The sequence below is a fragment of the Nomascus leucogenys genome, chromosome 4 (assembly GCF_006542625.1).
Source record: "Nomascus leucogenys isolate Asia chromosome 4, Asia_NLE_v1, whole genome shotgun sequence".
Classification (NCBI taxonomy): Eukaryota; Metazoa; Chordata; class Mammalia; order Primates; family Hylobatidae; genus Nomascus; species Nomascus leucogenys.
Window position 1 is genome coordinate 126,783,184 of NC_044384.1, and position 576,716 is coordinate 127,359,899.

The following is a 576,716-nucleotide window of genomic DNA, read 5'->3' on the forward strand; positions in this document are numbered from 1 at the left end:
CACAGGGTGAAGTTGGTGTGGCATGGGTTGGTGAAGGCCTTCATTGGGATCTGGGTGGTGACCGTGGTCTGAAAGAAGGTTGGGTTGAACTAGTACAGCTTCAGGACAGTCAAGTTGGCTTCTAGATCATATGCATTCTCCTTGGCCTGTATCTCCACATAGCTCCCCAGGGAGGCCAGGTTCTCAGAATTATACCTGTGGATATTGCTGAGCAACTTGCCCACATTCACTCTCATCTGCTAAAACATCACTATGACCATGGCCACCTTCCAAAACCAGGGCTGGAACAGGGAATTTTTTTAATGAGAGAGAACAGGTTCTGTAAGAGTGACAATAGGAGAGATGAATGGAAGTAGTGGTTGAAGAGCAGAGTTTTAAACCCAGACGTCTTCACTTACCAGGTGCAATAAAGAGCCTAGAGAGGTTGGTGGAAAGTGAGGATGATGATGAAATTATAGATTTAACATTGAAAAAGTCATAAACACGTATACTAAAATAACCAAAGAAAATATTAAGAAAAGATGTATAGAAAAATAAGAAAGGATGTTAATAAAAATAAGGCCCTTAAACTCAAAAAAAACTTTTAAACTTTCACAGTGTTAACTATGTTGACTTTTAAAAGAAAGAACTTTATAATCCATCATCTGTATCCAAAAATACTAAATCAAAATGTTCTATAAAGTGCCCACAAAATAAACTACTCAAACTTTAAATATGCTTAACAATTTTTCTTCAAATTTGGCTTCCTTTTCATTTCTCATTAGGAGCCGAAATCCTGCCAATGTTGAAATGTATAGTTTTACCTATTTTTAGTTAAATTAAAGTTTAAATACATTTTCATGATTTTTTTATTTATGTTCCCATGTAAAAAGATCTTGGGCAACCTATTCAAGGTTCTCCCAAACAGGTTAGAATTTTCTTCAAACAAGAAAAAGTTAACCTCACTGCCATTCTTTGGTTAATGGAAGAATTAATTTTTTACATATTTCTGATTCCTTTTATCATAAAGATGGTACAGTGTAGGGAAAATAGCATTAAATTACTTCTATAAACTCATTTCTTTACATTTAAGTTAAATTACTTTGTCTTTTAACTACTTCTCATGCAGCATTTTAAGACAAATTCAGGTAAGACATAGCTATACAGTAGAGGAAAGGGCAGACCTCTAAAACTAGCTAGGTAGGAAGGAGCTGGTATGTTATTTTTGTTTTAACCATGTCTATAAATGACCACTAAATCAGGATTTCTCGCCCTGATAAATAATTTCCAATTTTTACTTTCTATAGTTTATGCTAGAAAAAACAAAATCTATTGAATATGCTTTTTTAAGCTACACATTCTCCTCTCCTTATTCTGATTCTTTGTTTTACATTTCTATCAATGTCACACCTTAAGACTCACCATGTTAATACAGTCTTTTGGAGTATTTTCCATTTTCTCAATTTTTATAAATACCAATCAATCACTAATGAGTTAGAAGTCATTGTGAATTAATTCAAACTACTGATATGGCCAAAGTATAGAAACAAAATCAAACCATCTAAACTGACTTACAACATTCACTAAAGCTAAACAAATGCTTATAATGCAGAAATTTCACTTAAAGGTACATATTCATGATGAATGAGTACCTATGTCCACAAAAATCCATGTTCAAAACTGTTCATATCAGCATTATTCAGCATGTCCAAAAACTGGGAAGAATCTAAATGTTCCTTAATAGGAAAAAAGATAATGGAATATTGTGCTGAAATAAAAAGAACTAATTATAAACAAATTTAATAATGTGACTGGATACAAGGTAAATGCTTTTAAAAATCAACAGTACTTTCAAATAATAGCAATGAACAATCCAAAAATGAAATTAAGAAAACAATCCCATTTGAAATAACAGCAAAATAAATAAAACAAAATACCAAGGTATAAATTTAACAAAAGAAATGCAAGGCATATATAGTGAAAACTATTAAACATTGTTAAAGGAAATGAAATATGACCCAAATAAGTGGAAAGACAGCCCACGTTCACAGATCAGAAGACTTAACATTGTTAAGAAGTAAATATTCCCGAAATTGATCTGCAGATTCAATTCAAACCCTATTAAAGTTCTAGCTGCCCGTTTTTGAAAACATTGACACTTTGATGTTATCATTCATATGGAAATAAGGGACCCAGAATAGCTAAAACTGTCTCAAAAAAGAACAAAGTTGAAGAACATGCATTTCCTGATTTCAAAACCTAGTACAAAGCTATAGTAATCAGGACAATGTTGTACTGGCATTAAAAAAAGATATAAAAATCAATGGAGTAGAATTGAGAGGTCAGAGATAAACCTTCATATTATATGGTCAATTGATTTTCAATAAGGGTGCCACGATAATTCAATGGGAAAAAATTATCTTTCCAGTAATAATCGTTGTCTGTAAATTTTGTTATCTACATGCAAAAGAAAATTCGGACCTCTACTTCACGCCTTAAACCAAAGCTAACTCAAAACAGATCATATACATAAATCTAATACCTAAAACTATAAGACTCCTAGAAGAAAATATCAGAGTAAATCTTTGTGATCTGCGTAAAGATTTAAATGAACATTTCTTCAAAGAAGCTATACAAATAGGCAATAATAAACACATGGAAGAATGCTCAACATCATTAGTCATTAGGGAACTATAAATCAAAATCCAATGAGCTATCACTTCATACCCACTAACATGGCTATAGCCAAATAAGATGGACAATAGCTAGTATTGGCGAGGATTTGGAGAAGTTGAAGCCCTTGTAAATTGCTACTGTGAATGTACAATGGTGAAATCACTGTAGAAAACAGTTTGACAGTTCCTAAAAATGTTAAACATAGATAATGACCCATCAGTTGCACTCCTAAGTATACAGCCTACAAAATTAGAATATATTTCCACACACAAGTTTCTGCAAGAATGTGCATAGCAACATAATTTATAATAGCTAAAAGTAGAAATGACTCAAATGTCCATCAACTGATGAATGCATAAATAAAACATGATATATTCATAAAATGGAATATTATTCAGCAATAGAAAAGAATGAAATACTGATGCATGCTACGAAAAGGATAAACCTTCAAAGCATTACGCTAAGTGAAAGAAGCCAGTCGCAAAGGACCACATACTATGATTCAATTTATGTGAAATATCCAGAACAGGCAAGTCCACATAGATATAGAAAGTAGGTTAGTGGTTACCTGGAGCTAGGGCAGATTTGAAGGTCAGGGGGCATATAGGCAAGAATGGGGAGCCACTGCTAATTTGATAATTTGAGATTTATTTGGGGGTTTAAAAACTTTAAAAATTATATTTTGGTGATAATTGCACAACTGAATATACTAGAAATTGCTAAACTGTGTACTTTAAATGTGTGAATTTTATGGTATCTGAAATAAGTGTTAATAAAGCTGCTTTAAAAAAAAAAAAAGAACCAGTTACTGAAACATACAACATCATGATGATATGATAGCTGCCTTAAAGTTGTCGGAAGAAAATGCATATGAAAGTATTTGATACGTTGCAAATGTTAGTATATTTATTTCAACTACATGGAGAATGCAAAATTCACATATTTTTCAAGTGAATATATTTGGGATTTTCTATTTATTTATTTATTTTTTTTTTTAAGACAGGGTCTCACTCTGCCATCCAGGCTGGAGTGCAGTGGTGCGTTCATGGTTCACAGCAGCCTTGAATCCTTTCACCTCAGCCTGGCAAGTAGCTAGGACCACAGGCATGTGCCACCATGCCTGGCTAAATTTTTTAATTTTTATTTTGTAGAGACGAGGACTCCCTATTTTGCCCAGGCTGGTCTTGAACTCCTGGGCCTAAGCAATCCTCCTACCTCGGCCTCCCAAAGTGCTGGGATTACAAGCGTGAGCTACTGTGCCTGGCTTCAAATTTTCCTAATTTAGATATCTAGCATAATAACTCTTACAAAATTATGCTTTGTGCTAATGTAGTTGGACTACAGGAAGGATGTGGAAGAAATAGTCAAGTGGAACTGGTGGTTGTGTTTTTTGTAACAATATTTTTTGCTACATTTCCAAACAAATATCTCCTCATGAAAATCCACAGGAGAACTTTCTGTATTTTTATATCACTAAATCTCTGGCGATTTTTTTAATTCATGGAAACTGATTATGTTTTCATTGTTAAGATGCCTGTGAAAAACACAGAAAAATGTGTCATCTTGGCAAGGAGTAGGGCTTCAGGACATGCATGTTGTACACTGTGGTCACTCAGCTTTATTCTATTTTCCTACTCATATTCTCACTCTGAACCAGTTCTCAGACTGACTTTGACTTGTTTTGACACATTACATATCTTGAAAATCTGTTTTAAATCATCTTTAGGAAGAGATGCTATAGTGAACAAACAATAGCAACAACAAAGCAACATAGTTAAATCATTATCCAATTTGCCACTCATATCTACTACGGAAGTCAAGAACAGGAACACAGACAGCAATAACATAATAAGAAATACCCATATGTATAAACACAGGGACCCTGTTCCATGGGAATCACTGAACAAGCTTTTGTGGCGCCCTTTATGCTCATTTTAATACCAGAAGTCTACCGACTAGAATAGAATCCTCAGAGGGACAGGGATTTGGGTCCATTTTGTTTACTTCTCCAGTTCCAGCAGCAGGAACAGTGCCTACCTCACGGTAAGTATTTAATTAAGATTTGTTGAATTAATTAGCACTGCATGTAAAATGTAGCTTTTTACTTCCTCGGGGCCATGGCTACAATTATATCAAAATTCTTTCAAACTACCATGAAAATGTAAGGCATACATGAGTGGTATATAAGAGGCAGAATTAAGTGAAAAGTACCTCACTGATATTGAGCAAACTAGTTAATATTTTGGTTTTCTTACTGGAGTTGTTTTAAATAGAGGTAACAAAACTGTCTAGTCCAAAATGGAATTTTTCCATCTAAAACACTATTACTCTCAGTTCTACGAATAAGATGCTCAATTATTTTTCCTTATGTAAATATAATGTATTACTATAAGAAAACATGTAACTTAATTTTTTATAAAATGTCATTCCTTTAAATCAGCCAGTGATCTTGATATTTCAATTTCTCATGAAATATCCATTTGGTATTTCATGAAAAAGACGGAAAGGAAGCTTTTTAAAAAGACATACAAGGATGGGAACACAGATGAAGAGAGAAAAGCAATAAATATACTGTAAGCTAGAAAGTAGGCAGATGAGCAAATACCAATTCAGCAAGCCTAAATCCTGATTCAGCAACAGCAAACACTGAAAACCAAACCTGTCGCATGCCACAGAACTCTCAAAGGACTCAGAGACAGCAGCAACAGGCGCTTTTGGAAGAGGGTGAAGGAATAGAGACTTAAAAGAAAAATGATTGGGTAAAAGCACTGTAAGAAGCAGTTACTTTCTCAAAACCTCTTTACTATCCCATGCTACTGAGTAAAAGCTCTTCCTTCACCCTAGCAAAAGACTCTAAGTTTATTTTCTGGAGAGGGCAAATGGAAGGACTTTGTACAGGGAATTACAGGCATAGTTGAGAATATACTTTTTGAACCAAAAATGGGCATGAACTGAACATATGCTTACTGGATGCTGAAATTCCCAATCTTCAGGACACTGGGCAGCCAGACCTTTACCCTGCAGGCAGACGACTGGAAAACACTTCTCAGAGGAATCTAACGGGCCCATGAGTAAACATATAAAATACTGACATTGGTTTGTCCCAACACACAACCTAGCTATCCTAAACTGAAACTAAATGTCAACTGGCCCCACTCTCATACCAAGAGTTTATAGTTAGCTTTTAGTGTATAAGCAAGCAATTGATTTTTGCATATTTACTTTATAGTCTGTGACCTTCCTAAGTTAGCTCAACAGTTGTGAATAGTGTTGTTTGTAGATTTGTTAGAATACTCGACATAATCAATCATGTCATCTGTGACTAGATGTTAGAATATTCTACATAATCAATCATCTCATCTGCGACTAGACTTTATTTTCTTTCTTGCCTAATTGCAAAGGCTAGGTTCTTCAAAACTACATTAAACATAAGTAGTGAGAGTCTGCATCCTTGTTTTGTTCCTGATCTTAGAGAATAAGTACTCTATCTTTCAACATTAAATATGATGTTAGCTATACATTTTTCATACATGGCCTTTTCCAGATTAAGGAAATTCCTTTTGTTTCTAATTTGATGAAATGTTTTATCATAAATGGATATTGAATTTTTTCAAACTCTTTTTACATCTATTGAAATGATAATTGTTTCTCCTTTGTTAATATGGTGAATTAGTTGATTGATTCTTGAATGTTAAATCAGCTTTGCATTCCTAGAACTTATTTGCTAACATTTAATTAAGAATCTTTGGGTCTATGTTCACGAGCATTGATGTGTACATATGTATATATACATTTATATCTTTTTATAAGTGTATATTTTTAATGCTTCTGTCTGGCCTTGGTATCAGGGTGTTATTAATTTCATGAAATGAGTTGAATAGGGCTGTCATCCTCCACTTTCTGAAAGATTTTGTGTAAAATTGGTACTATTTCTTTTTTAAATGCTAAATAGATTTCACCAATTAAGCCATGTGGGCCTGTTTCCCAATTAGCTTTTTGGTCTTCCACTCTTAAATTCAGACATATAGGCTTCCAAGAATTGACCCAATCTGAACATTAGAATCAACTGGTAAGCCATGAAGAAATATGTCCCAATAGCAGAGGTTTGGGTTTGCTTGCCTGTTGTGGCCTACACATCAGTATTTTTTTAAAGCTCCCTAGGTGATTCTGATCATGCCTAGTGTTAAAAACCTTCCCTGTAACATGGAAGCTAGAGATAAAAACAAACAGAAAATAGTAAACTAAAAAAAAAAAAAAAAAAAAAAAAAAAAACAGAGACTGTGCAAGGAAATGACAACTCTAAAGAACTTATTGCTGATACCATCAAAGACATGAGAGAAGATAGTGACACCACGAAAAAAATAACAAGATGCCATAGCAAAGACCATCCAGAGACATCAAGAACTGCATGTATTGCTTTCAAAGATGTGATACCATGTAGAGGTTAGGTTTTAGACTCAGATGTTAAGCAGAATTGATTTCAAGTACTGGATCTCCACATTTGACTGACTTTGGGACCTTTAGCTAGTTACTTAAGTTTTTAAGACTCTGTTTCCCTAGCTACAAAACAGCAATAGTGATAGTATCCACCTCTTGGGGTTGCTGTGAGTAATAAATGGAATAATACTTATAAAGTAGTTGGGAGAGTGGTGGCACAATGAATTAATAGTATGTGGTAGTCACTCTAGTTTAAACTCCTGTTGATTGTTACTTGTTATTTTGAGTCAAGTAGGACTAATGTCTTTGGCAGCATTAAATTAAACAAGCAATCTAACTAGTGAATTACCATCCAAATTTAAAAAGCAAACAATACATTAGTCCATGGAGAAGAGTAGAATGAGGGGAAAGTGTGTAAAATAAAGTTATTTTGATGAAGTGATTATTATTCATTTCTAAATGTGCCCTCATTTACCAAAATTAGCTTGGAAGCTACTTGCTCATATTTCCTTGGTATTTGGCACAAGCTCAAATGTGCCACAGAACCCTGGACACTCAACAGCATCTGTGCAGCAAATCATAGAACAGACTAGAAGAGTGGCTCTATGAGATCACTCATTAAATATTTTCTTAAGCTTTAATCTAGTTTCATTTTTAGTATTCTCTAATTCAGTGACATTTATACTTTAGAATAAAATAAATAACAAATGTACAATTCTCTACTTCTGCTGAAGATATTGTTCAGTCTTCTCAAGGCTAGAAAGAAGATGAAAAGAATGCCTGAAAGACACATTGTTTGGTCCACACCCTTAACTGATGTTAATTGGCATTTTCATTATCATGATCATTATGTTTCAGGTTAGGACTAGCTAATGATGAACTTGAAATTTCCCACATACAATGTGAGAATGTTAGTTAGCCTGGGATAGTTTTATATTCCCTAACCTCAAAACATCCACTTAGAATAGCTACTTGAGATTTGACATTTATTTTCATATATGTATCTATATATGTATCTATTTTTTGTAGATTATCTATAGTGTTCATTAGTACTAAAGAATGCAGTTTTTGGACAGATCATTTGGTCAATCCACATTCATTACCTACAATGTTTTGCTTTATAGGCCAGCCAAAAATAAGAAAATAACTATTGTTCAAGAATTACTTAGAGTAAGAAAACAGGAAGATTCTTAAGTTTGACTTAATGACAAAATGCCCTTCCCTGGGTATTTTTATCTCTTTGATTATTGGAGATGAGAATAACATCCTCTGAGTTAGGACCAAGTCCCATCAGTAACATGATCTCATTTAAAATCTTCCTTGTCAAAAGAACATATATTGCCTTTTGTCACTGGTGGAGGCTGTTAGACAAGGTGAACATTAAAGAAGTTCCATAACCCTCAGAAAGAGCCTAAAAATTATGTTTCTTAGCTTTCAATAACCTTCATTTTGAATTTTCGGACCAAAAATTAATAGCACTGAGATGTGTTCCAGAATCATCTTTTCTGGAAATTGGCAATAAAATAAAACATTATAATTCATCAGTCTACAAAATACTCACAGGAAATGGCCCTTTTCATGCCCTATGAGCCTGGAAGAATACATAAAACCTAGAACTTATCTGTTCCAAATAATCTCTACTGACAATCAAACAAAACCACCCCTCAAAAAAAGATATAAATTTCAGTTAGTGTCATTTGCAGAAGGTAGCACCACTTAAGCAATAATATCTTTAAAATGGGAAAAAGTAATCAGTGAGGTTACACACCAGGCATCTGGGCAACTGCAGGCAATCTTCTTTATCTTTGTATTCTTGGGAGCATCTAGCCTAGTTAGAAAAAGAAGAAAATGACACCAGAAATATAACAATCATTTTAACATTAGGTAAAGGGACTGAAACTATTTCTTTTTAGGGCTATTCAAATGAAAAATACATTCTCACACCAAGAACCTTAGTTTCGAGATTCCATTTCTACCTAGATGGCTCTTGAATGATGCTTAGATTCCTCTTTCGATAGAGGGGGATTGTTAACCTTTAGATTCAATAATCCTATTAATGCGCCTCGTCAGATTTCTGTGGGCCAGTTTCAGCCAGGGCTCCCAGAATAGACATATGCCCACCAAGAATTGTCCAGAGTCTAAATCACCCAAAGAACTAGTATCCTATCGAGACTTTCATCCTGGAAAAGTTCAGAGACCGCTCTTTTTACTATATATTGGAAAATTAGGCTGAATGTGTACAAAAGTATATGAATATTTTTGTCTCTTCCGCTCCTATAGTGCTTTATTTATTTTTTCTGTCCTTTCATTTTCTAAGACAATCTGTGAAATTTTACCAAGATTAATCCATAAGATGGCTGCACTGATGATCAGAAAACACTGCCATATAGATTCCCTCCCAAGTAGAGAAAGAAGACCACATTTACAAATTAGAACAGTACCCTTTGCCTTGATTGCTTCTCTCACTGATGGCATTTTTCCTGGAAAATTGTTAAGTAGCTGATCTGACTGTTCACAATGTGGCTCCTGAATATCCATCTTCTTCCAGTTGCCAGGAAGAAAAATCTTAGAAAATTCAGAAAGCATTTGTTGCTTTAAATACTGGTGGTTTTGTGAAGTAGATGTAATAATTATGTAAACTGATTCTTAATAAGTGGTTCGCTTAGATAATTATTTCCTGTTTTGCTCTACAAATAAATGGCAACTGAATTTCATGTGGATATGATCAATAATGCAGGTTCCTTTTTAAGTTAAATTGCATTCTAATTCCTCCACATTTGCCATTCATTGATACCACAGTGACTCACCAAAATGACAAATCAATTTCCAAAAATGTCCTTGTAGAGAGAGGAGCAAATATTTATTTTTAGAGAAGCCAGAAGGGCCACACTCTTGCAAAAAGAGGTCAGCTGGCCTGAAAAAGAACCAACTTCAGTTGTATAATGAAAACTGACCCAGGCTCTGAAATCTAACTTGGAGGCTTCCAACAAGATTTCATCACTACTCGGACTATGATATTTATATGGGATGGTCTAGTTTAATAAGCTGTTTCACCAGCTTCTTAACTTTCACTGTAACTATTTCTCCAGAAGCCAAGCCCTCCAATCTCACTCCTTTTGTGGGTTTAAAGTATTAATTATTGTTTATATTCTACAAAAACAAGTAGAATGAGCTGTAAGCTTCTATGTCTGTTGGTTCCTAAATTGCTTGGCCATAATTCTATATTTTTATTGTTGTTTACTCCATTGTTGTTAACTCTGGAGGAAGTTCAACATTTTAGGGAGTTGAAATAACCTATAGATCTTCCACAAGCCCTAATTCTTTAAAGGGCTAATTGTCTCATCTTATAAAATATGCTACTAGTTCAGGTTTAAAATCAATAACAAAAAAGAAAAATGTATTAAGTCACATGCATGAACAAAATGTGGCTCAAATAATAACTTAAGTCAGTTTTAAAAAGTGACTTTTATGTCAAATTATTTTTGCCACTAATTTTTCTAAAGTTTTTATATCAAATATGTATTATTTTTATTTAAAAAATAGTAACAAGAAATATTTATCATATTTTACCAACTGGAAAAGCCAAGGTCTTACTCTAAACTTCCATTGTTGTAAATACATGGTTCTTACATGACTGTAATCATTGTGAACATGCCAGGTGATTGCTATTTCTTACTTAGCAAAGAGTTTTCCATGTGTCTCTATAGTACACATATTTGTCAGATTTATAGGCCATAAAATATTTTATTGATAGAACACAATTAACTAAGTCACTTTCCAACATTTAGACATTTGTCCTGACTTTTAAAATATAAACATTATGATTAGGCACTGTATTAGCTTTCTAAGGTGCCATAAAGAAGTATCACAAACTAGGATGGCTTAAAATAACAAAACTATATTCTCTCTCAGTTTTTGGAGAAGTCTAAAATCAAAGTTTTGGCAGGGCCATGCTCCCTCTGAATCCTATGGGGGAGAATCTTCCTTTGCCTCTTCCAGCATCTGTAGCCTCACACATTCCTTGGTTTTTGACAGTATCACCACAGTCTCCATCTCATATGGCCATCATCCCCCATGTCTCTTTGCTTTTTATAAGAACACCAATCATGATGTGTTAAAGTCCCACCTGACTCTAGTATGACTCCAACTTAACTAATTACATATGTAACAACCCAATTTCCAGATAAGCTCGCATTCTGAGGTTTCAGAACGCACATGAAATTTAGGGGGAAACTACCTAAACTTGTACATATACCCTGAACCATTATTTATAGACATGCTAACATTCTCAGTTTTCATGGGACAAGAAAATAAAATGCTCCACATTTTCAAAATGCATATTTCCAAAAATAAATATGTATTTTATTTGTCTTAACTCTCCAATCTGTAATTTCTGTAAGAAAATTAATTCTGTTGTTCATATTGCCTTTAAAATCCCAATTCTCCCACAGACATAAAATGCAGCTACTATCCCCTTTATATTTAAAAGAATAAAAATGTTTTATAGCAATCATAAATTTAGTTTTATGTCCTCTAACCAATGTTGCTTCTTCCCAGAGACAACAAATTTCCCCACAGATTCCTATCTATGACAGGAGTTTGTGACGGAATAAATAGCTTTCTATTCCTCAAAGTCTGCAAAGGGGATTCAACATCCCCAAAATAAGGGGAGCCTACATACAGGAAAACGTACAATTTGTATCTCATCCTTCACCATCATCAACATTTAACAAATAGTTATTCAGATTCAGAAGCCCCAATGTACTCTTGACAGGCAGTGGAATATTCTAAATGTAAAAATAAGTCATATGTCTCTTCAAAGTAGAAAGAGTCTGAGAAGCCATGGTGTCAAAGAGCATCAGCTTTGCAAATTTCATATGAAAGACGGGGGTCTTACACATATGTTTCCTTCAATACTCTTTCTAAAAAAACAGTAGACACTGAATACCATCACCCCTTCTACTTGATTCATCTTCCATCAACACTTCACGGTATGTTTTCAAGGGTCCTAAAACAACACAGGACACTGTGAAGGGTAAGGAAGAATGTGTGAGAGGAAAGGAAGAGTGTGTGAAAGTTGTCTGAATCAAAACAGAGTCACAAATGTTAAGAAAACTCTAACAAATAGAGCCAGCGAAGGCCACAAAGAGAAGGTCCTCATGCTTGTATGCCTGATAACAAAAACTATCATAAAGACTGCAAAGACTACAACCTTGCACAAAGGCCATTGCAACCTAACACAAAAAAGACTTCTACAAGAACATCTGTCCAGTAACTGCCTGTCCAACCTCAGACTGGCATCACCCTTGATATTGATCTTTGTAGCCAGGGCTAATTATTATTTTTAAAAATATGTAATCCTCCTCATTTTTTTCCTTTAAAAACCTTTGTTTTTCTACTTCCAAGAATACGCACATAGTTTACTATATCCTGCATATTCCCATTGCAATGTTGTATTCCCAAATAAATATCTTTTCTTATAGAGAGCCTCTCTCTGTTATTTAGGTTGACAAGAGACACCATATTTATTCTGAAGATTGAGATCATTAGTAAAATTATTACAACTCTTTTTTATGGCAAACTTTCTGGAATCTTAAAAGGTAAGTGTTCAGAGAGGACAATATAATGCATGGATTGATTTGACAGGAAGTAATCATGGAGGCATTGCTAATAATAGTCAGGCATCCTGAAATGATTGTTGGAGAGGCACACTTAGTATCTTCAAAGGTCTTTAGAAAAAGATAAGTGCTTTTATGTGAGATGGTAGAGTTTATGGACTTTACATATTCTATACACTTACCAATCAATAACAGAAATTCTTTCCAAATCTAAAGCTGAATATCACTTTCTAGTCACGTAATAACATTTTAGAGCTAGAACGGTGGGTCTCAACTTTGGTTACAGGTTTAAAAAATCCTGAATCTCAGGCCATCCTCTAGATGAACTAAATAATTATCTCTAGGGGTAGAGCCCAAACATCAGGACTTTTTAAAACTTTCCAATTGATTTCAATATGTAGTCAAGCTTAAAAACCACTGAATTCCGTGATACTTTCCAGGTCAATAAAGGCATGAAATTTGGAGACCCACATACTGAGTTCACCTCTGTTCTCCAACTTGCTACCTGTGCAGTATCAAGCAAGTCCCTTAATGTCTCTGAGCCTTGTCTATAAAAAAATGTGAAAACTCTTTATTATTCGTTCTCTTACTCTCTAGTCCACAAACTACATTTTATAGATAATCTACAATATAGAAAGGTTAAGTGGCTCTTTGATAAAAATAAGATTGACACTATTCATTAAACATTACTCAACCTCAAATCTAATTTTCATCTCTAACAAGTATATCTAACATATCTGTGAGTTGGAAAGAAATGTGGAAGTATATATTCAGAAATGTTAACACTGGTTATCACTGGAATAGGAATAATGGATCATTTTATTTCCCTTTCTCCCTCTCTCCCTCCCTTCCTACTTTCTTTACTTCCCTCTGAAAGAAGGGATACAACCTAAGGATCAGGCTGCCCTGATTGCTCCAGTTTCAAGCTGATGTATGAATGTCAGCCAAAAATAAACAAGAAAACCCAGTTCTGTCACCCCCTAAAACCCCTCCCTAAATCATTAGCTTCTCAATAATCTGCCTCCACAGGTAAGACAATGTGGCTGTGTTAGCAGAGAGACAAGTCTGCTCCATCTCCAGGTTCATGAACTGGCTCTACACCTTTTACATAGCTCAACTTCTTTCCCTCTCTCCTCCACTTCTCTGTGTGGCTTGAACACCTCCAGGGTTCTCCTTCAGACCATCCTCCAAGATGGAGTTGACAAGACCACATGAGGCTCCTTTCTCCTACTCACTTCATTTGCATGTGGTTATTTCATTGTAGTATCATGATCATAATTCCCTTGCCCTTCTCGCTGCTTGTGCTGAGGCAGCCAAGATTGACACAAGTTCAAGTCAGTCAGTCTTAGGTCCTCTGTTCTTTGTTTGCCTCATAGTAGCTTTGCAGTTTCCCTCTTTTTATCTTAATTCTATTCCTTCACAAAGTCATGGTTTTCTAATTTATCAACAATCAATATGCATTACTTGTGTAATTTGTTTAAGTGTTTTAAAATTTCATATCTAGAAGCTGGCAGGATGCTTCTGTGACATTATTCACTTATTTTACAAATATTTATTGCATATCCTCTATGGGCTGTGCAATATGTGGACACCAAAAACCATAGTCCCAGACCTAATGGGTAAAACAAACATTCAATAAACAAACACATAAATGAAAATACAACTACTTATTATGGTAAGCAGTTGAGAGAGAATAGTGAGGTCGGGGCAAAACTTATCTTGAGTAATAGAAAAGACTTCTTAGGAAGATAAAAATAGTGGAATTCAGCCCTTGTATATGATTATGAGCCTTAGCAAGGAAATGTTTTAGTCAGGAGAATGAAATGATGTAAATTGTACTTTCAAAAGATCACTTTAGTTTTTACGTGGATCATGTTTTACTAACTGTCCAAACTGCTCAGTGTTGCAGTAATATGAAATGGACAGATATTTAAAAATCAAATTATTTTATTCAACAATATCTTGCTATTCCATTAAACCAGAGGTCAGCAAATTATGGTTGGGTTTGAACTGCCTGAGTCCACTTATATGCAGATTTTTTTTCAACCACATGAGGATCAAAAATAGAGTATTTGGATCTGAAACCCATATACATGGAGGGCTGACTTTTTGTATCCACAGGTTCTGCAAGGCTGATTGTGGAACTCGAGTATGCTCAGATTTTGGTATAGATAGGGGTCCTAGAACCAATCCCCTGAGAATACTGAAGGACAAATATATAAACAGCAGACCAAACCTGGCCCAATGCCTGTTCTTTATAAATAAAGCTTTATTGGAAAACAGCCATGGTTATGTATTGTAATGTCTACAGCTACTTTCATTCTGCAAGGGCAGGACTGAGTAGTTGTTACAGAGATCATATGACCCACAAAGCCAAAAATATTTACTATCTGGATCTTTACAGAAAGCATTTGCAAAAGCTTTTCCAGAGGCCCCAACACCAGATTTCTGCTTACATTTTGATTACAAGCTCAGGTCATGTGGCCAGCCCCAGATGCAAAGATGGCTGGAAAAGTAAGTGCCAGACTTCTAGCCCTGATAGAAGAGGCTCATAAAGGGCTATTGGGTACTCTATTGAACGGTATCTCTCACAGGTATGAAAAATGGTGACTCTGTTCAAACCTTAACCTCTCTGACCCCCAATTTCTCTCCTGTGGAAAAGAAGGATAATGATATTTGCTTCTTATTGTTGCAAAGAGGATTAAATATAATGAGGATATTAAATGTGTTTATCATATTAACATCAAATTCCTGGCACTTAGTATGTTCAGTAACTGCATCTCTTCCTCTGAATGCCTCTTACAGCTCATCACTGTGCCTCTCTGCAACTTTAACTTGTCCTTGCTCATAGTAGGCACTCGTTCAGAAATGCAGACTAAAAGAACAAATGTTCCCCTTCTTCTACAGGACCAGGCCTCAGTTGTTGATGCACACTAACAGGATTGATTGTTTAATTCTGCTTGGCTGATAGGTACAGAAGTATCTTCAAAAACAAAACTTTTGAAAGAAAGTTTTGAACATAGCCCTCCTGGAGAAGAGCGAGTTAGGAGAAATTCCAGTCTTCTTTTTATTGGTGGTAAAAACAATGGCTGAGTAGGAGGAAAAGCCAGGGGACTTATCTCAGATACGGACCACTCTCAGATAGACAGGGGCCACCCACGTACGTTGCATCACCTACTCCCTTCCCAAATAAGCAGGCCATGCTTCCAAGACTTGGGTAGCCCCATTACCTGGGAGTCAGGGCAATGCCTCCATGTATAGCCATGTGTTATATAAAAGATGCCTGTTGAACACCAGCAATCCAGAAACAAGTGTACCCTTCTGACAAAAAAAAAAAAAAAAAAAAAAAAGCCACAGATCCCAATACTCTGAAGAAAAGGAGGGAAGAGGGCTCAGTGATACAAGAGCTCCTGGAATCTATCTCAGGCCTCTTTATTACTTTTGCCACTCAAAGCATGTTTCCGACAGTAAAGCGTGACACCAGAACACATCGGTTTACAAAACTGTCTTTGAAGTAAAAATATTAGTTGAGATCTGTACATTCTTGAGCTTTCATTGAGAAGCCTGGCTTTTCTCAAAATTTTGACAAATTGCTTATTATCAATGTTTGTACCTCACATGAAGCTTATCTATATTCTATTAATCAAATGTCTTTAAAAAATCTAAATCTTTACAAGGTCTTCATTTAGGTCTTTGTGATGAAAAAGCATATGGTTTTAAAAAATAAAAAACTCTCACAGGGAAGCATATAAGCCCAAAACTGAGTTTACTATGCATATTTCCAAAGGGAAAATGAGTATGAGATTGCTAAACATTATCATTGAAAATACTTAATATTTTGATACACATATAATTTTTTTCAATGTTTTCCAGTGAATATGATTCCATTATTTTGAAATGTAAGAATGTTACAAGTATCCTATATGCTTCATGTACCAGGTTTCCTAGAAATAAGATAGTAGTAGAAGCATGTGTTCACGGTAATTACATAGGGCTATAGAATAACTTTATCTTTTTTGAAAAATAGCATCTGAAACTTACAAGTTTTACTTACAAGGTCACCTACAAAACATAAGTAGCATCCTTCAGAAAATATTTGTTGGTGTTTGTGAAGTTCTGAAAATACTGTAGGGCAGGATTGGCCTTTTCTCAATTGTCAAATCAAACCAAGGACTTCCAAGGCCCTAAGCAAGGTCAATGACCAAGGCAACACTTCCCTGAGTGACATTCACGACAACTTCCAAAGGCAGGGCACTTTCAGCATGAGAGGCCAAGATAAAGCCTACCACTTTACAAGGAACTGGCTGGTGAACCTTGGTACAGTTGCTGGAGAACTTGGCTCTCCAAGAACAAAAGAGCTGTGCCTCTTTTTGTTTTCCCTTCTCAATAAGGAGAGTAAAATCTCATCTTCAGGTTATGCAGATAATGTTCCATTTATTTTGGAAGAGTTAATGTAACTTTTCCATTGTACTGCTTAGAAGATACAGGGAAACAGAAATAAAGGGTGCACCAGTAAATAGACTGCTTATAATCAGAATTCTACAAAGCCCAGAAATAACTGTTTCCCTGATATTTTGGACCAGTATGGGGACCTTTTTAGATCTTGAGGAAAAAAAAATGTGTTCCTGAGTTATTCTTGTCATCTTACTGATTCAGCTGGATCCAGTGTAAAAATGAAATAAATTACTTTCTAAGTGGCATTTAGGGTCGCCAAAAAAATCCACAGCAACAGAAAGCCAGTCTCCTTTAGCCAAGAACGTAGGGTCTTCCCCTTGCTCTACAATTTTCCCCCTTTATAAAAATCCCTTCCTCCACCTAATGCTGCTTAAGTTACACTTACATATCTTTTTCCCTTCACTTATTTTGAAAACCTCTCCCCCTCTCCCACCAACTCACTTACTGACTCATGGTTTGGTTCCACACTGTTCTCTTAAAACTACTCTCTCAAAAGATGCCAATGATCTGGTAACCCTAGAAGATCTCCATGCAGCATTTCACCCTAGGGACCATCTCCTCTTTCTGGAAGTCCTCTTCTTTCTTGGCTCAAGTCAGTGTTGTCTCACTTTTCTCCCAGCATCTCTGATCATTTCCTCTTGGTGTCTTTGCTGGGACTTGGGTTCCTAGTCATATCTTTCCTAGGTTTGTTTACTCACACATACCACATGTAACTATTGAGTGGGATGTATGTGCTTGGCTCTGTCCTTGGGTTCTAACTTCAGCTCCACTTTCTGTCTTATCTATAAGTTCTCCTTGTGTTATTTCATCCAGCCTCAAGGCTTTGTTTATCAACTCTGCTCACTCCCTCCTTTTTTGGCCATTCCCTTAATATATATTCTTACCTTCATTTTTCCTGGACTATTATAATATTTCCCTAAATCATCTTCCTACTGCCAGTTTTACTATTAATAACTGCTATTCATCCTATAAAAACTATCCTCCACCTCCCTCGTTCTCTTTCTTTCCTTGCTTTACGTCTCTCATATGTACTATAAAATGTTTGTTTCAAAAATTGCCCATATTTAGAAAACTAGGGAGAAGAGAAAAATCACAGGTAAGCTCATATGCAAAGTCAGCCATTTTACCTTTAGTGGGCTTTCTGCCAGAATTTTTTCAGGTGTAGGTTTTTTAAGAAGTGAACTTTTTTAGCCTTCAGAGATCAGATAAGTCCAGTCAATTTAAACTGTTCCAAAACATAAAAGAAACCTTTCAAATTACCTTTTTTGAAGCTAGCAAAATATTGATAAGAAACCTGACATAGACATCTCACCAAAAAAGAAACATTAGGTCAATGTCCCTTGCAGAAATTATGCAAAAATACTAAATAAAGTATGAACAAATATAATAAAAATAAAAAGTGGGAAAAAAGTGCAAGAATGATTCAGAATTTTATTTGTTTAAAATAGCACATTAAGCCGGGCACAGTGGTTCATGCCTATAATTCCAGCTACTCAGGAAGCTGAGGTAGAAAGATCACTTGAGGCTAGCTCATGGCTGCAGTGAGCTATGATCACAACAGTGCACTATAGCCTGGGCAAGAGAGTAAGATCCGGTCTCTAAATAAATAAATAAAATAAAATAGCATATTAATAAGACAACAAATTCCAGTGAGTGCTTTAAATGATGTCAAATAAGACGTTTAATAAAATTGAACTCTAAGCAAAATAGAAGTGGATGATACTTTTTTGACACACTAATAGTCATCTCAGTATCATGATGTTTGATAGAGAAAAATGAGGACACTTTCCTTTGATGTTAGGAAAAAGAAAAGAAATTTCAGTTTCTTATTGCTCACAAAGTACTAAACAATGCATTTAGACAAAGTATAACTTGTAGTCATTTGCAGAGGATATACCAGTATGCATAAAAAATTAAGAATCATCAACAGAAGAAAGAAACCTAGAAACAATGAGATTTTTTTCAGTCATTTGGCATAATTTTCACAAACAATACTGAACTGTACTTTCCTTTGGAGGAGCTGTCTACGGAATAGTGTTTGCTGGCCTTGCAAATGGAATTTGGATATTGTTTCTTTTTTTTTAAAACCATTCAGTCTATTTGGACTGAAATTATCTGATCTTTAAAGGTTGAGAAATTTGCATGTTAAAAAACCAACAACAACCTTGAGCTGAAAAGATCCTGGCAGGAACCCATTAGTTGCAAAATAATTATACAAAAATCAATAGCTTTTTTTAATACAAATGATAACCTGGTAGACAATATAATGATTTAAAGGTACTATCTGTAATAGCAAAAGTCTGTGAATACATTTCAAAAGTTCCATGTGTAGTACATAGGACTTTAAGCTTCTTATGAGGGCAATAAAAGTGATAACGGAAGATATATCTTGACATGGGATAGAAAATGCCAAAAATGCAATCTCAAAAACTGAATCTCTAAATTTAAAGAAAACCCAATCAAAACACTGAAAAGTTTGCAAATGAGAGGAGAAACTTGAAAAAAGCTGGATAATTCTGAAATTCTTTGGAAAAAATGAATATGTGAAAAATAGCTAAGAGAAACTTGAAAAGAGAGAAGTAAAGAGAAAAGACAAGCACTATCAGCATTTTTAAAACTTTAAAGTCACAATACTTAAAATAGTATTACACTGGTAGGAGAGTGAACAGACATAATAATGGAACTGAATCCAGAAGCAGATCCAAATACATAAAGGGACTTAGTCTATAATAAAGATGCCATTTTTAGCCAATGGAGCAAAGGTGGACTGTGTATTTTATAATAGACTAATAGTTGGAAAATTTAGCAGGATTACTACTAAGTTTCTTATAACAAAATTAATCCCAGACCAATAGAAGATGTAAATTTGTGAAGATGAAACTTCAAAATAACTAGAAGAAAACAAGTGAAAACCCAGAAGTCAAATAAGCAAAGTTTGAACTATTTGATAAAATAATAAAACTTTATGATTTTTACAGGCAAAAATATAATAAATAAAGTCAAATAACAATGAAAAGGTAAAAGTGTATTTGTGTGTATAAATATAATACATTTGCCAAATTACTAATTTTAAATGTACATTTTGACAAACTGCCAATTTAACAGAAAAAAATGGAATCATCGTTTTAGTTTTTAGTTCTGCAATTATGAATGAAGTTAAGTTCCTTTCCATGTGTCCTTGGCCACCTATATTTTTGGCCTATCTTTATAATCTGCCCATTTTTGTATTGTATATTTTTTATTTCTGTGCAGAAGCTCTTGGAATCTTAACTACATGAACCATCGGTCTGCTAAATGTGTTGCACCTATTTTTCCAATGTGTTGCTTGTCTTTCTGTACCAGTTCATAACATAACAGAAATTTACATTTTATGTAGTTATAACTCTTTCTTTATGGATTCAAAATTTCATACCTTGCAAGAAGGCATTTTCCCTATCCAAGTTAATAATACAAGAATAATATTACAACAACACATAATACATGTTCAATATACTTATATGTCTTATAGGTGGGGACCTACATTTATTTTCTTTCCAAAAAGCCAAATGTCCTTACACAAATTATTGAATAATCTGTCCTCTCCTCACTTATTTGAAGCAAATTTTTTATATATTAGATTGAGATGTATTCTTTGATCTGTGTAGAACTTGTTATACTGCTGCCTGAAATTACCTCCCTTCATGCTAGTATCATAAACTTTATAAATTCTTGTTTTCTTTTTTTTTTTGAAATGGAGTCTTGCTCTGTCACCTAGGCTGGAGTGCAGTGATGTGATCTCCACTTACTGCAACCTCTGCCTCCCAGGTTCATGCAGTTCTCCTGCCCCAGCCTTCTGAGTAGCTGGGACTACAGGCATTTGCCACCATGCCTGGCTAATTTTGTATCTTTTAGCAGAGACAGGGTTTTGCTATGTTGGCCAGGCTGGTCTCAAACTCCTGACCTCAAGTATTCTGCCTGCCTTCGCCTCCAAAGTGCTGGGATTACAGGCATGAGCCACCATGCCCAGCCATAACTTCTTGTTTTCTATACTATCCAGGAGTGGAAGTGCCATACTCATTCTTCTTTTTCAAAATATTGTTTATTTTCTTGCAGACTTTTTTTAAAAAAACAAAAATGTTTCAATCAATTTGACAAGATTTTCCCAAATTCCATTGGCGTTCCCATTAGAATCTCATTGAATTTAAGATATTAGCTTGGAACATACATTGTTCCAATATGGCTTTCCTATCTAGGAGTATGGTTTGCTTGTACATTTATTTAATTTTTTTTACATCTCTCTATAATGTTTTATATATTTTTTCAAAGAATCTCTTGTACCTTTCTAGTTAAACTTGTTCTTAGATATTTGATACTTTTGTGGTCAATGTGAATGGAATAATTTTCACTTCACTTTCTAAGTATTTGATACAGATGCAGAAGGAAGCCATTGATTTTGGATATTTAGTTTATGCCTCTTTAGTGAACTGTTTACTTGTTCTAATAAAGTATCCTACCACCATCTTGTATTTAAGTGTGTTACACAATTAACACTTCTCATTGAAATATTTGTAACATCTCTGTCTTCCACAATGTCGAATTTGTCCTTATATTTGTAAAACACAGTGATGCTAAATAAACATTTATCAAATTAATGAGTGATAATTCCTGAATCTACATTCCAATCCTGTCCATGAACTGCAGGTTGAATTTCCAACTGCTTGATGGACATTTTCACATTGGTTTTCCTCTGGCATCTCAAATCCAACAACTCTCACTAGAACTTTCAAGACGATCTTTTCTTCTCTTTTTCCTTCCTATCTGATATCCAGCTATCGAGTCCTAAAAATTCTACTTCTGCAATGTTTCATCTGTCAGAGCTATCCTTTCAAAGAGCAAGTCCTCCTCCCATTTAAAAAGCCCCCATAGTCAGTCCCCTACTGCCTTGACAATAAAATCTAAACTTAGCATGGTATTTGAGACTCTCCCCAGCCTATGTTCTACCTACCTTTCCAGTTCAATCCATCTTAGCTCCAATTGCCTGTAAGTACAGATGGAGGTACTTGTGATTTACTGGGAGAGTAGGTGCTCTCAGGAGAAGGCAATCCAGGAAAGTAGAATAAGGCAAGAAAAGGAACTAAGCAAGGATGCAGTCTTGGCTGAAGTCCAGCTTCAGCCTAATTCCACAGAAGGCACCGGAGCATGAATTGCAACGCAGAGTTAATTCCACCTTGAGGCAAAGGGAGCTGCTCATTTATAACCCCACAACAGTCTGTCGTGGACCGTGGGCTAAGGATGGGGGGAAGTTAAGCTTTCTGTTGAGATGGCTCTCGTTTCAGCTGAGGGCAGCTCTCTGAAAAAACAAAAAAAAAGATACAGCTGTGATCTTATTAGCAGCCAACAGTCATTGCAGCTGGGGGAGAGGCGCTTGACCTACTAAAGTGGATCTGAGCAGGGCAGCAATATTTCCTACCATCTCCAAATATATCTCACCTTGTTGCCCCCAATTCATTCATTCAATCCGGTCATTCAATTTATTAGTCCGTTTTCACACTGCTATAAAGAACCTCCTGCGACTATGTAATTTATAAACAAAAGAGGTTTAGTTGACTCACAGTTTCGCATGGCTGGGGAGGCCTCAGGAAACTTACAATTGTAGTGGAAGGTGAAGGAGAAGCAAGCACCTTCTTCACAAGGAGGCAGGATGGGGGAAAGGGGAAGTGCCACTTTTAAACCATCAGATCTCCAGAGGACTCACTATCATGAGAACACCAAGGGGAAAACCGCCCCATGATCCAATCACCTCCCACCAGGTCCCTCCCTTGATACATGGGGATTACAATTTGAAATGGGATTTGGGTGCGGACACAGAGAAAAACCATATGATTCAAGAATACATGGATTTCCAGATATGCTCAGTCCATCCATTATTTCATGCCTTTCCTGGAATAACCTTTCTACTCTGTCCAACTATCCAACAACCCCTCAACCTTTGATACAGTCCAAACCTTTGTCTTCTGTGAAAGTTCTCTCTCTCCTCAAGTCAGAATTTGTTAACCCTGGGTTTCCCATGGGAGCTTGTTTGCTTGTATCTCTCTCGTAGCATTTATTTTTGTGTGCTTTCTCGTATAGTTAAATGTTCGCATGTTTTTTCCTCCTAGCTCAAGGTGGAACCCATTCATTTTATTCTGGCATTTGTAACAAATAATTAGAAGCATCAGCTTCCCCAAGTTTATAAACGACTTTGGTGTGAAAACAGTCTTAGTCATTTTTTTTTTTCTCATTCCCTTAGTACCTAGCATGAAAGCCAATAAATATTTGTTGAATTGAGTTGAAAAAAAATACAAAAAAAAATAAAAAACAACATTTTTTTCTATCTGGCCCATCTGGCATAGAAATAAAAAAACTGATAGCTCGTTTGCTGACTTCCTTTTTGTTCTCTTCCTTTTCTCTCTTTTGTGATTCTACCAAACCTTCAGTATAAACATTTTATTCACTGTTTCTAGTTTTGTATATACTCATAAATATCATAATTCAATTGGCCACTCTCTATTATAATTCAATCTTTTACATCTTTTAATAGTGATAATTGAGAAATAAAAGTTTTGTGTTCTCTTTTTAGTTTCATGATCAATTTCCTTTTTATGTTGAGATCACTTTGTCTTTCAGAAAATATGTAGTCCATAAGTTTGTTTGAAAAACAATATCTTTTTTTTTCTTTGAGACAAAATCTTGCTCCACCCAGGCTTGGGTGCACTGGCACAAGCTTGGCTCACTGCAGCCTGGACCCCCTGGGCTCAAGTGATCCTCCCACACCAGCCTCCCGAGCAGCTGGGATTACTGGCATGTGTCACCATGCCCAGCTAATTTTTGTATTTTTTTGTAGAGACAGGGTTTTGCCATGTTGCTCAGGCTGATCTCCAGTGCCTGGGCTCAACAGATCCTCCCGCCTCAGCCTCCCGAAGTGCTGAGATTACAGGCGTGAGCCACCGTGCCTGGTGGAAAAACAATATCTTTTCAAGGCCTTATATTAGGCAGTGGACATTGCCTTTTCATATGGATACAAAACTTGAACCCTCAATTTAAAAAGTAGAAAATAAAAAACTGATGCCATTGTGTTTGATATACTCATTTCTAAAATAAACAACTGATGCCATTATGTTCGATATACTCATTCTATAGACAGAGATGTGGAAATGTAGAGATTATGATCAAGTTTCACGCTTGCCTAAAACCCTTTAATGGTTTTCCAAGACCCACGACAAATGCAAACCTGGCAATAGGGCTTGCAAGGCCCTAAATAACTTGGCCTCTGCTTTACAGCACAATCGTTTCATCTATAGGAAACTACTTATATTTGACAATCTCTCCATGTGCTCTTAATGCTTCTCATTGTGTCTTTAAAAATATTGTTTCCAGGGGCCAGGCATGGTGGCTCACGCCTAACTAAAAAAAAAAAAAAAAAAAAAAAAAAAAAAAAAAAAAGCTGAGTGTGGTGGCGTGTGCCTGTTAGTCCTAGATACTCCGGGAAGCTGAGGTGGGAAGATCATTACAGCTCAGAAAGTCAAGGCTGCAGTGAGCAGAGATCATACTACTGCACTGTAGCCTCCGCAACCGGAGTGAGACCTTGTCTCAAAAAATTTTTTTTAAAAGTTGTTTCCAGTATCTTAGAAAACATGCCAACACTCTCACACCCTATTCCATTGCCCAATTAACTCCTAATCCTTCAGGTCTTGGACTAGATATGACTTCCTCTGCTCAATCTTCCCAGATACCCCTAGATCATTTAGGTGTCCCTTCTTCTTTCATTGATGTGCCTAAAATACCCTCTCCTTATACTTATGCTGAATTATAATACCTGTTTCCTGATATGGAATTTAAACTTGTACCTCCCTCACTCAGCATTACCCAACCTCCTAACTGTATTCTATTGTTTTCTCAGAGCATTTATCACTTTCTAATACACTATAGAATTTACTCAGTGTTCATTCCTGGCTGTGATATCTGGTATCAAATTACCATTACTGGTATCAAATTAATGCCACTCACATATATACCTATAAAACTGAAAAAAAATATATGAAACAAATATTTTCACATATTGGACAATAGGTAACAGAGTTATGGTCACTGAAAGAAGGGAAATTTCTAGATAAGCCCCACAGTAGTCCTGGCTTTCTGTCTGGAGGTGCTTTCTAAACCACAGGTGGGTAGAACCCAAGCAGTACATGGTGATCTTTCTGAACCGAGAAAAGAGAGATTAGACTTCGGGGGTGCTGAAGTGACGGACAGAGTACCAGAGCAGAAAATGCTGCAAAAGAAGAAACTCCCCAAAAGTTCCCAGGGATTCCCATTAGTCATTAGCTGAATACTAAGGCATGCATGTGAGGACAATACTCCACAAAAGCTGGAAGAAAACAAGTGCCAGAGAATGATGAGCTGAAGAGAGATTCTAGAGAGGTTCAAGGCCAGGAGTCACTGAGGTTCTGACAAACCAGTGCCTTGTGGGAAAATAGCAAGCCGACTATTATACAGGCAGATAGGGTTTAAGAAGGAGGGGACAAAATAAAATTTTTTTGAAGAAATAGTGGCTGCAACTTTTCCAATTTTGAGGGAAAAAACAACACTACCAACCGAAAAGCTCAATTAACTATAAGCAGCACTTTTAAAATAAGAAAAAAAAACATTACATATAGATACTTCATAATCTAATTTTAAAACCATGGCAAAGAGAAAAATTTTAAAGAAGCTGGAAAAAAATAGACACATTACATATTAATACATACAGGGCAGCAGTGGTGAGAATTACCACTGACTTTTCACCTGAAACAGTGCAAGTCAGAAGGCAATGCTATGATACCTATAATGTGCCGAAAGGAAAAAGCTGTCGCCCGGGAATAATATATCTAGTAAAAATATCCTTTAAAAATGAAGGCAAACTAAAAATATTTCAAGATGAGCAGATGCCTAGAGAATTTACCACCACCATCAGATTTTTCTCTACGAGAAATGTTAAAAGAGTATCTTCAGGCTTTAAGAAAATGATATGGGTGGAAACTTAAATCTACATAAGGGAATGAAGAGCATTGGAAATGGGAAATGTGTGAATAACTGTAAAAGCAGGGTGAGGAGGGGTCCCTACAAGGGGAGGGCCTACCATATGAAATCAGAGCCTAAGACGAGTAAGGAAGACGTTCACTCAAGAAAAGAGAGAAATGACTGATTCTAGGACTGGGCCACAGAAAATAATAGACAAACCTAGAACTTCTGTTGTAACAGAGAACAAGGAAGTACCCAAAGAAAGATGAGGACTTGTGAAAAAACTCAGAAGCCAGCTGGAGGGCCAGCAGAATAAATTCAAGCAACAAAATGAAGAATAATGTCATTGATTCTAACCTATTGGCTAAAACTGGAAACCATGAGTCCATATTGATATAAATAAATGAATAAATTCAAGGTTAATGAAGAATTGAATATTTGCTTACTTCCAAAGCATATCCATATAAAACACTTGTTAATTGTGAAGCACAAAAAAGTAACTTTACAGTCGAGAAGCCTGACAGACACCACCTTAATCAAGTGGCCAATGTGAACATCATCAGTAATAGGTCAAATTGAAATTGTGTGCCACCTGATGTCTACAACAAGAAGGACACAACATCACCTCTGGGATATTCTTGCCAAAGATGTGTAATCTGAACAACATGAGTTCAGAAAAAAGTTAGGAAAAAATTGAACAATTCTATGAAATTACTACTTTTAATCTTCAAAAGCACCGAGGTTGTGGAAATCAAGTAAAGACTGAAGAACTGAAAGGGAAACTAAGATGGACCCTCTTCTTTATATAAAGGAGATTATTGAGACAACTGACAAAATTTGACTGAGGTTTGAAGATTGGGTAGCAGTAATCAATCAATGTTAATTTCCCGATTTCAATGGTGGTATTGTGAGTATGTAGGGGAGTGTCCTGGTTTGTAAGACATGTGCGCCAGAAAACGCAATGGGACTAAACACTCCAATCAAAAGGCAGAGGTTGTCAGACCAGGCAAAAAAGCAAGATACAGCTACATCCTATTTACCAGAAGCACACTTTAAATACATGTAACTATATTTATATATCTATGTTTATGTAAAAATTATAAATATATATTTGAAGAATTCTTCAAATATCGTGTTCATTGTTCGTCTTCTCCTAGTAGAATGTAACTCCTAAAAAGACGAGAATTATTTAATGTTCTTATCTCTTTCTGAAGCTCCTCAGAACCTAGAACAGAGATTGGCACATAGTAAATGCTTGTGTGTGTGTGTGTGTGTGTGTATAGAGAGAGAGAGAGACAGACAGACAGAGACAAAGAGAGAGAGGGAGACAGATTAACTCTTCCTCTTAAACTGTAAGCTCATGAAGGATGTGTTTCCTGCACCATTGTTTCTCAGTGGCTTGGCAAATAGAAGACCCTCAATAAATGATGGGGGATGGATAAAAGCATTAAGTTACTTGGCTTGCCATTACAAATGAGGCTAAATCCACATGAAATTTCTTGCTGTTATTTTAAAAGAAATTAAAACAAATAAAAAACTAAATCAAACTTAAGCCATACTTTATTAAAAAATTGTATGGCTGCTTAACCATTTTAACATACATTTACTAAGTCATCTATATTATCTGCTCCCTCGTCTATTTTAAAAAACTATAAATGGAAACATTTTACGAGAGTTTTTATTTCCACTGGAGTAGATATCCCAGGTATTGATTACCAGATGATCATGGTAATGGCCTTGAAACTTCATTACCACTAAAAATGCTGGGCCTAGCAAAATCTCGCTTACAGGGGTTTTTGGTTTCTTATAAGATACACTGATAACATGAATTAAAATATCTTCTTAAGTATACCCTGCCCTGATTTTATTCTTGCCCATATTTCCATGCATGAAAAAAAGAATTCACTTTCTTTCTGTAAGCCATACAGGTTAAATATATTTCACTTTTTCCATAGAAATTGAGTTATTTTTATAAACTTAAATGGGAAGAAATCTGAATTAAAAAAAAACTTTGACTAGCTCTTTTGTGACTACAAGACTAATATTTGGTTCATAAATACCCAATCTATGCTCATAATTATAATCCTTTCTTTCTTAAAACATTAACATTACATTGTAGAGATGAACTTTTTTAACTTTTTAAATTAGCTTATTACACACATATGGAAAAATATACACATCTTAAGTTTACAGCTCAGTGAATTATCACAAATGAACACACCAGTATAACCAAGACCTAGGTTAAGAAATCGAACTTTATCATCACCCTAAAAGCCCACTTCTTTACTTACCCCAGAGATATTCCTTCTCCTGACCTCTAACATGCTAGATAAATAAATTTTTGCCTGCCTTTTAATTTTATATGTCATATACAGTGTGTACATGTTTTGTATCTTGCTGCTTTCACTGAGCGTTATGTTTTTATAGAGATTAACTTTTCATCTTAAATTTAAATCATTATTGGATTTTGTGTGATAAAATATAATCAAACATTACCCTTGAATTCATTCTCCTTATAAACAATGTAAATTCTAGCAAAATATAATTTTGCCAAATGTTATAAAGTCACTAAAATAGCTAGATGTTGAGAGCAACAGTTGCTAAACCAGATTTTTATTGAACATAATAAAAGCATTCAAACTAGTACTCAGCTAAGTGATCTGCAATACATTGCTGAGAATTTATTTCCCTTTGAAAACCATTCTATCCAAAAATTACTGTAGAGATAGCAAATGATATTTCTTTTCAAGGCTCTGTAAATTTCATTGCTTTTTGGTGTTAGATTTGAATTGGGTTATTTGTAGAGAGAACTATGCATCTGTGTAACACTCAAGTAACATATACACTCTATTGGTTCTTCCCTGTGATTAGGCTGTCACTGATACTATAGAGTTTTACAGATTACAGGTTTTGCCTAAAGCTACAGTCAGCTCTCTTACCCAGTAATTGGATAGACAGATTTGGCTCAGCTCAGCAAGTCTGTACTTCTGTATGCAAAAGAAGCCCTGAATTGAAATACAGCAGCCTTGCCAGGTCAGGATAAACAGAACTCCGTGCGGAAGTTTAGAAAATTGCCTTTAAAGAACACTTTTCATCCTATTTCTATGCCTTTGTTAACTGACTTTCATAGCTTATGGATATACATATACATATATATGTATATGTATAATTAAGCATTAAAAATTTTGACTTTGTTTAAAAGAATTTCTAAATTTTAAAATGTTGGCTTAATTAAAAGTGAATGTTTTCTGACTTTCTGTGTTCAGGTACATACAAACCTTGAAGCTTTTCAGACTCTAATTTTTTTTGTTTGTTTATTTTCAGGACATAACATTGCTATAAAAATAAACAAATTACATGAGCACCATGAGCTGCTATTTAATTTCAAAAACTCCAAAATCCAAAGTCAGTTTGCTTATAACACACTCTGTCCATAATAAAACTTAAATCTGGAGCATTTTAAGTAATAAATTTATGTATAGTGTGGGTGAGCTTATGACACCACAAAACCTTTACTTTTTCACTTCATAAATTTGCTGCTGTATTGGCCCACATATAAGACTCTTTTAGGCCACCTTAATTTTCAAAGGAGAGGAAAATTGCAAGTTGCAAAAATAAACTCTGTCACATAAAACTTTCCATTTCTAGCCCCCAGAGCAATTGAAGGAGTGAAAATGTGCCCTGATACCCCTTCCTTCCTTTTGCTTTAGGTGGTTCCAGCTAGAGTTACTGATACTGAAATTTAAATACAATTGCTACCTTAGCACGCCAGCCAGTCTGTTAGAAGTTGCATTCTGTTACTCTGCTGGCCCCAAAAAGGGGCTAGTGTCTCTCACAGTCAAGCATTGTTAAATACAGAAAGCTTTTGAAAATGGAGATTTTTAAAACAGATTTAAGGTGATTTAATCACCTCCCTCCTCCAATTCTTCCACCAGCCTCTCTCCTCTCAGCATCTCCAAAGGCAGGTTTGGCAAAGGAGGAAGAAATAACAGTTCTTTGGTTCTTTGCAAAAGAGGGAAAGATACTTGCGAGCTATTGTCTCTGCTTCCCTGTCCAGGCCAATTCTCTAGCTTAGAAACGAATTCTGACCGCTCAGACAAAGAGCATTTTAAGTATGAGTTCTGATTCTCCATTTGCTGTTCGGCTTTGTGCAAGTTTTTTTTAACCTTGCCAAACTTCAGTTTTACCATCTGTAAAGTGGGAGTGATATTTCTTACTTTATAGGGTTGCTGTGAGGACTAAGTGGGGAAAAAATGTACAGGAAGCCTTTAGCACATAATAAGCACTAATAAATACTTGCTGTTGTGACTACAGCATTTGGGACAATAAGATGATGTGGCTCAGGCTGCTGGCTGTGCACTGCGGCTCCGTTCCCTTCTCTTCCTTGTCATACAGCTAGGCTGTATATGCTAGGCTTTCTCACGGGGAGGTAGGGCCACAAGGCTGAGTTCTAGCCAAGAGAAGGTGAACAAAAATTATGTGTGCCACTTTTAGCTCAAAACTTTCAAGCAGATGCTTCCTTGACCCCACTTTCCCTCTTCTACCTAGACGCAAAAGATTACGTCAAAGGGATAGTGGAGCCACAGATAAGAAAAGCCAGGGTCCTAGAGTAACAACATGAAGCAGAATAGCCACCACTACACCCCAACCAAGAAAAAGTATCACTGACTATTCTTTGTGCCATTATTTATATTGGGGTCTATTTGTTACACAGCTACCTTGCCTAATTGAAACAGCAGGTAAGGAGACAGAATTCACATTTAAAATACTGTTGGTCTGGTAGGGCAGCAGTTCTCACTGTAAAACAAATGAGAAATGTTCAATTGCTTGAAAGTCTAGCTTAGCCTTGCTCTTTCACACCTCCATTTAGTTTCTGTCTTGAGTTGAATTTTCTTTTACCAATACTGTTCACTCTGCACAGTTCCCACATATATGTGTAACCCCTTCTGTCTCCTGGACCTAACTTTTGTTAACACAGCCAAAAGAGGGTGTGATTTGGGGTTGGGGGGCAGGGAGGGTTGGAGTGCTTTATTTAAATCCCAAAGGAAAATGAAAGCAAAATAGGAGTATAGATTTCTAATTTTAAGAACCCTAATAAAAGTACTTATGCATTTTACTGAGCATGAAAGTCCTGTAAACACAGAATTTGGATTCTTTCCTGTTTGGTTCCTGATTGTGAGTGGCAGGTGCCATCTTGTTTCATTCTGCCTGAGAGCAGTCTACTTAAATATACAGCTCTGCTCAAAGAGAAGTACTTGTAGAGAATACACTTCAATACACTTCACAGTTCAATCCTCCCCCTCCTCACTGGTCTGGGCACCCAGGACCTATCTCCACTTTGGAGGGTAAACCTAGTTTAGAGTTCATGTGTGAATCATTGGTGATTAAATGCCTTGAGCCCCAATAAAGGATGTGGCCCTTCTCAGCTTTGATAATAATCTTTACCCACTTTCTGAGGTGTTCTATGACTCAGACCACATTCCTAACTCAGAGATTGTTAATACTACAAAGGTACAGTATCAGTAAGGTTATGTCCCATGAGTAAATACATCTAGCTAAGGGCATTGCTAAAAACAGCCCCATAATATAGGTGAGGAACAACTAATCGAGCTTTACCTAAAACATGTAGGAATCCACAAAGGGGCCCACTCTTCTTTTCCAGCTGCTTTATCCAAATTTCAGGTGTTGTTGGCCATTAAACAAAAACTGTCAATGGAAGAATTGTTCAGTTTGACTAACGGTTAATTCATAACCTAGAGTATCAACAATTTAGCAACCATAGATTTTAAGTGAAGTGAAGGAACCCAAAGTGCATAGTATTTCTGCACAGTGTTATCAATGCCAATGCTAAACCGGGGTTGCTTTATCAGTATAAAACACTTTGGAACAAAAACAACAGCAAAATCTGAGTTTCATTACCCAAGGTAAATCATCCCTTACTCTTTAGTCTTTTAGAAGATAGTTCAGACTTCCCAAATGTATATGTGGTAGATTCAAACCACTCCTAAGCACATGTATATCTGCGCCAATGATTTCAAGGTAGGAGAGGGGGCTCACTAAGCTACGAACAGAAAGCACAGATTTGAAGGCAGTTTTTGATACATTAAGTTACCGCCCAAGACCAATCTGAAAGCAGACTTAGGCTTTAGCACATTCCTAGCAATGACAAACTAAGATTACAAGCCACTTTGCTAAAAAGGGTCGTTTTTGAATGTTCTATTAACATACAGAAATGAAAACCCTGAAATTTCATAACCAACAACATGTAGGAAGCCATTATCTGAAGTGTAAGCAACTGCATAGTGCTATTTTAATTATGCATTGCAGGGAAACTGTGATTGTGTCTTCGCCAGTATTTTATTAGAATGTCAATTCAATTGAGTTACATCCCATGGGAAAGATTAGCATGGATTTTAGTATGGATGTGTGAAAGTGTTGCTGTGCCCAGGCCAACTTTTAAAAGTTGTGTGCTAATGAGAGTGAAAATGGAAAGAGAAGTGTGAGTTTCTCTGGTCCAAGAAATCCTGCAGCCATTCTTTCCTCCATTTCACTGTAATCCTCACTACATTTGCAAATGGTACAAATTGAACACAAAGCCTGCCAGACATCAACACTGCACTTTGAGCATTATGAGAGGATCAAAGGGATTCAGGATGAGGAAATGTATGTTCAGTCATCTATTCCTCAGCTTAAAACAGGCAGGGAATTAAATATCGAACCATACAGCGAATGGAAATTTATTTGAATCAAATTTTTAAATCTCACCCCCACCCCACACACAAGCACAAAGGAACTTCAGGATTGTGGTCACCTATGATAACATCCACATTTTACTAAAGAAACAGAGTCAGGAAAATAGGGTCACTTGACTAGCAAATTAGTGGCAGAGCAAATTTGCCAAGGTCAGTTCACTACCCTTCTTCTTTTTATATTGCTATTACTATAGTTTCTGGACAGTGCTTCAACACTTCCTATTTTGTCTTTTATTGACTTTTTTTTAACTTATAATTAAGGTGAAATTCTGAGTATATGATACAGGTGTTTCTTTGACGAAGTAAAAATAGGACCAAGTAAAGGAAATGGGTAAAAATCGAAGAGATGCAGTATTGGCGAAATCTTTATTTTCCCCCCAGGGCAAGCAATGTTTATGGATTGCTACTCTTGGAACACTAGCTGAGACAAGCCCCTGAGAAACAGCCTATGAGCTGCTGCTTCTGTGGCCCTCCACTTTCTGCAGTTTCCTTTCATTTTAGTCCTTGGTGTTTCCAGAAGTTATCACCACCTGCCCAGATGAAAATTAAAATCACTTCTGGACACTCAAAATAGGATGTCTTCCTCTGTGAAATGATCGAGAAATTCAATGGCCATTTGATGATGCCTTCACAATTAAATCTCACAGCAGAACCCACTATTCTTTTGGACAATCTGACCTTTGTACTCTCCTCTCACACAGACCCCAGGAGAGGGGAGGATTTACCAGCCCTGTGGGTGGGGGTGGAACCTGGGATGTGCTGCTGTTACAGACTCTGGGCTCAGCAACCTACCCCCAACTTCCCTTCCCCCCACGCCTCCGCCCAACACACACACACACAGTCCAGCCTCCCACCGGACACCTGACCTCAGTACCCCCTGCAGCGCAAGGAGGAATACGTCAGGAGGTAAGAGCCCGCCCGCCGTGGAGCCTGTAAGGCTGTGGTCGCCCCCTCCAGCCCTGGGCAGTGCAAAGGCCTGGTGACTGCGTAAATGGTGGGTGCAAGGCGGGGGGTCTTGGAGACCGGAGCCGCCAGCCAGCCGGGCCGGGCACGCCACTGGTGAGGTTAGGCCTATTGAAAATACCAAATCGTCTGCTCCAGGATAGACGCCACACATGCATTCAATGCCAAGGGCATTGGAGCAAAACTTGGAGACGCCAGGACTCGGAGTGTCTCTTCCCTCAGTCCCGGGTCTGAGCTCGCGGGGGAATCTCCTACTCTCTTCCCGACCAGGCGCCGGCCTCGTGGGGCCCCCACTCTGTCGACCTCGGTCTCACCCCCTCCTCGCCCGCCCTCTCACGGTCCCCCGGGCCCGCCGCCTGCGGCCCGCCCTTCCTCCGCCGCCGGGTCACTCCGGGACAGGCGCCCTCCCCCGGCTCTCCCCGCGGCGGGAGCCCAAGACCAGCGGCTGCGGCGGCGGAGCCCCGTGCCAGTGCCGGGCTTTGAACTCCCGCGCAACACTGGGACCCAACCCAACCCCCAACCCTAGCGTCCCGGCTCCGGGCTCCCGGCGACCGGCGGCCGCGACCACGGCGGACCCGGGGCTCGGTGAAGCCCCTGGCCGTGCCCCGGGTGGCCGAGTAAAGGTCGCCCCGGTGAGGAGACGGACGGCCGGCGCCCACGGCTTGGAGGGGCCGCCTTAGGCTGCAGGACTGAGACTCGAGCTGCTCGCTCGGGCTTTACACCTTCGGTGTTTCTTGCTCTGAAGCTCCCTGAGCCCGGCCCTGGCTCTGCGAGCCGGCTGAGAGCGCTGGGCGGCCCCTCCCGGGTCTCGGGACTCGAGTCGCCTCCGCTGCGCGTTAGGCAGCCCGGTGAGCCCTCGCTGGCCTGGCAGTGCGTCGGAATAACAGGGAGGGTGGGGCCGCGCGGATCTCTGCAGGAGTGAGCTCCTAACTCTGGGGCTCCAAGCTCCCAGCAAGTCTTATTTAATGGAAATGTTATTGAGACCGGCTACACTGTCCTGGGGAAAACCCCATGCAATTGTTGTAATGGATATTTCATTGCAGTATCAAAGGTGCCTGGTGCACAGCTAGATGCTTGTTCACGAACTTCACACACCTGTTTAACTAGCAGTCACACCAAGCAACAGAACATGACCTGCACTCTCAATGCCCCCTCAGCTCTTTCCACCAATCGGGGCAATCTCTACCCTGCCTTCCAACACCAGGACTAGTTTTGCCTGTTTTTGTACTTTATGTAAATGGAATCATAGAGAACGTGCTCTTTTGTGTCTGGTTTGTTTTCACTCAATAGCATGTTAGTGAGATTCATCCACGCTTTTGCCTATGGTTGAAGATGGTTGTTTCTCATTGCTGTACACAGTATTTCTTTGTATGAATATACTACAATTTATTTATTCATTCTATTTTAATGAAGATGTAGGTAGCTTCCAGTTTTGTGGTTGTTACAAAAAATGCTATTGTGAACATTCTGGTACATGCCTTTTGGTGGACACTTTTGCATTTCTGTGGATAAATGACTAGGAATGGAATTGCTGAATCTTAAGAAGGCATTTGCTCAGCTTTGGTAGACATGGCCAAGAGGTTTCCAAACGGCTGCACCTGCTTACCACTTACCAGCAATGTATTCAAATCCAGTGGCTCCAAGACCAAGTATTGATTGAGGACCTACCGTGTAGCTGGGAAAAAGCAGGGAGCAGGACACACTGAGCCCCTACCCTCAGGAGTTCTAACAGGAGACAGACTATACACACCTCAGCAAACACCCAGACAAGCTACTGCCTAGTGGAGATAAGTGCTGGGAAAATAGTAGAACTGGGCCATGAGATGGAGAAGGGCACTGAAAATGGGCTGGTTAGAGAAGGCTTCTGTGAAGAAACAACTGAGTCTAGACCTCAAAGACAAGAAGGAACTCTGGATAAAGATAGGGCATAGGCGGGAAGTCACCCCAATCTCTCCTTTTTTTGCCTCCGGGTTTATTAGACTCCTCAGACTTGGGCAGAACCAAGTTGCAGTTTCCAAGGTCTTTAAGTTCACTGTGCTGCTGCTACTTGGGAGGGGGTAGGGGGAGGAAAATCCCAGGAAGCCTCTGGCTAGAGCACCCACCTCTCCCAGCCTCTGAACTCCCACACACTTCTTTCCCAATATCTCCACCTTCTGTTGTATGGTTAGTGCCCATTATGCTTTATGCCCGCACTCCACATTTTGCCAAGTACTTTACCACTTGAACCAATATTTCTCACTTCTAGTTATTGGTGAGGTAGCCTGGTGTTAGACACACGGTGAGTCCCTACAAAGGAAACAGACAACCTGAAAACATTAACATGCCCAAGGCCAAAAGGCGAGTCAGTGAAAGATCAAAGGAGGCTCTGGACAGTCCATACCACCCTCTAGGCACTGTGCTGAGGACTTTTATACAGTGTCCCTTTCATTACCACAGCAAACTCGCAAAGTGGGCATCATTATCTCCATTTAACAACTAAGGAAACTAAGACAAGGGTGATTACCCAACAAACCTGAAGTCACATAGTTAACAGTCAGGGAAGTCCAGACACAAACCCAGAATTGTCTAACTTTGAAACCCAGCCTCAGGTCAGGTCTCCTAGAAGCAGAACCTGTGACCAAGATTCATGCTGAGGCGATTTTCGTCAGGAGTGCTTTTAGGAGAAGAGTGGGGGGAGCAGAATTGGGCAGGCGAGAAGGTGAGCAAGACTGTCATCCCTACTGAAGACTGGCTTTAGTCTATCCCACTAGGAACATGAACTACATCACAGAGTTAGTTTCACTTTGAAGCAAAGGGGGAGGCTTTTGTAGCTATTGTCATGCAGCCCTGGAAGTTCTCCAGAGAAGGGAACATCTTCGGGTCCTTAGCAACCAACCCACCACAGAAGGCGAGGGAAGTACCAGATCAGTGAAGGGGCTCCAGCTGGGAACCAACAGCACCCACTGTGCCCAGTCTCAGCTTGTCTTTGCCCCAGGTTCCCTTGGGATACCCAGGATGCCCAGATCACTCCCTGCTCCAAACACTGCAGTCTTCCCACCTATTTGGGTTCGTGAACTTCTCCTACACCAGGAGTTCTTTAGGAAGGGCTTGTTAAAACTCAGATTGCTGGGCCCCACCCCCAGAATTTACAATGTAATAAGGCTGAGCGGGATCTGATAATTTTCATTTCCAACAACCAGGTGATACCTTGCTGCTTGTCTGGGGTGCCCTCTTTCAGATTCACTGTTCTGCAGCATCATTTTAGGGCATTACACCTGTGACATCTAAGCCAGACTAATCTGTCAATGATCCCTTATTTTAACTAGGTTATCTGGACAATATATCTCCCCAAATAGTTACTCTTCTGGTGGTAATATGAGACTCGGTGGCAGATAACTTGGATACGAAAGTCTTCATGGCACCCTCTTGGTGATGCCAATGATTCAATCCAACCAGAAAGAAAACCAGGAACTCTAAGCGTTAAAGGAAAGGCTTGAGGCAAAATACTGAATTAGCCGAAATTTCACCATCACGTCCTGAGACTCATATTCTACCTTATGTGTCTCCTTTTTCTAGATTCCACTCATGGGCCCAGAACATTTTATGCTGAAATTGTCTCATACCTGTTCACAAGTGATTTGAGCCCATCTCCTCCAAATGGACACTAAAATCAGCCAAGGTGGGAATATTTGCAGCATGGGAATCAGCAAATTCTAAAAAACAGGAATCTTTATTTCCAGAGAGCTAGTTACTAAACTTTTACCACATACCACTGCATCACCAGACCCTTAAAAGCTGTTTGAAAAAAGATTAACAAACACACCAATGTATAGTTGACAATAAAATTTAATACTTCTGTGTGCCAAACACATACCTATTATGTGCCAGCACTATGCTGAGTGCTGTCTCATGTTTTTCTTTTATTTTCACGCTAACCTACTGAGGTGTTTTTATCCTAAGAAGAGAAAAATAAGACTCTCAGAAGTTACCTGACTTTCCCAAGTTCACACAACCAGTTAGAGGCTACACCAGCTTTCCAAGCCACATTGACTAATGCCAAAAATCTAGGTTCTTTCTACTGCTGCATTCCTACTTACTTGTAGTTTGAGAGACTAAGGAGACTAAATCTTAAACCAAAGAAATGATTTTTTTTAATGCAGCAGTTCACAAATGCTTCGGTCTCAAGACCCTTTCATACTCTCAAAAAGTATTGAAGACCCCAAAGAGCTTTGATTCTGGGGATTATAAATAGGATATATAAATAGCATCAATAAATAGGATATTATAAATAGCAGCAATAGTATTAGAATGGAAAATGAGTAATGTTTAAAATGTTTTTACTAATCATTTAAAAGTAGCAATGATAAATCCTTATGTGTTAAAGAACATGTTTTTTTAAAAACAATTATATTTTCCAAAACAAGAAACTATTTAGTGAACAAAAGGCATTATTTTACATTTTTGCAAAATGTTTAAGTGTCATTTCTTGCTAATATAACAGAACAACACAGACTGGGTAATTTTAAAAGAAAATAAATTTATTTGGCTCATAGTTCTAGAGGCTGGAAAGTCCAGGATCAAGGGGCTGTAGGGATCTGTAGGGCCTTCTTACTACATCATAACATGACCGAAGGACAAGGAAGCATGTGAGGCAGAGAGAAAAATGGAAACCAAACTTCATCCTTTTATCAGGAGCCCACTCCTGAGATAAATATCCAACTCCTGCAATAAGGGTATTAATCTACTACTTAAAGTCCCCATGTCCCAATTAATTTATCCAATTAAATTTCAACATGATTTTTAGAGTGAGCATTCAAACCATAGCGTTTAGTTTAATAGTAGAGCTGGAGTCCCGTAACTGCTTCTGCATTCAATCTGCTGCAGTATGTTGTTTGAGTTGAAGTATGTGAAGAAAATATGACCGTATCCAGCTTGGAAAGGCAGGATCTCATGGACCCCCAGAAATGGTCTTCAGGACCACCAGGGGTCTTGGAATCACTTCGATGACTGCTGATCTAATTATTAGATGTCAGGCTCAGGACAGTGATGGGAAGACAGTAGGCTTCAAACTTTAGTCCATCCAATCTTAGGAGTTAAGATTATTTAGAATTTGACTAAGCTAATGAGCTAAATGGCTATTTTATAAGGTAAACATAAAAGTTCTCTCTCTCTCTCTCTCTCCCCTTCTCTCTTTCCTCCTCTCTTTCTGTCTTTTAAATCCCAGTCACTGCCAGCCCACTGATTTTCCAAATCCCAACAAGGGCATTTGCAATACCATTTATTCATTCAGCAAATGTTTATTAAGCATCTAATATGTACCAGACACCATACTAGACACTGAGGATATAAGAGTACATAAAACATCCACAATGACTGCCTCTTTGGGGCTTATAGTTTACTGGGAGAGACAGGCTATGACACATACAGAAATGTGTGGTGCTATAAGATAATGAGAGATTTTCTGCAGAAGGAAGTCTTTTCTGAGGAAGTGCTAAGGGGAGGCCTGAGGATTCCTAGAAGTGAATTCAGAAGAGGTGAGAAGGAAGTGGGGAGCTCATATGGTAAGACTAAAAATGATGTGAAATAAGACCCATAGCCTATGTCAAGGATTTGGCTCCTAAAAAAAAAACAAAAATCAAGTTTTTAATGGAAAAGGATGTGATATGATGAGACCATTTAGAAGGCTTTTGAGTAGCCTAGGCAACACAAGGTCTAGAGAAGCTTCAGCTCACATGGGTAGAGGGAGATTAAGACAAGTGCACAGATTTGAGAGATGTCAGAAGGTAAAACTGATAGACGTCAATGCTGAGTTGGATATAGGGAAGGAGAAGGTATCAGGGATACCTCCCAGATTGCTTCAAATGTCTATTGAACACCGACTATGTGTCAGTCACTTCACAAGGATGTGATGTCACAGCCAAATAGGAAATGGGATTAGGTTTGACTAGAAGTAATAGAAAAATAAAAGGTATTCATTTCTTAAATGAAATAGGCCTTTCTTTTTTTTTTTTTTATCTTCTCTCATTTAAGTCTATAAGCCCAAGTTCCAGGATCCTCCTTCATGAAATTTAGGATCCTCTGACTTTGTTGCTGCCCAAGGCTGGACCTCCATTCCCAAGGTCCTCCAAGATGGCTTCTCCAGGTCTGGCCATTGTACAAATGTTCAGCCATCAGGAAGAGGAGGGTGAAAAATAAGGGACAAAGCATAAAGGAACTTCCCAGATGCAACCGCACAACACTTCTGTATATGTCCATTGCTCAAAATTTATCCAGTAGCCCCAAAGATGCTGAAGGGATGCTAGAGAGCACAGACCTCATTCTGGGGAGCCAGATGTCCACCTAGAAATTTTACTGCCAAGGAAGAAGAGGAAAAATGTAATGAGGGACAATATAGTTTTCACAAACACAGAATTAGACACAGGTGCTCCACTTTCGGAGGCTTACAGCAGTCTGAGGTCAATTGTTTCCATCTTGTGTTATCTCAGTTTTCTTCAACTGTCAAACAAGAGTTCCTACTAGGTGACTTCTGTAATTTCTTCCCTCTCTAGAGTACTATGAATCTCTACACATCCATGAGGGATTGTATAACTGTTCATTTCTCAAAAGTGCTGATTGTATTTGATTTGTTATAAATGAATACATTTTGCTGAAGACCAATTTTCCTGCAATGATTCTTTTTGCTAAAGTTGGTTTAACTAGAATCAGTAGAAAGTGATGCTTTTGCTGACTCTTTGTGTATCTGATGCCTTTGTTTTGTGAAAAATCAAATATTAATATAATGGAAAAATGTAAACTTTTTATGCTTATTTGAATTAACCATATGGTCTGAAAAATGTTAGAAAGAAGTATCACTTCTTTTCAGAAAACATAAAAAACAGACACTTCTTCAATAAAAAACAAATAATCCTTAATTACAAACATGTTTAATGGAAAACAAAAAAAATAAGGAATTATTTAACTTATTATTCCCTTCTCCCTAAATCTATCTGATTTGAAACGGTTGGAGTAAAGAACAGATCACCTGTTTTGGTTTCGTTTGTCTGTTTGTTGTGATACTGTTTATTGTCAGTGTTGTTTGAGTTAACTCCAGATTTAGATTGAATTTCCCCAAGGTGCTGGAGAAAGAAGATAACCCATAACAGTATTGGTTACCCACAGGAAAAGAACTTGGATTTATAATTTGCTAGGATTAGACCACAAAGTAGATAATTTATAACTCAGTTTGTCCAATCCTGACTTTTGTCACTAGACTCTTCTTAAATCTAGCTAGCCTTACACAGACACAAAATGGCCATATTATAACATTGACTCGATTCCAATTTTTTATTGAATTAATTTAATTAGTATTAAGGCATGGTGATAGTTCTCATTTCATTTTGTATGCAAAACTTTCCTGATTTGATTTGCTGCAATTGAATACTTTAAGGGACTATAGTCATAGGATTCTGTTTTCCATAAATGAGTAATTAATTTTGTTCAAAATATCTTAAATATTATTAAGCATATTAAAAGAAGGCATTGAATATATAAACTTTATGAAAGCACTGCTTAAATCATGAAACATATTTCTTGTTAAATTAATTTAAATAACAAATTTAGTAAACAAGTTTATTTAGAGGTATTTTTTCCTCCAATATGAGTGACTTGAAAACTAGCAAGAAAATATATTTTATAATTACCTTTCCTTATTGTTTTCAAGCTAAAATTCATGCATAAAGGTTTTAGTGTGTATATATGTATCTGTATATGTAAATAAACATCTATTTTCCTGTGTGAAGTTATTGCCCTGCAAGAAAACATGATTTATATCAATTTGGATGACTTGAAATATCTTTTATGAGATAATTAAAATATAAACTGTTCCTAAACTATTAACCTTCTGGTAGCTTCATAAATGTAGCAGCTGATGACATACCATGAAGTACAATTTGTCAACTTTTAAGATATGAGCTAAGCTTGCTTGTTCAGATTTGGGCATAGATAAGAAACTTGACTCAGTCTAGTTTTATAGTTGCCCAGAGATTTAAATAAGAAGGGATGATTGTCTATCACAGCTCATAATAATGCACTTAAATTTAGAGCTCCAAATACCCCCGCTCCCCAGTCGGCATGCTTCTCGAGGCCTTCGGACTGAAAAACTGCAGCTGTGTTTATGTGGTAATTTAGAATCCCTATTACATATGCAAGCAACTGGGTTCCATGGCTCAATCACAATTCATTCATTTTGCTTTTTTTGTACCAAAGAAATAAAATCAGAGAACTCTATAGCATTATGGCCAGCCCCAAAAAATCACAAAAATCAGGAGTTTGAAAATGATAGCCCCACAAAACCACAAATCGCTTCCATTTGCCATTAAATAAGGTTCACAACAGAAATTCCAGATATATGTAGCTAAGGTGTGTTATTCAGTTCAGCACACATTTAGCAAGACAAGAAAACATGTAGCCATTGTAAAATAAATTAAAACATGAATAAGGAAAGGCCTTTTCTTTGAGGATATTGAAGCCTAAAAGAAGATATTTAGAATCCAGCACCATGTGTCTGTGTGCATGAGAGAGAGAGGGAGGGGGTGTGTGTGTGTGTGTGTGTGTGTGTGTGTGTGTGTGCATGCTTTATGGAGAACACCAATAAATGAACTGAGTTTGTTTCCAGATATGAATAAAATTCTCAAATACTTTTCTTTGGGAATGTTACAAATCTGTGCAGTCATATTATTTATGATCCACATAGCAAAGATTTTTAAAGTGTTTATTTATTGTCTAGATCCACAGTGACCCTAGGAAAAGTGTCTGTAGTTCATGTTGTTAACATATACTAGCCAGAGTCTGAAAAGTTATGTAGAAATTGGCTTTTGTGCAAATGGAAGACTATTTTCATGATGCTTAATAGGTAACTCAAATTCAAATTTTAAAGTCATATTCTAATTCAGGTGTTTTTTATAGATCTTGGCTTTTCTCATATTGTTTTTACTTATTGAATGTGTGTCTCTATAGTGTGAGGGGGAAGTACCAGCATCTTATAAGGAAAATCATTTTACTCTAGAACATTCAACACTTTTTAAAGGTGCTTTAGAGAAACGGAACTTTTATAATCATTTTGGAACATAACATAGACTCCTTCTAATTTACTCGTGGGTTTCATTTCAGATGTTAAGTTGATTGGTATGCAAAAGTTGCTACTGGAAATAACCTCTTACATGTTAAGTTTTCAAGAAAGCACACAAAAGCAATTCATTAATCTAAGATACAGCTCTGCCGTAACTGTTCCTAACTACGTTTTTTTCCCTCTAACTTTTGAGCACTCCTGAAGTGGGGAATCAACAGCCCTCTTGTCTTTTCAACTCAGTAAGGCAAGGACTTTACAACCTCAAAGTCACAATGATTGCTAAACCAGGGATCCTGAGGTGACGGGAAAGGGGCTGGGAAGGACAGCTGAAGGGTAGGACAACTGAACTATAGGGGATGAGATGATGGGATGGAAGGCAAGGGGCCTTTTGCTTTCTTTTCTAAGCAGTTATAGAAAAGAACTGCTATTACTGAGATTGATAAATGGAAAATAAACACCAAGCAGTATGACTTCATCTTTTTTTTTTTTTTTTTTTTTTTTTTTAGACCTGGTGTCACTCTGTCACCCAGGCTGGTGTGCAGTGACATGATCTGGGCTCACTGCAACCTCCGTCTCCTGGGTTCAAGCGATTCTCCCCCGTCAGCCTCCCGAGTAGCTGGGACTACAGGCATGCACCACCCAGCTAATTTTTGTACTTTTTGGTAGAGATGGGGTTTCACCATTTTGGCCAGGCTGGTCTCAAACTCCTGACCTCAGGTGATCTGCCCACCTCAGCTTCCCAAAGTACTGGGATTACAGGCGTGAGCCACTGCGCCTGGCCTGGCTACACCTTATAAGCTTCTTGCTCTCAAAAAAATTAGATAGATATATGATTGATTGATTGATTGATTGAGATGTATGATAGGAGCTTTGAAAGTGATGAGAAAAGTTAAAGACACACATGCAGGCCAGTAGGTACAGGCCAATTTCAAAGTCAAATTACACGGGTTCTAAACCCTGATTTACCACTCAGAAGTTGCACGACTTACAGCAAGTGTTTAAATCTGTCTGGGCCTTGGTTTCCCTATCGGAAAAAAAAGAGATAATAATAGAACTGTACTGAATTCATAGGATGTGGTAACAGAGTAAATGAGATAATCCATATAAAGTAATTAGCACAACGTCCAGAACATAGGAAGTGCTCAATAACAGCCAACAGCAGCAGCAATAACATTATTTTTATGGAACATAGTTGAAAGCTGCAGGGATATAGAAAAAAACATATTCAGTGGGAGGGTAACTAGATTTGTGACCTTGAATGGGTCATTCAATTTCCTGGGATCTCATCTTCCTCAGGATATGTCTAGATAAGCCAATGCTTCTCAAATGTCAATATGTGTGCGATCACCTGAGGATCTTGTTAAAATGAAGATTCTGATTCAGCAGGTCTGGGGTGGGACCTCAGATTCTTCACTGCTAACATGTTCCAGAATGAGGTTGGTACTTATGGTCTGGGTACTACACGTTGAGTAGTAAAGATCCAGATGGTATCCAGTGAGTGTCTCTTTCAGCTTCAATCCAGTTTATAATTAAGACACTGGCCCATTTTTGTATATAAAGAAAGAATGAAAAATTCAGTTTCACTTTTGAGAAAAATTAATCTCATATTAACATGGGAATTTTGTCTCTAGAGCCCCTAGAGATTGGAAGAGAAGGTCAGGACTCATCTGAAGGGTCAGAAAATTGGCTGCTGAGAAGGTGGACAATGGGGGATATTTCCTGATGAGGTCCTCAGGACAGAGGCATTTTAAGTTGGGAAAGTTTGTTTGTTTGTTTGTTTTTTCTTGATTCTGGAAGGCAGCATGGCATCATAGTGAAGAATGAGGGTGTGCGTGTGTGAGGGACGGAGGGGCGTGTCTATGTAATCAACTGTACCTGGACGGTTATCTCAACTCTGCAATGTAGTGGCTGACCTTGGGCAAATTTCTTAATTTTTGTCAATTTCATTATCTCATCTATAAAATGGGAATAGCAGTACTTTGTTGGACTCTACTGACAATTAAGTGATATAGGGCCTAAAGTACTTAGCACAAGGCTTACATGCACAGGTAAGTGGCCAGATAATGTTGTCTATTAAAATTATCATCATTGTCATCACCATTAGCATTATATTAGGAACGCTCGAAGTCTAACCATTATAATCTTAATTCTATTTTAGCTTTGACAACAGTGGTTCTCAAACTCCAGTGTGCTCCAGAATCAACTGGATGGATTAACACAGATTGCTGGGCCTCATCCTCAGAGATACTGATTCTGTAAGTAGATCTTCGGTGGGGTCTAAGAGTCTGCATTTTTAACAGGCTCTCAGGTGATATGACGCTGCTGGTCTGGGGACCACATTTTGAGAACCAACAATCTACAGAATTACTTCCTATAACTGGCATGATTATTAAGTGATGATGAATCTTTGGTAAGTAAATTTTCCACACAAATGAAGGTTACCTCAGAAGCGACGCTATCATTTTAATTCCTTTTTGAAGAAAACTTTTCTAAAATGTATCATTTTTATTCTTACATATGTGAACAAGGGGCTCTTAAATACCACTTAGCTTTTCTTTTGATTGAAGTTATCAAATAATTCCTCTTGGTTACAGAAGGGATAAATAAGCATGGCCTTTTGACTTATGAACTTATTAACCTGAACAATATTTCCGGACTGTGTTCCTGAAGGGACAGTCATAGATCCCGAGAAGAGATAGTAGTGAAACTTACAAGTCAGCATGAGTTCCCTGAGAATAAGTAGGTAAAGCTAACTTTATTTCTTTTATTGTTATGACTACTAGATTGGTAAATTGGAGAAATGGTATAGGCATAGATATTGGACTAGCCAGGCTTACCAGGCAATACCAAAATGTGTTGAGTTGATTAATGGATGGGTGCCATCCTGGGTAGATATTGCTTGTAGAGTGCCAGAGGGTTCTGTCTTTGGCTTTGTCTGATTCTTTCTCAGTTATTTGGATGAGCCAGAACATAACCCATTCCCATTCCTCAGGGGTATGAAAACATAGACAAGAAGACCACTTGACAGACAATAAAGAAAGGGTGTGAAGGAGAGCCAGAGGAGACTTTGAGGGCCCAAACAATCCAGAACTCTGATTCTCTGATAGTTATGATTACTTGATTACCTGTTATGATACTGTAGTGTAGTAGCCAAAATAGGTATGTGACCGCCTTAGAGTTTCTGATCTTTGCTGCCAAGATGACAGCAAATTAACCTTAATTTTCAAGAGCACATCTCTTGCTGCTCACCAAATTTTATCCTTTCTCGTATGTCTTCTTTCGACCTGCTCTTACATTGCTGTTTCAGCTCCACAAGTGTCCGTGAAACCAGATAACTAGACTTGACAAGAAATATAAATGCAACAAGAGTAAGCAGACCAACGGAGAACATAAGGGACCACTTGTTTGGAGTTTGGCTCTAGAGTCTCAGAGAGTATTTTCTCTTACATTTATGTTCCAAAGGAATGAAACGATTCAATCTTTGGCCTCCTGAGCTTTCATATGTTGGTATAAGAGACTCAACTATCTACTCAATTATCATTCATATTTCAGAGAAAATTGTATTTATTTTATTGAATGATGACTTAACGAAAGGTTGTTACAAATGAATAGGAGATGAAATACATAATGCTGTATATTCTGCTCAAATATATTCATTGTTCAATTAAATATGGTTGCAAGCACAATGTTCAGCCAACTGCCTTGTATTCATGTATATACACATACCCTATAAGCCCTGCTTTCTCATTTGCTATTGCCAGGGTGATAGCTGTTAATGACAGATGGGAAAATGTTTTAAATAGAAAGGAATTTGGAGGAAACTAAAATAAATCTCACTGTACTTCATTATTCTACATCTTCTTTCCCTGAGTGGCAACATATTAATTAGGACCCTCTTAACAATACATGAGTTTTATTTGATAGGCTGTCTGATTTGTGCTTATTTCCCATAGGCAATGAGTGTGTGTAGTCAAGTCTAGGTTAGGATCAGACAGGTTTTTCATTTATCTTTTCTAATGACCTGTAAATGTTCCACTGACTTGGGCTTTTATTTCGGAGGTAAACATTTTGCTAACTAGTTATGGGCCATGTAGGCACATTAACAGCTCCCTACTAATTTATCATCATTGCGTAGCTAACCACCAGTAGGTAAACTAGGTCCTTTTTGCTCTCATGATTTTATGATGTTGGCAGTAGTAGTAAGTATGCATTACTTTGTCTCATCCCCAACCTGAGAAAATGAAACTTTTTACAGTCCTTTCAATCTGATCACACTACTTTAAGTGCTGATGTATTCTGAAAAGATGAATTGTTTTATGTTGCAATGTTTCCACTGAGTAATAGAGTATCATGTGGGTGAGGGAGGAAGAAGTATAGAGTTACAAATTTAAATACACTGGCTCTGTATTCAGAGACTTCCATATAAGGTAGCAAGGTGATACTATAAAATATTCAGATGTATTCGAGGGGTACTGTGTGTTTCCTAGATTATCAGTTTCCTTTGCTACATTTCTGGGGACTAACTGCCAACATAAGAATTGTAGATGATTCATAATTAATAAATGCACTTTTTTTTTCTTTGCAGCAATATTTATAAAAATAACCTTATTTTTGGTACATTTATTTCTGTCTATTGGGCAATTTGTGAGAAATATATTACTTGAAATGTCATGCTTCAGAATTTTTTTCTTTTCATCTATTTTGAGGAAAACATTAAGGTTCTGATTTGAATTGTTTTAGGATAGAAATGTATTAAGTAATAGATGTTATTAATAAGCTCCATGTTTTTCTCTATTCTCTATAAGGTGCTAAAACATGCCAGACAGCAGATTCTTAATCTAGAAAATTATTTAAGCAGCAGCAACAAAATTCAAATTTTCTGGCAGTGGAAGGTAGAACAGAAAGTTCTCAATTGGGGATGATTCTGGCCCCTGGGGACATTTGTGGAGCCATTTTTGGTTGCCTCAACCTGAGGGGGTCAGGGGAAGTGTGTTCTACTGGTATCTAGTGGGTCGAGACCAGGGGTGCTGCTCGACTTCCTGCAGTGCAGAACACAGCTCTCACAATAAGGAATTACTCAGCCCAGAATGTCAATAGTGCTAAGACTGAGAAACCTGGGCCCACAACTCTGTTTTCAATACAAATACAAATGAAAATGAGGGAGGCAGTCTGAACTTTACACGCTGGATCAAGATCCTTTTCAAAGGTGGAAATAAAGCAACCCTAAAGGAGGAACTCAACCTAGGATACAAGAAGAGAGGAAACGTTTTGTTCCTTTGTGTTCCGCATGTCATTAGGAAGTACACATGCGTGGACTATTACATTACAGTGAATCATGACCACGTGTTCATTCTAAACATTGTTGTATTTGTTATTCCTAACTTTAATAAACTGTAAAATCTGAATGTGGCATCACCAAACACCATGAAATGTGTTCTCCTCTTTTCCAATAGTGCATCAACTAATGGTTAAATGTGATCTTTAACTTGACAGAGTCTATGCAATCCTTCCACATTTTATTCTGCTGAGAGATCACAGCCTCTAGAACAGGATGATAGTTCAAAGCAGTTGTTCTTCTAAACTATGTTTCACTCAAATCCAGCAATATTATAAAAGGGAAAAAATGGGGAAACATTGATGGGGCTTCAGGATAAAGGGTTTTATATTTTTCACAATGATTTGAATGTTAGTTCTCTTCTTTTTCAGGCCACATTCTGGTGTATTCTCTCATCATTTAATTATGTGTTACCTGTTGCTTTAGCCTATCCTTTCTGATTTACTCCCAGTTTCTATTTCATTTATATACGTGTGTGTATGTGTGTATGTTTGTGTGTGTATTTATATATGTGTGTGTATGTATAATGTATATGAATACGTGTGTATATATACACATTATATATAATGTATATATGCACATAATGTATATTAATCATTAATATATATCACATATGTGGACAATATATAAATGATGTATTAGTTGTTAATATATACACCAAATATATAATAATATATTCTATTCATACCTTGACTCCTAACTGAAATGTTACTTTCTCAGAGAGGCCTTCCATGACTATTTCATGTAAATTAAATACCTTCATACATTACCTTCTCTTATCTATCACATTCTTTTTTTCCTCCATTTATATATATATATATAGATGTATTATATATGTACATATGTATCTTTATATGTCTCTTGATATACTTTTTTTTTAGACAGAGTCTCACTCTGTTGCCCAGGCTGTCTTGATATACGTTTAGTTGTATTTCTATCTCATTTGACTCAAAGGCCCACAAAGGAAGAGATAATTTTGCTTTCTCTACCATGACATTTTCAGACCCTGGCATCTGACAATTTGCCCTCAGTAAACGTTGTGTGGGTGAGATAAAAGCTACCCACTCAAGGTGTATTGACTGTCAACTGTACTGAGATTATCAAAGCATGTGTCCTTCCCTTTTCTGTGATAAGGTGACTACACCCTGCACAATTGTTCTATGCATATATACACTGTATAATTTGGCCGCAGTCTATTTTTCCCTATGTTTGTGGCATCAAATGAAGGTAAGCCCCAATCTGTCAGTATGCGACATCATTTTTCCAAGTCCACTTCACAACTCCACATACACAGAGGCCTTTGCTCTTAGCTTTTTGTACAAATCTCTGAAGCACTATAGCTAATCTTGAGACAGAAAAATTCCTGGTATAGTGATGAATCCCTTAAGCTGAGCAAAGAACTAGCGACAGTTGAGGATCCCTTTGAAGATGTTACTCAATTCCAAGAGAGGAATAAAAGGGGCCTATGGTTGCTCTCATTTAAACTTCTCAAGCCAGATGTTTGGCTTCTGCCTCTAAACATATCCTAGCAACATGACGTTGCAGATCCTTCCCTGAAGAGGTGGAGCCTATCTTTCCTTCTCTTGAAGCTGGACATTCTACATGTGGCTTGTTTCGGCCAATAGAATTTTAGTAAATGTGACGTAAGCAGAGACTTGAATAGTGCATTTTCTTTAGAGCTCACTCTCTTGCTGATATTTGGGCCCTGAGGCCACTGTGTGAAGAACCCCTGACTACTCTGCTGGAAGATAAAAGACAATGAGGAAAAAAGCTGATCTATTCCAGCTGAAGGCCCCCAAGGCTGACTGGTCTGCCAACCATCAGACATGTAAGTGAGATGACCATAGATTTTCCAATCTCAAATTAATGAACTGTCTAGCTAACTTACAGATTCATGAAAAACAAGTGATTTCCATTTTAAGCGACTAATTTTTGGAGTGGTTTTGTTATGCAGCAAAAGCTAACTGGTAACAGTCACACATAGCATACTACTGTCTGTTTTCTCAAGGAGGCAAGTCAAATGTCTATAAATTGTGTGAGTTCAGCAGTGTCTGTGGAACTCACTAGTTTCCTAAGGTTGTTCAAGGTATAAAAAGAGACTTTCTGATCCAAAGCTTGGGAATCACTGCATTCTAAAGCATTTTCAACTTAGGAATTTGCAAAACAAATTAGCAAATTAAAGATAATGAGAATCCACAAAGTAAATAAACACACACACACACACACACACAAAACTGCTGAAAATATGTTAAAGCCCCATCTTTCCCAAACTACCAACTCAAAGTGTATTGACCGTCAACTGTACTGAGATTATCAAAGCATGTGTCCTTCCCTTTTCTGTGATGACTACACCCTGCACAACGGTTCTATGCACATATACCCTGTATAATTTAGCTGCAATCTATTTTTCCCTATGTTTGTGACACCAAATGAAGGTAAGCCCCAACCTGTCAGTATGTGACATCATTTTTCCATGATGTCATGACCTCTTGACATCATGCTCTTAACATTATAGTCATTGCTGAAACCCTACTCTGAATGTAATGGTAAATGGTCTGTACAAGAACTTTGAGATTTGAGTCCTGGCCCTAAGTGTAGCATTTGCAAACTGCAGGACCTTTAACAAATCTAACTTGGTAAAATTTGATAAAATGAAAGATATAATTCCTGCCCCGAAAGCCTTCTAGGTCATCTGTTCCTGTAACCTAGATAGAAATTTAGATGCTGCATCGATACTCATGTTCTGCATTATATTTTGTTTCTGATGGGCTGTAGCAATGCTGTAGTGGCAAATCATTAATTCATCTCAAAATCCTTTTTGGGGGCCACCACTATGCCAGGTACTATTTTGAAGAGTGTTAGGGATGCCTTAATGAACAAGTCTTTATCCTCTAGTATAGTCTTTAATATAGCGACTCTACATTCCCTCTCATAATTAAGCTCCAATACAGAGCTTGTATTCCAGCAGTTGGAGCTGCACAATAAATCTGAGAAGAAACAAATAGCTAATATAATGTCAGCTGGTAATAAGGACTGTGTAGTAAAACAGAGTAAACAGCTAAAGTAGTGGTTCTTAAACTTCAGCTTGCATCAGAATCACATGGAAGATTTGTTAAAATCTAGATTTCTAGGCCCCATCCCCCAAGGTTTCTGATTCAGTATTCTTAAGTGGGGAATTAGAATTTTCATTTCAAACAAATTCCCAGGTGATGCCGATACTGCTAGAGGGAGGACCATGTTTGGATAACCAGTGGGCTAAAGAATGATAAGAGGTTGTTCTATTGGATAAAATGGTAAGGTAAGGTCTCTCTGACCATCCGAGACCTCACTGAAGTGAGGGAGAAGCCATGTGAGAATCTGGGAAGAGAGCTACAGTAGAGACTACAGTGCATGCAAAGGCCTTGAGGCAGAATTGAACTTGTGCTGGAGGAATAGCAAGGACTGGTTTTCCTAATACCCATTGCTATGTTAGCGAGCCATAGTCCTTGTCACCCATTACAGCATGAATTATGAGTGACTATCTTTCATAAGTTATGGCTTATAGCACCTACTAGGGTCCAGGGTCCAGCTTTCAGCTGAATTATTTTCCTGACTCACATTTAGAAACAGTTTTTTTTTTCTTTTTTCTTAAAAGGGAACTTTGAGAATTAAGGAGTTTGGGTTAAGTCAGTAGCCAAAAGTCATAAGAGGAAACTGCTCATCTGTCACATTTCACTTGTTGAGGTCTACTGGTTTTGATTCTGACACCAGAACTGATGTAACTTAAATTCACAGTCTTGCTTCTGGTTTGTAGGAGGATCTGTGATTTTTCAGGTTAAGACGCATTATTTCAACGTGGCTCCTTTCGTATTTGTGGGTTTTCCCAGATAAAAATGGATTTTGTTTTTTAGAATGTCTACATTTGGGAGATGTTTTTCACATTCTTTACCTCATTAGATTTTCATAATTTAATTTCCTGATGCAGGAAAGACAGAAACTATCTACCCATACTACAGATGAGAAAACAGAGAAATGAACACTCAGAAAACATTTCTTTTTGTTTCCCTTCACATGGTCTTTCTTTGGATAGGCAACCTGATTTTCCAAGCTCTTGCAAGTACGTAGTAAATCATGGAGCAGGGGATTGGAGACAAGCTCATAATCTTCCTATCACTGTCTCTCTTGAGGAAATTTAGTCTCAGGTCTCTGCCTGTCTCTTAGGTGCACTTCATTTTTACCATCAATCATAAAACTGCATGGCTTTACTCAGCAAGAAGTAAAGGAAAAGGAGCTTTGTGAGAAGAAAAGGAAAACTAATTTTTACTGATCACCCAAGATCCAGGCAATTTGCTCAACATTTTAAAACTATGATTGTAGTTAATCTCCTTAGCAAGGGGGAATCTCTTCATTTTACATGTTTAAAAAAAAAGCTGGGGCACAAGGAAGTTAGCTGATGGATCTTAGGGCAATAATGTGACTGACTCAACATCAATTCTCACTGCCTGTGTTTCCTCTAACCTCAGCAGCCACAGAGCCTTTTTTCAGATACCACATTGAGGCCTAGAGAAAGAATCCAGGAGGAGGCATACAAATGATAAGAGTGAGACACTTCCTGGCAGGGACATGTTCATGTCAATCAATCCAACAGTGTGAATCAATATCATTTTTTTATGGTCATAGATAAAGGGGTTAAAGAAAAGTAAGCTACAGAAAATGTCCATCATCACCTTCAGAAATCTCAAATGTCCTCATATGAAGGATCATACTTTATTATGATATTTCAAATTTCATGAATGGGTATGAGTAGGAATCATTGAAAGAAATACCAGCAAAGAACATTTTATGACCTGAATTTACAGATCCTCTGGCCATTAATTAAAGCCAAAGTGATGGTAAATCTTTTGCTTTAAATTAAATTAATTAATTTTGATTTAAATTAATTAAAGCAAAAGTGATGGTAAATTCAATCTGTGGTTTATCCAAACTAATGAATAAAATTATCCTGTCATTTGACTTACCTGTCTAACAAAAAATGCATTAAAATCATCAGAAAAACAAAGAAGCTGCTTTTCTGCCTTCCCCAAAGAAGCTGCTTTTAGGAATGGAACTTAAATCCATACATTCCCAAGTTTCTTCATTTAGCTAATAATGAACACAAAAATATTGTTAAGATGGAATAGGGAGCACTCCAGAAAATAAACATCTTTATCTGATCATTGAATGGGGGTAGAATTGCACTGACTTTTAGAATGTTAAGAGCTGAGACGGATTTTAGGCATTACTTGGTCTTTGCATTTATGCATGTGTACAGGAGAACCAGGGAAGAAATGACAAAGGCAAGGGCACACAAGTAATTATGAGCATGGCTCAAATCAGATTGGCTCCAAATCCAACATTTGGAAATCTCTAGATGACTCTAGAGTAGTTTTTCCTGTATTGGAAAAAAAAAAAATTCCTGGCATTCTCGAAGCTGGATGTTAGAGAAGGGCATTCAAACCTAAGAGATTAGTATCAGTTAGGAAATGCTACAGGGAAAATATTCACTAAAAGTTCTCTCTAAGAACTGAGTAATTTCCTCCAAAAAAACACTGTTAAGGGCTTGAACTCACAGACGGGCAAAAGAGTCTGTCTCCAGAGACATTATTTCTGCAAGTCTGAATTCAGCCATGTGTTTGGGTTTGTGCTCAATCCTTGCCAAAGATAGGAGTGCTCCTTCTCTTTCAAAGAATTTGCATCCTGTTCAATGACAAGTAAGCAACACAACGTGAAAGATTTTTATTTTCTCGCCCACTCTTCTCTCTCTACAGCCTAGAATTGTCTGCCCAGGTAATAGGCAGTTGTATTGTTACAAATATTTGTAAATATTTATTGAATAATTGATTTAGGAAAAAAGTATCTTTCAAGATAAAAATTTTGCCTTTGCCATTTTTGTGTTTTCAAATACCATAAATTATATTTTTCCAAAATAATAATGACGGATCACATTAATGAGCCACCTACTGTGTGCCAGGCACCGTGTGTAGCATTATCCATTTATTACCACAGATTCCTCATACCATCCCTATCAGGTAGGTATGATGGTTTTCTTCATTTCTACAGTTGTGGAAACTGAGGCTTAGAGAAGCTAAATAACATGCTCAAATCACATGATTAGAAAGGACACAAACCTGGAACTAAAATTATTGTTATTCATTATTCAATGTATGAACTACATTGCAGGGTTTTGTTCTAAATCTGCACAATGAAAACTCAGTCCTTCCTTGTACTAGCTGTAGATTTGTTTGCCTCAAATGTATCATTTATAGAAGTACAAAATATGTTCTACAGTTGTGTCTGTAGGAGCTATGACTAGCATTTTACACAATACTTTGTAAACAGGATAAGGCAAATTTATTTGTGAAAGAGAGCTATAATATATGAAAATAGGAGGTGTCACTAAGACCCATCTTGCCCTCAAATTGAGAATTTCATTTAAAATAACTGACAAAGGCAAGCAAATCTGAAGTTATGACTGTCACTTCAGATATGACTCATTCAGGGATTTTAAGGATCTGAAAATAGCCCATAATCATAGCATTTTATTATATGTGTTGTTATATCTAGATATATTAAAGTTTATTCCATGAAAATGAGTAATATTTACCTCATTCCTTTCCTTTATAAAAGGATATTTTCCCCAAATTTTTAACAATTACATTTCTATCTTTGATGCATATAAGCATAACTCAAAAAGGAAGGACACTTAATTGGCATGTTTTGGGAAGATGTGTCTTGAACCACTAGATTTCCTCTGTGATTGACAAAGAATTTAACAATGTCCTGTACTTCTGTGCGCCCATAATGAACATAGGGTATTACAGTCCAATTAGCAATTACTCAGCATGTCTTAAACCTATCTTTCAAACAGCTGAAAAGTAAGATTTAATCTAGAAGTGTTTTGGTATTCTTACCTTCCTTTCAGCCATTCACCTTTTTCTTGATATACTTTAATTTATCAGCATCTTCATTTTTACATAGGCTTTAATATGTAGCTTAGTTCATAAAAATGATTTGCAGCTGCAAGCAGAGTTTGTAATTGCTACATAAGGCAACAGTAGTTTTGAATATTGATCATTTTGAGGATTTTCTATTTGTGATACTGAAGAATATTTGCTCACTCAAGTTAGACTCCATATAACTTTGAATATTTTATTTGTGAAAACTGTAAGAATGAACAGAAGTCAGCAAGTGGTAACTGACCATTTTCTAGTTGTTCATAATTGTGCTAGTACCTCAGAGAGCTTTAATAGAATAACTCAGATAAACATATGACCATCAATTTCACTCCTATGAATATGCCCAGGAGATATCAGTGCACGTACCACAAAAATAATTGTTCAAGAATGTTCATAGCTGCTTCATTTGTCATAATCCCAAATTGGAAACAACCCAAATGTCCATTAATTGGAGAATTAATAAACAAATTGTGGCATATTCATATAATGTGATGTCAAACAGAAATTTTAAGAGAACAACTTTCTAATCCACACAATAGTGTGGATTCATCTCAAAAACATTGAGGGAAAGAAACCAGACACAAGAGAAAACACACTGTATGATTCCATTTATATGAAGTATTTTCTATCTTGTTCTGGGAGGTGATTAGACAGGGATGTGAACATGTAAAAATTCATTGAACTGAACATTTAGGTTTTATCTATTTTACTGTACATAAATTACACATCGACTTAAAAAAATTATCACTCTGAACATTTTTAGCCCAACATTTTGCTTTGAGCCTATATTCATATTAACGCACTTAGGTCTATTTTATTCTTTTACCTGTATTTATTTAAGGAAAAGATTATTTATACTGTGATAGAGTTTGGCCTGGCTGACAGGTGTGTTAAGGGAGCACCAATTACTGCAACAATTTAACACTTGCCTTTCAGTGACTCAACACAAAAGAAGTTGATTAGTTAATCTCGGTAATAGTTCAACATGAATGCTCTAGTCCTCCTCCACATGGTGATAAAATACTCTTCCAGATTGTGGCTTACTAGTTCCCGCCCAGGGCCTCAGAATCTTCTACCTCTAGTTAGAAAACAAGGGAAGAGAATGTGATTAGGGAGTTTTCTAGCCAATGACATAACATGTTTTCTTTAGGGCTCTTTTGATCGTCCCAGTGCACCCTAGTTCCTTAAGTGAAGGGCTAGAGAGATGTCTCATGACTGCCAGAACATGCTCACCTTTTCCAGCCTCATGTGTCTATCCAATAACTCCTTGTGTTGCATATAGGTAGCATGATGAGCTGGTTAAGAGTATACCCTCTGTCACCCATTACCCAGGCCTGAGCTTGAGCAGATTATTTGATCTTCCTAAGTTTTATCCTTCCTAAGTTTTAACATCTGGAAAATGAAGTACATAATAATACTGTTTCACAGGGTCCTCTGGCAAACTTTAAAAGATGTATGAAATATTTAGGACAGTACCAGAAACATAATACATGTCTAATACATGTTAGCTATGTTATGTACTCCTTGCTATAACTAGCCATGCCAGCATGTGTACTGCATCTCCAACATGCCCTAGGTTTCTACCACAATAAAGGATCAAGTTCTTTCCCCATGGCCAGCTTCATGGGCATGTGATCTGGGCAGTTGCATACAACCCATGCTGGGAAGGGCTTGGTGCTTGGGGCCTGGCACTTCATTTAATGCTCTGTTGTCACCATAATGAAATTCCTAATAATTTTATCTTTGAACTTTTGTAAGTGAAGGCTGATGGGACAATGGAGCATGTGCATGAACAGAGGAAATACAGATAACATGCATAGCTGCTGCCATTCTTTACTTGTTCCACTCCCACATAGCATTCTTGATGCCCCATGAGCACAGAATCCCTGTGGGCACACAATGTGTGGGAGTTCTGCAAAACTCAAATTGAGTATGAGGTGAGCATGTCACATCAATGACTAAGTGAGGACATCGACAACCCCAAAATGGGGTTTGCCATGCTTTCCATTCCAACCAGAACCTGATTTGGATGCAAAAAGAAGGTAATAACCAAGGAAACTTTCTCTGTTTTTTCTTATGTTAATACTTCTCTGTAACCACTTAGTTTGAAAATGATGACATAGAAGGAAAGAGAAAGATAGGGCAACCTATAGTTCCTTTTCCTTTCCGGTCTCCCTTATTCAAAAGTAAGCCAAAGGCAGAGTGTTGGTAAAAACAGGCATATACCAAGATATGAAATAAAAAGTTTTGTGCTGTGAATTAGAGTGTACTTGAATTAGATAATTTTGACCCTGTCATCTTGTCCAAGAAGCTGTCTTTCCTGAAGGGTTGGAGTTCTTATCCAGCTGCTATGGACCAGAATCACTGGGGCCCTCATAGAAAAAATAAGTTCCAAGAACTAACAATGAACAGACAGAATCAGAATCTCCAGGGCTAGGTCAGGTGGCTGCACAGCCAGCTTGAGAAGTAGCTGAATAAGTAAAACAATACCAGTGGTTCCAGTCCCAATACTCCCTGGCAAAATGTGGTCCATCTTCGATGGATTGGTTCAAGTGCCACCACTTTCCATGAAATCTTCCCTGATTTTTCCCTCCCCTCATGCCCACGTCTCTAACTCCCTGACCCCAAATCCTTTACTATATATTAATTATCTTGACATCTAGGACATTCTAACTTGAACTTTGCTTCTCTGAAAAGACTCTGGTAACACTGAGGGCATAGCAGGGCAGGGACTAGGTTTAGGCAAGTGAGGCACTCATCCCTGGTGTGAAATTTAAGGGGATGTCAAAAAAGAAAAAAAAAAGCCTCAGTAAATCAGGAGAAATATTTTAATGCACTATTTTAAAAATCAAAATTAATGCAACAATTATTCATGATGAACAATATATCAAAATTTTAAATAAAGACAGGCTCAGATCCTGCACTTGTACCACTGGCCTCACTTCTGCCCAATCTGAGCCCTATGAGGTTCTGTTTCATTCACTTTCTTACCCTAGTAGTTGCTAAATAAATAAATATATGAATGAATTGCTTTCTTGAACTGAGTCATCAGCTTAAAGGTATAGATCCTGGTAATGAGAATGTCTATGGTGAAATATGGGAATGGGTCCTGGAAACAGCCTTGGTGTGCCCTCTCAAGTCAGCTGGAATACATGACCACATAATCTAAAGTTTGAATAAGTGTTCTTCCTTCAATCAGGTCATCACGACATTCTCCTCCATTGTCCTATCTTGTGTAAAACCAGAAAAATAAATGCCATGATCTCTTGGTAACCCTTCTTTACTATCATCATGCAGCCTGTAGGACAGCCCTCAGAGGTCCTGTTCAAAATGGAACCCTAGTAGTTCACGTTATCATTAACATTGCAGTAAAACTGCCCTCCCCCATTGTTATATAACATTGTTACCACCACAGTCTCATGAATTGTTTGAATAATGCCACACCCTTTATTTATTTCATGCTTTAATTGGCTCATTTCTGAATTTTCTAGGCAAAATCAGAAAGACAAAGCCCTTGAACAAAGAGAAGCAACAGCTTTTTTTTTACATTTCATTTTGTCCTCTGTATGTCTCCTTCTTAAAGAATTTAGCTCCAAGTTATACACAAGAAGAGAAAAAAAATTAAAAGTTCCAGTAGGCCGAGAGGCCTATGATCCACCGTGTTGAAGGAACATTTGCTTCACCTCACCCCCCCACTCCCCCCGCGGTAATACTAAGTTGTTCGCACGCTGTGAAGAAGACCCGAAGACTAGGGTGTCAACTGTTGGGGCCTACCTGCGCCAGACTTCTTCCTCAGTGGCCAGCTTTTTCACCCCCAGTTAGCCACCAGGGGGCCGCCTGCTTGGAACAAGTGGTGTAGACGCCACAGCTTTTCTCCAAACCAACCAAAACATTCCGGGGCAGCTTTGGAGCAAAGCCCAGGAACTTCCCTGCAAAGGAGAACAGCTCTCCAACTACAGAAGCCTGCAAGTCCTATGGTGCAGCCTTATTAAGAGTAGAGAAGAAAGCACGGATTTCTCACCGAGGACCAAAGGGAAATGGCGTCTCTGGGGCCTGCAACTTTCTTAAAAGTGCATCGGTGAAACCCTGCTCATCCAGGGGGGTGGTTGTTAATGCTGTCAGCAGGGGTGGGGGGGCCTCTCACCCCTTTCCCTGGGACGCTCAGAAGAAGCGAGAATAAAACATACATGTCACTGGCTGGAAATCTAGAGAACCCTCCAATAAATAACCTATACATTGTCAGGCAGCTGAGGATCCATATCGTCATAACTCTATTATATTGCGTGTTACACGAATAGATGTAAATATTAAATTATGATGTCGGAATTATTTTAATATTGCCTATAAGAAATTAATTGTACTCTGTTGTCAAAGTAGTTTTGTTGCAACTATAGTTCCTTACTGACTACCTTTTAGCTGTGTGAGGACTCGGTATTTTCCAAGTATCCTTCTAGCTCAGAAAGCAAGTCTCTTCCTGGTCTCCAGGACTTAAGGTCGGAGGCATTTGAGAGACTTATATTTGCCCGGGAAAGATCTCTTGAAGAGTATATATTATTTTTGTCTTCCTGGTTTTATCTATACATTTCCAGGGCAAAGACAAATTAATAGGGCGGCCGTTCTGGGACCTGAGGAGTGTCTCAGCCCTGTACGCACCTCTCCCACGATATGCATAATGGCGGTGGGGGCGAGGGTGTCCTCCTTACGGGCAAGCCAGGCACGTCCCAAACTTCCATTCTTGGGGTGGCAGTGGTGGTTAAGAGAGCCGCCAGATGGCCGGACCAGCGGAGGCCCCAGGAAGAGCCAGAGCGCCCTGTCTTCCCGACACGCGCCACAAGTGGTTTGGGAGCGGAGGGAGGAGCGCGGCGGCACGGGTCGCGCCGGTCGGGCCGGGCAAAGAAGGCCGGGACGTGCTCCTGGAAGACTCGCCCTCCGGTCCTGGTGTCACTCGTTCCCCATTCTTTCCTCTTCTCCAACTAGAGTAATGACGCCCAAACCCGCACCTATGCGCGCAGGCAATCCGGTGGGTGGACGCGCGGCCACCAAACCCACAGAACCGTCACCACCCCGGGAGGGCACGGCCGGGATTAGGAAGAGGGGGAGGGCCCACACCTGGGGAGGCAGGTGCGGAGGCGGCCGGCCGGGGGACCGCGAGTGCGTAGGACTCGGGGTCGGGGTCGGGGTCGGCAAGCCTGGTGCTGTGAACGCGTCAGAGCGCTGACCCGGAGCCTGGCAGGGGGCGTCAGTACCGGCTGGGCAGCCCGGGGCGGCGGCGGCGGCGGCGGCGGCGGGGTGTGCGGCCAGGAGGCCATTTCCTCGCTGCGCCCCTGGCGGAGCCGGGTTTGCCTGTTCTTGGCCGCCGCCGCCACCGCGGCGCAAGTCGGACAGCCGTAAGGGCTGGAGGGGAAACCAGGTCACCGGTTCGCAGACGCGGCGCGGGGCAGGCGCCCCGGGCCCGGAGTAAGACAGCGCCCGGGGAGCGGGCCGGGCCGGGGCGGGCCGGGCACGCGGGGGACCCGGAGAGGCGGGGACTCTGGTACCCCAGCCACACTCGCTTCCTACGCCTATAAAAGTGGAGAGACCGGGGAGGTGCGGCGCGGCCCTGGCTGCGGCCGCCTCTCTTCGCCCAAGGAGTTGACATTTTGCAGGACTCGCGCGACGCCCAGTCGCCGGCGCTCCCCGGGACCCCGCCGCCGGGAGGAGGGGGCGGAGGAGGGTGGAGACTGCGGGGCTTGGCCAAGGAAGGCGCACATCCTCGGGCGGGCGGCCGTGACGCGGCGGGGATTAACTTTGCATGAATAATGTGAGTGCGCTTGGAAAAGAGACCTCCTGCTCCGCGGGCTCGGGGCAAGAGCCCGCAGGCTACCTTCCCCGGGCAGGGGCGCTCAACCCAACCGGCTCCAGGGCACTGGTAATTTGGCTAGAGGACCGCGCGGAGGCAGCGGGGTGAGAGGAGGAGGGGGCGACAGTTCCAACTGTCCACAGGGTGGGCGGGATGGTGACGGAGTGTCGCAAGAACCCGGAGGGGTGCGGGCGGCTAAGCCGAGCGCGCGCGGGCGGGCAGGCGGGTGAGCGTGGGTGGTGGGGGTGTATCAGCCTGATTACCTGCCTCCGCGGGGCTTCTGCGCCCCGGATCTGGGAGGAGGTGCCCTCTCGTGTTCGGGCACCGCGCGGCGGCAGGCTGGGAGCTACGGCGTGGACAGTGGTGGAACAGGGTGGCCAGGCTCTGTTCCAATGGCAGCGGCTCTGTTCCTCAAACCCCAAGCCCAGCTGTTGACATGTTCTTGTGAAATGGAGTTTGGCATCCTCAGCGCCGAACCCAGTGGAAGTTTCCATGATGAGGAAGTTGTGTGACATGGGGGTTCGGAAAAGGTTGGCAGGCCAGGGGGGAGGGTTAAAGGGACTGTGGGTCTCCCATCCCCCCTTTTTCGCCTGCCCCGGAACTCCGGGGCTTGGAAAGGAGAATTATCCTGAATGTTGGCGTGCGCCGTGGCCGGTGCCTGGCGACTGGGCTTCTCTCCGCCTCCTGGGGGCTTGGCGGGGATTTCGCTAGCCTCCTGGGTCGCGCTCCTTCGCTTTGCTTCTCTTGGCGCAGCATCTTCCTCTGGGTCGCCTCGAGTTGGTTGTGATACCAGTTGTGCCAGCTGTGTGACCTCCACCCCCTCGGAGAAGGACTCATTTGGGGGAATTTTCATTCTTAGTGGATTTTGCCCTTCTTAGCGGCAGTTGTCACTTTGGGGGAGGATTTCCCAATGACCATTGTGGGATTATTATTAGTGCTAATTCTTAAGCCTTCTTATTTATTTTAAGGAGGGGGAGGGAGGAAATGAGATCAATTTTTTTTAAATGTACAAGTTTCCCCAAATGGAAAATTTTAAAAGAAGGATCTAGAAACATAACAATTCATAAAGTGAGTCAAAGAAAGGAAAGAGTTTGCCTGAACAGCCAAGTTCAGATTCTCCATTCTCCTTTCTCCACATAAATTTAGAATTTTTGAAGATTCAAACACTGTGTAATCAGTAAATATATTTGAAATACCTTCTTCCTCAGCACGTTATTGGTCTTGGGTGCTAGTGAGATTCAGTTTTAAAGACCTGTTTGGAAGTTCAAGAAATTAAGCATTCCTTGCACAGTGTTAATATCAAGCACAGCAGTTTATATAATGATAAATGTATTAGGTAATGTAGACCTGTTGGGCAATCTTCACATTACTTGGCCTTAGTTTAGTATGCTTATTTAAATTGTAAGAATGTATAGCATGCACTGCACTGCAAAGAAATAAAAATTGCATTTTAGTATATGTGTTCATGATTCATTCTGAATATTCAGTGACTGAACTGCTCCCCAATTCACTTCTGCTTAATTCTTTCTAATTCCGAAATCAGTCAGAGGCTAGGAAACAATGAAAAACGTGTTTCAGTGCAAAGTATTTTAAGCAGTTGATGTTTTTAGGATGTTTTCATGCCAGGTGGCTAAGTGTTTTAATTGAGTCAAACAGAAATTCAGTACCAAGTGATTTGTTTGGAGTATTTTATACAAAGACATTGGTGAACGATCATTTATTATTTGAGCATGTTAAAGAAATACTAACAGAATCTATTTTTACCTGATCTCAGAGGTTTATTATATATTGGAAATGAGACCATCTGCTAGTAAATACAGTTTGGCTTTATTTTATAGCCAGTGAAAGTGAATAATACTGAGTATAGCTACAGAACTGGTTTTTTAAAGTGAAATAATTCCTGTTGGCATTACAATGCAAAGGTACACTTTTATTGACATTGGAATATTGTTACATAAAGCAACTGACATTACGAAGAGGAATGAATATTCCATGTCTCTCCTTTCAGTTTCTTTGTAGTAAATTCTGCCATAATTAGAGATGAATTAAGACACCTTCTTTTTAATCCATTATCTTTGGGAAAGGTGATTTCTTAAAATCGCCTTAAAAGCAGAGAAAGTTGTGGATTCCTTTCCTTTCCTGGGGTTTTTGCAGTTGTTTAAAGCATGAGTTGTGTGGAGCCACAAATGGTATTGCATGTTTCTTTTTTTAGTAAGCCCATCTTTTTGATGGAAATCAGAGTAAAGGTGATTGGTTTCTTCAGCCGGGTCTTCTCATTCTAGTGTAAAATTATGTATCACCTTCTTAGAAAGCCGTTCCCTGACCACTTGAGCAAAGGCGGTCCCTCATTCCTTTTCAGACCCATCACACTGGTTTTTCTGTTTGTTTGTTTGTTTTGTTCTTATTTTTCTTTCCTTTATTGTATTTGCAATCTGAATTGTTCATTTCAATTGATGCTTATTGATCACCTGTCTCCTTGCCTAGAATATAGAATCCATGAGCACAGGACTCTTGACTGCCTCACTCACTCTTATTTTCCAGCATCTAGAACAATACTTGGCACGCAGTAGGTGCTGGATAAATCTTTGGTGAATAAACTAATGATTGTGCCCAAATATTATGTTCTCAGAAATACCTGACTACACATCCTAAGTGGGTGCCAGTTGGACATGCCAAGATCTATTCTGTGTGTATGTGTGTATGTGTGTGTTGCACACATGCCATGCTTATATGGTTCACTCTTTATTTTTCTCTCTCTCTCTCTTTCTTTTTGAAATAAAAGCTGGCCTTCCATTCTGTGTAGTGACAATGCAAAGAGTTATTTCTGCGAGTTCCTCCTAAGGGCATTTGCCTTGAATACATGGAAATCCTCAGCAGCAGAATTTTTCTGACATGTTATCTTGATCCCTGGAAGACATTGACCTTCAACTCCCTGAATTTCAGCAGAATATGAGTTCCAGAAGCATTGCCAATGCTAAGAGTGAAATTCCAGGGACTAGACTTCACTGGGTGATAGCAGTGTCTTCTCATTCAGCAGGTCCTGGCAGTGACTCTGGCAATGGCAGCCCTAAGTGGACCAACCAGTGCATGGTGGTACAATTTGGGCTGCGAAAGTGGTGGTTGGTGAGGGGGCAAAATGTAATGGTCAGGATCCAACACAAGATAGAAATAAATAGGTCTTGGTGATAGATTTGAAAATAACCTGATAGTTATCATATGTTATTAGTTAAGTCAGCCAGCCTCTTTTTGCCCTCTTTTGCCGCCTCATAAAAGTATTCTGAACCAAATGATGGTGGGAAATATTGCATTATTTGAGTTTTCAAGTGACCAGAGCATAATATCAAAGGAGTCATCTTCGAATTAGTTATTCATGGAAACTCTTGCCAATTGAGAGCAAAAGGAAATTATAATTGAAGATTATGGTGATTTGTTTTTGTGTCTAGAGTATCGACTTTCATATGTGTGTCTGAGTAAATGCATAGTAAAAATTTCACAAAATCAGACTTAAAAATGGGAGGGGAAGAAAGATCAAAATCTTGTAGAGGAGGGAAGATAATTAAACTACAATCCTAAGTGCTTACTGCTTTAGAGTATTTAATTTGGCTCTGAGCTTCTTAGTAGTAGCCAAGTTAACAGAAAAAAGGGGGTCTGGAGGTGGCATGCATTAAACTTGTAAGGATGACACATGTAGAGTGCCTGCCATGACGCTTGCCAACTAGTATATACTCGTATGAAATATCAAATTGTATCATGGATGATACTTGAACTTCAATTCTACATAAAGCGAAGTCAGGTTCTTTATATGATCTTGTCTTTTACCAACTCTGGAATGGAAAAAAAAATGCAGAAGACATAATAATGAAAAGTAACCCAGTATGTTTATTGTTGGGGGCCTGAGCTACTATGGCCTATCAGTGGAGATTCTGGTGATGAATCCCAATGCAGAAATAAAGCTCAGGAAACCTAGAGGAATGAGTGGTTACCACACTCTGTAAGCTAATTTTCCCAAATATCTAGTGTCTCAGCCAACTTTTAATTAGAGCAATTTGAGAGGACAGGACAACGAGGTACTTGAAAATGACCCTATGGCCATAAACACCCCTGAACATGTAGCCCCTGATGCTTTGGGCTTTATATAGCTCTTATCATCCTGCAGGGTAGTTTGTTTCCATTTCTGTTCCCACCTCTAAGTTGTGATGAGGCACGATGCGTGGGTTTATTCATCTTTGACTCCCCATAGCCTAGCAAAGAGCTTGGTACATGGGCACAGGTGAAACACTGTTGGAAGAATGAATGGAAGGGTAGAAAGGGCAGTGCTTCTCTTTCCCTTCTGGGTTGGTATTAAGTGTCATATTTGGACTTGGATTTGTCCAGAGTGTGCGTTTGCTGCCTGCGTTGCATCATATGTTCAGATCACAGCTGTCTGTTTTGCTTGAAGGTCTTGTTCTAGTGTCAAAGCTCGTTGAGCAATGGATGGCAAGTTAACTCCTTGCTTTATTTAAAGTCATTTTGATTCTTTGATTTGATTCCTCATTCAGTCTACAAATATTTATGTATCTACTATGTATCTGGCCCTGCTAGACATTTTTCAGTTTAGCATGCAGCCCAGTGACCTATGAGACAACATATTAATACAAAAGGATTCTGAAATTGTCTCCACTGTGATGAGATGGATATACCTATTGGAGTCTCTCATATGGCCCCTAAAAATAGTTATTTTATATCTGAGGAGGTGATTGTTTGTGATTTCTATAGCCCATGTATATTAATGTGAAACATTAATATAAATTCCATTAATATAAATTCCAAAAACATAAATTCCAGTGAGATTCACTCAAGAATCTCTTGTATCCAAGTAGTAGGGGAGTTGAATATATTTAGACCAGTGAGTTTCTGATTTAAAATGTTCACTCTCCAATTTGAGTTCCCAAACTTGTTAGTCAATTTTGGCATTTAAACAAGTGGGGGGGAGTACCCAAATCACTGAGTCACAAGTAATATATTTCCATATCTTCCTCTCAGGAACCTGGCCAACTGACAGCTAGAATAGTGATCTATGCTCAATGCTAATGTTGTTTGGTCCCTACTGTCCTAATTTCAAAGGACTTTGAAGTCTTTATGTACTGGCAGCTCTTCTTGTGCAGTGCTATTTTTATTGAGTTGAGAAACTGAGTTCTGCTGTGAACTTAAGGATCTTTTCCAAATAGCAAATCAGGGGAGTCTGGAATTAGGACCTAAGAACCTTGACTGTCCTGAGAACCATACTGTAGCTTTTCCATCATGACAGTCAGTCCTAATAATCTGATATACTCCCTGGAAGGTGTTTCTGATAGATGTAGATGTGCTTGATAATAGGGCTCATCTCCCTTGCTCAGACACATTAAATTTGCACAGAAGGCAGATCTACCTGTAGCAACCCAGAATACCTGCATTTGAGGCTTTTGCAAGAAGATAATCTGTGATAATCTTGTACTGTCTGCTGGTCAGTGCTTACCAGAAATTAAATGATATTGGTATAGTGGTTTAAATCTTTTTTTTTTTTTCTTTTCTTTTTTTGCGACAGAATCTTGCTCTGTCGTCAAGCTGGAGTACAGTGGTGCAACCTTGGCTCACTGCAACCTCCACCTCCTAGGTTCAAGGGATTCTCGTGCCTTAGCCGGGATTACAGGTGCATGCCACCACACCCAGCTAATTTTTGCAATTTTAGTAGGGACAGGGTTTCACCATGTTGGCCAGGATGGTCTCGATCTCCTGACCTTGTGATCTGCACACCTCAGCCTCCCAAAGTTCTGGAATTAACAGGCATGAGCCACCACTAAAATCATTCAATTGATTTTATTGAAATTATTCTAAGAAGCAATATTTTTTATTTAAAAAATCTTTTATGGCAACATAATTTAAAGGAACTTAAAAACCCTCTGTGATACCATCTTACCGCTTTATGTGCTAAAAGCAAACAGTTATTTGCTATTTGTCAGACAGTGCCTTCTGTCTATTAAAGCTATTTTTCCAGTTACTACTCATTCATTTAAGGCAGTGAAGGGTCTTGAAGTATTTTTTTTAGCAGTTAAGAAATATTGAATTGTATCGAATAGCTTATTTTATTCTAGTTATTTGAAAATTACTGAACAGTGGACAATGTGCAAATCATTGACATCTGTCTCAGATCTTCTGAGACAATCGTGATTTAGAGATTAAAAAAAAAAAAAAACAGAAGGCAAATTCATGGTCCAGCTCATCACAATGAAGAAACTTGTGGCTTACATATCTCAACTTACGTTTGTCTTGCTGATCTGCATGTTTTATCCAATTTTTATTTTTCCTAATCCTATTTTAACAAATACTATCTATAGTTTATTCCTTATCATATGCACACATGCACAAACAAACACCTCAATACATACGTGCGTCTGTGTTCTAAGACTGGACTGCAGACGAGGCATATGTAATTAGGAAAGGACTGGTCTGGACTGAGTTGCTCATTCAACTTCCTACTTCCAAAAGAGGGTCTTCAGGGAGTCATGGCTTCTCTTCCGTGATCAAGAATTTAGGCATTTATAAGAAAGTCATGAGTGATGAGTTTATTAAAACAAAAGTGTGGACAAAGGAATGTAGACTGAAAGCAGGCATATCTTCTTTATTTGGGAATATACTTACTTGACTCCGCTGGAGGCTCAAGAATGTTTGTGATGAGGAATGTTGAGAAGATAGTCGTGGTGTTAGTAGCATAATATATGATCCTAACATTCAGGAACCTGTTGAGTATTCTAACTCTTGTGACATGTTGTTCGTTGGTTCTCAAGATGGTTCAGATATACTTCTTCCCTTTGCCATTTGTTTCTCTTGGGATTCTGTTTTTTTCTGATTTCATCAATGTCTACACAAAGCAGGTGCTCAGAAAATAATGACTGATGATAGCAATCATAATGTTTCTTGGGCTTGGTCATCTTTTTGCACATTTCTGTCTTATAGTCATAAATGTCTTAACAACTGGCATGTCCATACGTGCAGAATCTGTCTCTGTGACAAGTGTGTGTCATGTTCTCACATACAGTAGAAAAGGCGCTGCTCGTCTCTGGCTTCTGCTATGATTCCCATGCTCAGCTTCTAAATCACAGTGAGAAATGCTACAGTCACCCTGATGTCCCAAGCCACAAACCCTGTCATTGTTTTCAGTCCCTTCTACTTGCTCCTGAATATGTTGACAGATCCTGGTCTTATATTATTACTTTTACTGCTGTATTTGTTTATTTTACTCTAGGCTCAATTATCTTTGGGAAATCTTGAGTTTAAAAACTTGTAAAAGTTTCCAGAGCCTATTTTTATACTAGCATGCATTATAAATGTCCAAGGAAGGGGAAAGCAGGTAGCAAAATTCATTTGATCACCATTTTCTTTGTGTGTGTGTGTGCGTGTTTGTGTGTGTCTAAAACCTTAAGTGGCAAAAGTTCAGCACAGTAGGTTGTGAGGAAAAGTTCACTATATCACACTTTTTAAAAATCAGGCTCATATGTTTTAACCTTTTAATACAGTTCACAAAAAGTGATAAATGAGCAGTATGTAGCACCACAGCAGAACCTTTTTGCTTTTTCACACACACACACACACACACTCACACACCCCTAGCAACTTGTGTACAACACTGGTTAATACTGCCTGTTGTTGAAGTGTTTTGCAAGAATGTAAAAGTCTTGCTAAATTTCTGTCCCTTTGAAAACATTATAATCATAATCTTTCCTTGACTTTCTTTCTGCTGTTTAGGTGTATTAATTTATATAAGCTGGAGAATGGTTTATTTCTGCTATATTTCTGTTTACTTTTAAAATTTTACCTAGGCTTCACTGTAATTTCTGCTATACTTCCAACATCTGGAGATCTAGAATAAAGTACTTATATCTGAATTGTAGCTACAACAGGGAATAGAATAACGTTGTTTAGTCTTGTGTTATTTTTCTTTAAAAAAAAAGGAACCAAGGGAACCTTACACAGAAAATATTTTTTGAAACAAGTTAAGTTATGACCTATGTAGATGATGAACCTATACATTTGTCCTGTAATATAGCAGTTATAAGGGATTTCAAAAGCATCTCATCTCCTTGAGGACTTGTGAAAAAAAAAAAACCTGGGCATCTGGCTTATTAATCTGTCTCCCACTCTATGGGTTCATAAACATAAGGTATTGCTAAAGTGAAGGCATGCACTAGAATGTGGTGCACAGGCATTCCTGTATTATTGATTAAGAATATGTGTTTCGATTTATCTTTATTGAAGTTGCCACAAAAATCAAGCCTTATAATAAGTAATTTTTTTCTTCTGGAGTCTGTCCATTGGTCACAAATGCATGGGACATCTGCCAGGTGCCAGACACCATGGTAGGTGCCAAGACACCATGGTAGAGCATTTAAAAATTCTTGTCGTATGGATGAGATGCTCAGAATCTTCTAGGGCAATCTACAGGAGGTGATTTAGTGCAGGGTAGTGTTTCTCAGCAGAGGTACTATTTGCGTTTTGAGCCTGGTAATTCCTCTGCACTATTGGCATTTGGGGCCAGATAATCCTTTGCTGTGGAGGGCTGTCGTATGTATTACAGGATGTTTAGCAGCATTGCTGGCATCTACCCACTATATGCCAATAGCTCCCCCAACCCTCCAGTTGTTACCATCAAAAATGTCTCCAGATATTGTCAGATGTCTACTGGAAGGCAAAACTGCTCCTATTGAGAACAGCTGGTGTAGAGGTTTGGAACTGGGGCCGTGGAGTGGGAAATGTGTGGATTTGTATGCTGGTTTCACCTGGCTTCATTGCATGTGTTCAGTTTCCGCATCTATAATATGTGGAGATTAAATGAAATAATATAGTGCTTGACTCACAGTCAAGTATTTCTAAATATTAGCTATTTATAGTAGTGGTAGCATTAATACTTTACCAGGCAATTAAAATATTTGTAAGTCCAATGACATAGTTAAGTACAATGTATATTGTGGGAACCCATAGGGGTGGGAGGGTTCTAGGCAGAAATAAATATTATATACATACGAAGTGAAAGTAAAACTATGAAGCATTTGGAAAATTGTAAGGAGCCCAGCCTGACTCATGTGCAAAGGACTATAAATGAGGCCATTGGAGCAGGCAGGAGCCAGATGGCAAGGACCTTCCTGGGCACAATAAGGAAGATTGACTTTGTCTTGATAGCTTGAAGAGACTTAAGAATGTTCAGCAAATCAGATTTTTATTGTAAAAGAGTTCTTTGGGATAGGTCTTGAGTGAGAGAGAGACTGGAGGTGATGAGCCCAGCTACAGACTCTTAGAATAGTCCACTGAGAGATGATGCCTGCTGGAGCTGAGGCAGTTATATATTGCTGTGATGTCTTTGGGAACAGATTTCACTTTCTCCGAGATGTGGCAAAATTTTTCTAATTTAATTCCAATAATGAATATTTTTAGCAAGCTAGCTCTACATTTGGGGGATTTTCAAGTTTAATTTGAAAGCAGATTACATGATAGATTCTCTTTAAAATGTTTTCAAGTGAAGCTTAATTTAAAGACCATCTCACAGCCTATTCATAGTTGAATATTACTTCAAGGGTTTCTCTGCCATTGTATGTACATGCCTATAGCTCCTCTGTCTGACAGAAACATATTTCTGTATGATTACATTGAAATAACATTGACATTGTCGTGTTGAGATTCATTATTTAGTGTGAAGCGTTTCAGTATTTAATGTTAAGTGATTTTCTAACTGATGGGGATTTTATTTCTTTAATGATCAAGATCAGAAATGGATGAAGACAATGAATGAATGAATGCCTAATTAAGAATAAAAATATTTCAGACAAGTCTCTTGGCTTATCCGAGCTTTAATTTTTAGTCATAAAATGATACTTGTAGGTATATTAGATAATCCCAAAGTTATCTTTAGACCAGGGATTGGCGAACATTATCTATAACAGGCTATATCATAAATATTTTAAGCTTTTCAGGACACACAGTCTCTGTTGAAACTCTCAAGTCTGCCATTGTAGCACAAAAACAGACATAGACAATATGTGAACAAATGGTGTGGCTGTGTACCAATAAAATTTTATTTACAAAACAGGCGATGAGCTATAGTTTATTAACCCCTGGTAGCCCAACACTGTCTAACAGAAATAGAATGTGAGCCATATATGTAGTTTAAATTCTTCTAGTAGCCACATTATAGATAAGTGAAAAGCAACCAGTAAGGTTAAGTTCAATACTATATTTTATTTTACCTAATATATTTAGAATATTATTAACATGTAATCAATTTAAAAATATTAATAATATATTTTACCTTTTAAAAAGCACTTTTGATATCTGGTGTGTATTTTACACTTGCAGCACATCTTAATAGCCACTTATGGCTAGTAGCTACTGTAATTTGATGACAGGACTCTAGAGTTAAAACTCTGGGATTCTATCAAATTCCTTGAAAAAGTAAATTATATCATTAATTCAAGTGATTGAGACATTTTCTTTTTCTTGCCAGATATATTGGTTAGTAAAACACCATCTACACTCAAAAATAAAATAAAAAATGCACAGTAGCTCAAACAAATGGAAGTTTTTCACTCATGTGAGTTGAAAATTGCTGTTCCTGATTGATTGATGGCTCTGCTCCACAGTGATTCAGGGGTTCCTCTGGTCTTGGGCTCCTCCATCTTCAGGACATGGCTCTGAGATCGTGGGCTCATTGCATCAGACCGCTGAAAGGGGAACCAGAAAGTGAAGAGTACGCTGGCTTCTTAACCACCTTGGCTCGGAAGAAACACATAATCACTTTGCTCGCATTCCCTCGGTGAGAACAAATCACATGTCCCCTACCTAAATGAAGTAGGATGGGATGGGAAATATAGTTCCCACTGGGAAGCTGCTTTTCAGCGGTGTCTCTATACTGTGGAAAGGGGAGCAAGAATTTGGTGAGCAGTGAGTTGTCTTTGCCACACTATGCTACTATTTTTTAATTCAATGAGGTAACTAAGTTCTACTTTTTGTGCTATACCACCCTCCTATCTGACCTAATTCTGTTTCCTTACTTCCTTCTCACCCTTATGGGGTCATCTTTAACCTTGCTAGACCTGGTTTTACCTTTTTGTCTTTGACCATCATTTTTATTTCCTTGATAAATCTATGTAGTTCATAGTATGCAAAGAGTGTTGGGAACTTGCTGATGAATCCTCATATCATTATCAGCAAATTATTAACATGCTTTTGTTTTTTTAAAGAGAACGAAAATTTAAAATAGATATGTCAGAAAGCAAAGGCCAGACCTGATTCTTGGTGTGTTGACAGAGGTACTGAAGCCATTTTTCGTGGAATAATTTTATAAGAGTTTTAGATTATTTAAATAAATGACTTTACATAATATCTTGACTTAAAAATACCAATTTTCCTAATATTTAACCTAGTAATTACTCTATAATTTGTTACTATAATAGGACACACACTTTTCTAATCCAAAAGAATATTTGCTTGTTTTCTTCCCAAATTGTAAGTGTGTTTTATTAAATACTCAGCCAGGTCTATAGAAATGAAAGAAATATGAGGGACATGAATAATAAAAGTGAGGTAAATAAAAAGAACAAAGAAAATCTTTTCTTCTAACTATGCATATTTTACCTTTTTTAAAACATTATCATTTTATTATTATTAAATATTTTAAGAAGTAAGACACAAAGGACACATGCATTTTAGATTATTAAGAAATAAGACTAACCAATGATAAGAATTATCATGCAGAGAACATATACAAGAAAAATAAACAGTATGTGTCTTTCTATTTGACTGGATAAGGCTGTCTTCTACTTCACAAGCCTATTTCTGATTTTAAATATTTTTATAAGGAAAACTTGCAATATTAAGAAGTTAATTCTGATAATGTCACTCAGGTACAGAATCTAGCCAACTATTGATATCCCAAAATAAGTGAGAAAGAATGCTCTCAATCCCCAGTGTATTTGTGGTCTGTGATTAAGGTCTCTAGGACTCAGCATATCCCACAGCAGTGGGCTCCAATTATGTCCTATTTTAATGCCCTGTCATGGAGCAGGGAAGAGAAACCCCCTTCTCTTATTGGTTGAGTGTATTGTAAGAGGGTGGAAGCTGGGGGTCATGGGTCCTGGATTGGTTGGGAGCTAGGACATTGGAGAGAGAGAGAGAGAGAGAGAGAGAGAGAGAGAATGAGAGAGAATCAGGAGGTGGTGTTGAAGGGAAGGGTAGGCATCTACATCTGCATTGAAAGGCAGACTGAGTTGGATGCCTGGCTTTGCCACCTTCCAGCTATGGTCTCTGGCAAGTTTAATCTGTTTGAACTTCAATCACTCTATCTGTGCAAGGGAAATAATGTTGGTATTTACTTCACAGCACTGTGGAAGAAATTACATGAGATAATGGCTATAAACTGCTTAGCCAGGACACAGTACCTGGTGAGTGCTCAATACATGGAAAACAATTTTATACTATTTCATTATTATGGAAGTAGTAAAATTAATTTTGTTAAGTACATTTGTACCTTGGAGGTATGGAGCATGATTGTCCAAAAGGCAGGAAATCAAAGAGAGAAACCCAGAAGTCAGACTCCAAATTTACTCGATCATTTTGCATAAGTTATTCTTTATTTAGTTTTAAATTGTTACTATCTGTTTATTGATAACAATCTCTGTTTTATAGATGACCTAGTATTTTTCAGCCTCAAAGATGTGTGTTCTGTGGTCAGTTGTCCAAGTTAATGATCCCTCAGGGTTTGCAAAAGGTAAGAATAATAGGCACTCAATTACCTGCTCAGGATTCCCTTGTTCTGGATTTTTTTTTTTTACGGTCCATATTCAAACTTTTGTCTCTTGGAGTCCAATGCATATTTTCCCCCACTTATGTTTCAGTCTGACTTCCCAATATCCTCTATTCAAGGAGCTCCTGAAATCCTGCCCTGATTAATTAGAATTGAGATTAAAATTCTCTCTGGTTCTGCCCCACTGAAACATGCCACTCCAGTGACACTTTCCCTCACCCCTTTGTCCACAGGTAATATTACATGTTTAGTCACTTGCTATATATCTATATTTCTTCACTGTTCAGTGTCCACACCCCTTATTTGTCAATGAGATATTTCTTTGCTAGATTTTAAGTTCTAAGAGGGCAAGGACTGTGTGTTAAACAAGTTTAGTGCAGGTTAGAAGGCAAGCCCATCAGGTAGGTGCTGAGTAATACTTTCCTGATGTTTTGACCAATCACATGTAAGCTCATTTCATATAATTAGGATGAATCTAATTTTAAAATGAGCAACCGCGTGTCCTCAGATGAACTAGAATATACACTTACAAGGCCCTGCTGTCCTGCATTATAAATAAGGGAATAGGTTGTCCTGCAGAAAAGCTCTGCTGTTGTTTTCTTTTTCCGTTAAAAAAAAAAAAAGAAAGAAAGAAACCCAGAAACCCATCCACACACATAAGAACTGAGATAGAAGATATTCTCAATTCCTCAACTGAGTTGGGAAGAATCATGGCCCCAAAGTGGATGTTCTCTGCAAAGATGAAACCTAGAAAAATCTACAATCTGATGATTTGTAAGGAAACTTGCTTAAGAATGGCTTATGGCAAAAAGACCCAGAGCTTTGTGGCCTGATTCTCCAACTTGTATAACAGCAATAACTTCCTTAGGTGACAGGTTCAAATTTCTGCAGGGATGATATTGTGAGACTGCTCAGAAAGTATCAAGCTCCATCACTTTTTAAATTTTCTTTTCACTGATAGGAGGAACTCCTTGGACACAGAGCTCCTGTGGCAGCTTTCACAATGCCTAGCTTTCTTTGGCCTTTTATTTCTTAAGATTTTTAGTATCTTAGAATTCCATTACCTGGAGGATGAGTGATTGGACATTGCCCTGAAGGGATTTTATTATAAAGTTCATTTCTCTTCATTGTCTAGCAGTGTTTTGAAATAACTGTTTCATTTTGGCTCTTTTGTGGTTTTAAATCCCCACCAGCAATTCATTCAAGTTTCATTTGAACCATGGCAGTTGTCACTCTTCCTCTTCGCCTCTTAGAATTATAGTAAGAGTCCCTTCTTGGAGTCAAGTGTTGTTACTCATTAGAATTCTTGTACAAGTTTGACTTTAGGGACATTGGCCCTAATAAGGAGTATGTTTGTGCTCCAGAGTCATTTGATCCCTGCCATCCTTGAGCAAAATATGTGGTTTTGCTTCTTCTGTCAATGGGAGAGAATAAAATGTTCCTGAAGTTGTATTTCTAATGGTCTGAAGGAAGTGGGTCCTCTGAGGATTCTGTGCTTGGGACTTTGGGGATGGAAAAATTGGCCAATCTCTAGTAATCCTGAGGCTCTCCTAAGGGAAGGGATACTGTGGATCCAGAGAGCTCTTACATCAGAGAAACCTGAGGATCATCTGCTTTCCAGTGCAATATTCTTTCAAAAGACTGGCCATCAGTTTGGGCTCCCCAGAAGCAAACTCTGAGATGAAAATTCAAGTGCAAGTGATTTTTAGGGGGGAGGTAAAGAAAGTACCAGTAGGAAATTGGGGAACAGCCAGGAAGGGGCAGCAGCCAGTAAAGTGGGCATTATCAAATCGGTTAAGCATTGTGGGCACCTGGAGCTTAGTCACACTGGGGGACTCTTATACAGCATGGAATGCTTGTCTCGTGGTTGACCCATCCTAGAGGCAAGGGAGTAGGTATTTATTCACCAAAATCTGTCAGGCATTTGTTGGGGACTGCCTCCAGAGGCAAATGATTCCCTGTCATTTCAGGACTATCACTTGGGCAGCCAAGTGATCCAAGTAATCCTCTAGGCAAAGGAATGCAGGTGTTGGCAGTCAGAAGACAAGGTGGTGGGCGCTGAAATGGTGCCATGGGAGTATAGTCAAGGCACCAGCAGCATCTACCAGCAGGGCAGCCTGTAACCCCGACTTCCACCTGAGGATTGTTGGCCTCATTTGGACTTTTGCATGGTTCTCATGAGGGGCAAACTGCGTTTAGCTGGAACACTAAGCTGACCACACCAGCATTTGATTTGGGATCTACTAAAGAGGAATCCCTTGAAACAGGAGTCACAGCCAGATCTCCCACTGCCTTCCTCAGCCCCACAATCTTCCTCCCATACTGTCTTCTTTTTCTAAGACCTTTCTTTCCACCTGAGACAGCCTACTGGTCATGGTGTGTGCATGCTCTCTCTCCTAATAGCTTCTGTTCTTGTCTCTACCATGCCCCGTGTTCCCCTGGAGCAAGGTTTCTCAGCCTCAGACCTGTTGACATTTTACAGCACATAATTTGTTGGGGGCGGCGGGGGGGCTGCCCTGTGCAATATAGGATATTTTAGGATTTTTTTTTTTTTTTGAGACAGAGTCTCACTGTGTCCCCCAGACTGGAGTGCAGTGGCGCAATCTCAGCTCACTGCAAGCCCCGCCTCCCAGGTTCACGCCATTCTCCTGCCTCAGCCTCCTGAGTAACTGAGACTACAGGCGCCCACCACCACGCCAGGCTAATTTTTTTTTGTATTTTTAATAGAGACAGGGTTTCACCGTGTTAGCCAGGATGGTCTTGATCTCCTCACCTCGTGATCCTCCCACCTTGGCCTCCCAAAGTGCTGGGATTACAGGCGTAAGCCCCCATGCCCGGCCACATTATAGGATATTTAGCAGCATCTCTGGCTTCTACTTACTGGATCTCATTAACACTGCTCCCCCCATACCCTGCCACAGTTATGACAATCAAAAATTTCTGTAGACATTGCCTAGTATCCTCTTGGGGGCAAAATCATCCCTGTTGGAAACCACTGTTTAGACTTTAGTTCTACCTCTTAATCTCTCCCCACCCCCTAAGCTTTTCATCAGTTATAGCTGCTCTTTCATCATGATGATCTTCGCCCTCATGGGGTTGGGGGAGATATTTCCAAATCTGGAAAATTGGAACATTTTCTCCAGTTGATTCTGACACACCTCCTGCTCCATGGGCCAATATTCTACTCCACCCAGAAATCACGAATCATTGTCCTACACTTGTACTGTCTCTCTCACCGCCTCTTCCTATCCTTCTCCCCTCTTTTCCTCTGTCTCGTTTTTCTTTTCCTTCCTTTTTTCCCCATCTGCATTGTAAACAATTGTAATTTGGAGAATTCCACTTTTCACTTCTGCCTCTTTTTTAAATGTTTCTGCTCAGTACAATAAAGCGAACGTGTTATGGCAAATTAGCTAATAAAGTATATAGTAAGATGTGACATTATTTTTAAAATTATGTTCATCCATTCATTCTTTTGTTATCAAATATTTATTCAGCATCAAATATGTGCCAGATGCATGCTTAGGTACAGTAGTGAACAACATATTCCCTGCCCCTCCAGATACATACAAAAAATGATGACATAAAAGATAGCTTCCTCAAAACTAAAAATATTTTTATTTTATCAATATATGCATACTCCAAAATCTGGAGACTGAAAGTACAAAAACCCAGTATTGTACCAGAAACAGTTACAATGACTGGCTCAACATTTCCTAGTTTGGTAATTCTAACTATATCATTTAGAATTATGAAATGATGCTTTGAATGGTAGGATTTACTTCTTCACATTAAGACATTTTTAGGAACATAGACCATTTTGACAAGTGAATTTCACAGTTTAAGTTCCTTAAATAAAATGTTAATACATATTCCACACTCTTTGTTTGGATCCTCTTTTGATGGTTTTCTGTAATCAGTTTCTGCTTTGCCTGATCTAGTAGCTGTCCACGTATTCAGGTACTATTCCTAAGTAGCTTTCAAGCAATCAGAAACAGGATTGCATTGCTTGTACTTTTTTGGACGGGTGTAGGTTATGGAGAAAGGAAATTGGAAAAAGATCACAGAGAAGTTTATAGTGGTGCCGATGTCACTGAGAGATCTACTGACCCAATGTTGCCTTCTTTTGCTGCCTTGTGTGTGCTGTACATATCCTGTTTTAGGACCCTTGTTTTGGCAGTGTTAGCTACGAAGTAGTGGAATGTCCCATGCAGTTATTTCTGTATTTCTGTTAGGTCTGTTCCTCTCAGTCTCCTCAGACTGACTTCCATATCCTCATTTCTCAAGAGTGTGGTGCCTCCAGACCAGCAGTATAAGCATCACCAAGAGTTGATTAGAAATGCAGAATCTAGAGCCCCAGCCCAGACCTGCTGAACCCCGGATCCGCATTTAAACAAGGTCCCCAGGGGATTCGTATGTATTCGAGTTTGGATTCACTTTGGAGTTTGAGAAGCACTTTTATTCTCCTCCTACTTTTCTACTTCTAATGAAGTTTAAAAACTGCAGAAAACAAACTATGAAAGGATTAATGTAGTAACCCTGTTGTGTACTGACTAACCCATTATACTTAGTTTATTGTTTTACAGACTTACCTGCCAACACATCAGTGGGCCTTGAATTAACATAATAAGTCACGATCAACAAAAGTTTTAAGTAAACAGACTAAAATAGAAAAGTATTAGAGTATATCAAATGTATTTGAAACATTTGTTTCATTCAAAAAATGTGAAACCACACACACACACACACACATGCCCCTTTATATGTATGTCCTGGATCATGATTGCAAAATGGAATTCTGACTGGGGTTACAGTAAAAAAAAAAAAAATCTTGAAAACCACTACCATAAATACCCGACGTCTCTTTGTATATATTGGCCAGTGTTCAAATGCAAGCATTTGATGATGCTTGTCCACATGATTGAGATAATGAGATCATTTTCTTCAGTTGAGATTCTTGAATGAGATGTCCAAATAGCAAATAGAACGTTAAAATGGTCTCAAATGCAAGGCAATAACAATAAGAATTTTAATTTTTTTCTTAATTTTAGAAAACAATGCTCTATCAGATAATTTCTCAAAATCCCAAAAAACATACCTTTAATGAAACACTCATCTTAAATCAAGAGAAAAACAACAAATGTAGGCTGCCCAAAGGACATTCATTAACTTGAAGGGAATAATAACTTTGAATCCAAAAGAAATTCTCCAGGTTATGAGAGACACAGGATGTTCTCAAATTGGTAGTGCGGTTTTAACATTTTTAGAAGCGTAAATGATACAAACTTGCAACTAATTTTTTGGAATTTTAATCATTTACATTTCTTCAACACTCATTTAGCTTTGCAGATTTAAAAAGTAAATTTTTCATTTTAATTTTTTTTGTTTCAGTTCCTCTGATTGAAGATGGCAACCATTGAAACAATACCTTAAAAATTTAAAAGATTATACAAAATTAACAAACCTAAATGAGTATCTAAATTTAGATAGTAAAACTTTTGTGTTAATTTGTACATTTGTAGCAGTAATCCCTCTGAAGCTGTGAACACCCTGTAGAGGGAGAGAAAACCAAGTTGCTCTTCAGGTATGATCTGGGTGAAGCCAAGCCTCAGAGAACCCTTGGAGAGTCAGATTTCACCACTGTGGGAAAGAACTAGTCCATGGGGTGAAACCAAGGTGGTTTGTGCAGCAGGGTGCTAATGCCAGGCTGAGACACAGTTCCAGGGCGATCTTGCAGGCAGAATCTGTGCCAGACAATGAGTTGTCTCTGAAAGTGCCTTTGCACCCGAAGAGCAGCAGCTGGGTGGACCTAGCAGCTCCTTCTGAGCTTCCCAGCTGTGCCCTCAGGCCCTTTGCTGATATTCAGGGCCTCAGATTTTCCTGAAATGATTGTTTACTTGAGAGATTCCTTAGAAAGACCTGAGTGAGTTATTTAAAGCAGTATTTTATTAAACATGGTTTTACATATGCTTTTAAGGAACTGTGAACATGTTTTCTTTATTACCTTTTGTAATCAGGATGTCTGTTATATAGAATCTTTATTCGACATTTTAAAAAAATTGATGGTGTTCATATACTGTAAGGATGATATGTTTTGGGGGAAATTTTAAAATAATTTGCTTGATAGTGAAGATGAGATACCTGGTGTTCTCACATAGGTATAAGTGTTACGGTGTGTGGTTTTGCTCGTTTTTAAAAAACTGTCATGTTTAATTGTTCCAGAACTAGTCACTAGTAGTGTCATCTTCTTGCTAGTGCATGGCCTTTCAGATTTTATATCTATCTATCTATCTATGTTGACATATATAATTTTCAAATTACACACATATATACACACATACACATTATATAAATATACAGAAAAACAATTCTAACACTGTATATATATTGAGTATGTGTAATTTGAAAATTAGTGTAAGAAACTATATTGAAGATATTACAAATGGTAGCACTTGTAACAACTTCTTACATTTATTTATTTCTAAATAAGTAAATTATAGTTCTTCAATATTGTGTTTGATCATTGCAATTTTCATAAATTATTTTTATTCTACAAAATAAAATATTAACTTAAATAATATCAAGTTATAGCTATTCGTATTTGTTATGATATATTTTAGCAATTTTTTGCTCACTCCTTACTTCATATTTCAGACTGTCACTTTTTGTTGCATGATGGTTACAATTGTAGAAAGCAGCCCTGTTGCCTTCAAGCTAATTAGAACATGATGAATTTTGAGGCCCATGCCAAATAGAACATTTTGGTTTTAGAACATGAGGTATAGAATGCCACATATTAGTGTGGTAGTTTTCCTTTGTGATTTATCATAGATGTAATGTTCTTTCAATTAAAAAGTGCAGTTCATCATATTAAGTCATTCTCCTACCTACAGCGTATTGGACAAATTTCGTATATACTTTTCAATTAGTAAGAAAAGCAAGTATTTCAGCAGTCACCTATCTGATACAGGTCCTCACAGTTGAATCAGCTGTGCCCATCTGTAAATTATGTTTGAGGCTTGAACTTTTCCCTGTACTTCCAGTTCCATTATTACCTACGTGTAGCACATATGGTCTGCAGCAGTCTTCTGAGCCATTGAAAAATTAAGGATTTGTTTTTAAATGAACTATCAAAGAATCCTTGCTGGAAGGATTGTGTATTTGAATTGCTGTAGGTGTATTTTTTTTTATTTTGTTTTCCTTACATAGGAAACCTGAACCAGAACAGTAGCCATTGATTCTACAAATTCTGGTAGAACTATCACAAAGCCTAGGATGGCAAATAGTTTTATGCCAACTCCAGTAGGGTTTGGTGACTGTTAGGGCTGATGTGTTTGGAAGTATTACAAGGCCAGATCTCTGAGGTTAGCAGCAAAAAATACTGTGATTGATTAGTAATGTCTGCTATGGAGGAGGTATAAGAGTATGATGGGCCAAATGCCATGCATTTTCTTACCCTGTGCCCATAACAAAGGAAGACTAAATTTTGAGGATAGTATCCCATTGAATTGCCTTTGGCTTTATGCTTCATGCTTTTGAAGGAGTACTGTACTTGCTCTGAAGATATGTTAATGTTATTTTTAACAGTTAACCAGGGAATTTGTTTGTAAATAAAAGAGACTACAAAAGAGTGTTTCTGTAAGGTTTAGTGTAATACCACATGAAACAAAGCATACAATGAACTTTTTAAAAATTATACTTTAAGTTCTGGGATACATGTGCAGAATGTGCAGATTTGTTACGTAGGTATACACGTGGCATGGTGGTTTGCTGCACCCATCAACCCGTCATCTACATTAAGTATTTCTCCTAATGCTATCCCTCCACTAGCCCTTCACCCCCCGACAGGCCCCAGTGTATGATGTTCCCCTCCCTGTGTCCATGTGTTCTCTTTGTTCCCACTTATGAGTTCCCACTCCAACTTACGAGTGAGAACATGTGGCGTTTGGTTTTCTGTTCCTGTGATAGTTTGCTGAGAATGATGGTTTCCAGCTTCATCCATGTCCCTGCAAAGGACATGAACTCATCCTTTTTTATGACTCCATAGTATATGTGGTGTATATGTGCCACATTTTCTTTATCCAATCTATCATTAATGGGCATTTGGGTTGGTTCCAAGTCTTTGCTATTGCGAGTAGTGCTGCAATAAACATACGTGTGCATGTGTCTTTACAGCAGAATGATTTATAATCCTTTAAGTATATACCCAGTAATGGGATTGCTGGGTCAAATGGTATTTCTGGTTCTAGATCCTTGAGGAACCACCACACTGTCTTCCACAATGGTTGAACTAATTTACACTCCCACCAACAGTGTAAAAATGTTCCTATTTCTCCACATCCTCTACAGCATTTGTTGTTTCTTGACTTTTTAATGATCACCATTCTAACCGGTGTGAGATGGTATCTCATTTATGTGGCCAACAAACATATAAAAAAAAAAGCTCATCATCACTGGTCATTAGAGAAATACAATGAACTTTTTAATTGTCTCTTTTGGTTTTCTGAGTCCTGAGACTATGAATAAATGCATCACTAATCGTATTTTAAAAATTGATATGCCAAAATGGTTGAAACTTTTAGAAGAACATGCTAGGTTCTCAGAATAAAATTATAAACAATATTTTCTATTACATGTTAAAATGCTAAAGTTTCTATTACATGTTTATTTGTGAAATTTATCATTTGCCTTATTGTCTACTCTGTTTCTTAATTACAATACTCATCCTCTCAGAAAGCTTTGGCCAGTCCATTTACATGAAGAACGGGAAGGAAGTAGATTGTCTATAAGAGCATAGGGCAGATGGTGAGTCACAGATAAGCTCATCTTGAGTCTCCTAAGATAGGAAGATAAAAGAATGTGTAAGTTTATAAATATTAAGAATTTTTAAAAATTTATAATTTATAAATAAAAGGGCACAAGAGTGCAAATTTGCTGCTTGAAGGTCTCCAGAGCCTGTGTTTCTCATTTCATCAAGAAGAATTGAATCTTCTGTCAGTCAATTTGATTGGACTCCCTTGAAACCTGTCTGTGAGAGAAGGTCTGAATAGTGTTCCCTTCCATTATTACTCAACTGTCTGCCAAACCTGGAAGCTCACAATTACTTACATTACAGTAAGTGACTATCAGGTCCTTAGGAATTAGGGATGTGAAGAAAGAAATCTTTTATACAGTTGCTGTTGGCATTCTTTCCATACAGAGATGAATCACCTTTAACAAGTCCAGGACTTGACTTTTCCAAGATTGGCAGAGAGAGTAGGAGGAGATAATTGGCTTTGTGTGAAAGCCCCTTGAACAGTTAACATTCCTTTTTAGGGGTTAGTAGTCTCCAGGACAAAAGGAATTGTGGCCAGATGAGTCTTCACGCCTTAGGGGATTCTTGCAGAAGTTACTGAGGGCTAGATTCCTATAGATGTTTCAAGATGTTGCCATTCAGGTAGCTGGGATATGTGCTGTTTTGTCCATCAGTAATTGAGTTTAGTACTCTCTGGAATGAAGAGAAGATTAAGAGGGTCTCAAAGATACTCACCAGTTTTATTTGTCCTGGCATGTATAGACACAGTAGTATTGATATAACATAGCAGGCAAAGTATGAACCTTGGTGGACAGACTGGACTATAAATATGGGTGTCCCCACTAGCTAGGTGATAAGATCTGAGAAAAAATTGCTTAATTTTTCTGAGATTCAATTTCTAATTCTGTAAAAATATTTTTAAAGAAAATTTCCTACTCTGTAGGACTATGAAGACTAAAAATACCTGAAAGAGAAAAACTCTTCTTAGCAGAGGCCTGCCTTTGGTCTGAAGGTTTTGAGGGTCTGCCTCGCTTCCAGGCCATATTCTTCTGGTTGTGGGGACAGGAAAGAGTAGGAGAAGGGAAGAACAAAGGGAAGCCTCAGAAGAATATCCATAGCTTCCCTACTCATAAGGGTTGTTTCTGGCTTTTATTTTTAGAACAAAGTAAGTCTTCCATGGTGTAATCTTGGATAAAATGGAGATATGCAGGCTGATAGTAGTTAGGAAATTTCACAAGTTGAACAACCATATGCATGAGATGTTTTTGTGGATTAACAGCAGACTAGAGAGGGTTGATCTGCCAAAGCCCTCTGGCTCTCTGCCTCAGTCCTCTCTGTGGATGTTGTAAGGGACACCACGAAGATCTGGATGACATGCTTACCAAATGTTCAGGGGCCACAAAGCTGGGAAGGAGAGCCAAAATGCTCTGCTACAGAGTGTGGATTTAGAGAGATCTTGAGGGACTGGAATGGTGGGTCCAAATCAAGAAGGCCTGAAAAAGGATTTAAAACCACAACATTGCATTAGATACATGTTGGAGGCCCAAATTCTAAAAGACTATCAATTATCAATTTAGTATGCACTGATAAGCATGTAGATGCCTTAACTCCTATTGTAGCTTTAAGCTCCATTAAAATAATGGTTCTCAAACTTGAGCGGCATTATAATCACTTGGAGAGCTTGTTAACCTACAAATTGCTGCATCACATCCCCAGAGTTTCTGATTCAGTCAGTCTAGGGTGGAACTGGAGAATTTACATGTCACACAATTTCCCAGGCGATGCTGATGCTCCTGGGAACTTCTGCTTTCTACAAAGCACTGCATTAGAAGAACAATTCTACTCAAATCTGGGAGGTAATATTTTTATTGTAATCTGCTGAAGTATTGTAGCAATTTTGGGTCCCACTCTTTCAGTCAGAACAAAATCCACAAGGATGTAGAAAATTCAGGCAACCAGTTAATATTAAGGACCACTGATGAAAGAGGAATATATGGAGAAAAGAAAAACTTCAGACATGTGTGGCAGCCTTCAAACACTTGATAGATTGACATGTTGAAGTGTCTTAGTTAGAAGTCTTGGCCGGGTGTGGTGGCTCACGCCTGTAATCCCAGCACTTTGAGAGGCCAAGGCAGGCTGATCACTTGAGGTCAGGAGTTCGAGACCAGCCTGGCCAACATGGTGAAACCCCATCTCTACTAAAAATACAAAAATTAGCCGGGCGTGGTGGCAAGTGCCTGTAATCCCAGCTACTGGGGAGGCTGAGGCAGGAGAATTGCTTGAACCTGAGAGGCAGGGGTTGCAGTGAGCAGAGATCACATCATTGCACTCCAGCCTGGGCGAAGAAGTGACACTCTGTCTCAAGAAAAAAAAAAAAAAAGTCTCCACATTGGAGCCAGATAAACCTGGCTTTGATTCACAGTTCTGCCATCCTTTTATATATCCAACAAACATTTCTGTGGGGCTTATTAAGTACCAGGCACCGTTCCAAGTACTTTACATATGTTAACCTATTTAATCCTCATAACAGCCTTAGAAAGTAGATTTAGAGAGGTTGAGCAACTTTCCTAAGGTCACATAGGTAGTACATGGTGGAACTGGGATTTGAATCCAGGCAGTCACATGGAGTGTAAGTTCTTAAATACTCCATCACACTACGTGTCCACTATTGGCTCCTCTCTACTTGTTGACTGTGAGTCCTTAATAACATCCTTAATGTTTCTGTGACTCAGTTCCTTCATCTTCAAAATAGTGACAATTTGTTTCTCATAAATTGTTCAGAATAGTCAAAGAGAGAGTACTCGTAATGTGCCTATTTAGTGTCTGGTGTTTAGAGTTCTGTGATATTCAAGCAAAGCTAGGAGCAGTGGGTAAAGTTAGTGTGAGTCACATGACTCAAGGGTAACAAAACCAATCAATGATGGGATCCAGCAAGGTTCCAGGGCTTCAGCTTTGGGAGTATTTCTTAGATTCTAAATGACCCTCTAGAAGGACAGTCATGGATAGCACCTAGAGGAGGAAGCTGGACTAACCTTCTGACTTTAAAATTCTACGCTATGGAAAACATTGACTTCATTCATTTGAAGTGTCAGTCTTCATCAGATTGTTCCATTGTTTCCCTTTGCTCACTTGAAGCTTTTTGCAGATTCTAAAACATTATGCCTGTCACGCTTAAAGCAGATATAAAAATAAGTTACCCAAACTGTTTTCCATTCTTTACTCATACCTCACTCTTTACCACGTGCTCATAGTTTGTTGCTCTTCAACACTTTTCTCTAAATAAGTTAATAAAATGTATCCTTATATACAGTAGCTATTTCTTGCCTGGTTTTCTTACATCTCATTGTAGTGTAGCCTGATTTTTGCATGTATCTAACACCATTGTGTTTTAAAGCAATAATAATCATTTTCATAGATATTTCATTATACTCTTCAGAAATAGGTTGAATGCTTCCCCTGATTTACATATTTCAAGTCATGAAAACATCTGAGACATAGGAAGACATCTGAGGGGAAAAGCTTGTCTAGGGTTCCCTGGTTTGTTGGGGAGTTGCACAGTCAGGGATAGGGCTAATGTTGATGCTAAAGGCGTCAGTGGAGTTTACTGAGGTGTTTTCCCAGCTCCTGGGTGGCTCCTATGCATATCAGCAACTCCCTTAATGGGGCTGCCTTAGGAATTAATTAATAACTTATGAACCTATGGAGCTCATTGTATGCTAGAAATTGTGCTATGAGCCCAGAAATCCAAGACGGATCCAGCTGGTTCTGGAGTGAAATAGATGTTTTGATAGGCAATTAAAGAGGCAGGGAATACCTGCTGTGAGGGAGGGAACCCCTGTCTTCTATGACACATCTAAAATTGGGGTGTCTACTGAGGAGATCAGGGAAAACATTCCAGCGGAGGTGATGCTTAATTTGTTTTGAAGAATTAGTAGTAGTCAGCTTGGCAAAGCCATGAGGATGTGTCTGTGTGTTTGTGCATGTGTCACTGGAGTTTGGATCTCAGATATATAGGCATACTTCATTTTATTGAACCCTGCTTTACTGTGCCTCATAGATATTAATTTATTTTTTTACAAACTGAAAGTTTGTGGCAACTATGTGACTGAAAGTTTGTAGCAACTATGTGTCAAGCAGATTTATTGGCACCATTTTTCTAGTAGCATATGCTCACTTATCTGTGTCGTATTTTGGTAATTCTCACAACGTTTAAAATGTTTAAATTCTTATTGTGTCTGTTATGGTGATCGATGATCAATGATCTTTGATGTTACTATTGTCATTGTTTTGGGGCAGTACAAATGACACCCATATAAGATGGCCAACCTAATCAATAAATGTGTGTGTGTAACTGCTGCACTGACTCACTGTTCCTCCATCTCTCTCCCTCTTCTCAAACCTCCTTATTCCCTGAGAAACAGCAATGTAGAAATTCCACCAGTTAGTAACCCTACAATAGCCTCTAAGTGTTCGAGTGAAAAGAAGAGTTACCCATTTTTTAAACTTTAAATCAAAAGCTAGAAGTGATTACACTTAGTGAGGAAGGCATGTCAAAAGCTGAAAGAGGTCAAAAGCTAGGCCTCTTGTGCCAAACAGCCAAACTGTACATGCAAAGGAAAAGTTCTTGAAGAAAATTAAAACTGGTACTCTAATGAACACACGAATGGTAAGAAAGTGAAACAGCCTCATTTCTAATGTGGAAAAAGTTTTAATGTTCTGGGTAAAAAATCAAACCAGCCACAACATTCCCTTAAGTCAAAGCCTAATCTACAGCAAAGCCCTAACTTTCTTAATTCCATGAAGGCTGAGAGAGGTAAGAAAGCTGCAGAAGAAAAATGTGAAGTTTGCAGAGGTTGGTTCATGAGGTTTTAGGAAAGATGCTGTCTCCATAACATAAAAGTATAAGATGAAGCACCAGTGCCTATGTGGAAACTGCAGCAAATTATCCAGAAGATGCAGCTAAGATAATTGATGAAAATAGCTACACTAAACAACAGATTCGCAATGTAGAAAAAACAGCCTTCTGTTGGAAGAAGAGGCCAATCTAGCACTTTCATAGCTAGAGAGGAGAAGTGAATGCCTGGTTTCAAATCTTCAAAGGACAGACTGGCCCTTTTGTTAGAGGTTAATGCAGCAGATGACTATGTTGAAGTCAATACTCATTTGCCACTATGAATACCTTAGGGCCCTTAAGAACTATGCTAAATCTACTCTGCCTAGGCTGTATGAATGGAACAACAAAGCCTGGATGACAGCCTAGTTTGCTGAATATTTTAAGCTCGCTGTTGAGACCTACTACTCAGAGAAAACACATTCCTTTCAAAATAGTACTCCTCACTGACAATGCATCTAGTCACCTAAGAGCTGTGATGAAGATTCACAAAGAGATTAATTTTGTTTCATGTCTGCTAACACAACATTCATTCTAAGCCTATGGATCAAAGAGTAATTTTGACTCTTTTTGTCTTATTTTCTAAGAAATACATTTCTTAAGGCTATAGCTGCATAGATAGAGATTCCTCTGATTGATATGTGTAAAGTAAATTGAAAACATTCTGGAAATGGTTTACCATTCTACATGCCAATAAGGATATTCGTGATTCCTGGGAGGAGGTCAAAATATCAACATTAACAGGAGTTTGGAAGAAGCTAATTCTAACCCTCACAAATGACTTCGAGAACTTTAGAGGAAGAAGTAACTGCAGATGCTGTGGAAGTAGCAAGAGAACCAGAATTAGAAGTGGAGCCTGAATATGTGACTGAATTGCTGCAATCTCATAATAAAACTTCTTTGGTTAAGGAGTTGCTTCTTATGGATGAGCAAAGAAAGAGGTGTCACTTGAAATGTAATCTACTCCTGGTGAAGATGCTGTGAATATTGTTGAAGTGACAACAAAGGATTTAGAATATTCCATAAATGTAGTTGATAAAGCAGTGGCAAGGTTTTAGAGAATTGACTCCAATTCTGAAAGGAGTTCCACTGTGGGCCAAATTTTATCAAACAGCATCATACACTACAGAGAAACATTTCATGAAAGAAAGAGTTAGTTGATGCAGCAAACTTCATTATTATCTCATTTTAAGAAATTGCCACAGCAACCCCAACCTTCAGCAACCATCACCCTGATCAGTTAGCAGCCAGCAACATCAAGACAAGACGCTTCACCTGCAAAAAGATTATGACTCACTAAAGGCTCAGATAATCATTAGCATTTTTTCACAATAAAATATTTTAAATTAAGGTATATACATTATTTTTTAGACATAACTCTATCGCACACTTAATAGACTACACTATAGTATAAACACAAGTTTTATATGCCCTGGGGCAAAATTCATGTGACTCACTTTATTGCAATATCCGTTACTGCAGTGGTCTAAATTTGTACCTGCAATATCTCCAAAGTGTGCCTGTAGTTGAGATTGGAGGGTACTCTAAACAAGAATTAGGTAAATGTATGCATACTGAACACGGAGCCATCAGAACTTCTTCCCCACTTGGTTTCCAGAACCCTACCATCCAAGCCTTCACTGTCCAGGTAGTAGTTTGAAAATAAGTCTTCTAAGGGAACTTTGAGTAGCCCAAGTGATAGAAATTAAGGATGATTAGTTGAGGGTACCCTCAATTCTGCCCAACCATATCAATCTACAAGTAAAAGATAAAATTGAGAAAATCTCCCAGAAAGAATGAAAAAAATGGAGATGGTAAATAAGAGGAAAAAAGACAATAAAACCCAAGATAATCAAATGACTAGTTTTGGCAGCCCTACATCTTAATAAGAGAAATATCAGAAAGGGAGAACAGAAAAAAAAATAGAAAGAAGGAAGTCATTTACAAACTAATTCAGAAGGCTGCATATTTATGTTGGGCACAGAGGAAAACCAGCTGATTGCGTATTCTCCATAGTGGGGAGTAAATAGATAATGCCTAAAACTGAAATATCACGTAATACAGTCATGCTGTTATGGACATGGAGGTAAAGACCCTTCTCATAAATAAAGAGCTTAGAGTGGTTATCTCTAGGAAGGAAGAAATGGAAGAGGGAGATGGGAAAGTAGTTCATAACAAATTTATAAAATTATTTGACACTTTAAGTTACGTGAAAGTATAAATTTAATAAAAATAAGGACCAAAGCCAATTTTTAAAGTCTGTTTAAAGAGCAGAGTGGATATAAATGTGGGAAAAATCTCTTGAACTTGAAGATAATGCTGATGAAATCGCCTAGCATATAGCCAGGACTTAGAGGTTCAGATTAAAGGAAAATTCTAGGCCGGGTGTGCTGGCTCACGTCTGTAATCCCAGCACTTTGGGAGGCCAAGGTGTGCAGATCACTTGAGGTTAGGGGTTCAAGACCAGCCTGGCCAACATGGTGAAACCCCATCTCTACTAAACATACAAAAATTAAGCTGGTCATGGTGGCGCATGCCTGTAATTCCAGATACTTGGGAGACTGAGGAGGGAGAATCACTTGAACCCAGGAGTTGGAGGTTTCAGTGAGCCAAGATAGTGCCACTGCACTCCAATCTAGGCGCCAGAGGAAGACTCAGTCTCAAAAAATAATTCTAAACCCCAGGCAAATTCCCACTTCACCTCATCCTGATGAGAATAAAACCAATCAACTCTCATGGGTTTGAAGTAGAGATAACGTTACTTGCAAAGAAATCACAATTAAATAGCCAGCTAACTTCTCATTAGCAACAATAGATGCTAGATACCAGAAGAATGTGTTTTTCAGAATCCTGAGCAAAATCATCGACCCAAAATCCCATACTGGCTAAGATATAATTCAAAACTAAGGATGAATTAAAAATTGATTCAGATAAATAAGACTGAGCCAACTAACCACTCACAGACCCTTGCTGAAATAACTACTGAAGAATATATTTGAATGAGAAGAGAATTGAACGAAGAAAGAAGGTGTAGGTTGCAGGAAAAAAAAATAGTGAGTGAAGAATTTTGTAAACGTAACGGGAAATCTAAATAAATACTGTTTGTGAAATAACAGTGATATTAATAGTAACTATTTTTTGTGCGTATTTGTTAAAAAAATACAGAACTTAACTACTACAACAGCATGGAGCAAGAGGGAACTGTAAGTAATAACTTCCACAGTCTATTATTTTAGAGAATGATAAAAAAAGATTTTATTTAGATTTTGGTTGGTTTGCAAATTTAGAAATAATCTCTACAGAAATAAAATGTTTGACGTCCAAACCTGTAGAGGAGAATAAATTCAATAATCAATAGAGATCAGGAAAGAAACAAATACAAAAAAAGTGTGATCAACAGAAAACAATAACAACAAATAAGACAACTGAAATGAGTCCAAATATATATTTAATCACATTAAAAGTAAATGAACTAAATTCTTCAGCTTAAAAAGAAAGACCTCCAGATTGCATAAAACCCATAATCCAGGGATATGCTGTCTACAAGCATCAAACCTAAAAATAGTAACTCAAAAAGTTTGAAAGTAATTAGATGGAAATAGCTACATTGGATAAATACTAATTAAAACAGAGCTAAAATGGCAATATTCATATTAGACAAAATAAAATATTAAGTCAAGATCTTAGAAAGACTGTCTTCGCCATTGATTATTTGGGCTAAAGTTTAATGACATAGACTTATTTTTATCTGTGCATTTGTGTTGTAATGTGCCATATTAACCAAGCTAATGCAACCATTTCTTAAGGGTGTTCTTACTGCATTTTCAAAGTATCAATAACTCTTACAAAGGGGATAGCATTTAACAGATTACTGCATCAGTGTCATCAGTGGTGGCACTGTGATGTAAATTAATAGTTCTGCACTCATGGGTGTTCATTAATACTTACAGAATAGTTGGCAATGCTTGCTGACAGACTGCTTTCAAGTCTGCCTTTTTAATTTCTGGGACAAATTTCTAATTTGTCTACCGTGAGACTCTAAGTCCAAATCAAGTATACTTTTGAAGCAATTTCTAATCACAGTGAAAATTCCCCAAGCAGCATATTTTATTTTAAACTTGCTTCATGTAGCAATAACATGATTACCTGTGCCTTTGAAAAATATAGTATCGGGGGGTCTTTGAAAGATTATTATCAACTTTAGGCTGGACGGGATGGCTCACGCTTGTAATCCCAGCATTTTGTGGAGGCTGAGGTGAGTCCAAGAGTTCAAGAGCAGCCTGGGCAACACAGGAAGACCCTGTCTCTACAAAATAATAGTAATAATAACAATAAAGGAATTAGCCACACGTGGTGGTATGTGCCTGTAGTCCCAGCTACTTGGCAGGCTGAGGTGGAAGGATGGCTTGAGCCTAGGAGGTTGAGGCTGTATTGAGCTATGATCACACTGCTGCATTCCAGCCTGGGCTACAGGATGAGACTCTGTCTCAAAATAAAAAGATTATTATCAAATTTAGAAATGAGATGGTGTGAAGAGAAAAGCTGTTCCCCACTCCTTTCAACACTTTTTCTAGTAACAAAGTTACGAAGAAATCTTAATCCCTTAACACTCTGTTAAGGTTTCAGATATTTCTTCCTTCTCCCTTAACCAGCCCTGGCTACAGGAAACAATACTGTCTTACTAATCAGGCCAAATCAAGCTCTTTGTCAATAGCAGAGCCCAAATAGATACTGTGGAATGAGTCTTCCCTCTGTCCAGGAGGGAAGCCAAGTTGTGTGACCCTGCAGCAGTGAAAGGAGTGGGGTTACATGGAATGGGTGGAAAATTGTTCTTGCTCATGCATAGAAGCAGATCAGCCTTGGGGTACTAGCTCCACTCAGCTGAGTGCCTTGCCCAGAAGAGGCTGAGTTTGGTAGCCTGAGAAACTGGGTATTTTTCCCAGGCTTCTGGGTCACTGCTGCCATCTTTCAATGCCATTTGAAAAGCACCTCAAGGAAACTCCTCAGTGGCATTTGAAGAGCCCACTGGCTCCAAGGGAAAGAATCTGGGCAGAAGCAAAGGAAGAATTTTCTCCCCTCTGCATGTTGCAAGGACAATGGAAAGTAGGGTTTTACGCATTCGTTTTAAACACAGAGCCAAAAGGTAGCAGTTTAAAACATGTTTTGTTCTGTTTTGATATGGAGCTCCAAGTAAATTGATTTCTTTACTATGTATTACCACAGAACAAATTTAATCACATAGATATTTTTCTAATATGTAATAGTTTAGAACAGGGCTATGACCTCAGCAATACGTTACTCCTGAAATGCGGTGAGTAATAGAACCAACTTAATTTGAAGGACAACTTGTCTGAATTTTCTTAAAAACTCATCTTCTCATAGCAAGAGACATACAATTCTAGAATGTAAGACTGGAGAGATACATAGAGATCATTTAGTTAAACCTTCTTAATTCTGAGGACAATACCTGGCCCAAAAGAAAGGAGGTAACTTGTCTAAGGCTATCCCTTAAAGGTGCCTGTGTCTCAGGCTAAAGCCCAAGTCCTTGCCATCTGGGGCCCTTTTTGGGATAACATGCTGCTGAAAAGTTTTGTTTTTTTTTTTAACCATTATGTTCTAGTGCTTTTTATTATTATTCTGATGACAAAAGTAATGAATACTCATTTTAGAAACTCACCTATTGTCTTGTCACCCACTGTTGAAATGTTGGTGTATTTCCTTCTAGGCAGTTTTCTGTACTCATCATTGTACAAAAACAGGATGAGGTTCTACATAGTTTTGGGGACATCCTTTTTCACTAAATGTATCATGAACATTATTCCATGTCATTGAATATTATTCTTTAAAATTAGTTTTAATAGTTGCATGGCAATCTGTGCTAAAGATGTGCCATAATACCTAATAAGTCTCATTGATGACCATTTGGGAAGACACCAGTTTTTTGACACTAAGATGTTGTCTTGAACATAGCTGACAATAAATTCATGCTTATTTTTGCATGCTGTATGACATGCCCCCTTAGTATAGACATCACAGTCATTTTATAATTTAGGAAATTCTTAGAAGACCAGAGAATATTTAAAACCCTAAATTATTTCATTTCACTAGGTTAGTTGGCTTATAGTTAATGCAAATAAAATCAGATCACTTTTAAAGAACAAATCTGTTAAGCTTTGACTTGGTCAGCGATGGATTAATCATTAAGTTAATCAGCCACATCTCTATTTTATTAGCCAGCTGCAAGAAGAGTTAGAATAATCTGCCTTAACTTGGCAGATATGTCCTCTGCCTTCACAATGTATTTTATAATGCTAATAAAACAAGTAATACTAAGAGTACTAAGAGTAGCAGCTACTGTTTATGGAGAGTGTACAGTATACCAGGTATGTACCAACATCTTGATAAACATTACACTTAATTCTTACAACATCCCACTGAAGTAGGTGCTACTTTTATCTCCACTTTATAAAGGGAAAAAACCTACCTCAGAGAAATTAAGTAACTTGCTCGAGGTGGCACAGTGAGTAAATGGCAAACTACAGTCTTGACCCCAGGCCTGCCTCACTTCAAAACCCAAGACTGTAGCCAGTCGCTCCAAAGTGATGCTGATGAATTCTTTTTTCTTAACGACTCATATTCCTTTATTAGCAGTGGTTCTTGACCTTTTAGGGATTGCAGAACCATTTAAGAGCCTGTGGTGTTGCCTAGAAAATGCTGTCCATAAAAACATGTGTACAGTTTTGAATTAAATTTTAGAGATACATAGCCTCTAGCCTACAAACCCCTACAATTGACCAGTGAGGCTCTTATACTTTTGGGGGCTTTACAACTTTCTAGGCTTTTGGAATCTTCTGCTAAAATGCAAATCTTCTGCTAAAATACAAATAACCCTGTAAGAATTAGATGAAGCTACATAACCCTATGAGAGAACATATGAAGTGCTTATCAACTAAAATTGTGACATTTTGTCTGGAGCAGAATCTTAGTAAATAGAAACTGATTCCTGGAAGCACTTGTTACAGATTTTACCTTTTCCCCATCTTTTCTATGACCAGGCAGTTCTGGATGAATCCTCTAAAAGTTTTAGTACCTGACACTCAGTCATAACTACAGCATAACTCTGGAGCTACGATCTCACAGACAAATAATTCTCAAGATAGCCAATCATTACTTAGTGAATTATAAAGTTAAGCTTTTATGTTCTCTTCCCTTTAATTACAGCAGATTAAAGGAATGAAAGAAAATTGTTTAAATATTAGTCTGTACAACATGTTAAGGAAATACAAAGAAATCTGGTTCAAAAATAATAATAAATCATGAATATTACAAACCCAACACAGTGGTTTGAATGTATCATGTCACTTTTCCCGTTGCTGATAAAGATAACTGAGAGTAAACTCTTTTTCAGTGCAATTTGTTTGATCATCTCTGAACTCTATGATGTTCCTGATGATGTTTGCTTTATAATTTAAACCCATAGATTCATTTTCCCAGTATGGTATGAAACAAGAAAAAAAACAATAACCTTCTTGTATTTTTAGAAAGATACATCTCGGATAGATAAGCCTGTCACTGTAACCTTTCCATTTTGGTGTTTAAATGACAGAGTTCACCAGATAGTACATTCTCAAAAGCCATTTAGAAAATGTGCTAAATAAAATGTCCTTAATGAGCATAGAATAATAATCTTTTAGAGGAATTGGAAGCAAAGAAATGGAGACAGCAGGTAAAACATTAGGCACTGCCTAACCTATATGGTTTGAAGTGATTTCTTAGAATTGAATGGCTAAAATTTAACTGCTCTATTTACCAAAATGTCTTGTGAAAATATTAATGAGAACGTGATATTATGCCCCCAAAATACAAACAAACACATTTTCAAATAAAAATATTTATAAGTACCTATAGAAAAACTAAACCTTTGTAGATTCTGGATATTAGAACTTAAACAAATTTACAATAAAAAAACAAACAACCCCATCAAAAAGTGGGCAGAGGATCTGAACAGAAACTTCTCAAAAGAAGACATTTATGCAGCCAACAAATGTGAAAAAAACCTCATCATCACTGGTCATCAGAGAAATGCAAATCAAAACCACAATGAGATACCATCTCACGCCAGCTAGAATGACGATCATTAAAAAGTCAGGAAACAACAGATGCTAGAGAGGATGTGGAGAAATAGGAACGCTTTTACACTGTTGGTGGGGGTGTAAATTAGTTCAACCATTGTGGAAGACAGTGTGTGATTCCTCAGGGATCTAGAACTAGAAATACCATTTGACCTAGCCATCCCATTACTGTGTATATACCCAAAGGATTATAAATCATTCTACTATAAAGACACATGCACACATATGTTTATTGCAGCACTACTCGCAATAGCAAAGACTTGGAACCAACCCAAATGTCCATCAATGATAGAGTGGATAAAGAAAATGTGGCACATATACACCATGGAATACTATGCAGTCATATAAAGGATGAGTTCATGTCCTTTGCAGGGACATGGATGAAGCTGGAAACCATCATTCTCAGCAAACTATCACAAACTATCACAGGAACAGAAAACCAAACACCACATGTTCTCACTTACAAGTGGGAGTTGAACAAGGAGAACACATGGACACAGGGAAGGGAACATCACACACTGGGGTCTGTTGGGGGGTGGGGACCTAAGGAAGGGATATCATTAGAAGAAATACCTAATGTAGGTGACAGGTTGATGGCTGCAGCAAACGACCATGGCACGTGCATACCTATGTAACAAAACTGCACGTCCTGCACATGTACCCCAGAACTTAAAGTATAATAAATACATAAATATTTGTAAATATTTATAAATAAATAATTAAATACATAAATATCAGCAAATAAAAGAGGAAAAAGCTGAACCTTGAATTTTTTTCTTTTAGAATATTTGTAATATTTAACATTTTTGAAGGTGAAAGCCATCCTACATGGACATCTGAAGCTTTATCTAAGTATTATCTTTTCTGTAATGTGACTATTGGTTTGCAATTTGGTTCTTCTTTTCGAATAGTATGAGATTAATTTTCTCAGTACTTAAATCACTCCTCAGTTAAGTGTTCATGGAGGAACATTCTTTCCTTCAGGTTGCTGATACATTTGCTGCACTGTAGGGGAGGGAGTGGGTATCTGAGTTAGTCAATTTTACCATTTATAAAACGTTTGGTGGAGGAAATTGAAACTAATTGCTAAATTGTTAGTACCCAGTGCATTAACTAGGACCCTACTGAGTGGACTGAAAGAATCGAAAATGTTTAACTGGTTGAGAGGCAATGATGTTACAAGTGGGGCATTCTTCAAAGCTCCTTCTTTTTTGAATCTTCAGAGGCAATTATTCTGAATGTAAACTACAGACCAAATTGCAGTCTTCTGTAAGCATTTCAGAGATTACCTCAAATATTCTTTGATTAAAAAACTCTTCTGTGGTCTTTTGTGCTTCAGAACTACCCAGTACAACAGGGTCTTCAGCCTGCTCAGGATCTCTAAAGAGAGCTTGCACACAGTCAGCCAAATTTGGCTGCTTCAGCTGTTAGGAACAGGAAATGATGCTGAGATAACTTGTCTGGCAGGTATTATCAGCCCACAATGACTACTGTCATTTAGCCTCAAAATGTTTATTTTTCCTTTTACAATGCTGTATTTCTTTAGAACCTTCCTATTCCGAGTGTGGACCCTAGGCCAGCCCCATAGACTTCCCCTGGGGACTTGTCAGAAATGCACAATTTTAGGCCCCCCCCATACCTGTTGGACCAGAATCTTCATTTAACAAGATGCCCAGGTGATTCATTCATGTTTGAGAAGCTCTGCTTTAAAACACTAAAGCAATTACTAAGTAATTGCTACCATCATGACTCTGAAGAGCTCCTATAGCCTTCAAATGCGCCTAACTCTACTCTAAAGGCAAATGTCCTCACTGGGAAATCTGATCTGCTGTTTCAGAGAAGTACAGGGCTACACAGTGTCTTATACTCCTATCTTTTGATGTTTCTTGGTTTTCCCTGGTAATCTGCTGCTTAAATGGATTATTTGATGGCATGTTGATGTTAAAACAGCCCTATTTTTAGAAAAAATAAAAATAGGAAAGATGAAAGCACTCTGAGAAAACACTTGCACAGATACCAAAGATGTAATATTTTCAGAAATGTTCTTTAAACCTATGGTTTCTGTTCACATGTCACTAGTTTGTTGCCTTTTAAGACAATGTCAGAAAAATCCAGATTTTTGGTCAGCTGATGAAAATGGTTTAAAAAGTGGGTATGTGTGCTGTATTTTCTTATTTAGGAAGACGTTAGATTCTGAGGTCAGAGTCAGACTAGAAGACATATATTCTCTCATTCATCTTTTATGCATCTATACCTGCTAATCAAATGCCAAGTGTTCATTTTAATGGTCAGAATGTTAGGAAGGATGGCCTAGATCAGAAGGGTCTCATGGACAAAATGTCTTTAGGGATCAAGAGGATAAAAGAATTTAGCGAGCCTGGCCAGAAAAAGGTGAAGGGTGAGTATAGCTTGCCTAAACAGGACAGGTACCCCTCAGTATTGTCCTGTGGTAATACAGGCTTAGTTAGGGTGACTATATCATCTTGTTTTAAGAAGAAAAAATAGAAATCTTCATTTTTGTGTGAAATCTTAAGGTTTTTAACTGTTGGCAATTAAATCTAGTTTCTGTGAATTAATAATTTCTTCCTCCCTCTCTTTTTTCTTCCCTTCTAAATATTGTGTAGTCCAATAAAGCTTAACTAGTAACACAATTAGGAGAGGTTGCCAATTGATGACACCAAAAAGCCCCAAACCTTACAATTTACACTAGTTTTATTCTCTTTTCCCCTAAACTTTTTCTAGAATGAAAAAATCAGAAATTAGATAGAATCACAGTTCACCACCTTTGCCTCTTTACTCTCTACCTAAGTTAGATGCTAACTAATGGTACAATGAAACTCTGAAAGAGAATTATTAGCAAGCTTATCTTATATAATAAGATAGTGTGTAAGATATCGTATACTATCTTATACAATATTATCAGATAAGCATAAGATAATACTTATCATTCAGTAACCAGTTTGTTTACTATCTTATACAAGATAATACTTATCTTTATATTTTAATTTAATATTTTTAATTTAAACTAATATTTTAAATTTTAATTTAACATTTTTAATTAATATTTTTAATATTTAATACAAGATAATACTTATCTTGTATAAGATAGTATACAAACTGGTTACTGAATGATAGGAAGATGGTTAAACATATTTAGTACTATCATTCACTATCATGTACAAAACTCCATTTCATAGTCCTATATAGTAGAGAGGAACCTGGTTGCCTTTTCAAGAATTTCTATCAGGCGACAACCAAAACAGATTGAATGAATGCATTTTTATAAGCTTCATAAACATTTTAAACTTTTTTTTTTTTTTTTTTTTTTTAGACAGGGTCTCACACTGTCATACAGACTGGATTACAGTGTTGCTATCATGGCTCACTGCAGCCTCCACCTCCTGGGGTCAAGCAATCCTCCTGCTTCAGCCTCCCTAGTAGCTGGGATTACAGGTGCGTGACAGCACACCCAGTTAATTTTTTTAAAATTTTTTTTCTTAGAGATTAGGCCTCACTATGTTGCCCAGGCTGGTCTCAAACTCTTGACCTCAAGCAGTACTCCTGCCTTGGCCTCCCAAAGTGCTGGGATAATAGGCATGAGCCATCATGCCTGGCCGAACTTATTTTTAAATTCTTTGGGAATCTAAAAGGACTATGTGCTTTCTTTTTTGCTGGATTATGTGAGAATATAATAGTTTGCAGAGAAATTCAGTGAAGCAGCTGATAAAATGCTTTAAAAATATATTTCAGAGAATTGAGCAAAAATATTGATGTCAAAATAGTAGCCCCACCTTCTCCAGCCCACCTAAACCAACACTGAGCATGGACACATTCATTTCTTGTCATCAGCCAGATGAAATGGAGTAGCAAAAATCCATCCTATATGTCATTGAGTCTTATAATACAGTTCTCTTTTCTCTGCCTATTAATAAAAGACCCCACTGAATGAAGCCAGAATTCTTTTAGGCAATTTAAACTTTCTGAAATAGAGGAAAGTTGGAAAGGGGAGGTAGTCAAGGAATATAGAAGTAAAAAATACTTTTGAGGTCAAATGCTTATCTGAATATATTGTCTAGTTTGATTATTTTTAAAAGTATTATGTTGATACCAGTGTTTTAATTTGAATCAAAAGTAATGATTTAACCAAAGTTGTGCTTCCATTATTAACTCACAGAAACACTAAGAAACGAAATCACTTTTTCACTTCTTATTTCCCACTGATGCTGACAAAAGAAAACCTGAGATAATCAAAGACCCACGACTAAGTGAGACCTCTCAGGATCTCAAAGCCAAGTGTTTGACAGAGAAGAGAAGATAGAAAAGGCATATTATCTAGGAGTGGAAAAGAATTTTATGCTGAAAATGTTGAAGAGAGAATTCAAAATCAAATTCAACATTCCACTTAGGTGGCTTCCATCTCTGCTTAGGAGCTGAGTAATGGAGATGATTGGTGTAAGTATTCAGTACCTATGAAGACCTAACTCTTGAGGGAGAGACTCCAATCTAAACTTCCTACTCAATACTGTCTTAAAAAAAAAAAAAAAAAAAGTAAGTCCTTATTCCCAAAGTGACTAATACAAACCAAGCACTCAGTCAAGGGCTACTGAGGGAATGACTGCAATAAAAAGGAATCTCTGTGTAGACTTCATCCTTGTCAATTGTTAGCAACTTTGGGCAAGAAGATATTTTGGAAAATACCATTCACTACTCTACATTTCCTATGGTGCTGTTGAAAAATAAAAAATAAAGCTTTGATCTGGAAAGCTCTGATTCTCATTCTCATTATCTTTGTGATCTTGGAAAGGATGTTTATTATTTCTGAGTATGTTTTCTTTCCTCTAAAATCAGAAACTACATTATCTCTTATATCTTGTCCCAAGCTAAAATTCTATACATCTTATTCTAAGATTTCAACAATATCTCTAGAAAAAGACAAAAGAGACTAGGAATTATGGGAAGAGAGAGAATTTATAGAATTTATAAATTCTATATGAGGAAGTTTCATCTAAAACTTATCTTCTCCTATCAAAAGCAAGTCATAGATACTCTTCAGTTAAGCCACACCTGCCTTGTAAATGCCAAATAGGTCCATTTTAAAGTGTAGTAAAAACTATATTCCATTCTATTTTTAAACAGCTTTATTGAGAATCCACATGCTATGCAATTTACCCACTTAAAGTGCACACAGTTGGGTGATTTTTAGTATATTCTCAGTTTGCAACTATCACCACTATTAATTTTAGATGATTTTTATCACTCCCCTCAAAAACCTCACACTCATTAACACTTGCACCTCATTACCTTCTCCAGCTCTGGGCAGCAACTAATCTACTTTCTGTCTGTATGAATTATGAATTTTCCTATTCTGGACATCTCATATATGTGGAATAATATAATATGTTTGACTTTTTGTGACTGATTTCTTTCACTAAGCATAATGTTTTCAAAGGTTATCCATGTCATACCATGTATCAATAAAATTCATTTCTTTATATTGCTTAATAATATTCCAGATCCTTTGCCTGTTTTTAAATTATCTTGTCTTTTTACTATTGAGTTTTTTATATATTCAAGATACAAGTTTCTTATCAGAGTTATGATTTGCAAAATTTTTATTTCATTTTATATTTCCTCCTGGAATGCATTTTTTATTGCCATGAAAGTAGAGAGAGGGTGCTAAAATTAAATAATACAGAGGTTATTTTAGTTTGGGGAAAGGGGTCAAGAAAGTACCCTGAGACACATTGAGGATTTGATGGAGCTGTCTTGAGGGCGAGGAGAGCACTGCAGGCAGAGGGAAGAGCATGTGCAAAGGCCATGAGACAGGAATGAATTTGCTGGGTTTAAAGATGAGCAGGAAGGCCAGTGGAACAGAAAGATGGTAAGGTAGAGAAAGGTAGGAGACAAAGTCTGGGTAGAGGGAAGGGGCCAGTTTACATATACCTTAGAGACCACATTAAGGAGTTTGAATTTCATTCAGAAAGTAGTTGAGTGGTTTTGTGGATTTTAGCAGCGGAAATGGCATGATCCAATATAAACTTTAAGATGATCCTGCTAGCTGTTTCATGAAGATTGATGTGTGAAAATGAGGTAGAAATAGAACCAAGATGACCACTTGGGAGACCTTTGCTGTTACTAGAGCGAGCAATGACTAAAGTGAGTGAGCTTGAACTAAAATGAGACAGTGGAAAACGAGTAAGGTGAATGGATTGGGGATTATCTTGGAGATAGTGTGTCATGGTTAAAAGTGTGTGTTCTGAAGCCAGAATGACTTGGTTATAGTACTAATTTCCTCTCTTACTAGCTGTATGACGTTGGGCAAATTAATTTTCCTATGCCACCATTAAATGAAAATAATAATAGGAGCCATCATGTGAAGTTGTTATGAAAATCAAATGATTTAATAATGCTGTATATGCATCACAAGAGTACCTGGCACATAGTGAATGCTTTAATAACTGTTGCTGCTATTAATTGTTTTGACTACTGAAATAGACAAGAGTTGGTGATGGTTTGGATGGAGAACAAGAAGGAAGTTTCAAAGATAACTGACAGGTATCCGGCTTGTGTACAAGGCACTTGGTGGTGCCAGTGCCTGAGATGGAGGAAATTGGGGAGAATCAGGGTTTGAGAGGAAAGATCAAGAATCTTATTTTGGAGTTGTTTGTTTGGATGGATGTGAGATTATCTGAGTGGAGATGTCGGGCTCAAAGTAGCATCCTGGGCCAGAGATAGAGCTGGTATTCAAATTCAAACTGAAATATACTGGAGAAATTTGCAAAACAGCACTTAAAAATAATTTAGCCTTGTCCTGGACCAGCCAATAGGATGCCAGAACAATTTAACAAGCCCAATTTTCTTGGGAGAAGTTGCAGATATAGCAAAAAGAGTGTGGACATTGTCATCAAACAGACCATCTTTTGAACTTTACCCCTCCATTTACTATTTGAGTGATCATAAATAGTTACAAGTGGGTTAGAGGGGAGGGGTCATGGACAGCCCCCAGGTTTCTGCTTGAGCACCAGGTGGTTTATAGGGCCAGTTCCTGGGATGGAGGAAAGTGGAAGGAAGCATGTTTCTCGGAGCCTCATCTTTCTCAGCAGAAGATTAGAAGGCCTTCCTTCCTCATAGGTGAGGACCAAAGGAATGTACATCTGGCACATGCTACATGCTCAGTAATGATTTTCTTGGATGACTTGGACACTTCTCCCCTTCTCAACCCTACTGTAAGCATCTCCACCAGCCTGCTTAAATCTACCCCCATTTTTAGATGAAAATGTTGGATGGGAACCATGAGGTGACACACCAGGGCTAGTACCAGGGTGAGGGAAGTGAGGCACGCACCTTGGGCACCAAATGGAAGGGGGTGCCAAAAATCCAGGCAAGCACAACAAATATTATTTTAATGCACTACTTTTAAAAATCAAAAGTAATGCACAAATATCCATGATAAAATAAATACTAATGTTTAAATAAAGACAGAATCAGTATTACTGATTTCTCCTTTCACCTCAAGATCTGTCATTTGGTGCAGTACTGGGAAAAGGTGAAAGCTTACTCCCCAGCCCCCAAGACTCTTTCTCATTTCTCCCATAGTTGTTAGCTAAGGGCTAGTCCTCAGCCTCGGGCAATCTAGTCATCTCTAAATGCTAAAGACTTCAGAATGTATTCTAACACCTGTGATACTGGGCATATTTGAGGTTGGGGCATAGGCCCCTACCAGCCCAGCCCCCAATGCTTTCTTTATCAGTTGCAACATAGAAGTTGAAGCAAGGTTCCCTGGTTCACCCCACGTCAGTAAAGCAGGCCCTTTGACCCCTGGAAATGATGAGCAAACACAAAGTAAAATAACCCAATGCTCTATTAAAGGCTGAGGTTTAAAGGTCAGCTTTGTGCTTATTGGCTGCAAGTCTGATTCACTCCCTAAATGACAATCAGGGAGATTTGTGCTTGCAACATGGACTGAGGAGATGAGCCTTTCCATTCAGAGTGGGGAGCTATTTGCTTTATGAGGAGATGTCATCACCAACAGGAAAACAGCAGGTCAGGAGCAGGTGAAAGAGAATAGAGGTCCCCGAACCAGAAATGCTTCCTTCTGATTTTGACTCTGACTTTTGAAAGCTAAAGGTACATGTAGGCCAGGCGTGGTGGCTCACGCCTGTAATCCCAGCACTTTGGGAGGCTGAGGCGGGTGGATCACGGGTCAGGAGTTTAAGACCAGCTTGGCTAACATAATGAAACCCCATCTCTACTAAAAATACAAAAAAAAAAAATAGCCAGGTGTGGTGGCAGGCACCTGTAGTCCCAGCTACTCGGGGGGCTGAGGCAGGAGACTAGCTTGAATCTGGGAGGCAGAGGTTGCAGTGAGCCGAGATCGTGCCACTGCACTCCAGCCTGGGTGACACAGCGAGACTCTGTCTCAAAAAAAAAAAAAAAAAAAAAAAGTACATGTAGTGGCTTGTGGCTTTCAGCTCTTTCCCAGGAAAATCAGAAAATCTTCAACTGAAATATTTGGTAATTTAGACATTGTTAGTAAGTGGATAATAAATAATTAAGGACAGACTTGTCATAGCTCGTATGTATCACAAGGAAATATTTATGGAGTTTTGAGCTTGTGGGTCACTTTTCCTAGAATAAAACCTGGGTGTGGGAAACCAAATTTTTAAGTTATATTATTTACATATTTTTATTTCAATTTAAAGAAAAATTTGTCTAATTTTTAGAATGTTTTCCTGCAAATATAACAGACTTCATAATGCACATTTATGAATGATTCTGAAACAATAACAAGGAAAGAGAAAGAGCTGCATGGATTAGTCCTGAGCTGCTGCAGCACACTGACTGCATGTCAATGGCACTTTAAGATTGCAACATTTTGTTTGGTGACCTTCACACCAGTTGACTGTATGCACCTTAATCTCTTTCTGAAAAAAAAGCTGAGCCTACTATAGATTGGTATCTTTTTCTTTTTAACCCCAGTTTTTCATTTACCTACAGTTTATGACACCTGGTTTAATTTGTACAGAAGAATGAAGTTCTTTATTACAAAGCTCAGAAACTCGTCTTTGAGTTTTTAGGAACAGTAAGTACAAAGGTTGTCATGAATTGAGACTGAAAGACCTCATAGATAAATCGGGTGGTACATTTTTAAAATAAAGAATAAATAACACTTCAGAAAAATGTAGAATATATTCATAAATGCACAAATGGAGATAAAATGTCACTTTTTGTAATGAGGTTTCTTTCAGATTTTGACACTCATAAGTAAATGTTCAGAAGAAATAAGTGTCAGGGCATATCAGCTTTTGCGAGGGTTGCCAATGTGCAAATGTGGGGTCTGCTGTAAATCGTGCTGTCCATTTACCTGCCTCTCTGCAGGAATTTCTTTTTGAGTATTTAGTCCTTATTTCCCAAGAATAAATACAAAGACTTTTCAGACTATAAATACATATCACACGGTCTCTAAGGTACAGTTGTACATTATATCCATGGAAGTTTTCTTTCTTAAATAATTAAACGAGATTTTCAATTGTATAAAATAAGAATCTTAAATATTAAGTTATGATGCTTTCTTTAAGAGTGTCTAGTTTCCTTCCTTCTCTCTCCCTTCTTGCCTCTGTTTCCTTCCCGGCTAACTCCCCTCCTTTCTTCCTTCTCCCCTTCCTCCTTCTTCCCTCCTTTCCTTCATTCCTCATTAATTCTTAAAATGTTCATTTGAATGCTTAGATGTTAGATTGTCTCATTTCTGCCTCTATGATTATTACTTATAAATCAAAGCAGTAAGTCCCACTAAAACTTAAGAGCCAAGTTAGTATCTTCTTTTTTAGCCTCCTATTATTCATTCAAACTTAATCTTCTTTTTTTCCCATTATTACAAGTTATTACTAAAACTAGCACAGAAAAGCTTTTCACCATATTGCCTCTTTTGAATTAAGATAGTCTCACATATATAGTATTTAGGGAAAAGATAAGGCTAATATTCTTTGCACCGGCTTCCCTATTTTGAAAAATCTTCCCTCACATCCCTAAACCATATGCAAATAGTCACAGAATTTGTAGACAAGCATTATGCAGAAAACCATTAACATGACTTTCAGTTTTCAAGAGAGAAAGTCAAAAATTCCACATAAAATTAGAGCTGTTGGGCTAAATGTTGGTCTATTAATAAGCAGGAAGAACAATTTAGCTATTTTCCCTGCTGAGTTAATATATAGTACTGCTGTCTTTCCTCTAGCGGTATTCTCCAGCTGGGTTACTTGGTCCTGAGAATTTCCTCTCAAAATGCCCATTTCTGTCAACCAGCCATTAGACCTGCCTGAGGATAGTTAACATGACAGTGGTGTGACATATTGAATTTTAATATGAAAGTGACCTTCCCTGATGTCAGAAATGGGTCATATGTATGTGAAATCCATGAAAATAGATGAGAACAGATTTAAAATAAGGAACATTCCTTATATTGGTATACAGTGTTCACCATGCTTGTACTGAAATATGCCTATAAGTAGCTTGCGTTCGAGAATTTTTAATAATCATTTGTAAAGAACTGATTTTCCCTTTCATACTTTGTCTTTCATTGGCCAACTTTACAATCACCCTCTAACTAGCCACATGGCTGCCCATCACTCCCTCTGTCAAATTCAGAATTCTGCCTTTGCCTTCGAACTCAAGCCATTCCTGCTTTGACTTCCTTCTGTCTTACATCTGTCCTTGACCTTATTTTGGCTGTTTTGTTTGCCATTCTCTAAATTCACACCTTTCTGGCCTGCTTTTGCATGGGCTTCTGTCATTTGTTTTTAACTAGTGGCAAAGAGTCTTTCTGTGTCATCCGCTGGCTTGTGTTCTTCCTCTCCAAAGCCAGTGGCAGGGGTTTTCTTTCTCTGAAAGGGCATTTCTATGTTTAAATATTAGTTTTCATACCTAGAACTCGCTGACTCTTGAACATTTAATATACATTTAGCCAAACAACCTGAATCTGTTATAAATGTTCAAAGACCAAGTTTTATATTTTTATATGTTTTGTAATAACCTCATGACAGTTACTTAATGGGTTGTGTTTATGTTCAGGGAATGAACTTTTAGGTTGTCAAGATGGGAGGTATACAAGTCTATTTTAATAAAGACCCCTAACTAAAGGCTGCTTCTCTAGCCAATGGAACAAACCAGGACAAGGCCTGCTTCTCTGTGTATTTCAGCTTTCTTAATTGATAGCAAGTGCCTCTAAAAATTGTTTGTATAGTTATCTAAAGTAGTCATTAATTACCAACATTGTACATTTCATTCTGGTTAACCTCTTTTGGTATCATTACTTTTCTCAGAATTGAGCAGTAATCATTTTTACAATGGAGACTTTTAAAAGATTTTTTAAATAGCATTTTGATCTCTGAATTGCGTTTCTATGTGATTATGCTGATTTTTTCATATATATGAGTCTTTTTTAGAGTTAAGTTATACTTACATCCTTAATGATAAATCACCAGTGAAAACCAAGAGAACTCGAGAGAGTCTGACCATTTCTGTGCTTGGAATGTGTCAGGGGTCAGTGCTCTGCAAATGGGACATGTGGAAAGAAGGATTCATAATTCAGTGGTCACCCAACTGGTATCATAAGAGTTTGACCTATAAAGAAATAAGTAGTTGCTTCTTGCTGACCAACAAGATTGCCACAGGTTTCAAAGAAAGAAAGAATTCGTCATCAAGGGCAGGAAGGTACTTCATAAATAATTACCAAATGAAGTGGTCGTGATGACTAGTGCTGTCTTTCCTTGAAACCTGTAGCAATCTTGATGGTCAGCAGGAAGCAACTACTTTTCTCTTTATAGTTCAAACTCCTCCAATACCATTTGGGTGATCACTAAATTATGAAACCTTCATTCCCCATCTCCTCCCATTTGCAGAGCACTGACCACTGACACATTCTATGGACCAAAATGGTCAGGCTTTCTCGAGTTTTCTTGGCTTTCATTGATGATTTATCATCTAATGCCTACTCACCCCTTCCCCTCCAGGACTCAGATCATAGAATTTTGCTATATAGTACTTTAAATTTCCATTAAGCTTGAAATCATTCATTTCAAAGAAGAGGGTCATGGTGCCCCTGATTATATACAGGATAAATAGAAATAAAGATATCCCTGTGTCATCATGAAAATGAACAGCTGGCAATTGAACTTATTAATATATTAACAGGACACGATGAAACAAAAGGTATTCCCTCTGAGATCAAACCCTCCCATTACTGCAAAGAAGGGTGTAGCATGAGAAAGTTCTCTCCTAGGTTCACTGCAGGTTCACTTAGACCTGTTTGACTTGTTGAGATTATTTTAAGCTCAGGAGTTAATTTTTTTTTAATGGCTAAGCCTAGTTGATTCTTACAGAGTACAAAATATTCAATCATACTTAAGGGTTGTTGGGGTTTTCTCATGGTAATGCATTATAATGGGTAACATTCATTAATTGCTTCAAATTTCTTCCTAATTAAATTTAAAAAATAAATGAATAGCTGCTCTTTGAAATTTGATTGATTTGACTTAAAAACTAATTGGAAAGGGGAATCTGTGCCTGCTAATTTTATAATTAAAATATATGTTGCTAAAGAGTTTTCATCTACTTCTATTTCTTAATTCCTTCATTTCTTATAAAAATGGTGGCCATATTTGCATAACTGTGTCCCCTGTAATGATGGAGACTGGGAAGTTGCAAAAAATACTTTGCAAGGACAACAACTATCTTGACTCTTCTGCCTATTTCCTTGTAAAGATCTCTGTGATTATTTGGGCCCACCCAAATATTGCAGGATAAGCTCCCTGTCTCAAGATCCTCACCTCAATCACATGTGTAAGTATTGCTATAGGAGGTAACTTATTCACAAGTTTCAGGATGAAGATATGGACATCTCTGAGGACCATGATTCAGCCGCCCATGCTCACATTATATTTCCCAGAACCATAGAGAGCACCCCACAAAGATTTGCTGAATATTGTTGAGTGATCAAATGATATGGTTTCAGTAAAGCTCCATGAATTATGCTTGTGAAGGAAAAATAGACTTCTGATGTCACTGTCACAGTAGGCATTGCAGGAATTTTCAAAAGTATATTTCTTTCTTTCTTTCTTTCTTTCTTTCTTTCTTTCTTTCTTTCTTTTCTTTCTTTCTTTTTGAGAAAGATCTTTCCAATGTAGATAGTGTTATGGAACGATAATTTAGCAGCAGCAGAATGCACTTTTGCAGAAACACACACACACATAATTCCTTTAACAATAACCCAGCATACTGACCTCTCTCCAAACCTGCTTTCTTTTTTGTTGTGGCCAGACTTTGAGTGGAAGGAAAGGAGATTGGCAGAGGTGAGTAGGAAAAGAGATGGCTTCTGAGACAATTCTTTTCAGAGGCCAAGGTGGCCGATGGGCCACTTGCTCCACTCATTTCCCTGTGAGATCATGCAGTAAAATTAGAGGAACATAAAAGGCAAAGGCTTCCTTACATCCTTAGAAGGTCATGACCAATGTGTCCAGCTTCTGATTTCTCATGACAATATTGTTTTTATTCTTTAATAAATTTTATTCTGATATTCAGTGTATAAAATAAAAATTGCCTACCTTAGTATTCAGAGATAGCTGCTGTAACATTGTGGAACATTTTCTTCCAGTTTTTTTCTCTGCATATATGGTTACATCACAGAATCACAATTATGGTCCGGACAAAGTTTTATATCTTACTTATGTTCGCTTGACTGGGAAAATTTTCTCATGACATTAAATTTTCAAAATATGATTATTCAATGACTGTATAATATTGCACTTTTGGATGTACCTCTATGGTTGAATGTTTATGCTTCTGCCTAGAATGAATGATATGGCCTTGAATAGCTTTGCATTACATCTTTTTTCACCTTCTTAATTGTTTCTATTGGACAGTTCCTAGGAGAGGCAATCAAAGGGCATGGGTGTTTTTATGATTCTTCATAGATGTGGCCAAAGATATTAATTTACATACCTACTGTCAGTGTCATGACTATTTCTCCTCACATTCAACAGCATGAAGCATTAGTTTTTTTAAAAAAAAAATTTAAAAATTTCAAATGCTTATTGGATAATTATAAGGATTTTTGGTTACTTGTTGATCTATGTTCTTTGCCCACTTATCCATTGAGATGTTAATATTTTGCCTATGAACTACCTTTGTGTGTTATGTCTCTGGAAATTATTTTTCCAGTTTGGTGTTTGCCTTTTGAGTATTATGCTCTCTGATATATAAATGTGTTTCACCTTTGCTACTCCAGTCAAATCTACTATTACTCTCTGACACATTTCACTCCCTTTATGTTTAGAAATTATTTGCTAGGCTCAGTAGCTGATGGATAACCACCTGTATTTTACATAATCCTTTATTATTTTATTTTAAAATTTAACATAACATTTATCTGTATTTGTTTTAACATGTAGTATGAGATAGCAACATACATTTTAAATTATTCAAATAGTTAATTCAATGCCATTTATTAAATGAGTGCTCTTTTCTTCACTGATTTTTTGGTTAAATCTTTCTTTTAATTGGTATATACATTTCTGTGTCTGGGCCTCTATTTCAGTAACCATCTATTAATTTTTGTAGCAGAACAATATTATAGTTTATATGTCCCATTATAATTTGTATTATAGACTGTTTCTGACATGGTGGCCCCTAACTCTTTCATTTTTCTGTATTTTAAATTTATTTTAGCAGTTATTGTCTCAGCATTCTTTAAGGTGAGTATTGGAATTAATTTTCAAATTTAAAAAATCTTGGGCAGGGCATGTGGCTCATGCCTGTAATCCCAGCATTTTGGGAGGCTGAGGCAGGTGGATCACTTGAGATCAGGAGTTCAAGCCAGCCTGACCAACATGGTGAAACCCCATCTCTACTAAAAATACAAAATTAGCCAGGAATGGTGGCACACGCCTGTAGTCCCAGCTACTTGAGAGGCTTGAACCTGGAAGGCAGGAGGTTGCAGTGAGCCGAGATCACGCCATTGCACTCCAGCCTGGGCAACAAGAGCGAAACTCCATCTCAAAAAACAAAACAAAACAAAACAAAACTTGTTGTAGTTTGTATAGAATTATGTGCAAATTATGAATTATTTTGGAAAAGTTTGCATCTTCACAATTTTCAATCATTTCAAAATATCTTTTTTTCAAGTCTTATGTGATGTGACAAAAAAATCATTTCTTTGTAGAGATCCTGTATTTTTTTAAGGTTATTCCTAGGTATTAGATACTTTAATTATTTTTGAGATTATTTAAAATATTGTTTTCTAATTGGTGGTTACTGTTTATATGAAAGCTATTGCTTTTAATATTTTGTCTTTTGATTCTATTTGTTAATTATAATTATTTTTCACTTAGTTCTCCTGAGTTTTATTTATAAACAATTATATTATAATCAAAAAATGATTCTATCATCTTTCCAAATAATGTATCTCTTCTTTGTTGATTATGTCCTGTAACATTAGCCAGAATTTCCACAGCAATGTTCAGAATACTCACTGGCATTCTACTCTTATCTTGTTTCTGATTTTAACAGCTATTTATTTGATGATAGATCTTTTTCTAACCATGTTAAAGAAATTTTTTTGCATTCCTAATATGCTGAGAATTTTTAAAATTAAAAAAATGGGTTTTGGAATACTATAAAATGCCTTTTGGATGATTTTGGTAAATTATCATCCATGAAGAGCATATAACGTGGAAGCCAGAGTATGGGATTTATGGCCAGACAGAGCTGGAGTCAAATTATACCTCCTCCTCTTAGAATTGTGTAACATTAAGCAATTTATTTATTCCCTTCCAATTTCAGTCTCTTACTCTGTAATATGAAGATAATCGTGTAAATATCTTGTGAGGATATTATGAGTATCCAGTAAGAATTATTTATAATGTGTTTAACACCAGACCTGATATGGAGTATCATAGTTTCTGTCAAATTATTGCATAAGTTTTGCCTTTGATCTATTAAAATGGTGCACTATAATTACAGATTTCCTAATATTTAATCATCTTTTTAGTCTTGGACTAAAGCCTACTTGGCCCTGATGAAATGTTTTCTTAACTTACTGCTGTATTCCATATTTGTTTGAGATTATTGCATCAATTTTCATAATGATTTGGTCTTTAGTTAAATTTTTATGCTATCTTATTAGTTTTGATATCAAAATTATGTAAACTTTTTGTAATCACTAGAAAGATTTTATCATTTTCTGTGTTCTGCACCTATGGAAATTATATTTTCATGGGCAATTTTTTTTTCTCTGAAATTCTCTATATCGGGATTACTTTTTGAACCAGATAATACTTTTATAACTTTTAAAGATTTTTGCTGTTGTTGTTTCTATTTGTTGTTGTCAGATTGTTTTTTCTAATCAATTAATCTATTCAGTGTTTCTACTTCTATTTGTGGCAATTTTGGTAATTCATATTATACCTAAAAATTGTCCTTCTGTCAGTATTGTTTGTTTGTTTGTTTGAGACGGAATCTCGCTCTGTTGCCAGGCTGGAGTGCTGGTGTGATCTTGGCTCACTGCAATCTCCACCCCCCAGGTTCAAGCAATTCTCCTGCCTCAGCCTCCCAAGTAGCTAGGATTACAGGCATGCGCCACTACGCCCGGCTAATTTTGTATTTTTTAGTAGACAAGGGTTTCTCCATGTTGGTCAGGCTGGTCTCGAACTCCCGACCTCAGGTGATCTGCCCGCCTTGGCATCCCAAAGTGCTGGGATTACAGGCGTGAGCCACTGCACCTGGCTAGACCTTAGTTTTAAAGTAGTTTTGACTCTGCCACCTCAAAAGTAGTAATTGTTAATCAGCAATCATGTATTGAGTGCCTCAAGGGTCACCCTTACAAGAGTAGTAAGTGCCTATTTTTTTCCAAGACTGCGAACTGTTGCAGAATATTCTACCTGGATTCATATCCCAGCTCCACCACTAACAACCTAGGTAAATCCAACAAGTTACTTGAATTTTCTGTGCCGTGGTTTGCTCATATGATTTTGAGGATATGAAGCTCTGAGATCAGTGCCTTGCCTGGCATATAATAAGTAGCTTATAGATAGTATTATTATTATATTTAAAAATAAACACTGTGGTTGCTCTTGAGGATACAGGGTATAGACACGGTTGTGAATGGAAAACTCAAAGACAAATTGAACATTGAAGTACTTTTTACTTGTAATGTTTGGAGGGCTGTCCAGCCTTTAGAAGCACGGGAGTCCCTGAAAAAAGGATACTACAGGTATTTAAAGAAAAAAAAAATTAGCCCACAAAGTTACAGTTAATCTGTTCAAAATCCTCATTGGCGAAAAAGCAGCAGTTCTCACATGCTTATCCTGCCTGTCTGGATTCTCACATATCTGCAGATATCTGTATTCCAAAGTCACAGATAAAGATTTTTTTCTTGAGGGAGCCAGCAACTTACAGGAAAGGGGCTAAAGTCTTTTAAAAATGTTTTTGGATGGGGAGACTAGAGTGAGATAGGGTTTTTCTGTTTTGGAAGGAGTCTCTAATGATGCAAAAATATTTTTGTTTCATCTGTCGTTGGTATGTGAAGGGCACACTTAATCACAACGGCAATAGGGCAAGGTGTAGTTTTGCTTTCTCATAGCGGTCATGTAGGCAAGCGGGATGAGTAAACTGTAAACAGAATCAAGGTATATATGGATTATGCTATGTTTTACATTTATTGCCTCAGTTCATTCAATAATGCTCTCTCCAAGCGCCATGCTTCCCAGAATACTTTCTTAACCACTATTACTTATAACATCTTCTTGTATGTCCCCAAAGGGAGAGGCATCTGTTAATGTGCCTCCATTGCTTTCAGTATAATATTGAAACTCCATAGCAGGGCACAAAAGGCCTCTCCAGGTCCCTCCTCTACCACAGTTCCTCACTATGCCTCAGCCACGTTAAGTCATTGTGACAGGTGGAATTCTGGGATGGCTCCAAAGATTCCTACCCAATGGTGTACACACTGTTTCTAATCTCCTCTCTTTGCTTGGCCTGGACCTGTGAATATGATAATCACTCCCTTGACTACTTTACTTAGTATAGGACTCCATTTTAGCAGAATGAAGAGTGTTTCCCCTACTGGCCTTGAGAAGCAAATTGCCATACAATGGAAAAAGCCACATGGCATAGAATGGTAGGTGGCCTTTAGGAACTGAGAACAGCCCTCAGCTTGCAGCCAGCAAAGGTAGGGATCTCTTTCCTGCAATTGCAAACAACCGAATTCCACCAACAACCAGTGAGATTAGGAGACCCCAAGCCATAGCTGAGTTTGCAGCTTCAGCTAACACCTTGATTTCAGCCTGGTGAGATCCTGAACAAAGGGCTGAACTAACTTGAGCCTGGACTCCTAACCCATGGAAACTGTGAAATAACTTTTGGTCTTTTAAACTGTTAATTTGGTAGGAATTTGTCATGCAGCAATAGATAACTAATTTAGTCATTTAGTCTCTTGTATTCTCTTATCTCAGATCACCTGTTTCCCTTAGTACAATTTGTATTCCATGTGTCCCTATCCAGAGCTCAGTCATCATCCCTTTCACCCCCTCAGACTTATCAACTTATTCTACATGGGAAAAAAATGATCTTTTTATTCTGAAATTATATTCTATATACCTAGAATATACCTAGAATGACCTCTGAGTCATTCTGGCCTTTGCCTCCTTGGATTATTTTTATTTGTAAAACTACCACTGGCTTTATATTCTGCTTTTATATTCTAATAAACGCATGTGACTACAAATATTTTATAATTTATTTTGTATTCTTCACAACTCAGTATATCAAAATACATATCTGAAGAAATGTATTGATCATAACATTGAGGCTGGGTCTTGAAAAAGGCATGAATCAAACTGCGTGTGTGCTAGAATGGCTCCTGTGTGGGGCTGGTCTCTAATGGTGGGCAATGAGGATCCACTCTTAGCCCCATCAAGGTACTGTTTTCTATCAATGATTTTGTTGAGGGTACAGGTAATATTTGTGTCAATGTTATGATTGACCTGAAACCTGGAAGCATGGCACATACTTTGAGTAACAGAATTACTACCTGGAGAGATCATTTCAGATTGGAATGATGGAACAAGTTTAAGTTTTAATTGAACATGTATAAAAGCCTATACTTAAGTTTAAAAAAATCAATCTAGAAACTAAAGTTGGGGTGAGACAGAGAGCACATGCAAATATATGTAGATTTGTTATTTATGACTCAGTTTAAATCAGTGGCATAATGGATCATATAGTAGAGTTTATTTAAATCATGAAGTTAATTTTAGACTGCATTAATTGAACTGCTGTGTCCCAAACAAAAAGGATAATCCTCCTTTGATCTATGTGGGTCACATGACTCCTGGGTAGTTCTGGGCACCTCCTTAAATGGGGTCATGGACAAACTGGAATTTCTTCATTGGGTAGGGACCAGATGGGCAAACAGATTTGCAATCATGTCCTACATGATGGAACAATCTGAACTGTGGCTCTTTGACCTGTAGAAGAGAAGGTATTTAATATCTAAAAATTAGACCTATTTTTCATCACTTTGGTGAGTGGAAATTATAAGAAAATAGATTTTTACTTTATTAAAGTTACCAACATGTAGTTAATAGCAAAATAGAGTGGGTTGCCTTTGGGAGTTACTGACCCCGTTCTCCTTGAGATGTACAAATAGAAATTTGGGTGGAGGAAAACAGAATTGTGAAGAAGTCTTTTACATGTGTTGTCACAAGGAGGTAGTGATTGACTGAAAGGCACCAACAAATATAGAGACTCTAAAGTTTCATTAAGTGTAAAGAATATAGAAACATATGGATATGGTTTTGTAAAGTAGGGGGTAATACAACAGATCCCAGGCAGAGGATCCCATGCCATAGTTCTCGTGAGAGGGCATCCGGCTCTGAATTAGACCACCCACCTGGAGTTCAGCTCCTGTAGGTGTGAGAAGAAGCCTACAGTAGATGCTATTAGTGCCCCACCCAGGCCCCCTTAACAGGGCTAGTCCCCTTGCCCTCCAACTGCTGCATCTGTTGGCTGTCAGATTCTCCTATCTGCACCATCCTCTGGAGGACTGCCCTTGACAATGACATCTACCTCATCCAGACAATGACATCTACCTCATCTACCTCATGCCTGGGAGGTTACAGCCTCCATGCCATGGGACAGCCCTTGGCCAGTTACCACCTGATGCTGAGGTACAACAGCTCAGGCCCCTTGCCTCTGTGCAGAGTGACCTCTGAGTGATTTACACCCCAGAGCTCCCTGTGGGTTCAGACTAGATTTCTAACACCACATCTTTGTTTGTCTTTTCCCCTGCCCTCCCTTGCTTCCCTTACTGCCTCATGTGTTTCCATGAAGAGCCTGATTTGCCTAGGAATTGTTCTCTCAGGCTTTGCTTGTGGGGATCCTTACCCAAGACGCTGCCTTTTCCTTATTTAGGGGGACTTCTGATCTCTGTCCTTCTACCGCTGTACTTCTGTCCTTCTACCGGACAGGGGCTTCTACCTTCTCATCTACTCTCTTACCGAGGGCCAGTAACTGGATAAGGGGGTAGAGGAGCCAAGATACCACTCCTTTATAACTAGGTAAAGAAGTCATTTTGCCAGGAGCATCCCCCAGCAGCTCCATTTTTCTGTTCTGTCTGAGGATGTCTCCAGCAACACTGGAACAGATGCCCCCTGAGGGCCCTCCCCACTCCAACATCAATGATCCCGTGGATCTCGTAATGCCACTTTATTCTTTAAAGAAAGAATGCATGTGCACACACACACACACACAAACACCTTTTTGTTCCCTCTGACAATGGCATTACTACATGACTCTCTTATGGAGATAAAAAGAGAGGCATCATCTCATATCTAGCAACAGTGTTCCAGGGGCTTTTCAGGTTAGAAAAACATGAAGATCAGTTGGTGTCCATCCTTTTTCTCTTTTTAACTGCTCTATGTTTCTGCTTCTTTGTTCTTCTCTCTAGATGTCTTTCTTGTAATGGCACCTGGCTGACCACCAGCCATATAAGGTGGCATGTGGGAAGGCAGGAAGAAAAGCTTGGTGTGGAGGATGAAGGCCTGGTTTGGGAGCCTACATCAATGTGCTTCATTCTGGACTCTGGAATGAAGCTGGGTAGCCATGTAACCTTCCATTCATTTCACCTTTCTTAATCTCAATTGTATGTATAAAGTGAAATAATAATAAAATAAAATAAAAATAATTGTGCCTGCCCCACCTAACTGAGAGTCTCATGAAGACCAAATGAGATAGTGCATCTGAAGGCATATTAGGAAAGTATAAAGCCCTTGAAAGACATGAGGGATTACTCAGCTAAGATATTAAGATGCAATCCTGCTTGTGAAGAGCTTGCAAAATAGTAGGAGAGCTGAGACATAAACACAAATAAAAATTATTTAAGGCGGGGGATGATCTGTGTCATCAGGGAGGTATGGAGTTGTATAAGAGTTCAGAGAAGGGAAAACCCATTTCCTGCTGGGTAAATTTGGTTTTTGAGCCCAAAAGTATGTTCATTTTCTTCCCTTATCTCCTTTCTGGTTTGGCATACATAGACAGGAGGATCCTTGAATAAATTCAGAAAAGTAACAAAGATCTGTTACCCGCCTTTTTTCCAGCAAACTTTTTTGTTAATATATAATAGTTGTGCATATTTTTGTACATGTGATCTTTTGATACATGTGTACAATGTGTAATGATTAAATCAGGGTGATTAGTATATCCATTGCTACAGACATTTTTTCTTTGTGTTGGAAACATTCCAGTTCTCTTCTAGCTATTTTGAAATGTACAGTCAATTGTTAACTATAGTGTCCTTACTGTACTTTCGAGTGCTAGACCTTATTCCTTCCATCCAACTGTATTTTTGTACCCATTAACCAACTTCTCTTCATCTTCCCCCTACCCTTCTCAGCCTCTGGGAACCACCGATCTGCTCTCTTCCTCCATGAGATCCACTTCTGTAACTCCCACATACGAGTGAGAACATGCGATATTTGTCTTTCTGTGGGTGGCTTATTTCACTTAATGCAATGACCTCCAATTCTGTTCCATATTGCTGCAAATGACAGGATTTCATACTTTTTTGGCTGAATAATATTTCATTATATATATACACATACATATTTATGATAATGGAGAAAAGCACCAGGTCCATACACATTTGATTGATACAGGGACTGGATGATCTCTTTTGCATCAACCCTCTGCAATGAGACTTAAGGGTTTCCATTTTCTAAAGTGGATTTTACTACATTGGCCAGACCTGAGAACTGGAATGTTTCTATCTGTACCTAATTTTAACATTGATTAGCTAATTCTTTGATCATCATGTGCAGAGATTCACATTATTATACATCACACAGAAGAAGAGAATCTTTCCTGGTAAATGAGAAGTGCTCAGAGCATTTCGAAGAAGCTTGGCCCAGTTGGTTAGATGTACGTGATCTTCCAGGCCACCCCACCAGGGAATAATGTGTGCTCTACGCGTAGAAATGAGTTCCTCAGAATCTGTGTTCAAGGGCAGTGCAAGAATGTGAAATGTAGAATGCGTTCTGGTAACTTGAATTATTTTCGAAGGTCAGGCTCAGAGGAAAGCTAAAAAGCACTCATTGCTCTTGTTAAACTTCCCATTTACTCAAGCAGATACACTTTTTCAAACTTGAGAAAGAGAAGTGTGTGTGCATTTGTGTGTGTGTGTGTGCATACTATCTATGTATTTTAAGAAACCTGAACCTTGAGTTCTGACTCCGTCTTTCATGATCAAGTCGTGCATCGAGGCGTGTCTTGTTTACTGCTGTGCGTTTATAAACTGGGTCATCCTTTTCTGAGACTATGAGGAATGCGGAGTGGTGTGTACAGTTCTTATGTTCTCTCACAGTGCTGGGCTTTCCTCTCTGTGACTCAGTCTCTTGCCAGTATTCTTTCTTCTGTTCTTTTTTTTTTCTTTTCCTTAGAAAGGCAGTATCTCTTTGGATCTCCCTTAGGTATTCCCTACCATGAGAAAAGCACAGCTTCCTGCACTTGCCCCCAGACATATACTATACATTGTTATACCGGTGTTATTTCTTTCCTCCCTTTTTCCTTAAACAGAAATTTTATTGTTTTCTGACTCACCGTGAGGTCTCAGTACGTAAGTGTCATTTTTTATTCTCTCCCAATCCCCATTTTCTCCCACGACTGCTCTGAAGGGCACATTTAATGATTATTGTGTGTATAAGCATTTATGTAGTTTTTTGCTTTCTCTAGTCACTTAAGCGGCAATGAATTTCTACTTCGGTGAAAGAGAATGAATTATACTGAGTCCTAATCATCTATTCTTTCTAAACAGTTTGGAAGGGCCGCGGAGGAGGAGGCCAACGTTGCATCTGCATGTGTGCATATTGCTGCGTGCTTTGGTTTCATTCCTGGGCCCACATTACTCATTGTTTCCTATCTTGCCTTTTCAATACTTTGGGGACTGATTTGGTTTTAAGTTGTTGAGTGGGGGTGGCTAGAGCCAGGCTCTGCCTTCTGGCATTGTGGGAATATGGGAAAGCTTCCATTGGTTTCATGTAGCAAATATACCCATACTTTGTACAAGGCACATGTCAAATGTCGCGAGAGGTATCTCATCAAGTTAGGGAGAGGGGACGTGTTCACCTCCACCTGGGGACGCTCAGGGCCCTGGGGGTTTGGATGTGGCTCTGTGGTGTCCATTTCTGTCCTTTACCTACCAGACCATATTGCCACATTTGGCACAGCAGCTGATCTGCACTTCCATGTCCATCTTTCTGCATCTGGTTTCTCTGACATCATCCTTTTTAATCTCCTGTGTCCCTCTGCCTACACATTTCCTGTCTGCTTCCTTGCCTTACTTTGCCCAAGTGGTTCTTTTCTCTAGGGTTCTGATTTTCTCTTTACCTTCTATCTACCTACTCAGTTTAGTGTCTGTGGTCCCAACCTTTGTTCTGTCTTCCTCCATCCTTGTTTTTCATGGCGTGGCCAATGATGCTACCATACACCTAATCAGCCAAGCTGGAAGCCTCCAGGTCCTTGTAGACCTTGTCTCTCCAACATCCACTTGGTTTTCAATGAAGGCAGCTCCAGTTCAACACCTCCCTCTTTTCACTCTGACAGGCCCTCTCCCAGACCTCAATTATTGCCACATGCTGGATGCCTCTACCAGTTTTTACCTATTTTCTTAAAAAACCCAATCTGAACATGCCCCATTCCTCATGACAGTTGTCTCTTTAATTGCTGAGTGCTACACAGTAAAATTCAGATGACCAGTATGGCAAGCACAGACTGGTAGCAGCTGACCTTAGCATCATCTTCAATTAGTGTCTATCCCCTCCCCATGACATGCCAAACACAGTAATTTCTTATTTTAGAGGAAGCCTCTCTGCATTTATACACATCATTCTTTTTCCCCAAAATGTCCTTCTTGTTTTCTCCAGCTAGTAAAGATCTACTCTTCTTTCAAGACCATCTTGTGAAGGAAGTTTTGAGGGTTGCTTCATATTGAAGTAGTACTTTCTCTGTATGTCAACTGAGTGCTGTCTGAGTCTCTATCACAACATCCAACCCTATGCTGAGTTCAAATCAGTAGGAATGTTTTGCATTTAAAGGATAATTTATGGATGGCAAAGCCTTTTCACAGTCCTCTCCATGGTGAGTTGGAGAAAGTGGAGATATGAAAGAGAGCTTGTGCTCAACATTACTTTGGTGTCTGTTCTATTTTGGTCATGTTTGATTCCTATGTACCGTTATCTACACCTTTAGCAACAAGGGAAATGTGTCAAACGTCCTGCCACTTAGGAGGATAAGAGCCTTGGCAGAACACTTGGTGAGGATGGCCAGTCAACCCTGTTCTTGAAAGCAACTGCCTTGAATTAAAAACAGAAGGCTCCAGGACAAATCTATATGGACCCTTAAAGCTAGGATTTTTTGCTAAGAACATCATTTGTAAAACACCGAATATCTTTTTTAAACATAAATTTAAGCTGAGAACTGCTAGTCCTCTTTTCATCTTCCTTTTCTTAAAGCATGGAATTAGGACTGTCTGGTTAATCAGTGCCCAAAGTAAAGATAACCTAGGAGCAGTCGGCACTAGAGAATTCAGACACTAGCTACAAGATAAACCATCAGAGAGGAACAAGACGGTGGACTTAGAAAGCATTTATGGACTACCTAAGTAAGCACATAATCTTTGCATTTTAGAGCTGGAACAATCAAGCCTCTAATTATAGCTGAGGGATAGAGGCCTAGGGAAGTTGAGCATCTGTCAGGACCCTCAGTGTTATGGCTGTGAGTTCCTTACTCCCATCCAGGGTCTTTTCCCCATGTCATTAATGTACATGGAGTATGAAAACGCCTTACGGGGGAAATAACTGAGGGCAGTCACTGAACTGCAAGGCTGAATCTTCATTTTGAGAAAATAAGGTTGATGATAATAGTAATAGAAGCCAAGAACTTTTTACTGCTTTATTTCATTTGATCCCCACAAAACCCCTATGAGATGGTGAATTCATTTCCTTTTGCTGCTGTAACAAATTACCACTAGCTTAGTTGCTTAAAACAACACAAATGTATTATTTTACAGTTCTGGAGGTCAGACGTCAGAAATGAGTTTCACAGAGCTGAAGTCAAAGGGTCTGCAGAACTAATTCCTCATGGAGGCTCTTAGAGAAGGATCCATTTCCTTGCCTTTTTCAGCTTCTAGTGGCCACACGTCTCCTTGATTTTTTGGCTTCTCCCTCCATTTTAGAAAGTGTGTCACTCTAATCTATGCTTCCGTCATCACATAATCTCCTTTGCCTCTGACCCCTCCTGCATCCTTTTTATAAGGAATTTTATGACCATACTGGGCCACCAGATAATCCAGCATAATCTCCTCATCAGAAAATCCTTAACTACATTTGCAAAGTCCCTTTGCAAGATAACATATTCACAGGTTCCAGGGATTAGGACTTGAACAGATTTGGGAGGTCATGATTTAACCCACCACAGATAGGTATTGTTATTATTCCCATTTTACAGCTGAAGAAACTGTGGCTTTGAGAGATTAAGTAAATTCCATAGAGTTAGGTAGTTATTGAGAAGCAGAGTCATTCATTCTTTATCTCTGGAACTGAGTTAGTAGAAATAAAAAATAAATGATGTAACTGAATTCAAGATAAACATTATATAATATTATTAGATATTTTTAGACCAAAAATATACTAAGCCTGTGGTCTGAATTATAAAATATAATCCATTATAGGAAAAATGGAAATTCTAAACATTTTTAAAGGGTAACATTCTCTCATAGCTCTAGGAAATTGTTGGACTGTAATAGGCCATCATCCAGAGTCAGTCATCCAACTAGCTGTTGTGAGCTGGTATTTTAATTTTCAAACCTTAAATCAGCCTCGGTACATTTCTATCCATTGGCAGCAGGGAGCCACTCTATATGCAGTATAAAGCTGAAATTTAAAAGCAATTTCACAGCATTCCTTTTTAATTTCTGAAGTTAGCTATCACAGTTCTCCTAATCTCGTCTCTCAGTTGAATATCTCAAATTCAAGTTCACTTAGCCATTCGTGTGAAATGGATTTTCAACACCCCAGTGTCTACATTAACTTTCCTGGGAAGCTCTTTATTTTTTCAAATACTTGTCATAAAATGTAGTTCCAAGAATTGAACATGCTACTGCAGATATAGCTTTAGTGCTGAATATGGTGAGAGGTTCCCCTCTCTTAACTAGAAGGTGTACGTACCTCTGTAACCTTGCCCTACTGACATAGAATTAATGGAAAATTAGACAGACTAGCCCATTTCCAGAAAGAATCCAATTTTAAGCTGTATGTTGACTCATAACCCATTTGAAATACAGAGAAAGAAGCAAAATATTTCTTTACACCTTGGGTTGCCTGCCAGTGCCTACATAGCTTTGGCGGGGTTAAGGAGGCCTGCCTTCCTTGGTCTCTCTCTTTTTCTTTTTTTCCTTAACTTGTTTTATGTATGAATAAATGTACATGTTATAACATATATGTAGGCTATGAAGCTTGGTAATGGAATAAATCCTCCATGAAGCCAACACTCATTTTAGAAAGTAGAATATTACCAATAATGTTGATATTAAATATGTAGTATTCCTCCCTGATCCTATCTCCTGCCTCCCTATTATCAATTTTGTGTTTATCATTTGGATGAGTTTTAGCTGTACTACGTATGTGTGTATATCTTCCTAAACAATATATTCTAAAATTTGGCTTGTCTGTGGGTTTTATAAAAATGATAGCATGTCATATATATGTTCCTACAACTTGCTTTTCTCATTCATATTTGTATTTCTAAGATGTATTCATCCAGAATATAAAGCTAGAATGTGCCCATTTTCCACTGCTGTATAATATTCTGCTAGGCAAATATATCACTTTGTTCTGTGTAGTCTGTGTAGACTTTTGGGTTATTTCCTCTTTGAAGAGTTTATTGCCAGTGATTTGCTATTACAAATAAAACTACTGTGAATTTTCTTCCATATATCTTTGGTTCATGTTGAGTAAGTTTTTCTAGGAGTAGAATTGCTGGATCAGAGGGTAAATATATTCTTTATTAGGTAACTCAAACGTATTTTTCAAAATGATTGAACTAGTCAACACTCCCTCCAAGAAGTGCATTAGGCTTCTTTTTGCTCTACATCCTTGCTAACATTTGGTAATGCCAGGCTTTTAAATTTTGTCCATGTAAAATGTACCTTATTGTGATCTGAAAAAGCATGTTTTGATTTCTAATGAGGTTCAACGTCTTTTCCTATCTGTCTTTACCATTGATGCTTCCTTTTTTTGGTTAAATACTGTTCATGTGTTCACCCACTTCTCTTCAGATTCATAGTAATTATAAACGTGACAAAGGATTAGTCTCTCTCTCTCTCTCTCTACACACACATATATGTAGAGAGAGAGAGAGAGAGAGAGAGACTAATCCTTTGTCACTTTTAGGTGTTGCAAAGTTCTCCCAATTTTTGGCTTACTATTTCACTGTATGGAATTTTTTTAAATGAACATATGTTATTGTCATTGGCAGTCTTATAAACTTTATTTGACAGCCAGTGGTTAGATCTCACCCACACTGACTAGATTTTTAAGGTGATGATAGGTACACAGGTAACCAGTGCATGAGTTTGTTTGGTGAATCTTCATTCTGACTACATTTTCTGGACAACTGCACATGGAGACAGTATGGAACATTCTTTATTCCTTTTGCTCAGACAGTTTTGTTGAGCCTGGCATCAATGCACACATCTGGAGTACCTTTTCCTTTATGGCAAATTTCTTTGAGTGCTCAAGGGGCACACTTCTTAAAGCCCACTCCCTGGATGCCCTTGTAAATGCTGATGATGTATTCTTGGGTCACCACCTTGTTGAAGGCAAAATAGCTCTTCTTCTCACCATTATTGTTTGTGGGAGTCATTCTTCTAGTACTTAATATTAATGTAGTCAAATTTGTCAATTTCTTCTTTTATGGTTAGTAATTTTTCAACTTTTCTTAAGAAATTCTCTTCTTTCTATTCTAATATTTTCTTTCTTTCTTTTAGGACTTAAATGTCTTTTTTAAAGGTTTCACTGAAGTAAATATATACACATATAACTCACTATCTTTAGCATTTTAGGTATAGAGTTCAGTGGTAATAAATTTATATTCTTTAAAAATGTTGTCTTTACATTTAAGCATATATTTCATCTGGAATGGATTCTTGTGTTATATGGCATGAGGTAGGGATCTGATTCCATTTTTCTCATATGAAAAACAATTGTGCTAACATGACTTATTGAGCAGTCTATGAGTTCCCCTTTGATCTTCAATGCAAAGCCTTTCCTAAATGAAGCTTTCACATATGAAGCTGCTTTTGGTCTATGTCATGGAACACTTCGACTATTTCTATTTCCATACCTCATGCTTGCTTTACTGTCTCTCTTTTGTTTTCTATTCTTTAGACTTCCTCTAAGGATGCTGGATATTTCATTTCATACTTTACTTATGTCCCAGGTCAGCCAGTTCCTGAGGATCATCCTGATAAACTCCACAATGGATCACTAACAAACAGGGCCACTTCTCGCTCATGGTAATTTCTCCTTATAGCACTTGCTAGTATGTGATAAAGTCCTCATCACCACCAGGATGACAATGAATAATGGGAGTGAAGAGGACAAACATGATCTGTTACTCTTTCTCTAAGATCCTACTGACAATTTTTTTTTCAACTTTGCCACCATACCACTGTGTCAACTTAAAATTTTATTTTAAACTGCTGTCATCCTGTCTCCCCAAACCCTGCATCCTGTAATTTCTAACTAAATTTTGGATATTCAGTGCAGTACTTTGTAGTTTCTTCTGTAAATTTCATCTGAGACCGGGCACAGTGGCTCATGCCTGTAATCCCAGCACAGCACTTTGGGAGGCCGAGGCAGGAGGATCACTTTGAGGCCAGGAGTTTAGGATCAGCCTGGGCAATATAATAAGGCCCTGTCTCTACAAAAATAATTACACAAATAAATTCCATCTGATTTGTTTTTGCCCATTTGTTCAGATTCATTTTGAAACACGATTATGTCAACTATCTACAACGATTCAATTGTGATGATAATTCTCTCGGCTTCACCCAAATCAATAAATTTTTTGACAGAACAGAGCTCAATGGGATATTTCTACATACCATTTCCTCAAGTGATATTGATTAATTAATTAACAATTGTCCAATTCATTCATTCATTCTTTGTCATTCATACCATATTCTACAGTCGTACCCTGAGGATGTCTTGTAAGATTTTGTCAAATACCTTGCTGAAATAGGGATATGATGCAACCTTGCATATATGCATATAACTTATATATAATATGTTATATTACATACATATATATCAAGGTGAATATATTTACATATATTGATCTATATGTATATGTAATATAACATATAGTATATATGTCAAATACCACATATCATATATCACATATTTATGTCTCCTTCCCAACTATGTGCTACTTCTTCTTGAACACCTCATAATTTTCTTTTAATAGTACTCATAAACCACGTATTTAAATGTAACTTATAGAATTAGGGGTTTTATGGCTATTTTGTGGGATATTGTTTTCCAAACCTACATTTCTCCCCTCACTGCCCCAGCTCCTTCTTTTGATAATCAAGAAAAAATTTAATTTTCTCATACATCAAAAAAATTATTTATTGCTTGTTTGTTTTTTCCCATTATTTCTGAAGATCCAGTGCATCTGAGCCTAGAGACTTAAACACATATATGTGCTTACTTTTTTTTTCTTTTTTTTGGCTTACCTTCAATCTTCTTATTTTTTCAGTTTCCTACTAAAATGAACCATTTAAGGTATCTTTTTTGCAGTTTGGAGAGTATTCTTCTTGATGAAAATTACAAAAGAAACGAGGAGAGACATTGTTTCTCTTCCTCTTTGTCTAATGCTAACATTGCACCATCTGGCTCAAGCTGTGGGTCTAGCTTTTCCTGTTCTTCTTGCCTTGAACATAACCAAAAACGCATTTTGATAAGCTCAGCGTTTTCTCTGCAGCTTTAGCTCATCTTTTGCTCCAGCTTTATTGATATTATTCTGATATCTTATCATGCTGCTGACAAACAAATTGGGCTAGGAAGAGTTTTAAAAACTTGCCACGACCTGGTGAAACTGAACCTTAAACAAACAGTAACACTGCTGGTAACACTGGCAAGTTCCATTGAGCGCTTATTCCCGAAAGGCAACTGGGGGCTAAGAGACAGGCTTGATCACTTGCAATGGAAATACATATGAGCTCTGTGCACAATGTTGCTGTCATACAGCAAAGAACATTCTTTAGCCAATCTCTGTAGGATGGCTCTGAAATAACATCTGTGCCTGAGAATAGCATCACTGTCCAATGTATCAATCTTCAGTGCTTAGCTTAATGCCAGGCACATAGTAGGTACTCAATAATATTTTGTTTATTGACAGCAGGAGGACAATGCATGTTGCAGGAGAGGAAAAAGATTAATTCCTTCCCGTCACATGAAGACTAAAGCTTAGTATATTGATTTAATTTTTCATATTATCTTTGGGCTGATTTGATATATTTTACTTTAAAAGACTTACCACTCTGATCCACAGGGAACCATTAGTGGTGAAAACATGGAACATGCTTCTTGGAAACTGCATTGCTTCAACAGATTAAAGACACATAAGCTGGAGCAAGTATGCAAACCTTCCTAGTTTGAACTAAAAAGAAAAGAAACAAAGGAAGGAATTAATGGAAATTTTCAAATCTAAGTCTCTTCTGATATTTCGAGGAAAACCTCAGGAAGTGAATCAAGAAGGAATAAGACTAACCAAATCTTCTGGGTTAAAGATACTGTGATACTATGATTCAAGTTCAAACATCCAAGAAAGGAATCTACTATTTTCTTTTTAACATTAGTTATTAAAACAGTCTTAATACTCTCTATTAGCTTACAGGAAAATTAAAATATGAGTCAATATATGATATAGTACAGGGTTTTACAGAAATAAAGTTGTTTAACAACTACCTCAATACTGTGTGTAATAATCTCTAAATTTGCTCAAGTAGTTTTGGAAATAGTCATGGCATAAATGATAGGTTAATTTATCAATTTTCTGCTTATTTGTATGGATTCTATATCTCACTATTCATATGTGCTAAGCATCCATTCAAATTAAGACCCTTTTTTGGTTATAAAAAGCACACAATCACATGAGCTACGTTAACTGGTTACTAGCTGGAAGGGAGAGATTTACCTCAGTCACAGATCCAACTTCAGTGCAGAGTTTGCTATTTTTAATCACAGAACTTAGAAGCTTAATTCAGTTAAAAAGAGAGGAAGTTGTCAAGGGAGGGTTGCTAAAAGTTCATGCTAAATTTGCTTAGAACCAGATTGTGTTCATTAATATTTATACATCTATGGTTGGGAAGGGGTGATTGTGCTTCTTTAAAAACACTGGGTATTCATTTTCCATGTATGGCACAGCCTTCTGATTAGGGAAGGTGGGTTTTCATTGTACAATCAATGGAGATACAGATGGAAACCATCTGGCGCCTCATCCCCTTTTTGTCAAAAACCTTGTCTTGTCTCTCACATGTCAATGATGAATGGAAGGATTTCAAACTCTAGCTGAACAATGCGGTTTGAATCCCTCAGCTAGCCAAGGGGTTTTTGGCAAGCATCGATGAGCTTAATATTTTAAAGAAACCAGCAATCATTTTAATTCATTAGTTGAAGCCTGTTGTTCTAGACAGTGTTTTTGATTTGTATTTTGGGCACTGGCTTTGTTTTTGATTCACAAGCGTATTCCATATGGGTATATTTTCTTTTATACAGTGTAAATCATGGGGATAAAAGTGGGAGTTTCATCTGATAAAATGACCAAAATGCTGAGAGATTCTTTTAATTATCTTTTGCATTAATTAGATTCATATTAAGTGTTAAGACCAAAAATTTTCTTGTGAGCTAGTACAGAGCATGAATCAGAGAACACAGAATTTAGTTAACCCAACTATAGACAGTTAATCTAAAAATCAATTCAGCGTTCTGCTTTGTGAGAGGAAATGACATGAACCTGTCTTAGAGCATCTTGGGTACACTATTTTTATAGCTTATCTGCCGAAGGTGGGTTTCTAGGATGGAAGCAAAAAAACCAATTCACATGGTTAGCTTTGCAGTCATTATTCAGCTAACAAAAGCCAGATTGGTTTTCCTCCCCTTCACATTTAATAAAATGAGGTGAATCACCAAAAAAGCAAGCTGATGCTAGAGGCTTATTCAGAAACTCATTTCCAGAGTATGTCCTGGGTTTGGTAGAGATTCAACCCAATTTTATATAACTACCAATATTGTGGTGGCCCCTATAGCAGTTATAGTCCCTACCAGTGACATTTGTGAGGGACTGTGGTTAAGAAAGGACATAACATAAAGTTATTTTATTTAATTATAATGATTATTGTGCTTATTTCCTGCCAGCTACTGTTCTAAATGCCAGATAGATTATCGACAGGTAGCTATACGGATGATAGCTAAACAGGTATCGTGGATAGATAGACACATAGATAGATAGATAGGTAGGTAAATAGGTTTTACTTATTTAAACCTTACAACCACTCTAATAGGTAAATTATATTATTTTCATCATTATACAGGTAAGGAAACTAAGGACCAGAGAGATTAAGAACTTTCCCAAGACAATAGCTATTAAATGGTAGAGTGGGAATTCAAATCCAGAAAGGCTCTGAAATCTGTGTGCTTAACTCTTACACTCATTGTTTCTCATAGTCATCATATGAGGTAGAGGTTATTTTTGTTATTTCTGTTTGAAAGATAAGGAAACCAAAGCACTAGAGGTTAAATTACTTGCCCCAGTCTAGGTTGTCCAACTGGTAGCCTGTGGAGCCGGGACTTGGGCTTTCTGTGTCTCGTTCTCTTTGCACGATGGAAAATTTAGAATAATCCCCTGTAGGCACCACAAGATCTCTAATAATCAGAGAAGGACTAAATTTTGTTCAGCATAGCTCAGGCCTAGGAAAGGGAAATGGGTACTGATTGTTGCCAGATTTGCAATGGTGTAATCCAACCAAATTATTTATAGTTCTTATTAATAATAAATTGAAATTAACTTATTCTGATATTACTCAATTGAGTATTTATGATATTTTTCTTAGCTCCAATTGTTCGTAAAAGTAATCCTTAATATATAAGGAGCATTTACAATTCAATAGGGAAAAAAGGTGAATACTCACATTTTTTTAAAAATGGACAAATAATGAGAATAAAGAAATACAAATAGGCATTAAACAAAAACACAATGACAGATTTAACTTCATTAAAGAAAAACACTATGAAGTCATCCTTGTATTAAACTGACAAAGACTAAACAAACTAGTAATATATAGCAAGAACTGTGGTACAAAAGAATTGGCATTCTCATCCCTTGCTAAGGGTGCAGTTTTTTTTTAAGGACAATTTGTCAACGTGCATCAATAGCCACTGTATGCTTTGATCCAGCAATACCACATCTTGAAAACTGATCCCAAGAATGGCATCATGGCTGTAAACAATTTTTTAATAATTAATGGGAACATTATTTGTAACAGCAAAAATTATAATCAACTGATAAAGGATGGATTAAATAAATTATGGTATATTTATATAATGGAATATAAGTCTACGCCAAAAATATGATATGTTGATATGTACAAATATTGTATTAAATAGTAGCATGTAAAAGATGCGGTGTGTGAAATAGCAGATTAAGAAGTTTATTTAACAATATGCAAAATTTGATCTTTTCTTGTAAAAACCAAACTTATATCAAATGTTAATAACATTGCAAAGTAGGAGTTTTTTATTCTTTCTGCTTTTCTAATTATAACATAATAAAAGTGAATTAAAGAATCAGAAATAAAACAATGCATTTACTTTTTTGAAGTTTTGCTTCTAGACTTTTACAATTTTTTAAAAAGCAAGAGACCTTGACAAGGAGAGAGAGAAGAATTCTCGGCTGTGAAAATTTATGTAGATATTGAGGAACAGTGAAGGTACATGGAGTCAGCCCTTGTAATTCTTATCATGTAGCACAGTACTTGTCAAACTGTAGCCTGTGGCAGGATCACCTGGAGGCTGGGCCCCACTCCCTACCCTAGACTTTCTGATTCAGTAGGTCTGGGTGGAACCAAAGAATTTTCATTTCCAGTAAGTTCTCCAGATATTGCCAATGCTGCTTACTACGGGACCCCACTTTGAGAACCACTGCCATAGAACCTTACCATGGCTTTGCCATTTGCCTCAGTTATAAAACTATTGATGCTTGGAATTCAATCCTATGGATTATTTCAAAGCCCACACTCTTTCAACAATGTTTTCAGTCTTGGCTAGGTATTAGAATCCTATGGAGTATTTTTTTAAAATCCTGTTGCCTGATGTCTGCCCCAGAACAATTAACTGAAACCTCTGCAAGGTGGGCGGACGGTGGGTAGACGGGCGGGAATGAAAGGATTCCAAATGCTTCTAGCAGCCAATCATGGTTGAAAACTTTTGTCCACCAAAATCCTTTCAAGCTACTATTCTAATATTCATTTCAGAAATTAAAAAGCTGTACTCATTTCAGAAATTAAAATGCTGAAGTCCTCTTCTTAAATTAACTGAACTATAAATACTTTGATAATTCTTAGTAACCAAGCAGATAGTTTTAGTAAAATGATTCTCCATTGACATGCTTAATATGTCCCTGGAAAGCACGTTTATAAAAATTTCTCTATTTAAATACCTTGTCTTCTGCTGGGTTGAAACAGAGAATTTTCCTCTGAGAACTTTTTGTGGTGAAATAAGTAAAGGTTTTCAGTAGATCATACATACCTTGGTATTCATTTTTTCTTTTAGAGAGAAACCAAATTCAATAAATAGATGGCTATAAAAAGTACTGATTAACATAATTACCCATAATCATGTTACACCAGATATAGTACACAGACAATTGTATAGTGCTATTACTGTCCTTGGAATTGCTCAGGACTAACCTGATATTCATGTCTGCTTCACATACGAGGCATTAGTCTGACACATAAATGAACAGTGGTGCTCAACATCACATGTATGTCAAGAATGAGTGTTGAAGGGCATTGAATAAGTTGCCAACTTCTGAACAAGTTGTGTTCCAAATTTGCATTGTAGGTTAATTCTTGGGAATGCAGAATTTACTTGTCTATGGAAATGATAGTTGTGCTTTACACTTTAAAAAAAAAACTCTCAGTGCTGGGAGACTGGGAGCCAGGAGAAACTGACAGCAGAGTAGGGTTTTCTCACTTTTCTCACCAATTCTCCCTTTCTTTACCTCGGAAGTGTTCTCTCATCCTTCCTCATCTATTTCAGTTATCTATTGTTACATAACAAACCATCCCAAAACTTAGTGGCTTCAGATAATGATGATTTATTATTTCTTAAAATTCTATGGGTCAGGACTTCAGGTAGGATTGGCCAGGCAGTTTTTGCTTCATTGGTCATTGACTGGGGGTCGCCGACTCAGCCTTATTCTGCTGGTGGCTGGGCTGTGATAGAAGCCCCAAGAAGGACTTACTTAGTTATATGGTGAGCTGGCGCTTCTCATGTGGTCCACTGCGTAGCTAGTTTTGGCTTTCTCACAGCTTGGTGGTTTTAGGGTAGTCAGCCTTTTACACAGAAGCTGGCTTTGAAAAGGAAACTTCCAGTCCTCTCTCAAGCCTGGGGATAAGAAGTCCCAAGATCCAGAACATCACTTCCTCCACATTCTGTTGGTCAAAGTTACATGGCTACCCTAGATTTAAAAGGGAGGAGAAATAGACCCCCCTTTCAAGAGGGGGTGGCACGTGCATATAGGGAAGGAAAAAATTGATGGTGGCCATCTTTGGAGATTATTTTCTATGTCACCCCTTCATTGTTGGATTCTGGAGGAGGTTGATGTAAGGCCCGAACTCTCCAGAGTAGAACCACCAATATGGTCATGTCCCCACAAGTAAGATCAGCAGAGGCCAGGGGGGTGAAAAATCTTCAGCAGCAGCTGAAAGAATGGTGAATGCAGATTCACCACGCACATCTGTCTTTTAGCTCCCATTTTGCCAGAAATGGAAATCTAAGCTTTCATCTGAGGAGGAAATTGAGGAGAGTGGCTGTATCGGGATTAGATTTAGCTGGGAATATCAGAAACCCAAAATAAAGGGAAGTAAAAGGGAGTTTATTTGCCTCATGTAAAGTTCAGAAGCAGGCAGTGCAGGGCTGACATGACTTTTTCCACTCACCTCCACCTCCAAAACGGGGTTGGAAAATGACAACTCTCCCATAATTATTGCACCAATAAAATACATGCCCCAAGTCCAGATGACCACAATTCCTTGTTAGTGGGTCTTTTACTCTGGGAAATTATCCATCCAGGATACTAAGTTTCCCAAATGACCACTTTTAATGGAAACTGTGATAGCATAGCACAGGCTTTGTGAACAATTAGATAGAATTTCAAACTTTAACATTTTTCCCAAGCTCCTCAAGCCTATTTAAATGTAAAATGAGTTATTTACTACTTTGTCCAATTTCCCTTTGTTTTTGAAAACTACATGAAATTATTTGTATAGTCATTGTTGGTTGAAGTAGTAAAGCAATTATGCACAGGAATAGATGAGACAGACACATAAATGCTACTTTAACCACATTCTTGTTGATGGGGAAAAAGGAACACCAGACTAGGAATCAGATTAGCATGCGCCTTGGAGCAAATCACTAAATGTCTTGGAAACTTCATCTCTTCGCCTGTAAAATGGAGATGATAACGTAATCTGCAGACAGGGTGCTTTAGAGGAAGGGATCATTAAATGAGATGATGATGCAAATATATTAGAAAACAAATTGCCACTACAAGCTACAGATATTTTACTTTCATTAATTTCATTAATAGCATCATCATCATTTTATGTTGTAATAAAGGCAATTCACTATGCTTAGTTCTGAAGTGTCCATGCATTAAAATAATCAATGCTGGAGATTCTGTCCATTTTGCATGCTTTTCTCTCTGGGCATGGGTGCCTTGGCAGCGTCTTGGGTGGCACTTCCTGTGGAAACTGTCATACATACAACCTATTGGATTAGTAAAGCCTGAAGACTTGGGAGATGTATAAGGGAAAGAAAGACACTATAATGACAGCCAACACATGAGTCCTCAGTGCCAGGGCCCTGGATTGGTACTTTTTCCTGCTTTAATCTCTTTTCACCTGCACCAGAGCCCTATGAAGAAAGAGTTATTATTAGACTCCTACAAGCCTTAAAGAGGTTTTATTTTTTTTTAATGTAACTTTTATTTTAGGTTCAGGGGCACATGTGCAGGTTTATTATATAGGTAAATTTCTGCCATGGGGGTTTGTTGTAAAGATTATTTCATCACCCAAGTACTAAGCCTAGTACCCATTAGTTATTTTTCCTGATCCTCTCCCTCCTCCCACCCTACACCCTCCAATAGGCCCAATGTCTGTTGTTCCCCTCTATGTGTCCACATGCTCTCATCATTTAGCTCCCACTTATGAGTCAGACATGAAGTATTTGATTTTCCATTCCTGCCTTAATTTGCTAAGGATAATAGCCTCCAGCTCCATCCATGTTCCTGCAAAGGACATGACCTTATTCTTTTTTATGGCTGCATGGTATTCCATGTTGTATATGTACCATGTTTTCTTTTTCCAGTCTACGATTGATAGGCATTTAGGTTGATTTCATGTCTTTGCTATTGTGAATAGTGCTGCAATGAACATACATGTACATGGGTATTTATGATAGAACGATTTATATTCCTTCTGGTATGTATCTAGTGATAGAATTGCTGGGTTGAGTGGTATTTCCGTTTTTAGGTCTTTGGGAAATCACCACACTTTCTTCCACCATGGTTGTAGTAATTTACATTCCCACTGACAGTGCATGTGTTCCTTTTACTCTGCAACCTCACCAGCATCTGTTATTTTTTGACTTTTTAGTAATAGCCATTCTGACAGGTGTGAGATGGTGTCTCATTGTGGTTTTGATTTGAATTTCTCTAATGATCAGTGATGTTGAGCTTTTTTTCATATGCTTGTTGGCCATATGTATGTCTCCTTTTGAAAAGTGTCCGTTCATGTCCTTTGCTCACTTTTTAAAGAGGTTTCTGAGGTGTGGAAGTTTCACAGAAAGTAGAACAGCTGAGGTTGAATCTAACACACTTCTGACCCTGTGCTGGTACTTCAAGTGCTCACCATGAACTTCAGCACTGACTAAACAAAGCCACAGAGAAGATTAGAGAGCATTCATTCCAGAGATAATCCCGCAGCCAGGGCTGGACTACATGGACATGTGTCCTGCGTAGTTCTTCAAAAGGGCCCCATGCTGAGTTGACTACTCTGCTGGTTCCATCTTGAAGTCCTTAATTGCTTCTGAGCAAATCGCACCATATTTTTATTTTTCACTGGACCTCACAAATATTGCTGGTCCTGGGAGACACTGAGGTAACATGTGTAAGAGAAAAAGAAAGAAGGAGCTAACATTTGCTAAGCACTATGACATGCCAGGCATAAATTTATGTCATCTTTATACCCATTAACTAATTTCACTTCTAGGAAAACTCTACAAGAGAAATAAGTTCATCGCTTTATAGATAAACAGGTTCTCAGAGAGCCAAGTAACTTGCATCGGTTACACAGCTGGTAAGAGGTGGAGCTGAGATTCAGGGCCTTCAGTGCTCTTATTGTTTTAACCCCTCCAGGCTGTGCCATGGTTGAGATAATAAATACCTACTCTTCCTGGGCGTATTATAATGAGGCAATTTTCCACCTCTGCAGAAATACATTAAATATTATTGAAGGCATATAGTTTACAATAATGTAGAGTTGCTGTCTGCAAAACTTATTCCCGGTTGAGACTGACCTAATGAAAGATTTTCAAAGATAGAAGCTGTGATATATAAATATGACCAAGTTATTTCAGAATTACTGGACAAAGGACTATGCAATGTTATTTTTAAGAGCTAATTGCATCAAGGTTCTTAAATCTCTGCAGAGCAATGAACTAGGAGTCCAGAGAACTGAATTCTATTTTTAACTTTAAATAACCTTGGCTAAGTCATTTGGCTTCTCTGAGTCTCAAATAGGAATCGAAAGGGGAAGATCCAAAGCCATAGTAAAAAGGTTTTTATCATAAATGCACCCTAAATAGAATTTTTTTAATGCCCAGGGCAGGAAGCCTGGATGGGCTTTCCATCTGGAGAGAGGTCCTTAAGTAAGAGGAAGGATAGGAATGAGAATAGAGGAGGGATCTTTTATCTCAATACCCTGAAAGTTCTTTGCTTGGCCAGTTTTCTCACCTGTCCATGGGCCTTTAGCTGTCTGCCTCCAGCAGCTAGGTTCGCTGACCTGGGATAGCATTGAGCCTGCCACCAAGCTGCAGAGATAGTACAGGGTACTCAGTGAGAAGGGAGGAAGGGAGAAAGCTCTAAATTTAGCCAATATTCCCAATATTTCTCAATTTCTTTTGCTTTCTTTTTATTTCTATTCCCTATGGGCAAAGACCCAGTGGCCATGTCCTAGCTATTGCTCTAAGATTGATTAGGAGTGGTTTCACAGTCATGGGTCTAGGCTTAGCTGACAAGAATGCCCCTGATTTATAAGCGATGTCTGTCATGGGCACTGCAAGTATGAGGGGTGATAGATGTGCCTCATATCTCGTCTATTAGATATTCACCATTCCTAGATTAAGGTAGACTTCCCAGAAATATTTGTTGGATGACTGAACAGCCATTACTGTCAGTGTTAAATTTGTTGTACCTATGAGGAAAAAAATGTAGTCCCAAAAGTTAGCTAAGAAGTTTCCAGCTAATTGAGGGCATTGCCCTATGTACATGAAAAACATTTATATTTCTGTTGATTTCTCAGCATGTGGATCACAGAATATTTGTATTAGAATTACATAATAAGCTTGGTTAAACTACAGATTCCTGGGCCTCACCCTACTTATTTACAACATCTTTGGAGGGTAAGGCCTGGAAATCTGCATTTTCACAAATGTCCTTAGTGATTGGGGATGGTGGTGTGCATGTGAAATGGGAGAACCATTGCTTTGTAAGACTGGGTAAGAAAAATTAGATTTTTTAAATCGGCAATATTTTCATTTACCATATCATAATCTAAACTAGGAATGAGCACCGGTTTTCAAATGGTGTTGGAATTCAGTAGGGCTTCGTAAAATACAAATAGTTTGATTAAATAAATTCTTCAGTGTTAAGTGGGGGTGGGGGTCTACATAAACAAAACTTGGGACCTAGATAAACAAAGCTTAAGGACAAAAAAAATAGTCTTTTAAAAGTCTTATGGTCATAGCTTATTCAACCAAGTAACACTAGGCAAGGTTACAGAAATACAGGGTATTTTTTTTTAATCCCTATACCCTTGACATGTGAATGTGCACATAAATGTGCAAACCATGAAAGGGGAACAGGGTTGCAGACTACTATCACAAGAGCTGAAAGGTTGAAAGGTAGAATCGACTTTAAGCAAGGGTCATCTTCTGAGAGATAATTAAACATCAGTAAGTTGATATGGGAGGAGGAGGGAAGGAAAAAAGATTAAGACAAATATTTAGAAGGCCTTAGAAGAGGTACTCCAACTCAAACAAATAGTCACATGAGAGAATGACAGTATTGTTGAAAGCACATAGACTTTTGGCCAGGCAACCTGGGTTTGAATGTGACTCTGCCACTTGACTAGTCCTCTGACTGATTACAGGTAATCACTGAATTACTTAATTCTTGTAGATCCCCATTTCCTCATTTGTGAATCTGGATAAGGATAGAACTAACTCAACCAGTGGCACAAGTGGCAATGAGAGTTAAGAAGGAAAACAAATATAAAGTGCTGGCATGTGATAAGCTCTCGATGAATGACATTTGTGGGAGAGAAGTCAAAGCTAGGATGACTTTCCCTTTTGAAGTGTAGCTAAACAATATAGTTATTCCAATGTGGAATCATTTTCTTATGAGAGCATGTGCGAAGTTCACCAAGGCTCAGTTGCTTGTACCTGAGGAATGCCTTATTAACCCTAGACTTACTAATACACTAACATTATATCAGTGATGATGAGATATCATTAGAGAAGGTACATTCCAAGATCATCATACATCAATCGTCGATCCTTGATACAGAAATAACTAAATCCCTAGTGACATATCTTGCAAACACAGTAGTTGGAAACTGTTTCATAAGTTTCTTATCTTCAATGATATTTTAAAATTAAGAAGTCAAAGACTTAAGTACTGTTTGTGGGAGTTCTGGAATTAGAAGCCCAGACAGGAACAGTGCATTGTGGCACTGACAGCCTGGCCTTTCTTATTTATCTTACGTTATTAGCGTGTTCTCTCAAGCCTACTTGCATAAATACACAATTATATGTATTTAATGAATTCACTCTTAAACAGCTGTAGAAAATGTGCTTTATTAATAGGGGGGCATCCAATCAGATAAAGCAGTCATAACATGTTGCGTGTGTGTGTGTGTGTGTGTGTGTGTGTGTGTGTTGGTTTAAAATTTCATCAGTCAGTGGAGGATAAATATGCATAAATGAAAATATATTTAAGAGCTGCCTTTTGCGTCTGTAAAAACTTCTTTCTGACACAAAAGAAGTATCTGCTTTCTTATATAAAAAGAATTATTGGACAAATTGAGTCCATGTTCACAAACATTAACTTCTAAAGCAAAGCAGATAGAAATAAACTCTATCTAGTCTATTGAGTCTCAAAATTCAGCCCATTATCCAACTGGGGAGCTTTTTAGAATGCAGATTCCTGGGCTCACCTTAGGAGATTGAGTCTGTGATTCTGGAGCAGGGCCTAGAAATCTGCATATTTAACACCCCAAAGTGACTCTGATCCAAGTGGTCTAAGTATCAGAATTTCAGAAACTGCATTTTATCCCTTCTAGCCTGAATGGTTCATTCAGGGATAGAACGAGGTTAATAGGTTGCTCAATTAATACAGAATTGGAGCAGAGGAATAGACTGTTCTGAAGGGAGAATCCTATGAGAAACCAAAAGCAGCACCTATTAAACACTGGATTAGTCTTTTATAAATAGAGCGCTTTATACATTGGACAGACTCCAAGAAAAGCAAATAGATTCTTGCCCTTGTTCCTCCTTTTTAATTCCTTTTACTGTTCATTAGTACTTCATTCTACAAGTACAGTTCCTGAAAAGCAGTTCCCAGTGAAGTTTAGGAGTCACTTGGAGCCCTTGAAGATATCTTCATCCCATCAGCGAGCCATTTACACATATTGCCCTGGAGAAGGCTTCTCCTGGCTACTGTATTCTATTCTGTGTGCCTTCCTGATAGCAGATACTGGCTACTCTGGATTCAAGGATCTCTTCTTCTAAACTTATATCCGTGTGTCTTTTGTTGTATCTACTCCTTACAGGTCCTTGACTCCATATGAAAGCACTTAGGGGAAAAAAAATTAAAAGTATGTTTATAAGGCAGTATTATTAACATACTTTTTATTTGCCTCAAGGTCATTGACATGAAATTTCACAATCGCACTCTTGAATATACAACATAATTATATTATGTAACAACTCTTTGGAAATAGTTTGGATTTCAAATTTCCATTCCATGAGCGCCATGAATACATATTCATCCTTGTTGGATGATGAGTCGAGATTAGTGGTTCAGAAACTAAAGTCATTAAGCATTAACTGGGTCTGTCATACAAAATCCAATAGAGTTCACTTTTTAAGTAAGTGTCAACTGAGTCTGTCTGGATCTGTATCAACTCAGTAAGTTCACTTACTAAGTTAGGATACTATCCATTCAGTATTTCCATAGCAAAAATGCACAAGATACTTGAATAATGTTTGAACTGTATAATTCTACTACCGTTGTTCCAGACTGCTGGAATCCCTTAATCTGAAATAAACATTTTTATGGTTCTGTGAGAATGGCAGTCCTTTAATACCTTATAGTTTGGATTTCTTGAAATAATTTTTTCTCAACTACATATGCCATTGAATTCATTAAAAATTGATCAGTAACAGTCCATAACAAAAGTAGCTTCTGTGCTGTTGAGAACCAGGACTTTTCCTTTGAAATAAAAACAAGTATTTATCCAAAACTAGGCAGAAACAGTTAACTTGATTAGAGAGCCCTAAATTTATTGTAGAGTCAATCCTGCAAAATCAAAAGGGGATAGATTCCTTATGGACTCTTGCCTGATAAGATTTTTACCCTGTTTGCAAGCTAACAAATTAGCTTATCTCATTTCATAAATGATGGCAGAAAGTATGATATTCTTGGATCAGATATGAAGGGGAATTTGTTAGTCACAGGAATAGCAGTAGCTGGAGTATCAGCATTTTCCTATGCCTGTTCCCTGAGTCCCAATTCCCACAGGGTAATGCACAGAGGTCCAGGGAACACCTGTACATGCAGCAAGTTGCATTACTGGAAGGGACCCTGAGCTTACCAAACCTGAATCTTTTATAATGGGATGTTTAAGTATGCCTTGCCTTTGATGAGGCAAGAGACTGTCTCTATCCTTCAAGTTTCTTCACTATACATCTTTGGAAAGCTACTCTGGAACAAAGGCAGTCAGAACCTCTGTTCACAAGATGTGCAGAAACGTGAAAGACCAGTGGAAACTTGCCCACCAAAAATGCCATGGAAAATACTGTGTTTTTGAACACATTAACTTGAGCCTTTTAGAGATGAGTTTCAGCTAATGCCGTTCCATTTTAGACATTTTATTTGTTAGAAAATAGATTTTCTAGGAAATCACTTTTTCTACCAGAATGAGTACCATTTTTTAAGGTTACTAATAATACAGTATTCATGAAAATATTTGTTTTTCTTTATTTTCCTCCTAATATAATGCACCTCTCTCCAGAATACAGCTGAAGAGATGTTTTATATTTTACCCCTTTAAGTGATCATTTAGTATAGGAATTACGTGGCTGTTGCAGATTTAGGTATTCTAAAAGACAGAATTCAAAACTGAATTCTCTGGGAACATTGAAGCATATCCTGAAGCAGCAATATTTTTGTTTGTATATTTTTAAAAATATCTTGTAATTTGGCTATGTCCGGATGGCTAAGGAAAATATTTTACTTAACTTTTTTTGGGGTCTGAATTATCACACAAGTGTTTAAGCATATTTTCCCTTGATTGTATTGTAGAGCTTTTAAGACATAGATATGTTCTGTTTATTTAACATGCCTGGAAGGACTCAGGAAGGAGAACAAATAAATACGTTCTTACCATTAACTTTGGGCTTCTGCCGAATTGACTTTGTCAAGTAAATTTGACACGCTTAACACTGGGAGTGATTATTTACCATCTTCTGAATTAAGATAAAGAATTCACAGTCAGATTTTTGTTCTTGGAAACAGATTTTTCTCTTTAAAAAGATGTGTTTTCATGGCTGCATATTATGTTTCAGTTATGCAATGTCTTTCCTGAATTCCCTCTTTGCACCAGTGCCATTACTATCAGGGTGAAGTTGATGGAATGCACTGTTTCTATTTGCTTATACAAGTGAATTGCCACTCTCTATATATCTATTTGAAACATAATTGAAAATGCAAATATACTGTAGGGGGCCAATTTTTAAAATATGGAGTCAGGCTCAATTAACAGTAACAAACTCGTGTGATTTTTATCTTTCTTGTTTTGTAAAATTAATAGGTCATTGGTTTTCTGTCCTTGCGATAGTTTGCTCAGAATGATGGTTTTCAGCTTCATCCATTCATGTCCCTACAAAGGATATGAACTCATCCTTTTTATGGCTGCAGAGTATTCCATGGTGTATGTTCTCAGTCATAGGTGGGAATTGAACAATGAGAACACTTGGACACAGGGTGGGAAATATCACACACTGGGGCCTGTTGTGGGGTTAGGGAGTGGGGAGGGATAGCATTTAGGAGATATACCTAATGTAAATGATGAGTTAATGGGTGCAGCACACCAACATGGCACATGTATACATATGTAACAAACCTGCACATTGTGCACATGTACCCTAGAACTTAAAGTATAATAAAAAAAATCAGAGATGAAAAAGAAAAAAAGAATTAATAGGTCAATGTTTTTAATTTCAATTGTGAATATTAAGACTGTTATTGATTGGCATTTGGATTTCTTTATTTTACTAAATATATGTGACAAATGCTGCTGCCAATACTTAAATATAAACATATTCTCCCTTTTTTTAATCCCCAAAGAGTTTACCATATAGAATTCTTTGAAGAGGATTAGAATGTGGACATATATTTGGGGAGACCACCCTTCAGCCCACTACACCTATCCTGAGCAACTTTTTAACCTCATATTGTAACACAAGAATGTTTTCATTTTATTAAAATTCTTTGCAAATATCTTTTCAAATGGTCCTTAACATTTGCCACATTAATGGATGCATCACAATGATCACTTCAACTATTGCTGAACATAAGAAATTGTCTATTTAAAATAATATTGCAATAAACATTTTTGTGTATAAAGCTGTTCTTCCATATTTTGAGATTGTTTCCTCCTTAAGTTTTAGAAGTGAGTTCAGTGGGCCAGAGAGTTGTACCAACTTACAATCCACCTGTAATATAAGAAAGCCTCTTTAACTGCTCCTTTGTATTTAAAGTTTTTTTTTGGTAAATTGATGAGTGGAAAATGGTATATTATTTAAATTTGTATTTCTTAGAGCATTAGTAAAATTAGATTTTTTTCTCATATATTTTAAATGGAATATTATTCATTTTTAAAATTTTCTGTGTCCTCTGACCAATTATCTATTGGCTAATGCTTTTTAAAAATATCTTAATAATCTCATATGAACTTTAAATTATAAAAATAGTGGCTTTTAAATTTGTGCTGTAAATGTTTTTCTGAGTCAGTGGTTTGCTCTTGAATTTGATAATTTGGTAATTTGGAGTTTTGACAAATGTAAATATCCCTATTCATTTATGCTGGGACGCTTTATGGAGGTTTTCCTTTGTATTTCTCCCACTGACACAGTAGGAGAATATGAGAAAGTCTTCCTATACTTGGAGAGCAAGTCCATTTAATTTTCTCCTAGCTTTGTTTGGTAACTCTTTAATCCATTTGTACTTTTATTTTGATATATGAAGAGAAGTGAGATAACTTTTTCCAAACTTTTCCCAAGCTCCTAAACAGTTATCTCAAAATCATTATTATTGAGTAATCCATCTCTTTACTGTTGATTTGTGATGACTTTTTTATAATTTTTTAAAGCTTCCCGTATAAACTGGGGTTTATTTGGAGGACATGTATTTTATCACATTTATCTATTTTAATATGTAAGCAAATCAGGTCATGAAGTTTTCATTTGTCTCTAAATCAGATAAGACGTTTGTTTAAATAAAATGCTGTCATCCATGTTATAAAAGCAAATTATCCAGCATATGGATTATCTTGCCAATAATTAATATCAGTCTTTATTGCTATAAATTAGCACTAATATTTTTTAATAACTCATAATGGAGTACTCTATACATGTCATGTTTATATCTTTCCCTCTCCTCCACCTATCCTATCTCCAAATTCATTGCTAAATAATATACTGTATTTAGAAATGTCCTGAAAACTTGATTTGACAAAAACTCTTTCAGGGTGTGCTGATTTCTTTCTCCCTCAGCCACAGCCATGACCTGATGCTACTCAGCTGATCAGATCCCTGCATTCTGATTTGGTTATTTAGATCAGGGTTTCTCAACCTTGGCACTGTTGATATATGGGGTTAAATAATTCTCTGTTGTATCCTACACATTGTAGGATGTTTAGTAACATCCCCCACTAGTTTCCGGTAGCACCATCCTCTCTTTCTCCATCCCCATCCCCACCCCTAGTGTGACAAACAAAAAATATTCCCAGATATTGCCAAATGTCTCTTGTGGGACAAAACTGCCCCCACTGAGAATTATTGATTTAGATAAAAGTAGTCAGGCAGCATGTAGCATAATAAATTTAACTTTTATTCATTTATTATTATTATTTATAATATTAGTAATACAATCAGGGTAGATCTAGAGCCTTCCAATTAATTGCAGAATGGTCCACTATCATTGGGCTCACAAAAATTAACCCCAGGGCATTCTGCTTTGCCATGTGATTTAAATATGACCATAGTAAGAACAGTGACATTATGATTGCTCAAAGTAAAATACCTCAGAGATCTCTTTTGGCTCACCTGTCCCTACTTAACCTATGTTGATGGTAAATTTGAAAAGTTGTTGATTTGATAACCATATTGGTACATGCAAATGAATTATGTGCTGAATTTTAATCTAACATTTTTTGATATGGAGAAAATGGCCCAAATTTTAAGACCATCATTCTTTGAATCATCTTGCCTTTGACTTTAGCATATAACCATGGCTGTCTGAGCCAGTTAGCTCAGAGGGATTTTACAAGATGATAATGAGGCCAATGTTGCAGTTTCAATTAGCTTCACAGGAGAAAAACCCAGCTTCACAGCAGCAGACTGAACTGCTAAAACCAGCCACCACGCTCAGCCAATGGCCAAAAGAAAGATGAGAACAGAGAATGTTGCCGACTCAGCACTCCCAGGACCATTTAGCCTGGACAAGTAAAGGTCATATCTCTTTGATGATGATGAACCATCCACATTATATTCCTACACCAATTCACTGCAGAAACACAAAATGAAGAGTACTCTCTAAATCAGAGCTCCCTTTATAGCCAACATAGATCACTGAGGCAAAGACTTTTTTATTATAAATTTTTCTGTGAGTTAACAAATAGGATAGCTGCAGTTTTAGAAGGTATTTCAATAACTTTTACTTTGTTTTTGAATTTGCAGTATTAACCATACATTTGAAGTAAGTACATTTTGTCCACTCATGAAATTATTTCCTAATAGTTCCCTTAAAGGAATGGGTCAAATGAGCATAAATTTGCCTGCCATTATGTAAATATAATGGCTCGTCAGGTGATTTTGTTCACTGAAATGGGAAGACTTGTGTAAGTGTTGAAATGGAGATTGAATTTTACTTGCATTTAATATTTGTTTTTTATTGTCAAAGGGGTATTTACAGGGATCCCTGGGACAAATTTTCCTAATATTAATGTATGTGTTATATAAAATGTGGCCACCTTGGAAATACGGCTCTCTGCATCTATTTTTTATTCCAAAGATTGTACTCAATTCTGCTTTTGGAATATTTGCGTTGTTGCTGCTGACCTACTGCATGGAATTCAATGGAGACCCATGAAACTAGGCCAATTTGGTTTATAGTCTCAATTTCAGAATTAAGACACATTTGCTTCTTTCTATTTACCTCTGGTCTTTGAATTTTGATCATACTCATCCAATCCCAAGCCACATTTTCCCAGTAGGGAGCTTCTGGAGCTTAATATTATTTTTCTAATGATTTTTCTTTCTCACTGTTTTCTAAATTTTTCTTCTGGCTTACCAAGAAATGCATAGGAATTTTACCAACATTGTTGGTAGTATATTCTGGTAATGAATAGATATTCAGTTTCAGGCTCTTCTATTCAAAATGTATTCATCAAAATGCAATCAACTTTAGTAGCCTATGGAGAAAATAGCTTTTAGAAATTGGTGTTTACCTCACCTCATCAAAGATCTGCTTAACACATTGAAATAATCTGAATGAATATCAATAGGTAAACCAGACATATTGAGCCTTGAATGCAAGAATGTCTACAGGTATTTCCATGGACTGTTTCTTATGCAATGAATTCAGGAACATATGGAATCCTGGCTTTCAGGGGTTTTTTTTAAATTATTTTCTACAGTTGTAGCTGCATGGGTACCACATTTTCCCAACTGCTTCTTGGTTAGCATTGTGTTCAGAATCTCTTGTTTCAAAATGCATGATCTTCTCCTCTTTTTAAAAATCCTAATATTTTTCAAGTGTTTCTGTGTGTCAGGCACTGTGCTAAGCACTTTTATGGATTAGTTCATTTAATTTTACAGTGGTCATATGGCATACACTAGCTACTGTAATTCTCCTTATACAGCTAAGGAAACTGAGGGGCAGAAGTTAGTCAGAGGCCCAGGATAATACAGCTGATACTAACACATGACAGAGCCAGAATGTGACTTAGTTCTGTATGAATCCAGAGCTCATATTCTTAACTGCTATGCTATATTGCCTCCCAGAAGTCATTATCACAAAGGGTTTGCATTATTTTTTATTTCTAATAATAACATAATTTTATTTCTTCATCACACTTGATTTAAAACAAATAAAAATGATGCCCAAATATCTTTCATATCAACCAAACCAAGACTCCTATAGAGTGGAGCCTGTCTGTGCAAATTTAACTTACAGTGGGGCCTTTATCTTTAGTTTTCATGCATTTAAATCTGCAGCCAGGGATTTGTTCATGTGTTGAGTCATCGTATTTCACTCCCTATGACAATTCGGGTACTTAAAACATGTTCAATGATGTTTTGAAGAATGGAATTTCCACCACTTCCTTTAGAAGACTATAAATAAAAAATGATAGAAAGTGTCAAACTGTAATTACATTGAGGGTTTTAGTAACCTCATAAACCACAAGAATGAAATACCAAAAAAATTTTTTTCAATTGCCACCATCAAAATCTCATTTGCTGATTCCATTTTTGCAGCATTGATGGAAGTAATCCAGTTAGGCTGACATTTTTATAGAGGATAGTTTAATGTTCAAATAAGCCCTGTGTTATTTCACCATTTTTATTTTTTTATGAAAGGCTTTTTTTTTTCTTCTGTAATGATTTGAACTGTGTTATAAAGTAAATGAAAATGTGTCTTGTTGGTTGGATTGTGACTCCAGCAGACACATTTTAGTTGATGTAAAGGTCTTTGCCATAATCACAGTTGATGTTTACAAATACACACCTCCTTTAATTTTTAATGCTGATTATATTTCTTAATGCATCTAATCACAGAAAATCTGTCAAAAAAGAAAGCTTTGGTCTCAAACATATGCTTGGGTTTCTGTTAGCAGGAAACAAATGTCCAAATGTGATTGCATACCAGCTCACACACATGCTCATGCACGTGCTCACACTTGCACTCAAGTATGGATCCAAGTGTGAACCTGGTGACACAGTGGCACTTAGAGCCAAATACTAAACATATGTCAAAATTTGGTGTGATCACAACAGCAGAATGGTACAATATTGTTTCATTCAGTCTGATGTAGGAAGAGAAGCCAAATGACAGCAAATCATAAAACAAATGTTACTCCCTTCTCAGAGTGTTATGTCTGAATAATTGAGTGAAAAATAAGACCAATTTGTTGCAGTCTGACTTTCTTGTCATTGATAAATTGATGGATATATTTCTATTCACCTCTAAGAGAAAATAAGCTGACAAACCTTTAATGGTTGAGACATGTTAGATAAAACTGCTTATATTTGATGGTTTCTGCCCTATAGATCAAAATATATCTATCATTCATCAAAAAATAGTATTAGCAAATTCAGTTGTTCAGTCTGACAGAATATTTATTGTATTCATTTTCTACTTTTAATATTTATTTCCAGCTGTACTTTTTAAAAGATGGCATACTTTTTAATCATATGAAAAGGCATAACTTTAAAGACGGACCTCACTCATACGAATAACTTGTTTATGAGTCAAATATTTTCAATATATTTTGTCCATGAATTCCCTCATGAGTGCTCAAGATAGAGCAGTTGATCATCACTAGCAAATTTCACCAAAGATGAGAATTACAATTATTTCTGTATCCTTTGGTACCTTGGCTAATAGACAAGAGTAAAGGGAAAAGTAAATGGTGGCCAAATGATAACTCCTCTAAGAAATCCTCCTGTACCATGCTAGAAAGTTACAATGAGACAAAATGGCACATCGATTCATAGAATGAAAATGCCTTTGAGATTATCCAGCTCAACAGTTTTCAGTGACCCAGTAAGAGGGTCTAGATTCACATGAATAGGTTGCCATGAGCAACAAGGTCTCTTGTATGCAATTTGTTTCTAATGTTCAAAGTACTAAAATCAGCTAATTATTTCATTCTTTTATAAATTAAAATGGATTTGAAATTATCCTTTTAAAAATGTCACAGTAACTCAACAGAATTTCAAATCGTAAAGAAGTGCAGTGTCAGCTGCTAGGTCTGGTATTATATACACATCCCCTGGAAATATGCTTGGGAATGAATCACGCATGAAAATATATGGGTGATATTTCTTACCGAAAAAAAAATGTTTGCAATCTGTGGATCTAGGCACCTCCCACAACCTTTCCCAGGATCAGCAGAGATTGCTGAATTTATAAACAGAAAGTTGACATGTACGTGGAATCAGCAAATGGTCGTATTCCTGAGAGACATTTCTCCAGGGCATGGTGGGGCCTGGAGAAATGCCTATGCCATCGCTAGAGGACACATTTTTCATAACTGGATGCTTCTAGCTCTTGAGCTTTGTGTTTTCTTCTTGTGGACAGTGCCCAACACCCACTGCCAAAGTTTGTTTTCTCAGTTCAGTTTATCTAAAGTGGCCATGCCCCAGAAGTTGACCTTTTCTTTCTTTGGATGTGCTAATATCATGGATTAAGCTCCATAGTTGGTCTTAGTCCAGTGGCTATTCCCATAGACCTAGAAGTGTTAACTTAATTAGCTCAATTGCAGGAGAACCTTATTCTTTTACATATTCACTTGTTATGTAGATGGTTGGAGGGCACTTCACTGTTGCCCCACTTACCAAGAAATTAAAATCTAAATCTGATTCCAATTGTTTTGTTGCTGTTTTCAACTGCATGATTGTGATGTCTCTCTCTATTATTTAGTGGAGTACATTTATACCAAATCTCATTTTTAATCTTATTTTATGTATCTCACTTTGTTATTTATAATTTGCCTAAGTATATAATCTTCACAGCTCTAAACTATTCTAGGGATAGAAAAACATGTGACTATCTCAATTTCTTTTTTTTTTTTTTAGAGTACAAGTCAAACCTAACAAAGATGATACCAAACCCCTGTAAATCAAACTCATGAGTTAGAAAAATTCCAAGTAAAATTCTGGCAAATTCAGTCTTGCAGACATTATAAACAATAACAAACCATGACCACAAGCGTGGATTCTTAAAAATGCAAGAAATTTTTACTACTAGAGAAGTCTGCTGTTACAATAGATGCTACCAATAGGTTAAATGAGAAAATTTCTATCATTTTTATAGGTGACCAAAGTACTTGATTTAATATACATTGCTGATAAAAACTCTTAATGTAACAACCACAGAAGGTTAGTTTAAAAAGATTCTTTTTTTAAAAATTAAATATCCACTTAATTATAAAATTCTCTATATATTTCAAAATGAGAAATAAGAAGGAATATAAATTAATGATAATTTTTCTCAAAAGTCTAGCAAATATAATGGCAAGGAAAAAAAGGTCATGTGATTAGAGAAGTGAAACAAATCTCCATTTGTCTGTACTGAAAACTTAAAAGAATCAACTGAAAAAAAGCTATTAAAACTGTCAAGAGTTTAATATAGTATCTATTTAAAAATCAAAGTGTACTTGTTAGTTATAATCAATTAGAAAATAAACAGAAAAAATACATACCACATTAGCAACTCTAAAATAGAAAATAACTAAGACTAAATATAAAAAGAAATTTATAAGACCACTTTAAAATATATATAAAATAATTTGGAAGATGACATTTAATAAGAAAATATTCTATACTAATTTACAGAAAGAATCAATATTTTAGAAATATAAATTCTCCCCAAGTAATCCAACAATTTAATGCAACTGAAATCAAAATTACTGAGCGATTCTTTCAGTAATGTGACAAAATACTTTAAAAATTCATGTGGAAGAAAAAAGCAAAATAGTCAATGAATTATTAATCAATATTCCCAAAAGGTTAAGAATAATTATATCAAAAGAAAAGACTTGATCAACTTGCTACATAATATATAAAGCCTTATATAATGAAAAAAACTATAAACAAAATTAAACAGTTACAAATGCAATGGGAAAACATCTACAAGACATAATTTTTAAATATATAAAGTAGTATTACAAATATGTAGGAAAGAGACTGGATTCCTATAGAATCCAATAAACCAAAGGCCCACAAACTTTTTCTGTAAAGGACAAATAGTTAATACTTTTGACTTTGCAGGTGCCACAGTCTATTTTGCTACTACTAAGCTCTGTCCTTGTAATTCAAAAGCAGCCATAGACATTGTGTAAACAAACAGTCATGACTATGTTACAGTAAAACTTTATTTACGAAAATAGGAAGTGGTCCAAATTTGGCACACAGAATATAGCATGCCAACGCCTGCAATAGACCTGTGACATGTTCACTGCCTATATTCCAGATACACTTAAAAGCAAGCATGCTCAACATGAGGCTTGTTGAGAAACAGGATGCTCGACAAATATATGTTGAATGAACAAGTGAATAAATAAAAGAAAACAACCCACAAAAACAGAAACTAAAGTCACCAGTAAACATATAAGATTGTTCAAACTCACGCAGTGAAAGAGGCAAATTAAAATCATGATATAACATTTGGTTACTCTCAGATTCACAAGGTTTGCTTGTTTTTTCTTTAATGATCATTCTTAGGTTTGGTAAGGATATAGACTAATGCATAGCCTCATATGCTGCTGGTAGGCTTTTTTACTCTTTTATTTTAGTTATATACATAAATAAGAAATTAATTAATTAGAAAATAATATAAGGAGATCTGTCTAGCCCTGGATTGGCAGTTCTCAAATTATTTGATCTTACTCTTAAAAATTGTTGAGAACTCCAAAGAAATTGTGCTTATTAATGTTTCTAATGTTTCTAACATTTACCACATTAGAAATTACAAGAGAAACATTTAAAATATTTGTTAATTCATTTAAAGTAGTAATAATAAATTATTTATATGTTGCCATAAATAACATTTTTCATGACAATACTTAAATTTTTGCAAAGGAAAAATAACAAAAACAAAAAATGATTGAGAAGAGCAGCATTGTTTACAATTTTGCATGTCTGGCCTAATAGAAGTCAACTGAATTCTCGTATCTCTTCTCATTTTGCATTCATTCTATTGCGGTATGCTTTTTTGTTGAAGTATATGAAGAAAATTAATCTGCAAACAGTTATGGCATTGGAAAAAGGAAGAGTATTTTATTAGCCTTTTATGATAAGTGTGAAAATTCTGCTTTGCTACTACACCAAAACTCAACAAGTTGTAGATTCTTCAAGGACAGTTGCAATATGGAGTTTGAAACCCTATCACTGAACTTTTTGTACTCTGTTACATTAAAATCCATTTGTTTATCTTGCACTTTCAATGGATCTTTTACTCATGCATGATTTTGTAATATCATGCATTGATTTAAAAATATTGGTTCACTGAGTTATGCAGATCTGCCAGATGTAGACACATTTCATTATATATTACAATATTCAGGATTCTGTTTATTACATCTCTACAGATCTGAGGAAAGTCTTTAACTATGGGAATCTATCAAGCCCACAATGGTATATATGAATTTTCCAAAATTCTAATTTTCATTTGAAAGCTTGAATTTTATCATTGGCGACAAATACTGTCAGTTGTTTTTGTTGAAGTGACAGACTCTTTATTCACTTTTGAGAAAAAGTGAAACGCCCAAGTCTGAAAATCAAAGTTTGTTTCTCAGTGACTCTTTCGAGAAAAACTAAATTATGTTCTATGAAGAAAGCAGGTAGTTCAGCTTACAGTTAATCAGTCACACAAGTGCTTTTCCTCAAGACAACCCTCAAACTTCTATCTGCAACAGCAGTGCGATATGTATACTTGCCCTTTCATCACTTGGAAAATTTTTAAATAGTGCTTAATTGTTGAGATTTAATTAAAATAATTTTTACGTTTGATCAAGGACATTTTTAAGTGAAACTGGCTTGTTTTTCTGCAATTGTATAGTGTGAAACATATAATGACTACGTGTTCAGGTGGTGCCACTATCTTGATTTGTGCCACAGATTTACTCCTTACTGCTTTTACCAACAGAGCAAATATCAACACAGTGAAAAAGTAATGCCTTAGTGGTATTATGAAAATAATTTCGGCCTCACAGACATCCTACAAGAGGCTTGGAGTCCCCCAGAATTTCTCGGACACATTGAGAACTGTGTCCTAGATTTGAGAAATGTTAACATTTTATCTTATTTGCTCCAAAATGGTTTGTTAATAAAATTAATATTATGGATCCAGCCAAAACTCCTACATCTCTTCCCTAGTCTCCTTTTGCAGAGATTAACCGTTGTGTTGAAGTAAGAGTATTCTTTCTGTACATGATTTTGTACTTCCCCTATGTATGTAAAGATCCACAACAGTATATTTTTGTTTTGTTTTGAAAAAATTTTACATAAATGATTCCATTCTGTATGTATGCTTTTACCAAGTTTTTTTCACTCAATGTTATGACATTCTGTTTTTCAGAGATCTGTGTTGTTATGTATAGATCTAGTTCATATATTTTTATTGCTGCGTGACAAATGTATGAATTTATTGCTGTGTGACAAATATATGAATTCCTGGATTAATGGATATTTAGATTGTTTCCAAATTTTTACTATTTTAAATATTTCTTTAAATAAGGTCACTCTAGGTTATCAATTGTTCTACCTATATTGTCAAGTTGTCTCCAACATGGCTTTATCAATTTACAGCATGGTGTGGTTCTAACCTGGTACTGTCTTTCTGGAGATAATTTGGCAGTGCGTATCAAATACTTCATAAAAAGGTGGAGTTGACATTTCTGGATCAAAAATTATAAGAGTTGACCATAATGGTCATTTGGCCATCATTATTTATAAAACTGAGAACCTGGATAACAGCTTCTAGATGTTTAATGATAGGTAATTAGTTAAATAAATGGTGGTATCTTTTAGTTGATGACAATGGAGTCATTTTATATCCTAATTGCATTTAATTGATACATTTTATATTTTATCAAAATGAGTGATAGGAAATTTTAATTTTCTTCTTTGTGTTTTTTATTTTCTACTTTTGTTATTGAGGAAATATGTTGTTACCAAAAAAAAAAAAAAAAGGAAGAAAGAAGGGTTGGTGAATATTTTGAAACCTCATCCCAAATTGTTGTCAGACCAAAAAAGTAGAACAGCAGTTCCCACATTTGACAGTGCACAGATACATTAGAGAGCTTGTGGCAACCCCTCAAGGTGTTGATTTGGTCAGATTGGGGATCAACGACACCCTGGAATGCATAAACCTCACATATTAAGAAATACTAATTTAGAAACTAATTTGATCTGATATGCCTACATTGATGAACCATAAGGAGTCTTGTAGTTTTGAATATTCTGCAGGCAAAAGAGTCAAACAGTGGCTGGGTCGGCCAAAGCTGAGTCCTTGTGTCGGCCAAAGCTGAGGGCAGGAGGCTCCGTAACATCCTGATGGTGGGGTTGGGGGCAGAGCCCTGTTTTCTAAAATCCTGTCCCAGACTTTACTTTCTTCTCCTTGGCTTAATCTGCCTCAGACTTTGCTTTCTTTTCCTTGGCTTTGGCAGCCTGCCCTGTAGCAGACAAGGTAAAGCCTGCAGGTGGTAGCTCAGGTGTTCATCCTCAGTTCTCTCCCAGCCCTCTTTCTTCTCTAACACCTGGGCCACTTCCTCGGTCGAGCAGAGCTTCTCAGATTTGTGCGTCGGAATCTTTGGGTGAGCTTTTTTAAACACATATTTATCCCCCTACCCTAGAGCCTCTTATTCTGTAGGTCTCACAAGGAGCCAGAAATCTGCATCTAAAATAAACTCCCAAGTGATAGGGAAACTGCTGGTCCAGGGACCACACTGAAGTAGAGCAAATCAGACTCACTGTGGAGAGCCAGCCTGGGACATAAGGGGGCTGAGTCATAAAATGTTATTCACTGGAATTTAGAAATTCAGTAAGAACACTAAACCTAAAACTATATCCTCATTAGGAGGCTAGGCAGAGTTATTGTTAGATGTGGAAGCAGTAGCAGTAACACCATTACTAGTAGTAGTGGTAATCCTTAGAAAGCAACAATAATAAAAGACCTAGTGATAATAGTAAAATTAATAACGAAATAAAATAAATAACTAGGGATTATTTTTCCTCCCATGTTTTGACAAAGCTCTTGAACATGAGGTAATCTTTTGAATGCAAAAAATTCTCTTTAAATGGATATGTTACATTTTCAGTGAAAGCAAGGTCTTTAAAAACATGCCAGACCTTATGATCCAGAAAAAGCTGTTTCTTTTCCTCCTGCAGGGTATTATTTATCTTTGGCTAATAGCTTTAGCCCAGCCATTTTTATAACCTCACATGTTATCAAAAGTGTTTTCATTGCTCAATCTAACTACTCCCTTTCTCAACCTCGTACATTAATCGTGCCTTTAGAGGCCAGGTGTAAACTGAAGTCTATATAAAAGGGATGGACTTTTTTTTAAAAGCTCGTTTGTGTTTTCCTCTTTGTGTTAAATTATGAATGTGATAATTGGTGGTTAATGAGATGTAAGTACTGTAGTCTCAGACACTTTGGGTTATTCATGTCTCTGCACCATTTTCATCTGGCCTTCATTTTCCAAACACCAGACCTGTAATTATGCCAAAAGTCTATCCAAGCCAGAGAATATTTTGTTTTTTCTTATTACTACTTACAGAGCATGAAGTTGTGGAAAGTGTTGGACTTGCAAAGCTAATTTTAGTCCCCCAGTGAAAGTTCTGAGGGGCAACTCAATAAGGTAAAATTAAAGGTATATGAATCACAGATTTCAGAGTTTACAGAGACATTTAGAAAGCATCTGATCTAGCCATTTGGCGTTAGTATCAACCCCATTTTGCTGGTGAATTAGCCTGGCTTACAACAATGAAATATATGTAGACCTACAATTCAACCTGGAGATCCGTCTGGCCCTACAGCTAGCAGCAGTGTGCCTTGTTTGAAGGGGTTGGACGCCTGTCTTTTGACTTCCTGCAAGGTGTTTTTTTCATTGCATCATGCTATTGCCAATCTACCTTGAACTCTTTTTGAGTGTTTTTCATAAGCTTTTGCTGTTTCATTTATGTTTAATTTGTGTGGTATCTTTCAATGACTGTGTCCTTGCGACACATATTTTGATGTACTAAATTTGTACACATACCTGAGTTGGAAAAGGACATGCATTTTGTTTTGCATAAAAAAACTAGGTCTCATGTTTACATTTAAAATATCAGGCTTTGTTTCCACTAAAGTGGTAATCTTTCTAAAAATGTCCCTCACATTGAAGGACATCCAAAAGGCAGTAACTCATTAGAACCTTGGATTCAGATTACAAATGTGTTTGGCTAGCTCAGTATTGAAGTTCAAATTATCTTGGAATTATTTTAAATATTTGTACAGGAACACTGATTAGTTTACTAACGTGTTGCCTATCCACTAATCACCACCTTGGCCTATGATCATTAACTCCTAGGGCTCAAGCAAACTCTCGGCAAAGAGAATTTGCTTCAGTGTTTGAAGCCGTCATTTGATGTCTTCACCCCAGGACTCGGAAGTGTTGACTCAGAAAAGGAATTTGAAAACAGTTTTTATAACTGCATTTTATTCTTTGAGCAGAAGAGTTGAGAGAATAAGTTCTGGTGAGGTAATGTCCTCCCCTACCTTCTTCCCCTCCTTTTTTGGTAGTTAATATTTTCTGATTATTTACGTTCAACTGGAGACCAAGAATGTGGTATAAGGAAAAGAATGTCAGTGTGGAGTCAGCACACCTGGGATATGGTTTTGGCTCTGTAATCAATGCATGACCTTAGACAAGTCATTTAATTTCTCTGGGTGTTGGTTTCTATAAATGAGAAAGTGACATAGGTCATTCTTAAGCTGTTTTTCAGCCAGAAGAGTCTGTAAATATGTAAATTTTTCCAAGAGAAGCTAAACTAGCTAGAAGATCGTATGAGGGTTACACAGACCCGTGCCTTCCTTATTTGTTACCTTTTGACAGGGCCACCTTCAAGGGCTACAACCTGCACAGTCACACAAGGGCCTCAAGCTCAGAGGGACTCTGTACTTGGTTTAATGCTGTGCTGTCACCATCTTACAATTCTCATTATTCCTAAACAGAGCCCTGCATTTTCATTTTGCTCTGGGCCAGATAGCTAGTGCTGCCTTTTGGTAATAATTTTTTCCCAGTACATCTGCTAGTTGAAAAGAAAAAAGGAATTATAACCTCAAATTGGTCACTTTTGTCACCATTATGTCCTTCAGGTAGACTGAGGGAGGCATAATTCTGACACAATAATATATGCAGACTTTTGGGGTCATTTTCTTTTTTTTATTATACTTTAAGTTCTAGGGTACATGTGCACAATGTGCAGGTTTGTTACATATGTATCCATGTGCCATGTTGGTGTGCTGCACCCATTAACTCATCATTTACATTAGGTATATCTCCTAATGCTATCACTCCCCACTCCCCCCACCCCACAACAGGCCCTGGTGTGTGATGTTCCCCTTCCTGTGTCCAAGTGTTCTCATTGTTCAATTCCCACCTATGAGTGAGAACATACAGTGTTTGGTTTTTTGTCCTTGTGATAGTTTGCTGAGAATGATGGTTTCCAGCTTCATCCATCTCCCTGCAAAGGACATGAACACATCATTTTTTATGGCTGCATAGTATTCCATGGTGTATATGTGCCACATTTTCTTAATCCAGTCAATCATTGATGGACATTTGGGTTGGTTCCAAGTCTTTGCTATTGTGAATAGTGCCGCAATAAACATACGTGTGCATGTGTCTTTATAGGAGCATGATTTATAGTCCTTTGGGTATATACCCAGTAATGGGATGGCTGGGTCAAATGGTATTTCTAGTTCTAGATCCCTGAGGAATCACCACACTGACTTCCACAATAGTTGAACTAGTTTACAGTCCCACCAACAGTGTAAAAGTGTTCCTATTTCTCCACATCCTCTCCAGCACCTGTTGTTTCCTGACTTTTTAATGATGGCCATTCTAACTGGTGTGAGATATTATCTCATTGTGGTTTTGATTTGCATTTCTCTGATGGCCAGTGATGACGAGCATTTTTTCATGTTTCTGTTGGCGGCATAAGTGTCTTCTTTTGAGAAGTGTCTGTTCATATCCTTCACCCACTTGTTGATGGGGTTGTTTTTTTCTTGTAAATTTGTTTGGGTTCTTTGTAGATTCTGGATATTAGCCCTTGTCAGATGAGTAGATTGCAAAAATTTTCTCCCATTCTGTAGGTTGCCTGTTCACTCTGATGGTAGTTTCTTTTGCTGTGCAGAAGCTCTTTAGTTTGATTAGATCTTTTGGGGTCATTTTCAATGACCTAAGTTTCTGATTGCCCACATTTTCCCTCTTCTATGCTTCTTTGCCCCACCTCAATCCATTTTTTTAAAAATGAGAGTTAATTACTGGTATTTACCAAGTATTTTCGGTCTGTCCATTCAACATCATTCTGTCCATTGATACATAAGCAGTTATAGTATAAGATAGAAGATACTTTTGGCTTTGAATTATTGTTTTGTTGTATATTGTTATTTTCCTGCAGAGGCTACAATTACAATAGCTTGACAACTAGAGAGAATTCTCTGGTCTGATGCCACCAGTAGAGGGATTTCTCTCTATGTGTTATGTGGGCTGTTTCCCTCAGCAGCTGGTTTGTTCTGACCAGATGAGCTCCTCTTCCCTCTTTGAGAAGGCCCAGGTGGGTGGATCATGAGGTCAGGAGTTCCAGACCAGCCTGACCAACATAGTGAAACCCTGTCTCTACTAAAAATACAAAAAAATTAGCCACGTGTGGTGGCAGGTGCCTGTAATCTCAACTACTTGGGAGGCTGTGGCAGGAGAATCACTTGAACCCGGGAGGCAGAGGTTGCAGTAAGCCGAGATAGCGCCACTGCACTCTAGCCTGGGCAACAGTGTGAGACTCCATCTCAGAAAAAAAAAAAAAAAAAGACTTGCTAAAGGTGCTAAGATGTGCATTCATGCAGGGGCCAGCTTGACTGTCTATGTTAATGCTGATAAAAATTACTCTGTGACTGCAAGGAACATATGGCTTCTTGGCTTACACAATATTGTGTGCTAAAGGATGAAAGAGCAAAAGACAGAAAAAAACGTTTTTTAGGTATCTGCTGATGGATGATGGAGTTTTATGTTATGAGTCTGGTTTCAGAAACTTGGAGCAAATCTCTAAGCAACTATATGGCCAAGTTACATATCACATCAATGGCAATAATTTGTTTTGGTGGGCCCCCCTGGGGTGTCTATTTCAAACTAGTCTTCAAACTTTTTCTTTTGCAAACCCAGTGTTTGTAATCTTCCAAGATGCTCTTTTTGCCCTCAGTTCATAATGTTTTATTCCACTTGTTTAAAAATTGATCAGAGCTGACTTTTAATTATATTAACAACATCTGAATGTTTTAAAATATTTTGTCTTTTTATTTCACTAAACTGAATTTAAATGATAATCTCTATGCTGAGTTCTAATTGTTGCCCTGGGTCCTGACTTTTAGACTGGGGAGCATAATGTTTTCATTTCTTAAGTCACATAAACTGGTATTTGAATTTCCAGCTGTGCTTAAGAGTAGCAAAAAAAGAACTGGTAAATTTTTAAAAAGAATGCAGTTGGTCATTCATCATTTTTATATCCGGTATTGATAGCCAGCAAAGCACTAGACACAGCTTCCACTTTCCTTGTATCCAATGCATTGCATTTTCCCAGCATTGAATTTATAGTTGTGAAACTTTGGGATTTTAAATGAAAAGAACCAAAGTGAAACTCCTCAAGTAATTAGATAAATGCTTTGGTTCTGTGCATTTTACTTCAAAACACCTTTTTGAACACTGCTTTACAAAGATTCCAAAGAAAGAGCCAAGGAAGCCTAAACACACAGGTTACTTGTGAAAACAGGAAATCGGAGGCCCTAGTTTAGAGCGCGCACCCAGTGGTGCATAGTTTCTTTCCAGGAAAGGAGGTGCAGTGTCTTCTCACAAGTGTTGGTCTCTACTATAGAGTGACCCTGCAGGTGACAGTTAGCATCACAGTGAAAACTGGCAAGAGTTGGAGGCAACACCTCACTTCAGAGATGTCATCTGTTGAAACACTAGGCAGAAACACCCACAGAGTGAAGTGAATACTGTGGCATTTTACCCCTTGAAAGGAAACTCAGTGTTTTCACCCTTGGCCAAACGCTGTAATCACCTGGACAAAGAAAAAATGTCTGGGTCCTACCCACAGAGGTTCTGATGTAATTGGTCTAGGGTATGGCCCAGGCATTGGGATTTGAGAAGTGCCCCAGATGATTTTAAGGGGCAGCCGTAGTTGAGAACTAAGGTCTATAGTGAGGTATGTTTGTGTGTGTGTGTGTGTGTGTGTATATATATATATATATGCCTATATGTAGAAAAAATATATATATGCCTATATATATGCCTTGTGGAGATACAATTCACATACCATACTATTCACTCATTAAAAGTGTACATTCAATGGTTTTTAGTATATTCACAGAGTTGTGTCACCATCACCACAATCAATTTTACATTTTCATCACCTCAAAAAGAAATCCACTAGCAGTCAGTCCCCATCTCTCCCACTCTACCCCTAGGCAACTACTTATCTACTTTCTGTCTGTATACAGTTGCCCATTCTGGATATTTCACATAAACGGAACCATATAATTCTACATTTTGTTTACCTATTCACCAGTTGGTGGATATTTGAGTTGCTCTACTTTTTGGCTATTATGAATAATACTGCTATAAACATTCGTATACAAGTTTTTTTGTGGGCATATGTTTTCATTTATCTTGGATATATATCTAGGAGTATAATTGCTGGATCATATGGTAGCTTTATGTTTAACTATTGGAGACACTGCCAAACTGTTTTCCAAAGTGGTTGCGCCATTTACATTCCCTTCACCAGCATATGAGGGTTCCAATTTCTCTACATCCTTGCCAACACTTGTTTTTATCTCGTTTTGATGTTTTGATGATAGCCATTCTAGTGGGCGTGAAATGGTATATCGCTGTGGTTTTTATTTGCGTGTCCTGCGTGGCTAATGATGTTGAACGTCTTTTTATGTGCTTTTTGCCCACTTGTTTATCATCTTTAGAGAAACCTCTAATTTAGATCCTTTGCCTATTTCCCAACTGGATTATTCGTCTTATCATTATTGAGTTATAATAGTCCTTTACATATTTTAGATACAGGTTTCTTATAAGATATATGATTTTCAAACATATTCTTCTCTTCTGTGGGTTGTCTTTTCACTTTCTTGAAGGCCTCCACTGAAGCACAAAAGTTAATTTTGAAGAAGTCAAATTTTATATTTTCTTTGTTGCTTGTGCTTCTGGTGTCATACCTTAAAAAAGCTTTGCATAACCCAAGGTCATGAAATTTTTCTGCTGTATTTTCTTCTAGGAGTTTTATAGTTTTAGCCCTTACATTTAGGTTTATAATCCATTTTAAGTTAATTTTTCCATATGATATGAGGAAGGGTTCCAGCTTCATTCTTCTGCATGTGGATATTCTAGAGTGAGTTTTTAAAATAGCCTCCTCACCAATGTGACAAACTTCATGAGGCATGGCACATGAGGCATCTATGCCAATAATAAATTTCCAGAGAGTTCCAGCTTCCTTCTGCTCTCTGCCAGAGTGTCTATACACTGGTATAAAGTCTAAACACACACTTGGAGCTACCAACAAACACATTTACATAGTCTCTGTTTAGTAAGCTGAGGTTTCTCTGCTTGCAGGGGACACTTAGGAATTAAGTGAAGCATGATATCAGGCATTAAAGGTTTTCAAAGGAACTGTGCTTCCTTTATTGCACGAATCCACACAAATACATTTAAACTACAGTGTGTGACCTGTGAATCAGGAAGTGCCTTGCTGAATGCTGTGGTGCTATTTGATGATGTTTCATTGCTTTATGCTCCTGCCTGTTTGAGTAAGGAAAGACCCTTCCCGAAAATTTTGAGTCAGAAGTTACTTCTGGGAAGGTTATGACATTTTCTTCTCTGAAACTGCTTAAAAGCAGACGAACCATCCCTCCAAAAGATCCAAAGTAGAGATGTATGATCCATACCCAATGTTCTGTGCTGCTGTAGGGAGGTGGCAGGTAGGATTAGAAACAGTTCCCCAGGAAGTAGGGAAACCCTCATCAGCCAGGCCACCAGACTGAGAGCCCAAGTCAAGGAATAAGTCAAGTTCTTTCCTCTCTTTAGCTCTAAAAGTACTGGCTCCCACTCGGGTAGATTTGTCTTTCACAAATGGTCTCTGTACTTCTCTAATGTCCTTCTGCACTCCTGGCTTAAGAGGGGCACATTAATATACACTCTAACAGACTGTGTTGAAACTTCTCTCACATCCCATAAAGGCTCTGGGCAAATACTTTTTCATCTCAAGAAAAAAGCAAGGAAAATAGGCACAGAATTTTATAGATCTGAGTTCAAATCCTGGCCCTACCGCACAACCTGCATTATTTTCAGTGAATTATTTAACTTCTTTGAGCCTTATCTTACCTTTCTATGATATAGAAATAAAAAATATCTATTGAAGTTCATCGTGGGATTAACTGAGAAAAACAAATGTAAAATTTCTGGACCAAGTTGGGATCCCAATATATTTTATTCCTCCCTCCCTTTCAATACCAAAGATATGGTGGACCCCCAGTGTCAAACCTCATTTTTTTAGTCTTGAATTCAAAGATTTTAAAAGGCCATTAGCAAAAATGGACATTGGATTTACCAATGGACACATCAGATCCATCTCCTACAACCTTAAGCAGTTGTAAAGTCTTCATTCTTTGGCAGAGGATAGGGCCTCACCTTTTGGGGTCTTCCTGCCACCTTAAGTAAAACATTGCTACTGTCCATGACTTTGCTGATACGTCAGCATTTCAGTGAAGTACCCAGCTGTTTAAAACAGCAGATATTTATTTTCTTTACTCTGAATATGCAAGGATGAAATGTAGCTGCCTGTTTTTGGAAACGCTTTCTTGGTCTATGTCATTTGATTAGGTTAAGCAGTGGAATGTATCGTGACCTTGGTCTGTGCACTGACCTCTCCCAGGTGCCCCTAGAACTTGTTTATGCAGGTATTTATGGGCCAAGAAGCTGAATCTAAGCCCAAACTCCCGTCAGCTACTTTTCTTGGAAAGGTTAATTGTTCAGCAGGGGTATTTACGTGACTGGAAAAAGCCTTTGAGCAAGACAAGTGTGTAAAACTCTGTTCAGAAGAAGTTACTGTAAGGAGTGGTGGGATCTGGCGTGGTTCTTTGAGTGATAGTGGGTATTCAATCGTTTTGAGGACTTCCATTGCCATGACATAAAAATAACTGATCTTCTCTTTCATGGGCCTCCCTGAAATGTTCTGCAGATTATGATGTAAAATAACAAGCAAGGCAGGGAAGGACTTCCTTCCAAGGACAATATATAGATGCAATTAGTGACATCTGTATTATTTGTATTTGTATGGAACTAAGTCCAGTTGTTTTCCACACAAAATCTCAGAGTCCACTTGATGATGTGTCAAAAATTGGGAACAACACATTTGAAAACTACAAACAAGTAAGCATGAAAAAGGGAAATTAATTCCATAGCATTTATTGGTATTAGGCCACATTATTATATATGTCCTTTTAAAAAACTTTCTGGGTATAAATAGAGATAATAAAAAGTAGAATAAAGTACTTATTCCCCATATCAAAAGAGGAGAATAGAGGTACATATAAATTCCAAGCAGTATATGTTCTAAATCTATGAAAATCCTTTCTGGAATTTGGCCTGGTATATATAAATCTAAACATACAAGTACAAATGTTACTCATATAACTATAACTATGTAAAGACTAAAATACTTGATTTTAAAATACAGTCAGTTATAACTTAAGACATTTAAATACACTCCCCGTTTCTGCTGAGGTCAGCACATCCCCTTGAGAAGTGTAGGACTTGGCTTTACAATGGGAGAAAAGAATCCATGAAGAGTAATTTGAGGATGACTTACAGTTGAATATAACTTTAAATTTTTTAGGTGAAGTCCATAGTTTTACTTAAGTTGGTTAAGGGGTGCAAAAATACAGTTATATAGAAGGAATAAGTTCTAGTGTTTGATAGAATAGTAGGGAAATTATAGTTAACAATAGCTTATTGTAAATTTTTAAATAGGTAGAAGAGTTGTAATGTACCCAGCACAAAGAAAATATAAACCTTTGAGGTGATGGATATCTCAGTTACCCCAACTTGATTATTACACATTGTCTACAGGTATCAAAATATCACATATACCCCAAAAATATGTATCAATATCAATAGAAACATATAGAATTCTTGATAAAACCTAGAATTTTCATCTGGGAAAAAAATAGCCAAACCCTCAGTAAATTAAACCATAATAAAATGTTAAATATTTTCCCCAGACTTGGAAGTAATATAATGGTGGTTTCCAGTTTAAACAAAACCTTATGTGTAGTTGTAAGATTCAATAAAAAGATGCACATAAAAGTGCTTTGGAAATGGCAAAATTCTCAGCGGGGTCACCACCATGAGGGCAGTAGAGCACAGAAGAAAGGAGCATTGCTTTGGAGCCAGATTGTGAGCATGCCAATTTCAGCATGGCTGCCCTGCGCGAATTATGTCGCCTCTCTGTGTGCCAGGATCCACATCTCTAAGATGGGGACCATAATAATTCCCATTACCGCTACGAAGAGTAAGTCAGTTAGTACATGTAGAATTCTCAGGACAGTTTCTGGCACATGGAAAGTGCTCAAGCAATAATGGTGATGATGATGACGGTTGTATTTGGGGGAAAAGGAGAGGACAGAGGGAGTATTCAATTTTGAAAATGGGGGATGGACCAGCTGACCCAATAAGCTTAAAGAGGAGTAAACAGAATAATAGAAATTTATTAGGTTTGGAATTTAAATGGAAATGAATGCCCTGTTCATACATATATTCTAAATTGAGATAAGTGTCTTTCTTGGTACTGGCAGAAATATTATTAGGAACATTTACCATCGTTTAAAAATAAAATATTTTGAACAATCATTACACATATACCTATGGAGCCATGAAGATTCTAGTTTAAAAACTAAGTTTAACAAGGAATAACTGTCTCCAGATTTAATAGCAAGTATAAAGATTATGAGATGATGATGTAAGAGAGTAAACGTTTTCATTGCCACAAATGTGGGATGACAGCATGATTCAAGATTGGTAGATAAAACAGGCTGACTCTAAGGAGAAAGAGACATCTCTCCACAAGACCTTTTCTGAAGCTGAATTATAATTATTCTTTTATGCTTTTGACCATATTTTACCACCCATGTTCTAAAACATTGGCTAAATATTCCATACTGAGAAATCAGAACCACCTGGGTCTTACCTTCTTGTGGCCATGATGCACATCCCTGAGCAGCCATATTGCTCTCCAAAGAAGTTTCCCAAGACCAACCTGCTTCCCCTGCCCACCTGTCCCAAGGGCACCACTGCTCCTTCTGCCAGAGTGGGCAGTGTACCTGCACTCTGCCTGTGATGCAGGCTGGGAGAAATGGACCCTGAAAAGATTCAGCTTTGCTTTTTCACCAGCTGAGGGAAATTGTCTGCAGGGCTGCCTTAGATCTGCCAAAATCATCCCAGCAATACCTGGCAAAAGCCCAAGATGTGAGTTATTCATACTAAAAATGGAGAATTGGGGCCAATATTCTAACTATGAGTTTTTAATTCCAAGAATTTAAAAATAATATTTTATATATATATATATATATTTTTTTTTTTTTTTACAAAGTAAAGATTGGGAAGCAGCTGGGCATCAGGCTGAGAGGCTGGCTAAAAAGAGTACAGCTGTGTTGGTCTTAAGTCTGAGCTGACTACAATAACTCTTGATTTCTTTGAACCCTGAACCTGAGGATTCAAGGCCATAAAGCAAAGCTACCAAGTGTTGACTTATCTGGTTTCTTGTGGGATATACAGAGTAGAGTTGGTTGTTAAGCCATCTTTAAATGGAAAGTGTTACAGAAATGCTTATAATAATAAAAGGCTAATTATAGCATTTTCCCAAGTTGTGGGATTACTATAATGGGAATGATGGCACATGCAAGACCTAACACTTTTATCAAAGAGCTGGCGGGATGTCTACAAAAGTAAATATTATATATGGTGATATGCCATGTGCTGATCAACATAGTAAGTCTAGCTGGACAGCTGCTTTAGTTTAAGATAAGCAAAGCAAGCATAGGAGTGTTTGAAAACCACTTATGCTCAGGTGAATATACCTAAAGTGTGTTTCAGCTGGAGAGTGGGGTTTGGGAGAGGGCTCATGCCTCTTTATATCTTCACAGTACCTTATAATTATAAAGTGCCTAGCATTCTGCCCAGCACCTAGTAGCTAATCAATGAATCGTTGCCTCTTTCCCCCTTCCTCTAGCATGTTGTCATCAGTGGGAGATGGCTTATGGGTAGGGATATGGGGAGCTTTGAGTACGAAGAGCACATGCTCTAAAGCAGTGGGTTTGCTATATAAATATAGCCTTGAGACATCTCTGGTTCCTCCTTCTTAGCAGATTGTCCCCTCTGTCACACCTACGAAGACATTTTTATGCTGTCATTGGCTACCTTTTATTCAGTGAGTGCTCCACAAATACCTGTTGATTCAACTGCATCTCTTGTGGACATTTATGGCACTTCAAGACTGTAATTGCCTTTAGTGACTGCCACTGAACAGATTCCTGCTTGTTGAGTATTGCTTATTGCTGAAGCTATTTTTATAAGCACTGCCAAAAGCCTTTAATCCTCTGTCAGTTGAGTGTGTCTTTGGGGTTGTTTTTGTTGTTACAGCTAACCTTTTGGCAGAGAATGGGGCAGACAAAAAAAAGGGGGGAATTGAGATAGGAAGCAGTTTGTAGAAAGATCCTTGGAAAAACCCTTTCCCCCAAATTACATTTTGCATTCCATTAGAGAACAACGGATTAAAAACAAAGCACAAATCTCGCTGAGAACCTGAAAGGCAAGTTTCAGCATGAGTGAATTTTTAACAGCCTTGAAGAAGGGGGTTAAAATGAAATTCTGACAACCTTAACTACATTTCTTTCTTAAAGCGTTGCTATAATAATAAAAGGTGAAATGTCAGCAGTCACATATTATTCTGTCTAACAATAGTTTATAATTTTTACTCTGTAGGAGCACTTGCCCTTTTATAGTCTCAACTCTTGCGTTTTGACTGACTGCCCAAGGACAGCAATTACTTAAGCCATTTACCTACGCACTGGCGGCACAGCCAAGACCTACTCTGCATTGCTAAGTTCTCCAGGGATTTGCTCTTGGGGACTTCAGTCAGTAAAGGAATTCTATGATATGAGCTACTTACTACCCCTGGGGTTTCAACCATTCCAAAAATCTGTATTCATCCCTGCACCTTGAAAACACACTGCTGGCTATGCTTTCTGCGAAGGAGAGATCAGCTTCTTTCCGTGCATCAGGAAAACACCTTCAAACATCCAAATAGTCACACGGTCTCCTTCAGAATATTGCAGAAGAATAGATACTACTCAGTTATCACAAAGTAGAGATGGGAGTTTTCTATTAAAATTTTATTCACTTAGCAAGCATGCTTAGAACAGCTGCTGTGTCCACCAACCTAGAGCATCTGCTAGGGTAGAGCCACCAAGATTACTACTACACAGAACCAGCCCACAGAGAGTACATTTTGTGGGAAAAGTCAGATGAGAGATGTAAATTATTGAGGGAAGCAGTAGGCTGATCAAGGAAGTAGCCTGCCTTGAGGTTAGGGATGGGAATCCTGGCATCAGTCATGACCCATCAGCTCAAATGCCCTCAGGGTTGGGCAGGTAAGGAAATAAATGAAGGGTGCCAGTAGGGACTGTCACACAGAGGAGCCAGTGAGAGCCATCGAGATGGAACACTGTCCCTCAACTACAGCTGTCAGTGCCATGAGCAAATACTGGCCTGTTCTTGCCAGAGCTTTGGCTTTTTTGAAAATTATTTTTTAGTGTTGGCAACTAGTTCACAGTGTTTTACGCCTGTGAAGTCCACACAAAACAGTTCTAGGGACCAAACCTTGGGTTATGATGTGTGCTGTCTTAAAATTCCATTCTGTATTCTTTATCTCAGGCTGTTACAGGTTAGGCGCTCTAGAATGCAGATTCTGAGACAGTGTAGTCAGCAGGAGGTTTACTCAGATAGCTGTCTGTGGTAGGAATGGGAAGGAAGCAGGTGTGGAGTGTGGATAGAGGGAGAAGTTGGACTGTGATAGAGTCTCAGCAAATGTCTCTGCTAACATTTAAGGAGCAGTGAAACTTGGGTAGCCCTTCAGAGTTGTTCCAAGTTGGGTGATGGGGCTGGGCCTTTATACCTTGGCATGAACCAATCACTGGATGTGGGTTGCTTGGGAAGGGGCATGACTTTGGGTAAGGAGGCTCTCTTCAGCCAAAGGAATATGCATCAGAGTCAGCCACCCTCTCAGTAGCTGGGAAATCAGTTGTATCTTACTGAAAGGGATCTGGGTGGTGCATGACAATACCCATCATAGTCGTAGACAGACTTTTCTACATGGGCTGTGTTGCCCCTGAACACAAGGATGAGGTTGCAATCAGCATTGAACTCACCTGACAATCATGCCCTAGAGAAGAGAGATGAGCTCACATTAATTGTTTCTCCTGGTCCCATCCTGTCTCTGGGCCTCTTTCCCTACTTTTGCTGGCGGTATGTCTCCCACAGAAGCTAGTAGAACAGGATTCCTAAACCCCCTGAGGAATTCCTAACCCCTTGACCCAATCTCAGAGCTATATTATTGTGGCCTACAATCCATATTTGGAGCATTTCTAAGGATACAGTTTCAACCTAAGCAGACAGAGTTGTAATGGAATGTAATGATGCACTCATTTTTGCAACATGTGCTTTTTGATAGCCTACTGCATGCCAGGCACCGAGCTACTCACTTTGAACAAAAGATGTTTCCTGCTTGCAAGAAGTTTGGTATTTAGTTGGTAATGCAGATGAATAAGCAGACAATTTCAGGGTGATAGGTGTTCTCATAGGGGTGATCAGAAGTGTTGTTTTGGGAGGCTACTTTGATTAAAAATCTGCGGTTAGAAACAATTGTAATACTCTTTGTGAACAACAGTTCACCAAAGCAATGCCAACTGGGCTGAAGATGGTCAGGTTGTAATGTGTTAAGGGAGTAGACTCTGCAAGGTTTAGTGAATATTGGTGTACATAAATGGGGAAGTGAGGACTTTAACCTACTGTCCAGGTTGCAGGCCTAAATGATTGTAGATTTGGAAGACATGAATGAATGATGGCGTAACTGAGGGGAAAAAAATGCAAACCACTGGATAGACAACCGTCACTACTGATGATCAAGATGTGGTTTTGTGCTAAGAACTGTTTATGGAATATATTCCTCCCTGTGAAGTAAGGCAGTCATAAATAACTATCATATGTGTCACATTTTGACAATTATTATATGTAGAGCCATGGAGAGCATGCTGGAGAAAGGACAAGAGAAGAAAGGTATTAATTCCGATTGATGTGGCAGGAAAATCTTGAGGTGGATAATAATGATGATGACATGAAGGTCCATAACAATAATAGCTAATACGAATGCCTAATAAGTACAAAGGACTGTGTTAAGTGCTTTCTGTGCTTTAACTCATTTAGTTCTCTCCACAACCCTGCAATATGGAGGCTGTTATCTTCCTCTTTGTATACATATAAAGAAGCTGAGGCCTTCTGTTCAGGGTTAAGCACCTTGCTTAAGATTTGATGACAAGAAAATGGCAGCCCTTGGATTTGAACCAGGTTGCCTGAAGCCAAATTCTGGTGTCTTATCACAAAATTATACTGTTTCTCACTTGAAACTGATACTGAAATATGCATGGTAGAGGAGAGCATTCAAAGTGAAGGGGACTGTTTTTGCAAAGGTATGATGATGTTTTGAGTTTGAGAGGAAATATGGGAGATATGACCAAAACATAAGGTCGAGAGGTGAGAGCATGGTGTGAAGGTTAACTTTGGAAAGTTAGACTGTAGTTTCCTTGTAGATGGCCTTAAATACCAAGCTAAGGGGTTGGGGTTTTTATCCTCATGAAATGGGGAGCCATAGAAGGTTGTAAGCAAACAAGTGGTAATATCTGTATTTTGAAACAGTAACTCCGGCTGTGAAGGGTAGACAGGTGAATAGAGGGACTAGAGGTGGTTAGGCAGAGAGGAGCAGGCCCCTAAATATTGGTGAGGCACTTTGCAAGCGGGGTAAGAACAGGGCAAGTAGAAAGAAATAGAAGACAATTTGGTTGTTGCCTTGGCTCAGGTTTTTGTCTGTAATATTGAAAATGCAAGATGAAGGCAAAGATGGTGTGTACAGAGAGCAGGAGCTCAGATTCAGACTGTGGAAATGGAGGCGTGGGCATCAGGAGGCTCTGTCTAGAAGAGACTCTGGAACCTCCTCCTTGGAAGTTTAGGTGGATGCTGGATTTGGCTGGATTCGAGTTGAGGTTATTGAAGAAACACTATGTAGGCTGACAAGTATGAAAGTACACATTTAAATAGAGTATAAAAGAAGTAATTTTTTTAAAAAAGTCATATTGTACATCCTGTCATTTCACATGAAGTAACCTGCCACTGTGGCTATGGTCTGTGGAATGAAGTATGTGAACTTTCAGTTTAGGGTAGGAGTTGATATTTAAGATTGGGCAAAATGTTCCAGGAAAAGGGCAGGATTCATGCGTGATGATTTATCTGGAAATTTTCTAGAAGCTCTATAGGCCAGTTCCATTTGGGAACAGAGACCTGCCTTCCCATTGATGGTAATGAACTCAGGTAGTTCCAGTTGTCTCAGTGATTTGTTGGCTTCTGGGTTTATGCTTTTTTTTTGTTAAACCATCATCTGATATTATTTAGCTCTTAGTTGCTAGAGTGAGTGTGCATTATTACCTATACTCTAATGATAATGTAATTGTAGGATCCATGTTTACAATATGTAGTCCAAACTCTCAAGGATTTAAAGGCAGATTGTGCTGCGTGGAAAAGGAGGGAGCAATTCCCCAACATTTAGAGAGTGTGATGACACATCCAGCTGCTCCTTGCTCCTCCAGCATCCACAAATGCCCCGTGTGTGTGTGTGTATGTGTGTGTGTGTGTGTGTGTGTGTGTGTGTGTGAATTGTAGTGTAGTTGATTTTCTCTGGCAATGCTTTAATAATTTTGGTGCTCCTTTAAATATTAGTGGAGGTTGGAAACAAATTTCTGCTATAACAATTTTCAAAGTAGTTTCTTCTCCCAAGTAGCAGGCTGATGGCCAGTTGTCTGTATTTGATCACTAATAAAATTGAACATTTCAAATGCCATTCTCATTCTCCTGCTGCTATTAATGGGGCCCCATCTTTAGGACATCTGCAAAACTTTATTTGTAATGGAATTCTTATTATATCATAAAATTTTATTAGACCTTAGAAATGGCAATCAGATTGCATTGTTTTTCATATGAAAAATACTTTCTTCAATGCAGAGTTCCCTAACCTTCTTTCTCAGAAAACCGTTATACTTTTACTTAAATTTTGTTTTAATTGAAGTATTATATTCATGCAGTGCACAAGTCATCAATGTGCAGCTCAATGACTTTTCCAATGGGTGTGTACCTGTGGAGCCATAAGCCAGATAAAATTTAGAACATTTCCAAAACCCAGGAGGCTACCTCCTTTATGCCTCTTCACAGTCAATATCTCTTTCCAAAGGTAACCCCTATTCTGACTGCTATGACATAGGTCAGGGGTGCATGGATTTTAAGTACAATGTTTCCATATCAATAAATTTTGAAATGTATTTATTGGAGTGTGCCAGAGTGCTAGGAAGTAATCTTGACTTTTTTCCAGAGGTCACTTGTATAAGAAGAACTCTTCCTATTCAAGTGACTAATCCTTGGACTTTTGCAATCAGAAGTGGCATATTCTAATTAAAGTAATGGTGAATTATACTAAGGGTGGAAATTATACTGAGCGTGAATGATTTTATGGATTTCTGTCCTCTAAAGGTGGTCATAGAATTTCACAGAATCGAATCCCTACTAAATTTTATCCTCCTTTCACCATTGCTCTACCCGCAAGTGTTCTGCTGGATGTTATCTGAATGAGATTTCTCTGCTGTGAATGGTTTCTTATAATACTTCATGGCTCATCTTCATCTCCAGAAGTTCTTAAAGTTGTAACAGTATCCTACACATAAGAATGCAGAATTTGATGAATGGTTAGATAAGATCATCTCCCTTATATAACAATTTGGAAAACCTGAAAACAACACCAAAGGGCCTAGTTTTCCTTTTAATGTACAGGGCTCATTCTGCAGAGGTATTCTATGGTTGTATTCTAAATCCAGACTTGCCCTGTTTAGAAACCAAAATTAGAAGTCTCAGGCCGATTTCTTCAACCAAATCTGATGAGTAAAAGGATATACAGTAGCCACGTATAAAGGTGGAAAGACCTGGTATGGCCCATATTGCTGCTTTGTTAATTCTCCAAACTAAAAAGGTGACCAAAAGATACTGGCCAGTAAGTTAAGTAGAAATCGAGACCAAGAAAGATCCCTTAAGTTATTAATTTCAAGAATTCTTTCCTAATTGCTGAGAATTTACCATCTTGAATTGTTGGTAGGAGCTAGTAGTTCCATCAAGAAAAGGTGCTTTAAGGCAAATTAGGTTAGAGTTTCCTTTGTTCATTAATCAAAATCAAGAGAATCTGTTTCCTACACATTGTTCCTTTCTGTGAAAAGACTATGACAATGTGACTGAATTTCCTAGGGGAATTTTCTAACACCTTTAATGAGAAAAAAGATGTCTTTGCATGAGTATACAAACACGCAGAAGAATGCTTATTAGAAGATCTATTTATACTTGAAATAGAACTGAATTGAGTTGGCAAGAAAAGAGAATTGTGGTAGTATGCAGGTCCCTCAGAGACATGATTATAGTCCTAGTGACAGGATATGAAGATACTACTAATTACCTGTGTAGACTGAAGACATTTTTAAGATATGTTTGATTTCGTGTCATCAACAAGAAAGTAGTAGTTTTGTTATATGAATTATTTTTTAATTATTCAGTGTACCTACTATTAATAAATGTGCAAACAAATACATGTATTTAAAATAAAGAGCAAGTCTCTACCCACCCCCTTTCTTCCCTCAGCCCCAATCCCTAGGTATTAATAATGGCTAATGTTTTCTTCCAGATGTTTTTAATACAGCTAAAGAATGGATGGATATATGGATGGATGAATGGATGAGGGATGGACAAACAGGTAAATAGGTAGATAAATGGGAAAAGAGACATTGAAATGTTTGTTTGTTTGTTTGTCTTCTGAGCCGGGTACTTTGTTGAAGATTCAGTATTAAGCAAACACACATATTACCAACTTTCCTAGAGCTTATAGTCTGGCAAAAGGAAATAGATATTAATCGCAAACAAGTAAATGTATAATTATAAACTAAATACAACATAAAAGAGTACGTGAGTTTCTCTGAGGAAGGGATGATTGTACTGAAATCTGACGGAAGAATGGAAGACTGAGTTAGACCAGAGGGGAATGTTCCAGACAGAGGCAAGGAAGTATGCAGAAGACCCTGTGCCAGCAGGACCATAGCTCATTCAAGGAACTGAGGGTGCCTGGAATGGCTAGAGTGTAGAGTGGGTAGAAGGGGAGAAGTGCTGTGCTGGAATTCAGGTGGGAGGCTGTTGCAGAAGTGAAAGGGGAAAAATGAAGGCAGTTTGGACTAGCGTGAAAGTAGCTTGGACTAACATGTGGTTGGAGAAAAATGGGTGAATTTCAGTCTTTCGGAAAATGAAGTGCACGTGATTTAGTACCGATTGGAAAGAGATGATAAGGATATAGATGGCTTCTCTCTGCTTCTCTGTTTCTTAATATATGTAGAATTTTTCTACACTTTTTCTGACCTTGCGTTTTTCCTCTTAATAGTATATTTTGAAGATTCCCTCCCCATTTCAATAATGCCTTCTTTTTTTTTTTTTTTTTTTTTTTTTTGAGACGGAGTCTCGCTGTGTCACCCAGGCTGGAGTGCAGTGGCGCAATCTCGGCTCACTGCAAGCTCCGCCTCCCGGGTTCACGCCATTCTCCTGCCTCAGCCTCTCCGAGTAGCTGGGACTACAGGCGCCCGCCACCACGCCCGGCTAGTTTTTTGTATTTTTAGTAGAGACGGGGTTTCACCGTCTCGATCTCCTGACCTCGTGATCCGCCTGCCTCGGCCTCCCAAAGTGCTGGGATTACAAGCGTGAGCCACCGCGCCCGGCCCAATAATGCCTTCTTAATGAGCTCCTTGTGTTTCATGGTCCAAATGTGCTATAATCCTTTTAACCAAATTTGTGATTGCTTGGTTTCCTATTCCATCAATAACTTTAACATAGTTGTTAATGTTTACCAGTCTTGTTCATAATCTTTATCCATTTGTTTAATGATATTTTTCCTTATTTGTAAAATATTTATTTATTAAGGATATTAATCCTTTGACTAGCAAAAGAAGAAAAAAATATACAGTCACCTGCATAGATGCATTACATACCAAAAAGGCATTTAACAAAATTTACCAACCTTATTTTATATTTTTTCTTAATGATGCTTTGTATTTAGAATTTATCAGTTCTCCAGAAGTGGTATTTTGGTCTTAATTTTGTATCTGAAGGTCCAAACTCACTATTTTCTAGTCATTCTATTACCTGTTCATCTCATCTTTGGCTTTATTCTTTCATCAAACTCATTCTTTGTAATGTCTTTTATGATTCAAAGTGGATATTTTTCTGTTTCTCCACTATTTTTTTTCTAGAAGGTATTTTTTTATCAGTATTTGCTTGATACTTTTCTCCTTTCCTTGCGTTCTTTCCTCTTTCCTCTATGCTTTGAAAAATCTGTGCATAGTTGCTATGTCATTTTTTTTTCTTTCTCATATTTAATGTGGAAAGTGTTAGCTAGACCATCTATTTTTCTGAAGATTGTATCTGTAAATCATACTTGACTTTTATTGCTTCTTCCCCGAGACCTTTTTGTTTTCTCTGAGAAGTGAACTTCATGGGTTGGGTAGCACCAGGACTTTTCTTTTGCTTGAGAGTAGGGAAGAGGACTCAACTGAGATTATGGCTAGTTATAGTTGGTTAATTTGGGCTCTATTCCTTGTTCTGCAATTTTATTTAACATTTTACACTGGGATCTATGTTTTTTAAAGACAAGGTCATATTTCAGTCTTACCAGTGAGAACCCTTGGATTCAAATTATTCTATAAGTTGGAGAGAGTTTTGAAACATTTGCTTTTGATAAAGACAGTTAGTTCCATGTACTTACTTCTCCTGCTATAGCTTCACCTTCCAAGGAGTCATTCTCACCTTAGGTGGGTCAATGTGGTGGTAGTGAGCCAGGACTTCTACTCTAAAAAGCTTATTCTCTAACTGCCTACTGACCCCTCAGAGTCCTGCCCTCTGGATTGTAGGGCATTTGGAAGATTGTCCCCAAATTTTTCAACTCTCCTAGAAGTGCTTTTCTCTCCTGGAACTGCGTTGGAGCTAGAAGTTAGTGTTGGTCTTTGGGTCTTTGTGTTGTCATATCTCCCTTTCCTTGGCCACAATCTTTCAAATATGGTTTTACCACAGTGTATCTCTTCCTTTGTTTGAATGTTGTTGGTATATTTTGTCTAATGTTTGACAATTTTATTCATTTTACTAAATTTAGAAACGGTTTTTTTTTTTTTTCTTTTGAGACAGAGTCTCACTCTGTCACCAGGCTGGAATGCAGTGACATGATCTCGGCCCACTGCAACCTCCGCCTCCTGAGTTCAAGTGATTCTCCTGCCTCAGCCTCCAGAGTAGCTGGGACTACAGATGCGTGCCACCACACCCAGCTAATTTTTGTATTTTTAGTAGAAACAGGGTTTTACCATGTTGTCCAGGATAGTCTCGATCTCTTGACCTCGTGATCCACCTGCCTTGGCTTTCCAAAGTGTTGGGATTACAGGCGTGAGCCACCGCGCCCAGCCAGAAAAGGAAGTTTTGACCGTGTAACCTTGGCAATATCTTTTAACCTTTTGGATTCAGTTTTCTTATCTGTAAAACTGGAAGAAGTAATTGCTACCTTCTGTTTTTCAGGATCAAGTCAGATAATGTATTAGAAAGTGTTTTCTGTACTGTACAGTTCTTTCTAGGTGTAAGTTATTCTTACTCTTATTTGTCTAGATGAGATACACAGAGACAAAAGTAAAGAATAAAATGATATATTCTGAGCACTAAAATAGTAGAATATGTGTTCATAGGGCAGTATGGTTAAGCATTTAGGGCTGTTGTGAAAAGTGAATGGACTTGAAAGGGATAGGAATTCTCTGGTGGAGAGGGGGGGAAGGGTACAATCAAAGAAGTAGTGGATGGAGTATACCTGGTATGTTTAAAGAACGCTGAGTATCACAATTAATTGAAATGGCAGAGTCATGGAAAAGAGTCACAGAAGAAAAACTGAGAGGGTTAAGGAGGCACCAAATTATAAAGGCCTGACTGAGAAATCTGGAAGTTATTCTGAATGCAGTATAAAGCCTGGATTTGATTTTAACAAAAACCTTAGCAGGAAGCTTACACTTTATGTTTAAGGATGTGGCAGTAGTATGCAGGAAAAAATGAAGAGAGGGAGAAAGAGGATGATGGCATTGCATAAGTAGGTAAACATACATCTAGTGTGCCAGGACAATCAAGTTTAAACCTGTTGTTCTAGAACAATTATTAATAGTGGCCTATTTCCTTCTTAATGCTGCTCATAGTAAAATGATGACAATATTTATAAGAACATCATAAGAACATTGACCAGGGCCAAGGCAATGGGCATATAAAGTAAGGAACCAATGCCAGAATATCAAAAAGGAAGAATGTATAAAGTTACTACATTAGAAGAGGAGGGAGGAATGAAGAAGGGAGGGTAAGAGGTAGGTCCAAATTTTTCTGCCAGATAGATTGCAATAGTGGTGGTAACAATGATTTTTGAAAGGGGATAAGGGGGGACCTGGAAGTAACAGAGTTTAAAGAGAACAAAAATTAGTTTTCTGTGAACTGTTGATTTGTAGTAGCAAGGATCTAAGTTGATTTGTCACATGTAGAGTTGTAGATGAAGCTTAGGTGTCACGCATCACTTTTATAAAACTTTCATTGACTATGCTCAGCTCTATGGGGCTGAGTAGGGATCTCAAGTCTACTTGCTGAGTCACCTTTCTCAATTTTAGGGACTTGTTACAGAATCCTTATGACCTTTCCTATCTCTCAGTCTGTGGCTTCCTGTGACCTAATTGGAAACCTTTGCTTGATATGTTGTGAGAAATATAAACTACAAATTACTATATATAGTTATAGTATTTAGGGTACAGTTATACAAATTTGTGCTTACAGGAATGTAGAAATGAGCACATAAATGCATCTATGAATATGTATATGTACATAAAATTTATATATTTACATATATGCAAAGAAAGGGGGTTTAGTGCTTAAATGCACAGGCTTTGAAATTAGGCAGGGCTGTGCGACTCTCATCTAATAAAGTGGGAAAAATATGAATAACTTCCTCATTGAGTTGCTATAAGAGTTAAATGAGATGATGATTTTAAAATACTTTCAAATGGTGCTGGCATTTTTATAAAAACTGGAAAAGTATACACCTAATTGTTAAGACAGTTATATTTGAGTTGCTGGATTTTGGAAAATTTTGTTTTCTTTATGCTTATATATATTTCTAGATTTTTCCCTAATATTCTTTATCAAAAGACACATGAGAATAAAATTGATATAGTAAAATTTTTATTAATAAAGTTAGTTTCCTAGAATAGCATTTATGAATAGAAAATAATTCATACATGTTTGTTAATGAGCTTTTTAGTTAGAAATTCTCAGTTCATCTATTTCCTGTCTGTGGCACCTTCCATGTGTCTCCCTGAAGCCCTTTCTCAACTGCTCCCCTTCTAAAGAGGAAAGGCTCGATGGCCTATATGCACTCAACCTTGAGCACCGTCATGGCAGGAAACAGATAGCAGTGTTTTTATAGGTCACTGGGATTTATCTTTATTCATATTTCCATTTCTCACTTCTAAGAACTAGCCTTTCCATGATCACCATGATCACAAAGCTAAGAGATAGGTAACATAGTCTCTTTGCAAATACAGTAGGAATTTCCCACTGAGCATGTTTTCATTAAAACAACTCAGTAAATACCATTAGATTTAAAGCATTAGATTAATTAGTCTTTCTGGTGATCCTAACAAGTGCAGAGATGATGAGCAAATATAATTTTACATTTATCCAAATACCTGCACAGTCTTTTCTTGTTTTTATTTGTAATATCAGTCTTAAATAATCGTGAGTAATTTTACACATTAGAACGTGGGAACTGGAAAAGTGTGATTTTTTTCAAAATCTTTAAGAGACAGCTGGGCTGAGAGAAAACAATAATGCCCCTGCCTGATTCAGTTTCTGCCTCACTCACAGAGAGTTTCTCGGGAGCCCAAATTACTGGATGATAGAATTGGTCTAATTCAACCTTGCAAACAAAAGGGGAAAAATTGGTCACAGAATCAGCAAATTGGGACATTGAGAGGCTATATGAGCTTTTTCTTTAAGCTTTGCCACTGTATTCCTGTATCTCTCATTTTACACCTTTTCTTTGTTGGCTTGAATAAGTCACTTTTGTAAATTACCATTAAACCTGTTATCTAGCTGACTGTGGAAAGTCCCTTATTTCATAGACTCATGGAATTTTGCAGCTAGAAAGAACCCTAGAAGGTCTCTCTTCTCAGTGTACAGGGAGGAGGAGGGCAGGTAAGAGATTGGCCCAAGATAATACAGCTTTTTAACAAGGAGCCAGGACTATCAATTTTCAGCTATCAAATGTTGATTCTCTCACTAGAAAGTTACATTCTGGGTCACAGTGTAGCATGTGTGCTAACTTGAGCATCTAAGACTCTATCAGAACTGTTATTGTTAATAATCCAGAACTAAAACACTTGTGAATTTCACCATACCAGGTTTGCAAAATCCTTTTGACAGAGCTAAATCCAAGGGCACAAATGAAATCACCACAGCCACATCTGTATTTCCCCATCCCTAGAACAGACTCACTTCCTGTAGCACACATAATGCCATCAGCCCCTTCACCCGTACATCACTTAGCTTGAATGACAACATTTTTATAGACATATGCGAAAGAGGACAGTCACTGGCCCAACTTGGGTCATGTGCCCCTCCCTGTGTCCAAGAAATAGGACATCCTATTTCCTGTGGTCACTTGACCACTAGTAAGAATGGGCCCTGGCTGAACCAAATGGAATGTGCTCCCTGGTGGACAGAAAGATTATCTTGCTATGAATTTGTGTTGTTAAAAGTAGGAGGCCCGGCGCGGTGGCTCACGCTTGTAATCCCAGCACTTTGGGAGGTCGAGGCGGGTGGATCACGAGGTCAGGAGATCGAGACCACGGTGAAACCCCGTCTCTACTAAATATACAAAAAATTAGCCGGGTGTGATGGCGGGCGCCTGTAGTCCCAGCTACTCGGCGAGGCTGCTGCAGGAGAATGGCGTGAACCCGGGAGGCGGAGCTTGCAGTGAGCCGAGATCCCGCCACTGCACTCCAGCCCGGGTGCCTGGGTGACAGAGCGAGACTCCGTCTCAAAAAATAAAAATAAAAAAATAAACGTAGGAGACAGGGAGGCCGAGGCAGCAGGATCACTTGAGCCCAGGAGATCAAAACCAGCCTGGGCAACAAAGTAAGACCCATCTCTACAAAAAAATAAAATAAGAAATAAATTAGCAAAGTGTGGTGGTGTACAGCTATGGTCCCAGCTACCCGGGAGGCTGAGGGGAGAGGATTGCTTGAGTCCAGGAGGCCAAAGCTACAGTGAGTTGCCATCATGCCACTGCACTGTAGCCTAAGTGGCAGAGTGAGACCCTGTCTCAAAAAGAAAAAAAAGTATGAGACAGATATTTTGGGCAGGCAGAAACAGCAACTATTCACTTCAGATGTCAGCCAGGTCACATATGTAGTAATTTTTTATTTTATGGTGGACACTGTAGATGTAACAATGTTAAAACTTTAGATGTCGTTGTCTTCCTTTAAAGAGTAATGAGTTTTGTTCTGGCAGGCATTTGATTTTCTGGCACATCAGCTGGAAATAGTGGAGGCCTGGTTTTAGATTCTGTTAGGGCAAATCTAGAGTGATCTTTATTTTAGGATTAGAGTAGTCCTTCTAAGGCATTGCCTTAGCTCAAGCTGAATCTTCAGAGTGTTCAGCAACATCTCTTTTCCTTGGCTGGTTGGAACTCCAACATCTGACATTTTGTAGCCCTCAAACACCCTTTTCTGCTCACAGAATAGCTGTTTTGGGTAGGTCTCACATATGATTTTCTTAATATTTGTCTAAAGGCTCAAGAAACCCCCTATACATGTTTCTAGAGTTCTTTTCTTATGCAGCTTCCTCTCTAATACCTTGCTCCACAAATTCCTACCATATCTGCCACCCAAAAAATCAGGTCTCAGTTTTCTTCACCCAGCTGCTCTCTGGGTTCCACTTCCCTGAGTTGCAATTTGAAAAGTGCCCCAAGGCAAAAAGCCAAGGTAAACATAAAGCTTATCTCCTGTGTCTTCCTCCTCTCAAGGATCACAGCCGTGGACTGTTGTCTAGTGCCTAAAATTGTGGCTTCAGATATTTCTATCCATGTTTATAGTTGTTTACGTCCCTTTCTCCATTATAGACACACTTAAAACCTTTTTTTTTTTATACTGCAACTGAAGCACTCATAAATTTGATCACTTGCCAAGCTTGGCTCTATCTACAAAGCTACTTCATATTTACAGAAAGTTTTCTCAAATACTGAGGACAAGTTTTGGCCTCTAGAGGAGTTATAGGAGCTGATAACTTAATCTGGGGGTAAATCCTTTGTGAGAAATGAGTAATTCAATCCTTTCCTAATTTGTCCATATTTCTGTAAATTATCTCCTTATTTTCTTTTAAATTGGGATATGGTCATCTGTTGAAACAATTTTGTAGAAGTAGGAAAAGAAAAAGACTTGGGATCAGAAGATCTGGATTCAAAAAAGAAAAGAAAAGAAAATCAAATTCCATCAGACCTCAGTGTCCCTGGGCTTGAGGTTGCCTATCTATAAAGTGAGGTAAAAATAGCAACTTTTCAGGGCTGTGATGATGTTGAGAATATCTTCCACTCTTGTTATTTTCTATCAGTAGTAGCCTGGGGGGTCTAAGAAAATTTAGCTTTAGAGGACATTTTGGCATATTCCTTGAGTTAGTTTTTCTTTTATTCTGTATATCAATATAATTAGTAATATTTATTAATATTATATGTCTAAATATAATATATTCATATTACATTTTTAAACATAATATTAATAAAATGTTTGAACATGAAGTGTTTTGTTACAACAAAGCAGCCAATCCGAAATTGTAATTTAAAAGATAGTGTATGCTGCTTTAAAACATGGCTCTTGGCACTTGGCTTTCTGTATAGAAGTTTGCATTCCTTTTCTCTCTCTCTTTTTTAAATCCTCAGTCGTAAAACATGAGCTTTTATAAAAGGAAAGTAACATAGAATGAAAAAAAAAGTGTGCCAAAGAATTAGTGTATTTGAGTTTTGTATCTGTAGTGTTTAACAGTTTTATAATCCAGGTTTATAACTTGTTGAGAACAATAGACTATTTTAAGCACATTTGCTTTGCTAAAGATTAACTTTTCACATGCCTGGTAAGTATGGTGAAATTTAAGCTTTGAGAGTAATAGAGAGGAATATTCTCCATATCTGCCTGCATTTTCTAGTAAGGATTTTTTAGTAAGACACTAACAGCTACTCTCAATGTGTTACCTTTATTAGCAACCAACATGATTCAAGCATTTTCTCTTAGTGCACATCATCTTAAAAGACAGTGAAATGGGGAGACCTTGATAAGCCCAAAACTAAATTTTAGCCTCACTTTATATCTTCATCAAAATCTAGAAAAATACAAAATATTTAATAATCCTTATCCTAATAGATATTAGTATTCCAACCTTGATTCCACAAATGCTTTAATTCATAGTCATTTTATATGGTTTGAATATTTTAAAGATACTTAATTGCATTTTAAATAATAGTATCAGCCCTAAAGTCTATTTATGCTAACAAGAAGTTATGTAACATTTTAGTAGTCTTTAAAACAACATTATAAATACACGTACATAAACAAACATATAGCTAAATGTTTTATACATAAATACAAACATTTAAATACTTTAAACCGTAACAGTAATGGACAATATATATGTATTCTCTTCCTATGTATTTTTGCATTGTAGCTTCAGGATGAATATTTGTCTAAAACTATGTTCTTGAGTATAAGTCTGTCTTTATATGCTTATAATGTTGTCTCTGACAATATTTAGTACTTAATACTGGTTCTGAGTGGAGCCTACATTGATATAGTATAGTACAAACTAAATCTACACCATTTGACTCAGTACATTCCCTGTACATCTCTTTCCTACTTAAAATAATTGAATTATTTTGGCTACTTAAGACATTTTTCTTTGTTTTGATAAAAGAAAAATTTCAGCCGAATTAAATTTAATGGAGTTTAATTCAGCAATGAACGCTTCGTAAATCGGGCAGCCCCCAGAATCACACCAGATTCATAGAGACTCCAGCACAGCCATGTAGTGGAAGAAGATTTATAGACCAAAAAAAGGGGGAAATGACGTACAGAAATTGGAAGCGAGGTACAGAATGGCTGGATTGGTTATAGCTTGGCATTCGCCTTATTTGAACACAGTTTGAACACTCAGCAGTGTATGAATGGTTGCAGTATGGCCACTGGTATTGGCCAAGACTTAGCGATTGTTACAGGCTCATACTCCTAAGTTAGGTTTTCAATCTGACTATTAAGCTAGGTTACAGTTCATCCACAAGGACTTAAGTATAGAAGTACGGAATCCTTCTCAGGCCATATTTAGTTGGCTTTAACAGTTTTTTCAGCTTTTCATCTGGAATGCAGTATGAAGTGGCTGCATATTTGTAGGTCTGAAAACCTGGTGTTTATTGTTATTTCCAGCCGCTTCATCTATGTTCATAGAGGGCTCGTTGAGGTCTGTGTGGCCTATGAGAGTGTCACTCCAGCAAGTGTGGGAAGAGTAGTTACCTTTGTGAACTTGTTCAGGCAGCCAGAAGTCATGGCTGGCCTCCAAGATGTCAGCTGAGGACCCGGAGTGTCTGCATGTTTGGGAGTCATATGATAGAAAAATCTACATGGCACTGAAATACCCACTGCCTTTCAGAAAGGATCAGACTGGGGTTAAAGGGCCTGTGTTGACTTCAGTTTGCATACACCTTCTTTATTTTCAGTGTGTTTGCACATACATTATCTCTCCGGATCGTGAGAAAAGAGCAGCCAGAGGCTCCTTCAGTTTATGAGAGCCAGTAACTCACCAAAGAGCTTTGTTTGAAAATTAACAATCTAGACTTTGGTCTTTGTTGGGGTTTTCTATCTTTTTTTTTAAGTCATAGAACCCTCTTTCCAAATGAAATCTTAATCTGACTCCCAGTATGTAAAACAGAGGAATGCAAAGGGTTTTAACTCACATTCGCTGGGGGACTCCAGAGTCTTCCCCCATTAGGCTGATCTCTTTCTATGTTGCTAGGCCCCTCAGCCCCTTGAGGCTCCATGGAGCATAGTCTAAAAACCACGACAAAAACAGGCTTTGTGGAATGTCTGTTGGCCCACAACTTTCTCTCTTTTGATATTCTATATTGCCTTGGATGGGTATTCTGAACTCTGCCACATTTTTCGGAAGTCTTTGTTTTTTATGGTGATAGCCTAAGCATCCTGGTGCAGTAGGGAAGCATTCCAGTCTTGACTCCAGCTCTATATACTGTGTGACATCGAGCGTGTCATTTAATTTCCTGGACGTTAGACTCTCCTGTCTATAAAGTGGGGATGGTTAGAGAAGCATGGAAAACACCTGGAGATCTTTGGCTAGACGATATTATGTGAATGGGATTGACTGAAATGACCTGTTGATCTCCAACTCATCCCTATATAAAGGAACAACCCTGGATTACTTCAGGGCCACCTTCTCTAGTACACTTGATTGTAACCAGAGTAGGATGATCAAAACTTGAGCATGTCAATGTATGCAGAAGAAATGTCTCTGACTGATTTTCTCATAAGGGAACTCCATATTGTGCATGCTTATATACGTAAGGCATCCTCTCCAGGACATGGTGTTAGATATGTGTTTAAATTAACATCATAAATACTTAATTTGATGGCATATAAAGAACACTGGGGCAGAGGTCAAAGGATCGCATTTTGTACTGGAGCTAGCTGTACTGGCTCAAGAGAGCCAGTTTTGTACATCTCATCCTAACTCTGCATGTGGTAACATCATGTTGGTAGCTTGAAATTAGCTGTGGTAGAATTAGTATCACCTGAAAATCAGCAAATACTATAAATTGGGGTTTTGGGAAGGGGAGCACACCATTGTAGAAGGATTTGAATTACAGACCCAGTACTCCTACTCCTAAATATTTTAAGCCTCTGTGTTCTCCTGTATTAAATATGGAAGATAATACCTGCTCCATCTGTCTCACAGATTTGTCATGGAAGTCCAAATATGTGTGAAGGAACCAAAGCAAAACAGATGCCACTGGAAGTGGCAGCATTATGATTTCCGGTGTTATTGGGGGCATACAGAAAGAACAAGAGGAGCAAGCATGAACTGACCCTGTTTTCCCTCAAGAAACAGAATAAGTGCCACTCAGATCTTATAAACACAAAATTGTATATACTTTTAAAGAATCATAAATATCAAATGTAGGTTGAACTACCTTGAAATGTATTTAGAGCCATTCTTTAAAATGGAACCATAGGCTAATATAAGAAAATGCCTTCAATGCCTCCAAGGGTTGGGACCACTGAATGTAGGAATCCATTGAGCACCAGCTTCCAAAGTCTCCTGCTTCCAGCCCTGGAGATGCTTCTGCTGATATTCTATGACAACACACGTGAGGAGCTGGAACTGTATTTCTCCTTCGTGAAGGGGCTAGAAGCTAGACAGTCTTTGACATTATGGCCAACACTCATCCACACTAGGATCTAGGTGGAATGGTAACCATGAGTAATTCTGACACTGCCGGCATTTCTACAGAGGCTTTTAGATGAAATCTAAAGGAAACTTCCCAAATAATGTGGTTTACAGGTAAATGATTATTATTAATAAGATAATACATAAAATCTCCATCAAGTATACTTCAAGGAATGTGATATTCTCTACCTGAAGACATGATAGGAATCATGTCTGAAACATAATATTATGTTTAATAGTTGTATTTTCAATTATAACCTTTCTCTTTTATGTGGACCTATGCTCTGGATGATGTTACCTAGGTTCTAGGGTTCTTGGGCAAAAATATCTTCATGAGTATTGCAAAGGACAAACCTATACCTTTTTGGGAGGAGTGCTTTAATCTTAAGCTAAGTTTGTCACTTTGGATATCTGCCTAACATAGATAGGTGTTCTAACCACTCTATTGCTCAGAAATATACTATACAGGTTAGGAGAATGGATTTAGGAATCAGAACTGTCTTGGAGATCCAGCTCTGCCTACTGGTTTCCTGACTTGATGTAAGTTTCTTATTCTCCCCAAATCTCTGTTTCTTCATCCATAAAATGGGGCAAATAATAGTTTCCCTTTTCTACAGCTCTTTTGAAAATTACATGCAAACAGAGCTTAATTAATGTTAGGCTATTAACCTCTTTAAAGAATGAGTCAAAGGGTGATTTGGCCTAAATTCAAATGACAACTTCAGTTGGGATCTTGACCAGCAATGCCATTGTAGTGAAGCTGGAGCCAGAGTAGCCAAAGCTAAAATCAAACAGTTTCCTAGCTTGGGGAGCCCTTGTGCCCATGTGAATTTGTCAGAAGTAAAGCCAGCATTGATAAATGAGTAGTGATATAGTGCCCGAAGTGTGGCATTGTGCCTGGTGTGATTCCCCCAGCATTCCCTATCATTATCCATTTTGTTTTAGAAGACTCTCCCCAGACTAGTGAGGGTCGCTACTAGAGAATGTTCTGAAATAGTGGAGCATTGATCCTCCCAGGAAGTCACTCCATAGATGATTAGCTCGGTGGAGTGCTATATTTGATACTCCTCATGCTTCTTTGTGCACACTCATGTGCACACCTCATACACATCCTGCCATGATCATCTTGACACAATACCACAGTAAAGCTAGTGACAGAGGGGCACAAAGGGAACCCCATGGTGCTGTGAAGTAAGGGAGTATGCCAGAAAGAAAAGCCATCCATGTATTTTTTTCAAAATAAAGATTTCAGGGCAGTGACATACCATGGGTAGGATGGTGAGAATGGTCTGTCCAAGGCACTGCAGACAATGAAGGGGACAAGTTATCTGAAAATAATTTTACAAGAATGATAAAATGGACAAAAATGTCAGCTGACTTTTTATTATTATCATGCTCCATTCTAAGCAGTCTCATTCGTAAAATATCCCCCTAAAAAATGTGTTGTGTTGATTTAAGTTCTAAACAACTGCTACAGTTACTGTTGAGTTTTAGTAACATATATTTCATCTCCAAACTAGTACCTTTTAATACTTATCTTTTAATAAACATAAATTTACATGAAAGTCAATTTGGAGGACTCCTAGTTATGTAGTCAGCCCTAACACATGGGATTTGGCTCCACACATTAGTTTCCAGAGTTAGTTCCTAAAACTTTGGAATGATGTTCAGTACTTTTGGTACAGGTTGTGTCTTTAACCCTTGGGCTACGATGTATTGGGCATTTAAATAGATTCAAAATAAATGATTATAGCCAATGATTGTGCAGTCAAAGAAATACATCTTCAGTTGTTTCAGTTTTGTCATACTGTGTGACAATCTAGAATATTCATTTGTGTTTTAAATTTAAAACAGTGAAACAGAGTGTGCACTGGTGGTGAAATGTTTTTGTTTGTGAATGTTGTTGAAAAAGTTTTGTTCAAGAGGGGAGAGGAGTGTTAAAAAATAGCCCAGCATAGGGGTAAAATACTGCTGCAGTGTGATATTTAGACCAATGAATAGACTTTATCATATGCCATCTTACAATTGAAGTTGTTTATATTATTTTCTACTCATGTTTCTTTCTATAGTCATTCCCAAAATGTAGAATTCCTTGTTGTGAAGGCAATGTGTGCAATAATACGTGTTTTGCAGCCAGTATAGACATGAGTTCAAACCTCAGCTCTGCAACACACAAGCTGAGGGCCTGGGATGTGTTGTTAAATCTTAATTTTCTGTTTTGCAAAATGACAGTCAAACCTCCCGGCGGAGTTGTGATAACTGAATTCAACGTAGCATGAAAAGTGTGTACCATATGTTTCCTGTAGTAGATATGATGTTAGTTTCCCCCTCTGTCTCCACCTTTTTTACTTCTCTTTCTAGCATTGGCATTTATTTATGTCTTCCAATGCAAACAAATGAGATGTCTTTATAGAATTATGGTGAGTTCTCAGGAGGCTGAGGAGGGAGGATTGCTTGAGGCCAGGAGTTTGACACCAGCCTGGGCAACATAGTGAGATCTCATCTCAAAAAAATTAAATAATAAATAATTTTAAAAGAATTACAGTGAGTTGAAAGGAATTTCTACATATTTACAACTCATCTGTGCAACAACTAATATATGATCACTGTTTATAACCTGATGTCTCCCCTCCAAACCTTTATAGACTCCCCTTAAATGCAAGGGTTTAATGAGAAAATTTCTGAGCTATGGTCCTGGTCTACAGTGCTGAGTAAATCTTGCTTAGCTGGATGACATCATTATAACATATTCAAAGTGGGAAGAGGAAGTGCTTAGACGTTGTAAGTTTTGGTGTACGTAAATTTCCTATTCTTCCTGGCCATTGCCAGGGAAACAGAATATCAAGGTAAGCATCAGCAGTGTGTTGATTCATGGCCTTCATTGGCTTCTGTGGTGAAGGACACACATACTTGGAGGAAAGGAAATGCAACATAACTAGGCTAAAACAGACCATTTTATTCTGTGGTTAGTTCAACTGATGCTAGTTGTCTCACCCAAAAGAGCATTTTCAACATTTCTTCAACCTTTCCATCTCCTGTTTCTATGAAGTTTTAGCTTTGTGTCTAGTCTTCTTTGTTTTGTATCTAACATTAATTTTCTAGTACCTCATGTCTTATTAGTGGTACACTAATGTCTTATTAATGGTACATTGTATTAGACAGGATAAAGAAGAATCTCCTCCTCTTGTTGCTTTGCGCACACTCTTGTGTGCACTGTACACACGTCCTCCCGTGGTCATCTTGACACAATACTGCAGTAAAGTCAGGGGGCACAAAGAGGACCCCAGGGTGCTGTGAAGTAATAGAGTATGCCAGAAAGAAAAGTCATCCGTGTATTTTTTTTTTTTCAAAATAAAGAGTTCAGGACAGTGGCATACCAAGGGCAGAATATAATTCTTTTAGTTACCTTACAGGAGTTGTATAAGAATTAAATTGGACAAGATAAGGGGAAAGATTTTATAAATCATAAAATAGTTACATATGTTAAGTAGTATTGTTATCTTGTATGTGGGATTAGTGAACTATGACCCGTAGACCAACTCTGGCTCTCCACCTGCTTTTGTTTTAACCTGGGAGCTATTCTAGTCCCTTTAAGGATTTGGGCTTAAAGTAAATCTTGTGTTTATCTCTCCCTCCTTGTATTGAGCCCCAGGCTTAGGCTTCTCATCACAATGTTATTTCAACATTTGGCCGCACGGCAATCACAGTTTACCCATTTCTCACCACTCACCCTTTGTGTTTTAGTTCATTGTACCGTTTAGAGATGTCCTGCAAGCCTGGCAGTACTGTAAACATTTCTTGTTGTAATCTACTTGTATTGCTGTGAGAAGTGCCTTAGAGTATCCAGGCTGACTGACAAGAAAGGAAATTTTCAAAACATGTTACAGCAGTGCATGTAACATGCTTTGAAAATTTCCATTTTTGAAAACAGGAACTCAAGCAACTTTTCTACTGTCTGTCAGTTCTAGATGGCATAGAAGGACTTGAACCTGGTCAAACTGAGCCCAGAACCCAAAGACTAGTTTACTAGGCTGCACAGTAACCCAATATATCAAGCCTGAATGTTGGTATGTATCCGTTGAGGAAATAAGCCTAAGGAATTGTTATTTCATGTCCCTGCTAATCCCAATGTGGTTGATAAAGACCACAGGGTTTGCTACCCTGCCTGTAATTTCCTAGCCAAAGAGCAATTAATCTTTGTTTGATACATAAAAGGGCTTTTACCGTCCCTTACTCTAAATTGACTGAATGTTTAACCACTAGTCTGACTTTGAAGGCTTCCCTGATCTCTTGCCATGTACAAATGTTCAATCCCTCTTCAGTGTATTTGCTGACCTCTGTCCCTACTTCTAATTGCTGTGAAACATCTCCATGTCCTGCTTCCAGCCTATGCTGAAAGTTCTTTGAAGGTAGTAACTCTGACCATTTGTGTACCAGATCAGTTCCTGCCATACAACTAATGTTTGGTACACATTTGTTGAAGGAATTATGAATGTGTCATTAGTTTTTCAAATGTTGATCAGCATTATTTAAAAGTGAGAGGCTGTGGTATAGTCACAGAAAAAGAAATTGATTTGAAATCAGAAAACCTGATGAACAGCAGTACAAATAACCTGACTTGCAGGAAGGGTGCAGTGGCTCACGCCTGTAATCTCAGCACTTTGGGAGGCTGAGGTGGGCGGGTGGATCACAGGGTTAGGAGATCAAGACCATCCCGGCCAACATGGTGAAACTTCATCTCTACTAAAAATACAAAAATTAGCCTGGTGTGGCGGCATGTGCCTGTAATCCCAGCTTCTCGGGAGGCTGAGGCAGAAGAATTGCTTGAACCCGGGAGGCTGAGGCCGCGGCTGCAGTGAGCCGAGGTGGTGCCACTGTACTCCAGCCTGGTGACAGAGAGAGACTCCTTCTCAAAAAAAAAACAAAAGTGAGAGGCTGTTGTATAGTCACAGAAAAAAATGAATTTGAAATCAGAAAACTTGATGAATAGCAGTTCAGATAACTTGACTTCTGGATCCTTAAAATGATCAGAGTACACGTGCTTCCAGGAAGTAGAGAGACTGATATGTTGATGGGCAAAGACATGAGTGAAGAGAGCAATCAGCAGCGGTTAGGGCTTGGCCCCTCACTCCCGCCATCGCTACCACCTGGTCATGACTGTCCCGAAGCATGGGGGTAACAAAATAAAAGGGGACTTCTGGCTAGGATTCACCCCTTTCTAGTCTAGGACTGGCAATTCTCTCCATGTTCCCAGAAGGCAAGATAATGGGTACAATTAGGATAAGTAGAGAATGCTTGTTACATAGGAATAGTGTCAGCTCTGATTCAACGACGGTTGATAGCTGTAAGTACCATAGACATATGTGTATACTCTACTGCCAAAAACTGGAACTGGATAGGGTAGTATTGTCAGACATAATTTGCTTTTTAATTTGGAAAAGGTAATAATGCATTTCAATATGCAAATAATATGTACCTAACCTAAATGATTAATATTGGACATAGCCACGTAAACAATTCTGACCTTCAAAATGCACAGGATTTTAGCCCATAAATTTAGTTGAAGTCAAAATATGCCCAATTAGAATATCTAATTTCCTCCTCTTAAGTTTTCCAAATGTGACAGAAGTTACTTGAATTTTCTTTTACATTGCTTTGACAATAGATTGAGATTATTGATGGGCGAAATATAAACTCTAAATGAATTAGTATTTCTCATGAGCTTCTAGAAGCCATTATAAAATAAGCAGTCAATAAGGAAGGAAATATAAGGCATAAGAATTATAAGGTATACTATTTGATGAGACTTTCATAAAGTAATTGTACCATGCAGTTTTCAAACTTTTAAAGTTCAAACTCTTAAAAATAAAATTAAGGTTTCTAAGAAAATCAAATTAATTTTTTCCAGATGATAAAGATTATCCATATGGCAATTGACTGCTGCTGTTTACAGTTATCATATTTCTTTGTGATTCCCAAAGTGACAATCCAGTTTACAATAATGAGCTGGTAATGGATTTGCTCTTTACAAAGTATCTTATCTATGGCCCAAGTTTCTAAAGATTGAACTGCCCGGGGACCTTATAAAGCAGCCATGTTACTAAAGTTGTTTAAGCAGTTCTAGTCTGTTGAAAAGCTTTAGTTTATTTGTTTTTATAAAGTCCAGTGACACAAAGTTGGCTGGAGACTCTGTGACATGAATCATTTCCTCCCTGCAGTCTGTCAGCTTGCAAACATGGGCAGAGGGAGTGCCTGTTCTGCCCTCTGCCTGTTCCTGCACACTCCCAAGCTTTTGCAAGTTGGTAGGGGGGTAAACTTGATGCAGTGACTCTTTGCTGGATTAGTGTACTCTTTCAAGTAACTGTTGGTGAACAAGGCAGGAAATTATGTTCCTGGGTAAGAAATGACCAGGCTAATACATGTGGCAGGTAAATGATTTTTCTTATAAACACAGGGTTTAGAAATATGTTTTTGAATTAAGCAGTTTACCTGTAATATACAAGGTATACAAAATCCACTTCTGGCATAGTCTGTATATATTTGGAAGTAACATGTAAGTGCATAAGATTTTTGAAAATGGGCATTCTGATATGAAAAACCTAGATATTTACACATAGATATGTACATGTCTATGAGCTAAAATATTACTGAAAATTATATAATTTGCTTTTTTGTATTTCTCTAAAGCAAAACTAAGCTTTCTAATATTTAAAATATCCTCATTAGGAGAAGTTTTCAAAACCTATTGTTCTCAGTTGTTTGTCCAAAAAACGTTACCTGTAGAGGCTGCTTTATTTTATTTGTTTATTTTTATCCCTGTAATTTTTCACATGAGTACCCGCAAGAGCCCTTTCCCTAGAGAACAGTGTAAATCACACCAAATTATTATGTCTTGTTTATACATGGATGATGAAGCAGAAAGATTTTGGGCTTTGGAATTAGAACGAAGTTTGAATTCTGATTTGTTTACTACCTACGTGACACAGAACAAGTTATTTAATCTTTTCAGATCTCAGTTTTCTCATCTGTAAAATGGGGATGACAACACCTACTTCATAGTTTTACTGTAAGAATTAGAATTCATTTGTGGAAAGTTATTTCTATATTATGGATCCTTACTATTAGCTATTATTACTAAAAATATAAAGAGCCTGACGTGTAGTACACATTTAGAAAATGTGATTTTCTTCCATACTTCAACCTGCATGACTTCACTCAGGTTGGCATAATCAAGTTGTCATTCCATTAATATATAAAATGACTGAGGATACTGATAAGAACTGATAAGAACTCTTGATTATAACTGATCTCTGTTTACATTTTGCTCATGCTCCTCTGATGCCATTTCCAAAGCTACCCCCTATCTCCTGGTTCATTTTTTACCACCATATGCTTTTCCATATTGGTTTGCCATGTAGCCTTAAATGAATAAACATTTATATTAAGAGTGGCAAGGCCTTTATAACTGAACCCAGTATGTACTTTGTTTCATTAAGACTTAGGTAGAATTCTAATGTTTGCAGTTCAAGACAGTCATTTTGGATACGTGGATTGAACCTTGTATTACTTCTCAGACTCCATCCATCCTTAGTAATAAAGTGCATAATTTGGGACTCATAAGAAATGGAAAATAATCACAAATTAAGTGTTTTTATGTATATTAGAGAAAGAATACTGCCACATTTTTCTAATTTCTTTGTTCTAAGCATAGAATTTTAGACTTTGCCACAAGCCGAATACACAGACATGATTTTTTTTGGAAATTACAAAGTGTATTACTTGAAATTTATGGCTTAAAATGTCAAGTCACTAGTATATTTCTTGTCTTTAAATTGTATGAAGAACATAAGAAACTCTTGTCTGTCAAACTCATCGCAGAGTTGCCAAAAGATGTTTCCTGCTTATATATCTTTTCTTCAGACAACCTTCAAAAAGTGTTTGAAGAATTTTTTTTGATCTAGAGAAAATATTTTAATCTTCTATTCCTTGAACTTCGCTTTTTGGTTTGGCCAAACACCATACAAATTAATGTGTTATGGACTAAGCACTTTGACCCACTGAAAGCTCTGGCTCCAGTGGATTGCTTAATATTTACCAAGTTCCCCTGAGGCTTTAGGCACAATTAGCTAGCTCAGGCACCCTGTGTTTGGCATGAGTTGAATTCTATCTGATTTATTCTTGGACGAGGGAGTATTTGAAACATTAAAAACAGAGTTAATGAGCTTTCTGCAGAAGGCTTTAAGAGTCCTGGGGACATGTTTGCAGTGGTAATTTCCTACAGTGTCTTTGGACTCTTAAATTCCTGCAGTTGGCTCTCATTGGATGAAATTTCTTAGGCAACTTAAGATCTAAATTGGCCCTTGACTTATTTACCCCCAAGGAAATACGATTTGCTAAGCCTTGATTTATTTCCCATGACCATAATACTTCAGAAGATCCATCTCCTCTACAAATGATCATCCAAAACATGGTATCAGCTGCTCTAAAAATTAAGAATTACCCTAACCACAGGAAATAAAAATAGTCAACTTTGGAGTTTTCCCTTCATTTTCCCATCAGCTCCCAGTAATTGTCCTAGTCCCAGCTGCACCCAATATATGTCCACTTCTAGATTCCAATTGTCACATATATCATTTTCCAAGTAAGGCCCAAAGTGTTAAAATAACAAGGTGGGTCACAAATGTTATTGTACATGTCTTGATGTCCTTGGCTTACATCCCTCTAACAATTTCTCATTTGTGATCTTGGGCAAATATAATGTCTCTAAACTTCATACCCAATGTTTGTTAAAGCAGGATAATTATAGCACCTATCTCTTATGGTTGTTGTGAGGATTAAATTCGTTAGTTTATTCATTCTAAAAATGTTTATCAGGTGCCAGATAAGTGCCTGGCCTTGCTTTAGGCACTGGAGACCCTGTAATGAACAAAACAGAAGAAAATCTCTGCCTTCATGAAGCTTACAGTCCAGTGGATGAGAGTCCATTTAAAAAATCAGAAGTACAATGTTGGATATTAGAAGGTGATAAATGCTATGGAGAGAAAAAGGAAGAAAGGGAATGTAGGAATGGGGAAATGCAATTTTAAACAGCTTGGTATGAGAAACCCTCACTGAGAAGGTGACAGGAATGATGCTTGTGCATATCTAGGGGAAGAGCATTTCTTATGAAGGGGGCAGCTAGTGCAGAGGCTTCATGTTGGAGAAATAGAAGGTTCATTACGCTAGATGGAATGGATTAAGAGAGGGGAAGAGGAGTAGGAGGTGGAGTCAGAGAGATAATGAGTAGGGAAGGGGATGGACAGTTGGTAGACATACAGCTTTGCAGGCTGTGAAAGGGACTTCGCCTGTGGCACTGAGTAAAATGGGAGCCACTGAAGGGTTTTGAAGAGGTGAAAGCAAGATCTGACATCTCTTTTTAAAGAATCAGTGTGGCTATTGTTTTGAGAATAAATGAGATATAATACGTAAGGTGTTTAGCATGGTGCTTGGCCCATTGTAAGCATTCGGTAATTGATAACTGCTATTATTATTGGTGGTAAAAGTAACATCATCAATATTGCTATTAGTGTTTATTTTGATGTTGATACTGACTCTCTTTTATTCTTGCTTTATGAAATGAAAACAAGGATATGGGCAAGTAGTATTGGGTGTTGGGCCTGCTATCATCTGCCCATAGGTTACATCAGCAGAAGGTGCTGATGCCAGCAAATTCAACATGTGGTATATTTCACTCAACACATCATTGGCTGCATGACGTAAGCCCCCAGTGCCTTTACCACCCAGTTTAACATCATTAGAGACCCTCACTGTTTATTAGCTCTGGCAAACAAATCCATACATAAGGAGCCACTAGTGGTGAAGAAACCAGATGGGAAATTTTCTTCTGGCCATATTTCTCTTTCATACCTTTATTTCTCTAGTTTTTCTTCTTGGGTCTCCTTTCTTTGGTTTTCCTTAATCACTGAATGGTGCTCAGGCAGTGGGTAGAATTCATAACAATAGTACCGTGCTGTTATAGACTATCTTTCTTCCCAGAATTTCCAAATGCCTCCTGCCCCCTCTTTTTGGGACACATCCTCTTGTTCTGTTGGCATATTTAGGCATTGCATAGAACAAAATGAGGCACAGATTATTTATTCTCCAAGACTTCACAATCTCTATTTTGGGCTGTGTATTATGTATATCGACAGAAACAATATGGTGACTCTTTTTTAAGCTAGATGGTTATGCAATGATGATGGTGTGTTTTTACAAAGTAGCAGTAGTGGTGGCATTTATAATAATTCAGACTTAGAGTTATGAATTTCCAAGTGCATAACCATAAATATATTGAGTATCCCATATCCCTTTTCAAGTGTATGCTCATGCATGTGCAGGCACACATGACCAGCAGATGTGGTTTATTTTGTTCACACAGTTTTTTCAAAAACCTGAATTTGTTGTCAACAGTTATTATAAAAATCTGGGTTTTAAGGATCTTCTTCAAAAATCAGGACACTTAGCATTCCTCTGCCCAAATTTCTCCATAGCAACCATCAGCTGGAGCTGTAGGAGCCAACCCAATGGTTTTCAACCTTGGCTGCACAATAGAATCACGTGAGGTGGTTTTTCAAAAATACTGATGTTCGAGCCTCACCACAGACCAATTAAGCACCATTTTCAACGACAGCAATAGCAACAAATGTTTAGTGAGTGCATATTTTGTGCAAGAAACCGCCACTCTGTAAAGAGAGCTGATATATAAAATATATTCATGTTGGGGACATATGATGTGTATAAAAATGATAAACAACTATACCAGATATAGAATATGCTTAGTACCAAGTGAACTATATAAAACAGTTGTTCTTAAATTTGGCTGCATAATAGAACTACCTGGGGAGGTTTGAAAACTTTTGATGGCCAGGTTGCACCCCATATCAGTTAAACTGGAATTGGGAGGAAGAAAAGGTGCTCAGGCATTAGCATTTTTAAAAAGTTCTTCATGAACAATTATGTGTCGGTAAAAAGCAGTTCTCCATGGGATTCCAGTGTGCAGGAGTGTTTGAGAAGCAGGATAGAGAGCAAGGGCTTCAAAAACTTTAATGTTAATATGCATCGCCTGGAGATCTTCTTAAAATGCAGCTTTTTACAGAAGGTCTGGGAATAGACCTGAGGTGCTTCGTTTCTAGCAAGCTCCCAGGTGATGCTGATGCTGCTGGTCTACTCAACGCATCTGGAGACAAGGGTGTGGTGAATAGACTTTGCTGCATTTTAGCTCTGTGAACCTTAGTAGCTAATTTCAATGGGCAGTAGTGTTCTTGGCTTAAAAATCAGCATAACAATTCCCACCCTTGGAGTGCTGTTAGGGTTAAATGCAATAATAAACATGTGTAAAGCACCTGGCACAGCAGATAATCAATAAATGTTGCTATTATCACTGGAATTTAGAAAAGAAAGGCATAATCTAGGAAGGCATGAAGGGGATTACTGGAGCACATCTTTAGGGGTCTTTGAAATAAGACCTTGGATTAGTAGAAAGAATGGCCAGCTCTGATGTTCTTTGTAATGAGTGGTTGAGTTTTACAGTTAATCCTCAAAATATGTACTTTTAGTTTTAATTTGCTTTCTGCCTTTATGCAAAACTGCTGCCAAATAACAAGTTTTTTTAAATGGACAAATTTGAGCTTTCTCTGCTCCTGCCACCCTCTGGTGGAGGCACCAGCAAGCTGTAAAGTGGCCAGAAGTGGGTAGCAGAAAGAATGGACAGATAAAGCCAACGTCATGCTGAGGGCCATGGCTGTCCCCATGCACATGGGCAAAGAATACAACTCAACTGAAAATGTGTTTTTAAAAATATAATACTTATAATTTTGAATCATGGCAATGTTTCCAGTGACAGAAGTAAAGGAAGTAGAAAAAAGATTGTAGAAAAGTCTGGAGTTATTAAACTAATGAGAAAATTGTCTAGTTTTCTACTATTAGAAGGAATGGTGGTTTTTAAACATGGTCACAAATTCTTTGGCATTCTCCCATCAAGAGATAAAGGTCTATATCCCCTCCCCTTGAATTTGGGCAGGCTTGTGACCTCACTGACCAAGAGAATAAAGCAGAAGAGACACTAAGTGACTTCTGAGGCTAGGCCATTAAAGGCCATGCAGCCTCCTCCCTGTGCTCTGGAACACCTGCTTTTGGAGCCTGAGTCATCATCTAAAAATTCCAATTACCCTGAAGCTGCCATGCTGGAGAGGCCACATCTAGGAACTCTGGGAGATAATCCCAGCTCAGCTCAGCCTTCCTGTCATCCTTGCCAAGGTGTCATGCAAGTGGATGAAGCCATCTTGTACTTCCAGACCAGCCCAGCCACCAGCTGAACTTCAGGGAGTATCCTTAATTAACACCATGTGAAGGCAGAAGAACCATCCAACGAAGCCCTGCTTGAATTCTGGACCCACAAAATCATCAGACATAATAAAAATGGTTGCTGTTTTAAGCCACCAAATTTTGGGGTGGCATAGTGTTGCTTCACAGCAATAGATAACTGGAACAGAAGGTTTTGTTTTAGTTTTAGTATAAGAGTCACATTCATTCTTCCCATTGAGGAAAATTAAATTTTATTTGTGTATATCAAGGAAGTTGTGAGAGCATAAAGAACATTCAGGACTCAAGAGAGCTAAGTTCTTTCATTGATGTCATTTATTCCTGAATTAATCTATATGATAATCTGACCTCAGTAAAATATTAAGGGAATGTTTTGACAGTGGATTGACTGGTTCAGTGGTTTCTGATGTTCTTATGGAAAAATAACCATGTGAGAATTGACAGGAAAATTACAGTGTAAAGGAGACAAAGAGGAGAGCCCAGTCTTACACAAATGTTAAAATACGCTGTAAATCAAGAGGAATTACAACAAATTCATACCAACACAGAAATAGGCAGACGAATGAACAAAATATAATAGGGACTGGAAAGTATAGATGTAAATATTTATGAGAATTTGGTATATGATAAAGATGACATTCAGAATAATGAGAAAAGGATGCATTATTCTTTAATTAATGTTGGGTCAATGGGCTATTTGGGAAAAATAACAAAGCTGAATACACAGCTACTACTTATGCCAAAATAAATTCCAAATGAATCAAAGACTCCAACATAAAAACAAACCATTAAAGTACCAGACAAGTTTTTAAAAATAACTCTGGAGTGCCTAAGGCCTTTCTAAGCAAGACACAAAATCCAAAAGCTACAAAATAAAGGACAGTTATGTTATGTTTGGCGATATAACATTTCTTTATGACAAAAATATAATGCCATCAACAAAGTCAGATAAATACACTGGAAAGTATATTGGTAACACAAACGACAAGGGCTCATTTAATTACTATATGCAGCACTCTTATGAATTAGTAAGAAAAACAATATCTAATAGTAAAGTGTGCAAAGCATTTATTAATTTATTCATCAAATAATTATTAAACATCTACCAAGAACCAGTCACTGTTCTCCGGGATAAGGATATAGCAGTGAATAAAATGAAATTCCTGATAACATGGAGCTTCCATTCTAGTCAACAGACATTAGTGACAAAAAATAAACAATCAAGTACTATTTCAGGCAGTGATAAATCTGCAAGGCAAACTAATGCGAGGCAAGGAAGTAAAGAATGATAGGGGAGTGTTTGCTAAAGACAAAGTTTTCAGAAAAACAAAATGACAGAAGTGTATGAAAAGACGCACATTGTTAAAATACATACATTCCACCAGTACAGCATAGTTTATAATCCCAAAGAACAGTGTACAACCTAAAAGTCTGTCACTAGGGGAATGCTTTAATAAATTATAAATGGAATAAGAACAATAGAATACTGTGTAACCCCCTCAGAAGTGGACAATAAATTTGAGTATATTGATATGAAAAGAGTTCAAATTAAGGGCCAAACAAAATGAGAAAGATAGAATTATAATATGAATACTCTTCTATGAAAAAAAGAATACATAGGTATATATGTATGTGTATGCCAGGAACATTTCTGGGAAGATAAATAAGGTTTTAATGAGGGTCACAAACTCTAGGGAGACTGATTTTTCACGATATGCTCTTTTGAACTTTTTGAATTTTTTTAACCACATAATCTTGTATTTCTATTCAAATGGTAACAGTTTTTTGGTGTTTTTGTTTTTGTTTTGTTTTGTTTAAGAGACAAGGATTCCAGTCCTGGCACAAGATTAAGACTGAGAAAGTCACTTTACCTTTCTGCTTGACTCCTTGCTTTTCCCAATTATGAAAAAAGGAATTTGAATGAAATTATCTTTAGACATTCCTTGAAGCTCTGAGATTTTGAGCCTAAAATACTGGTGTTCATTTTGGGGGACAAAAAAAAAACATAAAACCAACAAAATTGAGTCAAGGATACCACATCATTTTATTTCAGTCTTCAGGTCAGGTGCCTCACCATAAATAAGAGCCTTTACATTTTTAGTTAAATTGTTGGCCATAGGTCACCGAGAATCATGGCTAGGTGCTGAAAATTTTTAAGTCTAAGTCTGTATATATTGCCAAAGAACGATTTATTCTATGTCTTTACCTTCCTATAACCCATCTCCCCTGAAGAAAGTTTTCATGACTGGCAATCAGAGACCATCTTTGGTGTAAGGGAGTCTGACAGGAGGGTGGGAGAAGGAAAGCCTCGGTTCCTTTGTGTATGTTCCTTCTTTTTTGCATATTCAGCTGGCCTCTCTGGTATGGCCAGGGAGGAATCCCAGTGTAGAGAAAATGGTTTTCACCATCATGTCTGACTTGGCCCTACTAGTGACCTTTTTGGTACCAAGAATTGAGGTGCTGCTGTAACAAATACCTGAAAGCATGGAAGTGGCTTTGGAACTGAGTAAGGGGTAGAGGCTGGAAGAGTTTTGAGGTGTATGCTAGAATTATAGACTTTAAGGGCAGTTCTAGTGGGGTCTTAGCAAAGCCAGGAATAGAATGGGATCATATCCCAATTGGAACTAAGGGAGACAGACAAAGCAGGACAGAATGAAAGAAGCCTGTTGGATTTCTTAGACTTGACTGGCCCAGACCATGGAACTATTTGGCTATGGGCAGGTACTATTCTTAAGAAAAGGAGAGAAGAGCCTGCAAAGACAATTCAGAGATCATCAGGGCCACCATCTCAGTTTCAACCGGCCAGACAGCCTTCCACCAAAGTCTTGGGTCTAGGACTATCCTGTGGAACCTTTGAGGCAGTTCAGGACCACCTGGAGCTTTGGGGGCTGGACCACCACCACACCAGTGGACCGGAAGGGCAGAGCATCAAACCAAAGAGGATTATTCTCAATCCTAAAGTCTGATTAAATTTGTCTTGCTAGATTTGGACTTGCTCAAGATCCTTCACCCTCTCCTTTTTTCCTAGTTCTGTTTGGAATGGGAATATCTATGCTGTGTCTTTCTCACCATTGAATTTTGGAAGCATGTAATTTGTCTGGTTTCACAGGTTCACAGCTGGAGAAGAATTCTGCCTCAGGATGAATCATACCTCAAGTCTCACTCATATCTGATTTAGATGATATTTAGATGAGACTCTGGACTTTAGAGTTGATGCCAGAGTGAGTTAAGACTTGGGGAACCATTGGAATAGAATGAATATAGCTAATGTGTAGGAGTTTCCATGATAAGCCAGATTCTGATATACAAGTGCTAAGATTATAGAAACTCCTCCAGACCCACAGATGACCCTGCCATGTGTTTTGACTGGTATACGTATACCTTGTGTACACCCTTTCTCCCTTCAGGTGAATGCACTGAATCTCACTGCGCATTTGGCCTGACCTCACTGGCCTCTCTCTGGTATAGCCAGGAAGGAATTCCAGTGTAGAGAAAATGCGGTTTTTATACTACTAAGTCTCTGTCACCCAACTTACTGTCTTTTATGCCCTCATTCCTAAGTGTTTCGTTGTGTATTTCCTAAAAACAAGGACAGCCTCTTACATAACTACAGCCTGGTTTTCAAACCCAGGAAATTCAACATTGATACATACTATTATTGAATTGACATCCTCTGTTCAAATTTTGTCCATTGTCCAATCATGTCTTTGGTAACGATTCTCTTTCCCAATTAGGACCCATTCCAGGATATCATGCTGCATTTGGTTGTCATGTCTCATTAGCCTCCTTTATTATACAGAAACATTTCCTCAGCCTTTCTTTGTGTTTCCTGACCTTGGTATTTTTGGAGGATACAAGCCAATTATTTTGTAGAATGTCTCCAGTGTGAATTTCTAATATTTCCTCAATGATATGTTCAGGTATTGTGCCTTTGCAGGGAAATACCACATTAATGATCTCGTGTCCTTCTCAGTGCATCATATCAGGAAGCACATGATGCCACTTTACTCCATTATTGAGGACGTTAGTTTTAATCACTTGGTTAAGGTGCTGTCTGTCAGGTTTTCTTATTGGAAAGTTACTATTTTCTTCTTTGTAATTAATATATGTTATGTGAAATTAAATACCTTGAGACCATACAAATGTCTTTTCCTCCTTACATTTTCACCTCTAGTTTTAATATCCATTCTACCTTGAGGAAGAGTTTTCTCTTCTCCTCTATTTATTTGTTTACTCATGTATTTATTTATCTATATCAATGTGGATTTATGGAGGAATCCACTTTTTTATCTTGAGCCTTCTGTGAGCTCCTCATTGGAGGATCGATGGAAAGGAAAGTCTTCACAGCCTTGGGGGATTCAAAATCTTGTTTCCAAACCAAGTGCTTTTAATTAACTTAGAAGTTTGCTCTTCTGCACTTTTACTCATGACTTGACACAGTAATCCTTTCTTTGAGAGTAGAAATCCAGACAGAGCCAAAACTTATCCCCTTCTACCCTTCCATTCGGATTTTCTTCTCTTTCCTCCAGTGTGTACTCTCAGTAGCCCGAGTGTCAGTTCCAAATTCAGTAGCGAATGTCTTAGCCTAAGCTTGGCAGACATTCTAAGATGTTGAAAAAGTTTGCTTTCCCAGTATAGACAAGAAAACCCAATGGGTAGATCCTAGTCACTCATTATGCTTTGTGTGTTCTTCCAAAGTAAACATATTTCTGTCCAATTTGCGATAACATTTGAAGTTCCTTTAACTTTTTTTTAACTTTTATCTTAAGTTGAAGGGTACAAGTTCAGATTTGTTACATAGGTAAACTTGTGTGATGGGGGTTTGTTGTATAGATTATTTCATCACCAGGTATTAAGCCTACTACTCATTAGTTATTTTTTCTGATCCTCTCCCTCCTCCTATCCTCCACCCAAAAGGCCCTAGTGTGTGTTGCTTCCCTTTATGTGTCCATGTATTTTCATCATTCAGCTCCTACTTATAAGTGAGAACATGCAGTGTTTGGCTTTCTGTTCCTGTGTTAGTTTACTAAGGATAATGGCCTCACTGTTCACAATAGCAAAGACATGGAACCAACCTAAATGCCCATCAGTGATGGACTGGATAAAGAAAATGTGGTACATATACCCCATGGAATACTATGCAACCTTTAAATTTCCTTATAGAAACATTTAATTGAAATCGGGGTACAAGACTACCATATTGTAAATGATGTACTTAGTATCCTCCTAAGACTTTTTTTTTAATTTTAGCAATGCTTAGCAAGAGATTGAGGTGACTTGCCCACCTCTTAGCATTTAAAATTTGATATGCATACCTGCTTTATTAAATGTTGCATTATTTAGATTAAGAGATAAAAAACAACCTATTTTTTAAAATTAAGGGGCTTACTACTACATAGTTTTATAGAGTTTTCTTTCCTTTGTTTGCTTTGTTTTGTTTTTATCCTATGGAATCTCCTAATGTATAAAGTCAGAGAAATAAATGATAAAACAGATTAACCTGCCTTTTTCCTTCCTGCACCTGGCAATGCAACACTGAGCCTTTGGTGATACCCACACTGACCTGCACAGTTCAGGAAAGTGACAAAGTAACTAGAAACCACATGAAAAATGAAGACACTTTATTTGACTTGTATGCTGGTGTGCTTGCTAATTCACAGTGAATTGTCTATGGTCCTCGCTTGAATACACAGCCTCATTTCTTTGTGCGGCCTTCATTTCCTTGTCAAATGTCTACAGAGATTTGTCTATTGCTCAGTTTTGCCTGTAGCCAGCTGGGTGACATGAGTTGCTGTAGAACTGTGAAACTCCACACCAAGCAATTCATGGCTGTGTGACATTTACACTGACTGTGTGTAGGCTAGGCTATCTAAACCTTTAGCGTTACTTATGTACTACAGTTTTAAACTATTCCACACATCCCACATGAAAAAAATATACAAGACAAAGAGTGTTTCTGACAAGAGGTTTTTTTTTTTTAAGTTGGTTTTTCTTCATGCAAATATACTCGGGGGTAAGAATCCATGTTTCACTTTTACTTTGCATGTGATTCACTCTTGTGTTCAGTCTGCCTGCTCTCCTTGTTGAGTGGCGATTTAACCCCTGAAGTTGTCATTAAACAGAAAATGGACAAAATTTTATCCAGATATTTGTCAATCAGTGAATGAAAAAACTAGAGTTTATAAAGAAATACATTATTACATTTTTTAAAATAGCTTTATTTATCGAGCTATCGATGTATACCTATAGTGGGAATTTGAAAAATAAGGAAAAGAATAAAGAAGAAATTGAATATTCATTCTTAATTTCAGTAGCCAGTGTTTATAGCTCTTCTTAATAGTTTGGAGTGTTTCTTCCAAGTCTTTTTCTATGGATATGTAGTATATGTGTATGCTTTAAATATGGTTGAATTCATATTTTGTGTCTATAGTTTTTCATCCTGCTGTTTACATTTAATATTTTGTTGTGATGAATTTTTGCATTGTGAGTTTATAAGTTTGAGTTTGAATGGCTGCACAAAGACCTTTTAAAACCAACCACCCCGGTTTGAAATTTGCAGGCTGCTTCTGATTTCATACTGCTAAAACAAATGTCCTGTAGACATCTGTGAAGGCAAGTCTTAGATTGCATTTTTGGCTTCTGGTCCATTAAGCCCTGTTACATTCCTTGTCATTTTTGACCCTTTCTAGCTAAAGCAATGACCAGTCACATTCACCTCTCTTCTCTATCCCACAGCCCTATCCTCATAGGGACAGCATTACTGAACTGGACCATGGTGCTTGGCCTAAAACATGTTTTCCTTTCTTTGGGTGTTGAAGATAAGCCAGAATGGCAACTTGCCCAAAAGTGATCCAAGAACTTTTTGTATGAAAGTTTTGTTTAATAGTACCAACAGGAATGTTTTTAAAATAAAAGTTTTATTAAGGTTAAATTTGTTCCTGTGTTAGAAAGATAAGGTTTATTCTCACATGCCTGAACTAGTTCCTTCCAACATGTTTGCTAGCTCTTCTGTTGACACAAAATGTCAATGGCCTGAGAAAGACTTTACACCCTGAAAAGAGAGATAAAGGAAACTCAAGACCATGAGCTTCTTTATCACAGCGATGCACATAGATGCTCACACCATTCTTCATTGTCAGTTGCAGAACCCTTTGTTCCTCTTTCAAAAAGTGTCTTTGTGTTTCTCAGAATAACCTGGCTTACTCTCTCCCATCTGTCGGAAATGCAAGAGAACTTCATGGAAAGCAAGAGTATATAGGGTTCCCTGTAAGGTTAGAGGTGAGCACCAGGCACTTAGTCCCGGTCACCATCTGCTCTCATGTGTCTAGCGCTGCAGACATGGTTACAGAGGTGGGACACGAAGTGTCTGTCCTGCAGGTGTTAAGCTTCTCGTTCCCAGCACCTTGGGTGCCTTGGGATGACCTTTTCTCTCCTGTCTCTGCTCTGACTGATTTGCTTTGTGACTTTGAGAGTGTGTTTTAAGGACTTGTTCTGGAAAAGATTAAGACAATTTCTAAAGATACATACACTAAAAGAAGTTGACATAAATAAGAACAAAAGGTGAGAAGGCAAAGGAAAACAAGGCTAACAACGAATTGGAGTTTAGGCCAAATTAACAAAATGCATACCACTATTCATTCAATAACGTTTTATTGAATGCCTAATACGTGCCATTGTCTAGAAGACAATGTTTTTCAAACTTTGTTGCAACACATTAATGGCCTGTGAAACCGCTTTAGTAAGTGCCCATCATTTTTAAAGGATTAGGATGTGAAGGCGAGAACAGAATATGGGAGGGCATTGCACAAAGTAAGAGTATTATATCCTTTATGTAACTTTCAGATTTATATGTGTGTTTGTGCATTAGGTCATGATATAAAATTTCTGTCTGTGGCCATGGTAAAGAAAGTTTAAAAACTACTGATCTAAGAGTATACACAAATTTAGGGCTGAGTTTTTTAGAAGCCAATGGGAAGAGAAGAAACTGATTCATTGCATGATTTGGGGTGCTGATCTACAACTATACACAAGAAAAAAAATTTTGCTATTCTTCACCAAGACAAAAAATGAATAACATACTAAGCAGCGTATTTACAGAAAATCCTGAAAACTTAATGCTGTTTCTTTTAGCCTCCTGTTTTATACCATTTCATATAGATACTACATGCAGAGTGACAGCACCATGTTACATTGTATAAGATGTCTGAAATTCACCCTGATGTAAGCTGTAGTTCCGTCACTGTTCCCTGCCACATGTTTGTATTCTTATGAATGGCAAGTAGAAAAAAAAAGTATTGATATTTCTTAAAGAAATTACCTTAAATAAACCTTTTTATTAAAATGAAACATACACACAGAGATGTACACAAATCATTAGCATACAGCTTAATAAATTTTCACAAAACAAATCCACCTATATAATCACCATTTAGATCATGAAATGCAATATTGACAAGAAGCAAAGACTCTCTTCACACCCGCTTTCAGCCTGTCCCCAAAGGAGAGACTGAACTCCCTGGAGTTCTAAAACCAGAGGTTAATTTTGCTTTGTTTTGAACTGTATGTAATGGCCTAATAGAGAATATACTTTCTTGTGTCTGGCGTATTTTGCTCAATATTATATTTGGAAGACTATCATTTCTGACTTGAATTGCACTGTATTACAAGTTTTAATCTGTTCTACTATTGATGAACATTTTAATTGTTTTCAGCTTTTCATTATTATGCAAAGAGCAGCTCTGGACATTTTTGTACAGGTCTTTTGGTGACCATGTGTACACATTTCTGTTAGGTTTGGGAGTGAAGTTGCTGGTTAATAATATATGTGTATTCAGCTTTAGGAGATATTGTAGAACTGTCAAAATGATTATACTTCACCAACAGTGTATGAGAATTCCAGTTTCTTCACATCTTCTCCAATACTAGGTATTGGCAGTATTTTTAATTTTAGCCATTCTGGTGGACGTGTATAGATATCTCATTGTGTTTTAAATTCACACTCTCCTGATAAATAATGAGGTTGAGCACTTTTTATATGTTGGTTTGCATTTGAGTATCTTCTTGTGTGAGAATATCCAAGTCTTTTGGCCATTTTATATTGGGTTACCTTTTTCTTAATGATTTACAGGAGTTGAATATATATCCTGAATATGATTCCTTTGTAAGTCATCTGTAATGCAATTATTGTTTCCCACTTTTCACTCTCATAATGGTGTCTTTTGGTGAACAGAAGTTCCTAATTTTAATATAATCTAATTTCTTACCTTTTCCTTTATTATTTTCTTTTAACATTTATTGTTTACTTATTTCTTTTTTCCTCTATTGTTAATGCTGTTCGTGTCCTGTTTAAGAAAACTTTGTTTACCCCAAATCATGAATATGTTCCCATATGTTATCTTTCTGAGGATTTTGTGTTTCACCTTTTACATTTTTACCAGCAACCCACCTGGGATTGATTTTCTCGTATCATGTGAAGTGAGGTACAAAAATATTTTTTACAGTATTGATATCCAGTTATCCTACCACCATTTATTCAGGACAATGCCCTTTCTCACTACAATGCAGTGTCACTTTTAATGATTAATGGTGGTATATGTGTTTCTGTTTCTGTACTCTCTTTGGAGCTCTTCTGATCTATTTGTCTATCCTGTGTCAATAGCATACTGCTATAATTAATGTAGATTTATAATCCTGTAACTGGTAGTGTTAAGTCCTCCAATATTCTTCTCCTTCAATTTTGCCTTGATTATTCTTGGCTCATTGCTATTTCACATATATCTTAGTATTAGTTTACTAACTTCCACCAGAAAAAAAAACCCAAGACTTATGAGATTTTGATAGGGATTACTGTATATTGAATCTATATACTAATTTAGGGGAAAATGGACACTTTACAATATTGAGGCCCCCAATCGATGATCGTGTATTGATCTCTTCTGCTTTTTCTCAGTAAAGTTCTGTAGTTTCCCATTTAGAAGTCTTGGATATCTTTTAAAAATGCATTTTAAAGTATTTGATATTTTTATGCCAATATAAATGGTATAATTTACTTAATTTTATTTTCTAAATGTTTGTTGTTGGTATATAGAATTCCAGTTGACTTTTATATGTTGATCTTATATCCAGTGGTATGGCTTTATTAACTTATTAGTTTTAATAATTTATCTGGAGGATATTTTGGTTTTCCTCATACACAATTATGATTTCAAAGAATAACCACAGTTTTATCTCTTCCTTTTTCAGTCTTTTTTTTTTCCTAATTGCAAGGCCTGCATTTTCTACTATAATGTTTTATAGAGGTGGTTATAGAAATTATCCTTGAATTATTCTTAGCTCAGGGGAAACTTTCAATATTCATCATTAGCATGTTTGTTACACGGTTTCATCAAATTGAGAGCGTTTTCTTCCAATCCCAGTGTGTTGTAAATTGGAGAGTAAATACCCCTTGTGAGGTCTTTAAGGATCACTTCAGTAAGGCCATGGAAATACTATGAGAGGCATATGCAATTAAATGATCTATTATGCTTGCAGGTCCTAGAAAGGAAAGCACAGCACATCGTGCAGAAGGCCCCATGGGAGAAGGGCCAGGTGAGCGGGTTCACTAAGTAACTGGGGAGCCAAGAGAGTGAGGACCTACAAACTGTGCCTCTTTAGTGGGTCAGGAAGGCAAATACAAGAAAAAGCCATGAGGGGATTTCATTGGTGTGTTTGAACGTCACTAAGTGACATTCAGGGGAAGGAAAGAAGAGGGACTTGTGGCAGAGACCTGCTTTATTACACTAGTACAACCTGGTCACTGGGGCAGGGTGTGTTCACAGTCTATTGTAGGGCTGTTGAGGCATTTTCAAAATTTGCCATACACCTAGTTTGCTGAGTGTTTTATCATGAATAGATCAATACATCCATTTAAAGGACCAGATGCTTTTCATTTTTCTGTCAATAGAGTGCTTGACATTGATTGCTAATATTAAACCAACCTTATATTTTTAAAAGAAAACCCTCTTGCGTTAATGTGTTATCCTTTTAAAATTATCTCAGGATTCAGTCTGCTAATACTTTGTTTCCTTTTTCTTCTAAATTCATAAAAAATACTAGTTGATAATTTTCTTTTCTTATAATACCCTTATACTGTTGTGGGATCAAGACTATGCTGGCCTCATAAAATGAGTTTCATCAAATGAGTTGAGACATGATCCCACTTCTTCTATAACCTGAATGAACTATGTAAAATTGGTGTGGTTTTTCCTTTAAGTATTTGGTAGAGTTCACTCTCCAGCCGTTTAGGCCTGGAGAATACTGTGTGAGTAGATTTGTATGTACAAATTCAATTTCTTTAATGAGTATAGTACCATTCACATTTTTATTATTTTTTCCTGTTTGAGTAAGGTTTTTTTAAGTAATGTGTCCATTTCGTTGACATTTTCAAATATTGCCATGAAGTGTTCATATATCCCCTTATCTTTTTATTGTCTGTAGGATTTATAGTGATTTCTTTTTTTATTCAATACATGTAATTTTTCCTTTCTCTTCTTTTATCTTAATAAATCTGGTTATAGGTTTATGATTTTATTAGTAGTTTCAAAGAATCAGTTTTTGACTTGATTGATTTTCTCTGTTACAGTAACTCTGTTCTCTGTGTTACTAATTTCCGATCTTTGTTATTGTCTCCTTTCCACTTTTGTTGACCCTAATATGGTATTATTTTTAGGGCTTCTTGAGATGGATACTTAAATCATTGATTTATTAGATCCTTGGCTGTCTTTTTTTCTGATACATGCATTTAAGTATAGAAATTTCCCTCCACTCACACCTTTAGCTGCATCTCACACATTTGAGATGGCATGTTTTCTTCTATTTCCGTTAATAATATTGTCTAATTTCCATTGTGCTTAATCTTTGACCCATGGGTTAGTTAGAAGGGGATTGCTTAATTTCCAAATATTTGTGTAATTTTTAGTTATTATTTTATTATTGATTTCTGTTTAATTATGGTGTGGTCAGAAAACATCTTCTGTTTGATTTTTGATCTTTGAAATTTATTCAGACTCATTTATTATCAACACATAAATTCTGGTAAATGTTCAATGTGTATTCTGTGTATTCTGTAATTGTTGACTGTAATGTTATAAGTCAATTAAGTCAAATGTATTCATCACCTTATCCTTATCTACGTTCTTACTCATTTTTAACAGCCTGTTCTACCAGTTACTGAGAGAGGTGTATTAAACCCTCCCACATTAATTGTGGATTTCTTATTTCTTTTTCTAGTTCTAGCAATGTTGGCTTTATATATTTTGAGGCTTAGTAACTAGGTACATTCAGATTTAGCACTCATACCTTTCTATTGGATTCTTTTACTATTATGAATGTATTTTTTATCTCTAGTAATATCCCTTGTCATTAAGTTTACAGTATCTGATATTAACATAATTTACATGTAATTTTTTCAATCCTTTTTTTCTTTGAAATTGTGTGTCCTAATATCAAAAGTGTGTCTCAGTTAAGCAGCATTTAACTGGGATTTAAAAAATAATTTAGTATATGTATATTTTGTGAACTGTTTTTCTGCGTTTTATGCAATTACTGATATATTTGGGTTATAATCCATCATATTACTCTTTGACATTTTATTTGCCCCAGTTGTTTAGTGTTCCTTTTCCCCTCCTTTGTTACCATATTTTGAATTAATGAAGTATTTCACCTCCACTGGCTTGTTAGTCATTTATTCTTTTACTCTTCTTTTAGTGGTTACCCTAGGAATTACAAAGTGAATCATTAATCTGTTCATTTATAATATAAATTGTGACTTTGACTACTTTCCAGAAAATGCAAGGGACTTAATTTTGTTTACCACTCCTCCCTTTTGTATTATTGTCTCACATTTCAATTCTAGATATGTTTTAAATCTCACAAGATATAACAATTATTGTTTTAAATCGTTAATATTCATTTAGATTTACTGAGTATTTACCATTTCTGTTGTTCATCATTCCTTCCTGTGTTTCCAAGCTCCTATCTGGGATATTTCTCCTTCTACTGGAAGTATACTCCTTTAAATATTCTTTTAGTTTTGGTCCGCTTTATTAACTTTATTGAATTTTAATTAAATAAAGCAAACTTTATTCGCTTTATTAAAGTCTCATTGACATAAAATAAATTGTATTTAAAATATACAATTTGATAAATTATGATATATGTGTACGCTGTTAAAGCATCCCCACAATCAATACAATGAACCAATCCAACACTCCTCAAAAGTGTCCAAGTTTGACACTTTAAATGTGGAGCATAACTCTAGGGGCACTTAGAACCATCCCTTCTTTTCCTAGGTTTTTGCATTGAGTTCGAGATAGAACTAGACCAATATCTGCCAATTCCCTGTGCCAGCATAATAATAAAAACAACACTTATTGCATGCTTTCTTGAGCCAGGCACTCTTCTAAGCACTTTATACATTTTTAATATTGAACTTACTAATTTAATCCTCATCACGTCTCTATAAATTAAGCATTGTTATTGTCCTATTACAGAACTTGAGGCACAAAACTTTGCTGCAGTCTGCATGCCTAAAGTGTCTGTTTTTATTATTAATTATGTTGTTTCAGCTCTAATTGTGTCCACTCAATCAAAAGAACCATTATAAAGCTTGTTCTTGTATATAACCTTGACTGACAACCCCAATCCCCAGATTCTGCTATTGCTCCTTCATGGATAGTGGTTTCCCTGCCATGCTTTGTTTGGCGATCCTCTAGGAGTGACTCTCTGAAGTGGTGAATGCCATCCTTGTTTAAAGGGATAGGAGGGACAATAATCTAATTCTACCTAAGAGAGAAGACAGTAAACTGATGCTGTGTTTCCATTGCTGTTGGAAAAAGAACAGTAAATGACAGCAAAATTGAATAGCTTGATACTTGCACTGTATAAATTACCCAGCGGAAGAGATGTGTTGAGAGGGAAAGTGAGGATTTGATCTCTGCCTTTCAGTTTTCAGTCATTGTCAACCACAAACTACAAAAATTGGCTCAGCAAACCTTGGCTTCATCCAGGATACCAGGGAGCAAGCCAAGAGATTTTTTTTTTCCCCTGCTAAGTTGCTCAGGATTGGTCTTTTGTGGATATGTTTACATTGGTGAATAAAGTCAGAATACTTTAGTCATTTTGCTTCAGTAGTGTTTTTCAAACTGTGGTTGGGCTATATTAGTGGGTAATGAAATCAATTTAGCAGATTATTACTAACTTTTTAAAAAAATGAAATAGTACATAAAATAGAACAAAATAGGGTAGAGTTAAATGGAATAGAAGGTATCCAAGTGTATCACAGGAGTAAGAATATTATTTTGTGGAACTTTTGTTTCAGATTTATATATATATATATCCCTACGTATTTGTGTATGTGTGTGTTACAGGTTAAAACATTATTTTTTATTGTGGATCATGGTCAAATAATTACTGCTGGGAATTTAGTACATTAGAGGATTTTTATTCCAATTTTGTGAGAATATTTTTCTATATAGATAGTTTTCCAAATGTTGTTTGTTTCTGTTTGAACAGGTCATACTTCAGAATTTGATGTTGAGGGGAGCAGGGAAAGTCTTCATGCTGATGTAGAGAGTAGTAATTTTCTTGTTGATCAACTACAAGTAGAAAACAAATTTGGCTTATCTGAATCTGTCTTTATTGTGGTTCTATGTTGAAATTACATGTCTTTTCAAATGTCAGATAGAAAACATCCCAAGGAAATAAAATTACCATAGTGACATTCAAATACCAACCCAAAAGTCACCATCCTTTAAAACACAGGTGGCTTTTGGCAATACTATATACCTACTTGCCAATGATTGGAGTTCTCACTCATAGTTGATTGTGATGACATGTGCTGTTTTTAAAACTTTACTATGATAATTGGATAATAGAGTAAGTTTTCATGTAAATACAGTTTTCCCTCCTAATTCAGCTTAGTTAAAATCTGTGTCAATTGCTTCGAATTAACATTAAATGGGTTCATGAACTTGGGTAAGACCTAGTTAGTAATCCAACTGTATGTGATTAAATTTCCACATGTGGGAAATATATATATATATATATATATATAAAATATATAATATATAAATAAATATGTATATATCAGTATGTAATATATTCTGCCAAATATACCCATTCACTGGTACTAGATCTTTATGAAACTAAAGAACAGTTAATACAATAAATATTAATAAAAATACTAGCTCTAGAAAACGCCTTACAGCAGAGATGGCATGTAAGTTTCTTCTTAAACTGGTGGCAATGCCTGTCTGGGTGCTATTTGAGAAGGATTTGGAGATTGTGGTTGGAGTCAGCAGTAAAGAAAGATTGCAATTGATTAGTCATCTCTGTGGTGAACATGGGAGATGGGCAGTGATGATATATATGCTTTATGTTTATCTTAGAACTTTCTAGTTTAGTAAATTGTTATGGTATCTTGGAAACAGGAGTTGCTTTGTCTATTTTATAGAAGGAAGAAAAAGAATAACAGATGGATATTGCCCATAGTTAAGCCTTTCAGTACTCTTGCACTTGTTTCGTTTCTGTTCAGGTTCAGCTAGATTGTTTAGTCCATGCCTCATAAATATTTCAATTTTCTCCTTTTTGTTTCCATTGCCACTGTTATGTTTCTGATCCCATTAAAGAAATTATGATAGAAGTTTTCTAGATGACTTCCTTGTTTCTGGCGCTTAAACAGTTTTGATGGGGTCAGGGGTCATAGACTCCGCTGAAAACCGTGCAACAGCTATGCACCATCTGTCAGGAAATTGAATGCTCAAACAAACTTCTACAAATTACTTAAGGAGGATTGTGAATTCCCTGAGGTCTACACTTAAATTAATAACCCCTAGTCTAGTTTGTCATTCTCTAATTGATCCTTCAAGTTTCTATCAGGCTAATATTCCTAATGCACAACAGGTATTATATTATCCTTTGCTCAGAACCATTAAATTTCCCATTGCCTTCAGAGCAAAAGTCCAATCTGCTTGGATTAGAACCGAGTCTTTCAAGCTCTAGCACTGTTTCTGCCTTTGCAGCCTCATCACCCATTCTCTACCTCTGTTTCCCTCTCCCAAACACACAAGCTTCTAAGCCAAACCAGAATACTTGCTATTCCCAAGGTATTTCCTGCACTTGGCTCCTACAGTTGCTGCAGCCTGGGCATTCTTTCCCTCATTTCCACCTAGTTGGGCCCTTTCTAACCTTCAAGCCCAGTGTCTTTTCTGATTCTGTTATTTTTAAGGATGTCACAAAAGCACTGAGCAACACCTTGTATGGTACCTTGCACAGCATGACTGTGTATTCACCTGTTTGCCCACAGATCCTCTCCACGCCCTGCCTCTGTGTTACTGAGGGGCTGCCGCCTGAAGTTTGAGCCTCCTCTAGGTTCAGCCATTTGAAGGCCTTGGAGGAAGATCAGAGGACTGAAGGAAGGGAGAAGCCAGGGTATTTCTTCTCTACTCTTTCTGCCTCAGACAATATCTCTGACAACAGTTGTGTCTCCTCTGTGGCTTCATTTCCTACTGGAGTGGCCAGTTAAAGCTTTCAGTTTCTGCTGAATGACCCCAACCCCAGGGCTCCAATATCAACACCTCCACTCTCATCTCGATAGCTTAGGAGTTTCCTGCTCGATGCCTCGTTCTCCCCTGTTCGACTTCACATCTTTTCCTTCACTTACATAATCAGTCCCCTGCATTATAATCTTTCAGTTTACATACTTCAACTTCTCAGTTTATGTTTTCCTGGATAACCCTGATTGACACAGCTGGCATTTGATGGATATTTGCTGCATTTCTTAAACCATTTTCTATGTAGGCATCTTTTTTTTTTTTTTTTGAGTGCAACAGGGATAAGCCCTCTGTCAGTTATCTAGTGCATAATGACATTATTTGGAATTAACCAGGGATAGTAACAAATTACCACAAAACATAGTTTGAAATGATTAGCATTCAGTAGCTCATGAGTAGGAGAGTTGGCTGGGCTCACTCATGCATTTGTGGTCAGCTGTATGTCAGCTAGATGACTCTGCTCATCTTCCCTGGGCTGTCTTATATGGATGGGACTTGGCTGGTCTAGGCTGACCTGGGGTGGCCTTGGTGGAGACAACTAATGTGAGTCAACTCCGCTATGTGTTTCTCATCCATAACAAGCTATCTAAGGCATATTCTTATGGCAATCACAGGAGAGCAAGAGAAAATACTTAAATGTAGCAAGAACTTTTTCAGACTTCTATATGCAGCATATCTGATAACATTCCATTGACCAAAGCAAGTCACATGGCCAAAAACAGAATCAAAAAGCACAGGAGAATAGACTTAACCTCTTCAGTGAGAGGAACTACAAAGTTACATGATAAAAGGGTAGATGCAGGGAGGGGTAAAGCATCATACCTATTGTTAACAATACTGTATTTTGCACTTAAAAATTTGTTATAAGCTGGGCGTGATGGCTCATGCCTATAATCCCAGCACTTTGGGAGGCTGAGGCAGGCAGATGGCTTGAGCTCAGGAGTTCAAGACCAGCCTGGGCAACATGCATGGCAAAACCCCATCTCTACAAAAATGTAAAAATTAGCTGGGTGTGGTGGTACATGCCTGTCATCCCACCTACTCAGGATGCTGAGGCAGGAGGATCACTTGAGCCCAGGAGATGGAAGTGTCAGTGAGCCAATATGGTACCACTGCACTCCAGCCTGGGTGACAAAGTGAGACCCTGTATCCAAAAAAAAAAAAAAAAAAATTGTTAAGAGGGTAGATCTCATGTTAATTGTTTTACCACAGAAAGAGAGGAGAGGAAAGGAGAGGAGAGGAATAAGGAAATAAGGAAGGGAGGGAGGGAAGGAGGGAAAAATTAGAAAAAAAAATAGATATTGACAAAACTCCCAAAAGCAAAGCCAAAAGAAAAAGAATTTGTTTCTCTAGAAGATATAATGTGATGGCTTATCAATAACAAAATGTCCACCAACATAGCAGAAAACCATGGGCAAATCATTGAAAGGAAGGCAGGAAGGAAGGAAGGAAAAAAAGAAGGAAGGAAACAGAGGGAGGAAAATTCACAAAATAAGAGATACAAATAATGTTTAAACGTATCAGAAGATTTATAGCTTTACCTACCCAAGATATATGTGAATTCTAACTAGGATTCCATTTATCTGTTATCAAGTAGATAACTATAATGTTTAATAACATATTAGCAAAGATATAGAGAAACAGGACTTTCAGACGTAGACATAAATTGAAACAACCTCTATAGAATCTAATTTGGAAATACAATCACAGTGTAAAATGTGCATTCCCATTGAATGGCCAATTCTATTAAGACCCTTGTTCTATATTTTAACTTGTATGTGTGAGAACTGGCACTTATATAATATTATGCTTTGTAGTCCTATTTGGATAGCAGAAGAAAAGACTTCACTGGCCTTCAATAAGTGTGATATTATGGGATACTATTTAACTGTCAAAATAAAACTTTAAAAGAATGAATAAGCACTTTACAAAAAAAATAAAAGGCCACTAGTACAATGCAGTCAGTCTAGCTCAGGCTTCATATGATTTAGTGAAAAACCAGAGATGAGAGAGAGAGAGAGAGAGAGAGAGAAAAGAAGGTGGAAGAGGAGGAGGAGGAAGAGGAGGAGGAGGAGAAGGAGGAGGAGAAGGAGGAGGAGAAGGAGGAGGAGAAGGAGGAGGAATTAATTTTGCTCTAATATTAACCCCTTTAAAATTGAATTCATTTAAATTTAACCCTTTAAATGCTTTGCAACAAAATATGCATTATGTATTTGCTAGTTTGTTCTGTGCAATTTCATTCATACAAAGTTACTGTCAAAAAAATAGGCCAAGTAAAGAGCCATTTATAAATAACATATTAGTAAACCAAGTTAAAGGGACTTTATTTATCCTTTAACCTTAAATTTGCATTAATTGGGAGCAGTCATGGGAAATAGTGCCAACCTCACCTCAGGTCAGATGGCTTAACAAAATGAACTGTTTCATGCCCAGAAATAAATATATTCCAAATATAAATATGAATCAGTTACAAAACAGATTCCTTTGAAACTACAAAATAACCACACTGTTAATATATTTATGCCCCAATTAAAAATGTGCAAAGAACACACATTCTGAGCTAAAGCTGTCCCAGGGAGTGATTCTCATTTTTGCTTTGAATCTTGTGTAAACAAAACTAGGCAGTCTCCTTTGAGCCACGAAGAAATTCACAGCCCCTGTTTTCCAAAGAGAAGAACTGAAAATGGGTATGTTTAAGTTGGAAGGGTTTGGGGCTTGAACTTGTTGCTTTAAATTTCCTTCATCACTGGGAAATCACTTTCAGTTTGTCTACCTGAAGAACTCTAATTTGGTTTGTTCTCAGTTGGAGGCACACCATGAAAAACATGACGCATGTGTGTATTATAGCAAAAGTTGGAAGCAACCTCAGTGACAGTGTTTCATTTTCTTCTTCGCAGTTTTATCTTTAAAACCTGAATCTGTTCTCAATCATTTAGAACTAGGCCCGTGACATCAGACTGCCTGGGTGCGATTCTTGGCTGGCCTCTTCTGCACTGTTTGACTTTGGGCAAAATGCTTAACTCTTCTCCTCTCCTTTGTTCATCTGGAAAACGGGGTTATTTATAATACTTACCGCATATGGTCATTGTGAGGATTACCTTATGTGAAATTAGACAAAATAATTAGAACAACCCAGTCCATAATGTGTGCTTAATAAATGTTGTGTATACAAACGCCTATTAATTATATGAGGATTTTTAGGTTTTTCACAGAGTCAAGTTCAGATATATTGTTCAAAGAAAATTACACTCTCAAAAAAAAAATTGAGGTCCAATTTTTGCATCATATACATATATATATATAAATATATATATATAAATACAGTTTTGTATTTATATGTTAATATCAGGGGTAATGGTGTATATGTATACATAATTGCCATAATGTCATAACAACTGCTACAAACACAAGCCTTCCTGGCTTTGTTAATGTAGTCTTTGAGAATCCTTTTTGAATAAGCCTCTTAATTGCCTTGGTCTTCAGCCGCACATTATAAGACTTTCTGACTGTCAGCCAAATGGTGAGGTGAAGTTAAAGGTTTTGGGCTTGAAGGTTTATGAAATGGGCGGTGTAGAGAGATTTTGAAGAAAATAAATAAATACAACTCCAAAGTCTTCCTTAATGTTGTTTTAAAAGAGAAGAAAAGTAGTAATAAGCAAGTCAATTTTAATAAATATATTTTTCCTTTTAACATACTGAGTGTCCACTGCATGGAGTCATAGGGTGGAAGAACCACTGCAGAAACAAGACAGGGCAGCTTCTTCAGAAGCCCAGGGTCAAGAGCAGAGAAAATTTGCTTATGCTCACATACATATTCACACCCACACATAACCAACAATCACTTTAATGATATAACAAGGGCTTTTATGTAGCCATAAACATTGGATACTGGGTGAAAAGCCAACAACTGAGTGTGTATTTACTCAATGTGGCAGTTAAAGGGAATGCGCTGGTATAGATTAGCATGGTTCAAGCCCACATCCATCATACTGAGTCAAAAATGTAGAACAAAAGATATACAAACAGAGATTCGTATCATATAGGTAAATTAAAAATACACAAACATTGTTCATTGCCTTGGATATGCATTTATGTATGTGAATGTTAAAAAAGAAAAATAGTGGTCTTGAAAGATACAAACCAACTCACATTCTGGGCTTGGTGTGGGGTTGTCAAGGAGATTATACCTATGCTCTAATTTTTCTAATTAAAAAAAAGGCATTCTTCATGTTATTTTAAAATATACCCTTTTTTAAATTAAAAAAAATTAGAGCATAGGTGATAAAATGTTAGCAATGTTTTATATTTTGGGTAGTGGGAACGCAGACGTTTTCCCTGCTAAGCTCTGTTTTTCTAAAATTTCTATTTTATTCACAACAACAACAACAACAAAAATTGTAGGACTGCAGTTAGTTGAAAAGCGGCTTCTCACTTGCCATGCGGACAGCCACTCGGCGACATCCTCTGCGGCATGGCAGGTGTCATGGTCTGTTTGGCTGCCTTTCTCATCTTGTTTGTACCTGGGAGAAGTGTTCACCATATGATTGCATTTGGCACAATCTAGACAGCTCCATGGCTTCATGCTCAGATGCATACCCTGATGAAGAACCCATCGCTTCCCCACAGGTTTCATATGGCAGTGCCCCACCCTGACGGCTCAATTGCAGCTCTTGTATGTTGAGACCTATTCCAGGAACCATCCACTGAAATAAAGCAGGATTCTCTTTAACACAAAGTGGCTAAATAGTTTGAGGTTCACATTTGCCTTTTATTCATCTTCCCAGACTGCCAGTCCAAAGCTCTTGGGTCTTGTCCCTAAAACTCCACAGAAATGTACATCTCTGAGATTCACAAAAGTTGTCCCATGCTTGTAATGTGTTCTTGCAGTCCCTGTGTTAGAGTCCCTTTCCCTGAAACCATCTCCCCTTTAGAATAAGATTTTATCTAAGTCTGTTTGCATTTTTTCAAAATCAGAGACAGCTCTGAAACCAGACCCTATTTAAACATAGAAATAAGAACAGTTGTAGATTAATCGAATGTTGGGAAACTTTAAAACAACAAATTATATTTATCTTCTGTGTTTCCTTTTTTCCAGATCTGCGATTTCCTTCTGGTTGGCTGTCCTGCATGGGTGCCAAGTTCCACACATGATTTAATGAATAAGAAGGTCAGATGTCAGCTTGACTATTTGCAGACTTGTGATCTTTGCTATTAATTGTCCCTTTTTAATATTATTGGAATTATCTCCTAATGTGTAATGTTGCTGTTGTTGTTATTTAATGTAGTTTTGAACTCTATAGGTATTCAGAAAAAATATAAAGCATTAAATGAATTAAAAACATAACAGAAAAGCAATGATACTAATTCACTCGAGAAAAGAAGAGTAACAGGGCAGTGAGCGAAAAGAGCCCATTTTCACTTGTTATGCCAGAAAATTGTGCTCAGTGAAGATCTAACAATCCTTTCCCATGTGTCTTTTCCTTGAGTGCTAAAAAGGCGGGTGGATCACGAGGTCAGGAGATCGAGACCATCCTGGCTAACATGGTGAAACCCCGTCTGTACTAAAAAATACAAAAAATTAGCCGGGCATGGTGGTGGGCGCCTGTAGTCCCAGCTACTCAGGAGGCTGAGGCAAGAGAATAGTGTGAACCCAGGAGGCGGAGTTTGCAGTGAGCAGAGATCATGCCACTGCACTCCAGCCTGGGTGACAGAGTGAGACTCCATCTCAAAAAAAAAAAAAAAAAAAAAAAAAAAAAGGCATGAGAATTAGATAACCCATTGGTTCCTATGGTCAGATAGGGTACAAGCACCTGTGCAGTAAAGATCCACTTGACTAGCAAGTCTTCTGAATTTGCCTTTCAGTCCTGAGGTATGTGATCATATCAAGCAACCATTCAGATCACTGGGTTATAATTTAGGATCCAGTTCGTTTACATTATTATAACAGCACAGTTTCAGTTTATCTCTGCATATAAGGTTGTGTCAGAACTTTCCTTTCTGTGTTTATTATTTTTAGCAGTTTAAAAACTAACTATGGAAAAATGGCTTTCTGGTGATAAGGTGACATTCAGGCTTGGTCAGGGTCTGGCAGAGTCTATAGAAATGCTCACTGGCTGTGGGAGCCAGGCCTTTTGAATGCTGTCTTTGTGCCTCCTCTTGCCCATGGCCTCTGGCCTATTGTCTAGGCGCCGGGGTTGGGGTGGTGCTATCTGATTGTAACCAGTGCTAGTATTACAGCACTCAGTGCCCAGGCCCTCCCTTGGGGCCCCCTGTCTGGCTGCCTCTGTCTCCCAGCCCTCCCTAGAGAGGACCAGCCATAGTTCTCATATCTAAAAACACTATTTGTAGTTTATAGAATGTTCAAGAAAAAGAGATCACTAAGAATCTTCAAGACCTATGGTTCTCTAAGTGTTTTTCATCTTTACAAATAGCCCTCTCTTTTTCCCAGTGGAAATCTTTCAGTGGCCCCCAATTTGTAAAGCATGGAAAAGGACAGCTGTTCTGTTTAAAGATGAGAAGGCTCCTGCAACCCCAGTCCCCAGCCTCTTCTTCATCCCACCTCAATCAAGGTGACCTCAGAGGTCTTCCATTCCCACCAGGAAACCGGGGGCACCTCCCAATACTTGCACACTCTTTTTACAAGGCATTCTCCTCAATTTACAGATAAGGAAACTAAGACGAGATTTCTATAAATGCTGAAAACCTGAGGCATTAGACACAAAAGAATGAACACTGTATTCATATTATATAGTTCTAGGAAAGGAATAACTAATCTGTGGTGATAAGAATCAAAATAGTGATTACCTTGGGGAGAAGAGAGGATTGGCTGGCAAGGGGCATGAGGGAATTTTCTGGAGTGATGGAAATGTTTATAGAACCGTGGGCTACCTGGCATCTGTTAAAACTCAGCTGTGCATTTTACTTTATATAAATTGTACTTCCATTAAAAATAAAAACAGAGGAAAATAAAGAAAACATAAATTCGGCATTTAGTGAATGAAAATACTGTAGCCAAATATTTGAGTTTGATCAATTTCCTTAAAACTATGTGGGCTGTTTATTGGATCCAGTCTAAATTCATTACACAGAATTTCTGAAGATTGAAAATCATGCTGTTCTAATATTTTTTGTTCAATAATCACCAAATCCAGAAAGAAAAAACTCTCAAGGAATTCCAAGCAATGAAACCTGTGACTTGGCTAAGATGTGAGACCTGGGAGTTCTGGGAGTAGAGATTCAGAGGACAATATTTGATTCCGCTGACCACAGAGGCCAAGAATCATTGCCCTCCCAGTGTGTAGCTCCCGGAGATTTAGAGAGGCACCATATTCCAGATGGGGTCCTCTGAGCTTTTAGGGCTCTGAGAAGCCCCTGAAAAGTCTCTGCTGGGAGGAGTGCTGGTGGGTAGACACCATCTGGGTCACCACCCAACATGCAGCTGGACTTTCATCCGTTTAGGTATTGGGCTTCTCCATCCGTTTCCATGTATATAAAGAATTCCATAAGTGAGAAACATGTGACAAACGTTACACATGTTGTATACCCATTCTGGTGTATATTATTTCCTTAATAAGCCAGATGACATGGAATTCTACCCTTTTAACTATGCTGGAGTTTGCCTCCTAAGATTGTAAAGAAAGACATGGTCCAGGTCTGGCACATTCAGGATGGTTCTGCAGGGTCACACTGATCCGAACTCATGCTAAGAGTTATGGATAATCTTAGCTTCAGCCACACCCCCAAAAGAAATGTCCCGCCTGAGCCCCTTTCCAGGATTTCGATGCAATCAGGAGCACTGTGAACAAGAGGAAAGATGAAAATAAGCTTGGGGCCCTCCGGAGGCACTGAGCATGTAAGTGGTTGTCGTTGGCTCTCCATCCAAGACCATATTGCTCATTGCCTAGGGAAATGAGATGCCATAGTGAGGCCCCGTCCTGCGGGGATCCCAAAGATGCCTTGCTTTAATTTGGGATTGTATGTTGTTCAGTAATCTTTACTTCACTGATATAAACCTCATTTTTGTCATGCATTACTTTAACATGTGCTATTAACAATATTCTTCAAATTCAAATTCTTCATAATTTTTTTAATCCTTTGCTCCTATTCATCTGACTGCTTTTTAAATGCCCTATAAAATGCAGACTTCTCATATATCTTAGCAGAGTGGAACTTCTGGTGACTGAGGTTGAAAGGCTTTCGGTGGTACCGGTCAAACAGGCTACTTGCGAATTCAGTCTTTTTGCTTTCAACGGGCATCAGGAACCATCAAATAATGGGCCCTGTACCTGTGTTATTGCAGTAGGGCATTTTGACCCTCTAAAAAGCACTTTCCTTGCCCTGAAATACTTTGAAACAACTTCATTTAAATTTTGCTGTTGTATATTTTAAAAGTCAGGTAGTAAAGTGGAAGGTAATTATTGTGGCAGAAATACAGCTAAGGACATAGGCCAGGACAGATGGGACCCAGGGGCCAATTCTGCGTTTTAGAGCCTGGTGAGTGAAATGGGACTGGGATGAGCAAGGAAAAGGTTTTTGAAAAGGAAATGATGACGGCGTTAGGAAGCGGCAAGAAGAGTCATATGGAGCTGGAGAAGGAAGGATTTAAAGATGCTCAAATGTTCCAGCCTTTGAGGCTGTATTATTTTTCTTCAGAAAGGACAAAATGTCTACTACTTGAGTGATTTCCCAACAAAGGGCCAAAGCCTATTTCACTCACAACACAGATCCACATTAACACAAATTTAGTTCACTAATGAAGCTATGGTAAAACTGAATCATCCATGAAAAAGAACACTTTAAATAACCAGGACATTTTTTTAACCCACACATACTGTGCTTTGCCTGCACATGCACACAAATTTCCTGATCAAACCAAATTTAATTTAGCAAGAGATTTTTCTCCAACCAGTTTAGTTTAATGTGCATGAGAGCAGAAATGAAATTACACAATATAAGAGTTTGAGCAGAATTTACTTTTTTGCAATTCCATTTGAAAGGACCTATTTCAAGTCATTAAGAGTCAATTTAACCAAATGGAAAATACCAAGATATAAATCATATGTCTTCTCCATTCCAGGGACTTTGGGCAACTGATCCTCCTAGAGCCAAAGTTCTTGAAATTTCCTTCTTTCTTTTCTCTCTCTTGCTTTTTTTCTTCCTTGGTCAAGTGGCTAATGTAATGTGTGTAGTCAGATTCCAGTTATTCATGAGAATGGGAGGGTAAAATGTCAATTGTTAAAGCCCAATTTATTGACATTTTTCCACTTTTTTTTAAACAGTATGCATTTTCATCCACCAAACTGCTTGTAAGAGCTGTTCACAAGCTAGAAAATATATCCGGGTTTCAGGTTTTTTTGTTTCTTTGTTTGTTTGTTTGTTTGTTCTTGTTTTTGTTTTTGTTTTGAGACAGAATCTCGCTCTGTCACCCAGGCTGGAGTGCAGTGCCACGATCTCCGCTCACTGCAAACTCTGCCTCCTGGGTTCACGCCATTCTCCTGCCTCAGCCTCCTGAGTAACTGGGACTACAGGCACCCACCACCACGCCCGGCTAATTTTTTGTATTTTTAGTAGAGATGCGGTTTCACCATGTTAGCCAGGATGGTCTCGATCTCCCGACCTCGTGATCCGCCCGCCTCAGCCTCCCAAAGTGCTGAGATTACAGGCGTGAGCCACTGCGCCCGGCCCGGGTTTGAGTTTTATCTCCTTTTCCTTTCCCCAAATGTTTTCCCTGTTGGTGCTATTGAGCTATTAACAATTTAAAAGCAGGTTGAAAGAAAAATAACAAACACCCCAATGTGTATATTATTTTTATTCTCTGTTTGTAGACAAAGAAACTTAGGGTAAAATGGTTAGGAGCAGTGCCTAAAGAATTCACTGTCACAGTGGCAGGGCTGGGCTTTAACTCAGATGGCTCTATCTGCAAGCCCCTGTTCTTTGGAAGAGAAGCAATAGGTCAAAGTATGCCAACATAATACATTGGCCAAATTGGACAAATAGCTAAATTTGTGAAGAGATCAAAGTATTATTTTGGGCCTGCCCATAGTGAAAACCATAAAAAACAGTGACTTAAACAGACAAAGGTTTATTTTTTTCTCCAAAGCAGGGGTTGTGGTTCTATGGTCAGCAGGGACTCAGGTACCTTCTGTGATTCTGCATTGCTATTCTTAGCATCTGGCTGTATCTTCAAGATTTCCTCTTGGTTCAAGGTAACTGCTGGGGTGCTAGCCTTCATGTATAAATTCGAGACAACAGCAACAATGGGGGAGGGGTAGGAAAAAGCACCCATTACTAGCTGTGTTTTTCCTCTTTAGGGGGTCTTACCAGAATGCCCATCAAGCAACTTCTATCTACAATCTCATCTACCTACTCGTAGTTGCAAAGGAAGTGGGAAAATGTGGCTGGGTACCTTCCCACTCAGAATGAAAGTGGGATTTCATTGTGAGGGAACATTGTGGAGACACCTAGCAGACTTGGTCACAATTAGGCAGCTACTGGAGGCCCTTCAAGTATGGAGAGGAATGGTCAAGGTGGGGCTTTCAAGGGACTGATCTTGTAGCCAAGTGTATAATGGATAAAAAGGGGAACTATGAAAGGTGGTTTTGAGTACTGCAGTTTGTGGTGATAAGCTCGGTATTAGTGAGATGGTATCAGAGATAGGAGAAAATAGATGCATGTGATCAAATTTGTAGAGTAAATTGACCAAGAAGAATGTGTTTATTCATTATCTGCCATCCAAAACTGTGAACTATGTTTAAACACACACACACACACCATACACAGAGGTGTGTGTATGTATATAAACACACTATATATGTGTATGTATGTTCATACACACATGCATACGTAAAACAAAAACAACAGTGTAAAACTTTTCTAGGGCTCCATACCACCAATAGCAATGATTTCAAACTTTGGTATCCCTAAGAATCACCTGGAAAAAGAGGCTAAATTACAGACTTTGAAAGATAATGTGAGAAAGAGAAATCATAAAGATGACTAGGAAGTCATCATAAGAAGCCAGTTGTAAAGATGAGTAGGAAGTCATCATAAGAAGCCAAGCTGGAGAAAGTAGGAAAGTCAGGACGGGGAGGAAATAGTTGTTAAGTTTTGTTCTCCCTTTTTCCCTCTCTTATTCCCTCCTTCCCTGCTCTCTCCCCTCCTGTTTTTCTTTCTTTTTGTCTTTATTTTTTTAATTTTAGAAGGAGTAGACTTATGAGTTTGGTAATCATATTTTCATAAACTTATAAGCTCCCAAATAAGAAAGAAATTAACACTCAATTCATCATCACTCCCTTTTGTTAAGCCATAAGACAGCAGGTAATGCCATTTTACAGACGACAAAATCAAGACTCATCTATGGTGTTGACAGTTGGAGCTAGCTCTTTCAGAATTCCTTATATCCAAAAAAAGAGCATAGCTCTTTTGGAACTCTTTATGTCCATGGTGCATGATACACTGGCAGGCGCACACATCCCTTGTGTGTGTAATATACACAAAAATGATGAAGTTTGTCAGTACAACTTTCTTGGTACTGTGTGTTTGACACCCTTAGCTTCAAGGAAAAACCTACTTTTTATTTTAGCTTTTACAGTCAGCAACAGTTAAATAAGTATAACTTGGTTTTCTTATTTTAACCCCTTCTGATTGCATTTTGTAAAGCTCATGTGAGCCCTATTTTTTCCCACCAAATACTGGAGAGGGGCAGGTTTTGTTGGCACTGGCTGCTGGCTACTCCAGGTGTCTTCCCATGCAGCTTGCTGGGGCAAGTGTTGTGATTTCTGCTCTGACATCCTGGACAAAGTCTCTCATTAATAAGTAGATGCCTACACACTTACGTAGTAAAAGTATAAAAGCATGCATGGGAAAAACACACACCAACTGTAAAACAGTGGTTAGCTTGGTGAGAGATGAGAGAGAGGGGAGAGAGAGAGAGAGGTTGGTAGTGTTTTGCTGTTTTATTTCTTTTAGGGTGATGGATCAAATACCCACAGATCTGAATGGTGGGTACATGGGTGTCTATAATATTGTTTTATACGCTTTGAATGTCTGAACTGCCTTATAACTTAAACTTTTTTAAAAATTAAGTAAATGACTTTCTTTTAGGCAAAGTGATTTGAGCCCTTGAAATGAAATCTTTACTTTTAGTTTTGAGCAGTCTAAGATGGTGTTTCTCAAAGTAAAGCATGCATTAGAATCATCTAGATGGTTTGTTAAAACAGTGTCTTATGTTCCATTGCCAGAGTCTCTGATTCAGTAGGTCTAGAGTGGGGCCTGAGAATCTGCATTTTAACAAGTTCCCCAGTGACACATGTTGCTTATCCAAAGACTACACTTTGAGAATCACTGGTCTGAAGGAATTTTTAATCAAGACAACTAGAGTTTTGTTGATTGCTCACTTTTTCATTCATTAAACAAATGTCTCTTATATAAATGTGTCTATTCTAGCACTTGAACTGGGCCAGTTATTGTGCATGGATGTATAAAGATGATCTGTCTATGGTGGAAAGGATACATGACTGTTCAATACGTTCGTGCAGTTTGGTCACTATGTAAACGGTGCTCACTGGAGTACTACAGCTTAGCCAGATGTGGCAGTCAAAAGAATTACCAAAGAAACAAAGCAATGTGTGCACAACAGTGTAATACATGCTGTGATATAAATATGCTTGATGTTCTTTGAGAGATCAATAGAACAATGAAACCCAAAAATGAATTGGGGGCATGGAGTCAGGCAAGTCTTCCTGGAAGATAGGATACCTCAGTTGAGTCTACACAGGTGAAGAGAAGTTACCTGGCCAACAGTAAAGGTATAGGAGGACAGGCAGGGGAAGTAGAATATGCAAAGACATGAAATGTAATTTGTAAGAAGATGGTAATAGATGGAGTTTAAGAATTCAGGCTGGACCAGGTGCAGTGGCTTATGCCTGTAATCTCAGAACTTTGGGAGGCCAAGGTGGGAGGATCTCTTGGGGCCAGGAGTTTGAGACCACCCTAGGCAACATAGCAAGACCCCATCTCTACAAAATCAAAAAATTAGAGGGGCATGGTGGTGCATGCCTGTAGTCCCAGCTACATGGGAGGCTGAGGTGGAAGGATACCTTCAGCCCAAGGTTTGGAGGCTGCAGTGAGCCATGATCATGCCACTGCACTCCAGCCTGGGTGACAGAGGGAGACCCTGTCTCAAAAAGAAAAACAAAAAAGAAGAAAGATTCATGCTGGCAGGACAAGAGAGTTGACCATCAGGAGTCAGATCATGAACGTCTAAGGTGTTTGGATATTAATCTGATAGCAGTAGGGAACTATTTTAAAATTGTAAACAAAGTAATTGTTTGATCTAGTTTCATATTTTAGAAAGAGTCCTATAGGGCAAGGAAGACAGGTAGGTTGGAGGTAAGATTGGCCACAGTGGACCAGGCCAAGTAAGCAGCTATTCATTAGCCTAAGTATAAAATGGTGAGGGCTGCGCTAGGGCAGTTCCAGTGTGAATAGAGAAGATGGATGTATTCAAGAAATATTACAGTAGAATTGACAAAGCATGGGGATTGATAGAATGTGGGAAGCAAGATAGAAGTCATCAAGGATGAGTCTTGGGTTTGTGTCTTAAGAAGTGGGTGTAAGTAGGTGACATTCACTGAACTAGGGAAGACGAGGGGAAGAGATCTAAGGGCTGGAATAGGGACTGGAGAAGGTGAGTTTGGGTTTGGACATTTGGAGTTTGAGGTATTTATGGAACATTTATGTGGAGGCATCAAATGCTCATGGATATTTCCTGGGCTGCAGACTTCAGTTTGGATAATATCTAGATATTAATCACTTGTATTTATATATTATTATAAATATTGCTGCAGTAAATATACTTATATATACATTTTGTCTTAACTTCTGATTATTTCCGTAAGAAGTGTTTCTAAAATAAAGGCTATTGATAAATATAGTAAAATTATTTTACAAGATGTTGTGTCATTTTATGCTTCCATTAGCATTGTAGAAGAATGTCTGCCTCCCTATGGCCTCGCCAATATTATTTAATCTTCACAAACTAGAAACCCCAATAGTGAGGCTTCTTTAATGTGTACTTTACTGATTATTTGTAAGGTTGGACATTTTTCACTTTTTGTTGACCTTTATTAAAGGATTATTTGTTGATGTCGTGTACCCATTTTCTATAGGATATTGATTTTTTTAATGATTTTTAAGAACTCTTTTTTTCTTTATTAAGGATATTATCTCTTTGTCCATCTCATGCATTGCAAATGTGTTGTTCTACTTTCTCGTTTACCTTTGCTGTAGCAGTAGAATACTCTCAGATGTCCCACCAATATGCTTATTGGGCTCACTCCCTCGCCTGTTGCAAAGTCTTAATTTGAATTTTATCCTCTCATTGAGGTCCATTCTATTTGCTACTTCAAATCTCCAACAAGGACAGCTCTTGACAGTTCTGATCCCATAGCATCTTTCACCTTTTCACATAAAATATAGTTTATTTATTTTGTTGTTAGTTTCCATCCACTAAAATGTAAGCTCCTTGAGAATAAGGACATAGGAACCTTTGTCTGTTTTATTTACAGATATATCCCAAGTACCTAGAATTGTGCCTGGCACATAGTAGGTGCTTAGTATCTATTGGTTAAATGAATATTAACTGCTTTTATGTGGTCATTTATTGTCCTAGAGTTTCAACTTTTAATCCATATAAATGTATCCTTTAGGATCTGATTGGAATGTCTGGTTTATTCCATTGTCTACTGATGAATGATTTAAACACTTACCGTGAGGATTTTCCAATACTCTTACAGCAACTCTTTGATTGAATTAGAAACAAAATTCAAATTTCTTAATTCCTAAATACATCAATTAGAAGTGGGAGAATGAGGGTGGCAAGGGGTCCCTGAGCATTTACTTGGATGAACAAAATAATTCATCAAAAAATGTTCATCTCTCTCACAAAATCGTCTAATTACCTACTTTATTCTAAACACAAGTTTTTGTAGTTGTTCATTCCTATGTTATGTTGACTTATTTTACGAACACTCTCAATGGCAACCATATAAGAAGTCCACACTAAAGAATGCACAGCTTTGACAGGGAGCAGTGGCTCACACCTGTAATCCCATCAATTTGGGAGGCTGAGGCGGGCGGATTATGAGGTCAGGAGTTTGAGACTAGCCTGGCCAATATGGTGAAACCCTGCCTCTACTAAAAATACAAAAATTAGCTGGGCGTGGTGGCACACACCTGTAGTCCCAACTACGCAAGAGGCTGAGGCAGAAGAATCACTTGAACCCAGGAGGTAGAGGTTGAAGTGGCCCGAGATTGTGCCACTGCACTCTAGCCTGGGTGACAGAGCAATACTCCATCTCAAAAAAAGAAAAGAAAAGACTGGACAGCTTCTAGTGAAGAAACCATACCAAGGCCAAACAATTTCTGGTTTGGGAGTTTGCTTAATAACAGAGGGAACAACTATTTACTAGCTCCCTTTGGGAAAACACATTGTCAAATAAATATTTACTAAGCTTTTCTCTATGCAAAACACCATGCTATGCCAGTGGCAGGTATAAAAAGTACAGCCAATTCCCTTAAGAAAGTTGTAACTGGCCAGGAGCGGTGACTCATGCCTGTAATCCCAGCACTTTGGGAGGCTGAGGCAGGTGGATCACCTGAGGTCAGGAGTTCAAGATCAGCCTGGCCAACATGGTGAAACCCCATCTCTACTACAAATATGAAAATTAGCCAGCCATGGTGGTAGGCACCTGTAATCCCAGCTACTTGGGAGGCTGAGGCAAGACAACTGCTTGAACCTGGGAGGCGGAGGTTGCAGTGAGCCGAGACTGCGCCATTGCACTCCAGCCTGGGCAACAGAATGAGACTTCATCTCAAAAAATAAAATAAAAAGAAAGTTGTAGCTAACCGTGGTGGTGGAGGTTGGGGGATATCAGGATACATATTCACAAAAAGGTGAACAATCATTCTAGTTATTTATTATTTATATTTTGGCAACTACAGATGAATGGGGTAGATATCACATATTCAAGATATTAAGAAGAGCAAAAGTTGATGGTGGATTGCAGTGATCTATGAATCCTTTACTGAGGACATTAGAATTTGTATCAAGCCTAGAAGAATAAGTGGAATTTGACTTTTATTAAAGAGGAGAAAGGGAGAGGGACGGAGGGAGGGCTATCAGTCCTAAAACCTATTTTCAACACTTGGCAGGTTTTGTTCTCATGTTGTTGTTTTCATTATTGAAGGCAATTTGGTATCATTTCTGGATTGTTCCTATATTATGATTTATTACACATTGGAAAATTTTTTATTTCTACCTCAAACATTTGGCACACTGACGTACCTTTGAAATTGAAGTTAATCAATGAAGAAAAACAGGCAAGGATTGTTATGTTTAGGCCTGATCATCAAAGACAACAGCAAGTGTTCTCCTTGCTTTTTTTTTTTTTTTAATTATCTTTAGGTTTTAGGGTACATGTGCACAATGTGTAGGTTTGTTACATATGTATCCATGTGCCATGTTGATTTCCTGCACCCATTAACTCGTCATTTAGCATTAGGTATATCTCCTAATGCTGTCCCTCCCCCCTCCCCCAACCCCACAACAGTCCCCGGAGTGTGATGTTCCCCTTCCTGTGTCCATGAGTTCTCATTGTTCAATTCCCACCTATGAGTGAGAACATGCGGTGTTTGGTTTTTTGTCCTTGCGATAGTTTACTGAGAATGATGTTTTCCAGTTTCATCCATGTCCCTACAAAGGACACGAACTCATCATTTTTTATGGCTGTGTAGTATTCCATGGTGTATATGTGCCACATTTTCTTAATCCAGTCTATCGTTGCTGGACATTTGGGTTGGTTCCATCTCTTTGCTATTGTGAATAGTGCCGCAATAAACATACGTGTGCATGTGTCTTTATCTCCTTGCCTTTTTTAGACAGTCTCTCACTCTGTCACCCAGGCTGGAGTGCAGTGGCATAATCTCAATTCACTGCAACCTCTGCCTCCTGGGTTCAAGCGATTCTCCTGCCTCAGTCTCCTGAGTAGCTGAGATTACAGGCAGGCACCACCACACCCAGCTAATTTTTGTATTTTTAATAGGGATGGGGTTTTGCCCTGTTGGCCGGGCTGATCTCAAACTCCTGACCTTAGGTGATCCATCCGCCTCAGCCTCCCAAAGTGCTGGGACTACAGATATAAGCCAATGCACCTGGCCTCTCCTTGCTCTTTTAAAACCATTTGCAATTAATTGAGAGTGAACCAATTACTTTCTTTCAGTGCCGTTTTTCTTCCTTTGAGAGGAAGCATTTAATATGACAGGCATCATGCCAGCCATTAGTTATCAATGTTAACAGGGTCTGAGGCAGCAGTGATGAACTACCTATCTCACTCAATCTAGGGACCACCATGTAGTAATAAGCTTAACCTTTTTCCCCCAGCAAATCTTTCATGAGAATGATTAATAAATAATAATTTCATCTGATAGAGTATGTGTTTGACTTCTTTCTCTTCTGCTGCTTCTTCTTATTGTCTATAAAATTATAAAAGACAGACAGCCAAAAGCAAGAAGCAGGAATTTAATACACAGTCTGAAGATAGACGCTGACTACATAGGATCCTGCTGAAATTATCAATTTTATTCATTTTATTTTGATGTTCCCATTTAATCCAAAATCCTATCATACATATTTTACAATTCTCATTTAATCTGAAATAGTATAATACATATTTTTCAGCAGGTAGGTACAGCATTGAATCTGCTCATTGTAAGAGCATTTACCTACTTGATTTTCTGGTAATCAGGAATAAGAAACAAAGATTTGAGCATATCCCATTTAGCAAGCAACAGATTACATGGACCTTTAGTGTCCTCATTTAAGCTTGGCCTTGGTTCACTTACATCTTGGATCTGTGGACTACAATTATAGCCACGTTACTAAATGATTTATGTTTTTATTTAATATGTTGTTAATGTAAAGTAACTGTTTTCTCCATTAAAATTCAAAGAGAGTAGAAGCTGAAGATAAAAATTGATGTGTATGCAGTTTTCTGTATGTATATTATATTTCACAATAAAAAAGAGGTTAGAGCAAACAAAGTAACTGTAACAGGATGGGCAAATGACATCTAGTAACAACTAGCAACAAAATTTCTCAAGGAAAGGAGCGGTTTATTTGGAAAAAATGCCTTGGTCAGTGTGCTTGGAAGTAAAAAGATAAATTTCCAAAAGATCTGGGTGACAGTGGAACTGTTCTGCTGTAGACAAGGGGAGGTTTTGGCTGTTACTCTAAAGAAGAGAAGGAGAAAGATAGAATGAATGGATGGATGGAAATGAATGAATGAGCAAACTGGACAAATCACCACAGAGAAGACAAGAGGCTATAAAGTTAACAAGGTGACTCCTTTCTATGACCTCTCAGGTCCTCAATAAAGAAACTGAGATGTGCGATGTGTGGTCGTAGTAGATCTGCTGTAGAAATGACCTACCTGTGACTCAGTTGAAACTGAGATGAAGCGTGGGGTGAGACTCAGGCAGGTCAAGTGCCCACAGGGGTGGTATCCAAGGTGGCTGGGGGGATTGTAGAAAACTTTCATACTGGGTGTTCAGACCAAGGTGGAAGCTGGAAGAGGAGGTCTTTTATTAACAGATGTAGCGTATTGTGGTGATTTATAACAGTACTGCTTATGTTTTAATCCTTGACTAAACATAATCATTTCAAACATTTGAAATTCAAAGAGAAACCTAACATTTCAAACATTTGAAAGAACTATTAGATAGTAAGTTTGGTCCACTGAATGCTTTATTTCAAGATACTGAAATGATTTGGGGATTGACTCCCATACTTAATTTCTAAATCCTCCTATTTAGATAAATTTCTACAACTGTTATTATGACTTCTGGAGTATTCTAGTGGAGGTCCTTGGGAGAATCTTCATCTGCTTATGCCAACTATTGGTGTTTCTGGTCACACAGAATTATAGAACCATGAACATGGAAAGTTTCTTAGAGATGATCCTTTGCTGCTCAAAGTATGGTTTGTGGCTAGAAGTATTGGCCCCACCAGGGAGCTGGTTAGGAATGCAGAATCTCAGGACTCACTCCAGTTCTAATGAATCAGAATCTGTACTTTAACAAGATCCCAGGTGATTTTTATGCACAGTAAAATTGGAGAAGGCTGAGTCAACACGCAGTCAACATGCAAGTGGAGCTCTTGCAGTCCACATAGCTAGATGTATTGTATGATGGTTGTTCCTCCCTAAGAATGCTCTTTGAAAACGGACGGAGCCATTAACAGCTTCTGTCTTGCTTGGCTTGGGGAGCAGTTGCCATTTTAAAGGGCAGAAATGCTGCTCCCAGAAAGTAAAGAGACAACAGGATCCAAAAAAAAAAAAAACGTGCGTAGGAATGGTGGTTGCCTGGGGCCTGACTTAGTTAGAACAAGTCATCTCATTGAAGAAAACATGATGTAACATTATCTGTGGGCCTCTTAAAGCTCATCTGAATGACATCACTTTATGGAAAACCTAAACACCAATAGGCCTTCTGCTATAGATTTTTGAGGAACAGAATGGGAATGAACGGGGAAACAAGTGGGCATGAATGTAATGCTCATAAGAAATATGCTCTTATGGCCAAATTCACTCATGAGCTCTGTATCTGTACCGATCTGGGACTGACACATTTATTAGCACCCAAACTGTGTTTGTGTTACAAAAGGTGGCAGGATATTAGGTAGGAGAGATGGAGCTAATCTTTTCTGTGAAAGATTAGATGCAGGACCATGCAATAAAATGAACATGAGACTATTCTCACATACTGCTCAGCCATAGAAAATACAAGCTTCTGTAACAAGAAATGACTTTCAGTAGAAGGATCTAGATGAACCATTGCCTTGATAATAACAATGGAAAAGAAAAGAATTCACAATAATATTCCTTTGCACCTGAGCAACTATACATTGAAGGAATCAGCTTTCAGTTCAGAAAGGAAATGCTGAAGAGAGATCGTGATGCCCCAAGATGTGCAGACCCAGAGATGAAAGCTGCTGTCCAGGCAAAGAAAGGAGTTTCAGGAGTTCCTCTAAAAGACTTAGACACTTTAATTATCCTGGTGAGGAGCCATAAAACAGAGATGGGAAGTGGGCCTGGCCCAAAGCAAATACAATAAACTCTTTGTTATTTGGTGGATATAGATTATATTAACCAAAGAAAATGATACTTAAATCATTTACCTACTTTTCCCGGGAACTTTAAAACCATTACTGTTTTCTACCTTCATTCGAATCTATGGAAACTATAGTTTTAATTTGAAAGAATAGAACAGTTTAAGCTTCTACTACTGGTTTATTTTCCTGGCTAAGTGATTAAGGGGACAAAGTGAAATGTATACCTGTATAATTGTTTCTCTCCAAATCAATATTTTGTAAAAGTTCATTTTTTTTCTCAAAATTTATCTCGTTTCTTACATTATAAATATGCCTTAAAATATATTCATAATTCTAATTTCTCCCGGACTTCAGAGATTGTCTTATTTTTCTTGGCCTTATACTATAACCCAGTACTGTCCACTAAATATATAAAGTGAGCCACAAATCCAACTCACATATGTAATTTTAAATTTCCTAGTAACCACATTAAAAAAAACAGGTGAAATTTATTTTAATACTGCATTTTCTAACTCAATATATAAAATAGTATTCCAACAAGTAACCAGTAGAAAAATTATTAACGAGATATTCTACATTCTCTTTTTCATGTCGTCTTCAAAATCTAGTGTGTATCTTATAGCACATCTCATTTGAACTAGGCAAGTATGAAGTGTCTAGTAGCTATGTGTGGCTAGTGACTAGTGGCTACAGTGTTGAACAGCACAGCATTGATTCCAGGACAATCATTCCTAACATTTTGGATTCAAGGTTCTTTAGGGGAACCTTATGAAAACTGTGGACCCTCCTCCCAGAAAAAAAAATTATATTAGCATAAAATCCCCCATAAATTTTCAAGGAATTTATGAAATCTTAGAAGCCCGTCTTAGACCCTCCTGAGGTAAAAATCATCCCAAACTGCCATAATTTCATCCCCAGTCTCACATTTTTTATAGTTGACCTTTTGGATTTACATATATTATTTTAAAAGGAACTTATTTCTATAAATGAAAAAGGTGTCATTTATTAAAAGCAAAAGATAACTGTAAAAAAATTAGTATTATTCTTTTAAAAATTCATAAACCTACCCCCTAAACTTATCTTTCATATCACTCTTTGGGATACACTGCCTAGGGATCTGGAAACCAGATGAAGAGGCCCTGCTTTTGGGCCTCCTCTGAATGGATGCAGGAATGAAGTGGAGCCTGTAGGGATGTGCTATTAGGTCATTATAGCAACACAACTGGTTATGTTATTTAAGCCTGCACAGTGAGATGGAGACTGGGGGTGTAAAACTGGGCAAAGTCATTCACTTTGATAAGGTTCATGGACTTTAGAATTATTTCTTTTCTTCTGCCGATTTTTCTTCCCTGGCTCTGTTTGCCAGAAGATACACCTGAAACTCTGTCCTCTTGTGGGAATGGGTTGGTAAGAGAAAGAGACCTGGGTAGTGGCTTAGATGAGCTCTGCTCCAGGCCTTAAAGAGATGGCTCTTTAGATCATCTTCTCTGCTAGCTTCCTCCTTTCACAGTCTAATTGGTGAGACCCAATGGACAGAGGAGGAAGGAAATAAGTGCCTGGCTGCTTGACCTTCCTGCCACATAGGCCTCGAGTCCAAGATTGCAAATGCAAATGCCAGCAAAGGTTGGGTGGGTAAGTTCAATGAGTCACTTCTTAAGGGACTGGAAATTCTTGGACCTTTGAGCAAAGTCCTCCCCCTTTTTTTTGTCAAATGTTGACTAATTTGTTATTAATATTATATTTAACATTAGATATTTACACTTGATATTTAATACTAGAAACACCAACCAGAAGACTGACTGTAGATTCTAATTCAGGGTGGATTAGGCCATCCAGATGCCAATTAAGCCTTCTGCCAAAACATCAGTGCTGGTTCTCAACTCAGAAACATGTTCATACATTTTGTTGGTATCACAGCGATGGGAGGGCTGGGATGCTACTGGCCTTTAGGACATTCAGAACAAGGACAGTCCTGCACCCAAACATTTGTCCTGCCCCGAATTCCATAATGTCCTTGTTGAAAAACACTGAAAGAGTAAAAGAAATTCTGCAGGTCCTCATGTGATAATCCGGTGCAACTCTCATAAGGAGCCAAAGCCCTGTTTGGTAAAGAGAAGACAATATATTTTTCTGGAGCATCTCTTTCCTTTCAATTGGACAGGAATAGCAGACACAGCAGGCTTCAAGTATTTGAGATTTCTGATCATCTTTGGTCATCTCACATTTCTGCAAAGTTTTTTTTTATTTTCTCTCTTCTGGTTTCAGTATGCTTACACTCTTTGGAGGGTTTTAGCATTATTCTTTTATGAAATGACTTTCAAAAAGTGGCACCCGACTTGACTGAATGACTTAACTGAAAGTATATGATTGAGAAGGGCCTCTGTTTCTAGACTCCCATAATAGAGAGTATAGCTGAGATGTCCACTCATCCCCAAAAGGGAGTTATGCTACAGGTGTGACCTCCAGAGCAGTGGATGTCTTTGCCCTCGGTTATTTGAATACACTGAATTTGCCATAATGCTCTGTTCCACAACCATGCCAGTTCCACTGGAACATGTGTCAGCTTTTATTCAGTGCTGATCTTTTTGCCTGAACAAACAAGGGTGTATATGACCCATTCTCTGAATTTTATATGAGTAATGGGGTGTTTTGTCGCTTCTGCTCGTCTAGGGGATCAGTTCATCAAGTTTATGAAAACTTTTAGTGTGCTATAATATGCATATACTAAAGCATATAAGGCTCCATTTTTTTGTGTAGTTGTATACCAATGTAACTACCACTTAGAAGAACATAAAAAACATTTCCAGCAACCCTGAAGGTTGCCCATGCCCCTCTCTGTCACTGGCTGCCCCATACCAGGATTACCACTTTTCTGAATTTCATCACCATTCATAAATGTTTTTATCTGTTCTTGAACTTCTTTTACATATTACATGATACACATTCTTTTGTATTTGACATTTTTTGCTCTATATAACATTTATAAGATTCTTACCTGTTGTTACATATGTCAGTATTTTATTCTTTTTTATTGCAGAGTAGTATTGAGTACATGGATATACCACAGTATGTTTATTCCTTTTCTTGTGTAACAGAAAACTGGGTTGTTTCCAGTTTGGGACTGTCTTTTGGTGGACATATGAATTTCTTTTGGATATAAACCTAGGGGAAGATTTGCTAGGCTATAGGGTAGATATATGTTTAACTTTATTAAAAACTTTCAAACAGCCTTGCGAAGTGGTTATAGAAATTTACAGTGCCCCTAACAGTGTAAGAGAGTTCAGTTGCTCCATATCTTCTACAATACTTGATAATGTTAGTCTTTTTAAATTTTAGTCATTATAATGGGTATGTAATAGTCTCTCATTGTGGCTTTAATATGCATACTCCTTTGCATTTTCACCTAAAGTAGGTGAGTCATAAACATTGAATGTCATGTAGAAGCTTTTAACTTCTTGGTTCAGCCTACTGTATGTGCAATGGTTTTTGAGGAATTCCTAACCCTTTTAAGGAATCCTAACTATTTCTCTTTCTAGAGAGAAGTGATGTGTAATTGTACAATCATCTCAGCTTAGTCAGATGTGAAAATTCCTCACCCACATCCCTAGTGTGGTATCCCCATGGCATGGCCTTGATAAACAACGCACAGGGGAGGACCCAACATTGCTACCATTGGCATTTGTCAATGAATTTGCCTCTCCATACACAGGGAATCCTGTCTGTTCAATAATATCCAATGAGCATTTATTGAGCACATACTTTGTTCCAGGCACTGTGCTGGGCATTGAGAAAGCAACAGGGAAATAGACACAGTCCCTCTCTTTTTTGAGAGACTCACTGTCTAGTGAGGGAGTGAGAAAGTGAACATACAATTGTCATGCAATGTGATAAATGCTTTGCAAAATGTGTATTTTCAGGGTGCTTGGAGGCTCATAGCAAAGGTCCTTGAAGACAGCAAGAAAAAGTCTTCCCAGGAAAAGTGGACACCTGAGTGAGTGTTACAACGAGAAGTGGGGCATCCCAGGCAAGGCAGCTACCAAGCCCAGGTGTGAAGGTGAGCTTCTCCGCAGGTTTCTCGAAGGTTGTTGGCACAGCTGGAGCATAAGGCACATGCAGGAGGCACTTGCAAAAGATATAGCCAGGATGTGTACAGGGCTGATCATGAAGGATGTACTTAAGTGAAAGATATTTTGCAGAATTTCAACCCAGAGAATCTCCCTTTTGGTCTACCTGCAAACAAAAAGAATCAATACTTCCCTTTGACTGTCTCTGAATACTGAATTTTGGCTTCTACTCACTTTTTGAAGCCAAATTGCATGAAATTAGGCCCCTTTCTTTCTTCCTTCCTTCCTTCCTTCCTTCCTTCCTTCCTTCCTTCCTTCCTTCCTTTTCATTCATTCATTCTTTTTTGAGACAAGGTAGAGTACAGTGGTGCCATCATAGCTCACTGCAGCCCCGACTTCCTGAGGGTCAGATGATCCTCCCCACTCAGTCTCCCAGGTAGCTGGGACTCCAGGCACACACCACCATACCTGGCTAATTTTTTGCATTTTTAGTAGAGATGAGGTTTTGCCATGTTTCCCAGGCTGTTCTTGAACTCCTGGGCTTAAGCAATCTGCCCACCTTGGCCTCTCAAAATGCTGGGATTACAGGCATGAGCCACTGTACCTGGCTGAAGTTGGACTTCTTTCCATCTCTTTTTGTGAATATAGACATATTTTCTATTTAACAGTTTAGAACCAATGTGAATTTTCCCATATATGGTAGTCTAAGAATTGAATTGTAGTTTCTTAACTAGGTTTTTGTTTTGTTTTGTTGTGTTGTGTTGTGTTTTGTATGCCTTCCAGACCCAACACCCTAGCCAGTGCAGTGGCTCTGAGTGTGGCATAAGCCCACTTTTAGTTTTCTTATGGGATTGAGTAATGTTCTTGGTGTTAGCATCTCTCTTTTTATTGGAGGAGTAAGGCAGACACTTACATTTCTAATAAAAGATCTGCTCGTTGAAATCAAGCGAGTCCTGATGGTGTCGGGAACGTTCTGCCCTGAGCACAACAGAGGCAGCCATGGGGTATCAAAATTACCTCCATTATATTTAACAAACACTCAGGTCGCATGCACCTCTTTCGGTTTTCCATGCAGTATTCCAGCTATGTAGCAACTTGTTTACTTCTCACAAGCACCCTAGAGTTGGAAAGTTTCCACATATGGGGAAACTGAGGCACCAAGCTATTAAATAACCTTCTCAAGTCACAGGTGGAATTTGAACCCACAAACTCATAGACACCATACTATGCTGCTTCTTTTTACTTACAAAATATACAGGATAAACTCAAAGGAACAAAGTTCATGCAGCAAACCTTTGTTGAGCAACTGCCTGGTGAGTGAGTCAGTGACACCTTTGCCCCAGAAACTCTTAACCAATTTGGGGAGACAGATAGTAATAAATGTTTGTAATGCAATGTTAACCTGAGGAGGAAAGTCACTAACTTTGCCTGAGGAAGTTAGGGAAGGGCTTCTGCCTGAAATACGGGCTCAGCCTTTCACGAAAAGGAGTGAACAGACAGGGCAGTTCTGAGTCGTGATAAGGCAGAGCTTGTTTGGGAGGTGTCAAGTGTTCTGTGGGGTGGAAGATGTTTTAAGGTGTGCTGTGGAGACTGAAGTTAGGAATAGGACTGGTGGAAGGTGGTACTTGGGGCTGGGTGTGGGGGTCTTGAATGTGAAGCTGAGAAGTAGGACTTTAGCTTGTACCTGGTGGGAAGTCATTGAGGGTTGTTAAGTAGAGGAGAGAGCTGATAAACCACCCTGTGGAGAGATCCAGTTTAGATAACATTGCAGTAATTCAAGAGAGGATGAAAATTTGCAATGTAGGTTATTTTAGAATCCAGGGGCATCAGGTGAGTTGACAATTAAATGTAGAGTCTGAACTGTAGCATGTGGTGGGGGAGGAGGAACAAAAGTGAGAGCAAGAGGGAGAGAAGGAAGGAGAAAGGGGGAGAGGGTGAGCACAATGTCTTCTGAAAGGAAAAAAGGAAGGAAGGAACCGAGGGAGAAGGGAAAAGAGAGAGAAAAAAAGGAAGGAAAGGATGGAAAGAGGAGAGAAAAGAATATGCCAGTATATTTAAAAAATATATTATGATGAAATGTTACTAGTATGATAGTCCTATGATTCAGGCTTTTAGAAGTATGTGCTCAGCCAAATTTTGTTTTGGTGGTTGACCAGCAGTTATTTTCATGACTCTGTAGTAGCCCATTGAGATTACTGCTATCTAAAGATACTTTGTCAGGTTTATGTAAGACTTCATTTAGGGGGCATTGCCTTGGCATGCAGACAGCTTCCAGGCCTTACACACCAGCAGAAACATGTTCTCTAAAGAGTGCAATAAAGCATTTTAAATTCATAGCTGGGCACCTCAGGAGCAAACAAGAGCTGTCACATGGAGCACTTTCAAAGTAATGCTTTTCTTAAAAAAATAAAAATAAATAAAAATAAAAATAAAAACAGAAACACATAGAGATATTTGAAATTCATCCTCACAATTGTCAAGCCTGAATCATAATGGCTTTGAACCCAAGGAACCTTTAAACATATGAGGATCATAAAACCTTACTTTAAGCCAAATTATCGCTGCTCTCTGTGCCAGTTATAAGCAGCATAATTAGTGGAGTGAACTACTTCTCCCTGCAATTATTATTATCAGGCTGGTGTGAGTATATTGGAGTTGAGAGGGGAGTAAAGTTCTAATCGTAACAGGGTATGTAGATGTGGATAAGGTAGCATGTCAGGTGTTAGCTGTCCAGGCAGCCTCCCAGTGCTATAGGAGTCTCATTTCACTAGGGGTTTAGGTTACCACAAGCTTTGCTCATCTTCCTGCTGCAATACTGGCTCCTATAGAAGACCAGGAGGCACAGTGTAGAATCCTGAGCCAGAGAGAGCAGCCTGGAGTAGTGAGCTGTTTGCCTGGGTGCGTTATGTGGCAAAATCCACACAGCCATGACGCCAGCCAAGCGTCAGTCACCACGGGCATCTAAGGTGCATTTCAAGAACATATAATTGGGATAGCTGAGCTGCGTAAGTGCAGGACGTGGCTTTGGGTCCCAGGCGGTTTATTTGTTTAGAATGCCTTCATTCTATCTGACTTGGAAGTAGAGAATGAGAAGCTCATGCTGAGGATGTAGTGATGTCGGCAGGTCGTGAAAGCCCAGAGGACAGGGTAAGTGTCAAACCACCCCTGTGATGCTCTGTTTGTGAACACTGAAGGAGATTGTGTTGCAATTAATGTGTGGGTCAAGACATGTCCATCAGGGCATGGGCTTCCAATGGCCAACTTCTCTTAAAATTCTAATGCATCCTTCCTAAGGGTGGGATTACAGAAACATACTTGTCCAGTAGTTCTCATGTGTCCTGAATTGGAATTAAAAGACAAAGAAAATATAATTCCTAAATTTCAAGCTTTTCTGTTGGGGGCAGGGAGAGGAAGGAGGGTAATACAGCGATATAGATTATAATACTGTGTTTTTTAAACTTTAAAAATGTTAAGGAGAATTGTAAAAGGAAAATAAATTACCTTCCTATTCTGAAATAAGACCCTGCAGGAATATATGAATAAAAAATATGTAATCCATTCCTAGTGCCATCCTTTGAGCGACATTTAGTTTCCTCGAGTACCATACCTGAGCGGACACCTGGAATATGTTCCAAAGAATGGCTCTGTAGAGGCTGAAGGTTTGGGGTGTTCCATGTTACAAAGAAAGGCTGAAAGAATTGGGAGTGTGCGATCTGGAGAAGAAAAGACTGCAGGAGTGATTACAGCTATTTTTAAGCATGAGAAGGACTGAAGCACAGAGCAAGGAAGACACTTGTCCTGTATTTCCCTCAGGGACAGAGTTTTATCCTTTGGGAAAGAGGGATAACAGATCCCTTTGGAAGTCTGATGTTTTTTTAAAAAAGACCTCTCCTCAGAAAATACCTTTATTATAAATGCAAAATTGCCACGTAATAGCAGGGATCTCACAGGACCATGTAAAATACATTTAAAGATCTCTTGTTAGATGGTAGGGCCAACAGTGAATAAAAATTTCAGGATTTGGCTTGATTTAAGGAAGAATTTACAAATAGTTTGGTTATTGCTGCAATGGAACTAGGCTTTTCCTAAGGTGATTCCCTCCCTCATCCCTACAGTCTGAATGAATAATTGTGTAGAAAAAATACCTTGAGCTTTAGATTCACCAGGGCCTGGATTTGGATGCAGATGTGCTTCTTCTAGCTGTGTGTCCTCGGACAAATCATTAAATCCTGCCAAATATCTGTGAAATGGAGATAAAAATCTATCATTAGGTGGGGCTAGTTAAATGACAGCAGGTGTATAAAACGCCTATCTCAGTACTACAGTAGATTATGAACAAAAATATACTTCTCTTAGTACTTCTCAAAGGTCATGAATTGAAAAGAAGAACAAGAAAAAGCCTAATTCCTGCCTCTGCATAAGTTCTTCATGATTATGTTCCCTTTTTACTGTTAAGAATATTATAGACAGCATTCTAGCATTGTGTGGGAAGCTACAATAAATGTCTAATTCCAAATTTGCATCAGATTTATATTTCTAAAAAACTTGAAAAATGAACTGAAAGGTGATATTATGGTATCTTAAAGTTTTTTTTTTTTTTTAAAAAAAGCTTTTGAACCAAACTGTGAATGAACAGTGTAGAAAAGGAAATGTACTTGAAATATTTCAAAGTGTTTTCAGTGAGGAGAAACTTATCCTCAGTTTCTATTTAATACAAGAGGAAATGAGGTTGCATTTTAAGGTAATATTTAATAATGGGAAAGAAAAGTAACTATATATCAAGTGAAAAGGGATAATGCTAAATAATAATAGAGTGTAAAATAGACATTAAATGCCTTTCTTTAAGAACTAGAGAGAAACATATTTTTCAATGGCTTTTGGTAATGGGCTTTTTAAAATGTTCAATTGAGATATGAACTGGAGGATGTGAACATTTAGTCCCGTGGGTGGCAGGATATTCTTAGCAGCTTCAAGGATGTTTGCTGCATGGGAATTGTCTTTAATTCCCCAAGCAGCAAATTTGAAGGAGCACTACATCCAAGGCACTGCTGGATGTGAAAGGGGTCCCTCATGTTCAAGGAAGGTGAGCCAGGTTGGAGAGTTCAGCACATACTCCTGAAAAGATGAGTGGTGCAGGCAATGATTTCCCAAGTGGTTGAGAGGAAAGAGAGAAGGTTGGAGATTGGAGCTGATTACAGCTTTCATGCAGGAAGTGAGGACTGAGCTGAGCCTTGAAAATTGGGAGTTGCTGTCCTCCCATCTCAGTAAATGGCAGCACCATTCATCCAGGTATTTAATCCCAAAACCTAGAAATCATACTTGCTTCCTCTTTCCCTCACCCCCAAATCCAAACTCTCAGCAACTCCTACCTATTCTGCCTCCAAAATAGATCCTGAGTCTGCACACTCCCACCATCTCCATTTCTGTCCTGCTGGGTCAAGCCACCATCCTCCCTTTGAAATGTTTCAATGGTCTATTAACTGGTCTTTCTCTTTGGACTTTTGGATCATCCTCCAACCCATTTTCCACAAAGAAGCCAGAGTGATGAAGTCACCACTGTGATTTAAACTCTTTAAAGGTTTTCCATTAGACTAAAAATAAAATCTTCGCTCTTCCACATGGCCTACCAGGCCCTGTGTGATGTGGCCCAGACTCACAGATCTCACCCCCTCTTCTTCTCCCCCTCACTCACCATGGCTGAGCCACGCTGGCTTCCTATGATTCTTTGATCTAGGTAGATGTACAATAGAGAAAAAAAGAATGTGAAAATTATTGAAGGCTGTAGAAGGAGATCAGTTCTCAAAATTAGCAGGAGAGCTCGGTTTTATGTAATGATTCTGCCACACAAATGTGGGCGTATACGTAGGAAGCATGGTTTGATTTCAAGGACCTCTGGGAAGGAACCTTTTGTATCTCAAAACTTAGCTCTTTCACCAGCTTCATTAAATTATTTTCCAGGATAATATACTTCATTAAATTCCTACCTATAAGGAAGTACGGTTGGTATTTACTCTGTGCCAGGTACAGTGCTAGGTACAAGAGCTATGATGATGAAAAAAATAAAAAGAAAATAGACATGAGGACTCTACTTTCTTGCTGCTTTTCAGACTACTGGGGACCCAGACAATTACCACAGAAGATAATTACAATGAGGAGTTTTACAAGGTGCCATGAGAACACATGGGTGGGGCACCTAACTCTGACTTGAGAGGTCAGGGAAAGCTTCCCAAGGGAAGGACATTTAACTGAGAATTGAAATAGTGGGAAGTAGGGCAGAAGGCAAGGGCAAGCATTCAAGTTTTCTTGGCAGGGGAAACAGCACATGCAAAAAGACAGTGTTAAGGAAAAACATGACACTTTCATGGAACCCAGAAAAGTTCAGGATGGTTGCAACACAATGGCAAGATGGAGGAAGTGGAGAGAAGAGGAGCAAGGTATGAGAAGTAATTGGTGGCCTGTGTGTACAAAGCCTTATAAGCCATTGCAAGGTCTTTGGACCTATTACTAGTAAATGAGATGTTTTAAGCAGTGAGATTACATAAGTGTTGTAGACAGCTCAGTCTGGATAGAGTATGAAGAGGGGCTAAAATTGGCAGGCCATTTGCAAGGCTGTTCTATAATCCAGGTGAGAAATAATGTTGGTATGAACCAACATCGAAGGAGCAAGGATGAAGAGTCCAGAAGAGAGATTTTAAAAGGGGAATTCACAACATTTAGAGATTAACTGGATGACATAGGGGTGGAAATGAAAAGAACAATAAGAATGTTTCCTGAGTTTCCACCTCCCAGGGGACCATTTGCTAAGATACGGACTCAGGTGTAAAAAAGGGGCTTAGGGAAAGATAGGGAGATATCACATCTGCTAGTAAAATGCCTTTCTTTTTTCTAATCTAAGATCAGGTTTTCTTTGTAGCATGGGCTCTGGAAATTCTGAAAATAGATGGATGGAAGAGTCTATGAAAGATGGAGAGGAGAGACAAGAGGGCATCATAGAGAACCATTGAAGCCCTCTTAATTTTGCTTAAGCCCTGGCCAAGATGTCAAGCAAGTTCCTCTTTCATTAATACACAGTATTTAAAAGAAATATTGCATCTTCTAGTTAACTGCAAAGCCTTTCCAACTCCATTTTTCTGTCCTGCTTGGGGTTTACATTTTGCTCAATCAGAATTCTATCTACTTTGGACAAAGTGATTGTGGCCCCTTGAGGAATAAAAGTGTTTCGTCATTGCAGCTGGCTTCCCATCCCTCTTCAGCCGTACACAGATCCTCATTTACATTTTGGATGAGTAAGTGTCTAGGCTGTGTGGTGTTTTATAAGCTTAATGGACTTGTGAATGTGGGAGAGACAGACACAGAGAAAGATGACCATAGATATCTGCTTGAGACATCACCCAATTAATGTTTGTGACATCATCCCACTTTAGCTGAAGGCTTCTGAAATAACTAGCTCTTGTTTTACCTATTACTTAAACTCTTGTTAAACAATGTCCTTCCATGAGAAAGAGAGTTCCTTTTTGAGCAGGATTTTTGAACAGCAGCACTATTGACATTTTGGACCAGATAATTATTTGTGGTGGGGAATGTACTGTGCATTGTAGGGTTTTTAACAGCATCTCTGGCCTCTACCCACTAGATGCCAATAGAGAACCCCCCATACCCAATGGTGACAATCACCATGTCTGCAGACGTTGCCAAATGTCTACTAAGAGATAAAATTTCCCCTAGTTGAGAATCATTGCTTTAGAGCAGTGATTCCCAAAATGTGGTGCTCAGATCAGGAGCATCAGCATCACCTAAAAACTTGTTAGAACTGCAAATTCTATGACCCCAACCCAGACCTATTGAGAAAGAAGCTCTAGGGTTGGGGCCCAGCAATCTATGTTTAAGGAGCCCTCTAGATTATTCTGATGCACACTGAAGTTTGAGAATCACTGCTCTAGAGCAAATGAGTGGTCACTGAAGTTCTGGAAGAAGTAGTTGTTTATGTAAAGAAAGATTTTGAATTAAAGGAAAGTCTTCTCTCTTCTGTTTTCCTTTCCCTTTTAAGAAATGAAATCAAAGTACATCATTTTATTTTTAAAAAGCAAAGGTTATTGGTAAATCATTTCCTATCATGGAAAATTCTTATAGATAGAAAACAATTTATAAGTCACATGAAAAGTTTGTTACTCTGAACAGAATTCCTTTTTCCTAAGTTCACAAAGATTAAACAGTAAGTAGTAGCATGATTGAATATCACATTGACAAAGAGAGATTTTAAATAAGCACACAGAGAAACATTTTGCAAGTATAATAGAATTGTGACATGGAGCTTCCAATGTGATATATGGCTCCCATTTAGGGTAGCAAGCCCACTTGCCTGCCCCAGTACTCGATAGCTTTGGGGAAGCAAAGCCAGATGTCTGCGCAAAGCAATCCTTTTCTCTATGTTCTTCCTTAACTTTCTTTTCCACTTGTTTGTTCACTTACCCTTTTTCTACCCAACACAGCACTGAATAGGGGAATGGAGTTTTTAAATTTATTTAATCAGTGGTTTTATAATACATCCTACGTATTTTACAAGTTTACATCAAAGTTCTATTTTTCAAGTGTATTTTCAAATTCTATGCATTGCTGAACCATTTAGTAATGTCAGTATCTTCCTTGAAATGCTTAATGGACATTAAATTAAATTCCAAAAATACTTTTTATCAAAAAAGGAAATGATGCTCCAACTTAAATGATTATTTTTAGTTAAAAGCGTAACAAAATAAGGAAGATGAAGTTAGTAAGACATTATTAATTATTCATTTTTATGTATTGATTTTTTCAAAAGATATTTATTGAATATCAACTGTGTACCAGAAATAAGACAAATACAGTAGAATTTTATTACCTCATGGAGCTTACATTTTTTCTGTAGGCTGAAGGGAAGGGGTGGGGAGAACAGACAGAAAACAACTCAATAGTTCAAATTTTGAATTGCACCCTGTTAGTGGGTTATTAGATCAAGTTAATGGGATACAAACAGCTTTTGTGATTGTTCCTTTAATTAGCAAACTCAAAGAGAGTAAAGAAACAAAACTTTATTCCGCTAACACTTCTTAAGCATGTTGTTTTGTCAAACTATTGTTGCAGTTATGTGTGTGTGTGTGCATGAATCAATGTAAAACAATTCTCATTATCAACTTACAAAGTTTGAAAAATAATGGAATTTTAAAATACTTAAATAAATGAGTCATTTTAAATCATAATACATATACAAAAAGGCCAAGGAAGTAAGGTAGAAAGTAACAAAAATGTGAAGTACAAGGAGGTAGAACCCACTTTCGCTGTGTGGTCAGAGATGGCCTCTCTGATGAAGCAGTATTCCAGCTAGACCTGGCCAAAAAATGGGAGCCAGAGGAAAGGGTAGGGAAGAGCTTTCCAGACAAAGGGAGCAGCAAGGACAAAGTTCTATTTGGGGCCTGAGTAGCTTGGGTATGGCAGTTTAAATGGCAAAGAAAATAAACAGTTTATTTCTTTCCTTCCCGGAAAGAAAGATTCTAGAACTTTTGGTTGATAGAGGCACAAAAACAAAAGGGGAACATGTACCTATTCCATAAATGAAGAAGAGTTTCACTTCAAAGGCCTAGAAAATTTCCAATTCAAGTAATTATAGAAAGAAAACATATTCAATTAAAATTGAGCAAATATTCATTGAGTTTATACCATGGGCAAAGTGTTAACTATGGTGTATTTAAAGAACACAAATTTGAAAATGTAAGTGTAGAGTTCTAAGTACACATCTACACAAAAGTCCAAAGATTACAATCTACCTCTTAATGAAACAATTTTCCATTCTCCTGTTTAACAAGGCAGTTTTTCACATGCCTCAAATTTACTTTTCTCTATTTGTTTTTATAATAAAGATTTCATTCACTCAAGAATGATTTCTGCCTATTTAGCTACCTACTCTACTTTATATTTCAAAAGAGAGGGATGTTCTGTATCCACCAGTGATTTTACATGGTAGGACCTCAAACAAGGCTTGGCAAAGACGCTTAAAACCTTCATAACGCCTTACCCTTGTACTGTTAAGGCTCCCTAATTCTTTCATAGAATTCCAAATTTTAAAGCCTGCACTTTGGTAGTAGTTTTGCCTATGTTTCTAACCATTATTTTTATTGATAATATCATTATTTTAATACACTCTATCTCCTTGCTATCTCCCTTAGTAAGTTCAACTGCCTAGAGCTTCTTTTGTTTTAATTTTAATTTTTTTCTTTTCCTCGAACTTTTCAGTTCCTGTACATGTGCAGGATGTGCAGGTTTGTTACACAGGTAAACATGTGCCATGGTGGTTCTTATTTTATAGTCCTACCTAATATCCCTTCCCCTACCTTTCTGACAACTTACAGCCTGCCCTTCTTCAAAATTCAACCTCTCACTTTCTTTGCCCGGTGGGCAAAATTCACAGAGGCTGCAGCGATGGCAACAAAAGCTACTTCAGTGGTTGCCCATATAGACTCATAGTGTTAACTTGACCACAATGAACTATGGAAACAGGCCATTAGCTAATGGCCTGAAACTCCTGGAGCCAACCTTTTATACTTCTGCTCAAGGCAACTGGAACCTGGCAGAAATCTTTGAGTATGGACAGAGCAAAGTCACGGGGAAATTTTTGAAGGACCCTTTAAGCAAATGGTTTGGGATAGCAATTTGCAGTCATATCAATAGTTTACTAACTATTCATATTCTTTCCAGCAGTAATTTTGGGATCTTCTGGAACACTTCTGAAAATGTTTCCTAAAAAAAAAATCATCCAGAATTCAGAAATAAATTTTGGCACAGAAAGTTATTTGTGGCATTATTTGTATTTGGAAATCAGCCAAATATCTTTCAATAGGAGAATGTTAAATATTTAATGTTATATCCACATGGTGAACTACATAAAGTCATTGAAAATGCTGTTTATGAAGAGGTTATAGCATGGGAAAATGGTTCAGTTATGATGTTAGGTGGAAAATAATAAGAATTTATTTAGAATTTCAACTATGTAAAAAAACAGATGCGTAAAAATCTAAAGGAAATAAGAATTGAGAGATATGAATAGTTGCATTACTAGTGATTTTTTAATACTTTACTGTAGTTTAAATTTTTTCTCCAATGAGCATGTGTTCCTTTTATGTTCTAAACAAACTTTAGCTCAGATTTTGCCATGTTATTTCTCTTCAGTAAATTTAAAAATAATTCATGGTTTCAGATAGTGTTCAGCATACACATGGCACTTTGTAGGATATCAAAATTTGCTTGCCAACATCAGTGAGTATATACTTGTTTAGTTTAAAAATTATTGCCAAGTAAGAAAGTAACATTAATATTTTATTTTAATTTATTATTATATTAAAACAGCCAAGAACTCTCATATGATTCATTTTTTTGAGAGAAAAAAGAATGATCTGTAATTGTGGTTTGCTTTTAAAATATGGCTTTTCTTAGAACCAGATATGATAGACTAATTAATTGGCTCCTAATAAATAGTGTGCCTACCTAAGTGATTACTAAACTCTATCAGTTAATTGTAGGAAAGTAAAGAGAAAACTGTTTACATCCAGATAGATTTCAGCTCTCTTGAGAAGTTTCATCAAACTCCAACCCTACATGGTTATAGGGTTGTATATCACATTCTGCAAGGTACAGTAATGTGCCAATTCAAAGACTTTGAGCAATGGGCCAGAGGCAGAGGGTGTAAGCCTAACACTTTGTTTCTTGACCCAGTAGCCAAAGTATGCTATGCCTTAGAAAAAAACCTGAGACCAGTTGTTCTGATCACCTTGCAAATTTTGTGATGCAGCCATCACCATTCCTAGAGTCGATTTTAGCCAGATACGTGCAGGCAAATACAAAGAATATTTATGCTGTTTTTCTTTGGGATAATTTTTCCCTTGTTCCCCAGCCTATTTATAATTCCTGCTTTCAGGGAATCTATATTTATGACAACCCAATCGTGTTGGCCTTGCACTGCATCTCAGTGTGAGGAACCAGAGCCCTCTGTGGAAGGCAGCTTTATAGAGGAGACCACACTGTTGACAGATTCCTGCCTCCTCCCTGTGGGTGGTCTGAAGCAGGGAAATCTGAGCTTTCCAGCGCAGGCCTGGCATGTGCCAGGAAATTTAGATTCGGGGGAGCTGCTATCTATTACAGTTACGAACCTTCCGAAAACCAGAATTGCAGGTAACCAATATTCCTTCTGCATGCCAAAGCAAACCCCGGGCCCTTAATCTTCAAATGACTGGGCTATTAATATTAAAATTGTTTCTATTATATAGCCTGGGTAAAGATTTGTTAGTTTCTGAAGTAAAGCAACAACAACAACAACAAAAATTGAAGGACTTTTACTTTGAAACATGTCTAAATTAGCAAGAGGAGGAAGTATGTTTGTTATCTGTTGGAAGAAACACTTTTAGAAGCCCATTGGGGGAGGAGATAGACTCAGATTTCTTGGGAGTCAGCCCAGTCTTGGAAAAAAAGTTCTAAGAAGTTTAGTAGGAGATGCCAAGGCACGATTAGAGGAAGGTAAACCTGATTTTGAATGCTGCATAGAACTAGGTATTCTTGGGAAAGTTCCTGAAATTTTCTGAACCTTTCTGTCCTCATCTAAAATATTTAGCTAATAATAATACTTTTTATGGTAGATACAGAGGGAAATGAGATAAGAATAGATGTGAAATGCCTGAAGTCTGTGGTGTGAAACTCACGTACCTCTTTACCTCATTATTAAAATGTATTAAAATGCTTCCAACCCATTATAACCAGTTTGCTTTTACAATGAAAATATACTTTTTCTCATTTGGTAATGAGAATGCAGTATGCAAATGGCCATGTCTAAATTAGTTTGGGATCAATTACCACTTATGATTTCTACCACTATATAAGCAGCTGCTAATATTAATACCGTAATTGTAATCCCCCTTGACCTTACCCTACACATGCAACTTCTATTGCTAGGGGAAGTCCCATCCCGAGGGTGTTGATGCTACATCCACCACCCCTACCCAACCAGTAGCCTTTTGTATATAAAATGTAGGCCAGCTCCCTCTACAGCAATGGTTTTCACACTTTAGCATGCACTTGAATCATCTTAGATTCCTGGATGCCCAACCCCACAGTTTCTGATTCAGTAGGTCTCGGGGGAGGACAGATAATCTGCCTTTCTAACAAGGTCCCATATGATGCTGATGCTGATGTTGCTGATCCAGGAAACACACTATGAGAACCACTGATCTATATAATTCATAAAATAAACTCAGGAGGTTTTCATCTTTTTCAATGGGCTAGACTAGTTTAAATAGCATTGGAATTATCTGTTCTTTAAAAGTTAAATGGAACCCAGCTGTGAAATTATGTAATCCTGATACTTCTTCCCCCCATTTAAATGATAGACTTTTAATCACCATTTCTGTCTCTTCTTATTACATTTTAGTGCTTCCTCTTGGGTCGGTTAATTTCTGTTTTGCTAAGAAATCATCCATTTTTTCTAGGTTTCACATCTATTACAATGGGGTTAGTTCTAGTACTTTCTTAATAATCATTTTCATTTTTGTGCGCATGTTTTTCTCTATTTGCTCAAGCCTAGTATTTCCCCCTCTTCTTCCTTTAATCCTATTCATAAGATGGTTATATATTTTATAAAAGAACCAACTTTTGAATGTATTTGTTCTTTCTACTATTTTTGTTTTCCACTATATTTCAGCATTTATCTTTATTAATTCCTTCATACTTTATTTAGGTTTATATTTTTGTTCTTCATGAAACTTACTAAGGTTAGTACTACGTTAACGTCTTAGTTCTTCAATAATGAAGCTATTATAACTATAAGCCACACATATTTCCTCTGAGTATCGCTTTAGCTGTGTTTCATAACTTTGGATGGGACATATTCTCTTTTTTATTGATACTAGATAGCTTATGATTTTAATTTTGCTTTTCTCATGAATCTTACAGCTATTATAAAGGACGTTTCTTATTTTTCAAGTAGATAAAATTTACTAGCTATTGCTTTATTTACAATCAATTTTATTTGCTTATGATCTAAGATTATATCCTATCAAAATATCTACTTTTAAAAAAAGGTGTTCATTTTCACCTTGTGATTTATATTTTATTAATATTCCATGGACAATCAGAAATCTATTTTATTAACTCATATGATGTGAGTTCTGTGTACAAATCTATTAGATTGAGTGTGTAGAATATGTTATTCAAATATTTATGTCCTTTCTTGTATTTGGGCTCCTTGATCACTTCCAAAAGTTCAAAATCATTTCCCAAAGCTAATATAATCTTTATTCTAAAATCTGACCAAGAAAATACAGACTAAAAAAAAATATGAGCTAATTTCATATATACACGTAAGGGCAAACTTTGGAATATTACCAAGTACATTCCAAAGCCATCTCAAAAGAAATAATACTCTATGATCAATAAAAATTTATTCCTGGAATTAAACATGGTTAAAAATTAGGAAATCTATCAAAATATTTGTCTGATCAATAAATTAAAGGAGGAAAAAGATTGTAAAAGTACATGTAGAAAATGCATCTGTAAAATTCAGCAGCCATTTTTTAAAAACTTAGTTGGTGTATCTTTCTGTTTCACTTAAACATGATAAAGACTATCCACCAAACTCTCAGGCTCCTTGTAGTAAAATTAGGCATAAGGGAATGTATCAATTATCTCTTGTCCCAGTAATGTTGCATAACTACCAAACTTCAGTGACAAGTGATAATTAACATGTGTGGCTCACAGTGGGGATCAGGGGATCCGGGCTGGGCCTGCTTGCACGTCTGTGGTCAGCTACAGATCATCTCAGCAGCTCTGCGATGATAATCGGGCATGCTCACGTGTCTGGTGTCTGGGGCTGGCTAGCTGTGGGCTGATTGAGGATGGCCTCTACTAGAACACTGGAAAAACTCCACAACATAATTCTCTTCCTGTAGCAGGCTAGCCCAGATAGCGGCCGAGAAGCAAGAGCAAGTCTAGTGTGAGAAGCACTTTTCAGGCATCATGTTTGCTGACCACCCTTTGGCCCAAACACTCACGTCACTAAGCCTACACTCAAAATATGAGGGCACTGCAAAGATTCACAGCAAAGATTCATGGCACAGGGCTTAGATACAGGGAAGAGTCTCTGTATTTGTTTTTTCTTTGTATTTGTTTTATCAAGTGAAAAACAAATAAGGATCTCTGCTTCCACCAGCATTATTCATCTGTTTTTCAGGGGTCCCTGTGATTTTAGTGGGCCAAGAGGTAACTGGCATAATGAATACAACCAAATGAGAAATATTACCTTTTTTGTTGATGATGTGATTGTATACCTGTAAGAGTGGAAGGACTCCAGTAAAAAACTGGAGTGCAACAATCAGTAAGAATATTTGACAAGGCCGTTGGACTAAAAAATAAATGTAGAAAAATCAGTAAGTCTTCTTTATAGCCATTCATTCAACAAATATTTATTAAACACTCACTGAATACTAAGCATTCATCTGGTCCCTAGAGATACAGTAGTGAACAAAAGAAAAAAATCATTTTCTGCATAGGGCTTATGTATTAGTTGGGGGTAATGGAAAAAAAATGAGTAGGTAAGCCAGATGGTGGCAAGTGCTATGGGGAAAAATATAAAGCCAGAGAAGAAGTATAGTAAATGCTTAGCCGATGGAATGGATGGCAGGCAGTGGTGTGTTATTTTCTATGAGGTGATTAGGGAGGGCTTTACTTACAATAAGTTGGCATTTGAGCAGAAACTTGAGGTTCGTGACAAATTCTGCTGTGCAGACAACTGTGACAAGCACATTCCAGTTCAGGCAGAGTGAACAGCAAGTTGAAAGGCCTTGAGACACCGTTGTATGTGGTATACTTTATTTACAAGAATTATCAATTACAAATGGAGATGGAATTTTCACCATAACAACATAAATTTTAAAAGACTTAATAAGATACAACAAGAAATGATTATTTAAAGGACAGAAAACAAAATCTGTAAAAACCGAAGGAAACTATTTAAAAAACAAAACAAGAACAGAGGAGGCTAACTTGTCTTTTACCAGGTACTTGAACATGTAGAAGTGACTATATCAAAACAACTGGATATTGGCAAAGGAGTAAACAAATTGATCAGTACAACAGATTGGAGGGTACATCTAGAACTAACATTGTAGCCCTACTTGCTAATACATTCAAAAATAAATGATAGGTGGATAATGGTACACATTAATTTAAATTAAGCAGCAAACATGTATTGATTTGCTATTGCTGCCATAACAAATTATCACCAACCTAGCGGCTTAGCCAACACCAAGTTATGGCCTTGCAGTCTGTAGGGAAGAAGTCTGATACAGGCTTCACAGGGCTTAGGTTTCAGCCTGGAGCCTCTGAGGGAGAATCAACTTTCTTCCCATTCTCAGAGGTCAGCCATACTCCTTGGCTTCCTTCCTCCATCTTCAAAGTCAACAATGTTGCATCTCTCCAACCCTTCTTCCATAGTGACATCTGCCGCTCAAGGTTTCAGGTGACTAGATTGGGCCTACCAGGATAATCCAGAATAATATCCCCATCTCAAAATCTATACCCTTAATCACATCTGCAAAGTCCCTTTTGCCTTGTAAGATAGCATTTTCACAGGATCTGGCAATAAAGTCATGGACTTTTTGGGGAACCATCTTTGTGCCCACCACAAACATTTTAGAGAAAATTTGGGAGAATAATTTTATAACCCAAGTGTCAGGGAAATGTTTATAATCAATACAGAGCTAATTAATAAGGGATAGATAAAAAGACAAGCATACTGTACCATGTAATTTTTTTAATTGCATGACCAAACGTATCATAAACAAACTCAAAAATACAGGCTAGATAGGTGTCTTACAACATGTGGCAAAGTGTTAATGTCTGCTTTGTCACAGCATTCATAAGAATTAGTAGGGAAAATGGGGAAAAGAGATAAGTAGTTAACTCACAGAAAAGCACATTCAAATGATCATTAAAACCGCATGAAAATACGCTCAACCTCAGAAGTTTTCAGACAAACACAAAAGTTTATGTAACAAAGGGTATATTTAGTTTCCTAGGGCTACAGTAACAAATTACATGAGCTTGGTGGTTTAAAACAAGAGGAATATATGCTCACAGTTCTGGGGAGAGGAAGTTTGAAATCAAGGTGTTGAGAGGGCCACACTCCCTCTGAAGGCTCTAGGAGTGAATTCCTCCCTATCTCTTCCAGATTCTGGTGGCTCCTGGTGTTCCTTGATTTATGAATGTGTAATTCCAGTCTCTGCCTCCATCTTTACATGGCCCTCACCTCTTCTCCCTGTGTCTCCCCTCTGTGTATCTGTTATAAGGACACTTGTCATTCAATTTAGGGCCTGCCAGATAAGCCAGGATAATTTCATGTAGAGATCCTCAATTATATCTGCAAAGACTCCTTTTCCAAATTAGGTCATATTCATAGTTTTGGGGGATTACCACATGGACATATCTTTTGGGGGTCTACCATTCAGTCACTACAATGAGATACCCCTCCCATCAACCTAGTAAAATTTTAACTTTTTTCATTGACATATACAAGCTTGTAATATATTCCAAACACAAATCTACCAAATATATGTATTACAAATTTAAAAAAAAATTAGCAAGTATTTCAAAGGAGTGATAATATCCATCACTGCAGTTAGATGAAGAGATGGGGGGAGTCTAATACATTCCTGTGGTCTTTGAACTTTTGAAAAGCAATCTAGCAAACTCTATTAATAAAAATCACAGAGAGATATCATATATGACCCAGCTTTTGGAAGCTAGCCCATAAAAATAAAAGCACTGATATGCAAGATTCTGTGTACAGGAATTTTATTGCATCATTGTTGTAGGGAGGGAGAGAGGAATCTGGAAACCAAGCAAATGCCCAGAAATTGGGGAATCGTTGGGAAATAAATGTGGTGCACCTGTATCATGGATATTATATACTGTATACATAGAGATTCGAGAACTACATGGATGGATGAGTATTAGGTTTTATCATGGCCAGAGTGATTGGTAGATCATGCAAGAATCCATGTTTGAGGGTTTAAATGAAAAAAATTCCTTTCTTTTGAGTCACAACACCTGGAATAGTGTATCAACTTTGTCCTTAATTCCTGGTGTAACTGAGCAAAGTCACGTGTAACCAGCCACCCTGGGTCTCTGGTTGCTCAGCCTCAGGTGAGGAGGTGGCACTGCCTGTGAGTATATGCTAAATTCCAGGAGTAGCAAAGTGTTCTGCCCTCCCTCAGGCATAGGGAAAATGTTGTTTTGTGTTGACCGGACAGATCTGGAGATGTAATCAGTGGCTTTTGAAGAGTCATTGCTGAGTAAGTGAGAAAAATTTTATGCCATTTAGTCTAGGAATTGAGAGTCAGTGTTGGGATGTGCAGCTCAAAGCTGTCCTGCTCCTGTTTCCTGTAATTCCCCTGGAGTATTTTCAGCAATAGGAACACACTGAAAAAGTACACTGCTTCCTCCTCCAGAGAAAACCACATGCATTTAAAGGTATAAACTCTGGTATGTTTGCTAAAAAAAAAAAAAAAAAAAAAAAAAAGCATACTTCCCCAGAAACCTCAAGGCTTCCCAGAATTTCTGTTAAGAATTCAGATGTACTGATGATAAATTTCTAAATACCACAATTTCAGCCAGTTTTATTAACAAATGGGAAAAAAAAAGAAAGTTTTTATGATCAGAGGAACTGTTTAAAAAAATTATGGGTGAAATGCAGTTACACTTGGTCATCTGTGAAAAACAGAGATCAGATAGAGTTCTTGATCTTTTCAAATTTTTTGCATATTGTATAGGATACAGCATCGGGTCTGTACCAACTACAGGACACTTAGAAATAAGTTATTCACATTAAATTTCTTGAAAAGCATCCAAAGATCAAGTTACTCATTCTCCTTCCCCCAGGCAAGGCTGGAGAACTACCCAGCCCAGGCTCTTGAAGGTCTTTCTTATTTTTAAAGAACCCTTAGTTATAATGCATGATTCTCAGTTTCCTCTACGTTTTTATTTTATTCTACAGTGAACCTGAATTACTTTTCTTTTTTTTTTTTTTTTTTGTGATTGAGTGTCGCTCTGTCGCCCAGGCTGGAGTGCAGTGGCGCGATCTCGGCTCACTGCAAGCTCCGCCTCCCGGGTTCACGCCATTCTCCTGCCTCAGCCTCCCGAGTAGCTGGGACTACAGGCGCCCGCCACTACGCCCGGCTAATTTTTTTGTATTTTTAATAGAGACGGGAGACGGGGTTTCACCGTGTTAGCCAGGATGGTCACGATCTCCTGACCTCGTGATCCGCCCGCCTCGGCCTCCCAAAGTGCTGGGATTACAGGCATGAGCCACCGCGCCTGGCCTGAATTACTTTTCTAAGCGGGAAAAAAAATATTAACTTAAAACACTTATCTATATGATTTGAGAACCATAGTTCATAAAGTATTTTGGAATGAATTTTTTAAAAACAATCAAATGAGTCACAATCCATAATCATGTCTGGAGACCTTTTTCATGCTGATTCTTACAGGAGGCTAAAGCCTCAATTGGTTACAAAGGTGCGAGACAGTGTGCATGCAGCAATGGAGGGAAAGGCCTTCCATGTAAGAGGAACATGAGGCCAAATCTTGGCAATTCACTTCCTCCCTAAGGCTCTATTTTTCCATCTGTTAAGTAGAGATGACGATAATTCTTATCTGTACAGAGTTGTTACAAGGCTTAGGGTAAAAAGTATTTGAAAATTGTACCCAGTAACTAGCAATCTATGAAAATCAGAGACAGTATTTCTTCCTGGCCTCGTTTTCTTCTTCCTTGTTTAAAATAATCATAAACAAATGCAATATAAGATGTGTTAGGCCATTTGTCCATACTATTGGCCTCTTAATTATATCTGAATAATTATTTGCATGAAATTAAGTCAACTTTACTGCAATTGTACCGAATTGTAACAAATAAAACTTCAGGTGAGAGAAATGTTAGAATCAGGTTTGTGGTTCCCATGGGGCATGGATAGTACCTAGAAGGGAGGGATTGTAGGGGATTGGTAAGCTTCAGGTTTTTGATCTGGGTGCCAGTGACACAATTTGTGATCCTTCATCAAGGCACTCACTTTCAATCTCTGCATGTGTCTATTTTTAAGTGTGTGACACTTTAATAAAAAGTTGAAACCAAAATAAATAAATAAATATCCTCTATGTAGTCTTTAACGGACCTATTTTAATTTTCTCACATTTCATATGCACAACATCAAAGAAGAAATAGAAATTCAATGCTTTAGAACAAGGTTTTCAACTAAGGGCTGACCTAAGAGTTTATTAGAAAGTAACATGAAAATCTGCCCCCCAGAGATGGTGATTGAGTAGATCTGGGATGGGGCCTAGAAATGTGTATTTTTTAAATTCAAAAGTTAGGAGCCACTGCTCTGAAGTCTAAAGCACAGGCCCTTACAATGCTACAAGTTGGAATCACCTGAGGCATTTAAAATGCATTATGGGCTGGGTCCAAACCCACAGCTTCTGATTTAATTGGTCTGGGATGTGACCTGAGCGTCCAGGTTTTTTAAAGCTCCCAGGTGATTATAATGTGCAGCATCACGTGGGGAGCGGCTCTCTAAGACAGAGGGAAGGAGCTTGGAAATCTGTTATAGCTACTTATCAACAGCAGGTGAGAACAGTGAGGGAACCTTTGCCAGAAGGCAAATGTTTATTATATGTTTCTGTAATGAGTATGCATTTGTTTATAGGGCCTTCATAACTCGTCTGGGTCATTATCCTCTTTTTAGCCTGTAAATTTCTAAATGGCAGGGCAAGGACAGGAGAACTGCTTTGTATAAGCAACTAAGTGCTACAATTAAATAGATGATCACAGTAATGCAGAAATTCCTTTCTGCAGCTCGCCAGAGAGGCAAACTCCAGCATTTTATATTTCATCTGCCCCCAGTGACTTCACTGTAGGAAGAGGAAATGCAGAAAAACAAACGTCTTGAAGACTGAATGCCTCTTATTCACAGAGGTTAGCATTAGACTGTTGGAAGTAAGGTATGTATTCCAAGATTCAGTCACTTGGTGATAAGAAATGGTTGTTTTGATGGAAAAATTTATGCTTCCTATTACTCACTCATCACTTACACTTATTAATTCATTGTCTCCTTTCTAACCCATGGATTCTACCTTGCATTCAATGCCTTCAAAAGATGTCTTCCCTCAGATATGCCTTGTGATTTCTCATACTATACGGGTAGAGTTAAATGCGGTTAGAAGTACTAGGGCCGCTCATTGTTTATCAAGGAAGTGAAAGTTGCTCCTTGAAATCAACAAAGATTCAGAACCCAAAGTTTGAATCATTTTACCTATTTGAGAAATCATCTTGCTAAAGGGCTCTTCGGCAGGAAGTCGCAAAATCAGTACTCAGTTCTTGCTGAGTTCCCTGAAACTCAAACCTAAAGTGTGTGGATAGCCTATTTAATTGACAGCCCTTAAGGAGCCATGCTCCTCTGCCAGGAACGTCCTCCCCCTCCTTGGTGCTGGAGTTAACTCCTGATCACCCTCCACAGGATACCTCCTTTATGCTCTCCCGGCTCACCAGAAAGGAAGACAGGGCTTGCTCTGTTCTCTGTACTCTTACAGCACTTTTGTTCATGTATTGGTCATAGGATGTGTCACAGTGTGTTATAAATATTTATCTTCTGGTCAGGCTCTTCTGTTAGACCTAGGCTTTTATTAGTGAAGGGAAACTTACTCATATTCTCAGCCTCTGAACTCAGTCCTGTGCCTTGGCACATAGTAGGGGTCACACCACGTAATTGCAGTAGACGGTGTTTGCAAAAGAATTGCCCATCCTAACGATGTGGCCATATTTATTAGCAGGAGCTTTGGAAAGTAAAGCTTCTAACTGAAGCTGACATTATCCTAAAATAGGAAGCCACATCAACGCTGCCTTTTGACTCAATAAATGTCAGATCTTATTCCATCCAAATAACTCTTGACTCTCCAACTGAGCTCTAATGGAAGATCAAAGAGCCTCTAAGAGCTGGTCCTTTTCTCCATTTCAAGAAGGGGGTTAATGCTTATAGTTAATTCTAAGCTCTTGACTCTAGGCTGGAATGGCAATAAAGGCATATCTGACCTTTAATTCTATGTAAAATAAAAAGACTGGAGAGTTGTTACAGAGGTAAATGTAGGAAAGAGAAAACTAAGTGGAAATTTGGGGTAGGAGGAGCAAATAATCTTTAGATCAGAAGGACCTAGATCACCTATCTGTGCTGTCCATTACTGCAGCCACTAGCCAAAGGTGGTTAAATGTAAATTAATAAAATTAAATGGTTGGTAGCCACACAGGGCTAATGGCTACCATATTGGAAAGTGCAGATATAGAGCAGTGACATTATCACAGAAAGTTCTATTGGACAGCGCTTGATAAATTCCATCCCTTTACAGATAGGGAACCTGACAGCTGGAGAAGTTCAGTGACTGACCCAAGGATTCATAGTTGGCCTAGACCTGAGACCCAAACCTCAGGAACCCCAAGCTGGCCTCATAACACTCTGTGATATAGGGTTTTCCTAAGCCGAAGAAAATCAAGAGGACCAGCAAGTTTCAACTGGATTCAAAAGTGCAGAGTAGCCATTAAGTAGTGTTATACAGGCAAACTTCCTGAAATAAAATTTGCAAGCAAAAAAATCCTGGCACAATAATTGTCTTAAGCGGAAAACTTAACTTCTGAACAAAAACTTGTCTTTGTACTTAAGTCAAAACACTAAGCTATGTCACAGTAAAAAGTACCATTCAATCACTCAATTTAATGTCAGGTGAAGAAGTTGCATACTAATCAATAACCTCAGATGTACACATTTGTGCCTATTTAAATGCCTGCGCTAGTAATCATATACTGTACTATTGTGTAGTAAAATAGTCCCCAAAGAAAAATGTACCTTCTTGCATCTTCTAAGTATACATGCATGTGGTTAGGGCTATCACTTACCATCTTTAGGTATTAATTACTTGGCTTTTCCAAATGTTGTGAAATGTTTTTTCATATTTCTATCTTGAGCTAGTTTCAATAATACAATGCTGTGCCCATGTTTGACCTCCTATAAAGAATATCAGCCCCCCCTTATATATTTAAATTGGGTTTCCAGGTGGTGAGTTTTCAGACCTAGGACAGCATTTAAAATATAATTATGTGAGGAATTTGAGTTGGTGTCATAGTTACAAGGACATTTTTGGACATAGTATTTCAGAAAGCTAACATCGATTTTATTGAATTCACAGGTGATTTCTTACATTTCAGTGAAGACATCTCTATCCTGTTTGTTTTAGCACTTTGGATGATTGTGCTGAAAGCCAGTGTATTATTAGAAAGCAGCATGCTGCTAGCATTAAGGGAAAGTTTCCTTGCTAGTCCCTAGAGTCAAATAAATAGGATTTGTGTCATTTGACTTGAAATACAGAATTGCAGACCCAAAACTACTTAATGGAGTTCCTTCACAAAGCAGGAACTCCAGAGGTAGTTGGTTTAATTTAGTTAATTGGGTGGCATGACAGGTCATCAAGGTGCCCTCCATCTTGTTGCCCTACCATTGTCTCCGTGTTGCCTTTTGTTCCCAGGCTGTCCCCTCAGAGTCACTGCTCTAGGCAGCATATGTTCACACAGCCACATCCAAAGACCAAAAGAGAAGCAGTGTCTCGTCACATGTGTCTTCATTACAGGAAGGAAAATATCTCTTCCAGAAACCCTCCTCATACTACCTCTAGCAAACTGCCTCTTACATCTAATTGCCCAGAATTGGGTCATGTGCTCATACCTTAGCATTAAGGGAGGTTGGGTGAGTCAGTTACTCAATAATGTGTAACAAATCACTCTAAAAGTTAGTGGCTTTAAACAACTATTTTTTACCTTTCATGATTCTTCAGTCTGGGCTGGGCTCAGCAATGTGGTATTTCTGCTTCACGTGGCATCTGCTGGAGCTACAACATCCAAGATGACCTGGGGGTTGGCCAGGCATCTAACTTTCTTCACATGGTCTCTCTGTGTAGCTAGCTTGGGCTTCCTCACAGCATGGCTGTCTCAGGATAGTCTGACTGCTTACATGGTAGCTGGTTTCCAAAAGAGTATGAAAGTGGAAACTACAAAACCTCTTAAAACATAGTCTCAAGCCACACAGTGTCACTTATGCACTCTGTTGATCAAAGCAAGCCGCAGGGTCAGCTCAGTTCAGAAGGAGTCCACTTCTCTTGATGAAAGGAATGGCAAAGTCACATTGCCAGAGACATGCAGGATGGCAGGGATTATTGCAGCCATTTGTGGAAACAACCTACCACACTGGAAATCCAAGTACCAGGCATTTTCAGACTCTGGAGGAAAAGAAGATGGATGGTAAGAAAGAGTCTGAGTAGAGTAATTAACAGTGAGTCTAAACTAAGCTTGATTCTGCAGCCACCACAATGGCATCTGCTTTGCTGCACTGATCACAACCTGGACACAGCCTATTTTAGTTAAGCCTCCCTACCCTAGATGGCCTTTGGGAATGCAATCAGGCCATGCTCAGGAATTTATACCCTATACCCAAATTCCATTTGAGTGAACTGAATTCATCTGGCCTCATTTTATTGAAAGTTTTAGTTGGTAAAAGAATAGATTACTGTACCTTTGTAACAGAATAAAAATGTTCATGGGACAGATAAACACTAAATTCAGCATTATGGCAAAATGATACAATTTGATTAATTGAGGTAGCATGTCCTTGGATTTTGCAATATTATCCTCTTTTCTTTTTTGCATATTTGGCATAGTATATAATTTTAAATAAAATGACAGATTACCATAATGAGCTAGAGTTTTCTTAGTAAGAAGGGAAAAGGCATTTCTAGTTGATTTTCATTCCTTTCTCTATGATTTTCATTTCTTTCTCTTTCTAGGGGCACAGCCTAGGAAGGGAGAACTCTGCAGTATGATTGAATGATACTGGGATGGGTGACTCCACATTCTAGGGAAAACTCAATAGCTTAATGATCAACATGTCTCAACATTCTCAAATCCATTCAGGTATCAGAGTTTGTAGAAGTCATGATACCCTTTCAGACCACCCCAAAATGATGATGCCAGGAATTTTTAAAAGTAACATGCCTAATTTTGGGTAAAACCAGCTTATATTTTATACTTGATTCTGGGACAGACCAGTGAGTGGTAGCAGGTGCAAAAAATTATGAGCAACAAACAAACAAAAACTTTGCAGCTGAGAAATTCTATCAAATGCTATATTTAGAAAATTGATTAAATTGACTAAATTTTAAATAAATTAAACTTTTTTAACTTTAGCCAAAGTTCTGTTTTTTGTTTTTTGTTTTTTTCATTGAAATGCCTCAATGTAGTTTATGGGACCCCAGTGTTTTATATAGTCCAAGGTTCCCTTGCCATAGATCAGTGAGAGGGCCCAGGAGCCAAGGGATCTGGTCCAAACATGCAGCTAAAATCCCTTGGTTATAGCATTCTGGTATTGTTACTGATTTTCTTAACTCTAACATTTAATTATCCTGTTAGAACTGTAGTTGAAATGAGACCACTGACTTCTTTACTCGACAAGATTTATTGAGAGTCCACTATTTGCCAGGCACAGTGCTGGGAACCAGGGGGTCATTAATGAGGACAAGATGGTTCCTGACCCCCAGCAGGAAGCTTAACATACAGCCAGGGAGAAGGGCTTGAAACAAGGTGATGCACACAGTGGAGAGCACAGGGAGCTTAGAGGAGGGCACCAGCACAACACACTTTGGGGTCAGCATCTACATCTCAGTTCAGAGCCTCACCACCATCTAAAAATACAAATATTAGAATTGGATGTGTCCCTGATGCTTCTGGGGACTGAAAGACTTAATTTTTACAGATACTATGGCCCTGGAGCACTTAAAAAAGCATTTTAGTAAAAGCAATCCATGTTTATGGTAAAAGTAGTAATAACATTGAGCAGTTCAGAAGGATATAAAATGAAATATAGAAGGCCCCATCCCTATCTTCCAGCCCTACTCCCTATAGGTGACCACTAGTTGCATTTTTTCATTTTCTTGTATACCTTACCAGAAATATTGTAGACATAGTATAAATATGTGCACACACGTTGTGTTTAACACAGATTAAATTTTTTCCTTAAATAATAAAATTTGGCACCTTTTCATACCTCTCTACATAACTTTCACTTTATGTTACTCTTTTTTCTCAACAGCCACATATTAGTCCATTGAATGATTAGATGTACCAAAATTTATTTACTGCCTCTTCTGTTAATGGACATTTAAGTTATTTCCAGAATGTTGCAATTTCATAAAACCTACAATGAACATATATATATATATATATATATATGTACATAAATGATTATGTCTGCAGGATAAATTCCAAGATGCAGAATCACAGTGTCAAAAGGCATGTACATTTGGAATTTTGTCAGATATTGCCAAAATGTTGGACTAATTTGCAGTCTTGCTGACAATGTGCAAAACAGCCCCAGTTTTATTTTGCAAGAAATGTACAGTCAGTCCCTCCATATCCATGGATTCTGCATCCATGGATTCAACCAACTGTGGATTGAAAATATTTGGAAAAAAAAATGCATCCATACTAAACATGTATAAACCTTTTTTCTTATTGTTATATGCTGAACAATACAGTATAACAACTCTTTACGTAGCATTTACATTGCATTATGTATCATAAGTAATCTAGAGATTATTTAAAGCATATGGGAGAATGTCTGTAGATTTTATGCAAATATTACACCCTTTTGTATAAGGGACTTGAGCGTCTCTGGTGTCCAAGGGAGGTCCTAGAACTAATCCTCCACAGATGCCAAGGGACAATAGACAATAACTCATGTGCGCACAGAAACACTGATGAAGCTTTGAAAACAAAGAGGAGCTTGCACTTTATATTTAAGTATGTCTAGGCAGAGCCCTGTGGCATTCGCTAATAAAAGGAAGTGGCAGAACTCAATATTCAAAAGGCCTCCCATTTTCTGTGTCTTTCTTCTAAAGTCTTTAAACTGCTGCATCATAGGAATTTAGTTTACTAAATCCAAATTACATAGTTCAAGGAAACTGAGTTTACTTGAATTGAGTTCATGTACAACTCGGCTTCTAATCTCCTACTGTGAGAGGAAGGCTGTAACAGGAACCTGTTTTGTGGATCTCTCTTTTGGGTAATGCTCTCAGGTGGTAAGTTGTGGAAAGGTACATTAAGGAAAATAGGAGGGGAGTTGGAGGGCATCAATTAGTGTTTTTTGCTTAATTGAGCACAGTCCTCTATAGTCCCAAAGCCTGGGCTCTGTTGATCTGCCTGAACCACTCCTCTTTGGTATGGAAATTCATGAGAACAGGACATCTTACTTGAGTAACAGATGCCACCTCCCTATAGTCAAGTTAGTCAAGAAAATTCCAAGAATTATTTTAAGGTGTTTTATTTCATGCCTAGCAGAGCATAGAAAAATATTAGCTTCTAGGGCTAGACGACTGCTTTGGGGTCTCCAAGAAAAAGGTTTCAAGGTTGGTCATTACTATGCAATTCTGCTGCTGTGACTGATTTTAATGCCATCCCAGGATCAACAGTTGCTAGAAAAATCAGGCTTCTTGTCAGAAAAATACATTTCTTCCCCTAATATCTAATTAATTAAGGTATTTTAACCACTTGATTATGCATCGTGTCTCTTGGAGGAGAAACTGAATTGAGTTGTCAGAAAATCAAAACTTTAATGACCAAAGTCCTTTGAATATAACTAGGGAGGAACTTTGATTCATAATCATTTTGTTTCAAAATGCTGAGTATAGTTTTTGAAGTTTACAGTGAACATGCCCAGGATATGATGCTGACTTGAGAGAACACTTTATTTACAAGATGTCTCCCGTGTTAATTCAGACATTTCAGATAGGCCCAAAGAGGATCTCGGCCTGGTGCCTCTCAGTTGTTTGCAGAACATGGCAGGCAGACACTCCAAATGTATGGCCCAAGAGAGACACAGGCCTTGCATTTAATTAAAGCAACTCAGTAAACTTCCTGAAAGATTTATCCCCCCAACCCCACCCCTTCATATCTCAAAAGAAACGTAACTAAGCACCAAATATTTTTCTTTCTGCTAGTGTTTTGAGGTTTTTCTTGGCTCATTTTTTGCAGCTCAGACACTATGGAAAACTTTATTGCCTTGCAGATGTGTCCCTAGGTGGCTGAGGAAACAGGCAAAGCACAACCTAATTCATTTCTTTTCTATAGGAAATAATGTCCAGAAGAGTAAATGTTGTCTGCCACAGTTAAAAATCAGAAGAGAGGAGCTAAGCATTGACTTTAAAAGTAAGGAGGTTTTTAATGAAAGACACTGGAGGCCTTTGCTGGGGATGGGGGAATCTATAAGTAAAGGTGAAGAGATTTTAGGTTTGTCACCATGATAGGGAACGTCCCAATACTCTGAGGTATAGATATAGATATAATGAATTTTTAGTCATGTCAGTAAGTAGGGAGATTGACTTCAGTCTCAGGGTATTTAAAAATATGTTAGAGAGATTTCATGAAAGAAAAAATGTGACAGCCTTTTAGATATTTTAGCCTAGGCTGCAATTAATATCCACTAACCAAGAAGCAGACTCCTCAAAACAATTAAGTTTTCTTTGAGTAGCTGCTATAATAAAAAGCCAAGTGGTATTTTAATTTTCACATCATTTCTGAAAGGCAACTTGTATTTTAGTTCTTGGTCCCTCCCTCCTCAACTCCAAAAAATGGAAAGACTGATAGAGGGTTGGATAGATAGATGGGTAAGTGGATGAGTAGACACTGATGCACTTGCTGTTTCCCTGAAGAAAAAAAAATGGAATGCAATCTCTTTGAAGGGAAAACTATATAAAATTGCCATTTTTGCAGGTTAAAATGACTGAATGTTGGCAATTTTTTATGTTTTAACCTAAAAGAATATGCATCTAAGCACACTTGAACTTGTGTTTGTCTTTACTAAACATTTAGATATTTGTGATGCAGTTTATGAAACATCTTTCTCACAGTGAAGTTGTCTACCTAAAAATCCTATGTGTTTCATTTCTTTAAAAATTCCTTAGTATTCATGCAGCTAATAGGCAACAGTAATAAAGCCCTCGTCTGTCCACTTGCCAGCCTTCCCATTTGGCCAGCAAGCTCTGGCTTGAAACCCCACACTGGGCTCTCGTCCATTTTTCATGAGGCTCCTCATCCCCTCCCTCTTCTTAGCCAGCACTCTGGACAACAGTCAGAAATCAGAAGGGCTTTATTTCCTTAAGCAAGTCACTTCTTTCAGTGTTTCTGGCATTCCTTTGGTGCAGTGGCTTTCCAATTGATGACCACAGCCCACAGTAAGAAATACATTTTACATAACGACCAAGCATACAAATGGTGTGTGTTTGTAAATCGAACAAAAGTTTCACAAAACAATCCTAACTCTTAATAAATGCAGTGAGCTGACGCTTTCTAGTCTACTTTATTTCATTTTTTAAAAGGCACTGCTTGCTACCCACTAAACTGATTTCACAACCCACTTATGTGTTGGGACCCATAGTTTGAAAAACACTGCTTTAGTGTACTTGATTCAACCCGGGAATTTTAAGTCTTGGCAGTCAATCACAGGCTTGCTTATATCGGCAGAAAAAGGCAGGACTATTCATTGCTGGGAACACGGTAAAAACATCCTTTGGCAGCCTTCAGAAAATTTTTTTAATAGCAGTGGAAATAAACAGGTATTAAATCTATTAATGGAGGACAGCCTCAGCCAAAAAATAACAAGGGGTTAAAAAAAAAGAGCAGTCACATACTCACAGAAAGTAGACAGAATCCTGCAGAACCGAGTTCTAGAACTTTGCGTCCAAGCACAACTCTCAGCTGAGAACAACAGGTTAGCCTGTTTTCTAGGTAGTATGGAATATGTAAATAGTTCAGATGTAGACGGTGGAAAACTCACAGTGTGGGTTTAGAAAGCCTGGCTCTGCAGCTGCCAATCATACTTCATTTCTTGCTAAGGCCAGGAACTGAGACTTCTCTGGGCTTCCAGCCACTGGCTGTCTTCGTCCACATCTTGGCCTTCACCCAGCCTTCCTTTTACTACCTTGGGTCACAATTTGTCCTGCTCTGGCCACTTGGTAGAAAACTTGCCTTCTAGATTTGGGACAGAATAAAAGATGCTCTGAAAGCCTAGAGGAAGTCACGTATCAGGTGCTACTGGTATCATGATGTGTTAATGTACCAATCAGAATCCTATTCAGTGCAACTTTGGAATCACAGCTTTTGTGAAGCTATAATGTGGAGAAGATCCAAGACAAGTGCACAGCAAATTCTGTGCTTGGCAGTGTTCACTATTTATATGAGTAAATGTTGTTCCTTTCTCTTCTTGGCCTTTGGCTACTGGTGTTTCCTTTTAAAGTTCCTGCCAAAGTAGGGTGGGAATTTATCATTTGACAATAGAAAGTGAACTGGATCTAATCGGTCCAGGAGCCTACATTTGAATTGTTTTCCTAAAACGCAACATCAGCTTCTGCCTTCAAACTTTCCTGCTCCCCACATCATCCCAAAAACATTTTAAAGGCCATCAAAAGAATGCTCTGATAATAAAGATTCTCAAACATTCTCTAGAATTGCAGAAAGCTGGGACAACTCTCCTGTTGAAAGTTAGTTTTCTTCTCTCCCTTTCAAGTTGACCAGGAAGAGCTGGAAGAGCATTTTTCAGGATATCAGAATCCCAGAACAACTCTCGTCTCACTTACAAACTAAAGGACAGTGGCCTCATACAAGTTATGCTTCACTAGAACTGATTTTCTTCTTCTCTAGGCTGGGAAAGCCACTCTTGGCCTACATTGCTCATAAAATGAATGAAAGCTTAAATAAAATAATGCACATAAAAATACTGTGACAAACATACAGTCCAACTGCAGGTTCTTTTTCTGTTTTTGATCAATCCAGACCTAAATTGAAGTCTTTTAAGTCCTTGTAGCCCTAGGAAGCTGATTTTTAAGGTAAATGTGCAGGTCTTAGATCTGCTTAAAGAAGAGTTGGTAAAGCTGAAGGCACTGGGTAGGGGATGAACAGAGTTATTCAGTGACAAAGGAAAGAATATGAAAAGGAAACGTGTGTAAGATACCTATGTAGAACCCACTGCACTGGGTCTGCAAGTTGTGGTAGATGTTCTGAAACTCTCCAAAAGCCTGGATTTCCACAAGCTTTGGGGACTTCAAAAGGTTGCTTGAGTACCTATCTGTGAATGTTAAATTTTATTCCTTGGAATTTACCCAACTTCAACTTCTGTCTAACTTGATCTTCAACTTCTTACTTTACATGAGCACATCTAACTTAAAATTGAGAAGGGTCATTTTAAGCCCCACTCTCGTGTTCCTCTTGGAATCCCATCCCACCCAGGCTAACGGTAAGAAAATGTAGCACATGCCCTTCTCATTACCGCATGCTTGCTCCTCAGAGAAATAAAAGTAAAAAAAGGTATAAAAAAATGGTGTTTTCATAGAAGGAGATGTTGCAATGAGAAAACTTTGACATAAAATTTCTATTTTATCTAGTCATACTATGGTTATTGGGCTTTGAAACTGAGTTTCAACATGAATAAACAAAGCTGCTAGTGAAATGCGTCGAGCTTGAGTTGAGTGTCCTCAGCCTAAGAGTGGATCAACATTCTTCAGCTATATCTACGAGCCATCTAGCTGTTTGTCCAAATGCAGATTTTTGAGATGTTTGGAGAAGAACGTAACAGTTGAGGTTGAAATCTTAAACCATATGCATTAAGTCTCTTGTGTACAAAATTCCTCCCTTGCCTCTTAGCCAATGATGGTGACAGGGTTGAGTGGTGAGGAAATGGAGCATGTCTGGGATTTCTTTCTTTCTTCACAACTATAAATATCTTCTTGAACCAAGCTAAAAGGAGTACAAAAACTATAATGCTTTCCTTAGAAAGTTATTGTTTTATGAAAGCATGTTGGTATTGTTGAAGGTGTTTTGCCAATAAAGGCTTATAAATGGGAAGAGGTATGTCATAGTTCAGGCTGCTGTAACAAAGTATCATAGATTAGGGTGCTTATACACCAAACATTTGTTTCTCACAGTTCTTGAGGCTTGGGTGTCCAAGGTCAAGGTATCAGCACATTTGCTGTCTGGTAAGGGCCCACCTTCTGGTTTGCAGATGGTTGTCTTCTCTTTATGCCTTCACGTGGTCTTTCCTTGGTGCTTATATATGAAGAGTGAAATCTCTCCATCTTCATCTTCACGTAAGGGCACTAATCCCATCACGAAGGTCCCACCCTCAGACCTAATCTAACCCAACTACCACCCAGAGGCCCTACCTCCAAATACCATCACATTGGGGGTTAGTGCTTCAACATGTGGATTTGGGCAGAGGAGGACACAAACATTTAGCCTATAACAAGGCATAACCCTCCAAATGAACATTATAAAGCACTAAAAAGACTCTAACCTTAATAATCAATGTAATGCAAAATCACTTTTACTCTAGGTTAAGAATAGGTAATAATTTAGCAGTTGTTTATATGATAGCAGAAGCACTGTTTTCTTGGGGATTTTAGTTAAATTTGAGACATAGGAAGTTACCAGGTAGTTAGGGTTAAATGGTCAGTCTTCCTGGAAGAAAGTAAGATTACTATGGCATCTGAAATTGGTTCTATAGCTTATGAGGGAAAGAATAAATAATTATCTTTGAGCTAAGGCAGCCAAGTGTTTGTAACCATTTTTGTGCACTGGACCCTGTTAACTATCTGGTGAAGTCTATGGACCCCTTCGCGGAATAATTCTTTTAAATGTGTAAGATAAAATACATAACAAAGGAAACTAATTCTACTGAAGCAGAGCTTTATCCCTAGACCTTTGGGGACCATGGTCCATGGATCACAGATTAAGAACTCCTCGTACTTGAAGCCTGCCAGGAGATAAGTAAGGGAGAGTAATAAAGTTTAAAAAGGAATTTTTCAGTGTTATAATTACTGTCTTACAAGGCAATGTGAGGATGAAATACAAAGTTTTGAAGTGATCTAAAAGTAGCACAAGAAATTGCATTTGGCCGGGCGCAGTGGCTCACGCCTGTAATCCCAGCACTTTGGGAGGCCGAGGCGGGTGGATCACGAGGTCAGGAGATCGAGACCATCCTGGCTAACACGGTGAAATCCCGTCTCTACTAAAAAAAAAACAAACAAAAAAAATTAGCTGGGCGTGGTGGCGGGCGCCTGTAGTCCCAGCTACTCGGGAGGCTGAGGCAAGAGAATGGCGTGAATCCGGGAGGCGGAGCTTGCAGTGAGCCGAGATTGCGCCACTGCACCTCCATCCTGGGCGACAGAACGAGACTCCATCTCAAAAAAAAAAAAGAAAAAAGAACTCATTGCAATGCTTGAGGAGGGAGCACCCGAGAATGACTGCAAAAACTATAGCTTCTTTCACTGATTCACTTCTCTCTCATGTACTTTCCAGGTGTTTTTCAATATTAGATGTTTTTATTTTTCTCTTGGGCAAACGAACATGTTCACGTTTTCTATTGTAAGTAGTTCCAGTTCTCCATTTATGGAATCAAAGTACCAATCAAATTATGTTCTTTCAAAGTTGAAAATTAAAATGTAAGCCAGGCAGAGAGGTTCATACCTGTAATTCCAGCACTTTGGGAGGCCAAAACAAGAGGATTGCTTGAAGCCAGGAGTTCAAGACCAGCCTAGGCAATATAGTGACGCCCCATCTCTATGAAACATTTAAAAACTAGCTGAACATGGTAGTATGCACCGGTAGTCCTAACTACTTGGGAGGCTGAGGGGGAAGGATCACTTGAGCCCAGGAGTTCAAGGCTGCAGTGAGCTAACACAGCGCCACTGCACTCCAACCTGGACCCAGAGTGAGACCTTGTATCTAAAAATAAATAATAAATAAATGTAATATAAATATAAGGAATGAATGGTGCATATTCATCAGTGAGCAGTTATGAGCAGCTGCCACATTGGGTGCTGTGCTGGTTACTGGACTTATAGGCATTTTGAGACAAGGTTCTTGCCCACAAGAAGTTAAAAATCTGGAAACAGTTACAGAGAAGTAGAAAGATAATTTCAATACCGTGTGATGAGTAATTTTTTTTATCTTGTTGTCTCAAATGTTGCAATTTAAATACAGGTTGTGATATGTCTTTCTTTTCTATAATCCTAGGTTCTTTGTAAGTGAAAAATCTGTCATCATTTTGTATAAATGATAATATTATGCTTTCTATTCAGAAGCAAAAATAGGTTTTTCCTGGAGATGCTGAGCAGAGCTCTAGAGGTCAAATATTCTATACCCCTGCTTTTGGGCCAGGCATTTGCAGACCACACAAATAGAATAAAATCTGCCTGATTTTTAATATGTTACATAACTTCTCAGCAAGTCTTACCAATTTTAACACTGTTCAAATTATTTCTCATTTCTCTTCCAGTTTCTTTATAGCATACTTTATGCCTGCTTCTGCCAGTCCTGAAAATGGAAATTAGCCAGACATCATTATGGCTTTTATATACTTAATATATTTTATCAAATAAATAATAATTAGTGAGAGAGTGAACAAATGTACTTTCAAGGCATTACAAATCTTTCTGTTGTGTAATCTGTAATTCAGTTCCCTTTAATTTTTCTGCATATCTTCTGTGTTCTAACATCATTAGGGATTTCTTTAACTCACCTTAAATCCCCAAGCCCTTCGTCAGATTAGAAAAATAGAACTAGACTTCTGCCTATTTGGAGGAAAAACCAAGCATAATGACACTGTGTCCATGCATGGGGCAAATATCATACCATAATTATTGGCATGTGAATGCATTATTAATGATGTCACCCCTTAATTGAGAACATCAATTATTTGGTAAATGTCAAAGGGCTGATTTATTGTGACAAGCTTGAATCTTAGAGACTGCCAGAAATTCTTTACACCTCATATTTATATGTAACATTACTTTTGGCCAGGAAAGCTTTTGAGGGAAGGCATCCAGAAGGCAGCAGCTGAAATTTGGGGTAACTTTATAACTAGTTTAATTATACATATTTCTAGAACTCACTGAATAACCTTTGTTGGTAAATGGCATAAATATAACTTTGGTAGCTTTTCACCCAAAATCTTGTATAGATGAAAAAGCTCACATAAATCATAGATTTTAGATTTGAGAGGAAATATATAGTTATATAGACCAGTCATTCTCAAAATGGGATCCCAACCAGCAGCATCAGCATTACCGGGGAACTTGTTAGAGATGGAAATTCTTGGGTTTGCTCCAGACTCACTGAATCAAAAATTTTGAGGGTGGAACTCAGAAATGTGGGTTTCTACAAGCTCTCCAAGTGATTCTGATGTACACTATATTTTGAATATTACTGATTAGATTGGCATTATTGACATTTTGAACCAGATGATTCTCTGCTGTGGGAGAGTGTCCTGTATATATATTGTAGGATGTTTAGAAGCATCCCTAGCCTCTACCCACTAGATGCCAGTGGCCCCCGCTCCTCAGTCATGACAATAAAAAATATCTCCAGACATTGCCAAATGAACCCTGGGGTGGCATGGAAGGTGCAAAATTGCTCCGTTTCCAAAATTGCAAAATTGAGAACCACTGTTCCAGACCAACTTCCAACCCTGACACAGAAATCTCTTCTATGGCAACGCTGACAGCTACGATTGTTACCAGTGTAAGATATTTTCTTTCCCTTCTGCCTTTGAAAGTCATGGAATTGAGAACTTATACCCCTCCTCCAAAATCATTACTGGAAACTTAAATATTTTAAGTATTTTTTTATTTTAAAGTTTGCATAAAACTTTTATAAGTGGTATGCATTTAATCAGATAAAAGACAAGAGTAAATATGTTTTATAAAATGTAGTTGATTACGAATCTTTCTTCAACACTTTGCTCCAACATCGTATCATTCAGGCTTCCCTGAGCACATATGACTTTCTCTCCCCTACCCACTCCCAGCAGACACTGGGTCCACCAGCTGTTTTCTGCATGCTTACTCCATGTCTATTATACCAATGGTGTTGCCTCCTCCCTTCTACAGTCTTAAGTCACGTAGTCGTATCCATCACTGCATCCTCAGGACCTAGTCCCCTGCCTTGCACATTGTGGTAATAATAATGGCTAACATGTCTGTACAGTCACCATGTCCTTAGGCACTGGGCTAAGAGTTTTCAAACTCATTTTCTCATACTTCACCAATGAGGCAGGCTGTATCATTATACCTTTTGCAGATAACAAAATGGAGATTTGTCAAATGAGGTACTCTGTTCAAGGTAAAATTGCTGAGAAATGATGCAGCCTGGATTTGAACCCTGGAATTTTGATCCCTGAACTCAGGCTGCTAATAATCACTGCACTATTGAAAAGTGCTTAATAAATGTTTGGTGAATGCATTCACGACTAAGTTAATAAATGAATGACTGAATAATTGACTATTAAGAGCTAATGGTGAATGCTTTCAGATGAGTTACCTAAAAGTTCATTCATCAACCAATTGTACAATGTGAATACCAATTATTATACACTAACTGTCAATATTTTGGGGAAATGATTTAGCAACTGCTAAAAACAATACTACTTAGCGTAGCCATATACAATAGATGTTTAAACTTGTCCTTGAGTCTCCAAGTATGATAATGGCTTAACTCAGAAGGCTATCTACAAGAGCATGGAAAGGATTTTAGTAAAAAAAAAAAAAAAAGTAGAAGACTGCAGGGAGATTTCCCACACTCCTTTCTTCTCTTGAAGTCCCTTGACATTTCAGTATCTGGGAAATGAGTAAAGCCTGTGGTGTGAAAATCCAGTAGTTATTCAGCCTCTGGAGTATATCAGAATTACCTGGAGGAGACATATTTGAAACGTAGAGGGTTATGGGGAGGTAAAGCTGAACTGTAGAATCAGAATCTCAAAGGGCATAGCCCAGTCTTTCATGCAGTGTTTTAAGGTCCTCAAGTGATTCAACTGTACACCAAGAACTGCGAGCCAATGCATTTCACTGTCTCCTGTCAGTCAGTTCATAAAGTCCAAAGAAGGGGACAGAAAAGAAGCCGGCAAAAACCAGAGTTGAATGGCTCTCAAAAACCCAAACAAAAATACACATTTTCATCTCACTCATGTTGGAGCCTAATAAGAAACAGAAATATGGTCCCCCAAAATGGTGACATGATGATGGTGGCAAAACATGGCTCTCCAAACCATTGCCTCAAACATCAGCTTTTTCCCCCTGACCTCTTCCCCTTAGAAGAAAACTGTCAAAGTTTTCAAACAGCAGATATATTAGCCAAAAAGGTGCCTAACTGTAGGCTGGCCCCTCAAAGCAAAGAATTTTTTTTTTATTATACTTTAGGTTTTAGGGTACATGTGCACAATGTGCAGGTTTGTTACATATGTATCCATGTGCCATGTTGATTTCCTGCACCTATTAACTCGTCATTTAGCATTAGGTATATCTCCTAATGCTGTCCCTCCCCCCTCCCCCCACCCCACAACAGTCCCCAGACTGTGATGTTCCCCTTCCTGTGTCCATGAGATCTCATTGCTCAATTCCCACCTATGAGTGAGAACATGTGGTGTTTGGTTTTTTGTCCTTGTGATAGTTTACTGAGAATGATGTTTTCCAGTTTCACCCATGTCCCAACAAAGGACACGAACTCATCATTTTTTATGGCTGCATAGTATTCCATGGTGTATATGTGCCACATTTTCTTAATCCAGTCTATTGTTGTTGGACATTTGGGTTGGTTCCAACTCTTTGCTATTGTGAATAGTGCTGCAATAAACATACATGTGCATGTGTCTTTATAGCAGCATGATTTATAGTCCTTTGGGTATATACCCAGTAATGGGATGGCTGGGTCAAATGGTATTTCTAGATATAGATCCCTGAGGAATTGCCACACTGACTTCCACAACGATTGAACTAGCTTACAGTCCCACCAACAGTGTAAAAGTGTTCCTATTTCTCCACATCCTCTCCAGCACCTGTTGTTTCCTGCTTTTTTAATGATGGCCATTCTAACTGGTGTGAGATGGTATCTCACTGTGGTTTTGATTTGCATTTCTCTGATGGCCAGTGATGATGAGCATTTCTTCATGTGTTTTTTGGCTGCATAAATGTCTTCTTTTGAGAAGTGTCTGTTCATGTCCTTTGCCCACTTTTTGATGGGGTTGTTTGTTTTTTTCTTGTAAATTTGTTTGAGTTCATTGTAGATTCTGGATATTAGCCCTTTGTCAGGTGAGTAGGTTGCAAAAATTTTCTCCCATTCTGTAGGTTGCCTGTTCACTCTGATGGTAGTTTCTTTTGCTGTGCAGAAGCTCTTTAGTTTAATTAGATCCCATTTGTCAATTTTGGCTTTGGTTGCCATTGCTTTTGGTGTTTTAGACATGAAGTCCTTGCCCATGCCTATGTCCTGAATGGTATTGCCTAGGTTTTCTTGTAGGATTTTAATGGTTTTAGGTCTAACATTTAAGTCTTTAATCCATCTTGAATTAATTTTTGTATAAGGTGTAAGGAAGGGATCCAGTTTCAGCTTTCTACGTATGGCTAGCCAGTTTTCCCAGCACCATTTATTAAATAGGGAATCCTTTCCCCATTTCTTGTTTTTGTCAGGTTTGTCAAAGATCAGATAGTTGTAGATATGCGGCATCATTTCTGAGGGCTCTGTTCTGTTCCATTGATCTATGTCTCTGTTGTGGTACCAGTACCATGCTGTTTTGGTTACTGTAGCCTTGTAGTATAGTTTGAAATCAGGTAGCGTGATGCCTCCAGCTTTGTTCTTTTGGCTTAGGATTGACTTGGCGATGCGGGCTCTTTTTTGGTTCCATGTGAACTTTAAAGTAGTTTTTTCCAATTCTGTGAAGAAAGTCATTGGTAGCTTGATGGGGATGGCATTGAATCTATAAATTACCTTGGGCAGTATGGCCATTTTCACGATATTGATTCTTCCAACCCATGAGCATGGAATGTTCTTCCATTTGTTTGTATCCTCTTTTATTTCATTGAGCATTGGTTTGTAGTTCTCCTTGAAGAGGTCCTTCGCATCCCTTGTAAGTTAGATTCCTAGGTATTTTATTCTCTTTGAAGCAATTGTGAATGGGAGTTCACTCATGATTTGGCTCTCTGTTTGTCTGTGATTGGTGTACAAGAATGCTTGTGATTTTTGTACATTGATTTTGCATCCTGAGACTTTGCTGAAGTTGCTAATCAGCTTAAGGAGATTTGTGGCTGAGACAATGGGGTTTTCTAGATATACAATCATGTCATCTGCAAACAGGGACAATTTGACTTCCTCTTTTCCTAATTGAATACCCTTTATTTCCTTCTCCTGCCTGATTGCTCTGGCCAGAACTTCCAGCACTATGTTGAATAGGAGCGGTGAGAGAGGGCATCCCTGTCTTGAAAGCAGAGAATTTTTAAGAAAGTTCAGAGTGTCCTGAGAGAATATTCGTTTCAACTTCATTTAATAGATGAAGAAGGTGGAACCTGTTGGTGTGGCCAATTTTAACATTTTGTAAACTTAGAAGCGGTTATTAATGCTTTGGGAAAACGCACAGAGCATTTTAAAAAACTTTTATTTAATTTTTAGTTTTCCAAGACTATAAATCTTTTTGGCACAAAGAAAATAAGACATTTTATTTATCCTTGTGTGAATTTAAAAATGACTGCTATATATTGTTTTCTATATTCTTTTTCCAAGCAAATATTTATGTTTTTCTTAAAACCCAAGATGCAAAGTTCCTGTTTCAACAAGCTGCCATGTAAATCGAGAACTAAGCTTTGCTCTTTCTCATTTTCTCTTCAATTGATGAGCAGATGGATAGATAAGGAAAAATAGATAGATGTACAAATTCTCATACATACACATAATTTAGAGTTTAGATATTGTACATTTTATAAGTATGCAAAGCTCATAAAGCACAACATAAAAAAACTGTCTCTCTCATAGAAAATAAATAGAAAGGCAAATAATATATGTGATATGTAAGTGAAACCTTTGCTGGAAGTAAAGTTTTCTATTAGGCTCAGTGTTTCTTAAAATTTAATTAACCAACACACCAACTGGGAAAGCAACAATGCCACATTGAGGTAGTGAACCAAATAAGATGAATCTTTCCTTCACTTTTTCTAGGCAGACACCTGTGAAATTGAGCTGCTTTGTATGTCATATATAAGGTATAATTTCTTTTGATTATGATAATTTAAAAAAAGAAATAGACAAGAAAGAGAGAAGGAAAGAAGGAAAAGAAAATGGAAAGGAGTGAAAGTCACCGAAATGGTTCATTACAAAGGCTATAAAAAGTATTTAGACACATACTCATTCCTGGCTTCTTGAGATAATTTTTTAATATTTGATAATACTACGCATGCATATAACCCACAAAGAAAGAGAACACAAATGAATCTATAGGATCTTCAAAATAGCACTATTTTGCTTCCCTAGTTAACCCTAATTGCTTATACCTTTGTTTTTTGTTCTGAACATTCTATAATTTAAGTCCATATAAACAGTATTTCAATATAGTATATACCATTATTGGGCCTGCGTAAGTGCCATCAGGTGCTATTCATGGCAAGTGATACAGGCTTTCCATTTATAGTAGTGATATAACAGTTCAGTTTTTTAAGTGGATCAGTGTAAAGAAATAAATAATAGGGCAGATGTCTAGAATATGAATGTCTAGGCAACAAGTTTGTTAGATCAGGTCAGTATCGCCCGAGTTTCACATTTCACAGGTGAGCATAATGTTAAAAAAAAAAAAAAATAGAGGATTGCCAATCTTTCTATTTTGCCAAATAAGGATATCTGAAAACCAAACAAACCAATATTTACTTTATGCTATCACAACATAAATAAATAATATTTTCCTACCCCCAAAGCAAGAAAAATAAAGGATAGGCCTTTCTGAGAAAATATGGTTGGTAGATTCAAAAAGATTACATACATACAGGCCCATAGTTCCTTATCCAAAATCCTTGCCAGAAAAAATTCAGTTTTGTTTGCCTGGGTTTTGAGGGGTGGCGGGGTTCAGGAAGATAGTATTGTGCTCTACCGCAGTGGGTAGAACTCTACGCCAGTGACATCTGGGGGAACGCCCCATTGCAAACACATTAATATTTCTGCAGTGAAGCATACAAATATTTACACTGAGTTGGATCAATAAAGACTATGAAACACTCATATGAAATCAGGTCAGCTTCTGCCACCAACTAAGTTATGAAAAAACTTTCTGTCTTCAGAAGCTTTAAGATTTTGAGATTAACGCTAAGGAATTATGTGCATATGTATCATTGCCCTTTTTCTTCTTATTTTGTTGTGGAGCAGGGACCACTCTTTCTGGCAGGCACAATTTATTCTAATTATTCAGTTATAACCATAACCCTGTGGTAGATGATAAGAGATATTAATTAATGTCATATTCCACTTTAATCTTATTGGAGAGATTTCCAAATGGACACCTGTTAGAATGTAAGCTCCATGAAGCAGGGAAATCTGTGTTGTCCACTGAATTACCCCAAGCACTTAAAGGTACGCCAGAGTGCCTGACATATTGTAGCTACTCAATATTTCTTAAATAAATGAAAGATTTGCAAGTTAACAGCCTCCGGCAAATACTAAAATTATTGTTGGCAGGTCATAGAGAGAGTTGAGTTGTGGTGTGTGTGGGTGTGTGTGGGTGGGTGTGTGTGTTTAATTCAGAGCAACCTGTTACATTCTTTCTATTAGAAAAAGCAGGTGTACATTTGAATGCTTCACATGGGTTCTTCCATTGTAAACAGAATTTGGGTAAGGGAACTCCAGGTGATGATGTCATACTCTGAGGTATCTGAAACTCTGAGTCAAAACCAGCAAGTACTTAGTACTGATATTTGTTTTTAAAAAAACTGAATATTTAATTTTCTTTGCTATTTTGGATCCAGAGGGTCTAAAAATAGGTGAAGGGTCAATGAACTTTAATAGGGGGACGACCATAGGCACAGTAAAATAATCCTGTGAATGAATATTTGAAATCTGAAAAGGAAATTGCTTAGTGCTAAGGATCTGAAATGATTTACATGGTCACAACAAAAGTGACTACAGCGAGGTGAAATATGATGTCAAAAAAGAAACTAGTGTAATTGTGACCTAATCCTACCAGAAATGAACTAATTTTGTCCTCTTGTCTTGACTTACATGCTACGGTTTTGAGAAAAGTGTGATTCAATGAGCAAAAATTCCTTGCCAGGGAAAAGATGTACCCCCAAATAAGGGTAAGGTAGTATCATTATCCTTTAAGTGAGGGGAACATGTGAGTGCATTACAAATTATTGGCAATCTTTTTCAGAACTAAGACAAAATCCTGCAGGCACTTAACAAACATAGTATACAGGGAAATTTTATTTGGTTTTCTGGGGGGCTTTGAGAGGGTTTTTAGTTGGTTTTTTGTTTGTTTGTTTGTTTCGTTTGTTGTTGTTTTGAGAGAGAGTCTTACTCTGTCACCCAGACTAGAGTGCAGTGGTGCGATCACTACTCACCGTTGCCTCAACCTCCCGGGCTCAAGTGATACTCCCACCTCAGCCTTGAGAGCAGCTGGGACCACAGCTGCGGGCCACCACATCTGGCTAATTTTTTAAATTATTATTTGTAGAGAAGAGATCTCGCTGTGTTGCCCAGGCTGGTCTTGAACTCCTGGGCTCAAGCGATCCTCCTGCTGTGGCATCCCAAAGTGTTGGAATTATAGGCATGAGCCCTGTGCCCAGACTATAGGAAAATTTTAAATTGTCCACAGTCCTATCCATCCAAAGATTATGGAGCTAAATTATTAATAAGTAGCCATTATCTTCTAAACATAATAACCGGAGACCATCATAATCATAATAGCTGATAATCAAATATTAACTTAGGACCCGTATCCTTTTCTCTACGTCATTTACCATGTGATAAATATTTTCCCTTCTACCTTTACTATTGGGAAACAAAGTTCCCTGGAGCTTACATCCCTGTACTCTGATTATTAAATTAATTATTAAATTAAATTTTCTCAAGGAAAAAAATACTATTGTAAGAGTACATGTAGTATATACTGAGACATGCAGTATATACTCGATTAAGAAATTAGGCTATGAGGAATAGCCAGGACAAGCTTTTAAGCTAAAATGTTATTACATTCTAATTCTGGTAAGAATAGGAGCTTCTTGGAATTCAAAGAGGGCCCAGGTGGGTGTATTTTCTTCTAATGAGATCCTCTAGCAGGAAAAAATAATAATAATAGAAATACTGTATTCATCCCTGATCAAGTTCAGAGTGCTTCGTTTTAAAGGATATCAGAGAAGCCCTCTCTTTGCCCTGCAAAAGCCCTGTAGTAACCTCACACCACAGCATTGGTTCCCACAGCCATTTGCTTTACAAGTTTAGCCACACTCAGGAACGGACATTCTAGAAAGGTCCAAGTCTTATCTTCATTACTCTCTTTCCCCTGTTTATTTGAGCTGCTGATCCTGAGAGATAGAATAGAGAAAAAAGAGCAAGTTCTGATTGTTTAGTATTTTCATAAGCTATATGTATACAGTTTCAGGAATAAAATGCCCTGGTTTAAAAACAAATGGTTGTTTGATTTTGTAAGAATTAAAAAAGAAGGAATGACACTTTGGTTCCAGCACTAAATACCCTCTTGGTATATAGAACTTTTTTACTGCCTTTCTATCCTCAACGAAAATATCCAATCAAAAATTTTGTCTGAGAAAATAGTGACAAGTTATCCTCACATGCCTAGGGAGGGCTATGGTTTGGATGTTATCTCTAAAGGAAAAATTTGTTAGACCAGAGCATCCAAGGGAGAAGGTATTTTGGAAAGAGGGGGGAGCCTTTCACACCCTTGCATCATTGTAATGAGCCTTGTCAGGGGTCACTAAATAGGTAGAATCCTAAACATTTCTGTGTGAGATTAGATGAAAACTCAATTCTTTTTAATTAACAAGAAATGTTACAGAAAGTAAGAGCTTTAGAAATAAACTAGTCAAGCCACTCCACTTTACAAAAAGATCCAAAGGGCAAAAGGATTTTCCCAAGAGCCGCTGGCTGATTGGGAACAGAAGTTAGGCTAGAGTTCACTCTGCCTACTCCCAGGCCTGTAAATTTCCAGGACACTATCTGATTTAAATCTCCATGACCTGAAGAACTGACCCTCGTTAGCTGTCTTTTCAAGACCCTTGCAAGAATTGCATGGATGCCAACAATGCTTCTCTTAAGCTCCAGCTGGAAGGGCTGGGACGTATCTAATTTCTAGCCAGTCTGAGTAATGGCATTATAGATAGGTGCTCATAATGTTAGCACCTAAGCCTGCAGCCTCACTTGATTAAATGGCAACATGGATCTCTTTTCATTCTTGTTATTTTGATAATTAAATGGGATGTCCAGCTCATCTCTGACCTGACACCTGTTTTTCATTTTTAAAGTGAGTCAGGGAGTGAGCAATTCATGGTAGTTTAGTAGTACAAACTATACCCATAGCTCATTAAAATGTGTTTAAAGATTAATAAAATTGCACCCTGTCCAGTAGTAAACCTGGTTAAGTGTCTAACACATCATGCATGCCTTTAATGGCCTGTTTGCTTTTCAAAGATGTGAAGCAAGACCAATTATTAAAAAGAAAGATGCAATACTGCCTTAAAGTTGGAGTTTTTAAAATTTATTTTTCATAGAACCATCTTTTAGCTTTTATGTTTTCAAAATATAAAATTCTGATCAGTGTGACCACATTAAAAAAAGTTTATTTCCCAATCTGAGTAAACACTATTTGTAAAACATTAAATAGCATAGTTTAATTTTTGACGCTCAAATACATTAGATGGTACAAAAAAAAAAAAGCTAAGAGTTTTGTGAGAAAACAATTCAGAAAAAGCCAAAGAAGGAAGGACCATAATTCTTCTTGCATAAATTATAAAGGTACACGTTAAAATTTAAAAATTACACTTAATTTCTTACTGATAAAGTGGGCATCTCATTGCTCAAAATACTTGTCAAGGTGAATAGAATAGTAATGGAACACAGAAGCTGATGCCATTACCCTTAATCAGAAATAACTTAAGGCTGGGTACTGTGGCTCATGCCTGTAATCCCAGCACTTTGGGAGGCTGAGGTGGGAGGATTGCTTGAGTCCAAGAGTTTGAGACCAACTGAGGCAACATGGTGAGATTCTGTTTCTACAAAAAAGAAAAAAAAATTAAAAATTATCCAGGTGTAGTGGCACACAGCTGTAGTCCCAGCTTCTTGGGAGGCTGAAGCAGGAGCATCACTTGAGCCCAGGAGGTTGAGGCCATAGTGAGATATGATGGGTGTCACTGCACTCCAGCCTGGACAATGCAGCGAAGATAACTTAAATGTGTGTGTGTGTGTGTGTGTGTGTGTGTGTGTGTGAGCTATGATGAGCTATGATGGTGTCACTGCACTCCAGCCTGGACAACAGAGCAAAGATAATATGTGTGTGTGTGTGTGTGTGTGTGTGTGTGTGGTGTATCCATTTTAATAAGCCTATGGGAATGTTTGGCCTTATTTCCTGAGATAACATTAGTAAATCATTAAAACCTTAATCCTTCTCCCATTTGTATTATGTTTCTGTGACTTTAATCAAATTGACATTCCTTAGAAAGAAGGCAACATTTTATAATTGTGGGAAAATGACTGAAGCAATATGTTGGTCATGAAGCAATATGTTGATATTGCCATAATTCCATGTCCATCTGTGGGACTAGGTCACTGTGACAAACTATATAATACCCTGAGGACATGGGCCATGTTGCCTGGATGGCTAATGGTGCCTACCCAGAAGGGGCATTTACATTAATAATGCCAGTGCTAAAAGTATGTAAGAAATTTTCTATTTTCTTTTTATTTTTAAGATGTCACTTTTATAAAATATAATAATGTATATTGCTTAATTATATAATAGAATGTAGCACTTCCTGTTAAAATTTAAATATAACATAAAATATAAGAAATAAGGCAGAAAATAACTCACAGCTTTAACACCCAGAAATAACAGGCACAAACATTTAGAGAACATTCTTTCTAGATTATTTATCCATTCATATGTACAAAATAGGAGAAAACAAGGAGAAAGGAAGGATGGGTAAATAGAAATAGTTTTATAAGTGTAGGATCACATTATAAATGCCATTTTAAAATGTAATTTTAAAATTTAAATTTTAAAGTTTAATTTTATTTGAATTTATCAGGAGAAAAACTAAAGGAGAAATTGCTGAATTTCAGTTAAATGTTCTTCACCCAACGGATGTTAAGTTTCAAAAGATCCCCATAAAATTAAAAGATTTTTCTAAATGAGGTCTTTTTTAATCTCCTGTTTCAACTTGAAACAATATTAATTAACTACAGCAATTTTGTAAAGGATCTCATTTCTTCCCACCTCGCTGCACTATCTTCCAGCTTTTGTTATATTGCATTATTTTTATTTTGTCAGGCTTTACAACATTTGCATTCTAATTTCACCAATTGTTTAGTCATATTCTATAGGTAACTAGGTGATGCTCACTACTGGATTTCACTGTCGAGTTTTTTTGTTTGTTTGGCTGTTTTTTCAAGAATCACTGAGGGGTGCCTTAATTTCCTAAGTTCCTCCATTTTTGAGAATGCATGTCTTTTATAATCTCGATGATGTTGGCTGTGTCCATTCACTCTATTTCAAAATTTTGTAGATGTTTGTCTCATTGTCTTTGGGGTTGAATGTCATGAAAAAATCATAGGCTGAACAAAAGTATTGCCTTTATAGAGAACTTTCTTTGTGTGCCTAATTGACTAAAGAATTATTTTCTTGACCCTGAAATTCATAATTTATCTAGGATAGGGCTAATGGTGTTGAAGAAATGTTACTCAATGATGTTTGTTAATTCATGATAAGGAAGACCATTGGGATAGGTACCGGGACCACAGCATGGGGTGTTGCAGTCAGGGAGAGAGATTGGGCTCAACCCTAAATGCAGCGTGGGCAAGTGGGAATTTATAGTCAAGGGGCAGAGTGTGGTCAGTAGATGAAAATTACTAAGAGGAAACATCAAGTCTACAGGAGATTCTGGCTAAACCAACCTACCAGGATTCTTCTGAAGACAGGCTAGAGTGTTAGACATGACCTGAGTGTTGGTGGAGGATGAGGAACCTGATCAAATATCAACAGTGATCAGATATTAAGGATAAGGGGTTCTGGTTAAACTGACTTAGCAGGGTTCTTTGCTAAAACTGGATTTTACAAGGAAGTGCATAGATGAGTCCAGGAGAGGCTTCAGGAGGCTGACTAAATTTTGGTCTACCAGAGAATTTTTGTCAGTGGTCAGTCATTCTTTGTCACTCTTTATCCTGGAACACGGTAGTTTTTTTGATCTGCAGATTCAGGTCTTTTTTTTTTTTTTTCAGTAAAAGTTTCTAACATTATACCTTTACATACATTTTCTATTATATTTCTCATCTCTAGAAACATTAATCCTTATGTTCTATTGTCTTGGTTCTCCACCTCTACCCACTTATGTAACTGCTACAAATTCTGTCATTTTCCTCTTCACTGACTATTCTGTGAAATTTTCTTCTTGTCATTATGTTAGCTTTATATTCCTCACTGTTTCAATATTTTATTTCTGTAACTATGGCATTTTGGTTCTTAGTTTGTTTCTATTGTTCTGTCTCCTTTTTTCATCCCTTTTCTTCTTATTTTGTTCTTTTATAATCTTCTTTTAATCTTATTTTATTTAATTAAGTATTCAGGGGAAACTTTCTTATTTTCTTGGGTTATGTTTTCTTTTCTTTTTTTTTTTTTTTTTTTTTTGAGACGGAGTCTCGCTCTGTCGCCCAGGCTGGAGTGCAGTGGCGCAATCTCGGCTCACTGCAAGCTCCGCCCCCCGGGTTCACGCCATTCTCCTGCCTCAGCCTCTCCGAGTAGCTGGGACTACAGGCGCCCGCCACCACGCCCTGCTAATTTTTTGTATTTTTAGTAGAGAGGGGGTTTCACCGTGGTCTCGATCCCCTGACCTCGTGATCCGCCCGCCTCGGACTCCCAAAGTGCTGGGATTACAAGCGTGAGCCACCACGCCCGGCCGTTGTGTTTTCTTTATAGATGGAGCTATTCTATTTCTTCTCTCTCTCTTTTTCTCTCTCTCTCCTCCACCTCTCTCCTTCCTCTCTTCCTTCCTCCTGTCCTCCTTTTCTGTCTTCCTCTCTTTCCTCCATCCATAGGTTCATGCTGTATATTTTCATCTTATTTATGTTTAATACGGAAGGTCTGTCCAGATTCTTTCACTCTACTAGAGTATGGGTGAATTTTTATTGGCATTTTCTCCATGTCATCTCAAAATCATTCATCTTCCCCACTGAGTACATTTTGTGGACTGGGTATTAGCTTCCAACATCAGTGTGTTGCCTTTGCTGGGGACCTGGGTTTGGCTGGCTCCCTCTTTAAATCCCATTCGATGTGCCAAACCCGAGTCCCTTCCATCAGCTGCAGTGGATCCTGTGGCTGTGGACTTCAGCTCTTTCACCAATTTGGGTCAGAGCCCCGCCTCTGCCGAGGTTTCATGACTGTACACAAGAGCTCCTGTTTTCTAAGGTGTTTTTCTTGACTTTTTCCAAGCCTGCCTCTTCACTACCTTCAGATCATTTCTTCCCAAGTCTAAAGTCATCATTAGAGATTCTTTGGATTCGGCCCACTCCCTTTCTTTCCTCAGTATTGTCTCAGAGGTGGGGGAGTTGGAGCCACACTGCCACAGCCCAGCTATTCCTACTCTTTAGCCAAAACATTTTAAGATGAGGATATGGCGTTACACTCCTTTCTTGGTTTTGTGGCTCCTGGCAACACTTTGTTTTGACTTGTTTTATTTTAATATATGTTTTTGTTCACTCATTAAGTGTTAAAAGAGGGCAGAGACTCTATGATCTAACTTCACTCTACAAAATTATCTTTTCTCCCTGTCATCTCAAAAACCATATCAATTTCTATACAAAATACAGCACTAAACAGATTTTGAGCGTTTAGGGAAGATTAAAATTTCAATGCCAAATATTGAATTTCATTATTATGACTGAGAAATAGATGCATTCTTTGCAGAAATTTTAATACAAAAATGTATTATAAAGAAAATACATTCATTCTCATATTATTTTTGATATTCTTATACTAATTTGCTTATCTATGCATAGTTCTTAAAAATTGGGTTCAAACTTCATATATCGTTTTTATTTTGTTGCTTGTCTTTCCTCTCACAGTACCCTATGAGTATGTAACATAGCCTTACATATTCTTTGAAATGATATTTTAATAATTTTGAAGCAAATTAATATATTCAAATAATCTACGATTGGACATTTATGCTATTTATAATTTTTATTAACCTTAATGCTTGGATGAACATCCTTCTATATAAATCTTAGAATGTATTTCCTTTAAAATATGTTAGTAATACTTTTTAATGAAGACATTTCTAAGATAAGTATTCTTTGCCTTAGCAAAATAATTTAATGGACATCATTATAAACCTTGATTATTATACAGTACCATATAAGTAGATAAAGAGAAATCCTGCACCTGATTAGACTTAGAACATAAAATTTTGAATAAATTTAAATGTATGTCCCTTACTAATTTTTCCTCATAATTTCAAGGTCTAAAATCATGTGATTTCTGATAAATTCTTTATTGAGAAGCACTGAGACATTTCCTAAATTATTTTCATTATTTCCAAAAAGTACCACTTTTACTGTCTTGATCAGTGCCCTTTGGCTTTTCCTTCAGAGTTCAAAGTAGCATATTGATTCAGTGAACAAACTCCAGGGTCAGAAAGGCCTGGGAGCTCATCATTACTTGCATGATCTAACGTTCCCTCCTCACCTCTTTCTTCAGTTTCTTTCACTGTGTTTCACTGCCCTTCTTTCTGTCCCCCAAGTAGACCAAGACCATGTCCAATTTGGCCCCTCCTATTTTTTCCAGTGTAATACTCTTCCCCCCAGTCTACTGATGGCTAACCCTTTTTTATCCAAGGGTCAGTTCTCTGCTCAGTTAATGTTCCCATTAACTTTTCCCTAGAGGCATTCTCTATCTAATTACTCTGCTTTATTTTCTTCATAGTATGCCTTATCACTCAAAAGTATCTTAATAATGGCTCCCATTGATGGTATTATTAGCATACCTCATCACCCACAATTCCCTTCCACCCACCTACAGTTCTGGTGCCCTCTGCTGTAAGGAGGACTGCCCTCTTGTGGACTTTTAGGATATTGCTACTAAAAGCACAAAGTCTAGTTTTTTTTTTTTTTTTTTGCAACAAGATTGCTGTTTTAGGGGGTTCTCTAAGTGTCAAATATTTGAAACTTACTGATTTTCAGGTTTATTCTTTTTTCGATTAATTGAAGTTTTTAATCTACCTGGAACAAGAATAACTTAAAATGTGGAATGACCTTGGTAATAATGATAGTTCTGTTTAATGAATGTTTTCTCAGTATCAACCACTGTCCTAAGTGATTTTTCATATATTATCTCATTTAGCTTACGCATTGTCAGCCGGGAAAACAAGGAGATAATTTAAGACATATAAAGAAAGCTCTTCCAAGTGTCAGGGTAAAGCTGATTCCCTATGTCCAAACTTTGTCTGCAACTTTTCAGAAAAAAAAAAAAAATTAAGAGGTACAATAAACGCAGTTATTTTTTTAAGCACCAAAGGGGCCTGGGTTCTCTACTCAACTCTGACCCTAATTATTGTGTGTCGTTTAGAAATTTGTCTTCTCAAGGCCCTGGTTTCTTCAAATGTAAAATGAAGCTTTGCAGATAGCTCATGTTCAAAGGTCCTGAGGCACAAGAAACACTGATATATTTGAGGAAAAGAAGGAGGTCTGTGAGACTAGAATGGAGTGAGTGAGGAAAAACAGCCAGAGATGCAATCAGGGGGAATGGGGAACTTGGTTTTTACCCTGAGTGTGATAGGAAAGCATTGCAGGGTTTGGTGCCCAGGGATTAAATGAACTGACATGTAATTTGGCCAATGGACGTTAATGTCAGTAAGACATAAATGTGTTCTGCCAATGCCAGGCAGAAACAAAAACATCATTTTTTCATCTTTCCTCAGTACAGTGCCTCCAAAACTCTATGAACTAAGACATCACTTTGGATGATGACATAGGACTTGTGTACTTATTACATGTAGTATCAACTGTCCATTAATACTTTTAAAACCCTTGCTTTTCAACAAAGTTCCTTCTTTACAGCTTCCAGAGGTCATCTTTAATTTATGAATGAAAGATATGTTCTAAAAATAAGCTATGTACTAGTATAATTATCTATGTCTATATTTAAGTCAGCAGGTATCTATTCTATAGATGTTTATTGAGTGCCCATTCTGTCTAGGCCATGCTGCTGGTATGGAAGGAATGCCAGCAAAAAAAAAAAGGCCTGTGACCCCAATCCACATGGAGTTTACTATCTAGTGTATCATTAAGTCATTTCCGGTATAATCTCCAAAAATAATTGAGGGTGAAAAGCCAAAATTTAAATGCTAGGAAATTGGACATATAAGATATATTATGCATATTGGTGACATCATAATATAATTTTAAAAGCGTGGACTTTAGGATCTGACACATTCTGTTTCAACTTCCTGTTAACTATGTGATCTTGAGCAAGCCACTTTACCTCTCTGTGCAACTGTCTCCTCATTTGGTAAACAGAGATAATGCTCCCTAATTCACAGTGGTTTTGTAAGGATTAAATAAGATAATGTGTATAAAGAGTCTGGCATACACATTCAGTACATGGCAGCTGTTGGGTGAAAAAGAACAGGAAAGGAGAGAAAAGAAAATTGGAAGCAGTCCAGCAGGCAAGCTGGGATTGGAAGAATGCCAAAAGTAGCAAAATATTTTAATGTTGCACATAAATGACTGAAAGGCATAAAAAAGCTCAAGAATAATGTCCACTTCTATTATGTCTAAAATCAAAAATGGAATGGTTTACCCCTGTATGTCATACTAATATTTATTGTCTTTCAATGCTGGGCCCAGATACTCTAGAAGACATGTTCAGTTTCAGCCAGCCACCTAAAACTGGATGAAAGAATATTTGCAAGAATCAAATTCTACACATAAATGTATTGAGTATCTGCTGTGTGCCCAGCACCATTGTAGTTTCTAGAGGTAGAGTAATTAACAAAATAGAAAAAAAATAAAAGAATCCCATCCTCATGGTGTTTACCATCTAGTAGGGGGTAGGGAAAAATAGGCAGTATATTAGAAGTACATTCAAAGGTGAAAAGCTCTCTGGAGAGAAAGTGGAAAAGTGATTAGGAAGAGAGGTGTAATTTAAATGGGTGATTAGGCAAAATCTTATTGAAAGGTAACATTTTGGCAAAGACTTAAAGAAGGTGTTGGTATAAGATCTCTGACAATATCTGGGAGAGAAGCTTTGCAGAGAGCTCACATTCAAAGGTCCTGAGGTGAGAGCAACACTTGATATGTTTGAGGAACAGAAGGACTTCAGCAAGACTGGAATGGAGTGAGTGAGGAACAACAGCTGAAGATACAATCAGAGGGAATGGGGAACTTGGTTTTTACCCCGAGTGTGATAGGAAAACCATTGCAGGGTTTGGCACCCAGGGATCAAATGAACTGACATATAATTTACCCAGTGGAGTCATGGGACGTAATTTATGTTTTAAAAAGACTACCTCTGGCTGCTGTGCTGAGAATAAAATGTTGGGGGACAAAGATGAAAGCAGAAAGACCAGGTTATTATAAAAATCCAGGTGAGAGATGATAACAGTAATGATAGAGGTAGAAAGAATGTTTTGATTCTGAATTATTTAGAATCATCATTTATAGTGATTAAGGAAGACAGAGGATGGTACAAGTTTGTTTGTTTGACTTTTAAGGGAGGCCTGGGGAAGGTCTGTAATCTGGTTTGGACATATCAAGTTTATTAAAGTAGACAATTAGATATACAAGTCTAGAGTTCAAGGAGAGGTCTGGGGTCTATAGAGACACATATTTGGGAAATATAACCTTATGAATAATATTTAAAGCCATGAGACAGAATGAGATCACCAAGGGAGTAAGTACAGATAGAAAATTGAAGAATAAAAGGTATCCAAGGCGTAAGTCTTGTAGCTTCTAAAGGCTGGATGGAAAAGAACCAGAAAAGTCTGAAAAGGATTTTTCAGTGAGAAAAATCAGCAAATCGTCTCATCCTGGAGGGTAAATGGAGGAAGATTTGAAGAGGTAGTGAGCAGCTAGCTGTACCAAGTGTTGCTGATAGGTCTAACAAAATGAGTTCCAAGAATTGCATAGGATTTGGCAATATGAGCATCATGGGTTGGCTTAACTAGAACAGTTTTGAAGAGTGGGGAGAGAACTAAGTCTGATTGGAGAGACTTTAAGAGAAAAAGGCAGGAAAGAAATTGGAATCAGGGAGTAAGGACAACTCCTTTGCTCTAAAGGGGAGCAGGGAAATGGAGTGGAAGCTGAAGAGTATAGTGGGGTCTAGAGAGTTGTTTTGTTGTTGTTGTTGTTGTTGTTGTTGTTTTGATATGGAATCTCGCTCTTTTGTCAGGCTGGAGTGCAGTGGCACGATCTCCGCTCACTGCAACCTCCACCTCCCAGGTTCAAGTGATTCTCCTGCCTCAGCCTCTTGAGTAGCTGGGATTACAGGTGCGTGCCACCACGCCCAGCTAATTTTTGTGTTTTTAGTAGATGGGGTTTCACCATGTTGGCCAGGATGATCTCGATCTCTTGACCTCGTGATCCGCCCGCCTCGACCTCCCAAAGTGCTGAGATTACAGGCATGAGCCACTGCGCCTGGCCGAGAGATGTATTTTTGAAGATTCAGGAAATAACATGTTTGTTAGTTGATAGGATGGCCAAGTAAAGAAGGGCCAAGTAATGAGGCAAGAGGTAAAGGAGAGAACGGCCAAGTAATGAGGCAGGTGATGAAAGAATGGCCAAGTAATGAGGCAAGAGGTAAAGGAGAGAATTTCTGGAACATGTCTCTAAGTGGGAGGGCTTGGGTCACATGCACAAGAAGAGAGATTGAGCTTAGATAGGACAAGGCGTGGGCCCAGACCAGCAGCATCGGCATCACTTGGGAATTATTGGAAATGCTAATTTTCAGGCCCTTCCCAGGCCTATTGATTCAGAAACTCTGGGGTTGGGGCCAGCAACCTGTTTTAACAAACCCTCTGAGTGATTTTGATGTAAAGTCTGATCTGTGGTAATAGAATATGTAGGTATAGATCCTGGTCCGAGAGTAGATGTGGTCCTAAGAATGTAGCGAATTATCTTCCAGTTGCTTCTGTGTTCTCAGTTAAATAGGAAGACAGGACATAGCTGAGAGTGAAGAGTGGAGGGAAGTTGTTGGAGATCTGGGGAGACAGGAGAAGTTTGATGCAGTTGTCTAGGAGAATGGAAGAGTCAGTGACCTGGGGAAGAACTGTGAGTGCCTGAGAGCATTTAGTGCCCACCTGAGTTCATGGCCATATGTCTACCCAGAGCCCATCAGTATGATTTTGTCTTTTTCTCCAGCGATATGCAGCTGGAATTGACATGATGATAAAGAGAAAGCCAGAGAAAGAATAAATGAATAAAATGACTACTGCCTCATGAACAGGAGCTTTACGGGCAAACATTGCTTCCAGCATGGAAATTGTACTATTTGCTGAAGACCACCTTACCTTTTATTCTTGCAGTCCAAAATCCACCCTGCAACCCCAGCCTACTCGCCTCCTGGTGAGAGTCATGTCTACAATCTTGGGGCTGCCACACAGCTCATGAGTCCAGAGTGCTGGATACGGCAAGGGCTGCCTGGCTAGTAAGACACAAACTGGTCAGCTAGAGCTAAAGTGTGACTCACCAAGTGCCCAGAAAAAAATGTTTCTTCATTTTCTCTCCTGACAACTGTATTTTCCTATTTGGACAAAATTATTATATAGATAAGAGCTTGCCAGACACAAAAGACCACAATATTATATAATTCCATTTACATGAAATAGGCAAATCTATAGAGACAGAAAGTAGATTAGTGGTTGCTTAGGGTTGAGGTGATAAGGGAGTGACAGCTGAAATGTATGGGGTTTCTTTTTAAGATGATGAGATTGTTCTAAAATTGACCGTGGTGATGACCACACAACTCTGTGAATGTACCATGAACCATTAAACTGTATACTTTCTGTGGGTAAATTGTATGATATGGGAATCATATCTCAATAAAGCTGGTTTTTAAAACTTACATACACACACACACACACACACACACACACACCCATTTAACTAATCTATTTGTATAGATGAAAACAAGGACTTGTTAATGGAAATAAACCAAATCACTTAAATCTATAACTGGATTTCTTTGTACCTATCTTCAAACAAATAGAACTTCCTTTAAATGCTGAGGGCTTTCCAATATATTAAAAACAAACAAACAAACTTCTAGTCTCTGATATGGGAAATAACTTTAAGGAATTAAGCTTTTTTCCTTAAAAAAAAAAAAAAAAAAAAGGTAATCAGAGCTAATTCCCACTTTGTAGTGCTTTGTTGTGAAAAACTTGGACCAAAGTGGCTGTTAATTCTACTTTTCAAAGCTGGATTCTTTCTGACTGTTCAAGACAAATGCTCCCAGGAGTCTTAAGGTGGTGTGTTCCTCTCTCGTCAAAGCAGCATACACATACACTGTTAAGAACACGTTCATTTCTGCTTCTGTCAGCTTTGTGTCTGAGCACTAATAGTGTCCATGGTTTCACTTTTGCATGAACGTTTTGCTCTAAGCTTAGGGAAGGACAATCTTTTCCATGCTGTAGTTGAAATGTGTAACTTGTCCCTGTTTAGAAAAATGCCGCCACCTACTTGCTTCGTGTATCTGGTGATTTAAAGCAACTCCTGAATCATTCAACTTGGCCAGCTTGTCTTTGTGTAGGAACAGTCCCAAGCCCATGTAGAGTCTTTCCTTGCAGCACCTGAAAATAAATTCTGTTGAGACTGATCCTCCGTCCTCGAATCTTTGATAAATCTTTATGGAACAGTTATTGGATGCTCATGGAGCAGGCATGGGACTGCAGCGGGGGCAAGAAGAAAGCATCAGGAGGCCAAGTTAGCTTCTCAGCCAGTGGCTCTGTGACCTTGGGCAAGCCATTTAATTTTCCATTTCCACATCTAAAAATAAGGACTGAATCAAGCGATCTCTGGAGTTCCTTCCAACTCTACACTCTAGAAAAGGCAGTGTATTTCTAAGAGGTTAAGAGCTGGGGCCTCCAGTCAGAGTGACCTGGTTTTAATTCTGGTTTTGCTACTTGCTGGTAACCTCGTTCTAGTTCTTTGACCTCTGTATGTATCAATGACTTCCTGTTGAAAAAGGAAATAATAATCATACCTGCTGCCCAGGTAGAGCTGTAAGTTACTGATCACAGGACTCGTGCTAGAGTAAAGGCTGTTGGTATTCACAGTAATGATGTGCCTGCACAGATCCACACTGAGCCTGCACTACAGCGTATGCAGTAATGTATACATCTGTACTCAACACAAAAGCAGAAGAGATGGCCCCACCCGCACGCTTTTAGTCTAGCTGGGGAACAAAGCTATCATAGGTGAGATGATTATCCGTATGGTACTAAGTACAGAGCAGCAGTCCTTCGGGGAAAGGTTCAATGCCACATGAGAACTGGAGTTGCAGGCAGCTTGGCGCAGTACTGGACTATGGGTTGGGAGAAAACATAAGCTGAAGCTCCACTTGTTTGTTTGTTTCTTTCCTTCCTCCCCTCTGGCTCTCCTAAGTTTATTTTGGTTTTGAAATCAGGCCTGCCCAGGGGAGTGAATCAAGCAGCAGACCCTTCGGCCTTTTCCTGTCTCTGTGCCTCAGACGGACAGGGCCTCCCACCCTGTTGGTTCTTAGGCGTCACTTGCATTGCTGGGTGCCCTTTTTAACTTTTCCATCTTCCCCTAAATGAGTCCGAGGCCCCAGCCTCTGTGCCTAATCCTGCCTCTTGGCTTGCTCCCTTTCACCTTATTCTCCCCCCTCTCTTCTCTGTTCAAAGCCACTCATCTCCAGCCCTGCGGTGAATAAATTCATACAAAGAGAGTGTTTTGATTTATGTCACCAATTTGATCTCAAAAAACTACAGACCCTGATTCTCCATGCAGTCCATTTATTGTTCATGCACTCACTATTTTGGAAGTGTTGCTCCAAGTGTGAGGTGCCAAGCCACATAACTGAGCTTCTAATTGCAGAGTTCTCCAAGCTGAAGCTGAATGAATGTCTGTGGAATATTATCCTCTGCTAGAATGCTCAAGGCCTCACAGTGACTGCAGAAGGCTGTCCCACTTGGGTCTAACAGTGTGCATTCACTTGTTTTGTTTGTGTGTTGAATGCATTATATAATTCATTGTGGAATAAATTGTGGAAAGTGCCCACTGCATGTTTTTGTAAATAAAGTTTTATTGGGCTGTGCTCATTCACTTAACATTGTGGCTGCTTTCACACTGCATGGCATGGTTGAGTAATTGCAAAAAATACTATTTGGCCCAAAAATCCTAAAATATTTATTGTCCAGTTCTGTTCGGATAAAATTTGCCAACACTTGATTTAGATGTGGACATCAGATATTATAGGTCTATAGAGAATAGCCATATAAATTATCTAAATTTCTTTTTTTACTGTGAAGCATGTATTTTCCTATAGATCTTAAAAAGATCTATTTCATATTCTATAACCTAAAATTAAGACATTTAGTTTCTTCTCAGAGTTTTGCTTTTGTTTTGTTTTGCTATTTGGATAATATAATAAACATCTGGACTTTTTGGTTCCCAGAGTAGAATTATTTAATGAAAAGGTATCAGAAAATACTTTTGATATACCAAAAAATATATAAAAAAATTTATTTCATTTTAAAATAAAAACTAAAGGCATCAATAGGAAAACCTTGATAAGCTTAAAGGGCCTCTCCATGAATATTGAGGACATCGTGAATGTTTAGAGCTGGAACAAGACTTCAGGTATCATCTAAACTGATCTCAGTTTCTGTAGATGCTGTTTCAGACTTCATCTTCCATAAACCTCTAACATCCCTTTGTCCTCCCTTGCTCTCATCAAATAACCTCACCTTCTCCTTCAGAGAAAATGAAACCTATCTCTCTGTAACTCTCTAATTGTCCTGACACCAGACACATGAGCCTACCTACATCTGTGTCCATCCTCCCTTCCTCCCAAGTACAATAGAGGTGTCCACCCTTCTTGTACATATTTGAGACACATATCTATCTCCTTCCAGATGGGACTCCCTCCCAGGATCTTTCAGTATGAGTTATCTTTTTCCCTCTCTCAAAAACAAGTTATTATCACTATTATTATTAATATATCATCCTTCTAAACATGTCCATATCTTCCATTAAATTTTCTTAAAGCCTATCACCACTTATTCCCTGCAACAAACTCACAATTATTTATTCTCCTCTTCCCAGCCAAACTTCTGAAAGTTTGGCTTCCCGGTCTTTGGCTGGGAAGAGGAGAATAAATGTGCACCATTTCTGTGTCCTTATCTCCCATTTACTCTTCAACTCCATCTGTTTGGCTTCAGGCCCTCTTCCACCAACCAAGTAATACTCATTAAGGCCTCTGATGACCCTCATATTACTAAATCCAGTGACCATTTTCTAGACCTCATCTCCCTTGACCTCTCAGCAGTATTCAGTACCACTGATTACTCTGTCCTTCTTGTCTCTTCCCTTAGTTCCATGACACAAAACTCTCTGGGGTTTCTTTGTACCTCCCAGACTCTTGCCAGCTCACTTGATCCTCAGAGTCTCTCACTAGCTCGCTGTTTCTTCCTGACTTTTCAATATTAGAGTTCTTTCAATAGTGGGTGCTCCTCTTCTTGCTCTAGCTGCAGTTCTAAAGCAATAGCATCCATGTTGACACCTTCAGTTACCATTTATCTATATGACAATGAGCGCCTCCCCTCACCCCTTCAACACAGTGGATACAGTGGTTTTTGAAATGTAAATCTAATCATTGCTACTTCCTTCACTTAAGACCCTTCAACCTTTTCTGACTTAGGATAAATATAAAATCTTGTCTATGATCTAAAAGGCCCTGCCCGGCCAGTCTCCTGTCTGTCTCTCCAGACTCATCTCTCTCTGGCTCCCTGTCCTCACCCCTCCATCTACACCAGCCATCTATCACCCTGTACGTAAGTACGGCTCCCTCCCTTCTCCATGAAACCCACACATGGGATTGCCCTTCCCTCTTCTTCCACCTGGGCAACTCCTACTCATCCTTTGACTTCATTCTACTCGGCACTTCTGGGAGTCTCATCCCACTCGTCACTTTGTCTAGAAAGCCTTACCTAAGTCAGAGCCCATATTTTGGCCATAAAGGAAAATGACACATAGCTTTAATTTTACATCGGCTTGTATAATTAACTTCATTAATATCCATTCTTTCCAAAAGACAGCAAGCTCCCTAAAGGCAGATATTATTATTGTATATGTGTTGTAATGCATATGTATATATTGTACTATATATGTGATATACATGTTATTTTTGTTTTACACTGTGTGCCTAGCACTCAGCACAGGGGTTAATCAGTAAAAGGCACTCAAAGAATGTTTCACAAAAGGATGCATAGAGGGAGGGAAGAGTAGATACATGGATAGAAAAACAGTTATGGCATATTTGATCTAAGATCTGAGCTTTAGCAAAAATATTAGACCGATGGGATGAATGTTGTACAGACTTTCCAGTAACCAAGAGCAAAGGAGGCATAAGCATCAGACAACAATGGAATTGATAAAGCCTATATCTTGGTGGATGTCTCAGTGCCATTTTTCCATTCTTCCCAAGGACGCTCTATTTCTATGGGAATACAATAAGTGCAGTGTTTCCTAGCTACCACAAATATTTCTGAAATGCAAACTAGTGGCTTCTGGTTCATACATGTTATTAGAGGGGAAAACTGAAGCTGTCAGGGGGTCACAGAAAGCTTTGCATTCTTCCTCAATGTGATTCTACATGGCTAATGTCATTAACTGACCACAGAAACTAAGTCACTGGTCATAGGAAAATAAAAATGGTGTATGTGCTGGTTATGTTTGGCCCAAGGCCTTTGTTTGGGTATGTGCATTCCAAGGATCCCTAGAATGAACTGCCTTATAGCACTCAATCATGTCCAAAGAACTGAGCCCTTTAGAAGCAGAAGAAGAAGAGGAAAAACCCTGATAGCAATCAACAGAATCCAAAGTATTGGGTGTTTTATTTAATGCCTGTAAGGCTGGGAGACTTGTGTTGACTCCTACACATTTAAGTGCAATCTTCTTCAGTGATTACCTTGGGAGGTGCGTATTTATTTTAGTGACGCTGTTCTTACTCTAAATATTCGCAGCCACTCTTTTGGGACTACCTTTCAGGCCAATAGTATATGTATTATTAAACACATCCTGAGCCTTTGGAAGGTAAATCTGGTTTTCTTTTTTTTTTTTTTTTTCTTTTTTAAGATGGAGTCTCCCTCTGTTGCCCAGACTGGAGTGCCGCAATCTGGGCTCACTGCAAGCTTCGCCTCCCGGTTTCACGCCATTCTCCTGCCTCAGCCTCCCAAGTAGCTGGGACTACAGGCATCCGCCACCATACCCAGCTAATTTTTATTTTTTTTTTTTATTTTTAATAGAGATGGGGTTTCACTGTGTTAGCCAGGATGGTCTCAATCTTCTGACCTCGTGATCTGCCTGTCTCGGCCTCCCAAAGTGCTGGGATTACAGGTGTGAGCCACCACGCCAGGCCAGTAAATCTGATTTTTAGAGAAACCCAAATGTTATGAATAATCAAATCTGGTGAATAGACTCAGGGTCCAAACAAGATTTCAGTTCAAAATGTTAACAGCTTTCCTTGTGTGGTAAGCAGAAAAAAAAAAAAATGGTTCTGAGGGACAACTGGTTCTCTCTCGGTGAGGAGTTCCAGAAATGTTTGAAGAAATGGAAAACATGCATAGCTTCATAAGATGACAGGGCTTACAAGTTCTGGTGTGTTTGTTTTAAAACCCAATCTCATTTCTTTAGAGATCTGAACTGGCCATCTACTGGCCAGCCTTGGTTAGCAAGATGTGTTTTATTTGGCCAACATAGTGGTTTTCTTTAAAAATTGAGTCGGGATTGAAAAATCAGGAGATTTCCAGTACAAATTTGAATTTCTTATCTCCTTGGAAAATCTGAAGATCTGGCAAAACTCTTTCCACAGCCCTACATGACAATTCCCTCCTGGAGCAGAGTATCTGCTGCCTCCTGTATGAAAGAAACAGGCCAGCAGCTCTCACTGCTATCATTGTCTGTCCTGACCTCACTATTTAAATACTGTACTCCCAGTGCACTTTGCTGCTTCTTATTCTATGTGACATTTATTTGTTTAATTGCCTGTGTCATCTCCCTCTAGATCAAAAGCTCAGTGAGGGCAGAGAATTTTTTTCCTGTGTCTGTTCAATGCTGGATCTCCGTTGTCTGGGGCATGGCTGGCACTTGATGCCTATCTGTTGAATGAATTAATGTCTAGCCCCTGTAAGCAGTAGAGTTTGCAACCTTTGCTCTAGAGTTGCACTTTGTAGAAAAGACGACTAAATGGTTACCTTTCTATAGATATACAACAATCTATACCGTATATACTTTTCATTTTCCTTTTTATATTATTTATTTTATGCCTCTATTATGTTGTTGCATTTCATCTCCACAGCAATTTTGTAAAACGTACATTATCTCTGAGTGTTCCCTCAAATTTTTCCACCTTTTTTCCCCACCTTTATTTGTATTCACTGTATTGTATTGTATTGTATTGTATTCATTTATTCTTGTTGAATAGATACCAAATTCTATACACGGTTCAGAATCTAAAATGTATTGAAAGGTCTCCAGCAAACCTCATCCCTTAACCATCCAGGTCCCCTCCTCATAGGCAGTGTTGTTAGTTTCTTTGTGTCTGTCCACAGATACTCTTTGGATACCCTTTTATATTCTTCTTTCTCTTTGTATATATGGATGTCACATACCGTGTACACTGCTATGCACTTTGCTTTTCTCACTTAACCATATTTCTTAAAGATTATTTCATATTATTCCATAAACGTTCTCTTATTCTTTTTTTACATTTATACAGCATTCCACTTGGTGATTTATTCCCAGATGGTTTATTTAACTAGTTCCTGTTGATGGACATTTGCGCTTTCCATATCTCCTTTTATAGGCATTCAAGATATGGTTGTTACAGGTGTTTAAGAAGTGAGATTGTGGGTGGTTTCTAGATTTGTGCCATAGTTAGAAAGTCTTCACCATTTTAAAGCTGTGGAAAGATTTTCTTGTGGTTTCTTCTAGGGCTTTTATTTGTTACATTTAAATTTTTTCATACGCTTGGTATTTAACCAGGCATAAGGTATGAGTTACAGATTCAACTTTGATTTTTTTTCTAGATGATTACTGTTTATCTCGTCTTTAGGAGTTAAATAAGCCAGCTTTTATCATATTGTAAATTTCCATATATACTGAGGTCTGTTTCTGAACTTCTGTCCTGCTCCATTGATCTGCTAACTTTTCATGCACCAATACTGCACTGTTTTAATTACTAAGGCATTATACTATGCTTTCATATCTGATGGGCTCAATTCTCCATGTTCCTTTTTGTTCAAAGTGTTTCATGTATTTAATATTCTTTCAGGATAACATTCATATAGTCTTACTTCCCTGTGGGTTTTTAAGTCATCAAGAACAAGCAGTGAATATTATCACATACCATTTTAGCGTCTTTCAAGGAGATCAAATACTTTTTTATTCAGTGGACTTATTGCTCTGATTAGCAGTTTCAGCATTCCTAATGTTGACTTACGCTTGCTTTCCTGGAAATATTCCATTTTTTCTGGTGTATTGTTCTTCTAATTTTTCCAAGAGTCATTTGCTGATATTTTATTTAAGATTTTTTGTCTCAATTAAAATAAGTCATCTGGGCAAATTTCTTTTTTATGCTGTCTTTTCCAATTTTTTGGTATCAGAATTATGCTGATTTACAAAAGTAATTGAGGAAGTTTATTTTTTCCCTGTGCTTTCAAACAGTTTAAATAATTTTTTATCTATGAAATAATCACACACAAAACCATCTGGATTTGGCATTTTCAGGGAAGGGAGAGGAGGGGTTCCTTGACAGTGTTTAAGTTTTTCCCATGATTTTCAGTCTATGCAAATTTGTCTTTTCTCCTACTTTGTGTTTTTTAAGAAAATCAAACAATTCTTCAAGATTTTTAATGTATTTGCACAGTTACTGAAGGTCATCTCATAATTATTCTAATCCTCAGTATACATAACTAATTCCCTTTCTTTTTCCTAATTTTGTGAATTTGTTATTTCTCCCTTTTTTTCTCCACTAGGTTAACTGCTAGTTCATCTATTTGTTGTTTTGTTCTTGGTTTTTTCCAAAGAATCAGCTTTGGGATATCTTTACACATGAGACCTGTGAAAATGTTTTCTAGTCCTATAAGCTTTCTGACTTTTATTTATCTGTGGTTCTTTTTCTACAAATGCTTAACTCATTTATTTTTAAGTCACGAAAATGTATAAAACTATGACATTTAAGATATTTCCTTTATTAAGTGCAGCATTGAGGGTCTCACATAGGTTTTAACATTTGTTATTTAGATCATAATTATTCTTTACATATCTAGCAATAAGGCTTCTATTTACTCTTTGACAAAGAGTTGTTTAGGAGATAATTTTCTTGGCTTCCAGGTAATTGCAGTTTTTCTTTTTTTTTGTGTCTGATTTTCTTTCTTTTTTTTCTATTTAGTTTCTAAGTTAAGTATATTTTGGGGAGATTGTTTTGCCACATTTCTACCTATTTCTACTCTTGGAAAGTTTCTTTATCGCCTTTGGTCGCATGCTATAATTATTCTTTTTTTGCAGTATTCTGTTTTTCAGATATGAAATTTGGTATCTCATCCTAGATTAACATTAATGATGTTATTCTGATATTCTTTCTTATTTTATATCTACTTAATCTTTGAAGGAATGTAAGGTATGTTAAACAACCACTATTGTGTTTCCATGTATTTTTCCTTGAATTTTATACAGGGTTTGACTTCATATATTTCTCTTTTTCTTTTTAAGAGACAGGATCTCACTCTGTTGCCCAGGCTGGAGTACTGTGGTGCAACCATAGCTCACTGCAGCCTCAAATGCCGAGGCTCAAGGGATCCTCTCACCTTAGTCTCTCCTGTAGCTGAGACTATAGGCATACACCACTGTGCCCAGCTAATTTGATTTTAAAATTTTTGTAGAGATGAGGTCTCATTATATTGTCCAGGCTACTCTTGAACTCTTGGCCTCAAGCAATCCTCCTGCCTCAGCCTCCCAAAGTGCTGGGATTACAGGCATGAGTTACCATGCCCAGCACTTCATACATTTCAGTGCTATGTTACTTGGAGCATAATGTATGGTTATATCTACTTTCTACCTGATAAATAATTTTAAGGCAGATGGAGACTGAAACATTGCACCAACAGGCAGTCAATACTACCTCCGAGCTATGAGAAGATCTCAAAGTTGGAGACTTCTCAAGGGGTACAGGGAATTGGTGACAGGTATACCTGCAAGTTAGGCAAGAACAAATGCATCTAATACTAGGATGTTTTATTAATTAAGAAAAGTGACATGAGGATATATGTGCTTGATCTTTTAATTTCTTCTTTCTGGATTTTGTTTCTTCTAACTATGAATTTTCTGTAAAAAGACCAACAGTCATGTCTTATTTGTGTGCCCAGCAACTAACACAGTGCTTTGCCCTCACCTTTGGTAGATACGCTGGTAATAGGTTGGTGCAAAAGTAACTGCAGTTTCTGCCATTACAAGTAATGGTGAAGATTGTATCACTCTAAGAGTTTAATTCTTCATGGTGCCATGTGGAAATACTAGCAAAAACAGCAATTACTTTTGCCCCGGCCTAATAGTAGTTGTGAATAAATGAATGAGTGAAGTAGCAAAATATGAAATATGTGTTGCAGACCAGGGTAATTAGCACAGACATTTGTCCCACCTCTCTGTCCAAACATTCCACTCCTTATAGAGCAGACTGTTGAGTTCTATATTCTTTCAAAACTTTTTGTAGACTCACTCCTGGAGCCAGCTCATAATGTACTAAGTATTCCTCCTGAATGTATACAGATTTCTTGTTTACTTTATGAATACAACTGAGAAGGCATAACAGATATACCAGAGAGGGGAGTCTCTGGCCCTAGCCATTGATTGTTTAATTTCTGGGTTAGAGGTAAGCAGCCCTTCCCAGAGTGATCCAGTCCCAAAGTAGAAGGAACAAGTTTTCTTGGGATGTGGCAAGGGTATATCACTCTAAGAGTTTAATTCTTCATACTGCCATGTGAAAATACTAGAGAACAAGGGCTGGTTTAAAATAATTATCATCTTAAATTATTAGAAGTATAAGGGGGCAAAGATCAGAAAGAATACGCCAAAGTATCAGTCGTTAACTCTATGGTGGGTTTTAATTTGTTTCTACTTTATACTTTCTGTTTTCAAACATTTTCAAGGTGATCAGGAATCATTTTTATGCAAACAAATAATTATTTTTATTTTTTTATTTTTTTTTATTTTATTATTATACTTTAGGCTTTAGGGTACATGTGCACAAACTGCAGCTTTGTTACATATCTATCCATGTGCCGTGTTGGTTTGCTGCACCCATTAACTCATCATTTAGCATTAGGTATATCTCCTAATGCTGTCCCTCCCCACTCCCCCTACCCCACAACAGTCCCCGGAGTGTGATGTTCCCCTTCCTGTGTCCATGAGTTCTCATTGTTCAGTTCCCACCTATGAGTGAGAACATGTGGTGTTTGGTATTTTGTCCTTGTGATAGTTTGCTGAGAATGATGGTTTCCAGTTTCATCCATGTCCCTACAAAGGACACGAACTCATCATTTTTTATGGCTGCATAGTATTCCATGGTGTATATGTGCCACATTTTCTTAATCCAGTCTACCGTTGTTGGACATTTGGTTTGGTTCCAAGTCTTTGCTATTGTGAATAGTGCTGCAATAAACATACATCTGCATGTATCTTTATAGCAGCATGATTTATAGTCCTTTGGGTATATACCCAGTAATGGGATGGCTGGGTCAAATGGTATTTCTAGTTCGAGATCCCCGAGGAATCACCACACTGACTTCCACAATGGTTGAACTAGTTTACAGTCCCACCAACAGTGTAAAAGTGTTCCTATTTCTCCACATCCTCTCCAGCACCTGTTGTTTCCTGACTTTTTAATGATGGCCATTCTAACTGGTGTGAGATGGTATCTCATTGTGGTTTTGATTTACATTTCTCTGATGGCCAGTGATGATGAGCATTTTTTCATGTGTTTTTTGGCTGTATAAATGTCTTCTTTTGAGAAGTGTCTGTTCATGTCCTTCGCCCACTTTTTGATGGGGTTGTTTGTTTTTTTCTTGTAAATTTGTTGGAGTTCATTGCAGATTCTGGATATTAGCCCTTTGTCAGATAAGTAGGTTGCAAAAATTTTCTCCCATTATGTAGGTTGCCTGTTCACTCTGATGGTAGTTTTTTTTTGCTGTGCAGAAGCTCTTTCGTTTAATGAGATCCCATTTATCAATTTTGGCTTTTGTTGCCATTGTTTTTGGTGTTTTAGACATGAAGTCCTAGCCCATGCCTATGTCCTGAATGGTATTGCCTAGGTTTTCTTCTAGGGTTTTTATGGTTTTAGGTCTAACATGTAAGTCTTTAATCCATCTTGAATTAATTTTTGTATAAGGTGTAAGGAAGGGATCCAGTTTCAGCTTTCTACATATGGCTAGCCAGTTTTCCCAGCACCATTTATTAAATAGGGAATCCTTTCCCCATTGCTTGTTTTTGTCAGGTTTGTCAAAGATCAGATAGTTGTAGATATGTGGCATTATTTCTGAGGGCTCTGTTCTGTTCCATTGATCTATGTCTCTGTTGTGGTACCAGTACCATGCTGTTTTGGTTACTGTAGCCTTGTAGTATAGTTTGAAGTCAGGTAGCATGATGCCTCCAGCTTTATTCTTTTGGCTTAGGATTGACTTGGCGATGCGGGCTCTTTTTTGGTTCCATATGAACTTTAAAGTAGTTTTTTCCAATTCTGTGAAGAAAGTCATTGGTAGCTTGATGGGGATGGCATTGAATCTATAAATTACCTTGGGCAGTATGGCCATTTTCATGATATTGATTCTTCCAACCCATGAGCATGGAATGTTCTTCCATTTGTTTGTATCCTCTTTTATTTCATTGAGCAGTGGTTTGTAGTTCTCCTTGAAGAGGTCCTTCACGTCCTTTGTAAGTTGGATTCCTAGGTATTTAATTCTCTTTGAAGCAATTGTGAATGGGAGTTCACTCATGATTTGGCTCTCTGTTTGTCTGTGATTGGTGTACAAGAATGCTTGTGATTTTTGTACATTGATTTTGTATCCTGAGACTTTGCTGAAGTTGCTTATCAGCTTAAGGAGATTTTGGGCTGAGACGATGGGGTTTTCTAGATATACAATCATGTCATCTGCAAACAGGGACAATTTGAATTCCTCTTTTCCTAATTGAATACCCTTTATTTCCTTCTCCTGCCTGATTGCTCTGGCCAGAACTTCCAGCACTATGTTGAATAGGAGTGGTGAGAGAGGGCATCCCTGTCTTGTGCCAGTTTTCAAAGGGAATGCTTCCAGTTTTTGCCCATTCAGTATGATATTGGCTGTGGGTTTGTCATAGATAGCTCTTATTATTTTGAGATACATCCCATCAATACCTAATTTATTGAGAGTTTTTAGCATGAAGGGTTGTTGACTTTTGTCAAAGGCCTTTTCTGCATCTATTGAGATAATCATGTGGTTTTTGTCTTTGGTTCTGTTTATATGCTGGATTACATTTATTGATTTGCGTATGTTGAACCAGCCTTGCATCCCAGGGATGAAGCCCACTTGATCATGGTGTATAAGCTTTTTGATGTGCTGCTGGATTTGGTTTGCCAGTATTTTACTGAAGATTTTTGCATCAATGTTCATCAAGGATATTGGTCTGAAATTCTCTTTTTTGGTTGTGTCTCTGCCCGGCTTTGGTATCAGGATGATGCTAGCCTCATAAAATGTGTTAGGGAGGATTCCCTCTTTTTCTATCGATTGGAATAGTTTCAGAAGGAATGGTACCAGTTCCTCCTTGTACCTCTGGTAGAATTTGGCTGTAAATCCTTCACGTCCTGGACTCTTTTTGGTTGGTAAGTTATTGATTATTGCCACAATTTCAGAGCCTGTTATTGGTCTATTCAGAGATTCAACTTCTTCCTGGTTTAGTCGTGGGAGGGTGTATGTGTCGAGGAATTTATCCATTTCTTCTAGATTTTCTAGTTTATTTGCGTAGAGGTGTTTGTAGGATTCTCTGATGGTAGATTGTATTTCTGTGGGATTGGTGGTGATATCCCCTTTATCATTTTTTATTGCATCTATTTGATTCTTCTCTCTTTTCTTCTTTATTAGTCTTGCTAGCGGTCTATCAATTTTGTTGATCTTTTCAAAAAACCAGCTCCTGGATTCATTAATTTTTTGAAGGGTTTTTTGTGTCTCTATTTCCTTCAGTTCTGCTCTGATTTTAGTTATTTCTAGCCTTCTGCTAGCTTTTGAATATGTTTGCTCTTGCTTTTCTAGTTCTTTTAATTGTGATGTCAGGGTGTCAATTTTGGACCTTTCCTGCTTTCTCTTGTGGGCATTTAGTGCTATAAATTTCCCTCTACACACTGCTTTGAATGTGTCCCAGAGATTCTGGTATGTTGTGTCTTTGTTCTTGTTGGTTTCAAAGAACATCTTTATTTCTGCCTTTATTTCATTATTTACCCAGTAGTCATTCAGGAGCAGTTTGTTCAGTCTCCATGCGGTTGAGCGGTTTTGAGTGAGTTTCTTAATCCTGAGTTCCAGTTTGATTGCACTGTGGTCTGAGAGACAGTTTGTTATAATTTCTGTTCTTTTACATTTGCTGAGGAGAGCTTTACTTCCAACTGTGTGGTCAATTTTGGAATAGGTGTGGTGTGGTGCTGAAAAAAATGTATATTCTGTTGATTTGGGGTGGAGAGGTCTGTAGATGTCTATTAGGTCCACTTCGTGCAGAGCTGAGTTCAATTCCTGGATATCCTTGTTAACTTTCTGTCTCGTTGATCTGTGTAATGTTGACAGTGGGGTGTTAAAATCTCCCATTATTATTGTGTGGGAGTTTAAGTCCCTTTGTAGGTCACTCAGGACTTCCTTTATGAATCTGGGTGCTCCTGTGTTGGGTGCATATATATTTAGGATAGTTAGCTCTTCTTGTTGAATTGATCCCTTTACCATTATGTAGTGGCCTTCTTTGTCTCTTTTGATCTTTGTTGGATTAAAGTCTATTTTATCAGCAACTAGGATTGCAACCCCTGCCTTTTTCTGTTTTCCATTTGCTTAATGGATCTTCCTCCATCCCTTTATTTTGAGTCTATGTGTGTCTCTGCACGTGAGATGAGTTTCCTGAATACAGCACACTGATGGGTCTTGACTCCTTATCCAGTTTGCCAGTCTGTGTCTTTTAATTGGAGCATTTAGCCCATTTACGTTTAAAGTTAATATTGTTATGTGTGAATTTGATCCTGTCATTATGATGTTAGTTGGTTATTTTGCTCGTTAGTTGATGCAGTTTCTTCCTAGCCTCGATGGTCTTTACACTTTGACATGCTTTTGCAGTGGCTGGTACCGGTTGTTCCTTTCCATGTTTAGTGCTTCCTGCAGGAGCTCTTTTAGGGCAGGCCTGGTGGTGACAAAGTCACTCAGCATTTGCATGTCTGTAAAGTATTTTATTTCTCCTTCACTTATGAAGCTTAGTTTGGCTGGATATGAAATTCTGGGTTGAAAATTCTTTTCCTTAAGAATTTTGAATATCGGCCCCCACTCTCTTCTGGCTTGTAGAGTTTCTGCTGGGAGATCAGCTGTTAGTCTGATGGGCTTCCCTTTGTGGATAACCCGCCCTTTCTCTCTGGCCGCCCTTAACATTTTTTCCTGCATTTCAACTTTGGTGAATCTGACAATTATGTGTCTTGGAGTTGCTCTTCTCGAGGAGTATCTTTGTGGCGTTCTCTGTATTTCCTGAATCTGAATGTTGGCCTGCCTTGCTAGATTGGGGAAGTTCTCCTGGATGATATCTTGCAGAGTGTTTTCCAACTTGGTTCCATTCTTCCCGTCATTTTCAGGTACACCAATCAGACGTAGGTTTGGTCTTTTCACATAGTCCCAAATTTCTTGGAGGCTTTGTTCATTTCTTTTTATTCTTTTTTCTCTAAACTTCCCTTCTCGCTTCATGTCATTCATTTCATCTTCCATCACTGATACCCTTTCTTCCAGTTGATCGCATTGGCTACTGAGGCTTCTGCAATCTTCTCGTAGTTCTCGAAACTTGGCTTTCAGCTCCATCAGCTCCTTTAAGCCCTTCTCTTCATTGGTTATTCTAGTTATCCATTCATCTAATTTTTTTTCAAAGTTTTTAACTTCTTTGCTATTGTTTTGAATTTCCTCCCATAGCTCGGAGTAGTTTGATCGTCTGAAGCCTTCTTCTCTCAACTCGTCAAAGTCATTCTCCATCCAGCTTTGTTCCGCTGCTGGTGAGGAACTGCGTTCCTTTGGAGGAGGAGAGGTGCTCTGCTTTTTAGAGTTTCCAGTTTTTCTGCTCTGTTTTTTCCCCATCTTTGTGGTTTTATCTACTTTTGGTTTTTGATGATGGTGATGTACAGATGGGTTTTTGGTGTGGATGTCCTTTCTGTTTGTTAGTTTTCCTTCTACCAGACAGGACCCTCAGCTGCAGGTCTGTTGGAGTTTGCTAGAGGTCCACTCCAGACCCTGTTTGGCTGGGTGTCAGCAGCTGTGGCTGCAGAACAGCAGATTTTCGTGAGACCACAAATTCAGCTGTCTGATAGTTCCTCTGGAAGTTTTGTCTCAGAGGAGTACACAGCCGAGTGAGGTGTCAGTCTGTCCCTACTGGGGGGTGCCTCCCACTCGGGGGTCAGGGACCCACTTGAGGAGGCAGTCTGTCCATTCTCAGATCTCCAGCTTCTTGCTGGGAGAACCACTACTCTCTTCAAAGGTGTCAGACAGGGACATTTAAGTCTGCAGAAGTTACTGCTGTCTGGTTTGTCTGTGCCCTTCCCCCAGAGGTGGAGCCTACAGAGGCAGGCAGGCCTCCTTGAGCTGTGGTGGGCTCCACCCAGTTCGAGCTTCCTGGCTGCTTTGTTTACCTAAGCAAACCTGGGCAATGGCTGCCCCCCTCCCCCAGCCTCGCTGCCGCCTTGCAGTTTGATCTCAGACTGCTGTGCTAGCAGTCAGTGAGACTCCATGGGCATAGGACCCTCCGAGCCAGGTGCAGGACACAATCTCCTGGTGTGCCGTTTTCCAAGCCCATTGGAAAAGCACAGTATTAGGGTGGGACTGACCCGATTTTCCAGGTGCCGTCTGTTACCCCTTTCTTTGGCTAGGAAAGGGAACTCCCTGACCCCTTGCGCTTCCCGAGTGAGGCAATGCCTCGGCCTGCTTCGGCTCATGCACAGTGCACTGCACCGACTGTCCTGCACCCACTGTTTGGCACTCCCTAGTGAGATGAACCTGGTACCTCAAACGGAAATGCAGAAATCACCTGTCTTCTGTGTTGCTCACGCTGGGAGCTGTAGACCAGAGCTGTTCCTATTCCACAAATAATAATTTTTAAAAGTTTGATCCTTTGAAGCCTCCTACTCTACTATCCTTTGGATTGGGCCTTATCATTTCTCACACATGCTCGCTCTTTGCTGGAAATAATAATTTTGCACACTTAGCAGAAACAGATTTGAATTAAGTCAATGGTGGTGTTTCTGCTACTGCACTTTTACAAGTGTAGCACTGACATGCAAGAGTCAGGATCCAGAGGGGAAACAAAATCACACTAGGTAATTCAAACAGAAGGATTTAGTTCAGGGAATTGGTTGTTATATAGGAATCGGAGCACTAAAAGAGCAAAAAGGAACACCGAGGGAACCCAGTTGCATGAAGTAGCTGTCACCCTCAGAGTTGGGAAACAAAAAGAGGAGATGAAATTAGTAGGATCTAAGAACTCAGGGAAGTAGTCCTGTGGAGCTGGTGCTCGGACCACTAAGAAAGGAAGCCAACCAGCTGCTGCTAGAACCTCTGAGGGATGCAAAGGGACTGGTTTTGGAAATGTAGAAAGAGACCGATACTCCAGCCAGCAGTGACTACTGGAGGATGCTCCTGGGGCATGAGAAAGGAGGAAGGAAGTTCCTTCTCCTCACCTTCCAGTCTTCTTCCAGTGAATAGAAAGCCCTCTGTCAAGGGACTCTGGGAAATAGCCACATCCCAGCCCCAGCATTACAGAATAGAGCAAAGAAGGGTGGATCTGGAGCTGAGGGGCAACAGGTAACAAACTGGCACCCAGCTTTTGGGTCAAAAACTCAGTAGTTTTATAAATGGCAGCTAGCCAGCTTTATTCATTGTACTATTCCAAACTTTTCCTTTAAACAACTACTGATGTCCTAAATTTCCAGATATCTCTTGGCTTTTCGAGAAAAGAATATTTTCTTTATTAGAGGAGTATTCATTTGTAATCCCTTTAGAAATGTCTCCAGCAGCATCAGTATGAGCCTGATAGCTCAATGCATGGGGTTGGGGTTCAAGGGCAGTTCATTTGTACATGCTCCTACCCAATTCGTATACTGTTAGGGTTCATTCTTATGAATTTGACCTCAAAGTAATAGGAATAATATCCTCAATCAAATGGAGCACTGATTATTAATAGAAGTTCTAATTTTCTGAGAAACCGTGTAACCTTTACTGAACTCGGAAATGTCTCATATCAAACAAGAAATGTTTTCCTGCCACTTAAGTAATGTGTCTCACTGATACAGGGTTGGCCATGTGAAAAAATTCCAGACTCATCAAGAGTCAACTTTTCAAATAATTGGTTTCAGCCTAGCCAAATCCTGTGCTTTATATATTAAAAATTTAGTTGCTTGATATTCAGAGCTATAAACTTTATTTTTGAAGTATATATATCCCATAGGTGTGATTTTTGCTCATAGAAAAATTGTAGAAAATTCTTAGGACCTTTCATTCAGAAAAGATTGAAGCTCTAATTCTTCACAAACAAGCTTGGATTTGGGGTCAGGAGGCATATTTTTGGGTCCTGACTTCCCCATATACCAGTATTTACCTTTAGACATTTAACATCTGAGCCTCAGCTTCCTCATCTGTAAAAGAGATGATAAAATGAGGTTGTAAGCATCAAATGAAAAAATACAGTGTAAAAAGGCAATATAAATGCATGTAATCATTATTATTCTTGCAAGATGCAGTCAAGTGTAGTGATTTAGAGCATAAAGGATTTGCTCCCTGTCTCTCCCACTTTAAAATTTTTGCAGTTTTGGGCAAGGGAGTCACATCTCTTAACTTTAGTTCCCCCAACTGTAAAATGTGGATGGTACCACCTACATCATAGGTTGAGAATACAAGTAATAAGAATGATAAAGGAGGCAGCAGAATCCTTAGCATGTTCCCTAGAACTTACCAGAACCCTTTAGAACATAGCAAGCACTCAACAAATGTTAGCTGCTATTGCTATTATTGCCTTTATTGTCATCATTATTACTATTCGTACTTTGTAGGAAACCGTGCACACATGTGTAGAATGTATGGTGATTAAGATATTTATTCATCATAAAGAAGTATTGTTATTTTCTTTTTTCTGTATTCAATTTCATTGAACACAACAAATAGAAACTCTTTACATTTGTTGTAGATTTCTACTCAAAACCAAGAGCCACGTTTTGTCTAGTTGGCCTTTGCCATGGAGCTAAGAAGTGACTCCAGAAACACATTCAAGCATATCATGTGGGATCCACAATATTTCTTTGGCATTTTAGAAACAGGTTAATTCCTCTTTCTCTGGTAATCTTTGTTTTCAAATTACGTGAATATTTTTCTGAAAAATGAACTAGTTCATGTTTGTTTATAGTAGGTAAAATCAACAATACAAATTGATGAACAAGATCCACTGTCTTTCCTTTTCATATACAAAAATTAGTCATTAAGTGGGCCTTGTTTATGATAAACTTTTTCTTGACTCTAGAGATGGTACAACTGAGGCATTCCAAATTACACCTATAAAAACTATCATTTTGGGCTCAAAACTATATTTTTTGAGGGAAAGTAAACTTGTGAAAATATTCTTTTAAATATTCTCTCACTGGGAAAGCATTAGTTTAAGTCCCAACAGAGACATCAAATGGTTCCTATTAATTGTTGCAGAATTGCTGAAAAGAGTCAGTTATACAAATGCTGCTGCCCCCAAAGAACTGGGTTATCCTGTCATTAAATTTCTTCTACTCAGTATCATGCTAGAGAATAGAAATCCCACTCTTTCCTAACATTACCAACTATTATATAAGAAATCATTTCACACTGAGAAATATCAATACCTTGCCCTTTTCAAAAACTGCAACCCTACAACCAGTGCATGAAGTAAATCAAGTTCTCAGTAGGCAGCGGTGGCACTTAGTGAGTGTTCCACTGCCTTCTTTCTTGAAACCCCCATGAAAGGAACATACTCCACATGCAAGCTCTTCTCTTGGTGTGTAATAAAATGACCAGGACCCTATGGAATTAGGTCTCTAGTACCCAATACTCAATTCTCCAGAACCTAGGATTAACTATGCGTAACAATAACAACTCACATTTATTGGGCACTTACTATGTGCAAGGTACTGTCCTAAGCCCTTTTCTTGCATGAACTCATTTAATTCCTACAACATCTCTGTAAGGGACATGCTATCTTCTTTGGGGACACATGTAAAAATGATATTAAAACAAGCTGATGTAGCTATTCTGTCCAAGCATCCAGACTGCATGATCAGAATGATACCAATCCAATAAACTATACTTTATGTAACCCACATTATGAAAGACCCTCTGTTTGTTTTGTTTTGTTTTGTTTTGTGACAGAGTCTCGCTCTGTTGCCCAGGCTAGAGTGCTCAGCTCACTGCAAACTCTGCCTCCCAGGTTCAAGTGATTCTCCTGCCTCAGCCTCCCAAGTAGCTGAGATTATAGGCACGTGCCACCACACCTGGCTGATTTTTGTATTTTTAGTAGAGATGGGGTTTCACCATATTGGCCAGGCTGGTCTCAAACTCCTGACCTCAAGTGATCTGCCTGCCTCGGTCTCCCAAAGTGCTGGGATTACAGGTGTGAGCCATCGCACCTGACCAGGCCCTCAGTTTATAGCCAGATCTTGACAGAGAAAATTGGCATGGTCCCTGTGCGGGGAGGCATGGTAATCTGTGGAGTGTCCATGTTTTGTAAAGTTGGGTTTTTTTGTTATTCTTTCCCTTCCACACACACTAATGGCCCTCTGTACTTCTGATAGAGTACAAATACAGCCTCCCCTAATTAGAATTGTTTGTGCACATCCTGTCTTCTCTACCAGTCAATATGTGTCAGAAGGAAAGGGGTGGGGCTTAGTCATCTCTGCGCCCCTCATGGCACCCAGCTGAGTGATGTGCACCTTGCAGGTGGGAAGCAGAATGGCTTAGCAGTTAAAAGCACTTGTTGTGGTTGGCAGTCTAACTCTTCCCCTTGCCAGCTGGGTCACAAAGGGCAAGTTTCTGAGTCCTCTGGCCCTCTGTTTCATCAATGAGCAGAAAACTTATCCATTCATTCAAACATTCTAATTATTAACGGCATAGTGACTGTGTCCTCCTCAGGAGTTCTCCAGACACATAGCAGTAGTCCCCAAGAGTCCTCTCATATCATCACGTTGCTCACATCTTAGGGATTCCCAAAAGAGAAGGTTGAAGCCAGGACTCTGGATAGCCTCCTGACCTTTGTTCAAACAGACCCTTTGTGCACTGATGGGCATATGTCAAGATTTTGAGCAGAGAAACAGGCAGGAGAGCAGAAAGAAAGTTTCCCCCTTCACAGCTTAACAAGGTATGCTGTTAAGCACCCAGAAGAGGGAGAATGGTCTTCCTTGAGTTGTAACCATGCATCATTTTTATTGCAATGTGCTGTTATTGTTCCATATATGTTATTAGATTACCATAACATCAGTGAGCTCTCGGGAGGAAGATTCACAGGGCTGCTAGCTAAGCAACATCTCAGTTCACTGCCACAGACACTTTGAGCTCTGTTTGTGCGGATCAATTGCCCATCAGCAGATGGTACTGATGTCAACATGCCTGGGGTTTTCCTTGGCATTATAAGTTCAAAAGTGTCAAAGTTCAGTTTCATACAAAGTAGCCGCTTGTTTTCCAAAACTGACCTGGAGGCCTAGAAAAGACTGCAGAATTTTGATAGATATGGAAGTTATTAAGGAAAGCCATTTAATCCAAATAAATTGCTCTTGAGGTAGGCCTTGATCAAGAAGTTTCAGTTACATTTCTTTACCAATGAATTTCAGTTACATTTCTTTACCAATGTCTCTGGCAGCAGATGAGAGATAAGGAAGGTTCTCTCTCACTCCCAATTCAAAACTCAAGCCAGAGAAAATCCACATGCCTGACAAGAAATAATAATAGCCTATTTCTTTTTCAGCTCTGTCTTTAACACCCTGTATGATGCTTCAGTTGGGTGTGTATTTTTAACAGTTTTATTGAGATATAATTTATAAAACAAAGTTTACCCATTGAAAATATATAGTTCACTGGATTTTGTTGTATTTACAGCCATTTATATACTGCTGTCGCCACAATCTCCTTTCAGGATACCTTCATCCACACCAAAAGGATCCCTTGTATTCATGAGCAGTCACTCCCCATCCTTAAACCAATCCCCCACCCCCACCACCCAGCCGTAGCTGACCACTCATCCACTTCCTGTCTCTATAGTGTGCATTTTTTTTTAACCTAGACATTGCCTGGCAACTCCTCATAATTAGAATTTAGTAAGTGTTTCCTCAAAATCTGTCATTCTTGAGAAAATTTATTTCCTTTGGTGTCACTGGGCCTCCTTTCCTCCATTCAGCACCTGTCCCTAGCACTCCCAGCAAGGGTGTTCTCCATTTAACAAGTATTTACTAAGGGCCTGCTATGAACTGCACACTGTGTTAGCACTTGGGGTCATCAGTGAACAGAACAAAAAAGATCCCTGTCCCCGTAGAGCTGACTTCCTAGCAGAGGGAGAAAAAGCAGTCAACAACAGCAGCAGCGAAGCACAGAAATAAAATGTAAAGCATGTTAAAAGACACCAAGTACTATGGCAAAGAGAGACAGGAGAGGAAGATAAGGGGTATTGGGAAGTGCAGTGCCCAGGGAAGGGGCAGGTGACAGCACTGGGATGTTCAAATAGGCATCCCTGAGAAGTTCAGGTGTTCAACCCTTAATGGAGGTGAGGGAGGGACCTAAGCAGGTGTTGCAGGCATGAGCATTTCAAGCAAGGAAAAATCGTGACACAAAAGGCCCACTTGCAGGGGGCACATATGACATGTTCAAGGAAGAGGAAGGAGTTGGTGAAGCTGAAACTGGGAGAGGAGAGACAGAGAGGCAGATGGGGCAGATCCTTGTGGGAGCCACAGTGGGATTTCGAGTAGAGGGGTGACAGGAGCGGAATCGTATTCTAACTATTGGAATGCCATTTTAAACAGAGATGAGAAGGGGCAAGGGCAGATGCAGGAGACCCCTGGATACTACTTTGGAGGCTACTTTAGGGCCTCTAAACCTAAGTGGCTCTCAATCTTGGCTGCGCATCAGAATCACCCACACTGCTTTACAAACTGAGGCCTGAGCTACAGACACTAATTGGCATGGAGGGCACCTGGGCACTGGGATTTTTTTTTTTTTCGAAGGTGCACAGGTGATTTTGATGTGAAAGCCAGGTTGATCATGAGAGCTTTCAGAGCACTAAGTAGACCCCCGGTTTGACTTTGCAGCTAGGAAACAAAACCCCACAGATGACCCCTCTTGCTCATTGGCAAAGCTGTGCTGAGAGGCAGCCAAAAATCTTGCTGCTATAGCAGTGGCAGGACTGGTGCTGCAGACAGTGTGCAAACTGGGATGGGGCTGGCTGGAGCCCACCTGGATCATCAGACCTTGAGGTCAATCTCATTCTTTGGCTGGATGCAAACATGAGCCTCTGAATGTGAGAGCGAGGCCTTCTCTCTGCACCTAAGAAAGGGCTTATTGTAATATATCAGGGCAGAAGAGAAGGATAAGGCTTGAACCTCAAGAAGAGAGTATGTGATTCACTCAACAAACAGTGTTTAAGAATAATAGTGACAGTGTGCCAGGCATTGTGCAAGGAGTAGCTGAGAAAAAAATAAGGTTTAACTGTCCTTGCCCAAACCAAATGGCTCAAAGTGAGCACCGTCTAATATTTCAAAATGTGTTATTTGTGGGAAGGCTTTAAATAAGCCAGAGGGGAGGGGGGATTCTTCAGTTGCATATCTGAGCTGCTGGCGTTTCTAATTCAGAGGGATGAATAGAACATTATTGTGTTGCATCGGCACAAGTACAGCAGGAAAAAAAAAAAATGCTTGGAGCCGTGAGCCGAACATGAATCAGCAATCTGGTTCTATTGTTCGGAAAATAATCACCATGCTGGGAGTATGGAATTTCAGAATCATGCAGAAATGCCCCTCCCCCTCCCAGCAGGAAACAGACATTGGCTAAAACATGCCATCTTGTTTTTGGCTTCCTGAGCTGAAAAGAATGTAAAAAACTTGGAGAGGATTTAGGGAAAGCTGATTTGTAAATATGGAAAATACAACCCATAAGAAATGGGAGATAATTTAGACCCAGTGTTGGCAACCTCTCAGAGGTGGCACGCCAAGGGAGTGTTTATTCTCTCTTGTGAGCAGGCAGTACAGCTGCCCTAGCTTCAAGAAATAATTCATGTTTTTTGAGCTCCTACTATGCACTGATCACTGTGCTAACTTGTGGGGGGAGGAAGGAGAATGGTCCCTATCTTTTGAAGACCTTCTAATTTGTGGCGATGGGCAGGGGAGTGCACCAATACTATAAAGCAGTAGTTCTCAAACTCAAGCATGCATCAGAAACACAGGACCCGAACCCCACCTTCAGAGTTTATAACTCATTAGGTCTGGGATAGAGGCCGAGCATCTGCATTGCTATCTTGTTCCCAAGTGATCTGATTCTGCTGTCTGCATACTTTGAGAACCCTGCTCTAAGAAAGTAAGTACAAGGGTCAGGCAAGGAGGGTTCAATATAGAAGTCCACTAGAAAGGTGCACTTGGTTTCTTGGTACAATAGCAGGTACCCCTTTTTGGATCTGTTCTCTAGCACCTAACTAATGAGTGTTAATTGACAACGTGCTTTGGATAAACCACACTGGTCATGACTGCCACCATCCAAGGAAGGGTGACAAGAGGCACAAGAATAGATTTCTCTGTAGGCCTGAAGAAGTTGAGCAGGACGTAATACAGTAAGACATACACATGTGGGCTCGCAGTGGCAGAGCAAATGGCTGTAGGGTTAAGAGGACAGTAGGGTGACCTGTCTCCACGCTCAAACTCAAGCACTTCTCCCATGAGCAGAAGGTCTCAGTGGAATCACCTGAGTGGCTTTTCTAAGTACACATTATTGGCCCCAGGCCTGGAGATGGTGAGCAAAGCTCCTCAGATGATTCTGCCATGAAAACCCCTCCTTGGGAACTGAGAACGCTTTTTCTGCATCCTTTGTGGTTGTGCCCCATGCTTACAAGTAAGCAGAGTACAAAGCCAATCTTTTGGAAAATACAAAATCAAAGTGCCTGATGGGTACACTCCTCTTCCCATTGTGTCTCATTGCCATTTTGTTGCCACAGGAGTTGAGCGTCCCAAATTCAGGCGTGCCCATTTAAAATGCAAGTGGCCTTCAGTGGGCACAGTCCACCAACAGAACTGGATGTGTTGGCCAGAGTAAGCTGCCATTCACTGGAAATATTCTAGAGAAGGCTGACCGTGTGCTGGTCAGGATGGAGAGGTGGGGGTGCCTCCCATGTGTTGAGTGAGTATAGCCTACCAGGATGGCACCTTAGTTCCTCCAACATGTTCTTAAATGGATCAGGCTGGGGGTTCTCAACATGTGGGCCCTGGAAAGTATATCCAGATCACCTAGGAACTTGTTAGAAATGCAGACTCTCAGGCACCCCAAACTAACTGAATCAGAAACTCTGGGAATGGAACCCAGCAATTGGTTTTAACAAGCCCTTCATATGCTCACCAAAGTTTGAAAGACACTAGTTTAGCTTATGCTACAGGTAGCTCATTGCTACCTGTAAGTCAGAAGCAGCACAGAATTGGAATGCAGGCAACCGGTCATTTATTCATCTACTGAGATATTCATACAACTCTTCCAACATGATGAACATCTTGTGCTCATTGTTCTGATTTTCACCTAAGAGTGTGAAGTGTTCAGTATCTAGCCAGCTTCTCAGCTATGGTTGGCATCCGTGTAATTTCCAGTGATAATCTGACTTATTGCATCCTCTTCTCAGATTATGTAAGGGCTGTGTTCTTTTACTTTTTAGATTCTTCGTCACAGCCTCCCCATTTGCTGCGGGCTCAGTAAACTACTGAATAATAACCAAGCCTGATTTATTCCCAGGACTGCCTTAAATCCTGCTAAGACTTCACTCTGTGTCTCTTTCTCATACTCTGCACACCAAGTGGTAAGCCAGACCGACTCACTTGGCTGTATGAAACTTTTAAATGGCACCTTTAGGTCAAATGTTGTGGCCATGGTCTCACAAAGAGTGAGGGGTGAAAGGAGATAATGCAAATCACACTTTTTGACTTTTCACTGATTTTCAAAGCTGTTACAGCCATGGTTCCCAAAATCTGTACCAGAGCACCTTGGGTACCACAGCAACCCCACAGAAATACAGTGGGATGTTTTTAATTTTTGAGAGAAACCCAGAAAAACTGTCAGACACAATGCAAATCCAACTATCAAGCTGTTTGGACCTCATAACTTCATAAACAGGGCATTTAAGTATCTCTTTTGACCTAGGGTCACCGTAAAAAATATTACTGAAACACTAAGAGTGACATAACACTGAGAAAGTTGGGAATCTCTGTTACAGCATGACTGTCCCCAGGTATAGTTTAACTGTACACATTCTGGCAGGATCATGCATTCAAGCCATCACATTGCAGGAAATACACATTCTCAATGTAAATATTAGCAGGGGAGAAGCTGAAAGAAAATTAGAACTATATGCATCTTTGAGGGACTTCTTTCCTTTATAACCTTCCTTCCCAGATCTACCCATGCCCAAGAGTTCAAGACCAGCCTGGTCAACATGGTGAAACCCTGGCTCTACTAAAAATACAAAACTTAGCCAGGCATGATGGCTTGTGCCTGTAATTCCAACTACTTAGGAGGCTGAGATAAGAGAATTGCTTGAACCCCGGAGAAGGAGGTTGCTGTGAGCTGAGATCATGCCACTGCACTCCAGCCTGGGTGACAGAGCGAGACTCTGTCTCAAAAAAAAAAGAACCTAATGCATGAGAATGGAGACAAAGTTTCCGAAGTCAATTTCTGCAAGAGCTTTGCAATGTAGCCCCATGTCCCCTGCCCCCCATTTGACATTGAAGAAGTAGCAAACAGTTATAACTATATTTATTAGGATAATTTTATTTTCATCTTCAAGGGAATTTTAGGAGCACAGCAGTCTTCATAACACCCCATTTAGGAAGATTATTCTTTTTATCCCAAGGTTAAAAATCTGAAGGAGCTCACTGCAGATTCCAGAGGCAGCAGAGCACTGGCTCAGACTGAGAGACACTGTCTCCCTGGGACAAGACTGAATTTTCTTTTAAATTTCAGACGATATTATCAAGGGGTCAAGTACTAGAGTCTTTTCTTATGACGCTATCCAGGGTTGCGGGAGGGAGTGGATTGTTTGTTATTGTCTTACTCATTATCATACTCTTTTAAAAAATCAATAATCGTTTGCTGCAGTCTTAATGTTTTATTTTCACATTCTTGTTTGTTGTTTTTCATGCATGTGTCTCAGTGAGTCACCTAACCACAATTATATATTCTGGCATCTGGTGGTTCTGCATGGTACCCTCATTCCTTAGGAATTAATTTCCCTGACATGATGAATGTGTTTCCAGTCCGTTCATCACACACACACATACACACCACACACACACACACACACAAACACACACACACACACACACACACACACACACACCCTCTTTAGCAGGGAGAAGTTACCCTACTCTCCACCAGGTGTCAGTAGAGTCAGTTTTAACAGCACGCTTTGGCCAAAGGGGCATCTGTTGAAGTTGTTTTTCCCGCTGTCAGACGTTTCCTCAAACTACCTCTGGGCTGTCCTCTTAAGAGACTATCTTCCATTTCTTAGGAGTGTTCAGAGATGATAGTCCACCTGTAGAGAAAGAGAGCCATAAGGAAACTGCACTATGAACAGCAGGTGGCCAAGCTGGTCCTTTCAGGTTGGTCTCATAAAACTTTTACTGGCTGTTTTCTTCTTTACTTTTCTATCACTACCTTATTTGGCTTAAAAGTGCTCCATGTTTCACTCAATGTGACAATAAATTAGATGTAGTTGATGCTTTTAGATTTGCAGGGGGCTTTGTTTGTTTTAAGGCCCACTCCACCTCTACCACTACTGACCTAGTCCTCAACGCAGGAATCAGATTTTACTCTGCTTGTAGCCCCAGAACACAGCATAGAAGAGTGTAGAATACTACCATGAATTAAGTGTGCACGTCCCACTTAACCCAATGTCTCCTTTGAGATGTACAGCCTTATTCCCATTTTAGGAATGGTTACTCCTGACTCAGTATCCCATATGTAAGTGGCGAGGCGGATGCTCTTTGCAACATGCCATGGTGACTTTGCCTGGGAGAGAGGTGGAAAAGGAGAGGGGAAGGGGAAGAGAGAGAAGAGGATGATGATTTGGCATGGATGTTGACTAACATAAAGAATAGAGGGAACTCTAGAATGAGATTGTTGAACTGGAATTGAGAGAGTGGGTGGAGTAGAAGTGAAAGTGAATTATTTTACTAAGAACAAAAAGAAATATCAGCAACAGCAAATTAAGCTCAGTTTCAACCACAGACCCTGGTTGAATTATCTCCCTTCCTGAAGGCAAAATACTTACAGAGACTGCCTGAAAATCTGAAAGGAAAAGTATAGCTTTGCCATTCAACAGTCATTTGCTAAAGTCTGTTATGTGGAGCATGAGTCTCCTGCCACACCCAGTGGAGAAATTCTGACTGTCTTCCCCTCCAAGAGGTGACCCACTCAGATTAATACCTGGGCTACAGGACAGACAGAGCTTTCACTAGTTTTCCACATTTTAACTAACTCAGAGTTTTATGTTCCTCTTTAGCCTCGTGCCCAGTCTAACTACACTAGCTTTTCATATTTTTTCTCTTACTGATTTTTTGATACTACATTCCCAAATAGGGTTAGTTTTACTGAATACAAAAGGTGGATCACAGCATGGTATGATTTGAAAACATCTTGCCTCTGTTCTCCTGTTTGAGTTCTTAACTGATTCCTGTCATGAGAAATTCAGCCATTATTTATTCACTTCATTGGGTCCTCGATTTAATATTAAAATGCAAAGGCCTCGGGGAAGGACAACTGGGGCTGCACTCAGGATGCTATAGACTTGGGAACAAATTTATTTCTGTGTCCAAACTTTCTTACTCCCCGTAACAAGGTTAAATGAACATGCAAAGTAACCTTGAAAGGGAAAAATTTTTTTTCACAAAGGGTAAAATTCAGCCTTGCAAGAGGAGAATGGCAGGTGAAGGAGAAGCAATTTCACCTCCTTTTAATCTTGGTAATGACAGCATCTGGGGAGGTGGGCTTTCTATTGTTCTTGAGTCTTTAAATGACCTCAGGTAACCTTAAAGTTAGACTAGGCAAGAGCTTCAGTTCCCCATGCCTTTGGGATGATTGAGGCTGGCCAGGAGATGAGGAGATCATCTATAATAATAATGATGCCTATAATAATAAAGAAGTCTCCCAATACCTTACATTTTTGTCCTCCTTTTAAATTTACAGGCATTTTCCAATTCCTTTGGTCCTCAGCATAACCCTGAGAGGGCAGGAATTGTGATTTATCTTCACAAATGAGGCTTGGACAGTTAAAGAAACTTGTCCATGATCCCCAAACTACTAAACTGAGATCCAAAGCCATCTGGAATGATGCCCAGTCCAGGAGCCTTTCCTCTATACCTGGGATTGGACTTTTTCTTTAAAATATTTCCCAAATGCCAGGGTCAAAAGTTTGATGTATAGCTCTGCCTCTCCTCCCGTGAGGGGGAAGAGGAAAAGAAGGGGAAACTCCACTTTTACCCCTAAGAGATCCACAACCTCAATGCCCTCCTAGCATGGGGCACAGCCCACATAGGGGGACAGCCATTTGCATTTATTCAGCTGTGCTTCCAGATGCCACAGACAGAGCTGTGAGAAGGCTCAAGTGGGGACAGGGTGGGGTGAGGGGCTCAGCCCCATCCCATGAACTCCAGTCATGCCCAGCACCCCACAATACCAAATAAACTTCAAAAAAATAGTTGCTTGCTACCTAAACACAAGTTCAAGACACATCCCCAAGCTATGCCCCCCTCTTACACAGCAACTTCTTAGGAAATCTAGCACGTCCACTGATTCTGCATCTAGTCATGTTTGCTCAATGTCAGGTGAGAAGATGGATATGTCCTTCTCTGAAGGCCTTCCCAGTTTTAATAGTGTTTGGCTAGGGTATGTAATAACATAACACTCATGGGTCTGACCTTTTAAAATGAACCAAGAGAATTACTAATGAAGGTTCCCCAACCCACAGCCCCCAACTCAGTCAGTCATGGCTTCCTTGGGCGGCCCATGAAGCACGTGCTGAAGTATTAATAGATGAGCCCTGTTAAATCTCATCATCTGATACATCAGGCTGCATGACACTCTACTACCCTTCCTCCTGAGAGAGCCAAGAAGAAAAACTAAGGAAGACAGTTTGAAAAGGCCACAAACCCCCCTCCTCCAGAAAGGTTGATGATGAGCTATGAGGGGAAGCATGTTTTGATTCAGTGCACAGATTGGATAAACAATGACTCACCAGGTCTACGTGGAAAGATTTTTCATGGGGTAATTTTTACTGATGCCCCTTCAGTGCTGTAGTTTCGATGCAGGGAAAGGAAATGCAAGGGGACAAATGTGTGTGGTCAGGGCAAGCGTGCTGGAGTTCTACAAGAAGGAGTTGAGGTGTTCTCTCTGGCACTGGTCTAGCCTTGTGACCTTGAATACTGAGACAGTAAAGTATTAGGTTGGTGCAAAAACAAAAGCAATTAGAAGTAATGGCTAAAACTGCAATTGCTTTTGCATCAACCTAATAGCAATGATCCCACTCAAAGAGGTGCCACCAAAGGGTGAGCCTCCCAAGCAGGCCTCCTCCACACTGCAGCAGGGCTGCCTTTCTCACACTGGATCACTGCCTAAAGACCTTCCGTGGCTCCCCATTTTTCACAGGATAAAGCCCAAGTTCCACAGCAACTCTTTCAAGACCCTTCACCATCTGGCCTGAAACTACATTTGCAGTGTCATTCATGGTCACTTCCTGCCCTGCTCCTACAATCACATACCCTGTGCTCTTTTGGTACTTCTGAGCCATGCTTTTCATCCCCTGCCTGGAAAAAAAATCCCAGCTCATTTTTCCAAAGCCAAACTCACATATCACCATTGGGTTCCCTCATACGGGTGTAATTAATCATAGTCTCTTCAATGCCTTCAAACACATCTTTTATCCCTCTTCCTCAGCTCTTCTGCCCCTGAGTTACAGGTTGGTTCTTCACCTAAGCCTTGCAGGGGTGGGCTCCATGAGTAATTCATCTTGAATTATCTAAAGCCTGAGTTGGTGTCTGATGGGGTTAATGGGGCGGCCCTAGACAGATCCTTGGGTTGATGGATTCCTCTTCAGCCTCCAGGCTTGTTTTTTAGAAACTCATCTTCCACCCACAAAGGAATTTACTGCTGGTAGCTTCTCTTCTCTTTGCTCCCAACCAAAAATAGCTCTTGTGTCTCCTTTTCATTCTATTCACTAGATCACATTTACATCAACTTATATCTTTTCCGTTAGCTATCTGCATTTTAAGAATGATCAAAGTCCATAGCCAAAGCTTAATATGGCAGCTGTGAGTAGATTTTGCACGTGTAAAGTATCTGGGAACCCTCCGAAAATATATACCAAATTGCTTGCCCATTTTTCAAGGGGAGGGCAAGTGATATAATTAAATGGAAATGTAATTTTTTCATTACATTTCTTGAGGAGAGCACACTCCCTAATAGTTGAGATCACTCCGCTAAAGAATGAAGCTTTAAAGGAGAATTTGAAGGGAGAGGGACATGGAGCAGGATTTTAGCTTGTCCCTGGAGCCATTTCATACACACGGCGCCTGCTTTATTGCAGCTTAAAGACCCAGGTCTTCTCAAGACAGGCTTAACATGCCCTGAGAGCAAAAAGCTGTGCAAGGTAAGGAGACCGTGTTCTTCTGTGTGGCCGCCCCAGCCTATGAGACATGCATCTTCTTAGACGTCAGGCAGGGCAGGGAAAGGCCCCTCAGCAGTTTCCAACAGCATCTCTCCACCTGTCCTCTGTCCACTGAACACGCCTGCACTCTCTTCCACGTGACAGCTTCTCAGATATTTGAAGACCACTCTCTACCCCTCATGTGGCTCTTCCCTTTTCTAGGTTGCCTTCCATGTATCCTTAAGACATGTTTTCCATCGTCCAGGATATTGTACATGAGACATCCCTCTTAAAATGTAGCAGCCCACATGTGGTCTGACCAATGTCCTACAGGCTCTTTCTTTCTTCCTTTTTCTTTCTTTCTTTTCCTTCCTTCCTTCCCTCTTTCTTTCTTTCTTCCTTTCTTTTTTTCTTTTCTTTCTTTTTTTTTTTTAATTATACTTTAGGTTTTAGGGTACATGTGCACAATGTGCAGGTTTGTTACATATGTATCCATGTGCCATGTTGATTTCCTGCACCCATTAACTCGTCATTTAGCATTAGGTATATCTCCTAATGCTGTCCCTCCCCCTTCCCCCCACCCCACAGCAGTCCCCGGAGTGTGATGTTCCCCTTCCTGTGTCCATGAGTTCTCATTGTTCAATCCCCACCTATGAGTGCGAACATGCGGTGTTTGGTTTTTTGTCCTTGCGATAGTTTACTGAGAATGATGTTTTCCAGTTTCATCCATGTCCCTACAAAGGACACGAACTCATCATTTTTTATGGCTGCATAGTATTCCATGGTGTATATGTGCTACATTTTCTTAATCCAGTCTATTGTTGTTGGACATTTGGGTTGGTTCCAACTCTTTGCTATTGTGAATAGTGCCGCAATAAACATGCGTGTGCATGTGTCTTTATAGCAGCATGATTTATAGTCCTTTGGGTATATACCCAGTAATGGGATGGCTGGGTCAAATGGTATTTCTAGTTCTAGATCCCTGAGGAATCGCCACACTGACTTCCACAATGGTTGAACTAGTTTACAGTCCCACCAACAGTGTAAAGGTGTTCCTATTTCTCCACATCCTCTCTTTTCTTTCTTTCTTTCCCTTTTTTTGAGACAGGGTCTCACTATGTTGCCCAGGCTGGTCTCAAACTCCTGGGCTCAAGCAGTCTTCCCACCTTGGCCTCCCAAGTAGTTAAGAGTATCAAGTGCCCGCCACGGTACCCAGCTACAGGCTATATTTCTGTCCATGCAGCCCAGGATGCTGTTAGAGTAATTAGCAGCAGCCATAGTTCACAGTGTGGCATGGAGCCCAAAGCCTTCCAAAGTCCCTGGACCTATTTACTAAGTGTTGATAATAATTCCATTTACTTTTCAGTTTCAGAGGATTCAATAATAACTTTACCATCATTTGTATTTTTAAAATACAAACACATTTTATGTGTTTGAGCGGTGAATGCCTGCTTTTCTACTCTTCCAATGAGTGGAATGAGCTTTATTTAAGGGACGCAGCACTGGGCTGAGAACGGGTAGAACTGGCAGAGGAAGGCTCCACCTGCATGATTCTCAACACCACCCCTTGACACATGGCATCTATGATTTTTATTTTTAGCTCTTCCTTCCCAAGCAGCTTGTAAAATGGATTGTAAATTCCTTGAGGGCAGAGGGTCTCCAATCTTAACCTATCTGCATCCGCAGTGTTTATCCCAGTGTTAAATGCTCATATCACATTCTTCACAAGTCTTGTTTCTATCTCCTAAATGTCACTTAAACACCTAGCCCTCTCACCATCTCCACCATCTCCACTCAAGTTCCAGCACCTTTTTCTCTCTTCTGGACCTGCCATGGCCTGATCAGTCTGCTCTCCACCCACGAGCTGCTGTAAAGCTTTAAAAACGCACATTGGTTCATATCACGCCCCTGCTTAAAACCTGCGTAATGTAAAGGCGCCACCCAGTTTTTCTGTATGAAGCTTATTCCTTGCAGAGTAGTCCATGGGCCTTAGGAGCACAAGGATGAGAACAAAGGGTTAAATCATAACCTGGGGAGAGGTCTGTTTAAAAGAAGGGCCTAAAGGCCTGGGGTCACCTCCACTCAAAATCCTCCCCAAGAAAGCCCCAGTAGAAATGACCTTTCCTTCTCTCATGGCCCCAGTCTACTCTGAAGAGACAGGTAAGGTGAAACCTGTACACATTTTTGCATTTATTTGGTGCAGTTCTCTCCGTTAGTTTAGAAGCTGCTTGTGGACAGGCCACAGGGTTGTCTTTGAACAAAACCTAGGGCATTGCCTGAGCAGAGTAGCCTCAACCAAGGCCTCACAATAACCAAACAAATGAATGACCCATGTCAAAGGAATATTCTCCACTTGGGTAGCACTTGCCTAGAAGACTAAATGGAATGGCATTTCCCTTCCCCTAGTGCTGAACTGTTGAAGCGGTTAAAGGACCATCGACTTTGAAGGGCCATGGTACACAGACCCTCACTGGATCTAATTGAAAATGCTTCCCTGACCAGAGAGAAACAGGAGATGATTTAATGAATGACACACAGATGCTAGGTATCAATCCTTCATTTGCATAGCCACCCCTTTCTAACCCATCAACTCCTTGACCCTTCCTCCTCACTGACCTACAAAGCCCTTCGCTGTGCTTGTTTCCTTCCTGGCAAATAAAGAAACTCAGCTTGCTTTACTTTTAAGTTCTTTTGGACTTCATTTTCTCCTTTGACCCCATGATTTGCTGGTGAGCTCCAGGCCTCTGCCAAGGCTGTGGAAAGGACCATCTTGGGATTCCCCTGCTCAGTACAGAGCATTTTACCAACACCCACCACGTAGGATAGGAGACCGGGAAAGGAGGCCTTGGGATACCTGCCTTCCCTGAGGGACTGTTGGAAGCTTTACTGGAATTACATTGAAAACTCTAGAGCTCACTGAAGGAAAATTGTACTAAATACTAGTAAATACTAAATAATACCAAAGTACTACAGTAAAAGTAACACTAGTATACTATTAATAGTATTAGTAATACTATTTCTGTTATATAGTAACAGTAACACTAAAATACTGAAGTACTAAATTGTACTATGGTTGAAGGAAAATAGTACTAGACAGAAAAATTAGTACCAAATTTTGTGGTGATAACGCTATTTTTAAAGTCTTAATAAGAATTAAGATTTTTTCCATTCCTAGATACTTTCTGCCCCACACACAATAATTTCCTGTAGTTCATATGCCTATTCAATTGGAATTTTGAAAATGAAGATATTTTTAACTGATAATATCATAAGGATATAACCAGGATTTTATAGCTTCGCCTTCGAGACAATAAAAAGCATACAAAACTATACTGATACATTTGTATTAATGTTGTATTTTAATATTATCAGTCAGGATTCTTTTGGTTGCAAGTGACAGAAACCTAAGTCAAACCAGCTTATTGTAAAAAGGGTAATATTTTACTGAGGGCATCCAAGGAAGGACTGAATAGCCAAATCCCTGGAGGAGCAGAAGAGGATACAGCTGGGCCTCAGGAAGAGCCAAGAGACACCACAGCTTTCTCCTTTCACTTCAGGCTGTCTGTGAATGTCAGATGGATCCTCTCTCTCACCTTCAAATGGACTTTTTCCAGGTGGCTGAGAGATATGGTCTCAGTTTTAGAGTTTTAACTTATGATAAATTCTGTCCCTAGAGAGGAACTAGATAATATCTCTTTCTCTCTCCCTCACTCCCTCCCTTTCTTTCATCCTGAAAAATCATCTTATTAGTCCACCTCAAGTCTTGAGCCAGTTTGGCCAGAGGTGGGGCACTGTGGTGGGGCACAGTCCAAGCCAAGTTCCTCCACCTCTTTAGAATATTCAGGAGTGGTAGCATGTGAAAACATGGCAGCTTCCGTGGGTTCGGAGGGGGTGGTTAATGGCAGCACAGTTTCTAAGAGGAGCAACAGAGTCAGGACCCGCAATACTGTAGGTACGACCTGTGCCCTCACCTACAGCAGCTCAGAACCTGGTGCCTCTCACTCAAAACGCTGCTGGACGGGTGAACAAAGATGGGACAAAGGGCTTGTGGTAGAGACCCTGGACGAGCTAATCAGAGGCAAGAATGCATTTTCCTAGCAGTGAATACTCATCCCCTCCATCAGATGCCAATTTGGCAGCTTATGCTATGCTATATCAACTTCATTCATTTTATTTTATTTAGTTGTTCAACATATATTGTTGAGTGCCTGTTATGTATCTGACATTCTGCTCAGTGTAGAAAATATAAGCATGAGAAAGGCAGTTCTGCCACAAAGAGATTGCAGTGTGGTAGGAAAGGTAGCCATGTAAACACGTAATGTCCACAGAATGGGACAAGAAGTATGATCAAGGTTTGAAGTCATTGCTGCAGCATTAGATGTGGAGACAGAGCATGAATGGCTATATATAAATCTGTGTTGTAAACATAATCCACACACTTCCTCTACCTCCTTCTTCTTCTTCTCCAATCAGTTATTTAACAAGATTGTTCCTCCCTTTCATGTGCACAGTACATTATAGATTACCCAGCACTTCCACTCACATCATCTTCAAACCTCAGAAATACCAGCCTTGAGAAATAAGTAGGACAAGTGTTAGTTTCATCTTACACTGAAGAAATCGTCTTTCCAGTGCTTTGAAATTACTTCCTCTGATCCCACAGCTAGTAGTATATTACAGCATTGGACCTGAAGCCGATGCCTCAGGCTTCAGTGCTATTCCTAAGCCAACATGCTACCACCATCTACCACTGGCCACAGGACACACTCCAGAAAAAGAAACCTAATCCTAATCTGTCTCCAGCAATATGCTGAAGGACTGTGACCCAGGTTCATCACCCGCCAGTGTCCATCTGTGTCATCCTGTGTGCGGCCTTCCTTGGCATTCTTCCCTGGCTCAGTGCACCTCTGGCCACTGATGCGCACCAGGCCTCCATGCCCAGCCTGAGGGCCAAGTCTGTCTGTTGCTCTTGGATCTCATTAAGATAGTGGTGAGGGGGGGTAGTTCAGCTCTGACGAGGACAAGTCATAAATGGGCAGATGAGAATATGGACTCAGTTCTCTAGGGCAGTATGTCTATGACTTTAAAGTGCACATGAATCACCTGCGGGTCTTGTCCAAATGCAGATTCTGACTGAGGGGGTGCCCAAATTTTCTATTTCTCACAAGCTCTCAGGCAATGCCGAGACTGCTGGCCCACAGACCATACCTTGAGAAGCAAGATCTAGATTAGAGATGCTAATACATCTTAGCCACTCTTGGGATAAATAGCTAATCTGTGAGCTGGTGGCTTTCTTAAAAATCTGAGATGGAAAAATGTGACCTTGAAAACAAATTTATCTTTAAAACGTGTTTATAGAAGGAACCCTGAGATGAAAATTAAGAGGTCCTACAAATTTACACATATCACATAGCCCATCGATGCTTCAATGTCCCCAGTTCTGAGTTGAAAGTAACAAATATTGCTTCAAGGTAATTAATGCATATGATATTGTTTGGAACAGAACCATTATGGAAAATACAGATTATAATCTGTGATTTTTTTGTATTTTTTCCTTGTAGGAGATGTCAGTGAAAAAAGGGATCCAGAATGATTACTAACCTATGACTCCCAACAGTATGACAGGTATCTTTTTTTTTTACATTTTCTTTGTGTGCCTCCGTTTTTGTTCCACCTGAAGTGAAATTATAGATTCTTAAAGACTAACTTGCACGTTTTAGCAACCGTTATTTCCAAACCAATAATAGTGTTATTAAATCCTGTGAATGCATCCCTAGTAATGTACTTCCATGTTCTTCTGATATTATAAGATGCATCCTCACCAGAAAGGTGATGGAGAGGAAATGACTATTCATTTTTAGCCATCCTTTAGCCATTGCACACTAAGTTTACTATTTTCCTTTTTTTGCTTTTTTGTTTTTTTGTTTTTTGAGACAGGGTCTTGCTCTGTCACCCAGGCTGGAGTGCAGTAGTGCACTCACAGTTTACTGCAGCCCCAACCTCCCAGGGCTCAAGTGATCCTCCCACCTCAGCCTTCCAACGTGCTTGGATTTACAGTGGGCCACTGCACCCAGTGTATGTTTACTTCTTACAGTCATTCCAATTAATATAATAAATGGCTCTACATACTTTCTGACCACAGAAAGTGTATATTTTCAAAAGCTGGCTGTTTATTCCATTCAGCAGTAGAGTCAGAATGGAATATGATTAGGTCATGTAAGGTATAAGTCAGTTATAAAACTCTTAGCAAGGGTCAAAGGAGAGACAGAATGACCTTGGAGGAATACAAGGCTGCAATAGCACAAATTCTTTGTGCAATTTATAGAGCAATGGTTGTACACTCAGTGGTGCCAGGGAACAGGCCAATAACACCAGTGATGACAGAGGTTAGGTAAAAGCAAAAACAAGTAAACAAAGCTGGAGAACTCTGGTTCTCTCTAAAAGGAAGCCATCTCCCACTCTAAGCAATCATTGACAAGAAGGAATGAAGCCCCATGTGTCCAGAGATTTCAAATTTGCAAGAGAGTTTGGAAATTCAGATTTTAAATGAAATATCCCAAATTTTAGATGTTAGCAAATAACTTATAAAAATTTTATAGACTTACGGCTCAGTCAAAATACGTCTGCTAACTAGAATCAACCCATGAGCTGTCAGTTTATGACCTCAGCTGTATGCCTTCCAGCCTAGCAGCAAGCCCACCACTGTCCTTTTTGTTACCATGGCAATAAGGCAGGTCCTCATAGACCTCTGTGTGTCGAGGATGCAGCCTGACCTTTGATTATCTATTCACGTCACCTCCACATTCTATGATGAACTAAACATGGAGGACAAATTGCTCCAAGAACTTATTCTCCAGTAGACCTGAGAAACTGAAGCAACTGGGAGTTGCCACTCAGCCTTCTGAAAGTTTTGAAGCCTCCCAATGACCATAAACTTTATCTCTCCCAGCATCTTTGCCCAGCCTCTCTACCCACCCATACTGGAGCTCCTGATATAGCAAAAAGATGGGGTGCCTGGGCAAACCACAGTGATTCACACCTGTAGGAGCTGAGGGCATCGGAATCACATATCTTCTTATTTCACATCAATAGGCACCAAAACACACCCACTCCCACATCTATTCCACTGCCAACTAGCTCAAATTCTCCACCACTAAAATCGCACTCCTTCTACGTCATAAACCAACACATTCAACCTTAGCTACAGCCTCAATGTTTCTGTTGGGATGAATGGGAATCTCAGTCAGAAGGAGTGATGGCCTAAGTCTTTGCAGGCACACGCAGGTGTGAGCACACAGATACCAGACAGCAGGTAGCCACGCTGCAAAATGGAGGGACAGTATTCCGTTCTGATAAAGGACAGTGTGAGAGCAGGTGCTATAAGGATGGCTCTCTACTCCATGATAATTTGCCCACCTGAAAAAGTGTCCAAAGATCTGGACTCAAAGAACATACCCCAAGACATATGAAATGGCAAAACATGGTGTAAAAGTAGGTAATAAAATGGTCTTCACTTGCTGTGGGGATTAGTTCTAGGTACAGCGCAGTTCATCTAGGTGGAGTGACCATTCATTCCTGCTCCTCTGGATCAGGGGCTGGCAATTTTTATTGTTGTTGTAAAGGGCCAGTGAATAAATATTTCTGGCTTTGCAGCCCATACAGTGTCTGTCATAATTACTCAATTCTGCCATTGTAGCATGAAAAGCCAGAGACTACATGTAAATAAATAGACTTGGCTGTGGTTTACTACAAATTTATAAAACAGGCAGCAGGTCAGCTTTGGCCTATAGTTTGTGGACCCTTGTTCTAGAGCCCAGGGTGGTCCAGGCAGTTCCCTTCTAGCTACAAACCATCTCATTACTAAGCAGAACCCCCAAGTCTGAGTCAGCTTGAGAGCTGAGCTAGGAATCTAGGCCCACCCCTAGACAGCTCGAGGGTAAGCCAGCTTTTCAGCCCATCTTGTGGAAGCTGGGCTGCTTTCCTCGCAGACTGAGCCAAAACCCCAGCTGCCTCCTAGTGGAGGAGGGAGTTTTCACTTCCAGCATTTGCTTCATAGTGGAGAAACTAATTGTAGTTCTATTTTCAAAAGAAACCTACTCCAGACACATATATGTACGGTATATGTTAGTGGGCTCAGATGAGAAAATCATTACTTTAGATGCCCTTGTTTGTGTATGAGATAAAACAATGTTATTTTCCCTCTTTCGATTGCAGTGGGCTCAGGGTACATGTTTTAAGAAACCCAAAGGAAGACTATAATGAAGTTATAAGCTGTCAGAACTAAGTGCTTGCTCTAGGAGCATACTTCAAAGGCCAAATATGCATATTTTTTCCTTTGAAAAGCATAATAGGTAATATTACTGCTATTCAACACAGGAAATCAATTAAACCCTTATGAAAAGAAAATCATTTTTTAAATGATCAGTATTTTTTATTTTTTTTTTTTTTGAGACGGAGTCTTGCTCTGTCGCCCAGGCTGGAGTGCAGTGGTGCAATCTCGGCTCACTGCAAGCTTCGCCTCCCAGGTTCACGCCGTTCTCCTGCCTCAGCCTCTCCGAGTAGCTGGGACTACAGGCGCCCACCACCAGGCCCGGCTAATTTTTTGTATTTTTTAGTAGAGACGGGGTTTCACCGTGGTCTCGATCTCCTGACCTCGTGATCCGCCCGCCTCGGCCTCCCAAAGTGCTGGGATTACAAGCGTGAGCCACCACACCCGGCCAAATGATCAGTATTTTAATATTGAATCTATTTTCCTAAAACAGAACAGGTCAGCATTTTCAGATAAAGGAGGCATGTTTTTGTAGGCTCTTTCAACCATAATGCTTATTAAATTTATGTACTTTGCACTAACTCAAATGAATAATTGCTTATTTTTTGAGGTTACTTAATATCGGCTAGAGTCAGGTCTTGCCAAAATTTTCTCACTGCTTTACGCCACCTAATTTGAAATTAGGACTATATGAAATCATTCATTGAAAAATGCGATTCCTTCCAACCTCAGCAGAAACAAGAAAAAAAAATACAATTCTTAAAGAAGGAAGTAAAAAAGTACCTTAATACAATGTTTTATCAGTCTCGAATTAAGCATCACTTCCTAGATAATCTGAGGGAAATTCTGCTGACATTGATGACAATATAATGAGCTCTATTTTTAATAAAACCATGATCCACAGCATACGGAAATTTGTTCTAAGATATGAGTAGCTAAAATGTTAAATACCAAAGTTAGAGGCTTTTGGCCTTGACTGAACAGGAAACCAAGAATTCAAACTGTGCTGGAAGAGGCAAAAACAAAGACCCATTATGTTTGCACTGAACCTGGCTGTATGATATTAGGATATGGCATAAAGCTTGCAAAGTATTTGATGTTTTCCTTGAAACTGGGCCTCCGGTAATTTAAAGTCACTCTATGATGGCGCCTTTAATGTGAATAATATAGTCCCCATTCAGTTATTTAACTCGGAGTTCTTTGTGACTTGCTTGCTTAACTTCCCTACTGTGGGAAGGTATTTTCTTTGTCAAGGCATTATTCTTGAGTATCCCTCAGTAGCAGGGAAGGGATGCGTGCCAAGATAGATAGGAGCTTCCAGATGTTACCCCAAAATTTCCCACCGTGTGATCTTTGTACTGTTTCCTGTGAGCTTGCTTTGGGAGGGGCTCATGTGTTAAGCAAAATTGAGAACAACACAGGTTTTAAAAATTTTCCCTTATTACTACTGAGATTGAGCATTTTTTACGTTTATTCGCCACCCGCATTTCTGCATCTGTAACTTGCTTGTTCATAGTTATTGTCCATTTGTCCACTGTAGTTTTTGTCTTGTTCTCATTACTTGTAGAACCTGTTTATGTGTTATGGATATATGAGCTCTATTTTGGATAAAACCATGATCAACAGCATAGGGGAATTTATGCTAAGATGTGAATATGCTAAATGTTAAATATCAAAGTTAGAGTCTTCTTTTGCTAAGTTAACTAAGCAAGTCACTTCATCTTCCTAGATCTTGAATTATTTATCTATTAAATGAGAAAGTGAAAGCAGTTCATCCCTAGTTCCCCTTCCACTTCTAAAATTTAAATATTTATAAATCACATGTTCATAGAGTAAGGCATACATACACTGATGGTTGAGTATAAAGAAAAAGTGAACACTGAGGCAATGCATTTTGTGTTTTGAGACTATCCTACTGAACAAGCTTTTCAAAGTCAGACAAAACATTTAAGTTGGGAAAACTCGGCATTTTATTGTCAAGCCCATGCCATTTTTCAAAGGTGGACCTTCAGGTGTCCCTTAGGTTTTTCAACTGCTTCTTAATGGCCGTTTCTTCCTTCAGAAATAGAGTCGCAGTGGGGCATATGTCCTACAACCTACGTGGAATGGCTTTCCATGGTTTCAAAAGGTTACTGATGGCAAAATAATGACACCATTCAAAAATAACTAATGTTAACAGTGTACATATTGTTAACGTTTCCTGTTGTCAATAAACACGCTTCCTCAAAGGGATTTTGTTCATGGCTACTTAGTAATTCATCATATGGTGATATAGTCCCTGATTATTAGGCTATTAACATAATATTGTTATAAATAATATATGATGAATACATATTTATTACATATTGACATGATGAATATATAATGAACTGCCTTGTACATAATTTTGCATCTTTCTGATAATTTCCTTTGGATGAACTCTACTATGTAAAGGAAAAGATGAGTCAAAGGGACTGAACAGCTTTAAAAACTTTTTCTATTTTCAAATTTTAGCCAGATTATTGGACCAATTGAGACATCCAACAGCGGTTCAGCCTCCATTTAAGTATATACCCTCCAAATGTAGAAATTTTTGGTATAGTTAGCCTATTTCTTTGTTTTTGAGGAGGCAATTTATTAGGCAAAATTGTATCAAGCCTTTCAAAACTTTATATTTTTCTTATTGATTATAAATTTGACTGTATACTCCCCACACACACACATTGATTGATGACTCAAACTTCACCTTTTATAACTTAACCTGTTTGTTTAACTTTTCTATTGTGGTATTTGTCTTTTTCTTAATGATTTAGATATAGGGGAATTAATTCATTTTCTATCATAAACAGTATATATATTTTTCTCAATTTAGTACATATCTCTTCTTTTTGTTTATGGCAATATTTAACCTTTCTAAATTTTTCTTCCTTTGAAATAATTTTATACTTACAGGAAAGTTGCAAAATTAATACAAGGAATTTCAAGCCATCGTTTACCCTAAGTCTTTTTTTTTTTTTTGCCTCTAGCCAACCGCTTTTTATTTTTATTTTTTTTATTATTATACTTTAGGTTTTAGGGTACATGTGCACAGCGTGCAGGCTTGTTACATATGTATCCATGTGCCATGTTGGTGTGCTGCACCCATTAACTCGTCATTTAGCATTAGGTATATCTCCTAATGCTGTCCCTCCCCCCTCCCCCCACCCCACAACAGTCCCCAGAGTGTGATGTTCTCCTTCCTGTGTCCATGAGTTTTCATTGTTCAATTCCCACCTATGAGTGAGAACATGTGGTGTTTGGTTTTTTGTCCTGGCAATAGTTTACTGAGAATGATGGTTTCCAGTTTCATCCATGTCCCTACAAAGGACATGAACTCATCATTTTTTATGGCTGCATAGTATTCCATGGTGTATATGTGCCACATTTTCTTAATCCAGTCTATCGTTGTTGGACATTTGGGTTGGTTCCAAGTCTTTGCTGTTATGAATAGTGCCACAATAAACATACGTGTGCATGTGTCTTTATAGCAGCATGATTTATAGTCCTTTGGGTATAAATCATCCCATTACTGGGATGGCTGGGTCAAATGGTATTTCTAGTTCTAGATCCCTGAGGAATCGCCACACTGACTTCCACAATGGTTGAACTAGTTTACAGTCCCACCAACAGTGTAAAAGTGTTCCTATTTCTCCACATCCTCTCCAGCACCTGTTGTTTCCTGACTTTTTAATGATCCCCATTCTAACTGGTGTGAGATGGTATCTCATTGTGGTTTTGATTTGCATTTCTCTGATGGCCAGTGATGATGAGCATTTTTTGATATGTTTTTTGGCTGCATAAATGTCTTCTTTTGAGAAGTGTCTGTTCATGTCCTTTGCCCACTTTTTGATGGGGTTGTTTTTTTCTTGTAAATTTGTTTCAGTTCATTGTAGATTCTGGATATTAGCCCTTTGTCAGGTGAGTAGGTTGCAAAAATTTTCTCCCATTCTGTAGGTTGCTGGTTCACTCTGATGGTAGTTTCTTTTGCTGTGCAGAAGCTCTTTAGTTTAATTAGATCCCATTTGTCAATTTGGCTTTTGTTGCCATTGCTTTTGGTGTTTTAGACATGAAGTCCTGGCCCACGCCTATGTCCTGAATGGTATTGCCTAGGTTTTCTACTAGGGTTTTTATGGTTTTAGGTCTAACATGTAAGTCTTTAATCCATGTTGAATTAATTTTTGTATAAGGTGTAAGGAAGGGATCCAGTTTCAGCTTTCTACATATGGCTAGCCAGTTTTCCCAGCACCATTTATTAAATAGGGAATCTTTTCCCTATTTCTTGTTTTTGTCAGGTTTGTCAAAGATCAGATAGTTGTAGATATGCAGCATTATTTCTGAGGGCTCTGTTCTGTTCCATTGATCTATGTCTCTGTTGTGGTACCAGTACCATGCTGTTTTGGTTACTGTAGCCTTGTAGTATAGCTTGAAGTCAGGTAGCATGATGCCTCCAGCTTTGATCTTTTGGCTTAGGATTGACTTGGCAATGCAGGCTCTTTTTTGGTTCCATATGAACTTTAAAGTAGTTTTTTCCAATTCTGTGAAGAAAGTCACATGTAGCTTGATGGGGATGGCATTGAATCTATAAATTACCTTGGGCAGTATGGCCATTTTCACGATATTGATTCTTCCAACCCATGAGCATGGAATGTTCTTCCATTTGTTTGTATCCTCTTTTATTTCATTGAGCATTGGTTTGTAGTTCTCCTTGAAGAGGTCCTTCATATCCCTTGTAAGTTGGATTCCTAGGTATTTTATTCTCTTTGAAGCAATTGTGAATGGGAGTTCCCTCATGATTTGGCTCTCTGTTTGTCTGTGATTGGTGTACAAGAATGCTTGTGATTTTTGTACATTGATTTTGTATCCTGAGACTTTGCTGAAGTTGCTAATCAGCTTAAGGAGATTTTGGGCTGAGACGATGGGGTTTTCTAGATATACAATCATGTCATCTGCAAACAGGGACAATTTGACTTCCTCTTTTCCTAATTGAATACCCTTTATTTCCTTCTCCTGCCTGATTGCCCTGGCCAGAACTTCCAGCACTATGTTGAATAGGAGTGGTGAGAGAGGGCATCCCTGTCTTGTGCGTTTTCAAAGGGAATGCTTCCAGTTTTTGCCCATTCAGTATGATATTGGCTGTGGGTTTGTCATAGATAGCTCTTATTATTTTGAGATACGTCCCATCAATACCTAATTTATTGAGAGTTTTTAGCATGAAGGGTTGTTGACTTTTGTCAAAGGCCTTTTCTGCATCTATTGAGATAATCATGTGGTTTTTGTCTTTGGTTCTGTTTATATGCTGGATTACATTTATTGATTTGCGTATGTTGAACCAGCCTTGCATCCCAGGGATGAAGCCCACTTGATCATGGTGGATAAGCTTTTTGATGTGCTGCTGGATTCAGTTTGCCAGTATTTTATTGAGGATTTTTGCATCAATGTTCATCAAGGATATTGGTCTGAAATTCTCTTTTTTGGTTGTGTCTCTGCCTGGCTTTGGTATCAGGATGATGCTGGCCTCATAAAATGAGTTAGGGAGGATTCCCTCTTTTTCTATCGATTGGAATAGTTTCAGAAGGAAGGGTACCAGTTCCTCCTTGTACCTCTGGTAGAATTCGGCTGTGAATCCATCAGGTCCTGGACTCTTTTTGGTTGGTAAGCTATTGATTATTGCCACAATTTCAGAGCCTGTTATTGGTCTATTCAGAGATTCAACATCTTCCTGGTTTAGCCTTGGGAGGGTGTATTTGTCCAGGAATTTATCCATTTCTTCTGGATTTTCTAGTTTATTTGCATAGAAGTGTTTGTAGTATTTTCTGATGGTAGATTGTATTTCTGTGGGATCGGTGGTGAGATCCCCTTTTTCATTTTTTATTGCATCTATTTGATTCTTCTCTCTTTTCTTCTTTTTTACTCTTGCTAGCAGTCTATCAATTTTGTTGATCTTTTCAAAAAACCAGCTCCTGGATTCATTAATTTTTTGAAGGGTTTTTTGTGTCTCTATTTCCTTCAATTCTGCTCTGATTTTAGTTATTTCTAGCCTTCTGCTAGCTTTTGAATGTGTTTGCTCTTGATTTTCTAGTTCTTTTAATTGTGATGTTAGGGTGTTAATTTTGGATCTTTCCTGCTTTCTCTTGTGGGCATTTAGTGCTATAAATTTCCCTCTACACACTGCTTTGAATGTGTCCCAGAGATTCTGGTATGTTGTGTCTTTGTTCTCGTTGGTTTCAAAGAACATCTTTATTTCTGCCTTTATTTCATTATGTACCCAGTAGTCATTCAGGAGCAGTTTGTTCAGTCTCCATGCGGTTGAGCGGTTTTGAGTGAGTTTCTTAATCCTGAGTTCTAGTTTGATTGCACTGTGGTCTGAGAGACAGTTTGTTATAATTTCTGTTCTTTTACATTTGCTGAGGAGAGCTTTACTTCCAACTATGTGGTCAATTTTGGAACAGGTGTGGTGTGGTGCTGAAAAAAATGTATATTCTGTTGATTTGGGGTGGAGAGTTCTGTAGATGTCTATTAGGTCCACTTCGTGCAGAGCTGAGTTCAATTCCTGGATATCCTTGTTAACCTTCTGTCTCGTTGATCTGTCTAATGTTGACAGTGGGGTGTTAAAATCTCCCATTATTATTGTGTGGGAGTTTAAGTCCCTTTGTAGGTCACTCAGGACTTGCTTTATGAGTCTGGGTGCTCCTGTGTTGGGTGCATATGTATTTAGGATAGTTAGCTCTTCTTGTTGAATTGATCCCTTTACCATTATGTAATGGCCTTCTTTGTCTCTTTTGATCTTTGTTGATTTAAAGTCTATTTTATCAGAGACTATGATTGCAACCCCTGCCTTTTTTTGTTTCCCGTTTGCTTGATAGATCTTCCTCCATCCCTTTATTTTGAATCTATGTGTGTCTCTGCACGTGAGATGGGTTTCCTGAATACAGCACACTGATGGGTCTTGACTCCTTATCCAATTTGCCAGTCTGTATCTTTTAATTGGAGCATTTAGCCCATTTACATTTAAAGTTAATATTGTTATGTGTGAATTTGATCCTGTCATTATGATGTTAGTTGGTTATTTTGCTCGTTAGTTGATGCAGTTTCTTCCTACCCTCGATGGTCTTTACAATTTGGCATGTTTTTGCAGTGGCTGGTACCGGTTGTTCCTTTCCATGTTTAGTGCTTCCTTCAGGAGCTCTTTTAGGGCAGGCCTGGTGGTGACAAAATCACTCAGCATTTGCTTGTCTATAAAGTATTTTATTTCTCCTTCACTTATGAAGCTTAGTTTGGCTGGATATGAAATTCTGGGTTGAAAATTCTTTTCTTTAAGAATGTTGAATATCGGCCCCCACTCTCTTCTGGCTTGTAGAGTTTCTGCCAAGAGATCAGCTGTTAGTCTGATGGGCTTCCCTTTGTGGGTAACCCGACCTTTCTCTCTGGCCACCCTTAACATTTTTTCCTTCATTTCAACTTTGGTGAATCTGACAATTATGTGTCTTGGAGTTGCTCTTCTCGAGGAGGATCTTTGTGGCGTTCTCTGTATTTCCTGAATCTGAATGTTGGCCTGCCTTGCTAGATTGGGGAAGTTCTCCTGGATAATATCTTGCAGAGTGTTTTCCAACTTGGTTCCATTCTCCCCGTCACTTTGAGGTACACCAGTGAGACGTAGGTTTGGTCTTTTCACATAGTCCCATGTTTCTTGGAGGCTTTGTTCGTTTCTTTTTATTCTTTTTTCTCCAAACGTCCCTTCTCGCTTCATTTCATTCATTTCATCTTCCATCACTGATACCCTTTCTTCCAGTTGATCGCATCGGCTACCAAGGCTTCTGCGATCTTCTCGTAGTTCTCGAAACTTGGCTTTCAGCTCCATCAGCTCCTTTAAGCCCTTCTCTTCATTGGTTATTCTAGTTATCCATTCGTCTAATTTTTTTCAAAGTTTTTAACTTCTTTGCCATTGTTTTGAATTTCCTCCCGTAGCTCAGAGTAGTTTGATCGTCTGAAGCCTTCTTCTCTCAACTCGTCAAAGTCATTCTCCATCCAGCTTTGTTCCACTGCTGGTGAGGAACTGCGTTCCTTTGGAGGAGGAGAGGTGCTCTGCTTTTTAGAGTTTCCAGTTTTTCTGCTCTGTTTTTTCCCCATCTTTGTGGTTTTATCTACTTTTGGTCTTTGATGATGGTGATGTACAGATGGGTTTTTGGTGTGGATGTCCTTTCTGTTTGTTAGTTTTCCTTCTACCAGACAGGACCCTCAGCTGCAGGTCTGTTGGAGTTTGCTAGAGGTCCACTCCAGACCCTGTTTGGCTGGGTGTCAGCAGCGGTGGCTGCAGAACAGTGGATTTTCATGATACTGCGAATTCAGCTGTCTGATAGTTCCTCTGGAAGTTTTGTCTCAGAGGAGTACCTGGCCAAGTGAGGTGTCAGTCTGTCCCTACTGGGGTGTGCCTCCCAGTTAGGCTGCTCAGGGGTCAGGGACCCACTTGAGGAGGCAGTCTGCCCATTCTCAGATCTCCAGCTGCGTGCTGGGAAAACCACTACTCTCTTCAAAGCTGTCAGACAGGGACATTTAAGTCTGCAGAGATTCCTGCTGACTTTTTGTTTGTCTGTGCCCTGCCCCCAGAGGTGGAGCCTACAGAGGCAGGCAGGCCTCCTTGAGCTGTGGTGGGCTCCACCCAGTTCGAGCTTCCTGGCTGCTTTGTTTACCTAAGCAAGCCTGGGCAATGGCGGCCCCCCTCCCCCAGCCTCACTGCCGCCTTGCAGTTTGATCTCAGACTGCTCTGCTAGCAATCAGTGAGACTCCATGGGCATAGGACCCTCTGAGCCAGGTGCAGGACACAATCTCCTGGTGTGCCGTTTTCCAAGCCCATTGGAAAAGCGCAGTATTAGGGTGGGACTGACCCGATTTTCCAGGTGCCATCTGTTACCCCTTTCTTTGACTAGGAAAGGGAACTCCCTGACCCCTTGCACTTCCCGAGTGAGGCAATGCCTCGCCCTGCTTCGGCTCATGCACAGTGCGCTGCACCGACTGTCCTGCACCCACTGTTTGGCACTCCCTAATGAGATGAACCCGGTACCTCAAATGGAAATGCAGAAATCACCTGTCTTCTGTGTTGCTCAGGCTGTGAGCTGTAGACCAGAGCTGTTCCTATTCTGCCATCTTGGCTCCACCCCTACCCTAAGTCTTAAAATGTTAATTTTATCACATTTGCTTTAATCTTCTTTCTCTCTCTTTCCATCTCTATCTAATTTTTATTTCAAACCATTTACAAATAAATTGTAAATATGGTTCCATAGCATTTTTGGTCATACAGAAGATTTTAGTTTATATAGAGTGAGTTCTATTGAGATGTCATTTATGATTTATTTCTTTGTTGTCAAGCTTAATAATATCTTCTGATGATTATTTAGGGACAGACCTCAATGTGCTCTTTGGAATGTGTTAGCACTTTTATTTCAACATGTAGTTCTTTTTAATTAGACGCAGGAATGACTTGCTTAAGGTTGAAGATTTTTCTCTCTCATACTTACCTTTAACTCTTGCATTCTTACCTTTGTGCACCAAACACTCACACAAAGTGGTGAGCCTTTGAGGCAAGGGAGAGGCAAACCTGACTGGTGGAGGTCCTTTTGTCCCTTCTCCCAAAGTCAGGACAGCCAATCCCCAGGACTTTGGACTGATTACGGGTATAGATGAAGTAATAACAGAAGCCAAAGGAAAGCAGCAATGCAGAATGCCAACATGACCCTCAGCTCCCCTTCCCACAGTGCCATAGAGCTGGGAGGCTTTAGATAGATGGACACACTCCTGGCATAGCCATTCTGAAGGGAAATCTGGAGGTTTATTGCACTTTCTCCTGAATTCCTGTCTCCCCAGATGTGGCCAAAAATAAAACGTGGCTTTGGATTCCATACAGCCATCTATACGCATTACAAATGTTGCCATGAATAGTTTGGCAGAAAGAAAAATAGCCCAAATAGCTAGCTCTACTGTTGGCTAAGCTTTGATTTTATTTCTTGGGTATTTAACCACACAATGTGATGGGGGCCTTTTTGCTCCTCCGTCTGCATGCTGTCACTTCTAAAAGAAATAAAAATCTCACTGCAAGTAGGTTAGAAAGGAAGCATCTGTCTTCCCCCAAATTCCTTGAGGGCAGAAGGGAGGCTATTACACACATCACACAAAAAGTCTTTAAATTCATGTTCAGACATCTCTCCCACAGATCCATGCCTCACAGGAACTGCTGAAACCTCACATCCTCTTCTCCCTCTGTCCCCAGAGGCTAAAACCCTGATGAGTCTGCTGTACACACTGCCTCCTCTCCCCACTGCAGTCAGGAATCTGGACCCTTCTCTCCCCTCCCTCTTCTCCCCACTACTACCTCCACCTTCAAGATTGTGAGCCTCTTCTCTCCACTTCCTCGATATGTATTTCCTTTTAAAACCCCACTCATCAAAATAAACAGATCTTCCTTGTGACCTCACTTACCTTGGAAAGCAAAGGAAGGGAAAACCATAAATATTTGTCATCTTACTTTTTTTTCCTGTCACACACAAATTGGTAGAAGAGGTTGAAAATCACTCCATGGCTTCCATCCAGACTAGGGAAGACAGGAGACCAGCACCTCAGTTCACAAGTTTTTCCAGTTTCTACCATAATAAGGGGCAAATCAAGAGACCACCAGGAAGAATTTCTGTGCAGCTAACACATCACCTTTTTCTTTAAAACAAGAGCAAATGCTCCTTTTTTCCTCATGAAACAAAGAACGGTAACTCTTCTTGTGGTAAGACTGGGTAAAAGATGCCCTATAGGCTACCTGAAGAAGGGCTGGTCCTCCTGTGCTCTGACTGTCTCTGTCCTCCTCTCATCCCTCCTCTTTAACTTCCTGAGCTTCTCTTGGAAGAGAAACTTACTACGGAAAAGTAGGGAGCTTTCTGAAAGAGAACAGATTAACAAAATCTCACCAAATCCAGTCAGACTAGGGAAAACCTTCCCTCAAATCTCCCAGCAACTCTTAGACAATTACTTCTAGAACAACTTCAGTTTCCAAATTTGAGCAGCTAGGTAATCAGGAAGTTGAAATGTCAAAAGGACAAGACTTTATAGAGAGTAGAAGATGGGAGCAGAAGAGTGAAAAGAAATTCTTTCTCAGCAACTCCTGTATTCTTCCTAGAAGTCACCCTTTACAGAAGGCACCCTTCCTAGAAGTCACCCTTTACAAAGCTGGCTTCTTCTTGTACCCCAACCACAATCATCATCACACCAACCTCCACTACGATCACTGCCTCCCACATCATCATCCCCATTATCCCCACCATCACCACTCTGATAAACTCATCTCAGTCTCCTGCAAGCCCTGCTGTAACCAAGAGCTGTCCAGTACATCTCTACCTAATTTTTTTCCTAACAGTCACAAATAACAACTATAACTTAACAAGGTTCTGTTATGTGGGGATGTATCTTCCTCTCTAGTGTCCTAAATGCCACTAAAGTCCACAGCAGTTGCACATATATAGGTGCAAATCTCTTCAAAAGAAAACAATTTTCCCAACCAGAATTTGGTTTCTAATGACTATATGGTGTTATTTTGTTTGCAGTGAGCGAAGAGTTTTTTATATGGCACCACCACCTGCCACCATTGCCATCTGAAAAGTCCCAGGCGCTTGTTTTATCCATCTTTGCTTTTCTTTCAAGTCTTGGCTATGATGACATTCTCGCTCTGGAATTTGGCTGTGTTGTAAAAAGGAAACTAGTGTGGAATGCCAGTTCCCCAAGCCTGCAGAGTGCAGATGCTTTCTTGTCTTGGTTCTGTAACTGAACTGAGTCATTTTCTCTAAGCCATAGTTCACACATTAGCAGGCTGAAGCCAATGCGGTGAAGTGTCTTGCCTAGGGCCACCACAGCAGACTGTTGACTATTTGGACAGTCAGTTCCCAAAGATTGGGAAACTGTGGGTTAAATGGCTTCAAATGGTGATTGTTTCTTTCTTTTTTTTTTTTTTTTTACCTTGACTGAAGTTCTTTCTTTGTCTTTATCGTGCTGCATTTCCAAGGAAGATGTATTAAGCATTCTTTCTTCTCCATTTTAGTAAGCTGAGACCAAATTAATAAAATCTCAGCAAATTTAGTTAGATTAGCAAAAACCTCCCTCAAAACTCCTAGAAATTTGGACAATTGCTTCTGGAACAACCTCAGTTTCCAAAATGACAGCCAGGTGGCCAGAAATTTGATCCCTCTCTTTGGAAGAGGACTTAAGTTTGTCCTGCTCAAACTTGGCTGCGTATTAGAATCCCTGTGGGAGCTATCTTTTTGAGACAGGGTCTCACTCTCTGGCCCAGGCTGGAGTGTGGTGGCATGATCTTGGCTCACTGCAACCTCCACCTTCCAGGCTCATGTGATTCCCCCATCTCAGCCTCCCAAGTAGCTGGGACTACAGGAACTCCCCACCACACCTAGCTAATTTTTGTATTTTTTGTAGAGTTGGGGTCTTGCCATGTTGCCCAGCCTGGTCTCGAACTCCTGGGCTCAGCCGATCCATCTCCCTTAGCCTCCCAAAGTGCTGGGATTATAGGCATGAGCCACCACACCTGGCCACTCTAGGAGCTTTTTAAAGTCCTGATGTCCATGCCATCCTAGACCAGTTTAATAGTAATCTCCAGGTGGGGGCCCAAGACTCAGCATTCTTTTAAAACTGTCCAGGTAATTCTAAAGTACAACCCGGTGGGACACAGTGGTTCTCAACCCTGCTGCCTATTAGAGGTCAACTGGGGATCTGTTAAAAAATACCAGTGTCTGTGCCCCACCCCTAGAGATTCCAATAAATTGGTCTAAGGTGAAACCTCTGGTAGCTGTGTTTTTTTAACTCCTCAAGTGATTCTGCTATGCATCTGGTGTTAAGAAAAGAGCTGTTGTTCTCAAACTTGGTGGTGGGATCAGAATCACTGGGAAATTTAGCTTAAAAAGAAAAAAGTTCTAGCCAACCATCTTACCTAATGACAAGTGCCTTGGCTTTTCTTGTGCCTAATTAGCTCTCCAGGTGATTCTGATGCACACAGAAATTTGAGAATCACTGATGTAGAGGGTTTTGTTCTTTTCCACAGAAAATGTTAGTTTGGCCATCTGAGTACCTACAAAAAAATCTAAAATATTACCCTTTAATCTAGGCCTAACCTGACCTAGGGTGGGCAAATTGAAATGTAATTAGTGATGCTCTACTCCTGATGACTGTGTAGGTGTCTGTTGTTACTTTTGCCCACAAATGACAAACTCATGGTTCCTGAAACCATGCATTTGACCAGTGAACATCAGCATCTTCACTCATCCAAACGGCTCATCAGAACAGCAAACTCTCCAGCTCAAATGATCACAAAGTTCCTCCGGCCTACACTCCAAGGCCAGCATTTTTCATTGAAGAAATGGAACAGTCATGAGGAAACTTGTTTCTCTGTCCCACAAATGATTTTATAGGCATCGAGCTTAAAATCCTATTTTTTTGTTTTTGTTTTTGTTTTTTTGAGACAGGGTCTCACACTCTGTCACCCAGGCTGGAGTGCAGTGGTGTGATCACAGCTCACTGCCATGGAGACAGTGACCTCCTCCTCCCGAGGAGACCTCCCAGACTCAGCTAATCCTCTCACCTTAGCCTTGTGAGTAGCTGGAATCACTGGCACACACCACCACACTCAGCTAATTTTTTTGTTTATTATTATTTTTTGCAGAGACAGGGTCTCACCATGTTGACTAGGCTGGTCTTAAACTCCTGGGCTCAAGCAATCTGCCCACTTCGGCCTCTCAAAGTGCTGGAATTACAGGCATGAGCCACCACGCCTGAGCTTAGAATGCTATTCTATGCTGCGTTAATGTGTTGTTTTTAGATGTGTGGTGCTTTTGGTTATGGGAAGAGGTATTTATATACTTATTATTTTTAATTGTTTTAAATAAATGAAAGGACTTCCATTTTGGGGTCTGAAGAGAATATAGCAATCTGGTGAGCAGTCCCCATAGGGTTATTGTTCTCAGCCTGATCTACATGTTTAACTCACTTGGGGAAATCTTAAAAATCCCAATGCTGAAAATGCTGAACTTTTCTCAAAGAACTGTGGTGAGGATGTAAGATTTATAAAATCACTTAACATAGAGTATGGAGCACTGGGGCACAACATACAACAGCCATTATGAGGGAGTACCTGGCACATAGTAGCTACTCACTAACTTAATTTACTGTGGAGAAAACAGCCAACAGAATTATGATCCTACAATGGAAAAAAAAACAAAACAAATGTAAATGAGTGTTTGTACTTTTTTAAGAAGTTTGTTTTGCAGCTAACCTTAAATGTCTATAGCTTTGCTTAGCCCATTCCCATAATTCATGTCTTCTCACCAGTGTCACATACAAATTTAGCACCCTAGCTAGAATTTCTAAAAGAATTTTCCGTACAGCTAAGGACTTTTCTTTTTTTAAAAAAAATAAGAGACAAAAAATTTAATTGTTATTCTTTATTACTTTATGGAAAGTTTTTTTTTTTTTTTGAAACGGAGTCTTACTCTGTTGCCCAGGCTGGAGTGCAGTGGCACAGTCTCGGCTCACTGCAAGCTCTGCCTCCTGGGTTCAAGCCATTCTCCTGCCTCAGCCTCCCAAGTAGCTGGGATTACAGGCGCCCACCACCATGCCCGGCTAATTTTTTTGTATTTTTTAGTAGAGACGAGGTTTCACGGTGTTAGCCAGGATGGTCTCGATCTCCTGACCTCATGATCTGCGTGCCTCAGCCTCCCAAAGTGCTGGGACTACAGGCCTGAGCCACAGCGCCCGGCCAGGAAAGATTTTTTTAATGAAGCAGTAATCTAAACATAAGATTTAAAGCAAACAATTCAGGCAAAAGGAAGTAGATAGTTTTTCATACAATCTCTTCCTTTCTGCAATCCCTGATAACATAAGCATCTTTAAACATTTGTTGCTATGATTATTATTGTTGCTTAACTTTTTAACAGGCATCAGTTCCTAGGCCAGCCAAGGCAAGAGACCACACCACACAGTGTTTTCCTGAATGCCCAGCGTCCTACAGGATGTAGGACTTAGCATGATGCAATCACATCATGTAGGAAGTCATAGCAGAAAATGGGAGGGGAAACATACCTTCCCACTACTGCCAATAAAAAAGTGTTTAAAAGCACTGGCTTCCCATAATTCAATTTCATTTTACTTGCATGGTGTCAAATTGTGATTTTCAACATTTTTTTTTTTTTTGCCAAGATCCTCTTATTTTCTCCCAACACATACCTCCCTTGAACCCCGTGCTTTCAAACATTTTACCTGCCAAACCGCTTTTATGAAGTAATAGCATTCATTGACTGGTTTTTAATCATCAAAGACATATTTAGTTACTAATCTGATGTTTTCAATGAGCAGGATGAAATGATCAATGTTCCCACGCTACACAGATGTATAGAAAAATTTCCATATCTTTTTCAAAAATCTGAAGGCATTTTTCATGGAAGTGTCACAGACTGCCTCATATTATTGTACAACTTCCCTTGGGCCTTTTCAAACTTTTTAAATGGCTCATAGTTTCCTCTGACACTGCTTTTATAGACCTCAGGTTAGAGATATTTGAATAAGAAAATTCTTATTTTCTTATAAGAATTTCTTAATTTCTTAATTATAAGAATTTCTTATAATTCTTATAATATTTATTATTTTAATATTTTAATATTATAAGAGTGTAATTCCTACTTGGGGTTGAGAAAATTGGGGTACAAGGACTATGGAACCATAAATGAAGCCATCAGAATACCAATTACTGCTGGCATTACCTTTCATCAAAAAAGTCTTTCAGTATTATTATCAAATCATTCTTCAAAGATGTCTATGTAAATGAATATAAAATAGCCCATCAAACTCAGTAATGCATAATGAAAATATTCATGAGAAGTTTAATCATTTAACACCATGCTCTAAATTAGATTAAGAAATTATTGGGACAAATCAGAACATTCGTAAATTCTTTAACTTTCTCAACAGAAAATTCGAATACAATTTAACATTTTTTGAGCATCTCAGATATTACATACTAAACATATAAACGTGACTGAGCAATAGTTCTTGCCTTTGAGAAGCTCAGAGTCAAGAGATCACAGTTTCTAAACACAGCAATTCATTTTTTTTTTTTTGAGGCGGAGTCTCGCTCCATTGCCCAGGCTGGAGTGCAGTGGCACAATCTCGGCTCACTGCAAGCTCCGCCTCCCAGGTTCATGCCATTCTCCTGCCTCAGCCTCCCCAGTAGGTGGGACTACAGGTGCCCGCCACCATGCCTGGCTAATTTTTTGTATTTTTTTGAGTAGAGACGGGGTGTCACCGTGTTAGCCAGGATGGTTTCGATCTCCTGACCTCATGATCTGCCTGCCTCGGCCTCCCAAAGTGCTGGGATTACAGGCGTGAGCCACTGCTCCCGGCCAGCAATTCATATTTTTAACATCTGACAAGACTCATGGAAGTTCAGCATTGGAAGGAATCTTAGAGACCATCTAGTTCAATGCCATGAAATTACAGGTGGAGAAACAAAGCCCATTAACTTAAAGTAATAAATGTGTGGCCCTGCAGCAGTGCATCATACAGACGATTCAGTTGTTTGCCTTCACACTTCTCACACCTTAAGCTTCCATTGACTCTGATTGGATTTTTAAAATATTGAATGATATAAAAGATAGCCAAGCTATTTGGAATTGTAAAGCATCTATTAGCAAAATAATGCTCTCAGCTGCAATAAATGAACCCCAAAATCTCAGTGACTTAGTACAACAGAATTTTATTTCTAACTCATGTTAAGTCTAGTACCACATGATCTTGGTTGGCAGGTGACGCTTGTCAAGGTCATTTATGGACCCAGGTTCTTTCCTTCTTACATCCCCATCTACCTCTAGGACTTCAGAATTTTCCCCACTAAACAGAAGGTGAGAGAAAGACAATGAAACAAAACACGTAAGGGATGTTTCACAGGCCAGACCTGGAAATAGTGCCCAATGCTTTCATTCGTTCTATTGGCTAGACCTCAGTCACATGGCCATGTCTCACTGCAAGGGAGCTGGGAAATGCAGTCTAGCTGTGTGCCCAGGAAGTTAGGAGTATGCAGATTTTGATGATGAGTCTGTGTCATAAAGGGCTATACAAATGCATAATAACATTATGGAGGTCAGTTCAGGAAGGGCTTGATCTTTCTAGTGAAGTCATCTTTTTATTTAAAAAGTGTCTGTTTCAGTCCTCTGACCCTATTCCAGGTATTACCAACATCTCTAGACAGGGCTAGGATGCTCTGTTTTACCCACCTTTCCTGGTTGCTGTTGGAGTTGGCATGGAGTAGTGGAAAGAAAACAGACTTTGGAGTCATGTGTCCTTGGGTTCAAATCCCCAGTTTTCCACTAAGTAAACTTTTGACTTGGAGCAAGTTGCTTAAGCCTCAATTTTCTCCTTGTAAAATGGGGGCAGATAGCATCCTAGAGTTGTGGTGTGAATTAATTAAATCATTTAGTAAACACTTATTGAGAGCCTACTACATATCAAGTCCTATGGTATACTCTGGGGAAATAGCAGAGATTTTTTTTTAAAGGCACGGAGCCTAGATTAACAAATGATGTATATACAGTTATTGTCATGAGAAAGCACTCAGTAAATGTTAGTGCTCTTGCTTTTTTGGCCCTCTATAGCTAAGCTGTGAAGATATGTTCATCCCTAGAAATTCTAGGTAGAATAAACTAGTGAACGATGGATCCGTAAGATGGATAGGTCAAGTGGAAAACGTTTCAAATGTTTCCGTTGTTCCTGTTGTTTGAAATTGATTTGATGGGGTGAGAATATTTATGTCTATGAAGCATGTTTAATTTGCAAAGGCATAAAACATAATGATTTGAGCTGCAAACAAATACTTGTTCAGTCCCAACAAGAGTAAACAGAGAAACATCAAAGTGGAGAGGCCTCTTCAAGACTGGTGGCCTTTCCATTGCTAAGCCTCCTTTACAAATGAGAGGAGGAGGGTCTTCAGAGATGGTGAGTGGCTTCCTGAGGACCAGAAGGGCAGTGAATTTGCAGCAGCCCCTCCTACTCACTGACAGATCAAAAGGGGCATGCAAGGTCCCCAAGAGAAGGAGGATAACACTATGTCGGCATCTCAGCCACTGCTGCAGCCTCGGTCTTTGGGATTCAGAGACTGGGGAGGGTTTTTGCCTGAGGAAACTGTCACCTTCGGTGCTCCTCGACTCCTTGTCTCTCAGCTTTTCTTTTATTGTTTCCTATAATTTCCAAATAGGGAAGAGGACCTTTATATTTGTTTTGTTTGATAGCCTGCCTGTTTTTTACTCTTTTGCATCATGCTTTCCAGGAAGATGTTTTATTTCTCTTTACTTCTTTTTACCTTAAATGCAGAATAGTCTGGGGGAGAAAAGGGGCACATAATGAGGATGATGGGTCTTCAAACCAAAGTACATACCATCTCGACTCCAGCTAGCCCTGCATCAGCCATTTTATATGCCCTACACCACAGCTGCATTGCTGACCCCTAATGCCACAGAAGAGCTAAAGGCACAGGCTTTGTCACATCCACCTCAAGTCCATTGTGGCTCTACCTCTTCAGCTGTGACCTTGGGCAAGTTGCTTTCCCTTTCCTAATACTCAGTTTCTTTACCTGTGAAATGGAGATGATCATTACTTATGTCAGTATTCATGTGAGGGTCAAATAACGGAATGTGCATAGCACCATGGCTAGAATGTAGGTAGTGAGCCTCTAATAATAAATGACAGGTGCCATCATCATAGTCCCCCACAGTGACCATATCTGCAGGCCAAATGCACCAACCTTGCCAGGAAAGCTGTGATGGGAACAAATGCAGCTGTCTTGTTATCTTGCTTCAAACTTAGAGGATACATTTTATATTCCCCATTAACCAAATGCCATCCAGTTTTCCTGAACAACCCATTCCACAGCTAAACACTAAAGAGTCACAGGTTTGGCTCAGAAATGAGTCTTCCAGTCGCACTTACCAGGCCTGATCCTTGAGAATTCCCCATTAATTTTTTAAATCCCTTTAGAATGTTTGTGCTGAGGACACCACTGAAAGCCCATGACTAAATCTCCCGGATCCTTTGCTAGGGCCTCCCTCCACAATGCATCTGATTATATTGTCTTCTCCTTTCCAGATAAGGATTTTTCTAAAGATCCTTCTATATGTGGTTCTTCTCTACCCTCTTCTCTTAGGAGAACTGGAAATATTAACCAGGGCTGGGATTAGCCTTCTCTCTGTTTCAGGCAGGGACAGTTCTATCCATGATAAGTTTCCTCTTCTTCCAAAGTACACAATCCATAGCATGTTTAATTAATAGAGTCCTGGGTGAGATTCCAACTTTCCAAGATTAAGAATGTGCTTTGCTTCCTGACCCTGTCAAGCCCCAACCCTTCAAGAATTTTCCATGTGCCACAAATCAACTAAATAAAGGCTTTTGATCTCCACATGCACTGGCCAAGAGGACAAAACCTAAATTGGCTACAGTATGAGGCTCCTGGACCTGGGACAGCTTGGCCCAGTCCAGTGATAATTTCACCAAACACACTTCCTAATCAGTTTTCTCTGTTCTTCTCTTCTCTCTCCCAGAAACTCTTGCCATTTAAGGGTCTGGTCTACTTGGCACTGTTACAGTTTTTTGCTACTGTTCTCCACTCCCATTGTTCATGTCATATCACATTGCCAGGGTTGCTCACTCCGCTTAAAGAATGGCATTGTTTGCCACTCCCCAGGGGCACACTGGTTTAGAACATCTGCCAGTTATCTTGGCAAAAGGAATCATCTGAATGTTTTGGCTCAATATTATTTAATCCTAAATAGTCAGCTGCTGCCTTAATCTTGAGGACAAATTAGATACAGAAGACAGAGGAATCCAATAACTGAAATGAGGAGGTCTCTTCATCTAGATGAGGGCTATTTACCTTCACTCTGCTTTCTCCCAGGCTGTCTCAGCACTCCCTGTACTATCTGGAAAGCTGCTGGTGGACGGTTGTGTTCTGTGTCAGCATAATAGCAGGGGATCAAGGCTTGGTTTTGCCTGTAACTCTCCAAGTGGCCTGGATCAAACCATATCACCTTCGTGGATCTCAATTCTCTTTTCCTTTTTTTTTTTTTTTTTTTTTTTTGAGACGGAGTCATTCTTTGTCACCCAGGCTGGAGTGCAATGGTGCGATCTCAGCTCACTGCAACCTCCGCCTCCCAAGTTCAAGTGATTTTCCTCAGCCTCCCGAGTAGCTGGGATTATAGGCACCCGCCACCAGGCCTGGCTAATTTTTGTTTCGTTTTTTGTTTTGTTTTGTTGTTTTGAGACAGAGTCTAGCTCTGTCACCCAAGCTGGAGTGCAAGGGAGCGATCTTAGCTCACTACAACCTCCGCCTCCCAGGTTCAAGCAATTCTTCTGCCTCAGCCTCCCAAGTAGCTAGGATTGCAGGCACCTGCCACCAAGCCTAGCTAATTTTTTGTATTTTTAGTAGAGATGGGGTTTCATAATGTTGGCCAGGCTGGTCTCGAACTCCTGACTTCGTGATCCACCCACCTTGGCCTCCCGAAGTGCTGGGATTACAGGCGTGAGCCACCACGCCTGGCCAATTTTTGTGTTTTTAGTAGAGACAGGGTTTCACCATGTTGGCCAGGCTGGTCTCTAACTCCTGACCTCGGGTGATCCGCCTGCCTCAGCCTCCCAAACTGCTGGGATTACAGGCATGAGCCACCGGGCCCAGCCTCAATTTCCTTTTCTATAAATAAAGTTGAACTGGTGTGGTAATAAGGTCCTTTTTAGCCTGCAACTATTCTCTGAATTTTACTACTCAGAGCCCATTGAACTAGGACCAATTGATCTGGTTAATTTGCCTCCGAAACTGGGCATGGAATATTGCTGCACATCATCTTAGCATACATGTCCCTAGTTGAGGGTCGGAAAAACAAAGAGTCTGAAGAACAAGATAAAGGCTTCATGAAGTCACTCCAGTGTGGCTTAGCCAAGGTAGGATCACTTTGGTTTGGCACCATCATAAGCTGGCAAAAAGAACACAATCTTCAGTTTCCAAGCCTTCTCATTTTAGAAGACATCTCTGCAGTGCGTCCCCACTGCTCATTATTTTTTCAAGCTGTGTCTGCTTCACTTGCTTAAGATAAAAGCCTACACAGTGTGCCATCCAAATATAGGTCCACGGCAGTCCAGAGGGAAGACAGCCTGAGGTTTACGGTGACAGGACATTTTGAATACCTAACAAATGGGCTGTATTAGCAATGAAGGGAAATGAAAGTAAGGTTTGTTGAGGGAACAGGAAGTTTCCTGTACTGTTTCTCCCCTTGCTGGAAAGCAATTGTGATCAATACCAGGTGCAAATCATTGCTTGTAAGAAAAAAGCATTCATGATTATATTTCACAAGCACCACATCACAGATGTACTTATGTGTATTATGACTTTTAAAAGTGAGTAGTGCTTTATAAATCCCACCATCTTTTTTTTTTTTTTTTTTTTTTGAGATGGAGTCTTGCTGTTGCCCAGGCTGGAGTGCAGTGGCACGATCTCTGCTCACTGCAACCTCTGCCTCCCAGGTTAAAGCGATTCCCCTGCCTCAGCCTCCCAAGTAGCTAGGACTACAGGCAACCTACCACCACACCTGGCTAATTTTTGTATTTTTAGTAGAGACAGGGTTTCACTATATTGGCCAGGCTGGTCTCGAACTCCTGACTTCAAGTATTCCACCCGCTTCAGCCTCCCAAAGTGCTAGCATTACAGGTATGAGCCACCGCACTTGGCCCCACCATCTTTTATATCTTCCAAAAACAAATGTCCACATTACTATGGAACCCTCCCAAAAACTCCATTGATTGAAGCTGACTTTTGACTCAATTAGTGACCACTTAAAATAGGTTTCTGCCAGCACTACACCTGTCAGTCATTCATACCTTACTGTCAACCAGACATTCCCTCCTGGAATCAGTCATGCTGACTGGTAGAAAGGAGATAACAGGTGTAAATTAGGAACTCCAGTGCCAGGTAGCCTAGCGTCAGAGGAAGAACGCTTTGAATCAGAACCATGGGAAACTCACCAACCTCACAGTTTCTCAGTCTCAGCACTGTTGACATTTGGGGACAGATAATTCTTTATTGTGGGGGCTGTCCTGTGCAGTCTAAGATATTGAGCAACATCCCTGGCATGTACCCACTAGATGCCAGTAACACACACACTCCAAGTTGCGACCACCAAAAAATATCTCCAGATATTGCCAACTATCCCCCACAGAAGCAAAAAAAAAAAAAAAAAAAACCAACCAACCTGGGTGAGATCCACCAGCCGGGGATCTCCCCAGCCAGGGATCCAATTATTTGGATCAAACAAATAATTTTCTTATGAAGGGAATATGCAGGAATGGAATTTTTCTTCCAGAGCAGCTTCCTCACTTTGGCAGTTTCTTCCCACCCTCCCCATCTTTTCATCTTTCTAGGCAAATGTATCCTGAGAATCCTGAGGCAGTGGTAGATAGGGCCTCCCAGGAAGCAAATTGCCAATTCTCCTTGGTGTAGCAAGCATGGACCATTTTGCAGCACCGTCCCCTGAACTTGCCACACTGTCCTAAGGGAATATAACAATGAAAATATACAAGAGAAACATGCCACATTTAGGTTGAAGAGCATTTTGACGTCACCGTTTTGTTAATTCTGTTCTCTCCACAGAAGCTGTCATCTGTAGACACGTACCAGAACAAACAGAATAATTGTTAACAGCACAATATTTTTTCTTATTTTGGTTACTCTTTGGTCAGAAAATATCTCAGGCCAGACTTTCATAACTAGAAATATTTGTATCTTAAGCTGTGATTTTTTTTTCAAAAATTATGTCTTTTTTTTAATACTTTAAGTTTTAGGGTACATGTGCACAACTTGCAGGTTTGTTGCATATGTATACATGTGCCATCTTGGTGTGCTGCACCCATTAATCCATCATTTACATTAGGTATATCTCCTAATGCTATCCCTCCCCACTCCCTCCACCCTACGACAGGCCCTGGTGTGTGATGTTCCCCTTCCTGTGTGCGAGTGTACTCATCGTTCAGTTCCCACCTATGAGTGAGAACATGCGCTGTTTGGTTTCTTGTCTTTGTGATAGTTTGCTGAGAATATGGTTTCCAACTTCATCCATGTCCCTACAAAGAACATGAACTCATCCTTTTTAATGGCTGCATAGTGTTCCATGGTGTATTAGTGCCACATTTTCTTAATCCAGTCTATCATTGATGGACATTTGGGTTGGTTCCAAGTCTTTGCTATTGTGAATAGTGCCACAGTGAACATACGTGTGCATGTGTCTTTATAGCAGCATGATTTGTAATCCTTTGGGTATATACCCAGTAATGGGATGGCTAGGTCAAATGGTTCTAGATCTGTGAGGAATCACCACACTGACTTCCATAATGGTTGAACTAGTTTACAGTCCCACCAACAGTGTAAAAGTGTTCCTATTTCTCCACATCCTCTCCAGCATCTGTTGTTTCCTGACTTTTTAATGATGGCCATTCTAACTGATGTGAGATAGCATCTCATTGTGGTTTTGATTTGCATTTCTCTGATGGCCAGTGATGATGAGCATTTTTTCATGTGTCTGTTGGCTGCATAAATGTCTTCTTTTGACAAGAATCTGTTCGTATCCTTCGCCCACTTTTTGATGGGGTTGTTTTTTTCTTCTAAGTTTGTTCCAGTCTTTGTAGATTCTGGATATTAGCCCTCTGTCAGATGGGTAGATTGCAAAAATTTTCTCCCATTCTGTAGGTTGCCTGTTGCCTCCGACGGTAGTTTCTTTTGCTGTGCAGAAGCTCTTTAGTTTAATTAGATCCCGTTTGTCAATTTTGGCTTTTGTTGCCATTGCTTTTGGTGTTTAGACATGAAGTCCTTGCCCATGCCTACGTCCTGAATGGTATTGCCTAGGTTTTCTTCTAGGGTTTTTATGATTTTAGGTCTAACATGTACGTCTTTAATCCATCTTGAGTTAATTTTTGTGTAAGGTGTAAGGAAGGGATCCAGTTTCAGCTTTCTACATATGGCTAGCCAGTTTTCCCAGCACCATTTATTACATAGGGAATCCTTTCCCCATTTCTTGTTTTTGTCAGGTTTGTCAAAGATCAGACAGCTGTAGATGTGTGGTATTATTTCTGAGGGCTCTGTTCTGTTCCCTTGGTCTGTATCTCTGTTTTGGTACCAGTACCTTGCTGTTTTGGTTACTGTAGCCTTGTAGTATAGTTTGAAGTCAGGTAACATGATGCCTCCAGCTTTGTTCTTTTGGCTTAGGATTGTCTTGGCAATGCGGGCTCTTTTTTGGTTCCATATGAAGTTTAAAGTAGTTTTTTCCAAATCTGTGAAGAAAGTCATTGGTAGCTTGATGGGGATGGCATTGAATCTATAAATTACCTTGGGCAGTATGGCCATTTTCACAATATTGATTCTTCCTATCCATGAGCATGGAATGTTCTTCCATTTGTTTGTGTCCTCTTTTTTTTTGTTGAGCAGTGGTTTGTAGTTCTCCTTGAAGAGGTCCTTCGCATCCCTTGTAAGTTGGATTCCTAGGTATTTTATTCTCTTTGAAGCAATTGTGAATGACAGTTCACCATGATTTGGCTGTTTGTCTGTTATTGGTGTATATGAATGCTTGTGATTTTTGCACATTGATTTTGTATCCTGAAGCTTTGCTGAAGTTCTTATCAGCTTAAGGAGATTTTGGGCTAAGATGATGAGGTTTTCTAAATATACAATCATGTCATCTGCAAACAGGGACAATTTGACTTCCTCTTTTCCTAATTGAATACCCTTTATTTCTTTCTCCTGCCTGATTGCCCTGGCCAGAATTCCAATACTATGTTGAACAGGAGTGGTGAGAGAGGGCATCCCTGTCTTGTGCCAGTTTTCAAAGGGAATGCTTCCAGTTTTTGCCCATTCAGTATGATATCGGCTGTGGGTTTGTCATAAATAGCTCTTATTATTTTGAGATATGTCCCATCAGTACCTGATTTATTGAGAGTTTTTAGCATGAAGGGCTGTTGAATTTTTGTCAAAGGCCTTTTCTGCATCTATTGAGACAATCATGTGGTTTTTGTCTTTGGTTCTGTTTATATGCTGGATTATGTTTATTGATTTACGTATGTTGAACCAGCCTTGCATCCCAGGGATGAAGCCCACTTGATCATGGTGGGTAAGCTTTTTGATGTGCTGCTGGATTCAGTTTGCCAGTATTTTATTGAGGATTTTTGCATCAACGTTCATCAGGGGTATTGGTCTACAATTCTCTTTTTTTGTTGTGTCTCTGCCAGGCTTTGGTATCAGGATGATGCTGGCCTCATCAAATGAGTTAGGGAGGATTCCCTCTTTTTCTATTGATTGGAATAGTTTCAGAAGGAATGGTACCACCTCTTCCTTGTACCTCTGGTAGAATTCAGCTCTAAATCCATCTGGTCCTGGACTTTTTTTGGTTGGTAGGCTATTAATTATTGCCTCCATTTCAGAGCCTGTTATTGGTCTATTCAGGGATTCAACTTCTTCCTGGTTTAGTCTTGGGAGGGTGTATGTGTTGAGGAATTTATCCGTTTCTTCTAGATTTTCTAATTTATTTGCATAGAGGTTTTTGTAGTATTCTCTGATGGTAGCTTGTATTTCTGTGAGATCAGAGGAGATATCCCCTTTATCATTTTTTATTGCATCTATTTGATTCCTCTCTCTTTTCTTATTAGTCTTGCTAGCGGTCTACCAATTTTGTTGATCTTTTCAAAAAACCAGCTCCTGGATTCATTGATTTTTTGAAGGGTTTTTTGTGTCTCCATCTTCTTCAGTTCTGCTCTGATCTTAGTTATTTCTTGCCTTCTGCTAGCTTTTGAATGTGTCTGCTGTCACTTCTCTAGTTCTTTCAATTGTGATGTTAGGGTGTCAATTTTAGATCTTTCCTGCTTTCTCTTGTGGGCATTTAGTGATACATAAATTTCCCTCTACACACTGCTTTAAATGTGTCCCAGAGATTCTGGTATGTTGTGTCTTTGTTCTCATTGGTTTCAAAGAACATCTTTATTTCTGCCTTCATTTTGTTATGTACCCAGTAGTCATTCAGGAGCAGGTTGTTCAGTTTCAATGTATTTGAGCAGTTTTGAGTGAGTTTCTTAATCCTGAGTTCTAATTTGATTCACTGTGGTCTGAGAGACAGTTTGTTGTGATTTCTGTTCTTTTACATTTGCTGAGGAGTGCTTTACTTCCAACTATGTGGTCAATTTTGGAATAAGTGCAATGTGGTGCTAAGAAGAATGTATATTCTGTTGATTAGGGGAGGAGAGTTATGTAGATGTCTATTAGGTCCGCTTGGTGCAGAGCTGAGTTCAATTCCTGGATATCCTTGTTAACTTTCTGTCTCGTTGATCTGTCTAATGTTGACAGTGGGGTGTTAAAGTCTCCAATTATTTTGGTGTGGGAGTCTAAGTCTCTTTGTAGGTCACTAAGGACTTGCTTTATGAATCTGGGTGCTCCTGTATTGGGTGCATATATATTTAGGATAGTTAGCTCTTCTTGTTGAATTGATCCCTTTACCATTATGTAATGGCCTTCTTTGTCTCTTTTGATCTTTGTTGGCTTAAAGTCTGTTTTTTCAGAGACTAGGGTGCAACCTCTGCATTTTTTTTGTTTCCATTTGCTTGGCAGATCTTCCTCCATCCCTTTATTTTGAGCCTATGTGTGTCTCTGCATATGAGATGGGTCTCCTGAACACAGCACACTGATGGGTCTTGACTTTCCAATTTGCCAGTCTGTGTCTTTTAATTGGAGCATTTAGCCCATTTACATTTAAAGTTAATATTGTTATGTGTGAATTTGATCCTGTCATTATGATGTTAGCTGGTTATTTTGCTCGTTAGTTGATGCAGTTTCTTCCTAGCTTTGATGGTCTTTACAATTTGGCATGTTTTTGCAGTGGCTGGTACTGGTTGTTCCTTTCCATGTTTAGTGCTTCCTTCAGGAGCTCTTTTAGGGCAAGCCTGGTGGTGACAACATCTCTCAGCATTTGCTTGTCTGTAAAGTATTTTATTTCTCCTTCACTTATGAAGCTTAGTTTGGCTGGATATGAAATTCTGGGTTGAAAAGTCTTTTCTTTAAGAATGTTGAATGGCCCCCACTCTCTTCTGGCTTGTAGAGTTTCTGCTGAGAGATCCGCTATTAGTCTGATAGGCTTCCCTTTGTGGGTAACCTGACCTTTCTCTCTGGCTGCCCTTAACATTTTTTCCTTCATTTCAACTTTGGTGAATCTGACAATTATGTGTCTTGGAGTTGCTCTTCTCGAGGAGTATCTTTGTGGCATTCTCTGTATTCCCTGAATTTGAATGTTGGCCTGCCTTGCTAGATTGGGGAAATTCTCCTAGATAATATCCTGCAGAGTGTTTTCCAACTTGGCTGCATTCTCCCTGTCACTTTCAGGTACACCAATCAGATGTAGATTTGGTCTTTTCTCATAGTCCCATATTTCTTGGAGGCTTTGTTCATTTCTTTTTACTCTTTTTTCTCTAAACTTCTCTTCTTGCTCATTTCATTCATTTGATCTTCAATCACTGATACCCTTCTTCCAGTTGATCGAATCGGCTACTGAAGCTTGTGAATTCATCACGTAGTTCTTGTGCCATGGTTTTCAGCTCCATCAGGTCATTTAAGAACTTCTCTACACTGGCTATTCTAGTTAGCCATTTGTGTAATCTTTTTTCAAGGTTTTTAGCTTCTTTGCGATGGGTTCGAATTTCCTCCTTTAGCTTGGAGAATTTTGATTGTCTGAAGCCTTCTTCTCTCAACTTGTCAGAGTCATTCTCCAACCAGCTTTGTTCCATTTCTGGCGAGGAGCTGTGTTCCTCTGGAGAGGGAGAGGTGCTCTGATTTTTAGAATTTTCAGCTTTTCTTCTCTGTTTTTTCCCCATCTTTGTGGTTTTATCTACCTTTGGTCTTTGATGATGGTGACGTACAGATGGGGTTTTGGTGTGGATGTCCTTTCTGTTTGTTAGTTTTCCTTCTACCAGTCAGGACCCTCAGCTGAAGGTCTGTTGGAGTTTGCTGGAGGTCCACTCCAGACGCTGTTTGCCTGGGTATCAGCAGCGAAGGCTGCAGAACAGCAAATATTGCTGAACAGCAAATGTTGCTGCCTGATCGTTCCTCTGGAAGCTTTGCCTTAGAGGGGTACCCAGCCGTGTGAGGTGTCAGTCTGCCCCTACTGGGGGGTGCCTCCCAGTAAGGCTACTCAGGGGTCAGGGACCCACTTGAGGCAGTCTGTCTGTTTTCAGATCTCAAACTCCGTGCTGGGAGAACCACTACTCTCTTCAAAGCTGTCAGACAGGGACATTTCAGTCTGCAGAGTTTTCTGCTGCCTTTTGTTCAGCTATGCCCTGCCTCGAGAGGTGGAGTCTATAGAGGCAGGCAGGCCTCCTTGAGCTGTGGTGGGCTCCGCCCAGTTTGAGCTTCCTGGCTGCTTTGTTTACCTACTCAAGCCTCAGCAATGGTGGGTGCCCCTCCCCCAGCCTTGCTGCCACCTTGCAGTTCAATCTCAGACTGCTGTGCTAGCAATGAGCAAGGCTCCGTGGGCGTGGGACCCTCCGAGCCAGGCGCGGGATATAATCTCCTGGTGTGCCGTTTCCTAAGACCATTGGAAAAGTGCAGTATTACGGTGGGAGTGATCTGATTTTCCAGGTGCCGTCTGTCACAGCTTCCCTTGGCTAGGAAACGGAATTCCCTGACCCCTTGTGCTTCCCGGGTGAGGTGATGCCTCTCCTTGCTTTGGCTCACACTTGGTGGGCTGCACCCACTCTCCTGTACCCACTGTCCGAAAAGCCCCAGTGAGATGAACCTGGTACCTCAGTTGGAAATGCAGAAATCACCCGTCTTCTGCATCGCTCACGCTGGGAGCTGTAGACTGGAGCTGTTCCTATTGGACCATCTTGGAACCACCCCAAAACTTATGTCTTTCAACTTCCCAAGCATCAGTGTTCAGACACTATTGCTCCATGGGCAAAATGAGACAACCCTATTCATTTAGACATAATGTCCTTTATATGCTTTTTTAAAATTTTGAGACAAGTTCCCACTATGTCACCCAGGCTGGAGTGCAGTGACTCACTGCAACCTCCACCTCCCAGGCTCAAGCAATCCTCCCACCTCAGCCTCCTAAGTGGCTGGGACCACAGGTGTGTGCCACCACACCCAGCTAATTTCTTGTATTTTTGGTAGAGATGGGGTTTTGCCATGTTGCCCAGGCTGGTCTTGGACTCCTGAGCTCAAGAGATCCACCCACTTCAGCCTCCCAAAGTGCTGGGATTCCAGGCGTGAGCCACTGCACCCAGCTGGGCTTCTAAAGAAAAATGCTCTTTCCTCCATTCATTTTCCGGGAGAGATTTTGCTTCTTGAAGTGATTTTTGCTAAGGAAACAGATGAACCTCTCTCAAAGCAATAGTCCTGCTGAAATGACCTATAGAAATTACAAGAGTTCCCATTTGCCATCAGGCCAGTCGACCCATCCTGAGGAAGATTCCAAGCGCAGCATTCCCCTTAAATTACTTTTATGACTGTGACAAATGCTTTATCTGTCTGGGCTGTAATTGCCTCACCTGTAGAAGATAGCAAAGGTGTTATAAAAGTAGCTACCTATTTACTATCTGTAACTTTGGATAACATCTTTTGGTCTCTCAGCCAAGGTTTCTCATCTGTAAAATGGGGCTAATCACAGCATCTCCTTCACAATGTTGTAGTGAGTAAATGAAATGGCACACAGTAGGCCCTCTATAAGCATTGACGCTCAATATCATAAACTCAAAATTATCCTTTTGTCAGTTCTAAATGATTTGGCAGCTTTTTAACCTTCTAGATGGCAGCTAAGAAACAAATTGTTTCTTCATGACCTTGGTTGCCTTGTTTTTGCCTTCTTTTTAAGTTTGGCCATTTGGAGGCACAGCCCATCACAAATACTAACCTTTTTAAAAGTCATCATCAGCAACCAGTATGGGAAACAGAATTCTTCCTTGCACAGCTGTCTCTTGTTTGGTTAATTTACTAGATGAAAAAAGGAGTCTTAATTAGAAAAACAGCTCTTAGTATTTGAGGTGTAGGGTTCAAATATCAGAATTTGAAACAGCATTGAGATTGAGCAATAAATTTTTGTTGTATACCCAAAAGTGTATGTTTTCAATTAAAAGATTATGGGATGAAGAATCACAAGACTCATCCCAGCTCTTCCTCCATCTCAGTCACTTTGAGCAAGAATGTGACCTCTCTGAGCCATATTTCAGCCCACGGAATCTGGTTTTTGTTTCTGTTTGCCTGAGATGATCATCTAAGCCATCCACTGTTGACTTCCCACAAAGGGTGTCACATGTTCAGCTAATCCTACTTGGGCCTGGATTCTGATTTTGTCATTTATCCACTGTGTGATCTTGGGCAAGTTGTTTAACCCCTCTGTGCTCCAAGTTCCTCATACAAAAAATGAGAATAACAGTCTACTTCATAGAGTTATCATGAAAATTAAATGAAAACTGATCAAAATGAGTGCCTAACAGATAGTAAGCATACATAAAATGTTAGCTATTGCTTTTATTATTGTGTTGGCTGTCTTTAGAGGAGAAACCAACAAAAAAAAATGGAAGTATAATCTGAAATCTTGGTGTTTGGATTTTTCCATTTTATGAACCAAATTTACCAAACTAACCACTTAGGAAATAAAGACATCAAATACACTGTCTTTTAGTTTCTGCATGTATAATTTCCCTAACCTACAATTCATCAACTACTACTTTCCCCTCTGATTTCTGAATAGGAAAATCATGGCTCTTATCACTATGTGGTATATGTTAAATCCCACCAACATTTCACTTGGGTAACCACATGTTTAACAAATTCTGTCTACTTTATATGGAGACTGTGCCCCTGGAACAGAATGTCTCAAACATTAATGTGCATGTGAGTCACATGGGGATCTTGTTAAAATGCAGATTGTGATTCACCCGTTCTGCAGGCAGAAATCCCACTTTTCTAACAAATTCCCAGGAGATGCTGATGCTGCAGGTCCTTGGACTGCACTCTGAGTAACAGGGCCGTAGATATTCACAAGCCATTTGAGCATGGAGGAGGCAGGGGGCACACCTGGCCCAAGTAGAGATCAAGCAGGTTGGAGAGGGGCAGGCCTGCAGGAACTCACTGCCAGACCCCCTCTCCAGCCCCAGCCTCGCCAACTCTAATTTAAGAAATTGAAATGTTTAAGGGGAAAAATAACAGGAAGATATGGAAAAGACAGTCAAAACCCTACCTGCTTCTCTTAATTTTCCTAAACTTTAAAAAAAAATCATAGAATAGATTACACCAAGCAATTTGACCCATCTGCAGTTCTAAATTATCTTCCACAAGACAAGCAGGTAGAAGACAATTTAATTCTCCGCTCTCTACTGTTGGGACTGTATCAGTGAGGTACAGGTGCTAAAATAGACCCTCCTAGGGGAGCATTACATACCCTGCAGGTACTTAAGTCATACCACTAAGGCCCATTTCATAAAATATGTTTTTGGTGTATTTAAAAGTATTCTGAGGACCTGAAAATATCCCAAAAGCACCTGCTGTCAAGGAGCTCTCACCAGTGTAAAAACCTCACCTGCTATTATAACCAAGAACAAGATAGCTGTGCATGCTGTGGCAGTGCTTCTATTCCTGAAGCAAAGAAAAAACCAAAGTTTTCCAGATTTAAATGTCTCTTCCCTAAATGACTATCTGCCATGATCTTGATCCTGTTTATTTTTTTACACATAAAAATTGAAAATCAGTCTCACCTGGGTAGCAAAAAAAGTGGGAAATTGTAGTGAGATTCTTTGAAAACCCAGAGGAGGACCTATATGTTACTCTGCTAACACTAGCATATATTTGTGTGGATTTTGTTAATCCCTGAGTGTAAGCTGTTGAAAGAATATGGGTGTTTTGCTGCCAAGTACTGAGACTTTTACAGGGTGATGTATACCATTGATCTAACTATCCAAGTCATATTTTGTCTTTTATTTGGAAATTGTAAATCTTAAGTTTTGATTTTTGTCCACAAATCATACCCTAGCCCTAGTTTCCAAAGTCAGAGAAGATTCACATGTATTTTCTACCTTGAAAAGGGGTATTTCATGTTTGGGAACATAAAATGGGGTGAGTCTCATAAAGATATCTTGGGTTTTTTTGAAAAATGCGGGTTCAGACTGGCATCAAGAATAAACATTATGCTCTGAACTTTTGCACAGGAGAAACCTAATCCTAGCAGTAAACATCTGTTCCCTTTTATGTGCATTTGTGGCTCATTAATATGAATGTTTCTGCAACCACTGTAGCTTTTCTAATATCCTAAATGGAATCTCTGTGGCCTTTAGAGTAATTACCTCAAAGTTTGAGTCATCCAACCTAAGGACTCTCTGATTAAATCCGGTATGAATTATGGAAAATCAAATGACCATTCCTGGGGGAGGATTCCATTGTGTCCTCCGGAAAGTATTTTCCCAGTGCTCAGGGACTCTGGTCAGTGTTCAGCAGTCAGCTTGTTCCTATATGGTTAAATAATTGTAAGGTGTCGCCTATGAACCTGGTCACTGCCATGTTTTCATGCAGCCAAATGGCATTTACACCATGGTCTTTGAACACATGTTGTTTTGTTTTGCTTTTTAGTTTTGTTTCAGGTTGCACTTCAGATTAATAAGCATCCTCTATAAATGTTATAAACACAAACTTTAAAATTGTTCTAATGGTTTTCATTTATAAAAAGATTATCAATCACTGTACTTTCTAGTTTCAGAGTAATTATTTCAGGTTTCTGCAGTCATGATGATTTTTTTCATTAGGATAGTGATTGCCTAATGGAATATACAGGAAAACCAGAGAAGTGGGAGCAGCCAGATAAGGAAAAGATTTGTTTATCTCCTAGCAGCTCCCAAATCTCACCCACTTAATGGACTGATAATCCCTGCCAATGAAATAAGAGAAGCCCTCTGTGATAAAAAAAAAAAACTTAAATTCACCTGCACACGGGGACAGAAAAGCCCAGTCTCAACAAGAGAGAAAATTAATAGGCAGGTGCTCAGTAAAAGAAAGACAAAACCATTTAGCAATGAAAGGCAGCATACTTGAACAAAGAGGCTAAGTTTGCAAGACTTTGCCTAAAAGAAGATATTCTGAACGCATAGTTTATGTAACTGGACAAAAGTTGAACATGGGCCTCAGCAGACCATATTGATAAAGTCTCAGGAGTGAAGCAGCAGAGTTCTTCTTGAGATGAGTGCATCCTGATTAGGGATATCAAAACACATTATCTGGGTTAGATAAAATAATGTTGAAAAGTACTTTTGGATGCTATCTGGCATGGAGTAGGTGTTCAGTTGGCAGTAATTTTAATTTATGGAGCCTAGTCTATGTAGCCTGACTTAAATAAATGCTCCATAAATTTGAGCTATCACTAACATTATTATGATTATGACCTTCAGCTACCTTGTACACAATAATGAATATGGTTCCCTCCCTTTCTTATCCACTCTATCCTCAATTCCCTTAGGAGCCAGTGGCCAGGAAGACACACCCTCCCCAGCTATGACCCATGCCTCCATGAGTCTAACAATGACCAGAATATTTCACTCCATTTTGCAGACTTAAATTGTTGAGAATACCGAAGTAGGATCTGTTCACAATCTCAAGAGCTATCTAAGTCTTCGTTTTGGGAACACTAACATATACCAACAAGAGCTCAGAAATGATCATGATTGCATGAGCTTAGAATAAATAAGAAATGTATTTTAAAGGAAAAAGAACTCACCACAGACTGGAATAGTAAGGGAAAGCTGTGTGGATAGGACTGAAACTGAGCTGGGTGAGTCCAGAATGTTCATGTAAATTGAGAGAAAAGGGAAGCATGAGAATAGAAGCTACAGGCTCCTTCCCACCAGCTGAGAATTGTGGATTTGGTCTCCATAATTACTAGTAGTAAAAAAAAAGGGGGGGCGGTGGGGGGAGACACTTTGAACACTTACTGTATTTCTGCACAAGGATAGACCTTGTCCATGTGTTGGCTCATGTATTCTTCACATCAACATTGTGAAGTACTTTCACACCAACACTGTGAGGTCCTATAACCTATAACCCTTCCATAGCAATTCTTGAATGTAGTAATAGCAGATTTCCTTTAGAAACAGCTAACAATTTAACTTTTCACTATTTTGGAGATGTCTCTCCTCCCTTGTCCAAATATTCCAAATTTACAAGTCTCATGGCATCAGCTGGGGCAGAGTTCCTGCAGAGACCTACATAAATGGAAGCAAGCAGGCACTGCAGCTTCAGCCTATTGTTAAAGGTTCCCAGGCCAGGCAAAGCCACCCGGGTAGATTCAAAGGCACTGGGAAACACAAGCCAGGGGCCTGCCCTCTGGTGTCCAGCTCACCCCATCCCAGATGTTAGTGGACTAACCGATTAAGTCAGTGTTTCAGAGGTCTTAGAAAGATGGCCTTGAGATACCAGCTCCGGCATCCGATACAAATGCCAAAGTAAAAACACGGTTGGTTTACACAGCCTAACGACAAGGAAGAATAAAGCCATCCAGCTGCCCTTTCTGTCTTCCCTGTTCACAGAGCTTGTCTAAGGCTATGCTACAGTATCTGTTGATGGCTGAGCTGCCTTTTGTTGCAGAACTTTGATGCTAACCAGTTATGGCTGACTCTGCCTTGCATAGAGCACATTATCCCTCAGTAAATAGAAATTCCTAAATAAATAAAAAACTGTATGTGCTCTGTTCAGTTTCAGGGGTATTTTGATCTGTTCTTATTATGTTCAATTATTTCCAAATAATATTTATTGAGGTCCCATCATGTTATAGCATTGTGCTTAGAGCTGTGGAGATTAAGAGATGGATACATTGATTAGAGTCCAATAAGAGGGAAAAGGGCACAAGTACCATTGACATGGTACAAGGAGGACATGGTAAGTTCTTGCCTTATAGAAGAGACATAGACAAATATTATGGATAATTCAGGAGAGAGATTCAAAGAGGTAGAGCAATTTGCCCCAAACCACAGCTAATATATGGCATAGTCAGAATTTGAACCTCGGCAAGCAGAGCCCATATTCTTATCCACTATCTTTTCCCGCCTCTGAAAAGCAAAATAGGTTTCATTTTCACCAGCAGTTCTGGGAGAACAATCCTATTGGCAGTCCATATTGAACTGCTTGTAATGATGAGTCCTCCTAGCAGACCAGTGGCTTTTGGATAAGAAATTGGGCATGAATTATGTCCCTAGGAAATAGTTTTGTCTTTGCAAAGTTACTGGATTATGTGCCTAGGAAATAGTTTTCTCTTTGCAAAGTTGTGAGAGGACAATAAATATTACTTCAGATATTGTGCTAGTCACTATGAGTGTTAAGAAAATTATATACATGTATGTAAATGGATATATCACAAGGTAGAAGGTAGCACATGGAGGAGAGAGATACATGGAAAGTGGGATGGAAGTTTGGAGAGTGGATGGACTGCCTCAAGAAAGCTTAAATGATGAACTAGACCTTGAAGGTTGAGTAAGGATCAAATTTGTGTCTTCATTATTATGTTATTTGAGCTACCAAGCTAATCAAGCCAGATATAATGATGGTCAGGCAAACCTAACAGGAAATGCTCACTTCACCAAAATTCTTCTCCCATTTGCCTTGCACAGAATCTAGGAATCCAATTTTAGAGATACATTCCTTGGGCCATGGCCAATGCTTTCCAGGCATCCTCTTTAAAACACAACTTCTGCTGTGAGGTGACTCATCCCAGGTTCTTAGCCATTAATATAGTGGTATGGAGTCATTTATCAAACTTTTTTTTTTTTTGAGGGGGGATGCTCTTTAAAAATCATGTTTAGAGGAGAAGAGTTTGGAGAGTAAGGCAAGGGAAGAGAGGTCATGTGGATGCGTAAGTGAAGAACTTACACTTAGTGCATGCTTACAATGTGCAGGACACTGTTCCAAGACCTTTTTATATATAAACCTATTTGGTCATCAAAACAGTAGTACATTCCCATTTTACAGAAAACCCACCTCTCTAAAGTTCCAGAAGCAACTTTTTTATTTTTATTTTTATTTTTTTGGCCTCTCTAATGACCACCTCTCATGAGGCTACCAAGAAATATAAGGGATGAGCCATTCCTTCAAATGGCTTCTGGACTAGGTCAAAGTTTACAGTCCTTGGCAACCAGAAGCAACTTTAACTGAACTATAGAAGGTCAGGTCAGGTTTTAGAGTCAGAAGACCTGGGTTTGAGTCCAGGTCCATCATGTACATCCACATCACTTTGTAAACTCAGTTGCCACACATGTAAAACAGGGATGATAATTCTATCCACATTCCCCACCCCCATACAAATTTTGCCAAGCACCTATTATTCATAAGGCTCTTTTGCAAGTGCTAGAGACACAGTCATGACCACAACAGTGCTCATCCCTATTTCTGTCATGCTTACATTTCCAGTGAGGACAGACAAAACAGTTCCTATTGGTGACAAGTATGATGAAGAACCTAAAGTTAAGATGATAGAGAGAAAGTGGTTGGAGAGCTGGCCAGGAAAGTCCTCCCTCAAACCTCAATGACAGGGAGCTGGTGATATAAGGATTTGGACAGGGGCACTGCAGGCATAGGAAAGAGCTTCTGCAAGATGCTGCTGTGGGAATGGGCTTCCTATGTTAGAGGCAGCCCATGTGGCTGGAGGATAGAGAGAAGGGGGCAGAACCATGGGTGAGGCGCTCAGCCAGAGGGAGGCTCAGTGGGGCCTTGAGGCCACTGTAAGGCCTGAAGATTTTATTCTAATATTGGTGGGAAGTCATCACATTATTTCAAGCACCAGAGAAATACACTCTTATTTATACTTTTAAATGCTCACTCTGGTTGCTCTGTGGAAAATAGATTATAAGTGGCTGAGAGCAAAAGCAAGGAAACTTGTTATGAATATAAATGAGTAACGAGAAAATGAAATGAGGTAGTAAGTACAATTTCTAAAGAACTTTTAAAGCACAAATAAAACAATAGCTATTAATAGGTCAATTACTACTCATCAAACTAAGGGCGATAAGGAGAACATATCGGTTAATAGCACAAAAGGCAAAGAAGAGCAGGTGAAGTGCTTCTCTTAATTTTAGATTCCTTGTCAATTAAGCAGTATATATTCCCTGGATGTTTGTGAAGATAAAGTGTCTAGCTCAGTTCCTGGCTTATAGTAAATGCTCAACCAAACATTACTCTCCTGTCCTGCATGATTCTAAAAAAATCAGTTGAGGAGTACATAGTCTGAGAATTCAGCAAGGCTAAACCTTATGGGTTGAAGTAAAAAAATTAAAATGGAAATTTGAGGCTTCATACCTAATAGTCTGATGCTACACAATGATAATTCTACACACTCTCTGGGTTTACAAAGCACGTTTTATACACACACCCCTAATGCAGAATATGGTTTGCGATCAGTCTCAGTACCTAATATTAATGGCCTTTTAATACAAGCTAAACTCTTGCAATGAGTGCCATGAAATCCCAGCCTACGCAGCTTACCCTTTCTGACCACTTTGTCATAATCCTATTTCCTTTGCTTTAGCTCTTTTCTAAGGTATCAGCTCGCTCTTGTGTCCTGAAATACTTGAATATTTTAATCTAATTCTCCCTTTTTTGATGGACAGATTTATTTTCTATCATCTTTAATGAAATTTCCAGAGATAGGATGTAAGTAGTTATGTTAATGAGATTTATGTTTGTTTCTCTTTTGCAAAAGAGCACTGTGGGTCAGTGTTGTGTCAATCAAAGCCATCAGAATGATGGTCATCGAATACAAACCTAATCATTCAAGCCTAAACTCTCTTGAGACACACAAGTCAATGCAGTTCACATGTCCCTATCTAGTTATTATTTTATTTTGTTCTACTTATTTTTAATTCATCATAATTAAATTGAATGTGTTGATGTCTAGAGTGTGAAGTATTGAAAGCCAGATGTTAGCTGGGATTCATTAAAGAGTAAACGGTTCATAATTTATATGAATAACAAGATATGATCATTTCTAGAATGCTCCTTTTTTTAAAAAAAATATTACTTCTACTACTGTGTGCATTGTGTCCCAGATAATGCTCAGAACAACAGGCTTTTATTTTTAATTTTTTATTTATTTCAATAGGTTTTTGGGGAACATGTTGTGTTTGGTTTCATGAATAAGTTCTTCAGTGGTGATTTCTGAGATTTTGGTGCACCCATCACCCGAGCAGTGTACACTGTACCCAGTGTGTAGTCTTTTATCCCTCATCACCCTGACCCTTTCTGAAGTCCCCAAAGTCCAATGTATCATTCTTATGCCTTTGCATCCTCATAGCTTAGCTCCCACACATGAGTGAAAACGTATGATGTTTGGTTTTCCATTCCTGAGTAACTTCACTTAGCATAATAGTCTCCACTTGCATCCGGGTTGCTATGAATGTCATTATTTCATTCTTTTTTATGTCTGAGTAGTATTCCATGGTGTGTACATATATATCACATTTTCTTTATCCACGAGCTGATTGATGGGCATTTGGGCTGGTTCCATATTTTTGCAATTGCAATTTGTGCTGTTACAAACATATGTGTGCAAATGTCTTTTTCATATAATGACTTCTTTTCCTCTGGGTAGATACCTAGTAGTAGGATTGGTGGATCAAACGGTAGACCCACTTTTAGTTCTTTAAGGAATCTCCACACTGTTTTCCATAGTGACAACAGGCTTTTTGAGTAAATACTTATTTACATCCATACCTGCAATCTACAAGATAGTATCTAATTAACACCTGACTTTTAAGGCTTCACTCAGTAGACCTCAAAACAATGGATGACTTTTTGAATGATAATGAAAATTTACTCTGAGGTTGTGTAAAATATTGGAGTCTGAGGAAACTACACGCTTATTCAAAATCTGTCACTAATTTATTTTCTTACCTTAAATTTATCTTAACCCAGTGGGTCTCAAACTCTGTTGGGTATCAGAATCACCTGGAGAACTTGATAGATCTATGCATGCCCACACCCTATCCAAACTTCAAAAAGTCTGGTCTTCAGTGTTGTTTAATAGTGTCTCAGGTGATACTGATACACATCAAAGTTTGAGAATCACTGACTTAACCTTTTGGGATGTTAATCTCCCTAAAAAGAAATATCCCATTTGTGTGAGCTTTGAAGGAACAAAAGGATATGAGCATTAGACATAGGAAATTACTGAAGACCATTATTGCCAACCACAGGTATGTGGAGGTAACTTGTAGTTCTCACCAACAACAGTATATCCAGTAGGTAGAATTTAAGGACCCCAGTGTCATGGTAGTCTCATCCTTCCTTGGGAATGGAATAGGAATTGCATGTTGCCCCCCTGTTCTTGCAAGGATCAGAATCAAGAATCCTCCTTAAATAAATTCCTGTTGAGTTTTCTCATGACCCAACCGGGACTTCTCAGTCTCCAGGTGTCCCAGCAGTGCCCCAACCAATAAACCTGCCAGTTAAGCAACTGAATATCATTATTACGAATGTAATTACAGACAGTAATTATGAGCTTGTAAATTCCTCCCATGAATGAAGCCCTTTTCCCAAACCATCTTAGCTGCTTTTCTTTGGAAAATGGAAAGCAATCCTATCCCTTGCCTCACCCCAAGTGTAGCCTTCCTTGCTTAGAAGAAACCCCCTTCTTGCTGGCCCGAGGGACATGCTAAGCAAGCTTTAATAGGCTGCACTTTAAGGGGCAATGTCCTCTTGGAGCAGAGCCCCTGTCAGCATCTCTCAGCCAAGCATTGTTTCCCTAGGGAATAATGACTACCCAGTTTGGCTGTTTTTCTTAATTTCTGTGGGGTCAAGGGAATTAATACCAAATTTTAGGAATTTCTGCAGAAAAATCACATCTTAAAGGCTTCTCAAAATAGCTTGAGAACTTTAACCTTATTTAAATTAAGCTTTGCGAGATGCAATTTGCTGAGGATTTAAAGTCTCTGAAAATAAAGCAGACACCATAAAAACATGTGTGCTGAGAAGAATTTTCATGTCTGTAGAAATAAAATCAATCTCATTAGGCCCAGAATTAACCCCTGCCCTCAGTAACTTTATATTTAGCACATGAAAACCTCAAGTCCTTATGGATAATGGTACTTGAATGAGTTACACATGGATATGTTTAGCTCGAAATGCAATACAATCTTTCAAGATCTCAATCTGTTGTTGCCTTTTAGTGGATATTGAGAATAAGTGCCTGTAATTGCACCAGTAGCTAGCACAGTCGAAAGTGGTAGAAGTCCACACCTTTTTGATTTACCATGCAATGAATAATGCCATGTAAACTCTGAAAAGGAAGAATCTATGTTTATATAATGTACCTAATACAATGCTTAGCACAGCCCTTTGCATAGAGTGAATTTTCAGAGCTCTTCTCTGAATAAGATCAAATGTCACACCCAAAAGCTAGCACAGTGTACAATTTTTAAAAGGAGACTTATTCCTTACTGGCCAAATTAAGCTGTTTCAAGCCACAGCATTTCCATTTACTATGACAATGGAATCGTGTTGATTATTACTTTGTTACTATCATTCATGGTTTTCTCCTGGAGTAGAAATACAGTGTGCATGGGCACTGGAATTTTCTCATAGTAATATGAAAACCCAGAAGGGTAAATGCAACTTTCAAAAGTGACTGAGTATACACTTTTAGAGAAACCATCCTAACCAACATTAGCTGAAGACATCTGGTAGCTTTCGAGAGGGTGCTTATGAAACCCTAAAGCATTTTTAACCCTCATGTTAAATAATTTAAAATTCACTTTAAATGTTTGAAAGTCAGCTTAAAATTCACTGTGCTGTGCACAGGTCAGGATAGACATGTCTCTCTAAGCCCCAGGGATATGGGTATCCATGGTCTTCTGGTAATTTCAGTGTTAAAAAAAATTCACATATAAATTTGTGAATTATGATCAGTTTAAAAAGACCATATAAACTCTGAAAAGGAGGACTCACATATTTATATTATATTTTTTCTAATTTTGACAAACAGTAGCTTAAGAATTTCTGAAAATATGGATGACCAGATGGATTATGTTTTTTTAATGTGTACAACATGCATACAAATATGTATATATATATATATATTAGCTTGCTCATTTTTGCTGTCTATATCCATGGACAGTAAAGATATTTAAGGAAGTAAAATTTGCAACCAGGGAAGGTTAGCGTCAGAAATTTTTCATCATATTATTACATTTTTTCCCATTTTCTGTAGGCCAGACCCTCAAGTCCCTATAAATTGAATAGAAAATATATATATAATATACATAAATAATTAACCAGCTGTACTCCAAAGAATTTAAGTTCATCATTCTATCATTAGGGCTCTTAATTTGTCCCACAGCTACAGCACTATCTGCTTTCCTTCATCGGTTCTTATTGCCAACTTGGGACTGTATTGAAGCCCTTTACAAAACTTCTATTTGTAAGATTCCCTTCTTTTTTTTTTTTCTTTTTGTAGGCCATCAGAGGTAGAAGGTGGTAAAAACAGAGTTGCCACTCTCAGTGTGGCCACGTGAGCACGTCCCACTTAAGTAACAGGGTGTCCCTCAGGTCAGCTTGTGATAAAACCCAAGTCAAACAAGGCTGAATCCTGGGTGTTTTATGTCCTAAGGATCTGAAAAGTGTTCACGGCCAGCCCTGACCCTCAAGACCTCAAATGGTCATCTAAGCAGTAACATAAATTGGTGTGTAAACTTGCTCCTGGGCCATTGCTGTGGAAGTGGGACTGGCGAAAGTACAGCCTTGCCATGCAGGAACTAATGTCTTTCTAGGCATTTAAAATAAGGGGGAATGTGTTGATTACTCCGACAGGCAACCCAACTGCAGTGGCTAAATGCCCAAGGCTGACAAATTCTGCATCTTATCACTATCGTCAAGTGGCATGTGAATACTGTCAGCCCAAAAGAATTGAGAAACAACTTGCCTTCCAAAACTCTGCATCTCAGCAAAATCTTGACAATGCCAACAGCTCGTCATCTCGTGTTTTTCAACCCTTTAGAAAATGGCCTTACAGCCTGGGACAAACCGAAGCACTGTCCAGACCGAGAACACGACTGGAAGCTAGTAGGAATGTCTGAAGCCTGCCTACATAGGAAGAGCCATTCAGAGAGGCGCAGCACGTTGAAAAATGAACAGTCGTCGCCACATCTCATCCAGACCACTTGGACTAGCTCAATATTCCATCTGGACCATGATGATGTGAATGACCAGAGTGTCTCAAGTGCCCAGACCTTCCAAACGGAGGAGAAGAAATGTAAAGGTAACCAGATTTTTATTAGCCCATTATCATGTGTTTCAACAAGAAAAAAGTATCCCTGTTGTAGCTGTGTACTCCATCCACATTTCTCTTCCAATGTGTGGTGTCCCATGTTTTCTCCAACTGTTCTTTTACTAGGCGTCATTTTCTTCAAATATTCTTTTAAACATAAATAAATAAGTGGAATCTAAAGAAAGGCAGCTTGTTTCGGTTTCACGTTGTGCTGGGACACTTGGGGTGAAGACATTTTTACTTCTCTAATTAGTAGAGGGGTTGTTAGTTTTGGCTTTAATTCCATTTTTGGGTCTGAGTAGAAACAGGCATTGCTGTATTTTTATGATGTCTTGCTTTAAAGTGTGTCTGTGCATGTGTACATTTCTTTTCCCAAGTGTGCCAGTAGCTAATGGGATCTCAATGCCTACCTTTAACCTAGACAATTCATGCTCAAATGAGAGGTTTTAAGTTGTTGTCTTCTACTCATTAAATCCTTGTGTCATCATCCTGAAAGGAGAGATTATGGTGTTAGGAGGTTGTCACCTCATAAGGCAAAAAAAACATTAAACTGGCCTAAGTTCCTGATTGCATTAGATTTAACTGTTCTTTACCTCAGGTCGCCTCCACCCTGACAGATGTCTTTGTGCTGATCGCTTTATTGTCTTAGGGCTCCCCAAAATCTTTGCATCTTAAATCAATTTGTGTCTTTCAATGTCCAGGAGATCAATTTGTATCTTTAAATGTCTAAGTTCATTTAATTTCCCATTCTTTTTCGGTTTAGTGTTGTTTTTTTTTTTAAAAAAAAAAAGGGGGTGTCTATTGAGTTTTTCTTTAAGGATTGTGACTCATGGTAAAGTTTTAAATTGTGTTTTGAAAATCTCACAATCATATACCAATATATAATAATGAAAGTTTGCAAAGACTCCCATTTACAAGGCATGAAGGACTTATACAGCTGCTCTACTTTGAACATATACACATGATTATATTTATCCTTCATATAAAAGAACTGGTCTTTTAGGTTTTCTGAAAAATACTTTGAAAGCTCCTGGGAATTACCAGTTTACCTGGGAAATTGAGTGTTTCAGTTGGAAATAGAGTTATTCAAAAGTAATAGTGAAATAGTGTTCTGAGCTCTGATTTGAGTGAAGTCAAAACTATACGTGTCCCTTTGGAAAGGTTTGTATTTGGACTCTCTTTCTCATATATATACGTATGTATATATATATATATACACACACACATATATATTCTCATATATATACTTCTCATACATATATATACATATTTCTCATATATATATACACACACATATATATGTGTGTATATATATATAATTGAGGAGATCTGAGAAATTGAAAGGGCTATATAGAAAAAAAAGCAAAATAAAGTTTTTCAAAGGAGTCAGGATGTAGGACGTGTGTGTGTGTGTGTGTGCACGTGTGTGCGTGTGCAAAATACATTTGTTTGCAATACAATTGAGATTTAGTCTTAGCATATGTGGCCAGATTGTATCTCAAAATTATATGGGCTGGCACTAAAACCATGTCAGTTTATGGTGAAACGCCAACAGAAAACTCTAGCATCCTTGTGATCTAATAATGTCATAAACCCAATTTGATTCACTCACAATTGATACCCATATTCATTCATTTATTCATTCATAGAGTTCATCTATGTCTCTATCATTTAAAATAAACCTTGGCCTTACATATCTAGAGTTTCCAACACCACACATTTCAGTTTGTTGGCCATCTTAAAAGCAAAAGGAAACAGTCTCTGTTTGGATACAAGATGCTTAGTAGAGTGGTTAAGATCACAGATATTTGAGACTGATCTACTTGAGCTAGAATCCTAGCCTTTGTACTTTCTGTCCTTGAGCAAACTTATAAGATTGTTAATACAATTAAATAAGATGATGTATTTAAGCATTTAGCAAAGTACCTGACTTATAGTGCTCTCTGAATAGCAACTGTCATTATTATTGTGATCATTATTATTACCTATGCATCATTAAGTCATATAAATACTTTGAACTATGCTGTGAGCCTGGTAAGAAATGAAGCAAGAGGAGAATTTCAGATGGATGTGGGATAGGACATGAGGCTTCAGGGAGGTTAGAGTTGATAATTTATTTTGCATTCATTCAACTCTTTTTCACTGAAAGTCAGAGATGTAATAAGAAAATACAATTAAATTATTAAAGTCCTTCCTCAAGATTCTAATATTAACAGGAAAACAGCTGAAATAACTCTCCTATGTTTTCCAGAGTGACCACCAGGGTCCACCTTGACATAGGCATGAGGCAATGCCTTGGTTCAGCATAAAAATGTCACCAGGAAACCTATGTCATCATGGCCCAAGAAACTTATAAACTAAAAACCATTCATTCAAAATGGACACATGTGTTGAGTGAGGCAGCAGTGAGCCCAGGACAGTAACAAGATTATACAGTCTTTCCCTATAGAGTTGGTTCTCCATCTGCTTTGCTTGTCAGCTCTATATAGTTACTATGAAGAGAGTTCTATTTTGGTGTTCATCCATGTTGGGCATTTATTTCCTAGATGGCTGTCTATCCCACAAGAATGCTTGACATCTCAGTCTTGGGCTAGTAATCCACGCATTCACTCATCGGTGTTTATTGAGTGCCTACTGTATACAGGATATTGCCCTTGATGTCCAAGCATAAGAAAATGGCAGCAGTGCCAAAAGGACATCCAACTAGCCCTATTCCAAGGACCCCATGTAGAAATGATACGAACAAAATAGTCCTGAGGATACAAAATTTAATGCTGCACAACAGGATCCAAAGAACAAATTGACGCCTTGAAGCTGTGCAGTGAGCCCATCTGCCAGATCAATCATCTAGCCAGGCTAGACCAGTGCACTTCTAAGCATGGTTTGGGGACTGGCACTCTTCTGCAAAGTGGTTATTACCATTTCTATTGATGCAAATACAGAAACTGAGAGTAAGCTTTAGGAACTTTTATAGCAGTTTGACATTGCCACTGGCATCCAAATGCATGATCAGTGAATTCATTTCACTGAACAGGATATAGTCAGTTAGTTGGGTGTTGTCAAACTTGCCTGGTCAGTCACATGTGGCTTGAACTATGTAAAAGTCTTGTGCAGTAGAACCATGTATTGCTCCATAATGGACCAAATTTTTAAAATAGTCTTTCACTTCAAATAGTTTATAGTACTCTTAAATATTGTTTCTTTTGGGTTTTGGGTAGCTATCTAAGATTTTGTTTTTCATTTTGTTCTGAATACTGCTTTTTTTTTTTTTTTTTGAGGCAGAGTCTTGCTCTGTTGCCCAGGATGGAGTGCAATGGCGCAATCTCTGCTCACTGCAACCTCTACCTCCCAGGTTCAAGCAATTCTCCTGCCTCAGCCTTCTGAGTAGCTGGGATTACAAGCATGCACCACCATGCCCAGCTAATTTTTGTATTTTTAGTAGAGACAGGATTTTCCCATGTTGGCCAGGCAGGTCTCAAACTCCTGAGCTCAGGTGATCTACCCACCTCAGCCTCCCAAAGTGGTGGGATTACAGGCATGAGCCACTGCACCCGGCCTTACTGCTTTTATTTTAACCTGCATATACCTATGCTTCTGTCTGCTGTAGGCATCCTAAGTGAATTAATTGGTAACACATTTAGTTAGAATGGGAGCTATGGAGGAGCCCTTACATTCTGTTGCAGATCCCACAAGTTGAATCTGCTGGAGTATCAGAGGCTATTTTAAACAGGAGCAAGTGACCCAGTCCCTTCTGCAACTCACCCCACCCACCCACACCCGCTCATTCCATGCCACACTTCCTTGGCACTTTAATCACAATTTGAACCAATTGCTGAGCCATAAGGACCACATCCTACTCCTTGTCTTCCTCCTCCCTTCCCAGTCTGAGACGATATATCCAGTGCTACTGAAAGTGTGGTAGTACCAACCAGTGGCACTAGGAGAACCTGGAGCTTGGTAGAAATAAGATTCTCAGGCCCCACCCAGACTACTGAATCTCTAGAGAGGGGCCCAGCCTTCTATGTTCTTGCCAGCCCAGTGCAGATTCTTAATACCTGGGTATCACGACGAGCTTGAAAATACTCTTCAACTCGTTGCACAGGAAAGGGTCTGCCACCTGGTGGGCACTTCGGAAATGTGCATTTTTCTTCCCTTCCTTGACTGCACGTGGGGAGCCACTTGAGTCCCTCCATTCTTGGTTGGGCCTTTCTTTGGTCCTGGCTTATCTCAATTGCCAGCTGAAAGGTCTGCTTAGTCACTGCCTAATAACAGATCACCCTGGGACTTGGGCCCTTCTGAGAACCCCACACTGTTTGACTGGGGCCCTGATCCTCTCCTGAATTCTTACAAGGCTTCACCCCTCTACCCTCTCATGCCCTACTGTACTTCTCTCTGGGAACCACAGGGTCTCCCCACTCCCACAAGGATGAGCTCTAGACAGATGCATGGATCCCTGGAGCTGGACCTAACCAGCCCTGCTGAACCCAGGCAGTCAGGCCTCTACACTTTTATGTCAATCAGGGACCTTCCTGAAACAGTGAAACCCAAGGGGAGAAACAAGGCAGGGACTCACCCACCTCCCTGGTGGACTCAGAAAAAGGAGAGCAGCAATCAGTGATCTCACAGAAACGTCTCTGTGCTTAATATTTTTAAAACTGATTCTCAGATACCCAGGAAGGCAAGAGGGAATGAGTTAAAATAATTTTAAGAACAAGTTATTTCCTCTCATGATAAAAGCCTGTATGTTCATGGTAGAAAAAAAGTTTCTACAAATTTTTAAAATTGCAAGTAATGTTTTAAAATCAGTTGAAGTTCTATTCCCCAAGGGTAAGCACTGCACATTGTTATTATATTTCAGTCTTTTCTCTGTGCATGTGTATTTTTTATAAACCTGGGATCATACTAGGCATACCATTTTAACCAGCTTTTAATGCCTAACAATATATCATGAACATTTTCCCATGTCATTAAATATTCTGAGTCCTGACTTTCATTGGCTATAGATTATTCTTGTTTATAGGTGTATCATAACTTATTAAACCAGTCCTCAAGATTTAGACAAGTTAAAGTAATTTTTTAAACAATATCTTATGTCAGCAAGGGGAAAACTATTCATGCTCTTCATAAAGACGAAAAAATGAATCAAATCAGTGATGACAATTTCAAATGATGTGCCATTCTCATTTACCAAAATAACAAAGTGTCTTAAAAGTTGGAGACATAAATGCAAGTCATTGTGTGCATTATAATCCTTCACGTTAGACATTCACATTTTCAGCAGATGATTGCTATCTTTGTCCTTAAGTAAAATACAAGGGCATCTCCAGGTGAATGAGTATTTTAGAAGGTGGAGGATTAAAAAGCTTGTGCCCTTCCGCCAGTACTATCATCTGCTCCATCCATCTCTGCTCTCCACTCTGCCCCACTCATCATACATCAGGATCTGCAGTCCCAACTGAGAGTGCCAGTGGTTCATATACCTCAAGGGCACTCTGGGAACCTTAGCAATCAACATGAGAACAATGGCTGTCTCCCCACTTTGGGCATATGTCAGATAGATAGCTGTGTGATTTGATACTTCAAAGGCAGGGACGAGTACCCCATACGTATACTGGGGCAGACAGAAATAGAAGGCCAAGGGGGAAAAAAGCTACCCACGAGATTGGAGGGAAGAAAAAACAAAAAACTGGAAACAGCAATGTCAAAGGGAGGTAGATATCAGAAATTCAAGGCCCTGGTTCATCTAACTTCAGTTTTCATTGAGATGCACATGGAGCAGGGGATGGACCACCCCACGCTTTCCAAGGCCAACTGAACAGTGTCTGTCGTGCCAAAAGATGCAGACGTACCCAACCATGCCTCTCATCATACTCTGTCCCAAGGAAATACTCACACAGGGCACAAGTCTGTTCAAACATGTTCTTTGCATCTTTGTTGTTACTGATAAACTGGAAGCAATCTAAATGTCTGTCCACTGGGGAATGTTCCAATAAATTGTGGTATATCCAAAGCATTCACTAGAAAAATTAAAAACAGACTTTTTTAAAAGAAGTGATTTTAGGAATATTTAATGAAAGTAAGCATGCATTAAGAATAGTGTAATCCCATTTATAGCGTTAGAAGTCTATACAATTGTGTGTTTACAAATGTGCACAGAAAAAAGTTCCCAGATATACATCAAACTTGTTTCAGTATATACCTTAAAAAAGAAAAGGGTAGAATAAGAAAGATTAACTCCATATGCAACCACATTCAAAAATCTTTACAAGAATGTATTAATATTAATGAATGTATTAATGAAAAATGATGTGCATAATTTGTTTAATGTTATGATCATATGCTTTACAGTTAGGCTTCAGTTTATTTCTTGCTCTTTAAATCATCAGGTCAGGGAAAATTTTTTAACCTCTGTGACCCTCAGTCCATTTAGTTTTAAACAGAGGAATAATATCTAGCTTTCACATTTGTTGTAAAGATGAAAGATATTTCAGTGAAGGATTTAATTTTTTAAAATTAAAAAAAAAAAGATGAAAGGCCAGGCACGGTCACTCACACCTGTAATCCCAACACTTTGGGAGGCCGAGGCAGGTGGATCACTTGAGGTCAGGAGTTCAAGACCAGCCTGGCCAACATGATGAAACCCTGTCTCTACGAAGAATACAAAAAAAATTAGCTGGGGATGGTGGCATGTGCCTGTAATCCCAGCTACTCAGGAGGCTGAGGCAGGAGAAGCACTTGGAACCCAGGAGGCAGAGGTTGCAGTGAGCCAAGATCGTGCCACTGCACTCCAGCCTGGGTGACAGAGTGAGACTCTGTCTCAAAAAAAAAAAAAAAAGAAAGAAAGAAAAAAAGAAAAGAAAAAAGATGAAAGATAATATGTATAAAGCATCCAACATAGTGCCTGGTACTTAGGAAAAACTAAACAATGATAACTGTTCTTAGAATATAAACACACCTCTTAGCCTTGTGCCCTCCTCCTCCCATTTTTGCCACCCTTTCTGACGTTGAAATACATTGAACTATATAAAAATAAATGAAGGGACACAAAACAAAACATCATGTGCACAGCTCTAGTAGAGGCATAAACAGTTGAAAAAAAAGTCCATAGCAACAACCAAAATATTTTTTTTAGACTCTTTTAAAATTTAAAACTTTAAATGAGAAATCAAGGGGAAAATGAAGTAGCTGAACTGGAATTCTAACTCAGGCAATCTGGCCCCAGGGTCAGAGCTCTGTACTGTTATAATCCCCTATGACTCTAAAGGGTAAGAACATTCCAGACCCAAAGGAAAGAATTTGAAACTGTGGAGGAAATACTCCTCTACTGTCAGGTAAAGATGCAGGGCGGTCAGACCTGCTGTGATGGGAGCAGTAGAGGTCAGCACGTATCTACTTAAGACAGTCTGAGGTCATATTCTGGTGCTGCCATTTACCAGCCATTGAAACTTGGGCAAGTCACTTAGTTTGTTTGAGCCTCTGTAAAGTTTTCTCATCTGTAAAATGTGGACCCTCTTTCACAGAACTGTGGAAAGAAACAAGCTCTTAAATGATCTCATGGGACACAGTGAGTGCTCAATAAATGGGAGTTATTTTTCTTACAATGAGCCAGAAAGACTATGAGAACCACATTGGACATTAGGAATGTAGAATGCCCATGTAAGAATAACCACTAAATTGTGACTGACAGTATTGAAGTTTCTAAAGCCAGGAATATTATGGACGCAGGCAGAACAGACGCAATTGCCAAATCCCTTGACTCTTCCAACAGGTAGTTTTCAGACAAAATCAGATACAAGTAGATCGCTAATGTACCTAGCATTGAAGTTGGAAGGTATTATTGGGAGGGTCAGCCTTACAAAGACATTGTAGGTGATCACTGGAGTTCAGTCTTTCCCTTCCCCAGGACATCTCCTACAAGTTGCCCTGAATGCTTATAATTCTATCATTGCCCTTCCATTGTGGTCTTTCTTTTTTTGTTTGTTTTTTTGTTTTGTTTTGTTTTTGAGACGGAGTCTCACTTTGTCGCCCAGGCTGGAGTGCAGTGGCGCAATCTCGGCTCACTGCAAGCTCCACCTCCCGGGTTCACGCCATTCTCCTGCCTCAGCCTCCCGAGTAGCTGGGACTACAGGCGCCCGCCACCGCACCCGGCTAATTTTTTGTATTTTTAGTAGAGATGGGGTTTCACTGTGTTAGCCAGGTCTCGATCTCCTGACCCCATGATCCGCCCGCCTTGGCCTCCCAAAGTGCTGGGATTACAGGCGTGAGCCACTGCACCCAGCCCCGTTGTGTTCTTTCAAAACGCAAACCTACTGGCTGAATATCTTATCAAGTCATTAGCTTCTCCAAATGGATGAATTGGATAAGATTCCTTTTACTCTTGACAGGGTCCAATAAAGACAATGGAAAGAATGGGACTAGAAGGAGGCCATGAACAGGGTAAGGACAGCAACGGATAAGAGAGAAAGAAAAGAATAATAATAAGGAACAGGACTGCCAAGTAACAAGTAATACTGTGCAGCTCGTCAGGTTGTGAGCAGCACTCACTTCACTGTCAAGGCTCTAAAGACAAATGTCACCTACCTCATTGTTTGTCAAGGGCTGACCCTGAGCATAGGTTTAAACTACAAAGAGTTTCCAGCCAAATCTAGACAAATGTGTGAATGGCATAATGATCACGGGCTATGAAGATATCCCCAAATGCCTCACCTTACACAGCTGGCCTGCTGCATCGTGTCTTAGGGATGTTTCCCAGCACTTAGCAAACACATAGGAGAATGTTTAGAACAGACGACCATTGGTTCTTGGCTTTGACACTTACCAGCTATTTAAGCTTGGCTAGATCAATAATTCTCTCCAACAAAGAATGTAGTCAGAGATAAATTGACCACAAAGAAATCAAATAGATGAATCTACACTCCATTTTTAAAGTGGCCCTCCAATATGATAATCATATTTCCCCCTGTGGGGAAGACAAGGAAAAATACATTAAATCATTACCAGCCCCCTAAAACAAGCTATGATCATCATGAAAACATAATACCAGTTCCAGGATAAGCTGGGAAATCAGTTGCCTTAAACCATCTCTTTCAGTGTCCTTACTTCCCTTGAGGATATCTTTTTCCCAGGAACATAAGAGTCTTCAGGCTATCCAAACCCATTTTCAGTCTCTACAAAGTCTAACCTTCTTCCCTCTTCAGTTTCTGAAAACATTCTCATTTTCCATAAAAAAAAAACTTATTCCCCTGAAGGTGTTGGTGACCAGTACCGACTAACATCCTTACCTCTCCGGGGCAGGGAGGCTTTGAGTTTTGAGTACTCCTGGAGATGCAGGGACCTCATGCCAAAGGTAGCCTCTGATAGTGGCATTGCAGCCTAGGAAGCACATACATGGGGGAACCGTGTCACCTGTGCTTATGACCTGCCCTGGCACAGGGCTGGTTTATCTCTCCAGTTATTCTATTCTGTGGCTAATTCTAACTGTGACCTGTATTTACAGATTGGTCTTTCAGGTCTTGGTCAGTTCAGCCTTCTTGATTGAACTGGAACAAATATGAGCCTCTATCCACACTGCCCAGGTCCCAGAAATTCAGAAACAGCTGAGCTTGTCAAGTAAGATTAGAGTCAGAAATCCTCCATGGTCCACAGCTATTCTCCATGGCACTGACCTGACATAGGATTATTATATATTGTGAACCTCTGTCCCCATGACATTTGTCAGTATGGGCTTATACAAGGGATTTGGCTTTATTAAACTTTACTGCCTCTTAAAATACAGAGCTGTGCTGCATATGTGACTGTTTAACTCAATTGTCTATATGATAAAGACACTTGGCATTTGAGTAAGAATATCATGTGTGGGTTGATGGTTTATTAGTCTAGACTGCAATATTCTATGACTGGCAGATTGTACCGCAACCACCCATAGTTGCCTCAGACATCTAGTACAGCTATAAAGGCCATACTATTTTAGTTAAGCCTCTGGACTAATGAAAAGATATGTATTCAGCTCTCTGTTTGCCTAGTTCTGGAAATAACTTCTTATAATAAGACTAAGATATAAAACTAAAGGTCAAAACTGTGTAAGTAAAAGAAGCTACTGCCCTTTAAGGGAAAAATAATACATGTTAATTTTTGCAGCAATTTCAGTTGAATGGGTTTCCAGGGAAACAGGTATCTGCAATGGGTTCATCCCACTTAATATTTAAGACAAGACATAGGGAATTTCTTTCTTGTTATCTTTTCCTGGTTACACACGACATGCTCATTCTTAAATTTCCTTTGAAGCGATCATTCTATGCTTGAGTCTTTTTGTTCTCCCAAAAAAAGAAATGAATGCCCATTCTATGATTTTTTAAGACTTTTTGATAATCAGGAATATAAGCCTGGTGATCACTACTAAAAAATAAAATTATGCAAATCAATCTGACCCCCTTTTTTAATGAATCAAAAGCTATTTGTTATTACTTGTTTTATTGAAAATCTGCTTACTTTTTGAGTTGGATTCTGTTTCTAAGAGTTGAGGTAGAAAAATAAAATTGGTGGCAAAGGACCACTAAGTCTTTAAGGTTGAGTAAATTGTATGTTTTCTTGGAAGAGCTCCTAAGGCAGACCTATAAATTCCTTCTTATATTTTGTTTTAAATTAATCTCAGGTTTACCAAAAAAGTTGTAACAGTGCAAATAATTCCCATACCCTTCACCTGGATTCACCAATTGTTAACATTTTACCATATTTCTTTTCTCATTCTCTGTATGTGTTTGTTTGCATATATACATATTCTTTTCTCATTCTCTGTATGTGTTTGTTTGCATATATACATATTATTATTATGCCATTTGCAAACCATTTGAGAGTAAATTATAAACATCATGCCCTTTTAACTCTAAATACCTGCTAAAACTAAGGAAATTATCTTAGGACACCATGGCACAATTATAAGAATTGGGAAGTTTAACATTGATGCATACTATTTTCTAATCTACAGACTTTATTTACATTTTACAAATTATCCTTCCTGCCACCCCCTTGGAGGGGCAGTTGAGGTGAGGACCAGGGCTGGAGAGAGGACTTGTCTCTAAGAGGTTTTCACAGGCTTCGTTCCTCTAGATAGGGCTGGGAGAGGCCACCACCAATTGTCCTTTATACCAATCTTATTTTCCGGTCCGGGATCCAGGCCAGGATCATACATTTTATTTATTTATTTTTTATCTCTTTAGTCTGCTTCCTCCTCCCCCCACCTGTGCAGCTTTATTAGAGTATAATGGACAAATAGGCCGGGCGCGGTGGCTCACGCCTGTAATCCCAGCACTTTGGGAGGCCGAGGCGGGCGGATCACGAGGTCAGGAGATCAAGACCATCCTGGCTAACACAGTGAAACCCCGTCTCTACTAAAAATACAAAAAATTAGCCGGGCGAGGTGGCGGGCGCCTGTAGTCCCAGCTACTCGGGAGGCTGAGGCAGGAGAATGGCGTGAACCCCGGGGGGCGGAGCCTGTAGTGAGCCAAGATCGCGCCATTGCACTCCAGCCTGGGCGACAGCGAGACTCTGTCTCAAAAAAAAAACAAAAACAAAACAAAAATAATAATGGACACATAAAAATTGTATGTATTTATCATGTACATGTTATGTTTTGACACATTATACATCTTTAAATGATTAAATAAAGCCAATTAACATATCTATGACCTATATCCTTGTCATTTTTTGTGGTGAGAACATTTTAGCAATATCTAACTGAAATTATGTACCCTTTGACGAACATCTACCCATTCTACGTACCCTCCCCACTGCAGACCTTAGTTATCACCATTCTACTCTAGTCTGCTTCGATTTCAGCTTTTTCCATCCCACATGTAGTAGAGATCATGCCGTGTTTTTCTTTCTGTGCCTGGCCTATTTCACTTAGCATAATGTCCTCCAGGTTCATGTTAGTCTGGAACCGTTTCACAGTTTTTCTTCGTCGTTCACACCATTGAAGAAATATTTCTTGACGAAATACAGGCTGATTATTATTTTGGAATGTCCCTTAATTTAAGTTTGACAGATGTTTCCTCATGATTTTTTTTTAGACAAGGTCTCACTCTGTTGCCCAAGCTGGAGTGCAGTGGTGAGCTAATAGCTCACTGCAGCCCTGAACTCCTGGCCTAAAGCGATTTACCCACCTTGGCCTCCTTTGCTCTGGGTTACAGGCATGAGCCACCGCACCCAGCCTTTCCTCATGATTAGAATCAGATTATACATTTTGGACAGAGATACTAAAAAATTGTATGACGCGGTGTTTGTTCCTATAAAATTTTGAATTTAATCATATGATGCAGAAATAGTTTTCAATCTTCCAAACCACTTATATCTTAGTGTGAGCAGCCCTAGATCTTTACTGGTGAGCTGGCTCATTATCTCACTGGGTTAGAAGAAAGTATATTTTCTAAAAGTCCTCTAATAAGCAGCTATTCAATGCTCTAAAGGTGAATGTCAGAGGAAAAAGTTACTTGTTTCTCTGTCCCCTCTGACATTTTTAAGGTTGGAATCATAGGATGATACTTACCTAGGGAACACCTTTCTCCGTAATAGGGGCAAAGAGCACATTGTCCACGGTCTGAAGACTTTTCTGAAGATAAAAAATAGACACAGCCACTTTATTCTCTTCTCATATTTTAACTAAACATTCTTTTCTTTCCACAATCCAATCATATTACATTACAAAACAACTAAGATCAGAGTATGTCTTAAGTTAACCTTGATATTTAATGTGTATCTTTCTAGAACATTTTAACATTTGAAATACAATGAAGAATTTCAATTTGCCATTTCTAGATTTGGATCTCAAGGGTACCAACATGAGGTAGATCCTATTTTTGAAAACGTTTACAAATCCTTTTACTCTACTCATCCTTCAAGGCCCAATTCAGACATCGCTTCCTCTGTGCATCCCCATGCCCCATCAGAATGAATTTGGATTTTTGTTTTTAATGCTGTGATGAAATTTTGTACAAGTATTCACTGTGTTCTGCCTTATTTAATTGTGGCTTCTGAACATGCCTGTTTGATTCACTGCAGATGGTGAATTCATCATAATTTATACTGACAATGTTTTAAATTGAGTGTGTTCTATGTGTCCAATACTGTACTATATGCTGAGAATAAAAAGGTAAATGCACACCCCTTTTTTCATAGGATTTTCAAACAGAAAATGTTGGCAGAGCTTCGAGTCTAGGCTTGCAATGAGCAGTAACTGTTGACAACCAAGCGATGATGAAAATTCTATTGGCTGGCTAGCATTTGTCTTAGGAAAGAATAATGAATAATGTAACCTACGTTGTTTCAAAAATAATAATTCCATTTTACTCCATGTTCACTTAACGCTTGAAATATTCAGCTTGTGGGATACTGTTTTCTGCTTGCTGATATGTATTTTTAGTTTGATTGCAAATTTCAGAGTCAGGGCCATGTCGTCCTTCTATGGTATATCTCCATTAGATCTGGGAGAATAACATACGTGGTATTGATACATAAATGATGTAAACTTTATTTTATTTTGAGAATCAGTCTCAATTAACTCAAGCTATTTGTAGCCCTGCATCTATTTTTATAAAGCTTCACTGAGATATAATTTACATACCATCAAATTCCCCTGTTTTAAGTGTATAGTTCGATGATTGTTAGTATATTTACAGAGGCGTGCAACCATCATCATGATCTTATTTTAGAACATTTCCATCATCCCAAAAGAAACTTTGAGTCATTTACAGTTACTCCCCATTCCTGTGCCCAGCCTCTGGCAACCACTTTTCTTTCAGTTCCTGTAGATTTGCCTTTTCTGAAGCTTAACAAAAGTGGAATGCTACAATACGTGGTCTTGTATGACTGGCATCTTTCTCTTAGCATACTGTTTTTGAGATTCACCCACAATGTAGCATGTATCAGTACTTTGAACTTTTTACCTTTTATTATTTTTATAACATTTTCAAGTATAATGTAGGACTGGAGCCTTTATTGACGAAGAATAAATCTTTTGAAACTACATCAGTTGTGGCATAGTCTAAATTTTGCACTAGTTGTTCTTAAGGGTGAAAAGCAAAGTAAATGCCGATGATTCAATTGTTCATTCATTATTCCTATTATTAGGGAAATTTGTTTTAAAATTAATCTCTGACATGTTATTCTGGGATAAAGAAAGTATACTCTGGCTGTTAAATGTCAAAATTATTCCACTTAAACAACCACTCAACTTTTCACATCAAGTCGATCATTGTGAATTACAATAAAATAATTATCTTAACACATTGAGGGGAAACACATCTACTTTCTCTAATGATTAAATTAAAAATACATTAAATGAGTTGCTATGTGATATTCAAGCAAAACATAAATGATATTTATAAAAAACAAAATATTGAAGAGCATTTTTTTCTAGAGATATAGGGAAACATATTGACTATAATAAATATACAGTGTGACATTAAATTAAGCACATCTTTGGAAAAACAGATAAATCATTGAAGTGATCTTAGAATTTGTGTTGAAACACATTATTAGTCACCCAGAAATTCCAAAACAATAAAATAATTTTCCACTTAGAAAAGCATAGCGTGGAAGTGGGAAAAGTGATTTCTAGAATAGTAACTTGAGGGCCTAAATTGCAATACTAACCTTTTCCCTTTGTAATTATGTACAGTAAGAAAAGCACCCCTCAGTTTTCCACTGTGCAAAATGAATGGAAATACCTTCCCAAGCAATCTTATTGTTTATAAAGACACCATGCAATAGACCTCATCATTATTATGTGGCCAATTGTCTAATTAAAGGTACAGCAAAACTGAAACATTTTTGCATTTTTTCTATGCCATGATGTTCAAACCACATCAGACTATATTAGATTCATTAAGGTTTGCTTTTGAATCAAATGTTCATTTATAAAAAAGAGCAGACATTCCACTGTTGGCTTAGCAAATAGAAGACTTGAATGATGATAACAGTGGTCTGAAGTATATTTCAAATTTTTCACTTTTCTTTCAATCTCCAGCCTTAACAAGTACTATTCTGTCACTTTTGTATATGTGCATTTTTCTTTTGGTTTGGATCCTGAGCTCTTTTTGAATACTATCTATCTCATTCTTTCAAAGCACAAGAAGACTTGATGATTTGCCTTTGGTCTTAGGAAATATCAGTCAGAATAAAACCCTTGATCGTTATCCCAGAGTTCTTATGTGAAAGACACTATGTTAGGACTCCAGTCTTTAATCAGCACTGTTCCGTCCACTGGAAATACTATGCAAGAAAGGCCTTGGAATAGTACAAACGGGTCTGGGAATTTTGGACCCTACAACCCATTACTTGAAAACTTAAATGGAACAAATCTTGAATTTAGGCTGAAATCAGACTATATATTATTTCTCAATATGCAAAAGAGGATTTCGTGTACTAAACATCCAGCAAAGATTGTTTAGTAATTTTCTGAGTGTAAAAATTCCCTTGTCTGACATGATTAAGTTTCTGGACTCATCAAAGAGGACAGATGACAAACCACGAAGAATCACTGCATGTCAGTCACTATAGCCCTACAGTTTCCCAGACTCCAGTGTAAGCTGCTAAATGGCATAAGAGCAGCAAAACAGAGACATACCATTTTGGACATAAATATGGTATTTTTATGCATTGAGGATACCACTTATCAGTCTTATGACTGTGGGCAAGTTATGGAACCTCTCTGAGTCTCAGTTTCCTTATCTCTAAAACAGGAACAGTCATATCTACGAGCAGGATTGCTGTGAGGCTTAAATGATAAAATCTATAGGAAAGTGGTTAGCACAGTGCATGGGCCATTGTACGTAGGAAACCGTGTATGACCAAGCCAGAGAGATGCTGTTCAACACAACTGCAAATGGCCAGCATTCAGGTCATATGAGAAAGTGGCAAGAGATAAGAGTAGAAAGTAGTCAGGAGCTACATTACAAAAGACTTCTAAGTCTTTAAGCTTTATCTTAAAAACTAAAGATTATTGCAAGCTAGGATTGGGGTTGTGGGAGGGGCAACAGGTGACATGCTTTAGATTCTCCTTTAAAATCAGTTCCCCTAGCTGCAATGTGGAGGATGAATGGAAAGATCAGAGTAAGGTGAGAGGCATAGAAACCTCTTGGGTTAGCCAAGTTTTCTCTTAAAAATGAAATAATTAGTTTAATTAAAATAGTAACAGCATAGAATAGTTGGCCCTTTGTGACTAGAGGCTGTGGCAAAGCTACAGAGAGAGAAACAAGCTGTAATGAAAAGTCCAAGTATGTAATTTCTACTTGAACAGATCTGGATTTGAATCCTCACTCTTCAAATTACCATTGTGCCACTTCAGACAAATAGATTTTTTTTCATCTATTAAAAAAATGTGGCTACATTAGGACAAATACCTAATGCATGCCCAGCTTAAAACCTAGATGACAGGTTGATAGGTGCAGCAAACCACCATGGCACATGTATACCTATGTAACAAACCTGCATGTTCTGCACATGTATCCCAGAACTTCAAGTAAAATAAAAATTAAAAAAAAAAAAAATGTGGCCAGCCATAGCTGCTGGAGAACTATTGTGATGTTTAAATAAGATGATGCATATAAACACCCAACACAGAATCTGACACACTGAGTTTAGAATTGGTATGTGAGGTACCTTGGCATCCACGGAAAGAGGTTTGGTAGGTGGCTGGAATGCAGGTCTGGAAGGCACAAGAGCAATTAAGCACCATCTGCACACGGGCAATAGCTGAAGCTGTAGACATTGATGGCTTCACCTGGAAGAATATGTATGGTTAGAAGAGGGCTGAGAATAGAACCAAAGTTATGGCCAATTGTAAAAGACAGATGAGATCATCCCTTGAAGATGACTGAAAACAACTGTCCAGAGATAGAGGAGACATGTGGGAAAAAGCTATATGACATGGAGGTTTCTGGTATACCATCAATAGGTTTGGCTGTGGAGTTGGGTGGAAGCAGAGAGCTTGAGCTGTTGTGATAGTATTATGTCCAAAAACCCAAAAATGTCAGATATCACTGCTCCTGTTGAGAGTCTGGAGTGACAATGATAAAGTTTGTTATGTATTATGGTACTGGTAGTGCATGGTCACCAAAACTCAAAGTAGAGGCCAGGAAAATTGAGCTGCATTGGCCACATGGAGCATGCCATTCTTTCTAGCCTAATTAGGCCTAAAACATTTTAGATCAAGGACAAAGTCAATACACCTGCCAGGACCAGGAGAAAACAGAAACAGAAGAAGACAGAAGTTTTGGGAATCCAGGGCTCAAGGTAACAGCCAGTGATGCTGGAAAAGTTGACACAGACCAGCTAGAGCAACTTCAGCCTTTACTAAGACAGTGGTTCTCAAACTTCAGCTAGTATCAGAATCCCGTGGAGGGCTTGCTGTCCCCACCCCCCAGAGTTTATGATACAGTTGGTCTGGGGTGGGCTGCAGAATTTGCGTTTCTAAGAAGTTCCAGGATATGCTAATGCTGCTGGTTCAGAAACCACCATTTGAGAATCACTGACCTAAGGATTTTGGACTCTATTTTATAATCTTTGTGGAACCACAAAAGGCTGTTCTTTTTAACTTGCTCATCCTAGAAATTGACATATTTCATCTAGTAAAAAGCTGCTGTAACTAAGTTTGTGGTATCTTTTGCACGAATGTGCTGAGGCAATTATTCCACCTTTGTGAAATAAAACATGCAACTCCAAAATTTAGACCCACAAAGAGGGTGTCCAGGTTGAGGAAGCCACCAGGACTGCCTTGATGAGAGTCTCTTGCCCTTTGGAAATCTCTCAGTTCAATTATTGGGCCTGCTTCCCTCAGCTTGGTCCCTAAGACTGTCTTGTTCCTACTTCAATGTTCTAATCAGAGCCATTTTTTTTCCACTGCACCAGATCAGAATCCATTCCCTTTATACTAGTAAAACATTGTCACTTTTTCAAGCACATTTTTGTAACAGCATATTCTGCTTGGTGATCGATTGTGAACAAAAGTCTCCCCTTAGTGCCCTTTTGTAGAGCTGTAACAGGCTAGAACTATCAAAAGCTTTTATGAAATGCCAAGGGAAAAAATTAGAAACAAATTCAGTGTACAATATGTTTTAAAAGAGAAGAGCTTTGAGTTTCTATTCCTACCAAACAGACTTAATTCAAGAGCCCAAGAGGCCCTGGTCTTGTCCTGTGCCCACCTGGGGATTTGCATTTCCATGTGTCCAGCCTGCCTCTTCTGGATGGCAGCTTTCCTCCTTGGTAAAGACCCTAAAAAGGACACTCCCCTTCAGCAGATTTCTTCTCTCTGTTCTTGGTGTGTACTCTGAGAAATGCACTGTTATGTATCCGTGCCTTAAGCTCCAGCATATATATCCAACAGAGCAGATGACTAGGTTTTTCAAAGTATGTTTCATGGAACACTTGTAACAAACATTACAAGACACAGGGTTCTATGATTAGAAATGTTTAGGAAATGCTGTTATACAAAGTCATTCAAAGTTGTGTGTGTGTGAATCTCCAAGAGAGGAGCATTAATGTGCCATTTCCCAAACTCATTTGATCATAAAGTTTATTTTTCTTGTTTTCTCTTTAGATCATATCTTGGGACTGTATTATGGGACCACTTAGGGAACACCATCTGAATATTAACCCAGTAGCCATGGTGTTCATTTATTAAGAATTACACCATTACAGTAGTGGTAGGGGAGGAGGAGCCATGCTAATTAACACTCCGAGGACTGAGGAAGTAAAAGTTTCTAAAATGGTTAGGGTTTTGCGTGATCTAGTGACTCAAGGTTTTATGTAATTTGGCAGAAATCCTGAGGAGGGACAGTCAATCCCCAGGCCTGAGACAAGTTCCTTTACTCCCTTTCCTCCACAGCACCTTTTTAACCCTACAACACTAGGCCCAGTTGGGAAAATAAAGGCCCCACCTACAATAGGAGAAATGATACAGTCAAAGCAGGAGTGGGTCACGGCCCCAATAGCTACCACCTACCATGTGACAAGTCACTTCATCCCCTTGGGATTCAGTTTTCTCATAATCAGATAAAATACGTGTGGAATGCATAGCTCAGAAGTTCCTGCTGTAATATCCTGGGATCCTAAGAAAATCTAAAACAGGTCTCAGCCTCCATAAATGTTCCATATGTGTTAGGGTCTGGAGGGAGGGCTGCTTTAAAGTTGAGTGGTCCAGAAGTTCCAGGAGCTTGCCCTGCTCACATCTCTGGAGTTGAACTAATTTGAAGTCCTTTTCAAAAGCAATGAGTCCAGAGATCCCAGACCTCAACAATCCAAGAAAGCATGGTCAAAAGTTTTTGTGCACCTCTTTGGTTTCCGCCAAAATGTATTAGATGTGCTTTCAGCACTTCAGTGGTAAGATCGAGACTCATGCTTCTTCACATTTTTAAAGGGAACTTTCCTCAATTTCAGTAGTTACTTCAAAGGTCAGGAAATGTCTCAATCCTTTTTATAATCTTTTTTGGGGCAGAGATGATTGGCACTGATGATCGTTATTTGTAATTCCATAACCTCAACTGAGGTAGGTTTAATAAACAGCTCTATCTCTGTTCTCTTGTGACGAAGATATAAAAGAACAAACTGGATCGATTTGAGACAGACAGATATCTCCCAGGAACTTTCAAGCCTAAGATAATCCACTTATTGCAATATGTAACATTTTATCTTTTTTTTTTAATGCACATGGATTTTGGTGCACAGAGAGTCCTTCATCTTTTTTCTGAGAGAGCAAGTGTTGTTATGTATGTAAAGAGTGTCAGGGCTTTCAGGCCTCTGATGGAATCAAGAGGTTCCTGACACACAAAATGTCATTTAGGCTCCATCCAAACAAATGAGAAGGGCTCTGTCCTGTGAAAAGCTAAAGGGAGGGATATATCAGACAGAGGGAAGAACATGTGCAGCGTCCTTGAATCGAGGCAGGCAAAAACTTGGAGTGCTCAAGGAACAATGAGGATGCTATTTTGGTTTATGTCAAGGAAGCAGGAGGGTTGGCAAGTAGTGGGGAAGGACCACCTTTTGGTAGAGGTTTGGATTTTGTTCTAAATACAGTACAAAGCCACTGAAGGTTTTAAACAAGGAAGAAACATTATCTGATTTGCAGCCTGTAAAACATCACTCTTTGGTGGCTGTGTCAATAAAATATTAAAGTGGCCCAAAGCTAATGTGAAAGCCAGAAGGGAGTCCAGTTAGGAGATGATGATGGATTGGACTGCGATGATGGCAGCGGAGAGAAGGAAGTAGTTGCATTAAACATATATTTTGGAGGATGAACCAATGAACTTGCTAATGGATTGGATTTAGGTAGTGAAGGGAAGAAAAGAGTTGGCTTGAAGGTTATTTGCTTAAGCTCCCAGGTGGATGGTGGTGCCAAGATGGGACTACTGTGAGAGGAACGGGTTTTAGAAAGAATTAAGTCGGAGACGCCCTGGTTGGGCAAATGGAGATGTCAAGTTTATGGTTGGATATAGGATCCTGGTTTCAGAGGAGACATCTGGGATGGAGATATCCACATGGATGTTGCATATAATTAATATTTAAAGCTGTGAGACAGGATGAGATCACCTAGAGCAGGGCTTGGCAAACTTTTTCTCCAAAATACCAGGTGGTAAATATTTTCAGCAGGCTATAAGATCTCTCTTGCAACTACTCAGTTCTGCCATGGTAGCACAAAAACAGCCACAGACAATATGTAACAAATAAAAGCTGTATTCCAGTAAACTTTATTTACGAAACAGGTGGTGGGTCATGTTTGGCCCACAGGCTGAAGATTGCTGACCTCTGACCTAGAGTGTAGACTGAGAAGTAGCCCAAGACAAGACCTAAGAGATATATAATATATATATTATATATTATAATTATTATGTATATATAATTACGTCACTTACTAGGCCAGTCATCATTCTAAGTACTTTACTTATATAAACTCACTTAATCTTCACAATAACCAATGAAGTGAGTAGTTATCTCTGTTTTACAAATAAGAAAACTGTGACCTAAATAAGTTTATTTCTGTCTCAAGAAAAAAGAAGTCCAGAAGTTGGCAGTCCAGAGCTAGTATGGCAATTCCGTGTATTTCAGCAACCTAGAATTTTCCAGATCATTCTTCTACAATCCCTAGAGTATAGTCCTCACTCTCATGGACCAAAATGATGGCTGGGGCTCCAGTCACTGCAGGGAACAGAGAGTCAAAACAAAGGAGAGGCAAATGGAATGCACCAGTTGCTTTTAATGTGTCTTTTAAGTTTCCTAGAAATTGCCTTGCAACACTGCTTCTATTACATCTCATTGGCCAGAAGTTAGTCACACAGACACATATTGACAAATGGGAAACTGGGACGTATAGTTTTTTTCTCAGGGGCCATGAGCCCAACTAAAATTTAGAAGTTCAATTACTAAAACAGAAAGTGAGAACAATCATTAGAGTGGAAGTTAAAAGGCTCCGACCAGTTGCTTTAAAGCTTATCAATTATCTTTCTTTATGTGCCTTTTTGCAAGCACAGTTAGTTGATAGCACCCTTCCTAAGACATTTCTGCTCAGCCATTTCATATCTTAGGCCTCCACTGATGATGTCCTACATGCTCTTCCAGCTCACTGGTCACCTCTTCTGTGAAGCCATCCCTGGCACTCTAGGCAGATTACTCCTGTGTCCCCATGCCAAGTTTATTACACTTCTCCTTGTATTTCGTTCTTTCCTAGTGTGCCTCCTTTTGTGCTGCCTCCTCTGCTTGACTGGTTAACTCAAAGGCAAGTGAAGCCTGGTTGAAGTGTGGAGGGTAAATTGCTAAGAACTAAGGGAAATATGTAGTGAAGCTGCAAATGAAGAAAAAGGAGTTAGTACACAGGATTCCCTGCTCCTTGGTGAAGGGACTGGGGTCAGACACCTAGTAGAACAAGTGGTTCTCAAATGTTGCTACTTATGTAAATAACCTCGGGAACTTCTTTTAAAAATCTTGATGCTAAGGTTTCATCCCATAATTATTAAAGCGGACTTTCTGTAAGTCATACCTAGGAGCATATATATATATACATATATATGTGTGTGTATATATATACATATATATGTGTGTATATATATACATATATATGTGTGTGTATATATATGTGTGTATATATATATAAATTATTGATTGAAACACTTCTAATCGGAATTATTAAAGTCCTCCTGAGTTTATTTAAGGCAGTTGGATGCACTATAAGTGAAATAACTCTTAAGCTGCTCTTTAAATAATTAGAGCAGGCAATCAAGAAAATAAGACAACAACGTCACTGAAGCTTACCCCATTTGTGACACATAATATGTTTACATTGCTTTATTGGCTTTACAAAGAAGCATGCAAGACTGAATCACAGGTGACAGATGTGATTGCTTCTATCAGGATGTGAAGGGCCGTATTTCAAATTCAATGTGAGTGTTGAGCTCCATTTTCAACTAATAGTAATGAGAGTTTTATGCATTCATTACAAGTAAAGAGTATTCCCACTTGGTATGAGGAGTGTGTTTCAGAATGTTTTGTTCTGTTTTCTCCAAACAATGAACGTTAGTGAGGAAGTGAGCTCTCTTAAATATGTTTTGAAACTTTTTTTAATTTAAAGATTTCTGAGGGAATTCAGGATTTTTTAAATTCAATAAAAATACTGTTGACCTTTCTGATGTTTAGTAAAAAGAGAGAGAAAGTTTTTCAGCAGCTATTCTTTCCTTTTTCGTTGCAGTATTGATATCCAGTTCTAGGGGAGAATAAGTCTCCCATTTTTCAAGCATATTTAGAGATTTCTGAAAATTATTTTTAAGTGTTCCTTTGGAATAAAAGTTGAGTCTCTGATTTTCGTTGATATTGTTACTGATGAAAAGCAAGAAATCGCTTGGATTTCTGCCTTTAATGAGAAAGAGAGGGAGCCAGGAAATGCATTGGGCAAAGCTGCAAAATCGAATGGATTCAACACGCAGCTCTTAACCAGAAAAAGAGACTTTGGAACATGTGCATTTGCCAAAAAAGAAAACTGCTTTATTGAAAGGTTAATTTTCAGATTAGGCTTGGGAAATTTGAGATAAATAAATGAGATCAGACCAAAAAAAACATAAGGCCTGGATCCTTTTTCCTGGGGTTTTCAGAAAATAGTTATTGCTTCCAATGAAATGTTTTGACATTTCCAGTAGGGAGGAAATGTTAATTGTAATATTGTGTATGTGTTCTTAATAATACTGAATAAATCTTTTATTTGTTTTAAGAGTAATCAGAAAGTAAGAACACGATTAAAATGTTAGCTGTGTTCTTTATTCCTTATGGTAACTTTTCATGCTTTCTAGGATATTATGATTCATTTTCCAGGTTCAAAATATACCAACTGAAGAACATGCTTTTGCTTGTTTTATATCAGTTGCAGTTTTTAAAGGAGTCTTATTACTATCCTCCACATAGGTCTGCCTGGGTCTCTTTTCTAATTTTGTCACATCTTTTGCTCACTCTATAATTCCTCACCTTTTCCCTTGAGTCTATGGCTCCTTTACTACATTTATAAAAAGTCAGCAATTAAAGACAGCACAGTGATGGTCCACTTGACTGTATATTTAATACACATGCTATTAAGCTACTTATTGACAGAGACGGTGATTTTTTTCTGAACAGCCATCTCTATAGCCACCAACTCCTTGCTTTGTACTTAACAGACATCCCATAATTTGTTGAATGACTGTAATACCCTCCTTACTTCTGCCATATGTCCCTGCCCCAGAATTCCATGTTGCAATTGATGACTGGAGCTACATGTCCAAAGCAAAGGTCTCACTGTTGAAAATTACAATATTACATTGTTGATGGTCCTTTAGAGAGAAATACCAACAAGGTCACATGCTCATGGACCAGCAGGAAGCCAAATGTAAACGTAACCACCTGAGGCCCAGCCCTGAAAACAGGCTGCCCAAGAAACAGAAGGAATCCCCAGTGTAGAAGAGCAGCATCCGCCCTTCCTGATGTCATGATCTACAACTATGCATATACGTGACATGCACACACTGGCCACCATCCACAGGGAGAAAATACCATTAGTAATCATCTTAGCAAGCATTTACAATCTAATTTGGTATTTGTTAACTTCTTAGTTAAAAGATATGATGATTCTTACAGAAAATGCTGTTCCCTTTTGGATCACTATCTTTAAGTAAGTACATGAATACCACTTAAATCACATTAAATCTTGAAAATAATCTCAAAAGCAGATTTGAATGGGAATAAAGTGGTAAGTGTTTACAGTTTTCCACATACTACTGATCAGAGTACTGTTAAGCACCAGCAGGAAAGGAAAGCTGCTATACAATAGGGGTATTCCTCATATAGGGGCATTGGCATACACTCTCTCTCATGCCTTTATAAAGAAAACATAAATTACAGAACTGAACAGTTAATGTAAGCTTTAGGTCTCATGTAGATTAGTGCTTATGAGGTAGAAAATAATCATGCACAAGGAACAGAATAAAACTCACTTGCAGACATCAGCAGCATTTTCAACCGTGTACTTCCTTGGCATGTTTTAAAAACCAGCGGGACCTATGTGTCATGGGAAGATGGTTGGATCCTAGTATTAAAAGCCAGTCAGTAACATTCAACAACAGATTCAACCACTAATATTTTCACAGCTAGATTAATGTTTTGGAGTCAGTCAGTCATCAGGCTCATTACTACTGGATTTTCTCTGGTTCATGCTAATAAACTAGATTATTGATTTTAGGATTTTCTTTGTATCCAAGGATATTCTCTAAGATGTCTTTATAATGTTTCATGCTTAAGCTGTCAACCAAAATGACATAACAATGAGTAATCGTTTTATAATCATGTTGAAAGGGGTTAAAAACAGCATATAAAATGCATCTTAGCAGCTTCAGAGTAACATTCTCGCCGTCACTTCCCTATCTGGGTGGAGGTCATTCCTACCTGCCTGCCATCTTCCCCAGGAATTAACTAGCTGCATGCACAGCTTAAGACCTTTGATAGTCATAAATCTGCTTTCCAATATGTTTGGATGGCAGAAGAGCTCAAAAGACACCTCGGTCTAAATAGGATTTTAGCACATCAGGTGCTATTACAAAGTAAAGCAGGCTGGGTTGCTGTGTTGGTGGTGGTGTTTATTCATCTTCCCTTCGCGTTTCATGTGTATGTATGTATGCTTCTCTGTGTATATGCCCAGCTCTCAGGGTGTATGGGGCTGGAGAATGCATGCGTAGAGTGTGTGTATATGTAAACTAGAAACTGAACCAGAGAAACAAAATGAACTACTGTATGCAAGAAATATATGAAGTGCACCCAGCTGCCGGCAGCAATTGCTACATGCAGTCCACTGATTATTACGCGTATTTTGAAGATAGTCCGGGTTACAGTGGTTGCGATGCTCAGGCTGTGCCCAGTAACAACATATATATGGAACAGGCCTGGGCAGTGAATCAGCCTTATACCTGTAGTTACCCTGGAAACATGTTTAAAAGCAAGGACTCTGACTTGGACATGGCCCTGAATCAATACAGCCAACCTGAATATTTCACTGAAGAAAAGCCTACTTTTTCTCAAGTGCAGTCGCCATCGTATTCTCAAAAAAAAGGTAGGGACCATTTTGCTTAAATTTGTTCAAAGTTTCACTGTTTGTTTTCGTTTCATTTTAAAGTTACAGTTTACATCAGCTTCGTCAAATCTTTGAATTTGAACGCTAAATATTTGAAATTAAAAACGGCAGTAAGAGGGGTTGCTAGGTGATTGAAGGACTCTGTGAACATCAAGATTTCCAAGCACTTTTTTTCTTCATCTGTGAAAGCTGGAGTGAGTTGCCTTTCTGTATTTTGCATGTGTGTGTATATATTGCCCAAAGTGACTATTGTTGGCTTCTTTGCGAAAGAAAACATGTGAAAGGTTTCCTTTTGGCGGGTAGGTGCTGTGGTGTTTGAAGTGGGATAATTCTCTCTAGTTCAGGTTCAGATTAAAAACTCATTTGACTTTTTCTTGGCACTTCATTTTGAAAGTTTATTTTAGTTAACTAGTTAACTAGTAAAATATTTAGTGATTTAGTGATTTCTTTGACAGTACTATAATAATGTTGATTTGCTAGGATCTGTAAATGTTCATTTTAATGTATTTACTTATCCATATAAACAGTAAAGAATCTATTTGTAACTATGTCAAACTGTAAGAATGTAAAACTCAAAAACTGAGAAACTTTACCTTGCTATTTTGTCCCTAAAGTTGAACATGTCTGTAATCATATCAAGTGAATTCCCTTTATGAAAGCAAGTGAAACACCCTTCAAAATAGCCAATATTAAAACCGGTACAATATCCATTTATCTTAATAGACACTGTGGCTTTATAATGCTATTTAAATTTCTGTCAATAGAACATTTCTTATATTACTGAAAAATAAGATATTGAAAAATAAAATAAGGGAGGCAAACAGGTAGAACATTTAGTAGCAACTGCCAGATAGGAATGCTTTTGAAATAGTGTAAATGCTAGTGCAGATATGCCAGAATCTCATGTTTTTGTATATAATCTATAGGATGTTGCATAGAGAACCAAATTTACAAGTTTCTATAATTTACAAAAACATGATGCCCTTTGATCCTCAAAGGTAAATTTCTCTGTTAAATTAATCTTAAAACATAATGTGGTTTATTTAGTTGTGGTTTCTATAAAATTTATCATTTGCTTTTCTTAATGTGACTCTATAATTGAAAGTAGTCTGTTATGAAAACAAATGAACAAAATTTTATAAAAACAAAAACTGGAATCTGTAATTTTTACTATATATAATGTTATTCTATAACTTCCAATCATGAAATATTAAGGGGATTACAGCATAAAATATATTTAGAGTTGCTCATCTTGATTTTTATTTATAAATATAGAGTTTTGCATCCTTTTGAAGGTCATCAGAATCTCATTTATTACAAGGGATACACAGGGTAAGTCCCCTAATGGAAACATTTGAGATAGATTGAACATGTGCTATTTCATTTAATAGTATAAGTAATTTAACTTTGAAAAGAAGAAATTAACATTGCCTCATTAAACATACTTGGATATGCCTTTTGTAGTGTTGTTAGAAAATATTGGTACCTGTCAATCTACGTGCTCATTCTGCTATTCTTAAAAATTCCTGCAGAACGTTTCAGGCTCTTTTCTCTTTTATCTTTTCACTGTATTTTCTTCAACCAACACTGGGGAATATTTGCTTGTAAAATGTTAAACCAGGGATTCTTTACTAATTAATTTGATGCATGAACTAGAGGAAAAGACACAGTTGTATGCATATATTGATGTAATTTCAAAGCCATATGTCATTGAAAGGCCACCGCCACCTGCCAAACTCACTAAATCAAAACAGGCAAATATTCTTAAATGCACCATTATTTACTTTTACAAGTCTTCAAGTAAATCCCAGTAAAACTAAACCCAGCTGTTAACTGTCTCTTAGGACAAAAGGTTGTACCCAACATGTTTATCCATATTGATCCACTATTGATTTTTGTTGTGTTGAAGGACATCAGTAATGTCTCATTAAGGCAAAATTAAGACTATAAACAGGTGTTCAGTGGGGTAGGCCTCATTTTCCAATTGGATTTTTATCTATTCACAATAGATAAAAGTTCATAATTGCTTCATCTGTGTTCATTGCTGTCATTACAGCTTTATAAACTCCAATAATGCAGCTGTGTTAACTTTTTCTTTATTTTTTTAAGGATGGCTTATTTCCTAGCCTTTATTTTCTAATATACAGAGAATCTTGTTAAAAAAAATTACAATCTTTTAAAAACATTATAGGTACAAACTGGTGAAATAAAGGAAGGCTACACTACCCAACATTAAGAATGGTTATCTTAATTGGTAGACTTTAGAATAACTTTTAGTTTTCCTAGGATTGTTTTTCTACAAAGTTTTTTTTCGCATTCGTAGCCGACAGAATAAGTTATCAAGTTCTGGAAGCACTAAGAACATGAACTAAGGAAGAGTCAGATGTCAGTTCATTGAATCACATTTAAAATAAAGCTTCAAGAATTGAGGAGGGGAAAACCGATGTAATTTTCACATTGAGGAGGGCTGAAATGCAGAATGTAATGTCTGTCTTATTTTTCATATGGATTATGAAAAAACAAATTTTTAATTTTCAAAAGTTAGGGACAAATGAAAAGAACCCTATCATCCACTCAGAAGATATGATATTTACTGTAATTCTAGTGACATAGCTGTGAAATGCTATGCTAAGTCCTCACAGGACCAGTGCTGGCTGCACACTTCTGGCCCCCGCAAATTCAGGAGAAGGAGGGAATAAGTTTGGAATCAGATGGAGGAGAATGGCAACCAGGTTATTTGTTGTGCTTTCTCCTCTGTGGCTGAGGTTTCAGCAAAGTAAAAAGTTGACTTTTTTTTCTCTTCTTTTCTTTCTTTTAAAAATAAAAAAAAAATCCTTTTGTGTGTAGAAGTGCTGGCTGTTTCCATCACAAATACTAATTACATTCTGAAATTCCCAAGCAGCCTGCATCTGCATCTGGCTGCTCTGAAGGCAGCTTTGCAGGTCAACCTCTCGATTTAGTCTGGGCCAGCCAGGTCTGTTGAAACAGAATCCTTCCTAGGAGTCTGCCCTGGGCGACTCTCCTCCACAGGATTCTTTGCTTGACCTTCTACATACCATCTTACTTGATAGGAACTGCATGTTTGAAAAGTTGTCAGAGTTGCTTATCATGTCCAAGAGAATAAGAATTTCCTGTTTTTAAGCCAGGATCGAGGAGATGGGGGTGGGGGAGGGTTGTCCTATTCAATTTTGGTTCTGATTGTATATGTTGTTGCTCTACAACCACATTTTTAGTTGTGCAGAAAGAAAAATTAATAACCGAAGCAGAAACCCCACACAGGACTGTGCTTTCTGAATCCGCTTTCATTGTCCCTCTAACTTGGAGATAGAATTCTGTCTTTGTGTGTGTGTGTGTGTGTGTGTGTTCTGTAGCTCTGTTGACTCCAGGTGAACAATTACATAGGCATTTGAAATGAAAATTAAGTGGCAAATTGGGGAATGTTTCTTTCTCAAGCTTTCCCTTCCTTTCCTTCTTCCTCTCCCTTTATCTCTCTCTCCTACTTTCCCTCCATCTCTTTCTTCCTCTATCTTCTCTTTCTCTCCCTCTCTCTCCCATCCTTACTCTTCCCCTCTACTTGAATTTTTTAATTTAAACACAGATGTGATCAGTCCACCCAGTGAACTGTTGAGTACTAAATAAATAATCTCTTTTAAATGTAATAGTTAAGTGGTTAATGCAATCATAGATTTTTCAACAATGTGTATGTAATTTAAGGACGCTGATGGAAAGTTAGGATTTTAAATTAGGTACTGCCACCCATATGCTGTTCAGAGGAAATACCACTCCAGAAAACAATACCACAACTTTTAAAAATACAGAACACATTCACTGTACAAAAGGTTAAATGAAAGTGCCTCTTGGCACCCAGAAATGAAAGCAAAGTAAGGAGCAATAATCGTTTCCAAACCAAGTCCAAGTGCAGACAAAAGCGTGAGCTGACTCTTTCCTTTTCTTTCCTGAGAATTAACTGTCTCGTCAAAGACATGTCTTTCAGAGATTTCACTGAATGCCCTAACCTCATCCAGAGCATGCATTGCCCTTACTCACAATGAAAGCTAACAGTAGGAGTCCAAAGCATTATGATCAAATGGATTCAGATGCCTGGCAGGCTTACAGAGGAATGGTGAGACTGCTGACTTTCTGCATATGGAGTTCATATCCACCACCTCACAATGCCTCCATGAATAATTTTTCATAGTCAAGCACAACACTTTTTTCTCAGCACTCAAGTGCATTCAGCCTGAAGTCAAGCTGCTTCCCGCCCTATCACCTACTCTGGTCCAACTTTTATGATCCCATCATCTTATGGGTCCTTGGCTTCACCAGTGCCCACTTGGTTATCTGTATTCTTCCTGTTTCCAGAGCGTTGGGAATGCTGACCTTCCCGTGCGCTGTCCTTGGTACTTCCCTCTCATCAGCTCCCTCGGTATCAGCTGTTGTAGAGAATTTCCTCAGCTCTCTCGGAGACTCCTAGAATGTGCTTTTGAGCAGTCACCCCACACACCTGCTTTCCTTATCTGCAGATACCTCCCACCATGTTTTCCTGCCTTTCTTCCCTCCAGGTTCGCCCTCTCTTGCTTAAAGCCTTCTGCTTCCAGCCACTCAGGGGCAGTTCTTCCCCATACCCTGCACCACCACAGGGCTCCGTCTCAAGGTTTTGGGCCCTTTTCCATTACCACAAATTCCACCAACTCTTCCCTGCCCTCAAGAGTTCAATTTTGATTCTGGCTTTGTGCCTTTACCCACACCCTCTGTTCCAGAAGCCTTGGCCAGTCTCCCCATGGGTTCCTTTCTCTGTCACCCTAGTCTCCATCCCTGAACCAGTGTGCTTTCTTCCAGCTGTCACCCACTGCCAGCCACACCCTGGTGGGCCACCTTGCCACTGTCAGCCTGCATCACTTTATGTCACCAACTCAGCTCACAGCCTACCAGCCTCTTCTATTACCCAGCAACACATTCTCTCATCACCCCTGCTCCCAACCAGCCCTGCCTTCAAAGGCAGATATCCTTTGTTTTATACAATAACTCTGAATCATTTGTGTAAATCACCTTTGAAAAGTACTATATTGTATATAAAGTATATTAGACTAGGGTTTCTTAACCTTGGCACTATTGACATTGGGGCCACATAATTCTTTGTTGTGATGGTTGTCCTGTGCATTGTAGGATGTTTAGCATCATTCCTGGTCCCTCTTCCCACTGGACACCAGTAGCAAACACACACACACACACACACACACACACACACACACACACACACAGTAGTTGTGGCAACCAAAAATATCTCCAGACTTTGCCAAATGTCCCCTGGGAGGCAAAATCACCCCCACTTGAGGACTACTGCATTAATGGTGAAGAACTTACTACTTGGAGAATATCTGAAGTAAAGGATCTTTCATAAAGGATTTTTTATAATGTTAAAATCCCTCCTCCATTTCCAAATATCATATTTAAATGTTCATATATTGACTTCTGTCAAAATGGACTACACCTGAACCTACATAACCATATATACATGCAACATAACACATACATATATGTCATAGCTCATTTCCATTGTTGGATTTGGGTTCTCCTCATCATGTTTGCTTATTTATGTCAAATCTATCTAGATCATAAGCACCACAAAAGCATCAACCTCTTTTATTTGGCACTCCCTAAAGCGCACATCCATGTGACTGCAGGATACACCTTCAGGGAGAGCAGTACAGCTCATAACGACAGTGACGGTGTTCTGATGACAAATGCAACAGCTCCTTCCCTTTTATGTATGTTTATGTAACATAAGGCTGAAGGGCTGATAGCCCACATTTTTAGAGCTATAACCTTGAATCCCATTCTGAATGGATTTTCAGGTAAAGAAATGACACTTGTTTTTCTCAAGGATTCAGGATATGACATAACTGTGGGTGCTTCTGCATGAGCCCAAAGCTATAAAATGCTTCTCACAGCAAAATCAGAGGCAACTATCACCCATCTCTAGTGACTGTTTCTGCTCCCCTAATCTTCTGATGACTTTGCCTTCCTGCTTTCTAATTCATACCCTCTTTTAAAACAGGAAGTGATCTCATCAATACTAGGGTTCTACAACTCCAATGCCTCCAAGTATGCGAGAGAGAGAGAGAAAGAGCTGTCTTACAATGGCTGCTTAATTTAAATTTTTCAACAAAGACACATAATGCTTACATAATATATGATAAGAATATTTCTCACTTCCATGAAGAAATATGTTCTCAGGCTGAGAGCAGTGGCTCACGCCTATAATCCCAGCACCTTGGGAGGCCGAGGCGGGTAGACTACCTGAGGTCAGGATTTCAAGACCAGCCTGGCCAACATGGCGAAACCCCATCTCTACTAAAAATAACAAATAATAGCTGGGTGTGGTGGCAGGCACCTGTAATCCCAGCGAGTCAGGAGGCTGAGGCAGGAGAATCACTTGAACCCAGGAGGTGGAAGCTGCAGCGAGCCGAGACCGTGCCATTGCACTCCAGCCTGGTCAACAAGAGTGAAACTCGTCCCAAAAAAAAAAAAGTTACCATTTTTCTCAAACTACGTTTGTTTTTCCACTCTTGATAAAGAATTATGTGAAATACTTCTTTATGAAAAGGCACGATGCAAGAACAAGAATAAATAGCAACTGATGCACACAATCGGGAGAGGTTCTGACTGTGGAGCACTAAAAAGGATGTCTGTTTCTTGGGAGGTAGGGCTACCTTTCTAGTTCAGTTGATCGTTACACTGTGAGAATTTGGGTTCAGTATTGCCAGTTCCTCCTGTTTTTCACATGAAGCAAGAATTTTGTATGTCTTATGAAATTTCCTGGTTTTAAAAATTGGCTAAGATTTTTAAAAACACTCTGCAAGCCAAATGTAGACTGCCAGAATGTGTGCCCTTTTGATTAATATTCCAACTCAAACGCATTATATCAACGTATTTCCTTTCTTAGTGATTTGCATCTTCAAGTGTTTTCCCTCTAATTGTAGATTGAAAGATTATGTCAGCTATTAAGAATCTGAATGTATAGGGACGGCGAAAGGAACATTTCACTAGGTACTTCTTATACATTAAACTATACTATGCCCAAATCTGGCCCTAAAAATTAAAAAATAGGCTGGGCACTGTGGCTCATGCCTGTAGTCCCAACACTCTGGGACGCCAAGATGGGAGGATGGTTTGAACCCAGGAGCTCAAGACCAGCCTGGGAAACATAGCAAGACCCCATCTCTACAAAACAACTTAAAAATTAGCCAGGTGTGGTGGCCATGCACCTGTAGTCCCAGCTACTCAGAAAGCTGAGCTGGGAGGACTGCTTGGGCCCAGGAGTTCAAGGCTCCAGTGAGCCATGGTCATACCACTGCACTCCAGTCTGGGTGACAGAGTGAGTCCCTGTCTCAAAAAATAAAAGTTAAAAAAATTGTAATTTAAAAATATGTTTTAGTTTCAGGAATTCTTGAGTCAGAAGAAGTGATCCAAAACTCATGTTGTCCCTTTTTCTGCACTAAAGCCTCCAATGAGAATCCAGGTCCTTTGGCATCATATCCTCATCCCCTTTTCTAGATTGACACCTCTACTTGGTCCTCCTGCTCGCCCTCCTCCGCCCACCAGTGCTTCAGTGTTCAAAGCCTGGCAAGCCATTGTCTGCTGTCCCCCAACAACAGGGCCCAGCCAGCCAGAGGACAAAGTGTAAAGAAAGAGACCCCAAGATTCCAAGCAGGGGTAGGGAGGGCGGGAAAACAGTGGATGTTCTGAGGAAAGATTGTGTGAAGTGGGAGCCCCTGGGTCAGCTCTGCTAATAATTTGCAGAGGGCAATGGATGAAGGCCTCCAAAGTTAATGCTGTTTCAAGTTTGTACCAAGTGTCTTCCACACAGTACACCCATACCTGCTGTTAAATAAACAAATGGTTTAATTTATATAGTGTCTATCACAGGGTTAAAGATTAACATGATATAAAGCTTGGTACGTAATGCCAAGAATTAAATATAAAAGGAATCAGGATTCGTATGTTGGGGAAAGGCTAAAGGATAAGCCTTTCAAGGTTTTTAAGTATGTAAAGAAATACATAAGGAAGGTGCTGGTGGGGAAAACAAGCTTAAATCATCAGGTCTGAGCTGCAGGATGAACTGAGGAGGTTCAGTATAAAATCAGAAGAGTGACTAAGCATGCTAGTGACTTAGCTTCCTGAAGGGTGACAAAATATAGTCTCCTCCTCTATCCCGTCCCAAGATCAGATACTTACTGGCTCTGAGTTGATAGCTCCACAAGATGAATCAGCAACATGGAACTTCTTCACTTCTCTGAGCTACTCAAAGTATTTCCTGCTACCACAAATCACAGCCCCTCCCTTAAGATGCCAGGACTGATTCTGCTAGGCAAGTGGTCTTATACAGATGGTAAGATTTGCCAGTTTGGAAAAGATCTCTGAACTCAGCTCTTCTCACTTGCTGCTACATATCTGCTCTCCTAGGCAGCACCTTATATTTTAGATCTACCTTCAAGATTAATCTGCTTTATATTCTATTCCCTAAGGGCCATGTATCTGCCAAAGTGACAAGAGGAACCAGTGTTTCTCCTCCTGGGACCTGAGATGCTGTTATAATTCACTCAAAAGAATTAAACTAGCCAGCCTTCTGATCTTGCCCATAGGGAAGAAAGCATTGAATCTGTTTCAACCAAGAAGCCAAGCTTACTACCTGTTGCATGCTTTGTAGTGCAAATGTACAAAACTTTCCCCTTCTACATGACAAGTCCCTCAGAGAATATTTTTTAAATAGCATTAACTGTAAGATATGCAAGATAATACTTAGCAATTAACCAGACATTGCCAAATGTCAACTGAAAAAATCTCAAGTCCTTTGTTGAACAAACAGATGGAGTTTGCTTTTACAAAAATATGCTTGATAAAGTGGCAGCATAATGTATTAATCTGAAAAATAATACATCTGAGCAGACAAGAGCTGGGGGAAATATATCATTTTTGAACTATCATATATTGTCATGGACCTTAATTTTTTCTGGAGGGTTATTGACCAGGCTTCTTTAGCAGTCACCTAGGACAACTAGCAGATGCAGTTCCTGAGATGAACAGTTGTAGCTTCCAGGATTGTGTCTGTAGTATTTGTTTCTACGCAGAACCCAACACTGACATTATGACACTCGTTAGTGTCCACTGTTGTCAACAAAACTAGTGACACATGTGCATTTTCCTTAGTTTGGCATATTGACCATTGTGTAACTCATTTGGTGAGTATGACAAAGGAAAATGATGGAGACACTTAAATACAACAGGAAATACAACAGCAAGAAATGGTTAAGTTCTCTAGGAGAATTGGTTAGTATGTAATGTTGTCAATCATGTTCAGTAACCTTAAGAGAATCCTCACCTACCTAGTCACTATGTGTGGGACATTATTCCCTGATGGAAGTTATTTAATGAAGAATAATAGACTTAGGCATAATGATTGATGTATCATTGCCTGTGGTGACTGTTTTGGATAAATAAGATGGTTCAGAGTTGATATGTTAAAGAAAAGAAAGCAAGGGGTGGGGTGCACTAGTATGATCATGTAAGCAGCTGCCACCAACTTAAGTAGATGTTTCTGTAGAAGGTTTGATGATTTAACTAAAGACATTTAATCACCTCCACCCATGAAGAAGATAATCTAGGAGAAATAAGAGAGTAAAGCACACCACCTCTCAGCCTAGCAGTCATTAAATGAAAGGAGTCCATTCCAGTCACCGATTGAATTATTGTTGGATTCCACAAGAACCTTAAACACCATCTACATAAATTGTTGAACTACAGGTAGGAATAAATCTTCAGGGTCCGGCTGCCAATGCCAAAAGATAAAGCCAGCAGGTTTCAAGAGATAGGTTGGGGGAGTATGAGGTGAGGGGGAACTACCTGCATCTTCCCAACTCTGGTTAATGTTCTTGGACACCTTGTTTTGACCCCTCCCAAGTCATGTCCCACAAGTACAACAGTGTTCAACTGTATCACAATTGGTTCTCATACCTGAGATTATACAGAAATGACTTGTACCTCTTCTTCCCTTATCTCTGCATTCCGTACTTGATACCAAGAACTTGAAAGTCTTCATTCTGTTGGATTAATTGTGTATAACCTCGAGGTATAAGAGGTCAAGATGTAGCTTTTTTGACAGTACGGGTCTGTATATTCCATCTGCCTTTACCAGGAAGGTGCCTGTTTCCCTAATTGAGTTACTTTGCGGTTTAAAAGTTACTTTGTGTTTTATAAGTAGGTCTCTCTATGCACACAAAAGCACGTGAGCACACCTCCTTACCAACACTTGTGACTGTCATTTTTGTTAAAACCATACTAGTGAGTGTAAAGTGGTATCTCATTGTGGTTTTCATTTGCATTTCCCTGCAATGATGTTGAGCATCTTTTCATGTTCTTCCCTTCATTTCACCTCTCTTTCTCATTGAGGAATGACCAAGGCTACAGAAACAGAACTCAGCTTATGAGTTTCCAAAGGAAGAAACCATGTCTTACTCATTTTTTACATTTTCAGCACCTAGAACAATGCTAAGCACATGTAGATGCTAAATAAATGTTTTCTGAGTTCATAGATAAATGACTGAATGAACGCACAAAGCATTCCAGTTCCCTTTTTTCTCTGCCCAGATCCTTCCCAGAATTCCCTTTTTAAAAATGACTGACAAGAGTTTTGAAATCCTTGCAGTGAACTCAACAGATGAATCATGGTTTGCATGATGAAAAAGTAAACTAAGAAAAGCTGTGATATTTAAAAATATAATCCTGTACATTACTAAACCTCACTTTCAAGTCAATTATCTGCCTCCCAAGAAGGAACATTTTTCTAAATTAAAGTTTGAGCAAAATAATTTCTAAGAAATTATGAAAATGGTTTATTTCATTCTGTTTCCTTAATGGCTTTTTTCTGAAAAGCAAGACTTCAGTGACCTAGTTTAATAAAAGGTCTATGAAATGTCATGGTAAAATACACAGTAATGCATCAGTCATTTCAACCTAGCTAATCTTTATTGTAACAAAGAAGACTTTACTGAACTGAGTCAAAAAACTTCATAAGGACCATGATAGGGAGAAAGGATTATTTCTCAGCCTCTTCCTTCTTCACATCCCAACCAATCCTGCCGCATTTTGATTGTTTGGTCTTATGTGAAGCTGTGTGATTGTGTGTGTCACATAATTTATCAATGGTAAACCATTGATACAGGAGAGAATGAACCTGCCCTCCTGAATCAGCATCTTGTGTCTGGGCATCCTCTCCACAGGAAGCTGAAGGAGCAAAGACAGGAGGGAAACAGGAGGCTTCTGCTTTTGTGCTTTTTAGCTTCCTCTGGGTCAAGGAATTAAAACTAATAAACTCATTGCTCACTAAAAAAGAGAGTTATCATAGTTGGATTTTCCTTTTTTCTTAATAAACAAAACCTCTGTCATTTCACACTATCCAGTGTTGTTGGACTGCATATCATAATATCACAAGTTTACCTAACTTTTTTAGGTGGCAAAATTCATTCTACTTAAAGTCAACTCTCCATTTTTAGAAAAAGACCAGCATATTATACTGGAGGGCTAGAAATCAAGAGACCGGGGTTTTAGTCCTGCCTGTAATTTCCAGGGTGACCCTGAGGAAGGCCAAACCTCTGCAGGCCTGTTTCTTCACCTTACAAGGGTTTCGTCATCTCCCGGGACCTTTCCAGCTATGAAGTTTTCTGAATTTTTTGCATGGTACTGTGATTCCAAAGTGGATCAAATCTTTTGAAAACAGGTTTTGAAATAAGCCTTGTTAAATAAATTGTGTTATCTAGAACTCACAGTGGTCAAATCCTGGCCTCTCTGCTTGAGTCACTGGCTCTACAGCCTTCCTGCCATTCCCACCTGCACAGCAAGTGATCACAGCTATTTCATTCTTTCTTTTTTTTTTTTTTTTTTTTTGGCAGAATTTCGCTCTTGTTGCCCAGGCTGGAGTGCAATGGCACAATCTCAGCTCACTGCAACCTCTGCCTCCCGGGTTCAAGTGATTATCTTGCCTCAGCATCCTGAGTAGCTGGGATTACAGGTGTCTGCCACCATGCCCGGCTAATTATTTGTATTTTTAGTAGAGAGAGGGTTTTGCCACATTGGCCAGGCTGGTCTTGAACTCCTGACCCCAGGTGATCCACCTGCCTCGGCCTCCCAAAGTGCTGGGATTATAGGTGTGAGCTATTTCTAAGGCATTCTGAAATCCTGGGCCTGTGTTAACTCTATGAGTATAAAATTCTTACTCTTTGGTTTCACTAAGTCTTTACTGTTGTCACCTCTTCCTGGCAAGCCAATTTTGTCTCTGGCCTAGCAACCTTAGCTATAGTGTCTCTTTGACGTTAACATATTATTTTTTAATATTCCTTCTTTTATTTCCTTCACAGGGTACATCCCCAGTTACTTAGACAAGGACGAGCTCTGTGTAGTGTGTGGTGACAAAGCCACCGGGTATCACTACCGCTGTATCACGTGTGAAGGCTGCAAGGTAACTGCCCTGGGTCCACAAGCACGGAGCTTAGCCCAGCTCCTGTCCCCTCCCAGTGCTCTTCCAGAATGCAACGTTAAGTTCAAATTAAAACCAATTTCTAACATCCATGGCCTGTGATCATCCAGGTGTCTGGTTGTGCTCTTCATTTTTGACATGTTCAAGAACTGAATTTTTTTCCTAATCATAAATAACTAAATGAGTGTGATGTCTGGTTTCTTTACTTCTGCAAGTGTTTTTAAAACAGGAAGAGAATCAATAAAATAAAAAGAAATTAATAAAACTCTTACTTTGGGTTTAAAAAGCATAGGTCCTTTTTACCATGTTGTCATCCCGAGAGATGACTGTTTCTCTTCTTGTTTTATCTACACTGTTGGAGGAGACAGAGTTTACTCTACCACAGGCTGTTTTCTGCTGTTAGTCTGAGTGAATATGCTCATTTTCAAGGGTTCCAGTAGGGAATATCTTTGAGGCTATTTAGATTCAGTTATGTTCTGAAATTATCCAAGTTGGCTTTTCGCACAGCCTGCAGTGACTAAGTAGATTCTGGTCATCCATCAGCTAATTTTGTGCTGTATAGTCCTATCTGCAGGAAATACTTGACAAGAATATACCAGTGATCAACAGTCCATTCACTTCTTGAAACTGAACCTAAATTGGCCTACTTACAAGACTTCATCAACAAAATTCGGATAAGGTTTCTGGAAAATATCTTTTGTCCAACAATCTAGCCTTGAAAATGAAATCTACCATAAAGGAAAAAGCTTGACCCAGTGCTGTATTTAGTGTCTGTTCAGCTAATGTTTCATAAATAAAGAAGTATTTAAAGTAAACAATTTTAAAATTGTTTACTTGTTAAACACCTTGTCTTTTTTTACCTCTTATATTTAAAACGAAATTATCAGAAGATGTAAACCCTAAAGCAAAAATTGTATTAAATGTATAAAACATTTCACCTTCCCTCCTCTCTCATCCACCTTACCTCTTCTTCTCTTCTTCCCCTTCTCCAACTGCCCCCCTTTGTTCCTACCCTTGCTCGTAAAGCCCCCAAATCAACATGTTAGCTCAGTTTCAAATTAAGGTGTTTTCCTTTTCCCTAATGGAAGATTTTCCATCCAAATTCCCTATGTTTTTTACGTGAAAGTAGGAAACATTTAGGAGAAGGCTGCTAAAAAATATTGAGATAATACATCCATTGGAAAGGGGTAATTTCTAAGGTTGCAAGACTTGCTTTTTGGAATGTGGTGTAACATGTTCTCATTTATCCAGACCCCTTTGATCTGGAATTTGTAGTCCTTTAACAAAGACTGGGCTAAAGGTTGCCATTACATCTATGAAAATAATGTCTTAGAGAATTTAGTGAATCTAATTACAAGTAAGTCCTGGCTATTTATTAATTAGAGACTTGCAGACAGTCTTTTGAAAGTAGTTTTACTGGCTTGATTTGAAAGTAATAAAACTGCATAACTTTAGGTAACTACTCTCATTCCAAAAGTTCGATAATTCAAACTAGACTTTTCTCTAAATTAGTCCCAATTCATAAGGCTTTCCCTACCTTAGTTGCAGCACTGAGGTTCTTCTAAATCAGCGCATAATGGGAAATTTCAAATTCTGGGAGAGAGATCCTAATTCCATTTAATATGGAATTCAATTTAATGCTTAATTCCCCGAAATGACTCTAAAGAGTGAATGTGCCTTACAGGGACAATACATTATTAGTGACTGACTTAAACAAAGAGAGAATTGAGCCTATTAACCTATATCCCTGCCTCACATATGTCTTCAGGATGATCAAGAAATCAACTAGCCTGTTTTCCCTAGATCACAGGATGTTTGGAGCTTGGATCAGCTGAGGTTTTCTTAAAAGAAGAAATCATGTAGCAAAATCTAGATTTTTTTTCAGACTCTGTGCCTTTGTCTCAGGTCAGAATCCTGTTTCTAGGGTTGCCTTCATCATAAAATCAGAAAAGAGCTTTCCCAGGGTACTTGTGCAGATCACTTAATATAATGACAAAGCATCTTGGAAAAAGACACACGAATTTTTCAAGTGAAACACGGTTTTTAAGAGTGGTGAAAGATGAAAGGGTTAATTGTTTCCTATATTGTTATATTCAAACTGTAATTTAAAAATATTTCTACCCCATACTTGCAATGTGTATGGAGAGAATCCTTTTTGCCAATTTTCACCCTGAGAAGAGTGAAATCTTTTGGAGATGTCATGTCTGTTGTGATATCCAAGTTTTTACACATCTTTTTTAGAAAGGATGTTGATACTGTCCCACAGCAAACTATTTTTAGAGAAAGAATCAAAGCTTTTCAATAGCTGCCCGAATAGTGAACTAGAAAAGTGAGTTATCTCCTTTTCACATTGATCAGTGAATCATCTCAAAGTACTAAAAAATGAATAGTTCTCAGAATACAAAGAAACATGTCTGATATTGATTTATAAAAGCAAGACCTCTTCTTACCAACAAATCGTCAATGAAATATATGTCCTTATTTATTGCCCAGGGCATCTCTTTTGTCAGCTCATCTCTAAAAGGACTTTTTTTTTAAATAAGTAGACTTTTAAATATCTTCAAGTCCACTTCCAAGAGTTAATTTCTGTTACTTTTTAAAATGAAGTGGTTCCTTATCATACATCAAAATATACTTTAATTATAGCTTAAGAAAGACCAACATTTCAAGAAAAATATCAAGAAAAAAAAAAGGAAAGGCCAACATCTTTAAAAGGATTTGGTCCATGAAGTGCCCAAGAAAAGTCATCAGAGATAGGCCACAGAAAAGATGGCATAGTGTATAGTAAAGCTAGCTATCTCAACTCTTTCGTGGAAATAAGCAAAGTATAAATTATTTTATGCATCCCAATAAAAAGTGAACAGAGTGACTTTTTGGAGTGTCTGGTGTATCACACCTGATTCTCTGTTTAGCGTGGTCTTACTGGTCAATGTACTCCTTGCCCTAACCCCACCCCTGAACATAAGTCAGCATCAGAGTATGAGGGAGACAAGGGTCTACCCAACTTCAGAAAGACTAACAATCTTCCTATCCTAGTAAGCCATCGGCATTCTTACTGGCTGTCTTGGACTTTGGTATTTCTACCTCTAGGAAATTATTGTTTCCTCCAGAAGGAGGCGTGTTACCCTACCCCTCTCCTCCCTGTCTGTGACATACATCTTCTTGCCAGGAATCTCTGGGTTTCTTTAGTTCTACTTTGCCCTCCTTGGTCAGAGGGTAGCAGAGAGAAAAGCAAGGTTTGCAAGGAAACTTGTTTTTCACTCTCATGGCATGCTCTGACATTCATGCTTTGGCAAGAGTTGCCCACCCTGCACACCCAGGAAAACATTGCTGACATCTCCAACAACTGCCCTGTGTGTGACTGAGTGAATCTTATAACAGTATATCAACATCACTCAGATTAATGGACTCAAGTGCTTATGAACACAGAACCCAAATATAATATGACAGTTTTCTGTTAGAACTTGAACATTGGAAATGATAAGGGATTTGCATATACACCCCAAAATCAAGTCTGTTAGTCTCAGTTATTCCTGATGTTTTTCTATTTTATTCTGCTTTGCCCAATATAAAATCCTACCTTGGGCATTTTCATAATAAGAAACAGCTTTTGTGTCTGAGGGAGGAATATGCAATAGGGTATATGTATATAATCAAAGCCAAAGAACATTAACCAGGATAATAAAAATTTGGGCTGAATCTAGGTCAACTGATATTTCCCACCATTTATCTAGCAAAGTTAGAAGCCCCCTTTAGGGCTTAGCAGAAAACATCCATCAAAACTTGTTTTGCCACCAGGCGCAGTGGCTCATGCCTGTAATCCCAGCACTTTGGAGGCGGAGGCAGACGGATCACTTGAGGCCAGGTGTTCGAGACCAGCCTGGCCAATATGGCAAAAACGCATCTCTACTAAAAATACAAAAATTAGCCAGGCATGGTGGCTCACACCTATAATCCCAGCACTTTGGGAAACCAAGGAGGATGGATCACTGAAGGCCAGGAGTTCGAGACCAGCCTGGACAACATGGCAAAACCCCGTCTCTACTAAAAATACAAAAATTAGCCAGGTGGGGTGGCGCGTGCCTTTAATCCCAGCTACTCTGGATGCTAAGATATGAGAATCACTTGCACCGTGGGGGTGGAGGTTGTAGTGAGCCAAGATCACATCATTGCACTCCAGCCTAGGTGACAGAGTGAGACTCTGTCTCAAAAAAAATTTTTTTTAATTTTTTTACATTTTAAAACTCTGATTTTGCCTTGTTATCTTACCAACAGATAAAATGAACTTTTTAAGTGGCTGGGACAGGACTGTTTATAATCTGTTCATCTAAAACATTTAAGTAATACAGTAAAATTTACTTCATTATACATCATATAAGCAGTTAAGCAAGTAAGATGTGGAGTGCCACTCCTGGGTTGCAAGGGAGGTGGGGGTCATTGCTGGGTGGTTTCCATCCTACCTTAAGTTCCCACACGTACTTATCATGTGATTTGGGCAAGTGATTTAACTTGTCTGAGGTTTACTTTTTTAATCCCTACCATGGAAATATTTAGAGCACCTCCCTTACATGGTTGTAGGGAAGATAGAAGGATATTGAATGTTTCCACAGCACTTAGCAATGTGCCCTCACAAGAAGTGCTCACTGCTGTTATTAACTTCTACAATACAGATGACAGTTGCCTCAAATTGAGGATCGTGTCCAGAAAAATTCTAGTATTGCACATTCTTGAGAATATTACCTAAGTCACTAAAACTTAGAACTAAATAGTTTCCCCAGATGCTACAGAGGTGCTCTCTCATGCCTTAAGAAAGGAAGAATCATTGAACCTGTAGGTGTGTATCTACAGATACCAAAGAAAGAGTGTTATGAAAGGAAAACCTCAATGCAATGAGCTACGGGGAAAAACCTGGTAGAAAACCTGGAGTGTTCTACTCCCTGAGTCCTATTTTTTAAAAGGCTAAGTGAGCTGATCATGGCTGTCTCAAGATTCAAAAACAAGTATTAAACTAAATCCGTGAAGCCAGCTAGTACATCGGTTTAATTAGTAAATTATTAAATTTTTAATTAATAAAATATTGCAAGTATCCATGTCTTTTCATTTTTTTCACTTTCTTCTTGGTCTTGGAGCTCTCTTATTACCCAGTACAAAATAGCAAAACTCCTCATAGCTTAATTTAGCAACACAATTATGGCACTATATGAAATAGAACAATATAATTTACTTCTATATTCAATATTTAGAAAAAATAGAAACAAGCACTAGATGTTCCTACTAGCCTCTTTTCCTTGAATAAATACCAAAAAAAAGGTGTTGACTCTGTAGTCCTATGGCATCATCAGCTCAGATTTAGAACTCTCTAGGTCCTTCTGGGCCAACTGTCTTATATTTGAATATGTGGAGCTAGAGGCCTAGAAACAGGTTAAGGTCCAAAATGATTCATCTCATAGTTATATGGACACAAAATTCCAGAATCATTGATTTCTAGAAAATATGAAACTGTTGTCTTGGGTCTTTGTTTTTCATATAGGGTTTCTTTAGAAGAACCATTCAGAAAAATCTCCATCCATCCTATTCCTGTAAATATGAAGGAAAATGTGTCATAGACAAAGTCACGCGAAATCAGTGCCAGGAATGTCGCTTTAAGAAATGCATCTATGTTGGCATGGCAACAGATTGTAAGTAGATCTTCATTTGCTTCATATTCAAGGAATGTTGATTAGGAGAGAGTTTGGTTCCAGGAGATCGACTGGGCAGAAAAGAAAGCAGGAACCTATGAAGACAGAGAAGGGAATACCTTACTTTCGCATATGCCCCTCACTCCCCACATCCAGGCTTGCCCTGAAAGGGAGGTGGGAGCCATTGCTGGGTGAGTTCCATCCTACCCTGTCATACCACCTCCTAACTGTCAAAGTATGGATGATGGAGGAGGAAACGCGGTTAAATTATCCCTATCACATTTGCAGGCCTAGTTGTTAGCAACACTCTGTTGGAGACAGAGATTACAAATGAGAGGTCTGGTCCGTTTTCCTTGATAAGGTATCATTCTATACAGTGTTCACATAGGGTAGAGCCTCAGGGACTAGTCCTAATATTTTTTCAAGAGCAAAGACAGGAATTTATTTTATGGACATTTTTAGAGATGGGGCGCTGGCAGAAAACATCGTGTTCAGAAATTTCTGAAGAATGCAAAGTTGAGTGCTATTGCATGAGTCATCCTGCAGTTGGTTGTTTGTTATATTTTTAGCAATAAAGACATTCCGAGCTGAAGTCGTCCTACCCAGTTTTCAAAGTGCTACAGCATATGGTGGCGAGATTAGCCCTTGGGGTCTCTTCTCCCCACACTGTGCGAGGGATTTACACCAGTCACTTTAATTAATCTAATCATAAAAATAAGAATCGTGTCATTCAGAATGTGTGGCCTCCCTTTTGCCAGGCATCAGTATTAATGATTTCTACTGGCATAAATTTTTTGCACATCAGTGAGAGATTCCAACTATTAGTTAAAAATTAAAAAGAAAAAGAAAGATAAAAAATTAAGAAAGAAAAAAGAAAATACAGTGAGGATTTTTCCTGATGAAAGAAATAATCATGACTCACATTTTATGTGAGAAACAGAGTTCTTTCACTGAGAAAAAAAAAAAAAAATCTGTGAAATGTTCTGGTTTGCCCATTAAAAAAGGAGGAATGGAGAATCTTTAAAAAGGAAGAGGGTTATGTTAGGGTGTTAGGCTGGAAATCCTGGGTTAATCCCCACCTCTGGCTGAGTATTTTCTTTATCTTTATCTCTTAAAGGCCTTTAGCCATTGCCAACAATATGCCTGATAAGGATATGTGAATATGATTGACTTAGAGCCAAATGCTTAGATATGCCACTATGACAAACTTATTATTGAATATCCACTTGTGTTTTATTGAGAAGTTTAAGATATGAGTGTCTATGAGGTTTAAAAACTCAGTGTTAATCTAGACTATATGGAAATAAATTTTGAGTGCCCTTTACTTGCTTGTGAGGGATTCTAAGAGCTCAGGCTTTCTAATCAGAAAAACTTCTGTTCGAGTCCCAGATCTGTCACTTACTAGCTGTGTGACCTTTGGAATTAAGCCGAGATTTTCCTTCTGCGAAATCATCGCCTACCTTGTAGAGTTGTTTTCAAGATTAAATTAGATAATGTTCATCAAATGCAACAGTCCCTGGCACACCGGAAGCATTTGGGAAGGGGTTGAGGGTATTATTACCATTCCTTCTTTCTCTTTAGTAACTGAACCAAAATGACTTAACAGGGCTCATTCATATTTTCCTCATTTGTAAGCTCTCACATGACTTTGACAATCCAATCAAATCTAAATGATCTGGAATTTAATATTCTCTTTAAATTAGAATATTTAAATGGTGGACTAGCTAGGCACCTTGGTTCTCCTTCTCTTGCTATGTCTGCTTTTTTTCTTTTCCTACCAGGTCACACCTTCATCAAGAAATGGCCCTAGGACAGTGATGTCGTAGAACTGGAGTCAGGAGTCCTGGGTCTTGCCTTGGCTCTGCCATTAACTTGCTCTGTGACTTTAGGCAAGTCACGACCTCTCTGGATCAATTTCTTCTGCTTTCTGTGAAAAGAGAGAGTAGGACTAGATGATCTCTAAGTTCCCTTCCAGTTCTAAAATACTAGGACTCTGCAATGTAAAACCTGAGCCTTTCCATTCCATTGATAGTTACCAAGTCTAGTGAAATGGTTTTGTTTTTGGAAATTAACCACAGAAATATAGGTTTCTTGTTACCTGCCCTTCTGATTTTCCTTTCACCCAAATGATAGAAGTCAGGACTGCATTTACTGAGCACTTACAATGCATTATCACATTGAATACTCTGTGAAGTGGTTATTATTGAGCCCATTTTGTATAGGAAGAAATGAAAGCTCAGAGAACCTAAGGAACTTGCCAGAGGTCACACAGCTAGAATGTGATAATATCAGAATTCAAACCCAAGTCTTTCTAGATTCCAAAGCCTGGACTCTTTAACCACCCTTGAGGGTGGACCAGGTAGAGAATAATGCACAGTGAGTACCTTGAGGCCCAGGTGAGGCCCAGCCACATTCCAATTAGTCCTTAAGGGAACCATGAAGAGTTGGGGTCCTTTTTCCTCTTGAAAAAAGGGATCATGAGCCTCCCACTTACTGCTCCATATGTTTCTTTTTTTTCTTCCCATAACTTTTCTTTAACCTGAAGTTCTCCTTACTAAGAGCCGTTTTAGGGGAAACGGGGAGGACAGAAACCCAGAGAGTGAATTCAGATGACTGGCTAGACAGATTTCTCTGTGATCTTGTGGGTAATATGGATTTTACCTCTCTCTGCTTCACTCTGTTTTAGAACCACCTTCTGTGGAGTTGGAGTGCGCAGGGTCTAGGTTCTCTGGGGACTTTGTTTTGAAAAGCTGGCCAGTCATGGGGAGTTTGGCTCTAGAGACCATGATGGACAAGACTAGTCAATGGCAGTTTGCTGGTGAGGAGAGAAAATGTCCCAGTGTGACCCACCCCAAAGGACCCAATGAGCCATCTGTTCATCAGTGGTCCCACCCCTGAGGCTCCAGGAAGTGCAGCTTGCCGTGTGTCTTGGGAGCATCTGTGTGCCTTGTCTCATCTTTCTCCCCCTCCTAGTGGTGCTGGATGACAGCAAGAGGCTGGCCAAAAGGAAGCTGATAGAGGAGAACCGGGAGAAGAGACGGCGGGAAGAGCTGCAGAAGTCCATTGGGCACAAGCCAGAGCCCACAGACGAGGAATGGGAGCTCATCAAAACTGTCACCGAAGCCCACGTGGCGACCAACGCCCAAGGCAGCCACTGGAAGCAAAAACGGAAATTCCTGGTAAGGCTTCCTTGCACAGATCAGTTTCACTTATACGCCAGTGTTTTCTACCTCAGTTTATTCAGTCGTCATCACCTTGGGATACTGGTGTTATTGCCTCATTTTACTGATAGGAAAACTGTAGCTCTGAGAGGCTGAGTAACTTGCAAAGCTAGGATTGAGTCTAGGTCTGTGTGAGAATAAAGGCCACTCCTATCATCTACTTTGTGATTTGCTGAATTCTAAAACAGTTTCTTAGGCCACATTATATCAGTTTGCTTTTACTGTTAGAAAGACCACTCCCAGACCAACTAATTAGTAAAATGTTTTGTCTGCCATCTTTTAGTTTTTATACCCATTTTTTTCCTCAGATGCCCAGTATATACATATTTAGTCCCTAAACTCAATCCCAAATATTCTGTTTACAATAGCCTCTAGACCTCAAGTATATTTTTATGTCAACAGAAGTCAAAATTTTTTAGCTTAAATTAAATGAGCTTGACTCAAGAACGGCAATGGGAATAAGGGAGTAGGGATAGGGTTGGTGGGCACGAGAGTGTAGAGAAAAAAGACCTTCCAGACCCTTGCAATATTGATGTTTAATATTCTTATAAAAACTACCAGTTGTGAAAATTCTTCCCATTCATTTCTTTTTTGGACTTCCTAGTATTTTGAGGTAAGCTGGGATTACTATCCCCATTTTACAGACATGCAAACCAAGCCCAAGGCCTTAAGCCGCTTGCCCAAGATCACACTGCTAAAAGCCAGGCACCAAAGCCAACTCGGTCTTCTGGTTCCAAGTCTAGGCTCTCCACCCACCTCATTAGAAAGCCTACCTGCCCCACTAGTGCGGGACCATCTCAGAGACTGACTCTGCTCTTAGTTTATGATGTAAAACCCTTTTCAAGTACCTGCCTGACAACAGATATTTTGTGGTTTCATTTGTATCCCTAGGGCACATTAGAGTACTTCCCCATCTGAACAAGAAGATATAGTGGTATAATTATCCTTGTACCTGAACATTAACATTACAATGAGATAGTGGATCTTTTTCTTAAAACAACATAACAACAACCTTAAAGGAAGTTTTGGAAAGAAAAAGCTTATGCATAATTCACCTGTACTGACACAATTACTTTCATTGTAATGAAACAATATTTCCAGCACTTTGTTGATGGCTTTCACTAACAGCAATGTTAGCAAATACCTAGATGGCCTTTACCATATGCCAGGTACTATTCTAAGTGCTTTTCATTCATTAACTTCCTATACCAATCCTGTAGGTAGATGTGGTTAATATCTCCATTTTACAGAAGAGAGAACTAAGGCAGAGAAGTTGAGGAAACTTGCCTGAGCTCCCACAACTAGTAAATAGTGGTGATGGATGCAGCCAGCTCCGGGATTTATGCCTCTACCCACTACCCTATGCAAGCTTGGCACCTGCACAAACCGAAAAAGCCTCTGAAAGATCCCAGCTCTTTGGAGGAGCAGCCTTTCAGTGCCTTGATCTTGCATCTTCACCCCACCCTGGTATATCTGCCAGAAAATTCAAAAACACTAATTCTGGATGGATAGACCAATTCTAACACAGTACACTTGGGGCATAGCAAGACAGAGTCCTATCTAATTCCAAACTTAAACCCATCCTTTCCCCAAATGTGTCACCCATAAATGGACATTGTAGAAACCACTTCCAGGCCTGGCACTGTCTCCTGATTTCAAGTCGTGACCAAGCTGAATTCCAAGTAAGGTAGAAGATTTGAAGTTCATCCTGGACTTCTCCCGGGAATTTTATACTTTTATTGTCTTTACTCCCCGTAGAGAAGGGATACTAGTCCAACTAAACTTGTTTAAGTAGTCATAAGGTGCTTCTTTCCAGACTTTAAAGATTTGTTTTTATTTAAGAAACATTTATTGAGTGGATACTATGTGCCAGAAAGTAAATAAGCCAGGCACATTCCTCTAGTGGGAGACAGATAATAAGAGATCAACAAACAAAATAAATGCAGGTGGTGGTAAGTGCAATGAAGGCAATAAACAGTGTGATGGGACAAAGAGTTTGTGAACTGGAAGTGGGGAGAGACTTAATTTCTCTGAGCATGGTAGTCAGAAGAAGCATCTCAGGAGATGACGTTGTGCTATGTCTGGAAGCAGAGAAACCACCTCTATAAAGCAAAATATAATCAAATATCTTCATGCTGTGTGGTCACAATATCTAGTCATTAGAACCAGTCTTGAGGTCTGCACTGCTCACTTAAAGGCTCCTAACAGTTCACCAGCCTGACCATCTACGGAAAGAATCTATGGCACAGAATGATTTGCCGTTAGGCTTCTGTCAGAACCATGAGATTACCCATGCACAACAGAGTTTTCTTCTCCTTGTAGGGCTGACATGAAATGTATCTTTTGTAGATCTTTAATCTGCTCAAGAAATTGTCCCTCTTGATTCAAATGTAAATAACTGCTTCTCCAAGCCATTTTTCCCTAGAGGGTTATTGGGAAGGATCAGAACTCCTCCACTGTCCCATCTGTCTCTACAATGAACTTCATTTCTGTCAGCCAATCCCCTTCTGTGCCTGGGATAACCCCTGCATCTCCTCGCAGGAGAACAATGTTCCATTCAGCCCTCCACACCTGAGTGTCTATGCTATGTGTGATGGAAACTTGTGGTAGCTTTTCTCCAAGATGGCTGCCATCAAATTATTTCTCGTCCCTGTATACACAGCCCGTTCTCTCCCCGGGAGAGGTAGAGTCTGTTCCTCTCTCCCCTTGAATCTAGGCTGGTATCTGATGCCTTTAAACAGTACATTTCGGCAGAAGTGATACTTAAGTTACTTCTAAGGTTGGGTCATAAGAAGCCTTGCAGCTTCCACTTGGGTATCTTGGGGGAGGGAAGCCACCTGGTCTCTCATAGCAGTTGACTATATATTAAAAAATAATAAGAAGAAGAAGAATGAAAAATAATAATAAAGGTCCAACTACTCTGAGACCACCAGGCAGTGAGGAATCCCAAGCTAGCCATGTAAAAAGGCCACACAGAAGGAGAGATTCCCAAGCAGCCCAGGGACCAGAAATATGAGTAAAGAAGCCTTTACATGACACCAGCCTCTACTGCCATTTGATGGCAGCTGTATGAGGGCCCCCTAGCTGTGCCAATCGATCCCCAGAACTCAGAAAGAAAATTAAAAATTGTTGTTTTAAACCACAAAGTTTGGGGGTAGTTTTTTACACAGCAATAAATAACCAGAACAGAACTCGATAAATATTTGTTGAACTGAACATACAGTTCCACTCACCCATCCTTGGAGACAGTACAGTTAAGCCCTGTGTCTTAGCCAGTTTACATATTTACATATACTCCTTGCAGAAAAGTGACTCCAACTGAGTATTTATGCTCAGGATGAAAATTTCACTCTTTTGAGTAGTGAATTAGTCCTGCAAGGACATTAAGAATCTTTACTTAAAGACAGCTTTGCTAAGTGGTATTCATGTACTGAAAGGTATCGCGTACCAAACAGGCTTTTGCACATTAGGATTTGCCTCTCCTGTGTGCTAATACCGCTTTTCCTGTGCTTGCAACACTGCCACATGTTATTTATTTTTTATGTGTTGATGTCCCGTTTTGTTCCAAAAAAGAATTTAAGGAGGCCTATCGTGTTAACAATAGTATAAAAATATGTTGTATGGGATTATATGTTGTCATTAAAGCTGAAAGTATTCATTTATCTGGAATGGGTAAGTACATTATTCCCTAAAAGGAACTACTGACATAGTTTTCAGTCTAAGACCAGGACCCATTTTCACTTTAAGACCAGCACTCAAGTCAGAAATAGAGACAGGGCTGGGCGCAGTGGCTCATGCCTGCAATCCCAGCACTTTGGGAGGCCAAGGTGGGCGGATTGCTTGAGCCCAGGAGTGTGAGACCAGCCTGGGAAACATAGCGAAACTCCATCTCTACAAAAAATAAACAAATTTAGCCAGGCTTGGTGATGCTCACCTGTGGTTCCCCACTACTCAGGAGGCTGAGGTAGATGGATCACTTAAGCCCAGGAGGTCAAGGCTACAGTGAGCTATGATTATGCCACTCTACTCCAGACTGGACAACAAAGTAAAACCCTGTCTCAAAAAAACCAGAAAAAAAAAAAAGAAAAGAAAAAGAAAGAAAGAAAAAGAAACAGAGACAGTGATTTGATCTGGATTTTAAATCTATATTTGGGTCTGAGAAAATTAGAGTCTTTGGCAAATGAGGAACTTTTGCAAAAGCCATTAAGATTTTCATAATAAATCTAAAGCCACTTTTTAAAGCTTCTCCCAAAAGCATTTAAATCATATAATTTTCTAGTTTTCTCCAATCTACTCAAATCTCTGAGGCTACAGAAATGCCTAATTTCACTACCAACAATTCATGTGTGATGACAGTGAGGATGAAAAGCAGAAGCAGGCTGAGAAGAGAACAAGCAGCATCTGATGCCAAACAAGGGAAAGCAGGTCACTCCACCAAGGGTAGCTTGCTTCTAGACCTCCAGTAGCAGCCCCTGACAGCAACAATCTTGTCTATTGACATCATTTATTATTGTCTGCTGACATTGTATCATTATTCTGCTCCCTTAATTTTCATGCAAAGTTGTAGCTTTGGGTGAATGTCTACCCAAGTATAAAATGTGACCTTTAGGATCAGAGGAGACTTTTCCTACTTTTTCCCTGGCAGAGATACTGTCTGATTTCACACACTCAACTGGGGTAGCTTCAGACAAGGGGCATCAGCAGAAGGGTCAGATAGGGTGAGTGATGAGGTCATACGTGATCTGTGTGCATATCTCATAGGACAAGTGCAATCATGTCAGGAATGCATCTATCACCCCAAGTTATTAGAATAACATCAGAAGAAGGCAGGATAATGTAGTAGTTACATGAATGGGGATTGGAACCAGACAGCCCAGATTCCATACTTGCCTCTGTTGCTTTTTTAAGTGTGACTTTGGGCAAGTTATTTCACCTCTCTAAGGCTCAGTTGCCTTATGCCCTTGCTGAATGGCATAAAGCAATAGATACAAGTGGCTTAACACTGCCTGGCGTATTGTTAGCAACCACAGAAGTGGTTACTACGTGCACTATGCTTACCACCCCCACACCCCGCACTGCCACCATCTTATTCCTGCTTATCCCAGGAAAAGGATGAGGCTGTAGTCATATCCCATGGCCCAAAAACCTTGAATTATTATCTACCCAGGTCTTCCTGCCTAGCCTGGCAAAAGTACAAGAAGACATCCTATGAACAAGTACAGAAGTGAGAGTCCCATCTGGCCCCACTCCATTCTGCATGTGCCAGAGAGTTACCTTTTCGAGCCAAGAAGTCCTTGGCTCTGAGCCAAGGACTCAGCAAAGAGGTCAGCTGACAGCATTTCCTACTCACCTTGAACAATACTAACGAAATAGTCAAAGCAGAAAGCCAGTTGGTCACGATTTGTATAAGACCAGCCTCACCCGTGCGGAGCAAGGGCTGAGGTCACCCCTGAACACACACCTGAATCTCTCCTTTTGCACCCTCCACCCCTACTACCCCAAGAAGTCATTCTGGATTCCTTACCCCACAGCCAGTCCATTTTTGGCCCCTGTTTTCAGCTGCCAATATACAACTGTAATTCTCTAGGCCTCTCCATCTCTACTGCCATCCCCATAGTGCACTTCAGCCTGCCCAAACCACAGCTGTTTCCTGCCTGTTTTTTCCTTTGGCTCCCCACATATCTTCTCCATGCAGTAACCATTGTGTCATGTCTATGCCCTGTTTACAGCCCTTCAGTAGATGCCCCATTGCATTTAGAATAAGCCCATCTCCTGCCTATGGTCTACAACACCTAGCATCACAGGTCCCTCTGCCTACCTCTGCTTCCTCATTTCATGCCATCTCTGGGCTGTAACCACATGGGCCTCCTTTCTGGCTTTGGGACTTTGCACTGGCTTTCCCCTCTGCCTTGAGTGTTCTTCCTCTGGCCCTAAGGAAGGCTACTTCCTTGACATTCCTCAAGTCAAAGTCCACACATTGCTTCTCAAAGGGGCCTTGGCTGACCTTCCTTTCTCCTGCCTCCCCATGTATTATCATGTCATCTCCAGACTTATCACAAATTCTTCCATGAATACATGTTTCTTATTTATTGTCTATCTCCCCTCACTACAGTGCAAGTTCCTTGAGGATACACTGTTCATTGCTGTAACCTCAGCATCTAAAACGAGGCCTGGCCCATAGTACCTGCTCAATAAATATTGGTATAAGTATACATTCATTCACTCACTCAACCAATAAGCATTCTATCCTCCACAACTTGGCCCAATGCCTTGTACACAGTAGGCAAAGACAAGTAAGACTTATTCTCTACCCCCTTAAGTTCATATCTTCGGTGTGTACTTACATAACTATAATAAAAAGTGACAGTAATAAATGCCTAAATACCATATGACTCATAGCCATGGGCCACCATGTGTGTTTGAATGAGGTAAATGTCATTTCAAACTGAGGTCACCTGGGAAAACATCTAGGAGAAGCTATAACTTGAGTTGGGTCTTGAAGAGAAAATAGGATTTGGAAAAGACAGCAATGAGAGACAGAAGTGGGGGTTTTGGAGAAAGCAAAAGTCTGGAGAGAAGGCAGCAGTGAAACGGGAAAATGTAAGGCAAGTTGTAGGGGAGACAGAGAGGAGACAGCTGGGCTGGCTCAGGAGGTCCATTTAGGGCAAAGAAAGGATATCAGAATGAGAGTTGAAAATACCACCATGAGCTAGCTAAGGCAGTTGGATTCACAGAGGCAAAAAGCAGGCTTTCCCCACAGGTCTACAGTGGTGAATCTACAAGCAAGCTAGAGACTTATCATCAGTATTGGAGCTTGATCTTGGGCACATAAATACATATGTGTATATGAGCAAATGTATTTCATATAGTAGTTTACGAGGCTATTAGCTATAATAAGATATCTAATGGGTTCAACTAATGTCAAATATTTATACTCTATTTTTAACATCTTCCAAATATTTTAGAAAATTATGTATTTTTGTTATAGGTGAAAAATCTTCAGGGAAGTAACAAACAGGGTTTCGCTGCTCAACCTTGATTAACCTGATATTAGGTCGATTCATGGATACAGACAAACAGATAGATTCTTTTTCGTCATTCTGGTATCTAAGATCCATTATGGAAAAAAATCTTAATGATAAAATCAAAGGATTATACTTTGTTCATAGTTTTACTTCTAGCAATTTTATAGTCCATTAAATAGCCAGAGGCTTAAAAGTAAATTTTTTATTCTACCTTGATATATATTTCCATCAGAAAACTTGTGAGCTTGTTACATTTGGGGCTTTAGTTTTACTTAAAATTGCCATATTTCCTTGCATACTTTCTCTCCTTTTTTCAAATCTTTACACATGTCACAAGTGGAATTCAAATAATCTACACACCCACAAATTGAAAGAAAAAATTAACATCAGTATTAACCCACCCACATTTCAAAGGACACGGAGTGCCATTTAAATACATCAGATTAGCTCTATCAGTATTCATTGAGAGATGTTTAGATTCAGCCAGGCCAAAATGATGTTATTATACTTCTTAATTTTATTTTTATTTTAAAAAGTTCATCCTACATATATATATAATTATATAGATATGTAATTAATATATATTTATATTTTGTATATATATATAATATATATGTATATAAAACTCTCTACCTTTTTGAATGTGTGCCCACATTCCTTCTATCAGCTGATCTTCATAAAAGACTTGTCAAGTAGACAAGGTCAGTGAGATGAGCCTCAGTTTCAGGAATGAGAAGAAATTATAAAGAAGAGCAGGGATATCTGAAAGCTGCAGGGAGCAGCATTACCCAGAGGAGGAACAGAGGTACCATTTCCTTTAGCACAATCTAGGTGAGAAAGAGGGAAGGAGAAGGAGGCTGTACATGTGATTATTTCATCAATTCTGTCTGCTCCCAGAGAGCCAGCTGAACAGTCAATCATTGTGAAACACGACAGAAACCAGTTTTCATCCGCTCACTGCCAGCAACACACACAAAAAAATAAAGTAAAAAATAAACAGGAGACAATGCTGGATGGTCAAAAAAAGTTAAATGTTGTCAGCATTTGTTATGTATTAACAATATGTTTTTAAAACCTTCCCCTGAGGCTGTAACCATGACTCCTGGGCTGCTCCTGTTGACCCTGGTGCTCTGGCACCAAGAAGAGTAAAAGAATCATCTTTTGCTTTTCCTTCTGCTAAAAATGTGATGTGAGCAGTAACAGGAGATATGCGGGAAGAGGCAAGGGAACTGGGTTACTCTAAGCTGGACTTGGTTACTGCTAACTCAGTGGTTCTCAAAGAGTGGGCCCAGAGCAGCTTCATCAGCGCACCCTGGGAACTTGTTAGAAATGCAGATTCCCAGGCTCCATCCCTGACCTGCTGAATCAGATACACTGGGGATGGGGCCCAGAAATCAAGTGATGCTGATGCACAGTGAAGTTTGGGGGCCACTATGTTAGGCTAGTCTTACCACTGGCAGTGTCCTCACTGCTCTGCAAGTGAGGAATTCTATTTTGCTCAACTCACTCACAGTGTCAGTTCCTCATTCCCATCCCCCTTCCCCACCCCCATCTCCAAGCCCCTGGGTGGGGAAAAGAGAACCGACCTTGTTCCTGTCTATTCACTGTGGCTCTAGGCAAAGGTGGCCACCATTGGGTAGGGATTGAGTCTGTGATCTCCTTGGTCACATTCACATCTTCCTGGGAGACAGCTGGAGAGGCTGGCAAGGAGGGTGTTCAGAGGAGTAGAGATTCTGTTCATTAGTGTCAAAAGGTCCACAGGGAGTAAAAGCCTTGCAGTACGGATGAGGAGGTGTGGAGCTCCGGGGAGACTGCTGTGTGGAGTCAGGGCCACCCAGATCACAGGCCTGGCCTCAGCAGCTCGCTCTTAACCTTTCTGATCCCTGGCTTGCTCACCTGCAAATCAGGATTTGAATGAGGACTACTTGAGACAGGGTAGTGTGCGAAGTGGCTGGCTCACTTGTAGGCCACAAATAAACGGTGGTTATGATCATCACAAAGACAAGGAGGAGAGGTGCAGCAGACTCTTCCTGAAGGAAGCACTGGGTGACAGCAGGAGGTACATGGACACAGACCACATCAGGGAGGTCACTGAATGAGAAACTTAGGAGTTAGATGGCTACTGTGGACATTGGGAAGCACGTAAGTCACCTGGAGGTCTTGCTAAAATGCTGATTCTGTACCACCTGGTCTGGGGAGGGGCCTGAGAAGTCCCCTGGTGACACCTAGGCTGCTGCACTACGCTTTGAGCAGCAAGGCCATGGATTGTTCTTGAGCAAGTAAACAGCAGAGAACTGCCCTAGGGACATTAAATCCTAGTAAATTCACCACTCTGCCCTAAGGTTTGCCAAGTTTCCTGTAGACAGCCTAGCAATCTTCCCCCTCAACCCTCAGCTGAGACCACCTCAAACTGGAATCTATAGGGCAGAGGGGAGCTTCAAGCCCCAGCTGGGTCGGAAGCAAGAATCCACAGGGCGCTGTTTGCTAGGGCCCACCCATCGCTCTGCTCTATCACTGCCCATGGTGTGCCCGCCTCCCACACACAGACACATACCAGCATGTGCAGTGCTCTGAAAATGCCATCCCAGAGCCCCTGGAATTTATGTCACCTTACCTAAGTATACACCCTTTGTGCATTCAGAAGCAGGACCCAAATTCCTGTCCTTTCTCTTATCTCTCTCTCTCTCTCTCTCTTTCTGCAGCAACAGTCCTGTAAACATTGTCACTGAGGGCCTATTAAAGCAATGGCCAAAACATATATCTTTACTCAAAGAAATAAGTGATGCGTAAACTGTACAGTTTGTTAATAAATGATGTGAAAACTGAAAACTGTACAGGATGTCAGTTCAGGAAAGATTTTCTGCCACATAAGAACTATGATAAATAAAGCTCCCTTCAACTTCTTCATTTAAATATTTCTTTTTTCCCCTCCTTAGCCAGAAGACATTGGACAAGCACCAATAGTCAATGCCCCAGAAGGTGGAAAGGTTGACTTGGAAGCCTTCAGCCATTTTACAAAAATCATCACACCAGCAATTACCAGAGTGGTGGATTTTGCCAAAAAGTTGCCTATGTTTTGTGAGGTGAGGATGTTGTTTTTCCTTCTGCATTATTCTTAATTATAGTTTCACCTGTTTCCAGGAATACTGGGTATTATTTACAATTTAATGTTAATTAGTAGGGACTTAATCATATGAAAGCAACGTCAGTACAAAATGAAAATGCATTCTATTTCACTTGAATTTCCCACTTTCTGTATTTAGTCATCATTCATTAGCTTGTCCATGTAAGGCCTATCAAGATCCTATTCATCCCCCTGATTCCAGGCATTGAGAAATAATGACAGCAATAGATTCCATTTATTCAGCGCCTATGCTGTCCTAGTTACCACACTCAGGTACTCGCGTTTGCCCACATTCAATCTAATCCTTCTAAGCGATTCACAGGGTTGCTTGTATCAACCCCATTTTCAGATGGGGACAATCAAGATCAAAGAGATCAAGTTATCCAAATGTGACATCATGCTTGGAACCTAGGTCTGTATTCTTCCCAGTGCATATCCCAGTGAGATGACTGTGTGGTCATTTCTTAATCCTCAAGAATAAGTTAAATGCCCCTCACAGAACCAGGCTCTTAATATCCCCTCAAATCTTTCCTCTTTTCCTATAAGCTCACTCTTGCTTGTCCCATCTTCAGGGCACCCTGTAGAGCTGTCCCACCAGAGTTATTCGACTTTCCCTTTGGATCACTTGAACTTTATCAGGCCTGCCCTGTGGTGGCAGATGCCACAGTCTCTACAGTCAGCTACATGGGCAAGAATCCTAAACAAGTTATCCAATATCTTCAAACTTCACTTATCTTTAAAATGGGGATTACAATAGTGTCTACCTCTTAGAGCTGTTGAAAGGTTTTTTAATTGGGATAATGTATTTGTAAAGTGATTAAACAGTGCCTGGGTTATAATAAGTATTCCATAGTTTAGCTGCTAATACTGCTTCTATTTTATCTGTTACATTTCCATCCTGCCTCTAACCTTCCTCTTTTTTAATCAAATGGGGTATGTTTTCTGGAGAACTTTAAAAAAAATTTCATAAGATGCTTGTCTATTGCTCTGTATACCTTCAAGGGGACCCAGAAAGACACCAAATAGAGAGGGTCACGGACAGCTGTGAGCCTCTTAGGTAAGCAGGCTGAGTGATAAGTGATCCTGGTCTCACCTAAAAAGAAGCTAAGTTTCCTCACCTGGAATGACTCCTGCTGCCTTGGCTTCCAGCTCTCGTGTCTTTGAGTTTGCAATAATGGGAGCCCAGCTGGAATCAGAGGGACACAGAGCCCTCAGACATTATGGGGACACTTCTCATTGCCAATTTCTGAGCCTCCACAGAAGCCATACCCAGAAGGACAGGAAAGTGGGCTTCGGGAAACAGCTATCTTGCCCCTAGACCTAGCTGAGAGAGCACGTTTGCCTCCTTCTTAGCCCCAGCTTCACTGTGGTGGGGGCCAGGTGTCTTACAACAGAATACCATAGACTGAGTGGCTTAAAAACAATAGAAATTTATGTCTTACAGTTCTGGAGGCTGGGATGTTCAAGATCAAGGTACCAGCAGATTCATTGTCTGGTGAGGGCCTGCCTGCTTCCTGATTCATAGACAGCTGTCTTCTCATTGTGTCCCCCTCATGATGGACAGGACAAGGGAGCTCTTTGGGATCTCTTTTACAAGGGCACAAATCCCATTCATGAAGGCCCCACTCTCATGACCTCATCACCTCCCAAAGGCCCCGCTTTCAATACCATCACACTGGGGATTAGGTTGCAACATATGGATTTTGAAGGGATACAGACATTCAGTCTATAGCACCAGGGTACCCGATATGCTAGTACCCACAGCCTTGCAGTAGCAATGACTCATACCCGACCCCTAAAGAAGTTGGTAGGTACTGAGGAAGGAACTTTGACTTATATCTCTGTGTTGGCCATGGAGCTTCCCATGCCTTTGACACCTTTTTTAAAAGTAGACATCTATTAACATTTTAGAGGATATTACAAAAATTATACATATTCATTGAAGATTTATACAACATAATAAAGGTAATGATTTATGGTAACACTACCACAAGATTTTGGCACCTATTTTAGTCTTTTTTCAAATATTTGTGTGTGTACACACACACATATACACATACATACATATACTTGAAGTATAAAATATATTTAATATAATGCATACCACAATGTACTATGTATGAGATTATTTTTAACTTTTTATTAAAGAATGTGTATATGTCATAAGAGTGGAGCTCAATAAATTTTTACAAACTGAACCCACCCACATGATCGGCCCCAAAAGAAACAGATCGTTACCAGCACCTGTCACTGTACCAACTTTTTACCTTCAATGGGAGGACACAGCGTTTACATATCTTTTCACAAAATGATTTTCAATGACCACATAGTATTCCAAAGAATACATCTATCATAAATTATGTTATCTGTTTTTACTGGATCTATAGTTCATTTCCAATTTGTCACTAATAAAAATATGCTCCTGTGAATGTTCTGGCAACTATATCCTGCCCGCATCACTGACTATGTCTGAAGGGTAAAGCCTGGACATGGAATTTAAGGACCGAGATATACAGGCTTTTGATATGTGTTGCCAAATTGCCCTTGAGGAAGTATGTGCACTCTCACATCTGCACCGACGGGCTTGTTTCCCCTCACTCTTGCCAGTTCTGGCTGTCATCGTTCTCTTTTGTTTGTGGGGATGGTTTTGTTTTCCTGGACCTCTCTTGGTCGTCTCTCTGGCTGTGTCCCTTTGCCCCCAGTTCTTGGGTCTGAGGAGGAACTCTACTGACTCTGTCACCCCTACAACTCCAGCCAGCCTGCCAGTCATATGGTGCCCTTTGAGTGCCACCCCGCCCCCCCGAGATGGTTTTTTTTCAATGTAAAGCTCATGTAAACCACTGAAGAGATATTTCAGTTGAAGGAAGAAACAGAAGCAGCAGCCATCTCCGCCACCAGGAGCAAACACACTGCGCACTTTCATCCACAGCAAGGGCGAGGGGTCAACAGGGAACTTTTCAAGCATGGGTTGTAGCAAGCTTATCTATCCAAGTTTCCCTAAAAGTCCAAGCCTGTTTCATTTTTGATTCCATCTCTCCTTCTACCCTGATATCGTGTGGTCTGCCAATTACAAAAGACGATGGCGGCGGGATGGTGGGAGCATCTTTACAGCAAAGCACCTTTGCATGTACTTTCTGTCTTTGAGGCCTCTTGATGACCTTTAGCCTTTTATATTCTTTGAAAACCAAAAGAGGTGAATTAACTATATAGGTTCGTTAGCTACCCATGGAGTGGGCTGGAGATCTCAGTTGGTCTTGAGAGCCAGGGGTCTCTTGCCAGAGGCAGTTTATCACATCTGCTATTCAAACTGTATTCATGATAACTGTTCTTCTAAGATCCATGCCAACCCACCAAACAAGACTGGCATGACACCAGGGGCTTCACAAGATCTAAAATCATCGCTGGCAGAGCTGCCAAAACAACATGCAAAACCACTCCTAGAGTGCCGGGCCCTGTCGTCTTTGCCAGTCAACCTGAGTGATGCTCTCCTAAGGAAGAAGGAAGAACCTGTGGGAGTATCCCTGCATCTCTGCCTGTCAGGCCCTTGTTGAGTGTTCTCACAACGAAAGCATTTTGGCAGGTGTCTAAGAGATTATTTGCCCATGTGTTGAAACAAATATCACCAGGATCCTACAAATCCCTCTTAAAGGAAAAGGCATCTGGCCCAGTTTTAAACCATTGGTGATCCTTTGCAAATACTTATTCAGCTTTTATTTAAATTTGAACTCATCGTCAACAGTTGGTATTTAAACTAGAAATTTGGAAAAGAAAATTTCTACTTCATCTATAATCAAGAATTGGTTTCAAAAGTGGGGACTGCCCCAGTTTGCATACTTTGTGACACATTTTAAAAATAAATGGTTTAATCTGATTAGTAACTTCTTGTTGCTGTTCTATGCTAGTAGTTCTCAAGAGTGGGATCTGTGAACCAGCAACATAAGCATTACCTGAGAACTTGGGTGAAATGCAGAAACTCAGGGGTTGGGGCCAGCAATCTGTATTTAACAATCAGAACCTAGACAAAAGCAAATCACAGTGCTTTTTAAAAAATGAGTGGAAGGAGAGAATTCATATGTATGGACTCCAGAATCAAATATGCAGTGACTTTTATTCTGAAGAAAAAGCCAAGCAGTTTGAAATTAAATGGTAAAGTGACTAGGCTGAGCTAGTAAAAAACATAAAATGCCCAGTATTTTAGATGTAATTCAGTTGTATTACTTTTATATAATAACCTAAATTGGACTGGTCGAGTATTGCCAAGAGCATTTCCCAAAAGGAATCTGTAACTGCTCTAATGAAGAGACAGATATTAGGTGTAACTCACATATTTGTTGTTTATGGAAACTTAGTCATATCCATGGTAAAAAAAAAAAAAAAAGTTATGTTTCCTTCTTCTCTTGGCATTGGATTCTGACAGATCCAGTTTCAAATCCTAGCCTCACCCATGAAACATTCATTTGACCACCCCCGCCCCCACCCAGCTTGTTACCCTCTCAGTCCCTGGATTTCCACATCTGTAAGTAATATGGAATTAGAATATTTACTTCATTGTACTGCTGTGAAGATTAAATGAGGTGATGCATGGAAATCTGGGCATGATGCCCAATTCATCAAACACACCCATTTACTAATAGCCTTCCAAACTACTTTGATAATGGCATTCAATTAAATAGTCTCCCCTTCCAGAAAATAAAATTCTTATTTTGCCTATAAGCAAAAGTATTTTTTATTATTAATGTTGCCACATTCTCACAAATCTTAATTAACAGGGTAACCAAATGAGCTTAAAAGGAGATTGCAACACTGGCAGAAAGACCCAGTGTGTTGAGTAATCCTGTGTCTAAGGTGCTGAGAAGAACACAACCTTGGGAGTCAGGAGGTCTGAATTCTGCTCTCCCCTCTGCCTTTAAGTCCCTGGGTGACTTTAGATGAAGCTTCTATCTCTGGGCCTCATGGGCAACATGTATCTCTGCCAACAACCCTCTAGTTTTGTGCCAAGAGGCTCCAAGAGCAAACGTGCTTCAAAAACTAAAAGGAAGCCCAGTTGCCAGCTAAACAGTAGGGTAAGCTGTTACCTATTCAAGCTACAAGACAAAAAAACAAACAAACAAAAATGGAGAGTTTAACATAAACCCTGCTCTCAAGCAGTTATCAGTTGAAGTTATAATACAAACCCCCAAACTGAGGGGTTATAAGCACAGTTTCACACACGACTGTAATAGCAGTTGGAGAACTGTATCTGTCATAAAAGCAATGCAAACTTCTGAGGTTAAAGTTGGTGAAGATTACAGCCAACTTTCAGTATGAAAAATGGTTGTTGAAAGTCTGCAGCCAAGTAGGGAAGGGAAAACCATGAGCTCAAAAAATGCAGGACAAATGCTAATCACAGAAGGTTATTCCCATTGCTTTTGAGATACTGTATGTTGTTCCTGACTGGCATTTTTCCATTTGTTCTTTGCTGACATAAGCTGGTTCTTTTCAGCTGCCATGTGAAGACCAGATCATCCTCCTCAAAGGCTGCTGCATGGAGATCATGTCCCTTCGTGCTGCTGTGCGCTATGACCCAGAAAGTGAGACTTTAACCTTGAATGGGGAAATGGCAGTGACACGGGGCCAGCTGAAAAATGGGGGTCTTGGGGTGGTGTCAGACGCCATCTTTGACCTGGGCATGTCTCTGTCTTCTTTCAACCTGGATGACACTGAAGTAGCCCTCCTTCAGGCCGTCCTGCTGATGTCTTCAGGTGAGTATGCCTAGACTCGTTAGTGGGCATCCAAAGAGCTTTTGCTTGTCTGGCGCTAATTCCAATCACTTGAGTTTTCAGTCACCCTTTAGCTTCAGAAACATAGCTCACTCTTCTTCGTAAGAAATTGCACGTTTGCCAGTGGACTGGGAACTTAAAGGGGGGTGTCAGATGTCTGATGCTTTTTGCAGTGTCCCAGGATAGAAAGAAGCCAAAGGAGCCATCTTAAAAACTCTACAAAGTGATCCATATTTGATGGATACTGTGCAGCCCTCTTCGTAGTCTTTGGCCAAACCTGCCTCCTTCTGGTTTGGGGTATGCCAGATACGGATGTGAGTGACCACACGATTGTGTGTTAAGTTGTGTGTGTGGAAACCATGGATGCAAGCTAGAATTTGTTCATGGCTTAGCTACAACTGAAGTTTCAGTTATCTGTTGCTAAATAGCACACCGACCCAAAACTTAGTGGCTTAAACATCCAAGATGGCTGGAGTTCAGCTGGGACATCAAACACTGGTTCAGGCCTCCCTCTATGTGGCCTTTCCTCCAGCAGGGTAGACTTCTTACTTGGCTGTTGATTTCCAAGAGAAAGAGTCCCAAGCACACGAAAACAGAAGTTGCAGATCCCATGAGGCCCAGTCTCAAATCACACAGGATCACTTCATCCACATTGGATTGGCCCAAACAAGTCTGAGTGCCAGCCAGGACTCAACAGGCCCCTGTAGATGGGAGGATAGCACAGAATGGGCAGCCGTCTGTAAGCCACAACACATCAAACCCTTTCAGGGAAGATAGTTTTAAATAGAAGTGGTTTCAGAGTCCTCTGCATTTTCAGGGCACCCAAGCGTAGCTGTGCTTTGGCACTTGTCACTCTGCACTGTAACCACCTGCTTCACTTGTCCACATAAGTCCCTGTGGGCTTTTTTTTTTTTTTGAGGACATAGATGTGTCTAATTGTACATCTGGCACCTAGGCCAGTGAGTGTTCAGTAGAATTCAAGAAATGCTTATTGGATAAATGGCTGAATATGCGGGTAAAGTATCAGTCACAAGTATAGCAAGAATTCTTTGTAGAGTTGCTGCTTCATGGTTAACTCAGTAGGATTTTTTTTTTTAACCTGAGACAGGGTCTTGCTCTGTTGCCCAGGCTGGAGTGCAGTGGTGTAAACGTAGCTCATTGCAAGCTTGACCTGCTGGGCTCAAGAGATTCTCCTGCCTCAGCCTCTCCAAGCACACACCACCACCCCTGGCTAATTTTTTATTGTTTTGTAGAGAGAAACAGGTCTCACTATGTTGCCCAGGCTGGTCTTGAACTCCTGGGCTCAAGTGATCTTCTCACCTCAGCCTCCCAAAGTGCTGGGATTATAGGCATGAGCTACCATGCCTGGCCTAGAATTCTTTTTTTAAAGCTGGTCTAGAAATGTACTTACTATAGGAAATTTAGATATGGCAGACTTTTAAAAAAGAAATAATTCTTTTTATTATGGAAAATTTCAAGGGTAAGTAGATAGAATAGCATCATGAACTCCTGTGTACACTGTGGCACACAGAGTCCAAACCAGCCTCCCACACTCCCCACCTCCTAGTGTTCACACCCTGGATAATCTCCTGTCCTTCAGTGTGTGCAGGACCCGTACCTTGCTTCTAACCAAGAGAATATGGCAAATTTGATGTCACCCCCTTGTGATTACATTACATAATCTAAGATTCCCTCTTGCTGGCAGACTTGCTCTACGGACTCTCCGTGCCAGCTTCATGAGGTAAACCGCCATATGGGGAAAGTTTGCATGACAGGAGCTATAGATGACCTCTAGGGCTGAAGGTGGTCTCCAGTGACAGCCAGCAAGAAATGGGGCCCACAGTCGTTCAGGAGAATTATTCTCAAAGAAATAAAATTTATAGCTTATCCAAGGACTCCTTGTGTGACTTTGGGTGACCCCTAGCTTCTCTGGGCTTCAGTGACCTTTAAAATGAAGAAATTAAGCTACATACACGGGAATTATATTTCTGGAGGGACTCATGGTAATTTTTTTAGCTGAGATTTTAGAGGTACAAAGACAGTTTTAAATAATGTTGAATCACACCATGAGAAAGCTATTTCTTCGATAGTTTTCTTCCTGGTTATATCTCCTTCCAAATAAGGCAAGGAGAGAGATTTGGTGTGGTGCTAGTCTGCCTTTAACACCTCTCTTGACACTTAACATTCCTTTTTAACAAAGAGAGAGTGGATGTCAGGAGCAATGTTCAACCAGAACCTTCAGCTCCAAAGTAACAAAGGCTTTTGCCATGCATCCACTTTTGTGGTTATCTTCTTATTTATGTCAAAAGGATTTTTATTACTGAATAATAATATGTTTCCTCTGTAGTGGGTCAGTTTAACAGATTATTAAGCAAATTAAAAGGAGAAGTAGGTGAACGTGATGCCAAACACTATCAAACACCAAACTGAATGATTCTTCCCAGTTCTCTCATGTTGTGAGGCTGACAATGCCTGACAGCTACAGGACAGCTTAACTTTTCACAATCCGCCCTCCCTAGTGATGTGGAACCTCTTCATTAATACTGCCAGGACTAGAAAAATATTACAAGACATTGTGCATTTGGCAAATGATAGCTGCCTATCAGGGCCCCAAGTCTCCAATTCCTCTGCAGCCTGATGTTCTAAGCCCCATGTTTTGTGTGCCATTTCAGTTACACAATATCTTAGACTTTTTCTTCAAAGACTTTTCCAAGAGCCACTACTTCTAAGTTCCTTGGTCCCACAGTGCAAAGAGAAAAAATGAAAATGATCTGAAAGACATTTCTTTAAGAACTTTTGTCTTAAGGATTTAAAATGGTCTTCAGTCTTTAAAATGTTTCTCTCTTCATAAACCTGTTCAGTGTGATTCAAGCATCATCAAAATGTCAATTCGTACTCGCTATGTCATTTATGTGACCATCTCATCTTTATCTCTTTGATGCCACAAAACCCACATTATATTTTTCCCTTTGAAAGAATACATCCAAAGCAATAATATGTTGATCTTCTATTTGGGTCAAAAATTAAAGGATCCTGTGGAAAATTCTTGCACACTCAAAGAAAGAGAAGATAGGGAGACGAAGAGAGGGAGAACCAGCAAATCCGCAGAGCAGCTTCGTCAAATACGAAGGAAAACACAAGATAAAAACGCACCAATTGCCATTTGTGCTAAATAGGGGATTCCAAAAGCCCATATGGTTTGTTAGTTTGTTTAGACTCAGAAGGGTGAATTGAGACATTAGCCCTGATCCTTCCTTTCCAATGAAGCAGAACCCTGTTTAGATTCCTACTGATACAGACACCTCAATAATTGGACCTTTGAAGTGTGAATTCATTTGATCAGAGCCACAGAGAACAAACTGAAGAGAACTTAGCAGGGGCATGTTGGGCCTCCTGGAGCTATTTGAGGAATTCATCCAGGTTTATAGATTATTTTTGTCACCCAAGTGTCTGCAGCCCAACTATTCCCCAGTTGTCCAGCCTCCTTGTGTCACCCCGTTGTTTATCACTTTTGGAAACTGACTTGAGCCTTTCCCACATACTTTGGGAAGCCCAGTAGTCTGCGCAGGACTTGGGAAGATTTCCTGGGCTTTCCAGGGTCCCAGTGTCTTCTCACTCCACCTCCCACTGTAGCTGTTCTCTTCTCTGCATGGGGTGACTCTGGCACAGCTCCCCTCCCCTTTTCTTTTCATTTCAATTCCAAAATCATGACTAATGCAAGGCCGCTACTGGTAGCAATTTTACTAAAGGCATAAGGGAAGGGAAAGGCCGGTTCATTGCAGCCTGGAAGACAACACAAAATTAAACATGCTGTTTCTTGGTCCTCAAGGAAATGTCTTACTATTCCGCATTCCTCCTTTGGCCTCAGGCCTGCTGCAATGTCCCCAGTCCCTTCATATATCTCCCCCTTCTATGCATGTCCATGCTCATCCTCTCCTCTCTGCCAGGCAGCCAGTGAAAATTCAAAATTGTTCCCCTCATCTTGCAGAATATTTCAGCTATGTCAGCCTTCTCCTTCTGTACCCTAGGAGGGAGGCATCACCTTTCACACTCAAGAAGGTGATCTGTCTAAACAGAGATATTTATCTGAACAAAGTACTGCCTCTCTTCATATAAATGATGCCACTCCCCTGGTACCTGGTCCCTGGAGCACCAGAGTTCATGCTGCATCCATGCTCATGGCTAAGAGGGAAGACCCTAGATCTGCCCGCCCCCTACTAAAGGCCTGGAATTGGACAAAGCAAGCCTTCCCCCTTCCATCTCTTAATCAATGTCCATCTTCTCTCTTCCCCGCAGATCGCCCGGGGCTTGCCTGTGTTGAGAGAATAGAAAAGTACCAAGATAGTTTCCTGCTGGCCTTTGAACACTATATCAATTACCGAAAACACCACGTGACACACTTTTGGCCAAAACTCCTGATGAAGGTAACAGACCTGAGGATGATAGGAGCCTGCCATGCCAGCCGCTTCCTGCACATGAAGGTGGAATGCCCCACGGAACTCTTCCCCCCTTTGTTCTTGGAAGTGTTCGAGGATTAGACTGACTGGATTCATTCTCATAATTCCTACAGCACTACTGGGTGTCATTTCATTCCATTGCCTAGCTCTTTTTTGTTTCTTTGTGTTGGGAGGGATTATTTGGGAGGGAAAAGGGAAGTAGTCCTTGGCATAGACATGGATGAAATTGCCCCTTGAATGCGGGTACTTTAAACTATTGCATTTCGTTCTCCGGTCCTGTGATGTGAATGCTCTGAAAGTTTTATGGTTGTGGAGGTGGGGTGGGGGACAATCATTAACTCACCAGCACCAAGCATCACCAGCTCCCACCCATCCCTGGTCCAAGACTTGAGTCAGCAAAATGGCGCTGCAGGACACTAAAGAAGCCTTAAAACCAAGATAATACGACCACCTCCACCCAATCCTGATATTCGCAGGGCTGAAGTTAGCAGAGCACAGACCACCTTTAGTTAGATGTGGCTTTCAGCCTTTTAGGGAAAAACTCAAACAAATTTTCATCTATTCAAGAGCATGCTGTTTCCAGCACTCTTTATGGTCTCCTAGGAGCGTAACTTGGAATGTACAGGAATATTTGTGTCCTAAAAAAATCAGCTGCCCTTCCAATATCATTTTTATAACCTTATGATTTAATTCAAGTTATACAAGGGTGTGACTCAAGGATGTGCAGGTATTGACTGGTTGAGGCCAACAAGGAAAATAATTTTTTTCAGTGAACCCAGAGAAATGAGAAATCTTCACCAATGTCAGCGACTCCATGGTTTCCAAAAATTCACATAGTATTACCTCACAGTAGGAAGGCTTCTTTCCCATTTAGGCTCAGAGAACACTTTTACAGAAATCAAACCTATTTACAGGGTGGCACCCCTTTTCTGTGGCATCTGATCTGTCATCTCCCAAGCTCCTGAAGTTCTTTATCCAGGTTGTATCTTTGCTGAGCTGACAACAGATTTCTCTATGGATCAAATATTCTAATCAAGGAAAGATACGGTGAAATTTCGGTCTTCTGGAGAAATTCTGAGGTGAGATTAGTGCAGCTACATTCTGAGTTGAAGGCAATGCAGTGTTCTGAGGGCCCCCCTTTGTGTCCTGATGGCTGAAGGATGCTTCCTTCTGGTTAGATCCTCAAGCTCCTTGCCTCATTGACAAATGTCTCCTAGTCCCCTTTTCCCCTCTGACTCTGAGGAACTAAATAGCTTGACTATCTCTAAACAGAGACTGGCCCTGCCACTGACCCTCCTGTCCCTCTTATAGCACACCCTGACAGATACTCAATAGAAAACACCTGCAGACCACGTGCACACTTACCTTTGCTGCCCAACCTGCCTCCCCAATGGCCCATGCTAGAATAGCTTGTGCCCAGAAAAGAAACGGTGACACTTCATCTCTTCAGTGTCAGAAAATGGGCACAGAATGTACCCATGCAATTGAATGTATCTCATTCTCCACTGGCATAGTAGATATAAACTATTCCTTTGCCTACCTTTTACTGCCTTATCCTGGAAATACTGGGGAAAATAAGCCATATCAGTGAGATTTACCTAAAAACAAAGGAAGGAAAGTCACTGTGAAAACCAAGTAGATGCATTTTATAAGTTTGGTGGAGCATAACTGGCCCAGAAGTCTGGGTGCCTGAGTTCTAGTTCATGCTCTATCAACTGGTAGATGTGTAATTCTAGGTCTTGGTTTTCTAACCTGATGAATAAGTCATGATCTCTAAAACCCTTCCTGCCCTTAATATTGTCTGAATTTCAACGGGAAAAAAAATCTGGTTCCTTTGATTTTTTTTAACACTTAAATTCCTAACTTTATTAGACAAGAAGTATGGCCCACTTAACAGTTAAGGAACGTAAATTTGGTATTGACTCGAAATAATAATTTGACACAATACTAGTCAACCATTTAGAGGCCTTGGAAAAAGAAGAGGAACAGCACTGAAAATTCCAAGTATGATTGGAAATCATCTGGGAGCGGGGAATTAAATATTCAATGCATGAAAGCAATTGTACTGGCTTCTGGGAAAAAGGAAACTAGAACATTGCTATGGAACTTGTTACCCAGAGAAAGGAAGTGAAAAGATTTACAATTATAAGCACGAAATTCATTGGCAGATTACCTGCTTTATCTACAGACAGATTGTTTTGGGATTTGGTTTTGTCTAGGCAGCCTCTGGCCAGGCTCCTTAAGTGCTTGCTCTGCTAATATTTCAGCTTCCTCTCTTGACTCCTTGAGGAACCAGCCGCTCTTTGGAACACAAACACTTAGCCACCTCTGCGCTCCAGGGTAACCCTGAGAAGCTCTGCTGTCTGGGGCAAGCTTTCTTTCCAAAGGGAATGAGAGGAAGGCAAGCAGGCAGGTCCTGCAGCATCAGGCCTTCTGGGAAAAGTTTCCTCATTTTGTTTGACAGGGTCCTCAGTACATCAGAAACCCAGATTTGAATATAAGTTCAGAGCCTGATCTCAAGCTAAATCAGAATGCTTTGGGGACTAACCATGATCAAGAATTGGCCAAATAGTATGGCATATTAACAGCCATCCAGCCAGCCGCAAGTAAAGGAACGTTTGATCCTTGGCACCTTAAATGATTGCCTTCAATAGGCAAACTGCTGGTCTGGAAATCTCGTTGAAGGCTGAATACTTCACGTGGAGTAGGACAAGCCTTATCCCACTTCAGGTTGAAAGGAAAGGCCATAGGACTCAAAAGATAATGACTCTGAAACTAAACTCCTTCCTTCTCAAGCTGACAGAGGTACTTAGTGCATCTCAAGACTCCATCTCATAAAACTCATTTGTGAGGGATTTGCTCTAGATTTTTCTAAACATTTTTTCATCTATTGTCCAGACTTGCAAATCCAGTGTGGACCTGATGGAGACACCCTTCACACCTGCGCTCCCACCCCCTCGGCAGGGAGACGTCTCAGTAGAGGAGAACACACCCATTATGCTGGGATTTGTATTTATAAATCACTTCCCTTTTAGGGATGAGCGGTGTGGGGCGTGTGTGCGTGTGAGTGTGTGCGCGTGCGTGTGTGACCCTCAAGTGTACTTTGCTCTTCAATTTAGATGTGCAGTATTTCCAGAAACAATGAAAAAAGTAAGATGTTTTCTTCTTTATGATTCTGCTCAAAACACCACGTGCCGCCTCAGAGCTTTTTCTAGAGCCTCGGTCCTCAATGACGCGCTTGACCTGTTGATGCCTCAGCCCTGCGAAGTCCCTCACCTGTGCCCCGGGCGACAGCTCTTCAGTGTGCAGTGTGGGCCTGGGGTGGACTGCCAGGCCTTCGCTCTGTGCCAGCAACACCGTTCTTGTTGCTCCTCCATGAACAGGGGGTACAAGCCCTGGCCCCTCCTTGACACTAAGCCCCCCACAGACTCAGCCTCAGAGGAACCGCTGAGCACCCTTGAAGCATGTCATTGTCGGTGATACCTTTTTATTCTATGGAACTCTAACCTATTCGTGTCATATTGACCTTTTGCTGCATGAGTCATAAATTATGAAATCAGTCTTACGGTTTTTGAAATGTAGCCAGCATTTGTAAGGCTAAACCTTTTTCATGAACTGAATTTAAGTGAATAACCAAGCCACAGTTCCTCTTCAAATGGAGAGTGATGATCGACATTTGAATCTCTTTGCCCTTTCCAACGGCTATGGCATCAGGTTCTAAAATAAGCTCGTAATTTTTCCTGTTATTTTAATAATATGGAAATATTAGCATAGTGTTTCTTTTGATAGTGATAGACTATAATCCATATTTAAATTTTATAGAGAAGAAATTTTATTGTACTGTGATGTAGATATTTATTATCCAGGTAAGGATTTGCCCGGTGTGTATTTTTTACAATTGAGACATTTTACTTTAATCTTTAAAAAAAAAATGCATTAAAAACACACTCAAAAAAAGAAAAAAAAAAAAACCAGACTGGGGGAAAAAAGGTTTGGCCTTATCACAGAATTTTTACTGTGCTGTATAAATGTTTGCAAATGCGAAAAGTGTGCATTTATAGTGTGTTTCCACATTAATTAATGCCGCCTTCAAGAGCAATATTGTGCAGGTAAAACGCTGTTTGTGGCTTTCTGTTGCACAGTTAAAGCTGACCCACCCTATGCACAAGACAATCAAATATAAATCTGTCCTCCTTGGGATGCAGATAATACTCATGTAAATTATGGAGCACAATGTAAGACAAAAGGAGACACTTTACATATGTATTGTTGGTACAGAAGTTGTCAGGGCATGAATGAGCTGATGTGACATTATGCCACTTCTTTCTTTTGGTTCTCCCTTATTAACTTGGCATTTTTAATTTGACCATATAGCCAAATTAGTTCTCCACGCTTTCCTCATAGAAAATCTTTTTTTTTCCCCGTAATGTTTTCATGCCCTGAGAATCAGAAAAATACTACAGAATAGAAAAAGATTTACAGTCATTGGAAGATTTGTGTTTTGCAAACAGTGTTAAGTGATATTGCTAGATGGTGATATTTTTTTCAGCCTAAAACTCTGTTGAAATCTGTGATCAAAATGTTTTAAACTATCCAAAAAAATTTGTATATTTGGGAAAAATGGATTTTTACATAGCTTTTGTATGCAGATATAAAACTGTAATTATGAATATAGTGGGCGTAGATAAACTCATAAGCTTAAATTCTAAAAAAGAAAAAGCTTATAACAGATATACTTTCCTGTCTCTTTCTTTAAATATTATTATTTTCTACATAGGCAAAGAGTTGCCTGCTCTTCTCACTTCAGCTGCTGCCAAAAGACGGAACCAAGGATGTAAGGACATTTATTTCATAAATAAACATCTACTAGAATAAGCAAATTTACTTGAGAAGAAAGTATGGAGGGAGAGAAGAAACTAAGTAAAATGCTGATTGGGGGGTTAGCTCTTTGGAAGGGGCCACAAAGATGAAGGGAGGAGAGAGGTAAAGTTTTGCAGCTGAAGGACAACATTCATCTTCTCATCTCAAATTATTCAGGAATATTACTAATGGAATTATATTAACATCAGCTGCCAACATATATCTCAATCTCAGTTGCCCTGAACGCATGTTAACTGAGATTCTTTCTACGACAAGTAACAAAAAGCTAACTCAAACTGACTTAAGCATAAAGCTAATTATTGACTTTAATACCTGGGAAATCTAGGGTATTTGCATACAAAAGCTTCAGACATGGCTGGATCTGGGTGCACTTACTCAGTATTCTCAGGAAGCTCCTTTCTTTGTCTTGTCATTCATGTAGACTTAACATTCACATGGTCTTTCACCTTATGGTGGCCTCCAATAGTTCCAGGATTAGCTTTACAGCTCCAAATATAGTGAAAAGACAATTTCTTTTCTCCAACAATTCTAATGAAAATTCTGGCCTAATTCTCATTGGCCCAGGTTGAGTCATGTGCCCATTCCTGAGCCAATCACTGTGGTGAGGAAGACAGGTGCATAACCAACCTTATCCTCAGGAATCCTGGAACTGGGTGAGGGGAAAGAGGGACAGTCAGCCTCATCTAAACTATGGACTGAGAGTTGAGGCAAGATGATTCCTCAAAGAAAATTCTAAGTCTTGCTGCTCTGAGTGGAGGAGAATGGTGGGCAAGCAAAAGCAACCAGTGCCCACACCAAAGGTAAGTCTAAAACCACATCCCATTTCAGTACGGCAAGCGGTTCTCCTTCACACAGAGGAAGCTCAGCTCAAAGTGTTCATTTGGCCAGGACATGAACCAAATAAACACTTTCCAAAAAAAGTGTTTGATCGCATTCTTCCTGGTTCGTGAAAACACCAGTTCAGGTCAGATGGGGCAAGCATCATTATTTCCCTAGACCAGATCAGTTCAGAGTACTATTTTCTGAGTTTTTCCACACTCTATTCAAATGACTAAGATTAACCTTTATATATTTATCTCTTTTCTACATTATGTACCTCCCAACTGCATCCTAATGAACATACTTCCCTCCTCCAAGAAATTACTGGATTCATTTATTGTGGAGAGCTGGAACATATATATTCCAGCTAGGTACAATTCTTAACCCCTTTATACAGGCAAAGCCAGAAGCTGTTGTCATGTCACAAACCTGGAAAAATCTAATAATCTATGAAGAGAAGCCAGAGGACAAAGTGGGTTTGCTTCTCCCCCCTCAAGATGACAGTTCACTCTGGTTTTTATGTTTAGACACTCAGGGCACCATAGCTTTGTAAATAAGTGGAATCGTCATTAGGTTTATGTACACAAATTCTGACACATTAAATGTTGTCTAAACCAAAGCAAAACTTAGTAGAACTACTGAAATGCAGAATGTTACAGATACCATTTGAGCATGTATCTCAAGAGAATTCACTGACTACTTGAAAAGTGCCATATTATACTCTTTAAAGACAATCTACCTACACCATACACTGATGAAATCATAAATGAAGTCTGTATCTGTACAGTGATATTGCCTGGAGGCTATACTAAAATGAAAAGAGAATTGCCTTAGCCTAGGTTCCCCAGAAAGCAAAGTTCATGCTGCAATTTCATTAGGCATTATAGCTCCCGAGGAAGAAGGAGCGGAGGCAAAAGTGAATGAGGCATAGAAGAAAAGAGAATAAATATAAAGTGCTTTGCTAAGTTGGCCACACTTAGTACCAAACACAACTGAGTACTCAATTGTGTAACACCATCTTCTAAGGGGCCATATGAACTAAACTGATCTGGTGCAGTGGCTCACGCCTGTAACCCCAGCACCTTGGGAGTCCAAGGCAGGTCATCACAAGGTCAAGAGTTCGAGACCAGCCTGACCAATATGGTGAAACCCTGTCTCTACTAAAAATACAAGAAAAAATTAGCCAGGCATGGTGTTGCACACCTGTAATCCCAGCTACACGGGAGGCTGAGGCAGGAGAATCGCTTGAACCCAGGAGGTGGAGATTGCAGTGAGCCAAGATCATGCCACTGCACTCCGGCCTAGGCAACAGAGCAAGACTCCATCTCAAAAAAAAAAAAAAAAAAAAAAAAAAAGAAAGAAAGAATTTATCTACTGGCTCTCCCATTATCAAAAATAGGGCTAACTTCCCTCCATGTCTAGGTTATATGTACCTGGCCACAAAGCAGGTCCCGTGGTGCTTCATGCTTCAGGAGCTAAAGCAATCCCGCACGTGGGGAAACTTGGTCTCTACTTCCACAGATGGGCATACCCCACCTATACTGGTTGGCAGATCAGGTGGCAAGTGGGGTGAAACAAGTGGCCCTGGGCCCTGAGGAGATAAGTGGAACTTAGAGGCTCTGCAATTTTCTGATACAAGGGCTCCTTCAGCCAACAAGTTCTTCCAATTATCTGGACATGGGTGGTCAGGTTCCAAAGAGAATCATGAAGCTCAATAGACAATCAAACTTAAATTTCACTGTACCATGGACCTGCCTGTATAGGGGCTTTTAATGTAATATAAACTGGTCATGTAAATTAATTGTCCTCTTAGTTACATTTTCTTGCAGTAAAAAATTAAATACATGTAAACTAATCTTTTAATTACACTACCTTAGTTTTTCTTGTAGCTGTTTCATTTCAAGGGCAATTTTTTCTATATGAATATCTATCTAAAAAGTTTTATAGAAGCCAGTAAAATTTTTTTATTTTTCCGTATAAAACTTCACTTGGCATAGACATTTTTGGAAACAATGCGTATAAAGAGTAAAGTCAGAGGAAGTTGAAATAAACACCCCTTTTCTTTCAGGACAGACTGATAATGTCCTGTATAATTTGTTTTAACTTTCTTGTACATAACACCAATAGCAATGAGGAAGATGCATATAGAATAAGACATCTTCAAGTTACAAATCAGAAAATTCTTATGCCCACAAATCCCAATGGATACAGAGATATGAAAAACATTCCTCAGTTTTACCCTAAGTCCTAGAAAGAGGCTGTAGTCTTATTTGTTGCAGATATTCAGGTGGGTTTGCATTCCAAGGATTTTATGATTTCTCCAGTGGGAGTTTTTAGCTCTAAAGAGATCTTTTAGGATATCTTTCCACTATGTAAAGTCAAGGCCAAGTAGATTCTGTGTAATAAGTTACATCAAAAGATGAATAACCTGCCAGGTGCAATGGCTTATGTAACCCCAACACTTTGGGATGCTGAGATGGGAACATCGCTTGAGACCAGGAATTTGAGACCAGCCTGGACAACATAGCAAGACCCCTGTCTCTACAAAAAATTCTAAGAAAAAAATTCACCGGGCATGGTAGCATGCATCTGTAGTTAGCTACTTAGAAGGTTGAGTCAAGAGAAACCTTTGTGCCCAGTTCGGGGCTTTAGGAAGCTGTGATCATACCACTGCACTCCAGCCTGTGTGACAGAGCGAGACTCTGTCTCTTAATAAATAATAAATAATAAAATAAGATGAAGAATTTGAGATCACCAAAGATTTTTCATTAGTAAGTGAACTACTTTGTGAGAATCCAGTTGAACATTTCAGAAAATTCACCTCCGTTTTCCCCAGCACTTTGACAAAAGTTCCATTCATTGTTACTTTCCACTCAAGAGTCCCAGCAACCACCCCAAAGGATACGCTAGGTGTTTGTGCTGCCTCCCAGAATTCTTCACTATCTTGTTGGAGTATGTAATAATTGCCCAGCATGTAATGAACACCTACTCTATGCCAGGAATCATACTAGACCCTTTATATTACCTCTAATCCTCCAAACAAATATGGAAGTAGGTGTTAGTATTCTCATTTGACAATAGGGACATGGGACTCAGTGTGAATAGACAACTTATCTAAGACGACACCATTGCCAATTGTCAGAGATCTTCGGGTTCCAAGACCCGTGTTCTTTTTACAACCTGCACTGAGACCAGGGTAAATAAAGCCTTAGCCCCTGACAAAAACAAAAAAGCAAGTCTGCTCTGGAAATGGTTGTCATTTCCCTTCCTAAAAGGTTCACCTACTCTAATGCAAAAAAAAAAAAAAAAAAGTACACTATAAAGGAAGGTTACCTGACCTCTCGTTAGATTGTGTCCATTGCAAAACCACTCATTGGTGTTGCAACATAAAATGTAATTTCTCTTTGTAGGACCTATGTATAACCCAGCTGGCTACTACATATGTCAGTCTGACAAGAGGACATTTAGTCTGCTAAGCATTTGAGGGTCTGATCAAGTTTTGGGAGAGCCAAATTGCTCTGCATGATTGAAAAAGAATTTACAGTAATGGAGGTTGGAGGTGGGGAGGGCAAGAAAACAAGATGACAGAAATACTTATGTTTCAAGATGTGACACCATACTGTAGCTCTCTCAACTTTAGATAATCAACTTATTAGCAAATGCGTGATGCAGATGAATTTCTTGTGGAAACAAATGAAAAAAGCTAGAACTACATGAAGAGAGGGCTCTAGCTGACATCTGGTAGATACGTTTACTTAAGACTGTACTTAGATGTGGGAATAAATTAGTAAATTGAAGGTTCTTGTGGAATTTTGCACAGGAAAGCAATAATGAAAGCCCAACTTTCGCTCGCACCTGCAATTAAAGGAAAACAACGTCTTAAACAAAATATACCAAAACAAATTCAGATCCATTAGAAAGAGAATTTTTATGATAAGATATTTGCAATATCTGAAATGTCACAGAATTAACATCAGGAATATGCAGGTAGATTTTGCAAATCAACAAGAAAAATACATAAAATGCCAGAGTAAAATAGAATATTCACAGAAGGAGAGGCTCAAATGGCTAACAAGTATATGAAGAGATACCCCACCTCATGAGTCATCAGAAATATGACAACTGACATCGCTCTATACCCACAGATTAGGTAGACAGAAAATATCAAGCATTAACAGGAATGTAAAAAGATAAGGACCCCATCTCCTGCTAGTGAGAGTGTAAATTGGTTCACCCCATTTTTCCTAGAGCCAGGCTTCCCATTCTGGGAAAATACCCCAAGCTCTTACAGAGACCTACAGGCGTAGGAATCCTAGCATCACATACTTTGCAATATTAGGGAGCTGAGTTCAGACAAGGCAAGAGGAGATAAATACTGGGTGGAGGGATACCTACCATGGAAATCACTGCAGCATAGAAAGCATTGAAATAGACCTGCATATTGAAACTTGTAAAAACAACAACAACAAAACAAAAAGATCCATAACACAATACTATTTATATAAACTGCAAACACAAAGGAATACCATACATTTTGCATGGAATCATATATAACCAAGGACATACATCAAGCACTTTACACTGGGTGCCCGTATAGAAGAGATGAAGGGAAAAAAAATGAAATAAATTGTAGCCATCATAAAGTACGGAGTATGATTATCTCAAGCCCCTGCAGCTAAGGCCATTCCCCCACAAAACTGCCAGGTTTTAACCATCTCTTTACTATCTCTTCCCTGAGTCACCCATGTTGTAGCAGTTACTGCAAGAAAATGGACATTAAATGATTGGATAACAGAATCCTGGGTGAGAAGCACAATCTGTGGCCTTGGAGCCAGGAAGATGACATTAAAAATGGCCTGAAGATGACATGGGAAGAAAAGAGAGAAAAAAAAAGAGAAAGCAGTAGACAGTCCTGGTTGATAGATGGTCTTCCAGCCACAGAATCTATTTTTCCAATCAACAATATTGAATGTGAAACTCCAATATGTAAGAGAGAAAAGGCCATTCAGTCACTCCAAAGTCCCCGAAGTATATCTGTCTCTAGGGATCCCTAAATCTCCAGTAGCGTTCTGGAAACCTCTGATCTAGAAATTCTTATATGTTTAAGCCAAGTCTAGGTGCTGAGTGTGTGAGTCAACTTTATTCAAAGGGCCAGAGTACAGCCACTAAGTCTCCTTTGCATCATCACCAGTCTACAGAGACACTGGACCTAACGCTATGCTGCCTGGGACAAGGACGAGGAAACCTGAGAGACAGTCTTTGCTGCCACTACTCCTACTTTATCCTCTGAAATCCAATTAACAAATGTCTTTCATTTCTATGGGCCTGGTATTGAATGTTCAATTTGTTTGTGTCATGTATGTGGGTTAAGCAAATTTAAACTATCTCTGTCTCTTCCTAGTTTCCCCTAGTCCAGAGGCTTATGAACTAGTACCCAACCCATTTCATATGGGGAATGACCCAAGGAATTGGGAACAGTTAGCCTGTAGAAGACTTGAGATGGCATTCTAGCTCACACCCAAGCTAGCTGCCAGGTGGAACAGAAAATCAATTTGTTCTGTGCTGCTTCTAAAAAGCATAGCCAGGATTAATGAATGGATAAATGGATACTACTCAGAAGTCAATATCAGCTCAAAAGAAGGAAGAATTATATCGCACTTAACTGCCTACAAATGGAAATAATGAGTTCCCCCATCACTCAAGGTGTTCAATCAAAGACTGAAATATCCTGACAACGAGGTTGTAAGAAGGCTGGAACCTCAAATAAATGACCTCTCAGATCTGCTTCAGCCCCAGGTTGTATCACGACCATGACCATGTCCTCAGGGATCAGCTTTTAGGCTGTCTCTGCTGCTGTATTTTATATTCTCTACAAGGAAACATGTGAGATCAACCTCAGTTAGATCTGACTTCTGGTGCCACTTACTTTGAATGTATAATCATTTCCTGCAAAAGCAGATGAGCCAGTAAAATAGTCTACCATCTGCCTCTCCATGTTTTTTTTTCAATAACCATTCCACTAGCTCCTGAGAAAACCTTCTCTGTGCAGCCATGAATCAGACAAGCTGATTTGAAACCATTATCAGAGAGAATGATATGCCAGAATCAAAGAGCAACTCTAAAGTGAGAAAAAATATAGAAAATAAATTCTAGGATGGTCTGATACACTGGGGACATTTCTTTGCCATTGGTTCATTAGAATGATGTCAAAAACCACGGTAGTTATTGAGTCTCCATCATAAAAGGAATCTTGATTTAATTGCCTTTGGTTGAGATTCTGCACATGGGTTGTTTGCTCAGGCACGAATTTATTTTGACCAAAATTAGTCTTAATCAGCTTGGCTGACTAATGATACAGCGCAAAAGCACAGCCAGTGGGCAGTTTGAGAGGCTTCTCTGACAATTCATGTATCAGAGACAAATAGAACTTTTAAAACATGTTCCCCAAGGAGTTAATTCTTCTTCCACATTTCAGAACAGTTTCATTCAATGCCACGGTCATTCACCATGGAAAGGTATCTGGGAAATGAAAAGTGCATTTTGACAGAGTGCTACCTTAAAATAGACAGGGTAAGGGGGTTGTATTTTGCTGTTCTTCTTATAAGATCTCAGCTACTCCTGCGTGGGCGCCTCATGAAGCTTTAGAGCTAAGAAACTGGCTTATTTTGAATGTCTATCAGAAATGGGCATAATTAGATTCTGACCACTTTAAATTACTGTGGATTATAAGCAAAACTAAAAATGTGCTGGTGCAACTTCTTCCTCCAAAATAGTGATTACGACTCACATATTTACAAGGATTGATGACATCCAGCTTGTCATAAAAACATTGCAAATGCAATTAGTTTCATCATCTCCAGGAATCCTTTCATTCCACATCCAAGTGCAGCTTCTTTCTCTCCAAAAATAAGACCATATTTCTCCCTGAAAAAACAAAATGCACAAATATATCTGATACAGACAGGGATATTGGGGCAAGAGTGGCAAGGAGAAGGAAGTGCCATAATTCCAAAAGGCATGGTGTCCATGGCATACAAAAATAAAACCACTGACTCCAGAAATTCAAAACCAGTATATCCTTAACTTAAACCCAAGTATCCCTGGGTTTCTGAGAACTTATTCTCAGATGTTAACAAAATGTTATTAAAAAATTTTTTTAATCTCCACTTTCATTCCAAAGTAAAATTTAAAACTTACATATATTTTTGCTATTGTGAACAGTGCTGCAATAAACATACATGTGCATGTGTCTTTATAGTAGAATGATTTATAATCCTTTGGGTCTATACCCAGTAACGGGATTGCTGGGTCAAATGGTATTTCTGGTTCTAGATCCTTGAGGAATTGCCACTCTGTCTTCCACAAGGATTGAACTGATTCACACTCCCACCAATAGTGTAAAAGTGTTCCTATTTCACATCCTCTCCAGCATCTGTTGTTTCCTGACTTTTTAATGATCACCATTCTAACTGGCGTGAAATGGTGTCTCATTGTGGTTTTGATTTGCATTTCTCTAATGATCAGTGATGATGAGACATGGATGAAGCTGGAAACCATCATTCTCAGCAAACTAAGACAGAAACAGAAAACCAAACACCGCAAGTTCTCACTCCTAAGTTGGAGCTGAACAATGAGAACACATGGACACAGGGAGGGGAACATCACACACTGCGGCCTGTCAGGGGATGGGGAGCTAGGGGAGAGATAGCATTAAGCGGGTTGATGGGTGCAGCAAACCACCATGGCATGTGTATACCTATGTAACAAACCTGTACGTTCTGTACATGTATCCCAGAACTTATGTATAATTTTTAAAAACTTACATATATTTTTAATCATCTAGATCAACTCAAAACCAAATAAAATTTCAATCATTCATTTGTATTCATGTTGACAGTGCCTAAAATAATAATTACCTGCCTTTAATTGTTGCAAGCTAGTGAGGATAAAAGAAAAGCAGACAATACATAAATGATACAGTTCACACCCAAACCCACAGAATCTGACTCACTGGGTCTATGAAGGGTTAGTAATCAATAAGAGAAAAGAGGTGGGCAGCTTCAGTTATCACAACTAAGGAGATTGTTCAGGACTTCCCAAATCTGAGTCATCTAAGAACCACCTGTGAGGCATTTGGCACATATACAGGCACATTTTTTTTTTTTTTTTGGAGACAGAGTCTCGCTGTCGCCCAGGCTGGAGTGCAATGGCACGATCTTGGCTCACTGCAGGCTCCACCCCCAGGGTTCACGCCATTATCATGCCTCAGCCTCCCGAGTAGCTGGGACTACAGGCGCCCGCCACCTCGCCCGGCTAATTTTTTGTATTTTTAGTAGAGACGGGGTTTCACTGTGTTAGCCAGGAAGGTCTCGATCTCCTGACCTCGTGATCCACCCACCTTGGCCTCCCAAAGTGCTGGGATTACAGGCGTGAGCCACCGCGCCCACCCTACAGGCACATTTTTAAAACGAGATGTATTACACTTACAATAATGTTTTTCAATTAATAAATTAACACAGCACAATTGTTTTGTCAATGAGAGAAGCTATTTTTTGAGATCTTTCCCCAGGTGTCTTTATCTATCTTGATGATGGATAGCTTGTGCTGTAGGTGAGATTCATCTAGAACAAGGCAAATTTTCTTGCCTGAGACTAGAAAACATTCTCTTGACTATTGAGAGGAGAAGGAAAGTGAAAGAAACTTCAGTTAAGTATGGGGCAATTTGAGAGTGAAGAGGACTTGGACTCCCGTTCTTGGGCTGAGGCTATGAAGACAGCAAGACCCCATAAAAGAAATGAACAAGTGATGTATGAGTTCTCCAAGCCTCAGAGTAACAAGGAAATGGCAGGATAATTTCACGATGTTGAGAGAGGCCCAAAGTAGCCTGAGTTTAGATAACAACCACAAAATTTCCCATAGCTCAATTTGATAGAGAAATAATAGAATTATCATATGCACAGGGCCATAAGAATGGCCCAAAAATTAGCTGAGAGAAAGAGAAAACTTGACACGAAAGAGCTTGCAGTCAGGCATGAGGAGCAAAGCTGGACCCTGCGTGGATCAACAGAGGAAGACAACGTCTCAGCTGATGCCGTTGTGAACTGTGGACTGATGACATTACAGACTAGCTGTCCTCACCCATCACTTGACACCATAAGAAAATTTTCCCAGATTGTAATGTGCATCAAAATTATCTAGAAAGCTTGTTATCACAGATTCCTGGGGCCAGCCACACAGTTCCTGATTCAGCAGGCCTGGGGTGGAGAGTAAGAATCTGCATTTCTAACAAGTTCTCAGGTGATGCTGATGTTGCAGCTCTGGGAACCACACATGGAGAATCACTGTTCTGTTGCACCTAACCCCCTGACTTACATGAAACTCAGATAGAAGAAGGAACTCCCAGAATAATGGAGCTCATGCTGGGAGTATATTGATGGGAAGATAAAGATTAACATTTCTCATACGCCTGTGCATAGAGACTAAGGTTTGTGTCCATCATGGAGATATGAAAAAATGGCTTTGTAAATCTCTATTTGATTATTTTCTTTTCTGGAAAGCATCACTTCCCTATTTCACTACAATATTGAATGTAATTATTAAATATACCCAATAACATAGTGATGTACTTCTTCAACACTTAATGAAAAAAGGTCATTAAGTGTTAAAACCCAGTGTCCAGTATAAAATATTTTAAATAAATTAAAGACAAGATAATAATGTTTCTTCTAAAATATATTCTAGTAAGTCACTTCTCCGCTCAATATTCCCCTGTTGCTTCCTGCTTACCCAACTAAGATCTTCAGGCCCTCACGCTGTAGCCTGCAAGGCTGTACGCGGCCTGGGGCACAGCTAACCCCCTGTCCTCTTTCCCTATACTCCCAGCTCACTCACTCTGCCCTGGCTACACTGAACTATCTTCTGTTCCTTGAAAAGCCCAAGGACATTCACACTTCAGAACTCTATGTACTGTTCCCTCTGCCTGAAATAGCAGCCCCTGAGCCCCTTCCACCCTTTCCATCAGGCCTCCACTCAAATAGCACCTTATCAGGAAGGATTTTCCTCTTCACCTGCAAAAAATAGCTTCCTTTACCTTCATCTTCCTTCACTCTCCATCTGCTCTACCCTGGTCTGTTATTCTTCCCATCTCTTGTCATGGCCTGATAAACTTCATATCTTAGATGTTTTTATCTTTTAATTGTCTACTAGAATGTAAACTCCATGAAAAAGGAAATTTGCTTTGTTTACTGCTATATCCCCTGGAAGTATCTGGCACATGCTCTCGCTCAGTAAATAACTGTGAAATGAACGAAGAGAAAGAAAGGTCCAGCTGCCCCAAGGTACCAACAACCCTATGCCTACCAACACCCAAAGAGGCCTGGGAGAAAACAGCCTGACCAGCATGGCAGCCCCAATTGTTTCTGCATGCCCACCTTCCTCTTTGTCTTTCACCACCAAACACCCACCCACCTGCACTAAGGAAGAACTACGCATGTGCTATTTGCCAGAAGGAAAGGCGGCAACAACCCAGGGTGTAGTGAACCGCAAATTGGAAAGCCAGGGACAAGGAAAGAATTCTTGCTCCACCTGAAGTAACCCACCCTCAGATGAGGATGCAAAAGAACCTCCTGTGACTCCATGGCCCCAGGATAGCCACGGTGACGTCTGAGTGGAGAGACATCCTTCCAGACACTTTTATATGAATAATACACAGGCATATTAATCACTGTTTCAACTTTCAAAGTAGACCTGGTTCCAGACAAAGATCTCTAGGAGTTCATCCATAAGGAATATAAAATCTCAAAATTAGATCAATAGAAGACACAGGAACGGGGCGAGTGAAAAGGGTTACACTTAAATGATATTTTCCATAGGCTTTCTGGAAGCTGAGAATTTCCCTGCTCCAAAGCCCACAACCATAACTGTTTTTGATAAGTAATGTGTTTAAATAAGTAATGTCAAAGGGGTCATTTTTTTTTTTCATTCTCAGCTTTTATCAGAAACACAGAAGTGCCGCAATTTAGCCCTCCATTATCACCATCTTCCTTGGAGACGTTGGAGAACTTAATGAGTTTATCCATTTGTATGAGCAGAGAGTTCAAATTGGAAGAATTTTTCCAATGAATCACATTAAAATTTATTCGAAATGTCTTTTTACATGTGAACCTTTAAAAAAGAGATTGAGTTTTCCAGAATCAAAATGTATCTTCTTCCTTAATACAGTGATAAATTCCCACTGAAGCTGCCTAGATTATACTTCAATGAAACCAAAGATCCAGAGAAGCTGCAGAAAAGAGACTGAAGTGACTTTCAATTTAAAGTAATTAGGAGTTCAGAAAAGGCAACCTTACTGAATGTCAAAGTTCTACAGACTCTTCAGTCTTGAATTTGGAAATTTAAAACACTGTTGTTAAGTGGCACTGAGACATTCCACAAAAGAACAAATTCTTAATTTTTCTACTCCTTTCTCTGCATCCATTCCTACCACAGGGGCAGATACATAGATGGTTTTTAGAAATATATGTAAATGAATGGATGAATACATACATATCTTTGCATACCTATCAGAAATCTCAGCACCTTCTGGCCTTTTTTTAATATTAAGTTTGCATCTGTTATCTTGTGAATCATAATGAAAGACCAATGTGGTATAATTATTTTTCCAAGAGCCTTCCCAGTAGACAGCAACATATGGTAAACAGTTCATGGGCTTCAGAATATAGATATGGATTTAAATCCCGGTCTCACTACCCCTTGTTTCCTTACATTAGCTGTTTAACTTTCTTTTACCTCAACTTTCCTGTTTGTGAAATAGGAATAATAGTACCTATTTTGTGTTGGGAGAGACAGTTCTCTCCATGGATCTCTCAAACCCATATGCGGTGCATAGGGTATGCCAAGAATCCAAGGCCCTGTGTACTCTTTACCCAGGCTATTTGTCAGGGTTGTGCTTGCAGTGAGCAACTTGAGGGACAAAGTAATGTCTCCCGCCCTGGAACAAAGAACACAACTACTTACTACTTGCTATAAAAATAGGAGATTCTCTAGCGAAGGCCCGTGGCAGGTGTTGACGCAATGTGATTTCTGCCCAGTGCTCTGAATGTCAAAGTGAAGAAACTCAATGAAGCGTGGGTAAATGGCGGGAGTAACTATGACTCTCTTAAGGTAGCCAAATGCCTCGTCATCTAATTAGTGACGCGCATGAATGGATGAACGAGATTCCCACTGTCCCTACCTACTATCCAGCGAAATCACAGCCAAGGGAACGGGCTTGGCGGAATCAGTGGGGAAAGAAGACCCTGTTGAGCTTGACTCTAGTCTGGCATGGTGAAGAGACATGAGAGGTGTAGAATACATCACAATTAAAAGAACTAGAAAAGCAAGAGCAAACACATTCAAAAGCTAGCAGAAGGCTAGAAATAACTAAAATCAGAGCAGAACTGAAGGAAATAGAGACACAAAAAACCCTTCAAAAAATTAATGAATCCAGCAGCTGGTTTTTTGAGAAGATCAACAAAATTGATAGACCACTAGCAAGACTAATAAAGAAGAGAGAAGAATCAAATAGATGCAATAAAAAATGAAAAACGGGATATCACCACCAATCCCACAGAAATACAACCTACCATCAGAGAATACTACAAACACCTCTACGCAAATAAACTAGAAAATCTAGAAGAAATGGATAAATTCCTCGACAAATACACCCTCGCAAGACTAAATCAGGAAGAAGTTGAATCTCTGAATAGACCAATAACAGGTTCTGAAATTGTGGCAATAATCAATAGCTTACCAACCAAAAAGAGTCCAGGACCTGATGGATTCACAGCCGAATTCTACCAGAGGTACAAGGAGGAACTGGTACCATTCCTTCTGAAACTATTCCAATCGATAGAAAAAGAGGGAATCCTCCCTAACACATTTTAAGAAGCCAGCATCGTCCTGATACCAAAGCCTGGCAGAGACATAACCAAAAAAGAGAATTTCAGACCAATATCCTTGATGAACATTGATGCAAAAATCCTCAATAAAATACTGGCAAACTGAATCCAGCAGCATATCAAAAAGCTTATCCACCATGATCAAGTGGGCTTCATCCCTGGGATGCAAGGCTGGTTCAACATATGAAAATCAATAAATGTAATCCAGCATATAAACAGAACCAAAGACAAAAACCACATGATTATCTCAACAGATGCAGAAAAGGCCTTTGACAAAATTCAACAACCCTTCATGCTAAAAACTCTCAATAAATTAGGTATTCATGGGACGTATCTCAAAATAATAAGAGCTATCTACGACAAACCCACAGCCAATATCATACTGAATGGGCAAAAACTGGAAGCATTCCCTCTGAAAACTGGCACAAGACAGGGATGCCCTCTCTCACCACTCCTATTCAACATAGTGCTGGAAGTTCTGGCCAGAGCAATCAGGCAGGAGAAGGAAATAAAGGGTATTCAATTAGGAAAAGAGGAAGTCAAACTGTCCCTGTTTGCAGATGACATGATTGTATATTTAGAAAACCCCATTGTCTCAGCCCAAAATCTCCTTAAGCTGATTAGCAACTTCAGCAAAGTCTCAGGATACAAAATCAATGTACAAAACTCACAAGCATTCTTGTACACCAATCACAGACAAACAGAGAGCCAAATCATGAGGGAACTCCCATTCACAATTGCTTCAAAGAGAATAAAATACCTAGGAATCCAACTTACAAGGGATGTGAAGGACCTCTTCAAGGAGAACTACAAACCAATGCTCAATGAAATAAAAGAGGATACAAACAAATGGAAGAACATTCCATGCTCATGGGTTGGAAGAATCAATATTGTGAAAATGGCCATACTGCCCAAGGTAATTTATAGATTCAATGCCATCCCCATCAAGCTACCAATGACTTTCTTCACAGAATTGGAAAAAACTACTTTAAAGTTCATATGGAAACAAAAAAGAGCCTGCATCGCCAAGTCAATCCTAAGCCAAAAGAACAAAGCTGGAGGCATCACGCTACCTGACTTCAAACTATACTACAAGGCTACAGTAACCAAAACAGCATGGTACTGGTACCACAACAGAGACATAGATCAATGGAACAGAACAGAGCCCTCAGAAATGATGCCGCATATCTACAACTATCTGATCTTTGACAAACCTGACAAAAACAAGAAATGGGGAAAGGATTCCCTATTTAATAAATGGTGCTGGGAAAACTGGCTAGCCATATGTGGAAAACTGGCTAGCCATATGTAGAAAGCTGAAACTGTATCCCTTCCTTACACTTTAAACAAAAATTAATTCAAGGTGGATTAAAGACTTAAATGTTAGACCTAAAACCATTAAAATCCTACAAGAAAACCTAGGCAATACCATTCAGGACATAGGCATGGGCAAGGACTTCATGTCTAAAACACCAAAAGCAATGGCAACAAAAGCCAAAATTGACAAATGGGATCTAATTAAACTAAAGAGCTTCTGCACAGCAAAAGAAACTACCATCAGAGTGAACAGGCAACCTACAGAATGGGAGAAAATTTTTGCAACCTACTCATCTGACAAAGGGCTAATATCCAGAATCTACAATGAACTCAAACAAATTTACAAGAAAAAAACAAACAACCCCATTAAAAAGTGAGCAAAGGACATGAACAGACACTTCTCAAAAGAAGACATTTATGCAGCCAAAAAACACATGAAGAAATGCTCATCATCACTGTCCATCAGAGAAATGCAAATCAAAACCACAGTGAGATACCATCTCACACCAGTTAGAATGGCCATCATTAAAAAAGCAGGAAACAACAGGTGCTGGAGAGGATGTGGAGAAATAGGAACACTTTTACACTGTTGTTGGGACTGTAAACTAGTTCAACCATTGTGGAAGTCAGTGTGGCGATTCCTCAGGGATCTACAACTAGAAATACCATTTGACCCAGCCATCTCATTACTGGGTATATACCCAAAGGACTATAAATCATGCTGCTATAAAGACACATGCACACGTATGTTTATTGCGGCACTATTCACAATAGCAAAGAGTTGGAACCAACCCAAATGTCCAACAACGATAGACTGGATTAAGAAAATGTGGCATATATACACCATGGAATACTATGCAGCCATAAAAAATGATGAGTTCGTGTCCTTTGTAGGGACATGGATGAAACTGGAAAACATCATTCTCAGTAAACTATCACAAGGACAAAAAACCAAACACCGCATGTTCTCACTCATAGGTGGGAATTGAACAATAAGAACACATGGACACAAGAAGGGGAACATCACACTCCGGGGACTGCTGTGGGGTGGGGGGAGGGGGGAGGGACAGCATTAAGAGATATACCTAATGCTAAATGACGAGTTAATGGGTGCAGGAAATCAACATGGCACATGGATACATATGTAACAAACCTGCACATTGTGCACATGTACCCTAAAACCTAAAGTATAATAAAAAAAAAAAATAGTAGATTCTCCAAGCTCAATGTTCCTTGGCTATGACACAAAGCAACTGTGGGTATAGTATACCTCTGGATCTGTGTCAGCTTGCCCTTTGAATCTTAGTAGCAAAGGGAGCTGCTGTTGATGCTCTTTGCTGTGATGGTGAGTAATAAAGTTCTTTGTCTCTGACCTAGGAGTCTCAGGCCTTTGGCTAGCATCAGAAATAAGAGACTAATACTCGCTGGAAAATACATTTTAAACATTAATAGGTTAATTTATTAGCTTGTAAGTAGGGTAAAAGAAAACCCCTCACCTGACATTTTACAGAGCTGTTGAAAGGCTAGATGCAGTAGCCTAAATAAAACACCTGGCACTGAATAGGCACTAAATAAACACACACACACAATTTTCCTTCAGCATCTCATTTAACTTTCCTTGACTACCTTAGATAAATAGTTCTTGACAAAATCATGATGGCGGCCAGTCATGGTGGTTCACGCCTGTAATCCCAGTACTTCGGGAGTCCGAGGTGGGTGGATCACCTGAGGTCAGGAGTTTGAGACCAGCCTGACCAATATGGTGAAACCCCGTCTCTACTAAAAAGACAAAAGTTAGCCTGGCATGGCAGCGTGCACCTGTAGTCCCAGCTGCTCGGCAGGCTGAAGCAGGAGAATTGCTTGAACCCAGAAGGCGGAGGTTGCAGTGAGCCAAGATTGCGCCACTGCACTCCAGCCTGGGTGACAAAGCAAGACTCTGTCTCAAAAAAAAAAAAAAAAAAAAAAAAAACATGATGGCAGGAAGGTTGCTCCTTCCTTTATCTTTCCCATATAATGTCTCGTATCTGTCCCACAGGGAGTGGTAAAGTAACCAAATTCTCCTACAAGGGCTTATAGCAGTTACCTCTCTGGAGGTATAAGTGCCTGTAATAGAGGAAAACTGAAGAAGATGCAAGCCATGGGTCTCTAATAATGAAATTTCAAACATTGGGTGAGAGTAGATATTTGGGGGCAGGAGACTACATCTATACTCTTCAAACTCCAACACAACTTGCCATATTCATTACCCTTCCATCCCGACACTGGATCCTCTGAAGTTTACTTCACATCAGGGGAGGGGAAGGAAGGAAACTTTAGAAACAGAGTTTATGCCAAAATACAAAATCATTTTCTGATAACTGAGAAGATCTATGCAATGCAAAAGAATGTAGCAAAACAGACTCTTCACCGGATGCTTGTAACCTGGTCTTTACCTCCAAACATACCTAGAAACAAAAAGATGCCTTGCTCTCTGCATTAGTTTTCTATTTCTTCTATAACAAATCACCACAAACTTGGTGGCTTAAACAACACAAATTTGTTGTCTGACAGTTCTGTAGATCAGAAGTCCAACACAGGTCTCATTAGGCTAAAATCAAAGTGTCAGCAGGGCTGGTGCCTCTGTGGAAGCCCTAGAACAGAATCTGTCTCCTTGCCTTTTCTAGCTTCTATAGACTATGCTCATTTCTTAGCTCCTGGTCCCTTTTCTCCATTCCTGGCAGGTCAAGCTCTTCTCACACTGCCATCTCTCTGGTTTGCCATAGCCAGAGAAGATTCTCAGCTTTTAAGAACTCCTTTGATGACATTGGGCCCACTGGGATAATCCAGGATAAGCTCCCAATCTCAAAGTCCTTAACCTTAATCACATCTGCAAAGACCCTTTTGCCAGATAAGGTAACATATTCACATGTTGGGAAGAGGGGGATGATTCAGATGTAGAATAATTAGGACTAATTGGGACTTGGAGGGGCATTCTTCTGCTGACCACACTTGTCTTCTAGAAGCCTCCTGAGACTGACTCATTCCCAAAGATGTTCAACTTGACCATTTCTCAAGAGCACTGAAATGGCTCTAGGTCGAACAGCTCCGGTCTACAGCTCCCAGCCTGAGTGACACAGAAGATGGGTGATTTCTACATTTTTGTTTGAGGTACTGGGTTCATCTCACTAGGGAGTGCCAAACAGTGCGTGCAGGACAGTCGGTGCAGCGCACTGTGCGCGAGCCGAAGCAGGGTGAGGCATTGCCTCACTCAGGAAGCGCAAGGGGTCAGGGAGTTCCCTTTCCTAGTCAAAGAAAGGGGTAACAGACGGCACCTGGAAAATCGAGTCAGTCCCACCCTAATACTGCGCTTTCCCAACGGGCTGGAAAACCGCACACCAGGAGATTGTGTCCCGCACCTGGCTTGGAGGGTCCTATGCCCACGGAGTCTCGCTGATTGCTAGCACAGCAGTCTGAGATCAAACTGCAAGGCAGCAGTGAGGCTGGGGGAGGGGTGCCCGCCATTGCCCAGGCTTGCTTAGGTAAACAAAGCAGCCAGGAAGCTCGAACTGGGTGGAGCCCACCACAGCTCAAGGAGGCCTGCCTGCCTCTGTAGGCTCCACCTCTGGGGGCAGGGCACAGACAAACAAAAAGACAGCAGTAACCTCTGCAGACTTAAATGTCCCTGTCTGATTGACAGCTTTGAAGAGAGTAGTGGTTCTCCCAGCACGCGGCCGGAGATCTGAGAACGGACAGACTGCCTCCTAAAGTGGGTCCCTGACCCCCGAGCAGCCTAACTGGGAGGCACCCCCAAGTAGGGACAGACTGACACCTCACTCAGCCGGGTACTCCTCTGAGACAAAACTTCCAGAGGAACTATCAGACAGCTGAATTTGTGGTCTCACGAAAATCCACTGTTCTGCAGCCACCACTGCTGACACCCAGCCAAACAGGGTCTGGAGTGGACCTCTAGCAAACTCCAACAGACCTGCAGCTGAGGGTCCTGTCTGGTAGAAGGAAAACTAACAAACAGAAAGGACATCCACACGAAAAACCCATCTGTACATCACCATCATCAAAGACCAAAAGTAGATAAAACCACAAAGGTGGGGAAAAAACAGAGCAGAAAAACTGGAAACTCTAAAAAGCAGAGCACCTCTCCTCCTCCAAAGGAACACAGTTCCTCACCAGCAATGGAACAAAGCTGGACGCAGAATGACTTTGACGACTTGAGAGAAGAAGGCTTCAGACAATCAAACTACTCCGAACTACGGGAGGAAATTCAAAACAATAGCAAAGAAGTTAAAAACTCTGAAAAAAAATTAGACGAATGGATAACTAGAATAACCAATGGAGAGAAGGGCTTAAAGGAGCTGATGGAGCTGAAAACCAAGTATCGAGAACTACACGAAGATTGCAGAAGCCTCGGTAGCCAATGCGATCAACTGGAAGAAAGGGTTTCAGTGATGGAAGATGAAATGAATGAAATGAAGCGAGAAGGGAAGTTTAGAGAAAAAAGAATAAAAAGAAACGAACAAAGCCTCCAAGAAATTTGGGACTATGTGAAAAGACCAAACCTACGTCTGATTGGTGTACCTGAAAATGATGGGGAGAATGGAACCAAATTGGAAAACACTCTGCAAGATATTATCCAGGAGAACTTCCCCAATCTAGCAAGGCAGGCCAACATTCAGATTCAGGAAATACAGAGAACACCACAAAGATACTCCTCGAGAAGAGCAACTCCAAGACACATAATTGTCAGATTCACCAAAGTTGAAATGAAGGAAAAAATGTTAAGGGCGGCCAGAGAGAAAGGTCGGGTTACCCACAAAGGGAAGCCCATCAGACTAACAGCTGATCTCTCGGCAGAAACTCTACAAGCCAGAAGAGAGTGGGGGCCAATATTCAACATTCTTAAAGAAAAGAATTTTCAACCCAGAATTTCATATCCAGCCAAACTAAGCTTCATAAGTGAAGGAGAAATAAAATACTTTACAGACAAGCAAACGCTGAGTGATTTTGTCACCACCAGGCCTGCCCTAGAAGAGCTCCTGAAGGAAGCACTAAACATGGAAAGGAACAACTGGTACCAACCACTGCAAAAACATGCCAAATTGTAAAGACCATCGAGGCTAGGAAAAAACTGCATCAACTAACGAGCAAAATAACCAACTAACATCATAATGACAGGATCAAATTCACAAATAACAATATTAACTTTAAATGTAAATGGGCTAAATGCTCCAATTAAAAGACACAGACTGGCAAATTGGATAAGGAGTCAAGACCCATCAGTGTGCTGTATTCAGGAAACCCATCTCACATGCAGAGACACACATAGACTCAAAATAAAGGGATGGAGGAAGATCTATCAAGCAAATGGAAAACAAAAAAAGGCAGGGGTTGCAATCCTAGTCTCTGATAAAATAGACTTTAAACCAACAAAGATCAAAAGAGACAAAGAAGGCCATTACATAATGGTAAAGGGATCAATTCAACAAGAAGAGCTAACTATCCTAAATATATATGGACCCAACACAGGAGCACCCAGATTCATAAAGCTAGTCCTGAGTGACTACAAAGGGACTTAAACTCCCACACAATAATAATGGGAGATTTTAACACCCCACTGTCAACATTAGACAGATCAACAAGTTAACAAGGATATCCAGGAATTGAACTCAGCTCTGCACAAAGTGGACCTAATAGACATCTACAGAACTCTCCACCCCAAATCAACGGAATATACATTTTTTTCAGCACCACACCACACCTATTCCAAAATTGACCACATAGTTGGAAGTAAAGCTCCCCTCAGCAAATGTAAAAGAACAGAAATTATAACAAACTGTCTGTCAGACCACAGCGTAATCAAACTAGAACTGAGGATTAAGAAACTCACTCAAAACCGCTCAACTACATGGAAACTGAACAACCTGCTCCTGAATGACTATTGGGTACATAATGAAATGAAGGCAGAAATAAAGATGTTCTTTGAAACCAACGAGAACAAAGACACAACATACCAGAATCTCTGGGACACATTCAAAGCAGTGTGTAGAGGGAAATTTATAGCACTAAATGCCCACAAGAGAAAGCAGGAAAGATCCAAAATTGACACCCTAACATCACAATTAAAAGAACTAGAAAAGCAAGAGCAAACACATTCAAAAGCTAGCAGAAGGCTAGAAATAACTAAAATCAGAGCAGAACTGAAGGAAATAGAGACACAAAAAACCCTTCAAAAAATTAATGAATCCAGGAGCTGGTTTTTTGAAAAGATCAACAAAATTGATAGACCGCAAGCAAGACTAATAAAGAAGAAAAGAGAGAAGAATCAAATAGATGCAATAAAAAATGAAAAAGGGGATATCACCACCGATCCCACAGAAATACAACCTACCATCAGAGGATACTACAAACACCTCTATGCAAATAAACTAGAAAATCTAGAAGAAATGGATAAATTCCTGGACAAATACACCCTCCCAAGACTAAACCAGGAAGAAGTTGAATCTCTGAATAGACCAATAACAGGCTCTGAAATTGTGGCAATAATCAATAGCTTACCAACCAAAAAGAGTCCAGGACCTGATGGATTCACAGCCGAATTCTACCAGAGGTACAAGGAGGAACTGGTACCATTCCTTCTGAAACTATTCCAATCAATAGAAAAAGAGGGAATCCTCCCTAACTCATTTGATGAGGCCAGCATCGTCCTGATACCAAAGCCTGGCAGAGACATAACCAAAAAAGAGAATTTCAGACCAATATCCTTGATGAACATTAACGCAAAAATCCTCAATAAAATATTGGCAAACTGAATCCAGCAGCACATCAAAAAGCTTATCCACCATGATCAAGTGGGCTTCATCCCTGGGATGCAAGGCTGGTTCAACATATGAAAATCAATCAACGTAATCCAGCATATAAACAGAACCAAAGACAAAAACCACATGATTATCTCAATAGATGCAGAAAAGGCCTTTGACAAAATTCAACAACCCTTCATGCTAAAAACTCTCAATAAATTAGGTATTGATGGGATGTATCTCAAAATAATAAGAGTATCTATGACAAGCCCACAGCCAATATCATACTGAATGGGCAAAAACTGGAAGCACTCCCTTTGAAAACTGGCACAAGACAGGGATGCCCTCTCTCACCACTCCTATTCAACATAGTGCTGGAAGTTCTGGCCAGAGCAATCAGGCAGGAGAAGGAAATAAAGGGTATTCAATTAGGAAAAGAGGAAGTCAAATTGTCCCTGTTTGCAGATGACATGATTGTATATCTAGAAAACCCCATTGTCTCAGCCCAAAATCTCCTTAAGCTGATTAGCAACTTCAGCAAAGTCTCAGGATACAAAATCAATGTACAAAAATCACAAGCATTCTTGTACACCAATCACAGACAAACAGAGAGCCAAATCTTGAGTGAACTCCCATTCACAATTGCTTCAAAGAGAATAAAATACCTAGGAATCCAACTTACAAGGGATGTGAAGGACCTCTTCAAGGAGAACTATAAACCACTGCTCAATGAAATAAAACAGGATACAAACAAATGGAAGAACATTCCATGCTCATGGGTTGGAAGAATCAATATCGTTAAAATGGCCATACTGCCCAAAGTAATTTATAGATTCACTGCCATCCTCATCAAGCTACCAATGACTTTCTTCACGGAATTGGAAAAAACTACTTTAAAGTTCATATGGAACCAAAAAAGAGCCCGCATCGCCAAGTCAATCCTAAGCCAAAAGAGCAAAGCTGGAGGCATCATGCTACCTGACTTCAAACTATACTACAAGGCTACAGTAACCAAAACAGCATGGTACAGGTACCACAACAGAGACATAGATCAATGGAAGAGAAACAGAGCCCTCAGAAATAACGCCGCATATCTACAACTATCTGATCTTTGACAAACCTGACAAAAACAAGAAATGGGGAAAGGATTGCCTATTTAATAAATGGTGCTGGGAAAACTGGCTAGCCATATGTAGAAAGCTGAAACTGGATCCCTTCCTTACACCTTATACAAAAATTAATTCAAGATGGATTAAAGACTTAAATGTTAGACCTAAAACCATTAAAATGCTACAAGAAAATCTAGGCAATACCATTCAGGACATAGGCGTGGGCAAGGACTTCATGTCTCAAACACCAAAAGCAATGGCAACAAAAGCCAAAATTGACAAATGGGATCTAATTAAACTAAAGAGCTTCTGCACTGCAAAGGAAACTGCCATCAGAGTGAACAGGCAACCTACAGAACGGGAGAAAATTTTTGCAACCTACTCATCTGACAAAGGGCTAATATCCAGAATCTACAATGAACTCAAACAAATTTACAAGAAAAAAACAAACAACCCCATCAAAAAGTGGGTGAAGGACATGAACAAACACTTCTCAAAAGAAGACATTTATGCAGCCAAGAAACACATGAAAAAATGCTCATCATCACTGGCCATCAGAGAAATGCAAATCAAAACCACAATGAGATACCATCTCACACCAGTTAGAATGGCCATCATTAAAAAGTCAGGAAACAACAGGTGCTGGAGAGGATGTGGAGAAATAGGAACACTTTTACACTGTTGGTGGGACTGTAAACTAGTTCAACCATTGTGGAAATCAGTGTGGTGATTCCTCAGGGATCTACAACTAGAAATACCATTTGACCCAGCCATCCCATTACTGGGTATATACCCAAAGGACTATAAATCATGCTGCTATAAAGACACATGCACACGTATGTTTATTGCGGCACTATTCACAATAGCAAAGAATTGGAACCAACCCAAATGTCCAACAACGATAGACTGGATTAAGAAAGTGTGGCACATATACACCATGGAATACTATGCAACCATAAAAAATGATGAGTTCATGTCCTTTGTAGGGACATGGATGAAACAGGAAACCATCATTCTCAGCAAACTATTGCAAGGACAAAAAAACCAAACACCGCATGTTCTCACTCATAGGTGGGAATTGAACAATGAGAACTCATGGACACAGGAAGGGGAACATCACACTCCGGGAACTGTTGTGGGGTGGGGGAAGGGGGGAGGGTCAGCATTAGGAGATATACCTAATGCGAAATGATGAGTTAATGGGTGCGGCAAAACAGCATGGCACATGGATACATATGTAACAAACCTGCACATTGTGCACATGTACCCTAAAACCTAAAGTATAATAAAAAAAAAAAACCTGTCAAACGATTTTCCAAAAAAAAAAAAAAAAAAAAAAAGGAAATGGCTCTAAAGGTAAAACATTTCTACCATGGTGAGGCAAATGAACAGTGCCCATAATACGGCATCTTTAATTTTTGTATTAATTTCTATACATTACCAGAAAAAAATAATTACAGGAATGTTTTTCAGATTCTAAGGGAAGCCACTCAGTGCCAGTAACCATGGTGATGGAAATTCTGAGAAGAATGTTAACTTCCATTATGTGAGAGCAGATGAAACCAAAGCCTTGGCCCACACAGCAAACGTTTGGGTGGCAACAAGTTCTAGAAAAATGGAGCCTGAAGAGTCCGGATTGTTTTTCCTTGAAATATCCAGCAAGTCTAAAATGATTACTACCCATGAGATATATTTTTAATGGTGTCAGGTTTGGGGGTGTGTTAGATTGTTTTGCATTGCTATAAATGAATACCGGAGGCTGAGTAATTTGTAAAGAAAAGAGGTTTATTTGGCTCACATTTCTGCCTGGCACTGGCTATAGTTGGCTTCTAGTGAGGCTTCAGGAAGCTTTTACTCATGGTAGAAGGCAAGGGGGGAGCAGGCATGTCACATGGCAAGAGGGGGAGCAAGAGAGAGGGAAGGAGGTGCCAGGCTCCTTTAAATTGTAAACTAACAGCAAGAACTCACTCATTCCCATGAGGAAGGCACCAGGCCATTCATGAGGGATCCTCCCTCATGACCCAAACACCCCTAACTAGGCCCTACCTCCAATTCTGGGGATCACATTCCAACATAAGATTCAGAGAGTGAAAACATTCAAAATCTACCAGGAGGTGATTAAAGTGATATGACAATGTGAGGTATATGTTACCTGGAAGGTAGCAGGAGCAGATGGTGGGAAGAAGAACAGTGTCTAAGTACCTTGGAGATAACACTCACAGGAAAATCTGTTCACTGAAAAATATTTATTGAGCACCTCTGTATGAAAAAAGGCACTGTGTTAGGTGCTGTGGACTTGAGGATGAATTAATCAAGAAGCCTGTCCTGAGGGAATTTGCACTCCAATATTGGAGATGAGAAACAAATCATTCTTATAGCGTAGGAGATGAAGAGAGCTCTCTAGAGCAGTGCTTCTCAAACTTTGTTGCCCACATGTCTTGTTAAAATGCAGATTCAGTAGGTCCAGGGCAAGGCCTGAGATTCTACATTTTTAACAAGCTCCCAAACAATGATAGTGCCAGTGCTGCCAGTTGCAGGACCATGCTTTCAGTAGCAATGATCTAGAGCAGCATTTCTCATACCTCACTGTGCTTGAGAACCACCTGGGGAAATTTCACAAACAAAAGATGCCCAAGGCTCCTCCCACATATGTGGGTTATAATTAGCTACAGTGAGACTCTGGCAACAGTATGTTGTGAAAGCTCCCATTATGATTTTAATATGCAGCTAAAGACTGAGTACTGTTAACACAAAGCATTACAGCTGTTGAAAAATCTTGGGTGTTGGTTCTTAAAATGTGGGCCCCAGACCCACAACATGAGTAATTGCAGGGAAACTGGTCAGAAATGTAAATTCCTGGGCCCTGCCCCAGGCCTACTGAATCAGAAACTGGGGTGGGGCAAAAAAAAAAAAAAAGTTTGAACACTTTCCAGATGATTCCAATGTGCAATCAAGTTTGAGACCCACCAATCTAGGGCAGCTGTTCCACGCAGAGATGCACATTCAAATCAGCTGGAGTGTTTCAAACACACAGCTGTCCTCGCCTCACTCTAGTTCCTGAATCAATTGGCCTGCAGTGGAGTCCTGACTTGGATATTATCGAAAACATCCACAGGTAGCTCAGATGTCGCCCCAGACCAAGAACCACTGATGGAGGGTGTTGCCCAGAAAAATTATCCCTTTCTCTTCTCATTCATTTATTCATTTGTTCCACACATTTCACAGAGCAACTACCCAGTCCTCTGCATGAAAGAGCCCTCCCTCAAGAGCTTGGAAGCAAAACAAAATGGGGAGTAGACCAGGTAGAAGGTATCAGCACAGAGATAAGAGACTCTGAACAGAGAGGACGGATCCAAGGGGGACAGCCTGGAGGCGGGGGACCCAGCTGGAGGCCAGCACAGTTGCCTGGGTGAGAGGTGAGCCCTCCCTCCTGGAGAGGTGAGCCCTTCAGAGGAAGAGATGACAAAAGGAAACCCCTGACTCATTACCATCAGCCTTGGCTTGCTGTTCCATTGGTAGCCCTTTCTACCTGTGATCAATACGTGCCTATTTAGCAGCATATTCACTCTATCTCTCATTCTAGAGCATGCTTCCGCCCAGTTAATAAGTTTTAGAGTGTTGGCGTCCTGTCATTGCATCATCCACAGATTCAGCGACCAGAGAGGAAGAAACACAGGGAAGCTTTATATTAATAGAGGTCTTGCATTGAATATTCCTAAGGAAAAGTCAAAAGTAAGCAGTTCGTATGCTTCTTTTCTGGTGACAATAATAGACTGGGCCTCATCCCTTCCCAGAGCTCCCAATAAGCAATTGGATACAGTCTCCACTCCAGAACCTGAATGGACTTTTTGCTCAATACAGCTATTGCTGGCCAGTCAGCTTCGTGGGACATGTGCCAAGAGGTCTTCCATTCCATCTTCAGTGAACAGAGTCCCAACAAAAACTCTTCCCATGAGCCCTTTAACTGAGCTAAATTCAACATATGTCATAATCTAGGAGGAAGCACCAAAATGGAAAACTACTTTAATTCACAGAAGCTAAAGGAGCAACTGTAATGTAAGAGTTTTCTACAAAGTATATATGCAGGATCAGCAAGCATGGGAAATGCACACCAGCCCCTGCAGGGATTCTGGGATACAAGTGCATGAAGGCAGAGTCGAGACTGTGGATTCTGGAAGAAGAATCCCCTTGAGAGAGCATCTGATTCAAAATTCATCCATATATGACTTAAAAGCCACCCAGGTTGTCATAGCATCTGTAATGATTATTCACTAGAGCCAAGAGTGTTTATATTTTGAAGATCAGAACAAGATTCCCAACAAAACAGTAAGGGAGCATTTCAAGGAGCAGTGGAAATATGTGTGGGATGAAGCCAAATTATCAAGTCATTATTAGGATGGGTATGGTGGCTCACACCTGTAATCCCAACACTCTGGAAGGCCAAGGCAGGAAGAGCACATGAGCCCAGGAGTTCAATTTCAGCCACAGCAATCATCAGGCTGAGGCAGGAGGGTCACTTGACCCAGGGAGGTCGATGCTGCAGTGAGCTGTGGTAGCACCACTGCACTTCAGCCTGGACAACAAAGTGAGACCCTGTCTCAAAAAAAAAGGAAAAGTCATTACTTTAAAGGGCTTCGAAAGTCTATATAGAATAAACTGCCAGCAGCCCAGGGAGTTATAAATGGAGCTCCATGTATTTATGCAAATATTGAGGGCATATATTCATTTCAAAGAGTGTTTAGTTCCTGCTGTATTGTCAATGCCTGTCAGTAAAGCATAATGTTTAACACTATCTGGGTTTGAGTTCTGATTTCTACTAATTGACATGAGACCCTATGCAAGGTCCTCACTTTTCTCATCTATAAAATGGGAGTAATAACAATAGTAACATCTACATCCTAAAGATTTTTGAGGCTAGGCATGGTGGCTCACTCTTGTAATCCCAGCACTTTGGGAGGCTGAGGCAGGTGGATCACCTGAGGTCAGGAGTTCAAGATCAGCCTGGCCAACATGGCAAAACCCCATCTCTACTAAAAACACAAAAGTTAGCTGGGCGTGATGGCAAGTGCCTGTAATCCCAGCTACAGGCTGAGGCAGGAGAATCGCTTGAACCTAGGAGGCATAGGTTGCAGTGAGCCGAGACCACACCACTGCACTCCAGCCTGGGTGACAGAGCAAGACTCGGTATCAAAAAAAAAAAAAAAGATTATTAAGACAATGTATTAATGTACAAGGTTATTAATACTGTATTGGGCATATTATAAGTACTCAATAAACTATGTCTAATATTATGATCCTTTCCAGGAAAATAAGGTTCTCAGCATGTCCATGGAGGAGGATTACATAGATCAGGGTAGTAATATAATCCCAGCTACTTGGGGGGCTGAGGCAGGAGGTTTGCTTTAGCCCAGGAGCTGGAGGCTGCAGTGAGCTATGATTGTGCCACTGCACTCCAGCCTGGGCAACAGAAAGAGACAGTCTGGAAAAAAAAAAAGAAAAGAAAAGAAAAGGAAGGAAGGAAAGAAAGAAGGAGAAGGGAAGGGAAGGGAAGGGAAGGAAGGGAGAAAGAGGCATTGAGAGATGAAATCATCATTAAATAAGCATAGTAAACAGTAAATTAAAGAACAAAAATTCAACAATTCTGAATTATATGCCCCAAACAACAGATGAACATAACACATACAATTAAATGAATATCTGAAATTCAAGAAAAACAGGAAGAAATAGATTGAAATTACAGGCCTAACTATTCCAATATAAAAATAGCCAAATGTACCAGTTTTTGAGATTTTTCCATCTGCCTGGTACCAGTCTGAGCACTTTACATACATCGTCTCATTTAATCCTCACAACTCCATGTGGTAGGTATTGTTATTATCGTTCTCCCCATTTCACAGATAGGATACTAAGACCTTAAAACATTAAGTGACTTTGCCAAGAAAACTCAGCTAGTAATAGGTGAAGCTCCGACTGAGACTCCAGTCTGTCTAACTCCACAGCCCATTCTCATAACCACAGTAGTGTGTTGCCTCTCACTATGAAATAATCAGAAAGTTAATAATCAATAAATGATAAAATAATAGAAGACATTGCAGAGTTGATCAAGAGAATCAATCAGACGATGGAGAGAGGCAAAAGGTAGAATAGAATATACTTTTTTTAAGAATATAAGGATGTATACAAATTTATCATATTATGGATGAAGGCAGACAAAAAGAAGTCAGAAAGTCTAATATTTCACAATATTAAAATAATAAAATTAAAAATTAAAAGTTCAATCAGATTTATGTCAGCTTTATTTATAATAGCCAAAAACTGAAAACAACCCAAATGTTCACTAACTGAATGGATAAGCAAACTGTGGTGTGTCCACACGATGGCATGCTATGCAACAATTTAAAAAAAAAAAAAAAGCATTGGGCTGATACATGCAACACATGGACGGATCTAAAAAATCTGATTTTGAGCAAAAGAAGCCAGACACAAATGACTACATGCTGTATGATTGCACTTATACGACATTCCATAAATGGTAAAAACTATAGGGACAGAAATCAGACCAGTGATGCCAGGAACCAGGGGTAGGAGAGGAAGTTGACTGCCAAGGGATGTGGGGAACTTCATGGAGAGACATAAGCGTTCTATATCTTGATGGTAGTGGTTGCCACACAATTGGTTGTTTGTTTTTTTTTTTGAGACGGCGTCTCACTCTGTCACCCAGGCTAGAGTGCAGTGGCATGTCTTGGCTCACTGCAGCCTCCACTTTCTGGGTTCAAGCAATTTTCCTGCCTCAGCCTCCCGAGTAGCTGGGACTACAGGTAAGCACTGCCACACCCGGCTAATTTGTGTCTTTTTTTTTTTCTTTGAGATGGAGTCTCACTCTGTCGCCCAGGCTGGAGTACAGTGGCATGATTTCAGCTCACCACAACCTCTGCCTTCCGGATTCAAGCGATTCTCCTGCCTCAGCCTCCTGAGTACCTGGAATTACAGGGGCGCACCACCATGCCCAGCTAATTTTTGTATTTTTAGTAGAGATGGGGTTTCACCATGTTGGCCAGGATTGTCTTGATCTTCCAACCTCGTGGTCCGCCCGCCTCAGCCTCCCAAAGTGCTGGGATTACAGACGTGAGCCACCACGCCCAGCCGGTTGCCACACAATTTTACACACTTGTAAAACCTCATTAAACTCTTCGGTTAGAAAAGGTAAATTTTATTGTATATAAATCATATCTCGGTGAACTAGAGTTTTTCAATGCACACAGAATATAAAATCTCCACATCACATAAAAAAATTTTAAGTGCCTAAATACTTCCTACATCAAGAAAATAATTCTGTGCCTGGTGTGATTCTGTCCTGCGCAGCTGTTCTCTGGAGCGGTAGTTGTTTATCTCCGTCTGCCTTCCCTCTCACTGAAGTGTATGTCACCACCCCATGGAAGATTCAGTGGACATGGACACAAGCCCCCTGTGGCTCCAGAACTATCTTTTGGTTGTGAACTAAAGGCCGATGAAGATGATCGGTTTAGGGTGGATAACGATGAAAACGAGCACGAGTTATCTTTAAGTACGGTCAGGTCAGGGGCTGTGTAAAAGACGAATTGCACATTGTTGAAGCAGAGGCAATGAATTATGAAGGCAGTCCTATTGAAGTAACACTGGCAACTTTGAAAATGTCAGTACAGCCAACGGTTTCCCTTGGGGGCTTTGAAATAACATCAGCTGTGGGACTACAGGTGAACTGTGGATCAAGGCCAGTGCATATTATCGGGCAGCACTTAGCAGCTGTGGAGGGAAAGGCAGAGTCAGAAGATGAAGAGAAGGGGGATGTGAAACTCTTAGGTATTTAATATATCTGGAAGGCAATCTTCCCCTGGAGGTAGCAGCAAGTTTCCACAGAAAAAAAGTAAAACTTGCTGCTGATGAAGATGATGATGATGATGATGATAATTTTGATAATGAAGAAATTGAAGAAAAAGCTCTGGTGAAGAAATCTATATAAGATACTCCAGCCAAAAATGCACCAAAATCAAACCAAAATGGAAAAACTCAAAACTATCAAGACCAAGATCAAAAGGTCATGAATACTTCAAAAAACAGGAAAAAACTCCTAAAAACCCAGAAAGGACCTAGTTCTATAGAAGACATTAAAGCTAAAATGCAAGCAAGTATAGAAAAAGCACATTGAACAGTCCTGGGCAATACTGCAAAATTAAGTGCAAAGATGAGGACAGAGGAAAGAGGCAAATATAATCCATGCTGAGTATCATCAGCCATCCAGACTGAAGTCTTCTGTTTTAATCTGAATCCCCTTTCCTGATTTGCCAGCCATGCTCCTTCCAGGCTGGAAACAAACTCACTCTTCATGTCCTAAAGCACTTTCTTTTGACCGCTGTGATTCTGTGAACCTAGCCCCTTGCTTTCTGTTACTTGCGCATTTGCCTCACCTCTCTGACCATGTTTTAATCACCTTTGGGTCTCCTTGGCTGCTCAATAAATATTTGAATGAATCAAAAAAGAGAAGAAAAAAGAAAAAAAAGTCCCTATACTACAGAATATTTTGAAATGATATTTCTGTATTAAAAATGATGGAGTATTCCCACAGCAGCGCTTAGAAGAACACTCATATTTCTAAATTAGGGAAGAAAGAAAAAAACACCATAAAAACAAAGCCTTTATCTGTTAAAAGGCTAAAGTGAAAAGCCAAAAGAAAATAGTAAAATGAAAATAATAAAACTAACAACATAAATGAACAAAATGCTTATAAAGTTGACTTGAGGCCGGGCACAATGACTCACGCCTGTAATCCCAGCACTTTGGGAGGCCGAGGTGGGCAGATCACTTGAGGCCAGGAGTTCAAGACCAGCCTGCCCAACATGGTGAAACCCTGTCTCTACCAAAAATACAAAAATTAGCCAGGTATGATGGTGCGTGCCTGTAGTCCCAGCTACTCAGGAGGCTGAGGCAGGAGAATTGCTCGAACCTGGGAGCCGGAGGTTGCAGTGAGCAGAGATCACTTCACTGCACTCCAGCCTGGGCAACACAGCAAGAGACCCTGTCTCAAAAAAAAAAAAAAAAAAAAAAAAAAATGTTGAGTTGGTAAATCAAATTAATAGTTGGCTTTTTAAAAATTAATAAAGTTGAGGACATGTTCCAATTAACAAAAAAAGGAGAATTGGCAAATTTATCAAAAATAATAAAATGCAGGGAGAGAAATAAGGTATCAGGAATGGATAGAAGCAACTATTTTAAAGTAGGGATGATAATATTCTAAACTATGTATGAATAATTATCATTATCAATACTCTATGGATAGCTGCTAAAGTATTAAATACTAAAATGGGTCATAGCAAAACAGAGAACACAAATGCACAAATTAACTAACCAGAGAAGTAGAAACAGTTATAAAAAGTTTATGCCCCCCTTCGGAACATCACACTCCGGGGACTGTTGTGGGGTGGGGGGAGGGGGGAGGGACAGCATTAGGAGATATACCTAATGCTAAATGACGAGTTAATGGGTGCAGGAAATCAACATGGCACATGGATACATATGTAACAAACCTGCACATTGTGCACATGTACCCTAAAACCTAAAGTATAATAATAATAAAAAAAAAGTCAATCACGGAAGAAATGACTGATAAAATTAAATACATAAACATGAAAAACGGCCATATATCAAAATACAACATAATGGATAAAAAGTAGCTTTGTAGTTGCCTAGGTCTGCGAGAGTTGGGGGGGTATAAGTAGTTACTGCTAATGGGTATTGAGTTTCTTTTTGCAGGGCTGAAATATTCTACAGCTGATTGTGGTGATACTGCACAACTCTGTTAGTATACTAAAACCCATTGAATTATACACCTTAAATAGGTTAATTGTATGGTATATGAACTATAACTCAATAAAGCTGTTGTAAAAATACAATAAAATAAAATGCAGATAACGAATTGGGAAAATATTTAAAATAGATATGACAATGTGCTAATATTTAATCTATAAAGAGGTCATTCATATTAATAGAAACAATGTTTGGACTCCAATAGATTAAAAGATATAATGATATAAAAAAAAGTTTATGCCCTCCTTCAAAATGGTACTAATGAAGTCACTGAAGTATTTTCTTAAATTTTCTAAAAACAATTTACTCCTTTTGTTATTACCAAACCATTCCAAAATAGAACAGCATGTAACTCAATTGATTTTTATGAGGTAAATGTGGTTTTGATCATAAAACCTAAAGACACCAACAAAAAAATTAAATGATAGCTCAATTGACTTGTGAACTTAAATACTAAAACTGAAAATAAAATCTAGGATACAAAGTATAAGTTTACAGAACAAATTCTGCAGCAGGGACTGGCTCCAAGAGAGAACAAGGAGCACCCTAGAGGTCATAGCAAGACATTGCAACAAAAACATCACAGACCTTCCCCCAGAACCCCAGACCCAGAAGGCTTGGTTTACCAAGCTCCAAGCTTATACAACCTGCAGCCCAGGACAGCTCTGAATGTGGCCCAACACAAATTCATAAACTTTCTTAAAACATTATGAGATTTTTCTGTGATTTTTATTTTAGCTCATCAGCGATTGTTAGTGTTCATGTATTTTGTGTGTGGCCCAAGATAATTCTCCTTCTACAAATGTGGCACAGGGAAGCCAAAAGATTGGACACCCCTGGTTTAGACAATCATGCCAGGCACTGTGCAGGGCTTGGGACTACAAGACCACATAGACCCCAACATCGTGGAGCTTACATTCTACAGGAGGCAATAGACATTTATTACGAAAAATTATTCAAGTCTTGGAAATAAGGCCAAAAGAGGACTGCATGTCTTTTCAAAGTCATACCAAAACTTCACTTAAGAGTCCCTGCCCCTACTCCAGTGTTTATTTCATTAACCAGCAGAATGTACCTTTATTTGATTCACTATTTACCATTGATTAAAGTGGAGCCTCTGTGAAGTTCTACGTTACTTTGTAGACTTTTGTCTAGTGAAATACAAAAGACAACCCCAAAGGTTATAATTTTTTTGCCTATAGAACATCTCAGGAAACAGGAGTAGGATTTTTGTCTATAATGTAGCAAACTTGCTTCAACATACCTTCCACAACTTACAAATGCTCTTCGAACCAGCTTAATTATGCTTCTAGTTTCCTGAGTTAGATCAATCTTTGGCATGCACTCACTACACATTTGGATGAAAATCATTTTTAACTTTTTGAAAACTAAGCAATTGATAAAATAGACAAATAATTACATAAATAACCACCTAATTACAATTGTGGTAAGCAACTGGGAATGCAAAAGGGGTAACATACCTTGGCCCAAAGGGTCCTTGGAAGCTTAACCAAGGGCCTGAAGGATGGCTGCACTTAAATGAGGCGAATGGGCAAGAAAGAGCCCTTCATGAGCTTGTCCTTCCCTGGGTGACTTTGTAGCTATATGTAGAGATTCCCCGAATCACAGAGTAAAGGAATCAAAAATTACTCTCTATGATAGCTAAAGCAAAGTTATATTTTTGCACCAAAGCAGATTTTAAAATAAAACTAATAATAATGACAATAATATCTACTGTTTACTGAGTGTTTATTTACAGTGTCTCGGGTCTTGTACTAAACACTTGAAGTCAATTATCCTATTTAATTGTTATGACAACCCCATAAGGTAGGTACCATTATTATCTCCATTTTACAGATGAGAAAACTGAGGCTTAGAGAGGTGAAGTTACGTGCTCAAGGCAACACATCAGGCTTGCCTGATTTTAAATTTTATCTCCTTTGCTATCCTGTCTGTCTTCCAAAGATAGCTCTTCTTGTTTGTGCTACTTTATAATGGGGACGGAGTACATTATTTTGTTGTTTTAACATATTTCTTGCAGACTAAAAGAAGGGAGTGAGAAGGTGATGTGTGTGGAGGGTATTCAACGTTAACATTTGCTAGTCTTGTTCGTTTCCTGGAGCTTCCTGCTGCAGTAATTTGGAAGTAAAAAGCAGGATTTTGTTCAGAGTGGCTTTTCAACAATAAAGACTGTCTTGTTGAAACCTGTTTACTCTATGCCTTTGCTTTTAATTCTCTTCAACACAGCTCCCTCTGTTGCCTTTGTCTCATCTGTAAGCCCTGAAGCACTTCTCCAAAGGCTTTAATAAAGCCCAGTTGAGTGGGCAAAAATCCTTTTCCACCTTTTACCTTGCAGCTGGTTTTGAGTTTCTCTTCAGTGTTTGTTTGACTGTTTAGCCAAGGATTGAGAGTCCCATTGTGAGGAGAGAAACCATTTGCCTTGGTTGTGTGCAAGCTTTCCAGAGTTTGCCGATTAGCTTTCTGTTCCTTTTGTTTCTCCACTGGTACCTGCAGCTCTCAGGCAGAGGATTATACAGCAACGTAATTATCCAGCCACCTTCCTTAGTCTTATATTTAAAGAGAAATATATGTGTCTTCTATATTTACAGAAATATTTTCCAAGTGACCCAAAGTGATGTTGAATTCTATCCTGGCTGACTTCTAACATCTCTTTTTCCCTGTGGTTTGGAGTCTAATGCTAGCCATGTTTCCTCATACCTCTAAAAAAAATCTTGAACAGCCTACAACATAATCACAGAATTCCAAAATACCCCAACTAAGGGCCCTTAGAGACCATCTAGTCCACATTTTACACAGTGCAAAACTAAGGCTGGTAAAGTTCCAGTACTAAGAACTCCACAGAGTTTATTAATATTTAACTTATATATTTGCCTTTCCAATTATATACTCTTTGAGAAGAGAAACCTTTACTTAGACTTTTTGGTACGTCATTTGCCACATATATTTATGCATGTCATAGATATTTAGAAGGGATGGATCCATGGATGTTTTATAAGAGCTTTGCCTTAAACTGAATGGGGTCAGACCCAACCCATAAGGGATGCATAAGGTTTTAAATGACACAGTCAGAGACCTAGAGAAATTTCATCCCAGCCCATTGGGTCCCCTGGGGGATGCTTTGGATTTTGTTCTGTTTGCTTTTTATTATATAAGTAGTATGTGGATACACCCTTGTAAAAATTCAGGCACTACATAACTACACAGAGTAAAATATAAAGGACCTCCAAGTTTCCATCTGTTTTTTACTTCCCTCCCCAACATTGGCCACTACTTATAAAGTCTATTCTTCCAGTCCTTTTCAATATATTTCTTCACATATGTAGGGTTTGTTCTTTCTTTTACATAAATGAGATTATGTTTTATTCATTGTTTTGCAACTTTCTTTTTCATTTAAAAATATATTGCAGTTTTTCCATATTAGTACATATGCATAGTGTTTCATCAAACGGATGTACTACAAATTATGTAGCCACTTTTCTATTGATGAACCCTGAAGGTGACTAATTTTTTGCTACAATGAACAACGCTGCACATATGTGAATATTAACTCAGAACAGATTCCTAGAATGGCATTGGTGGATTGATGCTTATTTTCTCTGAGTGAATAGAGCAAAGGTAGCAAGAATGATCCAAACTAAGTATTTCAACAGATGGTCTTGGACAAATCACTACACCTCCCCTGAGCCCAAATATCTGGATGCCTGACCTAATTCACAGAGTGATACAGGTTTAAATGAGATAAAGTTAAGAAAAGTCTCTGGAAATCATGAACTGCTTTATAAATGCAAGGAACTGATAACCCAAAGATAGTAATATGTTATTGCATCAACTAACCATACACATGGCTACACTATATGATCTGTAAAGGACACAGTAGAGATGTCCAAATATCCTTTTCTTGTTTGAGTATGACTCTCCCTTTCTGTTAGGAAGTTGCTCCTCTCCCAACTTCAACCAGTGGTACTAGTGATGATTATCAATTATAACACACAGTGATTGGTCCAAGGGTGGACATATTACTTCCACAAGACCCATAAGGACTTTTCCCTTGGATTTTTCAAACTGGGCCGTGGGAAAGAAATAATCCCTCACTGGTCCTGAAGTTGTGAGATGTGGTGTGGCATGACACTGCCAGTGGCCACACCTTCAACTATGTGGAGGAAGTCAATCTGAGAGATGCAGAAATGCATGTCCTGATGGCACTGAAGGTCCTAGTTCTGGTTTCTGAGCCATGGCTTCAGTCCCACTCCTCTTCTGCACACATGTGCCTTCTAATATATTCCTCCTTCTGCGAAAGTAATTTGAATTGGGTAAAGGTAGGCTGTAATCCCGTTTCTGCAGACTCCTGCCCACTCCATCCATGGTTCTTCTCTTGACACTGTCATTCCCTCCTTTCCCACCCGCAAGGCAGGAAGCATAATGATTGCTCTTGGCAGAAGGTTGATTTTGATTTGTTTTCTTTATTTGAGCAAGATAACCACATGTATACTCCAATAGAGAGTATTTTGACAACGAAAGCATGATACCGCCCTGGGTACGGCAGTCTCTGTTTCAAATTTCTGATCATCTGCAATAGCTTTAGCCACATGATAGGCAAAGGTAAAGCTGGGGTGGGAACCAGGTTTCTATAAACAACAGTGTTCAGCTATGGTAAGATCTAAGACATTGATACTTCCCAAACTTCACAATCAACCTGCACCCTTAAGACTGAACGCTGGTTCTTACAAACTGAGGACCATCATGGCATTTCCTAGAAGATAATATTTCTTTTTAAAGCAACAGTTCTGGCCCTGAATTTTCTTCTGTCCTTGCCATTAGGGCATACTTAAATATAGTCTAAAAAGAATTATCCAAAAGAAGATTTGTCACTATTTCATCTTTGACCCTCTTCTTTTCTTCAAATGTTCATACTCAAGAGCTAGTTCTATGGCACTAAGAAAAAGGCATTGTCATTTTAATGCTGTCTAAGACTCTTAAATTGTCTTTAGTAAAATTAAACAGCAGCAGCATACTAGCTAAAGAAGAAATGTATGACTTTCAAAGCCATAAAAACCTAGCTTTACAACACAGAAGATTTAGAGAGACCTGAAGTAAAATATCTGACCTGCCGCTTACTGTGTTAGTGACTTTGGACAAGCCATTTTAACACCCTCGAGCCTCAGTGTCTTCATCTGTAAAATTAAATTTTAAGTTAATTCGTATGGCTATTGTGATGATTAAATGAAATTTTATACATACACTTTATATATTAAACTATCAACACAGTGCCTGGGGCATATTGTGTTCAGTAAATGGTAAGTATCACCATTACCTATTAGTAATAGTTCTTCGCATAGTATTACCATTACCTATTAGTAATAATTCTTCGCATTCAAATAGTAATTTTCACCTTAATCCTAATAGCAATCACGTACAGCACAAAGGATAAGTGTTCTCTCCACTTCAGAGATGAACAAACTGAGGTTGAGAGAGCATAAATGACTCGCCCAATGCCTCGTTGCTAGCTAGCAAATGGCAGATCTGAAATTCAAACCACACCTCTGTGAATCAAGACCCCTTTTCTTGTCTTCTGCAATACTAGCTTTCATTAATGATGAGAAATACATGAGATTCAATCAACAAGATTTTTTTTAAAGTATTGAATATCTCATAGGTGCCAGATTCTATTCTAGGCACTAAGTCCAAAGCAAAGAACAAAACAGACAAAAATCTCTCTTCTTATTCTTGAGGGTGAAGGCAGTCAATGGAAGAATAAATAGGTAAAATACATAGTATGTGCTGCAGGATCATCATGGCAGACGGGAGGCAGGACTAGATTGCAGCTCTGACTTGAAGAGACAGAGTAGTGTGCAGAGGCTCACACTGTGGATTTTAGCTCCAGATTGACTGCAAGAACAAACCAGCAATCCTGAGAGGGCCCGCAGACCCTCTGAAAGAAGCATACTGCTCCCGCAGGACCCAAGAGACACCCAAACACTGTGAGTGCCCCAACTGCAGAAGTGGGAAAGGGATATCCTCCTCTCCTGAACACACACTCCTCCTGGAGAAACTGAAGGTCTGTTTGCGGGAGAAGTTTCCCACAGATTTCTCAGAAGAAAACCTACAAGCTAGAAGGTATTGGGGCCCTATCTTCTTCAACCTCTTCAAACAAAACAATTACTGGCCAAGAATTGTGTATCCAGTGAAGCTAAGCATCACATAGAAGGAAACATACAGTCTTTTTCAGACAAACAAATGCTGAGAGAATTCACCACTACCAAGCCACCACTACAAGAACTGCTAAAAGGAGCTCTAAATCTGGAAACAAGCCCTGGAAACACATCAGAACAGAACCTCTTTAAAGCATAAATCACACAGGACCTATGAAACAAATACAAGTTAAAATACAAGTTAAAAAGCAGAAACAAAAAACAAAAGAACCAAAATACACAGACAACAAATAGCATGAGGAATGCAATGGTACCTCACATCTCAATACTAAAAATGGCCTAAATGCTCCATTTAAAAGACACAGAACTGAAGAATGGATAAGAACTCATCAACCAACTATCTGCTGCCTTCAGGAAACTCATCTAACACAAAAGGACTCACATAAACTTAAAAGGGGCGGAAAAAGGCATTTCATGCAAATGGACACCAAAGTGAGCAGGGGTAGCTATTCTTACGTCAGAAAAAAAACAAATTTTAAAGCAACAGCAGTTAAAAGAGACAAAGAGGGACATTATATAATGGTAAAAGGCTTTGTCCAACAGCAAAATATCACAGTCCTAAACATATATGCACCTAACACTGGAGTTCCCAAATTTATGAAACAATTACTAATTGACCTAAGAAATGAGAGAGACAGCAACACAATAATAGTGGGGAACTTCAATACTCCACTGACAGCACTAGACAGGTCATCAAGACAGAAAGTCAACAAAAAACAATGGATTTAAACTACACCATGGAACAAATGGACTTACCAGATATATACAGAACATTTTATCCAACAACCTTGGAACACACATTCTATTCAACAGTGTATGGAACTTTCTCCAAGATAGACCATATGATAGGCCATAAAATGAGCCTCAGTAGATTTAAGAAAATTGAAATTATATCAAGCAGTCTCTCAGACCACAGTGGAATAAAGCTGGAAATCAACTCCAAAAGGAACCTTCAAAACTATGCAACTACATGGAAATTAAATAACCTGCTCCTGAATGAGCATTGAGTCAAAAACAAAATGAAGATGGAAATTAAAAAATTCTTCAAACTTGGCCAGGAGCAGTGGCTCAGGCCTGTAATCCCAGCACTTTAGCAGGCCGAGGCGCATGGATCACGAGGTCAGGAGATCAAGACCATCCTGGCTAACACGGCGAAACCCTGTCTCTACTAAAAATACAAAAAATTAGTCAGGCTTGGTGGCAGGCGCCTGTAGTCCCAGCTACTTGGGAGGCTGAGGCAGGAGAATGGCATGAACCCAGGAGATGGGGCTTGCAGTGAGCCAAGATCATGCCACTGCACTCCAGCCTGGGTGATAGAGCAAGACTCCATCTCAAAAAACAAAACAAAACAAAATTCTTCAAACTGAATGACAATAATGACACAACCTATCAAAACCTCTGGGATACAGTACAGGCAGTGCTAGCAGGAAAGTCCATAGCCTTAATGCCTACATCAAAAAGACTCAAAGAGCACAAACTGACATTCTAAGGTCATACTTCAAGAAACTAGAGAAACAAGAACAAACCAAACCCAAAACCAGCAGAAGAAAGGAAATAACCAAGATCAGAACAGAACTAAATGAAATTGAAACCAAAAAAATAGAAAAGATAAATGAAATAAAAACCTGGTTATTTGAAAAGATAAATACAATTGATAGACCTTTAGCAAGATTAACCAAGAAAAGAAGAGAGAAAATCTAAATAACCTCATTAAGAAATGAAACAGGAGATATTACAACTGACACTACTGAAATACAAAAGATCATTCAAGGCTACTATGAACACCTTTATGCATATAAACTAGAAAACCTAGAAGAGATGGATAAATTCCTGGAAAATTACAACCCCCCGAGCTTAAATCAGGAAGAAATAGATACTCTGAACAGACCAATAACAAGCAGAGAGATTGAAATGGTAATTTAAAAACTACCAACAAAAAAAGTCCAGGACTAGATGCATTCACAGCAGAATTCTACCGGACATTCAAAGAAAAATTGGTACCAATCCTTTTGACACTATTTCACAAGATAGAGAAAGGAGGAACCCTCCCTAATTCATTCTATGAAGCCAGCATCACACTAATACCAAAACCAGGAAAGAACATAACCAAAAGAGAAAACTATAGACCAATATCCGTGATGAACGTAGATGCTAAAATCTTTAACAAAATACTAGCTAACCAAATCCAATAACATATCAAAAAAAAATCCATCATGATCAAGTGGGTTTTATACCAAGAATACAGGGAACATATGCAAGTCAATAAATGTGACACACCACATAAACAGAATTAAAAACAAAAATCACTTGATCATCCCAATAGATGCGGAAAAGGCATTCAACAAAATCCAGCATCCCTTTATTATTAAAACTCTCAGCAAAATATGCATACAAGGGACATATCTCAATGTAATAAAAGCCATCAATGACAAACCCACAGCCACTGTCATACTGAATGGGGAAAAGTTGAAAGTTTTCCCTCTGAGAACTGAAACAAGAGAAGGATGCCCACTCTCACCACTCCTCTTCAACATAGTAATGGAAGTCCTAGCCAGAGCAATCAGACAAGAAAAAGAAATAAAGAGCATCCAAATCGATAAAGAGGAAGTCAAACTGTCACTGTTTGCTGACAATATGATTGTTTACCTTGAAAACCCTAAAGACTCCTCCAGAAAGCTCCTAGAACTGATAAAAGAATTCAGCAAAGTTTCTGGATACATGGATTAACACACACAAATCAGTAGCTCTTCTGTACACCAACAGCGAACAAGCAGAGAATCAAATCGAAAACTCAACCCCTTTTACAATAGCTGCAAAAAAAAAAAAAAAAAAAACTTAGGAATATACCTAACGAAGGAGGTGAAATACTTCTACAAGGAAAACTACAAAACACCACTGAAAGAAATCATAGACAATGCAAACAAATGGAAACACATTCCATGCTCATGGATGGGTAGAATCAATATTGTGAAAATGACAGTACTGACAAAAGCAATCCACAGATTCAATGCAATCCCCATCAAAATACCACCATCATTCTTCACAGAATTAGAAAAAAAATTCTAAAATTCATATGGAACCAAAAAGAGTCCACATAGCCAAAGCAAGACTAAGCAAAAAGAACAAATCTGGAGGCATCACATTACCTGATTTCAAACTATACTATAATGCCACAGTCACGAAAACAGCAGGGTACTGGTATAAAAATAGGCACATAGACCAGTGGAACAGAATAGAGAACCCAGAAAAAAAACCAAGTACTTATAGCCAACTGATCTTCAATAAAGCAAACAAAAACATAAAGTGGGGGAAAGGACACCCTTTTCAACAAATGGTGCTGGGATAATTGGCTAGCCACATGTAGGAGAATGAAACCAGATCTTCATCTCTCACCTTATACAAAAATCAACTCAAGATGGATTAAGGACTTAAATCTAAGACCTGAAACTATAAAAATTCTGGAAGAGAACATTTGAAAAACGCTTGCAGACATTGGCTTAGGCAATGATTTCATGACCAATAACCCAAAAGCAAATGCAATAAAAACAAAGATAAATAGTTAGGACTTAATTAAACTAAAGAGCTTTTACAAGACTAAAGGAACAGTCAGCAGAGTAAACAGACAACCTACAGAGTAAGAGAAAATTTTCACAATCTATACATATGACAAAGGACTAATAACCAGAATTACAATGAACTCAAACAAATCGTAAGAAAAAAACAAACAATCTCATCAAAAAGTGGGCTAAGGACATGAACAGACAATTCTCAAAAGAATGATATACAAATAGCCAACAAACATATAAAAAATGCTCAACATCACTAATGATCAGGGAAATGCAAATCAAAACCACAATGCGATACCACCTTACTCCTGCAAGAATGGCCATAATAAAAAAAATTTTAAAAAAAACAGTAAATGTTGGCGTGGATGCAGTGAACAGGGAATACTTCTACACTGCTGGTGGGAATGTAAACTAGCAAAATCACTATGAAAAACAGTGTAGAGATTCCCTAAAGAACTCAAAGTATAACTACCATTTGATCCAGCAATCTTGCTACTAGGTGTCTACCCAGAGAAAAAGAAGTCATTATACAAAAAAGATACTTGCACATACGTTTATAGCAGCACAATTCACAATTGCAAAATTGTGGGACCAACCCAAATGCCCATCAATCAATGAGTGAATAAAGAACCTGTGGTATATGTATATGAGGAAATACTATTCAGCCATAAAAAGGAATGAATTAACAGCATTTGCAGTGACCCGAATGAGACTGGAGACCATTATTCTAAGTGAAGTAACTCAGGAATGGAAAACCAAACATTGTATGTTCTCACTGATATGTGGGAGCTAAGCTATAAGGATGCAAAGGCATAAGAATGATACAATGGACTTTAGGGACTTGGGAGAAAGAGTGGGAGGGGAACGAGGGATAAAAGACTATGGTGCAGTGTATACTGCTCAGGTGATGGATGCACCAAAATCTCACAAATCACCACTAAAGAACTTATGTAACCGAATACCACCTGTACCCCCAATAACTTATGGAAAAAAATTAAAAATATAAATAAATAAATACATTGGCATATTCATTGAAATAAATAAATAAGTAAAATATATAGTATGTCAAATGAAGGGAAATGCTACAAGGAGATTAAAGCAGGGAAAGGGTAAAGGGTGTACCAAGGAGTAGAAAGCAGAGTGCAATTTTAGATATGATGAAATGGGTTGGCCTCATTGAGAAAGTAACATTTGAGGGTGGGTGCGGTAGCTCAGGCCTGTAATTCCAGCACTTTGGGAGGCCGAGGCACGTGGATCACTTGAGGCCAGGAGTTTCAGACCAGCCTGGCCAAAATGGCGAAACCCCGTCTCTACTAAAAAAATACAAAACATAGCTGGGCATAGCGGTGCGTGCCTGTAGTCTCAGCTGCTAGGGAGGCTGAGGCAGGAGAATCACTTGAATCCAGGAGGCAGAGGCTGCAGTGAGCCGAGACGGTGCCACTGTACTCCAGCCTGGGCAACAGAGCAAGAATCTGTCTCAAAAAAAAAAAAAAAACAGGTGACATTTGAGTAAAGATCTGGTGTCAGGCACTGTGGCTGGCACCTGTAATCCCAGCAAATTGGGAGGCTGAGGTGGGAAGATTGCTTGAGCCCATGAGTTCAAAGATCTGGGTAGGTGAGTGAGAAAGGAAGTCGGAAGTCACATAGACAGCCTGCAAGAAAGCAATCCAGAAAAAGGAAACAGGAAGTGCAAAGGCCCTGAGGTGAGAGCATGCTGGATGTGTCCAAAGAATAAATAACAAGGAAACCAATGACACTGAAGGACAGCAAGGCAGGAAAAGAGGATGGTGAGATGAGGGCAGAGAAGTATGCTGAAGAGCTCTGGGGACCAGAGGGTGAAGAGCAGTAGGGCTCTGTAAGGACTTTAGCTGATACTCCGAGATGAGAGCCACTGGAGGGTTTTGCACAGAGGAGTGCCATGGTCTGACTTACATTTTAAAACAATCACTCTGGTTTCTATGTTGGGATTAGCCTATATGAAGGTAAGGGTAGAAGTACGGAAACATGTTAGAAGATGATTGCAATAGGAAGAAGGTGATGGCTCGATTTTGAACAAACTATCGCAAGGACAGAAAACCAAACACCGCATGTTCTCACTCATAAGTGGGAATTGAACGATGAGAACACTTGGACACAGGATGGGGAACATCACACACCGGGGCCTGTTGTGGGGTGGGGGAAGTGGGGAGGCATAGCATTAGGAGATATACCTAACGCAAATGACAAGTTAATGGGTGCAACACACCAACACGCACATGTATACATATGTAACAAACCTGCACGTTGTGCACACGTACCCTAGAACTTAAAGTATAATAAAAAAAGAATCTTAGATACATATCAATAAGTGAAGAAAGCCAATCTGAAAAGACTACATACTATGTGATTCCAACTTTGCGATATCCTGGAAAACGCAAAACTATGGAGCGAGTAAGAAGACCAGCAGTCGCCAGAGATTGGTTAAGCACAAAGGATTTTTTGGGCAGTAAAAATACTCTTTATGATATTATAATGGTGGATACATGTCATTATACATTTGTCAAAACCCGTAAAATGTGCAACACCAAGAGTGAATCCTAATATAAACTATGGACTTTTGGTGATACTGATGTATTAATACATGTTTATCAATTGTAACAAATGTACCCACTCTAGTGGGGGATGTTGATAGTTGGGGAGACTGTGCAGTGGTGGGGGAAGGAGATATAAGGAAAACTTTGGTACTTTATTCTCAATTATGATGTGAACCTAAAAATATTCTTAAAAACTTAAGTCTTGAAAATGGTTACTTTGAAGTTACATAAAAATTTGTGAAAATATATGCAAATAGAGCTTAACTGAAGATGGGCGAACGGGAACAGCTCCGGTCTACAGCTCGCAGCATGAGCGACGCAGAAGATGGGTGATTTCTGCAATTCCATCTGAGCTTTGAAGAGAGTAGTGGTTCTTACAGCATGCAGCTTGAGATCTGACAATGGGCAGACTGCCTCCTCAAGTGGGTCCCTGACCCCCAAGCAGCCAAACTGGGAGGCACCCCCAAGTAGGGGCAGACTGACACCTCACACAGCCAGGTACTGCTCGGAGACAAAAATTCCAGAGAAACGATCAGGCAGCAGCATTTACGGATCACCAATATCCTCTGTTCTATGGCCACCGCTGTTCTGCAGCCACCACTGCTGATACCCAGGCAAACGGTCTGGAGTGGACCTCTAGCAAACTCCAACAGACCTGCAGCTGAGGATCCTGTCTCTTAGAAGGAAAACTAACAAACAGAAAGGACATCCACATCAAAAACCCATCTGTAGGTCACCGTCATCAAAGACCAAAAGTAGATAAAACCACAAAGATGGGGAAAAAACAGAGCAGAAAAACTGGAAACGCTAAAAAGCAGAGCACCTCTCCTCCTCCAAAGGAACGCAGCTCCTCACCAGCAATGAAACAAAGCTGGACGGAGGATGACTGACGAGTTGAGAGTAGAAGGCTTCAGACGATCAAACTACTCTGAGCTATAGGAGGAAATTCAAACCAATGGCAAAGAAGTTAAAAACTTTGAAAAAAAATTAGACGGATGGATAACTAGAATAACCAATACAGAGAAGTCCTTAAAGGAGCTGATGGAGGTGAAAGCCAAGGCTTGAGAACTACGTGAAGAATGCAGAAGCCTCAGGAGCTGATGCAATCAAATGGAAGAAAGGGTATCGGTGATGGAAGACAAAATGAATGCAATGAAGAGAGAAGGGAAGTTTAGAGAAAAAAGAATGAAAAGAAACAAACAAAGCCTCCAAGAAATACGGGACTATGTGAAAAGACCAAATCTACGTCTGTTTGGTGTACCTGAAAGTGACGGGGAGAATGGAACCAAGTTGGAAAACACTCTGCAAGATATTATCCAGGAGAACTTCCCCAATCTACCAAGGCAAGCCAACATTCAGATTCAGGAAATACAGAGAACGCCACAAAGATACTCCTCGAGAAGAGCAACTCCAAGACACATAATTGTCAGATTCACCAAAGTTGAAATGAAGGAAAAAATGTTAAGGGCAGCCAGAGAGAAAGGTTGGGTTACCCACAAAAGGAAGCCCATCCGACTAACAGCGGATCTCCCAGCAGAAACTCTACAAGCCAGAAGAGAGTGGGGGCCAACATTCAACATTCTTAAAGAAAAGATTTCCAACCCAGAATTTCATATCCAGTCAAACTAAGCTTCATAAGTGAAGGAGAAATAAAATACTTTACAGACAAGCAAATGCTGAGAGATTTTGTCACCACCAGGCCTGCCCTAGAAGAGCTCCTGAAGGAAGCACTAAACATGGAAAGGAATAACCAGTACCAGCCAATGCAAAAACATGCCAAATTGTAAAGACCATCGAGGCTAGGAAGAAACTGCATCAACTAACGAGCAAAATAACCAACTAACATCATAATGACAGGATCAGATTCACACATAACAATATTAACTTTAAATGTAAATGGGCTAAATGCTCGAATTAAAAGACACAGACTGGCAAATTGGATAAGGAGTCAAGACCCATCAGTATGCTGTATTCAGGAAACCCATCTCACATGCAGAGACACACATAGACTCAAAATAAAGGGATGGAGGAAGATCTATCAAGCAAATGGAAAACAAAAAAAGGCAGGGGTTGCAATCCTAGTCTCTGATAAAATAGACTTTAAACCAACAAAGATCAAAAGAGACAAAGAAAGCCATTACATAATGGTAAAGGGATCAATTCAACAAGAAGAGCTAACTATCCTAAATATATATGGACCCAAAACAGGAGCACCCAGATTTATAAAGCAAGTCCTGAGTGACCTACAAACAGACTCAGACTCCTACACAATAATAATGGGAGATTTTAACACCCCACTGTCAACATTAGACAGATCAATGAGACAGAAAGTTAACAAGGATACCCAGGAATTGAACTCAGCTCTGCACCAAGTGGACCTTATAGACATCTACAGAACTCTCCACCCCAAATCAACAGAATATACATTTTTTTCAGCACCACACCACACCTATTCCAAAATTGACCACATAGTTGGAAGTAAAGCACTCCTCAGCAAATGCAAAAGAACAGAAATTATAACAAACTGTCTCTCAGACCACAGTACAATCAAACTAGAACTCAGGATTAACAAACTCACTCAAAACTGCTCAAACTACATGGAAACTGAACAACCTACACCTGAGTGACTACTGGGTACATAATGAAATGAAGGCAGAAATAAAGATGTTCTTTGAAACCAACGAGAACAAAAACACAACATACCAGAATCTCTGGGACACATTCAAAGCAGTGTGTAGAGGGAAAGTTATAGCACTAAATGCCCACAAGAGAAAGCAGGAAAGATCCAAAATTGACACCCTAACATCACAATTAAAAGAACTAGGCCGGGCGCGGTGGCTCACACCTGTAATCCCAGCAGTTTGGGAGGCCGAGGCGGGCGGATCACGAGGTCAGGAGATCGAGACCATCCTGGCTAACACAGTGAAACCCTGTCTCTACTAAAAATACAAAAAATTAGCCGGGCGAGGTGGCGGGCGCCTGTAGTACCAGCTGCTCAGGAGGCTGAGGCAGGAGAATGGCGTGAACCCCAGGGGGCGGAGCCTGCAGTGAGCCGAGATCGTGCCACTGCACTCCAGCCTGGGCGACAGCGAGACTCCGTCTCAAAAAAAAAAAAAGGACTAGAAGAGCAAGAGCAAACACATTCAAAAGCTAGCAGAAGGCAAGAAATAACTAAAATCAGAGCAGAACTGAAGGAAACAGAGACACAAAAAAACCTTCAAAAAATTAATGAATCCAGGAGCTGGTTTTTTGAAAAGATCAACAAAATTGATAGACCGCTAGCAAGACTAATAAAGAAGAAAAGAGAGAAGAATCAAATAGACACAATAAAAAATGATAAAGGGGATATCACCACCAATCCCACAGAAATGCAAACTACCATTAGAGAATACTACAAACACCTCTATGCAAATAAACTAGAAAATCTAGAAGAAATGGATAAATTCATTGACACATACACCCTCCCAAGACTAAACCAGGAAGACGTTGAATCTCTGAATAGACCAATAACAGGCTCTGAAATTGTGGCAATAATCAATAGCTTACCAACTAGAAAAAGTCCAGGACCAGATGGATTCATAGCCGCATTCTACCAGAGGTACAAGGAGGAGGTGGTACCATTCCTTCTGAAACTATTCCAATCAACAGAAAAAGAGGGAATCCTCCCTAACTCATTTGATGAGGCCAGCATCATCCTGATACCAAAGCCTGGCAGAGACACAACCAAAAAAGAGAATTTCAGACCAATATCCTTGATGAACATTGATGCAAAAATCCTCAATAAAATACTGGCAAACTGAATCCAGCAGCACATCAAAAAGCTTATCCACCATGATCAAGTGGGCTTCATCCCTGGGATGCAAGGCTGGTTCAACATACGCAAATCAATCAATGTAATCCAGCATATAAACAGAACCAAAGACAAAAACCACATGATTATCTCAATAGATGCAGAAAAGGCCTTTGACAAAAGTCAACAACCCTTCATGCTAAAAACTCTCAATAAATTAGGTATTGATGGGACGTATCTCAAAATAATAAGAGCTATCTATGACAAACCCACAGCCAATATCATACTGAATGGACAAAAGCTGGAAGCATTCCCTTTGAAAACTGGCACAAGACAGGGAGGCCCTCTCTCACCACTCCTATTTAACATAGTGTTGGAAGTTCTGGCCAGGGCAATCAGGCAGGAGAAGGAAACAAAGGGTATTCAATTAGGAAAAGAGGAAGTCAAATTGTCCCTGTTTGCAGATGACATGATTGTATATCTAGAAAACCCCATTGTCTCAGCCCAAAATCTCCTTAAGCTGATAAGCAACTTCAGCAAAGTCTCAGGATACAAAATCAATGTACAAAAATCACAAACATTCTTATACACCATTAACAGACAGACAGCCAAATCATGAGGGAACTCCCATTCACAGTTGCTTCAAAGAGAATAAAATACCTAGGAATCCAACTTACAAGGGATGTGGAGGACCTCTTCAAGGAGAACTACAAACCACTGCTCAGTGAAATAAAACATGATACAAACAAATGGAAGAACATTCCATGCTCATGGGTAGGAAGAATCAATATCGTGAAAATGGCCATACTGCCCAAGGTAATTTATAGATTCAATGCCATCCCCATCAAGCTACCAATGACTTTCTTCACGGAATTGGAAAAAACTACTTTAAAGTTCACATGGAACCAAAAAAGAGCCCACATCGCCAAGTCAATCCTAAGCCAAAAGAACAAAGCTGGAGGCATCACGCTACCTGACTTCAAACTATACTACAAGGCTACAGTAACCAAAACAGCATGGTACTGGTACCAAAACAGAGACACAGACCAATGGAACAGAACAGAGCCCTCAGAAATAATGCCACATATCTAAAACTATCTGATCTTTGACAAACCTGACAAAAACAAGCAATGGGGAAAGGATTCCCTATTTAATAAATGGTGCTGGAAAAACTGGCTAGCCATATATAGAAAGCTGAAACTGGATCCCTTCCTTACACCTTATACAAAAATTAATTCAAGATGGATTAAAGACTTAAATGTTAGACCTAAAACCATAAAAACCCGAGAAGAAAACCTAGGCAATACCATTCAGGACATAGGCATGGGCCAGGACTTCATGTCTAAAACACCAAAAGCAATGGCAACAAAAGCCAAAACTGACAAATGGGATCTAATTAAACTAAAGAGCTTCTGCACAGCAAAAGAAACTACCATCAGAGTGAACCAGCAACCTACAAAATGGGAGAAAATTTTCACAACCTACTCATTTGACAAAGGGCTAATATCCAGAATCTACAATGAACTCAAACAAATTTACAAGAAAAAAACAAACAACCCCATCAAAAAGTGGTCAAAGGACATGAACAGACACTTCTCAAAAGAAGACATTTATGCAGCCAAAAAACACATGAAGAAATGCTCATCATCACTGGCCATCAGAGAAATGCAAATCAAAACCACAGTGAGATACCATCTCACACCAGTTAGAATGGCCATCATTAAAAAAGCAGGAAACAACAGGTGCTGGAGAAGATGTGGAGAAATAGGAACACTTTTACACTGTTGGTGGGACTGTAAACGAGTTCAACCATTGTGGAAGTCAGTGTGGCGATTCCTCAGGGATCTACAACTAGAAATACCATTTGACCCAGCCATCCCATTACTGGGTATATACCCAAAGGACTATAAATCATGCTGCTATAAAGACACATGCACACGTATGTTTATTGCGGCACTATTCACAATAGCAAAGACTTGGAACCAACCCAAATGTCCAACAACGACAGACTGGATTAAGAAAATGTGGCACATATACACCATGGAATACTATGCAGCCATAAAAAATGATGAGTTCGTGTCCTTTGTAGGGACATGGATGAAACTGGAAAACATCATTCTCAGTAAACTATCGCAAGGACAAAAAACCAAACACGTATGTTCTCACTCATAGGTGGGAATTGAACAATGAGAACTCATGGACACAGGAAGGGGAACATCACACTCCAGGGACTGTTGTGGGGTGGGGGGAGGGGGGAGGGACAGCATTAGGAGATATACCTAATGCTAAATGACGAGTTAATGGGTGCAGGAAATCAACATGGCACATGGATACATATGTAACAAACCTGCACATTGTGCACATGTACCCTAAAACCTAAAGTATAATAAAAAAAAAAAACTTAAAAAAAAAAAAAAAAAGAAATGTGGCACATATACACATGGAATACTATGCAGCCATAAAAAGTGATGAGCTCATGTCCTTTGTAGGGACATGGATGGAACTGGAAAACATCATTCTCAGCAAACTATTGCAAGGACAAAAAACCAAACACCACATGTTCTCACTCATAGGTGGGAACTGAACAATCAGAACACATGGACACAGGAAGGGGAACATCACACACCAGGGACTGTTGTGGGGTGGGGGGAGGGGGTAGGGATAGCATTAGGAGATATACCTAATGCTAAATGATGAGTTAATGGGTGCAGCACACCAACATGGCACATGTATACATATGTAACAAACGTGCACATTGTGCACACGTACCCTAAAATTTAAAGTATAATAATAATAAAATTAAATATATATATATGCAAATACAAGTAATAAGAAAAGAAAAAATAGTATTAGACATTTTCAAGTAAATAACTCAACACTAAAATATAATATAAAGTGAAACCTGAATGAAACTTAAGTACTCAAAAAAAAAGAAGGTGATGGCTTGAACCAGGATAGTAATCGTGTAAGGAGTGAGAAAATGGTCAAATTCTGAAAAGAGCCTTTTTTATTATGAAAATCTTCAAATATTAAAATAGTAGAGAGAGTAACACAGCAAACTTCTGTAAAGTCATCACCCAAATTCAATAATTATCAAAACTTTGCCACATTTGCTTAACCAGCTCTTGTTTTTTCATATTTTTTTTTTTGGCTGAAGAATTTTAAAATAAATTACAAACATTTGACCAGCAATCCCATTATTGGGTATATACCCAAAAGAATATAAATCGTTCTACCATAAAGATACATGCAGTTGTCTGTTTATCACAGCACTTTTCACAATAGGAAAGACATAGAATCAACCTACATGCCTGTCAATGGTGGACTGGATAAAGAAAATGTGGTACATATACACCATGGAATACTACACAGCAATAAAAAAGAATGAAATCATGTCCCTTGCAGCAAAACGGATACAGGTGGAGGCCCTTATCCTAAGAAAATTAATGCGGGAAAGAAAAACCAAATACTGCATGTTCTCACTTAGAAATTGGAGCTAAACACTGAGTACACATGGACACAAAAACGGGAACAATAGACACCAGGGCTTACTTAAGGGTAGAGGGTAGGAGGAGGGAGAGGATAGAAAACTATCTATTGGGTACTATGCTCACTACCTGGGTAATAAAATCATTTGTACAGCAAACCCCAGTGACATGCAATTTATCCCTGTCAAACCTGCACATATATCCGCTGGATCTAAAATGAAAGTTGGAAGAAAAATAATAAATAAATAAATAAAATCGCTTCTTCAAAAAAATTACGTTGTATAATTTCACTGCTACATATTGTATGCAGTATGCATTTCTCTGAAAATCTGAACATAAATACAATCTCTTTATCACACCTAAGAAAATTAACAATAACTCTTTGATATCAACCCATACTATAACCCAATTTCCCTAATTGTCTTAAAAATTTCTTTCACAGTTGATTTGTTTGAATCAAGGTATAAACAGTGTAATACACTACATTTGTTTATGTTGGAGTCTCTTTTAACCTAAAGGAGCACACATGCACATACACACACACACACGCGCACACACACTTTTTTCCCTTTAGCATTTCCCTGTGATTTGCAAAATCCACACAATATTCCTGCATAATGCCCCACATCCCCAAATGTGTCCCTTTGCTCCTCTGTAGTGTAATTAACTCCAGAAGCTTGGTTAGATTTAGTTTCATTTTTTTTTGTCAAAAACATTTCATAGACAAAGTGTGTTTTATAAACGCATTATATCAGGAGTTACCCAATATGTTGTTATTCCATTTATAGCAACATTCATGATAGTGATCATTCCCCATCTACATATAACTAATGATTCCAATCCACTGACAACCACTGTGTAAAACAATTATTTCACAGGACCAAGGAGGAGAAGAACAAGGTAGTTATAATAGTGGATATATTTTGAAACTTGCTTTTTTCCACTTAACAGTATGTTGAAATTTATCCATACTGATATCTACACTAGTTATTTCATACATGTCTAGTTATTTTAATTACTATATACTATTCTACTACAGAAAAAAGAAAAAAGAACATGTTTATCCCTTCTTCTATTGGTGAAAAAAAGGATATATCCTATTTTTTTAATCAAAAACAGTAGCAATGAATATCTTTGTGCATTTTTCAGTGTGTATGCATATGAGAGATTCTCTAAAATCAAGGGCAGGAATCAGAAATCTTTTTCTGTAAAGAGACAGGTAGCAAATAGTTCAGGCTTTGTGGGCCATATGGTCTCTGTTGCCTTTACTCTGTCATGTAGCACGAAAACAGTCATCAACATTGTGTAAATGAATAAGCATGCACACAGCTGGGTTTTTAAAAGAGTTGATTTACAAAAACAGGTGGTGGGCCAGATTTGGCCTGAAGGCTGTTGTTTACTGACCCCTGGTGTAGAGTATGAAAATAGAATATATTCATCTTCAGCTTTGTTATATATTTCTATTTTCTTTCTCCAAATGAGTTATACCTGTTTATACTTCCATCAGCAAAGTATAAAAGTGACTTTCGCCACATCCTTGAAAACACTTGGTGTTATCTAATTTCTTAATTTTGGGGCAATCTGATGGTTGTGAAATAGTTTCTTATGAATGTTTCAATTTTCATAAGCCCAATTACAAATGTGTTTCAATATTTTTCACATGTGCTCTGACTATTCAGGTTTCTCATCCCTACATTGCCAGTTTATAACATTTACCTACTTTCTACTGAGTTGTTTGCCTTTTTCTTACTAATTTGTGACTTTTATATATATTCTATTTATAGATTGCATTTTTCTGTTGATTATATGCATTATAAATATCTTAGTCTGAGTTTGTCTTTGCTCACAGTATCATTTGTTGAACAGAAGTTTTGTTTGGTTTTTGCTTTATTTTTAATGTCCATGGATACATTAATCCTCCCTTTTTCTATGTGTATGTGTGTGTCCGTTTTTTGCATTGTATAAGAAATCTTGCCCTACCCAATTATCATAATATTTTTCTATATTTTCCTTTCCAGGAAAATAATTTCCTTTCCACATTCAGGTTTTAGTACATCTGAATGTATCTTTACATATGGTAGTTATCTAATTTTATCTTGTCCAATATGAACAATTATCTCAGCCCCCTTTACTGATTAATCCATCTACGTGTTCTCCACTGATTTTAAAGCTACCTCTGACTTAATGCACATTCCCACATGTTGTAGGTCTGTTTCCAGGCTCTGCGTTCTGCTTTCTTAGTCTGCTTTTATTTGTCTATCTCTAGGCTGATTCTATATCATTTAAATGTGATAATTTCAAAAGTAGTCTTAATATCAGGCAGAATTAATCCCTCCCTATCACTGACATCTTTGAAATAGTCTTGCCTCATCTTTACTCTTTATCTTCCATATGAATTTTAGATAAATCCCAATGTAAAGGTTTGGAAACAAATGTTTAAAAAAATCTAAGTAACTTTCCCAAGGCCCCACGATTAATAAGTAGATGAGGTGACATTCAAACCCACGCAGAATAATTTCAAAGCCCAGTTTCTAAGCCACTATATCCACAATACCACCTCTATATTTATATTATAAAGTGGTAGAAAAAGCTGAATTTAATGTCAGTAATCGTTAGGCTCTGGACTTGGCTCATTCGTGGACAAGTCGCTTGGGTATCTCTCTGGACCTAGTTTCCTCACCTACAAAATTGTTACAAAAATAATTTGTCGCAGAGCTATGAATAAACAGTCAATATAAACTGTAAAGCATTGATTATGTAAAAGCCCACCCATACTGGTTAATTTTATATGTCAACTAGACTGGGCCACAGAGTGCCCAGGCATATAGTCAAGCATTATTCTGTATTTTTCTATGAGAGTGTTTCTCAATGAGAATAACATCTGAATCAGTAGACTGAGTAAAGGGCATTGCCCTGCCTAATGTGGGTAGGCCTCATCCAGTCAATTGCAGGCCTGAGTAAAACAAATACACTAGGTAAGAGGGAACTCTTGCTGCCTGACTGCTGTAAGATGAGACATCAGACTTTTCCTGTCTTTAAACTTGAACTGAAACATTGGCCTTTCTTGGGTCTCAAGCCTGCTAGCTTTTAGACTGAAACTTACATTATCAGCTCTCCTGGTTCTCAGGAGTTTCAAGCTGAGTTCAAGCTGACCCACTGAGTTTCAAGCTGTCCAACTGCACTGTACCTCCATAATCATATGAGCCAATTCCTCATAACAAATCAACAAACACACACACACACACATATATCCTATTGGTTCTGTTTCTCTGGAGAACACTGACTAATACAGATTTTGGTACCAAGAGTGGTCCTAGAGGAACATAATTTTAAGAATGAGTTTTCCGAATTGGTTTTGAGGCGTTTGGAATAGACTCTCTAATCTAATTAAAGACACTAATGATTCTATTTCCAGTAGTAAAGAGAGCATTGAAACTCCATGGTGTGATCTGGCAATAAAAATACACAAAATATCACCACTGAATACTCCTAGTCAACTACTTATAAGAATCAAGAATCAATTGGTAACTGTGTATGTACTTTCAAACATTTTTGGCAAGCTAACAAATGTAATGAGATTGGTTGGTTGTTCTATCGCTGGACAAAGTGGAGAAAGAAAAGGATGAGCTCAGGGGTTTGAGTTGCCAGCCCAAGTGTTGCATAAACGACTGGAAAGCTTCTATGTTTGCCCTAAAGGATATCCTTACCTCCAATAGCTGCAGAGCTGAGATTGCTGAAAATTAAAGGCAGAACCTCACCCTATGACTGGCTGAATACAACACAAGTTGAACTCCCAGCCTCGCAGGGTGTATACTGTTAAGGTGAAGGCATTGGTTGGGAAGAAATGGGCTTCTGAAAAATTGTAATGGGAACACGCAGGAAGACCTTGATGAATCTGGGGTCAATGAGCCCCTAAATTCTGATGAGTCTTCTTTGCCAGTGGAAGATTTCTCCCTACTCCAGAAGGGAGTCATCTCCCCATCCCTTGTGGTATAAGCCTCTGTACCCTTATCTGAGGAGATTAACCCTGCATTGCCTAAAAAACTCCAGTGGCCTCCCGTGAGGCAGTTGCCATCGAAGACAAAGCTGAATCTCCTCAGAACCTACCATCACCAACTCTCTTTGCTTCTAAACTTGTAATTAGACTCAAGTCCCAGTAGGTCCCTAAAGGTGAAGTACAAAAGGTGACCCATGAGGAAGCGTCCTACACTCCAAAACAGTAACTGGAGTTTTCTAATGTACACAGAAATCTAAGGAATATGTGTGGAAACAGATATTAATAGTGTGAAATGATGATAGAAGGAACATAAATTTGGATCAAGCTAAATTTATTGATATGGTCTCACTATGCAAATATTCTGCATTTAATGTTTCAGCTCAGAGATTAAGGGGTCTAATAGTTTGGTTGATTGGCTAAAACATGGACCTAAGACCACAGTGCATGAGTTGGAAATGCTAGACCTGCCTTGGTTTAATATAGAGGAAGTGATTCAAAGGCTTAGGGAGACTGAAATATTAGAGTGGATTTGCCATTTAAGAACTACTTATCCACCATGACTATGAAAAATATATGTGTAAGAGGAGCTCCAGCATCCTTGAAGAGCCCTATGATTCCTCTTCCCTGTAGGCCAGACCCCAGTGCAAGAACTACAGTCACTGAATTGGAAAACCAAAATGCAATGGGAGTAGTTGGATCCTAGGGTGGCAGGGGCCAGATGGCAGGACTCAACTGCCAAAGGCAAGATGGGTATGGATGCTATAATGTACATCAGAGTCAGAGCAGCAATTAGAATAGTCTAACTCACACAGACCTATAGCATTGTCCAGCTGATTGCAGTGTCCCTAGAAATAAAATAGGAAGCCAATTAAATGCTTATTTGATCTTTATAAGCAGAAAAGTTCTAGGTCAAGTGAACAAAAGTCTAATCTGAGTCATAATCATAGAGAGTCACAGTTACTCAATTTATAGTTACAAACTCAAGCTAGTTTACAAACCCAGAGTACTTTGAATGATGAGTAGGACAGGTCTCCTTGAGAAAGGATCCCAGTATTCAGCCAAAAATTTAAACTGTTGGTCTTCTGTCGGCCTTCCCCCAAAGGAACATAGAGCCTTCTGCCAGGACAACTGTGTGCTGGAGGAAAGGAAATAATCAGACCTTTTAGGGACTACTGGACAGTGGCTCTGAACTGACTCTACTTCTAAGGAATCCAAAATGTCACTGTGGTCCACCTGTCAGAGTAGGAGTTTATGGAGGTCAGATGATAAATCAAGTTTTGGCTCAAGTCTGTCTCACAGTGGGTCCAGGGTATCCCTGAACCCATCTTGTTATTTCCCCAGTTCTGGAATGCATAATTGGAACAGACTTACTCAACAGCTAGCAGCATCACCTCATTGGTTCCCTCACCTGTGGAGTGAGGGCTATTACGGTGGGAAAGGCCAAAGGGAAGCCACTAGAACTCCCTGTACCTATGAAACTAGACAATCAGAAGCAATACAGATTAGTATTCCAGAAATTAGTGCCATCATCAAGGACTTGAAAGATGAGGTCGTGGTGATTCCCATTACATCCCCATTCAACTCTCCTATGTGACCTGTGCATAAGACACATGGCTCTTGGAGAATGACAGTGGATTATCATAGGTTTAACCAGGTAGCGACTTTAATTACAGCTGCCGTACCAGATGTGCTGTACCAGTTTGCTTCAGCTGGAAAGGCTGGCAAGACACTTTCACTGTCCTACCTCAGAGGTATATCAGCTCTCCAGCCCTATGTCAAAATTTGGTTTGCAGAGATTTTGATCACCTTTCCCTTCCACAAGATATTATACTGGCCCATTACATTGATGACATTATGCTAATTTGACCTAGTGAGCAAGAAGTAGCAACTATTCTAGACCCATTGGTAAGACATTTGCATTTGAGAGGATGAGAAATAAATCTGACAAAAACGTAGGGGCCTTCTACCTCTGTGAAATTTTTATGGGCCCAGTGTTGTGGGGCATGTTGATAAGTTCCTCCAAAGGTGAATGACAAATTGCTGCATCTGACTCCTCCTACAACCAAAAAGTAAAATAAAATGCCTAGTAGGTCTCTTTTGATTTTGGAGGCAGGGTATTCCACAGTGGGTGTGTTACTCTAATCCATTTACCAAGTGGCCCCAAAAGCTACTTATTTTCAGTGGAGCCCAGAACAAGAGAAGGCTCTGCAACAGATCCAGTCTACTGCGCAAGCTGCTGTACCACTTGGGCCGTATGACCCAGTACAATGATACTTGAACTGTCAGTGGAGATGTGGGTGCTTTTAGGAGCCTTTGGCAGGCACCTGTAGGTGAATTTCAGCACTGGTCCTTTGGATTTTGAAACAAAGCCCTGCCACACTCTGCAGTTAACTACTCTCCTTTTGAGAAATGGCTCTTGGCCTGCTACTAGGCCCTAGGAGAGACGAAACATTTATCCATGGGCTGACAAATTACTATGCAAATTGAGCTGCCTATCAGAAAATGGGTGTTATCTGACTCACCACACCATAAAGTTGGGTGTGCACAGCAGCACTCCATCATCAAATGGAAGTAATGTATGTGTGATCAAGCTCAAACAGGCCCTGAAGGTATGAGAACGTTACATGAAGAAGTGAGCCAAGGCTGAGCGTGGTGGTTCACACCTGTAATCCCAGCATTTTGGGAGGCCAAGGCAGGCAGATCACTTGAGGTCAGCAGTTTGAGACGAGCCTGGCCAACGTGGTGAAACTGTCTCTACTAAAAATTCAAAAATTAGCTGGGTGTGGTGGTGGACACCTGTAATCCTAGCTACTCAGGAGGCTGAGACAGGAGAATCACTTGAACCTGGGAAGTGGAGTTTGCAGTGAGCCGAGATCACACCACTGCACTCAAGCCTGGGCGACAGAGACTCCATCTCAAAAAAAAAAAAAAAAAAAAAAAAGTGGGACAAATGCAGTCTCCACTCCTGTTTCTCTATGTTCTCTCTCCATCATGTGAGGACACAGAAAGAAGACAACTATCTGCAAGCCAGGAAAAGAGCCCTCATTAGAACACAACCATATTGGCACCCTGATATTGGACTTCCAGCCTCCATAACTGTGAGAAAATAAATTTCTGTTGTTTAAGCCACCCAGCTATGGCACTTTGTTAAGGCAGGCTGAGAAGACTAATACACCATCTAAACTTAAGATTTGGTACAATAAACCAGTTTACATTTTTCTTTAAAAAATCTATTTTAAATCTCTTATTTATATTCTGTGCAAATTCTCTTTTATTGAATGTAGATTTGAGGATCTTCAGGAAAACTATTTTGCTTTTTCTGAGATCAAAATGGAAGTCAAGAGAAAACTGTCACTAAAGTTATTTTGTCTCTAAAGATAACAGAAAATATTCCAGAACTTACAGGATCCCCAGTATTGCTTCGAAGTCATGCTCAGCCAGTCCCACACCCTACAGGAAACCCACTAGAAGATGAGCATGGGCCCAAATGACGAAGAAAAAAAATCACTCTGATGTAAAAGCAAATTCCAGATGCGCAGAGCAGGTTGAGAAATTGTGAGTAAGAAGTTCAAATGTTTTGGAGTCAATCTCTTTAGAAAAACACCTAGATGGCAGGCCCTAGCTGTGGCGTTCTCATACCAGAGTTAGGCCGAGCCAAAAAGAAACCAAAGTATCTGACAGTATATCTAAGTCTGCATTTGTTCTTCTATTCCTTTCAACTTCTGCTTAGGCAGAAATAAATGGGCAACTATAAAATAAATCACAAAAATAAAATAAAACAAGGTAAGTTTTTTTTACAGTCCTCAAGATGGAACACAGAAATGTGTAGGCTGTTTTGGCCTGAGTATAATTGAGAGATAGATTTATTTATCCCTAAGTTGTACTTTTGCCTGCCCATCTAATTTTGCTTTATTGATAGATGTTGTCCTAGGTCAGGTTCTCCCAGAAACAGAATCTAAGCCAAGAATTCAGGTGCAAGTTATTTATTAAGGAAATTCTCCCAGGAGAAACCTGTAAGGAAGTGGAAAACAAGCTATCAGCAGTCTCACAAACTGAGGGAATATAAATCAGAGTTCACAACCATTAAGGTCAAGGGGCTCTGACCCCCAGATTTAATTAGGACCTCTGAAGGATTACATCCTAAGAGTAAGGTCGAAATCTAAAAAGATCAGGCCTTCCAAAAACTAAAATCCAATTTCAAATCAGCTCAGTGACTGAATTAAAGCAATGTGCTCCTACTTTAACTGCCTGACAGAAACTAAAGAAACCTTCTTTTGGCTAAGATAATATCACCCAAGCAGCTATCATTTTTCAACACAACAACTTGCATTTAATAAAAAATTTCCTTGTACGCCAAGAGACAGGTCCAAGAGAAAAAAGCAGACAACGGAAACAGAACAACAGATGACCCAGATATCAGAGTTATTAGGTATGGGCCTTAAAATAATAAAAATAGGCCAGGCATGGTGGCTCATGCCTGTAATCCTAGCACTTTGGGAGGCTGAGGTGGGTAGATCACCTGAGGTCAGGAGTTTGAGACCAGCCTGGCCAACATGGTGAAAACCCCAGCTCTACTAAAAATACAAAACAAATTGGCTGGGCTTAGTGGCATGTGCCTGTAATCCCAGCTACTTGGGTGGCTGAGGCACGAGAATTGCTTGAACCTGTGAGGCGGAGGTTACAACGAGCTGAGACTGCGCCACTGCACTCCAGCCTGGGTGACAGAGCGATACTCTGTCTCAAAATAAAATAGAATAAAATAAAATAAAATAGCCAGAGACATCTGTCCCACTGTAACCATCCTTTAATCCTGCATCTCCAAGAAATACAATAAACACTTCCAGCTCTTTCTTCTGGTGTTTACCTCCAGCATATTTGAGCATATCTCAAATATCATATCTCATATATCATTTGAGCATATTTTGAATGATAGGCTTATGCTGATATCCCTGGATTCCTCCATTTTAAACAATATCTATTAACTTCCTATTATGGTTAATAATATCTTAGTTCTCTCACAACTTTCCTGCCTTGCAAATCTCTTTTATACATCCTTACTCCTTTCCTTCCCCCCATACAATATAGTTACAGCCAATATATGGTTAATTCAAACTCTCCAATGAATTTATAAAGTCACTATCAATACTATTTTCCACATGGTCAGAAATATATATGGTTAACTATAAGTTCCATTTTATTTTCTCTAGAAACATCCCTCCTGAAGTCTTCCATATCCTCCTGCTCCAAAGTGGAGTGATTGCTCTCTAACACTACTGCACAGCTATCATCTTGGGACCTCATTATTTGTAAAACTAGGAATTCCTTTATTAATATGCTGTGTTGAACCCCACATTTCCTGGCTCCCATGTCTTACTTTGCTCCTTTGTTTCCATGTGCCTTCTTAAGAAAGTATACATTTGAAATTTGAAATAAAATGCTTGGGATGCTGCATGTCTGAGGGTGACATTATTCTCTTCTCACACTTGATTGAATGGTTCTTCTGTGCATAGAATTCTCATTAGAAAACTGCTTCCCTCCGAATTTAGAGGGAAAATTCCCTCCTCATTGTCTTCTAATTTCCCGTGTGTTGTTTGAAGTACCTGAAATCTTATTCCAAACTCTTTATGTGTGACCTATTTTAATACCTGAAAGCTTCTAGAATCTTCTCTCTATAACTAAAATTTTATAATGATGTGCCTCAGGAAATAATATTTTTAAATTTATATGGAGACATAAATCCTTCAGTTCTGAGAAATTGTCTTGAACTATTTCTTTGTTAAGTTTCTTCCCATTGAAACTCTTAGCAAATTTTTATTATCAATTTCTGGATCTCCTGTAATGAACTTTAACTTGTTTACCTGTAGAACAAATCAACTTGCTTCTCCTAGTTTTTAACAAAATTGAGTTTTTATGTCCATTTCTTATTCTCTCTGTTTCTTTGATGTGATTTGAGAGAGAAGATGGAGCTGGGACATTTTACTCTGCTCTCTTTAAACTGGGCAGCACTATATTGCTTTTTATTGTTTATAGAGCCACAAAAGCAAAAAAAAAAAAGTTTCATTTAAACTTCCAGTGTGTGGTTCAATGATAGACATTACAAGGGAAAACTACCACCATACATCAACAGCTGAGGAAATTCTGTCACAAACACAGTTGAATATTGTCCAATCCTTCAAAAATCTTCCATTTCTCTTTGAGAGAAAATCTAACAGAATGTTTTAAGGGAAATATTAATTTTTCTACTGAATTGGAATATTAGACACTATTTTTAAGCTACTGCAGCACTGAGATTAGAGCCATTTATCAAAAGTTACAGCCCACACTCAAGACAGCCTGGAGGGGGAGAGCTGTTGGAAATCCTTTCAACTCAGTCTCACTGACCAAGGCGAACGTGGTTGGGGCACATTTTTCACGCAGGGACGCAGCAGTATTACTAAACACAGCCACTTCACGCTGGGACACAGTACTTTACAAAGCTACGTAGAAGCCAAAAGCACTTCTACTTTGAAAATGTTTCAAAAGCACTAAGGGAAATTTTCTTAACCACTAAATATAAGTGTTAGAACCTTTTATTCCTTTCACCTCATTTTCTAATTTACTTGGAGGGTATTGGAGAAAGAACTCTTCAAATTCTTTCAATGTGTTTAAATGGCTTTAATTAGCTTTTAAGACTTTCTACTCTGAAGCAACAGAATATGTTATTATGCTTCATTTATCCAGAATCCTTGAAGAACGAAGGATCCCACATAAGTTAAAAACTACATGGGATGCTTTAGGTCTCAACCCCCACACCCCCCCCCCCCCCCACACACACACTCATGTTTTAATCCATTTGGATGAATGTCTTTGGAGCAATGCGTCCTGGTAAACACCAGGGTATTACCAGGTGCAGGCTGAAACTCACAGGCAACAGGCAAGAAATGCATGCATTTACTGCTCACTCAACAGCCCATGGTGAGGCCCCAGTGGGCCAAGCACAGGTGGACCCAACTTGCATCTGTGCTACAAGAGGTAGCTTGAGATCTCTACTACTTGCCCTTTTTTAGAGGAAGAATCGAACTGTGTCATAATCAGGACACACTGTCTGAGTTTGGGTGCCACCTTTGCAAAGGAATGCCAGGATCACCAGATGCCCAGCTCTGGAGGCCTTGTGGGAAGCTGTGCTCACATCCAGCACCTTCTACTACGAGGAGAGGGAGCCCCAAATCCAGAGAGCATAGTGCCAGAGAACCTGCTGGGGGCGTGTGGGCTTATTCAGGAAGAAATCTTGGTTCTCCACAGTCTTTCTAAAATGACATAATTTTTTTGTTGCCTTCTTATTTGGAGTATGTTATGCCTTTGGGATTTGTACCTGTTTCTGTAGTATTTGTGTCTTCTCCCTTGCTGTCACTGACCATTTCTCAACTTGGGATGTCAGACTTCAAACCCTCTGGCTTCTAATCTACTAGGGACTCAGAAAACAAAATAACCAGGGATGCTGAGGTTGCATATAAAATAAGTATACATGGCTTCTTGTGAGGACCTGTAAGGCAGCCCTGTAACAAAGGACATGCTCCATTGGATCTGGTACTACCCCTCCAGACCAGTGGTTCTTACAGTATAGCCCAGAGGCCCCTGAGGGTCCTTGAAACTCTTTTAGGGGGTTCATAAAGTCATAACTATTTTCATAATGATATTAAAACATTACATACCTTTTTTACCTTCATTCCCTCAAGAATGTAAGTGGATACAGCTGGGTGCCCCTCTTAGCTAAAGCTTCCAGAGGAAGGATCAGGCAGCAACATTTGCCGTTCTGCAATATTTGCTGTTCTGCAGCCTCCACTGGTGATACCTAGACAAACAGGGTCTGGAGTGGACCTCCAGCAAACTCCAACAGACCTGCAGCTAAGGGTCCTGACTCTTAGAGGGAAAATGAACAAACAGAAAAAGACATCCACACCAAAACCCCATCTGTACGTCACCATCATCAAAGACCAAAGGTAGATAAAACCACAAAGATGGGGAGAAACCAGAGCAGAAAACCTGAAAATTCTAAATCAGAGCGCCTCTTCTCCTCCAAAGGAATGCAGCTCCTCACCAGCAACGGAACAAAGCTGGACAGAGAATGACTTTGACGACTTGAGAGAAGAAGGCTTCAGACGATCAGTAATAACAAACTTCTCTGAGATAAAGGGGGATGTTCGAACCCATCACGAAGAAGCTAAAAACCTTGAAAAAAGATTAGATGAATGGCTAACTAGAATAAAAAGTGTAGAGAACACCTTAAATGACCTGATGGAGCTGAAAACCATAGCACGAGAAGTATATGATGCATGCACAAGCCTCAATAGCCAATTTGATTAAGTGGAAGAAAGGGTATCAGTGATTGAAGATTAAATGAATGAAATGAAACGAGAAGTTTAGAGAAAAAAGAGTAAAAAGAAACAAACAAAGCCTCCAAGAAATATAAGACTATGTGAAAAGATCAAATCTATGTCTGATTGGTGTACCCGAAAGTGATGGAGAGAATGGAACCAAGTTGGAAAACACTCTGCAGGATATTATCCAGGAGAGCTTCCCCAACCTAGCAAGGCAGGCCAACATTCAAATTCAGGAAATACAGAATACGCCACAAAGATACTCCTTGAGAAGTGCAACTCCAAGACACATAATTGTCAGATTCACCAAAGTTGAAATGAAGGAAAAAGTGTTAATGGCAGCCAGAGAGAAAAGTCGGGTTACCAACAAAGGGGAGCCCATCAGACTAACAGCTGATCTCTCAGAAGAAACTCAACAAGCCAGAAGAGAATGGGGGCCAATATTCAACATCCTTAAAGAAAAGAATTTTCAACCCGGAATTTCATATACAGCCAAACTAAGCTTCATAAGTGAAGGAGAAATAAAATCCTTTACAGACAAACAAATGCTGAGAGATTTTGTCACCACCAGGCCTGACTTACAAGAGCTCCTGAAGGAAGCACTAAACATGGAAAGGAACAACCAGTACCAACCACTGCAAAAACATGCCAAATTGTAAAGATCATCAATGCTAGGAAGAAACTGCATCAACTAACAAGCAAAATAACCAGCTAACATCATAACGACAGGATCAGATTCACACATAACAATATTAACTTTAAATGTAAATGGGCTAAATGCTCCAATTAAAAGACACAGACTGGCAAATTGGATAAAGAGTCAAGACCCATCAGTGTACTGTATTCAGGAGACCTATCTCATGTGCAGAGACACATATAGGCTCAGAATAAAGGGATAGAGGAAGATTTACCAAGCAAATGGAAAACAAAAAAAAGCAAGGTTTGCAATCCTAGTCTCTGATAAAACACACTTTAAGCCAACAAAGATCAAAAGAGACAAAGAAGGCCATTACATAACGGTAAAGGAATCAATTCAACAAGAAGAGCTAACTATCCTAAATATATATGCACCCAATACAGGAGCACCCAGATTCATAAAGCAACTCCTTAGAGACTACAAAGAGACTTAGACCTCCACACAATAATAATGGGAGACTTCAACACCCCACTGTCAACATTAGACAGATCAATGAGACAGAAAGTTAACAAGGATATCCAGGAATTGAACTCACCTCTGCACCAAGTGGACCTAATAGACATCTACAGAACTCTCCACCCCAAATCAACAGAATATACATTCATCTCAGCACCACATGGCACTTATTCCAAAATTGACCACATAGTTGGAAGTAAAGCACTCCTTAGCAAATGTAAAACAGAAATTAAAACAAACTGTCTCTCAGACCACAGTGCAATCAAACTAGAACTCAGGATTAAGAACCTCATTCAAAACCACTCAACTACATGGAAACTGAATAACCTGCTCCTGAATGACTACTGGGTACATAACGAAATGAAGGCAGAAATAAAGATATTCTTTGAAACCAATGAGAACAAAGACGCAACATACCAGAATCTCTGGGACACATTTAAAGCGGTATGTAGAGGGAAAGTTATAGCACTAAATGCCCACAAGAGAAAGCAGGAAAGATCTAAAATCAGCACTCTAACATCACAATTAAAAGAACTAGAGAAGCAAGAGCAAACATAATCAAAAGCTAGCAGAAGGCAAGGAATAACTAAAATCAGAGCAGAACTGAAGGAGATAGAGACACAAAAAGCCCTTCAAAAAATCAGTGAATCCAGGAGCTGGTTTTTTGAAAAGATCAACAAAATTGATAGACTGCTAGCAAGACTAATAAAGAAGAAAAGAGAGAAGAATCAGATAGACACAATAAAAAATGATAAAGGGGATATCACCACCAATCTCACAGAAATACAAACTACCATCAGAGAATACTATAAACACCTCTACGCAAATCAACTAGAAAATCTAGAAGAAATGGATAAATTCCTCGACACATACACCCTCCTAAGACTAAATCAGGAAGAAGTTGAATCCCTGAATAGACCAATAATGGCTCTGAAATTGAGGCAATAATTAATAGCCTACCAACCAAAAAAAAGTCTAGGACCAGACGGATTCACAGCCGAATTATACCAGAGGTATAAAGAGGAGTTGGCACCATTCCTTCCGAAACTATTCCAATCAATAGAAAAAGAGGGAACCCTCCCTAACTCATTTTATGAGGCCAGCATCATCCTGATACCAAACCCTGGCAGAGACACACACACATAAAAAAAGAATTTTCAACCAATATCCCTGATGAACATTGATGCAAAAATCCTCAATAAAAACTGGCAAACCGAATCCAACAGCACATCAAAAAGTTTATCCACTACAATCAAGTTAGCTTCATCCCTGGGATACAAGGCTGATTCAACATATGCAAATCAATAAACGTAATCCATCATATAAACCGAACCAAATACAAAAACCACATGATTATCTCAATAGATGCAAAAAAGGACTTCGACAAAATTCAACAACCCTTCATGCTAAAAACTCTCAATAAACTAGGTATTGATGGGATGTATGTGAAAATACTAAGAGCTATCTATGACAAACCCACAGCCAATATGCTGAATGGGCAAAAACTGGAAGCATTCCCTTTGAAAACTGGCACAAGACAGGGATATCCTCTCATACCACTCCTATTCAACATAGTGTTGGAAGTTCTGGCCAGGGCAATCAGGTGAGAGAAAGAAATAAAGGGTATTCAATTAGGAAAAGAGGAAGTCAAACTGTCCCTGTTTGCAGATGACATGATTGTATATTTAGAAAACTCCAGCATCTCAACCCAAATCTCCTTAAGCTGATAAGCAACTTCAGCAAAGTCTCAGGATACAAAATCAATGTGCAAAAATCACGAGCATTCCTATACACCAATAACAGACAAACAGCCAAATCATGAGGGAACTCTCATTCACAATTGCTTCAAAGAGAATAAAAAACCAGGAATCCAACTTACAAGGGATGTGAAGGACCTCTTCAAGGAGAACCACAAACCACTGCTCAGTGAAATAAAAGAGGACACAAACAAATAGAGGAACATTCCATGCTCATGGATAGGAAGATTCAATACCGTGAAAATGGCCACACTGCCCAAGGTAATTTATAGATTCAATGCCATCCCCATCAAGAGACCAATGACTTTCTTCACAGTATTGGAAAAAACTACTTTAAAGTTCATATGGAACCAAAAAAGAGCCTGCATTGCCAAGACAATCCTAAGCCAAAAGAACAAAGCTGGAGGCATCATGCTACCTGACTTCAAACTATACTACAAGGCTACAGTAACCAAAACAGCAAGGTACTGGTACCAAAACAGAGATACAGACCAATGGAACAGAACAGAGCCCTCAGAAATAACACCACACATCTACAACCATCTGATCTTTGACAAACCTGACAAAAACAAGCAATGGGGAAAGGATTCCCTATTTCATAAATGGTGCTGGGAAAACTGGCTAGCCATATGTAGAAAGCTCAAACTGGATCCCTTCCTTACACCTTACACAAAAATTAATTCAAGATGGATTAAAGACTTACATGTTACACCCAAAACCATAAAAACCCCAGAAGCAAACCTAGGCAATACCATTCAGGACATAGGCATGGGCACGGACTTCATGACTAAAACACAAAAAGCAATGGCAACAAAAGCCAAAATTGACAAATGGGATCTAATTAAACTAAAGAGCTTCTGCACAGCAAAAGAAACTACCATCAGAGTGAACAGGGAACCTACAAAATGGGAGAAAATTTTTGCAATCTACTCATCTGACAAAGGGCTAATATCCAGAATCTACATGAACTCAGACAAATTTACAAGAAAACAACAAACAACCACATCAAAAAGTGGGCAAAGGATATGAACAGACATTTCTCAAAAGAAGACATTTATGCAGCCAAAAAACAATGAAAAAATGCTCATCATCACTGGCCATCAGAGAAATTCAAATCAAAACCACAATGAGATACCATCTCACACCAGTTAGAATGGTGATCATTAAAAAGTCAGGAAACAACAGGTGCTGGAGAGGATGTGGAGAAATAGGAACACTTTTACACTGTTGGTGGGACTGTAAACTAGTTCAACCATTGTGGAAGTCAGTGTGGCGATTCCTCAGGGATCTACAACTAGAAATACCATTTGACCCAGCCATCCCATTACTGGGTATATACCCAAAGGATTATAAATCATGCTGCTATAAAGACACATGCACACGTATGTTTATTGCGGCACTATTCACAATAGCAAAGATTTGGAACCAACCCAAATGTCCATCATGACAGACTGGATTAAGAAAATGTGGCACATATACACCATGGAATACTATGCAGCCATAAAAAGGATGAGTTCATGTCCTTTGTAGGGACATGGATGAAGCTGGAAACCATCATTCTCAGCAAACTATTGCAAGGACAGAAAACCAAACACTGCATGTTCTCACTCATAGGTGGGAAATGAACAATGAGAATACTTAGACACAGAGTGGGGAACATAATACACCTGTCGTGGGGTGGGGGGAGGCGGGAGAGATAGCATTAGGAGATATACCTAATGTAAATAATGAGTTAATGGGTGCAGTACACCAATGTATGTGCCAACATATGGCACATGTATACATATGTAACAAACATGCACGTTGTGCACATGTACTCTCGAACTTAAAGTATCATAAAAAAAAGAAAAGAGAGTGAGAAAAAAGCACAAGTAAAAAATAAATAAATAAATAAATAAAAGAATGTAAGTGGAGTTTTCCAAAATATATAACATGCAATTTCACAACAAACTGAATGCAAGAAGCAGCTATGAGAATCCAGCTGTGTCCTATTAAGACACTGAACAGATTTGCAAGAATGTAAAACAATGTCATCCTCCTCACTACATTCTTTTTGTTTTGAAAAAGATTCAGAAAAGGACTTGGAGAAAATTCAACAGCCCTTCATGATGTAATTATTTTTTTAAAAAAATTATGATAACATATAATGGGTGTATTAATGTTATTTTTTCATTAATTAATGCAGAAATATTTTCTATTTTTCTCAATGATTTCAAGTATGGCATATATTAATAGCTACAACTCACGTAAACAAAAATTATTTGGAATTCTCAACAATTTTTAAGATTACAAAGAGTTTTTGAGATCCAAAAGCTTCAGAATCGCTGCTCTAGGTAACCTCTTTTGAGAAATACAACAGGATTACTTCCTGTAGCATAACAAGAGGTAAACCACAAAATCTTGGTCCTTATACCTAATGTTACATGAAGAGTTAATGGGTGCAGCACACCAACATGGCACATGTATACACATGTAACAAACCTGCACGTTGTACACATGTACCCTAAAACTTAAAGTATAATAAAAAAAAATTAAGTAATTTAAAAAAATCTTGGTCCAGTGACACGCCAGAGTCTTCTTAAAAAATGTTTTAACTCAGTTTAAATTTCACAACATAATAGAAGAAGGGAGATGGTTAGAGATAGCACGATCACTTGATAAGATGAACAACTCAAAAAAGTCCTGGAAATTATTTTTCCAAGCTGTGCAGAAGTGAAGTCTTAGAATGTTTCAAAGCTGTGAAATGCAAAGTCACCTTGGAAAGTAATGCCAAGGATATCAAAATTCTGCTTATGCGGCCTTTCAGGGTGGCCACATACATAGTATAAGCTATTGACTTTTTTTAACTAGTATTATTTTCCACATAATGGAAAGAATCGTGAATGTACTTTTCTATGAGGATTCTGTTTACCTACAGTCAACCATAATCATTTGCTTGCTTACACTCCACACTCTTCCTTCCAACACATCACTGAAGCCCACTGGAAAATGACCATTTGTTTCCATTACAGCAGGTACAACTTTCATTTTAGTAACCCGATTTAAGACATGGAATTATTTAATCAATTGATTTTCTTTCCCTAAGAATTATTCCAACTATGAAGCTTATTTTTACAAATAAAGAAATTGGAGTTTTCATAAAAGGATAAAAAATAGAAAAGTTGAGAGCCAACCTTGAATACAAATTATTACAATCGTTTTTTCTCATATTCAGGTTGCAAATATACTCTAAGGCTACTCTGTAGATAATTTAAAATAAGTGTTGTTGGGGAAAAAAACTTTTTTATGAAACATTCTTATCAAACAAAAGCAGAAACACAAAATATCAAACATAATTAGAGAATTATGTTTCTTCCTTAGAGGTAAGTGACTTAATCAGGAATCTTAACTATTCAAAACAAAGAACCACAGAAGGTAGACCCTCAAACCCCCTGCAAAATCAAAAATTTAATCCCAAACTCCATGTTTTTAACCCACAGCCCTTTAGGAGAAAATTCTTCAAATTTCCACTTTGAATGAATTTAGTCTTAATTTAGACTAGGGATCAGCAAACAAGGACCTATAGACAAACCCAGCCTGCAACCTGCTTTTGTAAATAAGGTTTTATTGAAACACAGTTGCTCATTTGTTTCCATATTGTCTGTGATTGCTGTTCCACTACAACAGCAAAGTTGAGTAGTCAAGAGAGAAACTGTATGGCCTGCAGAGCCTTAAAGATTTACTATTTGGCCTTTACATAAAAAGTTTAAATTAAAAATTTCGACTAAATTTTAAGAAAATAAGACATTACATTTTTCACACAGTAGACTGGAAGCAAAGAATGGTGGTAGGGGAAAGAGATCCTTAAACTGGGCATGCTGACCTTAATAGGCAGTGGTCACTGTTGGTCTGATATTGAGGAAAAAGACTTAAAAGCTCTAAAAGGAGTCCCTATGATTGAACTGTCAAATAAGTGGGCTTTGGAAACCCCCTTGCCTCAGTGGCAAACAACTCAGAAGGGCCAACCCTGCTCCAGAGCTCCCAAAGGACTGACTGAAACCCTGGTTACAACCACGTTCAGATCAGCTTCTCCCTCTGCTCAATCCTGTCGTCCTCACTTCCTTTCAGGTGTATCTCCCAAAAGCAATCATTCTGCAAGCAACTACCCACTTCAGTGTCTGTTTCCAAGGAACCCAGTCAAAGACAGTGTATAAAGAACACGGCAATTGGCATTTGCCTCAGTCTTTAAGCCTTCAAAAACTCGATAAACCCTTGTGGATCACCTCCTAGACTCACGGCACTACACCAGGCACTATAGGAAATTACAAAATGGGCAAGATGCAATCCCTGTCCTCAAGAATCTGGCAAATTACATATTGTCTAAGGTGATTAAAACTACCTAAGGGTAGGATATACTGCTTAAGGTATTATAAGATGAGGTTCATTGTCACCGCCACTGTAGATGGCTTGGGAGAGGGAACTAGGGATGGAGGTTCCATCAGCTGCCCAACATCCAGTTGAGGGAAATGGACAGATGTAATGGAAACAGTGTTTGGCCAGGAGCTTCAAAGATGGAGTAGGAGTTTAAGATGGATGAAATCAACAACAAACATAGGAAGAAACATAAGGAAGAGACTAAATGCAGGAGCGGAAAGTGAAGGTTATATTTTGGAGATTCAGCCACAGCCCAGTTTGTTTGAAGCTTGGAATGGGGCAGGGGAAGACTCTTTTTGACAAATATGTTTAAACCAGCTCATGGAAGTTCTTGAACACTAAGCCAAAGAGTTTATTTAAAACAATGGGAAATAATAATGATTTTGAGCAGAAGCAGGGTGACCAATGATTTTGCCCTGCAAACTAGCAATGTTGAGAGTCAAAGATGGCATTATCAATTACCATCTAGGACAGCAGATGTAAACCAAGACTATTCCACGCAAATGAGGATGGCCACCTGAGCAGGAGGACAGTGTGATTAGAGCTGTTCTTTAATATAATTAATGCAGTAGTGTATCAGTTAACTATTGCTATATAACAAACTGCTCCAAAAGATAATAACTTAAAACAAGAATAATTTATTAACTCTAAATTCAGTGAATTGGCAATTTGGACAACACTCAGTTGGGCAATTCTTCTACTGCCCTTGCCTAGGCTTATATAACTGCATTTGATTGCAGATGCTGACTGGCCTAGATAGGCTTAGCTGGCATGTATGGCAGTTGGTGCTGGCAGTCAGACGGTGGTGAATGTCCAATGAACTATCTGCCTCCGATAGACCAGCCAAGTTTTTTCCCATGGTACCAGAAGGGGTCCCAGCAGTGAAAGAAGGCTAGCTCCTATGTGGAAATCCATCTCAAGCCTCTGCCTGTGGCACATTTGCTATTGTCTCATTGGCCATAGCAAATTAAATAGCCAAGAACAGAGTCAGTGTGGGAGAGAACTACCAAGGCTTAGGGACAGGGAGTGGATTTTCACTGGCGATTTTGCAAACCTTCCACCACAGATAGCAGTGTCTGTGTTGGATTGAAGGAATAAGACTAAACATGGAGAAAACAATTCAAAAATAATTATGATAGATATCCTATTTCCAACATTATTTTGTGATGTTCAAGGGATTCTACTTTTATTACTACATGCAACTCTTACACATTCCTATGAAAAAATTATTATCCTCATTTTGCAGACAAAACTGAAGCTTAGAGAAATTTGATAACTTTAGCCAAGATTGCAAAGCTAATAAGTGGTTTAGGCCAGGTGGAGTGGCTCACGCCTGTAATCCCAACAGTTTGGGAGGGTGAGGTGGGTGGATCACCTGAGGTCAGGAGTTTGAAACCAGCCTGACCACCATGGAGAAATGTCATCCCTACTAAAAATACAAAATTAGCCAAGTATAGTGGCACATGCCTGTAATCTCAGCTACTTGGGAGGCTGAGGCAGGAGAGTCACTTGAACCTGGGAGGCAGAGGTTGCAGTTAGCTGAGATTGTGCCGTTGCACTCCAGCCTGGGCAACAAGAACGAAACTCCATCTCTCTCTCTCTCTCTCTCTCTCTCTCTCTGTCTCTCACACACACACGCACACACGTGGTGTAGCTGAATTCAAACCCAGCCAAACTGGATCCAGAGCACAAACACTTACTCACCTAGTCATACCACCACCTTGCCACTAAGCTAATGTACAAGGGATAATGAAAGTCTGAAGTAGACTGTGGGCAGTGAGAGAGAAAAGGAGGGTTTGAGACATAAAATCAGTAGAATTTATTAACTAACTGGATGTGGGAGTTAAGAAAGAAGGATGACTCAAAGATGATTCCAATTTCAAACCAGCATGGCAGAGGAAGGCATGTGAAACCAGATGTTAAATTAGAAGTTTTGATTGAGGCCCCAAGATATGAGAGATACTACATACCAACAGATGTGTGAAACAGACCAGCTAAATACAAACACAAATTAATTTAGCTGATACGAAATGCAAATTTGCAAGTGAAATGCTGGAGAATCAGTTATACACCTCTTGGGGATCCTCATTCAGTTCAAGGACATAAAAGACTCAAGAGAGTTGAAATCTGAGAAACATTTGTGAGAATGTATTTGGAAGAAGCCTTGCTGTGAGTAGTAGCCAGCCATCTAAGGGAAGGTATAAGAGAAAGTTTCCCTTCACCGTAACCCAGTAACGGGGCCTTCGTGGGCATTGCTTAGACACTTTGACATGGTTCAGAGTCCGCCTGAGAAAACTAGAGCCTTCTTTGGCTACAGACTAAAGAGCCATAGCTGGGTAGTAATTAAACTTTCCTCTTATCAAAGTCATGGGATCCTGGGGATCAGATGTGGAACCTGCAGCAGGAACGTGAGACTGGGGCTATTATAAAAGGGATTTTGCCCTAGAGAATGGCCGTCCAGGCCAGGGGAGCCCAGCAACAATAGCCTGGAGAATGTATAATACCTTGGTGTCAGAATATCCTTGGGTATCAGCAGCTGCCATTGATGGAGACGCGTCATTCACCTCCTAGGGGTGATAGAGGTGCCAGAATGGGATTGGCAAAGAGCCCACAGCAGTGCCCGCAAAAAAAGAGAGCCAAATGTAAACATCCGCCCAGCCCAGAAAGCATGAAGCCATCTCATGGTAATGTCTATTAAGTGGAAATGTGCCTTTCTTTACTTATTTCTAGTCTCTTCAGTGTTAGTGGATTCAGGAGCAGCAGCTGGGGAGTCCAGGAGGAGGTGAGAGAAAAGTAGAAGCTGATCATACCCTTACCCCCAAAGGAATGCTCCCCTGGCCCCCACAGCTAGCCCTCACTGGACAAAGAAGTGCTTAATGAAAACTGATATGTTAAGGTCTTAGACTGGACATTCTAATTTCTGTATCAAGACTGTGTCTTGTGACAAGCTATTATCTAAGAATGAGTAGAGGAGATATCAGTCTCCTCTACCCCCTAGCAGAAGATGGACCACTTACTTGTTCAGAAGTTAAAAGAAACAATAAGTGATAAAAATAACTCTTGGTTTATACCCTGAAAGTGCTGCCCATTAAACACCTCCATTAACAGAAATTGGAAAGTAAAGAGAAGTACCTGATTTGAAGAATAAAAAAAAAAGATGATAGAAATTAATTTGCATCTTGGCAGAGAGGTTGAAGCCAGTGACAGAAATATAAGGGTCATCTGCTTAGAAGTGGTAGCTGATGCTGGGGAGTAACAGGTATTGGAGGGAGAAGGTAGACAAAGGAGGGTCACAACAAAGTTTTGATTGATGGTTACAGAAATTAGAATAGGTTTGGAAAATTCAGACAATAAATCAATATGACCTCACGTGCTAATTAAAGACCACTAGACACCAGTAAAATCTCCCTAAGCATCAAAAGCAAGCCTGTATGGTGTAACCACTCTCTAGTCTCATGCCTTTCTCCAACAAAGCCACAAGTGAGATAGTCAGGCCTGGGCACTGTGTCATCAATGAATGGCTGACTTGGCACAGTGGCAGGAAAGGTAATGAGCTAGTACACAGGAAAGGCCCAAATGTCAAGAAGTTACAATGTGAATGCAAAGAATAGCCAGCAGAAGTGAGGATATGACAGAAGGAGAAAATAGGCCATGGTTAAGAGGACAATTCCAAGTTTTAGATCCTGGGAGTGGTTCCATTTCAAGTGATGATGAGATTGATGCCCTGGAGGGCATAGGGACAGGGGACATAGAGCTGGGGCTTCAGGTGTTAAGAAGAGCCACCAGGAGGAACATCAAAATCACCAAAGATTATAGAAGGAGATTAGGCAAGGAGAAAGATCATAAATTTTGATCTAAAGTCAGCCAACTTGGCTGGGCTCACACACCTGTAATTTCAACAGTTAGGGAGGCTGAGGCAAAAGGGCAGAAGAGTTCAAGGCTGTAGTGAGCTATGATTGCACCACTGCACTCCAGATGGGTGACAGAGTGGGACCCTGTCTCTAAAAATAAATAATAAAAAATAAAGTCTACCAATTTGTCTGATGCTGCTTAAGAAGCAGAAAATTAAGGGTCATATTTTTTAAAGATTTCCATTTTTAAAAAAATGTATACACCTATTAAACTGGAAGCATTAGAAGGATTAAGCTTCTCCAGTGGATGGCAAAAAATATAAATTTAAAGGATAAAATAAAACAATTAAGCGTCCATTATCTGTAGAATAAATGTAGACTCCTTTAGTCCCCAGATGATATTGGAAGATATAAGCATTATTGGAATTTTTTAAGGTTATCTGAATCGACAGATAATCTGAGATGATCTGTTGAAAAACCGAAACTCGAAGTATCTTTAATCATGACAAATTAAAACCACTGAAAGAATGCACAACCCTCAGCCTTTATTGGCTTCACATTTCAGATGATCTGTCAGTGATTTACCATTGTTATCTCAGAGGCTTAATTTTTATGGAGTTCCTACTGTATGCCAGGCATTGCCAATATAAAAATAAATAAATCTTAAGAAGAAAGAGTTTAGCTGGCTGCAGTTGCCAGACTTAGCAAATAAAAATACAGGATACCTTGCTAAATCTGAACTCAGATAAACAATGAAAAAAATTTAATGTAATTATGTCCCAAGTATTACATGGAACATTTATTCTAAAAAAAAAAAAAAAAAACGATTTGTTGTTTGTCTGAAATTCAAATTTAACTGGGCATCCTATATTTTATTTAACTGGAAATTCTAATTTAGTCCTTTTTTGTCTGCAATAAAAGGGCTTTAGCTGGAAGACACTTTGAAAGCAAGTAATAAAAGAAACAATTACAATCTATGTTTTGCTTATTTTGCCAATTCTTTTTTTTTTCTACATACAAACTCAGTGGATTGCCAACTCTTTCTATTGCTCTCAGTTATACAAGACAGAATCTAGTCACTCTAACCAGCCCTTGATCAGGTAACCTCCCTAGTCATATGTCCTGATGGCACACTGTACTTTTTCACAGGGATACTGCTGTATTCGTCTAGGGTAAAAGCTAATCTGTTAAAATAACAACAGTAGGGTGGGTCCAAGGTTGGCAAGGCCACACCCACCATGGCCTTGTCACATCCCTATGTCAGGTGTCTGCTTAAATTGTAACCATTTACCTGCCAGCGAGAAAGGAGAAGAAAAAATGTAGAGGGGAGCCAGTTTTCATGGTAAGGCTGGGACCTGGACGTGGTGCCCATCACTTCTATGAGCCTGGGCTGATTGGTGTGGCCACTCCTAGCTGTAAGGGAGGCGGGGAACTACACTGCCCTCTCCAGCTGCCTGCCCTGCTCCTACTCCAGGACGCCCCGTTACTGAAAAGAAGAGGGTAAATGGGGATGGCGGCAATTAGAAGTCTCTGCCACTGCTTATCGTAATGGTAATTAGATCCTTAGTGTATAATTATTAATGACTCCCCTCCCATCTAGACCGTAAGCTCCCAGAGGGCAGGGGCATCCAGCTAGTCCACCACTCTATCTCCAAGACCTACGACCCTTTCTAGAAACATTTCATAAATGTCTGTGGAGAGAAGAGAGGAAGGGGTAAAGCAAGAAAAAGGGAATGACTTCCCCCTCTTTGCCCTCAACTCTTTGTGCTTAAACTAGAGCTCTGTGAGGCCCTCTCCTGGCTTCTGCCCACTGCTCTCATCTGAGGATTCAGCTCTGCTGTATTCTCCTCCCTCCCTGTCTCTGGATCCTGGAGGACAGCTTCTGCTCTCAGCTACATAGGCCCAAAAACACTCTGTGTGTCTCCATCTGTCCACATGGGCACTTGGCTCACACTCGCCTGGGCAATGAACAGTATATACCTTTGCTGTAGGACCCTCCTCCAACCATCTGTTTCTCATTTGTTCAGCCTCGGCATTGTGACCCCCTCAGTAACACAAAAGATTCTAATTCTAATTCTGCCGCAACCTCCAATGAACGAATGTTCCTCATTTTGAAGGGACTGACAGGAGGCTCCAATTGGCATTTCATGTGCCTACAACATTCTATATGGGGTGGAATTTTCCAATTGCCTAGAACAGCTGCAATGACTAAGATTTGAGACAAAGTTTGACTCTTTAAAACATCACACAACTTAACAGAGAGAGTAGACATTTGGAGACAGCTGTATGTTCACCTACCATCTCAACCACTTTTTAGCTGTGTGACTTAGAAAACATTACTTAACCTCCATGAATCTACACTTCCTCATCTGGAAAACGTGAAAAAAATAATACCTACTTATAGGGTTTTTGTGAAGATTAAGTAACATATATGTTTTACTTAATGTTTGGTATTATGTGAGTGTGATTTTTTTTTTAAATGGCCATAAATCCCTCACACTACTCCCATTAGAAGTGAAATATACCTCTTCTCCTATTGACTTTGGGTGGGCTTATGGCTGCCTTAACCAGTAGAGTATGATAGGAGTGATCTCCAAGGCTGGGGCAAAAAAAAAGCCTTTCAGAGCTGCCTGGTCTCTTGGGATGCCTGCTCTGGGAGGAGTCAACTCCCACGCCAGCAGCCCGACTAACAGAACATAACCGTGATGGAGTGACGCGTGCCGGTGCTCCAGGCAACAACCCCCATGCAGCTCCCAGTGGACAGGTAATGTAAATTGCCAGCCACAGGAGTAAGCCAGCTTTACATCCAGCCCAAGAAAGCCTTCAGATACTTAACATTCAGACTGCAACCCCAACAAGAACCACTCAGCAAAGCCCTTTCTAGAGGACTGGCCCACAAAATCATGAGCAAAACAAAATGGTTTATACTATGACATGTTGGGGAGTTTGTTACACAGGCATAGTAACCAGAGCAATGAACAATAGTAAATGGTAGCATACACTAATATGAACATAGTTTCTAAATTGTGTAAGTGCTAGAATCAGGCCTTTCACGTTCCAACGTGTGAATACTGGGGGGCATCCCAGCTCAGTGCTGTCCTGGCTGAATCAGCCTACACCTACAGTGACCTCTCTTCAGAGCCTAGTTTCTTTCCATTCTCTGCTAGGTTTCCTGTCTAACTTCTAGATCAAGAAAGTCTGGATAAACTTCAGATAAACACTTTAAAATTATTTCCTGGAAGCTCACCAAACTGAACATGTGAATCCTCCCCAGTCGGCACAATTGAAAACAAGTTATATAATTTCTGTTTCTCAAGGCGGAAAGGGCTGTGCAAGACTGAGAACACTGGGACTGTTGCCTGTCGTCTGGAATCACATTTTAAATAAACAGACAAAGTGAACTGCATAGAAATGATGAATAATGAAATGGTAGAAATAGAAATTAAAGAGCAATGGGGACTACAGAAGCTATTTCTGTCTCTCACTGAAAATTCCTCATGGCTTAGGTTAAATGTTTATTTCTAAGGGAGTGGATTATTTTTAATGTCTGTGAACAGAACGCCTCCACGACATCCATTATTTCAAAACGCCTAAGATGCGCTTCTCAGATCTAAACGTCACCGAAAGATTGAGGAACAGCTTGAGGCTCACACTAAGTGCGTATGTTTTTCTTTCAGCTATTTGTTCCATCAGCTATCTCAATTATTTATAGAATTCATTCTCCAATGAGGAAGTTATGTTCCGTAGAGACTAGAATTATTTTAAGTTTTATTTTTCTCCTCCTGTCTGCTTTCTTCACTGGTCAACACTCTCCAGTCCATCTATTTAGGACAGTTTCCTCTGGGATGGCACTTGAAGGTTATAGAAGACAGAAAAGAAACAGAGATCAGATTTGAAACTCACAAATATGATGTTTGTGGTTGTGTCTTCTCCTCCTAATCCATACTTTCCGGATGTCTTGTGACATATTTAAGAAACATTTGCAGATGTGTAAGTATTTTTAAAAACATTCAGGATCCTGAAATCATTACAGCAATCACTTTAAAATAGCTGTATGAATATCTAGAAAAATAAAATTAGATTGTTAGTGCCCTAGTGTCTTGGTCCCCAAAGTTTACTGATTACTGGAACCACTAGGAGAATTTATACAAATGCAGATTCCTGGATTTTGTCTCAGGAAAATGGAATCAGACTCTCTGGGAGAGGGGCTCAAGAATTCATGTATATTAGATGCTTCCAGGTGATTTGATGGCTGGCCAGCTTTGGTAGTCTCAGCCCAACTGCACCTATGCCCTGCCAGAAAACCTCAGGAGGAAGGGGCTGTCAGCAAGCAATGTGTGGGTACTGGAGGAAGGTCCACCATTCACCCAGACTCTTCCAAGTGCTTAAATAGGGCTATGCAGACCCTCCTTCCATTTATTCAAACAACAAACATCCTTTAGGAGTCTAATATAAGTGAATTATAAGAAGGCAGGGAACAGAAGAATACAACATTCTCTGCCATCAAGAAACTCAGAATCTACTCACTCAGTCATTCATTCATTCACCAAATGTTTATGGAGCATCTGCTATATACCATTCTAGACAATCAAGATACAGTAGTAAACAAGCATAGTTCCTGTCCTCATGAGATATAGTATTTAACACAATTTACATCCCTGTTTTAAGAAGATAAACAGGTAACATATAAGCTTGGCTTTGACCATTGCATTAGGCACCTCTTTAGGCAGAAGCAATACCTAATTTGCATTAACCTGAGCATGAGTGCCTCCTTAAATTCTGCACCCTAGACACCTTACCTGCCTCATCCTAGTTCCAGTCATGAGGTTCAGTGGTGTCGTAGATGGGATCACAGCATGTGCAAAGGCAAAAAGATGCTAACGTGCAAGAAATGTTCCCAAAATAATGAATAATCTAGGACAGCTTAAGTATAGAATACAGGGGGTAGAATAAGTGGCTGGAGATTTTACTGTGAATGAAGCTCCAATCTCCAGTTTGTCAAGTTCCTTGCATGCCAAATGTCTCCTTTCTGTCCATTTGATGATCATATTATCATTTTATTTTTTAGAAAGATCACCAGGATGGTAATGTAAAAATGGGGGTGAGGGTGAATGGAATGGAGACCAAGAAACAAATAAAGTCGCTGTTATAGTAGTATTATAAAAGGGCAATAAATATTTGAAATGAGGCAGCGCCCTAAATGGAAAGGAAGCATTGGTACCCAAGGTTATAGGAATGTGGATGAGAGAATAAAACTCTAGGACCACCAAAGTTGAGGAATCTAATTATACCCTTCCCTATAAGGGTGAATGAGAAACAAACAGAGGTAATAAAGTAAATTTGCCTGTTTCATCCTTGACACTGCACGAAGGGAAATTTTTTTTGTTGTTTTCATAATTCACTATCACAGACTAGCTCTCACATAGGCTTGTGGTCCAAATTCATACTAACTACGTGGTAAACACAACAACACACACGCACATCCCTCAAGTATAGAAGTTAATTTAAAGTTACTCCTGGGTTACTCCTGGGTTAGCAGTATGCCAAGGCAAATGGAAGAAGCAAACACAAATCCTCACTGGAGTAACATCATCATCCCAGGCTTCAAAAAATTCTCATAAAGTTCCAAGGAAAATGAACAGCTCACAGTATAAAACGCCACACACAGAAACACTGTACTGTAAATGACAGCCAGGAAAAACAGTAGAATATATAGTCATCCCCATAAAGACTGCCAATATTGGAACTATATGATACTTTTAAAAAATAACAATATTTTATGTGGTTAGGGAAATAAGTCAATTTTGAAAATATGAGCCAGAATGGAGAAAATAAGACAACTTCGAAAATATGAACCAGAATGCATCTCAGAGAGACAAAGAGACAGAAACATAAAATAGTGGTTTGATAGCTTAGAGGATAGTCTAGAGGGTCCACCATGTGTTCAGTTAGAGCTCCAGGAAGAATTAATAGAAGGGGGAGGAAGTACTACTTAAGGAAAATATAGCTGAGAATTTTCCAGAACCGTCAAAACATAGCAACCCTTACATCAAGGTCATGTTGTTTTTTAGAAATTGTCACTGAAGGACAGGCGCAGTGGCTCACATCTGTAATCCCAAAATTTTGGGAGGCCGAGGTGGGCGGATCACCTGAGGTCGGGAGTTCGAGACCAGCCTGAGCACCATGGAGACACCCAATCTCTACTAAAAATACAAAATTAGCCGGGCATGGTGGTACATGCCTGTAATCCCAGCTACTCGGGAGGCTGAGGCAAGAGAATTGCTTGAACTCAGGAGGCGGAGGTTGTGGTGACATGAGATCACGCCATTGCACTCCAGCCTGGACAACAAGAGTGAAACTCTGACTCAAAAAAAAAAAAAAAAAAAAAGAAATTGTCACTGAAACAAGTCAACGAAGCTTCAGAAGGCACAATACAAAGAAAAGGTTATAAAAAGAAAGAAAAACGATTTCCTACAAAGAAAAGGCAATTATAGTTGAATTGACAAAAGCAAAAATGAAAGTCAAAACAGTGAAAAATATCGTTATTGTATATAGAAAGAAAATAACTGTCATCTTAGATTTTCTTGCCTAAAGAAAAGAACAAGGAAGGGGCCAGATGCAGTGGCTCACACCTATAATCCTAGCACTTTGGGAGGCTGAGGTGGGGAGATCACTTGAGACCAGGAGCTCCAGATAAGCCTGGCAACAAGGCAAAACCCCATCTCTACCAAAAATACAACAATTACCCAGGCATGATGGCACGTGCCTGTAGTCCCAGCTAGCTACTCAGGAGGCTGAGGCATGAGAATTGCTTGAACCGGGGAGGCAGAGGATGCAGTGAGCCAAGATCATGCCACTGCACTCTGCCCTGCTGGATGATGGAGCAAGAATCTGTCTCAAAGAAAAAAAAGGAACAAGGAATAATTAAAGTCAGTTTTAAACAAAAACTGAATGAGTTTACCATCAACAGATCTTTAATAAAACAAAACCCTAAAGGACTCAAGCTTAAGGAAAAATGGGCCCTGATGCAAGATCTGAGATTCAATAAAGAAAGTGAACAAAGATATTAGAAAATATATAAGGAAATATAAACAAACACTGGCTTATAAAACAATAATATGTATAATATGGGAGAGAGGTAGGACAAAACCAAAATACAAAAAAAAAAATTGTAGTAACGTGAGAGAGGATGATCAGAATTATAATGTTCTATCATAAATGTATTATTAGGAAGGAAGGCAAAATAGTTATAAACTTTAGACTTTGTTAAACAGACTTGTTAAAATATAAATAGTATGCTCCATCTCTGCAGGATTGAAAAAATGAAATGGGGGTTTCTCTTTGTTTCAGTCGCCCACTCCCTCTGTCTCTGTACAGGGGAGCTGTTTTCTTCTTCCTTCCTTCTTTCTTGGCTAATAAACTCTCTGCTCCTTAAAACCAAAAACAAAAAAATAAAATAAAATAAAATACAAATGGTAATCACCAAAATAATAGACATAAAACATAGGACTTCTAAACACAGGGGCGGGTGGAATGGAATGAGGAAAAGTGGAATATATATATTATTTATATATACACACATATAATTTGTTCCACTTTTGTTTATATATATATATATATGGTCACAATAAAAAAATGTAGCTAAAGTCTTTAAGTGAAAAATAAAGATCATCAAATTGGATTTTACAAACATTCAGCAATATGTCATTAAAACATAAGGACACAGAAAGTGAAAGTAAAAGAAAGGAATTCGAATCAGGGTCCCAGAAGAAAACAGAAAGTACACCCAAAAGAATAATTGAAGACCAATGTGTGTAGGGGTAAGGGTTCCAGTAGGGAATGATGAAGTACCCAGAGACCTGCAAGAGTAGGAAGCTGTCACCTCTGGGTTACTATCTATGGGCCTAAAAGAGCACAGGAAAGGAGCAATTACTGGAAACAGGAAATTGCTTGAAGCTATAGCAGAGCCACTGCTAATTCACAGAACTGCAGGAAGGGACCCAGAGGAATAAATACCCCAACTTCCCTTGTCTCTTTGTTCTGTGCTCCTGCTGTTCGTCCTCATTGGCCAACCCCAAACGGAAGCCAAGGGATGAAGGAGCCAAGATTACACTGTACACAGCTGTCGACCACTTGACCAGGAGAAAGGGAAGGAGTAGAGAGGGAGCCTGGAGGTGCAAATAGAGAATATTCAGCATACCAGAAGAAAGTTGGTATATATCCATACTAACGTAATACAATATACACTTCAAAGCCAAAAACATTGCTAAAGAGGATCACTACTGATATGGTTTGGATGTGTGTCCTCGCCCGATTCTCATGTCAAATAGTAATCCCCAATGTTGGGCGTGGGGCCTGGTGGGAGGTGATTGGATCACGGGGGTGGACTTCCCCCTTGCTGTTGTCATGACAGAGTTCTCACAAGATCTGCTTCTTTAAAAGTGTGTGGCACCTCCCATCTCTCTCTTTCTCCTGCTCCCGCCATGAAAGATGTGCTTGCTTCCCTTCACCTTCTGCCATGACTAAGTTTCCTGAGGCCTCCCCAGAAGCAGAAACCTGTACAGCCCACAGAAGTGTGAGCCAATTAAACCTCTTTTCTTTATAATTTTTATGTGTTTTTTTTTTTTTTTTTTTTTTTTTTTTTTAGATAGAGTCTCACTCTGTCACCCAGGCTGGAGTACAATGGCACTATCTCAGCTCACTGCAATCTCCATCTCTCAGGTTCAATTCTCCTGCCTCAGCCTCTCAAGTAGCTGGGATTACAGGTGCACACTACCATGCCTGGCTAATTTTCGTATTTTTTGTAGAGACAGGGTTTCACCACGTTGGCCAGGCTGGTCTTGAACTCCTGGCCTCAAGCAATCCTCCCACCTCGGCCTCCCAAAGTACTGGGATTACAGGTGTGAGCCACCACGTCCAGCCCTCTTTTCTTTATAAACTACCCAGTCTGAGGTATGTCTTTATAGCAGCATGAAAACACTAATACAACTACCTAATAACAAAAGATTCAACTTCTCAAGAAGATAAAACAATTCTATACCTGTATGCTTCTAACAACATACCCTCATAACACAAAGCATTGCCTGAAAAACATGAAAAATTGACAAACCTATCAGTAGAATAAAAAAAGAAAATACTCCTAAGTAATTTATAAATCAAGCTGATCAAAACAAAAAGAAAGAATCATAGAAGATTTGAAGAGAGTAATTAACAAGCTTGATCCCTTGGACATGTAAAGCAGATCAAATATGAGGCCGGGCACAGTGGCTCATGCCTATAATCCCAGCACTTTAGAAGGCTGAGGTAGGTGGATCCCTTGAGCCCAGGAGTTCCAGACAAGCCTGGGCAACAGAGCAAAACTCTGTATCTACAAAAAATATTTTTTATTATTTATTTTTATTTATTTATTTATGTATTTATTTATTTGAGATGGAGTTTCACTCTTTTTGCCCAAGCTGGAGTGCAATGGTGCAATCTCGGCTCACTGCAACCACTTCCCAGGTTCAGGCGATTCTCCTGCCTCAGCCAGTCTAGTAGCTGAGATTACAGGTGCCGCCACTGTGCCCAGCTAATTGTTGTATTTTTAGTAGAGACAGGGTTTCATCATGTTGTCCAGCCTGGTCTCAAACTCTTGACCTCAAGTGATCCACCTGCCTCAGCCTCCCAAAGTGGTGGGATTACAGGTATGAGCCACCACACCTGGCCTACAAAAAACATTTTTTAAAAATTAGCCAGGAATGGTGGTGCACACCTGTAGTTCCAGCTACTCCGGAGGCTGAGGTAGGAGGCTCACTTGAGCCCAGGAGGTTGAGGCTGCAGTGAACTATGATCATGCCACACACTCCAGCCTTGGTGATAGAATGAGACCCTGTCTCAAAAAAAAAAAAAAAAAAAAAAAGGAAGAACATCAAACATGATAAACAGAAAACGAATATTCTTTTCAAGCACACATGGAATATTCATGAAAATTGATCAGAGGCTGGACCACAAAGCTATCCCAATGTCAAAGGATTTGGCGACATACAATCCTCATTTTGTGACCAAGGTATCACGAAGTTAGAAATCAATAGGAAGAAAGATAAAATTGAGGTGAAATATACATTTCTAAAATAAAATAAAACTAACCAAGACTAACCCAACAAGAACTAGAAACTCTAGATGTTTCCCTATAAACTTATATTTCAAAAAAGAAACTAAGCAAAACTTTCTGTGAAGAAAAGATCAGGCCCAAAAAAATTCTTTGACAAATTATATTACATTTCAAGAAACAGATCATTTAAATCTTCCACAAACTCTTCCACCAAAAAGAAGAGGGAATTCTTCACAATCCATTTTTGGAGACTGGTATACCATGAGACAGCAACCTGATAAGCACAGTAAAATATAGAAAAACTGTTATCAAAACTGGCCGGAGGTGGTGGTGCACGCCTGTAATCCCAGCACTTTGGGAGACTGAGGCAGAGGGATCGCTTGAGCCCAGGAGTTCAAGACCAGCCTGGGCAACATGGTGAAACCTCGTATCTACAAAAAATACAAAACTTAGCTGGGCGTGGTAGCACATGCCTGTAGTCTCAGTTACTTGGGAGGCTGAGGTGGGAAGATGACTTGAGCCCCAGAGGTCAAGGCTGCAGTGAGCCCACCACTGCACCCCAGCCTGGGTGACAGAGTGAGACCCTGTCTTAAAAAAAAAAAAAAGTTACTAAAATAGATGCCAAAATTCTACATGAAAGATTAATAATTCAAATTCAGCAATGTGAAAGCAAGATAATTTACAATGACCAAATTGGATATATCCCAGGGTGCATAGTTGGTTTAAAATTAGAAAATCAAATAATATAATTTGCCATATTAAAATCTAAAAGAAAAGCTACATGGTTGTCTCATAGATGTATTAAATGTGTACAAAATCATGCAATAAAATTCAACTTTCATCCACATCTACAGATAAATGACTGAAATTAATGAGTTTGTAATAGTAAATATATAATAGCTAAAGTCAATGTAATACCAAATGTATATGACCTTTATCTTTTCTGGAACAGGTTGGATCATAGACCAACGGAACAGAAGGAAGACTAGAAATAGACCCATGCAAGTCAGTGGAGAAAGGATGGATTATTTTCAAAAATGCTGCTGGAAATAAATTTGAACGGAAAAAATGAAACCGGATCACCACGCCATGCACAAAAATTAATTATGGCTCAATTAAAGACTTAAATGATAAATGCAAAGTTATAAAACATACAGAGTACAATTCAGAAAGATCAATATATGCAATATATGACTTTGGAATGGAAAGATTTCTTAAATAAGATGCAAAAACTGTTAATTATGTAGAAAAAAATGATAAATTTGACCACATTAAAATTAGGAATTTCTGTGCTTGGGATTTGTTTGTGTTTTCTTTGAATCCCCTGTAGCAGCAAGGACAGTGCCTGCACACACAAGAAATGTCTCTACTACGTTCCAAGGCTGGCTTCTCCAGCATGCCAGATTCCATTTTCTAAGTTTCTCTCTTCAACTCTTATCTTCTTTGGGTTCTGTTTCCAATGGCTTTTTTTCAGCCTTAAGACATTGCCCCTTAATTACAAGACAATCTTCCTTTGACCTTGGGCCCCTAAGTTGCTAATTTGTTTCTCTTGAAAAAGTGGTTTAGGATCACTGTCTCCAAGTTCATTTCTCAACCCCCTGCAGCCTGTGTGGACAAAAGTTAATAATAAAAGGAACTCCTCTTTACCCAAAACCCATGTTAATAAAACAAAACAATCATACTCTTATGTATACCATCCTAATTCAATTCCCCTCCTCTCTGCTCTCCTCCCTCCCTCCACTCCCTAATTAGAGTATACCATGCAAAATTTTATATTATTTATGTCTATGCTTTTCCTCATAACTGTTAACACCTATGTATTTCTAAGCAATATGTTACTTCATTTTGGCTTTTATATTTACATCAATATATATCACTGTCTTGTTTACCTTTCTAATTTAAACGGGCTCAATGTTATGTTTTTGAGATTTATCACATCGATGCATGTATTATTCATTTTCCTTGCTGTATAGTATTTCATTAAAAATATTAATACAAATTCTAAGGATAGAAAGCTAGGCCCTGTTTACTGCAGAAAAAAGAGAAGGTCATCAATGACTAAAGAATAGGAAACAAAGCAATAAAGCCGTAAAAGACAAAGAAAGACTGAGGATAACTGTTCAAGATCAAAGGAGAATAAAGAAGAGCAATACAGAAACCAAAGGGTTAAAAATATTTGGCGTTTCAATGGTCAAGAAGTCATCCAGAGATAAAATCAATAAGGAAACATCAAACTTATATTTAATGCCAAATTGACCTAACAAATATATACAGAACCTTTCATCTAATAGCAGCAGAATGCACATTCTTCTGAAGCGTACATAGAACGTTCTCTAGGCCAGATCATATGCTGGGCCATAAAACAAGCCTGAACAAATTAAAGAGGGCTGAAATCATATCAAGTATCTTTTCCAACTACAGTGGTATAGAACTGGAAATCAATAACGGAGGAATTTTGGAAAATTTACATACACATGGAAATTAAACAACATGCTCCCAAATAACCAATGGGTCAAAGAAGAAATTAAAAGGAAAGTTTTTAGAATATCTTAAGACAAAAATAGACACACAACATACCAAAACTTATGAGATGCAGCAAAAGCAGTTCTAAGAGGGAAGTTTACAGTAATAAACACCTACATAAAAAAAGAAGAAAGATCTCAAATAAACAACCTAACATGACACCTCAAGGAACCAGAAAAAGAAGAAAAAACTAAGCACAAAGCTAGTAGAAGGAAGGAAATAATAAAGATCAAAGCAGAAATAAAAGAAATTGAGACTAGAAAAACTGTAGAAAAGATCAGTGAAGCTAAGAATTGGCTTTTTGAAAATATAAAAAAGTTGGCAAAACTTTAGCTAGACTAGGAATAAAAGGGAGATGACTCAAAATCAGAACTGAAAGACATTACAAACGATACTGCAGAAATTTGATTATAAGAGATTACTATGAACAATTATACACCCCAAATTGAATAATCTAGAAGAAATGCATAAATTCCTAGACACGTATACCCTACCAAGACTGAATCATAAAGAACGAAAAAATCTGAACAGACCAGTAGTGAGTAAGGAGATTGAATCAGTAATAAAAAGCAGTCCATCAAAAAAAAATCCCAGGACCTGATGGCTTCACTTCTGAATTCTACCAAACATTTGAAGTAGAACTAATACCAATCCTTCTCAAACTCTTCAAAAAAATTGTAGAGGAGAGAATACTTCTAAATTCATTTTACGAGGCAAGCATTACCTTATACCAAAACCAAAAGAAAAGGACACTAAAGAAAAGAAACTTACAGGCCGATATCTTTGGTGAACATATATGCAAAATTCTCAACAAAATACTAGCAAACTGAACTCAACAGCATTTTAAAGAGATAATTCACCATGATCAAGTGGGATTTACCCCAGAGGTGTGAGGAGGGTTCAACATATGTAAATCTCTAAAGGTGAAATACCACATTAACAGAATAAAAGACAAAAACCATATGATCATCTCAACAGATGCAGAAAAAGCATTTGACAGAGTTCAGTATCTTTTCATGCTTAGAAGCTCTCAATAAATTATGTATAAATGTATCTCAATACAATAAAGGCCATATATGACAAGCCCATAGCCATTATATTCAATGGTGAAAACTTGACGGCTTTTCCTCTAAGATCAGGAACAAAATGAGCATGCCCACTCTCATCATTTCTATTCAACGTAGTACTGGAAGTCCCAGTCAGAGAAATTAGACAAGGGAAAAAATTAAAGGCATCCAAACTGGAAGGAAAAAAAGTTAAATTAACCGTTTTCAGATGAGATAGAGGAAAAGCTCCCATCTACAGCTCCCAGCATGAGCGACACAGAAGATGGGTGATTACTGCATTTCAAACTCAGGTACTGGGTTCATCTCACTGGGGAGTGCCAGAGAGTAGGTGCAGGACAGTGGGTGCAGCACACCATGAGCAAGCCGAAGCAGGGCGAGGCATCGCCTCCTCTGGCAAGCACAAGGGGTCAGGGAATTCCCTTTCCTAGACAAAGGAAGTGGTGACAGACGGCACCTGGAAAATCAGGTAACTCCCACTCTAATACTGCACTTTTCCAACTGGCTTAAAAAAAGGCACACCAAGAGATTATATCCCGCACCTGGCTCGGAGGGTCCTACACGCACGGAGTCTCGCCCATTGCTAGCACAGCAGTCCGAGATCAAACTGCAAGGCCGCAGCGAGGCTGGGGGAGGGGAGCTCCCCTTTGCCAAGTTAGTTGTTTGATTAGGTAAACAAAGCGGCCAGGAAGCTGGAACTGGGTGGACCCCACCACAGCTCAAGGAGGCCTGCCTCCCTCTGTAGGCTCCACCTCTGGGGGCAGGGCACAGACAAACAAAAAGACAGCAGTAACCTCTGCAGACTTAAATGTCCCTATCTGACAGCTTTGAAGAGAGTAGTGGTTCCCCCAGCACTCAGCTTGAGATCTGAGAACAGGCAGACTGCCTCCTCAAGTGGGTCCCTGACCCCGAAGTACCCTAACTGGGAGGCACCCCCCAGTAGGGGGCGGACTGACACCTCACACAGCTGGGTATTCCTCTGAGACAAAACTTCCAGAGGAAGGATCAGGCAGCAGCATCCATGGTTCACCAATATCCACTGTTCTGCAGCCACTGCTGCTCATACCCAGGAAAACAGGCTCTGGAGTGGACCTCTAGCAAACTCCAACAGACCTGCAGCTGAGGGTCCTGTCTGGTAGAAGGAAAACTAACAAACAGAAAGGACATCCACACGAAAAACCCATCTGTACGTCACCATCATCGAAGACCAAAGGTAGATAAAACCACAAAGATGGGAAAAAAACAGAGCAGAAAAACTGGAAACTCTAAAAATCAGAGCACCTCTCCTCCTCCAAAGGAATGCAGCTGCTCACCAACAATGGAACAAAGCTGGACAGAGAATGACTATGACAAGTTGAGAGAAGAAGGCTTCAGACAATCAAACTACTCCGAGGTACAGGATGAAATTCAAACCAATGGCAAAGAAGTTAAAAGCTTTGAAAAAAAATTAGATGAATGGATAACTAGAATAACCAATGCAGAGAAGTCCTTAAAGGACCTGATGGAGCTGAAAACCAAGGCACGAGAGCTATGTGATGAATGCAGAACCCTCAGGAGCCGATGTGATCAACTGGAAGAAAGGGTATCAGTGATGGAAGATGAAATGAATGAAATGAAGCAAGAAGAGAAGTTTAGAGAAAAAAAAATAAAAAGAAATGAACAAAGCCTCTAAGAAATATGGGACTATGTGAAAAGACCAAATCTACGTCTGATTGGTGTACCTGAACGTGACGGGGAGAATGGAACCAAGTTGGAAAACACTCTGCAAGATATTATCCAGGAGAACTTCCCCAATCTAGCAAGGCAGGCCAACATTCAGATTCAGGAAATACAGAGAACGCCACAAAGATACTCCTTGAGAAGAGCAACTCCAAGACACATAATTGTCAGATTCACCAAAGTTAAAATGAAGGAAAAAATGTTAAGGGCAGCCAGAGAGAAAGGTCAGGTTACCCACAAAGTGAAGCCCATCAGACTAACAGCTGATCTCTTGGCAGAAACTCTACAAGCCAGAAGAGAGTGGGGACCAATATTCAACATTCTTAAAGAATTTTTAACCCAGAATTTCATATCCAGCCAAACTAAGCTTCATAAGTGAAGGAGAAATAAAATACTTTACAGACAAGCAAATGCTGAGAGATTTTGTCACCACCAGGCTCGCCCTAAAAGAGCTCCTGAAAGAAGCACTAAACATGGAAAGGAACAAACAGTACCAGCCACTGCAAAAACATGCCAAATTGTGAAGACCATCAAGGCTAGGAAGAAACTGCATCAACTATCCAGCAAAATAACCAGCTAACATCATGATGACAGGATCAAATTCACACATAACAATATTAACTTTAAATGTAAATGGGCTAAATGCTCCAATTAAAAGACACAGACTGACCGGGCGTGGTGGTTCACGCTTGTAATCCCAGCACTTTGGGAGGCCGAGGCGTGCGGATCATGAGGTCAGGAGATCGAGACCACGGTGAAACCCCGTCTCTACTAAAAATACAAAAAATTAGCTGGGTGTGGCGGCAGGCGCCTGTAGTCCCAGCTACTTGGAGAGGCTGAGGCAGGAGAATGGCATGAACCCGGGAGGCGGAGCTTGCAGTGAGCCGAGATCGCACCACTGCACTCCAGCCTGGGTGACAGAGCGAGACTCCATCTCAAAAAAAAAAACACAGACTGGCAAATTGGATAAAGAGTCAAGACCCACCAGTGTGCTGTATTCAGGAAATCCATCTCACATGCAGAGACACACATAGGCTCAAAATAAAGGGATGGAGGAAGATCTACCAAGAAAATGGAAAACAAAAAAAGGCAGGGGTTGCAATCCTAGTCGCTGATAAAACAGACTTTAAACCAACAAAGATCAAAAGACACAAAGAAGGCCATTACATAATGGTAAAGGGATCAATTCAACAAGAAGAGCTAACTATCCTAAATATGTATGGACCCAATACAGGAGCACCCAGATTCATAAAGCAAGTCCTGAGTGACCTACAAAGAGACTTAGACTCCCACACAATAATAATGGGAGACTTTAACACCCCACTGTCAACATTAGACAGATCAACGAGACAGAAAGTTAACAAGGATATCCAGGAATTGAACTCAGCCCTGCACCAAGCAGACCTAATAGACATCTACAGAACTCTCCACCCCAAATCAACAGAATATACATTCTTTTCAGCACACACCACATCTATTCCAAAATTGACCACATAGTTGGAAGTAAAGCTCTCCTCAGCAAATGTAAAAGAACAGAAATTAAAACAAACTGTCTCTCAGACCACAGTGAAATCAAACTAGAATTCAGATTAAGAAACTCACTCAAAACCACTCAACTACATGGAAACTGAACAACCTGCTCCTGAATGAATACTGGGTAAATAATGAAATGAAGGCAGAAATAGAAATGTTATTTGAAACCAATGAGAACAAAGACACAACATACCAGAATCTCTGGGACACATTCAAAGCAGTGTGTAGAGGGAAATTTATAGCACTAAATGCCTACAAGAGAAAGCAGGAAAGATCTAAAATTGACACCCTAACATCACAATTAAAAGAACTAGAAAAGCTACAGCAAACACACTCAAAAGCTAGCAGAAGGCAAGAAATAACTAAGATCAGTGCAGAACTGAAGGAAATAGAGACACAAAAAACCCTTCAAAAGATTAATGAATCCAGGAGCTGGTTTTTTGAAAGGATCAACAAATTTGACAGACCGCTAGCAAGACTAATAAAGAAGAAAAGAGAGATGAATCAAATAGACGCAATAAAAAATGATAAAGGGGATATCACCACCGATCCCACAGAAATACAAACTACCATCAGAGAATACTATAAACACCTCTACGCAAATAAACTAGAAAATCTAGAAGAAATGGATAAATTCCTTGACAAATACACCCTCCCAAGACTAAACCAGGAAGAAGTTGAATCTCTGAATAGACCAGTAAAAGGCTCTGAAATTGAGGCAATAATCAATAGCTTACCAACTAGAACAAGTCCAGGACCAGATGGATTCACAGCCGAATTCTACCAGAGGTACAAGGAGGAGCTGGCACCATTCCTTCTGAAACTATTCCAATCAATAGAAAAAGAGGGAATCCTCCCTAACTCATTTGATGAGGCCAGCATCGTCCTGATACCAAAGTCTGGCAGAGACACAACCAAAAAAGAGAATTTTAGACCAATATCCTTGATGAACATTGATGCAAAAATCCTCAATAAAATACTGGCAAACTGAATCCAGTAGCACATCAAAAAGCTTATCCACCATGATCAAGTGGGCTTCATCCCTGGTATGCAAGGCTGGTTCAACATATGCAAATCAATCAACGTAATCCAGCATATAAACAGAACCAAAGACAAAAACCACATGATTATCTCAATAGATGTAGAAAACGCCTTTGGCAAAATTCAACAACCCTTCATGCTAAAAACTCTCAATAAATTAGGTATTGATGGGACATATCTCAAAATAATAAGAGCTATCTATGACAAACCCACAGCCAATATCATAATGAATGGACAGAAACTGGAAGCATTCCCTTTGAAAACAGGCGCAAGACAGGGAGGCCTTCTCTCACCACTCCTATTCAACATAGTGTTGGAAGTTCTGGCCAGGGCAATCAGGCAGGAGAAGGAAATAAAGGGCATTCAATTAGGAAAAGAGGAAGTCAAATTGCCCCTGTTTGCAGATGACATGATTGTATCTCTAGAAAACCCCATCATCTCAGCTCAAAATCTCCTCAAGCTGATAAGCAACTTCAGCAAATCTCAGGATACAAAATCAATGTACATACATCACAAGCATTCTTATACACCAACAACAGACAGAGAGCCAAATCATGAGTGAACTCCCATTCACAATTGCTTCAAAGAGAATAAAATACCTAGGAATCCAACTTACAAGGGATGTGAAGGACCTCTTCAAGGAGCACTACAAACCACTGCTCAATGAAATAAAACAGGATACAAACAAATGGAAGAACATTCCATGCTCATGGGTAGGAAGAATCAATATCGTGAAAATGGCCATACTGCCCAAGGTAATTTATAGATTCAATGCCATCCCCATCAAGCTACCGATGACTTTCTTCACAGAATTGGAAAAAACTACTTTAAAGTTCATATGGAACCAAAAAAGAGCCCGCATCACCAAGTCAATCCTAAGCCAAAACAACAAAGCTGGAGGCATCATGCTACCCGACTTTAAACCATACTACAAGGCTACAGTAACCAAAACAGCATGGTACTGGTACCAAAACAGAGATTTAGACCAATGGAACAGAACAGAGCCCTCAGAATAATGCTGCATATCTACAACTATCTGATCTTTGACAAACCTGACAAAAACAAGAAATGGGGAAACGATTCCCTATTTAATAAATGCTGCTGGAAAAACTGGCTAGCCATATGTAGAAAGCTCAAACTGGATCCCTTCCTTACACCTTATACAAAAATTAATTCAAGATGGATTAAAGACTTAAATGTTAGACCTAAAACCATAAAAACCCCAGAAGAAAACCTAGGCAATACCATTCAGGACATAGGCATGGGCAAGGATTTCATGACTAAAACACGAAAAGCAATGGCAACAAAAGCCAAAATTGACAAATGGGATCTAATTAAACTAAAGAGCTTCTGCACAGCAAAAGAAACTACCATCAGAGTGAACAGGCAACCTGAAAAATGGGATAAAATTTTTGCAATCTAATTATCTGACAAAGGGCTAATATCCAGAATCTACATGAACTCAGACAAATTTACAAGAAAAAAACAACCCCATCAAAAAGTGGGCAAAGGATATGAACAGACACTTCTCAAAAGAAGTCATTTATGCAGCCAAAAAACAATGAAAAAATGCTCATCACTGGCCATCAGGGAAATGCAAATCAAAACCACAATGAGATAGTATCTCACACCAGTTAGAATGGTGATCATTAAAAAGTCAGGAAACAGCAGGTGCTGGAGAGGATGTTGAGAAATAGGAACACTTTTACACTGTTGGTGGGACTGTAAACTAGTTCAACCATTGTGGAAGTCAGTGTGGCAATTCCTCAGGGATCTAGAACCAGAAATACCATTTGACCCAGCCATCCCATTACTGGGTATATACCCAAAGGATTATAAATCATGCTGCTATAAAGACACATGCACACGTATGTTTATTGCGGCACTATTCACAATAGCAAAGACTTGGAACCAACCCAAATGTCCATCAATGATAGACTGGATTAAGAAAATGTGGCACATATACACCATGGAATACTATGCAGCCATAAAAATGATGAGTTCATGTCCTTTGTAGGGACATGGATGAAGTTGGAAACCATCATTCTCAGCAAACTATTTCAAGGACAAAAAACCAAACACTGTATGTTCTCACTCATAGGTGGGAATTGAACAATGAGAACACATGGACACAGGAAGGGGAACATCAGACACCAGGGACCGTTGTGGGGTGGGGAGAGGGAGTAGGGATAGCATTAGGAGATATACCTAATGCTAAATGACGAGTTAATGGGTGCAGCATACCAGCATGGCACATGTATACATATGTAACAAACCTGCATGTCGTGCACATGTACCGTAAACCTTAAAGTATAATAAAATTAAAAAAAAGAAATAGTAAACTACAAGAATAGCAAATAAATGATGATCATGAAATTAAAAAAAGAAAAAACAGATGAGATATTATATACAAAAAAACATTAAAGACAGCATTAAAAAACTATTAGAACTAATAAATTCAGCAAAGTTGGAGTATACAGAATCAACGTACAAAAAAAAGTAGCTTTATACACTATATACACTAACAACAAGATATCTAAAAAAAAAAAAGAAACAATTCCATTTATAATAGTTACCAAAAAAGATAAATACAGTTGATCCTTGAACAAAACAGGTTTGAACTGTCCAAGTCCACTTATATGTAGATTTTCTTCTGCCTCTGCCACCTCTGAGACAGCAAGTCTAACCCCTCCTCCTCATCATCCTCCTCCTCAGCCTACTCAACATGAAGATGACAAGGATGAAGACCTTTGATGCTCTACTTCCATTTAATGAATAGTAAATATATGTTCTCTTTCTTATGATTTTGTTAACATTTTCTTTTCTCTAGCCTACTTTATTGTAAGAATACAGTAAATAATACATTTAGCATAATGAATATATGCTGTTTATGTTATCAGTAAGGCTTCTGGTCAACAGTAGGCTATTAATAGTTAAGTATTGGGGGATTCAAATATTATACAGGGGTTTTAAACTGTACTGGGGGTCAGCACCCCAACCCCCCATGTTGTTCAAGAGTCAACTGTACTTAAGAATAAATTTAACCAAGGAGTTGAAAGACCTATACACTGAAAGCTATAAAATATTTATGAAATAAATTGAAAAAGACACAAGTAAATAGAAAGATGTCCCATGTTAACTATGTTACCCAATGGAAAGAAAAGAAGAAAGCTATCTCATGCTAATAGATTGGAAGAATTAATATTGTTAAAATGTCCATACTACTCAATGTGATCTTCAAACTAATGCAATCCCTATCAAAATTCCAATGTTTTTCACAGAAATAGGAAAAAAAATCCTAAAAATGTATATGGAACCAAAAAAAGAGCCAGAATAACCAAAGAAATTCTGAGCAAAAAGAACAAAGCCAGAAGCATCACATTGCTTGGCTTTGAAATATATTACAAAGCTATAGTAATCAAACCAGCATGATGCTGGCATAAAAACAGACATATAGACCAATGGAACAGAATAAAGTGCCCAGAAATAAGTCCATGCCTTTATGATCAAGTGATTTTCAAGAGAGATGCCAAGAACACAGAGTGGAGAAAAGATAGTCTCTTCAAGGAATGGTGCTGGGGAAACTGAATATCCACATGCAGAAGAATAAAGGTAGACTCCTACTTCTCACCACATACAAAATCAGTTCAAAATGGATTAAAGCAGTCATGCTCAGAGGCAGGTGGGAGAAGACTGACCAGGATGAGCCTCACTCCTGGAAGACAACCCTGTCCTTCCCATGGCTGTCCTATCTCCTCTTACCTAGACACCTGCAGACAGATCTTCATCCATAAACACAGCTGCACACCTAAGACTCCTGCACCCAGGCTGACTCCACTTGTCCATAAGGAGTAGTTCACAGACTGTTTTGAACGGTTGATATTAGATAGGATGTTGGAGATTACTTTAGAAGGAAAGGGATTCATCTGATTTAATTCAACAAGTATTCATTCTATCCCAAATGTGTACCTAGATTCTGATCCTTACAGCATGTGCTCTCTTTAGAGATACAGCATTTAAACAACAAAACAAAATGCAGGGAAATAGAGTACAAGGATAATCACAACAACATCTGCTATATATGTAGTATTGACTCTGTGCCAGGCACCATATGAGGAACTTGACTGTCATTGACTCTAACTCTTAAAACAAGCCTTCAATGTAGGCACCATGATCCCCATGTTGCAAATGAGTAAATCAGGGCTCAGGGAAATTAAGTATTACCTCCTATGATCACACAGCTAGTAAAAGGCAGAACCAGCATTTGAACCCAAGTTTGTTAATTTCAAAGTCCATATGTGTGCCGCTGTACTTTGGAGCTCAAAGTAAAGCACTAAAAAATATCATTACAGGCTGGAAATGTTTCGAGTGGTAAAGAATGGCTGAGTTCAGTGCTGCCCAGGATTCCTGGAGAAATTTTCAAAGGGCCAAGAGGTACTTTCTCATCTCTGGATGCTGCCTAGTTTGTTAAAAGTTCATTAAACCAAATATTCCTAGTGTAAATGCTACTGGAGAGTCTAGCATAATGAATTCTTAGGCCAAAATTAAGATACTGGGTCCAAACCAGTCTTGCATTAAAGAGCATTAATACTAATGCCTCCACCAATAAAAAGGCTTTGCTCTAAAGACAAAACACTTTGCAAATATTTTCCACCAATCCCCACAGGTATCTTATTCAATCATAAAAGTGTGCTTCAGACAAGTTTAAAACAACAAAAATCAGCTTCATAAGTATCAACTGCCTAAACAACACTCAGTTTTCAGTTTCTTGATTCATAATACATCATCCAATGTGCAATTTAACTCCTAGAAAATAAAACTCAACAAAACAATTACTATAAAAACAGCATTAAAAATTCTAACCAGACAAAAATGAACATACTCAAGGCTCAGAATGTGTTTTTGCTATCCTTTGACTAACTCCAGTTAAAATCAATTTCCTTTCCTCTCTCTTGTTGCTTTATTAACTAATTATCCTGTCTTCTAAGCTACTGATTAATTTTCTTCTGAGTATAATTCATCAACTTTTTAGAACACCATTTTGGCCTGAAATAACAAGCCAGAAATATAGAACAGACTGTGGCAGCTTAATTCATATGGATAAAACAGTGCAATAACAAAACATAGGCCAGTGGTTTCTTTTCAGAAGCACAGTACCTGGGACACAACAGGCACCAATGAATAACGGTAAGATTAACTGGGAAAGCCATTACTACAGGCAGGTGTTTTACTAATTTGGTTTCTGGCAGAAATGCACTTGAGTCTTGGAACGCGAGGCAGAAAGGAAGATTGGGAGTTGTTTTTTATGCTGGAATTGAGAAACGAAGAAGAGACATGACCCAACTACACTGCTCCTGGAAGCAGAAGCCCACAGGAAGACCATACCGAGAGCAGATCACCCAAAAATGTTGGGAAAATAGGAAAAGGGGAGCCTTTTCCCCATATTCTGATATTTTAGTAGATTCTTGCTTTGACTACAGTGGTGAACCTAAAGCACTTAGGTTTTGACACGATTGAAGAATGGTAACGGCACAGTACCTGGCCATGGTAAGCAAGCAGGAACCGAAGGAACCTCAGGGAGAAAGCCTTGCATCTCTCAGGCTCTCAGCAGGAAACTGACAGCACCTCAGGTGGAGAGACTGAGGAGGGCTTAATAAAGGCACTATTTATAAAGAGTCAGGTGGGTTTAATGGAAACCAAGAACGTTTACATAGCCTGGATCAGCTGGGGTCATTTACTCTTAGCACCCATAAACAGGCAAGGGAAGAGAGTAGTTATAAGACTCTAGAGAAGGGTGGGAAACACCTGTTGACTGCACTCCCTGTGACCCTGCAAATCCCACTGATGCTTCCCATTGGCTGCAAAGGCCTTAGAGGTCAGCCTACAAGGCACAGCTGGGAGGAGAAGAATGGAGCAATGCTCTAGAAAGGTAGAGTCTAGCCGTGAATGCTTTTCACAGAAATTGGAGGAAAGGTACTCAAAGCCATTTAATTTGTAAAATAAGTTTTACCTCATGTTAAAAAGTGAATCAACAGGAGACACCAGGTACCTCCATTTTCCGGGTAATGAAACTGAGTCTCAGAGAGGATAAATCACTTAGTAAAGATTAATAAAAGATAAAAATAAATTAACAAAAATGAGATTCAAACTCCAGTCTGCCTGACAACAGAGTCCACACTTGTAGCCACTCTGCCACACTGCCTCTAACAGTTATACTTTAAAAGTCGATTTCTCCAACTGTAACAGGACTTGGATACAACCCATTCGCATCTCACTGCTCAAAATATTGTTTTCTAAAACTATGACATATGGACATTTTCATGTAAAACCCTCTATGAGAGAATTATAAACCCTTATATGAGGACAAGCAGTACGGAAAGTGGTTTATGTTTGGAAATAGTCAACCCAAAATAAGAAATAAACTAACGTTTGAAAGGGTAGAGTTGCTTGTCTCAGTCTGGGCAAAGCTTCAGTTTCCAGAAATCTATGAAGATTAAAATGAGGCCTCGGAAGAAGCCAACACTGCTGATTGTGTGAAAGCTTAGAAAGCAAGGCTGATTAGGCAAAATTCCATTCCACAGACTTTATATTCAGTCAGCAATGGGCAAAAGGGAGGGTTCCTTTCTTTCCTTAGCAACGTTTTTTGAAAAGGAATGCATTCTGTATCTACTTGACACCAAGGAGAAAGCCTCATCCAGAAAGCATAATTACATTTTTTGTTTCAGCAGATTAACAACAGTTTATTCTGTTCTCAGATTTTTTCCTGTTCTCATAATCCAGCAACAACTAATTAATATCTTATTCCTTTTTACACTCATGGTAGGCATCTCTATGCATTTAAATATTTCCATATACATACACTTCAAGGTAGATTTGACTCAGTTGAGAGGAGTGTGTTGCATTCTTTGTCAGACTGTGGTGCCTGGCCTGGCAGGATGCTAAACACCTTTCTTTTTCTTTTCTTTTTTAAAGAGGTGGGAACTTGCTATGTTGCCCAGGCTGTTCTCAAACTTTTGGGCTCAAGCAATCCTCCTGCCTCAGCCTCCCAGAGTGCTGAGATTACAGACATGAGCCACCATGCCCGTCCACTAAACACCTTTCTATTCTAATACCTCTTAAGATTCTGCAGTAAGTAGAATCCTAGGTATTAGAATAGAAAGCTGAATCAAATGTGAAGGATGGAATAATCTCTTCTCTACCATCTTGGTGTAGACAGATGAGAAGCCAAGTGCAGGTAATTTTTAAACATTATATACATTAAATATGCACATTTTTATGTCTTTCATACCTCAACAGTGGTTTTTAAAAGGAAGAAAAAGGAAAAATATGAAACCTGAAAACCAAAGTTACTTGTTTGCATAAATTAAATTTCAAAGTTTCCTTCTCAAAAAAAATTATTTGCAGCATCTAAGAGATTCTGTGGCATCATAGAACAGGTCTTCAAAGCCTGTAGAAACAGCCCAGGTTCTAGCCCAGGCCTTTCCAGTTAGTCCTAGCTGTGTGCCATGAGCAAATATCATCTCTCTGGAGCCTCAGTTTATCCAACTATAAAATGGGATCAGTGTCCAGCTCACAGGGTGATTGTGAGAGTCACATGAGGATGGGTTTACTGTTTACTGCAGTACTATTTACAATAGCAAAGACTTGGAACCAACCCAAATGCCCATCAATGATAGACTGGATAAAGAAAATGTAGCACATATATACCATGGAATACTATGCAGCCATAAAAAAGAATGAGTTCATGTCCTTTGCAGGGACATGGATGAAGCTGGAAACCATCATCCTCGGCAAACTAACACAGGAACAGAAAACCAAACACCGCATGTTCTCACTCATAAGTGGGAGTTGAACAATGAGAACATATGGACACAGGAAGGGGAACATCATACACTGGGGCCTGTCGGGAGTTGGGGAGCCAGGAAAGGGATAGCATTAGGAGAAATACCTAATGTAGATGACGGGTTGATGGGTGCAGCAAACCACCTGGCACATGTATACCTATGTAACAGACTTGCACGCTCTGCACATGTGTCCCAGAACTTAAAGTATAATAATAAAAAATAAATAAATAAAAAACATGATTAGCACCACAACAGTGATATTCTATGGGTACCTAACCAAGGTTGGAGAGGGTTTCCTCAGAGTGCGCGATATCTACATTGAATCCTAAAAGACAAATAGGCTTTTCCAAGCACAGAGTGGGGGAGAAGGTACTAGAGACAGAGAAGAGCTCATGTGAAAGTCTGGAGGAGAAAGTGGTGCTTTTTTCCAAGAATTGCAGGCTATTTCTACAACAAATATTTACCAGTACCTACAATGTGCCAGGCACATTATGGTTCTAGGTGTTGGAGGTACAGCAAAGAACAAAACATCACAAAAATCCTGCCCCTCACAGTGCTTATTACGCCAATGGAAGGTAGGAGGCAAGGCAAGGTACAGAGAGAGACAAGGCTGCAGAGAAAATGGGGGGCAGATAAGGGCCTTGAAACCCAGCCAGAAAATTCTGATTTATCCTGAGGGCAGGGGAATATCACTGATGGATTTTTAAGCAGAAGACAGGGATGAGAGGTTTACTTCATGTCAGCATATTTTCCTTTCTGTTTTTCCATAAAAATCCTCCCCATTCATTTTTCAAGGCAAGCATAATACTCTTGCTGTACCTGACAAAGGCAGCATACAAATGGAAAGTACAGAAGAACCTCAATTATGAATACAGGCACAGGCCAGCACAGAGGCTCATGCCTGTAATCCCAGCACTTTGGGAGACTGAGGCAGGAGGATAGCTTGAGGCCAGGAGTTTGAGACCAACCTGGGCAACATAGCAAGACTCCATCTCAAAAAAAAAATAAAAAAAATAAATAGGCACAAAAATCTTAATAACATTAGAGCAGTCTGTTATACATCTAGAAAAGAATAAAGATAGACTCTTACACATGTGTAAAAATAGATTTCGGGTGGATAAAAGATTTAAACATAAAACTATAAAAAATACTAGAAGAAAATACAGAAGCCTATTTTATAATCCTGGAGGGAAGAAGTCTTTTTAAAATATGACACAATGTATTTAAAGATTTGACTACAAGTCAAAGCATTAAGCATCTAAAAGGCAAAAGTTACCATAAACAAAATTTCAGATCACCAAGTAGGAAAATATATACAACATATGTGACAGTAAAGGGGACCTACATATAAAGCTCTTACAAATCAACATGAAAAACATTAACATCAACATTTCAATAAAATAAAAGGAAAGGATATCAACAAACATTTCTTAGTAAAAGACATACAAATAGATGTTATTAAACATATGAAAAATGTTTCACCTTTAACAATGGAACATAAGATTGAATTGCATTTTTTAGTAATCTTCAACAGGCTCGTATCACACTCTTTAAAGCTTGTAATAAACCAAATGCTCAAGATTTTTTTTATGAATTGCTACCAAACTGGGTTTTCTCCATTTTATGCTGGTATAATTGTTCTTTTAAAGCTAAATTCCAGGCCTTATATTTATTTCTATTGCACTCAAATTTCAAAATGATCTTAATAGGTCTGAATTCTGGGCTGAAATGAACAATTATTTCCTACCTGTCATGCCAGCTTTCAGTTCCAGGTTATATTTTTATTCCAAGTCATTTTTCCTAAAGGTGAGCATCTCAGGAAAAAAGACAGAAAGCAAATGCAATCAGATCAAAGGAGGAAGACCCAATAATTTATGCATGGGAAAGGGGCTTCTGTAAAGATGGGAGTGGCCCCAGGAGATGTCAAAGCTTAGAGGTGGCAAAAAACAATGAGCAGAGCGAAATGGGGTAGGGCTGAAGCAATGGATGGCACACCTGTGAGGATAGCAGGTAAGGGAAAACAGGTGGTTCACCCCACACCACCTGAGCCAAACAGAGGGATGCAGAGGGGTGGATGCTTGGGTGAAATGGACCACATAGTACCTGAGGCAGCTGGGGAGACTCAGAGGTAGCATGAGACCTCACCATCAGATAACTGGGTGGTACTAGCATCCCATGCATCACATCTTACCTCTTCCCATTAGATACATCATGACATAAACAAATGCAGCATTCACACATGGGCTAATAGGAAATTTCAAATATCCAGAGCAATACTGAAGCAATCACATTCCAATATTTGCAGAAATCTAACATCAGGAAACAAAAATACTAAACTCAACAAACACAACAAACACCCAAGGAAACAAAGTTAATGGAACAAACACAGAGAAACATTAAAAAAAGCATTGAGAAAAGGACCAGCCTGGGTACGGTGGCTCATGCCTGTAATCCCAGCACTTGGGAGGCAGAGGTGGGTGGATCACGAGGTCAAGAGTTCAAGACCAGCCTCGCCAAGATGGTGAAACCCCATCGCTACTAAAAATACAAAAATTAGCCAGGTGTGGTGTTGGGCACCCGTAATCCCAGCTACTCGGGAGGCTGAGGCAGAGAATTGTTTGAATGCAGGAGGCAGAGGTTGCAGTGAGCCAAGATCACACCTCTGCACCCCAGCCTGGGCAACAGTGCAAGACTCTGTCTCAAAAAAAAATAAAAAAGAAAGAAAGAAATAGAAAAGAACCAGCCAGACACGGTGCCTCACACCTGTAATCCCAGCATTTTGGGAAGCTGAGGTGGAAGGATCACTTGAGCTCAAGAGTTCGAGACAAGCCTGAGCCATATAGTGAGATTCCAACTCAACAGAACATCAAAAAATTAGCCAGGTGGGGTGGTGTACGCCGGTAGTCCCAGCTACTTGGGAGCCTGAGGTGGGAGGATTGCTTGAGCCTGGGAGGTCAAGGCTGCAGTGAGCCATGAACGCACCACTGCACTCCAGCCTGGGCAACAGAGTAAGACCCGGTCTCAAAAAAAAAAAAAAAAAGAAAAAGAAAAAGAAAAGAATAGAAAAGTACCAATTAGAGACCTTGGAGGGAGAATGAAAATAAAATAAACAGCACAATGGATACAGCTGGGGAGCAATTAATAAGCCAAGAAATTCTTTCCCAAGAAATTCTTTCAGAATGCAGTGCAAAAGAGCAAAGGAATTAAAAACACAAAAGAAAAGTCACAGTATCATTTCTGCCACATTCTATTGGCAAGAAATGAGTGACAGGCCTAGTCCAGATTCAAAGGGAGGGAACTACACCAGACTGGAAGGTGTAATTCATCAGGACCGCCATGTGACAGACTCCACACACACTCACCATCTGTCCCCTCCCATCACTGTGTATGTGCCTCTATTACCACCTATCCCGCGGTGTTATGATTTGTTTACTTGGCAGTCTCTCCATTAGACTATGAGTCTCTTTAGGGTAAGAACTACCTCACTCATCTTCCAAATTAACAGCAACTGGCTCAATGCTTAGCACAAAACAGGTGTTCACTAAAAGTTTGTGAAATTAAATTACTCCCATTGCAGTCATTCAGAGTACACAGAGTCAGGGTGCTTGGCTCTAAAGATAGTTCTGGAAAATCTGGGCCAAATCTCCTAAAAAATTAAATGAAATAAATTGTTTTTCATGTAAAGGTAACAACCAGGAGAACTGAAGTACCAAGACATTAGCAAAAAATGGGACAAAGAAACCATAATCAATTCAACAAAAGTCTTTTACATGCCTCACTCAGAAATCTATAAAGTAGAAAACATAATAACATAAATACCATACTTGAACTAAAGATATAAACAGATAATTTTGCAGCCAGTTTGTGTTCAAACATACATGGCACAATTACAGAAACTATGTATCATGCCGCGAAGACCTCAAAACTCCAAAATGAAAAAATCATACAGGTCATAGAGTAGCACGATTTAAAATTCACACAACAACAAAAAATGATATCTCCCACCAAGTATCTATTCACATAAAAATGTGAAAACCCTCTTTTAAACCTAAATAGAATGCTAACCACAAAAGAAATACCAAAGGTAATCAAAAGTCTTCCCCCTGAAATTGCATCAGGTACATTTGGTTTTACATGTGAGTTTTGCCAAGCCTTCAGTGTTATACTTCCTATGTTATATAAACAAGTCCAGATCACAGATAAAAGTAAAAAGCTTTTCAATAATATTATGAGGTTAGCATAATACCAATATTAAAACCATTAAAAGAATATACTTTTATGATTGGAGCAATGGTAGCCAATTCAATAAGAAAGAAAAAAGAGAGAAGCTTTATAGGTAATATAGTTGTATAACAAGAAAAAACAAGAAAATCAACTGACAAAAAGTTGCAACGAGGTAACTAAATATAAGATCAATATATATAAACCTACAGCTCTACCATAAACCAGTAATAACCAACTGGGGAAAAAAATAAGTAGCTCATTTAAAATAACAACAAAAACTATTTAATCATTATAAATCATCAAGAAATATATAATACCTACATTAAGAAACCTATGAAAAATTTAGTGTGCTTACTGCATAAAAGCAGTCCTCAACATATCTCCCTAAATCAATTTACAAATTCAAAGAAACCACAATTAAAATCCCCAAAGATTTTCATGGAATAGGACAGACTGATTTTAAAATTTATCTGAATATGAAAATGCCCAAGAATAGAACATTTTGCTTTTAGTAATTAAAACAATGTGGCATTAGAGCAGAAATAAATAGATAAATGATACAAAAAGATAAAAATCCTAAACATACTCACATGTGTAATAAGAATTTAGTATATAAACTATCGATTTGAAAGGAAATAATTAGATTTCCTACCATTCACAAAAATAAATTCCAGGTACATTAAATATTGAAAGTTAAAAACAAAACATGAAAAAGTTAGAGGAAAATCTAGAATACGTTTATAAGTCCTAAGTCCTTTTTATTTTCTTTTTTCAGAAGGTGAGTTGTTACACATTCCTTAGCAGATTCCAATTCCATTGTCACCATCCTACTTTAAGTCCCTTTAAAATTAGATTTTTTTTAGATAAATTATAAAATCTGGGCTGGATGTGGTGGCTTGCACCTATAACCCCAGCATTTAGGAGGCTGAGGCAAGAGAATTGCTTGAGCCCCAGGAGTTTGAGACCAGACTAGGCAACATAACAAGACCCTGCCTCTAAAAAAATAATAAAATAAAATCTGGACAGTAAAATATTAATATATTTGACAACATCAGAATTTAAAATTTCTATACCACAAAAACACCATAATTTAGTTTAAAAGGAGACAGGTTACAGAATCTGTTTGTAATGTTTACAACAAAAGATTAATATCCAGAATATGTTAAGTACTTCTACAGATAAATAAAATGAACGTGGCCGGGCACAGTGGCTCATGCCTGTAATCCTAGCACTTTGGGAGGCCGGGGCAGGCAGATCATAAGGTCAGGATATCCACACCAGCCTGGCCAACATGGTGAAATCCCGTCTCTACAAAAAATACAAAAATTAGCTGGGTGTGGTTGCGCATGCCTGTAATCCCAGCTACTCGGGAGGTTGAGGCAGGAGAATCACTTGAACCAGGGAGTTGGAGGTTGTAGTGAGCCAAAATGGCACCATTGCACTCCAGCCTGGTGGCAGAGTGAGACTCCATCCCAAATAAATAAATAAATAAATAAATAAATAAATAAATAGAATGAATCTAACACAAAATGACAAATGAAAAATTCAAAGAAGTAGAAAAACAAATGAACAATAAACATAAGAAAATACGTTCAATGTCACTAGTGGTCAGCAAAATGGAAATTAAATAACAATGAGAAACCAGTTGAGGCTCATTTGATTAGCAAAATTTATAAAGTTTTATGATATCAAATGTTGGCAAGGATGGGGAAGAACTCTCATTACTCTAGTGAGATTACAGACTTTTGGGAAGGGCAGTTCGCAAAATGTATTGAAATTTGAGATGTGTTTAGCTTTTGATCCAGGATTTCCATTAATTATTCCATTAATTATCTCTACTAGAGAAGCACTGACACATCCACAGAAAGGCAGTGATGGTGGCGGTGGCCCATCTGGAGTGGTCTCTGCGAGAACACCAGGCGCAGCAGGGGAGGCGCGGCCAGGACTGTGCGCTCTGTGGAGCCAGTCGGGGCCAGGATCAGGTGATCCCAGTGGGAGCCCTCTGCCCTACCAAGTTAGCAGGGTGAGAGCCCACACTCCCAGACGCAGCTGCAGCTGCCCAACTGTGGCTCTGGCCCCAGGCATCCCTGTGCTCTCTGGGGCCGGGAAGCCCCCTGTCCCCAAAGGCTCAGAAGTGGCTACTCCGAACCCCTGGCCTCTCCCCACTCCCAGCGCCCACTCCACAGTGGAGCAAAGTTGTGGACATGTCCCCATAGCCGAGCCTGGGTGCCGTCACAACCCAACTGGGTGTGCACGGACTTGGGGCAATGCTGACACACCAGCCCCCCACTGCCTCAGCCCCCTCTGGAAACTGCTTCTGAGGCTGAAACTTTGGGTACTGACAAGTATGGGAGGGAGGCCAGGGAGCTGAGGGCAGCTCGGCCCAGGCCTGCTGGCACCCGTTGATGTGGACGGCCTGGGAGCTGTGGATGGTGTGTTGATGGCAACAGAAGGCAGATAGGTTCTTAGGTGGGAAGGGGTGGGTCCCCAGTGAAATCCCACCTTCAAGCCAGGGAAGGCCTGAAGCTTGGGGGCCAGGCTGCCAGTTACAGGTGAAGTCCACGACCTGGAGTGAGAACTTCCATGATGCCTTTTGGCCAATCAAGTGGTGCTTTTCACGGCCTGGCCCATGGACCAATCACCACACACTTCCTCCATTCTGAACCCATAAAATCCCTGACTCGGCCTGACTAAGACACTCCTTGGGATGACCTGCCTGCAGATAGGAACTGCCCACTTCAGGTCTCTTCTCTCTGCTGAGAGCTGTTTGGTCACCCAAAAAGCACTTCTCTGCCTTGCTCACCCTCCAGTTGTCTGCATAACCTCATTCTTCCTGGGCACGAAACAAGAACTCAGGACCCGCCAAACAGCAGGAGGGAAAGGGGCTGTAACACGTGCCTGACTGGCAGTCTGAGCTCTCAGACTGCAGGACTGAAGGGTGGTAACTCTTCCGAAGGCCCAGACCTCGAGATTCCCCAATGCAGCGCTGTAACACTATAGTCCTCCCTCTCTCTGCTGGCACCAGGCAACCACCCCACGCAATAGGAAGCGGTGGTGAGGCTGGGCCATCCCAGGAGCTGCGAGCCAGAGTGAAGCCGCGGGACTGAAAAAGCTGTAACACAAACAGGCTGAAACATGCCATCCGCCAAACATCCCCACCCAACCCCGCTCACCATGCTGTGGGCAACCAGAGGGAGAGAAGAGCTGCAGCCCTTCTGGGAGCCCAGACCTCAGGGCTCCCGGAGCCAGGACTGTGACATGCTATAACAACCTCTTTGGGGGCTCTGTGATTCCTGGCATCTCTGAGCTTTCAGGCGCCACCATGTTCCCCTTGTCCAGGCGCCGGTGCTGGCAGCAAAAGCCGCTTGCGGTACCTCTGGTTCAGCCACAGCATTGCACAGAGCCAGTGCCTGTGCCAGAGCCTGGAGCTGCCTGCCCCACCGCAGCAGCCGGCATGCCTAACTGTGCTCAGTGGCCGGACCCTGCGCTCACTTGCTCACACACCCCACTCTGCTCCACGCCTGGCTCACCCTTGGCAGGCGTGGGATCCAAGCTGGTATCGCCGAGCACAGCCTGCAAGGCCAAGCGAGTGGAACAAGACCAGCAGGCGCGAGCAAAACTCAAGCAGAGGCGCCGCCAGCAAGAGGTTTCTGGCTGGTGAACAATACCCAGAGGATTTTGTGACAGCAGGAGTAAAGGTAAAATAGAGAAAACACTAGAAATTTCCCTATTGCTTCCTGTAATGGAACCAATAGGGGAAATAGTTAAACAAATAAACAAATAAATATACAGTTTGAGTTAAGAGAATAAAACACTCATCAAAGCACTGTTTGTGATAAAGAAAACACTGGAAATTTCCCTATTGCCTCCTGTATTGGAACCAATAGGGGAAATAGTTAAATAAATAATACAAATTTGAGTTAAGAGAATAAAGCAATTTGCAGAACATATATAAAATGTGCTACCATATTTGTAAAAGCAAAACTGAATCTTCCTCTATGTCCATATATTATGCAAATGTATTTTAAAAGATCCTTAAAAGAGACACACTAAACTGGTAACTGTAATGACTCTGGGGAGATGATCAAGAGTAACTTCAGATTTATCTACTTGAATACATTATAATGAGAACATCGTTTTGCAGTGCTTTTGTAATTTTAAAACAACTTTTTAAGAAAATAAGTAAGTAAAAATATTTTAGGAACAAGGGTAGAGCTCTGTAACACACTGCCAGAAACATTCCTATAGATTGGCCCATAAACATTTTTCATATGATGATACCTAGTTTGAACCAGACATGTCAACATCCTCTTATTCCTTATAGTTTACTCAGGAAGATTCTGGAAAACAGAGTCTGTGGGTGAGCACCATTATGCACGAGCTGCTACTCGGAATTTTTCATAAATTATTGACATAAGCCTCACAGCAGCTCTAAGAGATGGGTATTATTTTTTATATTTTATAAATAGTAAAATGAAATCCAGAGCCAGGCACTGTGGTGCACACCTGTTGCCCCAGCTACCCAGGAGGCTGAGGCGGGAGGATCACTTGAGGCCAGGAGTTCTCAGTTATAGTACACTATAATGGGCCTGTGAATAGCCACTGCACTTCAGCAAAACTCCATCTCTTTAAAAAAGAAAAAGAAAGAAAAAAGAACATGAAATCCAGAAAGGTGAAGTAACTTGTCTAAAGTAACACTTTTCAAGTGGCCCATTGAAGATTATTCAAATCGAGTCCAAAGCCTATCCCACTTCTATAATAGTGTACTTCCTCCTCCACCCCTGAGAATGAGTACCCTTAGTTAAGTTGCCCCAGCCCAATGCATTTCATCTGGGTAGACAGATGTCCAGCCACATGGACACAGTGATGTGTATTCCAGATCCCCCTTCAAGAAAGGACTTTTTGCCCAGCTGCTGGAAGTGTCTGCAGCTGTCAGCCCCTGTGGGGATTGCCTTGGCTACAGAAATAGGAAGTTATACAGAAAACTAAGCCTGGACTGTTTTCATGGGGTTTATCTCCCTGAGAAGCAGAGTCTGGATGGAGCTCAGTGGACAGCAGGTACATTAGAGAGCACCCTTGGAATCCACACCTATGAAAGTGAGAGAGGAAGGGATCAGGCAGAAGGGAATCCAAGCCTTTGATGTAGGTCCAGCAGCCTCAGTTAACCCCATGGTGAGCTCTGGAGCCAAATGGCCCATCTGAATTATGCCAGGTAAAGAGAACATGGCCAGGCCTTTATATTCCTTCCTCCATCAGTAACTGGATGTGGACCACCAGGAAAGGACACAACCTCAATCTGAGACAGTCCGTAAAGGAATGACAGCTGAAGGCTGTCTGCCAAAGGCACATCACCAGCACATACTGAAAAGCAAGAGTTTTGACTGAAAATCTACATCAGGGACAGTTAGATCTCAGGCTCATACCCTCCCTGAGCCCTGCAGGGAAAGAATGTTCTAACCTCTGGGAAAGTGTACAAGGGAAGCTCCAGACTCTGGAAATTCAGGTATAGTGAAGAGTCAGGTGTGAGGTCGTGGATTAAAAGCAATGGATTGAAAGAAAGTCTGCCTCCTGAATGACAAGAATCCCTTCTAACTTCCTTTCCCAGCCAATCTCCCAGAAATCCCACAGCCAAGCCAGAGAACCTCCAAGAGGGATAGAAAGATCCTTGTCAAGAGAAACTGGGCAAGCCCAGAGAAAAGATGGCCAGGTACTAAAATATTGGAATCTCCCGGTGAAAAAGCCAGCTTCCTACCAGATCATTCTGAAATGATGGCCACCAATGAGCAAGCCCCACCAACACTCAGAGCTTCCAAGTATTTTCTCAGAGCCTGAGTCTTCACTCTAACAGATCCCTGGCTCAGGATTACCTGACATTTAAAGACAGCCTTAGGCAGGGCATGGTGGCTCACACCTGTAATCCCAGCACTTTGGGAGGCCAAGGGTGGTGGATCACTTGGTGTCAGGAATTCAAGACCAGCCTGACCAATACGGTGAAACCCTGTCTGTACTAAAAATACAAAAAGTAGCTGGGCATGGTGTGTGCACACCTGTAGTCCCAGCTACTCAGGAGGCTGAAGCAGGAGAATCATTTGAGCCCAGGAGGCAGGGGTTGCAGTGAGCCGAGATCGCACCACTGCACTCCAGCCTGGGTGACAGAGCCAGACTGACTCAAAAAAAATAAAATAGGCCAGGCACAGTGGTTCATGCCTGTAATTCCATCACTTTGTTAGGCCAAAGCAGGCAGATCACCTGAGGTCAGGAGTTCAAGACCAGCCTGGCCAACATGATGAAACCCCATCTCTACTAATAACACAAAAATTAGCCGGGCATGATGGCGGGTGCCTATAATCCCAGCTACTCAGGACGCTAAGGCAGGAGAATCGCTCGAACCCGGGACACAGAAGTTGCAGTGAGCCAAGATCGCGCCATTGCACTCCAGCCTGGATGACAAGGGTGAAACTCAGTCTCGAAAAAAATAATAAAATAATAAAGACAGCCTTGAACATAAAATACAGAGAGCAAAGCAAACAAACAGAAAAGAATAGGAAGAAACTGAGCTATGCAGGACATCAAAAAAAGCAACTTATTAAAAAATACAACTTAAAATCATAGACATAGTCCAGGAGTTCGAGACAAGTCTGGCCAACATAGTGAAACCCCATCTCTACTAAAAATACAAAAAATTAGCCGGGTGTGGTGGTGTGCGCCTGTAATCCCAGATACTCAGGAGGCTGAGGCAGGAGAATCGCGTGAACCTGGGAGACGGAGGTTGCAGTTAGCTGAGATTGGAACACTGCATTCCAGCCTGGGCAACAGAACGAGACTCCGTCTCAAAAAAAAAAAAAAATCATAGACATAGTCACAAGAGACACAGTCACATCCATGAATGAAAGGCAGGCTGCCATTTTTTAAAAAACGCAACGAAGAACCAGAAATAGCATGAGCTCTTGGAAACTAAAACTATGGTAGTCACAGTTAAAAATCACGAGGAAGGTTAGAAAAGGAAATCAAAGAGATTGCCCCAATTATAAATAGAAAGGAAATAAAATGAGTGAAATGGACAGAAAAGAGTAAGAATGAGAGGCTCAATTGACAAGGTTCACTATCCAAATCATTGGAGTTCTAGAAATGAAGACTGAAAAATATTGACAGGAAGAAATAAAAAATAAGAACACTTACAGAACTGGAGCAACTGAATCTTTGGATAGAAAATGACCATTTAGAACCAAGCACAGTAAATTTCAAAAGACACCCCCACAATCATTGCAGGATTTCAGAAGAGCAGGAATAAATAAAGAGATTATAAAAGCTTCAGAGAGAAATGGAAAAAAAATAGCTAAAGCAGGGGAAGACATAGGATTTAAGAAACAGGAGACCCAATAGAGTAGAGCAGAGGGAAAACTTCTATGATGAAAAGAAGCCAGCCAGGCACGGTGGCTCATGCCTGTAATCCCAGCACTTTGGGAGGCCAAGGCAGGCGGATCACAAGGTCAGGAGTTCAAGACGAGCCTGGCCACGATGGTGAAACCCGTCTCTACTAAAAATACAAAAATTAGCTGGGCTTGGTGGCAGGCGGCGGACAGCAGGCCCAGAGATTATAGAATCCAGATCTAAGCAGAAAGGTGGAAGACTCCAGGAGGGAAGTCTGGGAAGTAGGGGAATGAGACTGGGAAGTAGGGGAGTGAGACTAGTGAGTTATCTGCTGGAAGGTGTGTGATAAATTAGCAATAGGTACAAGGAAAACTAAGCAATGTTAATGCAATTAACAACTGGGGAAAAAATAATACGAAGCCAGGCACGGTGGCTCACACCTGTAATTCCGGCACTTTAGGAGTCGGAGGCAAGTGGATCACCTGAGGTCAGGAATTCAAGACCAGCCTGGCCAACATGGTGAAACCCCATCTCTACTAAAAAATACAAAAATTAGCTGGGCACAGTGGTGCGTGGCTGTAATCCCAGCTACTTGGGAGGCTGAAGCAGTAGAATCACTTGAACCTGGGAGGCGGAGGTTGCAGTAAGTCAAGATCACACCACTGCACTCCAGCCTGGGCGACAGAGTGAGACTCCATCTCAAAAAAAAAAAAGAAAAGAATTGTAATCCTACTGCAGTACTTGGTTAGTGGTAAGCAATATGCACATGGAAACAATATTTACATAGGCATAATCACATAAACACTGAATACTACTCTAACCAGAAACACTGACTAGACTGTATCAGGAGACCAAGAAGAGCAAAGCAGCTGAATGACAGGGTGGGGTGGCAGCCCTGTAAAAGAGCTAAATGCTCATCTACCGCAAGTAGAAGTCAATAAATCAATTTTTCAAAGTCTAAAATAAACAAATCACGATAGTATTTAGGAAATCCAGACGCAACTGCTACATGGATAGAAAGTGGGTCCCTCCCAGAAACAAGACTAAGGGGTTTGGGTAGGGTGGGAAACTATATTTTTTTCAATTTTTTGTTTTGTTTTTTGAGACAGGATCTCCTTCTGTTATCCAGGCTGGAGTGCACTGGTGTGATCATGGCTCACTGCAACCTCCAATTCCTGGGCTCATGCGATCCTTCTGCCTCATAATCCGGAAATTATGCGATCCTTCTGCCAAATCTCAGCTAATTCCAAGTAGCTGAGATTACAGGCACAACCACCACACCTGGCTAAATGTTTTTTAAACTATTTTTTTTTTTTTTTTTTTTGTAGATGGGGTCTCCCTGTGTTAGCCAGGCTCGAACTTCCGGGCTCAAGAGATGCCCCTGCCTCGGCATCCCAAAGTGCTTGGATTACAGGCATAGGCCACCAGACCCAGCCAGGCTTTTAAATTTTAAGGCTTTGTGTCCTATTTCATTTTTTAAATTTTGGTAATAAAATAAATTTTAATAATAAATATAATAAAGGGGGAACTCTTTATTGAGAAAAAAAAAGGCACCACTGGCCTGATTCAATCCGACAAAGCCCACAAGTAGCATCAATTCAATCCAATTATGAACTGTTCTTTTTCTAGGCTGGCTTGAAAAATCAACACCTTCCCTTTTAAAGAAAGCCCAGCCTCAGATTAATTAACAGCTGAGCTGGCACACAGTTGTATTCAAATGATTCCTTCAGGTTCAGTCTCAAATTAATTAATGACACTCTCCATTGCACTTGAATGTCATGTATTTCATCTTTCACAATTACTTAGTTTGCCTTCTCTGGACAAAGGTTTACTCTTTGGCTCTCAATATACTTATAGAAATTTACTCCTACCCTGCAAACAAGAGGAGAGAAAGCAATTCATCAGCCCAGGAGAAGCCTCCTTTGTAGGGACATGGATGAAACTGGAAAACATCATTCTCAGTAAACTATCACAAGGACAAAAAACCAAACACCGCACGTTCTCACTCATAGGTGGGAATTGAACAATGAGAACTCGTTGACACAGGAAGGGGAACATCACACTATGGGGACTGTTGTGCGGTGGGGGGAGGGGGAGGGACAGCATTAGGGGATATACCTAATGCTAAATGATGAGTTAATGGGTGCAGCAAAACAACATGGCACATGGATACATATGTAACAAACCTGCACATTGTGCACATGTACCCTAAAACCTAAAGTATAATAATAAAATAAAAATAAATAAATAATAATAATTGCAAGAAGAAAAAAAAAAAAGCCTCAAGGTGAAGACTTCCTCTGTCTAAATCACACTGTGACTAATAGAAAGCTGACAGGCTGCAATGAGCATGTCAGCTGACTATTTTTTCTGTGCTCCACTTTTAGAGGAAATCTCAGGGTGTATCACACACACATACACACACAAGAGCAGATATTAGAGATGGAATTCCAAACAGCCAGGCTTAGGACAAATCCTAAGGCCAGCTCATGTAGACACCTCTAACACCCCAGCTCACATCTCTCGGCTCCCTGTTTCACCTCAGATCTTCCTGGACTTCAATGCAACCCCCACTGATGGTGCTTTCCCTCAAGCACACGCTGGGACTTCTCCAGTACTCTAGATCCCAGAGGTGTCATCAAGGGCTCACAGGGAGTGTTTCCAACCCCCAGGGAAACCTCAACTAATGGGGGCCAGGAGTGGATGGATAAATACTTCTCCCAGTCCATCTTCTGATAGACTATTCTGAGAGGTATTCTGGCCAGAATGTTCTAGGCAGGATTAAGCCCCAGTTACTCTCAATGTTGACCTCATTAATGCAGCCTTTTCCTTCTCCCCTTCTCTCCCTGACTCCTCATGCTTGCAATCTGGCAGAACCTCCAAAATAAACTACCTGCATCATATATTTGTCTCCATGCTAAGCTTTCAGAAATTATGCAACTTAAGAGCTAGGGAGACTCAGTGTCCTAGTTTTCTGGGGACAGTGATAGTGCATCGCCTCAAGTATGTGCTGGGGGACTCTTCCAACTCTCCAGACCTCAGGGTTTCTTCAAGCACTCACATGGGAGAATTACCAAACCCCAGGCAAGATTCAACTAATGGAGGCCAGGAGCCAATGGAGAAATCTCAGTCATGCTAGGTGCGGTGGCTCACACCTGTAATTCCAGCACTTTGGGAGGCTGAGCCAGGCAGATCATTTAAGATCAGGAGATCTAGACCAGCCTGGGTGAGATGGCAAAACCCTGTCTCTAGAAAAAAATACAAAAATTAGCTCAGCATGATGGCAGGAGCCTGTAGTCCCAGCTGCTGGAGAGGCTGAAGGAGGGAGGATCGCTTGAGCCTGGAAAGTCAAGGCTGCAGTGAGATGAGATCGCACCTCTGCATTTCATCCTGGGTAACAGAGTGACACCCTGTCCCAAAAAAATGAACTTCTTTCAGTCGTAAATCTCCCAGGGATTCCCCAGGACATGGGATATGCAGTGCCAAAACCGGTAAAGTCCCAGGCAAACCAAGATGAACTCACCCGTGTAAGACAGCGAATTTTTGTCCAGTCTTTGACACTTCTGACGTTATTATCTGAACAACTTAAGAACTGTTATTCTTGATTATTTTTCATCAATTCATTCCATGTTTCCCTGACTCATACTCTGCCCCAATCACTGAGAATGAGAGATGAATAAGATATATCTCAGAGTTCTCTTGGTCTAGTGGGGAAAACAAACATAAACACATCACAGTATGTTGCAATGCATGTTGTGGCTGAGTAATACATGAGGCACCCCCAGGGCACAGAAAGAAGGCCTATCTCTGTGGTGGGGGTCACAAAAGAATGCAGAAGCGGACCAGGCACAGTAGCTCATGTGTGTAATCCCAGCACTTTGGGAGACCGAGGCAGGTGGATCACTTGAGCCCAAGTTTCAGACTAAACTAAAGTTTAGTTTAGCCTGGAGACAAAGATATGATGCAGGTAGTTTATTTTGGAGGTTCTGCCAAATTGCAAAGATGAGGAGTCAGGGAGAGCAAGGGGAGAAGGAAAAGGCTGCATTAATGAGGTCAGCAATGACAGTAACTGGGGCTTAATCCTGCCTGGAACATTCAGGCCAGAATACCTGAAACTTGAGCCCAAGTTTCAGACCAACATGGCGAAACCCTGTCTCTACAAAAAATACAAAAGTTGGCCAAGCATGGTGGCCCGTGCTTGTAGACCCAGCTGCTGGGGAGGCTAAGGTGGGAGGATCACTCGAGCCCAGGAGGTCGAGGCTGCAGTGAGCTGATATCATGCCACTGCACTTCAGCCTGGGTGACAAACCTAGATCCTCAAAAAAAAAAAAGGCAGAAGTGACTGGTGAGAGAAGTTACGGAAGCCGCAAAACCCCTTGCAGGCTTGGTTTTGTTTTGTTTTTTGAGAGAGAGTCTCACTCTGTCACTCAGGCTGGAGTGCAATCTTGGCTCACTGCAACCTCCTCCTCCTGGGTTCAAGTGATTCTCCTGTCTCAGCCTCCCGAGTAGCCGGGACTACAGGAGCACACCACCACGTCTGGCTAATTTTTGTATTTTTAGTAGAGACGAGGTTTCACCATGTTGGCCAGGCTGGTCTTGAACTCCTGACCTCAAGGGATCCACCCACCTCGGCCTCCCAAAGTGCTGGGATTACAGGCATGAGCTACCACGCCCGGCCCTCCTTAGGTATTTTTTATGATTTAAATGTTTTTATGAGTTTGCCCCACTAAGGTAAGAAAATGAACTAATGGATATCAGCAAGACTTTTCAACAGCAAGCTTTGGCATGTAAACAGTTTGGGTTGAACCTGGAATATACCAGGAAATTCAGTTAACTATAAAACCCTTCACTGACGTGTGAAGGCAAGTCTGATGGTAATTTTTTTTAAGTGCAGCACATTGGAAATTCCTGAGGGGGCAACAAGATGTTTCCCCATGTGGCAGCTTAAAACTTCCTGGAGTATGTAGTCCTCACCTCTGAGAGTAACCTCAAAATCAGATAGGACTTCTACAATAGTAAATACTTCAGGTTAAAGATGATTAGGTGCATGCTTGGAAAAAGGGAACTGAGGGAAAAGAGATACAGAAATGGTTCTAGAGAAGGAAGAGAAAAAATTATTTTAAAAAATAATTACCACATGATCCAGCAATCTTAATTCAGAGTATATACCCAAAGGAAATGAAATCAGTGTATTTAAGGAATATCTGCATTCCCCTGTTCATTATAGCACTATTCGCAATAGGCAAGATGGGAGATCAACCTAACTATCCATTAGCAGGCAAATGAAAAAAGATAATGTAAATAGTATGCACAGTGGGATACTATTCAGCCTTTAAAGAAGAAGAAAATCCTGTCAGTTGCAATAACATGGATGAACCTGGAGGACATTACATTAAGTGAAATAAGACAGACACAGAAAGACAAACACCACATGATCTCACTTATATGTGGAATCTGAAAAAGGTGAATTCATAGAAGTATAGAGGAGAACAGTGGGTTTTGTGGGGGGGTTGGGGCGATGTTGGTCCAAGGGTACAAAATTTTAGGAAGACAGGAGAAATAAATTCAACAGATCCCTTGTACAACATAGTGATTGTAGTTAATAACAATGTATTATATTCTTGACTATCACAAAAAGAATCGATTTGAAGTGTTCTTATCACAAAAAAACTGATAAATATTTGAGGTAATGTACATGTTAATTAGCTTGGTTTAGCCATTCCACAATATGTACATATTCCAAACATGTTGTGTATGATAAATATATATAATTTTTACTTGTTAATTTAAATAAAGATATTAAAAACTGGATGAACACAAATGCTATGCTCTGTCATACCCCAAATACCTTTAAAGTGACAGAAAAAAAGTATTTTTAAATAATAAAATTTATAACAATCTTGGCAAAAATAAACAGTGTTAACAGAAATCTTAAAGAATTCCTGGAAGTTAGGGAGAAATCAGATTTATAATGAAACTACAGCAACAGAAAACTGCCATCTGAAACACTACGATGTTCATGGAAAAAAAGGATGACAAAATAATGCACAAAGCAGGTATTTAACAGTACTGACAGCGGATTAATATCCAGAATATATAAAGAATATCTAGGAATCAATAAGAGGCTGGGCACAGTGGCTCACACCTGCAATCCCAGCACTTTGGGCGGCCAAGGCAGGTGGATCACTTGAGCTCAGGAGTTTGACACCAGCTTGGCCAACATGGTGAAACCCTGTCTCTGCTAAAAATACAAAAATTAGCCAGGCATGGTGGTGTGCGCCTGTAGTCCCAGCTACTCCAGAGGCTGAGGCAGGAGAATCCCTTGAACCCGAGAGGCAGAGGTTGCAGTGAGCCGAGATCACGCCACTGCACTCCAGCCTGGGAGACAGAGCAAGACTCTCGGAAAAAAAAAAAAAAAAAATCAATAAAGGTTTTTAAAGTACCCAAAGAAAAATGGGCAACAAACACAAATAGGAATTTCAAAGACAAAACATAAATGCCCAATAAACATATTGGGACACAACCTCAGCAGTAATCAGAGAAATGCCAATTAAAAGCAATGCCTGCCAGGCATGGTGGCTGTCACACCTGTAGTCCTAGCACTTTGGGAGGCCGAGGCGAGCCAATCGTTTCAAGCCAGGAGTTCCAGACCAGCCTGGGTAACATGGTGAAACCTCGTCTCCACTAAAAATACAAAAATTAGCTGGGTGTGGTGGCGGGCACCTGTAATCCCAACTACACAGGAGTCTGAGGCAGGAGCATCGCTTGAACCCAGGAGGCGGAGGTTGCAGTGAGCCAAGATCGCACCACTGCACTCCAGCCTGGGTGACAAAGAGAGTCTCAAAAAGAAAAAAAAAAAAAAAGGCCGGGCACAATGGCTCATGCCTATAATCACAGCACTTTGGGAGGCTGAGGTGGGCAGATCACCTGAGGTTAGGAGTTCAAGACCAGCCTGGACGACATGGCAATACCCTATCTCTACTAAAAATACAAAAAAAATTAGCTGGGCATGGTGGCGCACACCTGTAATGTCAGCTACTTGGGAGGCTGAGGCAGGAGAATCGCTTGAACCCAGGAGGCAGAGGTTGCAGTGAGCTGAGATCACGCCACTGCACTCCAGCCTGGGCAACAGAGTGAGACTCCATCTCAAAAAAAAAAAAAATTCTAATCGTATAAGATTATAGATCTGCCAAAGTCTCAAGAGGAGAGTTCAGTGTTCACACTTGATTCCCTTTCTCCTTTGAAATGAAAATTTAAAATAATACTTCTGAGATACAAAGCACAAAGAAGAAAATAGTGACCTAAGGTGGGACATCTAAAAGCCAAACTGCAAATGAATGATATGGTAACAAAAGGAAAAGTTACCAGAGAAAGCGCTGAAAGCAGTCTAGGGGTAGAGAGGAGGAGACAGCGTCTCTCCATATACACACTAAGTCTCCTGACCTCAGGAAATAACCACATGCTGTGGTTGGCTCCCATGTTCCCTGCTATTGTTAAACACTGTACAGATGCAGATGAGAGACAATAAGACAAGAAAAAATATATAAGATATAAATCATAGAAATAAAGAAGCAATGCTAGAAAATCTAGAAGCGGCACCCTAGAAAGCAACCTAGAAAATCCAACATGGCAACTATGAAAATAATAGAATTCAGTAGTTTAGCCAGACAAAAGAACAAACAGAACAATGAAACAACATAAAATCTGGGTGTAGTGGCTCATGCCTGTAATCCCAGAACTTTGGGAGGCTGAGGTGGGTAGATCCTTTGAGTCCAGGAGTTTGAGACCAGCCTGGGTAACATGGTGAGACCCCGTCTCTACAAAAAAATACAAAAATTAGCTGGGCATGGTGGTGCACGCCTGTAATCCCAGCTACTTGGGAGGCTAAGGCAGGAGGATAGCTTGAGCCCAAGGGGCAGAGGCTGCAGTGAGCCAAGATCATGCCACTGCACTCCAGCCTGGTTGCTAAAGCGAGACCCTATCTCAAAAAAAAAGAAAAACAATAGACAAGCACATTCTTATACTATTTATTTTGTTTTATTATTTTTAGACAGGGTCTCACTCTGTCACCCGGGCTGGCTCACTGCAGCCTCTTCCTCCTAGGCTTAAGTGATCCTCCCACTTCAGCCACCCGAGTAGCTAGGACAACAGATACACAAAACCACGCCAAGCAAATTTTTGAATTCTTGTAGAGATGAGGTTTCACCATATTGCCAGGCTGGTCTTGAACTCTTGGGCTCAAGTGATTTGCCTCCCTCATCCTCCCAAAGTGCTAGGACTACAGGTGTAAGCCACCGTGCCCAAGCAGAAATTGTAATTTTTAAAATTCCATTCACTACAGCAACAAAAATTATAAAATGCCTGAGAATGTACCTGAAAAAGTGTACAAAACTGATATGAACAAAACTATAAAAATTCACTCCCAAACACAAAAGGTGGCCTGAATAAAGGGAAAAACATTCCATGCCCTTGAATGTGAAAGCTCACTTTTGTGAAAGAATCATTTCTTTCCCAAATTAATTCATAAATTATCAATGCAAACTAAATCAAAATCCCAATATAATTTCATAATGAAACTTGATAAATTGATTAGAAGTCCCCTCTGGATGAGAAAATGAATGTTTGAGGATAGTCAAGAAATGTTTTAAGGTGAGACACAGTGGTTCACGCCTGTAATCCCAGTAATTTGGGTTGCCAAGGTGGGTGGATCACCTGAGCTCAAGAGTTCGAGACCAGCCTGGCCAACATGGTGAAACCCCATCTCTACTAAAAACACAAAAATTAACCTGGCATGATGGTGTGGCCTGTAATCCCAGCTACTCGGGAGGCTGAGGCAGGCGGATCACTTGAACCCAGGAGGCAGAGGTTGCAGTGAGTCAAAAGAAGTGTTTTAACACTAAGTAGGACTTGATCCACTGGCTATTGAAAGATTTTTAAAGTCTACCATTGGTGCAATAATAGACGACAGAAATGAAAGAGAGTAGGAAATCTGAAAAGAGACTCATTATGAATCAGAATACATTTAGGTAAAATGTTATTTAAAATCAGTAGAGAAAGGAAGACTTGTTCGATAGATGAGGACAATAGGAGTAGGATATTCATTTAGAAAACATTTAAGCTAAAGCGCTACCTCACACAAATGCTTATTGAAGATCTAGTGATAAGCACTGAAAGAGACGTTTTCTGTCCTGTGGCAAGGGCTACGAAAGAATGCCCCTTGCTGCTATGAGAACTCAGAATTTGCCTGTATTAAGCCAGATTAAAAAGTAAGTAAAATTGTTTTGTTAAAAAAAGAGAGAATTCAGAAGAGTGGAAAGTGGCTTAGTGAAGTCAGTAAAGCCTTCCCTGAAACAGACTGAGTTGAGTTCTAAAAACTGAAAAAGATCAGGATTTACCTGGCTAAGAGTCAGAGGGCAACAAACCTTGCAAAGGACACAGCTTATACAAAAGCTCAGGGAGAAAGGAAGGATGCAGGCAGCATTCAAGGAAGCGGAGGAGCTTAATATGGCTGGCACTTAGAAAAGAGGGAGCGGCCCTGTGCGGTGGCTCACACCTGTAATCCTAGCACTTTGGGAGGCCAAGGCGGGCGGATTGCCTGAACTCTGGAGTTTAAAACCAGCCTGGGCACATGGTGAAACCCTATCTCTACTAAAAATACAAAAAAAAAAAAAAAATAGCCAGGCGTGGCAGCATGTACCTGTAGTCCCAGCTACTGGGGAGGAGGCTGAGGCAGGAGAATTGCTTAAACCCGGGAGGCACAGGTTGCAGTGAGCCGAGATCACGCCACTGCCCTCCAGCCTAAACAACAAGAAAAAAAAAAAGGAAAAAAAGAAAAGAGGGAGCATGTTGCAAAATGAACCAGCAAAGGCAGGCAGGGGCCAGATTATGCAGAGCCTTGAAGGCCACATTAAAGGTTCCAATCCCTATCCTAAGAGCTATCGGAATCTACTGAGAGGCTTTGCCAGGGGAGTGACCAGAAGAGATCTTGGTTTTGAAAAGGTCAACTCTCTCTGCAAGAGAGAAAACTGGATTGGCTGAGAGGCTGTACTGAATAAGAGGGTAAGAACGTGGACAACAGCTAGTCCACACAAAAGATACAGGTGGTGGCAATGAAAATAGAAAGAGATGGGCCAATTTAAAATGTATTAACAGGCTGGGCATGGTGGCTTATGCCTGTAACCCCAGCACTTTGGGAGGCTGAGGCAGGCGATCACTTGAGGTCAGAAGTTCAAGACCAGCCTGGCCAACATGGTGAAACCCCATCTCTACTAAAAGTACAAAAACTAGCTGGGTATGATGGCGGATGCCTGTAATCCCAGCTACTCGGGAGGTTGAGGAAGGAGTATCGTTTGAACCCAGGAGGCAGAGGTTGTGGTGAGCTGAGATTGTGCCACTACACTCCAGCCTGGGCAACAGAGTGAGACTCCGTCTCAAAAAATAAAAATAAAATGTATTTAGAAAAAGAAAAAATGTATTTAGAAGGTAATATATATAGAAGTTATTAGTGGATTGGATGCTAAGGGTAAGAGCGAAGGAGGTGTCAAGGCTAGATGGATGGTTGTGCAATCCACTGAGATAAAGAGCACAGGATTAACCTGGAGCTGGTGAAATCACAAAGTCAGGCTTGGACATGCCGAGTTTGAGACACCTTTGAGATATTCAACTACAGCTGTAAAGTAGGCAATATAGAACCTTAGGAAAAATATTCATGTACCAATTTTTCATGGAACATAGAGTCCTACTAACTGCCATAACAAATAAACCCCACAGTTTTGCAGATTTAACTGTATTGATTTTTCACGCACAGAACAGTCCAAAGCAGCTCTTGTCCATTTGCAGTGTGGAGACTCAGCCTTTCTCCCTGTGACCTGCTCCTCCCCTAGGGCCTCCCAGGTCTTCTGCATACAGGCAGAAGTGGAAAAAGAAAGTGGAGGACACATATCTTAACCACCTCAGCCAGGAAGTGGCACACATTACACATCATTTCTCACTATATGCCATTGGTAAGAACTACTCACATGCAAGGAAGCTGAGAATTAGAGTCCCTAGCTGAGCAACTGCTCCCACGTGTAGCATTTCCCGACAAAATACAGGACGCCTAGTTAAATTTCAGTTTCAGTCAAAAGTGAATGATGTTTTGGCTGGGCGCAGTGGCTCACGTCTGTAATCCCAGCACTTTGGGAGGCCAAGGTGGGCAGATCACCTGAGTTCAGCAGTTCGAGAGCAGCCTGACCAACATGGAGAAACCCCATCTCTACTAAAAATACAAAATTAGCCAGGCGTGGTGGCACATGCCTGTAATCCCACCTACTTGGGAGACGGAGGCAGGAAAATTCTTGAACCCGACAGGCAGAGGTTGCAGTGAGCTGAGATCACACCATTGCACTCCAGCCTAGGCAACAAGAGCAAACTCCATCAAAAAAAAAAAAAAAAGTGAATGGTGTTTTAATATAAGAATGTCCCCCATATTGTATTTGAAATTCAAATTTCACTGGATATCTTGTTTTTCAAGTTTTTGTTTGCTAAACCTGGCAACCCTATCCCAGGGACAATCCTATCTATGGCAGGGGGTCACATACTTTGATGGATAGTCATGTCTGCCACAGGATACAAATAACTTAGAGAAAATGTGGTACAAATGCATCATGGAATACTATGCAGTCATAAAAAAGGAATGACTTCATGTCCTTTGCACCAACATGGATGTAGCTGGAGGCCATAATCCTAAATGAACTAACCCAGGAACAGAAAACCAACACCGCATGTTCTCACTTATAAGTGGGAGCTAAACACTGGGTACTCATAGACATAAGGATGGCAACAATAGAAACTAGAGGCTGTTAGAGTGGGGAGGGAGGCAGGCAAGGGTTGAAAAACTAACTATTGGGTACTATGTTCAGTACCTGGGTGACAGGATAATTCATATCCCAAACCTCAGCATCACACAATATAGCCAGGTAACAAGTACCAGCACATGTAGCCCCTGAATCTACAATAAAAGTTTTTTTAAACATGACTTAAAGTAAGCAGACTTCCTCCATATTTCCTGTACAAGCCATGGGTAGGGTTGTGGGGAGGGTATGCAGTAACTTTTTCTTATGTCTGAGAGACCAGGAAAGAGGACTTTTAAGTAGAGGATGAATGAGGAGCACCCTTAATAGATCTTAAAGTCAAAAAATTAGAATCTGGCACAATTCCATGTACTTTATCCATTTAGTCAATGAGCATTTATTGAGCACCTACTATGCTCTAAGTGCCACACTAGAGGCTGAAGATACTGAGATACTAAAATCTATGTCCTCAAGAAGCTTACAGTTCTGTGGAGTCAGGGGGAAAAGGAGGAAGCATAACTCAACAGATGAAGGAGCCCTTAAGTCAAACTGGTGGAAACCCAGAAAGTGTCCCAAGGGAGATGGTGGCTGAATTGCACCTTAAAAGTCAGGCAAGTAGGAATTAGCCAAATGAAGGTATACAGATTGCTACATTCCCTCATGGAGTAGTAATTGGTACAGAACATACCCTCCCACTATAAACAACTAGAAAACTGGGCAAAATATATGACATAGTTGGCCCCAGGCAGAGCAAGACTGTGATACCTGAGAGAAGAGAGACAAACAAGGGGAACCCTTTCTACAATTGCCCTAGTTTTCTGCTTGGAGGCCATTCGTGGACCTTGGCAGAGGGAAGGGAACCCAGATAGAACCCGGAAGACTCACTGAGTTGAGTAGACAAAGATAGGCATTTGGGGAGTTTGATGGTTAAGTGTTTATGTGTCAACTTTACTGAATTAAGGGATACCCATGGAGCTGGTAAAAACATTTCTGGCTATTCCTGTGAGGATGATTCCAGAAGAGACAAGCATTAGAATCAGTAGACTGAGTAAAGAAGAGCCACTGAGGCGGGCATCATCCAATCCATTGAGAACCCTGACAGAACAAAAAGATGAAAGAAAGAAGAAGGGCAATTCTCTCTCTCTCTCTCTCTCTCTCTCTGTGTGTGTGTGTGTGTGTATGTGTGTCTGTGCGCATGTCTTTCTCTCTCTCTCTCTCCTTCTCTCTCTCTCACTGGAACATTCTCCTTCTCCTGCCCTGGGACGTTAGAGCTCCTGGTTCTTGAGCCTTCAGACTCTGGGACAGATACCAATGCCCCCCTCACTCCCAGACGTGGACTGGGAGTTACCCAATTGCCTTCTCTGATTCTCAGGCCTTTGAATTCAGGCTGAATTATGCTGCTGGCTTTCCTGGTTCTCCAGCTTTCAGGCAGCATATCACGGGACTTCTTGGCCTCCAAAATTGTGTAAACCAATACCCATAATAAATATACTTTTACATCTCTCTGTATATCCTATTGGTTTGGTTTCTCTGGTGAACCCTGACTAACACAGGGAGGCTAAGGTAGCTGGAATTTATCGGCCAGAGTACCAGAGAGGAGGGAGCTATACAGAGAAAACTTTACAGAAATCTGCACAAGGTTCTCCTCAAGTGTTTGACTGAATACTAATCCATACACAGTTAAGGCAAAGCTCCATGAAGCCAAAAAAAAAAAAAAAAAAAAAAGACAACTTGACAACTTTCAGGTAGCTCTGAGATGAACATTCTCAGAGCCCATTTAGGGTTGAGAGATGTTTTGATCTCCTCTCAGCCAGAGTAGAGAGGACTCACTGAATACAAGGGCATTCAGAGTGACCCCAGAGTGTCACGCCTTAGTGGTAAAGTAAAAGCTACTCTAGACCAGACCTAACAAGCTGAAAATCAAGCCTAGAAAAAAATCAAGCTGATCTGCAAGTAAGTTTACTGCCCACCGAAACAAACTTCAACACTACTTAGACAACAAAATCCAAACCCTCAACAAAATATCATTCATAATGTCAACATCTAATTTAAAAATTACTAGACATGCAAAGAAGTAGGAAAATCTGATTCAAACCAGGAGAAAAGTTAGTCAATAGAAACAGAATCAGAAATAACAGAGATAATGGAATTACCAAGTGAAGTTGTGTGGGAAGGCAATAGAATTCCAAGCCAAGAGAGTATTGAAATACACAAGGCTTCTGGAGTATGTCCAGTTTCTTTTGGTTGCACTGGTAAGAACAGGTTGTACAGGACAGGCACCCACTACCATCAGACGGGCTGGGTGACATGGGACAAAGGTAGAAGTAGGCTCTTCTGGAGAAATCTGGAAGACTAATGTAGGTCCCATTAACTGACAAACAAAATGGCTGCCTTCCTCCCACTAAGGTGGTTCAAAGTCCCCGGGACAAGCCAGAATTTGAGTGTTTCTATCCTAATCATAGTTTTCTCATTTATTTCTAAGATGAACTTGAATTAAATACTTGCATTTCTAAAGAAAGGAAAGAGAGCTCAGCTTTAATGAGCACTCACTATGCACCAGCAACTATACCTAAGCAGCCTCAAATTCATTACTTCACTTAATCCTTAGACCAGTTCTGAAAGACAGGTACATATCTCTTTAGAAATGGAAACTGGACAAGAAATTAAGGATCTTGCTTGTGTCAGTCAAGTAAAGTCATTTTGAACTGAAATCTGTAAAATTCAATGAATCAAACTGTGGTGAACATTTTGAAGTCCTCTTGTGTAGTGCCACCTTTGCAGTCAACATACTTGGGTTTAATTTTCAGCTTAGCCACTAGCTAGCTGTTTGCCTTTCAAAAGTTCCGAACCTCTTCAAGACTCAGTTTCTACATCTGTTGAGTGGGAGAACAAATCATACTTTGTACAGTCATAGGGAAGATTAAGTGAGAAGATTAAGAATGTAAAAAGCCTAGAATAGAAGCAAGTATATACCAGGTGTTCAACAAATATCTGCCCACTTGGTCCTCCTCTTCCTCCTCCTCCATTTATTAAATATCTGATTCTGACCATACATAACTGCAGGAGGATGAAAACCAAAGCCATAACCATAACCAAATCAAATAGAAAACTTTTTCTGCAAAAGTATGTCAGCGGTTCTCAAAATCAGATCCCTGGACCAAGAGCATTAGCATCACCCAGAATTTGTTAAAAATGTACATTTTATTACCCCACCCCAGACCTACTAAATCAGAAATTCTGAGAGTGGAAACCAGCAATCTATGTTTTAACAAAGCTTGGCATGATTTTGATACACACCAATGTTTCTGAACCACTTGTATGATAGTTCTTTTATTGCATCAATTTAATTCATGTATTACATAGACTGTGGCTAGGTCTTAATAATCAATCTAACAATTGCTCATTCTCTTTTGTTTTATAGAGTGTCTTCAGATTAACTTATTCTGATTAAATCTCTCTCCAGGAAAGAGTAAGCCAAGCAAAATGGTGTTACATTAAAAACCTTACAAAAAAAAGACTAGCTAAGCTATTTATGTGATACAGAAAGATAAATGTAGAGAAGTTCTTCTTGAGAAAAACTATTTTAATGGCCAAGTAGAGAGAGTGAAGCCTAAATTGGAAGCATTATCCCTAATCCCAATAACAGGTTAGCACAAGTGACCCTTCAAAAATCCAACCATTTTCACAATAAATACTTTTTTATTTTAATTTAGCTGTTTCTATTCCAATCCCTTTAACTAAAGTTTAATTACTAATCCAGCTGTCCTGTATTCCTGACCTGAAATTTTTGGGAACTATAAGGCAATTTTGATTTAGAAACCAGGCACTTGTCATTAGGTGCAAACGTTTACGTGCTGAAGACCTCAAACTATTGAAAGTTACAAAACAAGAACTGGGTGTGGGTTGGGCAGCTGAAACCAATTATGCAGATTTGGCATCTAAAGAAAATGGTACATCTGAATGCTTAGAATGATTCTCAATTATATTCCAGTTTTCATTTTTTCCAATTGCTGCAACACTCCTCCACATCCCTCTCCCAGGGCAGTACTCCTCCATCCTTGCTTGCAGATGATTTCAATTGTTTTCCATTTTTTTAATCTTCTCTTTTATCTCCGATGCTTTTCCTTCCTTCCTCATTTCATCGTTTTTTAACAAGATAGTCATGCATCTGATGATTCTACAGATGCAGGGATTTTTCTTCCTGTCCTTGAAGCGACAGCTTGTCTTTCCCCTCAAGTGTCTTTGTCGCAATGCCTGATAAACTGTTTATTTTTCCTAACGGCTTTCCTTTTTAGCCTGAAAAACAAACATTAACCAAAAACCTCCTTGTTTCGCTAAATTGTCACTTTCAATGCAATCCCTGGTGCTGGAGCGCCGCCTGCTGAGTAAATGAGAATTAGCAGGTCATAGTGCCTTTGGTTTAGCAGCAGAAAAAATAATGGGCCATTTTATCATCAACAGATTCTTCAGAAATGACTGGTGTAACATTCTGGATATTGTTGCTTCCCCAACCATGCTGCTGAAGTCATTGTACATTATCTATAAGAACTAATCCAAAGTATTTTTAAAACTGCATATTTTAGGCCGGGCGCGGTGGCTCACGCCTATAATCCCAGCACTTTGGGAGGCCAAGGTGGGCGGATCATGAGGTCAGCAGATCGAGACCATCCTGGCTAACACAGTGAAACCCCGTCTCTACTAAAAATACAAAAATATTAGCCAGGCGTGGTGGTGGGTGCCTGTAGTCCCAGCTACTCGGGAGGCTGAGGCAGGAGAATGGCGTGAACCCAGGCGGCAGAGCTTGCAGTGAGTGGAGATCGGGCCACTGCACTCCAGGGCAAAAGAGTGAGACTCCATCTCAAAAAAAAACCTGCATATTTTAGCACCATCTACTAAAAACTCAGCAAAATGTCCTCCATAGAGTAGGTGCTCAATAAAAACTTGTAGATAGCAGTTTATTAATATCATGTGAAAACACTTATCAAACTGTATTTCAGTTGTCTACTTCTCTTTCTCTCTAAATAACTGTAGGCCTCCTAGAGGGGGAAAAAAAACACACATTTAAAAAAAAAAAAAAAAAACCTATATATTGACCGGGTGCGGTGGCTCACACCTGTAATCTCAGTACTTTGGGAGGCCAAGGCGGGCAGATCACTTGAGGTCAGGCATTTGAAGCCAGCCTGGCAAACATGGTGAAACCCCATCTCTACTAAAAATACAAAAATTAGCCGGGCGTTCTTGCAGGCGCCTGTAGTCCCAGCTACTCAGGAGGCTGAAGCAG

General features: G+C 39.1%; 2 protein-coding genes, 1 long non-coding RNA gene and 1 pseudogene across 8 annotated transcripts; 2 read left to right on the top strand and 2 right to left on the bottom strand.

Moving 5' to 3' along the window:
* The window catches only part of LOC100586552, a 4,138-nt pseudogene extending 3,878 nt beyond the window's left edge, over positions 1 to 260 (bottom strand).
* Positions 261 to 55,882: 55,622 nt separating this feature from the next.
* On the bottom strand, positions 55,883 to 61,795 carry LOC105738180. The gene is made up of 2 exons (XR_001113941.2): positions 61,392 to 61,795; positions 55,883 to 56,365 (listed from the first exon to the last, which is right to left on the bottom strand). It is a non-coding gene; the product is annotated as an uncharacterized LOC105738180 (long non-coding RNA).
* Positions 59,970 to 446,049, top strand: THRB (thyroid hormone receptor beta). Of its 6 annotated transcripts, none has more exons than XM_003256767.3 (11): positions 60,844 to 61,232; positions 217,525 to 217,596; positions 236,514 to 236,650; positions 328,800 to 328,863; positions 373,633 to 373,893; positions 411,943 to 412,043; positions 417,592 to 417,739; positions 420,713 to 420,918; positions 430,922 to 431,068; positions 436,592 to 436,850; positions 441,165 to 446,049. In XM_003256767.3, the coding sequence occupies exons 4-11, from the start codon at positions 328,842 to 328,844 to the stop codon at positions 441,404 to 441,406; spliced, it is 1,386 nt and encodes a 461-aa protein (XP_003256815.1). In that variant the 5' UTR covers positions 60,844 to 61,232; positions 217,525 to 217,596; positions 236,514 to 236,650; positions 328,800 to 328,841; the 3' UTR covers positions 441,407 to 446,049. The 6 variants fall into 6 exon arrangements, with proteins under 6 accessions (XP_030668115.1, XP_003256815.1, XP_003256814.1 ...); XM_030812254.1 differs by lacking the exon at positions 60,844 to 61,232 and adding an exon at positions 124,494 to 124,866; XM_030812255.1 differs by lacking the exons at positions 60,844 to 61,232; positions 236,514 to 236,650 and adding an exon at positions 59,970 to 60,746.
* Positions 443,431 to 446,049, top strand: LOC115834814. The gene has a single exon (XM_030812257.1). The coding sequence runs from the start codon at positions 444,248 to 444,250 to the stop codon at positions 444,803 to 444,805; it is 558 nt and encodes a 185-aa protein (XP_030668117.1). The 5' UTR covers positions 443,431 to 444,247; the 3' UTR covers positions 444,806 to 446,049.
* Positions 446,050 to 576,716: the final 130,667 nt, after the last annotated feature.

Bases quoted from the DNA above. Each gene is read 5' to 3' on its own strand.
- THRB (XM_012499260.2), top strand. From the start codon at position 399,181: ATGAACTACTGTATGCAAGAAATATATGAAGTGCACCCAGCTGCCGGC. The intron at 412,044-417,591 runs GTAACTGCCCTG...TTTTTCATATAG, and splicing joins TCACGTGTGAAGGCTGCAAG to GGTTTCTTTAGAAGAACCAT. The intron at 436,851-441,164 runs GTGAGTATGCCT...TCTTCCCCGCAG, and splicing joins CGTCCTGCTGATGTCTTCAG to ATCGCCCGGGGCTTGCCTGT.
- LOC115834814 (XM_030812257.1), top strand. From the start codon at position 444,248: ATGGAGACACCCTTCACACCTGCGCTCCCACCCCCTCGGCAGGGAGAC.